This window comes from Carcharodon carcharias, chromosome 4 (genome assembly GCF_017639515.1).
Source record: "Carcharodon carcharias isolate sCarCar2 chromosome 4, sCarCar2.pri, whole genome shotgun sequence".
Lineage (NCBI taxonomy): Eukaryota > Metazoa > Chordata > Chondrichthyes > Lamniformes > Lamnidae > Carcharodon > Carcharodon carcharias.
Window position 1 is genome coordinate 51,855,769 of NC_054470.1, and position 490,133 is coordinate 52,345,901.

General features: G+C 43.1%; 1 protein-coding gene across 1 annotated transcript; it reads right to left on the reverse strand.

Moving 5' to 3' along the window:
• Nucleotides 1–3,926: 3,926 nt before the first annotated feature.
• On the reverse strand, nucleotides 3,927–470,671 carry rfx3 (regulatory factor X, 3 (influences HLA class II expression)). The gene is made up of 22 exons (XM_041185706.1): nucleotides 470,559–470,671; nucleotides 440,752–440,840; nucleotides 438,633–438,791; nucleotides 437,212–437,435; nucleotides 331,435–331,487; nucleotides 235,801–235,925; nucleotides 215,825–215,904; nucleotides 189,238–189,496; nucleotides 131,791–131,865; nucleotides 111,231–111,305; nucleotides 107,240–107,421; nucleotides 107,034–107,153; nucleotides 99,190–99,311; nucleotides 95,285–95,403; nucleotides 92,786–92,901; nucleotides 92,199–92,350; nucleotides 75,015–75,112; nucleotides 62,604–62,753; nucleotides 36,845–37,053; nucleotides 28,568–28,721; nucleotides 18,168–18,210; nucleotides 3,927–4,365 (listed from the first exon to the last, which is right to left on the reverse strand). Exons 4-22 carry the CDS (start codon nucleotides 437,430–437,432, stop codon nucleotides 4,127–4,129), a joined length of 2,592 nt encoding a protein of 863 aa, XP_041041640.1. The 5' UTR covers nucleotides 437,433–437,435; nucleotides 438,633–438,791; nucleotides 440,752–440,840; nucleotides 470,559–470,671; the 3' UTR covers nucleotides 3,927–4,126.
• Between the last annotated feature and the right edge of the window lie 19,462 nt (nucleotides 470,672–490,133).

Below are 490,133 nucleotides of genomic sequence, written 5' to 3' on the forward strand. Positions count from 1 at the left end.
AATTAAGCACACGAGTAACTTCTACAATAAGGCTTAAATGGATTTGTACTTAGTTTATGTATATATATTTAATAAAGGCTGAAATAATTCACTCTAAGTGGCTCTTTGAAATGTGATGGTTTAAGCAGGAAAAAGTGCGAGAAAATTAAAATGCGGTTACCCAACTGGCACCAAAACAAAAACCACGAACTAGCAGCATATAGAAAGGCATGCAGACAGAGAAGCACTTCTACTGCCAAAACACAGAGCTTTCATTGCATACCTTCACGTATGAGAACAATTCACTGGACTGTTATCCATCAGTACTGAAACTCAATATAAAGGTCATGCTTCAATTCCAGTTTTTATACCAGGTAAAATGCCCATTTCTACCAATGTTCAAGGAGTCTATTGATTAAACAGAGCAGTGTGTGTTCTGTTCTACAGAACTACATTTTCTTGTTAACACGGGATCTACAGATGAACTCATTCCCCTACCAGCCCCTTAACAACCCTCTAAATTGCACATTACAATCCAAATATATCTGCAGCACAACAAACTAAACACTGAAAAAAAGGACAAAGATAAGAAATATATAGAAGGCTTTTCTTAACCATTACAAACACACCAGATACACCAGATAAACACATTTTGGTCCAGAACAGTATGCAAATGTTAACATAAAACAGAAATAAGTAATATGAGGTTTGTTTTTCTGAAGATCAAAGGGGGCAGAATGTTTATGAAATAAGTGCCCCAAATTGGTTTGAATACCATTAAGACTTGAATATGTTGTAAAACAAACCTTTGATGTTTGGTCTTAAAGCACAGAAAACAGAATCAAGGAGAACGCCTCCCCAAGGGGCAGCTGAAACTGCCTAATGACCTTAACTTGGTTGGTGCTGATCAGCATCAAAATGATATTGAAAAGAATGAGTATGTTTGTTCAAACCTAATTAGTTTAATAAAACAATTTCAAAACAACCAAATAATGTTTTTGTACATTTTCTTTTTGGTTTAGGAATATAGAGACTTTAAACATTTGAAATGTTCAACTGGTTTTCCTTGCCTGAAGTTTAACATTTAGGTATCTTGTTAGAATATCTGCAATTAAAATAAAATCCTAAATATAATTTTTTTTCCTGGGGTGGGTGGGGAGAGGTGGTGGTGGTGTGGGGAGGAATGTTCTTCACCTGTTCTTATTTATACCTCAAGAAAATTTGTAAACACAACTGGCTTCAAAGAAGCACATTTTAAAATCTACAGTCCTGTATTTGCCACCTTATTTAATGGTACATGTGTGTCTTAATGTCACAGCACTGAAAATTACCTAATTTGCAAACAAACAAAGAAATCATTGTGCGTTGCAAGAAGCAGAGTTTCCTTTTGTCTTAAACTTTAAAAATGACTAATCATAGAGATTTCTCCAAAGCTGCAGTACAAAGTTTGATCACTGATGGTCTCCATTCCCTAACACCACTCCCCCACAACGAAAATTACATATTTTCACAAATTGAGACAGAGATTTGTGAAAACATCTGTAGTATCATATAGGATTGCCTATAATTTATTTAATTAGAGAATTGAGTATCAGCAAACTGCATTTTCATCTCTTCAAGGTCGATGTTCACAATATGTAGAGAATATATTGAGAGTCTCATTAAATTCCAAGCAATTATATGATAGAAAATGTGTGCAACGCCTTTGTCAATAGATGTTTAGAATTTGTTTTTTCTATAGAATGTGTGCTAAAAATGAGTTAAGTATTCTGCATTAATTGGTGACTTCTGGATTTCCACAATCCTCAGACACTGTATGCTCCCTGTATTAAGCAACTGAAAAGTGTCTCAAGTCCTGATTAATACATATATCTACTCATTCCATCATGGCTTCATAAGACAAATATACTCATTCTTAGTGTAAGAAAAAGACATAGGTTTCTAACTAAGAATCATCACTCGAGCTTCCATTCCATAGCTTCCCCTGTGGGAGTAGAAAAACAGCAGGCACACCTTGCTGAACTACAAAAATTAACTCTCTCCATAACTGTTTAAGGCACTGTGTAATAGCCGAGGTACAGTAATCCCTGACGTACATTCCTGAAGCGGCATTTAACTGCCTACCAAGTCTGTTCCTACAGAATTGATGAGTATGTGTGAGGTGTGCCAGCTACAGTACTTTTGGTCTCGTCATCTTTGACAACCACACAGAACACACAGAAAACTCAATGTAAAGCTGCCAAGACTATACTGAGTGCTACATTCCTTGCGTTCTGTAGTCACACAGAGGAGTTGGCTAATACAGCCACTGGAATCAGCTAGGATATCACAGTACTTAAACGGCAATCTTGCTAGTTTTAAATAAATCTGATGCATATTAAGAATTTTCACAAAATCAGATTTCTGTGCTTATCCATGCTTAAAATTGCCTGTGCTTAAAATTTCAGTCCAATTTCTCAATGTTGAAGTTAAAATTGTTTGAAATCTAAGTCTTATTTTACAGATAAAAAACTGCAATGGTTATTTGTGTTGACGAATGAAAACGTTTTGAAGTACTAGCATTTTTGAAGTATTGGTCAACCCCCTTTAAAGTCTTATCATAGCAGCTAAAGACATTACAGAAAAACAGATGGAACAGACAAATTGATTCATAATGAATGATTCCTGTCTGTCCTAACATCATTCACAGGTACAGTGGACTTCAAATGAAACAGTAAACTTTTGTTGGTCTAGCAAGACCCGATCTAGAAAGTATAATCAATCATAAGTGAAACAAATGCAACATATGTTATCACATACTGCAGCCTTGATCATTAACACTTTTTCCCAAAAAACGTTTTATTAAACTAATCTAGTTATTAAATATGGCTGCACTACTATGCAAATCAGTAGCATTCAAAACATTGATATTTCAAAGGGAACTCCATTGAACCTTCAGCAAAGGTAGGAAGTTGTTTTAAAGAATTGAATAGATTTTTGATTTTTGACAAGTTTTAAATACAGTACAATTTTAGGAGATCAGTAACAATGAACACTGCCTCCCCTCTCAAGCTTTCAACTTCAACCATAAATCTACATTCCAAAAATCTTCAACAGCAGAAGTATGGCCCATTAATTTGAAAGAAAAAATTAGATTCCTCGGTGTGTAACAGTCAAATATTTGTGGTCAAAGCTTAGAGCACATCAATATGCTGAAATAAACTGCTTCATGGCTAGAATCCAGTAGAACAGCCCAGTTTCTTGTTCAGATCAGTGACTGTGACAAAAGGCAGAATGGGGATTTTCTGCATCCAACTTTTGAAAGGAAACTTTCAATGTTGTGAGAAATGCATGCAACAAAAAAAAAAATCTCCTGGAATAACATGGACAGAAACATTGAGGATTTTAGGTGCTCTGGTCGTAAATTAATAGAATGTATTTGTACTAATCTTTGAGGTAACAGCAAAATTACTAGAAATCTGAGGCATTAATGGTGGCGAGGCACAAGAATTGTTACTTAAGCAAACACTTTGGTCAAGAATACTGTTGATAATTACCATGCCACACCTCCAACCCAAAATGTAACCAATATTCATTTATTACAATGTTTGACTTAAGTTATTTTTAAAATACACTTTATGCATGAATAATGGAACCACCTAAATGTGTTATAAGTAGTGATAAGTACAGTTTTATCCTATTGTAACTTATCTAAGTGCATTCAAACAATGTGGCAGAACTATCACTCCTGGGTCCTACTGAAACTGATTCAAACCCAAAAAAAAGATGATAGTAGCAGTGAGATAACAGGATATTGTTGGATTCTAGCCCTGACCTTTAGGTACTTCTGCTGTTAAGTGAGCATATCCTGTCCTGAAGTATGTATAAGAATATATTTTCAATCAAAAACTGAACTAAACAAAACAACTTATACTGTTAGAAGTTCATCATAATTACAATTGCCATGACTACAGAGTCCCTTTAGTCAACATGATCAATATGGGACCAAAAATAACCTAAAAACAAAACCTATATACACCCAGTTAGTGTATGAGAGTAACATTCAGCATAGCAGTATGTATCATCTCAATAGTTGAAGCCACAACACAGTCAGACTTCAGGCTTGAAGTAAAGAAGAGGGATAATCAATGAATGGTCAAATTATTGGTTAGACTGCCGTGTACGTACTTCCAGCAGTGCTGCAGTGCCTGGCACTAGCCACACTAGTAATGATTTGGTCAGCATGAAGAGGGATCAGTGGGTCCTGCTGCATGCTGCTGTTGAGAGATGGTGCAACACAGACACTCTGTAGTGTCTGGGTCAGGTCTATTTTTTCTCTTTTGAATGGTGGTTCTCCAGGATCTTCCAATTCATCATCCATTTCGCTGTCAACTTCACTGCCTTCATCTTCAGAGGGAAAGGAAAAATAGAAGGTACTTAGTATATGTATTATAACACTGCTGAAGCATGCTATTCTGGAGAACACAGATTCTCAAGTTTGAGTACGTTTTGTGAACACAGATCTAGAATTGGAAATAGCTCCTCACCTAAAGGTTAAAAGACAGTTTGAATTTGAGAGTGTTTTGCACATAAGATGAAACAGTCTGGAAATAGGAATGTTTTATGTTAAGAACAGCACAAAAATTTGGAGCTGAGAGGTTGCTAGAACAGCCAAATTCTACTCATTATTACTGTCATTTGAACTCCAAATGTATCAAGTTCTTGATAACACAATCCACCTTAAGTTATACTATAACATTGTCAGCTTGATTCAGCTACTATAGCACTCAGTTGGCAGGCAGGTGTGGTTCAAGTCCCATTCCAGGACCTGAGCGCACAATCTAGGCTGACTTAAGTTTGTCAGGAAGACATAACAATTCTCATAATGTTATTGGAATTTATTGTAATAGTTGGGTATGCGTCTATGCCTGTGTGTGTGTGTGTATACGTGTGTACGTGTGTGACTTAATTGAATTAAAGGCAGCTGGTCTGATGTATTAGAAGATAAGCAAGGTTTGAAATGTTAAGTAGGTAAACATAGGGGTAAAGGGAGCATTTGCATTTTTAAATAAACCAGGCTAGATTGATTTCAAAGAGGGGTGAAATGTGCCATCAAGCCAGGAGAAGTAAGAAACAGTGGCCAGAATTTTACTGTCAGCGAGTTGGGGGCGGGGCCCGCTCGCGGACGTGAAAATGATGCAGGATGATGTCGGGGGAATCCCCGATGTTATCCCGCCCCATTTAAATATTCAGGAAGGCGGGTGGACAGTGCAATTAGCTACCTGCCCGCCGACCTGTCAATGGCCAATTGAGGCCATTGACAGGATAAATAATCCAATTAAAGGCCCTTCCCATCCAACCTTAAGGCTGGCGGGCAGGCCAGGAGCCCCAGCGGGCTTCTGAAAAAATGAAACCTTATCTACCGGCAGGATGAGTTTCATGTCTGTTTTATAAAACTTTAATAAACTTTATGTGACATTTATTAACATGTCCCACCTCGTGTGACATTGTCACATGAGGGGGTCATGTTAATAATTTTTTTATTTTTCTATTTTTCAAGATTATAAAACTTTGCACTCTCCCTGAGACAGCACTTAGTCTCAGGGAGATGTGCGCTCTTTCGCCGTGCGAAACAGCGCACTTTGACATTTGGGAAATCCCTCCCCTCCGGCACAGGAAACGCACAGCGCTTCCTCTTGGGTGGCCCGATTGGGCGGGCCTTAATTGGCCCGCCCACTCAAAATGGCAGCTGGTCCCGTTTCGGCAGCAGCGATCAGCTGCCCGCCCGCCCATCAAGGGCAAAATTCTGCCCAGTGTGTTTATTTTCCCAAAGTTTACTGGTAGAATTGGTATTATGAGAGATTTTTATTATCAGAGAGGTAAAGTCCAAAGACATAGTAAAACAATGGGAATTTGCATTCAAAGGGGAAAATATGTATAAAGGAGTGAAGGCTGTATTTAAGGGTAGGCATTCTATGATCTAACAAGAGAGAAACTCTCCAGTAGCTAAGCTTCAAGCTGCTGTCTACAAAGAACTGAAGTTAAGAAAACTCACTTTGAAATTGTTCAGGTTATCATGTTTCTTGGCCTGGTTCTTTTAAAATTTATGGCCAGACATTTCAACCCATTGGTGGGGTTATGTGGTGGTGGGCGCGAACACAATTGTGCCATTTTACATGGGTGGGCCAATTAAGACCCATCCATTATGATGCCCGCCTGGAAGCTCTGTGCGCTCCCTGTGCAGGCGGGGTGGATTCCCTGAGCAGCTCCCTATTTTTCGCGCATGTATACGAAAGAATGCAGAGATCTCCCTTCAGGGAGATTTGTTTCAGTGTTAAACTTTTAAATAAAGGATTTTTAAACTTTTGAAACATGTCCCCTCATGTGACAATGCCACATGAGCTGGGACACGCTATTGAAATTTTGGAAAAAATTTTACTGATTTTTTAAACATTTTATGAAACCTCATCCCGCCCGTGGATGAGGTTCCATGAAATATGCGAAGTCCATGTGGGCTCTTCATCTGCCCGCCAACCTTAAGGTTGGATGGGCAGTTCATTTAATTGTTTTAATTAGTTTTTAACAGGACTTAATAGGCCTTTGACAGCTCGGTGGGTGTGTAGCCAACTTGGCTGTGCGCCCGCCGAACTGACAATCTAAATGACGCGTGGTGACTTTGGAATGCATGCCCGACATCACCCTGTGTCACTTTACGTGTTGGTAAGTGGGCCCCGCACCCTGACAGGAAAATGCTACCCTATGTCTCTCACTGTTGCCTTAATGAAAGTGTAGCTGGAAGTTAGCTTAATTATGGGACTTAGAAGTTATCATAGTAGTAATTTGTAGATTTATTAAGTACTTAAAATCATTTCTTCTATCAATAAAGGTTTAATTTAGTTTTGTAAGAAACCTATAAGACTTGGTGGTCTTATTACTACTGAGTTCAAGGCATACATCTTGAAATTTACACAAATTGCAAAACAGTTGTGGCAGTTTTAAGTTTCCCTTCGTGTTTTGAGCAGCTTAGCATTACCATCGGCTGTGCCTTAACAAGTGCTACAACTGAGAGAATGTGGTATTTTCATGGGTGCTGCTTTTTGGTTAAGACATTAAACCCACATCTTGCCTATTTCAATGGCTAAGATGGACATTAAAAGACTCCATGGCACATTTTGAGAAAGTGCAAATGTTCTTGGAAAGAAATCTTCCAACATCACCAAAAATAGATCACTGGGGTTTTATCGCATTGATGCTTATGGAACCATGCTGAGTACAAATTCGTGGCCACGTCAACTGACATAACAATAACTGCACAATATAATTCATTCTAGTGCTTAGGGACATTTGAGAGATTGAGGGTGCAATCTGAAGGCAGGGCCCAAAATGCACAACATTTCTGCTCATAGGCGGGATGACTGGCCATGCGCTATCACACAATAGTCAGCCAATTAGATATTCATGGTTGAGGAGCCCAGTCAATCATGTGGCGGGGAGTGCAGCAAGTCGACAACACCACCATTACCTCACAGGATTGAAGGTCTGGGCGCTATATTTAAAGGTCATCCAGATAGGCATTCAATCCCTGCAAGCCAGCAGCATCAGAATGGCTGTGTGAGTGAATGTCTTGAGATTACAACTGCTGCCAGAATCTTCTGATCTTTTCCACCCATGAATAACTTTAACTTCTACTCTCCCCTCAGGCTCCTTTGATCTTCTCTCCATTAGCCTCAAACCCTCACTCCATCACTCTTGCCCTGCCTTTGTTAACCCTTGAGCTACCCATCATCACCCTTGCTCAATGTTCATTCTGTCTGTTTCCCCCATCATCATTAATCTGTCCCCTGAAACCCTGGACCTGCCCCCTATTACCTCTGACCTAGCATTCATCATCGTCAACCCTTCCCCTATAATCCATGGCCTTCCCACTTTTGACCTTCCCTGTATTACCCTATAGACCAGCTTCCTCCCACTGTCCCCCATGAGACTTTGTAGGGCCACCATCTCACTCCCTCCCTGCTTCCCTCGGTTAGCAATGCCCCACTCCCTTTTCACAGCTGTCACTCTATTTCATTCATAATATATTCTCTTTCTTGGTTCAACAAAGTTCCACATACAAGAGAAAGCAGCTCCTACTCAGCCCAAATATACCAGGAAGACTACCTCATCTGGTGCTGCACATCATGTTTTAAGCAGTCCTGAATCAGAAGGTACGTGTTTCTCGTTTGCTGATTGTTTAATTCAAAAGGCACACTTCATTCTGGTAAAGTTGCATTTTAATAAGCATACATGGCACTCTAATTTATTAACAGGTTCCTGACGCTTCAATCTGCCACCAACGTAATACCGTAGTTTCAACCCGCCGTCAGGAAGCTGACCCATTGCCCCCTGCTCAAGCCCACCACGCCTCCTGCTCCTCAGGGCTTCATAAGATTCCACCCTGAGGTACTGTATAAATACAGCAGACAAAGGTGAAATTCATCATAGTTATTTTGTGTATTATTCTATTTGGCCGAACTTTTTTGACAGTAGTAATCAAAGGTTTATTATTTATTTAAAAATCAACTTCCATCATAGCAAAAGGTCAAATTGAGGTAAGTTTTGCAATCAATTATTTTTCCAAGTGAATGTCAATCAAAAATCTGTCTTATTCAGCGTTGAATATATTCAATGACCCAGCCTCTATGGAAGAGGATCCCAAACACTAACAACCCTCGGAAGAAATTCTCCAAATCTCCATCTTAAAGGCAGACTCCTTGGGCGGGATTTTTCCATCCGTCCTCTAAGTGTCTAAGTATGGTGGTGGGTGAGAAAAGCATTTTTTTCCCCCCGCTGAGCACAATGGCGGATTTTTGTGCAGTATTGTCTGCTCCCCGCCTCATTAACAATGCAAAAACCGGAAGCAAGTCAGATTGTGGGTGGCGGCCTCTGATTTGCCCACCTTGCTGCAACCTCAGCGGTTCTTTCCTCTGGGCACCATATTTAAAGTGCACCTGCACGCAGCCTTCTCAATATCTCCAGGCCAGGATTGCCCCATGGAAGAAATGGCCCTGAAAGGCAAGAGGAATGTGGCTCCCAAGTTCACTGACACTTTGCTGTGCTCCCTGCCGGATGCTGTCAAGGCCCACTGGATGTCCTCTATCCCAGTAATTACCGCAGGAGGTCCAGCAAAGCCACCGCGCCAGCTTGGGAGGCGGTGTCTTTGGCAATCAGCGCAACACAGTGCAGCAAAGATCAGCAATCCAGTGCAGGAAGAGGATAAATGATCTTATCTGTGCCGGCAGGATAAATCAACCATCTCAAGCCCATCAGGCTGTAGCAGGGTGACACTCCACACACCCACACACGCACAAACACAACCCTTTGCATCTCCATCTGGCCTCATGTCCAGTACACATTGCGTCCTCATCCACTCGCCACCCACACTAGGCAGGCATCCATATCATTTGCCTTAGCGTGTGATCTCCTCACAATCTTTCCATTTGTCTTCATGCAGGATAAGCTCGCACATAATAAGGGGGAGAGGACCCAGCCCATGGGTGGAATTGTTGAAATTAAGGCCCTTGCTCCATATAAGCAGCATGCCATCATGCTGGCAACTTAGAGAGATGGGTGTTTTAAAAAATATTTTTGGGGAATATTGTGTTATTCTGTGGAAAAGGCTGTGTGTGTGTATGATGTAAGTAGGCTGGGCAGAAATTTTTTTAAGATTCATTCAGCATTCATGGCCAGCATTTATTGCCCATCCCTAGTTGTCCTTGAGAGGGTGGTGGTGAGCTGCCTTCTTGAACCACTGCAGTCCATGTGGTGCAGGTACACCCACAGTGCTGTTAGGAAGGGAGTTCCAGGATTTTTACCCAGTGACAGTGAAGGAATGGCGATGTATTTCCAAGTCAGGATGGTGAATGACTTGGAGGGGATCTTCCAGGTGGTGGTGTTCCCATCTATGTGCTGCCCTTGTCCTTCTAGATGGCAGTAGTCGTGGGCTGTCTAAGGGGCCTTGGTGAATTCCTGAAGTGCATCTTGTAGATGGTACAAACTGCTGCTACTGTGTGTTGGTGGTGGAGGGAGTGAATGTTTGTAGGGATGGTGCCAATCAAGCAGGCTGTTTTGTCCTGGACAAAGGAGGCAGATTATCTGGGACATTTGAAATATGAAAAGGATAGAGGTGTTAGGTTGAGGTACAAGTAAATGGGTTAGAACTAACATTTGCATTTTTAGACAAGTTGAGAGTTTGTTTGAATATCAAATGGGAGTCAGCGACGATAAGAAACAAGTTTGCGCTTTGTAGGAGTTTCATAGATCAACAATAGTGGGGATATTATATTTTACTGACCCAAAAGCAAATACAATATAGAGACGTGAAAGATTTTATATTTGGAAGGATTGGAGTTCAAAGAGGTGTGAAAACAATGGAATCTGAGATGAAAGAGGAAAAAAGGTATTTTAGAGTTGCTGTTAGAGCTGTTGAGGTAACAGCTGGAGCTGTTTGAGGTATTGAGGTAGCAGCTGGAGCTGAGTTGGGAAGCTGTTAGCTCTGGGCTGGGAGGAGATGCCATTTGAACCAGCCATCCAGTCAAGCCAGAAAAGTCTTGGGCTGCAAAAAGCAGTTTTATTCTGAAGTTTGGATTCCACAGCAGAATGAAAGAGAGTTAAGAGGTCATTTGGTATGCCTTTATCGAAGCTACAGCATTTTGCCTTGCGTAATATTACTGGATTTTTTATAGTTAAATATCTATAAGGGAGTATTGCCTAAGTGATGTTTAGCTGTGAGTCTGACCAAGTGGAGAGTTCTTTTGGGGGAAACGTTTTGTAAGACTGACCTTAATTATGTAACTGTAATCTTGTGTGGTTAAGTTTTCTTTTATTCTTGTTAATAAAGCCTTTACTTTTAATTTTTAAAATCCCTAAAGTGTTACTGGACTTCATACTTTTGAGATTGGTACGTTGTCATCTTGTTTTCAGAATAGAGTGAAAAAGGGTATGGCCCGTAAGCCAAGTTTCCCTCTGGGATTTGGTTTGTGCAGCAATTAACACCGACCGTGGTCATAACACAATAGTGAGATGGGCGCTACTCCAAGTGAGGACGCTGCATCAGCTCATCCCTCAAACAACCATACTGTGAGTCCATTCTGCTATCTTCCAGTCACTTATCATGCTTAAATGATCTCTATTTTCTTTCACAGGCACCTCTGGAAAGCGTCCGAGGGCAATAACCAGCCAGGCCCTCATCTCCAGCCCTGAGGTTACTTGGAGGTTGAAGAACAGGACAGCACTGTTGAAGATCCGTAACAGCACTCACCTACACTGCCACCAGTGCAGAAATACACACTTCGGGGGAGACCTAGTTCTAAGGTAGCCTGGGTTTGAGGGGGGGTGGGGGTGTTGGGGGAGTCAGAATCTGGTGAGCACAGCACACAATCTGGTCCTCAGCAGGTGGAGGCAGGGACATCCAGGGTAACCAGTGCTCAGAGGGCTGCTTCAGACCAGGATTCTGCTGAGTTCCATTCTGATGATGAACCTCTGGACTTGGTCCAAATGCAGTTTGTGGAGCTTAAGTGACAGTCGAGGTAATATCAGGCAGGGTAGTCAGCTGCTTTGCACAGATTGCAATCAATGATGGAGGGGTTCATTTGCGTTCAGTCTGTGATTATAGCCCCGGCATGCCAATGCACTGAGGTCAACACTGGTAGGATGGTGGCCGCCACGGAGAACTTGGTCCAGGACATAGGTCCTGCACTGTGCCAGGAGCTGCACTTCGTTGGTGTAGGAATTGGTGGCATCTATCAGTGGCTACGTGGAAGGAACGTTTGATGGTACACCTTTCCCCCGCCCCACTTGACATGACTGGCTGCTATGTGATTTGTTTGGCCGGGTGCTGGGACCCTCAATCGCTGCACGGTCATACTACACTGTGTGATCCTCATGCGGTCTAATATTCATTGAGGAACTGTGATTATTGGAGGTGGCTCTGAGACTTCTCATATGTGAGCCTGACAGTGCCAAGATTGTGATCTGCTTTAAAGACACATCTGGAGCTTGCCCAGTCGCTTAAATGGTCTAGACCTCGTTATTGCTGTGGACAATTGGCAAGCTAAGAACAAGGGGTTAAAGCAATGAGTTCTATTACTGCCATAGCAGGTTATTAATCTCACATGAATACATTTCATGGCTTTACTCTCCTGATTCCCTGCATTATCATTGAATGGCTCCTAAGGGAGGTGCTGACATAGTGGTATTGTCGCTGGATTGGTAATCCATGGACCCAGGTCTGAATCCCACCACGGCAGATAGTGGAATTTGAACTCAACAATCTGGAATTAAAAGTCTGATGATGACCATGAAATCATTGCTGATCGTCTTAAAAACTCATCTGGTTCACGAATGTCCTTTAGGGAAGGGAATCTGCCATCCTTACCTGGTCTGGCCTACATGTGAATCCAGACCCACAGCAATGTGGTTGGCTCTTAAATGCCCTCTGAACAAGGGCAATAAGACACCCACATCTCATGAACGAATAAATTTTTTAAGTCTCAGGTGTCCACCTATCCTCATTAGGCGACACACAATTCAGCTGGTGTCACTTTGCAGTGCACCAATCCTCCAAATGGCCCTCAGAGCCTTCACCAGCTGAGCTATTCCTCAGATTAATTTTGTTCTTCAATTTGCAAGATGGTGGTTCGAAGGCCTCACTACCAGACCAGTTTGGATCCTTCCTGTGTGAGTGCAGTAATCCCTGCCAACTTCCTGGGAATGCCCTTTATGTTCAGGTTTCCATCCCTCCAAGGATTCTCAAGCCTTTCCATCCAAAGCTTTATGCCAATGATGATTGTGGGAAATATCCCTGTGTAACACCGTTCATGCACTGAGGCAGACGTGCCTATGTTCCATTGGCAGATTAGCTGCAGATTTGCTCTGCGACCCTTATTGCATAGTGAGCCCATCCTCCTTCCACCCCCATGAAACCTTTGAATGGCCTTACAATTCCTTTTAACCATCTACAGCTTACGCTGACTGATTGTGCCAATCGCAGCCCATTATTGACCCAGAAACCCGTTGTAATGAGGCGCCCGTTACAACGACCACACTCTACTCTGCGTACAACATTGCATTTTTAGATAAGTTGAGAGTTTGTTTGAATACCAAATGGGAGTCAGCGATGACAAGAAACAAGTTTGTGCCTTGTAGGAGTTTCATAGATCAACAATAGTGGGGCATGAATGACAGTTTACTACCATAACCTCCCTCTCCCTTGTCTAGGACAGGGACAGTCCTTACAAGGTCAGCACTGTAAAGTTCAGCATCTCGTCACTTTGCCATCTTCCAATCTGGCCCTAACTCGCTTATGACTCTCTCTAAGACACACTTCTCCACTTTGGCCCAGAGGACAGAGGACACTTCCAATCCGCAGCCCCCTAGTCACATGTCGGAGTGCATCATTTGCCACGTTCACCTCTTCGCGGTGGAGGCTTTGCCCTGCGGCCCCTCCTACACCACCCCTGCCATACTGCTGGTCTGGTAGGTAGAACCTTGCCTGTGATACCCTCCCGGAGAGCGATGTGTTGCTACCTGCGAAGCCCGGCACTGAGTTGAGGTGCCGCAAGTGCTGCGCGATGAAAGGTAGGTGAACAAACCTTGAAGTCACGAGTGAAGTGCTCCTCACCCGGTCCACATCGTTTATATACCATCGTGAAACACAACAGTTTAATTAAGCGCCAATGTGACCTCTTGATCCAGTGTGGTGAGATGATACCGGCAAGCAGTCTTTATAATGAGAATTCATAAGATTTAAATGTATTTAAATGGCTTTCCTGACATTGTGGATCGGGAAAAACGCTCCGCCTTTGAAGTTCAGAGCAGATGATGAGATCCTGTTTTCCTGCTCTGGGGATATTTTTCACTCGTGCCTATGGCACCTGTTGCGGCTGGGAGCCGAAAATCCCGGCCCTTATTTTTAAACTGTGTCCTCTAGTTCTAGATTTCCCCACGAGGGGAAACATCCTCTCAGTATCTACCCTGTCAAGACCCCTCAGAATCTTAAAAGTTTCAAAAAGATCACCTCTCATTTTTCTAAACTATTCATGATCTATGAATCCAATAAATAAATGCCCAACCTACCCAACTTTTCCTCATAGGACAACCCTTTCATCCCAGGGATCAATCTAGTGAAGCTTCTCTGAACTGCTTCCAATGCATGTATATCCCTCCTTAAGTAAGGAGATCAAAACTGTACACAGTATTCTAGGTTATAGTCTCATCAATGCCCTGTACAGTTGTAGCAAGACTTCCCAACTTTTATACTCCATCCCCCTTTCAATAAAGGCCAACGTTCCATTTGCCTTCCTAATTAATTGCTGGAACTGCATGTTTACTTTTTGGGAGAATGGGGAATGTCAAAGTATTCTGCAATCTCCCTTTGTTTAAATAACATTTTGCTTTTCTATTCTTCTCACCAAAGTGGACAACCTCACATTTTCCCACATTATATTCCACCTGCCAAATTTTTGTCAACCCACTTAACCTATCTATATCCTTTGCAGACTTTCTGTATCCCCTTCTCAAGCTTTTCTACCTATCTCGAAGGGACTTGTGAGAGTAAATCCCATTAGTTTTCCCGGTATCTTTACTCTAGTGATCGTGATTGTTTTAAGTTCCTCCAACCCTTTTGATTCTTGATTTTCTCTTATTCTTGGGATGCTTTTTGTGTCCTGTCATGAAGCTATTAATGTCTATAATATTGGAAAATATTTTTATTTTAAAATAGAGGTTTAGTCTGTGGGTGTGTCTTAATTGGATTAATGCCAGTAAGTCTGGGTGCTTTGATGTGTACTAGTTTTGAAATGCAAGAGAGGTAGAGTGCATTTGCATTTTTGGAATAGAGCATTCAAGAAGGTGAGTGAAATCTGGCAACCAGCTAGCAGAGACCAAGCAATATGTTTATATTACTAATAAAATTGGTAATATGAAAGTGGTTTTATTGTCAAAAAGGCTAGTGATACAATGAGAATTTACACTCAATGAGCTGTGCTAGGTATAACTTCAGTATTTTCGTGTGTGCAGAGCAGAGGCAATGATGTAAGGTCAAAGCCTGTAAACCTACCACTGTGTCTGCAAGGAACCAAAGTGAAAGGACCTCATTTTGAATTTGTAAATGCTTTGCCTGGTGTCTGCTTAAAAATCTATGGGTTGTTGTTAACTTAGTAAAGATAAGTTTGGGAATTTGTTAAAAGTTATGATAGTAGTAATTTGTAGCCATGTGTATATATTTAACTTGTGTGAATTAATAAAATGTTTCATTTAGTTTAATATAAAACCTTTTGAGAACTGGTGGTCTGATTCCTGAATTTAGGGTTGCATCTCACATATCACTTAAAATATAGGTTATGACAGTTGTTTAAAGGGGGATTTTTAAATAACACAGCTTTACCAAAAGGCTGTCTCATAACAGTCTTCTACCATGAAGTCAGATACAAAATACTCGTTCAAAATCTCTGCTATTTCCTTGTTTCCCATTAATTCTCCAGTCTCATCCTCTTAGGGACCAATACTTACTTTAGCTTATCTCTTTTTATATGGAAACTTTTACTGTCTGTTTTTAATATATCATCACCAAATATGGCCACAATGAAATTTGTCCCTTCATTAAGATTGTAAATTCATTGATTCATAGATCATGAACAGTTGAGGCCTCAGCACAGATCCCTATGGCACCCCACTAGTTACAGTTTGCCAAGTTGAAAATGACCCATTTTATCCCGTCTCTGTTTCCTGTTAGTTAGCCTACCCTCTTATCCATGCTAATATATTGCCCCCAACACCATGAGCTTTTAGCTTGTGTAGTAACTTTTTATGTGGTACCTTTTTGAGTGCTTTTTGGAAATCCAAGTGCACTAGATTACTGGTTCCCCTTTATCCACTTTGCTTCTCACATCTGCAAAGAACTCAAATTTGTCAAACACGATTTCCCTTTCACAAATACATGTCGACTCTGCCTGATTATATTATGATTTTCTAAATGATCTGCTACTGACTGCCTCCTTAATAATGGTTTCCAACATTTTCCCAATGACAGATGTTAAGCTAACTGGCCTAAAGTTTCCTGTATATGCTTTATGAGCTCAAACTACCTTTGCAATTTGATTTGTCCAATTGATGTGAAGAATAAAGTCACCCACGATTACTGCAGTACCTTTCTTGTAAACCCCCATTATTCCTTGATGTATATTTTCTCCTGGTGTGTAGCCACTGTTAGGGGGCCTTTAGACTACTCCTACCAGTGACTTATTTTCTTTGTTTTTTTATCTCCATCCAAGTTGATTTTACATCTTGACCATCCAAAACAAGATAATTTCTCACCTGATCTCATCATTTATTAACAGAGCTACCCTACCTCCTTTTCCTTTCTTCCTGTCCTTCCAAAATACCAAATACCCTGAAATATTCAGGTTCCAGCTTTGATCACCTTGTAACGGTGACTCTGTAATGGCTATGTCATACTCATTTATTTCTATTTGTGCTATCAATTCATCTATATTGTTACAAATGCTGCTTGCATTCAGATAAAGAGTTTTTAATTCTGTCTTTTTCCTGTCTTTCCCTACTCTGACCTTATTTGCTGGTGCAATGTTATGTCTGCATGCTCTGTTCCTTCCTATCACACTCTGGTTATCGTTATCTGTATCATTACACTGAACTATTGCCTTGTAATTTTTCTTTAACTTTCCAAATCTCCACTCACATGAACCCTCCTCACTCCAGTGATCTGGAACGCACTGCCTTAAAAGGTGGTGGAAATAGATTCAATAATAACTTTTGAAGATGAATTGAGTAAATGTTTGAAGTGGAAAAACATTCAGGGGTATTGGGAAAGAGCAGGGAAGTGGAACTAATTGGATAATTCTTTCAAAGAGCTGGCACAAACATGATGGGCCAAATGACCCCCTTCTGTGCTGCAACATTCTATGATTTTAATCAGCATCCATTGTATATACACCATAACAATTATCCACTGAAACAAGAAAAATTACGTATACCAGGGCCAAGATTTTTCCGTCAGCGAGCAGGGGGGAGGGGGGGGGCGCTCGCCGACACGTAAAGTGATGCACGGTGACTCGGGCAAAACTCCCAACGTCACTGCGCCCCATTTAAATTTTCAGGTAGGCGGGGGGCTCAGCAAAATCAGCTGTGCGCCCGCCGACATGTCAATGGCCAATTGAAGCCATTGACAGAGTCATTTAGCTATTTAATAGACCTGCCCGTCCAACCTTAAGGTTGGCGGGCAGGCCAGGAGCCCTGGCGGGCATTAGAAAAAGCATGAAACCTCATCCACAGATGGGTTGAGGTTTCATGTAGGTTTTTAAAAATTTAACTAAAGTGTTTTTAAAAGTTATGGACATGTCCCAACTCCATGTGACAGTGTCACATGAGGAGATGATTCAGGGAATTTTTTTTTCTATTTTTAATATTTTTTTTTTACAGTAGAACCAACATTCCTGAGGCAGCACTTAGCTTGAGGGAGATGAGTGCGCTCTTTCGTGCGAGTGCACGAAAGAGCGCACTCTCGAGCTTAGGGATTCCTGCCCGCCTGCATAGGGAGCGCATAGCGCTTCAGTGCAGACATCACGCTGGGTGGGCCTTAATTGGCCCGCCCACATAAAATGGCAGTGCACCCCCAATTGGGGCCGCCGAATGGAGGTGTGCCTCTGTGCGCCCGCTCTTCAACTTTCCCCCACAACAGGGGTGGGGGGGGGGGGGGTGGAATTTTGCCCCAGATTCCTGAAATCTTTGAAAATGTATCAATGATAGAATTAAATAAACAATTAACTGAGGAAGTTAACTGAGACATCATTGATATTGGTGAGCTGATGTATACATCAGGTAATCTAAATCATCTCTGACAATAACATCAAAGAAACCACTGACAGCCATAAGATGAAATAAACAACCCAATAATAAACATGTCACGCTTGTTAAAGAATAACTGTAAATCATTGTTGTTAGTCTATTATCATATTTCTAATTCAGTTCTGCTGTTGCTTTGTGTATATTGAACACACAAATGATGCAGACATTTTAATGCTTAATGTTTGTAAAATATGCAACTGCATCTAAATTTACCAATGGTAACAATTGTGAAGGAGAGAAATTTTGAAAAAAGGCACAGTGGTGACTTTACTGGTGCAATACATTACTAACGTAGATCACCTACTTACCTTTATCCATGTTTACTGGAGACATACCACTGAGATCGGTAAACTGAAACACAAACAAGTTACATTTATGAGTCTCAAATCTCAGTACAGCTGTTAGAAAAACATAATTTTTTTATGATTTGTTCATGGGATGTGGGTATCACTGGCAAGGTCAGAATTTATTGCTCATCCCTAATTACCCTTAAGGAGGTGGTGGTGAGACGTCTTCTTGAACCGCTACCGCTCAAGTGCTTTAGGTTAACCACAGTGCTGTCAAGGCAGGAGTTCCTTGATTTTGATTCAGTGACAGTTAAGGAGTGGTGTTATAGTTCCAAGTCGGGATGAAATATGACCTGGGGGGGAATTTGCAGGTGTTGGTGTTCCCAAGTGCCTGCCACCCTTGTTCTTCTAGGTCAAAGAGTCACTGGTTTGGAAGGTGCTGTTGAAGCAGGCTTGGTGAATCGCTGGGCTGAATTTTATGCTCCCCTAACTGATGTGTTTGAAGGTGAAGGTTTCATAAAATGCAGTGCATGGCTTGCATGCTGCCAGACCACTTGCCCCTAATTTGTCCCCAATTTTATGTGGGACAGTGGAGGCATGGATGCCCTTGGACCTATTGAGGCCCTTAATTGTGCAGTTAATGGCTACTTAATTACTTCATCTTGACCTGTCACTATTTTAACTACAACAGGGGAGGTCCATGCCAAGCGGGTAGCTCGGCAGCTTTTACTGGGCGTAATGACATGAAAGACTGGACAGGTTTTAACAAGAAACAGATAAACCTTATTATAGAGAGCTTTTCAGATGCTATATGCATATGAATGAATATTTTGTCTCCGTGTTTACAAAGGAAAAGGAGGATGTAGATATAGTAGTCCAGGAGGAACATTGCAAGATATTAGACAGGATAATCATAAAGAGAGAGGGTTGAAATCCTTGAAAGTTGATAAGTCACCAGGGCCAGATGGATTGTTTCCGAGGCTGCTGAAGGAAGTCAGGGAGGAGATAGCAGATGCTCTGTGGATGATTTTCCAATCTTCACTAGATACAGGGGAGGTACCGGAGGACTGGAGAAATACAAACGTAGTTCCATTGTTTAAAAGGGGATCAAAGAAAATGCCAAACAATTATAGGCCAGTTAGTCTTACATCGGTGGTGAGCAAATTAGTAAAATCAATCCTGAGAGATAGGATTAACTGTCATGTGGAAAGGCATGGACTAGTCCGGGATGGTCAGCATGGATTTGTTAAAGGAAGGTCTTGCCTCACAAATTTGATTGAACTCTTTGAGGAATTGACAAGAAGGGCTGATGAAGGTAGTGCAGTGGATGTTGTGTACATGGATTTTAGCAAGGCATTTGACAAGGTCCCACATGGCAGATTGGTCAGGAAAGTAAAAGCCCATGGGATTCAGGGTAATGTGGCAAACTGGATAAAAGGTTGGCTTTGTAACAGGAAACAAAGGGTAATGGTCGATGGATGCCCTCGCGGATGGAAAGTTGTCTCAAGTGGTGTTCCGATTGGGTCGGTGTTGGGACCCTTGCTATTTGTGTTATATATTAACAATTTGGAAGTGAACGTGGGGGGCACGATTAGGAAATTTGTAGCTGACACAAAGATTGGCCGAGTAGGGGATAGTGTGGAGGATAGCCATGATCTCCAAAACGATATAGATGGGTTGGTGGAGTGGGCAGTAAAGTGGCAGATGGATTTTAACATAGAGAAGTGTGAGGTCACACATTTAGGGAGGTCAAACAGTTACAGGGATTACACAATAAATGGGAATATACTAAGAGGGGTAGATGAAGTGAGAGATCTTGGCATACAAATACACAGGTCCCTAAAGGCAGCAGTTCAAGTAGACAAGGTTGTAAAGAAGGCAGCTCTTCGGCCTATCCAGAGGATCGAAATCCTCAAAACGCATATGATACCCCGAATATATTTCCACCTGATCCTTGCAGAGGCCTCACAGAATACACTAGTCAAACTGGACCAATATATCAAGAATACTCTCCTTCACTGGCAGAGGTATAGAATATAAAAGTAAGGATATAATGTTGGGATTGTATAAAACACTGGTGAGGCCACAACTACAATTGTGTGTAGTTCTGGTCACCACATTACAGGAAGGACGTAATGGCTCTGGAGAGAATGCAGAGGAGGTTTACAAGAATGTTGCCAGGGTTAGAAAAGTGTAGCTACGAGGACAGGTTGGATAGGTTGGGATTATTTTCCTTAGAACAAAGAAGGCTGAGAGGTGACTTGATTGAGGTGTACAAAATTATGAAGGGAATAGATAGAGCGGACAGGATAAAATTGTTTCCCTTGGTGGAGAATTCTAGAACCAGGGGACATGGATTCAAGATAAGTGGCAGAAGGTGTAGGGGGACATGAGGAAGAACTTTTAATGCAGAGGTTAGTAGGTGTCTGGAATTCTCTGCCCAAGTTGGTGGTAGACGCAGAAACGCTAAACTTGTTTAAAAAGTACCTGGATCTGCACTTTAAGTGCTATAAGCTGCAGGGCTATGGGCCAGGTGCAGCAAGGTGGGATTAGAAAGGGCACCTGGGTGTCCTCAGGCTGGCATGGATAAGATGGGCTGAATTGCCTCCTTCTGTGCTGTAACTGTTCTGTGGTTCTATGCTCAATCAGGACCCTTGTCAGTAAGCACCCCCCCACCCCCCCCAACCCCCCAGATTACCTGTGCTTAGGGCTGATTGATCGGAGCCTCCAAGAACATCACGTGACCCCTAATGAACAGCAAAGAGGCTATACCTTCAGTTACTACCTTTCCTCCCCCTTTAGATTTTTTTTTACAATTTCTATATACAGAGTACATCTGAATATCCAACAACATATACATATATATAACTTCAAGTGGTTAAACATTAAGCCTCAGAGGTGCTTTCCTTATTTGGTTAGAGCAGCGTAGCTCTACCATTTGAGGTTCCTCCACGGGATCGACATGATCAGGAACAGCAGCATGAGATACATCATTAGAAAGTGGTAGTTCAGGGTTAGGCAACTCTACAGAGATATTAGAGAGAGTACAGAGCATGTCTATTCTAGGTCGATCTGTCACCTCAGGGATTGATGGTTCGACATTAATCACAAGCAAAACAGGTGGTTGTTGGAATGTCTCATTAACATGAATACGGTCCATGTGTTTTTGAACAATTCGGTCTTCCACTTCCACCTGGAAGGATAAGGGACCAGTCTCTGAGACAATGGTTCCAGGAACTCAAACAGGTTCACTTCAGAATTCTGCACGAATACTGTGTCTCCTACAATGAATGTGCGAGCTTTGCTATGAATATCGTGATTCGATTTTTTATTACTCTGATTCTGTTCTACCTTCCCCTCTAAGTTTGGAAACACCAGTCTTAACCTTGTACTTAGGCGGCAGATCATCAATAATTCAGATGGTGTAGAACCTGTAGTCGAATGTGGCATTGTACAATATCTGAGAGGAAAGCGGGAAAGTCGAGTTTCTAGAGTACCTTCTGATAACCTCTTCACTTAGTAAGCCCACAACCCATGGATCAGATCTAAGCTCTGCAGTCCTGCCACATTCAGTTGTGAATGGTGGTGGACAATTAAACAAATCATTGGAGGAGGAGGCTCCACAAATATCCCCATCCTTAATGATGGAGGAGCCCAGCACATCAGTGCAAAGATAACGCTGAAGCGTTTGCTACAATCTTCAGCCAGAAGTGCCGAGTGGCTATTCCATCTTGTCCTCCTCTGGAGGCCCCCAGCATCATAGTTGCCACTCTTCAGCCAATTCGATTCACTCCATGTGATATCAAGAAACGGCTGAAGGCACTGGATACTGCAAAGGCTATGGGCGTTGACAATATTCCGACAATAGTACTGAAGACTTATGCTCCAGAACTTGCCATGCCCACCAAGTTGTTCAGTATGGCTGCAACACTGGCATCTATCCGGCTACAGAGAAAATTGCCCAGGTATGCCCTGTGCACAAAAAGCTGGACAAATCCAACCCAGCCAATTAGCAATCCATCAGTCTACTCTCGATCGTCAGTAAAATGATGAAAGGGGTCATCAACAGTGCTATCAAGTGGAACTTGCTTAGCAATAATCTGCTCACTGATGCCCAGTTTGAGCCACTCAGCTCCTGACCTCATTATAGCCTTGGTCCAAACATGGACAAAAGAACTGAACTCCTGAGGTGAGGTGAGAGTGACTGCCCTTGACATCAATGCCACAGTTGACCAAGTGTGACATTAAGGAGCCCGAGCAAAACTGAAATCAATGGGAATCAGGGGGAAAACTCACCGCTGTTCAGAGTCATATCAAGCACAAAGAAAGATGGTTGTAGTTGTTGGAGGTCAGTCATCTCAGCACCAGGACATCACTGTTGGAGTTCCTCAGGGTAGTGTCCTAGGCTCAACCATCTTCAGCTGCTTCATCAATGGCCTTCCTTCCATCATAAGGTCAGGAGTAGGGATGTTCATTGATGATTGCACAATGATCAGCACCATTTGCGCCTCCTCAGATACTAAAGCAGTGCATGTCCAAATTCAGCAAAACCTGGACAATATCCAGGCTTGGGCTGACAAGTGGCAAGTAACATTTGCGCCACACAAGTGTCCAGGCAATCATCATCTCCAACAAGAGAGAATCCAATCATCACCCCTGACATTCAATGGCATTACCATCACTGAATCCCCCACTATCAACATCCTAGGGGATTAGCATTGACTGGAAACTGAATTGGACTAGCCATATAAACAATGTGGCTACACAAGCAAGTCAGAAGCTAGGAATCCTGTGATGAGTTGCTCACTTCCTGACTCCCCAAAGCCTGTGCATCATCTACAAGGCACAAGTCAGGAATGTGATGGAATACTCCCCACTTGCCTGGATGAGTGGAGCTCCCACGGCGCTCAGGAAGCATTAAACCGTCCAGGACAAAGCAGCCCGCTTTATTGGCACCATATCCACAAACATTCACTCCCTCCACCACCAACACACAGTAGCTGCAGCATGTACCATCTACAAGATGCACTGCAGGAATTTACCAAGGCTTCCAAACCCACGGCCACTATCATCTAGAAGGACAAGGGCAGCAGGTAGATGGGAATACCACCAACTGGAAGTTCTCCAAGTCACTCACTATCCTGGTTTGGAAATATATCACCGATCCTTCACTGTCACTGGGTCAAAATCCTGGAACTCCCTCCTTAACAGCACTGTGGGTGTAACTACATTACACGGACTACAGTGGTGCAAGAAGGCAGCTTACCACCCCACCTACGGCACCTATGGATGGGCAACAAATACTGGCCTAGCCAGCGAAGTCCACATCCCATGAATGAATAAATAAAAATTTTAGATTTGAAAGTTTGCACAGCTAACTCAGCTAAACCATTTGATGCTAAGGGGCTGTTTTAATATGTCTGATTGCATTTAAATTCATGAATCTCTGAAATTCTGTACTGGTAAAGGCTGTACCATTATCAGAAACAATGATTTCTGATAGGTTATGTATGCTAAAACAATGACACAGCTTCTTGGTAGTTGCACTCGATGTAGGTGATCTGACTTGGTATGCATCCATCCATTTAGAATGTGCACGTGCAATCAACAAAAACATGGTACCTAAGAATGGTCCTACATAATCAATATGTAATCTAACTCAGGGTTGACAAGGCCACTCCCACGGATGCAGTGGAGCTGAGAAAGGAAACCTCTGTTGTTGCTGACAATGAAGACAGTGCTTGACCATGCTTTTAATGTCACTGTTAATGCTGAGCCACCAGATATAGCTTCGCACAAGCATTTTCATCTTTGATATGTCTGGATGCGCACTGTGAAGCTCTGTCAAGAGTGGTTCTCTTCCTTGCAAAGGGACGATGACTCTTGATCCCCACAACAAGATTCCATCTTGACGACTTAGCCCTGTTTTTAGGACATGGAATGGTCTCATCTCTTCAGATACAGATGAATTTGACTACCCTTGCAAAACAAGGTCTCTGGCTTTCGACAAAATTGGATCTCTTTTCACCCAATTTCTAATTTGCTTTGCACACACAGGCGAAGAGTCCAAGAAATTCAAAACTAACACAACTTCTTGTGGCACTGGAGCATGTACAATGCTATCTGGTAACGGGAAATGACTCAGTGCATCTGCATTTGCAATATGTAAACCAGGATGGTGCATAAAAGTATACTCATATGCAGGGTAATATCAAAGCCCAACATTGTATTCTTGCTGATACTATTGGAGGAATGGCCTTATCCTCACTGATTAAACCTATTAATTGTTTATGATCTGACACAATGGTGAAACGTGGTCCATGCAGGTACTGGTGGAATTTCGTCACTCTGAATACCACTGATAAACCTTCCTTTTCTAGCTGGGAATAACCCTTCTCAGCTCTGGAGAGGGTTCTTGAGGCATAGTCAATGGGCCTTTCTGATCCATTTTCCATTCTATTAGATAACACAGCTCCTATGCCTTAAGGAGAAACAATGTATATTAATAGCAATTCTTTTGATGGGTCGTAGTGTACCAATCAGCACAATGAATGCAACAGTTTCTTTACTTTCACAAAGGCTTCTTCCTGTTGTGACTTCCATGAGCAACGGTGATTCTTTTTCAACAACAAGCGTTATGGTGCTAACACTGTTGCTAAGTTTGACAAGAGGCGGCTACAATAATTGATCATACCCAGGAAAGACTTAAGTTCGGTTACATTGTACGGTGAAAGTGCATCTTTGATTGCCTTAACTTTCTCTTCTATCAGATGCAAATCCATGGCATCCACCCGGTGACCCAGCTAAGTCACTTGGCGCTTATAATGTGCATTTTTCTTTCTTTAATCATATACTGGCTTCCATTAGTCTTCTTAGCACCTCCTTCAGGTTGGCCAAGTGTTCGGTCTCAGCTGACCCTGTGATCAGAACATCATCTAGGTATACTACCACTCAAGGAAGTTCTTGCAAAAGACTCTCCATTGTCCTCTGGAAGATTGCACATGCAGACCTCCAAAGGATAGGCGAGTATACTGATAAAAACCCCAGTGTGTGTTGGTAGTCACATATCCTCTAGGCATGCTATCCAGTTCTGATTGTTGGTAAGCATGGCCCATATCTAATTTTTTATGGGATTTGTTTCCAGCTAGCTTCGCATATAAGTCATCTATCCTTGGAATTACATACTTATCTAGTTTAGCTGCCTTATTTACAGTTTATTATAGTTCCCACAAATGCACATGGTTTAGTCAGGCTTAACTACTGGAACTATGGGTGCTGCCCATTCTGAGAATTGGACAGGTTGGAAGATGCCCAGCTTTTCTAACAGGCACAGTTCTGAATCCACCTTCTCCTTCAACGCATACGGCACAGGTCTGGCCTTAAGGAAATGTGGTGTCACCTGAGGATCCACATATATTTTTGCTTGCAAGCCTTTTAACTTTCCTAATTTGCCCCAAAATACACTGTCCTATTTCCTTAACATTTCAGGAACTCCTCCTGTTATCAGGTGAAATATTTCAGACCAGTCAAGCTTGATTTTCTGTAACCAGTTTCGGACCAGAAGACAGGTTCCTTCTCCTGTCACTATTATCACTGGAAGCTGAACTGACTGTTATCTATAAGGCACTGGTACTGTGGCGATGCCCTTTATCTATATAGATTCTCCAGTGTATGTCTTCAATTTAGCAGTAGTCTGCTCCAGATTCAGTGGCTGGGCACCTTCATTTAGGTGTTTCAATGTGTGTTCTCCCACCACTGTGGTTGAGGCTCCCATATCCAGCTAGTGGCCTTTTGTGACAGTGATAAGTTCGGTTTTTACAGCGGTGATATTATAGAGGGAATAGATGTTGGTGTCGCTATCAGCTGCTTCAGGTTCTTCTGTATTTTTCAATTCAATCATGTTGGTTTGCTGCTTTATGGGCTGTTTTGACTTTGCCCAGCATTGCCTTACTACGTGACCTTTCTTATGGCAGTAATTGCATTCTGCCTCCTTGAATCTGCAGGTCTCCGGTCCGTGGTCACCCCACATCTATAATAAATTAACCTTGGAGTCACTGCTGAAGTGTTTCTACAAGGCATTTTCATGTTTCTAAAAGTGGACATTGCCTCTCGCTTCACTACTGCGTCTCTGGGTTTCATGCCATGTCTGGCGGTAGGTTCCTGCCCCACATAAAGAACGGCACCATGTTGCATGTATTGCAAAGCCTGAGAGTCTCTCACAGCACTTTCAATGGCAAGGGATATTCCCAGGGCTCGCTTCAAATCGATTGCAAGTAAACAGGGTTGTATGGCGTCATCGTGAACTCCACAAACTAATCAGTCCCACAGCGTATCATTCAGTGTGTCCCTGAAGTTGCAGTGTTTTGTCAACTGCTTCAGCTTTGTTACATAGGTTGCGATGGACGCTCCCGGGGCCCTAACTCTGGAATTAAACTTAAACTGCTGCATTATTAAGGGTTGGCTTCGGCTGGGAATGCATTTTCATGAGGTCCACTAATTCATTAAAGGATTTAGAATTGGGCACATTCGGGACCATCAGGCTGTGGATGAGATTGTACTTCTTACATACACTTAAAAGAATGGCTTTCTGCTTTTCCTCTGCGGTAATTTCGTTCGCTATAAAATAAAAATTAAAGTGCTCTACATACTGGCTCCAGTCTTCCATAGTCACTTCGTAAGGATCGATTCTGCCAAAGAGTGGCATGACTGGTGGGTAGTCTTCCTTTTTCTTAAGATTTGATGTACTCACAGTAACAAGGCGAGGTGCAGCGTCGGAGCTATTTTACCCCCGTCGCCAAATGTAATGACTTGACAGACCGGACAGGTTTCATCAAAAAAGATAAACTTTATTACAGAGAGCTATTCAGATGCTACATACTCAATCAGGACCCTTGTCAGGAAACCCCGCCCTCCTGGATTGCCCGCGCGCATAGAGCTCATTGGCCGGAGCCTCCAAAAACATCACGTGACCCCTGATAGACAGGAGAGGTTATACCTTCAGTTACTACACTGGGCAAGCGGATGTAGAGAAAGGGGGGTGAGGGGGCACCTCCTTTGTGAGTCCCCTGCGCCCATCAGAGGCACCTCCCATTCTGCCCATTCCAAGATCAAACTTCCCCTTTTAGCTTCACATCCCCCAACCCCTTCACTGGGACCTGCCAGCCAGAGCCCATTAATGCAGCAGACTTAACTTCAGTCCTGTCTCCACAATCGCCACCTTGATGTTGGGGTTATTATTCCTAATGTAAATGGTTGACATTACTTCTGCTGCTCCTCTGTTTGTCCCAACCACTTCACAGCCTCTTATCTGGCATCATGGCCTGGGTGTGGTGCAAAAACCCTTCTAGTAAACTTTGACAAGACTGCAATTATCATCCTCAGCCCTGTCACAAACCACATAGCTTTGCCATTGCCTCTATCCCTCTCCTGGCCAATATCTCAGATTGAACCAGATTGTTTGCAACCCTATTCGATGGATCTGAGATGCTGACCCCATATCACATTCACCTACTTCCACCTTTGTAACATCACTTGCCTCCATCCATGTCTCAGCCTATTTGCTGCCAAAACTCTCATCTAAGCCTTTATCACCTCCAGTTTCAAATATTCCAGTCACCTTCAGACTGGCATCCTGTTTGGCACCCTCCATAAACCTCAGCTCATTAAAACTCTGCTGCCTATTTCTTGCTCCACATCAAATCCTGCTCATTCATCATCCCTGTCCTTGCTGGTCTACATTGGCTCCTGGTTCCCCAACAATTCAAATTTTCACCTTCATGTTTCAATTCCTTCATGGGCTTGCCCCTTCTGTCTCCGTAACAACTGTAGTATTTCAGATTTTCCACGTTTATGGTGTGTGCATTATAGTTGACCTGGTAAGTTCTTTATATTTTTTATTCATTCATAGGATATGGGTATTGCTGGCTCGGCCAGCATTTATTGCCCATCCCTAATTGCCCTTGAGAAGCTAATGGTGAACTGCCTTCTATAGATGACCAAAAAACAGGAATTCCTTTACTAATCATGTAAAATACCATAAAAACTTATTTTTCTTATTTATTTGTGCAATTCCACTTCCATAACTCTTATAACTTGGAAATCATCTAAAAGTAGGAGGTAGTAGAAAGGAAACCAATAGAAAAAGGGCAAAAACATTGAAAAAATCTCTAGCATTATAGGCAGAAGATGGAGGTATGTATAAGCACCATGGCTCTTTTTTATACTTGAGCTTCCTTGTGTGTAAATCATCACGGCACAAATATGAAGATATTCAAATAGATATAAAAGGGTATTGGAGGGTTTTTCTTTAGGGAACCACTAAACATGCTCAGACATTTTTGTGACAGAAGTTTGCAGAATAGTTTTGAAGTTAATAGCAAAAAAAGACTGTTTTTAAAGTTTCAAGCCTTTAAAATTCTTACCTCTCCCATCACTGCTATAGGTGTTTCACCAGTAGCTTGAGCCACTCTGTGCTCCACCAGATAAAACATATACTCATCGTAGAGCAGACGTATCAGATGAAAAGAACCAAAACTTGCTGCACTCCGTAGGGTCAAGTCTCGAATAACCATGGAACTGTTGGAACAATGGAAGCATGAGGCCATGTGATTTTCACTTTTACAAATGGCTTATTAGCCAGGAGCCAATTAGGTAGTAATTCTAGGTCAGTAGTAAGTGTACCACATGTGTAAAACTGAGTCACACAAATCTCAAATTTCCAAATGCAATCCTTGCTCTGTCTTATCTTGGGTAGCAGTGAGGTGCTACCATTGGATTTACTATTCTTGAGTTAGGGAGGGGGTAGTATCATCCATGATTCCATTGCTAATCAAAGTCCAATAATCCCTTCTGAAAAACATGCACATGCTGGTTTAGAGAATGAGAATCGGTTGTGACGATCCCTCACGGTTCAAAACTGTGCCAATACTGACTATTTAGATTAACAAATAAAGAAGGTACCAATAGATGAAGGATCAGATGACTGCTGGAACACAACTACACACCAGCATGTCACACGCTTCTGGAGAGTACAAGAAAGAAGGGATAAAAAGAGAAAAGAGAGAACCTTGGTCAAATTTGAATTCTACAGCTCTGTTTAACTGATGGAAGCTTGATGCTGACATGGGCAGTTCAGTTTAAGACCGAAAATAGTGAGTATTTGTGTAACTAAATTGTAAGTTTAAAACAGAAATTTCTTCTCCACAATAGGATTTTTCTAGAAATGAGTTTCCATCCTGAATTAAACACATGCGCACTTTAAGTATCCTTTGTCTTGTATTTGGCCTTTTCTTTAATAAATAAAAAAAAATGTCTGAAAGGAAGACAGTAAGAAAGAATGTGCAAGAACAGTTATGTCCTCAGGACATCCAAAGCACTTCACAACAAACAAATTACTTTTATAGTGTTGTTACTGTTGTTATGTTGGTGATAGAACAGTGAGTTAGGAATAACCGACCTTAAAATCATTTTGTGAAGATTATCTTGGAAAAAAAATTATCCAATCTATTTTAATATAGGTTTATCATTAACTAAAGAGCTTGGCTCCCAATTTGATGTCAATACATTTTTAGACCCAAGTACCTGCCTTTTTTTGTACTTTCACTTTTGTATGTAATTGTTAACTAAATAAAACATTTCAATTATAATGTGACATAAATACCAATATCTAGATTAAATGTCATAAGTATTAAACAGTTTGTGTCACTTTCAATATTTTTCTTTGGCACCATTAGGTTTTTCTGAAATTTGCTGTGGATAGCATAATTGTATTTTTCTAATTTTTTTTGCTAGATGCTAATGAAATTTCCAGCATAAATTAAATAGGTCCGAATAGTATTATACGATATTCTCAAAAGAACAAGAACACAATATTTTCTCAGTACATTTTTATTTGGCATCTAAAAGAAATGAAATGTAAATGTCAAGCTTGAACCTGGTATGCTTCAATAGTTCCCAGATGCACTTGGCTAGCTTTTCAAAAGAACAGTTTTAAACAGATATTTCCAAGTAACTAATTAGAGAAAAAAATTAGCAGCACCATGAGGCCAAGGCTGACTATCTCCTGAGCCAGGAATGATGTATGATGAAAGAACAACCAAATGAGAGGAAAACATTAATTGGGAGAGTGGGAGGTTTACTGACAATATGTAAATCCAGCACACTTGCAGGATGGAAAATATTGTACCTGATATTAAAAAAAAAGCATACATCTCCAGAGCACCAATAGTCTCCAGCCATGAAAAGTTGTCCAAGTACACCTACTATAAATAAGAGCCAGCATGGTAGTGCAGCTCACCAGTGTACTTTAATGCACTGGATTGCTTTATTTCTCACAAATTCCTAGCTTCAGGCTTAGTGCCTAATGTTGAGAGGTAGAGACCATCGGAGCCTCCAGCACATATCGACTCAACAAATCTGGAACAGCACTAGACACAGCTTACCTACCATTCCTCTTTACTGCCTATTCATCCTTCTCTTTTCAGCTGGGGTCTATGTCCTTTAGTTACAGAATTTGTAGCTATAGGATTTCATAGGATATACTGCATGGAACAGGCTGTTTGGTCCAACCAGTCTATGCCAGTATTTATGCTCCACTTGAGCCTCTTCCTATCTTTCCTTATCTAAATCTTTCATGGTAATCATCTATTTCTTTCTTCCTCATATACCTGTTTAGTTTTGTCTTAAATGCTATTTGCTTCAATCACTCCATGTGGTAGTGAATTCCACATTCTCACCACCCTTCAGGTAAAGAAATTTCTTCTGAATTCCCTATTGCATTTCTTGGTGGCTGTCTTTTATTGATGGCCTCTATTTATGCTCTTCCCCACAAGAAGACAGTCTCTCTGTATCCACTCTATCAAAACCTTTTATAATTTACTGACCTCTGTTAGGTCACCCTTAAGCCTTCGTTTTTCAAGAATAAAGTGACAGCCTGTTCATCCTTTTCTGATATATACATCCACAGATATCTGGTATCATCCTTATAAATATCCTTTGTACCCGCTTTGGTGCTTCTATATATTTTCTATAATGTAGCAACCTGAGCTGTATGTAGGACTCTTTAAATGTGGTCGAATAAGGTTTGATACAGGTTTAGCATAACTTCCCTACTTTTCAATTTGATCCCTCTTGAAATAAAGCCTAGTGCTTGGTTTGCTTTTTTTAAAGGTCTTGCAAACCTATGGCACAATTTTTAGGGCAGAATTTTGCTGTTGGTGAGCGTGGGGTGGGGCTCGCTCACCGATGCGTAAAATGACGCAGGATGACGGGCGGAACCCCCGACGTCATCCCGCCCCATTTAAATTTTCAGGAAGGCGGGGTGCAGCAAAATCAGCTGCGGGCCCACTGACCTATCAATGGCCAATCGAGGCCATTGACAGAATAAAAGCAAAAAAACTACGGACGCTGGAAATCCAAAACAAAAACAAAAATACCTGGAAAAACTCAGCAGGTCTGGCAGCATCTGCGGAGAGGAGCACAGTTAACGTTTCGAGTCCGAATGACCGTTCAACTGAACTAAGTAAAAATAGAAGAGAGCTGGTTTAAGGGGGGTGGGACAAGTAAAGCTGGATTGAGGGCCAATGATTGGTGGAGATAACCAAAAGATGTCACAGACAAAAGGACAAAGAGGTGTTGAAGGTGGTGATATTACTAAGGAATGTGCTAATTAAGGGTAGAAAGCAGGACAAGCAAGGTACAGATAGCCCTAGTGGGGGTGGGGTGGGGTGAAGGAATCGAAAAAGGCTAAAAGGTAGAGATAAAACAATGGATGGAAATACATTTAAAAATAATGGAAGTAGGTGGGAAAAGAAAAATCTATATAAATTATTGGAAAACAAAAAAAAGGGGGGGGGGGATCGGAAAGGGGGTGGGGTTGGAGGAGAGAGTTCATGATCTAAAATTGTTGAACTCAATATTCAGTCCTGAAGGCTGTAAAGTGCCTAGTCGGAAGATGAAGTGCTGTTCCTCCAGTTCACTTCAACAGTGAAGTGTTGAGCTTCACTGGAACAATGCAGCAAGCCAAGGACGGACATGTAGGCATGAGAGCAGGGTGGAGTATTGAAATGGCAAGCGACCGGGAGATCTGGATAATGCTTGCGGCCATTGGCAGGATCATTTAAGCTACTGAAGGACTTGTCCGTCCAACCTTAAGGTTGGCAGGCAGGCCAGGAGCTCCAGCAGCAAATAGTAAAAACGTGAAACCTCATCCACCGATGGGATGAGGTTTCATGCAGGGTTTTAAAAAGTTCAATAAAGTTGTAGTGTAAATTACGAACATGTCCCATCTCATGTGACATTGTCACATGAGGGGCACATGTTAGGGAATTTTATTATTTTCTATTTTTAATCTTTTTCAGAGTGGAAGCGGTCTCCCTGAGGCAGCAATTTGCCTCAGGGAGATGTGTACTCTTTTGTGTGCATGCGTGAAAGAGTGGACTCTCGCTTTTGGGGAATCCCCCCCGCCTGCACAGGAAGCACATAGCGCTTCCCGCCGGATGTCACGCTGGGTGGGCTATAATTGGCCCGCCCACGTAAAACGGCGGTGCGGCCCGCTTCTCCGGCGGGGATCGGCTCCCCACCCGTCGGAGATTGGGTCGGGGCCGACTGTCCGACAGGCAGAAAATTCTGCCCTTAGTGATTGATGTATTTGCACTTTGAGATCTCTCTGTTCTTCCATCCCACCGAGACTAGCACCTTTCAAGTAATAAGTGACCTCCCTAATCTTCCTAATAAAATGTACTACCTCACATTTATCTGTGTTGAACTTCATTTGTTCATTCTATAAGTTTATTAATGTCCTCCTGTAATTTCTTGTATTATGTTAATACTTTATGTTCTGTTTATCTGTTCCTCTAAGATTCTCAGGTCTGCCTCGAGTTCTCTTTTCTCCAACAGACACAGCAGAACAATCCTTGTATTTCAAAGCAGTTGAAGTATGTGAAGTGCTTTGAGAAGTTTTTGAGAGATCAGATAAGGCACTACATAAATACAAACTGTTCTTTCAATGTAAACATTTCAAGAGTCCTTAGTATCTCCTCATAGCTCAGGCAGCCTAATCCCTGTCAGGTTAGCCGTTCTGTTCTATAACCTCTCAGAGCCGGGATGTCCTTATTCAGAAAACTCAGAAACAGCATTTAACTCTAGAAAATACCTGAACATTTCAGTATTTAAATTCATTTAATTAAAATACAAGTCAAAGGATAGGCTTTTATAAAACAGCTGCAGCATTGAGCTTAAATAAGTACATTTTATTTTGTATTTATTTTGTTGTAATTTAAGGGTGTAGTTTAAAAATTATCTCAAGTGCTAGTTCCTTTTCATAATTTTGGTTTATATCTGTAATTCTGCCTATGCAATGCTGAGTTAGTCTTGGTTCACTGTGCTATGTAATGTAGTAAGTCCTCACTTAAAGCTGTGGTTGCGTTCCTGAAAATCATGACTTTCAGTGTAACAGCTTTAAGTGAAACATTGGTTCCGATAGGAATCAATGTTAAAACTGTATTTAGGCTCTGTAGAACCTTCCTTATCAGAAAAAAAAACAAATGTAAAAACGTTATACCCTCAAAGTTGAAGTACTTTACATTGCCAAATCCCTACATTGGTAAATTAATACATATTTAAACATTTTATTTTGTAAGTGAAAAGAAAAATCTAACTTTCTACTTACATACCTCCTGCTCACTGCAGATCCTGCTTCCTGAAACTCTCGCTCCCTGATCCTCCTGGTCGCTGCAGATCCCCCCCTCCCCAACCCTCCGAGTTGTGGTCTCACCCTCTCCCTGACCCACGGTCTGGTCGAACCTCCTGCTCCCTGACTCACCCTCTTGCAAAATCATTCTCCATTTGAAGACCCAGATCAGATCCAAAGCCAGAGTTCTAATGTTGTGGAAACGTGAGTCCCCATGGTGCAGAAGTGCCGAGCTGGGGCTGCTACAACCATTTTTAAAAAAATTCTCCTGCTTGCCACTTCCCAGGCTTGGGAGAAGACCAGTGAGTTGGGAGCATTTAAAAAACACATGGACTGTAGCAGCCCCAGCTCAGCACTTCTACACCATCGGGACTCTCACTTCCACAACATTGGAGCTCCGGCTTTGGATCGGATCTGGATCTTCAAACGTGAATGCAAGATCAGGAGAGGGAAGTGGTGAGTGGGTGATACAGGGAGTGGGAGGATCAGCCCAAGGCTCAGTTGGAGGAGAGGAAGGGGAGGGAGGTGGAAGGAGGTGAAGGGAGAGGGGGAGGAGGGGAGAGGGAGGAGGGGGGCTGGGGGGAAAGGATGAGGGGATGGGGAAAGGAGAACAGAGGAGGGGAGGGGATGAGGGGAGGGTGGGAGGGGATGAGAGGAGGGGTGGCCACAACTTGGAGGTTGGGGAGGGAAGAGGCTGCAACTCGCAGGTTGGATAGGGTGGAGAGGCTGCAGCTCGCAGCCCTCCTCTCCCTGCTCTGCAAGTCGGAGGTCAGGAAAGGGAAAGAGGGTGCAAATCAGGGACCATGGAGAGGGGAGAGCCAGTATCATGGGTAGTGGGGAGGGCAGAGATACTGCAACGTGGGGAGCTGGGAGGGTGGAAGAGACTGCAACTCAGGGAGCTGGGAAGGAGAGATGCTGCAACTCAGGGAGGTGGGAGGGGGAAGAGGCCATAATTTGGGGAACTGGGAGAGGGGAAGATGGTGCAACTTGGGGAACAGGGAGGAAGGAGAGGCCACAGCTCGGAGGTCAGGGACGGGAGGGGCCACAATTTGGCGGTCTGGGGGCAGAGATGCTGCATCTTGGAGGCTGGGAGCGGGGAGAGGCCGCTCCTAAATGGCGCCAACCAGGAATCGCGAGAAATAACATTAAAACGATTCTTGCAATGTTAAAACGGAACAACTTTAAATGGGGGCAACGTTAAATGAGGACTTACTGCAGCCTGAAAATGTATACATTTGTGTCAAGTACTATCTAGACAACGATCTGAGAGATAATTACCAGGGTCTGGAGAGACAAATAGCCTGGGCAAACAAATTGTGTGACTTAAAAGATCACCTGGAAATTAGTCTCAAAATTCAACGCCAGTTTTGGATGTGCAAATGATTGTTATGATTGTCATTGTAGCCAACCAGTTAGGAAGGGGAAACAGTTAAACTTTGAAGATTTTTGTCTTTGCTCCCAGAACCCAGCTAGGTGTTACAGTTACATTGGTACAACACAGGCAGCTATCCAGATGGGGTCAGGGACACTGGCAGTGGGTGAGCTGTTCCAGATCATCCCACATCTGCTCCCCTCAGGAATTTTAGGGCCTGCATTCATTAGGCTACAAAACTTGCACAACAGAAATACAGTGCACTGTAAAAAGCATTAAAACATATGATCATTCACACACCTCACTATATGCAACAAATTAAATTCTTCAAGTTTGAACTCTCATTCCTATAAAATATAACTTTCTTAGTCATAAAGCATGCAATACTTTGTGGAGTCTACAAAAGCTCAGTTACTTCCAACTGGAATGTGTTTTGCTTTATTAAAGCTTTGTCTATTAGAATGTTATTTTTAATCTTTATCACTTTTTGTTCAAAGGCTTCAGCATGGTAAGAAAGACTGGCATGTCCTCCCCAGTAGTTCCCCTCCACTGTGAAAGAATTGCCCTCAAAAAGGCATGTCCCCTTATTTGAAGGGGATTTTTAGCTTTGTTTGATTAACCATTTTATGAGCTTATAGTAACTTTTTTCTTGAAATGGTTTTTCAATGCCCATTTGTTTATTTGGACGAGATGAAGAAGTGTGAGAAAAAAGCTTTTTTCATGTGAATGGCTGTTTGATAGTTTAGGGGGCAATTATTTTCAACGAGAATTTGAATGCCTGTTGAAATACTCATGAAACTGTCAAAATAAGTCAAGTCTTGCCAGTATTATTAAGGAGCTCATGACTGTCTATTGTGGATAATGGAAAAGTGTTTTAAAGGCTTAGCAGGTCTTTGGACTTTAAATCAATCTGAAGATGAAAGCACAGTGTCCAGATGATACATTAAAGCCAATAAGGCTGGATGCAGAAAAGCCTTTTATCCACTGGATAAAGTATTCTGATGCATGCAAACATTTACACAATGCTGGTCAATTTAATGGTCACTTACCTTTTAAGGACAGAGCCCTATGATGAATCACTACATTAAAAATGTCTTTAACTTATCATACAGCACCTAATTATCACTGCTGAAGTTGACAAGACCTTTTAAACTTACCTGTCAAATGGTTAAAGACTTCATAGCAGGCTTCCCAGTGATATACGGCTTGTCTCAATTGCCTGATCTACATCTCCTAATGGGCCTGACTTCATGGAAGTAGTGGCGGATCTAAATGCGCACCCCCACAATGGAATAGGCAAGGGCAGGATTGCTGAGTCTGGATTTACTACCCCCACACTTACCCCAGGGCCACAGAAATCCCACACAAAGGGAATTGGGACATGCCGACCATTAATAAATCTCCAACCACCACATCCATCCCCCCACCATCTCCATTCCAACACAAGCAGAAGCATGAATATTCAGGCCAATGTGAGAGTGGCATAGGGTGTATGTCTGATGTTCTCTGCCTGAGAATGTGCTTAACCTCTGCTTTGCATGTCTATCAGATGGCATTCTAATATCACCTTTCCAGTTTATTTTATTTCAAATTATTCATACCACTGTAGCATTTTATTTTCCTGTTTTCCACACCTACCTGTAAAAGGACCATTTGAGCAGGAATTGACGGGCAGCTTTGGGAAAACTAGGACTCCCTTCATATGGCTTCAACACCTGTGTTACCACATTATCAAGCCATGCAGCCCACTGCTCCAGGGTACTCTGTTGCTGGAGAGTCATCTTGAAGTCATGTTCCAGTCTTTGTACTGTGCTGTCATCACACTGACATACCCAGGAAGCCTGCTCCTATCAAAGTATAAGAAACACTGAGTTTGTATGCATTATTAGTCTAGTAGTAGCAAACAGCTAGGCACACCGGGATGAAAAAATGCCTAAGCATGTTGATTGTAGATTTAATCGTAAAATAAAGGGGGAAAAAAGAAGACATATTTTTATTGCGCTTTTCATGACCACCGGATGTCTCAACACGCTTTACAGAGACTTTTGAAGCATAGTCACTGTTGCAATAAAGGAAACATGGCAGCCAATTTGTGCACAGCAAACTCGCACAAACAGCAATGTGATAATGACCAGATAATCTGTTTTTGTGACGTTGATTGAGGAAAAAATATTGGCCAGGACACCAAGATCTGTACTTACCTCTTTCATAGACTGCAGCAAAAGTTTCCTGTTCTTGCTGCAGCAGGGCCTAGTGTTGGGATAAACAGTGAAGTTTTCCAGTATGACACATTGCTGGTAAAACCATGCTGATGATGTCACGAGCTGAAAACTTGAGTTCAGTTTACCACTCAATGGTAGGAATGGTAGGCCAGATTTTTTTTACTATGATTTTAAACATTTTAAAGTTATGCCACTTCTAAAACTCTTATAAACTTTCAACACTTTTAGAACAGTTTTAAAAATTCATAAACTTTGAAATACTGAGGCAGAGGAAGAAGGGGATAGAGACTAAGAGAGGGGGGGAGACAGATACAGAGGGAGACAGGCATGAGAAAGTTCCATAACAATTCCCTCTGGCCCTGGCTTTGCCTAAACCTCCAGTCTGCCATGGTCTGTTCCTCAGGTATCAATGCTACCCAGCTCATTTACCCAACTCTGGCTTCTCGATCCCAACGATGTCAGAAAGAGTGCTTGATGGGAGGTGAAAAAGGCAGGAAAACCATCCAAGATTTCACTGTATCTTCCCCACCCATCAAGTTGTGTTTCTGACATCGGTGGAACTGAGGAGCTAAGGTGAGGTGGGAGGGGGGAACGAAAGAGAAGCTGGGTGGGGGGTGGAGGTGTTGGCATTGAAGCCAGGCTTTATGATCCTCTTTCATTCATGACAGTGAACCATGAAGAACTATGATTTTATTGCTGATACTTTCGTCTCAACTACCTAGCCTGACAAATCACCCCTTGAAAATATAAGGCCATCTAAATATATACGTTTTAAATTTATTTCTTTGCCGACTTACGCCTGTGATTATCAGGCCTAACTCATTGCATATGAAGTTATGGGGTGTTATTTTTATTCCAATATGATTTAGGAGCTATATGTTCATGTGTATATATACATTAGTATCAAGAGTGTCACATCACTCACGACTGCACTACAGTCAGGGTATCGAGCAACAATGCAACAATGGGAAAGGAAAACCCAAGCCATTGAGTTCAGTAGCAATGAAGCAAACTACATTGTTCTTAATAACATTTAAACAGCTGCTGTAACCTTCCAAAATGCTGGACAAGTTGATTAGGCGCTTTGAAAACCAGCATTGTTACTTCCATCTCAAATAATGATTTTTCTGTTACAGAAGCTTACACCAGAGGCGGAAGAGCTGGTCATAATCAGGAATTTTTATCCTTTACAGGGGGCTGGATTTTACTGCCCCCAACCCCCTGAGGGCGAGGAGGCTCATAAAAAACCGTAACTGCCCGCCCGCCCCAACCTGTCTCCCATTTTACGGGGAGTGGCGGAGATGTTGGACAGCTAGCCCACCCTTGGGTTTATTGAGGTCCTCAAGCGGCTAACTAATGGCCACTTAAGTGCCTCCTTTTGTCTCCGCTGCTGCCTTACCCAGCGTAGGGGGAGGCCCGTGCCAGTTGGGTAGCCTGGCAGTTTTTACTGCGCAGGATGGTGTTGGACCAGGCAGAGGAGAACTTCTTTGAGAGTCTCTTGTGCCCATCGGAGGCCCCACTCCCCTCAAGATCACACCCCATTTTAACCCAACCTGCCTTGATGGGGTCTGTCAGCCAGGGCCTGCTGATACCCCATACTTACCTTGAAGTCTGGCTCCATAACCGTTTGTTTGGAGACTGGCTGTAGTCCCAGCAGTGGCCGCTGCTTGAATCTTGTGCTGCTGGGACTACAGAATAGGCCAGCAGCTCTCTAAGGTGGGATTTCCTTCCCAGATGGGGGCAGAAGTCTCACCCTGAGGCAATGAATGCTCTGCTGAGCATAAAGTGGCAGGTGACTTTTTGGTGGGCTGGCTCCCAACCAACTATTTAGTTAGAGGGGCAGGGAATATGGATCCTGTAAAATCTAGCCCATGGTGTAAAGCCTGCACAATAGTTATGTTTTGAGGGCACTGATCAGCTAACTCATCATAGACCAAGAAATGAATCAGGAACTTCTGGTCTATATGTCTGATCCCTGCATCAGGCAGGAACCAAAGCTTATCAGGCAGGGAAGTGTCTCCGGCTCATATTTTGGAATAACAAAGGCTGTAATTTTCAGTCAGGTTTCCATTCCTGTCACAGTACCAAAATGATGCTAACTGAAGTCACAAATAGCATTTTCACAGTATCTTAATGGTGCAGAAAGAGGCCATTCAGCCCATTGTGTCAGCACTGGCTCTCCAGATGAGCATTATGACCTAGTGCCGTGCCCCTGCACATTGTTTCTATTCAAATAATCATTTAATGCCCTCTTGAATGCCTCGATTGAACCTGCCTCCACCACATTTCCAGGCAGTGCATTCCAGACCGGAACCACTCATTGTGTGAAAAAGTTTTTTCTCACTTTTGCTTCTTTTGCAAGTCACATTAAATCTGGGCTTTCACATTCTTGATCCTTTCATGAGTGGGAACAGTTTCTCCCTATCTACTTTGTCCAGCCCCTTCATGATACTTCTATCAAGTCTCCTCTCAGCCTTCTCCTCTCCAAGGAGAACAGTCCCAACTTCTCCAATCTATCCTCATAGCTGAAGTTTCTCATCCCTGGGACCATTCTTGTAAACCTCTTCTGCACTCTCTCCAATGTGTTCACATCCTTCCTATAATATGGTGCCCAGAATTGAACACAATATTCCAACTGAGGTCTAACGAGGGTCTTATATAAATTCAGCATAACCTCCTTGCTCTTGTACTCTATGCCCCTATTAATAAAGCCCAGGATACTATATGCATTATTAACTGCTCTCTCCATCTGTCCTGCCACCTTCAATGATCTATGCACATGTACACTCAAGTCTTTCTGGCTCCTGCACCCCCTTCAAAATTCTACCATTTATTTTATATTGTCTGTCCATGTTCTTCCTACCAAAATGCATCACCTCACCCTTCCCTGCATTGAACTTCATCTGCCACCTATCTGCCCACTTCACCAACTTGTCTATGTCCTCTTGGAGTTCCACACCATCCTCCTCGCAGTTCACAACACTCCCAAGCTTCGTATCATCCGCAAACTTTGAAACTGTCCCCTGCACACCAAGATCTAGCTAACTTATACCAGGAAAAACAAGGGTCCCAATACTGACCCCTGGGGAATTCCATTATATTCCTCCAGCCTGAAAAATATCCATTGACCATTACTCTCTGCTTTCTATTTTTCAGCCAATTTTGTATCCACATTGCTACTGTCCCTTTTATTCCATAAGCAATAACTTTTCTCAAATTGGTTGTGTGGCACTGTGTCAAATGTCTTTTTAAAGTCCACTTCTGTGATGGTTGTTGTGATATCACTTTAAGAGAATGTGCAAATAATTAGGGAATCAGGATATAAAGCAGCATGTGACCAGCAGCCAGTTAGTGGTGTGTGTGAGTGGTTGCAGCTGTTGCTGTAACATTGTTGAATCCCAAGAGAGTAGACTTGTCTGTATGAGATTGGTAAGTTTGCATAAAGGAAGCAGAAATGCAACAATGGTGACTGTGATGCATTTTCCCTCCATTCTCTCTCCAGCCTGTATCAAAGTTGATTACACCATCCACCTCCGTTATCTATCTTTTGCTCAGCTTAGTGGGGCTACCCTTATTTGGTTCTATATTTTCTTATCTAATTGTGGTCACATCTGCAGCAAGGCTTCCTCCTGGCCTCCTCCTTGTTCTCATTTACATCTTGTCTCCTGCAAAATTATTTGTAAACATTTTAACTTGCACATGAAAGCCAGCGGCACTAAGCTCTTACCTCACCATCACCACCAACTTGTCACACTGCTTGTCTGACATCCAGGACAGGATGAGCAGGAATTCCCTTCAATTAAGTATTGGGAAGACCAAAGCCATTGTCTTCAATTCCCACCACAAACTCATTTCCCTGACACTGACTCCAACCATTTCCCCAAGCCATTGTCTGAGGGTGAATCAGACTATTCACAATCTGGGCATCCTACTTGACCCTGAACTGAGCTTCTGACCCCATATCCTCTATTACCAACACTGTCTACTTTCAACTCTAACATTGCCCCACCTTAGTTTATCTTCTGATGAAACCCTCATCCATGTCTCTGTTATCTCTCTCAATTCTGTCCTAGCTGGCCTTTCATTTTGCACCCTCCATAAACTTGGACTCATCCAAAACTAGGTTGTTTGAATCCTAACTCACAAGAAGTCCAGTTCACCTATCATTCCTGTTCTTGCCGAATTACATTGGGTCCCAGCGTAGCTTAATTTTAAAATTATCACCCCCATGGCCTTGCCTCTCCCTATTTCCTTCTTTAGCCCTCCGAGATCTATTCGCTCCAGTTGGGCGCACCTGATTTTCTAGGTTCCACCAGTGGTGGCAGTACCTTTGGCTGGCTTTATCCTAAGCTCTGGATTTCCCTCCCCAACCTACTCCACCCGTGGACCTCTCTCGCTTCCTCAAAACCTACCTCTTTGATCAAGCTTTAGCTCACCTGTTCCAAATTCATCTTAAGTGGCTCAGTGTTAAATTTTCTTTTAATAATCACTCTGATGAAGCACCCTGAGATGTTTTACTATGTTAAAGTTGCTACATTAATGCAAATTGTTGTTTTAGTGACCATGGATGAGCTGCAATTTTGTCCAGTTACTGGTGCCATCATCTTTGGTCCCTGCCTCAAACTTTGTACTCTTGTCACCAATTCTATCCCCTTCCTGGCCAATATCTCAGCTGAACCAGAATGTATCGCTCCACCGCCAAGGCCTGTAACATGGCCTGGTTCTGCCCGGCCTCAAGCCATCTGCTGCTGAAACCTTTGTTCAAGCCTTTGCCACTTGACTATTCCAGTACACTTCCGGTTGATCTCCCATCCTTTGTAAGCTTCACTTCATTCAAAGCTTTGCTAGCTGTATCTATCTCACATCAAGACCCATGCACCGATCACCCCTGTGCTTACACATAACTTATATTAATTCTCATCCTCCTGTTTAAATGCTGGCATGAACTTGCTGCTTTTTATTTTTGTAATTTCACCATCCCTACAATACCACCCAGCCCCGCTTCCAAAGTTTGTTCCTTTGACTTGGTGCATCACACTCTTCATTCCAATTGTGACAGTCTTCATCTTCCTCTCTTTTCTAAATACTCATCTCAATATCCATCTCTTTGACCAAGCTTTTGGTCACTCCTCATAATATTTCTTTCTTTGGTATGTAGTCCTTTTTTCCTAAAGTTGCACCTGTGAATAGTAACAGATAGCAAGAGAATTTAAAAAGGAAAAGAGTCACTAAAGTGAGCCTTGGCCCTCTAGAGTGTGATTCTGGGGAATTAATAATGGTAAATAAGGAAATAGCAGATGCATTGAACAGATATTTTGTGTCTGTCTTTGTTATAGAAGGCACAAATAACATCCCAGAAATAATTGTCAATCAAGAGGTGAAATGGAGGAAGGAACCTAAAACAAAATATCCGTTCAATGCATCCTGAATGAAGTGGTTTGACAGCATGGCACTTATCTGCTCCACTCAAGGCTAATTTGCAATCTTTCATAGAGAAGGGAGTATTGGGACACTTGATTATCCTCTCATCAAAGAATGTATGATGGCAGCCCTTACAATTTTTGACACAGTTTAGCTCAGTGAAAAAGATACTTTTATGGCACGTTTCTCCATTCATGCATGCTATGGTTTCTAAGTTTTGTATTAGAGAGCCATAGGTATAAATTAGAGTGGGAAAAAGCCCAAATTATAACACTGTGATATAACTAATGTGGGAGTACTTTAAGCACATTCTGAGTAACAAAAGTGGAAAATTCTTCTAGCTTTCCAACAATGATATTCTGCACCTTGGCTCCCAGAAAAATTTACATGTAAATACATGATTCGAATGGATTTTGTAACTGCGTCTTTAAGCCTGGACTCCCATCAATAAGGAGCACAGAGCTTTTGCTAACACAGCGATTGTGTGTCAAAGCTTGCTTTCACTTCAGACTCGAAAAGGTAGATTTTTCTATATGATTGCAAGTTAGATTCTCAGCAGGTGCGCTGTGGCTATCATTAAAGAAGAACTAATGATTTTCCTGCTCTAATCTATTTGCAAAACATGGGCACATATGTCACAGAATTGCAGATTTGTCATGGCACAGAAGGAGGCCAATTGACCCATCATGTCTGCACCGGCTCGCTAAATGAGCAACTCACTTAATGCCATTCCCCCACCTTCTCCCTGTAACCCTGCACATTCTTCCTTTTCAGATAGCAGTCTTGTTCCCTTTCAAATGCTTCAATTGGACCTGCCTCCAACACACACTCAGTGCATTCCAAATCCTAACCATTTGCTGCATCAAAAAGTTTTTCCTCATATCACTTTTGCTAATTACTTTAAATCTGTGCCCTCTCATTCTTGATCCTTTCATGAGTGGGAACAGTCCCTATCTACTCTGCTCAGACCTCTTATAATTTTGAATACCTTTCTCAAATCTCCTCTCAACCTTCTTTTCTCTAAGGAAAACAATCCTAACTTCACCAATCTACCTTCAGAACTAATGTTCCTCATCCCTGGAACCATTCTTGTTAATCTGTTCTGCATCTTCTCTAATGCTTTCACATCCTTCCTAAAGTGTAGCGCCCAGAACTGGCCGCAATACTTTAGCTGAGGCCGAACTAGTGACTTATACAAATTCCTTGCTGTTCCGTATGCCTGTTCCCTGTCTGCAATTTATGCTGAACATGGGGGAAGAAACTGAAGTGCAACTGCAGGCCTGAGGGGATTGCAGCTGCGGTACAGGCTAACTCTCATGGGGCCTTTTTTATATATATTCTTTTGCAGGCTGTAGGCGTCGCTGGCCAGCCCAGCATCTGTTGCCCATCCCTAGTTGCCCTCGAGAAGGTGGTGATGAGCCGCCTTCTTGAGCTGCTGCAGTCCATATGATGTAAGTACACCCACAGTGCTGTTAGGAAGGGAGTTCCAGGATCTTGACAAATGACAGTAAAGGAGCAGCAATATTGTTCTAAGTCAAGGTGGTATATGTCATGGAAGGGAACCTGCACACGGTGGTGATCACATGCAGCTGCTATCCTTGTCCTTCTAGGTGATAGAGCTCGCAGGTTTAGAAGGTTCTGTAAAGGAGCCTTGGAAAGTTGCTGCAGTGCATCTTGTAGATGGTACACAATGCTGCCACTGTGTATTGGTGGTGGAAACAGTAAATGTTTAAGGTGGTGGATGGACTGCCAATCAAGCAGGCTGATTTGACCTGGATGGTGTCGAGCTTCTCGAGTGTTATTGGAGCCGTACCCATTCAGGCAAGTGGAGAGAATTCCACTGCACTCCTGATTTGTGCCTTGTAGATGGTGGACAGGTTTTGGAGAGTCAGGAAGTGAGTTACTCACCACCAGAATTCCCAGCCTCTGACCTCAATATTTATATGGCTGGTCCAGTTCAGTTTCTGGTCAATGGTAATCCCCAGGGTGTTGATGGTGGAGGAGTCAGTGCTGGTAATGCCATTGAATGTCAAGGGGAGATGATTAGATTCTCTCTTGTTGGAGACGGTCATTGCCTGGCACTCGTGTGGCATGAATATTATTTCTCACTTATCAGCCCAAGCCTGAATGTTGTCCAGGTCTTTCTGTGTTTGGACATGGACTGCTTCAGTATCTGAGGAGTTGCAGATGATGCTGAACATTGTGCAATCATGAACAAACATCCAAACTTCTGACCTTACGATGAAGGGATGGTCATTGATAAAGCAGCTGAAGATGTTTAAGTCTAGGAACTACCCTGAGGAATTCCTGTTGAGATGTCCAGGGACTGAGAAATATGATCTCCAACAACCACCTTCCTTTGTGCTAGATATGACTCCAACCAGTGGGGAGTTTTCCCCCCAATTCCTATTGACTTCAGTTTTGCTAGGGCTCCTTGTTGCCACATTTGGTCAAGTGCTGCCTTGATGTCAGGGGCAGTCACTCTCACCTCACCTCATGAGTTCAGCTTTTTTGTCCATGTTTGGGCCAAGGCTGTAATGAGGTCAGGAGCCGATTGGCCCTGGCAGAACACAAACTGAGTGTCAATGAGCAGGTTATTGCTGAGTAAATGTCACTTGATAGCACTGTTGACGACCCTTTTCATCACTTTGCTGATGGTTGAGAGTAGACTGATAGGGCAGTAATTGGCTATGTTGGATTTGTCCTGCTTTTTGTGGACAGGACATACCTGGGCAATTTTCTACATTGTCGGACAGATGTTGCACCTGTACTGGAACAGCTTGGCTAGGGGCGTAGCTAGTTCTGGTGCACAAGTGTTCAGTACTGCTGCTGGAATGTTGTTATAGCCTTTGCAGTATCCAGTAGTGCAGTATTCAGCCATTTCTTGGTATCACGTGGAGTGAATCGACTTGGCTGAAGACCAGCATCTGTGATGCTGGGGACTTCAGGAGAAGGCCGTGATGAATCATCCACTCGGCACTTTTGGCTGAAGACGGCAGCCTACTGGATGCTTTCTGAAATCAACAGTCAGAAGGTCCTCAGCCCAAACGTAGAGGAGAAAGAAGCAAAGTTTCACTAATTTTGCTGCTGACTCCCTGACCTACTCTAAGATCCCTGCAGATCCACTAGAATGCAGGGCTCTTGGGACAAACCCTTGAATCATGCTTTTTCTGACACCTTCACATTATGGTACCCAACTGACAAACATTGAGAAAATTGAGACAGAAGATCAAGATTGCCATCTCCTTTTTTTATTAAGATAGAAGATCAGCATGATCTAGTTGAATGGCGGAGCAGGCACAAGAGGCTGAATGGCTTACTCCTGCTCCTATTCTCTATGTTCCTATGAATACCAGCCCTGCATTTACTGTAGGTTCAGGCCCACTTACAAATCACGTTGGAAAATTGCAGGAAATCTAGTGGGGTCAAAGACATGGCACAAGGGTCTCCACCCCTTATTCCTCTTCACCTAACATGGAAATGCAAATTTTCCAGCTGCAGTGAAGGGGAATATCTACCCTCATATCAAGAATGTAGGAACATAAAAAAATTGGATCAGCAGTAGGATATTTGGCCCCTGGAACCTGCTCCACCATTTAATAAGATCACGGTTGATCTGATTATGGCCTTAACTTCACTTTCCTGCTTGCCCCCCATACGCTTGAATTCCTTTTCAATTAAAGAATCTGGTTAACTCAGTCTTGAATATATCCAACCATCCAGCCTCCACTGCTCTCTGGGAAAAAGAATTCCAAAGACTAGTGACCCTCTGAGAACAGAGATTTCTCCTCATCTCCATCTTAAATGAGAGATCACTTATTTTGAAACTAGTTCCCCCCAGTTCTAGATGCCCCACAAGGGAAAACATCCTCTCAGCATCTACCCTATCAAACCCCCTCTGAATCTTAAAATTTCAATAAAATTGCTTCTTCTTCTCAAGTCCAATAAGTATAGGCCTGCTTTGTGTAATCTTTCCTCATAAAACAACCCCTTCATCCTAGCAATCAACCAAGTAAACCTTCTCTGAACTGCTTCGAGTGGAAGCGTATCTTTCCTTAAATGATATTATGATGATAGAGGAACTGAATGAGCAGAAGGAACTAAAGCAAAAACAATCTCCTAATATTTTCAAGAGGCTTTATATAACATCCTGAATGGCTTAGCTCTCATTTTATGGTTATAGCCTCTTGTTCTGGGCACCAGAGGAAATAATTTCTCTATATCTACCTTCTTGAGGGAATCCAGGTGTGTGAAAACTGTCCTCATAATTTAACTCTCTTAGCCATGGAATCTCCTATTTCAGCATCTATGATAAGAATAGCTTGTGTTCATTTTCACCTATCAATCTGTAAATGCAGGTTTCCTGCTGATATGTGCTGCTGTTTTTTTAATTCATTAATGGGATGTAGGTGTTGCTGGCTAGCCTGTCCACCATCTACAAGGCACAAGTCAGGAACATGATGGAATATTGTCCACTTGCCTGGAAGCTTTACACCATCCAGGACAAATCAACTTGTTTGATTGGCACCACATCCAGAAACATTCACTTCCTCCACCACCGATGCACAGTGGCAGCAGTGTGTACCATCTACAGGATGCACTGCAGAAACTCAGCAAAGCTCCTTAGACAGCACCTTCCAAACCTATGACCACTAACATCTAGAAGGACAAGGGCATCAGATACATGGGAACACCATCACCTGCAAGTTCCCCTCCAAGCAACTCATCATCCTGACTTGGAAACATATTGCCATTCCTTCACTGTCGCCGGGTCAAAATCCTGGAACTCCCTCTCTAACAGCACTGTGGGTGTACCTACACTACATGACCTGCAGCCATTCAAGAAGGCAGCTCACCACCACCTTCTCAAGGGCAATTAGGGGTGGGCAATAAATGCTGGCTAAGCCAGCGACACGCACCATCCCATGAATTAATTTTTAAAAATCCTCCATCATCTAATACTATCAGAAAACAGATTAACTAGTCATTCATCTTATTTGCTGTGGTTGGATCATTGCTTTGGAGAAGCTGGTTGGTGTGTTTGCCAGTGACAACATTTCAAAAAAGTTCAATGGACGCAAAGCATTTTAAGATATCTGAGAAGTTGACAATGCACGCTTGTTCTTTCGTTAATTATTTTATTGTGCAACAACTTTGAGAGAACTGCAGATTAAATCGCATATACCATGTTTTAAAGGGTCCTTTAGTTCAATACAAGTGTCCTTAATGGTATTTGCATTACATCATTATAACAGGTTTGGCAACCAGTTTGGTTAATTTCCAATAAGGATTATTTACTCGGTTTTGGCTCCATTATTCTTGGACTAAACTTGGATTGCATACAGTGACACCAGTATTGTTTTTTATTCATTCACCGAATGTGGGCTTCGTTGACTGGGCCAGCATTTATTGCCCAGTCCTAGCTGACCTTGAGAAGGTGCTGGTCAGCTGCCTTCTTGTACCGCTGCCATCCATGTGATGTAGGTACACCCACAGTGCTGTTAGGAAGGGAGTTCCAGGATTTGACCCAGCGACAGTGGAGGAACGGCACTGTATTTCCAAGACAACATGGTGAGTGACTTGGAGGGGAACTTCCAGGTGGCGGTGTTCCCATCTATCTGCTGCCCTTGTCCTTTAAGATGGTAGTGATCATGGGTTTGGAAGGTGCTAAGGAGCCTTGGTGAAGTCCTGCAGTGCATCTTGTAGATGATATACACTGCTGCTACTGTGCGTCGGTAGTGGAGGGAGTGAATGTTTGTGGATGTGGTGTCAATCAAGCAGGTTACTTTGTCCTGGATGGTGTCAAGCTTCTTGAGTGTGTTGGAGCTGTACTCATCCAGACAAGTGGGGAGTATTCCATTGCACTCCCGACTTGTGCCTTGTAGATGGTGGACAGGCTTTGGGGAGTCAGGAGGTGAGTTACTCATCACAGGATTCCTAGCCTCTAACCTGCTCTTGTAGTCACAATATTTATAAGGCTAGTCCAGTTCAATTTCTAGTCAATGGTAACCCCCAGGGTGTTGATATTGGGGGATTCAGTGATGGTAAAGCCATTGAACGTCAAGGGACGATGCTTAGATTCTCTCTGTTGGAGATGGTCATCGCCTGGCACTTGTGTGACGTGAATGTTACTTGCCACTTGTCAGTCCAAGCCTGAATATTCTTCAGGTCTTGCTGAATTTGGGCATGGGCTGCTTCAGTATTTGAGGAGTCGCAAATGGTGCTGAACATTGTGTAATCATCAGTGAACATCCCCACTTCTGACCTTATGATGGAAGGAAAGTCATTGATGATGCAGCTGAAGATGGTTGGGCTGAGGACACTACCCTGAGGAACTCCTGCAGTGATGTCCTGGAGCTGAGATGACTGAGATCCAACAACCATAACCATCTTCCTTTGTGCTAGGTATGACTCCAACCAGCAGAAAGTTTTCCCTGATTCCTACTGACTCCAGTTTTGCTACGGCTCCTTGATGCCACACTAAGTCAAATGTGGCCTTGACGTCAAGGACAGTCACTCTCACCTCACCTCTGGAGTTCAGCCCTTTTGTCCATGTTTGGACCAAGGTTGTAATGGGGTCAGGAGCTGAGTGGCCTTGGTGGAACCTAAACTGGGCGTCAGTAAGCAGGTTATTGCTAAGCAAGTGCCACTTGATAGCACTGTTGATGACCCTTTCCATCACTTTACTGATGATCAAGAGTAGGTAATTGGCTGAGTTTGATTTGTCCTGATTTTTGTGTACAGGACATGCCTGGGCAATTTTCTATGTAGCCAGGTGGATGCCAGTGTTGTAGCTGTACTGTAACAGTTGGCTAGGGGCGCGACAAGTTCTGGAGCACAAGTCTTCAGTACTATTGCCAACTAGAATGGAAATGATTGGGCAACTGTTCAGTCAACATGCCTGTAAATGACATTGATTTTACACACAATTTTTTCACTGCATTTTTGCTGGAGAACAACCTTGCTTTTAATAGGAGACATTGCAGCAGCTTCAGTCCTCAGTTGTGTTTGCTATAGTTTGTAAAGAGTGTGTAAAATATAGTCTATATACTGTTTGCTGCAGTGTGCTATTTAAACAGATTCTGCTGAGAAAATAGATTTTGTTTGCCGTAAACTACTGTTTGCTGTGCTTCTGCCATAGCTCCCAGTCCAGCTAACTAGCTGATATGGTGGTGTTCAATTTCGGCTAAATTTCTACTTTTTCTAGTCGGCTCGAGGTGCTGTAAGGACATCCAGTTCACAGTACTCTGCTTAATGACTCTTTGTAATCACTCAGAAGGATTTACATAATAGCTATCCAGGGAGAGGTTTTCTATTCTTCACAAAGTTGGCTTGCACTTTTAACAAGAATCACAAGTTTGAACTTAAAACCTATCAAATCAGATACAAGATACTACTTCGTGGGTGAATGCATTGGAACACAAAAACACTGCCTCACCCCTGCCCGAAATTTTTCTATTTTGTTGAAAGATGAACTCTTGTTTTCGTCAAGGTGAGGAATGTCAATGTTGGAGAATGGAATGCATTTTTGCCTCTGACAATGGATACGGCTAAAATGTTTAGATATAAATATTTTCTCTACATTGCCTCGACAATGTCCTCAAACCCCAGCCATAGAAGGATATCTTCTATTAAGTATGATATCTCTGACGGAGGTTATAAATTTAAGGATAACTTGTGCTGAACTGTGGGATGTTTTATGCTGCCAGCAACTGCCACTAAGAATTGGTTTCAACTGATCAAATTCAATTCACATAGATGGTTACAAGTGGGAGAAAGGCTTTCCTACCATCTGTCTGTTTGCGATTTTACAAATGAATACAGGTTATGCTTTTATCACACACAACCTTAAAAAGTTTCGAGCTCACTTAGACTCTACAATCATATCTGGCCAAGCATTAGCAAGTGTCAAACCCAAAAGAATTTATAGTCCCCACTAATTAATGTTTTTAGTTCAGATGTAGTTTTACAAAAAGCTGTGGCATTGATGCATACATTTTACCCCATTATGAATATGATGTTGCTACAACCACTGACTATTTTGTCTTATTTTAGGGCACTTAATTACTTTAAACTTGCCGCCTTGTCAGAAGTCTTTTTAATTAAGTGGTACAAGAGTGCTTTCAGATGTTGTAAATAACAGCCAACACTATCTTTGTCATGTACTGCAATACCCGCAGTGTTGGGCTCCAATTAGCTTTTGACACAATAGAACAGAATCCACGTAATTACAATCAAAAAGGGAATGGATCTCTAGAGGTTCCTTGCAGAAGAAAAGAACCAGGAGCTGTGCTGACAGGCTAAGAACACCTTCAGTAAATGCATTTTTAAGAGAAAGAGCACTTTTTAGTACTTTTTTTTGTTATGTCAGATAATAATAAATCTATCTAAATTTATTTTGACGTATGTTAGAATTTTATTGCCAACATGAAAACCTTCAAGCAGAGTATCTTCTCTGCGAGGCAATCCAAGAAAGAGCAGGCACCAAACACAAAATAATTTATAGTTCCACTGGTGGTACAAGACAGTTTGAAAAAAAGCTGTGACATTAGATCATGAACCACTTGATTCCACCATTAATTTGCCGTTGCTACAACCAATGGCTATTTATTGTATTATTTTTGGGAACCTGATTATTCTAAACTTGTTGTCTGTAAATTTATCAGGAGTGCCTTCAGATGATGTAAATCAGGCTTGTCCAACCTTTTCTAGTTGCGGGGTGCGGGGGGGAGGTGGTGGGGGGCTCATCTCAATTTTTCTCCCACTTGCAGGGGCGAGGAGCAAATTTCGGAAACAGTGAATATGAATTTCAAAGAAATCACTGACGTCTGATGAGAAACAACTTGTTGAGCAAAAAAAAACTCAATAATAAATTGATAATTAAAAAATGAGTAATAAAAACAACCATTCAAGTGTGAAAAGATGAATGTGTGTGTGTGTCCAGCTCACTCCCAGCCTCAGGGTGCTCACTCACTCACCCTCACCCGCTTTGAGAGTGCCTGTTAGTGTGTGGAGGTGAGGGTGAATGAGAACCCTGCGACTGGGAGTGAACTAGACACACAATCTCCCCTCCCTCTCACACACTTGTGTATACTTACTTTCTTTCTCATGCGGGCGCGCTCACCCTCTTCCTCACAAGTGCACGCACAGACCCACTCACGCACACACTCACCATGCACCCACCCTCACTCGTACACTCACGCACCCTCATTCACCCACCCTCACTCTCACTCACTCACCCTCACACACTTCCTCACACTCACTCACACTCACTCACCCGCCCGTCCTCAATCACCCACCCTCACTCAGTCAGCCATCCACCCTCACTCGTTCACTCACCCACTAAACCATCGCCAGACCCTCAATCGTGCAACGGAACTCACCTCCTGACTCTCCAAACCCTCCACAATCTTGCCTGGATGAGTGCAGCTCCCACAACATGCAAGAAGCTTGACACTCTCTAGGACAAAACAGCCTGCTTGACTGGCACTACATCCACAAACATTCACTCCCTCCACCACCAACGCAGCAGGCAGATGGGAACACCATCACTTGGAAGTTCGCCTCCAAGTCACTCACCATCCTGACAAAATTGGTTGAGTGACAGGAAATAGACAGCAATGGTTAATGGATGTTTTTTGAACTGTAGGAATGTTTGTTGTGGAGTTCCCCAGGGGTTGGTGTTAGGATCCTTGATCTTCCTGATAGTTATTAAATAGACCTTGGTATACAGGGCACAATTTCAAAATTTGCAGAAGATACAAAACCTGGATGTAACTCACCTCCTGACTCCCCAAAGCCTGTTCACCATCTACAAAGCACAAGTCAGGAGTGTGATTGAATACTCTCCACTTGCCTGGATGAGTGCAGCTCCCACAATACTCAAGAAGCTTGACACCATCCAGGACAAAGCAGCCCACTTGACTGGCACCACATCCAGAAACATTCGATCTCTCCACCATTGACTGATGAAGTAGATAGTTGATAACACCACCACCTGGAAGTTCCCCTCCAAGTCACTCACCATCCTGACTCGGAAATATATTGCTGTTCCTTCAATGTCGCCGGGTCACAATCCTGGGACTCCCTCCCTAACAGCACTGTGGGTGTACCTACACCACATGGACTGCAACAGTTCAAGAAGGCAGCTCACTACCACCTTCTCAAGGGCAATTAGGGGTGGGCAATAAATGCTGGCCCAGCCAGCGAAACTCACATCCTGGGAATGAATTTTAAAATGCGCACTCTCTCACTCACCCTTCCATAAAACCATTGCCATACCCTCACACTCACCCTCGTACTTACTCTCACCCGCCCATCCACGAAACCATTGCCATACCGTCACACTCACCATCGCACTCGCCCATCCGCGAAAGCACCGCCATGCCCTCACCCTCACGCTCGCACTCACTCTCACCCACCCATCTAAGACACCATTGCCATGCCCTCGCACTCACCGTCACTCGCCCGCCCTCGCACTCACCGTCACTCGCCCGCCCTCGCACTCACCGTCACTCGCCCGCCCTCGCACTCACCGTCACTCGCCCGCCCTCGCACTCACCGTCACTCGCCTGTCCTCGCACTCACCGTCACTTGCCCACTCGCCCACCCTCGCACTCACCGTCACTCACTCATCCTCGCATTCAGTGTCACTCACCCACATTCACACTCACCATCACTCTCCCACCCTCGCACTCACCCACCCTGGCACTCACTGACACTCACCGTTATTCGCTCACCATCACTTGCCCACATTCGCACTCACCGTCACTTGTCCAACCTTGCACTCACTGTCACTCGCCCACCCTCGCACTCACCCACCCTTGCACTCACTCACTCACCATCACTTACACAATTGGCTTGGGGAATGGGATGCGATGAGTGCTGGAGCAAGGCCAGAGGCCTAGCGGCATCCAAACGCAGGCGCCCGGTGAGGGGCGGGTTGAGAACTTGAGAAACGCAGGGCAGGAACCGGGGCAGAGCTGCTTGAAAGCAGCTGGCCAGAGCACTGGCAGCTGGGGGAACGCTGATGCAGCTGGACCAGAGTACCAACAACCAGGAGAAAGTGACCGCAGCTGGGCCAGAGCATCAGCAACCAGGGGAAAGTGACCGCAACCTGGCCAGAGCACCGGCAACCGGGGGCAAGCAACTGCAGCTGGGCCAGAACACCAGCAACTGGGGACAAGCAACCGCAGCTGGGCCAGAACACTGGCAACTGGGGACAAGTGACCGCAGCTGGGCCAGAGCATGGGTAACCGGGGGGAAAGTATTGGAGCAGGGCCACAGCACTGGCAACTGGGAAAAGTGACTGCAGTCGGGCCAGAGCACTGGCAACCGGGGGAAAGCAATCGCAGCCAGGCCAGAGCACTGGTAGCCACAGCAAAGCGCGGTGAACGTGCTCTTCACAGTCTCTCTCCCTCTCTCTCTTCAAATACTCGTAGTTGCTGGTGTTCGCTGCTCCTCCAGTCACAGCCTGGTTCTCTCCCATGTTTAACAGTGACACTATCAGCTTCAAACGTGGGAGAAAGACAGATCTGATTAGAAGAACAGGCCCCTGAAGAAATATTCAAACTCACTGAGGCATCATACTGGCATTTTCAACAATCGTTCTGGGGGCCACGAGGAGGGGCTTCGTGGGCCAGGACCGTGGGTTATTCAAGCCTGATGTAAATATTAATAATATTAATTGTATTACGGTACTTCCATTGTCAATGGTAAGAGAAGTTGCAACTTCTGCAGCAATTTCAAAGTTGGGAAAGGGATGAATCCATAACTGAGGGAATTAAAATGATTAAAGGCTACATGATTCATACATTTTTAAAATTACTTCAAGGAAATGCCAAGTGGAGTGTTATTTTCCAACATTAGAAAGGAGTACTTAGAATGAAATGCAGACTTTCCCTCTCCAACAAGGAGTAATTCTGTTTCATTCAGGGTTAACTTACCAAATAACTAAATGAATGACTTAAAAGTTGAAGCACACAAAAAATGAAAAAATAGATTTTTCAACACTGCTGATTTTCTCATTATTGACATTAATCTCCAGAAAAGTAACAGTGCCATGAACTGGGTTGTGCCGACCTCCATGGCTGATTCACTGATCTATGCTCATGTCAAGCTGGATTTAACTTACTGAACAGCAGTATGGTGAATGTGAACTTAGGCAAAGCATTTAATAAAAATAGATTGCTGCTTAAACAAGGAATTGAAAGGTATGTTTTTGTGAGGTGAGACACCTAGAAGGGAGCCATTATTGACAGATTGTTAAACCAGATGCAGAGGTCAGCGTGCCTGCTTTGTGGTGCTTCCCGTTTCCTGATAATTAATTTTAATGACAGTGAAACTGCAAGTGCCATGATCGGGATAGGCATTGATTTAAAGTTCCATTTCAGGAATGAAACCTTAGAAGTTCTCCTGAGAGGAATTTAGGATTGATGCCAAAGCAGAAGGAAGATAGATAATAGTTTGTGCAAGTGATGAACATGATTTATTAACTATGAGCCAAGCTAGACAAATTTAATTACTTTTTCTTGTTTCTACTTTCTTGTACAACTGGCTCTGTACATCAAACATTGACATTAAGAACATTGTTATTCATAATAACAGAAGGTTCAAAATTACAGGACATAATTCAAAAAGTATGAAATCTCAAGAATAAAACATGAATTCAGGCAGAATTATTTCACAGAAAGATGAAATGTACACATTCTTTAAGATTTCCTACTCAAATTGTGCCACTTGCTGATTCCAATTACTTATGGGCTATTTCGCTTTACGTGAAGGCAGTGTTTAAATAAACTAAACACATTGGCCAAGGGCTTCTGCTCTGCATGCAACTGGCAATCTGGTGCATGTCTTCAGAATTAAATTTTTGATTAAATTTCTGCTTAAACACATTTGTATTTCTGCAGAATGTAAAATCTTCCATGAAGCAGCGCAATAGGGCAGCATCTTCAAATGTTCAGAAAAGACAGGAAAGGAAGTAAAGGCGGAGGGGTGGCACTATTGATTAAGGAAAACATTTCAGTGCTGGAGAGGATGTCCCAGAAGAGTCAGGGACAGGAGCTAAGGAACTTATATTGCCTGGTGTAGTCTATGGGCACAAACTGATGGGAAAGATGCAGGGGGATAAAGATGTAGAGGAACAAATTTGCAAGGAAATTACAGAGGTGCAAGAATTAAAGAGTAGGGGGATTAATGTCGAGGGAATTTAATTTTCTGAATATAGACTGAGATAGCAGTAATGTAAAGGGCAGAGAGAGGCAAGAGTTCCTAAGGTGTGTTCAGGAAAATGTTCTACAGCAGTATGTTTCTAGTCCAACTGGGAGGTGACACTGCTAGACCTGGTTCTTGGGAATGAGTGGGCCAAGAGGATTAAGTGTCAGTTGGGGAACATTTAGGTGACAGTAATCAATGTATCATAAGGTTTAGGGTGGCTATGGAAAAGTACAAGGAACAAAACAGAGAAAGAATAATTAACTAGGGGAAAGCCAACTTCAATGGGGTAGGAGTGGATCTGGGTCAGGTAAAATGGAATCAAAGGTTGGCAGGCAAAATTGGTAAGCAATTCCACCAACTCCAGCATGATGCCACCACCAAACACACCTTCCCTTCACCCCCTCTGTGGCATTCCAGGACATCCTGGTCCACGCCTCCATCACCCCCTACACCTCAACCCCCACCCACGGCACCTTCCCATGCAACTGCAGAAGGTGCAACACCTGCCCCTTTACTTCACCTCTTCTCACCGTCCAAGGGCCCAAACACTCCTTTCAAGTGAAGCAGCATTTCACTTGCACTTCCCTCAATTTAGTCTACTGCATTCGATGCTCCCAATGCGGTTTCCTCTACATTGGAGAGACCAAACGCAAACTGGGTGACCACTTTGCGGAACACCTTTGGTCTATCTGCAAGCATGACCCAGATCTCCCTGTCGCTTGCCATTTCAACACTCCATCCTGCTCTCATGCCCACATGTCCGTCCTTGGCCTGCTGCAATGTTCCAGTGAAGCTCAACACAAACTGGAGGAACAGCACCTCATCTTCCGACTAAGGACTTTACAGCCTTCCGGACTGAACATTGAGTTCAACAACTTTAGATCATGAACTCTCTCCTCCTTGCCCACCCCCTTTCCGATCCCTCTTTTTTTCCAATAATTTGTATAGATCTTTTTTTCTCACCTATTTCCATTATTTTTAAATGTATTTCCATCCATTATTTTATCTCTAACTTTTAGCCTACTTCGATCCCTTCCCCCCACCCCACCCCCACTAGGGCTATCTGTACCTTGCTCGTCCTGCTTTCTACCCTTAATGTCACCTTTTCGCACATATCTTAGCTAATGTCACCACTGTCAACACCTCTTTGTCCTTTTGTCTATGATATCTTGGCCAATCTCTTCTTTGCCTCTACTTATTACTGGCCCTCTATCCAGCTCTACTTGTCCCACCCCCCCTTAAACCAGCTTATATTTCACCTCTCTTCTATTTTTCCTTAGTTCTGTTGAAGAGTCATATGGACTCGAAACGTTAACTGTATTCCTCTCCGCAGATGCTGTCAGGCCTGCTGAGTTTTTCCAGGTATTTTTATTTTTGTTTTTATTTTGGATTTCCAGCATCTGCAGTTTTTTGCTTTTTTCACTTCTACATCCTGGTTTCCTGAACTTAGGTTATTCCTCTCTATTATGCTAATACCATTATTAATTAACAGAGCTTGCTTCCACCTTTTCCTAGCTTCCTGCCCTTCCTAAATGCCATGTACCCTTCAACATTTAGGTCCCAATCTATGTTAGTCATGTCTCCGTAATGGCTATCAGATCATATTTATTTATTTCTATCAGTTCATCTGCTTTTTTTGAATGCTACATGCATTTAGATACACAGCCTTTAGTTTTTTCCTTTTATTATTTTTGTAACCTCTATCTGCTGATTTACTCTTAATTTGTACTCTCTATCCCTTCCTGTCACACTCTGTTTATCATCTCCCATATTAATATCATTTACTCTTGCCATGTCTCAAGGCTTTGATTTACCACATCTTCCCAAATTTTATTCATTGCTTGCATTATTTAGTTTAAAATCCTCTTTACTCCCTTGTTATGGGGTTTGCTAGAACACTGGTCACAGCATAGTTCAGGTGTAGACCGTCCCACCGGTACAGCCCACACTTTCCCCAGTACTGGTGCCAGAGCCCTATGACCTGCAACTCACTTTTACCACGCCTGTCTTTGAACCACACATTAATTTCTCTAATCTTATTTGCCCTATGCCAATTTGCACATGGCTCAGGTAATAATCCAGAGATTATTATCTTTGAGGTCCTGCTTCTTAATTTGGTGCCCAGCTCCTCATACTGATGATGCAGAACTTTTTTCCTTGTCCTGCCTATTACATTGGTACCCAAATGGACCATGAGGACTGGATCCTCCCCCTCCCACTCCAAGTTCCTCTCCAGCCCTGAGCAGATGTCCCAAACCCTGGCACAACTTTCTGGACTCTTGCTTTTTGCTGCAGAGAACAGAGTCAATCCTCTTCACTATACTATCCCCTGCTAATTACATTCCTTTTTGTTTCCCCCACTTGAAAGGCTTCCTGTGCCACCGTGACTTGGCCAGTCAGCTCATCCACCGTGCAGTCCCCACTCTTATCCAAACAAGCTGAAAGAACCTCAAAACTGTCGAACAATTGCAAAGGCTGAGGCTCTTGCACTCCTGCCCTCTGGGTCCCCTTACCTGCCTCACTCGCAGTCACATCCTCCTGTCCCTGACCGTTGACCAAACCAGAAGACCCTATCCTAAGGGGTGTGACCGCCTCCTCGTACAAAGTGTCCAGGGGAACTTTCCCCTACCTGATGCATCGCAGTGTCTGCAGCTCAGCCTCCAGCTCAATGACTCTGAGCAGAAGCTCCTCAAGCCCAAAAAAACTTACTGCAGACATGTTTTCCTGGATTACAATGGCATCCTGAAGCTCCCACATGCTCCAGCTATGACACATCAGCTGTCCTGCCATCCTTGATGTGTTTTAATTAACTACTTAATTATTTTATTCAATTAATTATTTTCCTTTTTAATATATTTTACTAACCTTACCACCATTTCTTATTTTATTTTAAATCTTAGGAATAGAATAGACCTCAATCACTTACCAAACAGCTAGCTTCTTCCCCTGTAGTATAGTAAGAACCAATTCCCACAGGGTGATAAAGTTAGAAAAGAAAAGGAGCACCTCCTTCCCCTCTTCACCCAACTCCCTCGCTCACCCAACTCCCAGCACTCTTGTTCAAATGTGACTTTTCAGAAGAATGAGAGGTGATCTTATTGAAACATATAAGATACATAACGATACAGGCCCAACCTGTCCAACCTTTCTCTTATGATATCCCTTTCATCCCAGGTATCAGTTAAGTGAACCTTTTCTGGACTGCTTCTAAAGCAATTATGTTCTTTCTTAAATAAGGAGACCAAAACTGCACACAGTACTCTAGATGTGATCTCATCAATGCGCTGTAAAACTGCAGCAAAGCATTCCCTACTTTTATATGTCCATTCCCCTGGCAATAATCAGCAACATTCAATTTGCCTTCCTAGTCATTTGCTGTACCTGGATACTGGCTTTTTGTGATCCACGTACCAGGGCACCCAGATTCCTCTGTTCCACAGATTTCTGCAATATCTCTCCACTTAATATATGCTTTTTTATTCTTCCTGCCAAAGTGGACAACCTCACATTTTCAGGCTGAAGTGATTCACGGTCAGCTTGCTACCATGGAAGTTTAGACTACTCTCATGCAAGCTCAGCTTGATGCTACATAAGCTCAGACTGCTGCCATCATAGCTGCTGATACCAGTGGACAAAGACACTTGCAGGGCATCACAGCAGTCCAAAAATCTGTCTTTACTTGGATTGCTGAGGTGCCACCCCAGGGAAATGGCACTGGCTCTGTGGAAAAGAAACTTGCTATCCTCTCTCAACATGACAGCATTTGACCTTCCACTTTAGACCCTCCTCTATTGCCCATGCTGAGATGGCGCAGTCAGAAGCCAGGCCTTCCAGGTCCAGATTTTCTCAAGGGCATCCTGGAATTATACTATAGAATGGTTACAGCAGAGAAGAAGGCCATTTTGCCCATCGTGTCCACGTTGACTCTCTACAGGAGCAATTCATCCAGTGCCATTCCCCCACCTTTTCCATGCAGCTCTGCAAATGTTTCCTTTTCAGATAATGATTCAATTTCCTTTGGGTGCCATGATTGAATCTACCTCCATGACAGTCTCAGGCGGTGCATTCCAGATCCTAACCACTCACTCATGTCGCTATTGCTTCTTTTGCCAATTTCCTTAAATCTGTGCCCTCTGGTTCTCAATCCTTCCACCAATGCAAACATTTTCTCTCTATTTACTCTGTACGCTCCCCTCATGATTTTGGAATACCTCTCAACCTTTTCTTCTCTAAGGAGAATGGCCCCAGCTTCTCCAATCTACATAACTGAAGTTCCTTATCCTTGGAATCAGTCTCATGAATCTTCTCTGCATTCTCTCTCATGCCTTCACATCATTCCTAAAGTGTGGTGTCCAGAACTGGATGCAATACTTCAGCTGAGGCCAAATCAGCATTTTATACAAGTTTATCATGACTCCTTTGCTTTTGTACTCCATGGTCCTATTTATAAAGCCGAGGGTCTTGTATGCTTTATTAACCGGCTCTCAACCTGTTCTTCCATTCTTCCACCTTCAATGATTTGTGCACACATACCCAGGGCCCTCTGCTCCCCAACTAGAAGTCAGCAATCTTCTATCAGCCAAGCTGCAGCTGCTGATGTAGCACCGCGTGGGAGCACTAGGACATGCACCAGCACACGGAAAACAAGCACTATGGGAGTGCAGAAAGGTGATTAGTTGACATGCAATATGGCATAGTTTGATTTATAAATTTGGTTTGTAATGTTTATTTTATATTGGCTTATATTTTTGAATTGTGGTCAAATTGTCCCTGTGATAGTCAACAACAGAGAAAAGGTAAGTTGTGGGACTGTTGGTGAATTGGTATCGCATTCAGATAAGTTGCTCAGGAGCAGCCTGTTCAGAAAGGGTATAAAATGGTCCTCTTCCTCAGTTGGCGGCAAGGGCTGAGTTCTCATGATGGTGACATAGTGCAGCACACAGCAGATCACTAGGAATCTTGACAGCTGCTTTATTAAGCACTGCAGGTTTCCTCCAGAATGGTTCAGGCAGCGTAAGTGCTGTTTCGACATGCCAATTGTCTGCTCTATCAGCTTGGGACAGCTTGGCTTTCATTGTATGTATGCTACCTACGTGTGCAGCAGATCATAAGCCATGTTATCAATGGATCACCCTTGTCACCCAATAGTGACTCTCTGGTTTGTCGTAGTAGCTCAAATACAGATGTCACAGCAAACTGCTGTTGAATGAAGGCAATGTGACTGCTGCTGGGAGACCGAGTATTGACTTACATGATTCTCTGCCTGTTGTCACATCCCAGCTAGAGGTTAAGGAAGTGGAATCGCATTTGGTTGCAGTACATCTCAGAGCTGACATGCAGAGCAATATGTGGAGAGTCAATGGCACCACGCAGTATGGGGAAACCCGCAATCCTCACAAAGCCTTGTACTCACTCTGCCTCTTTCTCTCTAGAAATCCAGAGCCTCAGTGACCTCCCTTATGTAAAAGTGGACAACAAACTGGGAGATTTTGCAAATAACTCCAGCTTCAGCCCAGAATGAGCCCAATGCATAAAAGAAAAATAAAATTATAAAAGGCATCAAAGTTCACATTCACAGCCACTGGTAATGTTGTCCACATCTTGCTCTGAGTTTGCAATTGTGGTTGCAGATTTCAGTGTGGATGTCTTTAAAGAAGCACAGATTTTGACATAGCGTTCCTTGCTGGGGTTCGGGAGAGAAAGAGAAATGCTTCAAGGTCTCCTGCTGAGAAGCTTTCTCACCTCCCTCTCCCAGTAGCTTGTCCTTCTGTGTGTCACCTCTGCTCCTACTCTCTGTCATGCTATAGTTCAAGGGACTGCACATTACTGGACCCATGTTGGGAGTGAGTGGTTTGTACAAAAGTTCTGAAGTCAGGACAAGGTCCTTCAGCATGTACAATACCAGTCCCTGTAAACTTCAGCAACTTGAAAGGACACTAAAAATCATCAAACACTTCTATAATTGTAGCAACAGCCAGTAGAAATTGGTCAATAACTAACTTGTAAGAAATTGATGATCCCTTAAATAGTGCTGGTAGGTTTCCTTCCTGCTGCTGAACGTGTGTTCAGCTATGGTGCTTAAGAGATGATGTTAGCTGAACACTGAGCTCCAAAATGGCAGTGCTATCATCAAATCATCGTTACATGCTGATTGATGCTGAGATCAGTCTACCCTAGATACATCTGGCAGACAATCCCTGCACACATAGTAATACCCCTACAAAAATGGCATCAGGCGCAGCTCACACCAGAGGTCTGTGTGGACATGAATTTGGCATCAAAACAGCACTCTGTGTGCCAGGAAAATGGATGCCAAGAAACTGAATTTTGCTGCCAAGCATTTTTCATCAGAGTATCTGCTCCACCGCCTATGAGTAATCTGGTTTTAAATGATTGAAAATGGCTTTAAAAAGAAAACTACAGAACAATTTACTAGTTGAAGTCATATACAGTAGAGTTTGAGTGAATTAATTTTATTAAATATCTAAACATGATTAACTTTAGTTGATGTAACATTGTACAGTCCTGAAGCTTACCTGGACATTGGCGAAGTCTACACGATTGAGGTCACTGAGCATCTGGTTAATTTGAGATGTGTTTTGCAGCACAGCTCGAGCAGCTTGAGCTAAATGATTGAGGGACGTATATCTACGCAGTGTCTGAGCAAAGGCACTTACAGCTCCAACCTATCAGAAAACAGGTGGAAATATGAAGAAAGTTATAGCAATTGGGTCTTGAAATGATGATTGGATTGTTTGTATCTTTGAATATTTCTTCTGTGGCTGGTTGGATTGAGGTTGGGATGGACGGAAAGAGGAAAGGAAGGAGGGAGGAAGGAATGAAAGGAGGGAGGCAGGGCAGGACAGCAGAAGTGATAGAAGGGTGGATGGATTGAGGGATGGATGGATGAAAGAAGGGAAGGTTGGTTGGAGGGACGGTTGATGGAGAGAGGGATGGATCGAGGGATGGATGAAAGGAATGAGGGATTGACGGATGGAGGAAGGGATGGATGGAAGAAGGGAGAGTTGGTTAGATGGAGGGTTGATAGAGGGAGGGAGGAAGGGAAGGAGGGATGGATATAGGGATGCATGAAGGGAGGGATGGGTGGATGGAGGAAGGAAGTAAGGGATGGACGGATGGAGGGATGGATGGGAGTGATGGATACCGGGATGTATGGGGGGAGGGATGGAGAGATGGATGGAGGACTTGCATTTATATAGTACCTTTCATGGCCTCAGGAAATCCCAATGCTCTCTGCAGCTAATTAAGTATTTTTCAATTGTAGTCACTGTTCTAATGTAGGAAATGCTGCAGCCAATTGACACACAGCAATATGATAATGGCCAGATAATCTGTTTTTAGCGATGTTAATTGATGAATATATATTGGCCATATCAGCAGGTATACTGCCCTGCAAGTCTTCAAAATACTGCGTGGGATCTTTTACATCTACCTGAGAGAGCAGGTGAGGCCTCAGTTTAAAGTCTCATTCAAAAGTTGGCACCTCCAACAGTGCAGTATTGCACTCAAGTATCTTATTTTTGCTCATGAATCTGAAACCAACAACCTTCTGACTCAGAGATGAGAACGTTACCAACTGAGCCACAGCTGACATAATACGATGGGAATAATTTGATCCTGTGTACACGTGTTTAATGCCAATTTTAGTGCATTTATATTGTGCACAGTAAGAATGCTCCCTCCTAACCCTGAAGTTCCTTCATTTTGGAAAGCCAGCTGAATTTAAGAAAAAACCACAGACTGCCATTGTTTTGTTTGGTCTTGACTCTGAATATCTGCATTTTTTTTTAAAAGAGTGGTTCTCATCAAAACTGGGATAGGAAACCAGCGTGAGAACAGATCAAAAAATGAAAATTGAAATAAAAGGAATGAATATCCAAAGCCACCATAATCCTTAACTCCCTTCTCAACATTATTTGTGTTTTGATTCAACATTATAATTCTATCCTCCAACAGTCAAAGCAAACTTTTAGCATACAGATGGGGCAATTCACACATTACTTTACATCCATTTTAATGTGTTTATCTTGGAAAATGAAAATGAACTGCGATAGGTCTGAAGCGATAGGTCCTTGTGCGTAATGCACCAGAAGGCAGTGATGTGTTGTGAAATAAAATAAGATGGAAAGCAAGTATATCACTGTGAACCCTATCATGATAATAAACTGAATAATGGGAATACACACAGCCTCAAAGCACAAAAACCATATTAGAACTCAATCTCTGTATAGGATAACAAGGAGCTATTCCAGAGAATTCAATGGAGAAAGAAAATATCAGGAACTAAAAGCCCAGCCACCTTCAAACCAAAAAAATACTCTAGCAAAAGATATCAAACCATTCCCCATCTGCCATTCTCAGATGAATGTAAAAAGAACATAAGAAATATTAGCAGGAGTAGGCAAGTCGGCCCCTCAAGCCTGCTCCACAATTCAATAAAACCACGGTTGATCTGATTGTCGCCATAGCTCCACTTTTCTGCCTGCCTCCCATAATCCTTAACTCCCTTGTCAATTAAATATTTGCCTAACTCAGCCTTGAATATATTCAATGATCCATCCTCTACTGCTCGCTGAGGAAGAGAATTCCAAACACTTACGATCCTCAGAGAAGAAATTCCTCCTAATCTCTGTATTAAATGGGAGACACCTTATTTTTAAACCTTGCCTTTGTTACAAGCCTCCATTATTTCTTGATGTATACTCTGTCCCACTATGTAGTTAGTTAGGAGGCCTGTAAGTTACTCACAGCAGTGACTTCATTCCTTTGCTATTTCTTATCTCTACCCAAACTGATTCTACCCTTGATTTTCTGAACCAAGGTCATTTCTCACTATTGGACTGATCTCGTCCTTTATTAACCAAGCCACCCTACCTCCTATTCTTTTCTTCCTGTCCTTCCAAAATGTCAAATACCCTTAAATATTCAGGTCCCAGCCCAGGTCACTTTGCAACCACATCTCTGTAATGGCTATCATATCATATTCATTTATTTCTTATTACGCTATCAATTCATCCATCTTCTTATGAATGCTGCAAGCATTCCTCCACCAAACAATGCCACCAAATACACACCCAAACCACCACCCGCTCCCACCAAACACTACCATAACAACGCAAAACCAAAAACCTTCCTCAGATACCACCAAAAACAGATTACCTGGTCACTAATTTACTTACTGTTGTCGGACTAAGCTGTGCACAGATTGGCTGCCACATTTGGTTACATAAGAACAATGACTAATAGTGGACCATTTTCTGTCAAGTGTTACTAGACACTCTGAGGACTGAAAAGTATGAAATAAATAAAAAATTATTTATTCCTCTTTGCTAATGGCTACTTGCAAGATATGCGATTTGACATAATAACAGGGTATAACTTAGTTAACGGGAAAAACTGAATTTGTCATAGTTCCTAAATACTTCGGCATAAATAAAATAATCACCTGGATCTGGCATGTCGGAGGCAAGAATTATTAAGAATTCTGGTTTCATGTATAGTCATAGAGTCATTATGCATAGGAGGAGGCCATTTGGTCCATCAAATCCATGCTGGCTCTCCGTAGAGTAATCCAATCAGTTTCATTTCCCCACTCTATCCTCGTAGTCCTGAAAATTTATTTCTCTCAAGTGCCCATCCAATTTCCTTTCGAAATGATTCATCATTTCTGCTTTCAACACCCTTGTAGACACTAGATCATTAACGTTCTGCGTTTAAACGCTTTTTCTCATATTCCCCCAGTATCACTTGCCCAAAACACGAAGGGTGATCCGTCCTAGATTTGCACCAAGTGAGGTAGCGGATGGAAAAAAACCCATTTTATCCGCCGACCACAATAGCGGCTTTTCACATCTTATTGTCTCAATTCCATTTCATTAATCAATCATTCCTGGGAAACGCGCCATTTCGATGGCCACCCAGTGCCAAAAGAGGGTGAATGGTCTCATCCATTCTGTCAGGGTAAGTCACGCTTTTCATCACTTTCAACTCACACGCTCACAAACCCATCACATTACCACAGGGATCTCACATCTCTAGTGACACTGCCACAAACTCTCACACACACGCTCACATCTCCATCAGGCTCATATCCTCTTGAGCTTGCAGCCTCATCTCGTACATGGCTTCACTCACTACACCAAACATTCCATGCAGTGCCATGCTCACACTCTCTCCATCTGTTTTCATGCAGGAGAAACGCAAAGCAGCAGGGCAAGGTCCCAGAAAACTGGGTGAGGGGGTGGGGAGAGAAGGTAGTGGCCCACATTAGGCGCCTCACTCATTTTGAGGGGTGTGCCAACACACTCACTAGTGAGGATGTGGGCCATGCCTGCAGCAATGGTGAGGTCGGCGGTGAACACCCATATGAGGATACTGCATCTCATCATCCCTCTCAACGCAACTCCAGCTTTTCACTCTGCTGCCATGCACTAATTATCTCTACTTTGGTTCACAGGGAGCTCTGCCAAGCCACCGATGCCCTCAGCCAGCCAGTCCCTCAGCTCCATCCAGGTCCTCACCTCCAGCCAAGAGGACACCTCCTCCATTGAAGACCTGGAAATAACCAGCCTGGAAGATCCATCACAGCACTTACCCACACCCTCCAACAGCGCAAGACACACACCTTGGTGGGACCTAGATCTAGACCAGGCTCGGGTTCACAATTTGGTGGTCACCGCATGGACATGTGTCCCCAGCAGGAGGAGTTAAGTTCAGCTGAGCTCCCTGGCATTCGGAGGGCTGTTGGGGAAGAGGCATCTTCGAGGTCCGAGTCAGATGATCAGCCTCTGGATTCGGCCTTCCAACTCATATTGGAGAGTCAGCAGCAGGCAGGGGAACATCACACGGTGCTGTTGGAAGCCCTTAACAGAGTGGCATGTGGGTCAAAGGAGTGCGTCTGCTTGCTCTCTGGTGGAGTGGTGCCCACATGTACGCATATGGAAGTCTCCATGGGAAAGATGGCGGATGCCAAAGAGCCCCTGGTCCAGCAGAACGCAAAGATGCGTGCAGAACTGCACTCCATTGCGGTAGCCATGAGTGACCTCCTGCAGTGGCAACACAAGAGGGAAACGTGGCAGTTTGACATCTCTCCAGGTGCTCCTTCCCCTCAAGGAGTCAGGCTGGGGCCCTCGGGCACCCAAGGGAGGAGGAGCAGCAGCTGGACATCCTGGGTCATCCACTGAGGAATTTCAGAGACTGTCTGCTCCCTCCGAGTCCCCTTTGCCTGTGACTCCCTCAACCTCGTCCTCTGTCAACGCAGAGGGAGCAGCTGGCCCACAGGAGGTCAGACAAAGCAAGCTGGGGCCCCCAAAGCCTCGGCTCACCGGAGGACCCAAGCCAAAGTCATCAGAGGCAACAGGGCCAACCATTGCACAGGCTGTCTTCACCCCTGCTGTGGATGTCAGGGCAGCACCTAGAAGAGTTAGGCCTAGAAAAATTAAGAAATTCTGATCACAAGTGGTTGCACAGGTCAACACATTTTGTCACTTTATAATCTGAAAACATATTCACTTTCACTGAATAATGTGTAATGGTGTCTTTCAGCTTCACTTACAGGCTTCGTGAGTCCTCCACATGCACACCCCCCCCCCCCCCCCCCCCCCCCCCACCCCCACCACCCTTAGAGTTCAGCTGTATGCAGCTGACCCATGAGTGACTCTGGAGGGAGAAGTATGTGTGTGGCAGGGCCTTTCAGAACCTCATTCAAGCATTTTCCCACGTGTGCAGATCCTCCCCCCATGACACTTGTCTCAATGTCCTAAACATTTTTAATGCTGCTGGCTGGGGTTTTCTTTCAGTTGTCCATCTGAGCTGACCTGCACCTCCACCCACCCAATGATCACACTCCCATGCAGCACCTATTCCCACCCCAGTGAAGTTGGCTCTTCCCCTGTTAATTATTCTTACTCTGGATAGCCCATTGTCCTTTTCTACAATCATCCTAAACATAATGATACAATGACCACTGTCTCCTAAATGTTCCTCCACTGGCACTTGATCTACTTGGCTCACCTCATTTCCAAGAACCAGGTCTAGTAGTGCCTCCTTTCTTGCTGGACTGTACACAAACTGGTGTGGAAAATTCCCCTGAACACACTCTAAGAACTCTTTCCCCTCTGCCCTTTACACTACCACTATCCCAGTCTATATCCAGGTAATTAAAGTCCCCCATAATAACTACTCTATAATGTTTGCACCTCTCTAATTTCCCTGCAGATTTGTTCCTCTACATCTTTGCCACTAGTTGGTGGCCTATAGACTACACCGAGCAATGTAATTGCACCCTCTTAGCTCTAGCCAGATTGATTATATCCTTGAACCCTCTGAGACATCCTCTTTCTCCAGCACTGCAGTACTCTCCTTAACCAATACAGCCATCCCTCCCCCTTTCTTCCTGTCCTATCATTCCTGAACACCTAGGGCAAAACTTTTAGCTCAGCAGGTGCGCACCCAATCCACTCGAGCATAAAATGATGTGCGTTAACATCAGGTAAGCGTCCCAACGTCAATGTGCAATCGCACGATATTTCGGTTGGCGGACGCGGGAATCAGCAGCATATCCGCCGACACATAGGGGCAGGGGGCATGGCTGAGGTATCAAATTAACACTTTGCATTTGTCTTTACCAAGGAAGCAGGTGCTACCCAGTGACAGAGGAGGAAACTCTGTTAATAGAAGGGTTCAAAATTGATAAGGAGGTGGTATTGGATAAACTGTTGGTACTTAAAGTTGTCAAGGCACCGGGACCAGATAAGATGCATCCAAGGATATTGAAGGAATTGAAAGTGGAAATTGCAGGGGCACTGGCCACAATAATCTCAGCTCCAGGACATCACTGCAGGAGCTCCTCAGGATAGTGTCCTGGGCCCAACCATCTTCAGCTGCTTCTTCAATGACCTTCCTTCCATCATAAGGTTAGAAGTGGGGGCATTCGTTGATGATTGTACGATGTTCAGCACCATTCGTGACTCCTCAGATACTGAAGCTGTCCATATCCAAATGCAGCAAGACCTGTATAATATCCAGGCTTGGGTTGACAAGTTGCAAGAAACATTCGCGCCACACAAATGTCAGGCAATGACCATCTCCAACAAGAGAGAATCCAACCATCACTCCTTGATGTTCAATGGCATCATCACTGAATCCCCCACTATCAACATCCTGGAGGTAACCATTGACCAGAAACTAAACTGGACTAGCCATATAAATACTGTGGCTACAAGAACAGGTCAGAGGCTAGGAATCGTGTGACAAGTAACTCACATCCTGACTCCCCAAAGCCTGTTCACCATCTACAAGGCACAACTCAGGGGTGTGATGGAATACTCGCCACTTGCCTGGATGAGTGCAGCTCCCACAACACTCAAGAAGCTTGACACCATCCAGGACAAAGTAACACCCTTGATTAGCACCACATTCACAAACATTCACTCCTTCCACCACCGCCGCACAGTAGCAGCAGTGTGTACCACCTACAAGCTGCACTGCTGGAATTCACCAAGGCTCCTTAGACAGCACCATCCAAACCCATGACCACCACCATCTAGAAGGACAAGGGCAGCAGATAGATGGGAACACCACCACCTAGAAGTTCCCCTCCAATTCACTCACCATCCTTACTTGGTAATATATCACCGTTTCTTCCCTGTCACTGGGTCAAAATCCTGGAACTCACTCCCTAACAGCACTGTGGGTGTATCTATACCACATGGACTGCAGCGAATCAAGAAGGCAGCTCACCACAATCTTCTCAAGGGCAATTAGGGATGGGCAATAAATGCTGGCCCAGCCAGCGAAGCCCGCATCCAATGAATGAATAAAAGAAAATGTTTCAGCCTTCCCTAGACTCAGGGAAGGTGCCAGAGGACTGGAGAATTGCAAACATTACGCCCCTGTTGTAAGAATAAGCCCAGCAATTACAGACCAGTCAGTTTAACTTCAGTGGTGGGGAAGCTTTCAGAAACAATTATTCGGGATAGAATTAATAGTGACGTGGAAAAATGTGGGTTGGTTAGGAAGATTTCTTAAGGGAAAATCATGCTTACCTAACTTTCTGGAGTTTTTTGACGAGGTAATAAAGAGGGTTGATGAAGGTAATTCTGTTGATGTGGTGTACATGGACTTCCTAAAGTCATTTGATGCAGTGCCGCACAACAAATTTGTGAGAAAAATTATAGCTCATGGAATAAAATAGACAGTAGCATCGCGGATACAAAATTGGCTGAGTAATAGGAAACAATGAGTAATGGTTAATGGATATTTTTTGGGCTGGTGCAAGGTTTGTTGTAGAGTTTCCCAGGGTTCGGTATTGGGTCCCTTGCTTTTCTTGATATATATTAATAATCTAGATCTTGGTGTGCAGGGAACAATTACAAAATTTGCAGATGATACAAAACTTGGAGGCATTGTAATCTGTGAGGAGGACAGCGTAGAACTTCAAAAGGACATAGACAAGTTGGTGGTGTGCATTGGAGAGAGTGCAGAAAAGGTTTACAAAAATGGTTTCAGGGATGAGAAACTTCAGTTCTGAAGACAGATTGGAGAAGTTGGGACTGCTCTCCTTGGAGAGGAGAAGGCTAAGAGGAGATTTGATAGACGTATTCAAAATCATGATGGGGCTGGACAGAGTAGATAGGGAGAAACTGTGCACACTTGTAAAAGCATTGAGAACGTGAAGACATAGACTTAAAGTGATTTACAAAAGAAGCCAATGCATGTGGGGAAAAAACTTTTTCACAGAGCGAGTGGTTTGGGTCTGGAATGCACAGCCTGGAAGTGTGTTGGAGACAGGTTCAATCAAGGCATTCAAGAGGGCTTTAGGTGATTATTTAAATGGAAACAACGTGCAGGGTTACGTGGAAAAGGCAGGAGAATTGCCCTGAGTCATAATGCTCATTCGGTGAGCTGGTACAGACACGATGAGCTGAATGGCCTCATCCTGCACCATAACAATTCTGTGATTCTGTAAAAATGCCATATTCTTGTATACCTCTATCAAATCTCCCCTCAAGCTCCTTTGCTCCAAGGAGAACCACCCCAGATTCTCCAACCTAACCTTGTAGCTAAAATCCCTCATTCTGCTAAAACTTCTCTGCACCCTCTCAAGGGCCCTCACATGCTTCCTAAAGTGTGGTGACCGAATTGGACACATTACTCTAGTTGTTGCCCATCCACAGCTTGAAATAGAATCAGCATAACATATGAAGCCCAAGCTTTGCTAACTACTCTCTCAATATGTCCCATCACCTTCAAAGATCTACGCTCACGAACCACTGTACGCTCTTTAGAAGTATGCCATTTAGTCTATTTTGCCTCTCTTTATCCTGTCTGCCAAATGCATCATCTTACAGGAGACAGTGGCGTAGTAGTAATGTCACTGGACCAGTAATCCAGAAGCTCAGACTATTGTTCTGGGGACACCGATTAGAATCCCACCACGGTAGCTGGTGGAATTTAAATTCAGTTAATAAACCTGGAATTAAAAAGCTAGCCTTGTTAATAGATGTCGATTGTCGTAAGAACTCATTTGGTTCACTAATGTCCTTTAGGGAAAGAAATCTGCCATCCTTACCTGGTCAGGCCTACATGTGACTCCAGACTCACAGCAATGTGGCTGACCATAAAATGGCCTAGCAAGCCACTCAGTTGTATCAAACCACTACAAAGTCTACAAAAAAGAATGAAACTGAATGGATAGCCCCGGCATTGACCTCGGCACCGGAAACGACAATGGGAAACCCAGCCCTGTCAATGCTGCAAATTCCTCCTTACTAACATTTGGGGGCTTATGCCAAAATTGGGTGAGCTGTCCCACAGACCAGTCAACAGCCTGACACAGTCATTCTCATGGAATCATACCTTACAGGTAATGGGCAGGAATTTTGTGTCATTGAGCAGGCACAGCGACCGGGCCCAGGAGTGGCCGGGCAACAGCCCGCTGCCTGTGATCGGCCCCCAACCGCGATTTCACGCTGGCTGCCAATTAACAGCCAGCCAGCGTGAAAGCTCAGCAATGCTGGGCTCGGGGCAGGAGGACAGCAAGCGCAAAAGTCTGCGCATGTGTGGGGGACGCGCACTGAAAGCTCCCTGAAGGCAGGGAGCTGCGTCAGGGAGCTGAAGGATTTTAAAATCAAGAATAGGGAATTTGAAAACGTGAAAAAATATCCCTACATAGGACTCACTCACATGAACAAAGACATAGTAAACATTCTGTTAAAACACTTTTATTTTTCAAAATTAATGCTGGAAATCTCATTCCGCCCGTGGATGAGGTTTCCTCAAAACTGCAAAGGTCGCCTGGCCGATTTGCCGGCCCACCAACCGTAAGGTTGGATGGGCAGCGAAAAAAGTATTTAATTATTTGATCAATGGCCTTAATAGGTCTCTTAATTGTCAGCTGGTGTGCTGACAACCGAAATACTGCGCAAGTGTGCGATGACGTCGGGACGCTCACCCAACGTCATGCGTGCTATTTTACATCCGATCGGGTCGGGCATATGCCTGCCTGCGGGGCGTAAAATTCTGCCCAATGTCCCAGACACTATCGTCACCATCCCTGACAGGACACATCCATCAGAGGTGGCAGCACAGTGGTATAAAGTCTGGAGGGAACTGCCATAGGAGTTCTCAACATTGACTCTGGACCCCATGACGTCTCATGGTGTCAGGTCAAACATGGGCAAGGAAATCTTCTGCTGATTACTACTTACCATGCCCCTTCAGCTAATGAATCAGTGCTACTCCATGGTGAACATCATTTGAAGTAAGCACTTGAGGGTGGCAAGGGCACAGAATGTAATCCGGGTGGAAGACTTCCACGTCCAGCACCAAGAGTGGTTTGGTAGCACCGCTGCTGACCGAGCTGGCCATGGTTGACTCTTAAATGGCCTAAAGGACGTAGCTGCTAGACTGGGTCTGTGGCAGATAGTGAGGGAACCAACAAGAGGGAAAAACTTACTTGACCTCGCCCTCACCAATCTACCTTTCGCAGATGCATATGTCCATGACAGTATTCGTAGAGGTGACCACCGCATAGTGTAAAAGTAGGGAAGTGTTGTAGATATACAGGGCCTTAGTTAGACACAGCTGGAATATTGTGTACAGTTTTTGTCTCCTTACTTAAGGAAGTATATAACTGCATTAGCAGTTCAGAGACGGTTCACTCGACTGATTCCCGGGATGGGGTGGGGGGGTGGGGGGCGTTATCTTTTAAGCAACGGTTGAGCAGGTTGTGTCTATTCCCATTTAAAGTTTAGAAGAATGAAAGGTGATCTTATTGAAACACCTAAGATCCTGAGGGGACTTGACTGAGGGGATGCTGAGAGGCTGTTTCCCCTGTGGGAGAGTTTAGAACCAGAGGGCACGGTTTAAAAATTAGGAGTATCCCATTTAAGGTTGAGATGAGGAGAAATTTTTTTCTCTCAAAGGATTATTAGCCTGTGGAATTCTCTTGCCCAGAGAGCAGTGGAGGCTGGGACATTGAATACTTGCAAGCAGAGCTCGATAGATTTTTGATCGACAAGGGAATCGAGGGTTATGGCAGACGGACAGGAAAGTGGAGCTGAGGCCACAATCAGATCAGCCATGTTCTTATCGAATTGTGGAGGATGCTCGAGGGGTCAAATGGCCTATTCCTGTTCCTAATTCTTGGGTTCTTGTGTTTTAATCTAATACTATCCTTAACTTCTGCAGTAAGCCACTGATGGATTTTTCTTGCTAAATTTGTGTTTTTTAATGGAATGTATTTTTATTGAACATTTTGATTTGCTTCTTTAAATGTTTCCCATTGTTCATTTAATACCATACCTTTTAGTGTATTTATCCAATCAACCTTCCCTCGCTCTACCCTCATACCTATGTAGTTTGCTTTGCTTAAGTTTAAACTTTCAATTTGGAACTGGAATTTGTCGCTTTCAAATTTAATATGGAATGCAACTGTATCATGATCACTTTTTCCAAGCAGATCTTTTACTATGAGGCGTACTTTATTTTCCAATCACTTTGTAATCATCTCCCTGTAATGGTGATTGGATCTAAACCATTTATTTCTATCTGTGCCACTAGTTTATCTACCTTATTGTTAATGCTTTGCTCATTCAGATAAAGAATCTTTAATTTATTTCTTTTGCTGCTACTATTTGCATGACCTTATTTGTTGGTGCACCATTACCTTTAAACTCTCTGTCACTACCTGTCCCAATTTGCTGTCTCTACTCAAACCGCTTCCATAGTCGCTACTTTCTTTGTAGATTTTTAACTCTGCCTTTACCTGAACCTTCCACTCCCATGATCCCACATACCCGTCTTTTAGTTTAAAGCCCTATCCAGTGCCTTGGTTATACAATTCACCAGATCATTGATCTTAGCCCAGTTTTAGTGGAGCCCATCCCAATGGACAGCTCCTTCTTTTCCCGGTACTGGCCCCATGAATTGAAACCGCTTCTTCCCACACCACTCTTTGAGCCACATGTTTAATTCTTTAATCTGCTTGATCCTATGCCAATTGGCATGTGGCTTAGGTAACAATCCAGAGATCATTACCTTTGAGGTTCTGCATTTTGATTTGGAGCCTAACTCCTCAAACTCTCTCAGCAGAACACCAGTCCTAGTTCTATCTATATTGGTGGTTCCTACATGGAACATAACAACTGGATCCTCCCCATCCCATTTCAAGGTTGTCTCCAACATGAGGACATCTCCATAACTCTGGCACCAGGCAGGCAACACAACCTTCGGAACTCCTGGTTGCCAGGCAAGAAAGGCCAGATTAACACCTATTCAGCATTTAGCAATATAGGATATCTAATGTATTATATAACAGAATGTTGCTCACATTCCTTGCTGAACAGCCTTAAAGCTTCAGTACTCTATTTAAACCAATCGGGACTGCAATTTATTTTAGTCTATGGCAATTCCGTTAGACTCACCTTGGTGCGAACCATTTGCTGTGGAATATTGTTCATGGCATTTGTTAGCCATCCTTCGAGGCTTTTTGCAAAATTGCGAACGGCTTGGGTCAAGGCACCTAACAATGGCAAGGTGAATAAAAATAAATGAATATAAATCAACAAGAAGTTCATCAAACATTTGCAGTTCTCACCTAAAGTCTCATCATTTAATGCCCTCTTTTCAGATTTTAGACACTGAAGAATTTTATAATTCAATTGAGGAAATATCACTAAGTGTGGAGAACTGGGTGGTGCTATGGGCTAGATACTGGCCTTTCACTACCTAGATCCAAATGCAGCCCAGGTAGGATGAAGTTTTCTCCATTTGATGGCTATAAAGGTTCAACATAAAGTGAATTTTGGCAGCCTCAATCCAGTTCTCAGGGGGCATAAATCTATGGCACAAACTGTTCATTTGACATTAACTAGCAATATTATTAAGAGCGCTCAGCACGCAAAATGAAAAAAAAAATGTCACACTGTTGGATTAAAGGGCAGTCTTTTCTGGCTCAGACATATTATTGGGGCAGAATTGCATAGACTTTGCTGGCTGTGCTATATATGACCTTAGCCAGTTTAATGCTGCCATGGGGTGAACACAAGAATTGGGAGTAGGCCTCTCGAGCCTGCTCCACCATTTGATAAGATGATAGCTGATCTGATTGTGGCCTCAACTCCACTCTCCTTTCTGCACTCCATTACCGTTGACTCTCTTGTCGATCAAAAATATATCTAACGCAGCCTTGAATATGCTTAACGATCCAGCCTCCACAGCTTTCTGGGGAAAAGTATTCCACAGACTGCGGGAGACCCCTAATTTTTAAATGGAGTCACCTAGTTCTAGTCTCTCTCATGAGGGGAAACATCCACCCTGTCAGTCCCCTCAGGATTTTATATGTTTCAATAAGATTACCTCTCATTCTTTCAAACTCCAATGGGTGTAGGCCCATTGCAGTCTCTCTTCATTCAAATAATAGACTGCCTTTCTATTCTTCCTACCAAAGTGGACAAGTTCGCATTTTCCCACATTATACTCCATTTGCCAATTTTTTGCCCACTCACTTAACATATCTAAATCCCTTTGTAGACCTTTTGTCCTCTTAAAAACTTACTTTCCTATCTTCGTGCTATCAAAAAACTTAGCTACCATACATTCAGTCCTTTCAGCCAAGTCACTGATATAGATTGTAAATAGTGAGGTTCCAGCGCTGATCCCCATGGCACTCTAGTAGTAATGCTTGTGAATTCAAAAATGACCCATTTAACCCTACTCTCTGCTTCCTCCCTCAGTCTGCAAGCATGATCCTACCCTTCTGGTTGTTTGCTATTTTAATTCACCACGTTGCTCTCATGTTCATACCTCTGTCCCTGGCCTGCTGCAATGTTCCAGTGAAGCTCAATGTGAGCTTGAGGAACAGCAACTCCAGATGAGGTACTTTTAAGCCTTTTGGACTCAACAGTGTATTCAATAACTTCAGCCCATAAACTCTGTCTACCATTTTGATTTGACTTTTTGCCCCCCAAGTGCCAATCTGCATCGTTTTCATGTTTTTGCTTTCAGACAATGCTATTCATTATCTTGCCATTGACACTCACTCTGGACCAGTGCTTTGTTTCTTTACTACAACCATTACCACTTCCTTTGCCTTTTGTTCCATGATAACTTTGTTATTATCTCACCCACCTTCTAATCTATCCTAGACCTTCCCTCTTATTCTACTTTCCCCTCCCCTCTTTCAACAGCATAAAACCTATCACATTTCTACCTCACTTCAGTTCCAAAGAATCATATTTGACTCAAAACGTTAACTCTTGCTCTTTCCACAGATGCTGCCAGACCTGAATCTTTCGAGCACTTAGTTTTTATTTCAGATTTCAAGCATCCATAGTATTTTACTTTTATGTTAGCTCTGTCTCTGAATTGTGAGACAGGATGAGCATAAATTTCCTCCAATTACTGGCAGCATTGGCAGAGAAGAAAAGAATTGACATTCGAGTCCTCATGACCCTTCCAAATAGAACAAGATTTCCCTACTCATCCATTCTAGTCCCCTTGCAATAAAGGCCAAATTCCATTTGCCTTCCTAATTACTTTCTGTACCTACATGCCAACTTTTTGCGATTCGTGTACAAGGACATTCAGATCCCTCTGAAATGCAGCATTCTGCTTTTCTATTCTTCATCACTTCATCATTTTTTCCCCACTTGCTTAACTTGTCTATATACCCTTTGCAGACTCTACGGACGGTATTTAATGAAGGTGATGAGGGTCTCACCCGCAGGCTGGAGAGCAAGTGGGAGCCCCAAGTCACTTCCCTTTGGGAAGATCCACTGATTTAAGTTCCAATCAGGCACCTAACTGGGCAGTTGCGGGCCTCCTCCAGGATCAAGGGCACAGGGACCAGAAGTCCCGCCGGCTGAGAGCTATCAGCCAATCAGAGACTGGCAGCTCTTCATTGCTCGGCAGCGCCACTGGGGAGGCAGTGGCTGCTACTAGTCCTATACTTACCCAAGGTCGAGGATCACCCATGGGCCGAGGCACAGGTGTATGATGACAGGAGGGGTGTCACAGGGTGGTGGTCGCGGGGCGAGGTCGGAGGCAAGGGCAGTGAGGTGGCTCTCAGCTGGCCTTCCTTTCCCAGTGCTGGGTCCCATGTTCCCTTTGAATGAGGGATTCCCCCTAGAAGCCCACAAGCAACTCTGACTGGATTTATGTTTTGAGCTTCCTGCATGGCGAATGCCTCACCTGCTGCTGGAAGAGACCCTTAAGAGGGCATTAATTGCCTATTTTGAGTGAGCGGGCCAATTAAGGCCCGCCCAGTGGCCTGCCCAACAGCTTCCTGTGCCGGGGGGGGGGAGGGAGAGAGGAGGAATCCCCAACTGTCAAAGTGCGCTTTTTTGCGCATGCGCACGAAAGAGCACACTGCTCCCTGAGGCAAAGTCCTGTCTCAAGGAGTTTACTGACAAATAAGTAAAAAAATAGAGAAATATTAAAATTATTAACATGTCTCCCTCATGTGACAATGTCACATGAGATGGGACATGTTAATAAGAAACACAAAGTTTATTAAATTTTTAAAAAACTTACATGAAACATCATCCCGCTAGTGGATGAAGTTTCATGAATAACATGGAGCCCGCTGGTGCTCCTAGCCTGCCGGCCAGCCTTAAGCTTGGACGGGGAGGGTCTTTAACAAGGTTAATTAGCCTGTCAGTGGCCTTAATTGGTCATTGACAGGTTGGCGGGCGGACAGCCGATTTCGCTGTCTGCCTGCCTTCCTGAAGATTTAATGGACTGGGATGACATCAGGGGTTCCTCTCGACATCATTCCGTGTCATTTTCCCTTCAGTGAGCGGGCCCCACCCCCAAATCGCCAAGGGGAAAATCCTGGCCAATTAGAATTTGCATTCAAAAAGGAAAATATGTATAAAGGAAGAGCAGGCTGTTGGTAAAGAGGGAGAGGGATTCTAAGATTTAATCCCCCAGCCTGTAAGCCTCAAGCCACTGTCTGCAAGGACCAGAGCTGAAAGAAACTTATTTTGAATGTCCAGTGTGCTTTGCCAGGGGACTATTTAAATATGTGTTTTACTGTTGCCTTAACAGAGGGTGTAACTGAGAGTCAGATTAATTAGGAGATTTTTTAAAAAGTTATTATCATGGTAATTTGTAGACATATGTATGTGCTTACAATCTTATAATTAATAAATGTTTAGTTTAGTTTTATAAAAACCTCTTCAGACTCAGTGGTCTTATTCTAACTGAATTCAAAACCTGCATCTCGAAACATACAAACAGCAAAAATTGGTTATGACAGTTGTTTCAAGTTTTCCTCTGGATTTGAACAACTCAGCATTTACCACTGGCTGTATCATAATACTTAAGTTTAAGGCACTAGTTTCAGATCCAAGTTTCTCACCCTCAAAATGAATGTGAAATTCTATCATATTATGCACTCTTGCCAAGGGGTTCCTTTACTATGAGATCATTAATTAATCCTGTCTCACTGTATGTTCCAGGTCTAAAATAGCCTGTACCCTGGTTGGTTCCAGGACAAAAGCAAAATACTGCGGATGCTGGAAATTTGAAACCAAAACAAAAATAGCTGGACAAGCTCAGCAGGTCTGACAGCATCTGTGGAGAGGAATACAGTTAACATTTCGAGTCCGTATCAAGTTCTGATGAAGAGTCATATGGACTCGAAACATTAACTATATTCCTCTCCGCAGATGCTGTCAGACCTGCTGAGTTTTTCTAGCTATTTTTGTTTTGGTTTCAGGACATGTTGTTCTAAGGAACTACCCTGAATACACTCTCAAGTCTACATTTGGCAATTTGATTTGTCCAATCCATATGAAGATTAGAATTGCCCACAATTATTGCAGGAACTTACTTACAAGCCCACATTATTTTTGATATATACTCTGTCCTACAGTGTAGCTACTGTTATGGAGCTTATAAATTGCCCACGCCAGTGACATCTTGCTCTTCCTATTTTTTATCTCCTCCCAAAATGATTCTACATCTTGATCTTTTGAGCCAAGATCATTTCTCACTACCACACTGATCTCATCCTTAATTAACAGACCTACCCCAACAGACTTACCCCAGCAACTCACAGATGCTGCCAGGCTTACTGACTTTTTCCAGAGCTTTGTTTTTATTTACCCCAACCCCTTTTCCTTTCTTCCTATCCTTCTGAAATGTCAAATACCCTTCAATATTCAGTTCCCAGATTTGGTCACTCTGCAACCATGTTGGATTTTTGCTCCTAAGTGGCGTGTGCAAAGCCAGGAAATTTACCAGCTTGCTGCACCCACCTCAGGAGAAAGTGCCCTGAATTGCAGGATCCTCATTTTGGGCTGGGGGTGGGGCGGATGTGAGATGGAGTCGGTCACAGGGGCTACAGATGCCAAGGCAAACTGTTTAAAAGATCTGCTTTGGTTCTGTGACCTTGTCTCAGTTGTTTTCGTAAACATTAGGTCCTCTAACCCTCATCTCTCACACCCCTCATCTACTCATGCCCATACGTGCCAACTCATACCATCCCATGCCCCCTACCCACCCCAAATGGCCTCTCATACCCGCCAAAACAAAAACAGAATTGCCTGGAAAAACTCAGGTCTGGCAGCATCGGCGGAGAAGAAAAGAGTTGACGTTTCGAGTCCTCATGATCCTTCGACAAAACGACGGGTCATGAGGACTCAAAACGTCAACTCTTTTCTTCTTCGCCGATGCTGCCAGACCTGCTGAGTTTTTCCAGGTAATTCTGTTTTTGTTTTGGATTTCCAGCATCCGCAGTTTTTTGTTTTTATCTCATACTCTCCATGCCAACTCATGATTCCCCACCCAACCACATGGCCCTTATAACACCTATGCCAACTTAGTGCTAACTCATGCTAACCAATGCTCACATCCATCCCTATAACCCTTATTGACTCTATGCCAACTTTGTGTCAACTCATGGCCTCCCACCCAGCCACATGCCGGTTATATCCTTGATGCAAATATACATAGTCAATATATTTAAATTATCTCAAATACTTAATCCACTATAAAAATAAACATGTGTACTCATAGCCCCACATCAAAGACAGCTAATTCTTTAATAACGTCTTTGAGCTGTGAATCAAACTGTGAACTTACCACACTTAGCCACTCTTCCAACCCATGTGATAATGATAGGTTGTGGAAAGCAGTGAAGCATAAATAATGCTATAATGATATCATTTAGGATTATGTCAACAAACAGCTATTGAAGCTCCTAGAACAGATCTTTTTTCAAATCTCATAGACACAGGCAGGCAGTTATTTCAATTTTTAAAGGACCGACTATTTAAATAACTCAACAGCTTGACAGTTCTACCTATCTCATCTATCTTTCAAGAGCATTGATGTCTACTCCAAAGATATGTAACTCACACACTGCCGGATAAGGCCCTTGCTCCATTGAAAGTAGGGTCTGTTTGAGCTTAGCACCGAGTTCAAATGGTCTTGTTGAGCTTGGGTTTCATATATGCAAGAGTTGCTTCCCAACCCCGATCCCCCCTCCCTGGAGGAAAATGGTTTCTGCTGGATATGAGGGTGGGACGTCTGTATCCGGTTTAAGTCTGAATGTCTCTGTAATTGCTATCGTACCAGACCCATTTATTTGTATTTGTACAATCAATTCATCTATCTTGTTACAAATGCTACATGCAATCAGATAAAAAGCCTTTAAATTTGTCTTTTTACCACTTTTCCCTACTCTGACCCTATTTGTTGGTGCACTCTTAAGATTGTTACACTCTGGTTTTCATTAGATGTATCACCACTCTGCAGTATTTCCTTGTCCTTTTTCATTAACTTTCCTCTCAATATTTAGTTTAAAGGCTCCCTATACACAATTCACTAGGACACTGGTCCTAGTGCGGTTCAAGTGAAAGCCATCCCAATGGTACAATTCCATTTTTCCCTAGTACCGATGCCAGTGTCCTATGAATTAAAACCAATATTTGAGCCAAGCATTCAACTGTCTGATCTTATTTACCCTATGCCAATTTGCTTGTGTCCCCGAACCTTTATGGTTCTGCTTTTCAATTGAGCCCCTAATTGCTCATACTCCCTTAGCAATACCCCTTTTCTAATCTTACCTATGTTATTGGTGACTGGATGGTGACAGTCCAGTGACAGGTAAGTGACTTGCTTAAGTGGACCAGAACAACTGGATTCTTCCTCTCCCACTCCAAGTTCCTCTGCAGCAAGGCACAGGCGTCCTTAACCTTGCTCAGTCAACAAAACCTTCGGGACTCATGCTCTCGGCTGCAGAGAACAGTATCTGTCCCAAACATTAAGATAAAAGCAAAAACCTGCGGATGCTGGAAATCCAAAACAAAAACAAAAATACCTGGAAAAACTCAGCAGGTCTGACAGTATCTGCAGAGAGTAACACAGTTAACGTTTTGAATCCGTATGACTCTTCAACAGAACTAAGGAAAAATAGAAAAGAGGTGAAATATAAGCTGGTTTAAGGGGGCGTGGGACAAGTAGAGCTGGATAGAGGGCCAGTGATAGGTGGAGATAACCAAAAGATGTCATAGACAAAAGTGAAGCTCAACGCAAACTGGAGGAACAGCACCTCATCTTCCGTTTAGGCACTTTACAGCCTTCTGGACTGAATACTGAGTTCAACAATTTTAGATCATGAACTCTCTCCTCCATCCTCACCCCCTTTCTTCCAATAATTTATATAGATTTTTCTTTGCCCACCTATTTCCATTATTTTTAAATGTATTTCCATCCATTGTTTTATCTCTGCCTTTTAGCCTATTTCGATCCCCTCCCCCCACCCCACCCCAACTAGGGGTATCTGTACCTTTATTATCACATTCCTTAGATAATATCACCAGCTTCAACACCTCTTTGTCATTTTGTCTATGATATCTTTTGGTTATCTCCACCTATCACTGGCTCTCTATCCAGCTCTACTTGTCCCACCACCACCCCCCCCTTAAACCAGCTTATATTTCACCTCTTTTCTATTTTTCCTTAGTTCTGTTGAAGAGTCATACAGACTCGAAACGTTAACTGTGTTCCTTCCTGCAGATGCTGTCAGACCTGCTGAGTTTTTCCAGGTATTTTTGTTTTTGTTTCTATTCCAAACATGCTGTCTCCTATAACTATTACATTCCTTTTTATTCCCTCCAGTTGTATTTGTCCCTGTATGTCAACGCTGTGGTCAGTGTGCTCATCTTCCTTGCAATCCTTGCTCTCATCCACATAGCCTTCAAGAACCTTGAATCTGTTGGACAAGCGCTGAGGCTCCTCCAGGGCTCCTTCTGGATTCCCATATCTGCCTCACTTGTAGTCACACCCTCCTGTCCCTGACCATGGACCAAATACGAAGTACCTAGCCTAAGTGGTATAAGTGCCTCCTGGAACAAAGTGTCCAGATAACTTTCTCCCACCCCGGTGCATAGCAGTGTATCTGCACAGTAGAAGGCACAAAAAAGATTCCTGAACTAATGTGGAAACAAAGATTCTAGCGAGGATGAGGAACTTGAAGAAATCAGTATAAGTAAAGAAATAGTACTGAGAAATTAATGGGACTGAGTAATGACAAAACTGTACCTGAGGACCTGAATCCTTGGGTTTTAAAAGAGATAGCTTCAGAGATAGTGGATGCATTAGTTTTGATCTTCCAATATTCCTTAGATTCTAGGTGAATTCCCAAATATTGGAAGGTAGTTAACAAAACCCCACTCTTTAAGAAAGGAGGAAAAGTGAAAATGGGGAACTATAGGCGAGTTAGCCTAACATCAGTAAAAGGTAAAATACTAGAATCTGCTATTAGTAACAGGGCCCTTAGCAAATCATAATATGATTAAGTAGAGTCAACATGGATTTATGAGAAGGAAATCGTGCTTGATAATTGTTAGAATTTTTTTAAGGATGTAACCAGTAAGATGGATAAGGGGGAACCAGTGGATGTGTGTTTTTGGATTTTCAAAAAGCTTTCAAAAAGGTGCCATACAACAAATTATTACATAAAATTTGGGGTCAATGGGATTGGGGGTAATATATTAGCATGGATTGAAGATTGGCTAATAGACAATAGAAAACCAAGACTAAGAATAAACAGGGCATTTTAGACAGGGCATTTTGGCAGGCTGTAACTAGTGGGATGTCAAAAAGACAAATACTACCACCTCAGCTATTTACAATCTATATTAATTACTTAGATGAGGGGACCAAGTATAACATGTCCAAGTTTGTTGACAATACAAATTTAGGTGGCAAAGTGAGTGGTTAAAAAAGATTTCCAAGTCCTAAACGTTGGTAGAAATCAAATCAGGTAATCTCTATACAAACAACAGCGATCTGTGCAGTTGAGTGCACTTTAAAATATGCTTCAAATGACCATTTCTTTCTAATGAGTTTAACACTTTACAGTACTTACATTTTTGTGTCTAAATTATCATCGAAGTCCTGATTTGAAAACTATAATAAAGGCTCTGCTTGCTTTAACCAGATGTCTAGCCTGTCTTTCTTTGTTAAGGCCCCGACTAAAACAGTGGCAGTGGCGTAGGGAGTAAAAACGGGGCAATAAGTTTAGCATTATGATTTTTTGGGAGGTACTGCCCTACTTCCAATGGGCAGAGGCCCTCAAAATCAGGGCCAACAAATCCTAAGTTGTCCTTAGTAAAAGAACCAAATAAATGTCTTAAGAGTAATTACAACGACATAAAAGTCAAATTTAGAGAAGCAGCTCACAACAGAAATGAACACTATTATCAACTGCAAATTTTCATTCTTATGGAGAACAAAAAAAAACAAAATTACATCATTTGCTTCAATATTGTCATTATTTGCTGCATATTTTGTTGGTTTAGCAATGCTTTAGAAAAATCAATTGCAGATCTCTAAATTATTTTTGCTACACCTTTATGTCCCTGAGACTTGATCATTAACTCCAACAAAGATGCCAGACTGAAACTCATTACCAAGCCTCGGTCGATGTTGCTCTTTAGCTGCCAGCTATGAAGGACACCAGAGCACAATCTGGGGAAGTGCATCCATTTTACTTGGTGTCTTTCCTAAGCGTGCTTGCTGAAATTGGGATCTCACTTAGGGGAATTATAGATGTGAACATATGTCGTATTAAATTGACTGGTAACAAATGCATATCTACTGCAGGTCAGAATCATTTGAAAGAAGAGAAAAATTAACACATGATTGAAGGGTAAAAAGAATGACTCCTGTTGCTATGTTATCACAATAAACCTGTGTATTTGTAAAGCAAAAGAGTCACATTTTCTACTAAATCAGATTAACATTTTAGCACATGGGCCAGGAAAATGATCTTAAAATTATTTGAATTTTTACACAGAGAAGGCAGGATATGGGGCATCTGCTATCCTGAAGGGTCATAATTTAAGAGAGAGGAGAATAAAGAATTTATTCAGGTGACATCTGTGCACAAAAAAGTTCATCTGAATCAAGAATATCTGTTGCATATCTTTAACATAGAGCTGTATTTGGGGGAGGGGGTCTGGATTTGGAGCCAGGATTGCAGTCTGTGTAAAAGTCTGGGGCAAGCCTACCTCCACGTGGTTGTCAGGCCGTTAATTAGCTCGAGGCAGGATTCTGGGAGGAAGTTCTGCCTCTGAGAGCTGCCAGTCAATCAAGTGATTGGCAGCTCTCTGGTCCCAGCACAGCAGCCAGACCCTAAAGAAGGTATGCTGTGATGGTGCTGGACTTCAAAGGTAAGCCCTGGGTCTTGCTAGGGCCAGGCTTTCAGGCCCCAGAAAGGGGTGAGGGGGTCTTGGATAGAGCACGAAGGAGGGGAAATGTGAGGGTGGTAAGACCTTGGGGAGGTCTCTGATGAGCACAGGGGGCTCATAAAGGAGGTACTCCCATGTCCGCCACCAGCCAAGCAGTGAAGCCTGCCGGGCTGCACACGTGGGCCTCTCCCACCGTGGCTTAAACCCCACCGGTAGCAAGAAAATGCATTTAAGGGCCTCACTTGTCCCACGGGCAGGCTGGCGTCTTGACGCTTCCCCCACCACTGGTAAAATTGCAGCGGAGACTGGAGGGTAGGCAGTGGGAACAGCGCCCATTGCTTGCGCCGAATCTTACAGTCCCCCTGGCCCCAACCGCTTCCTCTTCACCATGGACGTCCAATCCATCTACACCTCCATTCCCCACCAGGATGGTCTGAGGGCCCTTAGCTTCTTCCTCGAACAGAGGCCCGAACAATCCCCATCCACCACTACTCTCCTCCATCTGGCTGAACTTGTTCTCACGCTGAACAATTTCTCCTTCAACTCCTCTCACTTCCTCCAAATAAAAGGTGTGGCTATGGGTACCCGCATGGGCCCCAGCTATGCCTGTCTCTTTATGGGGTATGTGGAACATTCCTTGTTGCAGTCCTACTCCGGCCCCCTTCCACAACTCTTTCTCCGGTACATCGATGATTACTTCGGTGCCGCTTCATGCTCTCATCGGGACTTGGAAAAATGTATTAATTTTGCTTCCAATCTCCACCCCTCCATCATTTTCACGTGGTCCATCTCTGACACTTCCCTTCCCTTCCTTGACCTCTCTGTCTCAATCTCTGGTGATAGACTGTCCACCAATATCCATTACAAACCCACCGACTCCCACAGCTATCTCGACTACAGCTCCTCACACCCCGCTTCCTGTAAGGACTCCATCCCATTCTCTCAGTTCCTTCGCCTCCGTCGCATCTGTTCCGATGATGCTACATTCAAAAACAGTTCCTCTGACATGTCCTCATTCTTCCTTAACCGAGGTTTTCCACCCACGCTCGTTGACAGGGCCCTCAACCGTGTCCGGCCCATCTCCCGCGCATCCGCCCTCACGCCTTCTCCTCCCTCCCAGAAACATGATAGGGTCCCCCTTGTCCTCACTTATCACCCCACCAGCCTCCGCATTCAAAGGATCATCCTCCGCCATTTCCGCCAACTCCAGCATGATGCCACCACCAAACACATCTTCCCTTCACCCCCCTTATCGGCATTCCGTAGGGATCGCTCCCTCCAGGACACCCTGGTCCACTCCTCCATCACCCCCTACTCCTCAACCCCCTCCTACGGCACCACCCCATGCCCACGCAAAAGATGCAACACCTGCCCCTTCACTTCCTCTCTCCTCACCGTCCAAGGACCCAAACACTCCTTTCAAGTGAAGCAGCATTTCACTTGCATTTCCCCCAACTTAGTCTACTGCATTCGTTGCTCCCAATGTGGTCTCCTCTACATTGGAGAGACCAAACGTAAACTGGGCGACCGCTTTGCAGAGCACCTGCGGTCTGTCCGCAAGAATGACCCAAACCTCCCTGTCGCTTGCCATTTTAACACTCCACCCTGCTCTCTTGCCCACATGTCTGTCCTTGGCTTGCTGCATTGTTCCAGTGAAGCCCAACGCAAACTGGAGGAACAACACCTCATCTTCCGACTAGGGGCTTTACAGCCTTTCGGACTGAATACTGAATTCAACAACTTTAGGTCGTGAGCTCCCTCCCCCATCCCCACCCCCTTTCTGTTTCCCCCTTCCTTTATTTTTTCCAATAAATTATAAAGATTTTCCTTTTCCCACCTATTTCCATTATATAAAAAAAACCCACTAGAGCTATACCTTGAGTGCCCTACCATCCATTCTTAATTAGCACATTCGTTTAGATAATATCACCAACTTTAACACCTATGTGTTCTATTGTACTATTGTCGCTGACATCTTTTGATGATCTGCTTCTATCACTGCTTGTTTGTCCCTACAACCACACCCCCCCCCACCTCTCTGTCTCTCTATCTCTCCGCCCCCCACACACACACCTTAAACCAGCTTATATTTCAACTCTTTCTTGGACTCGAACTCAAGTTCTGTCGAAGGGTCATGAGGACTCGAAACGTCAACTCTTTTCTTCTCCGCCGATGCTGCCAGACCTGCTGGGTTTTTCCAGGTAATACTGTTTTTGTTTTGGATTTCCAGCATCCGCAGTTTTTTTGTTTTTATCTTACAGTCCCCCTGCCTGCCAACTTGCCACCAAATGCTGTAAAATCCAGCCCGTTCTGTAGATGTCGGCACATATGTTGAAATTTGAATACTTGAAAAATCCCTCCAAAAAGAGGGGTCAACTTATGTGCTGAGTATAAAAGTAAATAGCTGGCCTGGATGTGGGTGGTTGCTATTTTGTTGTTCACCACATGGGGTCTGCTCTGTGTGGGTGTGCCTCTGCAACACAGCCTGTTTCACCTGTTTTATCCCTTGCACCCAGCTGTAAGGTATCAGTAAGTAAAGAATCCATTTGTGGGGTGTAAAACTGAGGATGACTACTAATATGAGTGTAGAGTGTTGTGTCTGAAAAGGGAGGCTGACTCATAAGCGAGTATATGCAAAAAAACATGGGCCAGAATTTTTCCCTCATTGGGTGGGTTCAACGGGGCGGTCGGGAAGGAGACTGCCGTCTGTGATTGGCTCCGCACCATGATTTTAAGTGGGTGGGCCAAGTAAGGCCCGCCCAGTGTAAGATGTGGCTGCGGAATGAGCGAGAAGGGGTGGGCAGGGGCCGGATCTCAATGTCCTCCGGGTCCAATGGCGACCCGGCGGCCAATTCAAATCCAGCCACAGCAGCCATTCAAAGGCTGCCAGTGAAGGATGTGGACCTTGTGGTGGAGTGTTGTGGGTGGACATGGCAGGCAGGAGGGCAGGTCGGTGGGGCAGTTGGCCCCGTGTTTCTCTGATGAGTGTCTCACTGTCCTCCTGGAGGAGGTGGCAGCACAGAGAGAGCTCCTTGTCCCCAGGGATGGGAGGAAGAGGCCCCCAACACCTCACCAAAAATGCCTGGGAGGAGGTAGCATCCAGGGTCAGCAACCATGATGTGGTGAAGCGCACATGGGTGCAGTTCCGGAAGCGCTTCAATGACCTCCTGCGATCAGGAAGGGTGAGTACCGTGATGGCATGGGTCATTTAGCACATAAGTTAAGAGCTGCCCATCCTCCCCTTGGACCTCAGAAGTCTTAGAGTGGCAAATGTCAATGAGGCAGCGTTTGGGCAAGAGGGTGAGCCCTGGCAGCTTGGACTGAGCAGCTCGTGGTTCCAGGGTCATGAATAGGCTGAGCCTGCGAGGTATTCCTCAGGTAGGGTTGGCCAGGCTGCAATGGCAATGTAGGTACAGGGTGGATTAATCAATGCTTCTCTGTCCTTTCAGAAGAAACCCCATAACAATACAGAGAGATTGCATACAGGCAGTTGACCACCCCACCTACTCATCCTCATTCGATATGAGCAGGGGGCCCTGGAGCTGAAGAGGCCCCTAGGTCAACCAGCCGCGGTGAGGTTGAAGTGCCACAGGGAGGTAAGAGTGCAGTGCACTGAGGTGAGAATATCTGTAATTGCAACCATTCCACTGTAGTCTCTATGTTGATGTGAGCCTCGAACATGGAATCCCCATTGATAATGGAAAGACGGGGCACCCTGATCCAAGTGACAGGCATGCACAGTAACAGTAGAATGACTTCAACTAATGGCCTGTCCTTGTTTTTCCTTTCAGGCTCACCAGCAGCCCATCAAGGTGAGGAGCCTGAAGGCCCACCACTGACCCCAGAGGACAGCAACCATCAAAACGCACCTGCGTCACACCTGGCTCTCAGCCAGACAGGCACCAGCACAGATACCAGCACCTCGGTGGGCACTAGGTCGGCGACTAGTATCTTGGTGCACATTGGTGAGGACATTTCACACTCGCTTGAAGTGCAGGCGGAGGCAGAGAGTGCCCAGGGAGCTGGCAGTCGAAGGACTGCTGGGGACCAGGAACATGCTCAGTCGGTGGCTAATGATGTGCTTCTGGAGTTGTCCCTGAGGCAAAGCGGATCCTGGAAGTCCAGCAGGGTGTGCGGGAGGATCTGGTGGAGATACATGAGGGAACGCGTGTCATAGTCTCCGTTGTGGAGGAGTCCTTGCAATGGCCGAGTGCAATGCCTCCTCATGGAGAGAGTGGCAACTCTCATGGAGAGGCTACGCCAGGAGCTGAATCAGGGCTTCCTGGGGATGCGCTCGGACCTGCAAGCCCTCACACCAGAAATGACCTCAGGTGGTCAGTGTCAGTGTGGGAGATGGATTGGGCACCCAGTATCCCAGCTAGGTGTCCATCTATCAATTGCGAACAGGGAGGTCCAAAGCGACATCATGTTGGTGCACCTGTCATCTCTGCGGGCTCCACTCAGGGCGGACCGGATGATGGCAGCAGCTCTTTCGCCCCTCTGCCAGTGACCATAGCATCCGATGAGGCTGCGGTGACTGGGGAGATGCCAGCCGTGGCACTGACTGTTCCCTCCCAGGCAAGGCCAGAACAGACTCCAAGGGCCAGAAGACGCCAGCCAAGGTCATCAGGGCCAACATGAGAGCAGAGTCAGCAGGCTGTCTCCAATGCCGGTGCCAGCGAAGGGGGAGAGCAACTGGACGCAGCACCCACAAGCAAAAACTTAAATGCACCTCAAGCACAACACGGGCTTATCACTGGTGATATTTGTTTCCTCCGCTTTTACGTTAAATGTTCATTAGTGTGATGGATAACACCTCTTAATTTCATTTGTGTTATTTATGCCAGGCACCATGTCATTAAATGTGTTTTTGTACAACAAGCCTCTCTATGCTTCATTTGTTCTGCAGGTGTAGGGGAACCCATGATGTTATGAGTGACTTGTTTCTCATTGAACTTTATTGAAATGGCACATAGTGCATGTTGTTCAGTAAGCAAATGTTCCTGTCAGGAATCGAGTATGGAGCCTGCAGCCCTGGCATGTGGTGGTGGTTCATCTTTGGTAGGCTAGCTGAAGGAGTGTTGGATCAAAGCATCCCAGTTGTCCCTGCCACTCAGGAGGTTGCCCAGGTCAGTGTCTATCCCCTCAGCATTCTCCTGACCACGCTCGTCCTCAGACTCACTACTGGACTTATCGTCTGTTGCTAGAGCAGCTGCGTCAAGATCTTCTTCCTCCACTGCGTCCCCCCTTTCCAGTGCCAGATTGTGGCAGCATGCACCCACTATCGATGACACACGATCTGGGTGGGTATTCGAGTCTGCCCGCTGAACAGTCCAGGCATTGGAAGCGCATCTTGAGAGTAACTACGGCTCTTTCTCTACCACCGCCCTTGTGGAGCCATGGCTTCTATTGTACCACTGCTCGGCCTCTGTTCTTGGATGGCGGAGAGCCATCATGAACCACCTTTTGAGGGGACAGCCCTTGTCACCCAGCAGCCATCCATCCAGCCGAGCTAGAGCACTGAAGAGCCCCAGCACCTGGGAGTGTCTCAGGATGTAAGCGTCAGGGGAGCTGCCTGGGTACCTTGCACAGACTTGCAGAATCTGCAACTTGTGGTCACACACAATCTGCATGTTCATGGAGTGGAATCCCTTCCTGTTGATGAAGGCACCCAGGTTGCCCGCTAGCACCTTGATGGCCACATGTTTGCAGTCGATTGCACCCTGGATGTGGGGGAGCCCAGCAATTGTTGCAATATCTCTGGCTCGCTCAGCCTGGCTGGCCTCATCTGTGCGGTAGTGAATGAAAGTCAATGCACGCCTGAACAGAGCATCTGTCACCAGATTGACACAATTGTGGATAGCTGATTGGGAGACTCCAAAAAGATCACCCACTGACCTCTGGAAAGAGCCGGAGGCATAGAAGTTGAGGGCCACTGTGACCTTCAGTGCTACTGGCATGGGGTGTCCACACACACAGGTGGAGCTGATTTCAGGCCCGATCCTCTGACAGATGGAGGTCACTGTCTCCCTTGAGAGGCGGAACCTCCTTCGGCATTGCACCTCAGACATATTGAGATAGCTGCATCACTGCCTGTAAACCCTGGCAGCAGGATGGTGGCATCTTCTGCGGCCCCTTCCGCCTGTAATTTCCTGTTGGCCCTGCATCTCTCCTCCCACAGGTCGCTCCCCGGAAGGCTGAATAGGGATACCTTGCTTCCTCCTTCCTCGGAGGAAGTGCCTCCAGCGGAGACCACAAACCTCATTCCCAGGGTAAAGGAAGGCTGTCTGATACCTGGAAGGACCAAAGTGGTATGAATTCTCCGGAGTCCTGAACTGAAGCCTCTGATTTCTGTCAAAGCAGCTCTGAAGCAAAATGAAGATGTCCTGTTCACACAAGCAAGCAGCAGCAAGTTATAAGCTAAAGTACAAACTACTTGCATTAGCGAGCCGACTGACCCACCCCTCTTATCCTGCCCATGGATGAGATTTTTGAAAACGTGGCCTGCCCGTTGTGCCCATGCGACGGCCTGAAAATCGCACGGGCTACGTAAACTCCAAGGCAATTGGTATCTCAAAGGCCTTAATTGGCCTGTTAATTAATGGTGGGCGCACCTCTGTGTTTATCGCGCACCCACCTAGCGAAATATCGCGAGGGTGTGCGTTAATGTCGGCACTCTCAGCCGACGTCAACGTGCTTTAATTCTTGCTCGGACATGTCAAGTGCGCACCCACATGCTGACCTAAAAATTCTGCCCATGATTTTTGTGGCTGAAAAAATGAGGTAATCTTATATGCTAGGTTGACTTAAAGACCTCAATCAATGGTTATTATTTGTTTCTTTTTTGTATTTTAGACTAAATTTGCAAATTTAGAAAAACAAACAACTTGCGGCAATACTTACTAGGAATAGGTCTAAGGACGTCTGGAATAAGGATTTCCACCAGAGCCTGGTACATTACATGATCGCAGGTACACATCCACTTGAGGACGGAATCATTCTTGCACAGAGCAGTGAGCTTTGCCTTCGGGAGTCTACCTTCTATCTCATTCTCACTGCAAGAGGACAGGTGTTGAATCAAATCAGTGTTTATTAAAATATGATAAGTGATAGATTTTCATCTGCAATTGTATGATAGATTTTATACCCCTATCAGGCCCAATTTAACATGTGGCAGCATCAACAGTAAGTGATTTCCAAACTAATTTGAAATTTGTGACAGTGGGGCATATTTTAACTTGCCAGGACAGTTGGATTTCTGTGTAGGTGGCAAGTTAAAAGAGCAGAAACTGCAGAGGGATCAGGAAGCTGACCTGTATTATTAAAATGAGTCCATAGGTCTAATTTTAGGTGAACCTTAGGACTTCTGGTTTTGGAATGTGCTTCACCTACCTTGGGCCCTAAAATAGGCCAAAATTAATTGTTACTTCCCCCAGTTTAATATAACTGACCAAGTCATGAAAGCCAAATATACCTGAGTAGAAACTTGCCTGGTTTGACTGATAGTAGTCCCATCCGTTGAAGTTGATGGACTATAATGCCAGAATGTTTGCCATAGTTTCTCAATTAGGCTAAACTGAAGATTCACTACTACATCCAGTATTGCCTATAAAGTAACAAAAGCACTCTGTAAGCAAAAGCTATAGTTCCATCAACAAATGCAGTTTAAAAGATTCATTATTCTTAGCAGCTAAAATAGTCAAACTCTGCTTGGGGTCAAAGTACTTAAGGCCATCTCTGACTTTTAATGAGATACTTTCGATATTAAAACTTTTACATTACATCATGTGGATCAGTGGGGGTATGAATGTTAATAAGTCCATTTGAAACTCTTCTGTCCATTATTCTAATGGAAGCTTTAACTGGCTTAAAATGAAGATACTAGTTTAATTATTTAATATTTACATTTTAAGGCTTTGGCCAGGATCTTCTGGCCCTGGCTTGGCAGGTCCCGCCGCTGCATATGTGGCAAGCTAGCCAAAAGTCCATTGACTTTGGCGGGACTGGAAGATCCTGCCGGTGGGCGGGGCCAGAAAATCCCACTCTTGGTTACTGTGGGAACATGGGTTCGCATTTTTTGTTCACATCTTTGTTTGTGGGATCACCGCACAATGAGGTAAAACATTTTTTGCTCAACAGTGGTACTTTGTGAAGGTGAGAAATTGAAGGAATGTATGAAGGTCATTCATCCGTGTCTGGGAAATGTTGACCTATCATTGTGTTTACACATGTAATAAAGTGATTGGGAGAGTTTAAGTGGACCATATAACTATGGTAACAGAATGAATAGGAGAGGCTGAGGTGGGCTAAATGCATCTTCTTAGCTCCATGTCGTTACATTTAATGCCACTTTGTGTGTCTGTTGATTTATTGTGATTTAGTGGGAGTATGCATGAAATGTAGAGACAGAAGGTTGAATTGGTATAAGAGTTTTGAGTGAACCACTGTATGCTATAGTTATACTGGATTGTGGAGAATGATGTACCTGAGTTCTCATAATGAATCATGAGCTCAATGAAGAATTGTGTGGTCATACTGGAATCATGTAGTATGATTTACCTAAGTACTCATGTTGGATCATGTAACATAAGCCTGATAAAGACCTGATTCTGCAGTTGTTACAACTGATGTCTGTGTACTCTGGTGTTTAAAGTAAGAAAATGAATTAGAACAAGAAAGAAGTCTGACAGTTGCCTAAACCAAAACTCTGAAATGGAGAGTGGATGTTCTCTCCAGAAATTTAATTCTCAATTTCATTGTACATTGGTCAGACATATACGGAAACCCACTCAAGATTAGCTAAGAGACATTAAAAAGGATATAGTCGACAGGTCTGGCAGCATCTGTGGAGAGAGAAACAGAATTAACATTTCAGGTCATGACCTTTCATCAGAACTGGGAAATGTTAGAAAAGTGATAGCCTTTAAGGTGGCGAAATGGTGAAGGGTTGAATCCAACACCCCGTCCCCTTACCAAGATACATTTTCACGTAAGTGCAGGAGATGTAACATCTCCCCTTTTACCTCCTATCTCCTCATCAAGATCCCAAACACTACTTCCAAGTGAAGCAGTGATTTACATGTACTGCTTTCAATTTGGCATGCTGTATTCGCTGATCGCAGTGAAGTTTCCTTTGCAATGGGGAGACCAAATGCAGAGTGGGTGACTGCTTTATGAAACACCTTCGCTCAGTCTGCAAGCATGACCCTGAGCTTCTGGTGGCCTGTCATTTTAATTCTCCATCTTGCTCTCATGCTGACATTTTTGTCCTCAGCTTACTGCAGTGTTCCAGTGAAGCTCAACACAAGCTTGAGGAACAGCATCTCATCTTTTGATTAGGCAAATTACAGCTTTCCAGATTCAACACTGAGTTCAACAATTTCAAACCTTAACCTCTAACACACCCCCATTATTCCCCCCCACCCACCCCTTTAGTCTAATTTTCTTTGTAGGTTTCGGTCATAACCTTGTTTCTCTTGGTTCATTTTGGATGGCAGCTGCTCATGATTCTGCTAATCACACCTCTTCTGGACCCATCCATTGTTTCTAGAACTGACCGATTACTACTCTCTTTGGATATTCCTACCAACTCTTATGTCATTTCATGTCTCCTGTCTTCTACCCAATCACAGATCCTTCCCTTTAGTTTTTTTTTCTTCACTCTCCCCCATTTCACCTTCTTAAAATCTATTACATTTCCCAGTTCTGATGGAAGGTCACAACTTGAAACGTTAATTCTGTTTCTCTCTCCACAGATGCTGCCAGATCTGCTCAGTATTTCCAGCATTTTGTTTTTATTTCCTATTTCCAGCATTCACAGTATTTTACTTTTGAAAAGTAAGTAAGTCTGTTTTATGATTATGTTTTGCATTAGTAAAGATTGGGCAAAGTTTAATGTGAAATTGAGACCATAAAAGGATTAATAATTTATTTTTGAATTTTGTATGTTAATTTAAAAAAAAATAAATTAAAGGTCCTGAATTTCTTACCTCACAGTGCTCTCTATAAAGAATCTGCAGTGTTCTGATATCCTCAAGAGTGATGCCATCCAACAATGGACCATCTCCAACCTCAAGCTCTACAAATTCAGGAAGAGCACGAGAGGCATCTATCATGAAAATAGATCAAAACAAAAATTATTAATACTGCTCATCTGATAAGACAAAATCTTGCATGACTTACTGTCATCAAAAGACCTTTGCAGTTTTGTGAGTAATGGCTAATAATAAGCAGTCAAGAGCTTAGGAATTTTGTCTTTTTGTCATACAGTTCATTCATATAATATTAATTATGTTTTATTCATTTGTGGGATGTAGATGTCACTAGTAAGGCCAGCATTTATTCTCCATCTCTAATTGCCCTCAAGAAGGTGGTAGTGACCTGTCTTTTTGAACTGCTGCAGTGACTGTGGTATAGAAATGCACAGTGCTGTTAGGTCTCGAGTTCCAGGAATGGCAATATATTTCAGAATCAGGATGGTGTGTGACTGTGAGAACTTGCTGGTGGTGGTGTTCCCATATACCTGCTCCTCTTATTCTTCTATTTATTCTGACTGGGTTCAGCTGTGGAATGTTGCATGGTAAAACAGTTTGCCAACACTCAATGTTCATACAGGGAGAATGGCTACTTGGTAGGATACAGGAAGGGTGCTGGCACTGCTGGAACCGTACCTATCCCGAGGAGTAGCTTCAAGACAGAAGAGAAGTTAAGAGATAACTGGAGGAGGGAAAAGAGGTTCATTTGTTTAAAAAATAAAAAACCCTAAACTACAAAAATCATAATCAGTTAAAATAAAACCATTTTTAAAAAGAGGTTGGGTCCTTACCTGCTTGCAATGTTTACAAATTTCCCCCATGTTGATTCTGTATAGCTGATTTGAACCAACTGCAAAGCCAGGAAATAACAGTGCAGTATAATTTGTAAACACTGAGAGTGTGTGAGAGTTGAATAAAGATAAATTTACTTTAAATGCAATATTGATAAATAAGCACAATCTTTTAATTAACTTTAAAACTGCTTTACAGTAAACAGGAATATTTTTCAAAGTAAAATTATGGGTAATTATTTGGGGTCACAAAAGTGATGAACGTCTGTGATGGTAAATGGAACATTTTCCAATCACCATAGAATCAGAAGCAGTTTAAAACTTCTTCTAATGTCCCTGAACAATGTGACTTAACCCCAACACCCATAACTGTAATGTGCTTTTGTAACATTTCTATAGAGACAGTGTCTTCTCATCCCATGAGTTCTGGATTCAAAACCAGAAGTGAAAGAGTGTGCTGTGCCATGACATTAGTGCAAAATACTTTAAATATTGGAAAGACTGAATTGCCATTGTTTTTGGTCCCTGCTCAAAACTCCATTCCCTACCTATCAACTCAATGCCTCTCCCTGGCAACTATCTGAGATTAAGTCATTCTGTTTACAACTTTGGTGTCACATTTGACCCCAAGATGAGCTTCTGACCTCATATTCGTGCCATTTCCATCTCTCTAACATTTCCCAACATCTCCCGGTCTTAGCTCATCTGCTGCTGAAACCCTCATTCATGTCTTTGTTACTTCTAGACTCGACCATTCCAACAGACTCCTGGCTGGTCTACCATAATTTACCCTCCGTAACCATGAGGTCATCCAAAACTCTGTTGGCTGTGTCTTAAGTCTCACCCCAAGTCTCGTTCCCCTATCGCCCCCATTCTCACTGACCTATATTGGCTCCCAATCAAGCAATATATTGATTTTACAAATCTCATCCTTGTTTCCATGGCCATGCCCTTCCCTAGGTCTGTAATCTCCTGTAGCCCCACAACCCTCCAAGATATCTGTGCTCTTCTGATTCTGGCCTCTTGTACATCTTTAATTTTAATTGTGCCACCATTGGTGACAGTGTCTTCAGTTGCCTAGGCCCCAAAACTCTCCAAATCTCGCTTTCCTCCTTTAAGAGGCTCCTTTGGCCTACTTCTTTGACTAAGCTTTTGGTGATCTGAACTAATATCTGCTTATGATGCTTGATGTCATGCTTTGTTTTATAATGCTCCTGTGTAGCAACTTGGGATGTGTTATTATGTTAAAGGTGTAATATAAACGTAAGTTGTCATTGTTGTTAAGAAACCAACTTCTGGAAACAAGTGATCCATGTCTCTTTGGAGATAGTAGAAATAGGTGGTCGACTGTGGTGTAGCCAGTAGCATGCTCTCTTGAGTCAGAAGGGTGATACTCCAGTGCAGTACTAAGGGACCATTGCACTAGGGAAGGTGTCACCTTTCAGCTGAAATATTAAACTGAGACAGCGTCTGCCATCTTAGTTGGCTGTAAAATATCCCATGGCACTGTTTCATGAAGACCATGACAATTCTCATTGATATCCTGGCCAACAGTTATCTTTCTACTGACACTTCAAAAAAAATCCAGTTCATACCAATATTTATTGTTGTTTGGGGGAGCTTGATGTGTGCAAATTGGCTGCTTGAGATTTGAAATGAGAGTGACTACACATTTAAAATACTTAATTGGCAGTAAGGCATTTTGGGTTGCCCCAAAGTGTTTTTTCTATTCTTTCATGGGATGTGGGCATTGCTTGCTAGCCCAGCACTTATTGCCCACCTCTAATTGCCCTTGAGAAGGTGGTGGTGAGCTGCCTTCTTGAACCATTGCAGTCCATATGGTGCAGGTACCACAGTGCTGTTAGGGAGTTGCAGGATTTTGACCAAGTGAGAGTGAAGGAATGGCGGTATATTTCCAAGTCAGGATGGCGTGTGGCTTGGAGGGGAGCTTGCACGAGGTGGCATTCCCGTGCATCTGCTGCCTTTGCCCTTCTAGATGGTAGAGGGCGCGAGTTTGGAAGGTGCTGTTGGAGGAGCCTTGGCAAGTTGTTGCAGTGCATCTTGTAGACAGTAGACACTGCTACCACGGTATAGCAGCGAGGCCAGTGTTTGGTGCCTGAATTGCTTGTGACGCCCAACGGGAAAGTTTAGCAAGTTCAGGAGACGGCCAAGAAGTTAAGTGAGTTTTAGTTTTCAAATGTTGTTTTGTGGATCAGGAGGAATAGGAATGCCTTTCGAGGCATCACAGGGATTCTCTGAGCCTTTCTTGCCCTGTGGTAACGTATCAGTTGAATATCAATGAAGTGGAATCCCTGGTGATTGTCAAAGACTGCTGGCTGATCTGTGGGAGCTTAATTGACATGAGTGCAGTGTATTACTCTATGTACCTGTGGGAACCCAGTCACTGCAGCATGTAAGAGCTGGCAATATCTGCCTGGCCTAATCATTAGCAGAGTGGACAATAGTGAATGGCCTTGGTAAAGATGGCATTGGACGCCTGGAAAATACACTGATGAGCACGGATTGTTAAATCTTGCAGATGTTACCAGCAGATCCCTGGAAAGGGCCAGAAGGTGAAGAAATTCAGGGCTGTGGTGACCTTGATGGAGACTGGCTATGCATGTCCACCCGGCCCTCTAAGGAGATCGTGTTCCAGGAGGCTCCAAATATCAGCAAAGACCTGCTGCGACTGCCTGAACCTCCTAAGGCACTGTTGCTCCGTTACTTACGTCGTGGAAGTTGATCCTGTCTGTCAACCCTGTGCTGAGGACATCATCTCCTTTGAGCTGGATCTCTGTAGCCATCCCCTCTGACCTGTGGAGTGGCATGCAGTTGAGGAGAAGGCAGCTGCCACTGGTGTTGCTTCTGCTGCTTCTGGTGCTGTTGCTTCCTAGTTCCTCATTTTATACATATCACTCCAAATATTTGCACCTGGTTCTTTATCTTCCCAAATGCAGTAGAAATTTCTAGAATATTTTATTTGCAGATGTACACAACACAAACTTACCTTGAAAGCTGCAAATGATAATCAACATTACAAATTTACTGAAATTTCTCAGTGGAGCTTACCAAGGAACTGCTGATGGTGTTGACTCTGTGCTACAATGGTTTGCTCTGCAGAGTTAGGAATCTGTTGGCCACTTCCTGCGAAGCCATCTCCCATTCCATCCAACTTCTGCATAGGTTTATATCTAAGAAACAATATTACTGGTATTTCAAATTGTAAACACTAGATTAAAAGAATTAGGAAAATGTGAAATTCCCAAGGTTCCCACCTTGAAAAGGAAAACAAGAGGGAAAACAAATTCGAGCCTCAAACCACAAAAAACTTTAAATCTTTCTTGTGTGTAATGACAACATGGACATACATTAAGAATATAAGAACAAGAAAAAACATTCAGCCCTAAGATTTAGATCCAATCTGAGGGTGAGTCAGGGAGTGGGAGGTTCTGCGAGAGGATGGGTCAGAGAGGGGGAAGAGGCCACAACTCAGAGGGTCGGGGAGGGGGTGGGACCACAATGCTGTTGGGGAGGGAGAGGACCTGCAATGACCGGGAGAATCAGGGAGCAGGCGGTTCAGGAAGCAGGATCGGTGGTAGGCAGGAAGTACTGAGTAGAAATTTATATTTTTCTTTTAAAATAAAATAATTTTAAAACTATAAAAGTTATTTCATTTACTAATGTAGGGATCTAGCAATGTAGAATATTATAACTTAAGAGGGTATAATGTTTTAATACTTGTTTTTTTTTCTTACAGGGAAGTTCCTACAGAACCTAACTACAGTTTTAACATTGATCCCAATGGGAACCAATGATTCACTTAAAGTCATGGTTTTCAAGAATGCAACCACAACTTTAAGTGAGGACTTAGTGCATTGGCAAAAAAAAAAATTAACAATGAAAGACTTATTAACAGACAGAGGAACAAAGGGATCTCGGAGTACAAATACACCAATCATTAAAAGCTGCACTACAGGTTAGCAAGACCATAAAAAAAACAAACTGAGCACTAAGCTTTATTTCTAAAGGAATAGAATTGAGAAGTAGGGAAGTTATATTGAACCTGTATCAAATCTTGGTTAGACTACACTTAAGCATCCTACATGCAGTTCTGGCTGCTATATTGTAAAAAGGATAATAAAGGCACTGGAAATGGTGCAGAGAAGATTTACAAGGATGAAGCCAGAAACACATGGCTATACAAATCAGGAAAGGATCGACAGGTTGGGTGTTTTTTTCTTGAATAATGAAGGCTGAAGGGTGACTTCATAGATGTCTTAAAAATTATGCAAGGTTTTGATGAAGTGGATGGAGGGAATTTTTCTTCTTGTGGGGAAGAAGGCTTTGCACACTTGTCGTTTCCCGTGCTTCGAGTGGTCAGAGATGTAGCAGACCGTTGAACTCACCCAGGAAGAACAAGAAACTTTTGCAGAATTCAATGAGGTAGAATATTTGGCTATAAATTGTACTTGGGATTGGGTATAATGAGACATGTATATTTTTATTTGCTTGTGATTATGTTTTCCGTGTAGAGAGCTGCGGGTGTGTGTGCGCCCAGGGTTAATTAAACAGGGAGAAGGTTGTCTCTGAGGTCTAAGTGAAGAAAGGTTAAAGGTGTTAGTTTTTTGCATTTGTAATGAGAGGTTATTTTGGGTTTGTGCTACAAGTAAATAAGTTGGATCTGAAATTTGCATTTTGAGATAAGCTGGGAAATTGTGTTGCAGCTGCTGAATTTTAAAAGGGAGTTCAGAGGTGACAGGGAACATTTCCATCTTACAGGGGTTCCATGAGCAAACAGGGGAAGGTATATTAAATTTTATGACAAAGTAGAGGTGAAATAGTAAACATGAAAGATTTTTATATTTGGAGAAGTTAAATTTCAAAGCGCAGGAAACGACCGGCGCGTGAAGCCATGCTGTTGCAGCAAGTCCCTGAACTTTTCCAAGCTGGATCGGGTGGCTAAGCCACTCAAAACATCAGGTGCATGAAGCGGATAACTACTCAGCCTGCCACCACACCAATGCAGCAACTCCCTAAACACGCTAGTAAGTTTGTTCACTCATTTAAAATTCTTGCATGGCCCACTAAAAAACTTCCGGTTTTCGGACACTGCCATTTTTCAGGTAGTCGGATTTGTGGTGCTATATCTGTAAGGCCATTTTCTCTCTTGCTCCTGCTTTTAAGACTATATGAGTTTTTAGATGTGAGGAACAGAATTTGCTGTCAAGATAACGGCAAGGCAAATGGCACTCTGTTATCCATGAGTAAATAGTAAAACAACTTAGATGCACAGATGCGCGGTTAAATTTGAATATCCAAAAAAAGTTGCTTATCCCCAGCTGAAGTTACGCCTGGACAAGCCTGAACCCAGAGTGGAACCGAACGTGATAGATTCTAACTTTTATTTGTTTGGTTAGATACGTGGAGAGTAGCTGGCTATTGAACAGAGGCCCAGGAGTCAGCTGATGAATTTTTAACAAAAGAATAAAACATTTATTCAACAAGAAAAGATTAACTATATTACAATACTCCTTTACCTACAGTTGTACCTTTATAGATATATACAGATTTGTAAGGATAAAAAAAGATAAAAGCTATCCTATACTTTAATGAGCACAGTAAGTATCTAGTCCACGTAAATCTATAGCATTCTGAAACCAAGTAACAGATGTCACCTCAACCAGATGCTATGGATCTCTCTTCAACTCTCCCCAGACACGGTGAGTCAACCAGTCTCACTGAATTCTATCCCTCGCTCGAGGGTTTCCACTCTCCAAAACTTTGCCTTGGAATCTTCTCCCAAACTGACATTTCCTCTCAGACACCTTCCACAAGGTTTCACCTCCAGGGTTTCGAACTATCCTTCTGATGTTCCTCTTCCCTGGGTCACCACATGCATCCAAGCTGTCTTCCATACACTTTTTTTCACCAACTCAGCCTTAACAGTATACCACTGCTTCACATGCTCATAGCAAATAATTACAGACCTTCAGTTGTCTCTTTGAACCTGCTTGCAAGCTGTTCTCACTTTAAGTCTGAAGCTTTGAGCCTTTCACTCTGCCCCTCACTCTTAACGTCACTTAATAGGACCTTTTCCCAGGTCCTGTCCTTCCTTTGCATTGCAACCCCACTATCTGTACAAAAAAGAACATCTCATCCTTAGCCTCTCTGTTGTTTTAGGAACTTGCATTTTCTCATGACTTACCCATTAAAGTTGCCACAGATTGTTAAGTCTTGTCATTACAAGTGTAGGTACCCTTCTAGCAACTATCAATCAACTTCTCTGGCAATGAAAATTAACAAGTTTGAGTTTCATTCTTTTAGGTTTTTAATTTTATGGGGGGATTTTAAAGTAAGAAATTTCCATTTGAGGACAATGGAACATGAGATGAAAGGGGAAAAAGATATTTAAGGAAAAGGACATTTAACTATAGAGAGTTATTGTGGGGAGGATGCCACTGAAAACAGTTTCTGTGTGCTGGATGCTGCGAAAGATTTAAATTGAACAAAGCTACTCAGTGCTAAGCCAGGAAAGTCTTTGTTTTAGGAAACTGGTTGTTTCTGAACTTCCTTTGGAGTTCCACATCAGAGTGGAAGTGACTAAGAAGTTGTGAGGTGTACCTTTATTAAAGTTACAACAATTTTTTGACTTGGGTAAAATTTACTGGATTCTTATGGTTAACAATCTATAAGGGGTTGTTACCAAAAAGATAGCTTAATATTGTACTTTTAACAAAACATGCTTTTTCGGGGGCTGTTTTGTAAGACTGTTTTAACTGCGTAATTTCTATCTTGTGTGCTTAAATATTTTTTCTTTTTAGTAAATCTTTTAATTTTAAAAAATCTAAAGTTGTTACTGGAGTTCTGCGCTTTTGAGGTCAGTAGCTCTTCCTCCTCGTCTTCACAATAAAAAAAAAGGTTTATGATCAGTGAGAAAGACTTCACTCTGGTGTCTGGCTTAATCAGCAATAATATCCCTGTGGTCATAACACAGGAAATACGTTTATCCTTGCTACAGGATTGAGTTTTGATGTCATTAAGGCCACCCAAATAGAAGCCCAGAGGCTTAAATTCAAACACTTCACTTGATTCCCAAAAGCCTTTAAGATCCATGGGCACTGACTGCCTTCTTGCAGCTGGTCCAAGTCCTTTCAAAATGAGCTATTAGAGTACTGAAAATCTTGCATGAATAAAAAAGAACAAATAATTTTCAGTTACAACTGTCTTTAACATCATTTCAGAGTTAATGTTTCGAGTCCAATATGACTCTTCTTCAGAACTGATTCCAAAGATGTCATATTGGACACGTAACGTTAATTCTGTTCCTCTCTCCATACATCCTGCCAGACCTGCTGAGATTTTCCAGCATTTTGTTTTTATTTCAGACAGCCGGCATCTGCAGTATTTTGCTTTAATTAACATCATTTCAGTTTGATTGATCTTTTCCCATTTTAAACAGTGTATGCTTATGTAGGGAAATGGGGGAGGCATGAAAAAGTTATGGGTCTGAATTTTTCGTTCGTCGGACATGCATGATTGGCCGGCCCAGAAGCGGACAGGAAATGGGCCTCTGGCCACAATCGGCCCCCAAGTTAACGGCCAGCCAGCATGAAATGTATACTGAAATGCTCAGCACTGCTGAGGTGGGGGCGGGAAGAGGGAGGGCGCCATCCTAACTGAGGGTGCGGGCGAGCGTTTCTAGTGAGCTCCCTGAAGGCAGGCAGCTTCCCCAGGGAACTGCAGGCCTCCACAGAATAAAGGAAACAACAAAAATGCTACAAAATATGCCCATGCAGCATTATCAACCACCTGAAAACATACCTCATAAAAAAAGTCCCCAGATATCTCTTTTTATTTTATTTCCCGCCCTGGACCAAGGTTTGTGCCAAATTGTAAATGCTGCCTGGGAGGAGAATGGTCAATCGTAAATGTGGATGGGCCACGTAAAATTGCTGTTAATTGCATCATTAATGGGCTTAATTGCCCGCTTAACTGTCGGTGGGCATGCCCACCAAGCAAAATATCGCACGAGGGTGCAATGACATCGGGACACTTGCCTAACATAATCACGTGCTACTTCATGTCTGTTCGGTTCAATCGGTTCAGGCGCGCGCCCGCCCATGGGATGTAAAATTCTGGCCATGAAATCCAATGCGTGCAAAGTGAATTAATATTAGCAGAGACATGACCATCAACGTAAGGTGCTTTGCAAACACATTGTTTGGTTTTCATGTGTCCCAGGATCACAGAATTGTTACAGTCCAGAAGGAGGCTATTCAGCAGGTCGTGTTTGCACCAGCTCTCTGAATGAGCAATTTACCTAGTGCCATCCCCTTACCTTCTCCCCGTAACCCTGCACATTCTTCCTTTTTGGATAACAGTCTAATTCCCTTTTGAATGCCTTGATTGAATTGCCTCCACTACACTTTCAGGCAATGTATTCTAGACCCCAACCACTCGCTGCTTGAAAAAGTTTCTCCTCATGTCGCTTTTGTTTCTTTTGCTAATTAATTTAAAACTGTGCCCTCCCTTTCTCGATTCTTCTACAAGTAGGAACAGTTTCGCCCTATCTACTCTGTCCGGACCCCTCATAATTTTGAATACTGCAGTCAAATCTCCTCCTAGCCTTCCCTTCTCCCAGGAACACAGTACCAACTTCTCCAATCTATCCATTGAGGGGTTCCAATTTTTTTTCAGAAAAATAGCATGTTCCAAAATCCAGCATGGACTTGGTCCTGAAGTTGCCAATTTCAAGACACTCTACATGTCTAGTTAAAGTGTTGTTGTGAATATCTAGTTCATGGTTAATGTTAATATTTTAAAGATAATGTATAGTTCTGGGAAGATTATTGTTGTTAAGGCAGGGTAATTAAAAGTGCTGGGCTTTAGTGATTGCCAGAACACCTAAAGAAATGGCAACTCAGAAGGTTATCCATGTTTGTTCAATAGACTCAGAATAGAAAAGATAGAGCTATAAAATAGTAGGTGGGCTTACCTAGCTGGAGAAATTGTTAATGAGGGATTATTAGCTTAAAGGCAAGTTTGAGGATAGCTTAGAGCAAGCTATATTGTCATGGAGATGGGTGGAGTTCAGGAAGGCTCTCTGGTTTTATTTGTTTGTCAGGAGAAGTTTTTAGATGCAATTTGGACCTCATGTAGTTTAGAGCTCACTGAGAGAAGTTAGCCAAAACAAATGACAGTCAGATAGACCTGTGCTGTAACCTGGGTAAAACACTAACCTCATCATTGGCTGTGTGGAAGGTGGGTGACGCTTAATCTCAGTTTGAATTTTGTGAGGAGCAGAAGCTGGAAGATTGCCTACTTTGAAGCTGGTGGGAGAATCTACAGTAGGCCTCACAATATCTTGTTACAAAATAAAGGAACCAGCAGAATAGCTTGGAAGTATTGGAAAAGTAACCAGAAAAAGGGACTTCACAGTCAAGAAAGGGTAAATTAAAGTTTTAGCTCTGAGGATAACTGGAGCTGAAGAGAATTCTCCAGAGGACTATGGCATACTTGTGGGTTTTCCCCAGAGAAGTGAATAACTTTTAAAATTGATGGGTCTCATGAGAGAATTCTTGGAGGAATTAAGAAGTAAACCTGAGTGCATAACATGTGTAGTGATAAACTATTTTATTAAGATAGTAGCACTTGTTTTATTTAATTTTTTTATATACAATAAAGTATGTTTTTTTTTAAAGTTACATCTTGTGGCATAGTTCTATTGGCACTCAGATTTTGTTTAAAATGCTAACAGTCCCTAACCAGATCATAACAGTACACAAGACATGATGGTCAACATCTTGTTTTGAGAACTGATAGCAAGTATTATAATCATCTAGTTCATGGTTCATATTCATATTTTAGAGATAAGTTTTAGTTTTGGGAAAATTAATTTTTTTAAGGATAAGGTAATTAAAATGCTGGACTTTACAAATTACCAGAACACCTCAAATAATGGCAGTTCAAAATGGAGGTATGGAGGATGAGAGCCATACAATCAGCAGGCAGCCTTCATTTGGCTGGGCAACTGCAAATAATAAGTCTGAGAAAAATTATTCAGATAGATCCCAGAATCAGAAGGTTTGATTTTTAAGCTAAAAGTTAATTAATCTAAAAACCTATCAGACATCTCAACTAACGTCTGTTGCCATGGAGATGAGTAATTTAGGGTTGAGCCTTGATTGAAATTCTGGGAAGTTGTCTGAGGGATTTTGCCAGAGGTCTTTGGGATGGGAGTTAAAGCGGGTATAAGCCCTGAATTCCACAGGTAGAACAAGAAAGAATCTGCTAAGAGATGAAAAATAGCTGTAGAGCTGAAGCAAAAGGGCTATCAGATATCGGGGTATTTCTGAAGTGGAGACATTAAGCAAGAATGAAGCCCACGCTTGAGAAGTCCACAATCGTGTGGTCCTTAAGAAATATTGGAGGATTACTTAGCCAAATGCTAATGGAAGGGCCCCCATTAAATTTCATACCTTGGAGAATAGTTGGGACACAGAGGGGAAATTGAAGTGAATTCTTGAGAGTTGTGGCACTTTGGTTTGCTCCCAGGAAGTGAAGGAACCTTCAAGAGCTTGCTAAGTAGCCAAAGACTTTTTGGGGCAAAAGTCAGAAGGAAAAAGGGTAGGTTCAGTTGAGAATTTTAGTCTAAAGTATATGCGATTATGTTTTATTATGCTTTTTGATATAAAGTATACATTTTCACCCAAGATAGTGTTTATTAGTAGTGGGTTGCTTTACTTGTTTGTTGTGTAGTAAAATTCATTTGTTTTAAATAGTAGAATATTGTGACATAATTTCTTTCAGTTGATTACTGGGTATTTGAATTTCTCTTTAAACATTAACAGTTTCTATGGGGATCTTAACACAAGTCATAAGTATGTGTATTTGTAGCCACTTGAAGCTAGTACCTCTGTTTTTGATGCATGGGCTGTTGTCTCATAGCCATGTACTGCATGTCCTCCTGTAAGCGATTTAATGGGGAATCTGGTTTAATCCGGATGCCGTAGTAGTGATATTTAGAGTTTCCCCTAAGAAAAAACATGTTTCAAATCAAATTAATTGAATCACTGCAATAATATCCAGAAAACAGGAAGAAAGCTGGTAAATAACTCACCTTGTGCCTAGTCGCCTGGTGCGAAGACCCATAAAAATGGAGCGGATGAGTTTCCCAAAAGAAGCTGCATTCACTGGATCAAGCTTCTGTTCCTGACAGTGCCGCAGATAGTGGTTGTACAGAGTACTTCTAGGAAGGCTGACACCTTCTGCTGTCTCATAGTTGTCCAACAGCCACTGAAGCTAAAAAGAAACATATAAATAGTATTGAAGGACTACTTTTCCAGTTATGTATAAATTTAAAGTACAATTTGAATATAACTGCCATAACTGTGGAGCTGTGAGGCAGGGGTATTGGGGAGCGAAGCAGGGGAGAGGTGGGGGGAGAGCTGGTTTGGAAGCCAGTGGAAGCATTCTCAGCATGCAGGTAATTACAAAAGCTGAGACTTCAGAGGGTGTTAAAATCACTCTGACCAGCAGGAGCAATGATGTGGAGAGGGGTTTGTGCAGCAATCCCAACATTGTCTGCTCTAACCTGAAATCAGACACAGGAAGGTTGCCTGCCTATGAGGAGTGGAGGGTCAATTTTATATGATCAAGCCCTATTTAGATAATGCACGCCATTTTAAATCAGAACAAGTAAATGTTGGTGCCAGGCGGCATCCAGGCCACAGGACACCCAGATAGGTATTTTTTTCTGTCTTTTAAAAAGTTCCCCTGCTCGTCCCACAAAAGATATTTTGGACCTGCTGTTATGAAGTAGCAGATGACTTGTGCCAGACGGATCAAATCCACGAGGGAAACTTGATCATCCAGTCACAGCTGTTTTGCAATTTGTATTTTATTTCAAAATGCATGCCCTGAATCCAGAAGTAATAAGACTACCACAACTTGAGAGGTTTTCAGAAAACTAAGTTAAGCATTTATTAACAAAAGAAAATAATTCAAGCACATGCAAAAGTCTACAAATCACTACAATAATAACTCCTAAAACTCCTAATTAACCTGGCTCCATAAAGGTAACAGTAAAAACAAGAAAGATTTAAACAGACCCAGACAAAGCAACACAATACCCTGGATAGGAGAATTCAAAGTTAATTTCCTCAGCTTTGGTTCTTGTAGCCAGCAACTTGATGCCCAGAGGCTGGAGGCTTTTCACACTTGTGTTAGATCTTAGAATTCCTTCTCTTCTTACACATAGCCTTACCTACTTTATACATTTTTCCTCTTTTAACACAAATTCCATTGTTCCGAAATGTCATTGGAACTGTACCTTTCTCATTTTTCCTTCAACAGCACCTTCCAAACCCTCGACCACTACCATCTAGAAGGACAAGGGCAGCAGATTGATGGGAACACCACCACCTGGAAGTTCCCCTCCAAGTCACTCACTATCCTGACTTGGAAATATATTGCCGTTCCTTCACTGTCTCTGGGTCAAAGTCCTGGAACTCCCTTCCAAACAGCACTGTGGGTGTACCTACAGCACATGGACTGCAGCGGTTTAAGAAGTTAGCTCACCATCAACTTCGCAAGGGCAACAAAGGATGGGCAATAAATGCTGGCCCAGCCAGCGAAGCCCACGTCCCATGAATGAATTAAAAAAAATGTATATAATTCTTTCCATTGTGCTCATATTATCAGTAACCTTTGGGAAAAATAAACACACTGTTTGGCTTAGCTTCTTCTAGCTAGGTGTAACATCTTACCATCTCTTTGAAAGTCAAACTACCCTGGTTTATCTAAAAATGCAAATTTTCCTTACACTTCACATTCTAATACTTCAGCCACGTTAACGTATTTAACATTTCAAACCCAGCTGCTGTTGATGACTGAAAGCCTCCAGACCAGCTGTCTCCAATTCAATTTAATCACACACACACATACACACAGAAAAACTATCTAAACCCCACTATTAACCTACTTTTACAATAATATCATGAAAATTATTATATTTTTATGACAGCTGCCTTGCTGTGGGCTTGCCAATTGCAAATTTCATCCATCCTACCTCCCCAATTCCTCACTTACCTTGCTGGGGACCATTTCTGTCACTGGGACCATTCTGGTGATAGCTTGATCCTCCTGTGAGTTTTTATTCCTATGTGCTGTAATTAAAATCGTCTATACCAGTTTCAGGTGAGGGTTAGTGGCAACGTATTCAAATAAGGCCCAAGAGTTAAAATCTCTCCGGCCTCGCACTTTGGCGGCCGATAAATCCCCACCCACTTCATCTCCTGCACAGTTGATTTCCACCATGAATTAAAATTGAAGCTTTAGAGAATTTATTTTTTATAAGCGTATACTGCCCTCTTTAATCTACATAGATCGAGATTGCAATTACTGACATTGTCAAATTTTAAGAACAGAGACTTAACACACTAATTGAATAAAACAAATTCAACGTATACCCTATTTAGTCAGAGTTGCACATTTTTTTGTTTGTATATGCCATTTTCAGGAAATATGTTAATATTGTAAAAACAAGTAGTATGCAATTTTCTTTGAAGTAAGTATTATACAGCATTCCTCAGCTACATCTAAGCTATGTCAGTGCCAGCAGATTGACTGAATTATTCTTAAAGAATAGCATGATACAGCACAGCAGGAATTCATTCAGCCCATCGTGCCTGTGCTGAAACTTTGAAAGAACTATCCCAATTAGCCTTACTCAAATTTCTGAGCTCATTCATCATTTCCAATGATCTCCTCTTAATGCTTCTGGGAAAATAAGTTTCTATATTGTTATTGGAATCTAATTATTGATTAATACTATCTAGAGAGGCATTTTACAGAAACAGATTGCCTACAAAATTTCTGTAAAAATAAATAGGTTTATCAATTTCTATTTCAAAATTGCCATTTTTTGATGTGTCAAAGAAGATCTGAGGGGTGTAGACTAATTCTCAGGCTCGTGTCTGACTTTAGTGCAACTATTTCATTTGTTCTTTAACTCACATTTGTTTTGAAGGATCCAACAACAACAAGAGTAGAGATCAGAATAACAGACAGTTGGTACACATTTCAGAAATGCTACGTTAAGGCTCAGCTGATTTCCCATATAATAAAAGCTTAAAGTGGTTGGTCTACTGGTCTATGAGGAAGCAATGGTAAAAGGCATGCCAGGTGAAGTCAAATTTCCAATCTGATTGACGTTCTATTTGAATATCATGGAAAGAATCAGAGTCCAATCTGTCAATATCATTAAAATGATAGCAGAACATATGTTGATACATATCACAAAATAATTACATTCTTGTTATCTAAATCACCAAAATGTAAAAATAAGCCTGCACTATATAAATCCTGATTTTCTCATAAGGATTCATTGCCATTTCTCTGGAACTACATTACCTTAAAATAATTTTATCACTCTAAAAGTACCTCTGTGATATTGTCTCAGAAACTATAGTCTAATTTTCAACCCCTCCCTAGATGACTTCCATGTCTCCCAGTTCAGCTAGCCTCTTAAAATTCTTTGTATGTGTTTTTCATCACACCTATATTACTGGTCAAAGTCACAAACAATATTCTGAGACACATACAACACCATGGCTCTCTGTTACCTCTTATCCTTTCCACCACCTTTGATCATTCCATCCTCCTGTCTTTCTTCAGCACTTTATCAATTACACTTGTTCTGCCAATACCTGTTTTAACCCAAAAATGACTTTTTCCCTCTACATTCCTCCCCAGGGATCCCCTGTGGTCTCCTACTCTTTATCATCTGCATAAACATGGATAGCTTCTACATATATGATGATGATGCCCAGCTCTCCCACACTGTCTTCTACATAAATCTGACGGCAGTTGCTGCAGCTGCCAACTGCCTGCCTGACATCAAGAACTAGATAAGCCAAAATTTCTTCCAGCCTAATGTCAGCAAAACTATAACCATTTTTTTGGCTCACACGAACACCTACTTGTCACTGTTGCTTACTACATCAGCGTCCTGGCTACCATGTCTGGTTTTTAGAAAATGTGGGAAATTGGCAAACTGGCGAACTGTTTGACCCTAAGCTCACTGCCCTTCCCCACAACTGCACCATTACCAAGACAGCTTTCTTCCAAGTGTCCACTTCCACTTTCTTCAAAGTATCAGCTTGGCTCAGTGGTAGCATCCCTGCCTGAGTTAGAAAAGAAACAAAAATAAAAATTTGCATTTATACAGCACTTTTCATGACCTCAGGGCATCCCAAAGTACTTTACAGCAAACTAAGTATTTCTGAAGTGTAGTTACAGTAGTAATGTAGGAAACACAGCATCCATTTGCACACAGCAAGATCTGACAAACAGCAATGTGATAACCAGTATTAGTGATATTGGTCAATGGATAAATATTGACCAGGACATGAGGGAACACCCCTCACAATGTGGCCAATTATTTATTGATTTTGGGTTCAAGTCTAACATCAACAGCTGAACACTGTAATCTAGCTTGGTAATTCAATATAATACTGATGGAGGATTGCATTGTGAGAGTATTTAAGATTAGATGTTAAAACGAGGCCACACTTGCCTGTCCAGATGAATCTGAAAACTTACTGGGCCTTTTTGCCAGATAACAACAGGAAATTCTACCAGTGTCCTGACCAACATTCATCCCTTAGTCAATACAACCAAAACACGTTAATTCATCATTTGTTCCATGGCTGTTTGTGAGAGCTTACTGTGATCAAATTTGCTTGTTTGTCTACAAAACAATAGTGACTACTCTTCAAAAAGTAATCAATTTTCTGTTAAGCAATTTGAGATGTTTTGAAGACATCACAGGTGCTATATAAATGCTGCAGCCCATATCCTCATTTGCATTCCTATCAGCTTTGACTTCTACAGTAGTTTCCCATGCCTCATGGAATTGACTTCAAAATCCTTGTACTCATTTTCAGATTCCTCATGGATGCACTGCTCTCTAATTTTGTGACCTCCCCCTGTCTTAAGTCCTGTTAAGCAACCCTTTTTCCCTCAGGAAAGGACCATTAGTCCTTTCCACCCTCTATTCCACCATTGTTAGCTGCCTGTTTATCCATTACACTTCTGCTTTCTGGTACTTCCTTCCCTGTTCTCCTGTCTTTGTGCCTTTCTCTCCAATGTTCAAAAACTTTCTCAAATCTTCTCAATGAATCTTTGTTCTGTCACATGAACCCTCTCCATTTTGCTTTTTACCCTCACTGCTTGGGGTTTGATACATCATTCCCTTAATTATAAAGCACTTTGAAACATCTTCCTTCACACGAAGGCAGCTATAGAACTGCAAGCGGTTCTTTAGCAAGAAGCTAGTAACACTTCACAGAAGCAATAATTTCTGAAACAGAAAGTCAAAGTTACAGAAGTTGTTAAAAATTGGTCACTACAATTCAAACTAAGCTATAATTTCCCATCTTCTATGATACTTAATTAAAAATAAGAAATTAGCCTTGTCGCACACATATTGTGGGTGCTGAGGGCCTTTACAGTACCAAAATAGCATCCGAGGTACATGTGCACATTTATGAGATGAATTGTATGGCCAACATATTGGTGCAGGAGTCAGAAAGCATGCAGTAAATGTCTGTTGGAAGTATGCAGAGCAAGCAGGTTGTGACATCGATCAGCAATATTTAAACCAGATGGATTTTGATAGCTATCCACGTTTATGATACTGATTTGAGAACATTGTTGCCATTTTGGAGCTCAATGCTTCAATCAGAGCGCTCTCTTATCCCTGCACAGCTGAACATGCGTTCAGCAGCATGAATGATCCCAGCCCATACAACCCCCTCTAGCCAATGTAACAATTACTTTTAAAAGGATCACCTTCTTACAGGTAGTTTGCTGGTTGATTTCTTCTGGCTGTTGCAATGATTCTATAAGTATTTGGTGCAAACTATAGTTCTTTAAAATTGGAGAAAAATCTACAGGGAATGGTGTGGAAGGTGCTGAAGGACTTCTTGCTGACTTCAAGGTGTCTGCACAAACCAACTGCTCCCAAATATGCATGAGTAGACATTCACCTTAGAATACAGCATGACTGAACAGCATTACTGAAAGCAGGACAGGTGGCTGGAAAGAGGGGGAGAAGAGCCCTCTGCAGGAAGCCAAATTCCCCAGCTTGTTCAGGGAGCAATTTTCCTAACTGAACCTCAGGAAGGAATAACGAGTGAAAAATCTGTGCCTCAGTTAAGGGTGTCCCAGCTGAACACAAAAAGCAGGGCAAATCCAACTCAGCCAATCACCGCCCCATCAGTCTACTCTCGATCATCAGTGAAATAATGGAAGGGGTCATCAACAGTGCTATCAAGTAGCACTTGCTTAGCAAAAAGCTGCTCACTGACGCACAATTTGGGTTCCGCCAGGGTCACTCAGCTTCTAACCTCCTAGCCTTGGTTCAAGCATGGACAAAAGGGTTGAACTCCAGAGGTGAAGTGAAAGTGACTGCCCTTGACATCAACGTAGCATTTGATGGAGGGTGACATATAGGAGCCCTCGCAAAACTGGAGTCCATGGGATTCAGGACGAAAACTCTCTGCTGGTTGGAGTCGTATCTACCACAAAGGAAGACGCTTGTGGTTGTTGGAGGTCAGTCATCTCAGTTCTAGGACATCACTGCAAGAGCTCCTCAGGGCAGTGTCCTACGCCCAACAATCTTCAGCTGCTTTATCAAAGACCTGCCTTACATCATAAGCTGAGAGGTGGGGATGTTCGCTGATGATTGCGCAATGTTCAGTACAATTCGTGACTCCTCAGACATTGAAGCAGACCATGTCCAAATGCAGCAAGACCTGGACAATATCCAGGCTTGGACTGACAAGTGACAAGTAATATTTGCACCACACAAGTGCCAGACAATGACCATCTCTAACAAGAGAGAATCCAACCATCGCTCCTTGACATTCAGTGGGATTACCATCACTGAATCCCCCATTATCAACATCATGGGGGCTATCATTGACCAGAAACTGAACTGGAGTAGCCATATAACTACAGTGGCTACAAGAACAGGTCAGGAGTTAGGAATTCTGCGGTGAGTAACTCGCCTCCTGATTCCCCAAAGCCTGTCCACCATCTCCAAGGCACAAGTCAGGATTGTGATGGAATACTCTCCATTTCCCTGGATGAGTGCAGCTCCAACAACAGTCAAGAAGCTTGACACCATCCAAGACAAAGCAGCCTAGTTGAATGGCACCCCATTTACAAGCATCCACTCCTTCCACAACCGGTGCAGGGGCAGCAGTGTGTACCATCTACAAAATGCACTGCAGAAACTCACCAAGGCTCGTTAGACAGCACCTTCCAAACCCACGACCGCTACCATCTAGGAGGATAAGGGCAGCAGACACATGGGAACACCACCACCTGGGAGTTCCCCTCCAAACGATTCACCATCCTGACTTGGAAACATATCGCTGTTCCTTTACTGATGCTGGTTCAAAATCCTGGAACTCCCTCCCTAACAACACTGTTGCTGTACCTACACCACATGGAGCAGCTCAAGAAGGCAGCTCACCACCATCTTCTCAAGGACAATTAGGGATGGCTATAAATGCTGCCCTAGCCAGCGACACCCACATCCCATGAATGAATAAAAAAATCTGAAATCTGCAAATTTCTGTAGCCGCAATTACCACTTCGGAGCAGGGCAAGGATCTAATTGCCAGTGACTGTGATGATGGTTATGGCCATGAACTTTTTTGCATCTGGCTCTTTCGGGGTTGAAGGTGGAGATGATTGCAACATCTGAAAGTTCATCACCCACTCTTGAGTGAGGGAAGTCACTGAAGCTCTCTATTCAAAGAGCCAAAGGCAAATATGAGGAGTGAGCATGTGACTTTGCAAAGGTCGTTGTTTTCCCTATGGTGCACGGTGTCATTGACTGCACGCACAATAAGCTGCAGGCATTGCATACCAACTCTGCCCTTTTCTGGAATCAGAAGAGGTTTGCACTCCCTCAACTGCCAGCTGGTGTGTGACCATAGGCAGTGAATCATGCAGGTCAATGACAATGTATCCTGACAACAGGCATGGATGCCTTCACTCTGCAGCAGTCCTTTGTGCTCGCTGTAGTTAGCCACCATGGCAAACCAAAGGGATCCTACTGGACAACAAGAGCTCTTTGCTGTCAATATGGCTGTTGACTCCAGTACACAACCATGCACATAACTGCAGCATACTAGCAATGAAAGCCATTCAGCCACATGAAATGTGTGCCAGCAGACCACTGAAACAATACGTGCACTGCCTAGACTGTTCTAGAGAAGCCCTGCTGTACTCGGCAGGGGTGGTGTCAAGTTTTATGTTGATTATATAAGAATGTAGCCCTTGCCATCAGCAATATGGCAAGCAGCTGAGCAGGAGAAAGAGGTGGAAAAGGAACGAAGGAGCAACCTTGACAGCCCTTTCTCTCCATGAAGAGCTCATCTGAGTGTGATATTGGTAACCTCAATCCCGATTCCCCAGTCACCAAGATCTCCATACCATACCTTCCTTTTGGCATGGATTATCATGACATCCACTTGGGCACAATGCAAAAACAAAAGCCAACACAAAATATATATTACAAACCAAATTTATAACTCACATCATGCCATATTGCATGCGAATCACCCCTGTATATTCCCTTAATGCTTATCTTCCACGTTCCTTTGATTTTTCTAGTGCGCCCACGCTGTGCTGACACTGGCTGCAGCATGGCTGGAGGGAGGATACTGACTTTCAGCATGGGAGCCAGGAGATGGCCTTGCAGTTTGACTTCGAAAAGCTCTGGGCCTAGAAGGCCAAGCTGCCTACTGTAGCATCTCAGTATAGGCAGCAACAACCTGGGCAGGTTAGGTGACAGGCAACAGCAAGGCCACTTTGCTTTCTTGAGGGAGGGTGGCAGGTTTGTGCTCAATGGAGCCACTGCCATTCTTGTCGGGCAGCACCTCAACAATTGTAGTAATCTGCTGAACGACAGATTGCTGGACTGCTGTGACACTCTGTAAGCTGCTTTGCAGAATATAATCCACAGTCCTATTGCCAGCAGTCAAAACAGCTCACAAATGTACAAATGGATGGGTTCCAAGCTCTGTGAAAAACCCATACCAAGTTGGTGCTGGAACCCTCCAGGCTCCTTGACATTGACCACAGGCTTTCTAGCAGGCTTCCCAATGCATCATGCATTTTGTTATTGATATCTATCAACATTTTTTTTTCTGCTGCCTTCATGGATATCTTCCTGAGTCCTCTGTAGTGCAACCTGTGTGCGACCATGTCTTCTGGCATCCTGGTACCTATACAATGCTTGCAACCTGCTCTGGCTGCAGCATGCTCTTGCCTGCTGTCTCACCACATCCAGATTTCACTTCTGGTATATCCTCTAAGTTATATGCAATGTCAGTGTCTGAGTTGTTGCTGCATGTGCGAAATTCGTTGACGGTGCTGTGTCTGCATCATTACTTTCTTTTTGTTGAATCATGGCAGTCATGGATGAACAGCTGGCATTGTGTGCAACCTATGGGTGTGTGAGTGTTGTAACATTGCTAAGTGTGTGATTGTGAGGTGAAGCTAAGTATGATGTTTGATAGAGATTGTTGATAGATGAGTAATGGGAATGATGCACTGAGCAGTGTGAGAGTCAGCTGGTGGGACATGGCATTTGAAGGTGCATTCATTGAGCTTGACCATTTGTGTGAGGTCAGTGAATTTCTTGCAACACTACATCCAAGTTTTCAGGGCTAGACTATTAGCCTCTGCAGCTATCCACTCTCAATGCCTTTTTATTGTGTGTCTGGAGGCCCTCCTGTCCCGCTGTGGATACAGAACATCTCTTCTCCTTTCTATCTCCTCCACCATGACTTTTAGTGCAGTGTCCAGAAACCTTGGAGACCACTCTCTTTGCCATTCTCTCCTCATCACATGCTCTAGCCACAATGCACCTCCTCTTTAAGTGACACTGATTAACTTTAACTGGTGCTAGCCACTCACAACTTTGGTTCCCTGCTGATGCATCCAGTCAATGAGCAGCTAGATTAACACTAGCTGGATGCAGAGATTGTGAAAACGAGAGTCAGCAGGAAGCTGTAACTCTTTCGAGTACAAACCCGTTTCCATCTGTTCCTATTCAGATGAAGTTACACAGTTTCATAGTTTGCCATTGTGAGATTTGAACTCTTGATAATCTTTTAAATGAAAACCAAATCAACAAAATTGGGATAAATCAGGCACAGCTGAACTCTTGATACTCTTTTGAGTAAACCTGTTTCCATCTGTTTCAGATGAAGTTACATTGTTTCATAGTTTGCCATTGTGAGATTTGAACTCTTGATCTTAGGGTTACAAACCCAGTACCATAACCACTTGGCTATTTAGGCCAAGCTGTTACAAAGATGTAACTCTTTCGAGTACAAACACGTTTCCATCTGTTCCTATTCAGATGAAGTTACATAGTTTCATAGTTTGCCATTGTGAGATTTGAACTCTTGATAATCTTTTAAATGAAAACCAAATCAACAAAATTGGGATAAATCAGGCACAGTTGAACTCTTGATCTTGGGGTTACAAACCCAGTACCATAACCACTTGGCTATTTAGGCCAAGCATAATTTATACCACTGTGTAGTGTAACTCTTTCGAGTACAAACACGTTTCCGTCTCTTTCAGATGAACTTACATTGTTTCATAGTTTGCCATGGTGAGATTTGAACTCTTGATCTTGGGGTTACAAGCCCAGTACCATAACCACTTGGCTATTTAGGCCAAGCAGCAGGAAGCTGTAACTCTTTCGAGTACAAACCCGTTTCCATCTGTTTCAGATGAAGTTACATTGTTTCATAGTTTGCCATTGTGAGATTTGAACTCTTGATAATCTTTTAAATGAAAACCAAATCAACAAAATTGGGATAAATCAGGCACAGCCCCTAATTCAGGTCAGCTGTAAAACCAAGAACAAAGTTTAAAGGAAACTTACAAACTTTAAATCAAAATGTGATTAAAGGGGTCAACAAAACACCCCAGTCCCCGCGGTGCCCACCGAGCATGGAAGGCCTCGAGAGTGCCAGCAGACACCGCGTGCTCCTTCTCTAGGGACATCCGGCAGCGAACGTAGCCACGGAAGAGGGACAAACAATCGGGCGGGACTCCCCCGTCGATCGCCCGCTGCCTGGACCTGTTAATGGCCAACTTGGCCAGGCCCAGGAGCAGGTTCACGAGGAGGTCCTCCTCCTTCCCGACCCCCTTCCGCACCGGGTGCCCATAGATCAGGAGCGTGGGGCTGAAGTGCAAACAAAACATCAATAAAAGGTTTTTCAAATAACTAAAAAGGGAGTGCAGCCTACAACACCCTATGTATACATGGTCCACGGACTCCACAAGACCGCAAAAAGGGCACGTGTCCTGAGAGTCCGTGAACCTATGCATCCTCTTATTATAAGGGACTGCTGCATGCAACACCCTCCAACCCAGGTCCCCGATAGAAAGGGGGAGGACACCTCCGTAGAGGGCCTCCCATCGGGGGCCTCCGCCGCCGGACGGCAACAAGGCACGCCAAGGCGTGTCCGGACGACGGACAAGGGCGAGAAAATGGAAGGTGTGCAGCAGCAGTCCGTACAAAAAGCCCCTCTTTGCCGTGCCAAAAGGCACAGAGGGCATGTCCCCGAGGCGACTCATATTGCGGTGCACCAGCACCCGAGGGAGGGTTCGGGGCTTGGGGCCAATGTGGAATTCCGTCCGAACAGGGGAACGCTCAGACGGAAGACCACCGCGCACCTGGGCCACCTCAAGACCCAAAATAACGTCGGGTCCGAGCACGACCGTTCTCAGGTCTTGGATGGCATCGGCTGCGACCTGGACACTCACAGACGCGCGTCGCGCCAACTCCTGCGGGAGCATCCAGCCCAGTCCTCCGCCACCCAGCACGTCCCCGATCCTGGTCACCCCTGCGGCCACAGCCCTCCTCTCCGCCAACCACTGAAAAGGACGGAGGGGCGGATTCCTGAGCAGCGGCTCTCTGACGATAGCCGCTACTCCTGACGTGGGAGAGCTGCGTCGCGAGGCGACCACTTTCCAGACTTTGATCAGGTCCTGGTAAAAGACGGGCAACGCCTGCAAGGAGCCACCGAGGCCCAGCTGTTCTATAAACAGAAGCTGCACGTCATAATTCAGGCCGTGCACCTGACGGAAGAAATACGTCATCAGGGCACACCATCTAGGAGGAGGCTCAACGTAGAGGTATCGCTGCAGGGTCTGAAGGCGGAAAGTCGCCACCTGTGTGCGTAGGCACACTAGCGCCTGACCACCCTCCCTAAGCGGGAGACTCAGAACCTCGGCAGCGACCCAGTGCAATCTTTTGTCCCAGAAGAAGTCGACTAACAATCTCTGGATTCTTGTGACAAAGTCCGGGGGAGGGGTCAAAGTGACCAGCCGATACCACAACATGGCGGCGATCAGCTGGTTTATGACCAGAACTCGACCTCGGTAAGATAGCACTCGGAGCAGTCCTGTCCAGCGCCGCAGGCGAGCGGTGACTTTCGTCTCCAGTTCCTGCCAGTTTGCCGGCCAGGATTCCTCAGCGGGGCAGAGATGGACCCCCAGGTAGAGGAGGCTGGTCCTGCTCCAGGTGAAAGGCCTGAGCTCCTCGGGTAGGGGATCCATCTGCCACTGACCGACCAGGAGTCCAGAACATTTACCCCAGTTGATCCTGGCAGAAGAAGCGGCAGAGTAGACCTCCTGGCACTTGCGCATCCTCCGCAGGTCAGCCGGGTCACTAAACATAAGGAGCACGTCATCGGCGTAAGCCGAAAGGACCACCCCGATGCCCGGCCCGCGCAGAACCAATCCCGACAACCTCCTCCGCAAGAGGCGCAGGAAAGGCTCCACGCAAATAGAATACAACTGGCCAGACAGGGGGCAGCCCTGACGTACCCCTCTCCCAAAGCGAAGGGGCGCCGTCAGGGACCCGTTAACCTTCACTAGACACTCCGCGGCGGTGTACAGAAGTCGGATCCGGGCGACAAAATGCGTCCCGAACCCGAAAGCTCGCAGAGTTCCGAGTAAGTATTCGTGATCCACCCTGTCGAACGCCTTCTCCTGATCGAGAGACAGGAAGGCGCTCGACAGACCAGCCCTCTGGGAATGGTGGATGATGTCCCGGACCAGATGGATGTTATCATAAATGGTTCGGTCCGGGACGGTGTAGGACTGGTCAGGGTGGATCATGTGGTCCAGCACGGTGCCGAGCCGAGAAGACATGGCTCGGGCGAAGATTTTGTAGTCCGTGCTGAGGAGGGAGACCGGGCGCCAGTTTTTAAGAAGGCGGAGATCCCCCTTCTTCGGCAGCAGGGCAATCACGGCCCTGCGCCACGAAAGGGGCATCTCCCCGGTAGCAATGCTCTCCCCCAGGACCCCCGCGAAGTCGCTCCCCAAGACGTCCCAGAACGCCCTGAAGAACTCCACGGTCAGCCCGTCTAGTCCCGGGGTTTTGCCCCTAGAAAGACCGTCGAGTGCGCCGGTCAGCTCCCCCAGACTTATAGAGGAGTCGAGCTTTCCGGCGCACTCCGGGCCGACCTGCGGCAGGTCCTCCCACAAAACTCTGCAAGCTTCCTCACTGGACGGATCCGGAGAGAAAAGGGCAGTGTAGTAATCTCGGGCAATGGCCCTGATGCCCTCCGGATCCGAGACAAGTGATCCGTCGTCGGCCAGCAGCGTAAAGAGCTGCTTACGGACCCCGTGCCTTTTTTCCAGTGAGTAGAAGAAGGGAGAGCCACGGTCCATCTCCTTAAGGAAACAGATCCGCGACCTCACGAACGCGCCCCGAGACCCGACCAGTTGCAGGTCCCGCAGCGCGCCCTTCTTCTCATCGTACACCGACCGCAGGGCCGGGTCCGCGTCGGGCTGACGGAGACGTGCCTCCAGGTCGAGCACCTCCTTCTCCAACTCCTCGACCCTGAATTTGCGTCTCTTTGTTGACCCCTTCGCGTACTCTTGACAGAAAACTCGGACGTGAGCTTATAGAAAGGGGGAGGACACTTCCATAGAGGGCCTCCCATCAGGAAAGATGTAACTCTTTCAAGTACAAACACACTTCCATCTGTTTTTCAGATTAAGTTACATTGTTTCCCATTGTGAGATTTGAACTCTTGATAATCTTTTAAATGAAAACCAAATCAACAAAATTGGGAAAAATCAGGCACAGCCCCTAATTCAGGTCAGCTGTAAAACCAAGAACAAAGTTTAAAGGAAACTTACAAACTTTAAATCAAAATGTGACTAAAGGGGTCAACAAAACACCCCAGTCCCCGCGGTGCCCACCGAGCACGGAAGGCCTCGAGAGTGCCAGCAGACACCGCGTGCTCCTTCTCCAGGGACATCCGGCAGCGAACGTAGCCGCGGAAGAGGGACAAACAATCGGGCGGGACTCCCCCGTCGATCGCCCGCTGCCTGGACCTGTTAATGGCCAACTTGGCCAGGCCCAGGAGCAGGTTCACGAGGAGGTCCTCCTCCTTCCCGACCCCCTTCCGCACCGGGTGCCCATAGATCAGGAGCGTGGGGCTGAAGTGCAAACAAAACATCAATAAAAGGTTTTTCAAATAACTAAAAAGGGAGTGCAGCCTACAACACCCTATGTATACATGGTCCACGGACTCCACAAGACCGCAAAAAGGGCATGTGTCCTGAGAGTCCGTGAACCTATGCATCCTCTTATTATAAGGGACTGCTGCATGCAACACCCTCCAACCCAGGTCCCCGATAGAAAGGGGGAGGACACCTCCGTAGAGGGCCTCCCATCGAGGGCCTCCGCCGCCGGACGGCAACAAGGCACGCCAGGGCGTGTCCGGTCGACGGACAAGGGCGAGAAAATGGAAGGTGTGCAGCAGCAGTCCATACAAAAAGCCCCTCTTTGCTGTGCCAAAAGGCACAGAGGGCATGTCCCCGAGGCGGCTCATATTGCGGGGCACCAGCACCCGAGGGAGGGTTCGGGGCTTGGGGCCAATGTGGAATTCCGTCCGAACAGGGGAACGCTCAGACGGAAGACCACCGCGCACCTGGGCCACCTCAAGACCCAAAATAACGTCGGGTCCGAGCACGACCGTTCTCAGGTCTTGGATGGCATCGGCTGCGACCTGGACACTCACAGACGCGCGTCGCGCCAACTCCTGCGGGAGCATCCAGCCCAGTCCTCCGCCACCCAGCACGTCCCCGATCCTGGTCACCCCTGCGGCCACAGCCCTCCTCTCCGCCAACCACTGAAAAGGACGGAGGGGCGGATTCCTGAGCAGCGGCTCTCTGACGATAGCCGCTACTCCTGACGGGGGAGAGCTGCGTCGCGAGGCGACCACTTTCCAGACTTTGATCAGGTCCTGGTAAAAGACGGGCAACGCCTGCAAGGAGCCACCGAGGCCCAGCTGTTCTATAAACAGGAGCTGCACGTCATAATTCAGGCCGTGCACCTGACGGAAGAAATACGTCATCAGGGCACACCATCTAGGAGGAGGCTCAACGTAGAGGTATCGCTGCAGGGTCTGAAGGCGGAAAGTCGCCACCTGTGTGCGTAGGCACACTAGCGCCTGACCACCCTCCCTAAGCGGGAGACTCAGAACCTCGGCAGCGACCCAGTGCAATCTTTTGTCCCAGAAGAAGTCGACTAACAATCTCTGGATTCTTGTGACAAAGTCCGGGGGAGGGGTCAAAGTGACCAGCCGATACCACAACATGGCGGCGATCAGCTGGTTTATGACCAGAACTCGACCCCGGTAAGATAGCACTCGGAGCAGTCCTGTCCAGCGCCGCAGGCGAGCGGTGACTTTCGTCTCCAGTTCCTGCCAGTTTGCCGGCCAGGATTCCTCAGCGGGGCAGAGATGGACCCCCAGGTAGAGGAGGCTGGTCCTGCTCCAGGTGAAAGGCCTGAGCTCCTCGGGTAGGGGATCCATCTGCCACTGACCGACCAGGAGTCCAGAACACTTACCCCAGTTGATCCTGGCAGAAGAAGCGGCAGAGTAGACCTCCTGGCACTTGCGCATCCTCCGCAGGTCAGCCGGGTCACTAAACATAAGGAGCACGTCATCGGCGTAAGCCGAAAGGACCACCCCGATGCCCGGCCCGCGCAGAACCAATCCCGACAACCTCCTCCGCAAGAGGCGCAGGAAAGGCTCCACGCAAATAGAATACAACTGGCCAGACAGGGGGCAGCCCTGACGTACCCCTCTCCCAAAGCGAAGGGGCGCCGTCAGGGACCCGTTAACCTTCACTAGACACTCCGCGGCGGTGTACAGAAGTCGGATCCGGGCGACAAAATGCGTCCCGAACCCGAAAGCTCGCAGAGTTCCGAGTAAGTATTCGTGATCCACCCTGTCGAACGCCTTCTCCTGATCGAGAGACAGGAAGGCGCTCGACAGACCAGCCCTCTGGGAATGGTGGATGATGTCCCGGACCAGATGGATGTTATCATAAATGGTTCGGTCCGGGACGGTGTAGGACTGGTCAGGGTGGATCATGTGGTCCAGCACGGTGCCGAGCCGAGAAGACATGGCTCGGGCGAAGATTTTGTAGTCCGTGCTGAGGAGGGAGACCGGGCGCCAGTTTTGAAGAAGGCGGAGATCCCCCTTCTTCGGTAGCAGGGCAATCACGGCCCTGCGCCACGAAAGGGGCAAAAGATAGTGTAACTCTTTTGAGTACAAACCTGTTTCCATCTGTTTCAGATGAAGTTACATTGTTTGCCATTGTGAGATTTGAACTCTTGATCTTGGGGTTACAAACCCAGTACCATAACCACTTGGCTATTTAGGCCAAGCTTAAAAGGGCATGTGTCCTGAGAGTCCGTGAACCTATGCATCCTCTTATTATACGGGACTGCTGCATAGAAAGGGGGAGGACACTTCCATAGAGGGCCTCCCATCAGGAAAGATGTAACTCTTTCAAGTACAAACACACTTCCATCTGTTTTTCAGATTAAGTTACATTGTTTCCCATTGTGAGATTTGAACTCTTGATCTTGGGGTTACAAACCAGTACCATAACCACTTGGCTATTTAGGCCAAGCAGCAGGAAGCTGTAGTGGTGTCTGCATTGCACCAGTTGAATTGACTGGTTAATTGCACATCATGATCCCTGTGCCCATTTTCAGGGGCTATCCAAATTACTCTGTGCTTTCCTCTGCCTTGGACAAACCCAGAAATATACACCTCCTAATCCTGAAAAGGAGATTCAAACTTAGTTTTGAAACAGCAGACTGGTAAAGATCTCTTTCCCTCCCTTCCTTTCCTGTAAATTACTTCTTATTTCATGACCCTCAGATCATATTAAAAAAAATGTGGTTAATGAACATTTCTTTCACAGCTACAATAATAATTAGTTAAAATATGTTTAGAACCTTCTGCATTTCGTGTTCAAATTATCACTCTATTTACTTTCAATTTCATGCATTTCACAGGAAATAGCTAGATTTTATTTAATTTTTTAACTACTGAGCTTCTTTAATTATATTTTAAATACTGACAAAATATTAATCGTACAGGATCTACCCAAGTAGGTCCCTGTATAACACCAAAAGTGGATGCAGAATCTACGAATGTATAGGCCACAAAACAATTCTGAATTTATATTTCTCCTTAAATCTGAATAATGCAATTAGACTACATGTTTAATTGTTGGTACATTTTTTGATAATTTAAATAAATACAAAGCTAGCATGTTGTCATATTACAATTACTTACAATTCAAGACTATTAGTATAAGCATAATTTAATTGGTACCTTCTTCTACCTGAAGTGTTAAATAAGCTACATTCTTGTGACAGAAGAAATAAAGGTTAAATAGAATAAATAAACAGGAGAAACATCTCTTCCTCCACCTCCTTGCAGCTAGATGCAAGTTAATTTAATTATGAAAACATAAGGATCATCAAGAGCAACCAGAAAAGTCTTTCAGTATTTTGACTTATTTATAAATATTCTAATCTTGAAAAGTTCAAATGCCCAGGGCAGAATTTTACAGGCCCCCACTGGCAGGTTTGCAGGTCGGGGGGTGGAGTGGGGATGGGCAGGGGGCCATAAAATTCCCTGGGTGGCCTTACTGCTGACTATCTGTCTGCCCTCAATCTGCCTGTAATTTTCCGACAGGTGGATGAGGCCTCGGGTGGCCCGCCTACTCTCATCCCAATTGAGGCCACATAAGGGTTGCTTCCCGCCCACTTAATTCTGGGGCCTGCAGGAAGAGATCAGGCATGGTGAAGAAGCTGGCAGGTTACCCTGCTTGGACCTTGGATGGGAAAGGGGGAGGGTGCCTCTGCCATGGGCCCCCATTTCCCTCAGGCTTATACCCCACAACATCTGGCAACCTTGGGTGTTCCCTACCACTTGGACTTTCCAAACTGACACTTCCCCAGCAACCCTTCCCCCTCGACACCCCCCCCACACCGTGGACTCCCCTCCAGTCTCCGCCACAAGGCCACCGCACTTACCTGGTCCGGGCTTCTGGCACTTAGACTCTGTGTCTCTGCTGCATGTAGTCCCAGCAGTGGCCACATTTCCTGCTGGGGCTACGGGAGCTCTGCTGGACAATCAGATTGGCCGGCAGTTCTCTGTAGTGAGACTTCCTGGTGAGTGAGCAGCAGAAGTACCACCAGCCAATTAACACTGCAGAGGAGGGATGACGAGGAAGAGAGGAGCCAAACTAGACAGTCCCTTTCTGCCTGCGTTGTCCAAGAACCACTTATCTGACTATGTTACAAGTAAATGCAACCCCAATTCTCCAGTTACCAAGAGTCTCCCAACTTACCTTAACCCTGCCCCCAGGACTGATCACCTTAGGATCAGCTTGGCCACAATGCAAAAATAAAACCCAAAACAAAATAAACATCCCAAACCAAATTTGTAAATCAAACCATACCACAGTCCATATGTAAACTTATCATCTTTGTGCATTCTCATAATGCCTATTGTCCATGAGCTTTTGCCTGTCTTAGTTCATCTGTGCAGTTCTACTGGAGTGGCTGCAGCATGAATGGTGGAAGACTGCCGACTTTCAGTGGGGGAGATTGGAGACATGCTTGGAGATAGGCCTTGAGCAGCTCTGGGCCAATGGAAGGGCAATGGGAGAGCGCATGATGTGAACCCGAAAAAGGACAGCAGGTTTGTGCACCGTGGAACTATAACCACTCTTCCAAGGTGGCACCTCATTTATAGTCACCTGTTGGAGGGCAGAGTGTTGGACCCTTTGAACAATTTTGTGCACATCCATGATGGCAACAGTCTGAGCTTGCATGGCAACAAGCTGAGCATGAATGAGAGCAATCTGAGCTTCCACTGCTGACATCTTGTTCTGCAATAGAAGCTGAGGCATGACCATCAGATACTGTAGCATGTTGAGTCTATAAGTCTGCTAACTGAGTTGACCACCACTTCTTTGTTGGAAAGGATGAGCTCCAAGCTCTGCACAAAGCCCTGTGTAAAGTTGGTGCTGGACTCTTCCATGCTCCTTGACACTGCAGGCAGGATTACTGGCAGATAAAAGCAAAAAACTGCGGATGCTGGAAATCCAAAACAAAAAACAAAAATAAAAATACCTGGAAAAACTTAGCAGGTCTGACAGCATCTGTGGAGAGGAACACAGTTAACGTTCCAAGTCCGTATGACTCTTCAACAGAACTAAGGAAAAATAGAAGAGAGGTGAAATATAAGCTGGTTTAAGGTGGGTGTGTGACAAGTAGAGCTAGATAGAGGGCCAGTGATAGATGGAGATTGCCAAAAGATGTCATAGACACAAGACAAAGAGGTGTTGACGGTGGTGACATTAGCTAAGAAATGTGCTAATAGGTGAAATTAAGGGTAGAAAGCAGGACAAGCAAGGGACAGATAGCCCTAGTGGGGGTGGGGTGGGGGGGAAGGGATCGAAATAGGCTAAAAGGTAGAGATAAAACAACGGATGGAAATACATTTAAAAATAATGGAAATAGGTGGGCAAAGAAAAATCTATATAAATTATTGGAAAAAAGGGGGATCGGAAAGGGGGTGGGGAATGGAGGGGAGAGTTCATGATCTAAAGTTGTTGAACTCAATATTCAGTCCATGGACATGTGGGCATGAGAGCAGGGTGGAGTGTTGAAATGGCAAGCGACAGGGAGGTCTGAGTCATGACATATCCGTCCTTGGCCTGCTGCAATGTTCCAGTGAAGCTCAACTCAAACTGGAGGAACAGCACCTCATCTTCTGACTAGGCACTTTACAGCCTTCCGGACTGAATATTGCATTCAACAACTTTAGATCATGAACTCTCTCCTCCATCCCCACCCCCTTTCCGATCCCCCTTTTCTCCAATAATTTGTATAGATTTTTCTTTTCCCACCTATTTCCATTATTTTTAAATGTATTTCCATCCATTGTTTTATCTCTACCTTTTAGCTTCTTTCGATCTCTTCCCCCCCATCCACCCCCACTAGGGCTGTACCTTGCTCATCCTGCTTTCTATCCTTAATGTCACCTATTAGCACATTTCTTAGCTAATATCACCACTGTCAACACCTCTTTGTCCTTTTGTCTATGACACTTTTGGCAATCTCCACCTATCATTGGCCCTCTATCCAGCTCTACTTGTCACAACCCCCCCACCCCCCTAAACCAGCTTTTATTTCACCTCTCTTCTACTTTTCCTTAGTTCTGTTGAAGAGTGATACAGACTTGAAACATTAACTGTGTTCCTCTCCGCAGATGCTGTCAGGATTACTGGCAGGCCTGCCAATACATAAAGTATTTAGTTGTACACCCATTAGTAATCCTCTGCAGCGTCTCCAATTAATGGGCTCAACTGAGTCCTCTGCAGCAGAAATCATGTAGGACCTCACCCTCTCGAGAGCTGGCACTTGCACTACACTTTCTCTCTGTCATGGAGTAGGTCACTCTTGCCCGATGTCTCACCACATGCAGATCCTGCCTTTATTGCATCCTCTAAATTATGTGTGTTAGAGTGTCCAATCTACAGCTCCATCATCGACGACTTTCCCTCCATAATAAGGTCAGAAGTGGAGAAGGTTCACTAATGATTGCACAGTGTTAAGTCCCAGTTGTAACTTCTCAGATAATTAAGTAGTCCTGCCTGCATACAGCAAGATCTGGACAACATGTGGCAAGTAACATTTGCACCACACAAGTGCTAGGCAATGATCATTTCCAACAAGAGAAAGTTTAACCATTTCCTCCTAGCTGGTTAGCTCCCGCTGTTTCTGGTTCTATGCTATCTTGCCATGCAAGAGAGGGGAATGCGTGACTGTGAGTGTGGTGGATATGGTATTTGAAGATTGAGTCACTGACCTTGACCACTCATCTGAACTCACTGAACTTATTGTGGTACTGTATTCAGTTTCTCCAGGCTTTACTCCTGGCATTGACTGCCACAGCTATCTGGTCCCTATGCCTTCTAAGCATTTGTCTGGAAGGACTCCTTGCCCTTTGTAGATACTGCACTTATCTCCTTCTTTACACTTCTTCCAATAGGACTTTCAGTGTAGTGTCCTAGAACTTTGGAGGGTGCTCTTTTCCACGTTGTGCCATTATTCATTCTCCTTCCATGTCAGAATGACTTGTATAAAGACTTTTACCAACTGTTCCAACTTCAATGCAATACTCGGTTAAATTGTGTAGGCTTGCTTTAACTGGTACTAGCCTCATGATTTTGGGCCCCCATACTGGAGATTCCAAGACACCCTTGGAGAGTTAGCAAACCCAAAGTCAACTCAATACTTGCAGGAAATCAAGCCTGGGATTTTAGTGGCCTATGTGATTTTGTCCTGCACTTGACAGCTCACTGACAAGCATGAAGTGTTGTTGCCCACATCCCACTGAAAAGGCAGGGGGCAATTGTGCATTGCAAACCCTGTGCCATTTTGGGGGCTGTACAACTTAGCCCCTTAAGTGTCAGCAGGTACCATGGTGAAGAGCAATCCTTTCCTTACCTAATTTACAGTAGTGACTACACTTCAAAAAATGCTTCATTGGCTACAAAATGCTTTGAGATGTCTGAGGTCATGAAAAACACTACACCAAATGTAAGCTTTATCTTCTTTGTTTCTTTAAAACCTACATGTTTACTTGCAACAGAAATCACCATCCAATTTTCCTTTTCAAAATACAGGGCAGGGTATAATTCTACCATCTGACTGCCACCTTACTGAGATCAGCAAAGAGCAAAGACTGAACCTGTGACCTTCTTGGTCTTCATGGCTCAACTTCTTGTTGCCTTAACCAGCTAAACCATTGAGACAACTAAGAACAAAATAAGAACATCCAAAACATGAGCAGGGGTAGGCCACATGAAAACATATTGATATTGTACTCATTTTATTTGATTTTAATGCTACATTCACATAGATGTAGTTGTATAAGAAATACTAAAAATAGAGATGCTGAACTAACTGTGGCATTATGTTTGACACTTCCACCAGGTGGGACGTGGTGCTGGACTGCATTACCTTAAGAATATTTTTGAGTGAAGGCCAAATGGGCAGTTTGTCAATGAGCTATCAAGTGCAGAATGAAATCACACAGGCCACTAAAATCCCAGGCTTGATTTCCTGCAAGTATTGAGTTGACTGTAGGTTTGCTAACCCTCCAAGGGTGTCTTGGAATCTCCAGAAAGTAAACATTAAAATCCCCTGGATTCTCCTTCAAAGGAGAAAAATCATAGGCACAAAAGTGATTTGCATTTTTCTCACTTTTTTTAACGTTTTGTTTATTAGTTATGTGGGCACAGCAACTAGGACCATACAATTGACTTCAATACTCAGACTGGGAAGTGGAAAAAAGAATTAGCAGCAACTCTAATTCCTGCTGCAAAAATACATACTGGGTTGGATTTTGTCAGGGCAGTGGTGGCCTCAACGGTGGGCTAGAAAGCCAGGGGCAATCCAGACTTGGCTGTTTAGGGGACCTCCAGCTGCATTTCATGCCCATCCAGCAGCTAATTAGATGCTGTTAGACCTACAGTCCCTTTAAAAGACAGGAACCTGCTGTCAGGAATCTGCAATCAGAGGGAACAGTGGTCATGGGTAGAACTGCAGCCAGCTGAGAGTCACGGCGATGGATGCGCACTTGGAACAAGGTGACTGGGGTCAGAGGTCACCAGCACCATTCAGGCAGTGCCCGGCAAGTGGAGGAGGTTGGGAGAGTGGGTGATTGGGAGTGTGGTTGGTGAGGATGAGAGAGGTGTTGCCACAGGAATGGTAAAATCCAGCCTATAATGTGCATGCCAGGAAGGACATGATTGGGTTAATCTGTGATCCTTTCCACCGTATAACAATAAGTCTAACAAACTAGTCTCAAATATGGAACACAAATACTATGTGGGTGAATTAAGAGTAATCCAGTTAGGAATTCAGCTAAGATCTCTAGCTGCAAGAGTATATTTTTATGGTTTTTGCTTATCAGCTCAACCATTAGAATTGACTGAGCAACATCTTGACACATAGATATAAAAAACACACTGTACAACTTTCTTCACCAATCATTTGCATACTGTTCATTGCCCTAGCTGGTAATACACACTTGGGATGACAGCATACGGCATCTACAGACCTGTATCCAGTATCAGTCAGAGCACTTAGGAGAGAAAGGAGAAAATTAGAAGAGAAAAAACAAACCCAGTATGAGATGGACATATGAAGGGTGAATGGTGGGAGTAAATCAAAGAGAATGTTGATGTAATCACATCTGTAAGAGGCAAAGGCATGGATGAGGGTCACCGTGGTTGAGTGGCTGAGGTTCCATTTAAGAACGGCTTAAGAAAAGGAAATAGAATTCTATTTGATGACACTTGAGCAATGCATTGTTATTTGTTCACCTCCTCCTTAATGATAATGTAGTTAAAAAGAAGAACCATTACACTATATCAAAAATGCTTCTGTTGCAGATTAGGCAGAATTGGTTTTAGTTCTATATGTTAGTTTCTTCTGACCTTTCGTGCTCCAGTTCAAGTCATGGATGCCAAAGTTCCTCAGCTTACCATCCAGGTAGTTATCATAGGATCATGCTCTTCAGTGCCCTGTAAAGCTTAACACCTCTGAAATATTCTGGATTAGCGGGAGGGTTCACTCTCCCCCATTCCAAGCTTACACATTTTCCCTATGGCCCTTCAGTAAAAGAAAAATATCCTTCCGGTTGCTTCGTGGTCTGTTTCTCACCGATAGGGCCCACATACATCCATGTGGAGGCCGGGAAGCCTCACCTCACTGGCTGTCCTATCCTTCACAAATATATTAGGTTCATCTGAGCTCAGGGAGTTGGAACTCCTCTAGAAAGTCTCTGCCTCTACCCCTGCTGGTGTTATTTGTCTTCTAAGAGGCAGACAGAAGCTCTGCTCCTTGTAAGGCAAATTGGAAACTCCTCGAAATAGCAGAGACACAACTAGGCCCTCCTTGTTTTTCTCTAGGGATGTCTTCTGGTCCCTTGGTAAAGTAATGCTGAGAACTTTTTATTCCACTCTATTCTAGCATCACATTTCAACATGATCAATTGTTTATTCTGATAAGGGGAAGGAAAGCAATACAAAATGTCAATATGTTACACAAAAAATCAGGACAAACAAAATAAGCAGAAGTAGTAGCAGAATTAATCAGAAAAAGATTAATGTAATAGGTAAAAGATTAAAGTGGTTTTGAAGGAAGAGGCAACTTACATGGCTGTTGAGAAGAGTACTTCTGTGAGCTGTCAAGCCATCAGACTTTTGGAGTGTCTCAATCGCCATTTCAATCTGATGATAGATAGCATTAAAAAGAGCTCAAGATATGACAGTGAAAGCAGATTTCAATGAACATAGAAATAAATGAAAAAAACAAAAAAGCACAACAGGACTTATTAAATGAGCAAGATTCAAGTGACAACTTTATTATGCTGCGCCCTTGAGTTTTATACAACTTAAAAGCAAATCACTTTCTAAAGTGTAACTTATTTTAATGAACTCAAAGAAAAAACTGCATGTCACAGCGCAGCACACTGTATTAGCTGGGCGGTATGCTGAATTGTATACCAGCTGCCGATTATACAATTTACATCAGTTCTATAATATTGTATGCACCAGGTCAGCTATATGTCACACAGCACATAACAGTTTTGTCTTGTACTACATACTGCACTGGAATAGCAGCTATGCATTGTACCGCATACACCAGCTCAACTACATGCCACGTGATGTGTACCAGCTATACATCGTACTTCAAGGATCAACAACATATTTTGCTATTTGTATCAGATACAAGGTGTACTTCATGTGTCAATTGCATGCACCAAATGTATACTACATTTTGTATATGAGCTAGGGGATTGAAAAGGTAAAAGCCATTTGCAAGTAAAGATTACAGAGAATTATATAAGTACTATGCAAGTCATTTATCTTACAGTAATCTAGTCAGGATACAAATCAGATCACAGATTACAAGAATCCATTTTTACGGTTTATGTTTTCCACTTGAACTTCTGAATTCATCGAGCAGCATCTGGGGTTTTAAAAGCCACAGAGATAGTGGATGCATCAGTTTTGAATTCTCTAGATTTTAGAATGGTTGTCACAGATCATAAGGTGGCAAACATGACCCCACTGTTCAAGAGAAGAAGAGAGAACACGGGAAACGTCAGTAGGAGCGAAAATGCTAGAATTTATTATTAGGAGTGTGGTAATATAGCACTTAGAAAATCATAATATGATTGACCAGAGCCAACACAAATTTATGAAAGGGAAATTGTGCTGGACAAATCTATTGGAGATTCTGAGATTGTGACCAGCAGGGTACATAAGGGGAAAACAGTGGATGTAGTCGATTTGGATTTTCAAAAAGGGATTCATATTAAGTGTCATACACAAGGTTATTACATAAAGTTAGAGCTCTTAGGATTGGGGGTAATATGTTAGCATGGACTAGGGGTTGGTTAATGGAAGAAAACAAAAAGTAGGAATAAGTGGGTCATTTTCAGGTTGAAAGACTGTAACTAGTGAGGAACCGCAAGTTCAGTATTTTGACCTCAGCTCTTTACCATCTGTGTCAATAGCTTAGATGATTACACTGAGAGCATTGTACCCAAAGTTTGCTAATAATACAAAGTTAAGGATGCAAAGAGAATGCAGGTTCAGTGTGTTGGCAAAAAGATGCCTGATCGAATAGAATGTGGGAAATGTGAAGTCATCCACTTTGGCAGAAAAAACAAAAATGCAGAACATTTTTTAAATGGTGAGAGATGGGAACTGATGGTATTCAGAGGGTCTTGGGTGTCCTTGTACACAAATCACAAAGTTTACATGCAGTACCGTAAGTAATTAGGAAAATAAATATTATTTAATCTTAATTACACAAGGTTTAGAGCATAAGAGTAAAGAAATCTTACTGTAATTATACAGGCTGTTGGTGAGACCACACCTGGAGTACCTATGCACAGTTCTGCTCACCTTACCTAAGGAAGGATATATTGGCTTTAGAGTGAGTGCAACAAAGGTTCACTAGACTGATTCCTGGCACCGGGGGGGGGGGATTGTCCTATAGGGGGAGATTGAATAGACCAGATCTATATTCCTCGAGTTTAGAAGAATGAGAGATTTCATTAAGAATATAAAATTCTTAGGATTTGACAGGGTAGGTACTGGGGGATGTTTCCTTGGTTTTTGTGTCTAAAACTAGGGGTCACAGTCTTGGAATAAGGGATCAGGCTGAGATGAGGGGAAATTCCTTTACTCAAAGAATTGTTTGGAAGGTGCTGTCTAAGGAGCCTTGGTGAATTCCTGCAGTGCATCTTGTAGATGGTACACACTGCTGCTACTGTGTGTCGGTGGTGGAGGTAGTGAATGTTTGTGGTTGTGTTGCCAATCAAGCAGGCTGCTTTGTCCTGGACAGTGTCAAGCTTCTTGAACATTGTGGGAGCTGCACTCATCCAGGCTGCACTCATCACACCCCTGACTTGTGCCTTGTAGATGGTGGACAAGCTTTGGGGAACCCGAAAGTGATTTACTCACCACAGTATTCCTAGCCTCTGACTTGCTAATAAGCTTCAACACTTCTGTACTGATCATTGCTGAGGCAGGCAAAGTTTTTCCATATTTACAACCCATCACATCAAACAGCTTCACAGGACAAATATTCTCCTGCCTAAGACTGAGTTGCTTTCTTCAGTTAAAAATCTTTCACGGCCAAAAACATAGGAGCTGGCCCTCAATGAGACATCCCCCGTGGCAACTCACCCCAGCTTAAAATCTGTTCTCATAAATATTGTCCTTTTCTCTTTCATCTTCATTCTCCATTGTCTTCATAAATCCTTTTAAACTTGTGTTGTCCAAATATTAAAACCTTTTATATTCCTATGTTACCTTTAATTTGGATCAATAAAATTTAAAATGTATGCCTGTTTACTCACGAATCTCCTGTAGTGGGTGAGAGTCTTTTGCATGGTGTCACGACTCACTGGGAATAACACACTGTAATATCAAGCCCCACTGTTCCCAGAACCATGCCAAATGTGAAAAGTTTGACCAATCCACCAGATTGCCCCAATTCTACCTAACTGTTTAATTTAGGTTAACAGAATATGGACACCAGGTTTGTAAACTTAATAAGTAAGTAGCTGCTTGTTGAACAAATTCTTTAACTAGTGGCAAAAGAAAGAAATATGAACTGTTAATTTCTAACTCAATAACTTAAACTCTACCTCTTCTAAAACCCCTACAAACAAACACACATACATGTAAGACACACAGAATATGGATTTTTAAGGGTGAAATAAAACAGTTCAAAAGCACCAATCTGGAGTGCAGGATTAGATGGGTTGATTCTGACTGATGACTTCCTACATTCCTTGCAGTCTGTTATTAATGCCATGAGATGGTCTCCCAGCACTTTTAGTCTCTGGTTTACTGGTTGAAAAACTTGCTTTTCAAAGTCTCTAACTGGTGATTTTTCCCCTTTTCCTCTTGACAGGGGTTTTCAGAGAAAGCAGGATACAGAGATATGAAGGATAGCCAGCTAGCTATAATGGCAGAATTGCTAGAATCTTATGGAGGAGAGAGAAGTTTCAGGTCTGCCCTCTTTGCAGGCTAGGAGCTGTTCTGCCTACATTGTTGCCACACAAAACCCTGGTCACCTGGTCAGGAGCCAATTAAAATGCTGACGTTAGGCAGTTCCCCCTAGACCAGAATCCTTTCTGGCGTCATCCTGTTCTCTTATGGCACTCTATGTTCCAGGAGAGCAACATTGTAGATATTCCTCATCCTGCTCCAGTGAAGTTGTCTTTCAGCTGCAGCCACATGGTAGTTTTTTTAAAGCCACAGTCCAATTTTAAAGCCACCATCCAAGAAAAATAAAAAATATTTTTACAAAATCTTTACAATAGCCAGCACGGGTTACTGGTGTCTGCAAGAGCATAACAGTGGTGCCTGTCTCAATCTGTCCTTGCCTTCTAAGGCCTAATGGGAATCAATGACAGTTTTTTAAAACCTTTTGGATTACTGTATTTGGCTTCAAAGAAACCATTTACCTCCAAAGAAGTTAATTGATCCCCTTCCCAACTCCCAGTTGGCTTGTGTTCTGCGGTGGCTTTTTAAAAATTAAAGAGCAAAATTCCTGGGGTAGTCCAGGAACTCCCCCACATGTTCCCTTGATGGCGTGGCAGGAGGAAGATCAGCCATCTACTCCCTTCATGGAATTTCAAAGTCAGTACAAATAAGGAAGAATCTTGTCCAGCTGAGCTCCATCCCAAATTCTTGCCTTCCCTGGTGGAAATCAAAACTTTCCAAGCTCCCCACTCCCAGGAATATCTGGGTCAGCACTCCCACACTCCCTCTGTCAGTCCAGATTATATGTCCTGAAGTGCTATTTGCATCCATAAACTTCTGACTCAGAAAGAAAGTTGCTGCCAACTGCACTAAACAAATATTCACAGGAGGGAAATTGGCTAATACCCAAAATGGGGATATCGGGATTACGATATGTGCTTAACATGCACACATACATTGTTTGCTGGCAGCATGTTAAATTGGTACTGTCTGCTCTTTAATATGATTTCTGCTGCAGCCAGCACTAACCATGTCGTTCACTAAGTACATGCATCAGCAGATGGCCCTATATTGCGGTGGCTAGCGCTACTTAAAAGCAGCCTGCACCTCTTAAAAAGGGAGGTGCATTGCGGCTGCAAGAAGGGGTGGGAGTTTCTTTCAAAAGGCAATCTAGGCTGTGATACTTCGAGCAATGGCTAAATATCCGTGAGCACAAGTGCCAAGGTTTTCATACAATGCACTGAAGATCTTGATGGAAGAGGAGGAAAGGAGAAACATTCGCAGGGTGGCAGGAGCCATTGCAGACATATGCTCAGGAGGCAGGGAGAACAAGTCATGATGGAGTGTTGCTTGAAGAAGATGGATGAAGTGTAGGAAGAAGTTTAACAATCTTAGCAAGTCAAATGGCATATCCCATCAACTGCACTAGTACCCTTATTCACTGCTCAATTCTATACGTCACATCACTGCCTACCACCAATATCTATTAATACTCAACCTTCAAGTTCTTATGCTTTATCTCACCCCCAAAACCGTAGCACTGTTGCATGCCTCACAATGACAACTCACAGCTTGCACATGCTGGCAGCCATTCAACCATGATAATCACATCACTCAAACATATTGTAGGATGTTTACTGATAACTTCTCTCTTTCTTGCAGGAGAAGGTGGTGCTTAATAGCAAGCCACAGCAAAGAACTCGAAGAGAACAACCAGCTTGCATGTTATAACCTCCAGGGAGCAGTGCTGGTCATCATGGCAAGGAACCTCATTGGGGCTGTCATCACTGGTGTGGAGCTGAAGTGATCGATGATGAAGTATCTGCATACCTAATCCTCTTCCTCTCATTCACTTCTCCCTCATCTTGTAATGGCTTTTGACTTAAAATGCTGCAAATGGTATAAGCACACACTTCTTACTTTCTCCCCTGCCCTCACAACAACCCAGCACTTGGTGCATTTTCATTTCAGATATCCAAGAGCTGCAGTCTTCCTAGTCTATGGAGGAAGAGGAAGAAGACAGTGAAGAGACACTGTCCCTTCCTCTTACACTCACTGTCACCAGCTCAGGTGCTGATACTGCACATATCTTAGAGGCTATGATAGCGCAGGGGTCTCCATGAGTTGAGATACTGGGTTGAATATTATGGCGGAAACAGGGAAGGTGGGAACGGATGGCTCACTTGCTCCCACCCCCAGAAGCAAAGTCGGTGTGGAATTGACCAACTTAACGCCAGTCCATCCTACGGCCATAATGCTCTGCGGATGGGCTATGCAACGGCTGAGAGGAACTTCTGCCCCTCATTGCGGAGGGAAATCTTGTCCTCAGGAGTGGCAGCCTATCAGATTGTCTGGCAGCTCCATCAGTCCCAGCAACGCCAAGAGCGCATTAGTGCGCACTGCCGGGATTGCAAAGGACAATAAGAACAATGGATCCCCAGAAATAGGTACGTCTCGAATCTTGGTTGGGGAGAGGGGTTTGGGAGGCGTGGGTATAAGGCTGCAGGTGGGTAGGAAGAAAGAGGGGGGGCAGTTCTATCTTGAGGGGGGCGGGGGCTACCACTCCCGATCTGCAAAGGGCATTGCCCAATGATAAACCCTCCTCCTTCCTTCATGCCCTTTGAATAATTTATTTTAAAATTGGGCCACCCACTCCCGCCTGACTGCCCACACCAAACATTTTATCGTGTGGGCAATGTATTATCAGGGTCAACTGGCTTGGTAACAAGTCTAATCGACCCTTGATTTGACCCAGTGGGAGGGCTGCCGATTTCAGTGCCCACCCAAATCCCCCCCTTCTGTATTATGGGGGTGGGTGGGAAGGTGATGGGGTAGGCACCCACCCTATTTTACGTGCACTACCCCACCCTCCGCCGAAAAAAAATGTAACCCACTGCATATAAGTGTGCAGGAGCAAGGGCTGGGAGAAAGGATAGCACAGGTGCTTGCTCGCCAGAGGGTGAGGTCACACTCTATTTCTGCCGCAGTGAATCAGATGAGGACTTCAATGGATTAGGCTACAGAGTGAGGTTGATGGGTATACATAACCAAATTAAACCAAATTCTTGGTGCACTAGGAAATCTGCCAGAAGTCTGCCTGCAATATCAAGGGTTTTGTGCAGAGCTTGGAGCCCACCCTCAGCAAATTGGAGAGGTGATCATTTTCATCATCACACCTGTGGACCCCACCATCATGCAGCATCTGATGGCTGATGTTATATATACTTGAGTGCTGCCTTGCAAGCTTGGATTGGTGCCATCATGGCTCTGAGTACCATTGTACAGCAATCAGTGGGTGTTGCTTTACTTTAAACTCATGGTATGCTGGATTCTGGAGGTACTTGATGTTTAGACTGGGTGTAAAAGGGAGGAAAACAACCCCGTTCACATTTTTCACACTGATGATCAAACATTTCCAATCAATATATAAATAAACAACTAAACTTCTTTTTGAAGTAATCTTGGAGGGGTAAGGCTAGAGTTAATGAAACCATAACTTACAAAACAAAAATAATCATATATATCCAGAATGAACATTTTTATGATAAATATTTCAAAATCTATTCAGCAAATTTTGTTTGCCTGTTATCAAATCATTTTGAGGATGCTATGATCCCAGGAGTTTTGTGAATATTTAATTATTCCAATTAGTGCATGATAACATTTTTAATAAACGTCTATACTTGAATCGTTTAAATTACCATGATTCAAATTTGCCCTCTTTTGTGAAAATTTGTTGCAAAGAATTATTTTATTATAGTTACCAATTCTAGAACAGTATTTGAATAGTTTTATCCAATTTATCATTTAGTGGACCCACCTGATTTTCTTCTACATTAATATTGCTGCAAAACACTTTAGATTCTTTTAGTTAACTTCTGTGATTTATCTCTATTTCTCTCTTATGTTTTCTAATAAGCTAACTAATAAGTCTTTTAATTATCATCTCAAATCTCCCCATTTTCCCTTCCTTAATCTGGATAATAACTTTAAGTACACTCTACTTTTACAGCCTGCCATCCGTTGTCTTATATTTTTCCCCTGAAGCGCTTTGGGAAGTTTACTGCTCTGGGAAGTTTACTGCTTCAAGAGGGCTAGGCTGATGCAAGCTGTTGTTTATCTTGTTGCCAGAATCAAAACTATCCACAAAGTCAAAATTGGACACAGAGATAAAATCCAAAGTGTTGTTTTACAGAATGTGACAGAGCTGAAAGAGGCCATTCAGCCCATTGTGCCTGTGCTGATTCTCTGACAGAACTATTCAATTAGTACCACTCCCCAGTAACTTTTTCCTATGAGTATTTATCCAATTTTTTTTTTGAGCATTATACTTGAATTTCCTTCCATCACCCTCGGACAGTGCATTTCGGAACATCATAACTCACTATGTAACATTTTTCCCCCCATAGTTCTTTTGACAATCACCTTGAATCTGTGTCCTTTGATTGTTGATGCTCTGCCACTGAAATAGTTTTTCCCCTTATTTACTTTATCAAAGCCCTTGAAGATTTTGAACACCTCTATCAAACATTCCCTTAACCTGCTTTGCTTGAAGGAGAACAACCCTAATTACTCTAGTCTCTCCATGTAACTGAGGTCTTTCATTGTTGGTGCCATTCTAGTAAATCTCTGCACCCTCTCAACTCTTAACCTTCTTTCTAAAGTGTGGTACCCAGAATTGGCCGCCATATTTCAGCTGGGGCCTAACCTGTGTTTAATGAAAGTTTAGTACATTTTCCTTACTTTTGTACTCTATGGGCTGGATTTTCATCTCCCAACAGAGGTGGGAATGGGGTCAGGAAAGCTGATATCTTTAAGGTTTTTACTGCAAAAATCGATTTCCTCTTCTGTCCCGATCCTGCACTACTTTTGTGCTGATCAGGAAGGCCTTGGGTCGCAATCTCCCATGCATCTCTTCTGAGGTTAGCACTGTCAGTCCTATAAATAAATCTGAATTTTCTACCCCACTCCAACCCCACTATTTTGGTGTGCCAATGTGGGTTTTATAAGCCCTAAAAAAATCTCACCTCATTGGACAGCTTGTGTCCACTGAGGGAAGCCTGTTGAGGAATTGGGTAAGTAGTAAATGTATTTACAATGTCAAATGTCACTATTTGATGCTTTAATGTCGATGTCTTTTAACTGCGGTGATTCATCTTAGGGCTCTGTCCATTACATTGACCAGTGTTGTTTAAGTGTTAAGATGCATTAGAGTAATGTGCCAACTGGAAGAAGTGCCACAACGCATTCAAAATTGTAGAAAAATGTGCTGGAAAAACTCCTGTCACATTTTGGACAGTGATTTAAATGTCAGATGATCTTCTGCTTTGAAAAAAATTGCCCTGCTGTTGAAAGTAAAAAAAAATCTAAGCACCTGCTCAACTCCATTGATTGACTGGCAATTGGTTTTGAAACAGAAATGAAGCGATCTGTTCAGTTTCAATAGACTCCATTGTTTAGAGCTGTACTGCTGTTCCTGAGAACTGAGGTGGGCCTTCTAACCTCTTGTACTGCATTGCAGCTCGCAAAGCCTGAGCCCTCCCCACCCACATATCTCAGAATCAAAAGTATGGTGGGAAAAGGGTTCAGATGTGGGCTTGGGTTTTGGAACCTTCAAAAGGGTCCAACTTGCTTTTCCCTGGCCCAAGATAAAATTCCTGGTCTTTGTTTCTATTTATAAAGCTAAGGATCCTCTATACCCTTTTAAAGGTTTCTCAACCTGTCCTGCCATCTTCAAAAACTTATGTGCATACATTCATAGATTTCTGTTCCTGAACCCCCATGAAAATTGTATCATTTATTTTATATTGCCTTTTATTTTTTTTACCAAAATGAATCACTTCACACTTCTTTGCCTATTTCACCATTTCAAGAAGTAGTAGATATATTAAAATAATTCTTTACATTTATCTATGTCCTCTGGAAGTCTTATTATTATCCTCCTCACTGATAACTACATTTGTGAGTTTTGTCTCATCTGCAATCTTTGAAAAAAAAAGCCACACATACCCAAATCTAGGTCATTAATATATAAACGTAGTGCGCCCAACACTGATCCCTGGAGACACCATGTACACTTCCTTCCTGTCTGAAAAACAATCTTTCACCACTATTCTTTGCTTTCTGTCTGTCAGTCAACATTGTATCCATGCAGCCCCTTGAATCCTGTGGGCTTCAATTTTGATTTTAAGTCTTTTGTCTCTCTGTGGCTTTTAACTGGCCATATTAAATGAGCCTGGGCAGTTAAAGGAGTTGCAGATCAAATAAGTTTAGGGTATAATGATGCCCTCTAATTTGACAATCTCCCTGAGAACTCAGTAATAATTGACAAGGGACCTGGATAATGTAGCCTATATATGATCTGCATGTTATGTTGTTGAATAGGCATCTAAATGGAAGCATTTTAGAACATGGATGTGACAAATACTTCTGTGTTAAATGCTGGGTAGCTTGGACATTGATCAATTTAACACAAAAAATGATTTAATTTGAATAATTTGACTATAACTAGTTTCCGGTTCTTAGTTAATCTTAATCCCTTATGTGCTAATATTACCCAGATTCTAAACACACATTGTCAAATGCTGTAACCTTGTGTAGCATTACCAAGCAACTAAATTTTAGAAATATTTTGCCATTCACATGCGAAAGCTTCATTCATATCCAGCTGAGTTAAAAAGTATGTACTTTTTCTCTTCATCCAGCACCAACCCTCTGGAGTGTAAATCTTGCTATTTAGAGCATTTTAACAAAGCAAGGTGGTAGCATAGTGATATTGTCACTGGACTGGTATTCCAGAGACCCAGAGTAATGCTCTGGGGACCCAGGTTCAAATCGCATCATGGCAGATGGTGAAATTTGAATTCAATAAAAACCTGGAATTAGAAGTCTGATGATGATGATGAAACCATTGCCAAATGTCATAAAAATCCATCTGGTTCACCAATGTCCTTTAGGGAAGGAAATCTGCCCTCCTTACCTGGTCTAGCCTACATATGACTCCAAGCCCACAGCAATGTGTTTGATTTTTAAATATCCTCTGAACAAGGGCAATTAGGGATCTGCAATAAATGCTTGCCTAGCCAATGACACCTACATCCCATGAAAACGAATAAAGAAGTGTTGGGAAATTGTCTGACTTAAGCTATTCAACTCAGAAGCCAAAATCCGGCCCCATGGGTTCCAATCTCCAAATTAAATGAATCTGGGCAATTAAATGAGATTTTGAAGAATTCCAATGGGAAATAAGTTCACAGTATCACTTAACAATAAAATTAACAGTGAAATTAAAAGAAAACAGAAGCGGAAATGGATAAGGTAACTTTAACACAGTTACTATTACCTCTCCTCTGGAGTTCAGCTCTTTTGTCCATGTTTGAATCAAGATTATAATGAGGTTAGAAGCTAAGTGACACTGGTGGATTCCAAGCTGAGCGCCAATGAGCAGGTTATTGCTAAGCAAATGCCACTTGATAGTACTCTTGATGACCCCTTCCATCACTTTACTGATGATCAAGAGTAGACTGGTGGGGCAGTAACTGGTCGGGTTGGATTTGTCCTGCTTTTTGCGTACGGGACTTACCTGGGCAACTTTCCACATTGCCGGGTAGATGCCAGTGTTGTAGCTGTACTGGAACAGCTTGGCTTGGGCAACAGCTTGGCTAGAGCGGCAAGTTCTGGAGCACAAGTCTTCAGAACTATTGTTGGAATATTATCAGCGCCCATGGCCTTTCCAGTATCCTAGGCCTTCAACCGTTTCTTGATATCATGTGGAGTGAATAAAATCAAGGCTGACATCTGTGATGCTGGGGACCTCCGGAGGGGGACAGTTGTTCTAACCAGAAGTCTTAAAGTCACAACCAAGGTCTTCTCCATGTGCAGCACCAATGCCTGTAGACTTCATCAACATTAACCAACTCTACAAACTATCACATCCCACTCCAAATTCAAAACAGTCAGTAGAAATTAGCCAGAAACCGAGAGTAGTTGATGATTTCTTCACATAGCACTGGTGAACGCATCTTCAGCTGTATGTGTTTAAGCGAGGGCATTAGTGGAGTGGCAAAGTCAAAAATGGCAATGCTTGCATCAAATCAATGTTACATGCCAACTGATGTCACAATCTGCCGACCCTGCATACTTTAGGTGTATGCTTATTATGTCTGCACAAACACCCTGACCAAGATAGTGTTTGGTATGTATAGCGCTTGAAGTGTACACGCGGCACAGACCCCATTTTGGTGCCAAAATGACACCCATCACATGGTAACTATAGAGTCCAATTTTGCAGCCATAGTGAATAGATGGATCAACTTACTTGAAGTAACTTCTACCTGCTCTCATAGAGTCATAGAGGTCTACAGCACAGAAAAAGACCCTTTGGCCCATCGAGTCTGCGCTGGGCAAACAAGTACCCAACTACGCCATTTTCCAGCACCAGGCCCATAGCCTTTTATGCCATGGCATCGCAAGTGCACTTCCAAATACTCCTAAAATATTACGAGAGTATCTGCCTCTACCACCCTTTCAGGCAGTGAGTTCCAGATTCCCACCACCCTCTGGGTGAAAAAATTCTTCCTCACATCCCCTCTAAATCTCCTGCCCCTTACCTTAAATCTATGCCCCCTGGTTATTGATCCCTCCACCAAGGGGAAAAGTTCCTTCCTGTCTACCCTATCTCGGCCCCTCATAATTTTATACACCTCAATCATGTCTCCCCTCAATCTCCTCTGCTCTAGGAAAAATAACCCCAGTCCATCCAAACTCTCCTCATAACTAAAACTCTCCAGCCCAGGCAACATCCTTGTAAATCTCCTCTGCACTCTCTACTGCAATCACATCCTTCCTATAATGCGGATTCCAGAACTGCACGCAATACTCTAGCTCTGGTTTAACCACCGTTTTATACAGTTCCAGCATAACCTCCCTGGCTCTTATATTTTATGCCTCAGCTAATAAAGACAAGTATCCCATATGCCTTCTTAACCATCTTATCTACCTGTCCCGTTACCTTAAGGGACCAGTGGACATGCACACCAAGGTCCCTCTGATCCTCACTACTTCCCAGGGTCCTACCTTTCATAGTGTATTCCCGTGCCTTGTTTGCCCTGCCCTAGTGCATCACCTCATGCTTATCCGGATTAAATTCCATTTGCCATTTATCAGCCCATCTCATCAGCCTGTCTTTATCCTCCTGTAATCTATCCTCCTCACTTTTTACCACCCCACCAATTTTCATGTCATCCGCAAACTTACTGACCAACCCTCCTACACTCAGGTCTAAATTGTTTATATATACCACAAACAGCAATGGATCCAACACCAATTCCTGTGGAACCCTACTGGACACAGGCATCCAGTCACAAAAACACCCCTCGACTATCACCCTCTGCTTCTTGCCACTCAGCCAGTTCTGGATTTAATTTGCCAAATTGCCTTGGATCCCATGGGCTCTTACCTTCGTTATCAGTCTCCCATGAGGGACCTTATCAAAAGCCTTGCTGAAGTCCAAGTAGACTACATCAAATGCATTGTCCTCATCTACACACCTGGTCACCTCTTTGAAAAATTCAATCAAATTGGTCAGATATAACCTCCCCATAACAAAACCAAGCTGATTGTCATTGATTAATCCCTGCCTCTCCACGTGTAGATTAATTCTGTCACTCAGAATTGCTTCCAATAGTTTCCCCACCACTGAGGTTAGACTGACTGGCCTATAGTTCCCTGGTTTATCCCTTCCTCCCTTCTTGAATAACGATACCACATTGGCTGTCCTCCACTCCTCTGGCACCTCTCCTGTGGCCAGAGAGGTATTGAAAATTATTACCAGCACCCCTGCTATCTCCTCCCTTGCCTCACTCAACAGCCTGGTATACATTTCATCCGGGCCTGGAGATTTATCTACTTTTAAGCCTGCCAGACCACTTAGAACCTCTTCCCTTTCTACGCTACTTTCTTTAATTATATCACAATCCTTCTGCCTGATTTCCACATCCACATCATCCTTCTCACTTGTGAACACCGACACAAAGTATTCATTTAGAACCCTACTTACGTCTTCCAGCTCCACACACAAATTACCACTATGGTCCATAACGGGCCCTACTCTTTTCCTAGTTATCCTCTTACTCTTAATGTACTTGTAAAATAGCTTTGGGTTTTCCTTTATTTTATCTGCCAATGTTTTCTCATGCCCCCTTTTTGCTCTCCTAATTTCCTTTTTAAGTTCCCTCCTACACATTCTATACTCCTCTAGGGCTTCTGCTGTTTTGAGCCTTCAGTATCTGCCATAAGCTTCCCTTTTTCTCTTTATCCAATCCTGTATATCCCTCGACATCCTGGGTTCCCTGGATTTGTTGTTCCCACCCTTTGTCTTTACTGGAATGTGTTGGCCCTGTACTCTCCCTATTTCCTTCTTGAATGAGTCCCACTGTTCTGACACAGATTTACCTACAAGTCGCTGCTCCCAGTCCATTCTGGCCAAATCATATCTGATCTTATTAAAATCGGCCTTCCCTCAATGTAGAACTCTCATTTCTGGCCCATCCTTGTCCTTTTCCATAACAACCTTGAGTCTAATGGAGTTATGATGACTATCTGCAAAATGCTCCTCCACTGATACCTCTGCCATTTGCCCAGCTTCATTCCCTAAAATTAAGTCCAGCACTGCTCCTGTGGTGGCCTAGGCAACTATAGAGAAGCCATTTAGTGCTAAAAGGGTTAATGGAGAAGTTAGAAGTTGAATTATATGCCTAAGCCTAAGAGAAAAATACTGCAACCTTGAGAAACAATACCATCTTGTCTGACCACAGTTGTAGGATGAGCCCTGAGACATTCCATTTTGTTCTTTCTCAGGCCGAATGTAATTAGGATCGTGATAAGCATTTACATAAGCGCAACATCTGTTGTGCTGGGAACGAATATTTACTACGATATGGATTGGTCAGTTAACTTATGCAAATAAGTGGATAGGTTTGTGCAAATTTACTGATTGGCTGGAAAAATGCTTCTAACAGGTCTGTGTGTATTCTGCTACAAGACGGTACAATAGCTCTCGTTGTATTGTTCTCCCTTGTGCACAAGTAATAAATGGGGTTTCTACGTATTAATGATGCCTTGGTGTGATTAATCTCCGACACTCCATCTCTTCTAGGACATTCTACCTATAGACTTAAAAAGCTCTCCTGGATACATTTTAAGAATTCCAATGAATCGTGCATGATAAATTTCAGAACCTAACAAAAGCTTGTCCATGTAGCTTTCTGTTTAAAAACTTAGTTTTTGGTAAGTGTTTTGGTCTCTGTTTTAATCTCCATGGCCAGAATTTTTCACTGAGCTGGCAGATGCGCTCCTGATCCGCTCCAGTGTAAAATAGCATATGATGACGTCAGGTGAGCATCCCAACATCATCACATACTTGCGTGATATTTCGGTCGGCGGGCATGTGTGACTCTCGGAAACGCACCCGCCTACAATTAAGAGGGTAATTTAAGCCCATTAACGGCGCAGTTAGCTGGGATTTCTCGCTGCCCATCCAACACTACAGTTGGCTGGAGTTCGAATCAGCCAAGCAGCCTTTGCATTTTTCAGAAAATCTCATCCAAGGGTGGGATGAGATTTCCGTTATTAAATTTTTAAAAAATCAATGCACAGAATTTTTATAATGTCAGTGCTCAGGTGACTGTTTGTGCTGCATGGACATTTTTTTCCAGATTTAAAGATCTTTATTTGGTACTTTTGAAGTCTTCAGCTCCCTGAGGCAGCTCTCTAACATCAGGGAGCTTTCTGTGAGCGCTCCCCGATGCCCGCACTGACTTCAGTGCTCACCCTTCTCCCGCACCTCCCAACCCAGGCAGCACTGATCATATCAGCGTGTGCTTCACGCTGGCTGGCCATTAATTGACCAGCCAGTGTGAAATCATGGTCATGTTACTCACAATAAGAGGTTGTGGTGGAAGAATTAATCCAGGCTGGTCTGTTGGTTAAAGCTGGTTTATTTCCAAGACAACTCCTCTGTGCTACTAACTTCCTAGTAACTTCAACACAAAGTGTTCCAGTTGTACCATTTTATTCTATTTAAACGGGATAATTAATGCCTATTATCTGTTTAACTAGCAATTGGTTTTAACAAGATGATTGCCATATTAACAAGTCAGGGGCCAATCGCGGGTGGCAGAGTCTGTTCCCCAGCTGCTCCCGAGCTTGGTGATCACGCCTGCACGCCGTCCTAAAAATCCTGTCCACTGACCATGATTTCACACTGGCCAGCCAATTAACGGCCAGCCAGCGTGAAGCACATGCTGATATGATCAGCACTTCCTGGGTTGGGGGGCAGGAGGAGGGTGAGCACTGAAGTCAGTGTGGGCACAGAGGAGCACTCACAGAAAGCTCCCTGATTAGTTTGAGAGCTGCCTCAGGGAGCTGAAGACTTCAAAAGTACCAAATAAAGATTTTTAAATCTGGAAAAAAATGTCCACGCAGCACAAGCAGTCACCTGAGCAAAGACATTATAAAAATTCTGTATGTAGATTTTTAAAAAATTTAGTAATGGATGCAAAGGCTGCTAGGCTGATCCTTCACAACCACTCCTGGGTCTGCCCCTGCCGATCGCGCCCGCACGCCACCCTAAAAATCCTGGCCCATGTTCATCATAAAAGGAAGTCCTACAGCTGACAGTTCCTGCTGAGTGCCCAGGACTAAGGACATCATAACATTTGAGTATGAGGTGTTAATTGACTACCGAGAAGAAATAAATTGCTCATTGTCTTTGGGCAATCAAGTTAAAAGCATTTTAAACATTTTCTGGTTCAATGCTTTTTTAAATACCTCAATCTAATACCTCATATGATTTGATATTTTTTCAAAATCCTTTTTCTGGAACAATAGTCAAAAAATCCACAAGTCCTACACATCTTCTGTGGCCCCTGTGTAATCAAAAATTTCCAACTAAGTGCAGCTCATGGGTACATCTGAACAACTTTGCCCTTTCGATAATCATGGTCCCTCACCAGGTAACCATGAAAATCATGAAAATTCCTTTAAATTTTGAAAAGGGAATTATAAAACAGACAGCACGGCTCCTTCAAAGACCTCCTTCACAGCTTTTTTATCCCACATGCTGAATGAAAGCTGGAGTCATGTGAAATAATTACATCTTGAATATTATGGCAGCCATTCCAGTAGTGAGGTATGCCAGGACTGAGGGTCAGTGAAAGAGCCAGGAATAGGGATGACTCTTCTTCTATGAATAAAATTTCCTGATGCTTATAGCTGCAAACTACACAAAATAAGACAAGTAAAATCCTGCATTAGGAATGCTGACAAAAACATCTGCCCCAGGTCTGTATTTGAACTCCCAAGTGTGATTTAATGAAAAGAAATCTGAGAATTAGCATTCTGCCCAGTATCTACAGCTGAGGCTCAAAAAAACCATACATGCCAAAGTCAAAAATTAAAAAGCTGACCAAGAGTCTCCAAAAAGCAGATAGAGAAGAGTTGACAGCTCAGAAACAATCCTGAAAATATATGTCTTATAACAAATGAAAATTAGGAGTTGATCTGAAAGCGCAATGGGATCTGGATTGGTGATAACTTGAGCTATAGGTGTACCTAACATCTAACATTTTATTAGATGTGAAAAAGTACATAAATGTGCAGTTGATAACAATGGTGATTTTAGAATTTACTGAAGGTGGATGTGTATGTGTTAAAGATGTAAGATTCCTTTTCTCAGTTGATTTGAGGCATGAGCCGCAAATGATTTTGGCATTTGATTTGGTGCATTTCCTTGCATTTTGGAGCCAAGCGTAATCCACTTTTTCAAGTCAAAAATAGTTTCTCCTGGAAGGATTAGAGACGTTTAAAATATGAAAATGAAAGCAATGTGGAAACTTTAAAAAAAACTTTAATGGGGAAAATTTAAATCAATGGATTGATGTCCACTTAAAATAATGAGTAAAGGAATGTGAAATGAAAGTGCTAAGCATTTGTCTGCTACTATTATTAACAGTAATTTCTTGCCTACGTTGTTCTTTCAAACTAATCAGTGATTTACTTTCTTGAACCAGAAATAAAAAATAAATTACTCTAAATTATAATTATGCCTTAATTATATTTTCAAAGTCCACAAAATCTGTTTTTGACGGACCAGCATGGGTAGCTGATTTTTTTTCAGACTGACTGTCTCTAATCAGGGATTTGCAATTTATTATAATCTTATCTATTATATTGATTCATATTGCTAGTCACCAATTCTGTTGGGGAAAAATGATTTTTCATGTGAAATGCTAACAAGCTGACACACAAGTTGGAAAGCTGACCGTCATCTTAAAAAACGATAGTTGATCTATATGCAGAACACCTGTTTGCTGCTGCCTTCTTGATGTTCTACAGAGATTGATTTGGCCTTCTACAGAGAGCTACTAAATGCAGGTGCTACAGTTAAAAATCCTAAGATTTCCCACTTTTGCTATAAAGCATTTTGGGGCACCTTTAAGACATGAATGGCACAATATCAATGCAAATCTTACTTTCTTAAAACATTCAGGTACATTGAGGAACAACCTGTTCTTTCCCTTACAAGAGAAATCCATGTGCCAGTGTACTAGTGCTCAAGTATTATGTCAGTTGGGCTAAATCTGACGACTTAAGATAGAATTATAGAAACTAGTAACACAGTAAGGAGATCATTTAGCCCTTCATACCTGGGCTGGTCTGTAGCTAGACCCACATCTCTGCTTTTTGTCCAACCTTGTAAGCTTTGCATCCTCAAGTACACCCAACACCCTGTCAAAACTAAAATGAAAAGATTTTGGGATTGAGCAAGCTGACCTCATTCTCTTCCGTTCAAATTTTAAAAAATCTAAATCAGGCAATCGGAATAGGGAGTAAGTGACACAACTATTTGGGTTGAGAGTTAATATGCTATAATTAATTAATTATAGTATCCCCAGGTAGTATCTTGGCTTCCCTCCTGCAGGGATTGATGGTAACTTTTCAACAAATGAGGATCAATGTCTAAATTACCTTCCTTTTTATTTGTATTAAAGTTAAATTAGTTGACTGCGGACATACATTAATGGATTAAAAGCTTCACAAAAGGTATTTAAAAATGTTGTGGTTTTATTTTACTAGTTAAAGAACAATAGGATTGCTTTAGCCTTCTACAAAAAATCCCACAAAACAGTCTGAAGGATCTACATTGATGGCTTAATGATGGTTCACAGTAGATTGCTGAAAGCACACGTAAGCCCAATATATTGCTGATACAGTAGCAGCATTGCATGATAAAAAGCTGGAAATCAAAAGATGGCACTGCAGATAGCTTCTTTCTGTCTGAATTTATGACCCATATGATCAGGGTTATAATCACTATAACCTTAATGTACTACAAAATGCCAATATCTACTACATGTCTTTTTATAGAAGCCTATGAACCTTTCACATGTGGTACTATATAAATGTCTTAAATGTAACTGTTGGGTTTATTGATTGCTTGTTTTACACTACAAGCACAGAACTGCTTTGCAGCTTTCAACCTTAGACACATTTACAAAACACTGGCAAAATTGATTTTCTTTAAATTTTTAACACGGACTATTCCATACTACAAGAAAAACATCAGAAAGCAAAAGAGAGTTTCCCCACTTAAGCTGCTCATTTTTCTTCTTGGAAAGGGGGAAAGAAAACTTCACAAGTGCTAACATGGTTTCATCAGGTTGACCTCACTTGTTTGAGATATAAAGAAAATGATACAGAATCTGGTCTTGCTCCAGATATTTGATGTTTCTCTCTGGGATTACTCCTAGTCCTCACAGTAGTCCATTAAATCCCAATTAAGAGTTGATCTACAGGAAAAATTGGGCTGAAATTTGCTGATAACCTGTGTCATAGTAAGGATGCATCTACAGCACATGTCATGACTACTTGCAGGAAATTATGGTTTGAGCGACTTGGGTCATTACTTAAGTTATGTCAAGTTTTCCTGTGTCCCACTCCTATTGCTGAAACAGTGAGAATTCAATCTTCCAAGCTCTACCCACTATAAAATAAATGAAGTCAATGAAGAAGAGTCATATAGACTCGAAATGTTAACACTGACCGTTAACTCTCTCCACAGATGCTACCAGACCAGTGGAGTATTTCCAGCATTTTTCTGTTTTTACTTCAGATTTCCAGCATCTATAATATTTTGCTTTCATTATTCGTGATGTCAATGGTGATGACCAATGTGTTGGATTAACACTGTTTCAACCACTATTGTCACTTAGACTGAAACACAAAGATACTACTGATCTCACAGCAGCATAGGATCCATCAGCAGCTTAATCTGCAATTGTGAGTTAAAAACAATAATAGACACACATCTTTGGATTTATGAAGACTTTTGCAATTGGCCAATTAAAATGCAAAAGAGCTTTATATGAGTTCAACTTCAATTGTTTAAATGGCAATAAAAGTAATTGTTTCTTTTGCTATTTGCTGGATTACATTGCCGATCCAGCCCCAGCTCTAAACTCTGGTCCTGCGATTAAGATGAACATTTGGGCAGAATCACTGCCAAGTTCATTCATGCCATGGCATTACAAGAGCATAGATCTTGACTGTAATGGAAAAATAAGCAAACTCACAACTTCTAAAGGCATCTACTTTCTTTGTCATGGAAGCAACATCAAACAAATCATAAATTACCTTTATGGGTCACATTTTGCTATATGAATAACAGTGCAGCTTTCTCTGGTTTCAGCACATATGCAGTTAAATGCAGAAATCTCAAAGTGCTGCCAAAGATTTCCTGGTCCACCTGCGGATGCGTCATTGTAGTCTTTGCTAATGGACTGAGATAAATGCAATGGAGTGAACTTCACAGAATCTCAGAATTGTTGCAACGCAGGAGACCATCCAACCTACGTGTCTGCACCAGCTCTCTGAATGAGCAATTCACTTAATGCCATTCTCCTCCTTCTCCCTGTAACCCTGAACGTTCTTCCTTTTCATATAACAGCTTAATTCCCTTTTCAATGCTTCAATTGAACCTGTCTCCACCACATTCTCAAGCAGTGCATTCTAAACCTTAACCACTCGCTGCGGGAAAAGTTTTTCCTCATGTTGCTTTTGCTTCTTTTGCTAATTACTTTAAATCTGTATCCTCTCGTTCTCCATCATTTCATAATTGGGAACAGTTTCTCCCTATCTACTCTGTTCAGACACCTCATGGTTTTGAATACCTTTATCAAGTCTTCTCTCAGCCTTCTTTTTTACAAAAAAAATCAGTCCTAACTTCTCCAATCTACCTTCATAACTGAAGTTCCTCATCCTTGGAACCATTCTCTGAATTTTTTCCACATTCTCTCCAATGCCTTCACATCCTTCCTAAAGTGTGGCACCTAGATGGTAGAATTTGAATTCAATAAAAATCTGGAATTTAGATGGCCACTGTTGACTGTCATAAAAACCAATCTAGTTCCCTAACGTCCATTAGGAAAGAAAAACGGACCTCCTTACCTGTTCTAGCCTACATGTGACTCCAGATCTACAGCAATGTTGTGGTTGACTCTGAACTGCACTCTGAAATGGCCTAGCAAGCCACTCAATTGTATCACACTGCTACAAAGTCTATAAGGAATGAAACCGGACACCTGGTATCGACCTAGACACTGGAAATGACAATGGCAAACTCAGCCCGGTCAACCCTGCAAAGTCCTGCTTACTAAGATCTGGGGGCTTGTGCCAAAATTGGGAGAGCTATCTCACAAACTATTCAAGCAACAGCCTGACATGGTCATACTCAAGGAATCATATCTTACAGATAATGTTCCAGACACCACCATCACCATCCCTGGGTATATCCTGTTCCACCGGCAGGACAGACCCAGCAGAGGTGCTGGCAGAATGGCAAACAGTCGGGAGTGAGTTGCCTTGGGTGTCCTCAACATTGACTTTGAACTCCATAAAGCTTCATGGCATCAGGTCAAACATGGGCATGGAAACCTCCTACTGATTAACACGTACTGTTAGTCTCAGCTGATGAATTAGTATTCCTCCATGTTGAAAACATTTTGAACTTGTAAGGTGAAAATGTTTTGCCTGGTGTCTACTTAAACTCTATGGGTTGTTGTTGCCTTAATGGAAATTAGTTAGGGAATTTATTAAAAGTTATGTTGAAAACAACTCGGAGGAAGCACTGAGGGTGGTAAAGACGCACAAAATGTACTCTGAGTGGGGGACTTCAATGTCCTTCACCAAGGGTGGCTCCATAGCACCAGCACAGACCATGCTGCCAAGTCCTAAAAGGCAAAGCTACTAGACTGGGCCTGCGGCAGCTGGTGACTGTTATCACACAGTAGTTGATAAAGCTGAGTTATTTAAAAATCCCAGAGGGAAACTTTAAACAACTGTCATAACCTACATTTCTAAGTGGTATATTTGAGATGCAACTCTACGTTCAGGAATCAGACCACCAGTTCTCGAGAGGTTTTATATCAAAATACATGAGACATTTATTAATTTACACAAGTTAAATATATACACATGGCTACAAATTACTACTATCATAACTTTTAATAAATTCCCAAACTAATTTCCATTAAAGCAACAACAACCCATAGAGTTTAAGTAGACACCAGGCAAAACATTTTCACCTTACAAGTTCAAAATGAGGTTCCTTTCACTTTGGTTCCTTTGCACAGTGGTAGGCTAACAGGCTTTGATCTTACATTGCCTCTGCCCTGCACACACAAAACTGCTATCTGTTATACCTAGCATATCCCACTGAATGTAAATTCACATTGTATCACCAGCCCCTTTGAACTACACCTCTTCTAACAATAAAACCCCTTTCATAGTACTAATTTTATTAGTAAAACAAACATTGCTTGGTCTCTGCTAGCTAGGTGCTAGATTTTACTACCCTTCTTAAATGCTCTATTTAATAAAATGCAATTGCACTCTACCTCTCTTACATCTCAAAACTAGCACACATCAAAGCTTCCAGACTAACCAGTTTTAATCCAATTAAGACACACCCAGAGACTAAACCTCTACTTTTTAAAAAATAATTGCCAATAACGTTAGACACATTAATAGCTTGATGACAGTGAGGGAACCAACAAGAGGGAAAAACATAATTGACCTCATCCACATCAACCTGCCTGCTGCAGATGCATCAGTCCATGACAGTATCAGTAGGAGCGGTCACCTCACAGTCCTTGTGAAGACAAATTTCTGTATTTACATTGTGGATGCCCTCCATTGTGTTGTGTGGCACTACCACCGTCAAAATGGGATAGATCTCAAACAGATCTAGCAACTTGAGACTTGGCATCCATGTGGCGCTGTGGGCCATCAGCAGCAGCAAGATTGTATTCAGCCACAATCTGTAACTTCATGGGCCGGCATATCCCCCACTCTACCATTACCACTAAGCCAGGGGATCAACCTGGGTTCAATGAAGAGTGCAGGAGGGCATGCCAGGAGCAGCACCAGGCATACCTAAAAATGACGTGTCAACCTGGTGAAGCTACAACACAGGACTACTTGCATGCTAAACAGCATAAGCAGCAAGCGATAAGACAGAGCTAAGCGATTCCACAACCACCGGATTAGATCTAAGCTCTGCACTCCTGCCACATCAAGTCATGAATGGTGGTGGACAATTAAACAAATCACAGGAGGAGGCAGTTCCACAAATACCCCCATCCTCAAAGCTGGGAGAGCCCAGCAAATTAGTGCAAAAGATAAGGCTGAAGCATCGGCAACAATCTTCAGCCAGAATTGCCGAGTGGATGATTCATCTTGGCCTCATCCGGAGGCCCCAGCATCACAGATGCCAGTCTTCAGCCAATTTGATTCACTCCGCGTGATTTCAAGAAATGGTTGAAGGCACTGGATACTGAAAAGGCTATGGGCCCTGATGGTATTCCAGCAATTGTACTGAAGATTTGTGCTCCAGAACTTGCTGTGCCCCTAGACAAGCTGTTCCAGGACAGCTATAACACTGGCAACCACCCGGCAACTTGGAAAATTGCCCATATATATCCTGTACACAAAAAGCAGGACAAATCCAACCCAGCTAATTACTGTCCCATCAGTCTACTCTCGATCATCAATAAAGTGATGGAAGGGATCATCAACATTGTTATCAAATGGCACTTGCTGAGCAATAACCTGCTCACTGACACTCAGTTTGGGTTCCACCAGAGTTACTCAGCTCCTGACCTCGTTACAGTCTTGGTTCAAGCATGGACAAAAGAGCTGAACTCCAAATGTGAGGTAAGAGTGACTGCCCTTGACATCAAGGTAGCATTCAACCAAGCGTGGCATTGAGGAGCCCTAGCAAAACTGGAGTCAATGGTAATCAGGGGGAAACTCCCCGCTGGTTGGAGTCATACCTAGATCAAAGGAAGATAGTTGTGGTTGTTGGAGGTCAATCATCTCAGAATCCCCCACTATCAACATTCTGGGTGTTACTATTGACCAGAAACTGAACTGGGCTAGCCATATAAATACTGTGGCTACAAGAGCAGGTCAGAGGCTAGGAATCCTGTGGTGAGTAACTCACCTCTTGACTCCCCAAAGCCTGTCCACCATCTACAAGGCACAAGTCAGGAGTGTGATTGAATACACTCCACTTGCCTGGATGAGCGCAGCTCTAACAACACTCAAGGAGCTTGACACCGTCCAGGACAAAGCAACCCAGTTGATTGGACCCTATCCACAAACATTCACTCCTTCCACCACCGACGAACAATAGCAGCAATGTGTACCATCTACAAGATGTGTTGCAGCAACTCACCAAGGATCCTTAGACAGCACCTTTCAAACCCTCAATCACTACCATCTAGAAGGTCAAGGGCAGCAGACACATGGGAACACCACCATCTGGAAGTTTCCCAAGCTACTCCCCATCCTGACTTGGAAATATATTGCCATCCCTTCACTATCGTTGGGTCAAAATCCTGAAACATTCTTCCTAACAGCACTGTGGGTGTACCTACACCACATGGAATGCAGCAGTTCAAGAAAGCAGCTCGCCACCACCTTCTCGAGGGCAATCAGAGATGGGCAATAAATGCTGGCCTAGCTAGCAATGCCCACATCCCATAAGGGAATGAAAAGAAAAAGAACTGGACACAATACTCCAGCTGAAGCCCAACTAGTGTCTTATATAAGGTCAACATAACTCTGTCCATATAATGAAAGCCCAGGATACTGTTTGCGTTATTAACTGCTCTCTCAACTTGTCCTGCCACTTCAATGATTTATGCACATATAAACCTAGCTCCCTCTGCTTCGGCAGCTCTTTTAGAATTGTATCCTTTATTTTATATCGTTTCTTTGCGTTCTTCCTACTAAAATGAATCACTTTTCATTTCTCCACATTCAACTTCATCTGTCCGTCCATTCCATCAGCTTGTATATGTCCTTTTGAAGTTCTACACTATCTTCCTCACAGTTCACAACGCTTCCAAGTTTCATATCATCCACCAGTTTTGAAGTTCTACTCTGTATACTAAGATCTAGGTCATTAATACATATCAAGAAAAGCAAAAGTCCCAACACCGACCCCTGGGGAGCTCCACTACTAACCTCCCTCCAGCTGAAAAAACATCCATTAATCACTACTCTCATATCCTGTTACTCAGCCAATTCCATATCCATGTTGCTACTGTCCATTTTATTCCATATGCTATAACTTTGTTGACAAGCCTGTTGTGAGGCACTGTATCAAATGCCTTTTGGAAGTCCATGTACACCACATCAACTGGATTGCCCTCATCAACTCTCTCGTCTTCAAAAAACTCCAGCAAGTTAGTTAAACACAGTTTTCCCTTAAGAAATCCATGCTGAATTTCTTTAATCAACTCGCATTTGTCGATGTGACTTAAAATTTTGTCCTGCATTATTGTTTCTAGAAGTCTCCCCACCACCAAAGTTAAACCACCTGGCCTGTAGTTGCTGGACTTATTTTTACACCTTTTTTTGAACAAGAGTGTAACATTTGCAATGCTCCAGTCCTCTGGCACCACCCTTGAGTCTAAAGAAGACTGAAAAATTATGGCTGGCGCCTCTACAATTTCCACTCTCACTTCCCTCAGTATCCTTGGATGCATCGCATCTGGTCCTGAAACCTTATCAACTTTAAGTGCAGACAATCTATCCAATACCTCCTCCTAATCATTTTTAAACCCTTTTAGTGTCTGAATTACCTCCTCTTTCACCATGACCTAGCTAGCATCGTTTTCCTTGGTACAGATGGGTGCAAAATATTCACTTAATATCTCAGCTATCCCCTCTGCTACATGTCCTTTTTGGTCCCCAATCGGTCCCACGTCTCCTTTTACCACCTTTTTACTATTTATATGCCTATAGAAGACTTTGGGATGTCCTTTTATGTTGGCTGCCAGTCTTTTCAAACTACTTCTTTGCTTCTCTTATTTGCTTTCTCCACCTCCCCTCAGAACTGTCTACATTCAGCCTGGTCTACCACCTTTGGTGATTTTAAATATTAAATTAAAACATTTATTAACAAAAGAAAAGCAAACTTAAATGCACAAGATTACAGTTACATAGTTAAATTTAGTCTTACAACATTTCCCAGAAGATTTCTACTTAACTAGACTCCCAAATAAACGCCCTGTTCCAGGCAACAGTCTAAATAGATTCTTAATTTATAAAACATCCAGTTATATTACTACAAAGCACCCACTGTTGCTATAAGGGTGGTATTTCACAAGTCTTCCCTCTCCCTCTCACTTGGCAATGGAAATCCAAGGCTTTTAACAAAACCTTGCTATCTGGAACCAGCAAGCATTTTTCTGAGGCGGCTAAAGGTTGCTACTTCACAAGTCTGTCTTTGCACAGGCCACCTTTCAAATTCTTACATGGCCACTCACCTCCAGCTTTCAATCTTTCCTTAAACATATTTTCTCCCTTTTGATTCTTGAAATCCATTGTTTCAAACTTTCTTTGAAACTCAAACTCATCCAAATATAAGATCTTTCATGTTTCCATCTCGTCTTTGCTTTTGGGTCAATAAAACAATATCCCTACAACTTGTTTGCCTACGCAGTCCTGCAAAATGCAACCATTTCCTTGACACCTTTTACTTCCCCTTTGAAATTCAATCACTCAATTTATCTACAAATGCAAATGTTAGCTCGTCCATTTCCAGTTCAAAATACCTGCTTTTATACTTAACCCCTTTGATGATTCAAACCTTGCAGTCTGATTGTCTTTAGTTCAATTAAATTAATCTCTCTCTCACACACAGACACACACACACAACCCCATAAACCTGCTTCAGTATCCCACAGTAATATTAGGACAAAAAAAATTCCTTTACAACATGTTCTTTCTGTCTGCATGGAACAGGGCCCTGTGTATTAACATTTGTAGCTTTCAGCACACACAAACGCGCCACAGTGCAAGCCCGACTGAACATCTTAAATTGATTGTCAGCGCAATTCTTAGCATACTGTGGATTATTTGGCAAATGTTGTCCAATCATGGAATTACATCGAATATTGGACACAGTTTTGAGCTTTGCAAGCACAGGCTGGTTGGGTATGGTCTGTACCTTGCTTGTTGGAAACAGCGGCTGGGACACGCTGTTTGATAAGATCCGCCAGTCTTTGGGACGTACAGCCTACATACCTAGCATCACACTGGCACTGAAACTCACATGTCACATTAATCATTTGTGTGATAGGCAGAACATGCATTTGTGTGTGCTGGAAGCTGCATATATTAATACACAGGGCCTGTCATTCGCAGACAGAAAGAACACGTACACATATTGCACCTGTTTCAGCAAAACAGAATAAGTGAGAGCCATTCCCTGACTCATTCCTCAGGGCAATGCCTTGACCAATAAGAGTCAAGCTGTCTGGTTTAAATTTCAAACAATGCTTGGCAGTTAATTGTCAATCACCATCACTGGTGCATTCCCTATGACAACGCCTCTATCATTAGAGTCCACCTGCCAAACAATCAGCACAGTCCTCACATACAGTATATATTTTTGTTTCCCCTTAATGTGGTATTCTTGTGAAGTGCCCTGATGAGTGCAAGATGAAAAGCTTCAACATGTCTTTTTTTTCAGCAGTATTCAAGTTCTGTACTACCATATTACTATTTGTATATTTATGAACAGGTTTTTTGAATATCCTGCAGAGTTTAACTGTAGGACTCACTTAAGTGAGGTTCTCACTTTCAAGCAGCCTGGAGGCTATTTGGGCGGGAAACCTGCTTCGTAGAACCGAGCAGGTAGATGTATTGGGGGAATGAGGCAGATCAAGACAGGGGTTCAATAAGCAATAGTCCAGGGATTCTAATCGCGGGCAGGATTTGATAGTGTTTCAGGGTTCCCAATCAGAGAGGCAAGGCTCGATGTGAGGGTGTGCTGATTGCCAAGGATGTCCTGATGGTTGTCGGTGTCCAATGGTGGTTGGGAAAGCTTTTTGGATAGCTTTGTGGGAGGAGACATTCCTTCTTCTCCAGGCCCACAAGCAGTGCTGCAAAGGCAACAACCTCATGGACTCAGCCCTTCTCAACTTCTTTGAACTGCTGAGTTTCTTGAGGCCTGGGAAACCCGGCTGCCTATAGTTAAAAATAGAATCAAAAACAGAAAATGCTGGAAAAACTCAGCAGGTCTAGCAGCTTCTGTGGAGAGAGAAACAAGAGTTAACGTTAAGTCCGTATGACCCTCCTTCTCTGAAAAAGGGTCATATGGACTCAAAATGTTAAATCTGTTTCCCTCTCCACAGATGCTGCTAGATTTGCTGAGTTTTTCCAGCATTTTATGTTTTTGTTTCAGGTTTCCAGCATCCACAGTATTTTGCTTGTATATTAAAAATAGGATGACTGTTAAAATGAAGCCATGCACTCTCATAATAATATTTAAATGATCAATCCCTTTCTTGCAAGAAGACTGGGATTGCCATCCTTCTGCCTGCATTAAACTGCAAGTGGGCATCTTTGGCTCTTGTTCCAGCTTTTTTAAAATTTTAACCTCTAGTATGACCATGAGCAGCCCTTTTTTTGGGAGTTAGGATTTAATCTTGCGCGTCTCAGTAAGGATTCTTCACTCTGTTTGGTCGAAGAGGAGAGGTGCTTCTTGCCCTGCTTGCAGATGTTCCGTGGAAGTGCTGTGCTTCCAATCAGATACTGGATTAGAGCAGGTCTGCACTCTGTCAGGAAGGCGCTTCACTGCTGACTGCAAAAATCAGGCAAAAACATTATCCCCACACACAAACAAAAAAAAGGTAAGATTTGGTTGTAGACATTTCTTAACCCATGTGCATTCTGCATTTGGATTTGGCTGTGGGAGGTTTTAGAATCAAACGTTTCAGGCGTTGTAGCAAGGTTCATTTACAGCCGGGTTTCTGAATAGATGTGTAAGACTCTTTTATTTCATTCCATGATTACACAGCCAACATTTCTATATTCTCTTACTTGTCAGTACCATAATATTATCCATTGACGCACAGGCTCTCCTCCCTCACCAGCACTGAACAAACTTCCTTTAATGTACTGTTGAAGGTAATTTCCACTAATATGTAAAAAAAAAATTCAAAAATTAAACTAGCAAATGGATTACTGCTTGTATAAGGTATCATGATTTGCAATGTAGTGTGACAATCAATGAAAAGCATTTATTACTGACAGGTAAGGAAAACATTTGTGTTTAAAGTTGCAAGGCACTGATTAAGAAATAAATTGCAACACTGGCATTTTAAATTTATAATTCTAGTGCTGGTTTAGGCACATCAGCTGAAATTTATTTCTCGGTTTTGGGGACTGACGTTTTAATGGACTCTATACTTAAACAAGATGTGTCATTATTCCAGTAATTTTGTATAAAAAGTATGAAGCCAAGATGATTAAACATCTTTATAATTATCCTGATATGCTTACAAGGCCATCTCCATGCAGCTAAACTGTCTCCTGCAACCTGCAGGGATCCTTAGGCCAACTGGAGAAACCAGTCAGCCTCCGTCAAAAGGCCTCAATAAGCCTTTGATTAGTTCAATTAGCTACCCACTGCCTGTGGACAACCCTTAAAATCGCCTTCAGTGCAATGGCTATGTGCAGGATAGAGCCAAGAAGCCAGCACACCAGCTGGCCGGGCTATTTTTAGCTCCCACTCACCTCCACTGCGGTCCTGGCAGGGACTAAAAATCTTGCCTGTTGAGTTGATTTAACTTACTAGGCATTGTGTTGTTTAAAAAAACTAGTTAAAGGGATCATCAGCAACTTGAAGATTAGTTGCTTATCATTTCCTACTGACTGAGTTTGTGGAAGTACTGGGTGTTTGGAGGAGTTGCTTGCAATTAGAAGTCTGCACAGAGTGATTCTGCATGTGGGGATGGCATCAGTTGTTATTGCAAGTGCTCTGGACTATCATTGCTATAGCAGTGCTTCCTCTTGAGTGTCAGAATTAGAGACGGTGCAGAGGCAGTGAAGGAGAAAAGCTGCTTGAGAGGGAGGAGAATCTTCTAGGATCTCCTGGGAGCATTTTTCCTACCTCCATCTAAGCCAGAAGCAGTATGTTTGGCATCAGCAATTCGCATAACAGCAACTGACAGAACTTTGCCACCTCGTGGAACCAGAACTGCAGCCTCAGAGTAGGGCGAGGACACTATTGTTCATGGCCGTGAAGGTGACAGTGACCCTTAAATTGTACATGCCGGGATCTTTCTCGGCTGGAACAAGCAACATAGCCAACATCAAACAGTTAGCCATCCATTGTTGCCTTTGAGAAGTGACAGAGGCTCTGTATACTAAGGGAAGGAACTTAATTGTGTTCTCCCTGAACGGAAGGGGACAGATAGTGTGCACACGTGGATTTTCCAGAAAAGCAGGGTGCCATCAATTGGTTTTCTGGGTGCGAGCTTTCAATGCTGAGATGTATCAGAACCAGGAAGGTTACCATTTGCTCGATGTGAAATTGTGTCTTTGCTTGTTTTAGTTTTTCCACACAGTGCTACCTCAGTGGCTGCAGCATAGTTGGTGAAGCCCTGCTAACTTTCACTGGAAACTTTCAGTGGAAGCCTTGCAAGATGCCCTCAACTGAGAACCAAGTCAATGAGTGCTGGCAAGCTCAAAGTTATAAGCGTCATGGAAAAGGCAATTGAGTCATCACCTGATGCACTTTTCCACTGGACTCATTTGAAAATTATCAAAAGGAGTAACATTGCAAGATTTTCTTCTCTCGAATTCAGTGGTGTGAAGACCACAGTAAAATTTCCCTATACTGCTGCTCCTAAGATTAGCTGAATCAATAGAGATTAAGGGCTGGATTTTTAACTGAACCTTTTAAAATTGGTAGCTAGGACCGATTCTGGGATTCCCAACTTAATTCATGGGGCTTCTGATTTTAAGGGTGCGGACTGGTTTAGTTCAAATGCCTGCACCCTGCACTCCCGACTTGGCTGGCTCCATTGTGGGGATAGGCGTGTCCTAGTCCTCCAAAATTTTCATGGAGTCGGGCCAGCTGTTCAATGAGTCATGGTCCATGGCACCTCAGAGGTGTTGTTCACCACACTTATTTTTTCTTTATTCTTTTATGGGATATGGGTATTGCCGGCAAGACCAGTGTTGGTTGCCCATCCCTAATTGCCCTTGAACTGCAAAGTTTGCTAAGCCATTTTAGTAGGCAGCTAAGAGTCAACCACATTGCTATGGGTCTAGAGTTACACGTAGACCAGATCAGGTAAGGACAGCAGAATTCTTTCTCTAAAGCGGCATTAGTGACCCAGAAAGATTTTTATGACAATCGATGGTAGTTTCATGGTAAACATTACAGAAACTAGCTTTCAACTCCATATTAAGGTTACGATTTACATGAGAGGACCTTTCAAAAAGTAAGTTCAAAAGGTCCTCCTTATGCCTCCATGCCAAGGTATGTCCCCCAAACAACTCCATGACCCTTCATGCCCCCCCATGTCAAGGTATGACCCCCAAACAATCCCTATGGCCCCAATACTAAGCTATGGCACTTGCAGGTCCATTGACCTACTATATACTATATGGCATCAATGAAACCTATAGTGACAATATATGTAAAAAAAAAAGCTTTTAAAAGTCATACATTCATAACTTTCCACTACGTTAAAAAAATCCTTGTACAACAGGGCAATAAAAGTGTCAATCATCCAGAACCTTTAAAGTTTCATTAGCTGAAAATGCAAGCAGTTGAAACCTCTTAATCTTGTGTAAATAAATGTTATGAAATTTACAGCAAAGATCAGAAAAACAGAGCTGTCAATAAAGCAATGTTTTCTCTGGGGCTCAGGTGTTTTAATACTCTAATGGATGTTGGGGCTCTCAGCCAAGAATATTTAATAAGGCTTAGCCAGAAATCCATTAGTCTGTTGAAATACCTAAGACCTACAGAAAACATTGCTTGATTGACACCACTGGCACTCCAATCTCTGCTTTCAATTGCACAATGTTTACTTACATAAGGTTAAAAGGTTTCAAGTGCTTGCAGTTTCAGCTATTAAAATTTTAAAGGGTCTGGGTGATTGACACTTTTACTGTCCTGTGGTAAAAAAGAGTTACTTTTATACAGTGCCAATTTGTGAATGAATGACTTTTTTAAAAAGCTTCTTACACATCCTATTGTCACTATAGGATTCATTGGTTTTATATAATGTAAAGTAGGTCAATAGGCATGGAAGTACCACAGCTTGGCATAGGATGAATGAGGGCCGTAGGGATGGGTGGGAGGCACACCTTGAAGTGAGGGGTGTGAGGGGTTATAGGGGGTGGGTGGGAGAATGAGGTGGCATGAATGGGGCATGGGAAGTGTGGTTGGTAGAGAGGCGATGTGAGGGCTGGAGAACCTGTTTTAATTTTAACTGTATAAATGTCCCTCATCTTTATTTCAGTCAGCTGGCCAAACTTCAGCTCGCACCAGCCTCCTCGCAATGAATATCCCATCTGTGGTACTTTCTCCCGAAGTGGGCGGGTTGAGCTGGGAATTTTCCTGACTCCCGCTAGCCGCCTCAAGAATGAAATTAGAGGCCTGCAGTTAAATCTATAAGTATCATGCTGTGTATGTTCAGTATAACAGGTTTGGTGAGTAGAAGCACTTAGTTTTCAGTGTACTGTAGTGAAAATAGGGCACAATCCATTCAAAAAGAACTAGTTATCTAGCTGAACATGAAGTTCTTTCCTGTTTTTACATTGTAAGAAAAGAAAACTAAATAAAAAAAGCAAACATCTAAGTGTAGAAACAAAAACAAAAATACCTGGAAAAACTCAGCAGGTCTGACAGTATCTGCGGAGAGGAATACAGTTAACGTTTTGAGTCCGTATGACTCTTCAACAGAACTAAGGAAAAATAGAAAAGAGGTGAAATATAAGCTGGTTTAAGGGGGGGTGGGACAGGTAGAGCTGGATAGAGGGCCAGTGATAGGTGGAGATTGCCAAAAGATGTCAGAGACAAAAGGACAAAGAGGTGTTGATGGTGATGATATTAGCTAAGAAATGTGCTAAAAGGTGACATTAAGGGCAGAAAGCAGGACATGCAAGGGACAGATAGCCCTAGTGGGGGTGGGGTGGGGGGGAAGAGATCGAAATAGGCTAAAAGTTAGAGATAAAACAATGGATGGAAATAGGTGGGAAGAGAGAAATATATATAAATTAATGGAAAAAGGGGGTGGGGATAGAAGAGAGAGTTCATGATTTAAAGTTGTTGAACACAATATTCAGTCTGGAAGGCTGTAAAGTGACTAGTCAGAAGATGAGATGCTGTTTCTCCAGTTTGCGTTGAGCTTCACTGGAACATTACAGCAGGCCAAGGACAGACATGTGGGCACGAGAGCAGGGTGGTGTATTGAAATGGCAAGTGACAGGGAGGTCTGGGTCATGCTTGCTGACAGACCAAAGGTGTTTCGCAAAGCAGTCACCCAGTCTGTGTTTCATCTCTCCAATGTAGAGGAGATCGCATTGGGAGCAGCAAATGCAGTAGACTAAATTGAGGGAAGTGCATGTGAAATGCTGCTTCACTTGAAAGGAGTGTTTGGGCCCTTAGATGGTGAGGAGGGAGGAAGTAAAGGGGCAGGTGTTGCACCTTCTGTGGTTGCATAGGAAGGTGCTGGGGGAGGGCTTTGTGGTGTAGGGGGTGATGGAGGAGTGGACCAGAGTGTCCCGGAGGGAACGATCCCTGCCAGGGGGTGTGAAGGGAAAATGTGTTTGGTGGTGGCATCATGCTGGAGTTGGCAGAAATAGCTATCAATTAATTTACTTTGTTATGAATGCCACGCACATTAAGATACAACGCCTTTAGTTTTGTCTTTTTGTTATCTTTGTAACATCTAATCTTCACTATAGGTGTATTGTTAGGTTTTATCTCTGTCTCTCCCTGCTATTCTATGACCCTCATTTTCCATATTACTATTATGGTCTCCTGCCTTGAATCTACCTCTTGATTTGCTACATGTACTCAAGCTTGATTCCTCACCCTTTGTTTAGTTTAAAGCCCTCTCTACTTCTCTAGTTATGCAATTTGCAAGAACACTCGTCCCAGCATGGTTCAGGTGCAGACCGTCCCAATAGTACAGCCCCCACTTTCCCTAGTACTGGTGCCAGTGCCCTATGAACCAGAACCCACTTCTTCCACACCAGTCTTTGAGGCATGCATTCACCTCCCTAATCTTATTTCACCTCCCTAATCTTATTGGCCCTATGCCAATTTGCACGTTTCTCAGGTAATAATCCGGAAATTATTACCTTTGAGATTCTGCTTAATTTGGTGCCTAGCTCCTCATACTGACTATGCAGAAACTCTTTCCTAGTTCTACCCATGTTGTTAGTGTCTACATGGACCACGGCAACTGGATCCTCTTCCTACCACTCCAAGTTCCTCTCTAGCTCTGAGCAGATGTCCCAAACCCTGGCACCGGGCACGCAATGCAGTCATCTGGACTCTTGCTCTTTGCTGCAAAGAACAGTGTCAATACCCCTCGTTATACTATCCCCTGCGACCACGGCATTCCTATTTTCTTCCCCGGCATGAACGGCTTCCTGTGCCATGGTGCCATAGCCAACCTGCTCATCTTTGCAGATCTCGCCTTTATCCATACAAGTTTTGAGCACCTCAAACCTGTTTGACAACTGTGAAGTCTGAGGCTCCTCCAATCCTGTCTGCTCGGTCCCTTTACCTGTCTCACTCATGATCATATCCTCTTGTCTCTCACGACTGGCCAAAACAGATCACCCTATTCTAAGAGATGTGACCATCTTCCAGAACAAAGTGTTCAGATATTTCTCCCCCTCCCTAATGTTGCGCAGTGTCTGCAGCTCGGGTCCCAGATCAATAATCCTGATCTGAATTCCTCTAGCTGTTTACACTTCCTGCAGGTGTTTATCCTAGATCACATTGCTGTCCAATACCTACATTCCACAGCTGCAACATAACACCTATCCTGCCATTGTTACGTATGTTAGTTTAGTTACCTTAATTAATTTACAACAATTCCTATGTATACTGCAATTTAGTGTGCTTACTAAGTACTAGCACCACCCACAAATAAAACTAAAGGTGAGCACCTCAAAGCCAAAGCCTTTGACAAGGTCCCACATGGGAGACTTATAAAGAAGGCAAATGCACATGGGATACAAGGTAATTTGATAAGGTGGATTCAAAATTGGCTTAGTTGTAGGAGACAAAGAGTGATGATAGAAGGATGCTTTAGTCACTGGAAGCCAGTGTCCAGTGGTGTACCACAGGGATCTGTGCTCGGTCCCCTATTATTTGTCATTTATATAAACGACATAGATGACTATGTGGGGGGTAAGATTAGTAAGTTTGGGGATAACACAAGGATTGGCCAGGTGGTTAATAGTGAGGTTGAGAATCTTGGGCTAGACGGGATGGTCAAATGGGCAGATAAGCGGCAGATGGAATTTAGCCCTGAAAAATGTGAGGTGATACATTTTGGAAGGAGTAATTTGACAAGGAAGTATTCAATGAATGGCATGACACTAGGAAGTTCTGAGGAATAAAGGGACCTTGGCGTGTGTGTCCATAGATCTCTGAAGGCAGAGGGGCACGTTAGTGGGGTGATGAAAAAGGCATTGGGACACTTGCCTTTATCAATCGAGGCATAGGTTACAAAAGTAGGGAGGTCATGTTGAAGTTGTATAGAACCTTGGTGAGGCCACAGCTGAAATACTGTGTGCAGTTTTGGTTGCAAGATTATAGGAAGGATGTGATTGCATTGGAGGGGGTGCAGAGGAGATTCACCAGGATGTTGCCTGGGATGAAACATTTAAGTTATGAAGAGAAGTTGGATAGACTTGGGTTGTTTTCGTTGGAGCAGAGAAGACTGAGGGGCAACCTGATCGAGGTGTACAAGATTATGAGGGGCATGGACAGGGAACAGCTGTTCCCCTTAGTTGAAGGGTGAGTCACAAGAGATCATAAGTTTAAGGTGAGGAGCAGGAGGTTTTAGGGGGATGTGAGGAAAAACCTTTTTATCCAGAGGGTAGTGACGGTCTGGAATGCGCTGCCTGGGAGGGTGGTGGAGGCGGGTTGCCTCACATCCTTTAAAAAGTACTTGGATGAGCACTTGGCACATCATAACATTCAAGGTTAAGGGCTCCCTGGTAGGAAAGACCACACTCCGATCCCCGGGCTCTCTTTATGTTGCTCCTGACTCCAAAAGGCCTCTGTTCAGCTCCCTGGTAGGAAAGACCATGCTCCGATCCCCGGGCTCTATTTATGCCACTCCCGACTGCCTCTGTTCAGCTCCCAGGTAGGAAAGACCTTCCTCTGATCCCCTGTTTCTATTTTTGACGTTCCAGACACCCTCCATTTAGCTCCCAAGCAGGGAAAAAAAATTTGCTCCAAGAAGAGCAAGTTCAGTTCTGTCGGCTGCTCTCATAATTTAGTTTTACAAGCCCCAGAATCAACACACTCACACTTCTGTACTTAGGTCAACCATACTATCTGTTCTATACACTATGGCCAGAAAAGGCATATGTGTTTTTTTAAAAAAACTGAGAGCAGGTCTTCAAGCCTACTCTGTCCTTCAATATGATCACGGCTGATGTTTTACCTCAATTCTGCCTTTCAGCACCATTCCCATATCCCTTACTAAACTAAAAACTATGAACCCGTGTCTTAAATATACTTAATGACTAGGCATCCATGCTCTCAGGAGTAGAGAATGCCAACGATCCACAACTCTTTGAGTGAAGAAATTTCTCTTCATCCTAATCTTAAATGAACAACCCTTTACTCTGAGACTATGATCCGGTGTTTTAGATTCCCTAACTGGGGGGAAACATTTTCTTAGCATCAACCATATCAAGCCCCTTAAAAATGTTAAGTGTTTCAATTAGATCACCTCCCACTACAGGAAATATAGGCCTAGTCTACTCAATCTCTCCTCATAAAACAATCCCCAGTCTAGAGGACATTTGTTGCACTCCCTCAAAGGTAAGTATGTCCTTCCTTAGGAAAGGATATCAAAACTGCACACAATATTCCAGGTCTAGGCGACACTCCAGGCGTTTCTGTGGCCGTGGACATGACTCCAGGATGGAATGTTGCCTCCCTGGTGCCAGGGTCAAGGATATCACTGAACGGCTGTAGGGCATTCTAAAGAGGGAGGGCAAACAGAGATCGTGATACGTAATGGTACCAATGACATACGTAGAAAGAGGGTCGAAGTCCTGCAAGTAGAATTTGGGGAGCTAGGAAAGATTAAAAAACAGGACCTCAAAGGTAGTAATCTCTGGGTTACTTCTGGTGCCACATGCTAATGAGTATAGAAATAGGAGGTTAGTCCAAATGAATGCGCGGCTGGAGAGATGGTGCCGGAGGGAGGGCTTTAGATTTCTGGGGCATTGGAACCATTTCTGAGGGCGGTGGGACCTGTACAAGGCAGACGGGTTGACCACAAGCATGACCCAAACCTCATGTCACTTGCCAGTTCAACACTCCACCCTGCTCTCATGCCCACATATCCGTCCTTGGCCTGCTGCAATGTTCCAGTGAAGCACAGTGCAAACTGGAGGAACAGCACCTCATCTTCCGACTAGGCACTTTACAGCCTTCCGGACTGAATATTGAGTTCAACAATTTTAGATCATGAACTCTCTCCTCCATCCCTACCCCCTTTCCGATCCCCCTTTTTTCTAATAATTTATATAGATTTTTTTTTGCCCACCTTTTTCCATTATTTTCAAATGTATTTCCATCCATTGTTTTATCTCTACCTTTTAGCCTATTTCAATCCCTTCCCCCCACCCCATCCCCACTAGCGCTATCTGTACCTTGCTCATCCTGCTTTCTACCCTTAATGTCACCTTTTAGCACATTTCTTAGCTAATATCATCACCGTCAACACCTTTTTGTCCTTTTGTCTATGACATCTTTTGGCAATCTCCACCTATCACTGGCCCTCTATCCAGCTCTACTTGTCCCACCCTCCCTTATACTTCACTTCTCTTCTATTTTTCCTTAGTTCTGTTGAAGAGCCATACGGACTCGAAACGTTAACTGTATTCCTCTCCGCAGATGCTGTCAGACCTGCTGAGTTTTTCCGGGTATTTTTATTTTTGTTTTGGATTTCCAGCATTCGCAGTTTTTTGCTTTTATCTTATGTTTTTTGGTATTTGGACAATGGAAATAAACTCATTTAGTGGCTGTTGTGACAGATGCAGAGAGTCAGACAAAGAGCGAGATAAAAAGAGTGAAACAATTCCAGGAACCAAATGCATAACAATAACAGACTGTTATCTGGAAAGGAAGAATATACAGGGTTATGGGGAGAAGGCGGAGGAATGGCACTAGGTAAATTGCTCATTCGGAGATCAGGTGCAAACATGATGGGTCAAATGGCCTCCTTCTGCACTATAACAATTCTATAATACAACCATGAATTTCTCCAACTCACTCAGCCTGTCCATATCCCTCTGCAGCCTATTTGTGTCTTCTTCACCGCTTCCTTTCCCACCTAACTTTGTATCATCAGCAAGCTTGGATATAATACTCTCAGTGCCCTCATCTAAATCATTAACAGTAGATGATAAATAGTTGAGGTCAAAATACTGATTTTTGCAGTGCTCTGTTGGTTACAGCCTGCCCACCTGAAAATGACACATTTACTTCTACTATCTGTTTTCTGTTCATTAACTGATACTCAATCCATTCTAAGGTATTACCCTCAATCCCACAAGTCCTAATTGTTTGTGATAACCTCTTTTGAAAATCCAGATGTACTACATCTACTGGCTCCCCTGTATCCATTGTCATAGTTATATCCTCAAAAAACTTACTAACAGATTTGTCAAATATAATTTCCCTTTTATAAACCCGTTTTGGCTCTGCAGAATCACATTATGTCTGAGTATCCTGTTACCACGTCCCTAATAATAAATTGGAGCATTTTGCCTGCTTTGATGTTATGCTAACTGGCCAATAGTTCTCTATTTTGTCTCTCATTTCTTTCTTAAATAACTGGGTTATGTTTGCAACCTTCTAATCCTTGGGAACTGTTTTAGAATCGAAGGCATTCTAACTAATGCATCCACTATCTTTGCTGTAGCCTCTTAAAACCCTGCGACACAGGCCCTCAAGCCAAGGGGGTTTGTCACAATTTAGTCGCACAAATTTCCCTACTATTATTTACCTGTTCTCATTTCTTCAAGCTCCTCATTCTCACTAAACCCTTGGTTCCCCATTATTTAAATTAATATACTTCCACTTTTCTATTATGACATTAGATATTCAACTACGTTCACATGACAAGATATTCTGGCACAGTTCATTTGTAGTCAGATACATTCTGCTGTCTAATGAGTAATTCTACCAATGCCTTAAAATTAAATCAGAGGTATTCATTAACCTTAAAAGCAGCAGTAGAATTGCTAATGTCACAGCAATAATTTACTAGATAAAATCCTTACACCTTCTTTAAAATTAAAAAAGCTGTGTGAGCAGGCTGTAGCCTTGACTGGCTGCCAAACTGCAGCTTGAATCCAATTCCTAAGATGCCAAGGTTTGTATAGAAGTCATCTGACTTATTGTAGGCATTACTAATGACATGAAGTATCAGCTAGATTTAAACTGTTAGATTAAATCAAAGAATGTATAATTTACTTCAATTTACAAACAATAATGAAAGAAAACATTTGCTTTATAGGTGACAAAATAGATGGACATATTTCTCTTTTATCTCTAAATCCTGAATTTGAATTTATTCCAAACAGAGAATGAAAGCTCACTTCTAACACTTGGAAAGGTCCAAACATGAAATGAGTTTGGAAGTCTTAACCATGTTCATACAGGGCAACAGTACACAGAAAATTGGCAAGTAATTAGAAACCTGACTCAGATATATTACACAGGATGGTTATTATGGGGAAAACATGCTGATTCATTTGGGTCCTCATCTGATAGTGAGTTGAAACAGAGGAAGCTTTACTCAGCACCTGGTCTGATCACTTGTTATCGATATCAGATGTTCAAAATGTTCCACATCCCTCACCTTCAAGTGCACAGTGGAAAAAAATCAAAAATAATTTAATAAAATGTTGCTACTTTAATTAGGTGCATGCTTATTTGTCATGAGCACAATGGAGATGGAATAGCAGAAGCAACAAGAAGCTGGAGATAGAATGCTCACAATCAGAATTGGCAAACCTATTTGTATGTGCCTCAACCCTCTTTATGGATTACAGAGTTGAGTGCTGAAGTAACCTTGTAAAATATGTAGTCCCCTTGGGAGTACAATGATGTTATGAGACAGTCATCTGAATAAAAATAGTAAGTCTGATGATCATTATCCCTTTCAGCTCTGATAGACATTTTTAATTTCTTAAAACACATTCATCGGTTGCATTCATCTTTTTGTTTCGTGGTGGAATTAAAAATTACAAATTAGGATTATGAAAATATATGAAGCCACAGGTAGACCAAAAAATACTTTTGTTTGGTTTTGCAATTTTGAAGTGGAAATTTCTCCTTCTTCCCTTTTCCTGGATTCTTTTCACTAAACATCAAGACCAGGAATTTCTTGTAACTGCTCCGTCTCTACTTCCATAACTTTGCCAGAGTGTGACAGAAATCCCAGTTACATAAGTAAACAGGATTTCCGATGTACTTCCAGCAATGTTATAGCAGTGGAATGGGAATAGTTTAGGAGAAATTCCCAGTTCACGATTAAGTAAATTTGATGGCTGGAGGCCAACTCTTAACATTCAAATTATGGGCCCATAAATTCTGAGCTCCCTAGCATCGAATTTTGGAAATACCCCAAAGATACAGTGGGGAATCCCTCTGGGATGTTCCCAGGTAAGGGTATGCACAGCAATTGCCCAAAAGTGTACACTTCTTGTGGTTCCACCAGGATTTTACCAGAAGTTACTCAGAAAAAGTTATAAGGATTAAAACCTCTTTTAACTTCTGAGTAACCATTGTAAAGACTCAGACCGACCCCACGGGACTCCCTAAACATCCCCCCATGGGACCACCCCCCCTGGACTTCCGGCATCGCCCAACACACACACACACACACACACACACACACACACACACACACACACACACACACACACACACACACACACACACACACACACACACACACACACAGACGTCCGAACCCCCGTCATCCCCAGACCTTCAACTGACCTCCGCCCTTGACCTCGATTCCTCCCTCCACTCCCCACTCACTTCCAACTCACCCCCCATGAACACCCCCAGGCTTCTGGTTCCCACTCACCCCCCAGATCTCGAAGCCCCACCCCCCACGGATGTCTGACCCACCCCCGCAGGACACCATTTGAACCCCCCGCCTTCCGGATCTCCGATCCCACCCCCCCCACCAACCGGATCTCCGATCCAACCCCCCAGGGCCCCAGGACACCCCCACCCGCCAAATCCTATCCACTTACCTTAGACACTTAACTTCTCGCTGGCCTGTCAATTTCACTGCCCCTTTAAACTTACAGCTTTATGCCGCACTTCCATAAAGTGCTGTAAAAAAAGCGGCCTGGCCTCCTTGAATCCACCGGTGCTACACTTTGCTGGGGCCTGCGAGGAGTCTTTTGATGCAGGCCCCAAGCAGCTCCGGCAAACGGAAGTGTCAACGTAATTTTCAAGACGAGCTAAGTAGGTATTAATTTCTTCTAATTCCTGCGGGCCAGCACTTTCCAACGGTAGTCGGAAGTTATGGCCCATTGTATTTAAAAACAGGAAGTTTGGAGATGTCAGCGTATGACAAAATTCTGATTCTCTTTCTCCTTGTGGAAATTTAGCTGGAATATGCTCAGTACCTCAATTAGCAGTGATGGCGTTGCATTTTTTTAAAGCCCCATGCAGCAGATATCTTTGCAGCTCTTAAACTTGTCAGTAAATGTTACACACTCAGATGCAATAGTCAGAGCTTCTTGTACATGATATTCAGAACTGATAAGGTATTAAGATGTCACTAAAAATTATAATGAAAATGCACCTGACACCCAGTGCTTGAACTCCCTCCCTGCTCACTCACCATTCATGCACTCACAAGCTGTAAGGGGCTGCTGAAAGGACGCAGATTATATTGAATCACCATGTTCATGTCTTGAACTGGCCACGAAGCAATGAGGTCCCCAGCCAATGGACACCCCAAACCATTTCTTGGCATCAGCAGCTTAGCCACTGCAGTTGCTGGAGATCTTTCAGTCGCTGAGATCTTTCATACAGGCACTCTACTGAGGCAAATAAGCTTTTCTCAGCATCAGCAAGGAACATCTTGTCTCTCTTGTAAAATCATTCTGTAGAGCCATTTGTGCACACTTAATAAACTTCTTTCAAAATGATATCAAGTGATTTGTGATCGCTGTTCATAGTACTTTTTTCCAAAGGCATTATGCTTGAGTTTCTCCAAACCAGAAACAGTGGCTGGACTGTGCTAAGTTGGCTCCAGGCAGGTTCTCCCTCCACTCTTTACCTCCTGGTAATTTTCTTTGTCTCTTGGTCAATCATGCACGTGTGTGCTTTTTCTCAATGAATAATCTTTATCAATTGCACATTAAACATCAGCACAATTCTGAATATTCAGCTCACAATGTAACTTCGCACTTCATAATTGATTTTGAAGAGTCAACTAACATGAACCCCACATTGCCATATAAGGCCAGGCCTGCCCACAGTGTGTATCAACTCAAAAGTGGTATGATACAATTTAACTCCCTGGCACACCAACAATTACCGTCTTTTTCCCCTGCCTCCCACACACTTAACAATAAAGTTGTGCAAGTGTACCATTAGAAGACTGATTGGGTCATGAGCAATGAAAGTGAGGAAAACCCCATCAAGTCACCAGCCAATTAGGCCATTTAAAGGGCCAATCAGGGGTCATATTCCAATGCAGACAGGATGTTCCTGCTATCAGAGCGGCCCCCAGCCATGTGCGGAGACCACCAGCTATCTAGAGGCGGCAAGCCAGTGGAGTGGGGGGAAAGGGAAGCGAATCAAAGCCTCCTATAAATCTCCTGCCTTGGAGCAATGGTGATCATTGGGCTGCAGCCTTGGCCACAGGTTGTTTTTGGAGGGGATCATCCTCCATAATCGTGACCCAGCAGCCGTGGACACTCTTAACAATTTTGCAAGTCTACAGAGTGTGCCTCCACCTAAGGTATGAGGGAGCCTATCCACCATCCCGAATTGGATAATTTCCAGAGGCAGCCAGTTAACGGACCAGTTCTGGGGAGATCGCACAGGCCTCAGGCACCATCATGGTTGGTATCTACATACGGTCATGACACCCACCAGGAACTTTAGTCTTTTAACTCTGTTTCTCACTCCACAGGTACTACCAGCAATATTCTCTCAAAGCTGTGTGGTGACCCAGAATTTCCTGAGCAGGTAAAGCTTAAGTTGATCCCTTTATGTTGCTACATGCATTCAGCTGCGGAAAAAAAATTATAGGCTGTGTAACACAAAAATAAAGTTAGAAGGAAGCCAGACCTGGTGAGTTTTTCCAATATTTTCTGTTTTTAGTTCAGGTTTCCAGCATCTGAAGAACTTTGGTCTTGAAAATATTTGGTTGCCTTCATTGATCAAGTTCCTACTGGCATAGTAATCTTTAGAGACTCAAGTTCCAATAAATAAATAGCTACGCCTGGTAAAATGCACCCTGTGTAAAATATCATGGTTACATTACATGCTACAAATACAGTATACAATTGGAGCTATGTCTGAGAATACTGTAATGGTGGTACAGGTCACTAGAGCTCCAAATGGTAGCAACCAGTAAATTGTGGAGCACGCATTCATGCTGACAGGCACCACACTGTTAGTTGTCAATCATTACCATGCCAAAAGTAGAGAAGGGCAAATAAACTTAGTGGGAAAAGTTCACCAACTTGCTTTTGGAAACTGACCACTAGCAGACAACAACCTATCTATCCTACCTGTTAGTGATGATGATGCCCATGGGAGCAGAAAATTGGAGAGAGAGAGAGAATAAAGGGAACAATAATCGCATTCTCCAAAAAAGAGAAACACGTTCAAATCAAAAATAAAAATACCTGGAAAAACTCAGCAGGTCTGACAGCTTCTGCAGACAGGAACACAGTTAACGCTTCGAGTCTGTATGACTCTTCAACAGAAGTTCTGTTGAAGAGTCATATGGACTTGAAACATTAACTGTGTTGCTCTCCACAGATGCTGTCAGACCTGCTGAGTTTTTCCAGGTATTTTTATTTTTGTTTTGGATTTCCAGCATCCGCAGTTTTTTGCTTTTAACACTTTCAAATGATCCCTTTAACAATAAATTTTAAAATACACACTGTACAGGCCCTTAAACATCACCATCTAGTTAAAAATGTGAGGCAAATGACTGAATAAGTTATCTAACATGCATGAGCTGATACTTTTCTTATAAAACTGTACATAAACTAAAACAGCAAGTAATTTCGTATTAAATTCTTGAGGGGACAAAACATGAAGCATTTTAAGCAGCTGTTGAAACAAAATACTGTATTATACTTGAGATGTATGCAAAATATCTGATTTTCATGGGGACGAGTGGCTATTCAAGTACTGTGCCATAATAACAAGGCTCTGATTTCATGCTGCAACCTGAACCTTTATTATCTTATGTTCACTGAAGCTCAGAATAAAATGCAAACTGTACACTTTCAGAACTGCTAGCACGCTTAAACTCATAACCACAAGGATTACAAATGCTTACCTCACTATAAAAAAATGCAGCTGACTCAATTAAAATTGTATCTTTAAAAACAAATCACCTCTCCTGCAATTTGATAAGCTAAAGATGGCCTTTAAATTGTAACAAAGAACATTTTTGCACTAGTTAAACATCTTTTATCACCATGGATTAGCAACAAAAAATCTTACACATAAAATTATACTCACTGCGAAATTACATTTCATAATACAGTTCAGCTGCTTGTTTTCCTTTATGGTATTAATTTAAATCAAGATTTCCAGAGGCATGATTGCTCTGATGGGGATTAAAATTCCTTCTTGCACACTCAGTCTCACACAGTGCAGTAATTACACTGGCTATAGCGCAGTCCACAGGGTCTACATCATGAGATTGGTGAAACTGAGTTATAACCAGGTTCTTTCAAAAGCACTAAGCCAGTTGCTAGAAAAATAAAACAAATAAAATAAAGGCAATCAATTCAAATAATTGAAATTTTATTTTTTCTGGTAACAGAAATGTGAACATACATGTACAACCAGTCATCATTCAACAATAAATAATTTTTAACTGTTTGCATTTACTCCTCGCCTCTGCATTTGCTAGATGTAGGATGTTCTGAAGCTGTGTCCTACTTGCAGCAGTTGAGTTTTCATGCGTTTCCAACCATCTCAGCAATTCTTTTTGGTTCTAGATGACTGTATGGGGTGATGGCAGTGTCTTCGTCTCGGCACTGTCGTCATCATCATCATCTTTGACTTGCTGGATGTCTTCAGGGTTTGGATGTGATACACTGACCAATATTTGATCATCAGTCATCTTGTTGGTAGCTTTTTGGACAATGATATTCAACCTCCCATTCATGTTGTCAGCATCTAATTTGGCTCCAAATACAGGCCTGATGATGTTTAGATTGTGGACATTGAATACATCGTAGTCCACAACTCGTTTCTCGCATTTAATTATTTCTTCTTCAGTGAAGGCTTTAAGATCCTCCATGTCGTCACTGTTGTTTTCCAACTCGGATGCTGCCCCCAGGTCATGTCTCCAGGAGTTTTTATTAAAGCTGATTATCACTTCTTGCACGGTATGCTGCATACATAGATTCCCTCTTTCACACTGAGTTTCTTCAGGCAAGCTATCACATGATCCTTCCTGTCCCCCATTCTCTTGAACAGTTCTCTTTCTGAAATTACGTTTGAAGGTTGATGACACCTTGATCAAGGGGTTGAATTTTGACGTGTTTTTCAATAGACATGAGCATATGAGCGAGGAGCAGGAATAGGCCATTCGGCCCCTCAAGCCTGCTCTGCAATTTTATAAGATCATGGCTGGACCACTTAGGATCTTGTATGTTTCAAATGAAGTCACCTCTTACTCTTGTAAACTCTAGTGGATACAAGCCTAGCCTGTCCAACCTTTCCTCATAAGACAACCTACCCATTCCAGGTATTAGTCTGGTAAACCTTCTCTGGTCTGGTAAAACTTCTTCCAATGCATTTACATCCTTCCTTAAATGGGGAGACCAATACTCTACACAGTACTCCAGATGTGGACTCGCTAATGCCATGTATAACTGAAGCATAACCTACCTACCTACCTTTGTATTCAATTCCCCTCGCAATAACTTACAACATGCTATTAGCTTACTTAATTATTTGCTGTACCTGCATACTAGCCTTTTGCGATTCATGCATGAGGACACCCAGATTCCTCTGCATTTCAGCGCTCTGTGATCTCTCACTATTTAGAAAATATGTCTCTTTTATTCTTCCTGCCAAAATGGACAATTTCACATTTTCCCCACATTGTATTCCTTTCCCAGTTCTTTGCCCACTCACTTAACCTATCTATATCAGTTTGTAGCCTCTTCATGTCCTTTTCACAATTTACTTTCCTACCTATCTTCGTGTCATCAGCAAATTTGGCAACCATCCCATCCATCCTTTCATCCAAGTCATTTATATAAATTGTAAACAGTTGAGGTCCCAGCACTGATCCCTGTGGCACACCACTCTTTACATTTTGCCAAACTGAAAAAGACCCATTTATGACTACTCTCTGTTTCCTCTTAGCCAGCCACTCTTCTATCCATGACAATATGTTACCCCCATACCGTGAGCTTTTATTTTCCGCAATAACCTTTGATGTGGCACTTTATCAAATGCCTTCTGGAAATCTAAGTACAATACATCCACCAGTTCCACTTTATCCACAGCACATATTACTTCCTCAAAGAACTCCAATAAATTGGATAAACATGATTTCCCTTTCACAAAACCATATTGACTCTGCCTGATTACCTTGAACTTATGCAAGTGCCTTGCGATAGTTTCTTCAATAATAGCATCTAACATTTTCCCCATGACAGATGTTAAACTAAGTGGCCTATAATATCCTGCTTTCTGTCCTCCTCCCTTTTTGAATAATGGCATCTTTTAAACATTTACTATCTTCCAATCTAATGGGACCTTGCCCGAATCTAGGGAGTTTCGGAAAATTAAAAGTAATGCATCAACTATTTCACTAGCCGCTTCTTTTAAGACTCTAGGATGAAGTCCATCAGGACCCGGGCACTTGTCATCCCGCAGCTCCAACAATTTACATAGTACCACTTCTCTGCTGTTTGTAAGTTTCCTGAGTTCCTCCTCCCATTTCCTGATTTATAGCTGTTGCAGGGATGTTACTTGTATCCTCTATAGTGTATCTTTCTCTGTCTCTGTCTCTCTCTCTCTGGCTTTGTAAAATACCTGTTCAATTCATCTGTCATTTCCTTGTTTTCCATTATTAATTCTCCAGACTCACTTTCTATAAGACCAACGCTCATTTTGTTAACTTGTTTCTTTTTTTAAATATTCACAGAAGCTCTTACTAGCTGTTTTAAAAAAATCTGGCTAGCTTTCTCTCGTACTCTAATTCTTCCCTCCTTATTAATCTTTTAGTCATCCTTTGTTGTTCCTTATGTTCATCCAATCTTCTGGCCTTCCACCTACCTTTGCACAATTATATATTTTTCTTTCAGTTTGACACTATCTTTAACCTTTCCAGTTAACCACGGATGGTATGTCCGTCCCTTGGTCATTTTCTTACTCATTGGAATGTATCTATTCTGTGTATTCTGAATTATACCTTTAAATGTTTGCCACAGCATCTCTATTGACTTATCCCTTAACCTAATTTGCCAATTCACTTTAACCAGCTCTGCTTTCACGCCCTCATAATTGCCCTTATTTAAACTTAAAAACATGGTCTTGGACCCAATTCTGTCTCCCTCAAACCAAATGTAAAATTCAATCATATTATGGTCACTGCTACCTCGGGGTGCCTTCACTATAAGATAACTAATTAATCCCATCTCAGTACATAATACCAGGCCTCGTATGGCCTGCTCTCTGGTTGGCTCCAGAACACGCTGGTCTAAGAAACGATCCTGAAAACATTCTATGAACGCCTCATCTAGGCTACCTTTGTCCATCTGACTTTTCCAGTCTATATGTAGATTAAAATCTCCCCTGATTATTACCGTACCTTTCTGACAAGCTCCTGTTATTTCTTCCTTTATACCCATGTGATTACTATTTGGGAGCTTGTACATGACCACCACAAGTGACTTCTTGCCTTCACCATTTCGCATCTCTACCCAAACCGTTTCCACATCCTGGTTCCTGAACTTAGATCATCCCTCTCTATTATGCTAATACCATCATTAACTAACACCACCCCCTGCACCTTTTCCTTGCTTCCTGTCCTTCCTAAATGTCCTATACCCATTAATATTCAGGTCGCAATCCAGGTCCTCTTGCAGCCATGTCTCTAAAATGGCTATCAAATCGTACCTATTTATTTTTATGTGCACTCTCAGTTCATCTGTTTTGTGTTGAGTGCTTTGTGCATTAAGATCAGAGCCTGAACTTTATTCTTCTATTCTTTTCATAACTTCAAGTCTCATCTGTTGATTTACTGTTAGATTTGTACTCTCTATCCCTTCCTTTCACGGTCTGTTTTTAATTTCCTGTAATAATACCTTTCTCTTTTGCCTTGTCTCTACTCTTTGATTTACCATATCTTTCCAAATTTGTACCCTTGACCCCACTACTTAGTTTAAAACCCTGTCTACTTCCTTAGTTATACAGCTCACAAGAACATCAGTCCCAGCACAGTTCAGGTGTACACCATCATAATGGTACAGATCCCGCTTTCCCCAGTGCTGGTGCCATTGCTCCATGAACCGGAACCCACTTCTTCCACCCACTTCTTTGAGCCATGGACTCATTTCCCCAATCAGATTTGCCCCATGCCAATTTGCACGTAGCTCAGGTAATAATCCAGAGATTATGACCTTTGAGGTCCTGCTTCTTAATTTAGTGCCAAGCTCCAACATGGACCATTCCAAGTTGCTCTCCAGCCCTGAGCAGATGTCCCAAACCCTGGCACCAGGCAGGCAACACAGCTGCCTGGACTCTCCATCTTTGCTGCAGAGAATGGTGTCAATCCCTCTGACAATACTGTCCCCTATTACCACCACATTCCTTGTAAATCCCCCTGCTTGAATGGTTCCCTGTACCAAGGTGCCTTGGCCAGTCAGCTCATACACCCTGCAGACCCCACTCCCATCCAAACAAGCTGAAAAAACCTCAAACCTATTGGACCGTTGCAAAGGCCGAGGCTCCTTCACTCCTGCCCTCTGGATCCCCTTACCTGCCTCATTTGCACTTGCACTTGCAGTCACACCCTTCTGTCCCTGACTATTGACCAAATCAAAAGACTCTATCCTCAGGGGTGTAACCACCTCCTGGAATAAAGTGTCCAGGTAACCTCCCCCCTTCCTGATATGTCGCAGTGTTTGTAGCTTGACCTCCAGTTCAATAACCCGGAGCCGAAGTTAATTAATTGTTGCTAATTAATTATAATTAATAAAGCCTACACCTCCCAATAGGTTTTGCCTTTGCCAAACTTTAAAATACTGATAAAACAATATAGTACTTATAATACTGATAAAAGTAATAATACAAGTTACTGGTTTACCTGCTCCTTCTGCTGCATCAAAGTAGAAATCAAATACTGGGGGCTGAAAAAGAGTAGAAGAAAAAAAGCAACTTCTTCCTGCCCTTCACCGAACTCTCCACTCAGCACACTTTACTCCTTGCAATAAATCTTACTTGAAGCACCTCTTTCCCCCTATGTACCAAATTCCCACTTTGAACCAAAGTCCCAAATATACTTACTCAGTCTCTGTCTCACTCAGGCTAAAGTCTCTCCTCACTTACCGTGCACCTCTTACTGCAGCAATAGACAGATGTATTTGATATTTTCATCTTGCATTACCAGGTTCTCTGGTGATGTGCTTACAGGGCAGTTGTCAAGCAGTAGGATAACCTTTCTCGATAGTTTGTTCTGTCTGACGTACTATCTGACGTTTGGTACAAATTCATGGTGGAACCAGTCTTCGAAAATTGATGAAGTTACCCACGTTTAGGTACTACTTCAGTATTGGTATGGCAGTGATTTTAGCTTGGGATGATTGAAGCCGTGGGGTTTGCTGAACTTTTTGACAACAGGCGGAGTTAGCTTTTGCAGACCACTTTTGTTGCAGCAAAGGAGGTCTGTCGTGAAATTTTGCCTTTATCTGTTTAAATCCAGATGTTTTGTCGGTGTTGTTTGCTGTCCCTAGCATTTTCTTTGAAAACATTTTGTGGTACAGGGTTGCTTCATTGGAGTTGCAAACCTATCCTTTGGTAGTCCTTCATGCGTTAGGAAGCCCAAAAATACTTACCTAAATTCAGAGTCTGGAGTTTGGGCACTACGGTTCCCAGTGGGCCTCGGGCTTCCTGTGCATGTGCTGGCCACAGAATGGCCGCACATATGCAGACCTCACGCACGCGCCAGCTGGAAATGTGGCCACACATGTGCTGTCAGTGGTTTTTCACATCTTCAGGCCAAGAACCGACCCTGCGCACATGTGCAGTTCATTTCTTTGATGTCTTTAGGCCGGGAACTGGTTTTGCGCACAGGAAAAATAAGAAGAGTGAAACAGCGTGAAACTAGAAGTCAGGTGAGCTAAAGAGGAGCGCCATTCTAGAGAAGTTGTACCAGGAAGCAGGACATAGGGAGGGGTACAGGGAGAAGGTCCCAAACAAAGAAGAAAATCTCAAACCAGGGAGTGGGGCAGAAACATGTCCCCTAAGAAGTTCCCAGGTAAGGGACAAGGTCAGGGATCAGAAACAGATCCTGTTAAGTAAAGTTGAGAAAAAGAAGCAGAGCAATAGGCTCCAAATTAAAAAGGGAGAGCTGTGGGTAGCAAACTTGAAGCAAAGCGGGTTCAAGAGAAGCCTGAAGATCCAAGAGGGCAGCCGAAGGCTGGTGACTTTGTAATAGAATGCTGTGCACGTGCCTGGATGGGTGCAACAGCAACAATCCTCAATAAACTTGACACTATCCAGGATGTAGGACTTTACTTGATCAGCACTTCATCCACCAGTTTATACAGGTGTACTCTCCACTAGCCTACTTTGGCTGCACTGTATACTATCAGAAGGATAAAATGCAGCAACTTGCCAATTCTTCTGTGGGAGTTACTCCAAAATCCACAACCTCCACCAACCAAGAGCAAGAGCAGCAGGTGCATGAGAACAACATCACCTCCCAGTTCCCAATCCTAACATGGGCATATACGTAATACAATTCCTTCAGCATCACTGGATTAAAATCCTGAAACTCTCAACCTAACACCATTGTGAGATCACCACCAGCACAAGGGCTGCACTGGTTTAAGAAGTTTGCACATCACCACCTTCTGAAGGGGAATTAGGGGTGGACAATAAATGCTGGTCTTGGCAGCAATGCCCAGTTTTCAAGAATGAATTAAAAACACAACTATGTTTTGCTGAAAGTTAGAACATGGAAATATACCAACTGCTCACATTTGCCAAATACAGATAAATGAGGAGACAGATATAAAGACTCCCTAGTACCAAACACAAACTCCAGAGATTTCGTAATAGTTAAAACCAATTCCACCAAATCTACCTCCACCGCTAAGGCTCAAATCCTCTCCCCACTCTTGGCAGACACCAGAAACATACCGACAATCCAAATCCAACATTTCACTTCTTTCTGCCAAGCCTTAGGTTCTCCCTTCGCCTTGATGGCAAATTAACAATCCCCTTCAAGCTGTCAAAACCTAGCAGTCCCAGGACAGTGCTGCCAAATTCAAAGATTCCCATCCCTGACAGCAGGAATCCCTAGTATAAGCAAAGGAACCACAGCACAAATAAACACCACTCTTATTACCCAGTACTGCTTAAATTTGAGATATATAATTTCAGCAATACATCTTTTATATGGTCATGCTGCATTTTCTCAACGAGAGAATAAATATTAAATACATATGTAATGCAATATACATATGTGTGGGTGTGTCTCTTTCAATCTCTCCTTCTCCCTCTTACCGAGAGCAGCAAGGGACAGGATTGTGGAATTTAATTATCAAAGCAGCAGTATAAAAAATCTCAGAATACCATTTAATAAAAACTAGCAGAGACCTGCAAACGTATGCAATCAGATTAGTATCTATATTGCAAAAGTGCTTCCTTAAATACAGGATTTCTAGTTACTCTTTCACCAAAGGCTTTCTCAGAATTAGAAGTTCTCACTGAAAAAAGCTACATAAAGCCGTTGATGTGTAAAAACAGGCCGAGCAATTGTTATGACTGTCTCTATTGTGGATTATACTAAGGGTTAAAAAAGTAGAGATTTGGTTTCAGTTTAAGGTGAATTGGGAATTGTTTACTTTCGGTTTGGTTTAGTATGCCTGGATGTGTTTGCCAACAATGCTTGAACTTTTGACCCAGTTGAGAGGCTTTAAGAAGCAAGAAAGCCCTGAGGTTGCAATGGAGAAAATTGCCAAGGGTGGAGCTAAGCTTTCAAAGGAAAACCGGTGGGGTGGGGCTTTTTTTAGGGAAAAGTAGAAGGGAAGCTGACCTGGAGGCTCCAGACATCCAGTCTGTTGTGTTTTACCAGAGAACTCACATCTGTATGTTTAGAGAGGAAAATAGGGAGTTCTAGAGGATTGGGTAGGACCAAGTAACTCTGTAAAGAGAAAAGTCCAGCTACGGAATTAATGCCAAGGGCGTGTCTACACGTGTCTGATGGGTCATGGCATGTGACCATCAGCGATGCCTATGCTTGGACCAGGAAGTTGTATTGGTAGGAATATACCATAGACCTGAGCTGTGACCATGCAGCGAGACCCAGAGGAAAAGGAGCTGCCTTCTAGAGTATGAGTATGTTTAAAAGTCTATCAGAGTAAAAGCCACAGTAAAAATGGTTAAGTTGGGCCTAGTCTGTTGGATTGAGTTTAAGGTACCAGCTCATATCGTTTAGAACCATTGGGCCATGACTTCTGAACTCCAGGGCCTCGTATTACCCCAAAAGATGCACTGGTGAATCCCCTTTGGAAATTCACAGGTTAGGTTTGTATGGCAATTGCGCAAAGGTGCAAACTTCCCCTGGGCAACTGCTCTGCACTGGGAGCCTTCCGAAAATGTAATTTAAATCACAAACCTCAGATGGTTCTGACTGGGCTACATCAATAGTTGTCCAGAAAAAGTTAGAAGGATTAAAACCACTTCTAAATTCTGGGTAACTACTGTACAGACCCAGAGAACTCCCCTGCCCTCCCGACACTCCAGGGGTCTCCCCCTATGCCCACTCAACTACCTTTTCCCCCCCTCCCACCAAAGCCCCCATGGGACTCCTCCATCATCCTCAACCGCCTACAGGTCTCCACCCACCGACCCCCCCACCCCCAAACACTGCCCCCATGGGACTCACCCCACAACCCCTGACAGGAGCTCCCCAAACCCTACGGGACTCTTCCATGCTCTCCTCGCCACCACCCTTCCCACCTTGACCTGACCCAACAACCCTCCTGCCCAGACCTGGTCCGACTCGAGGCTCAATTCACCACCAACCTCCAAACCCCTGACCTCCGAACCCCTCCAACACCAACCAACCCCCACTTCCAACCGCTCCCATCACACCCCCCGCAACATGCCGATCTCCACCAACATCCCATCCCCCCCAACTTCCCATCCCCCGATCTCCTGCAAATCCTATCCATTTACCTTAGATACTTACCTTCTCCCTGGCCCATCAAGGACCTTCAAACTTCAATGGACCTTTAACTTACAGCAGCTAGTGCTGTAAAAATAGGTACCATACAAGCCCACAAACAGTACCATCTTAAAGGACAAGGGCAGCAGACAGATGGGAAAAACATCACCTGGAAGTTCCCCTCCAAGCCACACACCAGCCCGACTTGGAAATATGTGGCCATTCCTTCACTGTCATTGGGTCAAAATCCTGGAACTCCCTCCCTAACAGCACTGTGGGTGTGCCTACACCACATGGACTGCAGCGTTTTAAGAAGGCAGCTTACCATCACCTTCTCAAGGGCAATTAGGGATGGGCAATAAATGCTGGCCCAGCCAGTGACGCCCACATCCCATGAATGAATAAAAAGAATGGGGGTGGAGGGGGGGGGTGGGGGGAGGTGGAGGACTTCCTCCCTTCAATTCAGCTGCACTTTGACACTAGGCCCCAGTGACGTACTGCACTGCCTGGATCCCGCCTGGCCCAAGTCAGAATGTCGGGCTAGATAAGATCGAAACAAAATTAAGGTAAAAAAACTTGGAACAGTGGAAATCCAATGTTGATTGCCACTCCAAGGAAGTTCAGGCTTATTTCCTCAATGTACCTATTTACTCATCATCGTTTGTGTTTGTTTTGTTCAAGTTCATAATGTGAAGATTCTTTTGGTGTTTCAATTTACTCTTGGAATCCTGCTGCCTATTTCTTTGCCCTTGGTTCTTCCACACATTATATTCTTTAAATGATCATGGTCTATCAAGCCAGATCTTAACAATATCCAGCCTGGCCTGTATTCTCATAGCTGAGACCATAACACAATATAAATACAAATATTGTCAAAAGCCTGGCCTTGTGGCTTGTTTCTATTCATAAAATATGAGAGACTAATTGGGAAATGCTTTCTCCTGAGTTTGAAAGGATGATTTACATCTGATGGGCTCAATATTATTCAAGGTAGAAACACTCTGGCTGCTTTTTGGCTACCGAGGCAAATATTTCCAAGTTGGGAAATTTGCCAACTCGCCAGAAACACCTCGGTAAAAAGTACCTGGAAACCCATTTTTGCTCCAGGGCTGTGGAGGCAGATTAGAGTCAGGCCCACTGACCCTAAAAGCAGAGCACAGGTGCCCATGGGGCAGCTGAGGTGGGCTGATTAGAAGGCCTACCTCGGCTCTCTGGGACAGTCTAATCCCCCCACCCATGGCCCCTTGTACACTCCATGCTAACGCAATAGCCACTCACATGGTATCCACCATAGGAAGACCTCAGGAGTCATGTGGAAATGAAAAATAGTAAACTTCTAACTGTCTATCACCAGCTTTTATTCCTACACAGTTGATAGCGAAAACTCATGCAAAGCTTTTAAATCTCAAGAGGCTAACCTCTTACAAAAACAAATACACTTCTATTCAGATACCACATCAAAGAGCTAATCCTTTAATAGGCTCTTTAAACTGTTAATCAAACTGTGAACTCAGAACCCCTGCTGAGATAATTATAGCTTTTGCAACTCAGCCAATCATTCATAATAACATGATATCCTTTGGGAAATGTTAACAAAGATCTCTACTGAAACTGCACGACCAGATGCTTTTTTTCTAACTTGTGCCTGCTAATCAACACAGTTCACCAAAGGGCTTTATTTTAAAAACTCTCACTGGTAGCTACAGCCAGTTTTTTTTAAATTGAAAGAGCAGGAGATTTTTAAAAATTTCAGATCATAACAGTTACACATACCTTATCTGCCACTCAAGATCATTTATGCCTATTCCATCAATTCGTGACTGTCTCACTGCGGGTTAAGGCCCAAAATGGAGGCTGTTTCAACTCAGCATTGAGTTCAAGTGGCCTTATTGAATTCAGGTTTCCCTCCTGTGTGAACCCTTACCCTTTCCCTCTGCTAGCAAAAATTGCATCTGTTGGAAATGGGGGCAAGACTTCTGTATCCAGGTCCCGCCCTCCATTTTTAAAGGTCTATAGAGTCTTCCCAACTCCACAAAATCCAGCCTTCTATTTTCTTGAAATTTGCCTGTTATAACTGCAGCATCTCCCATTGAATAAAACAGCTTCTTAACTACCAATCTTGTTCCATGATAAAGTCCCTGTTTCAGGTTCAGGCTTCCTATCAACAATATAACTGATCCTTCCTAGAGTTTAAGTTTGTATGGTGGTATGCCCAGTGGAGTTACACTATCAAAACTCTGGAGGGCCACAGGCTGTTATCATCTTCTTCATCTATAGAAGCTATGCTGATGTATTATTTTAATTCATCTGATAGCGTTTCTAACCCTTATGCATTCAAATCTAGTGAATCTTCATTTTTAGCACAATGAAGTAATTTTCCCTTGCCATATTGTCACCCATAACCAATTCCATCATCTCATCCACTCCTCCTAAATCATACCTGCCCTCCAATGCCATCTCTATCATGCCATCCCTATCCAATTCTTACCATCCCTCCCATGCCCCCTTGCCACCTCCAGCCCTCCCATCAATCCTATCGTATCCCTCATGGAAAAATCTTTCCAACTAGGTTTGTTTTCCGGGTCTCCTTACCATACGCTGCTTTTGTTCTCCACCAACGCACCACGCTCAGCCACCATCGCCATCAAACGTTGGCAGCTGCACGTGCATCATGCGCTCCAGTCTTCCATGTGTCCCACATGCAGCAGGTACCGCCCATCTAATAAACTCAACAACAGCGTGGTCCTTAAACTGGCCAATCAAACCAGTCCAGATAGATAAAAACTGAAATATTAATATGTGGATATTTGATGGAATTTGATTTATATAGTCACTGTAAAGCATTAACTAGTCCGAAATGCTATCCCAGCATGGAATAAACCCTATAATTATGTAACAGTTTATTTTTGAATGTGAGTAATGCCACAGAGATTGTCAGTATGTATAAATGTAATTAAAAAGTAGTATGGGGGTGAAAATTGGTGCACTTTGCTCCCACTTTCCATGGCCAATCTGCTCAGGTGTTAGTCCTGTTTCTAAATTTGTTTAGATGTCTCCAGTAGATAACAAAAACATGTGTTAGTTCCCTAGAATATATAAATTAGAGGCCTAATGCACTTTAAAGGACCTGTTCTGAAAACTCACTAGCAATGAGCTGGTCAGTTGACAGGCCTGCTCCCATCCAGCATTCTTCATTGAACCCCATGGCCACCAATGAGACATAATTAATTAAAGCTACTTTCTTACAAAATTACCCGGGGATGCCAGTACGAAAGAACTTTGCAGGTCCCCACTTGGCCTCCCTGCAGCTTCTATGATTGCTTTCCCTCCTCTAATTTAATAAGAGCAGAGGCCCAATGTCCTGAACTTCAGGTCGACCTATTTGGTGTAGGAATTGTTCCCTGCATACACTTTGTAATGGCAGGCCAGTGCTATGGGGTTTACACCACTTTATGCTTTAATGTTGCTAAAATGTGCACCAATGAGTTACAGGGCATATTGGGTGTCAGGTAAAACTTGGAAATTGTACTTTTTTATTCATTGTTGTAAAACACAAACAACTAAAAAAATATATATACATTCAAATCAGGTGAAGAATCAAACAATAGCTTTCTTCTGTCCATATCTATCAGGAAAATTTTAATTAGAAATTACAAATGTATCAACATCTGTTTTTGGAAATCTCAGCCTTGATCCCCAGTTCATCAAGATTTATATCTAAAACAATACAATTAACATTATCTGAATTAAAATTTACAGCAGGCCAAAGCATTATATATTATATTCTGCAAGTACTTACTGTGGCTGGAGAAGCACGTGTGGTGTGGCTGACTGGGTGATTGGATCCCTCCATTGACCCGCCTATAAGATAGGCACCCCCTGAGCTGCTGATTATCTGACCGCCTGTAACGCCCATTGGAATGCCGCCAGTGCCCACCATGTTGTGGGACGAGACCACCGTTGTCACCTGTGCAGAGTTTCCTTGGGAGTCGAAATATGTTCCGCCTGTGTTCTGGCTATACATTTGGGCCTCTGAGTAGGGATAGGTAGTTGAGCGTCTGAGGAAAATCATTAAAAGCAAAGTTTAATATTCTTGCTACAATATTTGCAACAGCAGAAGGTTAGCAAGATCAAAACAAACTTTTAAATAAATTGATTAAACCTGCATGCTGGGACCTAACCATGATTGTTTAACCGAATGCATTGCTGAGAATACATGGTTTATGAGGTTGTAAAAACCTGTAAACCATTTCATAGCATATCATTGATTGCATCAAATGATTTAAAGGCATTTATTGTTCAATAATATGAATTTATATTTTCAAATTGTAAATTAAAAGTAGCAAATATCTTTAGAAACAAAATTGGTAAAGATTGTAGCATAGCAAAAACTGACTAAACAAGGTATCAATTTTATATGTGGAGGCCACATCAGACTGGCGGTCATTATAATCAACCGCATTACATTTTGCTTTCCCCTCAAATATTGGACAATAAAATAATTAATCAAACTTTTTGCCTCAAGAAAAATTGATTCTACCTGTTTGACATTCACTCACAAATCACTTGAATATTTCTGATTGCTATACAGTGTTCTAGGTGATTGTATAACATTTACTTATACAGATCTTGTTGCAAGGAACAACTTTCTTCATGTTTTATCCCTTCCAAATGTAGAGATTTTTGATCAAGTATAATATATAGAAGTTCTACTGGACAAAGCAATATTGAAATAGGAATATAATCTATTCACTTGATTTTACATTAGATTTCAATATAGACAAAACTGCAATATGAACAAAGAGTAATATCAGGAGGGAAATCAAGATTGGCCACTTAAGTACAAAGCAATATTACTGGGCCTATAACTTTTTTCAATGTATAGCTTTTTTGTTTGGGAAGTTATTCTGTACATCTGTAATGAACACAGACATATATTGTTATGAACAACACAGAAATATATTATCCACAACTATTCCTAGTTGTTGCTTCCTTCTCTATCAATTGAGACCTACATAATCCAATTTTGAGGCATTACAATTGATCCTTTGAAGGATCAGTAGTCATTGTGGTTTATTATTCAGCTGCCAATGGGTTTATCAGAAAAAAATGAAAACTGGTCAGTACCAGTATTAGTTAATGCATATTATCATTTATTTGTGCATGAACATGACACAAGTTGAAAATCATCAAACTCAATTTACATGTGATCCTGATCAATTAGGATGCTAGCAACTGAACACAGGTCATGGTGACAGAAAAAGTAATAATTTGGAGCAAACGAGCCACCTGAGCACAAGGCTGATCATAATTTTTTAAATGTCTGGACACACAGTGCCCATAGCAAGCTAAATTCAGAGTTCAGTTTTGAGTTCTATCTGCCAAAATTGCTAAGCCACAGCTTAACATTTATTTCATGTCTCAGAGTTAAACTCTCAATATAAATTTTTTCCCCATTTTCTTTTGACTCATTTAGGCCTCTATCCATGCTGTCAGAGCTCTTAAGATCCAATGACTCCTCTCGTGATTAATAATAGTCTCTAATTAAATGTCAAGGCTGAGCTCAGTCTACTTCTTCAAATTAAACATTTTGTTCTCTACTCACATCTCATGATTCACTGGGGCTAAACCTATTTGAGAAAGCACATAAAATTCTCCAGCTTCCATCACTGTTATCCAGACTTTAATGTTGCATAAATGCTTCTATACAGAAATTAATTTATTAAATTAACAATGGGAATTCCTAAACTAATAATACACCAACACTTAAGCTGTGCACTGGAAAATATTTTGCTAAACATTCTTGTCAAGATGTACTATCATGGCTTTCAGCGGTAACATAAGGATGAAATATCACTGTATTTTTGTCAGATAATTTTGATAGTTGGAAAATTCAGTAATTTTGCAAGGCTATCTTAAAGCTTCGATACTGATATACTAATCTGATTCCCCTCCTACGAAGAGCCTTGAATGTTTTACTATGCATAAGATGCTACATAAATGCAAGCTGTTGTTTGGATCAAGCCGATCATAGCGCGCATATAAACATTGATCAATCAATATCTTAAATTTGACCATACTGATAGGGATTCTGAAGAATACACTTAGAGTACTGTGCACAGTTATGGTCTCCATACTATAAAAAAAGACATAGGCCTGAGTTTTCGGCTTGATGAACAGGGGCGGGGCCTGCTCGCCGAGGCATAAAATGACACGTGGTGACGTTGGGTGGGCATCCCAACATCACCGTGCGTCATTTAGATTTTCAGTGCGGCGGGTGCGCAGCCAAGTCCAACCCTGAGGCTGGCGTGCAGGCGAAGAGCCTAGGCGACCTTCGCATTTTTCATGGAACTTCAACCACTGGCAAGATGAGGTTTCATGAAGGGTTTATAAATTTAATAAAATTTTCCATTAATGTTCATTGACATGTCCCAGCTCATGTGACACTGTCACAAGAGGGGATATCTCTGAATAGTTTTTTTTCTCTTTATTTTACTTCTTCGTAATCAAACTAATCTCCCTGAGGCAGGCCTGTGCCTCAAGGGGATTTCTGTACTCCTTCACCTGCATGTGCGAAACAGGCCCCGACTCTCCTTCCTCCCCCCGCTCTCACAGGAAGCGCTCAGTGGCCTTAATTGGCCCTTCCACGTAAAATGGCGGCACACAGCCGGCTGTGGGCGGCGATCGGCTGCATGACTGCCTGTGCACACTCCAGCTCAGCCCCCGCAATGGGGAGAAAATTCTCCCCATAGAAACACTGGAGCAAGTGCAAATGAGGATTACAAGTGTGGTACCCAGGCTGAAAGATTACAGCTATCGGGAAAGATTGAACAAGTTGGAGCATTTTTCTTCAGAATAAAAAAGACTTAGAGGTCTTTAAAGTCATGAATGTTTAGAGAGGGTCAATGTGGAGAGAATATTTTTCCATCCATGGTAGATTCATGAGATAATTACCTATGAATCAAATCGGGAAGGGGTAATCTCTTTACTCAGGAAGTGGTTAACCAGTGGAACTCACTACCACAGGAAGTGGTTGAGGCAAGTAGCTTAGAAGCTTTCCAAAGAAAATTAGATAAGTAAATAAGAAAAAAAGGGAATAGAAAGATATGCTGAAAGGCTGAGATGAGGTAGATGGAATGGGGGTGACTTGTGTGGAGGATAAACACCATAGAGACCAGTTGAGCCAAATGGCCAATTGTTGTGCTGTATATTCTACATAATTCTATGCATGTAATGTAATGTGTAGGGAGACACCAGGAGTTCTTGGGGAAACTACTCCTCATGCTTGTTCATAATTTTCAAATAGGAAAAAGACTGCATAAAAATTAGAATATATAAAAATTAAGCTCAACTTGCCCTTCATGGTGTTTTGTCATCCACGCCATCGCAGTCCTAATCCCATGTCCCACTCTTTACTAATTTGTTATTCCCCTAGACTGCAGCTACCTATCTAACCTAATTGCTGTCTCAATCACTAACTGTTAGCCTATTCCATGACCTCACAAATATTGGTGTGAAAAAGGTTTCCCTTACTCTGTCCTATAATCAATCTTACATTCAATGTCTTCTCATTCTAAACTCTTCGTAAAAATAACACTAAAGACTGACAAATCTATGGACCGGGTATCTTCTACCCCAGGATTTTAAAGGCAGTAGGTAGATACCTTAACTATAATCTTCCAAAGCTCCCTTTATTCAGGAAATGTCCCTTTAAACTGGAAAATTACAAATGTAGCTCCATTATTTAAGAAACATGAGAGAGAAAAAACAGAAAATTATAGACCACTAGTCTAAAATCTATTGTGGGGAAGTTATTTGAATCTATAATTAAGGTCAGAGTGACTGAGCATTTAGAGAAATTTTAGATGCTTAGAGAGCCAACATGGATTTGTAATGGATAAGTCATGTATAACAAATCTAATTGTTTTTTTATGGAAGTAGCTAAACTAGTATATGGGGGAATGTCTATGGATGTAGTTAATATGGACTTCCAGAAGGCATTCAGTCAGAGAACGTTAGCTAAAATTAAAGCTCATGGAATTAAACGCAGGCTATTGACCAGGTTAGGAGATTGGTTAGTCGATAGAAGGCAGAGAGTAGGGATGATGGATATGTACTCTAATTGTAAGAAAGTTTCTTATGCTTTCTGAAAAGGACCATTGATGGGACCTCAAGTATTATTAATGAAATAGATAACACAATAAAGATGTGTATATCCAAATTTACCAAAACATAAATGTTGGTGGTATGGTAAATAGCGTACATGGGAACATAAAATTACAGAGAGGCATAGTCTGATTAAGTGAGTGGGAGAAATTTTTTCCACTGATTATAAAGCCAAGGAGAAGAAATTAAAGGGTCCATGTACAGAAATCACTAAAATGTAGTAGTCAGGTACAAAAGATAATCAAACAACCTTTATAACTAGAGGTAAAAGCAAAATACTGCGGATGCTGGAAATCTGAAACAAAAATAAAAACAAAAATAGCTGGAAAAAACTCAGCAGGTCTGACAGCATCTGTGCAGAGGAAGACAGAGTTAACATTTCGAGTCCGTTTGACTCTTCATCAGAACTAAAGAAAAATAAAAATAAGGTGAAATATAAGCTGTGAGATGGGGGTGGGACAGGTGGAGCTGGATAGAGGGCCAGTGATAAGTGGAGGCAAAGACGAGGTTGCCAAGGATGTCATAGACAAAAGGACAAAAGGTGTTTTAGCCTATTTCGATCCCTTCCCCCTACCCCACTCCCACTAGGCCATCTGTCACTTGCTCATCCTGCTTTCTACTCTTAATGCCACCATTAGCACATCCTTCAGCTAACATCACCACCGTCAACACTCCTTTGTCCTTTTGTCTATGGCATCTTTGGCAATCTCTTCTTTGCCTTCACCTATCACTGGTCCTCTATCCAGCTCCACCTGTCCCACCACCCCTCTAACAGATTATATTTCATCTCATTTCTATTTTACTTTAGTTCTGATGAGGAGTCAAATGGACTCGAAACATTAACTCTGTCTTCCTCTCCACAGATGCTGTCAGGCCTGCTAGGTTTTTCCAGCTATTTTTGTTTGTGCTTTTGTTTATAACTAGAGGACTAGACTATAAAAAGGAGGGAGTTTTTGCTGCAGCCATACAAAGCATTGGATGGACCATATCTGGAGTACCTGATTCAGTTAGATAAGATGCATTGATCTTAGAAGGAGTGTAGCGTAGATTCACTAGAATGTTATCAGAGCTCCATGGGTTAGATCGTGTGAAGATATTATGGTACTGTAAGTAGAAAGTTACATTTTCCTTTTATATTTTTAAATTTATTTTATTTTTGAAGTTTTCATTTATCAGTGTAAGAATTTAGCAATGTAAGAATTTAGCAATGTAAGATATTTCAAGATACAGGTAGTAATTGCTGAATGTTTCTTTTTTTGATCAGGAACGTCCTACAGAACTTAACTCTAGTTTTAACATTGATTTCCATAGGAACCTATGTTTCACTTAAAGTCGCAATTTTCAGGAATGCAGCCACAACTTTAAGTGAGGACTTACTGCAAATGGTAAACTGGGAAATGTTGTTATGTCACCTGCTCCAGCTGGAGATTGCTCAGCACAAATAAGTTCAAGGCTATGGTCTCCTTTGCAGCTACTGGCAATGCCTCCATACACCCTGCACTGAGGCTGCAAGTCTGCCTACAAAAGACGGCAAACTTCTGTGAGCACCTCCTCAGTGAAACAGAGATGTCACACATGCTGTTCCTCACTGAGGTTGAGGTAGGAGAATTGCTCCCTTAGGACTCTACTTGGACATGGTTTTCTGTTGAGAGCTCTTCTCTCTCCTCCTCTTTCTGCTCCCTTCTCGAGCAGCTTGTCCTCCTCTTTGACGTCTCTGTACACTCACTGTCATGCCACAGGTTCAGAGGGATAAAAACTCTCTATCTCCGTTAGCCCATCTAAGTGAGGAAGCTGTTTTCCAGAGTACACCCTGTGGCAACAACCTCACATACAGTCCTTTAATGCGGGGAGGCTGTTGCACTGCAGTTACTACATGGTTCTGGCTGACCAGGAGGCTCTTCCACTCTTACCGCCTGCCTGTCTGAGGGGGAGATGATGGCGCAGTGGTATAGTTGCTGGACTAGTAATCCAGGGACCCAGGGTAATACTCTGTGTACCCGGGTTCGAATCCCGCCACAGCAGATGGTGGAATTTGAATTCAATAAAAATCTGGAATTAAAAGTCAAACGATTGTTGGTACACTAATGCCCTTTAGGGAAGGAAATCTGCTGTCCTTACCTGGTCTGGCCTACACATGACTCCAGGCCCAAAGCCACGGCAATGTAGTTAACTCTCACATGCCCTCTGAAATGCTACAAAGTCACAAAAAAGAATGAAACTGGATGGAAATAACAGTGGAAACCTCAGTCCTGTCGACCCTGCAAAGTCCTCCTTGCTAACAACTAGGGGCTAGTGCCAAAATTGGGAGAGCGCTGTCTCTCAGACTAGTCCAGCAACAGCCTGACATAGTCATTCTCACAGAATCATACCATCTGTCTCACCGGTGTACAGTCGGAAGTCCTCAACTCCTACCAATACTGTCACAGCAGATGCATCTGCGGCAGGCAAGTTGGTGAGAATGTTTTTTCCTCTTGTTGGTTCCCTCACCACCTGCTGCAGACCCAGGCTAGCAGCTATGTCCTTTAGGACTCGGCCAGTAGTGGTGCTACCGAGCCACTCTTGATGATGGACATTGAAGTCATCCACCCAATTACATTCTGCATCCTTACCATCCTCAGACAATTAAATAACTCACTGGAGGAGGAGGTTCCAGAAGTATACCCATTCTCGATGATGGAGGAGCCCAGTACATCAGTGCAAAAGATAAGGCTGAAGCATCTGCTACAATCTTCAGCCAGAAGTTCCGAGTGGACGACCATCTCGACCTCCTCCAGAGGTCCCCAGCATCACTGATGCCAGTCTTCAGCCAATTTGAATCACTCCACGTGATATCAAGAAATGGCTGAAAGCACTGGATACTACAAAGGCAATGGGCCCTGACAGTATTCCAGCAATAGTACTGAAGATTTGTGCTCCAGAACTTGCTGCACCCACAGTAAAGCTGTTCCAGTACAGCTACAACACTGGCATCTACCTGGCTATGTGGAAAATTCCCCAGGTATGTCCTGTACACAAAAAGTAGGACAAATCTAACCCATCCAATTACCGCCACATCAGTCTACTCTCAATCATGGAAGGGGTCATCAATAGTGCTATCAAGCGGCACCTGCTTAGCAATAACCTGCTCACTGATGCCCAGTTTGGGTTCCACCAGGGCGACTCAGCTCCTGACCTCATTACAGCCTTGGTTCAAACATGGACAAAAGAACTGAACTCACAAGGTAAGGTGAGATTCACTGCCCTTGACATCAAGGTAGTATTTGACAGGCTATGGCATCAAGGAGCCCTAGCAAAACTGGAGTCAATGGGAATCAGGGGGAAAACTCTCCACTGGTTGGAGTCATACCTAGCACAAAGGAAGATGGTTGTGGTTGTTGGAGGTTAGTCATCTCAGCTCCAGGACATCACCGTAGGAGTTCCTCAGGGTAGTGTCCTCGGCCCAACCATCTTCAGCTGCTTCTACAATGACCTTCCATCATAAGCTCAGAAGTGGGGGTGTCCGCTGGTGATTGTACAATGCTCAGCACCATTCGCGACTCCTCAGATTTTGAAGCAGTCCATGTCCAAATGCGGCAAGACCTGGACAATATCCAGGCTTGGACTGACAAGCGGCAAGTAACATTCGCGCTACACAAGTGCCAGGCAATGACCATCTCCAACAAAAGAGAATCTAACCATCACCCCTTAATGTTCAATGGCATTACTGTCATGAAGCCCCTACTATCAACATCCTGGTGGTCACCAATGATCAGAAACTGAACTGGACTAGCCATATATATACTGTGGCTACAAGAGCAGGTCATGGGCTAGGAATCGTGCGACAAGTAACTCATCTCCTGACTCCCCAAAGTCTGACCACCCTATACAAGGAACAAGTCAGGAGTGTGATGGAATACTCCCTACTTGCCTGGATGAGTGCAGCTCCCACAACTCTCAAGAAGCTTGATACCATCCAGGCCAAAGCAGCCCTCTTGATTGGCACCACATGCACAAACATTCACTCCCTCCACCATCGACGCACAGTAGCAGCTCAGTGTTCCATCTACAAGCTGCACTGCAGGAATTCACCCAGGCTCCTTCGATAGCACCTTACAAACCCACGACCACAACCATCTAGAAGGACAAGTGCAGCAGATTGATGGGAACACCACCACCTGGAAGTTCCCCTGTTAAATCACTCACCATCCTGACTTGGAAATATATAGCCATTTCTTCACTGTTGCTGGGTCAAAATCCTGGAACTCCCTTCCTAACAGCACTGTGGGTGTACCTACACCACATGGCCTGCAGTGGTTCAAGAAGGCAGCTCACCACGACCTTCTTAAGGGCAACCAGGGATGGGCAATAAATGCTGGCCGAGCCAGCGAAGCCTACATCCCATGAAAGAATTTTAAAAACTGTGCGTGTGTGCTCTGCTCTAGGCATAAGTGAAACTAAGACTGGATCACATGACACATTCCCCTTCTAGTGATGTTATTTTGATATCGCTTAAAGGCACATTACAACACATCTATGGTTGGGACTCAAACTCCAAGCTTCTGGCTCAGAGATAGGGACACTACCACTGCACCACAAGACCTCTGGGATAGAAACTACAGCACCTGTGACTGGGATCTGGTGGTGTAGTCAGAACCAAGGCCTTCACCATCTGCTACATCACTCCCTTCAGGCTTCACCGTTTTTAAGTATCAGTACAAACCGCCAAACACTTCTAATAACTCAGCAAGTCAGTAGAAACAAGTCAGCAACTGACCTAAAAGTGTTTGATGATTCCTTTAAGTACTGCTGGTGGGGAGATCCTTCCTGCTGGTCAATGCATATGCAACTATGCATGTTTAAGAGAATGTCTTGACTGGAGCGTTGAGGTCAAAAATGACACTGTTAGAATCAAATTAGCACAACACATTTGACTAACACGACAATCTGCATACTTCCAGGACTCTGCCAACGCTTATGCTAATGACCTCACAAAAATAGGGTCCAGTGTGGTCAGCACCATAAGTGTATCAGTGTGACGTGGATGTCATTTTGGACTCGAAGTGACATCTGTAGTACTGGAAATCAGGTGGGTCTAAAAATGGATTTTTCAATCAATAACTCTCCTAAGCCTGGCAAAAGCTCAGCCCTGCAGCTTTCTGTTTTAAAAGAAACTGACTGAGTTTTTGTCTCCCAGTGTTCACCACCAGAGGGGGGTGCCTATGCCAGATATTTCCAGTGTGTCTAGGAACTATGCAATAGGTGTGAAGTGTTTATTGATTATTGAAACAGTCTTACTGTTTTCAGTCTACAATGTCTAGTCCATTAGCCTTTGAACCATCTTTTGTCTTCAAATTTTTTTAATTGTCTTGTGTGAGTATAATTCACTTTAAAAACTCAACATAAAAATTCTTCTTCCAAATCCTTTCTATGGAGAAGTTATTAAATAATCATTTAACTGTGGCATTATCCTTAAGTGACAGATAGGGCCACATGTTGGTGACGGGCATGAGCAGACAGTATGGCGCGATCCATTTCATGACAGCGGGAAGGCAGGTCGCGATTCTCCGTTCAGCCCGCTGATAGCGGGCCACAGTTCCCACCATTGGTCGTCAGGAACCTCATTGTAATATATCAGCATATCATTATCAGGTCATCCCTCCAGGCTCTTGCACCCCCGCTAGATCATCCGTCCACAAGGGTGGGAATGCACGCCAATGTGTTTCACAACAGCACAGAGGCGACGTGCACTTGCCGGCCTGCACTTTAGGTGAACTGGAGGTGAGCGCACAGCAACGTTCTGCTGAGCTCGCTAGGATCGCCTGTTGCTTTGCAGGCTTTAGGGCTGCCGGGGGGGGGGGCGGGTGTTAAGTGCCGCCCTGCTTTGGAGGCGACATTTGAGGGTGAGGGGGAGCAGGGTGCAAGTGCAGCCTTGCTGTTGAGGCAACTGGTGGTGGGGTTGGGGTTTGGCGGGGGTGGAGGGGGAAGGGTAGCTCTGCTGTAGAATATAGTGCAAAAACATTTAGGGTGGGGGGTAGGGTGGTTGAGGGAAGTGGCCAGGCATTCGGCAAATCTATAGAAAGTGATCATTCCTCTGCAACTGAGACAGTTTGGATGCAGCCACATTGTTATGATTGGGGTTGCCAAGCTCATCTGTCCACTCAAGCAATGCAGAGGCATCAAAGTGCCACCTAGTTCTCCAGAACTCACCCACACACCCCGCCCGCCCCCGACACAGACTGCAAATCCATGAGCACCTTAGTGGACTGCAGAGCAGTTGGACTGCGCACATTGTACAATCTCCTCACTAAAGATGGCCATGTAGTAGTCACTGCTGTAGGAGCTCACAGCCCCCTGCAATGTCAGCATCCCACTTTGGACCAGTCTCCCCTATAGTTCAAGTTTACAGGGCAGCCATGCAGCACACTAATCTCTGGCCATCCAAGAGGTGGCCAGCACTCTCCCGGAAGCATTAAGGGGCAGTCACACTTAACCAGGACAGGCTCTCAATACACCCATGCTAATCATGTGTCTCTCTCTTTCATCCTGCAGGATTAGTACATCAGGGTCATGGAGCCTGGTGAACTAGCTGAATGCTTGATGGCCTACAGAGCACAAAGAAGATGGAGGAGAGAGTGACTGAGGCTCCTGGCTACACAGAGGCAGGAGCAGCAACCTCAGGAAGAAGGGGTGGCTGGGGCTCCTGCACACACCGCCCAAGAGCCACAGCGAGCCATTACAGGCCAGCGCCTAGCGACACCCAGGATCAATAGCCTTTCATTCCTGCAGATGACCGAGAACCAGTGTCACTGAAGACTGCAAATGTCTAGGGAACTGGTTGCTCAAATCTGCCAGTTGCGGCAGGATTTAGCGCCATGGTGACATGGAGGACATCCACTGCCAGTGGCGGTGAAAGTGACTGTGGCGTTCAATTTCTATGCCAGTGGCTCCTTTCAGGGCTCCACAGGTGACCTCGGTGGGGTCTCACAAGCCTCTACCCACGAATGCATCAATGAGGTCAGGATGCAAGGGCGATTGGATTTGCTGGGATCTCGGGTTTCCCACAGGTGCAGCGTGCAATTGACTGCACTCATGTGGCGCTCAGATCTCCGTCACAACACATGGTCAACGATATCAACCGCAAGGGCTTCCATTCACTTAAGGTGCAGCTGGTGTGCGACCACCAGAAACGCATCCTGCAGGTGTGCACATGGTTTCCAGGAAGTGTACACGACACCTAGATCCTCAAGTGGTCACAGATCTCTGCAGTCTTTCAGGGTCCACAGAAGCTGCAGGGATGGCTCCTCGGAGATAAGGGCTACCCGCAGAGGCCATGGCTGATGATACCCTTGCAGTGGCCTCAGGCTGCAGCAGAGCGATGGTATATCGAGGCTCATGCTGCACCTCACACCTTGGTGGAGCAGACCAATGGGATGCCGAAGCTCGGGTTCCGGTGCCTGGACTGGTCTACTGAAGCCCTGCAATACAGTTCGCAGAGGGTGTCACGCATCATCACCATCTGCTGCATCCTTTACAACCTGGCGCTCCAAAGGAGAGATGAGCTGGCTGAGTAGATGGAGGAGCTACATGTCTCGTCCGAGGAGGAGGATGTCGACGGGGATGAGTCTGAGGAGGTCCTTGGAGGCGACGATGATGGGGATGAGGCTCTCGCACTGGCTAGACGAGGGAGGTGCATTCGGGAGGCCCTCATAGCTGCTAGATTTGTGGAGGATGATGATGACATGCAGTGAGGTGATCCCATAGTTCCTCACATCGCATCTATGAACATTTGACTCCAGTCTCGTTTATGGCAGCACGAATACCCGCTGTGAGAATGCTCCTGCCATGGAGACGGGGTGGAGGCCCTAATAGTCACTCGATTGCAGGAGGATGATGACAACATTCATGGAGCACACTCCATAAATCTTCACACAGCCTCTGAGAATGTCTGACTCCCATCTGGCTGACGGCAGCTCGCTTGTGCTACATGACCAGCGTCATATCTTAAGAGACGCGGCCATGAAATGTGAGAAGCATCTGATGCTTTGTTCGCCTTCAGCACTTGAGCCCTTCAGGAGCTGGAGCACAGCATCTGTGACCACAGATGCTGAAGAGATGGGGGCCAGCCCCTCCTTAAAGGTGCTGAGAGCACATCGAGAGAATTGAGAGAACTCTGTGGCGCCTTCCCACTACATTCTGGCAGCAATGACGAGCACCATCGAGGTGCAGGCATCAGTAATGTCTCCAGGGAGTGTGAGGCCGGACCATCACTTTGATCTGAAGGCTGCACAGAGACAGGGAAGAGGCCCTGGACTGAAACACCTGCTTTATCTTGTGCAGAAAGGTTTCACATCTGAGTGACAAGAACACTGCTCATCAGAAGAAGGAGCCATAGGCAGGGAGCCATTCTTGGGAGTTTACTGACGATGGTGAACAGTATGTACATGTGATTAACACCCATGCCCCGGCTGTGCAACTAATTTTCCTCAACTATCCTAACCCTGCTGCTTTGTCTTGGTGCTCCCCAGACATCCACAGTGGAGAAGGGAGCAGCCTGCTGACCATGAAGCCCTGTCTCTGATGACTTTTGGTGGGCGTCCTCTGGAAGGCTGAGACTTGGAGGACCTCGGTTTGCTTTCTGTGTCCTGCTGTATGGCAGTGGCACCCTCCTTGGCCTGTGGAGCTAGAGGTGCTGAAGTCACAGGAAGAGGGGAGTCAGATGGGCCGGACACTCTCGCAGTCACCTGGATGGATGGGCCTGGAGTGTGCACCTGCGGATCCTCCCCCCTATGGGTGCCTGGGGGCCCCAGGCTGACTCCTTGAGGAGCAGGGATAGCTGGAGTAAGATCGAGCTGCCTGGTACCCCTCTCGTGTACAAACTGTTGGAGTCCAACTACGGCATCAGCGATGAAGTTGCGCCTGACCAGCAGTACAGGAGCGAAGTTCTGGACCAAAGTCTCCATGGCGGTCACCATCCTACCAGTGTTGACCTCGGTGCGTTGACATGTCAGCACTTTCATCTCAGATGCAAGTCAGATGGACTGCTCCATTGTGCCTCGCAATCTGATGAGTGCAGTGGACATCCCTTCCTGATGTTCACGAATTTGCGTTTGCAGCTCCAGAAACTGTGACATGACCGAGTCCAAAGGCTTATCATCTGACTCGGACTCAGCAGATTTCTGGCCTCCAGCAGTCTTTCGAGTGCCAGACACCTGCAAAGTCCCTGCCCCCATCTGCAGTGGATCAGACAGTGCGATATGCTCACCAGATTGTGATCCCTGGGCTACTCTAAAGCTAGGTCCCACCGAGGTGTGTGTCCCTGCGCTGGTGGAGGGTGTGGGTTAGCACTGTGACGGGACTTCGGAGAGGGTGCCTCCAGATTCCTCTTCAGAGGTTTCTTTGGGGCTTGATTGAGGTCCTGGGTCATGGACTCTGTCAGCTGTTTGGCAGATGTTCCTGCGAGAGCAAGGAGATATAATTAGTGCATGGCAGTAGCCTGTGAAGGCGGACACATCACTCACGGAATGGTTATCTGATGGATGTTACACTGCTGGATCCTCACGTGGTAGAGCAGTGCTGACCTCACCGTTAGCTCAGGACCGGTGCAGATCCCCATCAGCCAGCTGGATGGCTCTGTTTTCAAAGTCCATGAAGACCCTGATTTTGAGCATTCCGCCACCTCTCTTTTGTATTGCGCCAGTTTGTCCTGCATGGATAGAGATGGAGAAAGTGTAAGCAGGTCGCCCGCCGAGCCAGGTGATAAATGTGCTTGGTCTGTGCGAGTATTGAGTGGTCCCATGGATGGGATGAGGACCATGACGGTGAGTGTGAGTGAATGGTGATGTCCCTTGAACTGGCAGTGAGTGAGGGCCCTGTGGATGTGTGCTGGGTTTGTGAGTGTGCGCATTGAGAGCAATGAAAAGAGTGATTTACCCTGGCTGAACAGTGGAGCTCATTTATCCTCTTGCAGCACTGGGTGACTGTCCTCTTTTGTAGGGCGTTGGCGCTGACCACCACTGCCACTGCCTCCCAAGCGGATTGGTCATGTTGCTGCCCATCCTGTGGCCAGAGCGGGGGTACAGGACATCCCGGTAGGCCTCCACAGCATTCAATCTCTGACCATTGCCAGAGAGAAGGACGGAGTCAGTAATTAGGGAGTGGAATTTGTGATAGGGATCAAAGATAATGGGTAGAATTTTAATTACCATGGAGGTGGGCTGGGGAGGTTGGGTTCCAATGTGGGAAAAATATCACTGGGCTGGAAAACTGACATGATCCCGCTCACTTCTGGGTTTCACTGGGGTGTATCTGGAGTGAGCAGGAAATCCTCATGGTGTTGTTGAGTCAGGGATTTATAATATTTAAATAATCGATTCATTCAGTCTTTAACCCTGAATTCTGGCTTTATCAGCAAACAGGTTTCATAAGCGGTATGGAAATCGCCAGGGTCAGCCAGGTGAAAGCATAGCAGCTGTGCATATTGAATGAAACTGACAGGTTGCGACGTTCTCAGACAGTGAAACTGAATAACTGCATTCATACCTACAGCTGCTGCTCACCTCATTTCTTCTGTGAGTGTGCTCTTACTGCTTGATAGATGACTGCCAACTTCTTGCAAGTCAATTCACCTATCTTGGACCTTGGTCTGCACTTGTTGTTGTCAGCCTTAACTGTGGCATGAGAGCAGCTTAATGCAGCTCTATCTTGGACCTTTGATGAGGAACAACAGGAGCAGCAGCAGCAACATCATCAGCTCCAGCTACAGCAGTAGCAGCTGCCTTCTCTTCAGCCACTTGACAGGACAGAGGGGATAGACACTGAGATCCGATTGGAACAAGGCACTATCCCAACATAGGACCTATGGCAGAGGATCAGCTCTCTCGACTTGTCTGAGCCCAACTGCCTGAGGAGGCAGCAGGTCATTATCAATATCGCAGCTTCTTGGAGTGAGATGTCCATCACAGTGGACCAGGTGGACATGCACTGCCAGTGCCCATCATGGTGGATATCATTAAAGGGCCATTGCCCCAGCTCTTTGTTTTTCCTGAAAGGAGAGAAAGCAAAAAGTTATGAGCATGTGAAACAGATTGTGTATTGAGGGGAGAATGACACCAGCTGTGGAGGGTGGCTGTGAGGCTGAGTGAGAGATGTCAATAGGATAAGGGTGATTGTAAGGGCTATTGATAGGTGAGGAGGTGCCTGAAGAGACAGGAATGATTGGAGCTGCAAGATGTGTTGGCCTGAAGAGAATGCTGGGAAAATCAGAGAGTGGTGATTGGCACCTGGAAGTGGGATGCCACTCACTTTTCCTGCACTCACTGAACTTCTTTGTGGACTGTATCCAGGTTCAAGGGACCACAATCTTGCTGCTCACTTCCTAGGCACTTCCATCCACACTTGCTTGGTTTGAGATGCAGGCCATTCCCTCCCATCTGTGGAAAACACTACCTCACTTCAGTTATTCAGATCCCACAGCAGAAATTCCACAGCCCCAGGTGGTAGCTTTCCCAAAGTCCCCTCACCATTCCTGCAGCAGCTGAAGCCTCAGGAAGCTATGTACAATTTAGCTATCGTTATGATCCCCGTGAGGAAGCCTGAAACCAAAATAACCAAATTTACTGAATGACCCCCAAATGAAAAATTTACCAACAAAATTTCTCTTCTTGTAACTTTTTCTTTGACATAAATCAGAACCAATGCAAATTGAACATGAATTAACAGGCAAATTATACTTGAAATAAAGAAGTAAATTTCACTTTAAACAGTCGATGCAATAGATACACCTCACATAACCACAAGCATCCTCCTTCGCCATATATGGCATAACGTAGCTACATAGTTCCAAAATATGCTGTTCTTTATTCATGCAGGGTAGGTCAGGAGTCCTATCCAACAATAGCTTTCACCTCAGAGATTCACAAATGCAATTATCATCAGCAAGACACACTTAGAACCACAGAAAAGTTACAGTGCAGGAAGAGGCCATTCAGCCCATCGTGTCTGCACTGGCCAAAAAGAGAAAAAAGAAACTAGCCGCTCATTTTAATCCCACTTTCCAGCACCTGGTTCGTAGCCTTGCAGGTTACAGCACTTCAGATGTATATCCAGGTACATTTTAAATGAGCTGAGTGTTTCACTTAGGCAGTGAATGCCAGATGTCCAACACACTCTGGGTGAAAAAGCTTTTCCTCATGTCACCTCTAATCTTTCTACCAATCACCTTAAATCTATGCCTCCTGGTAATTGACCCCTCAGCTAGAGGAAACAAGTCTCTCCTGTCTACCCTATCTAGGCCCCTCATAATTGTGTACACCTCAATTAGGTCACCCCTTAGCTTCCTCTGTTCTAAGAAAAACAACACTAGCCTATCCAATCTTTGCTCATACCTGCAATTTTCAAGCCCTGGGGACATTCTTGTAAATCTCCTCTGCGCTCTCTCCACAGCAATTATGTCCTTCCTGTCATGTGGTGACCAGAACTGTACACAAAATTCCAGCTGTGGCCTAACCAGTGTTTTATATAGTTCCATCATTACATCCCTGCTTTTGTATTCAATGCCTCACCCAATAAAGGAGAGCATTCCATATGTTTTCTTGACCATCTTGTACCTGCCCTGCCACCTTCAAGGACCTGTGGACATGTACTCCAAGGTCTCTCACTTTCTCAACCCCTCCCAATAAATTCTCGTGTATTCAATATTGCCTTGCTGTGTTTCCTTTCTACGCACATTTGCTTCTTCGGGTCATGAAGGTCCTGATGATGCAACTTTACAGGGTTCCTTTTCGACCAACTAACCAATAACATCTCAGTTCACAGGTTTGGCCACTTCTGGGAAAACAACACTCTTTTGCATCTCCGAGCTATTCATACAACTTTCCGGGTTTTAGACCTTTTTTAGCCAGCGTGCATGGTGCCTGCTAGGGCTCCTGTCTCCTTTCCTGCAAAACAAAAAAACTGATATCTTCTTGAGAGTGGTTTGCTTCTTCTCCTCACATAAATTCTCTGTGTTCCTCCTTCTGTCTCTATGTGCTTTCTCTCTGTGTCTACATCTGCACCTTCACCCTCTAGCTTCTCCGCTTGTAGCTTTCCTTTGTGTCTGCCAGCCTCAAGGCTTCTTTCTTAACTTCTTTCTTGTTGATACTGCTCCCAGGCCAAGGGTCCCCAGGTCACATGGGCCGGTAATTTTATTATCCAAGAAAATTACAATTGATGCAAACTCTTAAAAGTCCTTTTGAAACATTTTTAAAAACAATTACAGATTCCAGAGACCTCTTACAAAATACAAATTTTCCTTACTGTACTGCTTCCAACTCAAAGATCGTCTTACTGTTCAGAACCCTGCCATAGTACCTTCTGGCAGAAATCCTTCCTTTAACAGAATGTGGGTCGCCATCATGCCCACATTTTGTAATTTATCAGCAAACCTGGAAGTAGGATGCTAAGGTTGTGGCAGAGTTAAAGAGCTATGGTAGAGCCCACTTCTCTGACAAATGGGTTCCTAATACCCTGCCAACCCACCCAGTGCAAATGTTTTTTTTTTAAATCCACCCAACGGCTTCAGTCTTCCCAATATTTAGTTGGTAAAAATTTCTGCTCACCTAGTGCAGGATATTGGACAAGCTGTCTGACAAGTTAGAGACAGTGGAGGAGTCAGGGGAAGCTAGGTATTGTCATCATACATGTAGAAACTAATGCTGTGTTTTCAGATGATGGAGGAAAGGGGCAGCATGTAGATGGAAAATAGGAGGTGGGCCAAAGATAGATCCTTGGTGAACACAATAGGTAGTGGTGTTGAAGAAGGAAGAGAAACAATACAGGTGATCTCTGGCTATGACTGGATAGATAAGAATGGAATCAGGTGTGCCTAGTCCCATCCAGCTGGATGGCGGCAGAGAGATGTTGGAGGATGGTATGATCAACCGTGTCTAAGGCTGCAGAAAGGCTGAGAAGTGCGAGGAACGATTGTTTACCTTTGTCACAGTAACGTAAGGATATAATTTATGACTTTGATAAGAGTTGTTTCAGGGCTATGGCGAGGGTTGAAACTTGATTGGACAGATTCAAATATGGATTTCAAGAAAGTTATACGTGGCTCTGGGAAGCAACAGCATATTCAAGGACTCCTGAGACAAAAAAAGGTTGGGAGATGGGTTGTATTTTGTAAGATTGGAGGAGCCAATATTGCATTATTGAGGAGAGTGGTGATGATGATGGATGTTTTAGAGAGGTGGATAATGCCTGAGGAGAAAGAACCATTAACAATATCATGTAACATGGAAGCCATAAAGGAAAGTTGGATGGTTAGCATTTTAGTGGGAATAGGATCAAGGGAGCAGGACGTGGGTCTCACGGGCAAGACCAACGTGATCAGGTACTGAAATAAAATATACATGTCCTCTAACTGTATAGCAAACAATATTAACAATTATGATCTTTAACCATTATGACCTATTAACACCTTTTATGAATGTCTAGGGCCAAGCAATTGACTTGGACAGAATAATGAACTCAGCAATATAGTAACTGCTTTCTGGAACAAAATCCATTATATAATGTCTTTGGTTAGAGCACAAAGCTGTGTAGGTCTTTCAGAAAAAGTAATTTATGTCACAAGTGGATTGGGTTATTTGCCTTTTGTTGTTTATAACCTGAAAATAATACAAAACACTGTCAACTTTGGATGTAGGCAAATGCAGCAGGGATTTTGTACACAACAAAATCCCAAAATAGTGAAAAGATTGATGATCTTACCATTTGATTCAGTGGTTTCGGTCGAAGGATAAATATTAGCCAAAGCATCAGGAGAATTCAGGTGCTCTTCAAACAGTGCCAAGAAAGAGCCTCAGTTTAAGGTCTCTTATGAAAGGCAGCACTCCTTAGAGTGTAGCACTCTCTCAGTTGTGCACTTAGAGTGGCAGTCTAGATTGCATGCAAAACCCATAACCTTCCAACTTTATGGCAAGAGTGCTGCCATTGAGACACAAATTATGCTTGCCTTTTGGAGGCATGAATTACATGTTCTTAGTATTACCCATGAATTATTTTCCATACATTACCTCTCCAGGTGAGTAATTCTATATATGCCTTCTCCACAAGAAACACTCTGGCAACGTTTTATCTATTAAGAGGGTCGGCCAGCTAAATTGTACTGGATTGCTGTACCTTATATAGACATTTTGTGCTTTTTAGTTTAGATTCCTATCCCTCCTCTCCTAAAGATAGTGAGTTATACCAGGCTACAGTTACAAGACACCAGCTGTTCTCTGCTCTCACCCAAAAGTTATTCTTTATAGATGAGACTGGACAACAAGGGTTGACTTCTGAGACATTACATTAAACCTGATGTGCATCTTTTAAATCAGGCTAATTAGATAATGGGACATTGGCTGTTTTCTATCCTGCTCTTCCGCAAGGGTCATTGAAGTTTATCATACAGCTCCATTGTTAGAAATCAGATTGCCAGGCTGAGATGGATTGAACACTAGAACCTAATGTTTATTCACTCTTAATCTTTTATTTACAGACACACATTGCATATCATGTACCTCCAACCAACAACCCATTCTTTCAGTCTTCAACATATACTCCATTGAGTAATCAAATAAACAGGTGAACAAATAATCAAACGGTTAACCCCTTTAAGATGCTACATTCAGTTAATATTCAACAACAAATGTGAATTATGGAATTTTTCCTTACACTTTGATGAGCAAGTATTGGTAACGTTTCTGCCTTGTATTAAACAGGGGACCTTTCATGTGTAAAGCAAACATGAGAACCATTACAACTACAGAAACAAGGCACAGTCTTCAATACATATGCTCTTTTTGTAAGCCAATAGAACCAATAAAACAAACAAATTAACAAAGGTAACAGCCCCTTAAAGGGGTAAGACTTCAATATATAATCTCTTTTTAATAAAACCAAAAATCAATAAAATAAACCAATTAAAAGAGGTGACAGCCCCTGATGCGACACTGTAACTAAAACAAAATGTCAAATGAAACTTACAATATCAAATAAAAATATCATTTGCGGGGGTGATGATGCACCCTAGCCCCGTGACACCACCGAGGTTGCGGAAGGCCTTAAACATACCAGTGGACACCGCATGCTCCCTCTCCAGGGCCACCTGGCCATGGACATAGCCGCAGAACGGGGCACAGAGATGGGTCGGGACAACCCCTCAACAGAAGACTTCAATATATGCTCTTTTAGCAAAACAAAAATCAATAAATGAAAGAGAAGGCGACAGCCCCTAGTGGGGCACTGTAACAAAATCAAAACATCAAAGGAAACTTAACTAACTAAACCAAAATATCATTCCCAGAGGTGGCAATGCACCCTAGCCCCCGCGGTACCCACTGATTGCAGAAGGCCTCTAGCATACCAGCGGACACCATGTGCTCCCTCTCCAGGGTCTCCTGGCCATGGATAGCCGTGCAAGAGGGACAGAGACACAGGCTAGACAACTCCCTCAACTGAAGACTTCAATATATCCTCTTTTAGTAAAACAAAAATCAATAAGTTAAACAAAAATTAATAAATGTGAGGGGATGACAGCCCTGGTGGGGCACTGTAACTAAAACAGAAATGGGAAAGGAAATTACGAAATTAAATGAAAATATCATTTCCAGGGGTGACGATGGTGCCCAGCGATTGCACAATGCCTCTAGCGTACCAGTGGATACCATGTGCTCCTTCTCCAGGGCTACCCGGCCATGAACATAGCCACAGTAGAGAGGCAGACAGTCAAGTCGGATGACCCCCTCGACTGAAGACTTCAATATATATGAGCACAGGTTAATTGAGATCCATCACCAAAATACAATTAGATCCAATGGATATACAATTAGTACCCATAACTACCTCTGCTTCTATCAGATAATTGAACACAGCCAGGGATTTTCCTGGTTTGTGTAGCTCAGTACTATATCATGCAGTGCAGTTCATAGAAACAGAAAGCACAGAAAGAGACAATTCCTCATCCTCAAATAGCTGTCCAATTCTCTTCAAGTTATTTATAGAATTAGTTTTCACCATCTTTCAGGTAAAATGTTCCAGAACCATAATACTGCATTTGAGCATTGTTTTTGTGAGCACATAAACAGTCTTGTAGTGGGACTTTTTAAATAATTTATTCATTGATGAGATGTGGGCATTACTGGCTAGGCCAACATTTATTATTCAGCCCTAATTGCCCTTGAGCAGGTGGTAGTGAGCACCTTCTTGAACTGCTGCAGTCCACGTGTTGTAAGAACACTCACAGTGCTGTTAGGGAGGGAGTTCCAGGATTTTGACCTAGCGACAGTGGCAATATGTTTCCAAATCAAGATGCTATGTGGCTTGGAGGGAAAGTTGCAGGTGGTCGTGTTCCCATGCATCTACTGCCTTTGACTTTCTAGGTAGTAGAGTTTGTGGGTTTGGAAGGTGCTGTCGATAGTGAGCTACTACAGTGTATCTTTGTAGATGCTACGTGGTGTTGTCACTGTGTGTCAATCGTGAAGGAAGTGAAAGTTGAAAGTGGTGGATGTGATACCAATCAAGCAGGCTGATTTGTCCTGAATGGTGTTCAGCTTCTTCAGTGTTGTTGTCGTGCTTGCAAGTCATCCAGGCAAGTGCGCAGTATTCCGTCACGCTCTTGACATATGCCTTGCAAATGATCGATAGGCTTTGAGGAGTCAGGAGGAGTCATCCCAAAATTCCTAGCCTCTGATCTGCTTTTGTAGCCACAGTATTTATACGGCTCGTCCAGTTATGTTGCTAATCAATGGTTACCCCAGGATGTTGATAGTGGAGGATTCAGTGATGATGATGCCATTTAATGTCAAGGGGAGATGGTTACATTCTCATTTGTTGGGGAATGCTCCTTGCCTGGCACTGTGTAATGTGAATGTTAATTGCCATATGTAGCCCAAGACAGAACGTTGTCCAGGTCTTGTTGTATATAGACACAGACAGCTTCAGTATCTGAGGAGTTGTGAATGGTGCTGAACATTGTGCAATCATCAGCAAACATCCCGACTTCTGACCTAATGATAGAGGGAAGATCATTGATGAAGCAGCTGAAAGATGGTTGGGCCTAGGACACTACTCCGAGGAACTTCTGCAACAATATCATGGTGCTTAAACCCACAATCTTCTGACTCAGGAGCAAGTGTGCTACTAACTGAACCACAGCTGACAGGTGAAAAACTAATTTCAGTGCAACACTAATTACTGCAACCTCACTTTCCCATTCGCCAACAATCCCACATCTTGGGCCAGATCTACACCTCCCACTTGACGTGCGATCAGGTCACAAAATGCTGTGTTCAGTTTTTTCTTGCTGAAAAATAATTTTCCTATGTCTTCCTGGACCCACACCATTTTCATGTGGCCTCTTTACAGATCAGGAAGATCTTGGGTACAAAATGTGCACACATGCTTCTCTCAAGGTCATGGTCCCATTGTGATGACAGAAAAATTGCATTTCTTCCCACACAATTTTCGTGTGTGGAAGCCCTAAAAAAATGAACCTCTTTGGATAGTTCATGACCACTGGGGGAACCTAAGGAGTCAGGAAAGGTAAATATAAAATGTTTCGACATCTTCAATGTCACTATTAGATGCTATATTGTAATGTATTTGTTTTTAATGCAATGATTTGTCATAGTGATCTGTCCTGTAAAGGTATGTTGACTCATACATTGACTATCATTATATAAATATTGACATGCATTACAGTACTTTTTCCATTGAAGTAAGTGCCATAATGCATTAAAAGTGAATGACTCCTCTGACTTTAAAAAAAATACCTGCTTTTGAAAGCTGAAAAAAATCTCTGTACCTGCTCCTTTCCTGTGATTGGCAGGCACCCTGCTTTGAAATGGATATTGGATACCACCCTGTTCTGTCATTAGCAGGCAATGCAGTTGGAAGCTTTTTGTTATGACAGCAGTAGCCATTATGGGCTTCAAATGTTATAATGGCTTCAGCTCAGCAGGCGGAATATTGATCCAAGGATACTCGACACTTTTAAGAAGCTGCAATAGCAGAATATGCCTTTGACGCGGTTTTTTGTTTGTTCACAAAACCTAATAGGCACTTGAAGTGTTTCAGTTATTTTTTTTCTTTCCAGTATTAATGGTAGTGTGTTTGAGTTCAGGGTTTTGTTAGATTGTTAGAGGTTTAATTTTTTTCCCAATCATTTTAAAATAATTCCCATTGCTATTGCATAACTCGAGGACTGCACATGATGGATATTCTGAGGCATGATTATGAAGCGGATATGGGGTGCATGGAGGTGGCATGGGTGATATGAAGGGGCATAGAATGGCATGAGGGAGTGGGTGGGGTGGTGGAGGTGGCATGGGCAATCTGAGGAGGCATGGCATGGCATTGAGGTTAATGAGACCTTTATATGATGTTGGGGGTTGGGCTGCTGTGTGGAAGAGATGAGGCAGGTCTTCTAACTGCCCTGCCTCTACACCAGGCTCCTCATGTGCTTCACTGCAACTCGCAAAATGCACTGCAAAACCAACCCCAGTGTGAAAAGACAAAAATCCAAGGCAAAGTCACAGATGGGCTGGGCATGCATTTCGGAAGGCAGAAAAGTGCGCAGGTCGGGTTTCTTGAGGCCACAGGAAAATGTGGCCCCTTATCTTCCCTTTGTCATTAACCATTACAACAGCTTGGCTAAAATACAAAAATAAAAACCACCATGAAATAAACATTCCAAACCAAATTCATGAATGAAATGCCATATTGTATACAAATGGAAAGTAATCACCCTTCTTTATTTCCTTAGTGCCTGTCTTCTGTGTTCATTTGTCTGCCCTAGAGTTTCTACCTAGTGCTATCTTAGTAGCTGTAGTATGGCTGGCGGCAAGCTGCTGACTTTTAAAGGCTGTAGATGACCTTCAAGGATGACTTTGAGGTGCTCTGAGCCTCGAAGACTTGACTGCAAACTACGCCATCTTGGCATGGGTGACAGCAGTCTGGGCTGACTGACTGACAGGTAACAGCAAGGCATCAATGAGGTGTGTGGATGAATGCTGTCATCCTGAGTGAGGGCAGCAGATTCCTGCCCAATGGAACCACTGCCACTGCCACTCCCACAGGTCAGCACCTTAGTAATATTTTGGAGGACATATTGCTGGATTGCTATGGCACCCTGCAAGACCCTTTGCACACTGTAATCCAGATCCATGATGCCAGCAGTCTAAGCTTACATGGCAGCAAGGTAACCTTGCAGGACAGCAGTCTGACCTTCCACTCCAGCACTTAAATGTTGAGTGTTTGCTGCTTATGTGCAATAGAAGTTGCAACATTGGTCATTAGATGCTTCATCATGGCTGGGTTCACAAGTGTGGCCACCACTTCCATGATCAAAAGGATGGACTCCTAGCTTGCACAAAAAGCCCTGTGCTAAGTTGGTACTGGACTTCTCCATGCTCCTTGACATTGAATGTAGGCATTTTGGCAGGTTTCCCAATGCAACAAGCATTTTGTTCTGCATATCCATCAATGTCCTTCTGTAATAAAAAACAGGAAATGCTAGAAATATTCAGCAGACTAGGCAGCATGCGTGAAGAGAAAAACAGAATTAAAGTTTCAGTTCGATGATCTTTCATCAGATCGGTTTCTCTCCCTACAGATGTACTAGTTTTCATCATCACTCTCTTCTTGATGTTCCTCCACTGCCCTTTCAGACTGCATTTCTTGTATAGCTGAAAGGAAATCGCATAAAGATAAAAATTGTGGTGAGGGGAGGGGGGAAATTTAGAAATGCATGCGCACACGATCTGTAGCTTGTAAAACAGAAGAGATTGTGAGATGAATTGAAATTTGAGGAGGAGGATTTGGAATGAGGATACAGTCATTTTGGGTAGTTTAGATCACAGCCTCAGCAATGGCCATTCCAATATTGGCCAGAGGCATTCCTCCATGGGGGTTAGGACATGTCCGCCTCCAGTTATCTCCTGCTGCCTCGGGTTGTGTGCCAATTGTCCTGTAATAGAAAAGGAAGTGTGTCAGTGAGTGTGGTGCAATGCTTTGGGTGATATGGCTGTCATGGTTTAAAACTGGCAGTGTATGCAAGCTGTGAGATGTGGCTGTGAGGCTTGCCGCAGTACCAAGGGTGTGAGTGTGCAGCGAAGCATCTGAATGTTAAGCATAAGTCCTGATTGATAGAAAGTGTGAGTGCTGAGGGTGTGATAAATTGAGCAGTGGCTGAGGCTAGTGGTCAGATATGGCATTTGAAAATACATTCACTGACCTTCACGACTCATGTGAGATCGTTGAACCTCTTATGTCACTGCAACTAGGTCTCAGGGCTTCACTCTGGCACTGACCTCCATTGCTATCGCTTTCCACTGCCTTTTGATTGTGTGCCTGGAGGGCCTTAACCCTGATGCAGATACAAGACATCTTTCTTGCTCTCCACCTCCTCCACCAAGACCTTTACTGCAGTGTCTGTAAACCTTGAAGCCCATTCTCTCCCATGTTGTGCCATTATTCATGGTTTCCCAAAACAGATTCACTTCCTTCATGACTCCCAGCGTCAGATCTAACCACAATGCGCTTCCCTTTTAAGCAGTGCAGGCCAATTTTAAGTAGCGCTAGGAAGTTACAATTTTGGGCCCCTTGCTGATACTCATAGCCAATTAACAGTGCAGTTAGTGCTGGCTGGATGCAGAAATCATTATAATGAGCAGGCATCACGAAGTTGGCATGCTGCATACATTTCAATCAATGGGTGTGGGTTAATTGTGCATTGCTATCCACACAACTATTTTCGGGGATCTAATTTAGCACTATATATGTTTATAAAATGTTTTAGGCTTTACTTAAATATTTTTTGATAATCCTTTCTCGTAACCCCTCTGCTTCTTGTATTAACTTTATAATTCCCTCCTGCGCTTTCCATAATGTTCTTTGTTATTAACTGAATTTTATTTTTGACATTTGTCATAAGCCTCCTTTTTTCTGTTTTATTTTAACTTTATTTCCTTTGTTATCCACAGCACATTAGCTTTGAATGTTCGCTTCGAAGGAATAAGCATAGTTTACACTGAGTTATCTCTTTCCTGAATGCCTTTGGTTGCTCCATTACTGTTGTCCTCTACAATCTATCTGTCCTAATCACTTATTAATAATTCTGGTGAAACTGTCTTGGGTGGTTTTGCAAAGCAAGCAATAGCAAATTGGCAGACTTGCCCGATGGTTATTTCCATTGACTTCAATATCAGTAAGTGACTCACATAGTTCCATTGGTGTAAACAGTATCACTCCCTTCCACATACTGCACCTGTGTTGGGTAGACATGCTGCACTTGTTGCACCTGAAAAATTAACAAACAACATTTATTGCTTTTTAATAACTGTAACATCTTAAAAGTTTTACGTATTCCCAGCAATTCCTCTCAATATGATAACTTATGTTAACATTCTATTCTGTCATAATTTTCCACCACATTGTGGTCTTCACTTGTTTTGCTGTCATGTTTGAATTTTATCATTAATTTCATTGCAGCGCTGATTCAGAAGCTTGACCTTCTAGCTAGGTAGCACTAGCAGTACTGCATTAGTTACATATATCTATGATTGGCTGAAGATGATCACATAACATGGTTCTCCAAGCCCTAGGTCTGTCCACCATTTTCATTACTACTGCTTTAGAATTCTTTTATTTCTTCCAACTTGCTGCTGCTGTCACCAACTGACCTGGTTGCATAGGCACATGGGACCTCCGGAGTCATTTTTCTGTTTATAGACACCTCATTCATATTTTGGGTCATGTCTACCTACTGCCCTGCGGATTTTCTTTCACCATCTCTTATATTACTACCTTCTTTTATTTTGAGGGTCAGTTTCTCTACTCCTGCCCACTGGTTTCAATCTACCAATCCCCTACCTAGTTTTCTATCCTCATTAGCATCTGTGTCAAGCATCAAGTCTAACAACTTGGGCCATTCACCTTCACCAATACGGGCATCCACTGCAAACATCATGGACCCCCAGTAAGGACACAATGCCACTCACAGATGATAACTGGTCCAGGATGGATAGAACATGTAAGTTGATCTAAGCCTAGCCGATAGCTGTGCTGGAAAATATACTTCTAGCTTTATTGCCAGTGATTGTGCTTAAGTGCAGTTCTACTTCTTTTTGGAGTTCTGATCCAGCTTTAGTGTTTTTTTTTAATACCCATTCCTGGTATTTCTGGGTTTTCTTTTTCCTCGTGTCTCCATGTCAGTAAATCTGAAAAATCAGCAATATATTAAAAGTCCTACGTCTGTGTGGACATCCTGTCCAAAAATTTACTTTCCTTGGTAGGCTTTTATTCTAACTTGGTGTCAACTTTTCTGATGTTAAATCCCTATGTCCCATCCTTACATCCATATTAATATAGGAATCTGCTCATATAAACTTGCCATGATCTAAATACAATCGACCACTGGTTGTGCTTCTCTCATTTACCGAGGCAGCTTGCCATCAAAGAGGAATGGAAGACTGAGCCATTGCAATGCCGGCAGCAGGCCACAAATAAGTACTTAAAAGGACAGTGGCCAGGAAGGGCAGAGATCAGACCTGAGGCAGGGTAGAGATTGATGGAAATTGTGCAGAACAGGGGTCTTGAATCAGGACAGGGAAACAGTGGCCTGTGATGGTTTTCCTGCTTGGAACATGAGGTTGGGACTAGCCTTCCTGCTCCTCCCTGCTCTACATTCAGCTAAGTATATTTTAACATGTTAGCTTGTTAGTTCCAACTTGCAACAATCCCTTTAAGGACTACCTGTAATGCTGCATGTGTCCTTGAATTTCCAGAAAACAACCTGCACTCTCAGGGCAAGCTGATATTACAGAGAGGGTTTTAAACAGCCGTTAAGTCCTTTATTTACATATGCAAAGAGAAAATGCCTGCTGCAAACATGCGACAGCGGTACCTTTTTAGGCTTATGCCAGTGTGCCAGGCAACACACTTTCTCTTATCTCTCCTCTTCCCCTGACTCTACCTTTTTCATGCTCTGTTCCCTTCTACATCTTTCTATTTTATATCCTCTTCCCTTTTGGGTGGCAGGTAGTAAGTGGCACTGCATGCCATGGTGCAACAGGGAAGGAACCACCAATGGATACAGGTTGCATTTGGAGTGGAGTTGTGGGAAAATTGAGCCGTTCAACAGTTCATCCTCTCTCCCAGTCACTTGTGATTCTCCCCACCTCCTTGGTCCCATCATTTCTCCTACGCCTGAAACTTACTTGCTCACCCCCAATATTCTCTGTTCCCCTGTTATCCACCGTCAGAGATCTTATTCCTTGACATCGCATCCCCACCACCCCAACCTGACGACTTTTTCCCCAAAGGATGGTAATCAAGAGGATCCCTCACCCTGAACAGTTTACCTCTCATTCTCTTATCCATTTCCTTGAGAGGCTTTCTAAACACGACATTCTCTTAAAGTAATGAGGAAACACACTGCGGTAATTTTAAACTACAAGATGGTAGGAAGTGGGGTGGGTTAAATTCTGAAACTCCCAACCCCAACCCACCTGAACATGTCTACTCCCAGTTTAACTGGGGTGAGTGAATACCTCAAGAGGCAAGTTAGTGATTGAAATTATCTTATTGAAGCTGTGTACCACAGATTTAATGGTTGCAGTTGGGATTTCCAGAGTTCAGGAAACCCAACAACTGAAGGGAGGCAAGAACTGTCAAATTAAGCAGATTCTTTTATAGAACTTCTTGTGGTCCAGGCAGTGCAGGAATGCTTCTTCTCAGTTCCTCGAGCTAACCTGCCTCAACTTCCCTGCCCACCCTCCTTATCCACCGACTCCCCCACACCATGATTTCCAGCTCGACACATGATTTGCACATCCCCCATGATCCCTCCCTCTTTCCTCTCCATTTCCCAGCTACGGTCTTCTATGCTGGACCAGGAAGGCAGCAAGTCAGCCAGCCTCTCAATCTTGCTGAGAAACGGAGAGAAAAAAAAATGAGATCCTATGCTAAATTCAGCAAGAGCTCTGCATTCATTACCTTTCCCAGTTGCTACAAGATCCCCCTTAACCTGCGAACCTGCATATGTCTAGGCCACTGAATGTACACCTCCTCACTCTTTCTCACAATTCTCTGGTGTGTCCAATTAACACAGAACTTTTATAAATATCAACAAAACACATTTGAGTTAATTAGCTGAATTCAAGATGAATTGGTTTTTCTTTGAAATTTGAAACAACACTCTTTATTTCTTCTCCCTCATTGCAGGTTCTTCCTTTCACCTTGTTGACTTGCTTCTCTGACCCCCCGTGTCTCTTCCTCGAATAGGTGATATAGAGTCAAGAGGTGAGCCACTTACTGCAGATACTCAGCTTTTGATACAACCTAGTAGCCATGGCATATGCGTGATTTGTTCCCCCTTCCCAGGATGTTATGATGAGGAATTTGGTAATGATAATGTCATTGAATTGTTGTTTGATAGCACCATTGATGACTCCATCACTATTCTGATGATTGGAAACAAGCCTACAAAGCAATTAGGCCATCTCCCAACTGTTGCAGTGTTTTGCACACAGTAAATCAAGTTGCAAAACCCAGGAATCAGATTAACTTGACGTAGACCATATTGCACATCACATGAGTAATACAAGCAAGTATGCCTACACACACAAATGTAGGAGACTCATCAGGGGACTAGAAACTCATCAATTGAGGTTTTTTTTAAATGCTGAGTTTACCTAACCAATGATTTGTTTGCATATTTATAACGTTTTTTGAAACACATCTTCTTGTATAATTTCTTTGTCTGCAACTGTCAGTCATCCTGCCTTAGCAGATGCTACATGACTGATTTTGGCACAAAACTGTAGGGGATGAGGGTCCCAATGCATTTCAATATTAGTCAGAAATCATGGCCAGGCCTTCTAGTGATTTTATTTTATTCATTCATGGGATATGGGCATCGCTGGTAAGACCAGCATTTATTGCCTACCCATTATTGCCTTTGAGAAATTGATCTTGAATTGCTGAAGTCTATGGGCTGAATTTTATGCCGGCGGGATTTTATGGTCCCACCAAAGTCAACAGACTTTTGAATGGCTCGCCGCATTTTATGGCCTCACCCTGACAGCAATGGGGCTGTAAAATTCCACCCTATGTGATGAATGTACACCCCCAGTGCTGTCAGCTAGGCAGTCCCAGGATTTTGACCCAGCAAAGGTGAAGAACCAGTGATAAATTTCCAATTCAGAATGGTGTGACTTGGAGGAGAACTTGGAGATGGCGACGTTCCCATGTACCTGCTGCTCTTATCCTATGTGGTAGAGGTCATGAGTTTGGAAGGTGCTGTCGAAGAAGACTTGCAAGTTTCTGCAGTGCACTTTGTAGATGTTACACACTGTAGCCATGGTGCCCTTTGGTGGAGGGTGTGAATGTTTGTGGTGGTGGATGGGATGCTGACCAAGTGGGCTGGATGATGTCGCGCTCCTTGAATGTAGTTGAAGCTGCACTCATCCAGTCAAATAGAGAGTATTCCATCGCACCCCTGACTGTGCCTTGTAGAAGATGGAAAAGGTATTGGGCAGTCAAGAGGTGAATTATTTGCCATAATATATCCAGCCTCTCACCTGCTTTTATACCCATAGTATTTAGGTGGCTCATCCAGTTAAGGTTCTGGCCAATGGTGACACCCAGAATGTTGATGGTGGCACATTCAAATGAAACAGGAGCAGAAGTAGGTCAATCAGCCCCTCGGGCCTATCTCGCCATTCAATAAGATCATGGCTGATCTCTTTGTGTTTCGAGATCTACATTCCCATCTATCCCTGATAGTCTTTGATTCCCTTGCCTAACAAGAAACTATCTACCTCTGCCTTAAAAATATTCAACAACCCTGCCTCCGCTGCCTTCTGAGGCAGAGTTCCAAAGTCATGCAACACTCGGAGAAAAAAATTCTCCTCATCTCTGTCCCATAAGGGCGATTCCTAATTTTAAAACAGTGCCCACTAGTTCTGGATTCACCCACAAGAGGAAACATCCTTTCCACTTCCACCTTGTCAAGACCATTCAAAATCTTATATACTTGAATCAAGTCACCGCTCATTCTTCTAAGCTCCAGTGGAAACAAGCCTAGCATATCCAACCTATCCTCATATGACAACCTGCTCATTCCAGGTATCAACTTAGTAGAACTCCTCTGAACCGCCTCCAACACTTTTTACCTCATTCCTTAAATAAGGAGACCAAAAGTGCACACAGTATTCGAGATGCGGTCTCACCAATGCCATGTATACCTGAAGCATAATATCATTACTTGAATGTTTAATCCTCTTGTAATAAAGGATAGCATTCCATTAACCTTCTTAATTACTTGCTGTACCTGTACACAAACTTTTTGTGACTTATGCACGAGAACACCTAGATCCCTCTGCACCTCGGAATTATGCAGTTGTTCTCTGTTTAAGTAATACTCTGCTTTTTAATTCTTCCTGAAATAGTGAAAAACTTCACATTTTCCCACACTATACCCCGTCTGCCAGATTTATCCCCACTCACTCAACTTATCTACGTCCGTCCGGAAACTCCTTATGTTTTCTTCACAACGTACTTTCCTACCTATCTTTGTGTCATCTGCAAATTTAGCTACCATGCCTTCTCTCCCCTCATCGAAGCCATTGATGTAAATTGCAAAAAGTTGAGGCCCCACCACAGACTCCGGCGAGACCCCACTCGTCATATCCTGCCAATCAGATAAAGATCCATTTATGCATACTGTTTTCTGCCAGCCAGCCAATCTTCTATTCATGCTAATATGTTACCCCCTACACTGTGAGCTTTTATTTTCTGCAATAACCTTTGATGTGGCATCTTATCAAATTCTTTCTGGCAATCCAAGTGCAGTACGTCTACAGGCTCCCCTCTATCCACTTCACATGTTACTCCTTCAAAGAACTCTAATAAATTGGTTAAACATGATCTTCCTTTCATAAAACCATGCTGACTCTTCCCGATTATCTTGAGCTTTTCTAAGTGCTCAGCTATAACCTCTTTAATGATCAACACTAAAATCTTTCCCATGATAGACGTCAAACTAACTGGCCTACAGATTCCTGTTTTCTGCCTTCCTCTCTTCTTGAATAGAGGGGTTATGTCTGCTTCTTTCCAGTCTGATGGAACCTTTCCAAAATCTAGGGAATTTTGGAAAATTAACACCAATGCATTTACTGCCTCATTAGCCATCTCTTTTAAGACTCTAGGATGCAGTCCAGCAGGACCCGCAGACTTGTCAGCCCTCAGATCTATCAGTTTGCTCAGTACTGATTCCCTGCTGATTGTAATTTCACCAAGTTCCTCTCTCCTCTCCACCTCCCAATTTACAGCTATTACTGGAATATTTTTTGTGTCCTCTATAGTGAAGAAAAAAGTAAAATATTTGTTCATTTTATCCGCCATTTCTTTATTATCTACTATTAACTCCCCATTCTCTGTAGAGGACCAACACTCATTTTACCTACACTTCTCCTGTTTAAATACCTGTAGAAACTCTTGTTATCTGCTTTTACATTTCTAGCCAGCTTCCTCTCATACTCTAATTTCTTTATCCTGCTAACATTTTAGTCATTCTATGCTGTTCTTTATATTCTGACCAACCATCTGACCTGCCACTCACCTTTGCGCAGTTATATGCTTTTTCCTCCAGTGGGATGCTTTCCCTAATTTCTTTAGTTAACCACAGATCATGGGTCTTCCCTTTAGAATTTTTCTTTATAGTAGGAATATTTTTATTCTGAGTATTCTGAAATATCCCCTTAAGTGTCTGCCACTGCTTCTCTATTCATCTATTCCCTAGCCTAGTATCCCAGTTCACTTCAGCTAGCTCAGCTTTCATGCCCACATAGCTGCCCTTATTTAAGTTTAAAATACTAATCTTAGAACCACTCTTTACCCTTTCAAACTGGATGTAAAATTCAATCATATTGTGGTTGCTGCTATCTAGGGGTGCTTTCACTCTGAGGTCATTAATTAATCCTGCCACATTACACAATACCAGGTCTAATATAACCTGCTCTCTGGTTGGTTCCACAATGTGCTGCTCTAAGAAACAATCTCGAAAGCAGTCTGTGAACTCCTCATCCAGGCTATTCCTGCCACTCTGATTTTTCCAGTTTATATGTAGATTAAAATCACCCATGATCGCCTCTTTATCAGAAGCACCCAATATTTCTTCTTGTACACTTTATCTTAAATTGTGGTTACTGTTAGGGAGCATGTAGACCACTCTCATTAGTGACTAATTTCCCCTACTATTCCTCATCTCTACCCAAACCAATTCTACATCCTGATCTCCTGGACCAAGGTCATCTCTAACTATTCGACAAATGCCATCTTTGATTAACAATGCTACCCCTCCATCTTTACTTAGCTTCCTATTCTTCTTGAAGGTCATATACCCCTCAATATTCAGGACCCAATCCTTGTCATCTTGCAGCCAGGTCTCCGTAATGGCTATCAGATCATATTTATTTACTTCAATGTGCGCTATCAATGTTCTTACTTTGTTATGAATGCTACGTACATTCAGATACAGAGCAGTTTAGTCTTCTTGTTATCTTTATGACATCTAGTCTTGATTCTTTGTACATTCTTAGGTTTTTCTCTCTCCGTCCCTTCCTGCCATTCTCCAACCCTCATTTCCCATATTACTATTTTCCTCTTTTACCTTGTCTATAATCTTAGATATACATCTTTCCACACTGATCCGTTGCCCCCACTATTTAGCTTAAAATGCTCTCGACTTCCCTCATTTCGCAGTTCGCAAGAACATTGGTCACAACCTGGTTCAGGGGTAGACCATCCCAACCTACAGCCTCCATTTTTCCCGATACTGGTGCCAGTGCCCCACAAACCTGAATCCACTTCCCCCACACCAGCCTTTGAGCCATGTATTCATCTCTCTAAATTTATGTACTGTTATGACCGTGTAGTTGGTACAGCTGAGTTATTTAAAAATCCCAGCGGGAAACTTTAAACAACTGTCATAACCTATAATTTTAAGTGATATTAAAGATGCAACTCTAAGTTCAGGACTCAGACCACCAGTTCTTGAGAGGTTTTATATTATATTAAGCTCAATGAAACATTTTATTCATTTACACAAGTTAAATATATAAACCTGGCTTCAAATTACTACGATCATAACTTTTAACAAAATTCCCAAATTAATCTCCATTAAGGAAACAGCAACCCATAGACTTAACCAGACACCAGGTAAAGCATTTTCATCTTACAAATTCAAAATGAGGTTCTTTTCATTTTGGTTCCTTTGGAGACAGTTGGAGGCTCACAGTTGCTTTTGATCTCACATTGCCTCTGCTCTACACACACAAAATGGTTGTCTTGTTATACCTAGTACAGCCCATTGAATGTAAATTTTCATTGTATGACCAGCCTCTTATAACAATAAAACCCCTTTCATAGTAACAGTTTTATTAGCAAAATTAACATAATACTTGGTCTCTGCTCGCTAGGTGGCAGAATTCACCCTACTTCTTGAATGCTCTATTCAAAAAATGCACTCTATCGTTCATACATATCAAAACTAGTACACATCAAAGCACCCAGACAAGCTGGCTTTAATCCAATTAAGACACAGCCACAGACTAACCCTCTTATTTTAAAATAAAAATATTTTCCAATAATATTATATACATTAATAGCTTCATGACATGTACCCTGTGCCAATTTACAAATGGCTCAGGTAATAATCCAGAGATTATAACCTTTGAGGTTCTGCTTTTCAATTTAGTGCCTAGATCCTCATACTCTCTGCACAGAACATCTTTCCTGGTTCTACCTATATCATTGCTACCTACAGAGACCACGACAACTGGATCATTTCCCCTCCCACTGTAAGTTCCTCTCTAGCCCTGAGCAGATGTCCCAAACCCTAGCACTGGGCAGGCAACGCAGCCATCTGGACTCTTGCTTTTTGCTACAGAGAACAGTGTCAATCTTATTTACTATACTATCCCCCACTACCATTATGTTCCTTTTTGCTCTCCCACTTGAATGGCTTCCTGTACCACAGTGCATGGTCAGTTTGCCCATCCATCCTGCAGCTCCTGCTCTCATCCAAACAAGCTGAGAGAACCTCAAACCTATTGGACAATTGCAGAGGTTGACACTCCTGCACTCTCTGGGTCCCATTTCCTGTCTCATCTGCAGTCACAACCGCACCCCCCCCACCTTTCCTAGACCCTATCCTAAGTGGTGTGACTGCCTCTTGGTACAAAGCATCCAGGTAACTTTCCCCCTCCCTGATGTGTCACAGAGTCTGCAGCTCAGCCTCCAGCTCAATGACCCTGAGCCGAAGTTCTTCAAGCAGTGAACACTTACTGCAGACTTGTTTGCCCTGGATCACAATATTATCCAGGAGTTCCCACATGCTGCAGCCTTGACACATCACCTGTACTGCCATTCTTAAATGTGTTTTAAATAATTACTTAATTACATTAATCACTTATCTATGTTGCTTTTGTTTTTTACATATTTTATTAACTTTGCCACTAATCTGTGTACTATTTTAAATCTTAGGGATAGCTTGGAACTTACTCACTTACCACATACACATCAAACAGATAGCACATTTCCCTGTAGCAGAGCAATTCCTACAGGGTGAGAATGATAGAAAAAGGAAACAATCACCTCCTTCCCTCCCTTCACCAAACTCCCCATCTTCACTCAGTTACCTCAGCTGCACTCCCTTGCTGTTTTCGGGGATGGCAATGTCATTGAATGTCAAGGTGGTGTTTAGACTCTGTCTTGTTGGCAGTAGTCATTGCCTGGTGCAAACATTACTTGCTATTTTATTAGCTCTAGTCTCCAGGTCTTGCTGCACGTAAGTACAAACTGCTCCATTGTTTGAGGAGTTGCAAGTGGAACTGAACATGGTGCAACTATGAGAAACATCCTAAGTATAACCTTATTATGGAAGGAAGGTCACTGTGAAACAGCGGAATATGATTGGGTCAGAACACTAACTGAAGGAGCTCCTGCAGCTATGTCCAGGGGCTGAGACAACTAGCCTCCAACAACCACAATCATCTTCCTTTTTGCTAGGCATGAGCCCAGCCAGTAGAGAGTGTCCCTCCAACTTCAATTTTGCTAGGGCTCCTCGATGCCAGACTCAGTTAAATGTTGCCTCAATGCTAAGGGCACTCATCCTCAACTGAATTCAGCTCCTTTTACAAGTTTAGATCTAGCCTGTGATGGGATCTAGGGCTGACTATCCATGGCGGAACCCAAACCAAGCATGGGTGAGCAAGTTATTGGTGAGTAAGTGCTGTCTGATAACACTGTCAGCAGCAGCTTCCAAAACTTTGCTGATGATTGAGAGTAGAGTGCTGAAGAAGTAACTGGCAGGTTAGATTTCTCTTGCTTTCTGTGGACAGGGCAAACCTGAGACATTTTCCACTTTGTTGGCTAGCTGCCAGTGTTTTAGCTCTACTAGAGCAGTTTAACTAGAGGTCTGGCTAGGTCTCTTTGCAGCATGAGTCTTTAACGCTACAGTTAGTGTGCTATCAGGCCCTGTAGCCCTTGCTGTATGCAGTGCACTGAGCTGTTTCTTAATATTACATGAAATGAATGAAATTGGCTATTAATGGTCCCTAATCGGATTGTAACAACATACAATTAGGAGCTTATTACAAAGACCCTCCTGATTTATTAAAGTGGCATAAGTACCACTTTAAGACAAAGATGGTTTTCTCTATGGCTACTTGGAGAAGAACATGTGTAAGGACAACAGGTTTCCTTCTCTAAAGGACTGTAGTGAACCAGTTTGTTTTTCTACAACATTCAGCAATGGTTCCATTAGATTATTAATTCCAATTTCTGCCATGGTGGATTTCAAACCCAGATCTCTGGAACACAAGTTCAGTGACAATACCACTATGCCACCGCCTCCCCATCATTATTGGAGAGGGTTTTAGTTGCAGTTTGGACCTCATGTGGTTCGTAGCTCAGAGAGAAATTAGCCAAAATAAATGACAGTTAGACAGACCTGCATTATAAGCAGAATAAAACCCTAACGACTTCATCGACTACGTAGAAGGCAGGTGAGACTTAAGCTGTTTGAATCTTGTGAGGAACAGAAGCTGGAAGATTGTCAGTAGTTTGATGCTAGTGTGAGAATCTACAGAAGGCCTCACAGTGTCTTATTGCGAAGGAATGTAATCAGATTAGCTTGGAGGTATTGAAAAAGTCACCAGAACAAGGGACTGGGGCATCAACAGTCAATATAGGGTAAATGAAAGTTTTGCCTCAGAATAGTTGGAGGTGAGGAAAATTTCCCAGAGGACTGTGACATATTTATGGGTGGTCCCTACAAAAGTACAAAGCTTTAAGATTGTTGTGTTTTATAAGAGAATTCTTGAGGGAACTAAGAAGTAAACCTGAATGCATAACATATGTGGTTACAAACTATATTGTTAAGTTAATAGTGCTTTGTTTTTTTATAAACGCAATAAAGCTTGTTTTGTTTAAAAAAGTGAAATCTTGTGTTCTATTGGTTAAAACAGGTGCTTTGTTTTCAATTTAAATATTAATGGTCCCTAATCAGATTGTAACAACATACAATCAGGAGCTTATTACAAAGGCCCTCCTCATTTATTAAAGTAGCATAAGCACCACTTTAAGACAATGATGGTTTTCTCTATGGCTACTTGTAGAAGACCATGTCTAAAGACAAATATAATTTTTTTCAAATATTACTGTGGGATACTATGAAGCCGGCACCAGTGGGTATATATGTGTGTGTGTGTGTGTGTCTAATTTAATTCAACAGAACACAGTCAGACTGCCAGGTTTAAATCATCAAAGGGTTAGGTGTAAAAGCAGGCATTTTGAAGTGCAACAAGCTAAGATGGGATACAAGTAGATACAGCATAAATAGGAATTTGCATTAGGAGACAAATGAGAAGTTGACATTTTAGCTGTTGAATTTCAAAGAGAAATAAAAGGAAGTTTTACAACTGGCAAAGATCATGAATGAATAAAGCAAAGTTATTAAGTTTATTTTTCCTGAAAGTAGTGGCCATAAAGACAACATGAAATATTATTATATTCTGGGAAAGGTAACTTCCAAAGAAAGTTAAGAACAATGGGTTTAAAGATGAAAGTGAAAAAACATATTTAATGAAAAATTGAAAGCTGTATGGGATGTGTGACCATGTGATCTTGAAGAGTGTGCTATGTGAGGACAGACCAGTGAAGTCAGCAGCCTCTAGCCACCCCATAAAAGCGTTTTTGTTCCCGAAAGCAAGGTTTTGTTACAAGCTTTGGATTTCCATTGTCGAGAGAGAAGTCTGTGAGATACCTCCCTGGTAATATTATTGGATTTTTTTAATAAATTAAGAATCTATAGGGAATGTTGCCTGGAAAAGGGTGTTTATTTGTGAGTCTAGCTAAGTATAAATCTTTTGGGAAAGGTTATAAGAATAAATTTAACTGTATAGCTGTAATCTTGTGCGTTTAAGTTTACTTTTCTTCTGTTAATAAATGTTTTAATTTAATACTTAAAATCTTCAAAAGTGACACATGACACATATGTTCTCATAGTAAATACAAATTGCAAATCATTGCGATAGCTTGACCAAGTTTCCCTTTGGGATTTGGTCAGCCCGGCAACTGCCACCTGCCATATTGTAACATACGTCTAATTGTTACACTCTTTAGCGGCTGATCTGGCAACTCTTGGAATGGTTATTTTCCATTACAAAATAGGAGAGAGGCAAAATTCCTGAGGGCAAAAGCATAATGACAACTTGCACCAAATCTGAAATTGTTGTGAAAAATTAGTTTGATTCTGTCATGTCATACAATCTGGATACTCTATTGAATTTAGGGATTAACTTCAAGAGCTGACAATGTCACAGATTTACCATCCACTGCATTCAATTGCAATTAATCAAGTGATAAAACTATCTGCCCTATCATGCTGGTATATCAAATTTTATGAATTCCACTGTCACTCTGAACAGTGTGGCAGCTACCTGACAAATGCATGTCTAGACAACACATCGAGTAATATTGCAAAGATCCTGAGTGCTTGAAATGATCAAGTGCATATAAATCAAGTGTAGATATCACTGTCACAACCACAGGCAGAGCAGCCCAGGCAGAAGATCTTAGCTGCAGATCTTCATCTAGTTAAACACACAGCTCTTCTTTTGCCTGTTTGATGGAACATTATCTTCTCATGCAGGGCCCCTCAATGAGATATTCACTGGATCTCCATGACCTGGCTGCAAATTGTGAGTTTAATACTTTGCAGGATCCATCTTCCTCATATGCTGCTGACTCTCCTTTCCTCTATATGGCATCACTCCTTTTCCTCCATTGTAATTGCAAACTAAGGAATGCCTATTGGAAATGCCATACCAAGTACTCAGAACCTCTCACTATGGATGGGAAAAAAAACATCCCTGTGGTTCACTGGCCCTCTCTCTGTCGATCACAACAACAGTTCAGTTCAAGCCGGAAGCAAATTAAAAACCTGCAATAATTATTTTTTAGCTCCAGTAATTAGCATTCAGAAATTTCTTCAGTCTCAGGCTCCAAAGTAAATCATTTTTGCCAAGTTCAGCTGCAACTAGAAATAGATATGCCTCATTTAAATAATTTTAAGTAATCCCTAGTGCATTGTGAGACTAACTTAATTCCAGGTTTTAATGTGGACCAACAACATGGGCCTGTTCGGTATTTTAAATTAGCCTCAGTATGAGAATCACAAGAACCTCAACAGAGTTGCAAATTGGATTATTGCCATTAAAAGGACCCAGAATGCACCTTTCAAAATACAGAACTGCTGAACAGATATCCCAGAAATACTAGAAAAAAAAACTTCCTCCAGGAGTGCAGAAAAACAACTGGCCAAACACAAAAATTTCATGGCATGCTACATTTCTCAGCTGGTTGGTATTATTTACCTAATATCTAGTATTTTATTACAATGATCCCTGAACACTATAGGTTATAAGGAGAGATTACACAAACCAGGATTGTATTCCCTGGAATTTGGAAGGTTAAGAGGTGATCTGATTGAGCTTTCAAGATATTAAGGGGCAGAAATTTGCGGGCAATGACGTAGGGCAAATGTCCTGACATCGATCGCTCAACGTCATCATGCACTCATGTAATACTTCGGTTGGTCGGTAGGCACGGGAGTTGGCAGAGCGCGCACTGACAATTAACAGGCCTATTAAGGCCATTAAAGTTCTAATTGAATTAAATTTTTTGCTGCCCGTCTAACCTTATGGTGAAAAGGCCAAGCGGCCTTTCTATTTTTTAGGAAACCTCATCCACCGGTGGGATGAGGTTTCCAACAGCAATTAAAAATTAAATAAAAATGTTTAAAATTCATTCATAGCATCTCCCTGCTCATGTGACAGAACAGGATGAGACATGTTTTTAACATTGCAAACTTTTTTATATTTAATGTTATAAATCTTCAGCTCCCTGTGCCTCAGGTAGCTTTTATTATGTGCACTCGCATGCACGCGCGAACTTCAGCGCTCGCACTCCTCCCGGCAGCACTGAGCGCTGCAGTGCGCGTTTCATGCTGGCTGGCTGTTAATTGGCATGAAATCGATGTCGGGGCCCGATCGTGGGCGGTGGTCAGCTTTGCGACCGCTCCCGGGCCCACCTGTCCTGCCTGCCCGACAAGGTAAAAATCCTGGCCTAGGAGAACAGATAGAGAGCGAGAGAGAAACTATTTCTACTGGTTCTGTCGTCTAGGACTGGCAGCAGAGTCTAAAAATTAAAGCTAGATCTTCTGGGAGTGAAATTAAGAATGACTTCTACACACAAAAGGTGGTAGAAGGTTGGAATTTTCTACTGCAAATGACGATGCTCAGTCGACTGTTCAATTTAAGTCTGAGACTGATAAGATTTTTGTTAACTAAATATATTAAGAGAAATGGAACAATATGGAGTGAGGTCACAAGTCAACTATGGTCTTATTGAATGACAGAACATGCTTGAGGGGACAAATTTCCTTTTCCTGTTCCTATGTTCCTAACCTTAAGATACATGTACCAAGTCAAAAGTACTCCTTCACCAGCAGGTTTCAAGGAGGGGACTTGTAAAATCCAGCGCTTGGCCTTCCAAATGCCTACCCACTTCTGCCGACCTGTACGAAATTTTACAGGGAACGGTGGAAGCATCAAGTGTCCTGCACACCCTTAAGCCTTTTGAGGTCCTTAAGTGACCACCAGTTTAACTGGAACCAGTTCAACTGGTAAAATCACCAGCTGGTATAAAATCACCAGTTCAACTGATAAAATTCCTGGTGATACCACCAGTTCAAACTAGCTGCTTTGGGTGAACTGGCCCTCATTTCCCAGTTGACAACTGATTCAGCTGGTACCAGCTCAACTGGAAGTCCCACCTGGCACACTATGAATGAAAGAAAAAAAATCTTAAAATAATGGCAACGGCATATATGATCCTGTGTGTGTAAATTTAAAGAAACATTTCTTTACTAAATTAAAACTCATTTCTAAAGACAGTAAATTAAAGAAAATATAAGGCAAGAGCTGGAAGGTTCTTGCAGAGAGAGGAGGTAAAAGGTGAAGTACTTTTATGTTCTCATGTATGCCATATATCGATTATTGTGTATTCCACACAGAATTGTGTTTGGAATCTGTTCCTACTATTCTGCACCTTCTCATGGATGACTAATGGTGGCTCTACTGACTATCTGGGAGTAGGTCACTTATTTCTCCCTCTCAGCATCAAAACAAGGATAGTGGTGAGGAAAAAGAGAGAAATCACAGAATCACAGTGAAGAGGCCCTTCGGCCTGTTGAGTCTGCACCGACACGTGAGAAACACCTGACCTACCTACCTAATTCCATTTACCAGCACTTGGCCCATTAGCCTTGAATGTTATGACGTGCCAAATGCTCTTCCGGGTACTTTTTAAAGGATGTGAGGCAACCTGCCTCCACCACCCTCCCAGGGAGCACATTCTAGACCATCACCACCCTCTGGGTAAAAAAAGGTTTTCCTCACATCCCCCCTAAACCTCCTGCCCCTCACCTTTAACTTATGCCCCCTTGTGAATAACCCTTCAACTAAGGGGAACAGCTGTTCCCTATCCACCCTATCCATGCCCCTCATAATCTTGTACACCTCGATCAGATCGCCCCCTCAACCTTCTCTGCTCCAATGAAAACAACCCAAGTCTATCCAACCTCTCTTCGTAACTTAAGTGTTTCATCCCAGGCAACATCCTGGTGAATCTCCTCTGCAACCCCTCCAGTGCAATCACAGCCTTCCTATAATGTGGTGAACAGAACTGCACACAGTACTCCAGCTGTGGCCTCAGCAAGGTTCTATACAACTTCAACATGATCTCCTTACTTTTGTAATCTATGCCTAGATTGATAAAGGCAAGTGTCCCATATGCCTTTTTCACCACCCCACTAACATGCCCCTCTGCCTTCAGAGATCTTGGACACAAACGCGAAGGTCCCTTTGTTCCTCAGAACTTCTTAGTGCCATGCCGTTTATTGAATACTTCCTTGTCAAATTACTCCTTCCAAAGTGTATCACCTCACACTTTTCAGGGTTAAATTCCATCTGCCACTTATCTGCCCGTTTGACCATCCTGTCTATATCTTCCTGTAGCCCAAGACACTCAACCTCACTGTTAACCACACGCTCAATCTTTGTGTCATCCGCAAACTTACTAATCCTACCCCCCACATAGTCATCTATGTCGTTTATATAAATAACAAATAATAGGGGACCTAGTATAGATCACTGTGGTACGCCACAGGACACTGGCTTCCATCATTAAAACATCCTTCTGTCATCACCCTCTGCCTCCTACAACTAAGCCAATTTTGAATCCACCTTATCAAATTACCCTGTATCCCATGTGCCTTTGCCTTCTTTAAAAGTCTCCCAAGTGGGACCTTGTCAAAGACTTTGCTGAAATCCATATAAACTACATCAACTGCAATACTAAAGGGTTCTCAAAATTCTCACATTTTTTCATATCATCAATAAGGATATGATTTTTGGACTTTTATGGCAGAGGAACCAATTGCTGAGTTAAGTGTAGAACCCTGCAAACAGGAAGCTAGGCCCATGAAGGCCTGGGACTGGACATGCCCGGGCTTGTTGAGTGCAGTGTGGATTGGTGCCTGAAACCAGACAATGAGAGGAGACAGAATACGCATTCTCTCCTTTAAAACAATCAACCCAGAGAAAGACTTCATCTTACACGAAACTAAAGCCCATCAAAATCTTGCATAAATAATCGCTATTAATTGCTAAGACAGGAAGACAGCAATCAATGTAATTATGCGAACCTATCAATACTTTCACATATACAATGGCTTTCATTTCAAGATTAGTTACGGGGACAGGAAGACAACGATAAACATCATGCGACCCCTATTAAAAACAACGAGACAACAATCACCTGAAGAAGCCCACCAAAATCAGACAAAGAACTAACCTTGATTTGAATTGAGATAAGAAATTCACAAAACAGTATAACTGGGCCACCAGTTACGAAGGAAACGGGGGGCGGGGGGGGGGGGGGGGGGGGGGGGGGGGTGCGGTTAGCAGCTTTTGGAGCGGTTGAAGCAGAGTTTCAGCAGGGAGAGGTAGCTGAGCCAAGCAGAGGAAGGAGATCTGGAAGTTTGCAAGCCCGCAGGCAACATAATGGCAAGGGGCACGGGGTGGCAGGCTCAACCGAAGACAACAAGGCTGCAACCGCAGCCCTCCACGAAGGTCGACCTCCCACAACCACACCCTCCAACCAACTGAAGAACCTTCGCAGATTCTACAGACCAGGACCACGTGGGGATGGCAGGCCCCAGAGGACACAAAGAGCGCACCCCAAAACTGCAACCGGCTTACCTGGCTAGATTTCGAACTATCAAGGAACCCTGGTTGGTGAGCATGATCCCTGACCTCTTCTCGTTCAATTTAGTTAGATTTTGGGGGTGGGACAAGAGTAAGGGGGTTAGTAGCATGATTTTCCCTGGTTATGCCACGCGTTGCCCATTCTTAACTAAGTGTACTTTGTAGGTCTGTATAATCTCAGTGTAATCCTAAAGTTATAAGTTCATTTGTGACTTCAATAAAACCAGTTTTTTTTTCCTTGCACCAAAACCAGTTGTCTGCTGTACTTTGTCGCAACCCCCAAATAAGTCCAAGGTCTAGAACCCAGGGAGTGGGAGCGATTCGGACCACTCAGAAGTCAAAGGTGAAACTGACACACACACACCACCACCCTCTACACTACCCTCATCTACATACCTGGTCACCTCCTCAAAAAATTCAATCATATTTGTTAGGCATGACCTCCCTCTGACAAAGCCATGCTGACTTATCCCTGATCAAACCTTGCCTCTCCAAGTGGAGATAGATACTCTCCTTCAGAATTTTCTACAAGTTTCCCTACCACTGACGTGAGACTCACTGGCCTGTAGTTCCCTGGCTTATCTCTACAACCTTTCTTAAATAGCGGAACCACATTAGCTGTTCTTCAGTCCTCTGGCACCTCCCCCTTGGCCACACAGGAATTAAAAATTTGGGTCAATGCCCCTGCGATCTCCTCCCTTGCCTCCCTCAGCAGTCTGGGACACAAATCATCTGGACCTGGAGATTTGTCCACTTTTAAGCCTGCCAACACCTTGTCACTCCCTATATCAATTTGCTTAAGTTCGATACCTTCATCCTCATTCTCTTGGGTGAAGATGGACATGAAGTATTCATTCAACACTCTAGTGATGTCCTCTGGCTCTGCCCATAGATTGGTCCCTTGTGGGCCCTAGTCTTTCCCTGGTTATCCTCTTCCCATTGATATACTTATAGAATATCTTGGGATTTTCCCTTTTACCAGCCAGAGCTTTCACATATCCCCTCTTTGCTCTCCTAATTGCTTTCTTAAGCTCCACCCTGCACTGTCTGTACTCCACTAATGCTTCTGCTGATTTGCTTACCTTGTACCTGCTAAAAGCCTCTTTTCCTTCTCATCATAACCTGAATATCTCTGGGCATCCATGGTTCTCTGGGCTTATTACTCCTTCCTATCACCCTGGAGGGAACATGTTGAGCCTGTACCCTCCCCATTTCCTTTTTGAACAGGCCCCACTGTTCCTCTGTAGATTTCCCCACAAGTAACTGTTCCCAGTCTACCTTGGCCAAATCCTGCCTTATTTTACTAAAATCCACTCTCCCCCAATCCAAAACATTTGTTTGCACTTGTCGATTTCTTTGTCCATAACAAACTTAAACTGTATCATGTTGCGGTCGCTATCACTAAAATGCTCACCCACCATCACCTCAGCCACCTGTCCAGCTTCATTCTCCAGAATTAGGTCCAGCAATGCACCGTCCCTTGTTGGACCCTCTACATTTTGACCTAAAAGGTTCTCCTGTATACATTTCAAGAAATCCACTCTGTCCAAGCCCTTAACACTATGTCTATCCCAATTAATGTTGGGAAAGTTGAAATCACCTAATATAATTACCCTATTGTTATTGTTTTTACACAGCTCCACAAATTCTGCACATAATTGCTCCTCAATTTCCCACTGACTATCTGGGGGTGTATAACAAATACCTAATAATGTGGTTGCCCCTTTTTTATTCCTAAGGTCTACCCACAAAGCTTCATTTGATGCCCCCTCCAAGATATCATCTCTCCTTACTGCAGTAACTGACTCCTTAACTAATAATGCAACGCCTCCTCCTCTTTTACCCCCACCCCTGGAGATTCTATATCCGGGAATGTTGAGCTGCCAATCCTGCCCTTCCCTCAACCACATCTCAGTGATGGCTAATATATCACAATTCCACATGGGAATTCTCACCCTTAACTCATCCGTTTTACCTGGCATTAAAGTAGAGGCCATCCAGCCTTGACTTGCTCCCTTGAAGCTTATTGCAGCTGTACTCCCTCTGACTTGATTGTTTTACTGTATTATGATTTGTCCCTATTCTGCTAACATTCTGTGTCCCCTCCCTCTGCCAAATTAGTTTAAACTCCTCCCAACAGCACTAGCAAACCCACCCGCAAGGATGTTAGTCCCGCTCTGGTTCAGATGTAGACCGTCCCGCTTGTACAGGTCCCACCTTCCCCAGAAACGGTCCCAGTGATCCAGGAATCTGAAACCCTCCCTCCATATCATCTTTGGCATTCCAGATGGAAGACTTACCTGCTGCTGAACGGGTACTTGTTGTACCACTTGGGCCTGCACTGCCTGCTGTCCTGCCACTGAGGTCTGCAAAGTCACTGTTGATGTGGTGTCTGAACCAGCCTCAGACGTCTGCATATTGGGCTCTAAGGAAACAGAAGAAAATGGATCAGGGTGCAGTTATTCAGATGTTGAAGTAACGAAATGATTATGTAAATTTGACTCTTCTGGAATGAAGAGAGAGAAGTGTACAACAGAACAACAAAGAAACACCAAACTACTCTAAACCGTTAAGCTGGGGGCTTTTCCATTTCCACAGTCACCATAGATTCATAGAACGGTTACAGCACAGGAGGCTGCTGTTTGGCCCGTCATATCCATGCCACCAGTTATGAGTTAACATCCCATTAAAGTGATTGGGCAGAAAGTCACAGGTCTATAGGTCAAAGAAAATATCCCAGCTTGAACATGAACTGCTTTTGTGTATGGGTTCCTCAGTAGGTACTGCACAGGGCCGAGAGATACTGTTTTGAAAAAAAAGTGCAACAAACTTGGAAATTAGGAACACGAAATTCAAATGTTTTTTTGTTACTCCAAGGAGTCTTACCTGTCCTTTTTTCCAAATAAATAAGTTACTTTTCCACCTTTCAAAAGAGCTCAAACTACCTCTAAAAGGATAAAAAATTTACAACTAGACATCAATGTTTGTACCCAAGCTTGATTTTGTTACTGTTGACACCGTTGTCAAATGCCAAATACTGTTGTCTTCATCTGCTAACACTTGTATCCATTGCAGGCAGTGTGCAGTTAAATTGCCTTGTTGCAAATTACTTAAAATGTAAAATGTAAAATTCAGTTAAAATGATGGAGCAATCAGACAAAAAAGAACTGCCTCATAAAATAAATGCAAGTTTATGCTCTGCCATTGGACATCAACTGTGGAGTATGTTTTTTAGTGTCAGTCTTAATGCCACATATATGGATGAAATGATTTCACACACATGCACTAATAGTACAGCCCAATATGCCACAAAGTACTTGACCACCATGAATTACCAGGACAATAGCACTCCCATCCTCCTGTGTGCACAAATGAACAGATGCATCAGTTTTATTGCAGAGAGCCATACTACCCTCTACCAATAAACTCAGCTTACATATTAAATAAGTTTATTTTCTAAATAAATCTTAATCCAAAGAGTGGACCTGACATTTATGTATTTGTGGCTTAGGTGCTTGTACATTGACAATAATTCATTAATTTAATCAATAAGATATACCCAATTCCTGTGAAAATTGCATCCAATAAGTTTTGTACTGAGGTCACACTCTCTCAGGGCTTGGGACCTAACCTTTGTTCCTTTTATGAAGCACCTATTAATCTCATTCCAGGACTTGTGCAAATAATCTAAGCTGACAGTCAGCGGAGTATAGAGGCTATGCTATATTGGCAAAGGTACAATCTATCAGATTACTTATTTTAATCTACTTTTTATTTTAGTGTTCATCCTACTTTTTCAGGTGAACATTAAAAAATCCCATAATACTATTCACAGAAAAGCTGAGCTTTTTCCTGCTTTCTGGCCAATGTTCATCTCTCAATCGACACCAAAAAATTAACTGGTCATTCATCTCACTCCTTTAGTGCATACAAAATAGCTGTCTTGTTAGCCTACATTATAACAGTGACTGCACTTCAAAAGTAGTTCAGCAGTTGTAAAATGTTTCAGAATATCATATTGGTGTGATAATGTGCAAATTAAATTTAACTGCTTTTTCTTTCTGGGTGCTGATTTGACAACTGTTTTCATTCACAGTGCACCAGTGTCCACTTTCTTGCTCCCCAACAAAGCCACAGCCACGACTGGTGCTCTTAGTGTTGTCCCTGTATTAGTGCTACTGAAATATTTTGGTCTCCGTGCGCATCCATGCTCCAAGGTCTCCTATTGAAACTCTGACCCTTTATGACCCTCTTTTTGCAACAAATTATTCGATATTGGTGCTCCATAACCACAGTATTATGCTCCATTTTCCTCTAGTACTGCCAATCCTAGACCCTTCCCCTGTACTGCCAAAACAGCATTCAAAGTTCCCTCCAACTTACTGTAAGCAACAACAGGGGAAATCTGTTAGCTTATATTAAAGAACTGATAAGTAGGTTACTTGAGAATCATGATCTATAATTAAATCATATAGTATGGGTGACATTATTAAAATGCGGTTTTGTCAAGATTTTTTGGGGGGTTAATGCTAGGCAATGAACACCTTTGAGATCTGGTGCCAAAGATTATAATCACAAACTACATCGCAGCTTCTCTGAAAATTTATCAGTGACAAAGAAATTTCCTATTGCTGCCATTTTTCCACGAGTGTGGTTTGGGGGCTTAGGCAGGATATTTTTGCTCACAGCCTCAGAAACATAGACCAGAATTTTATATGCGTTGGGCGGGCTCAGTGGGAGCGGGTGGGGGCAGTCGGTAACCCGACCGCAGCCTGCGATCGGCTGCACACTGCCACTTCACGCAGGCGGGCCAATTAAGGCCTGCCCAGCGTAATACATGACAGCGGCAACAACGAGAAAGGGCGGGTGGGGGCGGGAGCTCAATGTTCGCCGGGTTCAAGGGCAACCCGGCAGCCGTTTCAAAAACGGCCGCAGCAGCCATGCGACGGCTGCCAGTGACTCGGAGGAACCTCGGCATGGAGCACTTCAGTGCTGAACACGGCAGGCGGGAGGGGAGGTCAGTGGGCCAGTCGGCCCCACGTTTTTCCAGCGAGTGTCTCACTACCTTCCTGGAGGAGATGGCAGCACGCAGAGATATACTTCTCCCCAGGGATGGGAAGAGGAGACTATCCCACCTCATCAAAAATGCTGGTGAAGTGGTGACACCCAGGGTGAGCTCCCAAGATGCGGTGAGGCTCACATGGGTGCAGTGCCGTAAGTGCTTCAATGATCGCCTGCGGTCAGGAAGGGTGAGTACCGTGTTGGCTTAGGTAATTTAGAGTGTGAGTGGCAAATGTCGATAAGGCAGCATCTGGGCAAGGGGTGAGCCCTGGCTGCCAGGAATGAGTGTCTTGCGGCTTCAGGGTCACGAATCGGCTGAGCCCTGCGAGGTGTTCCTCAGATGGGGTTGGCTAGGCTGCAATGGCAATTCAGGTACTGGGTGGACTAATCAATGCTCCTCTGTCCTTTCAGGAGACGACATAAGCCTTCTGTTCTTGGATGGCAGAGAACTGTCATGAACCACCTTTTGAGAGGATAGCCCTTGTTGCCCAGCAGGCAGCCAAGGTGGAGCACTGAAGAGCCTCGGCATCTGGGAGTGTCTCAGGATGTAAGCGTCATGGGAGCTGCCTGGGTACCTTGCACAGACTTGCAGAATCTGCATCCTGTGGTCACCCACTATCTGCACGTTCATGGAGTGGAATTCCTTCCTGTTGACGAAGGCTGATCTGCTGGCCTTGATGGCCATATGTGTGCAGTCTATTGCACCCTAGACACAGGGGAACCCAGCAATCGTGGCAAAGCCTCTGGCTCGCTCTGCCTGGCTGGCCTTGTCCGTGCAGTAGTGAACGAAAGTCAATGCACGCCTGAACAGAGCATCTGTTGCCAGCTTGACACAACTGTGGACAGCTGATAGGGAGACTCCACAAAGATCACCCACTGACCCCTGGAAAGAGCCGGAGCCATAGAAGTTGAGGGTCAAAGTGACCTTCAGCGCGGCTGGCACGGGGTGTCCACCCACACTGTTGGAGTTGATCTCAGGGCCAGTCATCTGACAGATGGAAGTCACTGTCTCCATTGAGAGGCAGAGCCTTCTTCGGCAATGCACATCAGACATTTTGACATAGCTGCATCGCTGTAAACCCTGGCAGCAGGAAAGTGACGTCTTCTGTGGCCCCTTCCGCATTGCACTTCCTGTTGGCCCTGTGCCCCTTGTGCCTGCGCCTGCCCTCATAGGTCGCTCCCCTGGAGGCTGAAAAGGGGCACCTGGCCTCCTCCCACTTCTGGTCCTCTTTTCCACCCTCCAGCGGAGACCACAATCCCCATTCCCAGGGTAAGAGAAGGCTGTCTGATACCTGAAAGGCCACAAGTGGTATGACTCCTCTGGAGTCCTGCACTGAAGCCTCTTATTTCTGTTAAAGCAACTCTGAAGCGAAATGAAATTGTCCTGTTCTCACAAGCAAGCAGCAGCAAGTTGTAAGCTAAAGTACAAATGACTCGCATTAGCGAGCCCACTCCTCCTCTTAACCCGTCAGTGGACAAGGTTTTTGAAAATGTGGCCTACCCGCTTGCCCGTTGCGCCCGTGCAACACCCTGAAAATCACACATTCTGCGTAAAATGACATACAATTGGTGCCTAAAGGGTCTTAACTAGCCCATTAATTAATGGTGGGCGTGCCTCCGACCTCATCGCGCACCCGCCTAGCGAAATATCATGATGGTGTGCGGTGACGTTGGGACGTACGCTTGACGTCATCACGTGTCATTTTACATTCCGCGGTGTTGGGCATGTGCTCGCATGCTGAATGTAAAATTCTGCCCATAGAAATATATGCTGTGATCAAAAGATCAAACTAATCACAAATGTATTGAGGTCTTTATATTTCTAAATGCTTTTTTAAATGCCTAAGTATTTTTAGAATTAAAACATATTCATTTTGTAAGTTGTTATTATAACGTAGCCTTTCTTCCTGCATTTTTAAATTGAAATTGGATCAAATTTAGATTTTTCAAATTGAAAAACTTGGCCCAAATTAGACAGCCTTGGAGAACATTATTCAGCCTTACTGTACAGTATTTATTTTGTGTCTTTAGCAGCATAATATACAGTGCGGTGTTCTCTATCTGTGATGCAAAATTTTATCAATATTTATTAAAGGCCAGTACAGCTACATTATATTGTACATCAGCAGAGATCTCTGAATCACTTACCATCAAATTAGTATACGTAACAAACTCCATCATCACATTCATGTCTCCTTTCCATGCCATCCCATTTTTCCATGCCATCTCCATTGTATGCCATTCCTCATTCCCATGTCACCCCTCCAGGATCATCCTCTCCATCCCATGCCATTCCTATCTAATACCATTCCATATTTCCCATGCCACTGCTCCAAAGCCAACCCACTCGACCCACTCCATTCCTATCCCATGCCATTCCATTCTTCTCATGCCACCCACTCCCTCAAATGATATCCCCATCACATCCTTCACATGCTCTCTCTCTCTCATGTCATCTCCATCCCACACATTTCCTTATTGATCCTGACCCCACTCCGCTCCTTCATAGGTAGCAGATCCCCAACTGACATCTTGAAAGTCAACTAATTAAAAATCAATATGATCTGTTATGCCCAAACTAAACACAAGGCTGTGCCAAACCACAAAGTGAATCAGGAATGGAGGGGTGTTTGCAGGGAGGCATACCTTCCTGAGGCAGTTCCACTGCCATCCCTCTTCCCCTGCCATTCCTCTGATGGCGTCTCCTCCTTCTCAATCCTCCCATGCCATCCTAACCTCTTACTATTTTGCTCTTCCCATGTCATCCCCATTCCATGCCGCTATTTTCATTCCATCCCCATCTCACCAACTCATGCTCTGTCCCCAATGCCATTTTCACACCCATGACAAGCCCCCTGCCCACTTCCATGCCAACTCTCCCCTCCCATGTGATTTTCCACCCACACCAACACCAACTCTCCAGACAAGATAACTTTGTTGTTGGGCTTCTCTACCTTTCTGTTTTTCTTGGCGACAATCATACCCCATCATCACACCCTGCTGGCACCAACCATTCCTCCCATGCCATTGCTTTCCACCCATCCAGCCAGTGTAACTTTGGTGTTGAGCTCCCTTTACCTTCCATTGTTCTTTTTCTCCACCAACTCCACGGCCCCACCATCCATGCTACCACCACCACCCATTTGCAGCCATACGTGTCAATTGTGCCTCTGCGCGCACCTGGCTCCACCCACCAAATCAACCCACTGACCAATAAGTTAGACAGACAGAAACTGTATTCTAGGTTATGTATTTTAATTTCAAAATACAAAGGCTAAAAAATGCTCAACCTCACATTAGATGTTACCTTCTAAGTGATCCTGAGCAGAGTGCTCTGTACTTCACAGCTCCCTATAAACTAAACTCCTCTTTGAAGTCCTCATTCTTGTTAATGGTGCTCCAATAACATATTGATTTAATGCCACTTCTCACTGCCAATTTTTCCCATTTGCACTGCTTACATTATTTTGCATACAATTTTAAAATAAACTGTTTTGTGCGCAAACCTTTTACAATGAAAGAAAAATTATACAGAATTAAATTTTAAATTAATTTCTATCTTTCCTTTACCAAATCAGAAAGAAAGAACTTGCATTTATACAGCACCATTGGGGACTCATAAAATGCTTTTTAGCTAATTAAGTACTTTTTAAGAAAAGCATTGACACTGTTTTAATGTAGAAAAACACGTCAGTCAATTTGTTGGTTGAAGTATAAATATTGTCAGGACACTAGAGAGCTAATTTTTTGTTCTAAAGTGGGGCTCAGATCTTCAACTTTTGTTTTATTCTTTCATGGGATGTGGATATTGATGGCAAGGCCAGCATTTGTTGCCCAGGCCTACCTGCCTTTCAACTGAGTGGCTTGCTAGGCCAGTTAAGAGTCAATCGCATTGTTGGTTGGTCTGACCAGGTAAGGATGGCAGATTTCTAAAGGGCACGAGTGAACAAGTTGTGTTTTTAAATAATCAATGATAGTTGAGGCTAACTTTCAATTTCAGATTAATTAACTGAGTTTAAATTCCACAAGTTGCTGTGGTAGGATTTGAACCCATGAGCTCAGAGCATTAGCCTGGGCCTCTGGATTACTAGTCCAGTGAAATTGCCACTACATCACCCTCCTCCCCCTTCTGAATTTTGTGCTGCTACTGATCCAAGGCTGACTTCTATCACTGCAAAAGTATTTGGTGTTACCAAAAGTTGTTTCCTTCAAATTTGGACTCCTTGGCTCCCACAGTTTCTACATCATAGGTATTGTTTTAGTACTAAATTGGCATCCACACTGCAAGCACTCATTTCCAATGTGGCACAGCCTGAACGTCATCTTGTGGAGGTCATTAGCACAGGCTTTAGGAATGTGCATTGGATGTATGCAGAGCAGGCTGGCTGTGACATTAGCCTAATGCTGATTTGATGCCAGTGCTACCATTTTCAACATTGCTGTTCAAACTAAAACCTTCTCTTAAACACACAGAACTGAGGATGTGCTCAGCAGTAGAAAGGACTCGTTCCCACCAGCACAATTTAAAGAGATCATCAATTATTCTGAGGTTAGTTGCTGATTAATTTCTGCTAGCTCTGTTGAGTTAAGGAATTGCCTGGAGGCTGCTTAGTGAAGTTGAGTGGTGGCATATGTAGAGAAGATCTAGGGAGTAACTGCAAGGGTTCTGGTCAGACCATTTGCTCCCTGTCATGGGTGCTTTATTTGTACTCTCCCTTGGACTGCAACATGAGGGATAGAATGACAGAACAGAGGCAGCAAAGAAGAGGACAAGCTGTTCACTGAAGGAGGGAGAGAAGGAAGAGAAGCAAAGGAGGCCTTGTCTACCTAAGTTCTCCCAGGAACACTTCTCTTACCTCCAACTGAGCCAGGAGCAATGTGTGCATTGTCTATGCTTTACGAAGGAGGTGCTCAGAAAACTCTTGCCATCTCTTGCAACCAGACCTGCAGCCTCAGAATAGGGCAAGGATTGCACTGCCTGCGACTGTGAAAGTGACCATTACTATGAATTTGTGTGAGTCAGGCTCCTTCTAGGCTGAAGCAGGCGACAGGCAAAACAAATCCCAATTTGTCTTCCACTATTATATCAGAGTGGTGACAGAGTAGTAGAGAGGACAGTGTTGTTAATGGTGCTTCAGTAACGTATTTATTTAATGCCACTTCTCACTGCCACTTTTCCACTACTTAGATTAGTTTGCATACACTTTTAAAATATCTGTTTCGTGTGCAAGCCTTTTATGATGAAAGAAAAATTATAAAGAACTAAATTTTAAATTAATTTCTATCTTTCCTTTATCAAATCAGAAAGAAAGAACTTGCATTTATACAGCACCATTGGGGAATCATAAAATGCTTTTTAGCTAATTAAGCGCTTTTTAAAAAAGTAGTGATTCATTATTATAATGTAGCAAAACACGTCATTGTGTTTTCTCCGAGGAGGAGGCAGGGCATGCTTGAGGCTTTGCCAGGATAGAAGGCTTCCCTATAGTGCAGGATGACTTCAAATGCACACATGTAGCTTTGCAGGAACCACATCTCAATGCTGAGATGTACTGCATCTGTAAAGATTATCACTTGCTCAACATATGGTTGGTGTGTAACCATGCTCAGCACATCATGTATGTGAATGCCTGCTATCCTAGCGGCAGTCATAATGATTTCATTCTGCAAAAGTACACACTTGCTTCAGTCTTTCAGCCATCACATCAAACCAGCGGATGGCTATTGGGCAACAACCTGCTTTACCACTGGCTCATAACTCCAATCCTCAACCCAACCACATCTGGCAAGCATATTTGTAACGAGAGTCATGCTGCCACGCAAAACATCATACAGCAGACCATTAGGGTGGTTCAACACCAGATTAGCTGCTTGGATCAGTCTGGAGATGCCCTCCAGTATTTGCTGGAACCCGATTTATGGTGATCTGATGCATCCTTTACAATATGGCCTTCACTGGTGCAAATCCCATGCCACCAGGCATATGGTAGGCAACTCAAAAGCAGCAGGAGGAAGAGGAGGAAGCAATTAGTATATCTCTGTTCTGGCCAAGCTGTCCACAATCACATTTGATTATGGTTCTCATGAACACAACCCAAAATGTCCATTGTGCAACAGTCCCACCCCTTTCCCCACTCCTCTGTTATGGGAGATCCTGCAAGGCATCCTTGAGCAGCTCTGGCCAAGAAGACCCAGCTTTGGATTGCACAACCTTGGCATTAGCAACAGCAGGCTGGGCTTGGTGGCTGACAGGCAACAGCAAGATCACTGATGGAGTGGCAGCTGTTGGAGAACGAATGCTGTAATCCTGAGAGTGCACAGCAGGTTTGTGTTCCAGTGTGATTGTTTCTCCTCAGCCACCTCAGTCATTTGATGGTGCACAAATTGCTGGACTGTTCTTACATGTTGAAAACCCCTTTGAGCACTGGTATCCACAGCCAGGATGGTTGCAGCCTGAGCCTTTGAAGCAAAAAGCTAAGATTTCATGACCTCAGTCTGAGCATCCACTTCAATACTTGGATGTTGAGTGACTTCTGCTTGTGCTGTAATGGAAGCTGAGACATCAACCATGGTCACGTCTGCAAGTGTTCCTGGGATGCTGATCAACATTCTCAGGCCGGAAAGGATAGACTTCAAGCTCAATGGGTTGTGATCCCCAGGCCCAATTATTGACCTTATTCAAATTTTCTTCCATTGTTTAGATTCAGGACATTAATTCAGTACCAAATACCAAATCTTGATAATGATGCACTGTTTCCAGGAATTCGTACAGTTTATACAAGCAATGGAGTAGATTTTCCCAGCAAGCAGCATTTGGCCAGTGGGGCATGACAGCCAATCACCTGATGATCCCAACAAGAGGTCCATTCTATTTTGAAGGCCAAGTCTCACTAATATACCCTAGTCGGCCCCACTTTCCTTTTACCAGCCTTTTACTATTTGTATGCCTATTGAAAACTTTTGGATTCCCTTTTATGTTACTTGTCAGTCTCTTCTCTTGGCCTCTGATCTTTTTCATTTCCCCTCTGAACCCTCTACATTCAGTATTTTCAGCCTGACATTTCTCATATGCTCCCCTTTTCTGTTTCATTTTACTCTTCCTCTCTCTCATCATCTGGGAAACTCTGGCTTTGATTCCCTTGTGGGAATGAGCCCCAACTGTACCTGAACCATCTCCTCTTTAAAGGCAATCCATTGTTCCATTCCAGTTTTGTCAGGCAATCTTTGATTCCAACTTACCTTGGACAGATTGGTTCCCACTCCACTAAACTTCAGTCTCCCCCAATTTTGTATTCTTACTTTGGATTGGTCCTTCCCCTTTTCCATGGTTAACTTAACCTTACGATACTACAATCACTACTCGGTAAAAGTTCCCTGACCTTACTTAATCCACTTGACCCAGCTCATTCCCTAGAACAGGATCCAGCAGCGCATTCTTCCTTGTTGTGCTGGAAATATATCAATCAAGAAAATTCTCCTGAACACACTTCAGAAACTCTACCCCTCTCTGACCTTTACACGATAATTATCCAAATAAAGACTGGGATAGTAAAAGTCTCCCATTAATATTATTCTATAGTTTTTGCCCCTCTTTGTAATTTTCCTGTTAATTTGCTCCTCTATATCTTTCCCAGTAATGATGGTGGCCTATAGAATAAACCCAGTACAGTAATGGTTCCTCTATTGTTTCTTAGCTCTAACCAAATAAATTCTGTCCTTGACCGCTCTAGGACATCCTCTCTTCCAACACTATAATCTTATCCTTAATCAATACTGCAACACCTCTCCTTTCTTTCCTTACCTATCTTGAACACTTTGTATCCAGGAATATTTAGTGCACAGTCTTGCCTTTTGTTGAATTAGATCTCTTGTCACCACATCATATTCTCTTGTTGCTATTTGTGCCTGCTATTCACCGACTTCATTTCCCATGCTTCATGCATTTACATATATGCAGAGCAAGCTTAAATTACTTGAAAAGCAATCCACTTACTTGAAAAGCAATCCACTAAGTCCCATTCCCCTGCTTTTTTCCCCATATTCCTGTAATTTTTTTCCATTAATTATTTATCCAATTTCCTTTTAAAGGCTACCATTGAGTCTATGTCCACTACTAAATTAGGCAATGCATTCAATGAATATTCTTGCAGTCAATTATAAAAAATTCTAGACATTGTGGGGTAACTTTGGCTTCGGATAATAGTGTAAAATGAACTGCATTTACTTCAAGAAACGTTACTAGACAAAAAACATCTTTAATGTTAATAAATCTGCTCTTTCTTCACAAACTGTACCCAAGCAGAGTTAGAGGGCCGGATTTTTCCTTCAGCACGGTAGCAGGCATGAAAATCATTTTACACACTGGCCATCATGGCGGGTTTTCAAGACTCGTCTGCTTCTTGCCTCATTAAATATGCATGCATAGGAAACATGCTGGATCGCTGGTAGATGGCCTCTGATTTGCTCACCCTACCGTGAGCTCACAGCTTCCTCACTCCAGATGCCATATTTAAAGTGCATCTGCGCACAGCATTCTCAATGTCTGTAGCCCATGACTGCTCCACAGAAGACATGGCCCTGAAAATCAAAACACGGCAGCCCTCAGATTCAGTGTCACTTCACCGGAATGCCTTTTGGACGTAGTCGAGGCCTGCCGCAATGCCCTCAACCCATACTGGCCGCAGGAGGTCCATCAAGCTCGCCAATCCAGCTGGTGGCAGTGGTTGTCGGTGCTAACGCTGCACAGAAGAGGTCAGGCACTCTGTGCAGAAAGAAAATGAATGATCTCAACTATGCCGCCAGAGTAAGTCAACCATTTCATCACTAGGAAGGAGGATCAGCAGATGGAAGCCCAGGGCCATCCACTCAGGTGACTCAGGTGTATCCAGCCGATCCCAATCCCCTCTTCTTGTGACTCCATCACCTCCAGCTCCACAGGACAAGGAACTTCCATCTGCCCCACATCAGGGCACCCAAAGCAGCCTGGGGTCCTTCAGGTCTCGGCCCTCCAGAAGATGCCTGCCAAAGTCATCACAGACAACTGGGTGCAGCAGTCAGCAGGCTGCCTCCACCTCCACTGTGGATGTCGAGGATGCACCGAGACGTAGCAATAAGGTTAGGAAAATTAGTAAAATTTGGGAGTACAACAGTGGAGGCGGTGTTCCTAACATCTATATAATGTTCACAAATGTAAATAGAATTGCACGCATTTCAGACCTCCTCTTGCGTATGCCTCCTTTTTATGATGAGTTGTGTTGCTTTCAATCAGCTATGATACCATGGTGCCTCCCCCTACTTATCACACATGTTGCTATCACGGGCCTCCCATTTACATAGTTTGCTTCCATATCACCACAGTATGTGCCCTCTTTTCAGATCTTAATGACAAGTATGCTTGTGGAAGGAGCCTTGTTCACATGCTTTGCAGTGTTATGTCATGTTTATTCTTGGCTGTGTAAAATTGAGACAGAAATGTTCTCCTGCCTCATCTGCAATCTTGAAAGGTGAAAGTGTAGTGTACAAGGAGAGATGTGTTCACACATGAAGAAGGGTCAATATTGTACAACTCCATGCGTTCTCTGTCATATGGCAGTGTTTTCATACCATGCGTCCATAGTCTGAGCTCGCGTGCGCTTGTCTGCCAATTGCGTTTCCGACTTTCCGAGTGTACATCTGCCAGGCTCACAATAAGTGGGAGCATCTTGCCACCTCAAGTTACCAAAGTTCTTCCCCTCTTAGCCACATTATTGCCCTGGCAATCGAACCTACAACCTTGATCGTTGCTCAACCTGCAATTGTCTCTATTGCAGCCATAAGGCGTCTGAGCATTATGAATTTCACAAGGGCTAGGGTTGGCCATGAGGGCATAATGTGTGTCTTAAAGAGGAGGCAATTTAATGTCTGTCACCCAAGTGTTTGAACCTTTTTTCATCTTCAGGTGGTCCACATGCATAGTAAGGGGAGGATAAAAGCAAGCCAGCTGCTCCCTATCCACCCTGTTCATGCCCCTCATAATCTTGTACACCTCGATCAGGTCGCCCCTCAGTCTTCTCTGCTCCAAAGAAAACAACCCAAGTCTATCCAACCTCTCTTCATAACTTAAATGTTTCATCCCAGGCAACATCCTGGTGAATCTCCTCTGCAACCTCTCCAGTGCAATCACATCCTTCCTATAATGTGGCAACCAGAACTGCACATAGTACTCCAGCTATGGCCTCACCAAGGTTCTATACAACTCCAACATGGCCTCCCTACTTTTGTAATCTATGCCTCGATTGATAAAGGCAAGTGTCCCATATGCCTTTTTCATCACCCCACTAACGTGCCCCTCCGCCTTCAGAGATCTATGGACATACATGCCAAGGTCCCTTTGTTCCTCAGAACTTCCTAGTGTCATGCCGTTCATTGAATACTTCCTTGACAAATTACTCCTTCCAAAGTGTATCACCTCACACTTTTCAGGGTTAAATTCCATCTGCCACTTATCTGCCCATTTGACCATCCCGTCTATTTCTTTGTAGCCCAAGACACTCTACCTCACTGTTAACCACCCGGCCAATCTTTGTGTCAACCGCAAACTTACTAATCCTACCCCCAATCCGCGTCATTAATTTCACATGAAAGCACATCATAACTTCACTTTCCTGATTCCCTGCATTGACATTGGAAGGCCCCTAACATGTCTCAGGTATCAGAATCGCATCTTTAAGATGCCTGTGGTTGGCTCCACCAATGCTCAGGTAGCGGCACGAACATCCTTGTATCTTCTCCCTTCAGAATTCTGTGGCCTCGACACAGGTGCCATCAGCCAACCCTGGATTCTGTGTGGTTCCTCGAAGATATACAGGATCTGTGATCTACTCAAGATGTATGAGTCGTGGACACTTCCTATGTATCCAGCGCAAACCTGCATGGTAAGCTTCTTATGGTCACAGACCAGCTGTATGTTGAGTGAGTGGAAGTCAGGAAAGACAGGAAGGTTTATGCGTTGGAGTGCCTGTTGCCACGGGGCTTTTATAGCTACGAGTACAGTCAATGGCACCCTGCACCTGTGGGAATCAGGAAATCGCTGCAAAGCCGGGTGCTCTGTCATCCTGGCTTGCTTGATCTCTGTCAAAGTTGCCATAATTGTGGGCCTTTGCAAAAAGGGCGCCTATCACCTCGTATGCATTTGTGAGTGGACGCTTGAGAGATCCTGCAGAGGTCCCAATTAGAGCCCGGGAAGAAGCCACTTGTGTAAAATTTCAGTGCAGCAGTTACTTTCACAGCCAGTGGTAACGGATGCTCTCCCAGTGGCGCCAATTCCTGAAGAATGTGGCAAATTCGAGTCACCAGGTTCCTGGACATGCGGAGGCTTCGGCGACACTGTCTCTTGCTCATCAGCGGATAAGACTTGCGAGTTCTGTACACCCTTGGTCCTGCGAAGCACCTACGCATGATCTTTCTGAAAGCCCCATCCTTTGCGTCCAGAGGGGGGCTCTGCTTCCCTTGGTCTTGCTGGCTTAACTCATGCCTTTGGCAAGCATGGTGCCTTTGGCGCAGGCTTCGTCTTCTTTTCTCCTACCTGCATGTGATCCTGATGGTCTCCTCTCCGCTGCATCAATGAGAAACAGACATGAGTCAGCATCAGCCTTCAAAGGTCCAATTTCCATCAATGACTCGTCAGTGAATGTGGTTTCAAGGGCTTTGTTCTAGTGTCAGAAACTAAACGCCCCAAAAATCCAAAACAGCACAGGGTTCATTTCAAGGTGAACCTTACTCACCGCCACCATCCCCAACACCCTGACTCCCCCATCGCCGGCTTAACATGACCAACTGCAATGAGATTGCTTTGGCCATCGTTCAGATGTGCCGCTTTTGGCCTAGGTGCTTGGATCCTTAGTCACTGCACTCCAATACCACACTCTTTGGAATACATGAGGGAAAATGTTAAGTTAGGAACTGAATTTATTTGAGGGGGGCTTGAAGCTTCTCTTCTGTGAAGCTGCCAGCACCACAATTATAAACACACATTGAAGTTTATTCAGTCATCCAATTTCTCTGGAGTGTGTTATCACTCTGGGGAATCTCCATACTGTGGTCAAGGAGATTGATTAGTGCCACTTTGCGTGATTAATCTTGCATGAAAGCATATCATTGCTTCACTTTTTTGCCTGCATTGTAATGAGGTTATGTGATTCTTGAAGGGAAGTTAAAAAAAACGGTGCTGTTGACTAGCAACAGGGGTCCAGAGTGAGGGGCCCACAGAGGCTGAGAAAAACAGAAATGTAGTTTCAGTCCAGTTGAAAGGAGTTGGCAGGAAAAGCAGCTTAAGTGAGGGACAGATAGCAAGTCCCAAACTAAAGAAGAAGCCAAAACCAGGGGGTGAAACAGGAGAAAGATCCTCAATAAAACCTTCTAGTCAAAGGAAGTACAGGGATTTGGAAAAGGTCCTATTAAGTGAAGTCAAGAATGCGGGACAGAGGGAAAGGCTCCAGGCTTAAAGGGAGAAAGCTACAGGATGCAGACTTAAAGCAAAATAGCCTGTAAGAGGCCAGAAGATCCAAGGAGACAGCCAAAGGTTGGTGACTCCTTACTATGGGCATGTGAAGCAGTGATGTCCTGTTGGTATGTCTGAGTATCTGAGAGTATGCGTGGAAGGCAAAGCTTGAATGCACATGGCGATCCAGGGGAGAGGAACATCGGAAGGAGTTTGAAACGCTGGAGGTGGACCCTTGTGGGAGGCGTCCAAGAGAAAGCGTCATTTGGGAGAAGATTCCAAAGCAGGTTCTTCAAAAGTAGAGACTGGAAACTCTCATGTGAAAGACACAATTCAGTGAAACTGGTTAGCTCACCGAGTTGTTGAGAGATCCATCGCATCTGTTTGGGGTGGCATCTGTCACTTGGTTTTAGGGTGTAGTGTGCCTGACCACAGGTCGTTATTGCTTTACATGGACTATGTGCCTACTATAGACATGAGAATTTAAGATAGCTGTTGTAACTTGCGTTTTCCTTACAAATCTGTATATATCTGTGAAGACATAGTTGTGTGTGAACGAGTATTGTAACATAGCTCATCTTTTCTTGTTTAATGTTTTATTCTTTTGTTAAAACTTCATCAGCTGACTCCTATGACTCAGTTCAGTAGCTACTCTCCGCCTTTCTAAATAAAAAATTAAAAGTTAGGATCCATCAAGCCGGGGGTCTTTGGGATCTGGCTTGTCAGTAGTAACATCAGCTGGGATCGTAACAATATACCCTGCCCCTGCCCTTCCGACGCCCTCAAACGCCCCTATTATGACACAACCGATGGTAAAGGCTGACTTGTTCAAATCCCAGAGGGAAACTTGAGACAACTGTCATAACCCATTTTTGCAATTTGTATATTTCGAGATGTAGGCTTTGAATTTAGTAGTAATAAGACCACCAAGTCTCGAGAGGTTTTTTTTATAAAAACTAAATTAAACATTTATTAATACAAGATAGATTGTAAGCACACACATATATCTACAAAATTACGACTATAATAACTACAAAAATCCACTAAACAATCTGACGCTTAGTTACACCCCTCGTAAAGCAGCAGTAAAAAATATTTAAACAGATCCCTGACAAAGCACACCATGGACACTCGCATTCAAAATGAGTTTCTTTCAGCTCTGGGTCCTTGCAGACAGACTAGAGGCTTACAAGCCGGGGGCTTCTCACACCTTTGGATCTTAAAATGCCTCTATCTTTCATACAATCTCATTTCTCCTTTACACACATCTTTCACTTTGTATCATTCGGCTTTTAACATTACCTCTTCTAACAATAACATCCTTTCATCCCATCAATTTTATTAATAAATTGAAGAAAAAAAATAAACACAGTGCTTGGCAACTTCTAGCTAGGTAAGATTTCACCCGCAGTCTTGAATGGTTTCTTTTAACAAATGCAGATTTACACTTTACCTTCTACCCTCCTTACGTTTACCTAATTAACATCTCAAAACTACTATACATCAGAGCACCCAGACCAGCTGTCTTTAATCCAATTAAGACACACAAAGACCCCACTGACTCTGCTCTGCTTCCTTGCAATCCTGCCCTGCAAGAGAATGCCATGACTGTGTTGCACTGTGTTTTGGTGAATAGGTGGGCATATGTGGAACCAAAAGGAGCTGGGAGTGAGGCTGGGCTTAATCAGAATGTGTTTAATTGTGAGGTAGAGTATCTGGATGTTAGGAGTGGGTCCTGTGTGCCAGGGACTGCTGATATCTGAGTGATAGGGATATAGTGCATTGAACAGCATGAGATGCTGGTGTGTAATGGTAAGGAATATTATGTGAAGATGCATTCACTAACCATAACCACCTGTGTGAGTTCAGTAAGCCTCTTGTGGCACTATTGCCAGGCCCTCGGGCATAGATACCTTGCATTGACTTGTCTGGCCACTTGCTCCTATTCTTCAGAGGGTGGTCCTTGAGGGCCCTCTGGACCCTGTGAAAACTCGCCTCTTTCCTCCTGTCCACCTCTACCACTAAAGCTTTCAGTACTACATTGATAAACTTAAGAACTCTCTCTCTTCCCTGATGCCCCATTTTACATGCACTCAGTGCCTTTACAGGCAGCCAGCAGCCACTCTCTTCCACTGAGTGCAGCCCCCCCTTTAAGGGGATGCAGACTGTCTTTAAAAGGTGTAGGATGGCTGCACTATATGCTATCAGCTCATGCTGCTACATCGCCCTCTGCTCAGACAACCAAAAGCATGGGCTCGACTCAGACAAAAGACACATGCAGGTAAATGAGAAGGCAGCACCAAATTTGTCATGCTGCCTGCCACAACGGCAACTGATATAGATGGTGAATCATGACCCTCAAGCCCAAAAACAGGTGTAGACCAACTTCTGGCCCTTAATATATTTATGGTGCTTTTACTCTGGCTGTAAACTACAGAACAACAAAACAACATGGATGACTAATGTTCTTTCTGAGGAGTATTTTCATCAGTTTCACTGAATTATGGCATTGAAATGCAGAAACGTTGCTTTGGTAGATAACGACTATGCAGCTAATAGGAAATGCCTACATCTAAATATGAAATCATTGCCACAAGGTTCAAGCACTGCAAATTTATGCCACAAGTAAAGGAAGCAGCTGCATCTGACACAGTTGACAATTCCATAAAGGCCCTGAGGGCCAACTCTGAAACTGTGAAGTCACTTAGGCACAGGAGTTCTCTGTTGTGACTGCAAGCCAACAGGAAGTTTGAATTGATTGTCAGTGTCGAATAGTAAGTCCTGATGTCTAGATTGCTGACCAGCAAGGAAATTGTTAGTATTGTTTGGGAAGAGGATGCTGTTGCTTATGGGAGTGTGAGAAGCAAAGTTCAAGTGAATCCAGCCGATAAACAGGTAGAGAAGGCAGTTTCCATAGCCTCCAGGGTATCCAATTTTGCATAACTGGTGAAGGCATTACTGACAATCAAGGGAGATGCCCCACTGGAACTTAATTCTGCACTAAATACTTTGTGTACAAATGTGCTGTCATAGGAACATAGGAAAAGCAGTAGACTATTCAGCCTCTCATGCTTGCTCCTCCATTCAATTAGATCACAGCTAATTTGTATCTTACTTCCATATACCTACCTTGTTTTCATAATCTTTACCACCCTTGCCTAAAAAAAATCCATCAATCTCAGTTCAATTTCTGTCAACTGGAAGCAGACCACAATCACTGAATATTATGTAAATTTCTGAAACTGGCAATGCACACCGTACAAGCTGTTCAAATATGAATCACAAAAGACAAAGCTAAAGCCTTTGCAATCATCTTTAGCTGGAAGTGCCAAGTGGATGATCCAGCTCAGCCTCCTCCTGAGGTCCTCAACATCACAGATGCCAGTCTTCAGCCAATTCACTTCAATCTACATGATATCAAAATATGGCCAAGTACACTATATACAGAAAAGGCTATGGAGCCCCAACAACATCCAGCTGTAGCCCTGAAGGCTAGTGCTCCAGAACTAGCCACGACCAAGGCATTCCAGCACAACTACAACACTGTCGTCTACTTGACAATGTGCAAAATTGCACAGGTATATCCTGTCCACAAAAAGGGCAAATCTAATCCAGCCAACTACTGCCCCATCAGACAACTCTCATCAGCAAAGTGTTGAAGGGTGCCATCACAGTGTTATCAAATGGCACTTACTCACCAAGAGCCTGCTCATCCATGTTCAATTAACATTGCGGCAGGACCACTCAGATCTAGAACACATTACAATCTTGGTCCAAACATGAACAAAAGAGTTAAATTCCAGAGGTGAGTTAAGAGTAACTGCCTTCAACATCAAAGTGGCATTTGACAGAGTGCGATATCAACAATCCCTCATAAAATTGAAGAAAATGGGAATGCTTAGCATAAAGAAAGATGACTTAGTTGTTGGGAGGCCAATCATCTCAGCCCCAGGACATTGCTGTTTGAGTTCTCAAACTCATTGGATAATGATGCATGTAGTGCCTGCCTGCAGCAAGACCTGAACCGCATACAGGCTTCAGCTGATAATTGGCAGATAACATTTGTGCCACAAGTGCCAGGTAACGAACATCCCCAACAAGAGAGAATCTAACTTAGTTGCCTTGACATTCAACAGAATTAGTATTGCTGAATCCCCCACCATCAACTTGCTGTGGGTCACCACTGACCAAAAATTTAACTGGACCAGCCACATAATTATTGTGACTACAAGAGGCTGGATATTTTGTGGTAAATTCCTGACTTCCCAAAGCTTTTCACCATTTACAAGGCACAAGTCAGGAGTGTGATGTGTAGTATTAGGGTGTTTGGGACTGTAAGGATTAATATAGGACTGCAAAAACATTACCGCCCATACTATGATGTAGAGAGTCACTTGGCTGTAGTAGAGAGTCTGGCAAGTCGGCATGAAAATCGCACCTAGTCAGGACTGTATCCTGTATATATGTATATAGTTATGTGTTATTAATAAACTGCTATTGTTCAACCAAACAAGCCTCCAGACCTCTCTACAAGACAACATATAACCTTATAACATGATGGAATACTGTCCACAGGCCTGGATAAGTGTAACTCCAAGAACACTCAAGGAGCTCAACATCATCCAGGACAAAGTCACCTGGTTGACTGGTGCCCTATCCAACACTTTAAACATTCACTCTCTTCACCCTAGGCTGCTGAGTGTGCCTTTGAAAAGATGCACTGCAACAACTCACCATGGCTCCTTTGCCAGCACCTTCCAAACCTGCGGCACCTACTGCCTAGAAAAACAAAGACAGCAAACATACAGGAACACGGACCTCAAGTTCCCCTCCACACACCATTCCTGACTTGGAAGTATATTGCCGTTCCTTCATCGTCACTAGGTTAAAATCCTGGAACTCCCTACCTAACAGCATGCGTACTTATATCACCTAGACTGCTGCAGTTCAAGAAGGCAGCTCACCACCATCTTCTCAAAGGCAATTAGGCATGATAATAAATGCTGGCCTTGCCAGTGACACCTATATCCCATGAACGAATTAACAAAAAAATGCATTTAACAAGATGGTTTTATATTTTGTGGGGCTTTTTTTAGTGTCCTTCTGTGTTTTGCTTTGCTCTTCCATTAAAATTATTTAATTTAAGCTATTGGAAACTTTTTTTAAGCAAAAAATGACTTTGAATACACAGAACTTTATACAACAACTACGATTTAATCAGTGTATTTCAAACTAAAAGATGTAGGAATGTGTCACTGAAATTAGGTTTTAAAAATTTAGATTTCTAGTTTTACAACAGTTTGAAGTGGTCACTGCTTTCTATTGAGTGGTCAGTACACAACAATAATAGTAATTTACTGGATGTAGTGACTTACTTCATTAATTTTCTTATAACTTTAATATTTTTTCTTAAAGAACCTCTAAATTTGAGTGAACCCTCATTCCCTCTTGGCCCTCGGCCAGGCAAACAGAAAATGGCAGCAAAGAAATTTGCACTAGGATGTATTTTTCACTATTAGCAGAAACTTTTGTTTGCTTTTCTAGATGCCATGGGTATTTTGTATTAAAAAATAAACACCCAGCATTCTAATTTAAAAATCCAAGTATAATGAATGCAGTATATTCCACCATTTTTGATCTTTATTCTGCTTTACATTATGGGTGTTGTTGAAGTGATTATTTTTAAATGTTGACCTTAGAAATGATTCCTACAGGCTTGATAATAACAAGCAGCTAAAAAGAGAAACACAGTACCTGTTATAAATGTTTTAAATTTCCCAAATAGTCAACCAGGCTTTGTCCCCCACTATGTGTGTGTGCAGGGGGGTGAAGTCTGAAATTTTGCAGGGGGAGATAAGATGGGGTATATTATGTTGGATGGGGGGTGGAGTATGGAGGGAGAACATTCCTGATCCTACTGGTTCATAAGCTGTGCAATAAAGGCACTTGCCTCATGGAACAGCCATCTTGCCTCTTTTCATCTGCCAGGACTCCTGAGGCCAGGGATCCAGCCTGCAGATGTTAAAAATAAGTTGAGTTAAGATGGAGGCATTTAGTCTCCTCAAAAAGCTTTTTATGATTGGTCACCTGTCTCCTGTCTAGTATCCACTGGATTATTCTCCCATTCCCAAACCCCACGCCATTAAAACTGCAAGTAGGTGCTTCGGGGTTGCATTTCAGATTTTTGTTATTTTATCCTATTCCATTGTCCTCCCCCAACCGCTCCCTGCCGCCAAATCCATCCCTCATGGGGAGTGGGGTGTTAAAATTATCCCTAATGGCTTATTCGACTTTCACTCTAATTTAATCTCATTTGATAACGGATGTCAGTCAACCAGTGTGACAAATCAGAGGCAGTGGAGGGGTTGGGGGAGGTGTTTTTTTTAATTCATTCATGTGATGCGGGCATCGCTGGCTAGGTCAGCATTTATTGCCCATTATTTGCTATGCATCTGGAGTCACTTGTAAGCCATAGCAGGTGAACGTGGCAGATTTCCTTCCCTAAAGAACATTAAGGGACCAGATGGGTTTTTATAACAATTAGAATTTTTTAAATTCCAAATTTATTAATTGAATTTAAATCCCACCAGTTGCCATGGTGGGATTTGAACTCGGGTCCCCTGGGTCTCTGGATTACAAGTCCAATATCACCACGCCATCCCTCTGCCTGTAGTGTGGTAGAACTAGGTGCCATCAGTGGGTGTATGGAACCGGATGTAGTGTTTTCAAATGATGGTAGCCAAGAGGCAAGATAGATGAGAAATGAGAGGAGGCCAAGGATAGATCCTTTGGAGACTTCAGACGCAACTTTGAAAGAGTGGGAAGAGAAGCCATTATACATTATTGTTCGAAGCTAATGCTATAAAAGTGAGTTATAAAGCCATGATAAGAGACAAAGACAAAAAAAAGGATAAGGTTGCAAAATTTGTCATGGGCAAGTGTACAGAAAAAATCTCATCGCTTTAATTCCATCTAGCCATGATAAAACGTGCAACAGAACACCTGAATATCAAAAATGTACAGCAGTTGTCAGGTGTAGTTTCAATATTATGGTACTGTGAACAGATTACATATTGCAATGCATTCTTTTCTTGGCAGGATGCAAAAATCACTGGTAATTTAGTACTCTAAATCACAGAGTTCTTTTAATTTATTACAGTTCAGGGACTTGACAGAACCTCATCGTCACTGTTAAAACACAGAACTATACAAATAGTGATTAATTGCTCCACATCATTGTTGTTCAACCCATGACATCATCATTCAGTAGAATCTAGTTGTAATTTTGTTTCTTTTATTTTTTTTTCTAATTGATGAGTAGTATACAATTACATGGTTATAACCTTACTTGCATCTGGATACATTCTGTCCCATAGTTACAAAATGTAGGAAGTCTTATTATCAGTACCTCCTTAAATAAGTGATTAGCTATTTTTTTTCAATAGTTAGCATTAGCAGTGAATGCTAAGGGCATCATTCAAGGATGTAGCTTTCAACACCACTAGCATAATAGTTAAGATGCATGTTTGAAGTATTTTTGGGAAAACCTTTGGGTGATTGCTTGATTATTGCCAGTTCGGCTTGGTAGGCGAGGCTTCCATGGATGTAGGAACAATTTTAAAGTTCTTGGACGTAGAGGAAATTTCACCATGGGGATGTCTTTGTTGCTCAAGGAAAAGGTCAAAGTAAAATAAACTCTTGTCTAAATATTGCAAGGGATAATACTGATTATTTCTAAATGAGTCAACAGCTAATTTAGAAAAAAATGATAAGTTCAAAAGATCATTCCATGGAAAATGTATACTTAAATGTATGCTATGACAGGTTAGCAACAGCAGGTAATTGCTGGCAATTAATGAGTGTTATATTGGTACACACAGGTATGTGAAGCACGTAAAAAGCAGCATTCAAATGCTGTGAAATAAGTACACTGATGCTTTTTCAAAAATATATATTAGCTGGCTAGAAGTTATAGAAATCAATATGGTCTTGGAGTTTAAGTAAGCATTAAATAAAAGTGATAGCAACGTACAAGTTGACAATACAAGCTTTCCTGTGTCCGGTTGACTCCCCACTTCCAGCAGTGGACTGTAGAGGCATAAATTATATAATGTGTGTCGCAGAATATGCAAGGAAATCATCTGAACAAATATTGCAATGATTGCTAATTGTCCATCAATCATTTTCCTTTATTTTTTTAATTTTTTTTATTGGAGTGTGGTCGAAGCTAACAAGGCTACTTTTATTGCCCCCACCACCAAGAAAAAAAGCTACATTCTTACCGTGGCTCAACTTTAACTTCTTTGAAGCTTTTACTTGCTCCTTCAATGAAATTTCCCCTCTCAAGTCCAGAGGATGTTACTACATCCATGGAAGCCTGGCCTACCAAGCCTAATTGGCAATAATCAAGCAACCACCCAAAGGCTTCCCAAGAATACTTCAAACATGTACCTTAACCATTATGCTAGTAATGTTGAAAGCTATGCCCTTCAATGATATCATCAGCATTCACTGCTAACACTAGGCATTTTTTAAAAATCAGAAAAAAAAACCTTAAAAGCTAGTTCTTGTTTATGGCAATACACCATTCTTTAGCAGGAGGCAGGTTTTAAATGACAGACACTGAGCTGGGGTTTGTTTTGCTTAATTAGAGCAATCGATGCCTATACAGCAACTCCCAACATATATTCATGTTAAGCACATGAAATGAATAAAATCCAATTTTCCATCTGAATGAACTAATTTCATGAAAATATAGTTTTCCATTCCCCCATAATGTTAGACCCAAATCTCTTCCAAAGTAATACCACGTCCCCCAGCCATCCCAGTTCCAGATCCTACCATGCCCTTCCATCCTCTCGATTCGAAGATACTTATATTTTAATTATTCCAATTTTCGCATCCCTTTTTTAAAAAATTATTTCCACACCACAAAATCTCTTCCCATTTCGACATTGCACTTTCCTAAACAATGTTTCACAAACAAGCACCTGCTTCCCAATAATTTCATGTCCACATCCTGTTCCTCCACGCTCCTAGATACCGGCACCTTGACTGTTCATGTGCCCCACTATTCACAATACATTGTTACTGGACTGCCAACACCACACCCACTAAGATACTCCCATGCCCTGACAACACACTTTATCACTGCTACATTTTACCAAACCCTCCCTCACATACTTACACAGTCCCAACACATTACTTCCTAACTCTATAACCCGTAACTCTATTCCATCGATTCCTGACCCCTACCATCATCCCTGCACCTATATACTACATTTTTGGCCCCAGGACAATCCACTCACCAATGCCAAGCCTGATGATCTCCCCACGAACCCGCCCCCCCCCTCCACCCACCCCACCCCACCCCCCACCCCTTTCCCTTGTATATTTCACTTAAAAAAGGTAAGATTTACATTTTCCACAGAAGTATGGATATACACACATAGGCCTGGATTTTGTGGGGGTAAGCGATTGATGGAGAACCGTCAGTGTACGCAGTCATTATTCCTGCAAATACAACTTCAGGATGTATTCAGCATGTTCTTCATCAAGATGGGGAGTGACATAGTTGATTCTGAGACTAGGGTCCTAAATCTTAATAAAGGAAACCATGATGGTATGAGGCACGAGTTGGCTATGATGGATTGGGGAACGTTACTTAAAGGGATGACGGTAGATAGGCAATGGCAAACGTTCAAAGAGTGCATGGGTGAACTGTAACAATTATTTATTTCTGTCTGGCACAAAAGTAAAATAGGAAAGGTGGCCAAACCATGGCTTACAAGGGAAATTAGAGACCGTATTAGATCCAAGGAAGAGGCATACAAATTGGCCAGAAAAAACAACAGACCTAATGATTGGCAGCACTTTAGAATTCAGCAAAGGAGGACCAAGGGATTGATTAAGAAGGGGAAAATACAGTGTGAGAGTAAGCTTGCAGGGAACATAAAAACTGACTGTAAAAGTTTCTATAGGTATATGAAGAGGAAAAGATTGGTGAAGACAAATGTAGATCCTTTACAGTCTGAAACAGGGAAATTTATAATGGGGAGCAAAGAAATGGCTGACAAACTAAATACATACTTTGGTTCTGTCTTCACAAAGGAGGACACAAATAACATACCAGATATGTTGGGGAACACAGGGTTTAGTGAGAGGGAGGGACTGAAAGAAATCAGTATTAGTAGGGAAATGGTGTTGGAGAAATTGATGGGATTGAAGGCCGATAAATCCCCAGGGCCTGATAACCTACATCCCAGAGTACTTAAGGAAGTGGCCCTAGAAATAGTGGATGCATCGGTGGTCATCTTCTGAGATTCTATAGACTCTGGAACAGTTCCTATAAATTGGAGGGTAGATAATGTAACCCCACTATTTAAAAAGGGAGGTAGAGAGAAAACAGGGAATTATAGACCAGTCAGCCTGGCATCGGTGGTGGGGAAAATTCTAGAGCCCATTATAAAAGATTTAATAGCTGAACACGTGGAAAACAGTGGCAGAATCAGCTTGGATTTACGAAGGGGAAATTATGCTTGACAAATCTATTGGAATTTTTCGAGAATGTAACTAGTATAGTTGATGAGGCGGAGCCAGTGGATATGGTTTATTTGGACTTTCAGAAGGCTTTCGACAAAGTCCCACATAAGACATTTAGTGTGTAAAATTAAAGCACATGGGATTGGGTAGTGTATTCAGATGGATAGAAAACTGGTTGGCAGCCAGGAAACAAACAGTAGGAATAAACGGGTCTTTTTCCGAATGGCAGGCAGTGACTAGTGGAGTACCGCAGGGATCGGTGTTGGGACCCCAGCTATTCACAATATATATTAATGATTTAGATGAGGGAGCTAAATGTAATATCTCCAGACTTGGAGATGACACAAAGCTCGGTGGGAGAGTGAGCTGTCAGGAGGATGCAGAGATGCTTCAGGGTGACTTGGACAAGCTGAGTGAGTGGGCAAATGCATGGCAGATGCAATATAATGTGGATAAATGTGAGGTTTTCCACTTTGGTAGCAAAAACAGGAAGGCAGATTATCTGAATGGCTATAAATTAAGAGAGGGGAATGCGCAACAAGACCTGGGTGTCCTCGTACACCAGTCGTTGAAGGTAAGCATGCAGGTGCAGCAGGCGATAAAGAAGGCAAATGGTATGTTGGCCTTCACAGCAAGAGGATTCGAGTACAGGAGCAGGGATGTCTTGCTGCAATTATACAGGGCCTTGGTGAGACCATACTTGGAATATTGTGTGCAGTTTTCATCTCCTTATCTGAGAAAAGATGTTCTCGCTATAGAGGGAGTGCAGCGAAGGTTTATCAGACTGATTCCTGGGATGGCGAGACTGACATATGAGGAGAGATTGAGTCAGTTAGTATTATATTCACTGGAGTTCAGAAGAATGAGGCGGGATCTCATAGAAACCTATAAAATTCTAACAGCACTAGACAAGGTGGATGCAGAAAGGATGTTTCCGATGGTGGGGGAATCCAGAACCAGGGGTCACAGTACGAGAATACGGGGTAGACCATTTAGGACTGAGTTGAGGAGAAATTTCTTCACCCAGAGAGTGGTGAGCTGGTGGAATTCGCTACCACAGAAAGTAGTTGAGCAACATTGTATGTTTTCAAGAAGGAGTTAGATATAACTCTTGGGGCGAAAGGGATCAAAGGATATAGGGAGAGAATGGGAGCAGGCTATTAAGTTGGATGATCAGCCATGATCATAACGAATGGCGGAGCAGGCTCGAATGGCCTACTCCTGCTCCTAGTTTCTATGTAGCACATGCGCATATTAGCATGAAAATCCTGAATTTATAAACTGTCACTTAATAATAACAGCAGTATGATTAATAAAATATGAACAACAGGAGATCCGAGAAAAAGTAATTTTATACTTGTGAAATGCTGCTAACTGATCAGTTTAAAATTAGTTTTACTTTACTGCGTTCTCATTCCTGGTTGGGATCGGTGTAAAAATCCTTGAATGTGATTAGCTGCTTGGACAGCATGTGACATCACTCCACTTCCATTCTGGGGGTGCCCAGTAAAGGACATTGCAATCAGTTGCAGTATCACTGTACGGTGATCAAGGTGAAATCCTTGCAAGAGATATCGCAGTGAAGCTTACTTCGATGTCTGCAGCGAGCACCCTTGTTTGCTGCTGACTGCAGACTCCAGGCCATAATTTGAACCCACAAATACTGCTAACATTCCTATAAAACTTACTAATCAAAACACAATTTAATTTATTCAACTGATGTAAATCATTGGTTCAAATATATCTGATACAAGGATTTGAATTTGCATTTCTATAACCCTTTTCCCAAGCTCAGGATGTCTCCAAGTGTTTTTCAGCCAATGAAGTACTTTTGAAATGTTGTCAATATTGTGCTGTTGGAAAAGCGGCAGCCAATTTGTGCACAGCAAGCTCCCACACACTGAAATGTGATAAGTGACCAGGCCATCTGTTTTTATAGTGACGTTTGCTGAGGGTTAAACATTGGCCTCGGGTCACAGGGAAGAACTCCCTTGCTCTTCTTCTAGTTGTAACCGTCGGATCTTTTACATCCAATTGAGAGGTCAGAAAGAGTATTGGGTTTAAATTATTATCCGAAAAACAGCACCTCTGACAGTGTGGCATTACCTCAGTACTGGCACTATGACTGTAGGCCTCGATTTTGGGCTCAAGTCTCAGGAGTGGGGTTCAAACCCACGACCTTTTGGCTGGGAGATGGCTGGACCTAAACTGAGTTGTGCACTCCCAAATCCAGATTTCAGGTTCTTTGGCAGATGTGGACAGTTCAACGCTGGGATCCAGTTACAGCGCTCAGCACCCCAACGCACCCCTACCATGAACCTCACCCCACTTGCTCATGTGAGCAAATGGGTGGCTATTTGGCAAAGGAAGGCATCACCATCTGGTTTCATCCATATGTACCCAGGAATCCAATAGTTTCCAAGGAGCAGGGCAGCAAATGGAATTGGATGGAGTTAGGAGGGTCAGGGAGAGGGAAGAAAGAGAGAGGAAACCCTGGCTCATTCATCCCCCTCCCCTCTAAACCCTTTCCCTAGCTTCGTGGCAGTGAGAGGTAAAAACCCAGCCCACCCATCCCCTTGGTTCAGCATCTGCCAGAGGTTGAACCCATGACCATCCCAGTTTGTATGGCTCAGGCTCTGAGGGGAACTGTTCTCATTGAGGGGCTGACCGACATGTTTCAAGTGTGGAGACACTGAAAAATGAAAAACACAACCTAAGTCTTACATTGTCAATATCTCGCGATTCAGGCTGCCTAGAACAACAGTACTCTTCCCGGCCTGAATGGAGATGATGGGTACTTCCCCTATCAATTATGCCTGGAGACAGTCCTACTGTAAGTGACTGGGATTGATTTTATGCACATAATTTGCATGTGCCTATCTTCCATTAATTCCACTGGAGAAAATCACCCTCCTTTCACTGGGTGACATTGCTGTAGTTTGTCAAGACACTTTTAAACACATTACTAGAATAGCAGCACCCAGAGGAAATCTATTAGTAATATATTAAAAACATTACATATGGTGTGCTCTAACTTTTTTCTGCACCACTTTTGATGTAATGTCGCTGTGTCACACATAACCAAATTTATTCAAATTTTTGTCAAATGTTTGTTAAAATAAAGGCTTACATTTATATAGTGCCTTTCACAACCTCAGTTCATTCATTCCTTTAGTACCACTGATGCTTTAGTATCAATGAAGTACTTTTGAAGTCTAGTCACTGTTGTAATATAGGTAGCATAGCAGCCAAATTGTGTACACTAACTTCTCACAAACAGCAATATGATAAAGACTGGATTATCTGTTTTAGTGACATTGATTGGGGGATCAATATTGGACAGGGCACCGAAGATAACTCCCTGCTCTTCTTCAAAATAACCAACTAAAAGAGCTGAGGGGGTTTCAGTTTAATATCTCATCTGCAAGGCAGGATTTCCAACAATGTAACAATTTATATACTGCCTTTAATGTAATAAAATGTCCCAAGCTCCTTCACAGAAGTGTTGTAAAGCAAAATTAGACACCCTGCCATACAGGACAATTTTGGGGCAGATGGCCAAAAGCTTGATTAAAGAGATAGGTCTTAAGAACGGGCGGGAGAGAAGGACGGAGAGGAAGGAACAGACGGAAGGATGGAGGGGAGGGAAGGGAGAGAAGGATGAAGGGTAGGGTGGAAAGGGCCAAGGAAAGGTTGTGGGGTTGGATACAGAGATAGGGAGGGGTGAGAACATGAAGGGATTTGACAACAAATTCTTGGGATGAATGGGAAGCCAGTACAGGTCAGCAAGTACATGGGTGATAGGTGAACTGGACTCGATGCAAGTTAAGAATACAGGCAGCAGGGCTTTGGATAAGCTCAAGTTTATGGGAGTGCTAGATTGTGGGAGGCTGGCCAGTAGCATGTTGGAATAGTCAAGTCTAGAGTTAACAAAGGCACAGTAGCAGCAGTGTGCATCTACAATATGCACCTTGTTCCAAGAATATGCCTCTTTATTTTTGAAAATATGATTTTTCAACTTTCAATTGACTGGAAATGTTGCAATTTGAACTGAGATAGAATAAACTGCTTAAATATGCAAGGCCACATTCCAAGATGAAGGTAAGAAACAAACAAATCACCCTCAGGGAAGTGTGAAGAGAGAGACATTTTCTGTAACCCGGACACCCATCGAAATTCGTAACTGTCGAAGGAAGAGGCATTAATAATGCAAAGTATTGGATATTGAATCAATGGCTGCCACGGTCAGACACATACAAAACCTCTTAGAAATACACAATGGATGAGGTATTTCAAGGAAAGGCTGCCAGCCAGTACAGAGATATTGCAAAGGACTCAGATGCTGTCAAGAAAGTCTTCAACAGAGGAAACAAGCTGAGGGCTGCTCCCTCTCTCTTTTGGAATAAGTGTCACCCGGTTCAAGAAGCCAACTCTACCAGAAACCTAGCAGAGTACTAAGATCTCATAATAATTGCAATATCTCCTACATCTGGCTGCACCCAAGGAACCAGCTAACCTAAATCAGCTGCAGCATTTAAAATATACACCTCAAGGACAATAAAAGACACTTAACTGTATATTCTTTTACCCTTTTTATTGAACTCTAACTCCCCTTATTTCAGATGTGTGTGTGTGTGTGTGTGTGTGTGTGTGTGCATGTGCGTGCGCGCGCCCAAATGAGGGCCGAATGCTTGATGTCACGTTTTTATCATTTTTATCCTGTTTAGAGGTTAATAAATTTGCTCTCTGACTCAAGAAAACCTTGTTTGATTGGCTCCTTATTGCTCACAGCTTAAATAGTTAACTACATTTTGATTTGGAAAAGGCATATCCTCATGAAAAAGAAACTGAAACCTTTGTTGTGGCCAATTGAGGAGGTTGAATAGAGGCGAGCCAGCACATCCCTTCTCACCTGGTCGTAACAATCTCACCAAACAACTCACCAAAGCTCAAATAAAAGCAAAATACTGCGGATGCCGGAAATCTGAAACAAAAACAAAAATAGCTGGAAAAACTCAGCAGGTCTGACAGCATCTGTGGAGAGGAAAACAGTTAACATTTTGAGTCCGTGTGACTCTTCATCAGAACTGAGGAAAAATAGAAATGAGATGAAATATCAGCTGGATGAGGGGTTGGGACAGGTAGAGCTGGATAGAGGGCCAGTGATAGGTGGAGGCAAAAAAGAGATTGCCAACGATGTCATAGACAAAAGGACAAAGGGCTGTTTACAGTGCTGATATTAGTTATGGAATGTGCTAGTGCTGACATTAAGAGTAGAAAGCAGGGTGAGCAAGTGACAGATAGCCCTAGTGGGGGTGGGGTAGGGCGAAGGGATCGAAATGGGCTAAAGGTGGAGATAAGACAATGAATGGAAATACATTTAAAAACAATAGAAATAGGTTAAAAATATAAATTATTGGAAAAGGGGGGATTGGAAAGGGGTTGGGGATAGAGGAGAGAGTTCACGATCTGAAGTTGTTGAAATCAATGTTAAGTCCGGAAGGCTGCAAAGTGCCTAATCAGAAGATGAGGTGCTGTTCCTCCAGTTTTCATTGAGCTTCACTGGAACATTGCAGCAGGCCAAGGATGGACATGTAGGCATGAGAGCAGGGTGGTGTGTTGAAATGGCAAGCGATAGGGAGGTCCGGGTCATGCTTGCAGACAGACTGAAGGTGTTCTGCAAAGCGGTCACCCAGTGCTGTTTCAGTTGAAAGGAGTGTCTGGGCCCTTGGACGATGAGGAGGGGGGAAGTAAAGGGGCAGGTGTTGCACCTTTTGCAGTTGCATGGGAAGGTGCTGTGGGAGGGGGTTGAGGTGTAGGGGGTGATGGAGGAGTGGACCAGGATGTCCTAGAGGGAACGGTCCCTACGGAATACCAACAGAGGGGGTGAAGGGAAGATATGTTTTGTGGGTGGCATCATGCTGGAGTTGGCGGAAATGCCGGAGGATGATCCTTTGAATGCGGAGGCTGGTGGGGTGATAAGTGAGGACAATGGGGACCCTATCCCTGTCGCTTGCCATTTCAACATACCACCCTGCTCTCATGCCCACATGTCCATCCTTGGCCTGCTGCAATGCTCCAGTGAAGCTCAACACAAACTGAAGGAACAGCACCTCATCTTCCGATTAGGCACTTTGCAGCCTTCTGGACTTAGCATTGAGTCCAGCAACTTCAGATCATGAACTTTCTCCTCTATCCCCACCCCCTTTCTGATCCCCTTTATTCCAATAATTTATATCTTTTTAATATATATTTTTAAAGATATTTTTCTTTTCCCACCTATTTCTATTATTTTTAAAGTATTTCCATTCATTGTTTTATCTCCACACTTTAGCCCATTTCGATCCCTTCTCCCTACCCCACCCCCACTAGGGCTATCTGTCACTTGCTCATCCTGCTTTCTAGCCTTAATGTCACCATTAGCACATTCCATAGCTAATATCACCACCGTCAACACCCCTTTGTCCTTTTGTCTATGGCATCTTTGCCTCCACCTATCACTGGCCCTCTATCCAGCTCTACCTGTCCTACCCCCCCTCAACTAGCTTATATTTCATCTCATTTCTATTTTTCCTTAGTTCTGAAGAAGAGTCACATGGACTCGAAACGTTAACTGTATTCCTCTCCACAATGCTGTCAGACCTGCTGAGTTTTTCCAGCTATTTTTGTTTTTGTTTCAACTCACCAAAGCTCCTTTGACAACACCTTCCAAACCCACAGCTTTTATCACCTAGAAGGGCATGGGCCGCAAAGACATAGGAACACCACATCCTGCAAGTTCCCCTTCAAGTTACACACCATCCAGCCTTGGAACTATATCGGCATCCCTTTACTGTCGTTGGGTCAAAATCCCGGAACTCTCTGCCTAACACCACAATGGGTGTACCTACATGACATGGACTACAGCAGTTCAAGAAGTCAGCTCACCACTGCCTTCCCAAGGGCAATTAGGAATTGGGCAACAAATGCTGGCCTAGCCAGTGACACCCACATCCTGAGAAAGAATAAAAAATAGATATCTGTACTCCTCTAATTCTGACCTCTTATGAGACCCTTTATTTTGAAACTGTATCCCTTGGTTCCTGATTCCCCACAAGGGGAAACATCATCTCAGCATCTACCCTGGTGAGCCCCCTCAGAATTTTATAGGTGCCAATAAAGATAACCTCTCATTCTTCTATACTCCAACGAATACAGGCCCAACCTGCTCAACCATTCCTCATAAAACAACAGCTTCATCCCAGGAATCAACCTGGTGAACCTTCTCTGAACTGCCTCCAATTTCAGATCATACCACCACTGCTTATCCTGTGATAGGATTTCTGACATTTATATTTTTGTCCTGAACCAATGTATTCCAAAACACAGGGGAATTTTTTTCAGGCAATGTTCAGATTTTAAATTTTATCACTGCTGAATAAAAATATTTAAATATTACCTAAATGGAAAATAAGACCAACAAATACCAACTTCATGTCAAACAAAGGATTTGTTGGGGTCCTACAACATGAGAAGAGATCCAACACTGTATCTTCAAAACTTTATCCATATTGCTATTTTTTCAAAATGGATTTCCTGCTGAACCAAAAGATGACTGCTACAAGTCATGTGGCCACAGGGTTGGCCCTTTGTCCGCAAGCTACCCCCAGGAATTACAGGAACAAAAGAATTTTCCCAGTTGTACAATCTCACACCTCAATACATTGGAATCACAAAACCAGGAGGCTGCCATATTGAAACTCATAATGTCTGCAAAGCCTCTAACAGACTCATTTCACACCTGGGACTGTTCAGGCTCATTTCAAAAGGGAACTATAGCGATGTTATTTGCATCTGATAAACTCACCTTGCTGGTGGAGCCAGTGGGTCTGCCTAGACAATAGCTTCCCAACACCAGACCTTCAATATGGATGGTAACTCTTTCATCAACTAATGACTGGGAAATCAAAGCAAATTCCATTCACTGGATAAACATCCCTTCTGAAGTCATTGTGGAGAAGGAAGGTCACATGGCTCAAATGACCATTTTGAAATCTCTATATGCCTCTGAGAACTGAGGAATAGTCAGTCTGCTGTTTTAACATCCAATTGATAAGCCACCAAAAAGCAGGCCCTTCCAGGCAGAACAACAGCCTGCTCATCAAGCCTGTTTCTGTTGGGAGTTTTTGTAACATCACTAATAGAACCAACTCAGTCTCTGAGTACCTACTTCATCTTGAGGTATCAGCATCAACTGAAAAGCAAGTGCTATAACTCTGCTCTTCAGCCAGCTGAACTCGATCGCCTACATGAAAGAGTTCCTCATTGGATTCAGACTTTGGACTCTGGAAATCACATGAACTAATATTAATTTATGATTCTTATACTGTAAACTCTTTTTCTCTATCCCCCCTTTACTCTGTTTGTGTGTATGTGTCTGTGCGTGTGCATGTAAGTGCTTGTGTGAGTTGTTAACGCGACTTCCTCAGAATTTGAATGTGAAAATAAACTAACCTTCTGAGTTAATCCTAACTCAAGTTATTAATAAATTGGATCACAAAAACCAAGGGATTGGGAAAATATGCCACCGCAGATTTTTTAAAAATTAATTCAAAACACCTTCTGCTTACAGACAGGTGGCAAGAGGAAATAGGTACAGTTTCCCAGTCTTTCTCCTGTCCATAGCAGATTTATTTTTCTCAGTGGAAACCCAATGACCTCTTTACTATGGTTAAGAATCTTTTTTTCTTAAGTTAAATGTGACAAGAGATGACTTCTCAAGTGAATTTTAGAATATTTCGAATTAAAAGTGAAAAGTGCATATGTGAGAGAGGATGAGACAGAAAGAAAGAGAGAGGCTAACTCTAAGCAAGATCATGCATGTGAAAAAGTGCAACTTTCCCTTCATCACAGAGCTACTTTGTAACTGTGGCCTCGCCTGCGAGATCACAAAAGCACATGGAATCACAGTTAACCTGTGGGCCATAAATTACATCCACAGTATCTTTTTCTCCTTTTCTTTCCTCTCTTTTTTAGGAACTTCCTTAACTTTTCTTCATTCTTTTTCATCACAGATCTGTTCTGTCTTCCAAATCAGCATGCAGTTTTCTTTGTAGGTATGCTCCCATCTCAATTACTTGAGCAACTCTGTCAACTTCTTTGAGGAAATTGATATACTAAATAAATTGACATACTAAATGAACTGTGAAAAGGGCTACAACATGGTATAACTGAATTTTCAAAAGACATTGGACAAGGTCTAACATGAAAGGATAAACATTGAGAATGGATCAGAAATTGGATGAAAGATAAAGCACAAATACTCATTAGAGTAATAAGTTTATAGTCAGAGGAAATACTGAGCAGAGTGGCTCACTGTCGAGATCAACACTGTTTCTATTTTTTTATCAATGTAAGTTATTAAACGTTAAATATGATGCAAAACAAGAAAGTGCAGTGGAATCCAAAGCAGCAGCTCATGAACGAATCAGTTGGGAAAAATATGTAACTGGGCAGAGGAGTGACAGATGAAATTTCAGATAAACCAATGTAAAGTACTGCATGTAGGAAATAAAAAAGGTTAAATGGTTAGCATCCTTCCATTTGCAAGGGATTATGGAAATACTGCCTCAGAATTTTGGTTTGGTCAGATGAGATCGTCTACTACACTTCCTTTGATGTCTGAACAAACTAGTTCTGGAAAGGCAAAGTCTGCCACAAGTGCCACACATGAAGTTTTCCCTTGCCAGTGGAGCAGGATGATCGCTGCTGGCACCTTGTTTGCAGGTCTGGTGTTTGCTTTGGAGCTTCTGAAACCAAATTCTTGCCCACAGCTGGTGTCACCATTTGCACTGATTGTCAGCTAGAACTTCCCATTTGTTGTGATTGATGTTGAGGGATTTCACCTTTGTTTTGATCACATCCTTGAATCAGAGTTTTGGGTGATCTTCTGGTCTCTTGGCACAATCTACTTCCCTGAAAGGCATATCCTTGTGGATGTGGCCATCTTCCATCCTGTGCACATGCCCAAGCCAGTAAAGCACTCTTTGCTTGATCAGCGCTAGCATGCTTGACATGTTTGTCATAGAGTGGACTACTTCGTTGGTGACATTGTCCTTCCATGTGATGCCAAGGATGCATTGCAGACTTCAGGGATGGAAGTTGGGAAACATTTTCTTGGTAGGTGTAAGTTGTCCAGGCTTTGCTGCCATACAGCAATTTGCCAAGGATACAGCCTTTGTAGATAAGCAGCTTGGTCCTGCAAACCAGTTTCTCATTTCTCCTTGCCTATTTTGTTAGCTGGCCAAAGTTGGTGCATGCCTTTCCAATGCTTGAATAAAATAGATGGCTCATGTATTACATGAATGACACTGAAATAGTTAAGGATGAAGTTGAGAGATGCCCCTTGGTGCCCTGGTACACTTAACATTAAACATTTCCAACCAATGCAGAACAGCAATCAACAAAACTGATAAAATGTCAGACGTGCAGTCAAACTATACAAAGCTCTTGTCAAGCAGTACCTTAAGTACTGCATCCAGCTCAGATCATTGGAGCAGAAGGGAGAAATACAATCACTAGAAGTGGTGCAGAGAAGAATCATGATGCTCATCACTGGTATCAAAAAACTAAGTTATGAAAAAGACTGGAGAAATTTGGTAAGAAGGTGAACTTGTCTTTATATTGCACCTTTCATGGCCACAGGATACCCCAAGCTGCTTTGCAGCCAATGAAGTACTTTTTGAAATGTAGTCACAGTTGAAACACGGGAAATGTGGCAGCTAATTTGAACACAGCAAGCTCCCAGTAACAGCAAAAAATGTGGTGATGACCAGATAATCTATTTTTGTGATGTTGATTGAGAGGTAAATATTGGACACTCGGTATAACTACCCTTTTCTTCATAAGATTGCCATAGGATCTTGTATGCTTACCTAAAAGGACAGATTGGGCGTTGGTTTAACGTCTCGTCCAAAAGATTGTACCTCCAACAGTGCAGTGCTCACTCAGTACTAAACTGGAGTATCAACCTAAATTGTTGTGGTCAGGTCCTAGTGTGGGACTTGAACCCACAAGCTTCTGACTCAGAGTCAAAAGTGCTGCTAATTGAACCATGGCTGAAAACTGCAACTTTGCAATTTGGAAAGTAAGCAATTAAGAAGCAATCTTATGGGGTCATTCAGGATGGTTAAGTAATGGAAAAGATAAAACCAGAGTATTCTTTTAATTTGGCATTAAGCAAAGGTACAAAAAACTAAACTTAGGATTGATATCAGGAAATTCTTCTTTACATAGCAATGAAATAGGATTCCGGATTCGAGTAGAAGGGAACCCCTTGGAATCAATTAAGATCCAATTGTATGCGGCAATGGGGGACTTTAGGCTTTTCTTCTCTGGGTGTATTAAAATGAGACAAATTGCCTCTCACCGTACAGAAAAATATGATCTTATTTAGACATCCCCAAGACAAGAAAGGTGCACAAGGAGGAGAGGAAGTGGAATAGAACAGGATCAAGGAGTGCATACATAGGAGTTCAGATCTTTCACTAAGTAAATACTTCATCCATAATTGTTTATCCTTTCCCACCAGCAGCAGTAAGCCAGTGAAGGGTGGTTTTCTGCCCTCCAAACCATCCTGTAATGCTCATGAGTGTTTAGAGTGGAAATTGTTGCCAGCTAGTGGTAGTTTCACCTTGGTCGGGTGTTAGGACCGCAGCACTGCAAACTTGTCAACCAAATGAGAATGCATGCCCGATGAAAGGTCATCAACCTGAAACAGTAACTCTATTTTCCTCTCTCCACAGATGCTGCCAGACCTGCTGAGATTTGCCAGCATTTTCTGCTTTTATTTCAGATTTCCAGCATCTTCAGTATTTTACTTCAGAATTCATGCCTACCATTCTTTCAAAGACATTTCTGTTGATTTATACTTATACTGTACTTTTTTTATTTTTCCAACAGTTCTTTACTGCCTCTTCCCCACCACCTGTTTAATATTTATTGGTCTGCTATGACTGCCTGAATGCTGATACACCCATTCTCAGTAGTCACATACAAATTTATTGAACAGCAGTTTTTTTTTACTTGTGAATTTCATGCTATAACAGCCATGCAGTAACTGTTACTCCATTTAATTCATTTTTGGTATTGATATCCCCCTGTTCCTAAATACTTACCATTCTGCTTATGAGACAACACAACTTCTATTTTTCATAAACAAACCACAGGACACCATTAAGTGCTAACCAAAAGTAATGGACAGCGAACTTTTCATATCAAGTAAGTGTCAGCTCTTAAAATAGGAGTGTTAAATGAGAAATCAGAAATCTGCAGTGTGTATTTTTGTAATACCGTAAGTCCCTGTTTTATGTTGCCCCATTTTAAGTCAATCCGTTTCAATGTCAGTCAGTTAATAAGGCCCATGTTCGTGTTTAGTGTTGGGAGTTTCACTTTAACATTGTTTCGTGCTGGGTCTGACATGGACTCACGTGACCTGATCAATGCCATTTTAGAGCAGCCTCCACTGCTCCCCAACCCTCTGCCTCTGCTGACCTTCCTTCTCACTGACCTTCCCTCCTGCTGACCCATCCAGTCGCTGACAACCCTCCCTCTCACCAGGCCAGCCATTCGCCACCAACCCCTCCACTCGCCAACCCACCCAGTTGCTGCTGACCTTTACTCCCGCTGACCCTCACGGCCGCTGCTGACCTTCCTTCCCACCAATCTCAAAGCCGCTGCCGAACCTCCCTCTAACCCACCCACCCATTCGCTGCTGACCCACCTGTTCGCTGCCAACCTTCCCTCTCATTGCCTCTCCAGCTTGCGGTTTATCTCTGCAACCCTATAACTTGAAGCTGCTCTTCCTGCTCATCTCGTGAGTCCTCACTCACAGTGAAGGTTCAGGAGAGGGAAGCAGCGAGCGGGAGAGGTAGCAAGAGGGAACATCACTGAGCAAGAGTAGTGGCAAGCTAGGCGGGGCGGGGAGCTTTGGCAGGAAGTGGGCGAGGAGGCCAGCCAGAGAGGCAGCAAGCTGGAGAGTCGAATCGAGTCGAGGGGGAGAGGCGCAGAGCTGGAATTAAGTAGGAAGAGTCAGCATATTTCTTCTTTATTTTAAAATTTATTTTATTTCAAAAGTTATTTAATTTACAAATATAGGAATTTAGCAATAAAAAGTATTCCAACTTAATGTTTGTTTCTGATGAGAAAAGTCCTACAGAACCTAACTACAGCTTTTACATTGACTGGAATGGGAAAATCTGATTCGCTTAATAATGTTTCATTTAAAATTGCACTTTTCAGAATGCAACTACAATGTTAAGTGAGGACTTACTGTAACACAATCCTGGAATTTCCTGCTGATCAACTCCAAATGACTGCAGATGTGTACCACTGGACTTAAATTTGTTAGAGCCTGAAGTGGGACGTATAGCAACAGAATAACAAAAGAGGGGCCCGAAGATCATCCTAAATTCATCCACTGTCCTCACCATCATAACTTAGATCACCCCAACTTTGTGCTGCCCTTTAATTGATATGAGTGCTGCAAGCAGCCACAACTAAACATGTTGTTGAGTGACAGCACGCCTTGACAGGCAGCCCCAAGTTTGTGCGAGGCTGTCATCACTTAAAGCTAGCCTGCACGACTTAAAGCCAGACTGCACTTCTTAAAGGGAAGATGCATTATGGCTGGAGCAAGTGCTGGAAGAAATCGTGGAAGGGAATCTCAGTAGGAAGAAGAGTGAACTATGCTGCAACAGGAGAGAGAGCATGCTCCAAGAGTCTCTGAAGCTGCACTTGGTGCTTTGGTAGGGGACATAGACAGGAGGAGAGATGGGATTTTGCCATAGGGGACCAGGGAGCAAAGGCATTGAGGCCAGATAGCTGAGCTGGTCAATGTCAGGGTCAGGCCCTGAGGACCTGGATACAGTGCCACAAGATGCTAAATAATCTCACATAAATGGTCAAGATTAGTAATATATCTTCAACTGTTATAATGCTACCAAATGCACCATTAACCTCACAAACTGTTCAATGCACTACAACCACGTACCTCACCAACCAACAATTTCTAACAATCACCACTTATACCTATCATTCAACTTTTCACCTCGCCCTCAACTAGCATTGCTGCAAACCTCACACCCACATCTTATAATTTGCACACACTGCCAGTTGTTCAACCATGACAGCCACTTCATCCAAACACACTGCTCCACATTCACTGGTACAGTCCCCTTTTGTTTGCAGAAAAAGCCAGCACACACCCAAAGGCAGGGACTAACTAGCAGGGGATAGGCACCAATACATTTGATGAGTGTTCTGGATCACTGGAGTGGTAATCACTGAGGTCCTGGACAGTCACAGGGCTGAAATGCTAGAATTTTTTTAAAAATTCATCATGGGATATGGGCTTTGCTGGCTGGGCCAGCACTTTTTGTCCATCTCCAGTTGCCCTTGAGAAGTTGGTGGTGAGCTGCCTTCTTGAACTGCTGCAGCCCATGTGGTGTAGGTACACCCACAGTGCTGTTAGGAAGGGAATTCTAGGACATTGTCCCAGCAACAGTGAAGGAACAGCAATATATTTCCAAGTCAGGAAGTTGAATTACATGGAGGGGAACTTCCAGGCGGTGGTGTTCCCATCTATCTGCAGGCCTTGTCCTTTTAGATGGCAGTGGTCATGGGTTTGGGAGGTGCTGTTTCAGGAGCCTTGGTGAATCCCTACAGTGCGCCTTGTAGATGGTACACACTGCTGCTACTGTGCGTCGGTGGCGGAGGGAGTGAATGTTTGTGGATGAGGTGCCAATTAAGCGGTCTGCTTTGTCTTGGACGGTGTCAAGCTTTTTGAGTGTTGTGGGAGCTGCACTCATCCAAGTAAGTGGGGAGTATTCCATCACACTCCAGGCTTGTGCCTTGTAGATGGTGAACAGGCATTGGGGAGTCAGGAGGTGGGTTACTCTTTGCACATTTCCTAGGCTCTGACTTGCTCTTGTAGCCATGGTATTTATATGGCTAGTTAGTTCAGTTTCCGGTCAATGGTAATCCCCAGGATGTTGATAGTAGGGGATTCAGTGATGGTAATGCCACTGAAAATCAAGGGGCGACGGTCGGATTCTTTCTTGTTGGAGATGATCATTGCCTGACACTTGTGTGGCGAAAATGTTACTTGCCACTTGTTAGCCCAAGCCTGGATATTGTCCACGTTTTGCTGAATTTGGACATGGACTGCTTCAGTTTCTGGGGAGTCGCGAATGGTGCTGAACATCATGCAATCATCAGTGAACATCCCCACTTCTGACCTTATGATGGAAGGAAGATCATTGATGAAGCAGCTGAAGATGACTGGGCGTAGGACACTACCTGAGGAACTCCGGCAGTGATGTCCTGGAGCTGAGATAACTAACCTCCAACAACCTCAACCATCTTCCTTTTTGTTAGCAATGACTCCAATCAGCTGAGAGTTTTCCTCCTGATTCTCATTGACTCCAGTTTTGCTAAGGCTCCTTGATGCCGCACTTGGTCAAATGCAGCCTTGATGTCAAGGGCAGTCACTCTCACCTCACCTCGGGAGTTCAGCTCTTTTGTCCATGTTTGAACCAAGGCTGTAATGAGGTCAGGAGCTGAGTGGCCCTGGCAGAACCCAAACTGGGCATCAGTGAGCAGATTATTGTTAAGCAAGCGCCACTTGTTAGCACTGTTGATGACCCCTTCCATTACATCACTGATGATTGAGTGTAGACTGATGGGACGGTAATTGGCCGGGTTGGATTTGCCCTGCTTTTTGTGTACAGGAGATACCTGGGCAATTTTATAGATAGCTGGGTAGATGCCAGTATTGTGGCTGTACTGGAACAGCTTGGCGAGGGGTGCAGTAAATTCTGGAGCACAAGTCTTCAGTACTATTGCTGGAATATTGTCAGGGCCCATAGCCTTTGCAGTGCCCTGTGCCTTCAGCTGTTTCTTGATATCATGTGGAGTGAATCAAATTGGCCGAAGACTGGCATCTGTGATGCTGGGAACCTCAGGAGGAGAACGAGATGGATCGTCCACTCGGCACTTCTGACTGAAGATTGAAGCAAATGCTTCAGCCTTGCCTTTTACACTGATGTGCTGGGCTCCTCCATCATTGAGGATGGGGATATTTGTGGAGCCTCCTCCACCAGTGAATTGTTTAGTTATCCACCACCATTCACGGCTGGATGTGGCAGAACATCTGACCTGTTGATTGTGGGATTGCTTAGCTCTGTCTATCACTTGCTGCCTCTGCTGTTAGGCACACAAGTAGTCCTATTTTATAGCTTCACCAGGTTGACACCTCATTTTTAGATATGCCTGGTACTACTCCTGGCATGCCCTCCTGCATTTTTCATTGAACTAGGATTGATCCCCTGGTTTGATAGTAATGTTAGTGTGGAGGATATGCCTGTCCATGAGGTTACGGATTGTGCTCGAGTACAATTCTGCTGCTGCCGATGGCCCACAGCGCCTCTTGGATGCCCAGTCTCGAGCTACTAGATCTGTTCGAAACCTATCCCATTTAGCACGGTGGTAGTGCCACACAACACGATGGAGGGTATCCTCAATGTGAAGGCGGGACATCGTCTCTACAATGACTGTGTGGTGGTCGCTCCTACCGATACAGTCACGGACAGATGTATCTGCAGCAGGTAGGTTGGTGAGGATGAGGTCAAGTATGTTTTTCCCCCTTGTTGGTCCCCCAATGACCTGCCACAGACCCAGTCTAGCAGCTATGTCAATTTAGGACATGGCCAGCTCGGTCAGTAGTGGTGTTACCAAGCCACTTTTGGTGATGGACATTGAAGCCCCCCACCCAGAGTACATTCTGCGCCCTTGTCACCCTCAATGCTTCCTCCAAGTGGTGTTCAACATGGAGAAGCACTGATTCATCAGCTGAGAGTGGGCAGTAAGTGGTAATCAGCAGGAGGTTTCCTGGCCCATGCTTGACCTGATGCCATGAGACTTCGTGGGGTGCGAAGTCAATGTTGAGGACTCCCATGGCAACTCCCTCCCAATTGTATACCACTGTGCCGCCACCTCTGCTGGGTCTGTCCTGCTGGTGAGACAGGACATACCCAGGAATGGTGATGGTAGTGTCTGGGACATTATCTGTAAGGTATGATTCCATGAGGATAACTATGTCAGGCTTTTGCTTGACTAGTCTGAGACACAGCTCAAAAAATAACTATTTTCATATCTCATCCCCATCACATCCCAATTCCTCCTCATCCCACAACCTCGGCTGATTTACAGGCTGCAAATGTAGTAAGTACCTCTTGGTTTCTCCCCCACCCTGCACCACAACCCTATACCCAAGAACTGCCAGCTGGCCAGGCAGAGGAACAGCAGGAAGAAAGTGAAGAAAAAGAAACATTGTCACTCAATTTAATACTTGGTGCCACGAGCTCAGATACTGACATTGCACAAAATTTGCAAGATAGCACAGAAGCAGAATCGGCGAGACACTGGACACAAGTGGCTTGCAGCCAGCGCAGGGAACAAGGATAGTTTCAGTCGCCAGCAGATGAGCAACATGATGATGCTACAGAAAAAGTCTGAAGGGAATGCAAAATTTAATGTCTGATGCATGGACAGGCTTGCCAAAAGACAGCATGCAATGTCAGGGAGCATGGAGGAATCCAACTTGGCACAGAGATTTGCACAGAGCTTGAAGCCCATCCTTTCCAACGTGTAAGTGAGCTAACTCCGTAAGCATACTTCTGGACCAAACTTTGATGCACCATCTGATGGTGAATGTCTCAGCTTTTCTAGCAGCACAAGCAGAAGCCACCCAAAACTTGGGTGCTGCACTGGAAGCTCGTGCATCTTTAATGCTAGGCCAGCTGGCTGCCATGCAAGCCCAAGTCCTGCCATCAGGGTTGCAGATACCAATGTTCAAAGCAGTTTGCAGGGTCTCTCAATAATCCAGCAATCTGTCCTCAGACGGTTACCATATAGGTGGTGACAATTGTGAGTTGTGTCATGTGAATCTTGACATGCAATCTGCCACATAGTGCAGGGTTCCTCCAGAGTGGTCCAGCCAGCAGAAACATTGTTATAGCATATCAGAGATCTGCTCTAATACATTTGGTGTGGAAATATGACTTTAATTTCATGCAGTGTGTGTGGGATATGCCACATTATTAAAGGGCACTCCTTGTCACCCAGTAGCTGCCCTCGGATTTCTTGCCGTGGCTCAAATGCAGATGACACAGCAGACTGAAGGCATTTTGACTGCTGGCAGCATAATAGCTATTGAGCTGCAAGATAATCTGCGTATGGTTGCTTGGCAGCTGGACGCTGAGGGAATGGAACCTCTTTCGGTTGCAATGCATCTCATCGAGGCAATTGATAAACAATGTGTGTGCAGTCAATGGCTGCCTACCATGAAGAGGCCTGCAATCTGGATATAGCCAAGCGCTTGTTCCATCTCTTGTTCCCTGGCAAGAAAGAATGAAATGTATTCAACTCTCTTGGATTACAGAGGCTGGGATATTACCGGCACGGGTGAATCTCAACATCAGGACCAATGCGTGTTCCAAGCATGTGCAAGTGGACAGTAGGACCACGGTGGCAATTTTACTGACAGCATACAATTAAGAGGTCCATTGTCCAATTAAAGAAAGTGGGCTGGCTCTCCATACTGCCAGGCTAATTAGGTGGCCGGCAGCTCTGCAGTCGTGGCAGCATCACTGAGAGAGTGGTTGCTGCTGAAGCTGCAAGAAGCACGTGGAGGCTGTTATGATCCCAGCTGATGTTACAACTGGACAAGCCTGATCTCAGGTTGGAACCTGGCTTGATAGATCCTAACTTTTAGTTTTTGTTTAGATACATGGAGAGTGACTACTGAACAGTCATAGGAGTCAGCTGATGAACTTTTAACAAAAGAATAAAACATTTATTAAACAAGAAAAAACAAACTATGTTACACTACTCCTTCACCCACAACTCTCCCTTTATAGATATATACAGATTTGTAAGGATGACACAAGTTACAAAAGCTATCTTGTACTCTAATGTTCACAGTAAGTACACAGTCCATGTAAACCAATTCATGACCTGTGGTCAGACACACCACACTCTGAAACCAAGTGACAGATGCCACCCCAAACAGATGCTGTGGATCTCTCTGTAACTCCCCTCAGATGACTGTCACACCGTGAGCCAACCAGGCTCACTGAACGCCATCTTTCACACAAGGGTTTCCAATCTCTACGCTCCAAGAACTCACTTTGGAATCTTCTTCCAAACCGATGCTCTCAGACGCCTTCTGCAAGGGTCCACCACCAGGGTTTCGAACTCTCCTTCCGATGTTCCTTTCCCCTGGGTCACCACATGCATTAAATCTCTCTTCCACGCACTGTCTCTCACCGACTCAGCCATCAACAGTACACCACTGCACCATATGCCCATGGCAAAGAGTTACAGACCTTCAGCTGTCACTTTGGACCTTCTGGCCTCTTGCTTCAAATCTGCTTCTTGGAGCTTTTCTCTCTTTATGCTTGAAGCTTGGAGCCTTCCTCTGCTCCTCACTCTTAACTTCACTTAACAGGACCTTTTTCAGGTTCCTATGCTTCCTTTGACTAGAAGGTCTTCTTGGGACATTCTCCTGTTCCACTCCTGTGGATTTGGGGACTTTCTTCTTTAGTTTGGAACTTGTTATCAGTCCCTTTTCATGTTCTGCCTATCCTGGCAATTTCTTCCAACTGTATTGACACTGCTTTCAATTTCCCTGCCTGTGTGTGTGTGTGTGTGTGTGTGTGTGTGTGTGTGTGTGTGTGTGTGTGTGTGTGTGTGTGTGTGTGTGTGGGGGGGGGGGGGGGGGGCTGCCTCTCTAGACCCATGTTGCTAAGCAGCAGCAGTTTTTTCCACTCGTTTTTGCCTTAACTTCTCACCAAGAGTCATAAAACTCATTATAAATGCAGGTATACAAACAGCTTTAGATCTGCAGTCTCCCTCAAAAATGAAACTAAATCCCAGGTTTCACCTTGTAACATGAAACTAAAACTTAACTTGACCTTTTCTTAACGCACAAATACAGGAACACAAATCAAACTTAAACTTTAAACTCATTCTTAACACCCACAAATACAAATATAACTTACTTAAACTGTCTCTATTTCCTAACAAGGGACCCTCAAAGAGGCTGTAAGAAATGCACTGATATGCCAGGAACAGAAAGGCTGGCCTTGGCAATCAGAGGGGTGAACCTTCCAGTGATGGCAGCAGGGCCATCATTGCTGCTAAAGGATGCTACCTTGGACCATGCAGCCTCCAGAAAAGGTCTCCGTCCCCAGCCTTCCCACTGGGAAGACACTGGGACGCTGCCGCAATGCAGCTAGAGAATTCCCCATGTAACAGGAGACCATTCCAACACCGGCAGCCTGGTAAAATGACCATCAATAGGCTGGTAAAATCTCATTCTAAGTCTCAGTTCCGTTATGCAAGTGGGAACTGTTGCAAACATCACCTGCTCCAGACTGGAATGAGCCCAACACATAAAAGTTCATGGGCACAGTCACCTTTGCAGCCACTAGTGATGCCACCCTTGCTCTGATCTGAAGTTTCAGTTATGCTGCAGTAGATGGTTGATTTCAATGAGGACATCCTTGCTGAAGGGCAGACTGCAGTTCTAGTAGGCAAATTGCTTCCTGAACACCATGGATGGATATGGTCTCCGATTGAGAGCCCTTCTACCTCTCCCTCTTGCTGGTGAACACACATTCAACACTGTTTAAGAGAGAGTGAATCCTGGAGCATTAATCCCCAATATGACAGCATTGGCATCAAATCAGCATTACACACTGACTGATGTCACAATCTGCCTACTCGGCGTACTTCTGGCAGGCACTCTGTCTGCAAGCATTATTGCCCTCACCAAATTGGCATCTGGTGCAGCTTGCACCAGAAGCGTGCACTTGCATTGCAGCCGACACTTTGGAACCCAAAATGACACTGATAGTGCCAAAAAGACGGGCACTAAGGAGCCATATTTTGTGACCTGCACTTCCAGGCAATGTGGCACTCCGCAGTACTCTGCTCAAGTGTCAACCTAGATTTTGTGTTCAAGTCTCTGGAACGGTGCTTGAACCCACAATCTTATTCTGACTCAGACAAGACAGTGTTACCACGGAATCACGTTGACACAAAAACTGATAAAGCTCCATTTTAAATGCCACAGGCTCTTTCAATAACTTTAAGTTAAGGCATCCATATTTGAAATATCTGCAAAAATTATTGAACTTCTCTTTTATTCTCCCAATAAATAATCCTCAGGCTGCATTCTTTTTGCTAGTTCACCACCAATGAAACAATCTTATTACTCCATGAAAACATTTTTAAATTTGAAAATCTGACGTGAATAAGAAACCTAGCTTTTCCAGTCTTAAATATTCATGCTGGAAACAAGCGAGCCTTCTCTGCACCTGCAATGCTTGACAATCCTTCTTTACAGATACAATTTTTTGTTTAAAGTCAGACTGTGTGAACGTGAGAAAAAAATTAACAGTGCTCTGATGACACACCAGTTGTAGCTTTTGTTTTGTGTTCCATAAGCTTTAAACTGCAAGAATCAATGGAATGGAAGGGAGAGAATGAAAGAGATGTGATTAAAAATTCAATCACATTTCATACATTTTATTTGGCAAACCATTAAAAACTGAAAGATGAGTTTTGGATTGAAACCTCTCAAGCTTGATCTCCCCCAGAAGTTTGCTGGCTGTTAAATTACAAAGCAGCAACTATCAAATGCGCTGGGCACCTGCCTGAAACAGGCTTAAAATGCAAATCAAGGTCCCAATGGCATTTTTAAGATCCCAATGCAAAACTGATAAGCAAATGGGTACAGCATGTGCAGAAAAGGCAGCTGGAGGCCACCTGTAAAAACATAAGCAAGCATATTAATAGTTGAATTTCTGTGGAGCCAGGACTTCCCTCAGAGGATCTATCTGTGGGATGGCTCAGATTCAGAGCCTTTCAAGGTCCCGGTCAATAAACTGCAACAACTGACTCCTGCAGCTTGTTGGTTTCATGCAGATGAGGCCTGTGAATCAACCTCAAAAGGGCCTTGGGCCAACATCTTGAGGCATGTGTTCCTCGCACACTGCCCCATTTCATGATAGAAACAGATACAAGTTGAATTTCTTCCACAGACAGGAATGAAGTGAGGGCCTTCCTTGTCTAATATCTTTAAATTATTTTTTAAAAAACCTTCAACTGAATTCTGAAGCCAACTAATTATCTTCAGCCGTTGATTAACAGTTTAAAAAAAGGTCAATTCTAACCACATCTACTGTGAGGCAGACATTCTTCTTCTCAGCATCAGAGGAAAAGAGGAAAAGACAGCAAGAAAAGCAAATAAGCAGCTCTTTTTTTCATTCCTTCTTTCATTTTTTAAATAATGAACTTAAGTTCTGAAAACAAAGTGTCAGGGAAACAGATAGGAAGGGAAGTTGAAGGTAGAATGGAACCTAATTGAAGTGAGGGTGCTCAATGCCAGAGGTTGACTGCTTGGTATTCAACTTTGCGGAAACAAATGGGAGTTGTGGACGTACTAGATGCCAGGTGAGGTGAATGATGGTGGAGTAAAGGAGGAGAGACTGCAGGGGTTGAGAGAGTATCTCAAAGGGAAAAATGTAAGTGATGGTAGGAAGGGTAATAGGTAGAGGGGAGGGAAATCTATAGGGGATGCAATGGGTGCAATTTGGTGAGGGAATGCCAAAGAAGGTGCTGGAAACTACATGTTTCTAGCAACTTTCACCCCAAATGTAGCCTGTACTAAATGTTGGCTTCTTCTACCTCACACCACCCATCATCCAAAAAGAAAGTGGGAAGCAGGGGAGGACAGAGAGAAGCAAAGCCAAAAATAAGGTGAAAACAGCCAGAGAAAGAGATCGAAGAGAGGAAACAGAAAAAACAGCAAAATGAAGATATCAAAAGGCAGGTAAGTGGATGGCCATATTTTCTGAATTGCATTTTGAAAACCCACAAGACGCTGACTGGTTATATATTTGGAGTACTTATTTCTTTGAAAACTCATTATAAGTACCTCTCTGACTTGCTACTCCTGTGGGCGATGCTGTGATACATATTTTCAAGGGTACAAGTGTTACACGCTGTGAAACAGAGCTCCAATTTTTTTTTACCAACAGTAAATAATCCTGTGATCATACAATCTGGCCACCAAGTTTTCAGAAATTGCTCAAAAAGTTTTGTCATTTTTTTCCATCTGTCACTTTGTTATCTTTGTGACTGAAATTTCTATTGTTCATGTTTAATAAGAAGCTACTAAATTATATATTTCACAATGATCACATTTAATCATTGAATTGGCTTTTGTCTTTTTCATTGCCTTCATTAAAGCATTTAGCTGAAGGCCTCAGGCTATCTCAAAAGGTGAGATTCTCACCTAGAGCTGTGACCTGAACATGCATTGTACAGTCTGCCTAAGTTGCCAAGATACATCAGTGATATTCAGTCAGCAGTACTCATAGAATAATTTTCTTTACTCCTGGCACTTCTGCTCATTAGCTTTTCTTAAAATAATTGTTTTTTTACCAGCTGGGAGGTAAGATAGGAGGTAAAAATTTTTAGGGTTTATTTTTAAAAATAATTGTATTGGTGAATGTATGCAAGAGCAAAAAAATGACAATATGCTGATTTTTCACTTGCAGCTTTTTTTTTGTTAAAGAGGAAGGGTAGTTCGTAGGTGAAGAAATAGGAGTGGGAGATGATGAGAAGGGAGGAAAAAATGGGAAAATGGAAAAAATGCAATAATAATATTGGCAGGGTGGATGCAGCTGGAGGATGAGATGGGAAGGGAGGTAGCTGAGTGCTACATTTTCTCTGAAACTCCAACCCAAAAACAGCCAACTGAAATTAAAGCTCCTTTCCCTGCCATATAAAGCTAAGTCATGCCACCCACCATCTCCATGCAAAAGGAGGTGGTGTGGTTGACAACAATAGGGCAAACAGAGGGCAAGGTGTGTTGAAGACCAGTGTCAGAGAAATGGAGAGTTTGGGTGCATGCATTGTATGGCTGGAGAAAGTTCATATAGGCCATGAGGTCATTTATGCCCACCTACAAGGGCAGACGAGGCCTCAGTTTAACGTTTCAACTCAAAGAAGGCATCTCCAGTAGTGCTGCATCCTCTCAGTTCTGCACAGGTTTCAGGAGTGGGGGCTGAACCCACAATCTTGAGACAGAAGCAGGAGTGCTACTTTGGAGTTAAGGCTGACACTAGAGGGTTTACATATCAAGTGGGTTGATACAGGTGGAAAGGCAGGGGTAAAATTTTAACTTCTAACTTGATCCAGCCCACACCCATTGTTGGGGGGTGTTGTGTCAGTAAAATGACCCCCAATGGCTTCCATCTTCCCAAGAGAAAATTACAGCACATTGGTGTACATGACTGTGAATGCCGCAGCAAAAAGGTAGCATGAAGATGAGGTTAAGGAATGGATCAATGGTAGCTGCATGGAGTAATAATTCCAGAGTTAACAATGCATGGCAGGAAGAGAATACATTGCATCATAGGTGTACATAGAATACATCATAGATGTTCTAGCTACTGTATAGAAAAAAAAGTTGAACCAAGCAACAGGCAGTTCCATCATGCTGGAGAATGGAGAGGCATTGGAGATGCTGTGATTGACTAAGTTAAACAATATGGAAAATGTTAAGAAGGGATAATGCACCACAATCACAGACAATGTCATCTGTGATTTTGGTTAAGGCCATTTCAGTGCTGTTGCAGGGAAAAAAGCTTGAGTGAAGATATTCATTGTCGCTTGACTAGTAATCCAGAGACCCAGGGTAATGCTCTGGGGACTTGGGTTTGAATCCCACCACGGCAGATGGTAGAATTTGAATTCAATACAAAATCTGGAATTAAAAGTCTAATGATGACCATGAAACTATTGTCAATTGTTGTAAAGACACATCTGGTGCACTAATGTCCCTTAGGGAAGGAAATCTGCCGTCCTTAACTGGTCTGGCCTACATGTGACTCCAGACCCAGAGCAATGTGGTTGACTCTTAAATGGCCTAGCAAGACGCTCAATTGTATCAAACTGCTACAAAGTAACAAAAAAGGAATGAAACCAGACAGAACACCCGGTATCGACCTAGGCACTGGAAAAGACAACGGCAAACTCGGTCCTATCGACCCTGCAAAGTCCTCCTTACTAACACTTAGAGGGTAGTGCCAAAATTGGGAGGGCTGTTTCACAGGCTAGTCAAGCAACAGCTTGACATAGTCATCCTCAGGGAATCATGCCTTACAGAAAATGTCCCAGACACCACCATCACTGGCCCTGGGTATGTCCCTGTCCCACTGGCAGGTCAGACCCAGCAGAGGTGGTGGCATAGTGGTGTACAATTGGGAGGGAGTTGCCATGGGAGTCCTCAACATTGACTCTGAACCCACCAAGTCTCATAGCATCAGGCAAACCATGAGCAAGGAAATCTCCTGCTGATTACCAAGTACTGCCCTTCCTGAGCTGATGAATCAGTGCTCCTCCATGTTGAACACCACTTGGAGGAAGCACTGAGGGTAGCAAGTGTACAGGATGTGTTCTGGCTGGGGGACTTCAATGTCCATCACCAAGAGTGACTTGATAGCACCATTGCTGACCAAACTGACCGAGTCCTAAAGCACATAGTTGCTAGACTGGGTCTGTGGCAGGTGGCGAGGGAAAAAACAAGAGGGAGAAACATACTTGACCTCAACCTCACCAACCTGTCTGCCGCAGATACATCTGTCCATGACAGTATCAGTAGGAGTGACCAACGAACAGTCGTTGTGGAGACAAAGTCCCACCTTCGCACTGAGCATACCCTCCATCGTGTTGTGTGGTACCACTACCATGTTAAATAGAATAGATTTTGAACAGATCTAGCAACTCAAGGGCATCCATGAGGCGCTGGGGGCTATCAGCAGCAGCAGAATTGTACTCAAACACGATCTGTAACTTCATGGCCGGGCATATCCCTACTCTACCATTACCATCAAGCCAGGGGATCATCCATGATTCAATGAAGGGTGCAGGAGGACATGCCAGGAGCAGCACCATGCATGCCTAAAAATGAGGTGTCATCCTGATGAAGCTATAACACAGGACTACTTTTGTGCCAAACAGCATAAGTAGCAAGTGATTCAGAGCTAAGCGATCCCACAACCAAAGGATCACATCTAAGCTCTGCAGTCCTGCCACATCCAGTCATGAATGGTGGTGGACAATTAAACAACTCACTGGAGGAGGAGGCGGCTCCACAAATATCCCCTTCCTCGATGGTGGGGGAGCCCAGCACATCAATGCAAAAGAAAAGGCTGAAGCATTTGCTACAATTTTCAGCCAGAAGTGCCGAGTAGATGATCCATCTCAGCCTCTTCCAGATGTCGCCAGCATCACAGATGCCAGTCTTCAGCCAATTCGAATCACTCCACGTGATATCAAGAAACAGCTGAAGACACTGGATAGTGCAAACGCGATGGGCCCTGACGATGTTCCTGCATTAGTACTGAAGACTTGTGCTCTAAAGCTTGCCGTGACCCTAGCCAAGCTGCTCCAGTACAGCTGCAACACTGGCATGTACCAGGCATTGTGGAAAATTGCCCAGGTATCTCCTGTACACAAATTCAACTCTGCCAATTACTGCCCCATCAGTCTACTCTCAATCCTCAGTAAAGTAACGGAAGGGGTCATCAACAGTGCGATCAAGTGGCATTTGCTTAGCAGTAACCTGCTCACTGACGCCCAGTTTGGGTTCCGCCAGGGCAACTCAGCTTCTGACCTCATTGCAGCCTTGGTTCATACACGGACAAAAGGGCTGAACTCCAGAGGTGAGGTGAGAGTGCCTGCCCCTGACATCAAGGCCATATTTGACCATCAAGGAGCAAAACTGGAGTCAATGGGAATCAGGGGGAAAACTCTCCATTGGTTGGATTCATACCTAGCACAAAGGAAAATGGTTGTGGTTGTTGGTCAGTCATCTCAGCATCAAGACATCACTGCAGGAGCTCCTCAGGGTAGTGTCCTACGCCCAACCATCTTCAGCTGCTTCATCCTCCCGCATAAGATCAGAAATGTGGACGTTCGCAGATGATTGTACAATGTTCAGCACCATTCGCGACTCCTCAGATACTGAAGCAGTCCATGTCCAAATTCAGCAAGACCTGGACAATATCCAGGCTTAGGATGACAAGTGGCGAGTAACATTTGTGTCACACAAGTGCCAGGCAATGACCATCTCCAACAAGAGAGAATCCAACCATCGCCTCTTGATGTTCAATGGCATTACGAGCACTTAATCCTGACTGTCAACATCCTGGGGGGGGTTACCATTGACCCCAGAAACTGAACTGGACTAGCCATATAAATACTGTGGCTACAAGAGCAGGTCAGAGGCTAGGAATTCAGCGACTCAACTCCTGACTCCCCAATGCCTGTCCACCATCTACAGAGCACAAGTCATGAGTGTGATGGAATACTCCCCACTTGCCTGGATGAGAGCAGCTCCCATAACACTCAAGAAGCTTGACATTGTCCAGGACAAAGCAGCCCGCTTGATTGGCAACACAACCACAAACATTCACTTCCTCCACCACCGATGCACAGTGGCAGCAGTGTGTACCATCTACAAGATGCACTACAGGAATTCACCAAGGCACCTTAGACAGCAGCTTCCAAACTCACGACCACTACCATCTAGAAGGACAACGGCAGCAGAGAGATGGGAACACCATCACCTGGAAGTTTCCTCCAAAGCACTCACCATCCTGACTTGGAAATATATCGCCATTCCTTCGCTGTCGCCGGTTCAAAATCCTGGAACTCCCTTCCTAACAGCATTGTGGGTGTATCTACACCACAAGGACTGCAGCAGTTCAAGAAGGCAGCTCATCACCATGTTCTCAAAGGCAACTAGGAATGGGCAATAAATGCTGGCCCAGCCAGTGAAGCTCACATCCCGTGAATGAATAAAAGAAATTTCAAACAGGGTGTCAGGGAAAGTCAGACAGGAATTATCGACAAGATTTATTAGGAGATGCCAAAAGTATAAGGACTTTGAAGAGGAAGGAAAGGCTCCAAAGAAAGATGGATCAAGGGTAGGTTATTTTGAGGAGGGGGTGATGACAACAGTTTTGAAAGGGAAGGAGTCAGTATCTGGGGAGTGGAAGCCATGTACATGTCAGCTAGAATGGGAATGAGAATGGTAAGTTGGATGGTCAGCAATTTAGTGGGAAAGAGGGCAAGAGAATCAGAGGTGGGTCTCATGGATAAAATAAAATTAAGGGAGGGCATATGGGGAGATGAAGAGCAACTAGAGAGTTAGAGGTTCAGCGCTAGGGCTAGGCAAGCTGGAGTAGGCTGGCTGGTTTTGGAAGAGAGCAAGACCCATTAATGTTTCATGTGGTCAAACTGTAATTGGTGATGCTTTGTTAAACTTTTGTGCAAGATGCACAAATTGCACTTTTATTTGAAGGTGAATGTGCCTGATATTGTTTGTCTATAGAGTTCCAACTTATTTCATAACTTCTAAGAAAAAGCCTTACATATTTTTTATAGCTAGGCTGTATTTTATTCCTGTACCATGCTGTACAAATATTGATAAAATAGGAAAGGGCATGTATTCCATTTATGCGTATTCTGCTTGTATGTTATATCACATCGCATGCTGTTGCTTTTCCAGTTTTTTTTAAAACACATTTGTTTTACACAAAATGGTATACTGGGAAAACAGCCATTTATTCAGACAGAATACATTATGCAAAACGCTTCCTGAGAGACCCAATGCTGCTAGAATTGTGGCTTCCGTTTGCAATTCACCATATGCTTGTGAAGCATTCACTTCTTGTGCCAAGATTTCAGTTGGATGACAACACAGCCAGTAATTCAAATAAGTCACCCTACCATCTGAAAAATATATTCAATCTTAGTTCAGCCATCTTTAGCTAATATAACTAGCAGGTGTATCAGAGCAACAAATGTTAATTTGACAAAGGATTTTTTTATTCTGGCTAATTAAACAGTCAGACACACCTATCTGTTAATGGTCTCACTTTGTATACAATGCAGTGGATGAGCTGCCCAAACCTAGAGGATGATCTTTCTTGTTGGGACTATGATTCTTTCAAAGACAACACTCCTCACACACTGCAGGGAATTATCCAATCATGTTCGGCTCTGGGGATCTTTTTATTTGTTATGACATCACTGAGACAATTTCTACATGATCCCCTGGTCACCCTCTGTAAAAAAAAAAATTGCTTGTTTTCCACAAAATGGCAAGGTACAAATGGATGCAGAATGGCCCAGTTTCTGTATTTAATTAGGCTTTTTTCGAAGCATTGCAGTATTTTCCATTTTATCCCAACTTAAAAGCAAACTCCCTATAAACTTCTGAACAATAAAACAACAAGCCTTAGTTAATGGTAGAAATTGCAGAGTATTGAGGAATGCTATAACTGCTGTACAACAATTTGAATGTACATAGCACCTTTAACATAGAAAACTGTTCCAAAATGCTTCACAGGGGCGTATTCAGACGCAAACAGATGCCAAGCAAAAGGACAAACTTGGCATCTATTTTAAGGTAAAGCTTGATATTAATCTAGTAAATTCTTAATAACAGTTAAAACAGTTTCATAGTATAAATAAGTACAATTTGGGCATCTGTTCTTTATCTTGTGTAACTTATGGAAGCTGTAAGATATCATAAACCATTCTATTTCACCAACACTATTCAATTTCAAATTTATATCATCCCTTTCATCAGTATTCATTTACATAGTCCCTATAATGTAGCAGAACACTATTAGAAACTTCACAAAGGTTTGGGTAAAGAGTTAGGGGGCGTAACCGAAAGTGTAGAGGAAGAGATGGGTTTTGAGAAAACTCTCGAAAGCAGAATAGATTTAGAAAAAAAATGTTATAATGCAGAGACATGATAGTAGAAGGCTATGCCAATAATAGAACAGAAGGAAGGAGGAATGAAAAATATAACAGAATCAGAGAAGAGAGGGCTAAGCTGGAACAAAGTGGCACAGGTAAAGTCCTGCTGGGGACAGGGAAAATAGGGGTGATGGTTGAGACCACCTTACAGAAGCAGAGTGCCAGATGAGATGGATTTGTGTAAAGTGAATCTTGGTAGCTCAGTGATGATGGCACTGAAATCTAGTGCATTAGCTGGACAATGAGGTTACACAAGTGTTTCAGCAGTAGGAGGCTCACAGTGAGTGGAGACTTTGACCTGAGTGAATCAGAGACCAAGTGCGTATATTTGGGAATTTGATTCAAGTGGGAATTCAACTGGTAAATCTTGTTCAAGTTCAATTTTGGAGTAAGAATCAGATTCTGACCTAAAAGGAGAAGGGGCTAGTTAGTTGGTAAGTATCTAGTAAGTGAGTAAGGTTTATTCTATTCTTAAGATGCAAAATAGTCTAGCAACTGGTGGTGAGGTTAAAATATATTTTAAAAAGTAAAATATAAAATTAAATTAAATAATTAGTTTATTAGAACACATTAAGTATGTCGGGACAGGTGATGTGTCGTAGCTGCAGCAAGTGCGAGCTCCTGGATGCCAGTTTGATCCAGGGCAAACACATCTGCAGTAAGTGTTTGAAGTTTAAGCAGCTTCAGCACAGGGGGTTTATGAGCTGGAGGCTGAACTACAGACACTGTGACACATCAGGGAGGGGGAAAGGTACCTGAATTCTTTGTATCAGGAGGCAGTCACAACTCTTAGGACAAGGTCTTCTGATTTGGTCAGGGTCAGGATAGTGTGACTGCGAGTGAGGCAGGTAAGGGGACTCAGGGGGCAGGAGTGGAAGAATGTGATCGTTCAACAGGTCTGAGGTTTTTTTCAGCTTGTTTGGATGAGAGTGGGGGCTGCAGGGAGAATGAGTTAACTGGCCATGGCACCAAGGTACAAGAAACTATTCAAGTGGGGGGAGCAAAAAGGAATGTAGTGGTAATAGGAGATAGTATAGTTAAAGGGATTTACACCATCCCCTGCAGCAAAGCGCATGAATCCAGATGGCTGTGTTGCCTGCCTGGTGCCAAGGTTGGAGACATATGCTCGGGGCTAGAGAAGAACTTGCAGTGGGAGAGGGGAGGACCCAGTCATCGTGGTCCATGTAGGTATCAACAACATAGGCAGGAAAAAGGAGTTGGTCTCGCATAGTCAGTATGAAGACCTGGGCACTAAATTATTACAATAATCTCTGGATTATTACCAGAGCCACATGCAAATTGGCATAGAACAAATTAGATTAGGGAGATGAATGTGTGGCTCAAAGAATGGTGTGGGAAAAGTGGGTTCTGGTTTGTGGGGCACTGGCACCAATACTGGGGAAAGTGGGATCTGTACCGTTGGGACGGTCTACACCCAAACCGCACTGGGGCCGACATTTTTGTGAGCTGCATAATGAGGGAAGTAGAGAGGATTTTAAACTAAATAGTGGGGGGCAAGTATCAAATTTGGGGGAGATGGTGCTGCACAGTGGTAATGTCACTGTACTAGTAATCCAATGACCCAGGCTAATGCTCTGGTGACATGGGTTCAAATCCCACCATGGCAGGTGGTGGAATTTGAATTCCGTTAATCTAGAATATAAAGGAGTGTCAGTAGTGGTGACCATGAAACTATTATCGATTGTTATAAAAGCCCATCTGGTTCACTAATGTCCTTTACGGAAGGGAATCTGCCATTCTTACCTGGTCTGGCCAACATGTGACTCCAGACCCACAGCAATGTGGTTGACTCTTAACTGTCCTCTGAAATGACCTAGCAAGGTCAGTTCAAGGGCAATTAGGGATGGACAACACATGCTGGCCTTGCCAGCGACGCCCACATCCCATGAAAGAATAAAGGAAATTTGGGAAGATGTGGTAAACCAGAGTAGAGACAAGACAAAAGAGAAAGGTATTATTACGACAAATGAAAAAGAGAACGTGACAGGAAATGATAGAGAATGTAACTCTAACAGTAAATCAACATATGAAACTAGAGGTTATAAAAATAAAACAATAAAACTAAAAGTTCTGTATCTGAATGCACATAGCATTCGAAACAAAACAGATGAACTGAGAGCACGCATAGAAATAAATAATTACGATTTGATAGCCACTATGGAGACATGGCTACAGGAGGACATGGATTGGGACCTGAATATTGAAGGCTACAGGATATTTAGGAAGGACAGGAAGCGAGGAAAAGGTGGAAGGGTAACTCTGTTAGTTAATGATGGCATTTGCACAATAGAGAGGGATGACCTAAGTTCAGCAAACCAGGATTTGGAAATGGTTTGGGTAGAGATGAGAAATGGTAAAGACAAGTCACTTATGGGAGTTGCGCACAGGCCCCTAACAGTAACCACATGGTAGGGTTGCGCATAAAGGAGGAAATAATTGGAGCTTGTCAGAAAGGCACGGCGTTAATCATGGAAGATTTTAATTTACATATAGAGTGGAAAAGTCAAATGGGCAAAGATAGCCTAGATGAGCGGTACACTGAATGTTTTTGGTATAGTTTCTTAGAACAGCATGTTCTAAAGCCAACTAGAGAGCAGGCTACACAGGACCTGGTAATGTGCAATGAGATAGGATTAATTAATGATCTCATAGTGAAGTGGCCCCTAGATAGCAGCGATCATAATATGATTGAGGTTTACATACAGTTTGAAGGAGAGAGGAGTGGGTCTGAGGCTAAGTTTTTAAACTTCAGTAAGGACAATTATGAGGGCATGAAAGCTGAGCTGGTGAAAGTGAATTGGCAAATTAGGTTAAGGGATAGGTCAATAGAGATGCAGTGGCTAATATTTAAGGGGATATTTCAGAATGCACAGAATAGATACATTCCAATGAGTAAGAAAAAGTCCAAGGGATAGACACACCAGCCATGGTTAACTAGAAAGGTTAAAGATCATATCAAACTTAAAGAAAAAGCATTTAATTGTGCAAAGATAGGTGAAAGGCCAGAAGATTGGACAGAATATAAAGAACAGCAAAGAATGACAAAAAGATTAATAAGGTGGGAAAAATTAGAGTATGAGAAAAAGCTAGCCAGAAATATAAAAACATATAGAAAGAGTTTTTATAAATATTTAAAAAATAAAAGAGTTAACAAAGTGAGCATTGGTCCTATAGAAAGTAAGTCTAGGGAATTGCTAATGGAAAACAAGGAGATGGCGGATGAATTGAACAGAGTTTTTTGCATCAGTTTTCATTATAGAGGATACAAATAACATCCCAGAGGCAGCTATAAACTGGGAAATGGAAGTGGGGAAGGAAGTCAGGAAAATTACAGTCACCAGAGAAGTGGTACTGAGTAAATTGTTGGAGCTGTGAGCTGACAAGAGCCTTGGTCCTGATGGAATTCATCCTAGAGTCTTAAAAAAGTGTCTAGTGAGATAGTTGATGCTTTAGTCTTAATTTCCCTAGATTCAGGGAAGGTCCCATTAGATTGGAAAGTAGCAAGTTTAACTCCATTATTCAAAAAGGGAGCAAGAAAGAAAGCGGGAAACTATAGGCTAGTTAGCTTAACATCTGTCATAGGGAAAATGTTAGAAGCTGTTATTAAAGAAGTTATAGCAGGGCACTTGGGTAAGCTCAAGGTCAACAGGCACAGTCAACATGGTTTTGTGAAAGGGAAATCGTGTGTAACCAACTTATTGGAGTTCTTTGAGAAAGTAACATGCGCTATGGATCAAGGGGAGGCAGTGGATGTACTGTACTTAGATTTCCAGAAGGCATTTGATAAAGTGCCACATCAAAGATTATTGCGGAAAATAAAAGCTCATGGTATAGGGGATAACATATTGGCATGAATAGAAGATTGGCTGGCTAACAGGAAGCAGAGAGGAGGCATGAAGGGTCTTTTTCAGGTTGGCAAGATGTAACAAGTGGCGTGCCACAGGGATCAGTGCTGGGACATCAACTATTTACAATTTATATAAATAACTTGGATGAAGGGATGGATGGCACGGTTGCCAAATTTGCTGATGACACAAAGATAGGTAGGAAAGTAAGTTGTGAAGAGGACATAAGGAGGCTAAAAACAGATATAGATAGGTTAAGTGAGTGTGCAAAGATCTGGCAGATGGAGAATAATGTGGAAAAATGTGAAATTGTCCATTTTGGCAGGCAGAATAAAAGAGAAGCAGATTATCTAAATGATGAGAGATTGCAGAGCTCTGAGGTATAGAGGGATCTGGGTGTCCTAGTGCATAAATCACAAAAGGCTAGTATAAAAGTATAGCAAGTGATTAGGAAAGCTAATAAAATGTTATCATTTATTGCAAGAGGAATTGAATACAAAAGTAAGGCAGTTATGCTTCAGTTGTACAGGGCATTGGTGAGACCACACCTGAGTGCTGTGTACAGTACTAGTCACCTTATTTAAGGAAGGATGTAAATGCATTGGAAGCATTTCAGACAAGGCTTACCAGACTAATAGCTGGAATGAGGGGGTTGTCTTATGTGGAAAGGTTGCACAGACTAGTCCATCACTGACTTGTACCTGCTGGAGTTTAGAAGGGTAAGAGGTGACTTGATTGAAATGTATAAGGTGCTCAGGAGTCTTGACAGGGTGGATGTGGAGAGGATATTTCCTCTCATGGGAGAATCTAGAACCAGGTTTCACTGTTTACAAATAAGGGGTCGCCCATTTAAAACAGAGATGAGGTGAAATTTTTCCACTCAGAGGGTCGTAAGTCTTTGGAACACTCTTCCTGAAAATGTGGTGGAAGCAAAGTCTTTGAATATTTTTAAGACAGAGGTGGATAGATTCTTGGTAAGCAAGGGGGTAATAGGTTCTCAGCGGTAGGGGGGATACAGATTTCAGGTTACTATCAGATCAGCCATGATCTTATTAAATGGCAGGGCAGGCTCGAGGGGCTGAATGGTCTACTCCTGCTACTTGTTTCTATGTTAAAGTGAGATACAGACATAGTCTGGTGATATTATAAAAGTGGAAACAGATCGTCATTGGAATGACTAGATACTGGTGTTATGTATTTAGAGCTTCACCATAACTTTCTAAACATCAAATCATACTCACATAAGCAAGTCCTCATTTCTAGAAACTAAAATGTGAGTTTAGACATGTTTTAAATGTTTAAAATGATGTTTCCTATTTATCACCAATATGCTTCCCATGGTGTCACCATCTGAAGACACCAGGTTCCACATGTGCATTGGCACCACCCAACCCTCCATTGACTCGATTGTCTGACATCCAGAACTGGGCGAACCAAAATTTTCTCCCAATAAACAGTGGGAGATCATTATATTTGTCCCTCAGCTACAAACTCAACACCCTAGCCACAGATTTCAGCCTTCTCGCTAGCCAATGACTCAGGCTGAACCAGACTTCACACAATGGGAACATAAGAACTAAGAAAGAGGAGTGGGCCATTTGGTTCTTCAAGCCTGCTTGCCATTTAATAAGATCATGGCTGATCTTCAATGCTAACTCCACATTCCTGCACTACTCCTACATCTTTTAATTCCCTTAGTACTCAAAAGTTTATTGGCCTGTCTTGGAGCATCAGCAACCAATCTGGGATACAGGATTCCAAAGTTTCACAATGCTTTGAGTGAAGAAATTTCTCCTCATCTCAGTACTAAATGATTAACTTTGAGATGGTGACCCCATGTTCGACATTCTCCAGACAGAGGAAACATTTTCTCAGTATCCACCATGTCAAGCCCCTTAAGGATTTTGTACAATTCAATCAGATCACCTCTCATTCTTTTAATGTCCAGGGAAAATAGGCCTCGTCTATTCAATCCCTCCTGAAAGGACAATCCCCTCATCCCTGGAACTAGTCCAGTGAACCTTTGTTGGACTACCTCTAGGGCAGTTATAATATTCCTTAGGTAAAGAGGCCAAAACTGCACTGAAAACTCAGGTACAGCCTCACCAATGCCCTGTATAATTGTAGTAAGCCTTCTTTACTTAAGTACTCCAATTTCATTGTAACAAAGCCAACATACCATTTGTCTTCATTTTTGGTGACTGTATCTACCTGTTAACTTTCTGAGGCCTTGATTTTTGACCTGAGCCATGGTTATGAACATGATCTGGATGGGCTCCTCCGTTCTCAGCTCATGACCCTGCACTGCCTCAGAGTTGACCCCCCCTCACTAACCGAGAGTAGAGGCCACCACATCAAGCAGAGCACTGAGTGTGTCACTGGGGTGTTGATCTCAAGTAGCTGTCCACTTTTTGCCTTTTTGAGCATTAAGTAAACATTGACACATGAAGTTGGCTCTCTGAAAAGCAATTCAGCTAGTCCCACTATTCTGCCCTTTCTTCATGGCCCTGCAAATTTTCTCTCTCCAGGTGCTATCCAATTCCTTTTTGAAAGTCCTGACTGTATTAGGCTTCATTAGACTCTCAGGTAGTGCATTCTAGATCCTAACCACTCACAGGGTGAAAGCTTTTCCTCATGTCACTATTGATTATTTTGCCATTCACCTTCAATCTGCATTCTCTGTTTCGCGATCCTTCTGTCAATGGGAAGAGTTTCTCTCCATCTTTTCTGTATGCAGCTCTTAATTTTTATCAGTTCTATCAAATCTCCTCTCAATCTTTTCCAAGGAGAACACCCCAGCTTCTCCAGTCAATCCATGTCACTGAAATCCTTCATCCCTGGAACCGTTCCCAAATTTTTCCTTCACCCTCTCTAAAGTTTTCACGTCCACCCTCAATTGCAGTGTGCAAAATTAGACCATAAGACTTAGGAGCAGAAATTAGGCCATTCAGCCCATTGAGTCTGCTCTGCCATTCAATCATGGCGGATAAGTTTCTCAACCCCATTCTCCCACCTTCTCCCCGTAACCTTTGATCTCCTTACCAATCAAGAACCTGTCTCTGTCTTAAATACACTCAATAACCTGGCCTCCACAGCCTTCTGTGGCAATGAATTTCATAGATTCACCACTCTCTGGCTAAAGAAATTTCTCCTCATCTCTGTTCTAAAAGGTCTTCCCTTTACTCTGAGGCTGTGCCCTCGGATCCTAGTCTCTCCTACCAATGGAAACATCTTCCCCACATCCACTCTAACCAGGCCTTTCTGTATTCTGGAAGTTTCAATCAGACCCCCCCTCTTCTAAACTCCATCGAGTATAGACCTAGAGTCCTCAAACGTTCCTCATATGTTAAGCCTTTCAATCCTGGGATTGTTCTTGTGAACCTCCTCTGGACCCTTTCCACGGCCAGAACACCCATCCTGAGATACAGGGCCCAAAATTGCTCACAATATTCTAAATGTGGTCTGACCAGAGCCTTATAAAGCCTCAGCAGCACATCCCTGCTTTTATATTCTAGTCCTCTCGAAACAAATGCCAACATTGCATTTGCCTTCCTAACTACCAACTCAACCTGCAAGTTAACCTTAAGAGAATCCTGGACTAGGACTCCCAAGTCACTTTGCACTCCAGATTTCTGAATTCTCTCCCCATTTAGAAAATAATCTATGCCTCTATTCTTCCTACCAAAGTGCATGACCTCACACTTCCCCACATTGTATTCCATCTGCCACTTCTTTGCCCATTCTCCTAACCTGTCCAAATCCTTCTGCAGCCTCCCCGCCTCCTCAATACCACCTGTCCCTCCACCTATCTTCGTATCATCTGCAAACTTAGCCAGGATGCCCTCACTTCCTTCATCTAGATCATTAATGTATAAAGTGAAAAGTTGTGGTCCCAACACTGACCCCTGCGGAACTCCACTTGTCACCGGCCGCCATCCTGAGAAGGACCCCCATATCCCCACTCTCTGTCTCCTGCCAGATAGCCAATCTTCTATCCATGCTAGTACCTTGCCTCTAGCATGGGCTCTTATCCTACCGAGCAGCCTCCTGTATGGCACCCTGAAAAGGCCTTCTGGAAGTCCAAGTAGATAACATCCATTGACTCTGCTTTATCTAACCTAATCGTTACCTCCTCAAAGAATTCTAACAGATTTGTCAGGCATGGCCTCCCCTTGATGAAACCATGCTGACTTTGCCCTATTTTATCATGCACTTCCAAGTATTCTGAGATCTCATCCTTAATAATGGACTTTAAAATCTTACCAACGACCAAGGTCAGGCTGATCGGCCTGTAATTTCCTATCTTTTGCCTCACTCCCTTCTTAAACAGGAGGGTTACATTAGCGATTTTCCAGTCCTCTGGGACCCTCCCTGACTCCAGTGATTCCTGAAAGATCACCACTAACGTCTCCACTATCTCTTCAGCTATGTCCTTCAGAACTCGGGGATGTAATCCATCTGGTCCAGGTGATTTATCCACCTTCAGACCTTTCAGTTTTCCTAGCACCTTCTCCTTGGTAATGGCCACCATACTCACCTCTGCCCCCGACTCCCTTTGGGAATGTTACTTGTGTCTTCCACCGTGAAGACTCATGCAAAGTACCTATTCAGTTCCTCCGCCATTTCTTTGTTCCCCACTACTACTTCTCCAGCATCACAATGTCCACTTTTGCCTCTCTCTTACCCTTTATATCTAAACAAAACTCTTGCAATCTTCTTTTATATTACTGGCTAGTTTACCCTCATATTTAATCTTCCCCCTCCTTATTTCTTTTTTAGTTGTCCTCTGTTGCTCTTTGTAGGCTTCCCAATCCCCTGGTTTCCCACTGCTCTTCGCCGTATTGCATGCTTTCCCTTTAGCTTTTACGCTATCCCTGACTTCCCTTGTCAGCCATGGTTGCCTCGTCTTCCCTTTAGTATACTTCTTCTTCCTAGGGATGAATTTTTGCTGTGACTCCCAAATTATTCCCAGAAACTCCTGCCATTGCTGTTCCACCGTCTTTCCTGCTAGGCTCATCTCCCAGTCAATTCTGGCCAGCTCCTCCCTCATGCCTCTGTAGTTGCCTTTATTCAATATAATACCGTTACATCGGATTCCAGCTTTTTCTTCTCATATTGCAGGGTAAATTCTATCATATTATAGTCACTTCCTCCTAAGGGTTCCTTCACCTTAAGCTCCCTTATCAAGTCTGCCTCATTACACATCACTAAATCTAGAATTGCCTGTTCCCTGGTGGGCTCCACCACAGGCTACTCCAAAGAGCCATCTTTTAGACATTCTACAAATTCCTTTTCTTGGGATCCACTACCAACCTGATTTTCCCAGTCTACCTGCATATTGAAATCCCCCATGATCACTGTAACCTTGCCTTTGTTACACGCCTTTTCTATCTCCTGGTGTATCTTGTGCTCCACATCCCGACTACTGTTCGGAGGCCTGTACATAACTCCCATTATGGTTTTTTAATCTTTGCGGTTTCTCAACCCTACCCACACAGATTCTACATCATTATGTCATTTCTTGCTATCGATTGAATTTAATTTCTTACTAATAAAGTAACCCCACCCCCTCTGCCAACCTGCCTATCTTTTTGATAGGATGTATATCCTTGGATATTCAGCTCCCAGTCCTGATCCCCTTGCAGCCATGTCTCCATGATGCGCACTACATCTTACCTGCCAATTTCAATCTGCACCATGAGCTCATTTACCTTATTTCGTATATTGCGTGCATTCAGATACAACACCTTCAGTCCTGTATTTCCCGTCCCCTTTCTCATTGTCGTCCCTTTATCTGATGTGCTTGAAGTTAGATTCTTAGCCCTTTCCAAACACTCTGTCCTATTTTGTGTTCTGAAAACTTTAATAGCTTCTCCTGGGCTCTCCTTTCTTTTCAGTTTTTTCATAATTTTCCACGAAGTTGAATCCACCCCCACCACCACCCCCCCCACCCCCCCGCAACAACATGCTAACCTGCTGCTTTGTTTCCCATTAGTCATACTTCTTGGAGTTTTAAATTCAACGCAATACTCCAGTTAAGAGAAAACTGGAGTTTTATAAGGTTCATCAAAACTTCCTTGAATTTGTAACCCATGCCCCTATTTATACAGCCCAGGATACAGAATACCTGTTTAATCACTTATCAACCAACCTTAGCACCTTCAATGATTTATGCACATATAAGCCCAGGTCCCTCTGTTCCTGCACCCCATTTAGAATTGTGCCCTGTATTTTATATTGCCTCTCCTCATTCTTCCTACCAAAATGTACCATTTAACACTTCTCTGCATTAAATTTCATCTGCCACGTAATTCCACCAGCCTAGGTCCCCTCGAAGTCTATCACTATCCTCCTCACAGTTCACAACACTTCCAAGCTTTCAGTCAACTGCAAATATTGAAATTGTACCCTGCACACCCAAGTCTAAGTCATTAACATACAAATGCAAAAGCAGTGATCCTAGTAGCAACCTTTCAGGAACCCAACTCTATACCTTCTTCCAGTCCAAGAAACAACCATTCACTACTACAACACAAAAACAGAAACAGAAATACCTGGAAAAACTCAGCAGGTCTGGCAGCATCGGCGGAGAAGAGCACAGTTGACGTTTCGAGTCCTCGTGACCCTTCAACAGAGATAAGTAAAAATAGGAAAGGGGTGAAATATAAGCTGATTTGGGGGAGTGGCGGGGGGGGCGGGGGTGGTGGTTGTTGGGACACACAGTCAGTAATAGGAGGAGATAACCAAAAGATGTCACAGACAAAAGGACAAGGAGGTATTGAAGGTGGTAATATTATCTAAAGGAATGTGCTAATTAAGAGTAGAAAGCAGGACAGACAGCTCTGGTGGGGGTGGGGTGAAGGAATACTAAAAGGGCTAAAAGGTAGAGATAAACAATGGGTGGATATACATTTAAAAATAATGGAAATAGGTGGGAAAAGAAAAATCTATATAAATTATTGGAAAAAACAAAAAGGAGGGGGAAGGAACGGAAAGCTGGTGGGGATGGAGGAGAGAGTTCATGATCTTAAATTGCTGAACTCAATATTCAGTCCGGAAGGCTGTAAAATGCCTAGTTGGAAGATGAGGTGCTGCTCCTCCAGTTTGTGTTGAGCTTCACTGGAACAATGCAGCAAGCCAAGGACAGACATGTGGGCATGAGAGCAGGGTGGAGTGTTGAAATGGCAAGCGACAGGGAGGTCTGGGTAATGCTTGCGGACAGACCAAAGGTGTTCTGCAAAGCAGTCACCCAGTCTGCGTTTGGTCTCTCCAATGTAGAGGAAACCGCATTGGGAGCAACGAATGCAGTAGACTAAGTTGAGGGAAGTGCAAGTGAAATGTTGCTTCACTTAAAAGGAGTGTTTGGGCCCTTGGACGGTGAGGAGAGAGGAAGTGAAGGGGCAGGTGTTGCATCTTCTGCGGTTGCATGGGGACGTGCCGTGGGAGGGGGTTGAGGAGTAGGGGGTGATGGAGGAGTGGACAATCCCTACAAAATGCCGCCGGGGGGGTGAAGAGAAGATGTGTTTGGTGGTGGCACCATGCTGGAGTTGGCAGAAATGGCGGAGGATGATCCTTTGAATGCGGAGGCTGTTGGGGTGATAAGTGAGGACAAGGGGGACCCTATCATGTTTCTGGGAGGGAGAAGACGTGAGGGCGGATGCGCAGGAGATGGGCTGGACACGGTTGAGGGCTCTGTCAACCACCGTGGGTGGAAAACCTCGGTTAAGGAAGAAGGAGGACATATCAGAGGAAATGTTTTTGAAAGTGGCATCATCAGAACAGATGCAACAGAGGCGGAAGAGCTGAGAGAATGGGATGGAGTCCTTACAGGAAGCGGGGTGTGAGGAGCTGTAGTCGAGGCAGCTGTGGGAGTCGGTAGGCTTGTAATGGATATTGGTGGACAGCCAACACCAGAAATTGAGACAGAGAGGTCAAGGAAGGGAAGGGAAGTGTCAGAGATGGACCATGTGAAAATGATGGAGGGGTGGACATTCAATACTATTCTCTGTTTTCTGTCACTCAGTCAACTTCATGTCCATTCTAACACTTACCCTTTTAATCCATGGGCTTCATTTTGCAAGCAAATCTATTATGTGGCACTTTATCAAACGCCTTTGGAAGTCCACATATACTACATCGAATGCATCACCCTCATCAACTTTCTATTACCTCAACAAAGGTAGTTCTTTAAACATGTTTTGACCTTAACAAATCCATGTTGGCCTACCCTAACTTATCCATAATTTTCCAAGCGACTGTCAATTTTGTGCTGGATTATTGTCTCCAATAGCTTTCCCACCACTGATGCTAAATTGTAGGTTGCTAGGTTAATCCTTAAGCACTTTCTTGAACAAGGGGTCACATTTGAAATTCTCCAGTCCTCTTGGCACCAGCTGTGTATCTAATGAAGATTGGAAAATTATGGAAAACAAAAGCAGAATTACCTGGAAAAACTCAGCAGGTCTGGCAGCATCGGCGGAGAAAAGTGTTGACGTTTCGAGTCCTCATGACCCTTCAACAGAACTAGGTGAATCCAAGGAAGGGGTGAAATACAAGCTGGTTTAAGGTGTGTGTGTGTGGGGTGGGGGGAGAGAAGTGGAGGGGGGTGGTGTGGTTGTAGGGACAAACAAGCAGTGATAGGAGCAGATAATCAAAAGATGTCACAGACAACAGAACAAAAGAACACATAGGTGTTGAAGTTGGAAAATTATGGTCTGTGCTTCCACAATTTCCATTCTTATTTCCCTCAACATCCTTGGATGCATCCCTTCCGGTCCTGGTGACTTATCAACTTGAATTACAGCCAGCATTTCTAATACCTCCTGTTTATCATCCTTTAGGCCATCCAGTATCTCAACTACCCCCTTCTTCATTAGAACTTTTGCAGCATCTTCTCACTTGAGAAACAGATACAATATATTAATTTAACACCTCAGCTATGCCCTCTGCCACCATGCACAGATCCCCTTTTTTGGGCCCTAATCATCCCCACCCCTCCTCTTCTATCCTTTTACTATTTACGTGCTCGTAGAAGACTTTAGGATTCCCTTTTATGTTACCTGCCAGTTTCTTCTCATACTCTCTTTCTGATTTTCTTTTTTACTTCACCTTCGTACTTCTCTATTCAGCTTCATGATCACTTGTATTATTAACCTGACGTTGGTCCTATGTACCCTTTTACTGCATCATCTTCCTCTCCATCTCTCTCAGCATCCAGGGAACTCTGGCATTGATTGCCCTACCTATCACTATTGCTTTCCCAATCTTCCTCCTGCCTCCCTATACAGCTGAGCAGCTGTGGTATCATGAATTTAGCTCTGGTTGCACTTCCCAGATGAACCATTGCTTCCACCAGTATTCAGATCTAAATACTGGTTGGAAAACAAGGTGTGCTCAGTGGACTCCTGCATTATCTCCTTGACTGCCTGGCAATTACCCATTCCCTCTCTGCTTATACACCCTGAAGCTTCGGGAAGACTACATCCAGAAACATGCTATCCCATAGCTTGGAGTCTCGTGGAAGCACTCCGGTGATGTGGGTGACTGCTCAAACTCCAAAACCCAAAGATTGAGCTTTTCCAATTGATGACACTTGCTGCACATATGGTTGTCCAGGTCACAGAAAGCATCCTTGAATTCCCACAAGGAACAGAATTGGCACTTCACAGGACTGGGAATCCCTGCCATCCTTCATGAGAATATTAGCTAAATTTATCAGAAATAAAACTTAACACTTGGGGAAAAAATGCTTAAGATTTAACATTAAAAACCTCATTTGTTTTTTCAAACTGATTAAATTATTCTAGTTTATCTTAGATCCTTACTGCAATTCTTATCCTCAATCACAATGTTAGCTCCTTCTGGTTCTGCTGCTCTTTCCTCACTGCATTGCTCTCTAACCTCACTCGATTAATTCCTGCCTATTTTAAGCTGTCCTCATCCCTTCTGGAGAAGCTTGCTTTGTCATCTCACCTTTTTTAGCCCGCCTGTGATATATTTATTGGGCTTGCATGTTTACATTTGGGGAAAGGGGGGAGGCTCAAAAAAAATAACTATTCTGTTTCCTGTTCTGGCTCAGAGGGTCCAAAATACCTAGGCTGGAATATGAGCCTATTTGTCCCAAATTTCCCAGAACTTGTAACAAAGCCAGTCAAGTATAAAGGATTACAAGGAATCAGAGGCAAACCCAGAATGATTGGAATTCTGAGGTGTCCAAACTACAGACATTGTTTTTTCCCTTTCCAATTTTCTTTTATTTTTTTCAGGTAGACAGTGACTCATTCTGGGATATGATTCCAGCAACAATATGATACCACTCAATTATTAAAGAATGAGGCAGAACAATGGGCGACTGAAGCATTTTTGATTGAGGTCAGGACACTGAAGGGTAATTCCGCTGCTCTTGAAATAGTGCTGTGGGATCTGGAGTACAGACTTGGCCTCCTTTTAATTTCTCAGCTAAAACAGCATCTCTGCAGGGCAAGACTCCTAACACTGCACTTGCTTTTTGTGTTCAAATCTCTGGCATGGGACTTGAATCCACACCCTTTTGATTTAGAGATGAGTTTACTACAATCTAAGCCACAGCTGACACTACAGTTATTGAGATATGGCAAGTTACCAGTGCGATGTTGAAGCATAAGTAAGCCACCAGGCAATAAGAATAGTAACTGCTACACGATCTTCCATGGCATTGCTGATGGTGAGTCTGAGGATATGTGGTTTTAAAAGTGTTACCAACAAACCGTAATGGAGGAAAGTATTACAGAAAGTGAGACACAGCATTACACGTTACTCTCAGGAGTTGTCATAATATTTAGATTTTATTCAGCTTCAAATAGTGTATTTTAAGCATCAACATGCTGCATCACAGAGTGGTACGAAGCAGGTTTCGAACACAATTCCCACATTTCAGCTAGGTTAACAAAAGGGATCACTGAGAGCACCCACAATTCTTGTCTCACAGAAAAAGGAAATATGAGTGGATCTTTTTACTGCTCAGGATTCAATTAAGACACTGTAGATGTTTGGAGACAAGCCAGCTGTTCATCCTCAAAGCTGCGTGCTAGGGTGGAACTTTCAACTTTGGCAGGAGTGCAGAGTGAGCAATATCAGATCGGTCACCTGTTATGCATCCTACCCAATCTTCTCACCGTTGAGCTCCCCTGCTTAAATCAATAGTTTCAACCGCAGTAAGTGCCATAGGTCGGGAAGGACCAAGAGAAAAGAATTCAAAGGAAACAAAAGTGCAACAGGAAGGGAATTTCATTTTTAAATATACTTCTTAATTGGTTAACACAAAAGTAACAGTCCAATGTTCAAAACTGAAATGCAAAGCATAAATATTTGTTCTGGCTTAAATTGTTTTTTTTTCAGGGGCTTTACTGTAGTGTGGCACATTCTGAATGATATACAACAATTCTGTCATAACAACTCATATCATTTTCATACTTGCTCTACAGGAAACTTAGCAACATATGTCACAACTGGTGATATAATGATAGCATGACATGGAGGAAAAGAATAGAACGTTTATTGTATTGTATTGGATAAAATAAAATAATAAATGAATGCAACACAGCTCCAAAATTCACAGTATGGTAAGCTTTAAATACTGTCAACAATTATTGGCAATGTAAGACTAATCCAATGATGAACTGGGTAAATATTTCAGATGATTAGTTCCCGAGGTGTACAGGCCGCATAGGTTTCAAGTTCTATCCTTTGTACAGAATTCAGCAAAGGCAACCACAGCAGTGGTGATGTTACAGTTGACTTGAACATGCTCGACCTCCAGAGTGGGAAGAAAATCAGTCGGAATTTTGCCCCTCATACTCTTTAATGACTTTTTCTGGAAAGGTACGAACATGAATCTCAAATGGTGACAATAGTGGGCTCATAACTTTCTATCATCAAACATTCTAGTACCAATCACTGTACAGGCTCAGACATGAAGCCGCTTGATAAAATTCTGGAGGACTGGTGGAGCTATGCACATCTGGACTCCATCATGCGTTACCAACTTCAGAGGATGGAGGAAAAGGGGAACAAAATTGAAAAAGAAAAGAGACAATTCCTGAAGACCAGAGGATTTTAATTTACATCGTTAGAAGTGAATTGAGAACTTACAACTGATCAAGAAACTGGTGAGATATCATTTGCATGCCAGTTCTGATATGTATTTTCTTCATACCATAGAATAAGTAATATTAAAAGTTAGATACAAATATTCAATTTAGATACAAACCATGTTGAAAAGCAAAGTAGTTTCTGTGGCATCACAATGAACTGCTTTGTCTCTCAGTGTCATTGCCATAAGCTATACAAACTGTTTTTCAGGGACGTGATTTGAATATATGTTACTTGCATAGACATTAAAAAAGCTATCTCTGTTGAATATAGTGCAAAGTAGAACAGTCGATATTCAGCACCGCACAAAAGCACACTCTAGGTCAAGTTAAAGCAGACAGAATGCAGGACAAAGTTACTTACGCTCAGCTTTAACCATGTGCTTGTCAAAAAAAAAAGTATTTGGGCTGTATTAAGTTACTAATAAAAGTATAGAAAGTGTGTATCCCAGTTTCTGTGAAGTGGTTCCACAGCTAAAATGAAATACATTTCCATCCTAGCTAAATCATGAGGATTATTTCCGGGATGTTGAGACCAATACAGTTCAACAGGCTTCCTGTACGAGCATACATTGAACCTCCTGATATCCACAAGGAAACCATCCTCCTCAAAGAGCTCCACCTGCCGACAGCTAATGAAGCACTCCCATTGACACAGGACCTCAAAAAAAAAACCACGCCCTCGTCTGAAATCCCATGGCCCCTAATGGAACACACTTCACTCCCTAGAAACTGATGACATCCCCACTTCTTGATGGTGCACCTCCTGGTTGTCTGCAAACATCACCAATCACAGCTGATATGAGTGGTAGAGTCCCAGGTTTCATACTTCAACAAAAAATCTGCACAACTCTCAACTGCTTGAGAACGAGCTAGGGAAGGTGTTGCCACTTGCCCCACAAGTAGAATATGAAAAATTGTAATTGTGCCCACTCAGGTCAGACCATCACCCAAATATTGAACTTCTGCCCCGAGAGATTCATTCCTGGTGTCATCACTACAACCATTCTCATGACATTAGCTGAAGCCTTTGAATAGATTGCTAACCTAAGCATCAAACCATTACTGCTTCCCCAGACATATGAAAAAATCCGAGCTAACAAGAGAGTAATTAATAATCTGAATTTTAGCTTCTATGAAACAAAAGGTGGTTTTAATGTGCTAATGTCAAATGGCTGCAGAGCATTCAGACACACTTGTCTCATAATATCAATGGTGATATTGCAATTATCATAGATATTTCAGTCTAGCAGTAACTTTTATTGCCGTGGTTATAAGAAGCTTTAGAAATTTTATTCCAACATTTCATCACAAAGAGTTGTAAATCAACTGATACAGATTAAAAATTAGACCCAGCCTGTGCTGAGAATTGTGAGGTGATTCATTTTGGTAGAAAGAACATGGGGAGACAATATAAAATAAGGGATACAATTCTAAAAGGTGAGCAGGAGCAGAGGAACTTTGGTGTATATGTGCATAAATTATTGAAGGTGGCAGGACAGGTGGAGAGAGTTAATAAAGCATACAGTATCCTAGGCTTTATTAATAGGGACATAGAGTACAAGAGCAAGGAGATTATGGTAAACTTGTATAGGGCACTAGGGAGACCTCAGTTGGAGTATTGTGCACAGTTCTGGGTACCATATTTTAGGAAGGATGTGAACGCATTAGAGACAGTGCAGAAAAGGTTTACAAAAGTTGTTGCAGGGATGAGAAACTTCAGTTGTGAAGATAGCTTGGAGAAGTTGGGGCTGTTTTCCATGGGGAGGAGAGGCTAAGAGGAGATTTGATAGAGGTATTCAAAATCATGAGGGGGCTGGACAGGGTAGATAGGGAGAAACTATTCATGCTCATAAAAGGATCAAGAGGGCACAGATTTGAAGTGATTTTCAAAAGAAGCAAATGCGACATGAGAAATGCACTGCTTGGAAGTGTGTTGGAGGCAGGTTCAATTGAAGCATTCAAGGGAGCATTAGTTGATTATTTAAATAGAACAATGCACAGGGCTACGAGGAAAGGGAAAGAGAATGGCACTGAGTGATAATGCTCATTCGGAGAGCCAGTGCAGACATGTTAGGCCGAATGGCCTCCTTCTGCATCATAACAATTCTTCATATTCAGTTTCCTTAGGTAGGTTGCTGAAGCTCATGGATGAAGGGAGATTACTAACTTATTGCAGAAGCACAGTCAGATGTCCAAAGAAAAAAGTAACAAGGAAACTGTCAGATTCTCATCAAAAACAACTGATCTACCCAATGTACTTTTAGGGGTGGAAACCTGCCACCTTTATTACAGTCTGGCTTATATATGACTCCAGTCCCACACCGAAGTGACCTAGCAAACTACTCAGTTGTATAAAAATACTGGTTGCAGTAATTCAAGGAGGCAGTCCACCACCATTTTCTCAAGGAATCAAGGGATCCGCAATAAACACAACTTGCCATGCCACATTCCAAAAATATAGTTCAAAAAAAGGTAGACAATGCAGAAACAAAAGATTACACAAATAGCTAAGACAGAGGATTGATTTAAGTGCCCAGGCGAGCAGTCAGCCCTTCCAAAAGCAGCAGCAGAGGTTCAGCCAATTTTAATGAATGAGCCTTGTCAGCATTCCGCTTGCCAACAAAACAACTTGCGAGTTGGTGAAAAGCAGTTACCCAGCTGCTAAAATGGCCAACTCAGAAGTTGTTGTTGGGAACTAGGGGGGCAATCTCTGGCATAGTCAAGTCTTCAGGGAGGTGAATCACAGCTGTGGGAGGCCCAAGGCTTTCTTGGGGGCCTGCAGGAGCGTCCCTGCTCTTCCTGGCCGACTGGTAAAAAAGAAAAAAAAATTAAAAGCTCCCACAATCTGCTGACTTCTAGTACTGGATCCTGCTTCTTGCAGGTTTGACCATGCAGGGAGACACTTGCTACCTCCCTCACTCAGACCCCAGGTTAAAATGGGAGATTGGGCTCTGATCTGCTATTTAAAGGGGACAACACCTCCTTGCCGCCTGCAATTTAAAATTACAGCCAGCATGGTTGAGGTGAATTAGCTGCAACCACATTTTTCATGGATTTGTCCAAGTGGGAGATTGAAATTCCTCCATTGAGCATTCCACCCAATCCATCCAAGAGAAAAGGCAAGGCAAAGATAAAGAACCCCATTACTCAGGTAAGCAAGTGAGAGATAGATCACATGGGAGGGAATCCCATGAGAGGGAATGCACAGGAAATCTCCTCTTATTTTTATTTTGCTGACAGCTGAGAGTTTCTTCCAAACTTGAAATGAACCTAACTTTTGCATGACATCTGGTAGTCTGTAATAACTTTTGCTATTTTTCATTACACCTCTGAATATGAATAAAATACACTCTCTGGCTTTTTTTCCCATTAATTACATCTGCTATTTCTCCATTAATTACATCTAACAAAAAGAAATAACCTGCTTTTAGCACATTATAGTTAAAATGTGTAGCTTTTCTTTTGACAAGTGCAGCATACTAATTAAAATCAAGCAAAGTACACACACACATATATATATATATATATATATATATATGTCATTCAAGTACAGAATGTTCGTAAACATTATCAATTCACAAATTTTGTATGGAGCTCCAAGTCCAAGCTAAAACATTCAACAATTCTCCATTATTAATGCTTAGCACACTAAATGCAGTTAATGTGCTGGAAAGCTTCACCCTGAAAAAGCAGCACATCATAAAAAATCATTTGACTTGTTTTCTGAATGAATAATTTAAGGTGCAGAGATGTGTTATAATTAAGGTTTAAGAACTAGCTTATCCAGTAAATAGATGCTGCTATATAGAACAGGGAGATGTATGGTTCAATCCAAAATGGTGTAGCATAGGTGCACGACTGGGAACTAAAATTGGCCGCAGCATTCCTGGGTTAAGACTAAGGAGGAGTCAGAGTTCTGTTCTTTTGTTAAAAGGGTAACACTGCTGAAAATTAACAGATGTAGAAAGACATCGGGGTGGAATCATCCGTACCCGCTGGCTCAGGCATGCTCAGCGGCATGAGCGGACAATACGGCAAGAAAGCCAAAAATCAGTATCATAACACCATGAAACTAGTTTGTGCTTGTCCACTCAGCCCATCGATGGCGGGCAGCGTTCTTGCCATCAGGCATCGGGAACCTCATTGTAATATATCTGCATATCATTATAAAGCCAGCCCACTGGAATCATCCCCACATCGGTGTGATTGCACGCCGACGTGTTTCACAACAGCATATATAAGATGTGCACTTGGTGGGCTGCATTTTGAGGGGACTTCACAGGTGATTACACAGTAAAGTTGCGCAGCGCTCACCTGAGTCACCTGCTGGACTTCAAGGTTGAGGCGCTTTGGAGGCATGGGGCCAAGGGCTGTCCTGTGGTTGAGACAACTTAGGGGTGGGGACAAGGGCTGCACTGCAGTTGAAGGTAACAAACAAGCACATGCGCTTAGCTGAGGGAAGCGGCCTCGCATTAGGGAAACCTTGCATAAAATGACCATTTCTCTGCACCCGAGACAGTTCAAAAACAGCCACATTAACATGCGCGCAGTCGGGCCTCTAGTTTATCTGTCCACTCAAGCAAAGCAGAGACATGCATGTGCCACCAAGGCTCCAGAGTTTTAAACGCCTTGGGCAGAACAGTTGGGTGACTGGGCACATTTTACAATCTCCTTGCTAAAGCTGGCCGTGGAACAGACACTGGTGGAGGTGCTCACAGCTCACAATGTCATCAACCAGGTTTGGACCAGTCTCCCCCATGGTTCAAACTAACAGTGCAGCCATGCAGTATGGGTCAGGAGAATGCCTGCACCTGAGCTGAGAGCACAGCAAGTAATCCAATGTTAAAGGCTGCCGCCAATCGGTCAGGAGGGGAACGGACGTGGTTGGGCTGTCGGGCCGCTATGCAGTGCACTAAACTCTGGCCGTTCAAGTGGTGGCCAGCATTTTCTGGGACGTGTTAAGGGACCTTTAGACATAACTAAGAGAAGTTCTAAGAACACCCAAGCTAACCCACACATCTCTCTCTTTCATCCTGTAGGAGTACAACATCAGGAGAATGGAGCCTGGTGAACTAGCTGTATGCCTTGAGGCGTACAGAGAGCAAAGATGATGGAGGAGAGTGACAGAGGCGTCTTGTTGCACAAATGGAGGAGCAGCATCCCCAGGAAGAAGGGTGACTGGGGTTCCCACACATGCCTCTGAAAAGCCACAGCGAGCTAAACCCAGGGTCATTCCTGCAGATGACCAACAACCAGTGTCGCCGAAGACTGTGCATGTCTAGGGAACTGACCAGTCACATCTGCCAGCTACTGCAGGATTTGGCGCTGCAGGGACATGGAGGTCATCCACTGCCAGTAGCTGTGAATGTGACAGCAGTGCTCAATTTTTACACCAGTGTCTCCTTTCAGGGATCCATTGGTGACCTCCATGGCATATCACAAGCCTCCAACCACAAATGCATCCACGAGGTCACAAATGCCATCTTCGCAAGGGCACACAACTTTGTGTCATAAAAATATAATAATTTTCATAATATTGTGATTTTTTGTAAAGGTAGGTCAATAGTGGGGTAAAAGCAAAATACTGTGGATGCTGGAGATCTGAAACAAAAACAAAAATTGCTGGAAAAACACAGCAGGTCTAACAGCATCTGTGGAGAGGAAAACAGAGTCAACGCTTCGAGTCTGTACAACTCTTCATCAGTATAGTGGGGTTTGGATTAGTTTCTCTGTGTGGATGTGTGTGGGGGGGAATTTAATTGAATTGGAGGTCTGAAGCTTTAGAGTTATCAAAAGGGAAACTAGGTTTGAAATGCTAAATATGTAAAATGGCTGAAGTTTTAGAATGTGAGGTGTGAGGAACATTTGCATTTTTAGATAAATTAAGTTAGTTTGAATTTCAAAGAGATGTTACACCTAGCCATAAGAAGCTAAGCCCAACAGTGTGTTTATTTTTCCCAAGGGTTACTGATAACATGGGTACTATGAAAGATTTATATTATGAGGAAAGTAAAGTTGCAAAGACATATTAGAACAATGGAATTTACATTAAAAAGGGAAAAACAGGTATAAAGCAGATGAGGTTATGTGCAAGGAGAAGGAATTCTAAGATCTAGCACAAGTGTGAAAAACCTCCAGCCTCTATGCATTAAGTTGCTGTCTACAGGAAACGAAGCTAAGAAAACACATTGTGAATATCATTGTCCAGGGTATTGTGTTTTACTGTTGCCTTAAAAAGGAACATCAGAAAGAGGGGCAGAAGTAGACCATTCAGCCCTTCAAACCTGCTCCGTCATTCAATGAGATCATGGCCGATCTTCTGCTTCAACACCATTTTCCTGCACTATCCCCGTATCCATGATGTTTTTAATATGTAGAAATCTGTCAATCTCAGTCTTGAACATGCTCAATGACTGAGCCTCCACAGCCCTCTGGGGCAGAGAATTCCAAAGATTCACCACCCTCTGAATGAAGAAGTTCCTCCTCATCTCAGCCCTAAATAGCCTGCCCCTTATTCTGAAACTGTGTCCCCCTGGTTCTAGACCCCCCACCTCCCAACCCCCAGCCCGGGGAAACATCCTTCCTGCATCTCATTCTTCTAAACTCCAGAGAATAAAGGCCCAGACTATTTAATCTTTCCTCATAGGACAATCCCCCCATCCAGGAATTAGCTTGGTGAACCTTTGTTGCACTCCCTCTATGGCAAGTATATCTTTCCTTAGGTAAGGAGAGCAAAACTGCACACAATACTCCAGGTGCGCTCTCAACAAGGCTCTATATAATTGCAGTAAGTTACAAAACAGACAGGCTGAGATTCATTCAAGCAAGGGAACACTGTGAGCCCATATCATGGGGTACTTTTTGGAAGGATCTCTCTCAGATGCAGGCAGCACTAGGGGTTTGAAACACTCTGAGCCTTGAAGGCTCCGATTCTCTGACTGTGTTTGACTCCTTCCTTGAGCAGGAGTAGGAAAGAGACAAGCAGTTCAGCCACATGGAGAGGGGCTGCAACATCCAGAAAAACACTAACCCATGAGGGTGCAAGGAGGGTGCATCAGGCGAAGTATGTAGGTAAACATTCACAGAATATACTATCCAGATGAAAGGGTTTACAAAGGCTCTGCTACATGGAGATTTCAAAGTACCAGTGTCTTCGAAGACTGCACCTATTCAGGCAGGTGGCAGCTGACTTGTGCAAAATGCTGGAGGAGAAGTTGAGGCCAATGTGGCAGTGAAGGTGACCATGGCTCTCAACTTTTATGCCTCAGGATCATTCCTGTGATTGTCTGGGTACATCTGTGGGATATCCCAGTCAGCGGTCCATCACTACAGCAATCAGGTAATGGATGCCATGTTCCAAAAGAGCAGGCAATGCCTGAGTTGTCAGGCTGAATGAACCATTCAGGTTCAAAGGGTGATTAGGATTTGAGGCCATCGCTGGATTGCCTTAGGCGCAAGGGGTAGTTGACTGCATTCAAGTGGTCATCAAGGCTTCCGGCGAGCGACCAGGAGTCTTTGAAAGGAAGAAGCAGCTCTACTTGCTGTGTGTTCAGTTAGACTGCAACCACCACAAAGGGATCCCTCAGGTGCATGGACAGTTCCTGGGACTCTGCCACAACTAATACATCTTCAGCAGTCTTAAGTGCCTCAGATCTTCAGGTCAGTCGAATGTCTTTGCAGATGGATAGTGGATGACAAGGGGTATGCACTAAAGACATGGTCGCTTAAACCTGTGCAAAACACAACAAAAAGGCAGAGGACATGTACAATTGCTGCCATGAGACTACAAGTGCAACCATTCAACAAGCTTGAATAGATCTGGGGATTCCAATACTAAATGCTACAATTAATGCCCTGCCGAAACAAAGGTCTCAAGAATCGTGGTAGTATGCTGCGCTCTCCACAACTTGTTACTGCAGAGGAGAGTGGCACTGGAGAACGACGACCACATTGAGTGCGCTGCCTGCTCCAAAGTGCAAGAGTGGAGGTGAATCAAGATCAGGTGGGCAGTGAATATGCACCCAGGGGTCAGATGTCAACAGGTGCTGACATGCATTCCAGGAAGATACACAACTCTCTCATAAGCACATGTTTCCCAAGAGATTGTTAAACATCGTCCCTAGTGTAATTCAGGCTTTTCTTTGAGGTCTTTCATTAAATGCCCTTACCATCTCACTTGCCCTGTCATTACGTTGCTTCCCAATGCTCCTATTTTTAATTTGTTTTTGGTATGTGAGCGTCACTGACATTTATTGACCACCCCTAATTGCTCTGGAAAAGGTGTTGGTGAGTCACCTTCTTAAACCGCTGCTATCCATCTGACGTAGATACACCTACAGTTAGAAAGGGAGTTCAAGGATTTTGACCCAGTGACAATGAAGGAACAGCAATACAGTTGCAAGTCAGGATGGTGTATGGCTTGGAGGTGAACTTGCAGATGGCGGTGTTCCCATGTGTCTGCTGCCCCTTGTCCTTCTGGGTGGTAGAGATTGCAGGTTTGAAAAGTGCTGTTGAAGCAGCCTGGGTGAGATGCTGCAGTGCACTTTGTATATTGAACACACTGCTGTCACTCTGTATCAGTGATGGAGGGAATGAAAGTGAATAGGGTACAGGTCAAGCTGGCTGCTTCGATTTTGATGGTGTGAAGCATCTTGAGTGTTGTTGGAGCTGCACTCATCTGGGCTAGCACAAAGTATTCCATCGTATTCTTAACTTGTGCCTTGTAGATGGTGGACAGGCTTTTGGGAGTCAGAAGGTGAATTACTCACCACAGAATTTCTAGCCTCTGACTTGCTCTTGCAGCTGTAGTATTTATATGGCTGGTCCAGTTAAGTTTCTAGTCAATGGTAACCCCCCAGGATGTTGATGGTGGGAATTTAGTGATAGCAAAGCCATTGAATGTCAAGGGGAGATGGTTAGATTCTCTCTTGTTGGAGATGATCATTGTCTGGCACTTGCGTGGCGTGAATGATGCTTGCCGCTTATCAACCCAAACCTGACTATTGTCCATGTGGCCACAAACTGATTCATCATCTCAGGAATTGTGAATAGTATTGAACATTGTGCAATCATCAGTGAATATCCCCACTTCTGACCTTATGATGGAAGGATGGTCACTGATGAATCAGCTGAAGGTGATTAGGCCCTGACACTATCTCAACGAACTGCTGCAACAGGGCTGAGGTGATTGGCTTTCAACAACCTTTGTGGTAGGTTTGACTCCAGCCAGAGGAGTGTTTTACTCCAAATCCCCATTGACTTCAATTTTTTCTAGGCCACACTCGGTCAGATGTTGTCTTGATGTCAAGGGCAGTCACTTTCACATCAGCTCTAGAATTAAGCTCCTTTGTCCCTATTTGCTCTCCTGGAACCTGCAGCTGTGAAGGAATACCACTGCCTTTTCTGCTCTGGTGACTGAAATGGCCATGGCGGACAGTCTCTGGGTGCCTAAGCCCAACACATTGAGAATGATAGAGAGAGGGGCAAGTTGTAACTGTGCAGGAGTCACCTCTGTCTTTGGGGCTTCTTGAAGAAAAGACACATCAATAGCAGTACCCTCATTAACCCTGAAATAATGGAGAAGCAAGGGTCTAGCGAAAATTATGAATACAAAAAAATTATTAGTAAAGAAAGTACTAGAAAGGCTAATGGGACTAAAGGTCAACAAATCCCCTGAACCTAATGGCTTGCGTTGTAGGATTTAAAAGAGGTAGCTACAAAGATCAGAAATGGGTCGATCTTGAAATTATAGAATTTACTAGGTTCTGGATGCCCCTTGGATTTGAAGTTAGCAAACATAACCCTGTTCATCAAGAAAGAGGGAAGAGAAAAATCAGAGATTTATAGTCCAGTTAGCCTAATATCAGCTGTCAGGAAAATGCCAGAATCTATTATTAGACACCTGGTAACAGGACACTCAGAAAATCATATGATTAAGCAGAGTCTACGCAGATCTATGAAAGGGAAATGGTAAGTTAAAAATGGAAAATGCTGGAACTACACAGTAGGTCTAGCACATCTTTGGAGAGAGAAACAGCCTGTGAACTTTCATCAGAACTGAGAAAAGATAGAAATGTAATAAGTCTTGAGAAAATGAGAGAGGTGAGTGTGAGAAAAACAACAAAAGGGAAGGTCTGTGATAGGGTGGAGGGCAGGAAAGATTAAATGAGAAAAGGTTTCACGATGCATGGCCAAAGAGAGTTGCAATGGGATAGATAAAGAAACAAAAGATTAATCTGGAGTAGGTGTGAATGCCAGGATAACTGTTATCCAAACACAAAATAAAAGATGAGAGATACAAGAGAAAAAACATAAACCAGTAAAGAAACACAACAAAATGAGGACATATTATGATCTAAAATTGCTGAACTCAATGTTGAGTCCAGACAAGTGCACAGCTGAAATATAAGCTGTTTCTCAAACTTGTATTGAGCTTCACTGGTACAATAAAGCAGGCCAAGGACAGAAATGTCAGTGTTGGAACAAGGTGGAGAATTAAAATTGCAGGCAACTGGAAGCTCAGTGACAAGCTTGCAGGCTGAATGGAGGTGTTTTGCAAAACAGTCACTTAGTCTGCATTTGGGTCCCCAATTTAGAGGAGACCATATTGTGCGTAGTGAACACAGTACACTAAATTGAAAGGAGTACAAGCAAATCACTGTTTCACTTGGAAGGAGTGTTTGGGGTCTTGGATGGTGAGAAAGGAGGTGGTAAAAGGGCAGATGCTGCATATCCTGCGCTTGCATGGAAAGCTGTCGTAGGAAAGGAAGGGGGTGTTGGGGATGGCTGAGGAGTGGACCAGGATGTCAAAGGGGGAATGATCCTTTCTGAATGTTAAAAGAGGAGGGGAAGGGAAAATTTGCTTGATGATGGCATTACTCTGGAGGTGGCGAAAATGGCAGAGGATGGTCCTTTGAATAAAGAAGCTGGTGGGGTGGAAGGTGAAGACAAGGGGAATCCAAACATTGTCCTGGGGGAAAGCAGAAATGCTTGAAATAGAACTGACATTGTCAAGGGGCCTGTTAACAACTGTGGAGCGGGAGGGTAAAATTCCTGGTGGAAGAAAAAGGCAGACATATCAACAGCACCAGTAAGGAAAGTTGTGTGGTTCAAACAGGTGCAACAGAGATGGAGAACTGGGAGAATGGAATAGAGTCCTTACAGGAAGCAGGGTGTGAGGAAGTGTAGTCAAGGCAGTTTTGGGAGTCAGTGGGGTTATAGTGAATATTAGTTGATAGCCTATCACCAGAAATGGAGACAGAGAAGTCCAGGAAGGGAAAAGTCAGAGATGTACCATGTGAAGGTGAGGAGGGTAGAAATTGAAAGCAAAGTCGATGAAGTTTTCCAGATCAGGGCAATAGCAGGAAGCAGCACTGACATAGTCATCCATGTACCAGAAAATGAAGTAAGGGAGGGAGCCTGAGTAGGACTGGAACAAAGGATGTTCCACATATCCCAGAAAAAGGCATGCACAACATGGGGGCACTGATAGCGAAATCATATTTGACAAATCCGTTAGGATTTTTTTGAGGGTATAAATAGCAGGGTAGATGAGGAAGAAACAGAACATGTAGTAGATTTGGATTTTCAAAATGCATTTGATAAGGTGTCACACAAAAGGTTTTTATAAAAAATGGAGCTCATGAGATTGGGGTAATAGATTAGTATTGAGGATCAGTTAATGGAGAGAGAACAGAGAGTAGGAACAAACACATCATTTTCAGTTGGCAGGCTGTAACTAATGCAGTACTACAAGGAGCAGTGCTTGGGCCTCAGCTATTCACAAAATATATCACAAACTTAAATGAGGGGACCGAGTATAAATGTATCCAAGTTTGCTGACAATTCAAAGTTAGGTGGGAAAGCAAGCTGTGAGGAGAACACAAAGGCTGCAAAGGGACGTGCAGTAACTCTGTGTAGTGATGTTTTAGAGTATTTCTTCTGAAATAATGATTTCAATACCCTTTAAAATGTTAACATTTAACCAGTTAAATTTTACCTAGTATTATAATTGCACACTATGTAACAGAAGTGTTAGATGGGACTTCAACTTAAATTTAATCCATAAAATATCTTGTAAATTCACCCTGATCCTTATAAAGATTATTCAGAGTCAAAAAAACTCCCTACCCCTCCTGAAGGTGATATATGGGATACAAATTTATGGATGTCTGGTACCTCGTCCAAGTTACTTACATAAACTAACGTTAAGTATAGACATGTGAGGGGGGCACTCATTGGATAATTATTTGTGTAAATATAAAGAGACTATTTTGTTACAGTGCCCCTTTAAGAGGCTGTCAGTTGGTTACTTAGTCAATTACTTTGTTTTTTAATCAGAAGACTATAAAGAGACACTCCTGCTCCTGGGCCTGGCCAAGGTGGCCATTAACAGGTCCAGGCAATGGGCAGTTGAGGGGGTTGTATGGTCCGACTGCCTGCCTCTTTTTCACGGTTGTGTCCGTGCACGGGTTTCCCTGGAGAGGGAGCACGCAGTGTCCCTTGGTGCATTTGAGCGCTTCTGCAACCAGTGAGCTCCGCAGGGGCTGGAGCATACTATCAGCCCCCAAACAGACATCTTAATTTAATTTTAATGAGTTCCCGTTAAAGGTTTATTTCAGTTACAGTCAAGTTATAGTACCTCTTTCCAAGAGGTTGTTCATTAGTTATTTGTCTAATATACTTTCAAAAGAGTATAAAGAGACGCTTACTGACACTTTTGGGGGGTTGTAGAGTTAGGAGCTACATTTGTAATGTTTCACTTTGTGAATAAATCTAAAACGGAGTAAAGATTGACCTCTAGGTGCCTCCTTCTACCTACTGGCCATACTTTGGAGAAGTCTAGGCAGCAAGTTACTAAACTATTGGGCTATTAGAGCTGTCAACATCAGGAAATTTTTAAGAGTAACATTTCTAATCAAAAAAGTGAGATAAATTGAAAACCCATTTAAATAAAGGTTTACAAATGAAATTTACAAATGAAACACATTATTCACAACATACGTCACTGATTTGAATGAGAGAACTTAATGTAATATTTCCAAGTTTGCTAACAACACAAAATTTGGTGGGAATGAGAATGGTGAGGAGGATGTTAAGAGGCTTCAAGGCGATTTAGACAAGTTAAGAGAATGGGCAAATACATGGCAGATGCAGTATAACGTGGATGAGTGTGAAGTTATCCACTTCAGTAGGAAAAACAGAATGGCAGAGTATTATTTAAATGGTGATAGATTGCGAAATGTTGAGGTACCAAGGGATCTGGTGTCCTTGTACACCAATCATTGCAAGCAAGCAGGTGCAGCAAGCAGTTAAGAAGGCAAATAGTATGTTGGCCTTCATTGCGAGAGGACTCGAGGACAAGGGCAAGGATATCTTACTGCAGCTGTGCATTGTGTGCAGTTTTGATTTCCTTAGCTAAGAAAGGATATGCTTGCCATAGAGGAAGTGCAGCAAAAGTTTTCCTGACTCATTCCTGGGATGCTAGGATTGTCGTATGATGAGAGATTGGATCGACTAGGCCTGTATTCACTGGAGTTTAATGGAATGAGAGGGGATCTCATTGAAATGTTTAAACTCTGACAGGGCTGGACAGGCTTTATGTAGGGATGATGTTATCCCTGACTGCAGGGTCTAGAACAAGGGGTCACAGTCTTAGGATATGGGGTAGGCCATTTAGGACTGAAATGAGGAGAAACTTCTTCACTCAGAGGGTGGTGATCCTGTGGAATTCTCTATCACAAAAAACTGTGGAGACCAAGTCACTGAATGTATTTAAGAAGGAAATAGATTTCTAGACTCTAAAGGCACCAAAGGGTATGGGAAGAGAGCAGACGTATTGTGTCGAAGCAGAGGAGCAACCATAATCATACTGAATGACGAAGCAGGCTTGATGGGCCAAATGACCTACTCCTGCTCCTATTTTCTATATTTCTAAGTTTCTACATCATGACACAATAAACTTAGAAAATAAAATGACCGACCCACAAGCTGTGTCAATTTGAACCATGCTGAATTCAGGAACAAGAGATGGGTTTTCAATACAGTCTGCCAAACTGAGCTGCAGTATTCAGTCACAGGCAGAACATAGGCTGTGCAGAGAATAGTGAAGTTGCCAACTTTTGTGGTAGAGTAACTGCTAAGAATCAGCATTAGACAAATGATAAAATCAATAATGATGATGTCTTTGATCTTTCCATCAGCATAAATTTACAGATGGCTGAAATAAATATCTCCAGCATAGCATTAACCTTGCACTTAGGCTTATACTGCGGTTTCCATTTATTGTATTGCTAACCGCAAGATTTCGGAGCTGTGCTTAGAACACTGTTGAGAATTAAGAATGTGCAAATTTGTGACACATACGCCTTAGAAGATAAAGGACGCCCACTCCTGCTTCCCTAAACAATAAACTAGACTGAAAGTCATATTGCTGTGTCCTTTTGCCATGGGCTTATTTACGTTAACATTTTCTTACGACATTTCCCTTTCTTAATTAGGTCTGTTTATGAAATACACCACCCGTAGCTGATTGCTCAAATAACCTGGTGCAAAATCACTGCAAAAGACATTCTGAAAACAGCTGCTAGAAGGTGGTACCCAAAGGATGGCTACAATTGGGGAAAACAGCTGCACATTTAAGAATAAGGAGCTATTAATGGAGATGTTAAAATACCAAATGAGTCTGAAGGAAATCAGCAATAATATATATTTAATAAAGTTGTAAAAACATTGTAAATACAGTAGCTAAGTAAGACTTGATGAGTTTATGAATACGTCAGAGCTATTTATTTGCCAGTGGATTCTTAAGGGCAATTACAAGACCAGTCAAGTAACAGGTACTTGGAGGCACTATATACATTGGGGTTTGGCTGCATGTTAAACCCAATTTAATTACAGACGAGAATATTTCTGGTACACATACAGCTAATTTACCTGTTCATTGCAGGAAACATCCTCAGCCATCTGCATCACATACAGGTGACTTGAGCTCCATGAGGCAAGGTGCTCTGAGAATATAGTTAATGAAATGTCAATTTATTTTAAAATTATACTTTGTGACAACAATTTAAAAGTATTTGTTATTTACTTAAAACTATTATATTTCATTTCCCAAAATTGTTTTGCTGATCTAACCCAAAGAGGGTTATTTTAACCCCCAAAACAGTTAGTTTGGTGCTTATGAGCCAAAAACAGCCATGCCCCAAAGTTAACCTACATCCTCCCTACAACTGGATCTCCTGCGATCACTGGCCAGATCGGACACCCAACCTTTGCCCATATCTATTCGCGATTACCCACCAAATCATGTGTACCCACTAACCACACACCACGCCCCCCCCCCCCCCCCCCCCCCCCCCCCCCCCCCCCCCCCGCCTCCCGCCCACAATATCTGCAGAAAGAGCAGGAAGCCTACCTGCTCTCAGACGTGGTCTCTTCTAGAGCGTTCCCCACCCAACAGGAAGCCAAGCCTGTCATTCAGGCTGGCATCTGGGCAGGAAACCTGTTTAAAAAGAAACACGCTGTATAATTAAAACTCCACAACATTTGGGGAAGCTCAGAGTTCCGAGCTGCTGGCCAATGTTCCTGGGTGCTTTTTCTAAGGATACAATTTCTAGTTTTTCTTTTTCTGGCTGGATTTAAAAAGCAAAACCGAAACTCCCTAAAGAAAATGAAGACTGCCCAGACAGCTACAATATACAGCTTGCATTCCACCAAGTGGGATGGAAAGAAAAGACACTCAACTCCCTGGAGCCATAAAAGACCCCATCTCCTGTTGGCTTTTCACTATATTGAAACTTTGCAAATGTTTCTAAAATGCAATTACCCGTTCTGACATGGACTAATAGAATTTCTCTGGAATTCCAGCAGAGTACTTTAAGAGGCAAGCAGGAGGGAAAGCAAGACCATGCTGTACTGAAACACGGGGCTGAAGCTGTTTGCACTCTCTCTCCAAAAGTATTGTGCCCAAATTTGTAAAGTAACCATTCTGAGAACAACAATCTACTGCAAACCAAGACTTGTGAGAAAAGTTATAGCTCATTGAATGGAAAGGACAGTAGGGATGTGGGTACAAAATTAGCTAAGTAATAGGAAATAGCAAGTAATGGTTAATGGATATTTTTCGGGCTGGAGGAAGGTTTGTCGTGCAGTTCCCCGGGGGTTAGTACTGGGACCCTTGCTTTTCCTGATTTTTATTAATGATCTAGATCTTGTTGTGCAGGGGACAATTTCAAAGTTTGTGAATGATATAAAACTTGGAAGCCTTGTAAACTGTGAGGAGGACAGTGTAGAACTTCAAAAGGACATAGCCAAGTTGGTAGAGTGGGCAGATGAAGTTCAGTGCAGAAAAATGTGAGGTGATTCATTTTGGTAGGAAGAACATGGAGAGACAATATAAAATAAAAGGTACAACTCTAAAGGGTGTGCAGGAGCAGAGGGACCTGGGTGTATGTGTGCACAAGTCATTGAAGGTGGCAGGACAGGTGGAGAGAGCAGTTAATAAAGCATACAGTACTCTAGGCTTTATTAATAGGGGCATAGAGTACAAGAGCAAGGAGGTTGTGCTGAACTTATATAGGACACTATTCAGACCTCAGCTGGTGTAGTGTACACACTTATGGGTACCACACAATAAGAAGGATGTGAATGCATTGGAGAGTGTGTAGAAGTAGTTTACAAAAATGGTTCCAGAGATGAGAAACTTCAGTTATGAAAATAGATTGGATAAGTTAGGACTGCTCACCTTGGAGAGCAGAAGGCTAAGAGGAGATTTGATAGAGGCGTTTAAAATCATAAGGAGGCTAGACAAAGTAGATAGGGGAGAAACTGTTCCCACTCGTAAAGGGGTAGAGAATGAAAGGGCACAGATTTAAAGTGATTTGCAAAAGAAACAAATGCGATGCGAGTAAAAACTTTTTCACACAGCGAGTGGTTCAGGTCTAGAATGCACTGCCTGGAAGCAGGTTCAATCAAGGCATTCAAGTGGACATTAGATGATTATATAGAAACAATATGCAGGGTTACAGGAAAACGTTAGAAGAGTGGCACTGAATCATAATGCTCAATCGAGAGCCAGTGTAGACACAATGGGCCGAATGGCCTCCTTCTGCACCATAACAATTCTGTGATTCTTTTGGGAATAAAATGTAGAAATCTGTTCCATACAACCACACCCAAGAAGACAACTGAATGAAACAGGTGCAACGTGGAATCACCGCATCAAAACCAGCCAAAGAACAGCTAACCGTATGCTCCTTTGTTTTATCTTCGTCACAAACTGTAAAAATTTCTTAAGTCTAACCTCTTATTCTGCCATTTGTACTAGTCTGTGTGTGGGCTCAGGCTAGTGTGAGTGATGTATGAATGGTGGTTGCAATTTCCCTAGTTTGCTATGCCCAGACCTGGAAAGGATGAATAGGGGAGTCATTTCACCCTTCCTCACAAGGTCATACCACCATTTATGAATCAGGGTAATTGATTTGTGATGATTAAGTTGAACGATGTTTTTATTTCACCAAGAATGATAGTGGTATTTTTGGACAAATTCCATGATTATCAATATCTGTGCAGACACTGTAAATCAGAGGGTCTTAATTACCATTAGTAATTTGTTTAACCTTGTAGTTAATTTTTATCTCTGCCTTCTTTTAAAGGCCAAGACACAGATGAAGATAGTAAGATCCAGTCATCTTGACTTATTTTGTAAACTCTTGTGTTAGTGGAGCGTTCAATTGTTAAATTGTGCTGGTGGTGAGAGTTCACCCTACTGGGATTTGAACTTGAACAGGAATCAGCAGACAACAAGCATATTTCCAGCTTTGTGGATAGACTGGCTTTCAACACAATGCTCTTTAAACAAGTGCAAAAGAATGCGGAAATTCGACTTGTGCCAAATGTTATTTGAGTTTAAAATTCCAGTCTTATTTCACTGGTTATGCTGATTTTAGGTGAATTATGCAGAAGAAAACAGTGAAAACTCTACATCACAATGTAAACGCATACAAAACCACTTTCCCTAAAAACAATCCTGTGCAAAATATATTTGTCGTTACTGGAACAGCAGATGGACAGTTGCTGTGTTCAATGTTCCCTTTAAATTGAACAGCCATGTACCTGCCCAGCAACTCAAAAGAAACACACAAGTCAGCCCTTTAAGTTGCTGCACGTTGTGCAAAAAAAAAATTTCAAGGGGATCCATATTTAAGCAAGTTGTATGTGCACTCAAGAAAATTACAGGGTACGTTGCCTGTATTCCAGAATGCTTTGTTTTGGAGTCCCTGTCTTGAAGACAGAGCAGGAATGGCAATCTATTGAGAAGCCATTATAAGATAGCTTCTGCTAAAAACAAGGGTGGAAAAAATTTTTCGGCCAAATACTTCAGGATAACACTAATGTAGAACTTTTTCCAAAATGAATTCTTTAATGGTAACTCTTATTAAACACCTGCAGTTTTCTTAACAAAAGGGAGTTTCATTGATACATTTAACATTTTTAAGCTTTACCATTGGTCTAATTAAGGTTGCGTGGCAGGAAACGAGATATAATTTTAGAATGTACTTCAGTACAAAATATTATTTCAATAGAACATCATTTTATTAAAATGAAGAAACTGGCAATCATTCATGCATGACCCTCACAGTAGAAAGACACTTTGCACTATTTGCCTGTCATCTCCACTACATGTACCGTAAGCAGCTTAGCATTAAATCAATTTTAAAAACTAAGTTAAATACATTACTATTATAATGGGATAAAAGGCAATGAATGCTGTGCAGCTCCATTAGGCTTCTTTGTTAAGGGAAAAAGCCAATTATCTGCAGCTGTCAACCATAAAGACCTAGAGCCATTTAAGCTAACATTAGCCTCCACCTGATGAAAACAGGGGCAATTTCTTTTTTCTTAATAACGTAATTCCCTTTTGCTATAAAAGCATGATAAATACAACAAAATAATACTGGCTGCATTCTGTCAGAAAACAGTTGATAGGTGTAGATAATGCAGTAAAAGTATCAATACAGTTGATTACTGTTGGGCAGGGAATGCAGCCTGAAAGCAGGTACAGTTCCTGCTCTTTGGCGTAGATATCGCTGGGGTGGATGGATATATGGTACAGCGTGGTTTGGCAGGTAAACACATACATATGTGGGCAAACATGGGATGTCCAAACAAGTCTGTGATCACAGGAGGTCTGTTTGTAGGGAGTGATGCAGGTTGACTAAAAATAAAACTTCATAGGGAGAAGGTAGTTTAGTGGTAATATCACTTGGCTAGTAATCCAGAGGCCCAGGCTAATGCTCTGAGGACGTGGTTTCAAATACCATCAAAGCAGCTGGTGAAATTTAAATTCAATTAATAAAATCTGGAATTGAAAACTAGCTTCAATAACCATGAAACCATCATCAATTGTCATAAAAACCCGTTTGGTTCACTAATATCCTTCAGGAAAGGAAATCTGCTGTCCTTACCTGGTCTGGCTTACATGTGAAACAGATCCTCAATAATGTGGTTGACTTTTAATTGCCTGCTAAAATGGCCTAGTAAGTCACTCAGTTCGGCAGCACTTCAGGATGGGCAACAAATGCTGACCTTGCCTGCGACACCCACATTCAACGAAAAGAATAAATTTTTAAAACGTACACTTTGCTCCGGGATCACATTTACTGTATAGGAGCGAATTTCTCATCCCCACCCAGAGAGAAAAAAAAGAGGGGGAGTGTGTAGGTTTGGGTTACTACCTCATTTCTTTTAAAGAAATGCTAACCACCAGCTATGCAATGCTGAGAACATTACATAACGTAGTAGCCAGCATATTTAAAGAGAACATTTCCAACAATGATTGACAAGGCAAAATGCTTATAATGACAAACATATTCAACCTCTTAGAACAGTGCTTCCGAAATTTTTCCTACTGTGACCCCCATTTTAATGCTTTTAAATTGTATGACCCCAGAGTGACAGCAGGGGGTGCTGGGGAAGAAAGAGGTGTTGTGAGAGCAGTGCAGAAGGAAAGAGTTGTGAGAGCAGGGGTTGGGGATGCGGGGGAGGGGTGGGGTGGAGATTGATCCCCAGCAACCACGAAAATATTCCTTTGTCCTCTTCACGATATTGAAGCCCCTTAGTTATTCAGTAACTTAAAGCTGATATCTGATGTTGTAACAAACTCCACCAACGTGCTTTTTCTTCTTAAGACTACAAGAACAATAATATAAACCACCCCCAGACACACTGAGCAGTCAAACCAATGGTATTCACTAGAAAAACGATAGCCAACTGGGATATCAGAAAATTTTAATTGTGCCACAAGCAGAATTATAGATTCATTAGAATTTATTTGTTCAGAACGGTATCTTGGTAAATAAAGTATAAACAATTATTATAAAAGAAAAAAAACATTAGCTATACAGTACACCTAAAGTGATCTAACAAAGTTTCAACAAAGAAGCATAACTTCTTTACTATGTACCCTTATTTAGTACTCCTAACGTGTTCCTAAAAGATGGCGTGCTTATATGAAAATCATTTTCCCATAAGAAAACATGGAAGAAAGGTGAGTTATGGTCTTGACCTATAATTTTTTACATTAAAAACTTATTGCCTGGTTGAACCTAACTAGCCCAAAAATCCTCTTACTAACTTAACACCACTTAATAATTTACTAACTCTCAACTTACTAATTCTTTCAACTTAACTCTTGCTTGCCGCTTCCTGCCTCCAGTTCGCCGCCTCTCCCGATTCAACACCTCTCCCTCTTCCCAATTCTCCCACTTGCCATTTCCTTCCCCAATCCCCCCAGTCACCACTTTGTTCCCGCTACCCAATTCTCCCATTTGCCACCTTGCTCCCCAACCTTCTCAGTCGCTGCTTCCCTCTCCCGAACCTCTCCACAAGCAAGGGCTCAGGCGAGTGACAGCAGGACAGAAGAAATCAAACAAGGGAGAGGCAGCAACTGGGAGGGTCAGGGAAGGAGGCACTAAGCATAACGGAAACGGCAAGCAGGCCACTGAGAAGGCAAGTAGCCTAAGGGCCACCTAGTGAATACCACAGGATCAAACTCAATGCAGCAAAAATGGAGGCCGGCTCCAGCAAATTTTGCAATAAACAGCAGATTCTCACCACAAAGAACTACAAATCTGGGTGTGCTATCAAAGTGGTCCATTGCAAGAGCTGCATTAGGGCCTAGTTTTGTCTCCACAATGATCATTGCTGCCTTGGAGGAGGGGGAGCTCACAACCCCTCATCCTGTGATCCCACTGAGGGTCACAACCCATGGTTTTGGAACACCTGACTTAGAATATAACTGCAATATCAGCTCTTACAAACATGAAGCAGATAATTTTAAGTCCCAACAATGGGTCACCTTGGGATTGCAAAATGTAAAATGAACTTTAAAACATGAACCCAACCTGCCTCAAACTTCAAACCTGCCCACGTCCAGTTTTAACAGAGGCGGGATGGGGAATTGTCTCAAGCTTGTTAGCAGTAAGCTATTGTTTGCAAACCCACACAAAAATTAGAAAGATAAGAGGTCTGATAATGAAAAGAATTTTGATTTCATTGAGAGGATAGCAAAAATGAACTGCTTGCACAAAAGGAGGCCATGTCATACTGCCTTTCCTGGAACACTAAAATGGATTAAGTCACAAAAACAAACAAAACGATCCTGAATTTACACAAGACAACGACAATTCAGACAAGTGGCTGGTTCAGATTATCTTTCCAGACTTTACGGACATTAAAAAACCTGTAGACATGGGACAGAATGGAGGTCAGGAGTTAAAATCTAAACAAGTGGTTCAAAGACTGTGTTAAAAGGTCAACAAAGAAACAACAAAAGGAAGTTTTGAACAACAAAGGAAGTTAGTGAATCGAAAGGGTAAGAAGCATTATGCCAGAGGATCTTTTCTTGGTTGACAAATCACACCTGCCAGTACCAGAAATCCAGAGGGATTGTCAGAAATCAACAATGTTGTTCTTGTCAAAGTTAACCAGATAAAACCAAGTATACAATTTTCTAACCCTGGATGTGGAAAAGCTGTAAAAAAAATAGGCAGAATGAAAAAAGGGAACCTCTGCAACAGGTGACAGAAAGCGAAGCATCAGTAGTAAAGTAAACTCTTGCTTGCAAGAGAGTTCCAACTCTAAGAATTCCTGCAAACTGAATTTAAATCCTAGCTGTCACATGCAGTTGGTTGGTCAGGTTAAGTATTATTAATTTGCCAAGACAAAATGTTTAATAGTGAAATGTGACAGAAATAGAAAGAATATTACCAAAATTGTATGCAATAAATTAGTGGTTAAAGTGTTTACACTGTTACATTTTGATAATGTTAATGGCAATACTTCTTCAGTTTTTAGGGGGCGGTGTTATTACCGCTAAACTTGATAAGACAGGTTTTAAATTGTCTCTTTTAATTTAAGGTAAATCAGAAAGCCCTGGAACGGGGGGGAAATGGTGTGAACTTGTGCTGAGCTCTGCCGGGGATAAGCCCTTGTGACCTGGTTGCCATGGGGAAGGGGGCCTCAGTCAAAACTTATTCAAAGTCAGATGGGAGCCGGAACACCTAGGCATAAAGGAAAAGGGAACTGATCTGACTACCACTTACTCTCAGACTTTCAGAGGCAGAAACCCCGAAGGATTTGGAGAAAGTAGACCCACCACAGGCACTGCTATGCTAAGCTGAAGAAAAGAACCGCTTTTAGTTTAATCACCAGGAGAAGGCCTGGTGAGGAAGGAACCCATGTTCAAGGAAACAAGGATTGTGACAAGTTAAGAGACTACAGAATTGCCAAGGGGAACCTTGCCATGTGGAGTCCATTTGATTACGTTCAAAGAGTTGAGTGAAAAGGATTTTATTTAAAAGGACTCTGGAAGGTTCACCTTGAAGTAGGGAGAAGGGATCCTGTTAATGCCAGGAGGAGTTGAATTTTAAACTTAAGATTATATGGCTACAGAGAGTACAGTATAACATATAAACACAGCATGGTTTCCTGTTGTGTTAGGAAGTTAAGGGGAGGTGGGGGGAACCGTTCTGTAGTTTAGTGTATAAGTTGCTTACTAACTAATGTTTAGTTGCTGTTGATTTTAGTTTATTTGTTACAGGAGAAGTCTTAAAATGTGAAATCTTGTGTGATCCTTTGAGTTGTTCACTGGGAAATTCATATATCTTTTAAAAAGTTATCAGTCTGTATAGGGATTATAACAGAACTCAGACATATTCAAATGATATTAATCTCCCCAGCCAGCGAGAACAAAACCAGGGAGCAGCTACATGGAATGGCCCCACTTTCTGCTCTGCTGCAGTCAATCTGCAATTTTAAAGCCACTAGTTTTGGTTTTAAATGGTTTTAAATGGTGCACCTGCTGGACGCCAATGACAGCCTCATAAATAATTGCAAATTGGAGTCCCAAGCCATACATGGGCCTTGATGGAATTTTAACTCACTCAAGTGTTACACACAGTATTACTCTGCCACGTGAACCTGTTGGATAGCTACAGAGGCTCACTGAAGCAATTTAAAACAAGAATCGTTCCATAGAGAGGCCCAGAAAAACAGGCAAGCTTCTCCAAAGTGCAATATGGTTGGATGCAAATTTGTGCTTATGACCTCCCACATCACCAAGCTCTCAATTTGCATTGTTTAGGCAAGGTCAATTGCTTCATCACAAAGGGAGAGATACTTGGAAGGACAACTAACCCTGCTGGGGCATTTTGTTCACCTTGCAGGTAGCCAACAGAGACATTGAACAAAACATGGAAGCACGTCATTTATTGTATTGATAGCAGGGCTACTTAATTAAAGGAAATCACAGAAAAAAGGAGCTAACATTTCAAAAAGTGAGGAATTTGTAAGTACAACAAAACAAAAATCACAGCAGAAATCAGCAAAACAACATTCTGTACTCACGTTCTGACCACTGCTCTTCACCTCTAGGTTCTGGCACTGGAATTGGCAGAAACCTGGAGGAAAAATGGGAAATAAGAACAGATGAGACATGAGGAAGAGTAGCGTATCCCTACAGCTGGTCTATTTCACAACAGCTGACCGAGTAGAGACATAAGAACCAATGTAGAACATGGGCTACTCCTGGTCAGCTTGGATCATTACCACATTGCACAATGTCTAATCCCACCTGAGCCAGCAGGGAAGCTGAAGGGTGAGCTGCTGCTGGTCCACTAAATTATGGATTGAATTGTCCCTCCTTGCTGCCTAAAAGCCCTATTTTTAATGAACAATGTAAAAGAAATAATGCACCTAGACATAAAAGAGTCTTGGATAACAACTAAAAAAAAGTTCAGAAAAGAATTTGACTGTGAGAATTTCTCAACAATTAACGTAGTAGTTTTCAATAGTAACCACTTATTTACAAGTACCCTAACTTACAACTCTCATGTGCCATGACATGTCATCTCTGAACTCCACCTTCAGCTCTCTTGACTTCACCAGATCCAAGATGTCTTTACTGTCATGCTTCCCAAGTTACAACAGCCACCATCACAACCTCAAAGGGCTACATGCTCATGTACACTCCATTTTTTACTATTTGACATTGTAATGAAAATATAATAATTTTCATATTATTGTAATTTATTGTAAAGATAAGATAATAGTGGAGTTTGGATTAGTTTCTCTGTTGTAGGTGTGCGTGGGTTTTAATTGAATTATGGACAGCTGATCTGGGTGCTTTGATGTATCGAGAGGGGAAACTTGGTTTGAAATGCTAAATATGTAAACATAGCTGAAGTTTTAGAATGTGCGATGTGAAGAAAATTTGCATTTTTAGATGAACCAGAGTATTAAATTTCAAAGAGATGGTAAGGTGTAACACATAGCCATAAGAGGCTAAGCCAAACAGTGTGTTTATTTTTCCCAAAGATTACTGATAAATATTAGTGCTATGAAAGATTTATATTAGGAAAAGGTAAAGTTGCAAAGACATATTAGGACAATAGAATTTACAATAAAAAGGAAGAAACCTATATACGGTTACATGTAAGAAGGCGGCAACAAGTGTGAAAAGCCTCCAGCCTCTACGTACCAAGTCGCTGTCTCCAGGAATCAAAGCTGAGAGAATTCACTTTGGATATCACTGTCCAAGGTATTGTGTGCTTTGCTTGGGTCTGTTGAAATCTATGTTGTTTTACTGTTGCCTTAACAGAAGTGTAACTGGGCGCTAGATTATTTAGGGGATTTAGGAGTTATCATAGTAGTAGTAGTAATTTGTAGATCTATGTTTGTGCTTAAAATAATTTCTTTTATTAATAAATGTTTAATTTTGTTTTGGTGGACTTATTACTACTAACTTCAAGGCACCCATCTCAAAATAAAAATACACATTGCAAAACAGTTATGGCAGCTGTTTCAAGTTTCCCTCTGGGATTTGAGCAGTTCAGCATTTACCATCCGCTGTGCCATAACATACAGGATGTGGGCGTCACTGTAGGCCAGCATTGTTTTGCCCAACCCTAATTGCACTTGATAAGTTGGTGGTGAGTTGCCTTCTTGAAATGCTGCACTCCATATGGTGTAGGTGCATCCACAGTGCTGTTAGAAAGAATACTAGGATTTTGACCCAGCGAGGGTACAATGATATCGCTCAAAGTCAGAATGATGCATAGCTTGGAGGGGAACTTGCAGGTGGTGGTGTTCCTATGCATCTGCTGTCCTTGTGGTAGAGGTCGCAGATTTGGAAGGCGCTGTTGAAGGAGCTTTTGATAGTTGCTGCAATGCATCCTGTAGATAGTACATGCTGCTGCCACTGTGCATCGCTGGTGGAGGGAATGAATGCTTGAAGTGGTGGATGGGGTGCAACTCAAGCCAGCTGCTTTGTCCTGCATGGTGTGGAGCTTGAGTGTTGTTGTAGCTGAATACATCCAGGCAAGTGGAGAGTATTCCATCACACTCCTGACTTGTGCCTTGTTAATGGTGGATAGGCTTTGGAGAGATACGCGCCGCAGGATTCCTAGCCTCTGACCTGCTCTTGTAGCCACAATGTTTATATGGCTGGTCCAGTTCAGTTTCTGGTCAATGGTAGCCCCAGGGTCATCCACTCGGCACTTCTGGCTGAAGATGGTTACAAATACATCAGCCTTGTCTTTTGCACAGCTGGGTTCCCCCATCATTGAGGGTGGGGTATTTGTGGAAGCTGCTCCTTCGGTTAGTTGTTTACTTGTTCACCACCATTCATGACTGGGTCTGCCAGGACTGCAGACCTTAGATCTGATCCCTTGTTTTTGGAACCATCCTATCGAAAAGATAGGCAGGTTGGCAGAGGGGGTGGGGTTGCTTTATTAGTAAGAAATTAAATTAAATCGATAGCAAGAAATGACGTAGGGTCAGATGAAGTAGAATCTGTGTGGATAGAGTTGAGGAACCACAAAGGTAAAAAAAACCATAACGTGAGTTATGTACAGGCCTCCAAACAGTAGTCAGGATCTGGGGCACAAGATATACCAAGAGATAGAAAAGGCATGTAAGAAAGGCAAGGTTACAGTGATCATGGGGGATTTCAAAATGCAGGTAGGCTGGGAAAATCAGGTTGGTAGTGGATCCCAAGAAAAGGAATTTGTGGAATGTCTACGAGATGGCTTTTTGGAGCAGCTTGTGGTGAAGCCCACTAGGGAACAGGCAATTCTAGATTTAGTGATGTATAATGAGGCAGATTTGATAAGGGAGCTTAAGGTGAAGGAACCCTTAGGAGGTAGTGACCATAATATGCTAGAATTTACCCTGCAATTTGAGAGGAAAAAGCTGAAATCAGATGTAACTGTATTACAGTTGAATTAAGGCAACTACAGAGGCATGAGGGAGGAGTTGGCCAGAATTGACTGGGAGATGAGCCTAGCAGGAAAGACAGTGGAACAGCAATGGCAGGAGTTTCTGGGAATAATTTGGGAGACACAGCAAAAATTCATCCCTAGGAAGAAGAAGCATGCTGAGGGGAGGATGAGGCAACCATGGCTGACAAGGGAAGTCAGGGACAGCATAAAGAGAAAGCATACAAAGCGGCAAAAAGCAGTGGGAAACCAGGGGATTGGGAAACCTACAAAGAGCAACAGAGGACAACTAAAAAAGAAATAAAGATGGTGAAGATTAATTATGAGGGTAAACTAGCCAGTAATATAAAAGAAGATTGCAAGAGTTTTTTTAGATATATAAAGGGTAAGAGAGAGGCAAAAGTGGGCCACTGGAAAATGACACTGGAGAAGTCATAGCGGGGAACAAAGAAATGGAGGAGGAACTGAATAGGTACTTTGCGTCAGTCTTCACGGTGGAAGACACGAGTAACATCCCCAAAGTTCAAGGGGGCAAGCTGAGTATGGTGACCATTACCAAGGAGAAGGTGCTAGGAAAACTGAAAGGTCTGAAGGTGGATAAATCGCCTGGACCAGATAGATTAGACCCCCGAGTTCTGAAGGACATAGCTGAAGAGATAGTGGAGGCGTTCGTGGTGATCTTTCAGGAATCACTCGAGTCAGGGAGGGTCCCAGTGGACTGGAAAATTGCTAATGTAACCCCCCCCCACCCCCCATTTAAGAAGGGAGTGAGGCAAAAGATGGGAAATTACAGGCTGATTAGCCTGACCTCGGTCATTGGTAAGATTTTAGAGTCCATTATTAAGAATGAGATTTCAGAATATTTGGAAGTGCATGGTAAAATAGTGCAAAGTCAGCATGGTTTCATCAAGGGGAGGTCATGCCTAACAAATCTGTTAGAATTCTTTGAGGAGGTAACAAGCAGGTTAGACAAAGAAGAGCCAATGGATGTTATCTACTTGGACTTCCAGAAGGCCTTTGACAAGGTGCCGCACAGGAGGCTGCTCAGTAAGATAAGAGCCCATGGTGTTAGAGGCAAGGTACTAGCATGGATAGAAGATTGGCTGTCTGGCAGGAGGCAGAGAGTAGGGATAAGTGGGTCCTCCTCAGGATGGCGGCCAGTGACTAGTGGAGTTCCACAGGGGTCAGTGTTGGGACCACAACTTTTCACTTTATATATTAATGATCTAGATGATGGAACTGAGGGCATCCTGGCTAAATTTGCAGATGATACAAAGTTAGGTGGAGGGACAGGTAGTATTGAGGAGGCGGGGAGGCTGCAGAAGAATTTGGACAGGTTAGGAGAATGGGCAAAGAAGTGGCAGATGGATTACAACGTGGGCAAGTGTGAGGGCATGCACTTTGGTAGGAAGAATAGAGGCATAGATTATTTTCTAAATGGGGAGAGAATTCAGAAATCTGGAGTGCAAAGTGACTTGGGAGTCCTAGTCCAGGATCCTCTTAAGGTTAACTTGCAGGTTGAGTTGGTAGTTAGGAAGGCAAATGCAATGTTGGCATTTATTTCGAGAGGACTATAATATAAAAGCAGGGATGTGCTGCTGAGGCTTTATAAGGCTCTGGTCAGACCACATTTAGAAAATTGTGAGCAATTTTGGGCCCCGTATCTCAGGAAGGATGTTCTGGCCATGGAAAGGGTCCAGAGGAGGTTCACAAGAACAATCCCAGGATTGAAAGGCTTAACATATGAGGAATGTTTGAGGACTCTGGGTCTAGACACGATGGAGTTTAGAAGGATGAGGGGGGATCTGATTGAAACTTACAGAATACTAAAAGGCCTAGATAGAGTGGACGAGGGGAAGATGTTTCCATTAGTAGAAGAGACTAGGACCCGAGGGCACAGCCTCAGAGTAAAGGGAATACCTTTTTAGAACAGAGGTGAGGAGAAACTTCTTTAGCCAGAGAGTGGTGAATTTATGGAATTCATTACCACAGAAGGCTGTGGAGGCCAGGTCATTGAGTGTATTTAAGACCGAGATAGATGGGTTCTTGACTGGTAAGGGGATCAAAGGTTACAGGGAGAAGACGGGAGAATGGGGTTGAGAAACTTATCAGCCATGACCTTGAATGGCGGAGCAGACTCAATGGACCAAATGGCCTAATTTCTGCTCCTATGTCTTATGGATCGCTTAGCTCTGATTGTCGCATGCTGCTTCCACTATTTGGCATGTAAGTGTGTTGCTTCATAAATGAGTTGACACCTCATTTTTAGGTATGCCTGGTGCTTCTCCTGGCAAGCCCTCCTGCACTCTTCAGTGAACCCAGGGTTGATCCCCCAGCTTGATGGTAATGGTAGAGTGGGGGATATGCCAAGCCATGAGGCTACAGATAGCGGTTGAATACATTTCTGCTGCTGTTGATGGCCCACTGTGCCTCATGGGTGCCCAGTTTTGACTTGCTAGATCTGTTTGAAATCTATCCCAGTTAGCATGGTGGTAGTGCTAAATGTACATCATGCAATATGAAGGTGAGACTTCATCGCCACAAGAACTGTGCCCCAGTCACTCCTACCAAAACTGTGATGGGCAGGTGCATCTGCAACGGGTAGATTGGTGAGGATGAGGATGTATGTGCGTATGTCTATGTCAGGCTTTTCCCTCTTGTTGGTTCCCTCACCACTCGCAAACCTGGTCTAGCAGCTATGTCCTTCCGGACTCAGCTAGCTTAGTCAGTAGTGGTGCTACTGAGCCACTCTTGGTGATGAACATTGAAGAAGGGTACATTCTGTGCCCTTACCAGCCTCAGTGCTTCTTCCAACTGGTGTTCAACATGGAGGAGTATTGATTCATCAGCTGAGTGGGTGGGTGGTAGTGGGGGCAGTAGGTGGTAAACAACAGGAGGTTTCCTTGATGCCATACCTCTTGGTGTCCAGAATCAATGTTGAGAATTTCTAGGGAAACTGTCTATGTCAGGCTGTTGCTTGACTAGTCTGTGGGACAGCTCGCCCAATTTTGGCACAAGTCCCCAGATGCTGCTAAGGAGAACTTTGCAGGGTCAACAGGGCTGGGTGTCTCATTGTCATTTCCAGTGCCGAGGTTGATGCCAGAGAGTCCATTTGGTTTCATTCCTTTAAGACTTTTTAGTGTTTGATACAACAGAGTGCTTTCCTAGGCCATTGCATGGGATATTTAAGAGTCACATGTAGGGCAGACCAGGTCCAAACATGAGTGAACCACATGGGCTTTTACGACAATTGACGATTGTTTCATGGTTACCATTAGACTAGCTTTTAATTCCAGAGTTATTAATTGAATTCAATTTCCACCAGCTATGGGATTTGAACCCATGCCCCCAAAGCATTAGCCTGGACCCCTTAATTACTAAAACAAAAACAGAATTACCTGGAAAAACTCAGCAGGTCTGGCAGCATCGGCGGAGAAGAAAAGAGTTGACGTTTCGAGTCCTCATGACCCTTCGACAGAACTTAAGTTCTGTCGAAGGGTCGTGAGGACTCGAAACGTCATCATGACCCTTCGACAGAACTTAAGTTCTGTCGAAGGGTCGTGAGGACTCGAAACGTCAACTCTTTTCTTCTCCGCCGATGCTGCCAGACCTGCTGAGTTTTTCCAGGTAATTCTGTTTTTGTTTTGGATTTCCAGCATCTGCAGTTTTTTTATTTTTATCCCTTAATTACTAGTCCAGTGACATTGCCACTATGCCGCCGCCTTTCCCAATGCCTTATGACTCATAATTTATCATTGGCATAATTACTGCTGCTAGATCTGGGCTACTCATTTTTGCCATGGGCAAAATCAAACTGGAGGAACTCAAACAGGGAATGAGGAAGAAGTAGGTTCAGAGTTGGCTGACAATGACACATTCAGGGTCATCAGAAAAAGGAAGAGTTAAAGATGGGATATTAGCTTGCAATCACAACAGGATAATGGTATAAAACCAGAAAATTCTGGAAATACTCAGCAGGTCAGGTAGTATTTGTGGAGAGAGAGCGAGTTAACATTTTAAGTAGATAATCTCTCATCAGAATTGGGAAAAACTAGAGATGCAATAGGCTTTAAACAAGTACAGAGGTAATGAAAGGAGTGAGGAGGGAAAAGAACAAAAGGGAGGGTCTGTGATAGGATGGAAGGCAGGAAAAAAACAATACAAAACAAGGAAAGAAAACTGAAAAAATGGGGGCAGAGGTTATGATCTGAAATTTTAATTCTCAGCTCCAACCCGACCCTGACCTCTCTGTCCTTTCCGTCATCAGCTTCCCAGTGTTCTAATGAAGCTCGATATAAACTGGGAGAGCAATACCTTAGTGTTCAATTAGGTACTTTACAGCCTTCCGGACTAAATGTAGAGATTAACAATTTCCGATTAGAATCTCTGCACCCATTTTTTTCTTTTCACAATTTGAGGCTTTTTTGCGCTTTCGGGCAAAAAGTTGTTCAGGATCCTGCCATTCAGACCTCCTCTAGGCCCTTCTTGTGGTTTTTTACTTGCCTCATTACCACTCCACTCCCTTTTGCCTTGCGCCATGTACGCTTTTGCCAATTAATCTCACCTGCCTTCCACCCTATCACAGACTTTCCCTTTTGTTCTTTCTACACCCCGCAACTCACTGCCCCTGTACTGCTTAAACTCTATTACATCTCTAACTTTTCCCAGTTCTGATAAAAGGTCAGTGACCTAAAACTTTAACTCCATTCCTCTCTCCATGCCTCCTGAGTATTTCTAGCATTTTCTGCTTTTAATTTCAGATTTTCAACATCTGCATTTTTTGCTATGCATTACGATTGATGCTAAGCTTCTAAAGAAGGGGAGCCAAAGATCAAGGTTCCTGGAAAGTCACACAAGTTTCCAACAGAAATTGCGGCATTTTCTCTCATTTCTTGCCAAGAAATTAATTGGCAATTGTATTGATAATTTACGTTACTACATGTGATTAATTAGTTTATTGAATTTTAAATTGTTTATTAATCCCTCTCCCTTCCTAGTTCATGGATCCACTCTTCACGCCTCATCCCCAGTTTACTCTGGTATTCCTCTTCCTCTAGTTTATACAGGCTCCATTCTCTCCTCTCTGCAGTATTCATGAGAACACTTATTTTTCTCTTCCTCCCCCAGCTTCATGTTAGCTTATTCTTCCTCCTTTTCTCCCACTCTGTTCCCTCTCCCCAGTTTATGTTTGCATGCATTATCTTCCCAGCTCACTCTAGCAACCTTCCACTTCCCCTCCTTATAGAAATTCAATCCTCCCTCAGTTCGGAATGGCTGGATGGCCTGCTCCACCCAGATCCCATTCAACATCGAGTGCACTAGTACTCTTCCTATTCCTTCCCCACTCTCACTTTCCAATTTCTCATCTTTCCTCTCTCTTCAATTAATAAGCCAGTTTTCCTTGATGCTCCCCACTCACAGTCCCTTGATTCTTCCTGATGATGAAATGACCACCCATCTCCAGCTGCCCTTTCCTCTCCAGAGTCGTTGAATGTGTGGTCACCTACTAAATCCATTCCCAACTGTTATGAAATTCCATTTTTGAATCCCTCCAAATCAGATTTCTGCCCCATTCCCAAAACAGCTCTCAGCAAAGTCACAAATGACATCTTATGTGACCGTGATAGTGGTAAACTATCCCTCCTCAACCTTCTCGGCCCATCTGCAGTCTTTGACATGGTTGACCAAGCCATCCTCCACCAACGCCTCTCTTCCATTGTCCAGCTGTCCGGGGCTGTTCTAGTTCTAGCTAAAGAATCACCTAACCATTGCCTCTGGTGTCTCCTGAGAATCGATCCTTGCACCCCTACTCCATTTTTCATCTACATTCTATCGTCAGTGATATCCTCCAAAAATGTTGCATTAGTTTTTACATGTGTGCTGATGACAACCAGTTCTACCGCTCCACCACCTCTCAATTCCTCCACTGTCTGCTTGACCAAGCAGAAATTTTCTCCAACTAAATATTGGGGAGACTAAATCCATTATAATTGGTACCAACCACAAAATCCATTCTCTAGCCACCAACTCCATCCCTCTCCCTGACAAATGTCTGAGGCTGAACTAGGCTGTTCAAAACCTTAGTATTGTCGCTGACCATGAGTTTCCAATCACATATTCACACTGTCATTATGATGGCCTATTTCACCTCTGCAGTGTTACCCAACTCCATCCCTGCCTTGGTTCACCTGTTGCTGGAACCCTCATCCATGCCTTTTTCAACATTCAACTGAAGCTCTGTTCCCATCCAGTTTGAACTCTTTCTGTAACCTGTTTTGCCTCAACTCCTCTATGTTAAAAATTAGGCTACACAGTTGAATAACTTTCTTCCTCACTTTGCTGTGTTCCCACTCCATTTTAATTTCCAACATGTTTGTTTCACATTATGTGCCTCTGGTAAATGCAAAGGTATTTTAGTACCAACATGGAAAAGTTCAATATCTTTACCTTTACACTGGATTCATGCAGGTTACCAAAGGCAAGTCTCTACTGAGTTAAAAAAGCCATGATGCAGAAGGCCTAACCTAAATGTGACCAAGATCACAAATTAAGTCAATCAATTCATCAGATATTAAATATTTACAATAAATTACAAACATAATCTTCCTCAATGGATTCTTCAATACTTTAGATCCTAAATCCAAGCAATGAAGTTAATGATTGGACTGCAAGTAAAAAAATATTAAATCAGAAGTACTCCTTTAAATAGGCCCCAAGTGACAAAACTTCCCAGGGGGTGCATGCTCCTCTGGAAAAATGTTTTCTTTAATATTAAAAATTATGCATTTTCATTCATTTTTCAATGGACTGAATCATAACCCCACCTGTCTGCCAAAAAAGGGTGGGTTTTGATTGCATGAGATGTTAAACTTCCACTCGATACCAGCTTTAATGGAGGTAGGGCAAAGGAGTGGGCAGACAACCCACTCTCAGGAAGCAGGTTGGCCCAATACTGGAGTGCGACAGACAGCCTCTAAACCTGATTTACAGGGTCTCAACTTCTTTTCGATTATTATTCTTTCATGGGATATCAGCATCGCTGGCAAGGCCAACATTTGTTGCTCATCCCTAATTGCTCTTGAGAAGATGATGGTGAGCTGTGGTCTTGAACTTCTCCAGTCCATCTGGTGTAAGTATACCCACAGTGCTGTTAGGAAGGAGTTCCAGGATTTTGACCCAGCAACAGTGAATGAACAGCGATACAGTTCCAAGTCACTGTGCGCCAGCAGTAGAGGGAGCAAATGTTTAAAGTACTGAATCAACTACCAATCAAACAGGCTGCTTTGTCCTAGATTTTGTTGAGCTTCTTCAGTGTTGTTGGAGCCACACTCATCCAGGCAAGTGGAGAGTATTCCATCACATATCGGACTTGTGCCTTGTAGATGGTAGATAAGTCTTGGGGTGTCAGATCAGTAACGCACCACAGAATTCCCAGCCTCTGGCCTGCTCTTCTAGCCACAGCATTTATGTGGCTAGTCCAGTTCAGTTTTTTGTCAAGTGCACAGTCAAGTGCATATCTTCATTAATTTTCTTCCCCCCCCGCCAAGTTAGAAGACCTACAGTATGAACTCAGTTCTCAAATTCAATACAATTGGACAATTATGATGCACATACTGTGTTGATACAAGGCGGTTTTTCCTTTGCACTGATATAAAATCCCAGGGGGTTGACATCCCTTGAGGGTTAAAGGCTCCAATCAAAGGGAGTGTGAGAGACAGGAACTTCAGCAGTCACATGGGAAGGGCTGTAGCGGCCAGAGGAGCATGATGCTCTGCCGACATAGGTACTTGCAGGGCTCATAGTGGCAGTGAGGCAGTCAGGTGCCTGAAGAAGGCACAACCTAGGGCAAAATGGTCAGCTTCATGGGTCTGTTGGAGCAGTGTTCCTGTAGAGTGCCATTTATCAAGGCAGATAAATCGCTGACCTATGTAGCATGCTGGAGGAGTTGAGGTCACCAGGATGAGGTGGGCGCTCATTGTGATGGGCGAGCATGACGCTTAACTTTTTCACTACAGGATCATTGCACGGATCGGTTGGGGATATTTGTCAGATCTTGTCATTTGCAGCCCATCATTGTGTCAGACAGGTGACAGATACCTTGTTCACAAGGCCAAGGGGCTACATAAGGTTGCGAACCAATAATGCAAGTCTGACCGAGAGGGCGGCCAACTTCAGCACCATGGTAACATTCTCTCAGGTCTGGGAAGTCAAATACTGCACACATGTGGCCACCAAGGCTTCCTCAGAGCAGCCAGGTGCTTTCATCAACAGATTCCATGTGACCATCATAAAAGGATCCTGCAAGTGTGCACGAGGTTCCCAGGAAGCTGCCATTACTCTTTTATTCTGAGACTGTCTAAGGTGCCTCAACTGTTCAGTCTACCAGAAGCCTTCATGAATGGATCCTGAGTGACAAGGGGTATCCACTGAGGGCAGATCAGACCAATGCAGAACCCCAACACTGGGCAAAAGAAACATTCAACCACAGCTATCTAACTAAAAAGATGACCACTGAGCAGGCAATTGGCCTTCTGAAAATGCACTTCAGATGTTTAGACGGCTCCTTCAGTGGTCTATTTATTTAGCGAACGTAAATCCTTAAGCCAAGCGATAGTCTCGTCATTTGCCAAGTTTAAGGTGATCAGCCTGCCACTTAGTCTGTGGATGAGACACCCCTCAGTAATGTGCAGCATTGTTTGAGACTTTCCACACGTGCATTGTACTGAGGCCCCGGTGATGGAGTTGGCTGCACAGGGGCCCTGGCCTGCTCTGAACCTGTTTAGCAAGGACCACTCTTGCCTTGGTAGTTCAAAGCCTGCCATTCAACAGCTGGGGTGTGTCACAAGGAACCTGTTAGAGACTTCCCGTGTTTCCTATTCCTTGATCCAAATATGTCTGCTGGCAGATCTTGCTCAGGAAGAGTGCTCCATACGGGGTGCAGAGTTGAGAGGCAGGTAGTAGGTGGGTGAACAGCAGATGTGTGGGGGAGTGACATTTGAGGACAAGAAGCTAGGAAAGGGTGTTAAGTGGAGAGTTCCAGTTATGATGCGCATTGTCACATTCAATTGAGTATCAGCAAGATGTGTATGTGATGACCTTTGCCAGACAGGTGCATAGTACTCTGCTGTGGAGTATGGTAGGGCAAATGCTTAGGTCCGGGGTGTTGTGGCAGCAGTGCCCCACATAGATCCAGAAAGTTTGGTAAGGAGGTTGTTTCTTATTTTGACCTTTGCTGCTGTTTCCTTCGGATGATCCCAGAAGGACAGAGTCCTGTCCAGAGACGTTCCCAAGTATGTTGGGTTGGGATCACGTGTTAGTTTCTGGCTATCTGTATAGATATGCAATTCCTTTTTGGCACTGGCATTGTGGAGTTGGAATACCCTGCATATGGTTTTAGAGGGATTCAATGTGAGACGCGATGCATTGTTGTAGCATGTCAACTCTGTAGCAACTTCATTAAGGATCTGGTCCAGAGTGCAGAAGGATGGAACTTGAGTGGCACAACAGCTGTCATCAGCATAGATGAACTTGCGGGACATTATATGGCCTCTCAAGAGTTGTCTGCATTGTGTTGGTATGCTGCTTTCTGCACAATCGGCACAACAGAGAGGAGTAGAACTGGTGGCAGACGACTCTCTGAAGCACGCTGCTTCCTCCAATGAGGAGGTTGGGAGGAAGCGGAGCTAAGTCATGTGTGCAGTGGCCATACATAGGAGGCTCTGATGGCTGGGACCATTGACATGTATGCAAGGGAAACCCTTAATCCACTCATGCACCCTAGACCCAGCTGAGACTCCCCATGCTGCTACTGGACCAGAGCCATTCACCCCCATGTGAATACCCTGGTGGCCTGCGATGCTAAACCATTACAATGTCACATAGCCCATGAGGACGCCATCCCAAGCCCGACAGTTACCAATGCCATACGAAACACTGAAATAAGGCATAAAACGTATGCTGAGCTGAACAATTTAAACACACACACATGAAATAAAGACCAATTGTGCAAATACGTGATTTATGGAATCACTTCTGGCTACTTATATAGTATTCCCCTAAATCTGATGTGGGGGCACCTGGCTGGCTTTGCCACTCTGGTGCATCAGATACCTATGGCCAATGGTGTCTGGCTTGCAGAGCTTGAGGGGCCCAGCACAAGTTTAGTCGCCTGCACCTGTGCAGGGGGCTGCCTCTATCATTTTATGGTAAGCACAGTTCAAGTTATGGTCGGAGGGGTTCCTATCAAAGGCGAGGACACCTCAAGTAGAGACCACTTTACCTTCACCAATCCATGCCATGACCTTTTCAAGGCCCATCTTCATTCCCCTGTTTACCAGGAGCTACCCACCATCTTACAATGGATCTGCTCGTCTCTGAGCCATCATGCCAAACCAGTTTTCAACACTGCTCAAGATTTACAGTTTACTGTGGAGACCTTACTACATGCACTCGGTGGCCTGGCGCTTGTGACTCTCCATGAGGATTGCCATTTTCTCAATGCCAGAGGCCATGCACTTATAAAGTTGGAGACATGGCACTACTCATGGCATGGATGGACTCCTCCATCGTGTGCGCATGAGAATAAACGGCATCTGGGAACTCTGATGGATGTCCACACATTTCTTGCTGCAGCACCATAAGTGCTTGCTTTGCTGATGACCTCAGAGGCTCATCATCCACATGGTACTGAGCATTGCTGGGCCTGTCCTCACTCCTCCAATGGGAATTGGCTGCAGCTGTTAATGTCCCCATGAGTTAATCCTGTGCATGTGTGCTGTGCTCACCAGCTGGTATCACCTATGCTAACTGCGCATCATGCCCCATTGACATGAGAGTATCTGCACTATTGGGGAGAGCTGGGCTAATGCGCACTGTACATCCTCAGATGCATATCCTTTAAGGTGTTACACAACATTCCTGCCCTTGCAATACTCATAAGGCTGCACCAATTCCAATGGTCATCATTGTGGTACTGAAAAGCCTGCTACATTGCAAATCTGTCTTCCACTTGTACTTGGAAAGATAACGGATCAGTCTCTGAGATAATTTTTCCAGGAACCCAATAAGGTCCACTTCCGAAATTCTGCACGAATACCATGTCACCCACACTGAACGTGTGAGCTTTGCTGTGTATATTGTGGCTCAATTTTTGATTACTCTGATTCCGCTCTACCTTCCTCTGTAAATTTGGCTTAACCGTATACGTAGACAGCATTTCATCAATAATTCAGACGCTGTTGAACCCGTAGTCGAATGTGGCATTGTATGATAACTGAGAAGAAAGTGGGTAAGTCAAGGTTCTACAGTACTTTCTGATAACCTTTTCATACCAGACTTGAAAGTTTGTACAGCTCTCTCGGTTAAACCATTCAATGAGGGATGGTAAAGGGCTGTTTTATTATGTCTGATTCCATTCAGATTCATGAATTTCTGAAACTCTGTGCTGGTAAAGGCTTTATTGTTATCAGAAACAATGATTCCAGCGCCATGTATGCTAAAACAGTGACGCAGCTTCTCGATAGTTGCGCTCGATGTTGGTGATCTGACCTCATATACATCCATCCATTTAGAATGTGCATCTATGATCAATAAAAACATGGTACCTAAGAATGGTCCTACACATTAGATATGTACTCTGACCCAGGGTTGATCAAGCCACCCCCATGGAAGCAGGGGAGCAGAAACAGGCAACTTCTGTTGTTGCTGACAATGGAGACAGTGCTTGAACATGCTTCCAACCTCATTGTCAATGCCTGGCCACCAGACATAGCATTGTGCAAGTATTTTCACCTTTTTTTTTTACCTTGTGATGGGACAACAACTCTTGATCCCCACAACAATATTCCATCTTGACAGCTTAACTCTGTTTCTGGCATGGAATGGTCTCAAATCTTCAGATACAGGTGAATTTGACCATCCTTGCAAAACAAAGTCTCTGACTTTCGACAATATTGGATCTCTGTTTGTCCATTTTCTAATTTGCTTCGCACACACATGCGAAGAATCCAAAAAATTCAGTAATAGCAAACTTCTTGTGGAATTGGAGCATGTACAATGCTATCTGGTAACGGGAGATGACTGAGTGCATTCACATTTGCAATGTGTAAGCCAGGACGGTACATAAAAGTATATTCATACGCAAATAATATCAGAGCCCAACATTGTATTCTTGCTAATGCTATTGGCGAAATGGCTTTATTCTCTCTGAATAAACCCATTAATGGTTCATGGTCCGACACAATGGTGAAATGTCGTCCATGTGGGTACTGGTGGAATTTCTTCACTCCCGAACACCATCAATAAACCTTCCTTTTCTAGCCGGGAATAACCCTTCTCAGCTGTGGAGAGGGTTCTCGAGACACAGCCAATGGGCCTTTCTGATCCATTTTCCATTTTGTGTGATACCACGGCTCCCAAACCAGAAGGGGAGGCATCACATGTTCATACCAATTATTTCGATGGGATGTCGTTTACCAATAAACACGATGAATGCAACAGTTTCATTACTTTCACAAGGGCTTCTTTCTGTTATGAATTCCATGACCATGGTGATTCTTGATTCTTTTTTAACAAGTGTAATGGTGCCAAAACAGTTGACAAGTTAGGCAAGAAGCGGCTAGTTGATCATACCCAGGAAGGACTTGAGTTCGGTTACATCGGATGGTAAGGTGCATCTCTTATTGCCCAAACTTGCTCTTCTACTGGATACAAACCCATGGCGTCCACCCTGTGACCCAGGTAAGTAACTTCTGTCACCTAAAATGTGCATTTTTCCTTCTTTAACTATACACCAGCTTCCATGAACCTTCTTAGCACCTCCTCCAGGTTGGCCAAATGTTTAGGCTCGGTTAACCCTGTGATCAGAACATCATCTCAGCATACTACGACTTGGGGAAGTCCTTGCAAAGAGCTCTCCATTGTTCTCTGGAAGATAGCACATGCAGAAGATACACCAAAGAGTAGGCAAGCGTACTGATAAAGACCCTTGTGTATGTTAATAGTCACGTGTTCTCTCGATGTGCAATCTAGTTCTAATTGTTGGTAGGCGTGACTCATAACGAAATTTATATAGGACTTGCCTCCAGCCAGCTTTGCATATAAGTCATCCATCCTTGGAATGGGGCACTTGTCTAGATTTGCTGCCTTATTTACGGTCAATTTATAGTCCCCCCAAATGCATATGTTTGGTCAAGCTTAACCATTGGAACTATGGGTGCTGCCCCATTCCAAGAATTGGGCAGGTTTAATGATGCTCAGCTTTTCTAACTGGCACAGTTGTGCATCCACCTTCTCCGTTCAACGCATATGGCACAGGTGTGGCCTTAAAGAAACGTGGTGTCACTTGAGGATCCACATGTATCCTGGCCTGCACGCCTTTTATCTTCCCTAATTCATTCCAAAATACTACGTCATATCTCCTTAGCAGTTCAGGCACTCTTCCTGTTTTCAAGTGAAATATCTCAAACCAGAAAAGCTTAATCTTCTTTAACCAGTCTCAGCCTAAAAGACTGGGTTCTTCTCCTTTCACTATTATCATAAGCAACTGAGCTGTTTGTTGCCTATAAGACACTTGTACTGTGGCGATGCCCTTTACCTGAATAGATTCTCCAGTGTATGCCCTTAATTTAGCAGCTGTCCACTCCAGGTTTATTGGCTGTCTACCTTCATTAAGGTATTTGAAAATGTGCTCTTCCACTACTGTAATTGAGGCACCCATACCCACCTCCATTATTAATGGCTTCTGAGTAACTTGGATTGTGAGAGTGTCAGGTTCAGTTTTTACAGCAGTTACGTTATACAGGGAATAAATGTCGGTGGCAGCAGCTTCAGACTCTACTGTAGTTTTAAATTCAATCATGTTAGTTTGCTGCTTTATGGGCTGTTTTGACTTTGCCCTGCATTGCCTTACTGTGTAACCTTTCTTGACAGTAATGACATTCTACCTTCTTGAATTTACAGGTGTCTGATCCGTGGTCACCTCCACATCTAGAACAACTAAATCTTGAAATCGCTGCTAAAGTGCTTCTATAGGCCTTTTAATTTTTCTAACAGCGGACATTGCACCTCCCTTCGATGCTATGGGTCTGGTTTTTGCGCCATGCTCGCGGTAGGATCCATCACCCCCCACCACCCCCCGCCACTGCCAACCAATCCCCACCCCCCCACATGAAGAACAGCATCACGTTGTATGTGTTGCAAAGCCTGCGAGTCTCTTGCAGCACTTTCCATGGCAAGGGAGATTTCTAGGACACGCTTAAAGTTGATGTCAACCTTGGCGAGTAAACAGTGCTGTATGGCATCGTCCTGAACTCCACAAACTATTTAAGACATTTAAGACAGAAATGAGGAGAATATTTTTCTCTCAGAGAATGGAATGTCTTTGGAACCCTCCTCCTCAAAAGGCAGGGGAAGCAGAGTCTTTGAATATTTTTAAGGCAGAGCTAGATAGATTTTTGATTAACAAGGGGTGAAAGGCTATCAGGTGTAGGCAAGAATGTGGGGTTGAGGTTACATTCATATCAGCCATGATCTTATTGAATAATGAAGCAGGCTCGAGGGCCAAGTGGCCTACTCCTGCTCCTAATTCATATGTTGGTATGTAAACTAATCGGTCCTGCAGCATGTCATTTAATGAGTCTCTGAAGTCGCAGTTTTCTGTCAACTGCTTAAGGTTCGCTACATAGATTGTGATGGACTCTCCTGGAGCCCTAACTCTGGAATTAAATTTAAAACCCTGCATTATTGCGGATGGCTTCGTCTGGAAGTATGTTTTCACAAGGTCCACTAATTCATTGTAGGACTTAGGTGCGCTCAGGGCCATCAGGTTGTGAATAAGATTGTATGTTTAACTGCCACAAACACTCAATGTATGTTTAACTGCCACAAACATTCAAAAGGATGGCTGTCTGCTTTTCCTCAGTGGTACTTTCGTTTGCTACGAAATAAAATCCGAGGCGCTCTACATACTGGCTCCAGTCTTCCATAGTTGCATCATAAGGATCGATTATGCTGAGGAGTGGCATAACTGGTGAGTATATTTTTCTTTCTCTTAAGATTCAATGTACTCATGGTAACAAGGCAAGGTACAGCATTGGAGCTATTTTACCCTCATCGCCAAATGTAATGACCTGGCGGAGCGGACAGCTTTCAACAGGAAACAGATAAACTTTATTACAGAGAGCTTTTCAGGTGCTACATGCTCGATCAAGACTCTTATAAGGAAGCCCCAACCCCCGGATTGTTCGTGCTTTGGGCCCATTGATTACAGCCTCCCAAAACATCACATGTCGCCTGATAGACAGGAGAAGCTATGCCTTCAACTACTACAACTTGCTTTGAGTTAAGACACAGGCAGCAGAGTTTTGGATGCCCTCCAGTTCACGGAAAGTAGAATGTGGGAGACCAAACAGGAGTGAGTTAGAGAGTAGTAAAGTCTAAAGGTAACAAAGGCATGAGGGTTTCAGCAGCAGATGAGTTGAGATAGGGGTGAAGTTGGATGATGCGACTGAGGCAGTCTTAGTGATAACTTGAATAACAGATTAAAAGCTCAACTTGGGATCATATGTGACACCTAAATTGCCAACAGACTGATTTAATCTCAGGTTGTAGGCAGGGAGAAAGGGATGAAGTCAGTAACTTGAAAGCTGAGTTTGGAGTTTGGTCTGACAACAATGGCTTCAGTCTTCCCAATATTTAATTGAAAGAAATTTTCATTGAGGGTTAGAGAAGCAGACAGTTCAGGGTTCAATTAAAAGAGCCAGAGGACAAGTTGATAAAGTTTTTTTATAAAAACACATGGGGGAAGAGACAGGGAATGATGTTACTCATCTGAAAAACTGGCAGCCTATAATTGAAAATTGAGGCACCTTAGCCACAACCTTGATATAGCATAATGTGCACTTCGATTTATGCTTGGTCCAGTTGTACAAGATGTTGAATAGCTTAATCAGCAATCCATAAAGAAACCACAAATGGTCACTCAAATAAATAGCCCAAGAAGTTTCTCAAGTGGAGCAGGGTGCTTAACCTGTTCTCCCAGGCAAACTCCAGAAGCTTAAGGCCCCATCTAGATGCGACCTCCCATCTGGCTCAGCATGGGAGTTGGACAATTTCCTGCCCTCCAAAAACCAGTGAATAGTGTTGGGTGCACAATGTGGCATCCACAGCATTTAAAAAAAGCCCACTCCTCAAATAAATGACATGAGCAGGTGGGTGGAAAGGGTGGGTAGATCAGACTGCCTCCTCTTCTGCTGACTTTGCGCACTACTTAAAAGATAACAAATACAACTTGCATTTATATAGCAATTTTGACATTAGAAAGCCATCTCAAAGCAATTTCACAGGAGTGTAAGACAAAAACTGATACTGAGCCAAAAAAAGAATTAGGAGGGGGGAAGACTAGAAGCTTGGTCAAAAAGGTAGCTTTTAAGTAGTGTCTGAAAAGGCAAAAGAATGGTAGAGAGATGGAGAGCTTTATGGAAGGAATTCCAGAATTTAGATTCTAGTTGACTGAAGGGATGGCTGCTCTTAAACCTACCAAAGGAGTGAGGATCACATAAGATGGAGTTGGAAGAATGCAGAAACCTCAGAATTCTGGGGCTGAATGAGGTCATAGAGATGACAAGATGTGAGGCTATGAAGAGCTTTGAACATGATGGTGAGACTTTTAAGTTGGAAGCACTGACATTCTGTGAGCCAATGTAGGTTAGTGCTTGTGAGGGGAGGGGCAGGGGACTTGGTATGGGGGGTGTAGAATATTAGCAGAGTTTCAATGAGCTAATTGAAACAAGCTTGTTTCCAGATCAATTGCTCATGATATTTTCTGCTGGCTGCCCAAATGCATATAACAGTCCAGTGGGGAGTCTTTCCCCCCTTTCTCCAGAGTCTGGTATGTGCTGTGCCTCTTCAAATGAAGTAGATAAAATCAAGAACTGAATAAAAGAGGGAGCAAACTCTCCTGTCCCTCTATTGTCCTACATATTGATTTTCTCAATTGCGCTACTACCATGTTCATCCTCCATGAGTGCTCATTTATCCAAGGTCTATTACCCATAATTCTCAATGGATTCCTTCTATGTTGCCAAGATAGCTTTATGGGGCCATAAATTCCGACTAGCCTCGGCTGGCCCACAGAAATTAGAAGTAATAAATACCTACTTACCTGGTCTTGAAAATTACGTTGCCACTTCCGTTTGCTGAAGCTGGTGGGGCCTACGTCAAAGGACTCTTTGCAGGCCCCAGTGAAGTGTAGCTCCAGTGTATTCAAGGAGGCTATGCCACCTTTTTTGTGGCACTAACTGCTGTAAAGCAGGTAAGTTTAAAGGACCAGGGAAATTGACAGGCCAAGGAAAGATAAGTGTCTCAGGTAAGTGGATAGGGTTTGGGGGTTGGATGTGTCCGAGGGCAGTCCGGGGAGGTCAGAAGTCCAGGGGATGGGAAAACCGGAGGCGGGATGGCATTGTCGGGAGATGGAGGGGGGGGTGTCCAAGGTCGGGCGTTGGGGAGGGTGGGTGATGGTCCTGAGGTCTGGAGGGGTGGGTAGTAGTCAGAGGTCCGTGAGGTGTCAGAGTTCAGGAGGGGTGCAGGGGGTTGGGCGGTGGGCGGTGGGGGGGTTGAGAGTCCTGTTGGGCGGTTTGAGGGAGGAGATCAGGGGTGTGACGGTGTCCCGTGGGGTCGGTCTGGGTCTTTACAATAGTTACCCAGAAGTTAGAAGAGGTTTTAATTCTTCTAACTTTATCTGGGTAACCATTGGTATAACCCTGGTGGAAGTTTGTGATTTAAACCAACCACACTTTTAGATGATTCCCGTCACAGCACAATTATCCAGAGGAAGTCTGCAGTTCTGGACAATTGCCGTGCAAACTCTTACCTGAGAACTTCCCAAAGGGATTCCCCAGAGCATCTTTTGGGTAGCCCCCAAATCTGACGCTGGGGAGCGTGGAAGTTACGGGCCATTATTTAAATAAAGTGCATAATGCCCATTATTCTAAATTTCACAAACGCAAGATTAGAGTATCAGCTTCCATCAGATTTTACTTCTGTCCAATAGACAGAGACGATCATGAAGTAGTTTAACAAATCGTCCACCCAATGTATTTTGACACTTCCGAATTCTCCCCCAACCTCAATCCTTAACGAATTCAAATGATAGCTTCTCACCACTGATGCTTGAATGAAGATGGTAACGACAAGCTTGGCAGTAATCCCCTATCTAGACTACAACAGTAAACGCTGAACTACAAGTAAAAATTGTGTGCTTAGATAGAGAGGCCTTTTATCATACTTTTAAAAAGAAATTGAAGCCAATTCTGTCTAATTTCTAAAATAAGGCTGAACGGGCTGAAAACCACTTTAGAACAGAGTTCACTATGCAGACATTTGCAAAGAGACATGCAGCTACCCAAGACCTTTAAATTCACCTTTTCACTCTTGTAACAGTATGACTCGTTAGTTTCTATAAAGCACCAACTGAAATGCTCCAAAGTCATTCACAGTATCACATTATTTTAAATATTGCGGTGCTCATCAAATCCTATGTCATATTAAAATTGTTTTGAAGTTACATTTTCAATCATGGATTCATGCCTCAAAAATTCAAGTATCTGAGATCTTAAAGCATTGCAGAACTGTTAATACATTAAGGAAGCATTTTTTAAAATCCATGTATGCATGCATTCATAATATATAGTACAATAATATAATATATATTAAAATTAATTATGATGTGAATATGGAGTGCTGAAAAAAACATTTTTTACCCCTAAAAATGAGAAGTTTTATGTGGGTTTCAAACAGAATAAAAGCATTGAGAATTGTTTACTTAATTACTATTACATTGCCAACACAAACTCGCAAGCGGTCTATGCTCCTCGTATTGATATACTCAGCATTGTTGCTATGGGAGATCTAATGTTCTATTACTGCTGAAGTCAGTTGCTATGCAACACAAAGAATGTGCTGCAGAGCTAAATATTACTGATAGGTCCTTGTGTCTCGATCGTTCCTCAAACATTACAAGGTAGAGTTTCCACTCAGTTGCATTGGTTTTTCCCAGGCATTTCATCCGAAATTGGTATAATTCATGCAAAACATCATGGAATTTTAAGTGCAAATTACGTTCAGCACAAATCAAGTTTCCGCAATCTTTTACACATTTAAAAAGTCACACCAGAAACCAGCTCCACCCACAAATCTAGCCATACCATTGTGATGTTATCAACTTTGGAAGTTATCACTAATTTTTCTTGTTTCTAGATCTTCGAGGAGGCTCTAAAATTAAGCTGTTCTTTTGGGTGCAGGAACATTTAAATTTTTGTGGATTTTTCTTTTAGTAAGTTAAGAAACAGGTTACTATACTGCAATGCATCTAGCAAATGGTTTTGTATATATTTTAAAAGTCATTCATTTTCAGTAGTTTAAAATCAGGTTGTTCTCAAGTATAGGATTACCAGTAATTAATTATTTTTGTAATAAACGCAGTTTCGCTGTACTAATCAAACTGCATAAGTTACTACTGTTTATTTTATATCGCGGGGCTATGCAGAGATGACACACCAGCTGTGTGTGTGTAAGAGCTTTGTTTACCAGAGTTTTTTTTTAAATGTCTGCTCTGTGCTTACAGGTCTCTCATGCTTCTAGCAACTTCAACAGTTTGTTTGATTATTCTTTTGAGTTCACACCAGGCTTCACTAATCAAGCACAGTGAGCATTAGTAGTAAACAGACTCATAATCAAACACAGAACAACTGAACAGCTACAATTACTACTAAGTTATGTTTTGATATTCTGCCCAATTGTGCTGGTGCATAGCAGATTTTGCATTTGGCAATATGCAAGTAAAGTGTAAGTGGAAACTCAAGAGAAAATAAAATTTCTCGAAATGGGCACACTTTGTACCTGGACTGTCAATTGCACCCACAAAGCAAAAACTCTACACCTATTTTTTAAGGTTTGAGTAAAGAATTTATTAAATCTACTGGTCAATTTCTCATCATATCCAATTCTATGATTATGTTCTCTGAAACAACACTTTGCATTTATATAGTGCCTTTAATGAAGTCAGAGATTCAAAAGCAATTAGCAAAAAACACATTTTTAAAGAGTCACAGAAGGAGATATCATGATGGATGGCCAAAAGCTTGGCCACCGGGTTTTAAGAAGCACTGTAAAGGAGGAGAGAGAGGTAAAGTAGCAGAAAGGCTTAAGGAGGTAGTTCCAGAGCTTCAGGGCAGGAAGCACAGCTGCCAATGGTGGAGCAATTAAAGTTGAGGATGAACAAGAAGATAGAATTGGAGGAGGGCAGAGATTGTAAAGGCTCGCAGGGTTGAAGGAGGCTACACAGATAGGGAGGGAAGAGCTCAATGAGCAGCCAGAAAGCAAAAATGAAGATTTTAAAAGTTGAGGCATTCTCGGATCAGGGCCAATGTAGATCAGCAAGCACAGGGGTGAGCAAGACTTAGACTGGGTTGAGATATGGACTGCAGATGTTTGGGTGAGTACAAGTTTATGTAGGGGTGAAGGTGGGGGGTCAGCCAGGAGAACATTGGAATAGTCAATTCTAGTGATAACAAAGGCATGGATGAAGGTTTCAGCAGATGATGTAAGGCAGGGTCAGAGTCAAGCAATGTTACAAAGGTGAAATAAGTAGTCCTGGTGATGGAGCGAATATGTGACCAGAAATTCATTGCAGGGACAAGCATAACAAAGTGTGAATGAAAGCAAAATATTGAGGATGCAGAAAATCTGAAATAAAAGCAGAAAAAGCTGGAAATATTCAGCAGGTCTGGCAGCATCTGTAGAAAAAGAAACAGTGAATTTTTCAAATCCAATATGACTCTTATTCAGACTAATAGGAATGGGAAGTTGGAGATGGGGTGCAATTTTGCAAGGACAGAGGGGTTAACAGCAAATTTGAAGGAATGGGACTATAACTGGAGAAAGGAAACCAGTAACAATATCAGATTTACTTCATAAGATTTATACATGATAGTTTGTTTAAATCTTGAAATAGCTTTTAGACACCAGAATTATAGGTCAACTGAGCGCAATATTTAGTTTTTATTTTGGTGAGCACATGTTATATTCATTTTTCTTAATATCTTCTTTTTTATTATGAAGTGTTCCTCAGGACACTTAATGGCCAACTAACTCTTGGGGCTCAGCGATTAGTGCTCTAAAACAAGCTATTTTTGGGATGTTTTAACAAAGGCCAAAGTTTGTTCTGCTGACTTCTGCTGGGTTATCTTTCCTGCCCCATTTCCCATGGCTCTACCCTAACTAGCCATGACTCATGCCAGAGGAATTTCTAACCTTCATAAACCAGAAAGGACCATGTTATCTTTAAAGAGGTGCTAATGCTCTCTGAGACAGCCGACAATTAAATTCCAAAGAAATGCACTAGCCCCCTTTGCATTTACAAGGCAGAGCTCTGGCTAAAGGAGACGGTATATCTGCAAAGGACAAAAAGGGCCCTGACTCTTCTATTAAACACCTCAAGATTCCTGGGAAAATACATCTTTTGTCCAACACCCAGGAGAAGATTGGGAGGTATGTCACATGACCTTCCCCCAAGCATTTGGAACCTATAATATTGCCATGTGGAACTGAACCCAGGCAGTCTACCATTTTTCCATCCAGCAGGTAGCAGCAGACAGAGCTTTGTCCAGGTCAATGGCCTGGCCCTCATCTATACTGAACTACTGGAACATTGAAGCTTCTGTATCTGTGCCTTCAAGACTAATTCATCTCCCATCAAGGAAGTCCTCACTTCTGCAAAGTCTGATCATCTTGCAACAGTTTTAGACTGCTAAGCTCTGAAGGAATACGCCACAGGACTTTTGATTCTGGATTGTGGGACTCACATGAAACTATAACTCTTATTTTTATCATGGTCTTGCCTGTGCCCCTTCTTTCCCTCATCCCTCTTTTATTGTTTGAGTGCAAAAAAAAATGGGTGGTGGTTGCGAAACCCCTTTCCCACGTTTTGTGTGTGTGAGAAATAAACCAACCCTCTTATTTTACCTTATTTCGGCTTTGCTGTGGGACTATTAATAGAGAATTGGATCATTCCAAACTGAAGAGTTGGGGGAAACTCACCACCACTTATAAAGAGGGAAATCAGAAATTAAAAGACCTTTCTGTTTATGGACAGGTAGTGAGAGGGAAAAAATCAGGGCTATTTAAATTAATCCCCCTCTGGTCCATAACAACCAGTTAACACTAGGACTATATTACACAGTTAAGATCAATTCTGGTGTTGAAGTGAACTTTGGGCATAAGAATTGAAAACTGCCCACAGTGGATCAGGTGTACATTTTGGTTACTTCAGACCACAGTATGGTAAATGAAATGAAATAGTATTTTGTTTATACAGCAACAAGTTACATTTACACAGATTATAAATATTTTTTTTAAAAAAAGGAGCTACAGACAGATATATGGAAAACAGGCACAGCCAAAATAAAGAAGAGGTTAGAATAAATGGCCAAAATCTTGGTCAAAAAGATGAGAGGAGAAAGTCATCATGAGGTGAAAGCGCAGAGGGGTTTCTGTAGGTAACTATACACAGAGTCTAACTGTACAAACATTAGCCCCAATGGTGGGGCAAAACAAAGCGGACAAAGAAAGCAGAACAAGAGGAATGGTGTGCGGGGTAAGGGTGGGGCTTGGTTTCTTTAACTATCACATATACGATCCCCTTTAAGTGTTTTCTTTCCAGAAAAGCGTAGTTCCTCCAATCTTCCTCATAACTCAGACATTTAATGCTAGTAATCAACGTATGAGTCTTTCCCAATCACTAATTGCATCTCTTGCACAGTACTCATCATCTCATGGTTGTTTATAGGACTTTACTGTGTGCAAATTGGTTGCTGTGCTTTCCTACATTAAAACAATATCTACACTTCAAAGCAAAACAGTACTGCAAAAGTGCTGACTGCAAAGTGCTTTGCGATGTCCTCTAGTCATGGAAGGTGCTGTGTAAATTCAAGTTCCTTCACATAGTTCACCATTCCTTTGGCTTCTTGACTGCTACTCTGCATTAGTTGGACATCTTATGCCAACAAATTCTTACCTTTCTTTCAGCTTCAGCATTAGCTATTTCAACACAATTCATGGAGTGTGTATATTGCCCATTGTCACTCCTTTGTGAGACTAGTGGATCTGTCATTGCCTGTTTGATTTATCCCCCTTCTTTAGCATCACCTTTTCCCAATAATATTGGCACCTTTCCAGTGCCCCTGACTTTCTCATAATAGCTGTTAATATTTCACAATTCTTCTCCTAAGTCTCTCGGCACTCAGAAAAATACCATTTATCCTTTGGGACTGACTGCCTTTGAGAATCTTAACCTACTTACATTGCAGTCATTAATTTTGCCTGTTCACTAATGATGTATTTCCAATGACATCTTCCCATGTCAATACTTGTAAAAAGTAATTGCTTGTTGTGCTCATTCTGTTTCGACCCCCACCCACCACACCTTTATGCATTTCACCTCCTCTCTGACTACCGCTTTACTGCTGAAGTACATAAGCATGTGATACTGTTTTGTTCAGCCTGTACTTTATTTCCAGGTCTCTCTTTGTCTCTTTGATAATCAGACTAATGTACAGCAGCATGTTCCTATATTATCCTGGTAAACCACTTTCCCTGTATTCCAGAAGATTTTGTAGAGGCACATGTTTCTCTTTATTTCATTTCTGATTTGTCTATTATTACAAATTCAGGATCATGCTTGTTTAGTCTGGGCTTGTTGATTCTAGGTATGTATTCATCCTGCATGCTCAACATTATGACTTCAAGGATGTTTAACTTATTGATACCAAAATTACCAATGAAAGACTTTTCCCAATCAACTTGGTCAAGTTGCCCCCTTATTTCTTTGAAGTTGGCTAATTATAAATCCCAGAGGATTTTGAACTTAATCATGCTGATGTCACTATCCCCAAAGGATACCATGATATCCATTTTCTGTACACTGCCGAAGTCATTACCAAATACTAGGTCAAGATGAGAAATGCTTCTTTCTTGACACACTATTACAACTGTCAACCCTTGACCCTAATCACTTGAGTTTTCCAATTTTTAGTTGATTGATTGAAGTCCCACATCAAAACAACTTTCCAGTACTTGCATACCCTTCCTATCTCATATAATTGCAGAATTTTTACACCGCAGAAACAGAAGGCTATTCGGCTCATCATGTCTGCACCAGCCCTTCAAATGAGCAATTCACTTAGTACCATTCTCCCACCTTCTCAACATAATCCTACACATTACTCCTTTTCAAATAATAGTCTAATTCCCTTCTGAATGTCTCAATTGAACTTGCCTCTGCCACTCTTACAGCCCCCAACCACAAACTGCATGAAAAAGTTTTTTTCTCACATCACATTTGCTCCCTTTGCAAATTACTTCAAATCCCGTGCTTTCCCGTTCTCAATCTTTTCACAAGTGGGAACAATCTTTTCCTATCTATCCATACCCCTCATAATTTTGAATAACTCGATCAAACCTCCTCTCAGCCTTTCCTTCTCCAAGGAAAACAGTCCAAACCCTCCAATCTACCTTCATACCAAAAATTCCTCATCCCTGGAACCATTCTCGTGAATCTTTCCATGCTCTCTCCAATGCCTTCACATCCCTCCTAAAGTGCGTTGCACAGGACTGGGCACAATACTCCAGCTGAGGCTGAACTACTGCCTTATACAAGTTCAACGTAACCTCCTTGCTCTTGTACTCAATGCCCTTTTAAAGCCTAGGGTACTGTATGCTTTATTAACTGTGCTGTCAACCTGTCCTGCCACCTTGAATGACTTATGCAGATATACACCGAGGTCCTCTGCTCCTGCATCCCCTTTAGAGTTGTACCCTATATTTTATTTTGTCTCTCATATTTTTCCTACCAAGACGAATCAATTCACATTTCTTCACGTTGAATTTCATTTGCCACCTGTCAGTCCTTACCACCAACTTGCCCATGTCCGTTTGAAGTTCTACTATCCACCACACAATTCACAATGCTTCCACATTTCGTATCACCTACAAACTTTGAAATTGTGACCAATACACCAAGGTCTAGGTCATTAACATATATCAGTAAAAACAAGTATCCCAACACTGACCCTTGGGGAACTCCACTACGAACCTTACCCCAGCCTGAAAAACATCCAAAAACCACTACTTTCTGTTTCCTGTCACTCACCCAATTTTGTATCCACGCTGTTACTTTCCCTTTTATTCCATGAGCTATAACTTTGCTCACAAATCTGTTATACGGCACTGTATCAAATACCTTTTGGAAGTTCATGTACACTACATCAACAGCATTGCCCTCATCAACCCTGTCCACCTTTTCAAGAAACTCCAGCAAGTTAAAAACACTATTTTCCCTTAAGAAGTCCATGCTAACGTTCTTTAATTAACCTACAATTGTTCATGTGACTATTAATTTTGTCTCAAATTATTGTTTCTAGAAGTTTCCCCACCACTGAAATTAAACTGACTGGCCTGTAGTTGCTGGGCTTATCTTTGCACCCTTTTTGAACAAGGGTGTAACATTTGTATCTTTCAGCCCTCTGGCACCACCAGAGTCTAAGGAAGACTGAATAATTATGGCCAGTGCCTCTGCAATTTCCAGTCTTACTTCCCTCAGTATCCTTGGATGCCTCTCATGCGGTCCTGGTGCCCTATCAACTTTAATATCTCCTCCTTATCATTGTTAAACCCTTCTAGTGTCTGAGTTACCTCCTCTTTCACCATGACCTGGGTAGCATCTTTTCCCTTGGTAAAGACAGATGCAAAGCATTCATTTAGTACCTCACCTATGCCCTTTGCCTTAATGCATAAAATTCCTTTTTGGCCCCTAATCAACCCTACTCCTCATTTTACCACCCTTTTACTGTTTACATGCCTATAGAAGATTTTGGATTCCCTTTTATGTTATCTGCCAGTCTTGTTTGAAAAGTAAATTGTCTTCCTACTTATGCTGATCTGGTAATCTGGAGGTTTACTGGGGTTAACCTGGATTCATGCACAGTAGAGATGCCTAACGAGATTAGTTCATTGTGTAGCTTTCTTCCCCATAAGATGGACTTCATTAAAATCCACAGTGCCCCTAATATTGGACTATGCCATCTCTTCCTTTTTCCTCATTCAATCTTCACTGAGCCCTCTATACCCTGAATGTTATACACATTCCCATCCTGTGAAGTTAGAAGCGAAATTAATCAGCCTTTTACTAAAGAAGTATATAATAACATTACTGAACTTTTCTTAAACCCAATTAGTGAAAACATTCTCTAGGTATCAAGCAGCGCTAGCAGGTGCTCAGTACCAAGTGACATTTTTAGTTCCTCAGTGCGATCTGCATCAGTAAATCCTTGACATTATCCAATGCCAACAGGCCCTGCTGTTCACTGTTGTTGTCAAGCCCTCAGCAGCATTTGATGGTAGGGTGTGGATAGCAACGCCTGATTGGGCCTGGTGGAATTCTTTAGGCTTACATGCTTCTAGCCCAAGCCTGAAATAAGCACTCCTTACACAGGCATTTTGTGAAGTCAAAGTTATAAGAGCAGTGTTAAGTTTTGTTGATCAACATTTTACAAAACTTTTCTGGGTTTCGTTACATTATGCAGTTTTAAAGCACTTGGCAGATTTTTATACAGGCATGGTGACCCAATTCATGGTGGCATCTCAGACACGTCTAATGTTGTATTTCAGAGGAATGGAATTGTGACTTATCTCTCAATGTTTATACTGCTAGATTCAATTCACCTTTACTAATGGAAAACTTGCAAACTCAAGGCAGCTTAATATAGTAGTGTGAATGTTAAGAGTGGGCCCACAGACAGGGCCAATATAAAATTAGTTTCAGTTTATTTTAGTACAGGCCAACTATTATAGGGTCACAAGCATACCTTCTGATGGTAGAACTTCAATTTTTATGCTAATGTGCTTGATTTTGTCTGTTTTATTTGCTCACAGTATGGTTTAAAGAACATGTGATTAGCCAAAGGTGTTGCTGTAGCAAAGCATATAGCTATATTTCGGGTAGTTCAGCTTATGGTCAAGCTAACATAATAAAATTTATTTTACTCTTGTGTACCCTGCCTAATAAGGGCAGTCCCATACATTGATATTTATCCATAGGTTTGTCAACTGTTACCAATTAACTAGCTACCATTGATGAAGTTCAGTTCCCAACTTTTTGATGAAGCTCAAAAAGAAAACTCCTGGACTGGCTTGTTTTAAGAGTAGAATGTTTTGAGGCTTGAGGGTTGTCTACTCTAACCTATTCTTGTGGAAAGACTGAAAGCTTATTCCAATTTCTATAATAAGACGTCTGAGGCAAGGAACAATAAATGCAATTTTTAGTTAATGAAAAAGTAAATAGCAGCACGGCGCTTTATATGGCATGAGCATAGGAGACCATTCGTAGTATTTCAATTTGCATCATCATGACATTTCACATGCAGGCAATTTCTCAAATAAATGAAACCAGGCTTTACTGCTTTGCAAGATGGAAATGAAGTGTACATACACAGCAATGTTATTTCTCAGCAATTCAGTCCAGTTGAAAGTCTGATTAATCTGGCAGCAATTACTTCACAAATATAATTTTTTTTAGTGATCACGTACGTATTACAAAAGCATATTTTCAAAAAATAATTATATACTATGGGTGTGTTGGCATAATTATAATTGTTCCTGTGGTTTGGATGATGATGAAATGTTCTAATTCTGAATCTCTCCATAGAATTATGTTCTTGAATGCCTAAGTGCCTACACATCTTTCTAATCTTGTTTGATTTTGAAGTTACCAATCTGAAGGAAATCAATATCACAATATTACTGCAGTTTAATTGTAATATGAAAAGTGACAGTAAAATGCTTTAAATAGTGCTAATCTGTTCATACATTTATGTTGTATCATTGAAATGTAAAAAAATGGTTTCATGGCTGGAAGGGATCTTGGGTACATCCAACCCACCTTCCTGATGTCTTCGTAGGTGTAAATAACAAATATGGGAACGAGTAGTCTATTTAGTTCCTCAAGCTGGTTCCTCCACCATTTAATGAGATCATAGTTGATCTGTGACCTAACACCATATACCTGACTTTGGCCCATATCCTTTAATACCTTTGGTTAACAAAAAAAATCTATTAATCTCAGCATTAAAATTAACGTCAATTGTCATTTAAGGAACAAGTTTCAAACTTCTACCATCCTTTGCATGAATAGGTATTTCCTAACTTGATTCCTGAAAGGTCTGGCTTCAATTTTTAGACTATCCCCAAGAACCAGCAGAAATAGTATCTCTCCATCTCCCAATCAATTCCCTTAATATCCTGATCAAATTGTCGTTCCGCCTTATAAATTCCAGGTATTACAACCCGAGCATGAGCAATATTTCCTCATAATTTAATCCTTGGGAGTCCAGGTATGATTTTGGTAAATCTGTACTTTCCCCAAGCCCGATATTTTCTTCCTCAGATGTGGTGCCCAATTCTGCTCACAGTACTCCAGTTACCAGGGCTTTGTATAGTTGTAGCATAATTCTAAACCATTGTATTCTAATCCTCTAGAAAGGGCATTAGACATGTTGATTATTTCTGCACTTGTACATTTTAATTGTCTATGTACATAGACCCACAAGTTTCTTTGAACATCCACTGTTCTCCTTTTTCACCATTTAGAAAGTATCATGTACTATCCTTTTTTATGTCAAATGTGAGTAACATTACATTGCCTATATTGCAATCCATTTGCCACGGTTTTGCTGGGGAATTTGTTGCAAGGGGATTGAAGTACAAGAATAAGGAAGTCTTTCTTACAGGGTTTTGGTGAGTGCACACATTATACAGTGTGCAACTTCGGTCTCCATATTTTAGGCACTGGAGGCAGTGAAGATTCAATAGATTGGTTCCTGAGATGAGGGGCTGAATAAATGGGATCTATACTCTCTGGAGTTTCAATAAGGTGCCACCTAAAAGGTTACTGTACAAGACAAGAGCTCATGGTTTTGGGGTAATATATTAGCATGGATAGAGCACAGGCTATCTAACAGAACTGGGATAAACGGGTAATTTTTAGTTGACAAACTAACTAGTGGGGTGCCATAGGGATCAGTATTGGGGTGTCAACTTTTCAAAATCTATATTAATAACGTGGATGAAGGGTATTGCAGCCAAATTTGCTCTCCTACAAAGCTAAGTTGGAAAGCAAGTTGTGACGAGGATACAGAGTCTGCGAAGGGATATAGATAAGTTAAGTGCATGGGTAAAAATTTGACAGGAGTATCAGATGGGAAAATGTGAGGTTGTCCACTTTGGTGGGAAGAACATAAAAGCAGAATATTTTTTTCAATGGGAAGAGACATGGGTGGTATAGAGTGATCTGGATGTCCTTGCATATGAATCATAAAAAGGTAGCATGCAGGTGCAGCAATTAATTAGGAAGGCAAATTGAATGCTTGAAGAAAAACAAAATAAAGCAGATACTGGAAATCTGAAATAAAAACAAAGGGCAGGAAAATCTCAGCAAATCTGGCAGCATCTGTGGAGAGAGAAACCAAGTTAATGCTTTGAGTCTGATAGGACTCTTCATCGGAACTGAAGGGAGGTAGAAATGTCCTGTGTTTCATGCTGTTGAAAGAGGAAAGGTAGAACAAAAGAAAGACCTGGGACATAGGTTAGAGGACAGGGGAGATGAAACATCAAAGATGTAATCGAACATAAGACAAAATTTATGGAGGGTGATGGTTATAGTAAAGGAACAAAGTATTGGCCCAGAGTAAGTGGTAATGGCAGAATAATGAACATCATTGTCTGAAAGCAAAAACATGTAAACAAGGTACAGACTGGCACTTGGCAAAATAAAATTACAAATCAAAATGGAGAGCAGAGTTTATGGTCTGAGGTGTTGAACTCAGTCCAGAAGGCTGTAAAGTGGCTAATCTTCACTGGGATGTTGCAACAGGTTGAGGACAGAAGTACGAGCATGTGAGAAAGATGGTGAATTAAAATGGCAAGAAACCAGAAAGTCAGGGTCATGCTTGTGGATTGAACAGAGGTATTCCACAATTCCACAAAGAAGATGTTACACCTCCTGCAATTGCATGGAAAGGTGCTGCAGCATTGAACGTGCGTCCTCAATGCATTGAGAGAGTTTGGTGAGCTGAGGGAGATCGTGGGGGGGTGCTCCTTTGTTATTTCTAACTTTTTCACCCTGTATAAACTGGCTTTTGCTCTACTACAGGGTAAAAGCTAGCTGTTTGGTGAGTATCTGGCAAACGGTCAAAGTCTATTCTATTCCTAAGGTTTAAAATAGTACAGGAATTCATAAGATTAATAAATGTATAAAAGAAAATAACTAATTGAATTAAATAATTAGGTATTTAAAGCACATTATGGCAGGACAGGTGATGTGTCATGGCTGCAGTATGTGGGAGCTCCTCAATACCAGTTTTACCCAGGGCAAGCACAACTGCAGTAAGTGTATGCGGCTTGAACAGTTTCGGCTCACAAACAGTCATTGAGCTGGAGGCTGAGCTGCGGAAACTGCAACACATCAGGGAGGGGGGGGAAGTTACCCGGACATTTTGTACCAAGAGGCGGTCACACCCATTAGGATAGAGTCTTCTGATTTGGAAGGTGGTCAGGGACAGGAGGGTGTGACTGTAGCTGAGGCAGTAAGGTGACCCAGAGGGCAGGAATGCAGGAGTGTCAGCTTCTGCAACTGTCCAACAGGTGTGAGGTTCTTTCAGCTTGTTTGGATGAGAGTGGGGGCAGCAGGGTGGATGAGCTGACTGACCATGGCACTGTGGTACAGGAAGCCATTCAAGTGGGGGGAACAAAGGATTGAAGTGTTACTAGGGGACAATAGGAAGGAGCATTGATATTGTTCTCTGTAGCGAGGAGCAAGAGTCCAGATGGCAATGTTGCCTGCAAGGGTTCAGGACATTTGTTCAGGGCAGTAGAGGAACTTGCAGTGGGATGGGGTGGGTCCAGTGGTTGTGGTCCATGTAGGTACCAACAACATAAACAGGATGAGGAAGGAGGTTCTGCATAGTCAGTGTGAGGAGCTAGGCACCAAATTAAGCAGCAGAATCTCAAAAATAATAATTTCTGGATTATTAACTCAGCCACGTGCAAATTGGCATAGGTCAAATAAGACTAGAGAAATTCATGCATGGCTCAAAGGCTGGTATGGGAGAAGTGGGTTCCAGTTCGTGGGGCACTGGTACCCGTATTCGGGAAAGTGGGATCTGTACCATCGGGATGGTCTACATCTGAACCATGTTGGGGCTGGTGTCCTTATGAGCCGCATAACTAGGGAAGTAGAGAGGGTTTTAAACTGAATTGTGGGGGCAAGGGATCAAATTTGGGAAGATGGTAAACCAGAATAGAGACAAGGCAAGAGAGAAAGGTACTAATATGGGAAATGACAAACAGATTGTGACAGGAAGGGACAGAGAGTGCGAATCTAGGAGTAAATCAACAGATAAGGCTAGACGCTACAAAAATAATAAGAGGACAAAACTAAAAGCTCTGTATCTAAATGTACATAGCATTCGAATCAAACCTGATGAAATGGTAGCGCAGTAGAATAAATAGATCTGATAGCCATTAGAGACATGGCTGAAGGATGACATAGATTGGTACCCGATTATGAAGGATGCATGACATTTAGGAAAGACAAAGTTAGGAAAAGAAGGGGTAGTTCTGTTAATTAATGATGATATTTGCACGTAAGAGGGGGATGACCTAAACTCAGGAAACCAGGATGTAGAAGCAGTTTGGGTTGAGATGAGGAATGAGAAAAGCAAGGTCACTTGTGGGAGTGGTGTACAGACCCCCTAATTGTAACTACACAGTAGGACAGAGTATTAAAGAAGAGATAATGGAAGCTTGTCAGAAAGGTATGGCAATAATCAGGAGGTATTTTAATCTACATATAGACTGGAAAAATCGGATGGGCAAAGGTAGCATAGCTGAGGAGTTCATAAAATGTTTTCAGGATAGTTTCTTTTTTTAATTCATTTATGGGATGTGGGCGTCGCTGGCTAGGCCAGCATTGACTGCCCATCCCTAATTGCCCTTGAGAAGATGATGATGAACTGCCTTCTTGAACCGCTGCAGTCCCTGTGGTGTAGGTACAACCACAGTGCCGTTAGGGAGGGAGGTCCAGGGTATTGACCGAGCAACAGTGAAGGAACGGCAAAATATTTCCATTCAGGATGGTGAGTGGTTTAGAGGGGAATTTCCAGGTGCTGGTGTTCCCACGTGTCTGCTGTCCTTGTCCCTATACTAGCAGTTGTGGATTTGGAAGGTGCTGCCTAAGAAACCTTGGCGAGTTTCTGCAGTGCATCTTGTAGATGGTACACATTAGTGCTACTGTGCATCGGTGTTGGAGGGTGTGAATGTTCATGGAAGGGGTGTCTATCAAATGAACTGCTTTGTCCTGCATGGTGTCATGCTTGAGTGTTGTTTGAGCTGCACTCATCCAGGCAAGCGGAGAGTATTCCATCACACTCCTGATTTGTGCCTTATGGATGGTGTACAGGCTTTGGGGAGTCAGGAGATGAGTTAATAGCCGCAGGATTCCAAGCATCTGACTTGCTCTTGTAGCCACAGTATTTAAATGGCTAGTCCAGTTTCTGGTCAATAGTAAAACGCAAGATGTTGATAGCGGGGGGTTCAGCAATGGTAATGCCATTGAATGTCAAGGGGAGGTTGTTAGATTCTCTTTTGTTGGAGATGGTCATTCATGCCACACAAGTGCCAGGCAATGTTAGTTGCCACTTGTCAGCCCAAGCCTGGATATTGTCCAGGTCTTGCTGGCTTTGGACATGGGCTGCTTCAATATCTGAGTCGTCGCAAACGATGCTGAATATCCCCACTTCTGACCTTAAGTTGGAGGGAAGGTTATTGATGAAGCAGCTGAAGACGGCTGGGGCCTAGGACACTACCCTGAGGAACTCCTGCAGCGATGTCCTGGAACTAAGATAATTGACCTCCAATAACCACATCCATCTTCCTTTGTGCTAGGTATGACTTCAAGCAGCAGAGGCTTTTCCTGCGAGTTCCATTTACTCCAATTTTGCGAGGGCTTCTTGATGCCACACTCGGTCAAATGCTGCCTTGATGTCAAGGGCAGTCACTCTCACCTAACCTCTGGAGTTCAGCTCTTTTGTCCATGTTTGAACCAGCAAGTTAGAACAGCACCTTCTGAAGCCAACCAGAGAACAGTCCATACTAGACCTAGTTTTGTGCAACGAGAAAGGATTAATTGGTAACCTCATAGTGAAGACACCCCTAGGTTGCAGCAATCGTAATATAATTGAATTTTACATTCATTTTGAGGGAGAAACGAGTGCATCCAAGGCTAGTATTTTAAACTTTAATAAGGGCAATTATGAGAGCATGAAAGCGGAGCTAGCTAAAGTGAACTGACAAATGAGGTTAAGGGATAGATAGGTCAACAGAAGTTCAGTTACAGACATTTCAAGGGATATTTCAAAATACACAGAATATATACATTCCAATGAGAAATAAAAATTCCAATGGGAGGGCTCACCGTCTGTGGTTAACTAAAAAAGTTAAAGACAGTATCAAACTTAAAGAAGAAGCAAATAGTTGCGCAAAGATTGGTAGCAGATCAGAAGATTGGAAAGGATATAAAAAACAGCGAAGAATGACCAAAAAGATTAATAAGGAGGCAAAAATTAGAGTATGAGAGAAAACTGGCTAGTAATATAAGCACGGATATTGAGAGTTTCTGTAGATATTTTGCAAGAAAAGAACTAACAAAGTGAGCGTTAGCTCTATAGAGAATGCATCTGGGGAATTGGTAATGGAAATTAGGAAGATGGCAGATGAATTAAACAGGTATTTTGCATCAGTCTTCACTATAAAGGACACAAGTAACATCCCAGAAATAACTGCAAAACAGGAAATGGAAGGGAGGGAGGAACTCGGGAAAATTACAATCACCAGGGAAGTGATATTGAGCAAATTGTTGGGGCTGCGGGCTGCCAAATCTTTGGGTCTGGATGGACTTCATCCTAAGGCCTTGAAAGAAGTGGCTAGTGGGATTGTTGATTCATTGGTCTTAATTTTCCAAAATTCCCTAGATTCTGGGATAGTTCCATTAGATTGGAAAATAGGAAATGTAACTCCTTTATTCAAAAAGGGAGACAGGAAGCAGATAACTACCAGTCAGTTAGCCTAACGTCTGTCAAAGGGAAAATATTAGAAGCTATTGTTGGAAGATGTTATAGCAGGGAACTTGAAAATTCAAGGCAAAAAGGCAGAGTCAACATGTTTTTGTGAAAGGGAAATCATGTTTAAAAAATTTTTTGGAGGTCTTTGAAGCAATCACATGTGCTGTGGATAAAGGGAAACCCGTGGATATACTACACTTAGATTTCCAGAAGACATTTGATAAGGTGCCACATCAAAGGTTATTGCAGAAAATAAAAGCTCACGTTGTAGAGGTAACATATTGGCATGGATAGAAGATTGGCTAGCTAACAAGAAGCAGAAAGTTGACATAAATGGGTCTTTTCTGGTTGGCAGGATGTGATGAGTGGTGTGCCACAGGGATCAGTGCTAGGGCCTCAACTTTTTACAACTTACACAAATGACTTGGATAAAGGGGCCAAAGGTATGGTTGCTAAATTTGGTGACAAAGATCAGGAGGAAAGTAAGTTCTGAAGAGGACATAAGGAGACTACAAAGAGACATAAATATGTTAAGTGACCAAGCAAAGATCTGGCAAATGGAGTATAATGTGAGCAAATATGAAATTGTCCATTTTGGCAGGAAGAAGAAAAAAGCTTATTTTGTCAAAATGGTGAGAGATTGCACAGCTCTGAGATGCAGAGGGATCTGGGTGTCCTAGCACATGAATCATAAAAGGCTAGTATGTAGGTAGGCCAAGTAATTAGGAAGGCTAATAGAATGTTATCATTTATTGTGAGGTGAATTGATTACAAAAGTAGGAAGGTTTTGCTTCAGTTGTAAAGGACATTGGTGAAGCCACATCTGGAGTACTATGTGCCGTACTGGTCTCCTTAGTTAAAAGATGTAAATGCATTAGCAGTTCAGATAAGGTTTACTACACTAATACCAGGAATGGGTGGGTTGTCTTCTGAGGAAAGGTTGGACTGTTTAGGCTTGTATCCACTGGGGTTTAGAAGAGGCAACTTGATTGAAACCTTTAAGATCCTGAGTGGTCTTGACAGAGCGTATGTGGAAAGGATGTTTCCTTTTGTGAGAGAATCTAGAACTAGTGGGTCACTGTTTAAAAATAAGGGGTCACTCGTTTAAGACAGAGATGAAGGGAAATTTTTTCTCTCAGACGATCGTGAGTCTTTAGAGCTCTCTTCCTCAAAAGGTAGTGGAAGCAAAGTCTTAAGATATTTTTTAAGGCAAAGCTAGATAGATTCTTGATTACCAAGAGGGTGAAAGGTTATCAGGGTATGCAGGAATGTGGGGTTGAGGTTACTATCAGATCAGCCACGATCCTATTAAATGGCGAAGTAGGCTCAAGGAGCTGAGTGGCCTACTCCTGTTCCTGATTCACATGTTCATATGAAAGGGGATGAGGTGTTGGGGTTGATAGAGGGGTGGGCCAGGATGTCACAGAGGGAACTGTCTCCTTGGAATGCAGACGGGACAGGGGAGGGGAATGGAAGATGTGTTTGGTGGTGGAAAAAGCAGAGGATGATCCTTTGAACGTGGAGGCTGGTGGAGTGGAAAGTGAGGATAAGGGGAGCCCTAACATACTTCTGGGAGGGAAGGGAAGGGGTGAGAACAGATGTGCAGCGAATGGACTGGATACAGTTGAGTGCCCTGTCAACCACAGTGGGAGAGAATCCTTGGTTGAGGAAAAAGGAAAACATAACAGAAGTGCTGTTGTGAAAGGTTGCATCTTCAGAACAGATCTGGCTGAGATGGAGAAACTGGGGGAATGGAATAGAATCCTTACAGGAAGCAGGGTGCAAGGAAGGGAGGTCGAGGTAGCTATAGCGGTCGGTGGGCTTGTGATAATTATTAGTAGACAACCTATCCCAAGAAATGACGACAAAGAAGTTGAGGAAGGGAAGGGCAGTGTCAGAGATGGACCATGTGATTTTGAGAGAAGAGTGGATACTGGAAGCAAAATTGATTAAACTTTCCAGTTCCAGGTGAGAGCAGAAAGCGGCACCGATACAGTCATTCATATAGCAAAAAAAGAATTGGAGAGGAGGCCTGAGTAGGACTGGAATAAGGGGTCTTGCACATACACCACAAATATACAGGCATGACTAGGGCCCATGCAGGTACCCATAACAAACCCTTTAAATTGTCTCACTTCCTCCAAATATAGGGAGAAAATCTTCAATAAGACAAGTTCAGCCAGGAGGAGGAGATGGGTGATGATGGATGGGACTGTTTGGGCGTCAGTTGAAGGAAGAAGTGGGGAACCCTCAGACTGACCAGGGTGGGGTAGCGGGGGAAATGGAGATGTAGACAGATTGTTGTCCATGGTGAAGGAGGCAGTTAAGTCTGGGAAATTGTTGAAATGATATAGGGTGTCAGAAGAATCATGAATGCAGGTGGGAAGAGACTGGACAAGGGGAGAAAAAATAACGTCAAGATAGGAAGAAATAAGTTCACTGGGGCAAGAACAGGCTGAAACAATGGGTCGATCAGGACAATCCTGTTTATGGATTTTGGGAAGGAGGTAGGAGCAGGCTGTTTGGGATTGGGGACTATGAGAAGGAAAGGTCTCCATAGGAGATTAGATCAGTTACAGTTGTGGAAACATTTGCTTAATATTCTGTGGTGGGGTCATGGTTCAGGGGGAGGTTGGAAGAAGTGTCTGAGAGTTGGCACTCAGCCTCTGCAACAAGAGAGGACCACTCTTGTCAGTAGGTTTGATAATAATGTTGGGGTTTGAGAACAGGATGCAGCAAGTTCAGAGAGAGGCAGGTTAAGGGGAATGAGGGAGCAGACAGTGTAAGACAGCCAATGCCATGCTAACAGTTCACAATGAAAAGGTCAAGAGTTGGTAACAGAGCAGAGGGAGGGGTCCAGGTGGAGGGAGAATATTGAAGGGGTTGAAAAGGTTCGCTGGTCAGGGTGGGGGGCCAACAAGGAGAACAGAAGAGTTTAACATCATGCCGAGCCTGAAATTCATTTGAGGTGAGGGATAAAACCGAGTCCGATGCTAAACACAGATTGTTCAGCATCAGGGAAGGGAAGGTCAGAGGGTATAGTGAATACATGGGAAGAGGTGGGTTTAGAAGGAGGGATGGAATCGGAGGAAAGGGGAAGGGGAGAAGGAGTTGAAGGGGCATCCGTCAGTTGTTGGAGCTATGTGTTATTGGCCTTTACTGCACGAGGGATGGAGGATAAAAATAGGAAAGTCTTATTTTCTAAGACTTTCTGTACAGGGCATCAGTGACACCACACCTAGAGTACTGCATACAGTTGTGGTCTCCTTATTTAAGGGGAGACATACTTGCATTTGAGGTAGGTTGACTAGGCTCTCTTATGTGGAAAGAATGAGCAGGTTGGACCTATACTCATTGGAGTTTAGAAGAATGAGATGTGATCTTATTGAAACAGAAGATTCTGAGGGGACTTGACAGGGTAGATGCTGAGAGGATGGTTCCTCTTCTGAGGGAATCTAGAGCTAGGAGGCATAGTCCAAATGAAGGGGTCTCTCATTTAAAATGGAGATGAGGAGGAATCTCTTCTCTTAGAGGGTTGCTAATCTTTCAAATGCACTACATCAGAGAACAGTGGAGGCTGGGGGCGAGGTCACTGAATATATTCATGGGCAAGTTAGATCGGTTTTTTATCTACAAAGGAGTCAAATGTTATGGGAGCATGCAGGAGAGTGGATGCAGTTAAGGCCACAATCAGATTAGTCATGATTTTATTGAAAAGCAGAGCAGGCTCGAGGGACGAAGTGGCCTACACCTGCTCCTATTTCTTAAATTCTTCTGTTCTAAGTTTTTCTAATTCTTTTCCTCTGCTGAGATTAATTACCTTAAGTTCCTCACTCTTCTTAGTCCCTTGCTTACCCTCTATTTCTGATATGCAATTTGTTTCTTCTATCATATAGACAGACATAAAATATTTGTTCAATGTCTCTGCCAATCCCTCATTCACCCTGATTTCTCATCTCTGTCTCTAAAGGGACGAACATTTCTTTTAGCTACTCTCCTCCTTTTTATATGCCCAGATAAGCTCTTACAATCTGTTTTTCTATTATTCCTGGCTAGTTTATTTTCATTCTTTTCATTTTTTTTCCCCATTTGTGTCACTTTCTCGTGGCCCTTTGCTGTCTTCTAAAACACTTCGAATTCTCAGGCTTCCTACTATTCTCTGCCACATTGTAAATCTCTTCTTTTAATCTAATACCATCCTTAACTAGTAAGATATTCATGGATCTTTCTTGACAGTTTTTGCTTTTAATGGAATTTGTGAACATTTTGAATTGTTTCTTTCAAGGTTTATTTACCACCATTACTTTTAATCTATTGACCAAACCAAACTTAGCTAGTTCCCCCTTCAGACCTATGTAATCGGGTTTATTTATGTTTAAGATTCTTGTTTGGGACTTAAATATGTCACTTTCAAATTTAATATGGAATCCAATTGTACTACGATCACATTTTCACAGTGAACTATTTGTGATGTGATTACTAATGAACCCTGTCTCATTGCATAATATTGAATCTAAATAGTTTTATCCCTAGTTGGTCCCACAACATATTGTTCCAGGAACTGTCACAAAAGCACTCTACAAACTCATTGTCCAGAGCACCTAATCATTGAAGTGATTTCATCCTTAATCATGAAGACTACTCCTGCCCCTTTATTGTTTTGCTCACGTCACAGACAAAATTCACATTTTTTTTTTATTGCCTGGGATCAGTATGTTTGTATGTAAAAGGTGTGCATTTTCTTACCTTCAGAGTGATGGTCCCAATTTAAATAACACCAGCAGCAAGCTTTGAGAGTTTTTTTAAAAATAAGGTTATTTATTGTCTCACATTCCCCAGAGGTTTAAAACGCGACGTCTCATTCACTCAACTCACACAAAGATTACGATATGAAGAGGGTGAAATCATACAATTACAATTTATGATTGTCTCAGTCTCTTTTGTGGCAGGCCTGTAGCTTCTTAGATATGTTGATGCTTTAGTTGAAGTGAAGGTCTTGTACAGCAGAGGATTCTCAGTAAGCTGCGAGGCTTCTTGTCATTGAATACCCAGGAAGTTAGTTGTCAAATGAACTCAAAGTTGGAACACGCTGGGGAGAATCCTTCTCCCACTTGCTACTATTACTTTGGCTACTAACATGACTCACAGCTGGTCCAATGGCTTTCTGATGGAATCCTGTCTCTGCAGTCCAACTTTTTGTAGTTATTTTAAAAGCAGGCAGCAGCTTTTTTCCAAAAAAGGGGTGGTGGGTTGATTACACATCCTGTGTTGTTGTTTGACACCTTAAAGTTCACATTCATCTAACATGCATTGAATTTTGATGTTTTTTTTGTCCATGGTGAAACAAAAGGCAAGCCAGTTGGAATACCATAGTTCCTTTGATAATGGTTGATCTTTAAACAATGCAGCATGTGAATTCCCCAGATGGCTGTGAATGTTCATTTTTAATTAGATATTTGTATGCGACTCAGGACTGTCCAGAGTTCAAAATACCAAAGGGTACATGATTTGCAACAGCCATTTTAATAGATAAAAACAAAAAACTGCGGATGCTGGAAACCAAAAAAAACAAAAAAAGAATTACCTGGAAAAACTCAGCAGGTCTGGCAGCATCAGCGAAGAAGAGTTGATGTTTCGAGTCCTCATGACCCTTCCAGAGAACTGAGTGAATATAAGGAGAGGGGTGAAATATAAGCTGGTTTAAGGTTGGGGGGAGAGAAGTGGGGGGGTGGTGTGGTTGTAGGGACAAACAAGCAGTGATAGGAGCAGATAATCAAAAGATGTCACAGACAAAAGAACACAGAGGTGTTGAAGTTGGTGACATTATCTAAACGAATGTGCTAATTAAGAATGGATGGTAGGGCACTCAAGGTACAGCTCTAGTGGGAGTGGGGTGGAAAGACTAGCAGGGCATAAAAGATTTAAAAATAATGGAAATAGGTGGGAAAAGAAAATCTATATAAATTATTGGAAAAAACAAAAGGAAGGGGGAAGAAACAGAAAGGGGGTGGGGATGGAGGGGGGAGTTCAAGATATAAAGTTGTTGAATTTAATATTCAGTCCGGAAGGCTGTAAAGTGCCTAGTCGGAAGATGAGGTGCTGTTCCTCCAGTTTGCGTTGGGTTTCACCAGAACAATGCAGCTAGCCAAGGACAGACATGTGGGCAAGAGAGCAGGGTGGAGTGTTAAAATGGCAAGCGCCAGGGAGGTTTAGGTCATTCTTGCGGACAGACCGCAGGTGTTCTGCAAAGCGGTGCCCAGTTTACGTTTGGTCTCTCCAATGTAGCGGAGACCGCATTAGGAGCAACTAATGCAGTAGACTAAGTTGGGGGAAATGCAAGTGAAATGCTGCTTCACTTGAAAGGAGTGTTTGGGCCCTTGGACGGTGAGGAGAGAGGAAGTGAAGGGGCAGGTGTTGCATCTTTTGCGTGGGCATGGGGAGGTGCCATAGGTGGGGGTTGAGGAGTAAGGGGTGATGGAGGAGTGGACCAGGGTGTCCCGGAGGGAACGATTCCTACGAAATGCTGCCGGGGGGGGTGAAGGGAAGATGTGTTTGGGACTGGCATCATGCTGGAGTTGGCGGAAATGGCGGAGGATGATCCTTTGAATGTGGAGGCTGGTGGGGTGATAACTGAGGGCCAGGGGGACCATATCATGTTTCTGGGAAGGAGGAGAAGGCGTGAGGCTGGATGCGCGGGAGATGGGCCGGACACACTTGAGGGCCCTGTCAACTACCGTGGGTGGAAAACCTCGGTTAAGGAAGAAGGAGGACATGACAGAGGAACTGTTTTTGAAGGTAGCATCATCAGAACAGATATGATGGAGGCGAAGGAACTGAGAGAATGGGATGGAGTCCTTACAGGAAGGGGGTTGTGAGGAGCTATAGTCGAGGTAGCTGTGGGAGTCAGTAGGCTTGTAATGGATATTGGTGGACAGTCTATCACCAGAGATTTAAACAGAGAGGTCAAGGAAGGGAAGTGTCAGAGATGGACCATGTGAAAATGATGGAGGGGTGGAGATTGGACACACCCCACATCCTGTAAGGACTCCATCCCATTCTCTCAGTTCCTTCGCCTCCGTCGCATCTGTTCTGATGATGCTACCTTCAAAAACAGTTCCTCTGTCATGTCCTCCTTCTTCCTTAACCGAGGTTTTCCACCCACGGTCGTTGATAGGGCCCTCAACCGTGTCCAGCCTATCTCCCGCGCATCCACCCTCACGCCTTCTCCTCCCTCCCAGAAACATGATAGGGTCCCCCTGGTCCTCACTTATCACCCCACCAGCCTCCACATTCAAAGGATCATCCTCTGCCATTTCTGCCAACTCCAGCATAATGCCACCACCAAACACATCTTCCCTTCACCCCCACTGGCAGCATTCCGTAGGGATCGTTCCCTCTGGGACACCCTGGTCCACTCCTCCATCACCCCCTACTCCTCAACCCCAACTTATGGCACCTCCGCAAGCCCACGCAAAAGATGCAACACCTGCCCCTTCACTTCCTCTCTCCTCACCGTCCAAGGGCCCAAACACTCCTTTCAAGTGAAGCAGCATTTCACTTGCATTTCCCCCAACTTAGTCTACTGCATTCGTTGCTCCCAATGTGGTCTCCTCTACATTGGAGAGACCAAATGTAAACTGGGCGACCGCTTTGCAGAACACCTGCGGTCTGTCTGCAAGAATGACCCAAACCTCCCTGTCGCTTGCCATTTTAACACTCCACCCTGCTCTCTTGCCCACATGTCTGTCCTTGGCTTGCTGCATTGTTCCAGTGAAGCCCAAAGCAAACTTGGGGAACAGCACCTCATCTTCCGACTTGGCACTTTACAGCCTTCCAGACTGAATATTGAATTCAACAACTTTAGATCTTGAACTCCCCCCTCCATCCCCACCCCCTTTCTGTTTCTTCCCCCTTCCTTTTGTTTTTTCCAATAATTTATATAGATTTTCTTTTCCCACCTATTTCAATTATTTTTAAATCTTTTATGCCCTGCTAGTCTTTCCACCCCACCCCCATTAGAACTGTACCTTGAGTGCCCTACCATCCATTCTTAATTAGCACATTCGTTTAGATAATATCACCACCTTCAACACCTGTGTTCTTTTGTTCTTTTGTCTGTGACATCTTTTGATTATCTGCTCCTATCACTGCTTGTTTGTCCCTACAACCACACCACCACCCCCCTACTTCTCTCCCCCCACCACCCGCTCCCTCCCCTCCCCGCACCTTAAACCAGTTTATATTTCACCCCTCTCCTTATATTCACTCAGTTCTGTGGAAGGGTCATGAGGACTCGAAACGTCAACTCTTTTCTTCTCCGCCGATGCTGCCAGCCATTTTAATAGTCTGTTTGTGTTCAAAATGTTTAAGTATTGGCTGAAAGTTCATAATATACTGGAACATGATATTTATTTTTCCTTAGACGTTATAACCTGGCACTTCAGGTTCCCTGTCCTGATTGTCTTGCAGCTACTTCTTGGAAATGGCTACCCATGTCATAGCCTCCAAACTGAATTTGTGCCTGCAGTTAATTTAATTTGTTCCTTACTTGCTTACTCCTGTACACTCTTTCAATCCACACACAAGTTACAAGTGCTCACTCAGCTTCCTGTTCAAAGTAATTACCTACTATTCAGGCAATCATACAGCTGTTGTTCTTCTCTTCAAGTACTGGCCAACTTGATCTTGAAGAGATCCAAGCTATTTGGTTCGATAATACTCCTTAATAAACTGGACTGTTCTGACCAAGTCTGGAGGCATGAATAAATTCCTCTCTTTCCCACATCTAATAGTTATAACAGAATTGGTTATAACAAAGTTTGAGTTTTAAAAAGGATGCAATTTTTTCCAGTCCAATACATACTTGTCCGTATGTAAAGCTATATGAAGAAATAAGCCAGCCAGATCTCTAGTTAACAAAGTAAGGAGTTAGTTTTATTGTTAAAAACTCACTCCGTTAAAAATAACACTTATTAAAAGGTAAAAACATGTCCCAAATCCTGCAACTAACACACATACACATATATCTATAAACATATATAGTTAGATGCATCACTTTAACTGCCATAACATTGCTTTTCTGCATGCTTACCTCATCTCACCTATCACCAAATCCCCCATCCATAAGTTCGTCACCTCTGAATTCAACAAGTCCAATCTTGTCCTGGCAGGTCTCCCACGCCTAGCCTCCATAAATTTTAACTCCCCTCTTGAACTTTTAGAAAGTAAGTACTTTTTAAACTTGAAAGACTGTTCTTTCCTGTCCATCCTCAGCTTTGAATTGACTCACCACTATGTTCATTTGCCTTCCTAACTCGTAGACATGTATGATAACAGGAAAGATAGGCCAAGCGCATATTTTTGTCTAGATCTAACAATTTTCCATTGCAGCATTACAGTAGCCCACCTTGGGGTTGTCTTCACTGCATCTTTTGCTCTCAATGTAGTCAATTATGTTTAAGTTTAACATCAAATTCTGATGTTGTTTGCTTAAAGAATGAGGGCATGAGAAATGGAACTAACTATCCAGGTCCACTGTAATAGTTATAACACGTTGGAAGGTATAATACATTGTGATTCAGAAGGGCTGTTTTGCAATCCGTCACATATTTGAGTAGCTCTACCAGTTCTGACGTGCTTCTTATAACTTACAAGGAATCCTAGATTGTAAACAAGAAACACCTGCCACAAAATGGACCTTTATATGGTCCCCGGAAGGTCATACGACAATATGTATTAGGTATGGAAATAAAGGTCTTAATGTATTCAGTTATGATGGAGATATTTAAATAGTGAAGGGAACTAATCTCCAGAGTACTTTTAAGAACTGGTATGCAGCACTTCTATTTAATTTTCCTCCATCTGTTGATTTATATGTCAGAATGTGTAAATAGTTCTGATATGAGTGCAAGAAGACAATTTCCTCTCCTGCGATATACAGGGGAAAAATGGGTTAAAAAGCTAGCTGCAGAGCAGTGCAGTGCGTGCTGTGAGAGTGACAGCACAAGTAGACCAATTAGTCACCTCTGCAGGTGCAGGTGAAGTCTCTCCCTCTCCCTGTTGCTGGAGGCAACGATCAACAGAAGCCACAATCAAAAAGGAAATAGGACAGCCCCTTCAGCTACCCTGCAGAACCAAGTATCTCCAAACCAATTGCAAAACTGCCAAAGTCAGCTCTCTGGAATCACCCAACTTAACGGCCACAACATACCACCATCTACATCTCTCAGACAAGCCAAAGACTGATTTGTATATTTTTTTCAACTTTTATTTTTGAACTCAACTTCTCATTTCTGATCTATGCATATGTGTTCCTCTCCGCAGATGCTACCAGACCTGCTGAGTTTTTCCAGGTATTTTTATTTTTGCTATGTATGTGTGTGTTGTGTTTTTATTATTTTTCGCACATTTTAGTAACTAATAAACTTTACTCTTTCTTAGACTCAAGAAAACCTGGTTAAATTGGCTCCTTCTAAAAAATAAATACATTTGGACTGGGAAAATGTATCTGGGGGGGGGGGGGGGGAATTCCTTTTAAATGAACCTTGTTGCAAGCAACTGAAGGGGTTGAATAAAGAAAGGGAGCCAGCTCATTCCTCCTCAGCCGGGGGCATAACAAAATTGGGGTCCCATTTGGGAAGGTAACAAATTGGGGGACCTTGCCCACAGACCAGTGGTAACAATTTACGTCACCATTTTTTGATTGTACATCATCTGCACTCTGGCCCCGATGCCCCCCATGCACTGAACTCTGGGCCAGCCGCTGCCAATTTCTGATGCTAGAGCCACCGCTGCAGTCACCAGAGGCCCAGGCTTCAGAGAGAAAATGAGGCCCATTATCCAGAATCGGGGCGCAGGGCAGGGACGGAAAGCTGCTGGCTACTGATCAGGTGATCAAATGTGAGTAAGTTAGTTGAGGGACGGGGGGGGGGGGGGGGGGGGGGGGAGTGGGGCCTCTAGCTCCCTCTGCAGCCCGGCTCCATGACTGGGCCCCACGTGCGCCACCCCCCGCCCCCAGGGTACATGCACAGCATCCCATGGGACAGAGGCTCAGCCCTTGCAAACAGCCAGGGAAGGGACCAGGCTCTGGAGACTGAAAGACAAGGACAAGAATAGGAAAGGACAGAGGGAGAGAGAGACAGATACACACACATTGGTAAGGGGTGGGGGGGAGAGAGAGAGAAAGAGAGAGAGAGAGAGAGAGAGAGAGAGAGAGAGAGAGAGAGAAAGAAAGAGAGAGAGAGAGAGAGAGACACACACACACAAAGACACACACACACAGACAGAGTGAGAAAGGAAAGAGAAAGAGAGTGGGAAAGGAAAGCAAGCAAGAAGTTGAGCTGAGTTTCAGGAGGGCTGTGGGTGAAACACAGAAGATGTGCTACTCAGGGCTTGTTTGGGTGATTCAGTGTTAACTAATTTGTGTTTATACAACATTTCTGTTATATTCAGTGGTATATTTTATTTTGTAAGTTATTCCAGCTAAAAATGCACAGTGCTGCACATGTACGGTACAGTATTTCAACCTGTACATTGCTTTTTCAGGGAAAGAAATGTCCGAAGGACCCTAACTCAGACTTATACATTGATTCCTATGGGAACCAATGATTCACAAAGCTATTTCATTTAAATTTACAATTTTCAGCAATGCAACCACAAGTTTAAAGTGAGGCCTTACTATATTCTGAAGAGCTTTTAAGTAACCCTACCAACACACTGAACCACATGATCTTAAGTGCTTTTTCTTTTGGTCAACATAATACACATATGTTTTTATGTGTCAAGGCCATGCACATTTTTTCCTCCAGATGGATGACCTAGCCTCTATACTGTTGATTATAGTAGACTAGGACAAAGCAAATTCCCCTTAAAAGCAATATAGTATGCTGCAACTCAGTAATGTACATTTCGCCGTCATCTCGCCCTGGCAAACTGGCCCTCAAACCACAGAATATTATTTATTTGTATTTAAATTTCATACTCACTGGGCAGTCATTTTTAAATTTTGTATTCCCAGCATTTGGAAAATTAATTTCTTAGTTGCTGCTGCTTTGGCAAATAAATTAGAAAAACAAGATCGGTTAACAACTGCAATACGGTTAGCAACTGCAACACTAGAAACTTGGATTAATATAGCATCTTACGTGTGGGTAAATGTCCCAAGTCACTGTAATTTATCTCTGGAGTACAAATATCCAAAGTAGTCAAATTATATTAAACTTACATTGGATCCTGGTACTGTGCATAGTCTTCATTGGACCATAAGACATAGGAGCAGAAATTAGGCCATTTGGCCCATCGAGTCTGCTCCGCCATTCAATCATGGCTGATAAGTTTCTTAACCCCATTCTCCCGCCTTCTCCCTATAAGCTTTGATCCCCTTACCAATCAAGAACCTATCTATCTCGGTCATAAATACACTCAATGACCTGGCCTCCACAGTCTTCTGTGGCAATGAATTCCATAGATTCACCACTCTCTGGCTAAAGATGTTTCTCCTCATCTCTGTTCTAATAGGTCTTCCCTTTACTCTGAGGCTGTGCCCTCGAGTCCTAGTCTCTCCTACTAATGGAAATATCTTCTCCACGTCCACTCTATCCAGGCCTTTCAGTATTCTGGAAGTTTCAATAAGATCCCCCCCTCATCCTACTAAACTCCATCGAGCATAGACCCAGAGTCCTCAAACATTCCTCATATGTTAAGCCTTTCATTCCTGGGATAATTCTCGTGAACCTCCTCTGGACCCTCTCCACGGCCAGAACATCCTTCCTGAGATACAGGGCCCAAAATTGCTCACAATATTCTAAATGTGATCTGACCAAAGCCTTATAAAGCCACAGCAGCACATCTCTGCTTTTATATTATAGTCCTCTCGAAATAAATGCCAACATTGCATTTGCCTTCCTAACTACCGACTCAACCTGCAAGTTAACCTTAAGAGAATCCTGGACTAGGACTCCCAAGTCACTTTGCACTCCAGATTTCTGAATTCTCTCCCCATTTAGAAAATAGTCCATGCCTCTGTTCTTCCTACCAAAGTGCATGACCTCACATATGCCCACGTTGTATTCCATCTGCCACTTCTTTGCCCATTCTCCTAACCTGTCCAAATCTTTCTGCAGCCTCCCCACCTCCTCAATACTACCTGTCCCTCCACCTATCTTTGTATCATCTGCAAACTTAGCCAGGATGCCCTCACTTCCTTCATCTAGATCATTAATGTATAAAGTGAAAAGTTGTGGTCCCAACACTGACCCCTGCGGAACTCCACTAGTCATCGGCCGCCATCCTGAGAAGGATCCCCATATCCCCACTCTCAAACTCCTGCCGGACAGCCAATCTTCTATCCATGCTAGTACCTTGCCTCTAACACCATGGGCTCTTATCTTACTGAGCAGCCTCCTGTGCAGCACCTTGTCAAAGGCCTTCTGGAAGTCCAAGTAGATAAGCTCCATTGGCTCTCCTTTGCTAACCTACTTGTTACCTCCTCAAAGAATTCTAACAGATTTGTCAGGCATGACCTCCCCTTGATGAAACCATGCTGACTTTGCCCTATTTTATCATGCACTTCCAAGTTTTCTGAAATCTCATCCTTAATAATGGACTCTAAAATCTTACCAACGACCGAGGTCAGGCTGATCGGCCTGTAATTTCCCATCTTTTGCCTCACTCCCTTCTTAAACAGGAGGGTTACATTAGCGATTTTCCAGTCCTCTGGGACCCTCCCTGACTCCAGTGATTCCTGAAAGATCACCACTAACGTCTCCACTATCTCTTCAGCTATCTCCTTCAGAACTCTGGGTCTAATCCATCTGGTCCAGTTGCTTTATCCACCTTCAGACCTTTCAGTTTTCCTAGCACCTTCCCCTTGGTAATGGCCACCATACTCACCTCTGCCCCCGACTCTTTTGAACTTTGGGGATGTTACTCGTGTCTTCCACCATGAAGGCTCATGCAAAGTACTTATTCAGTTCCTCCGCCATTTCTTTGTTCCCCACTACTACTTCTCCAGTGTCATTTTCCAGCGGTGTTATAAAAAGGATGTGGAAACTTTGAAGAAACTGCAAAAATGATTTACAAGGATGATCCCAGAACTTACAGATCACAGCTTTCAGGAAAGATTGAAGGGTTGGGGTGGGGGTTTACTTTAGCAAATAGAAAGGTTAGGGGTAACCTAACCTTTAAAACTACAAATGAGTTGAACAGGGTGGATATGGAGATGTTCCCATGTATGGGACAACTAATGGCCATAAATAGTTACTAATAAATCCAATAGGTAAATGAAGAGAAATTTCCTTACTCAAAGTGGTTAGAATATGTACCTCACTACCACAGAAGTTGTCAATGCAAGTAGCATAAATGCTTTCAAAAACAAAACTAGACGAGGGCATGAGAGAAATAGGAAAAGAAAGACTGAGAAGATGTAGATGTAACGTAAGATGACTCGTGCAGAGAACAAACATCAGTAAAAGCAAAATACTATGGATGCTGAAAATCTGAAACAAAAACAAAAATTGCTGGAAAAACTCAGCAGGTCCGACAGCATCTGTGGAGAGGAAGACAGAGCCAACGTTTCGAGTCCATATGACTCTTCATCAGAACATCAGTACAGACTAGTTGGGCTAATTGGCCTGTTTCTATGCTGCATATACAACATATTTCTATGAATTACAATCAGACAAATATGACACCAAGCCAAAGAGGAAGTGTTAGGAAGGGTGAAAAAAAAAACTTGGTCGAAGACATAGGTTTTAAACAACTTGAGGAATGCAAAGTAAATGAAACAGGGGTTTAAATTTTTTCATCTGTACTTTGCAGCTCTGGGGCAGAACTTAGTTCCTCTCCTCCAACTCCCCCACCCCAGAACAGGTTGAGAGGCAGTAGTAGGCAGGGATGGTGTGCCAGCCATCTTCCCAACAACCCTCCAATTAAGTCAGGGGTGTGGAAAGTTGAAGACAGCCTTCCCATTCACAGCCAATTAATGGTCCACTTAAGGGCCTCATATTCTACCAGCAGTGGTGGATAATGGGGGGTGGGGGGTGGGGGGTGGGTAGTGCCATACGCCACAAGGTAGGCTGCCTAGTAAAAGCTGGCAGCCTCCCTGCAGGCTTAGGCAGGGGGTGGCGCACCATTCTGATTGAACACCCTGGTGCCCAAGGAGGCAGCCATGATAGTGAGGGCAGCCCCTACTACAAGAGCCCCCCTACTCTTCTGAACAATTGCCCTGCCCTGCCCCCAAAATGCCAGGGCCTGCCTGACCTGCCTAACTGGCCCGTGCATGCCCGACCAACTTACCTGCACTCCAGTGCCTACTGCAGTCCCAGCAGTGGCCACCACTCCCAGTAACAACTGCTGGGACTGCAAAGCTGCCAACTCGCTGATTATCCAGCTGCTCTTGGATGTGAGACCTCCACCCTTAAAGAAAAAAAACCCCGACACAAGCAGTTAACTGCTTGATTAACGTCAAATTCTGTCAGGGCTTTTGAAATTAATCTCAGTGGTGTTGCATACAGCTTTCTGGTAGTGGATAGGGCCACTGCCAAACCATTAAATTCAGCCCATGGTGTGCATGTATGCAGCCCACAAAATCATTCTGTCTCTAACGCTGTCAGTTAAGGAACAGTTGTCCAAATTTTGTCAAATACTTTGTGGGGAAGACAGTGGCATAGTGGTAATGTTGTTGGACTAGTAACCCAGAGGCCCAGGCTAATGGTCTGGGGACAAGAGTTCAAATCCCACCAGGGTAACTGTTGAAATTTAAATTCTAGGAACGCAGGAATAGGTCATTCAGTCCATTGAGCCTACTCCGCCATTCAATACAATCATGGCTGATCATCCATTTCAATGCCTTTTTTGCACGCTTTTCCCAAATCCCTTTGTTATTGATAGGTTTCTAAATTCCAATCTCTGTTTTAAACATACTCAATGACTGAGCTTTCACAGCCCTCAAGGGTAAAGAATTCCAAAGATTCACAACCCTCCGAGTAAAATAATTAATATTCTCCTCATCTCGGTCCCAAGTGGATTCCCCCTTACTTTGAAATTGTGTCCCCTGGTTCTAGACTCCCCAGTCAGGGGAAACATCTTACCTGCATCGACCCTGTCTATCCCTTTAAGTATTTTGTAGGTTTAATTAATAAATCTGGAATTGAAACTTCATCTCAGTAAAAGTGACCATGAAACTATCAATTGTCTTAAAAACCCATTTGGTTCACTCATTTCCTTTAGGGAAGGAAATCTGCCATCTTTACCCTGTCTGGCTGACATGTGACTCCAAACCCACAGCAATGTGGTTGACTCATAACTAACCTCTGAAATGGCCACACAAGCCACTCAGTTTAATGACAATTAGGAGTGGCAACAAATGCTGGCCTTGCTAGTGACACCCAACTCCCATGAAAGAATTTGTTAAAAAACTTATTTATCAAAATATTATCCGATAGTATTGCTCTCCATACAATTAACTATACTGTAAATCTGCCTGTGCTCTGTCGGGAACAACCACAGATTTACTAGTGCTTTGGGGAGTGAACTTTATGGCTCTCTCCGATATTCTGTGAAAACCATAAATGAGTGCTTTGTTTTATCAACTTCTTATTTTGTTTCCTTAAAGCTGAGAATACGCAGCAAAGTTGTGTGCCTGAAGTTATATTGGATATTCAGCAGTATTAGATGGTGAAGTGGAATTCACTGGACTCAGGGCAGTTTCAAACCTTGGTAGCAGTAAAGCCAGAGCTAAGCTTTGGTAGAACTGAGGCAGAAGTCCTGGAGTTTAAGAGTGCTTAGGGATCCTTTAGGATTGCATCACTTTGGTCAACAAACCTAAGATTTGGTGGAACCATGGTAAAGCTATGTTTTTCCAGAATTATTTGTTGGAAGGGTTAAGGGAATGGGATAGAGAGATGTTGAAATGTGGAGAGAGAGTTCTTTATATATGAACCATGAGGAGAAGACCAGGGCAAGGGTCCAACAGAACTGGGGATTGGGTGGCCAACAGATCTTTAAGTAACTTACAGATCTTTACAAACATTAAATTTGGTGATTTGGAAGGGCACATAAGTGTCTATGCCTTTCACTGCTTTTTTTTTTCTCTCTGTCATATAATTTGAATGCTTAGATTTTCTAACTGAATCCAGGTGATAATTAAAGGTTTTGTTTGTTTTCAAAATTCATTGAATATTTTTAGTACTCAGATTAACTGAATTCCTTCTTTCAGTTACCCTATGTGTCTCCCTCTGTCTCACGGGTGTCAGAATCAGAATGTTCACATTTTCTAACTATCAGCCAAACAGATAATATGCAGGTGATGGAAAGTTTCGGGGTAAATTTGACTTTGTGCAACGATGTAAAATTTCACAAAGGATATCAATGCATCGGAAGATCAGAGTGGGTTCATTCATCTCATTCCTGGGAATGAAAGGCTAATCTTGTGAAGAAACTTTGGGCAGTTGGGCCTATACCCATTGGAACTTAGAGGAATGAGGGGTGATCTTATTGAAACATATAAAATCTCGAGGAGACTTGATAAAGGTGGATACTGGGAGATGTTTCCTCTTGTGGGGGAGACTAGAACTAGGACACAGTTTAAAACTAAGAGGTTTCCCTTTTAAGACCGAGATGAGGAGAAATATTTTCTCTGAGGGTCATTAGTCTGTGGAATTCTCTTCCCTAGAGAGTAGTAGAGGCTGGGTCACTGAATTTATTCAAGGCTAAGTTGGATAGATTTTTGGTTGACAAGGGAGTCAAGGGTTATGGGGGGAAGACCACAATCTGATTAGCCATGATCTTATTGAATGGCATGAGCAGCCATGAAGGTTTAAATGGCCTATTCCTGCTCCCAAATCCTATGTTCCTATGTGATTGTGATTTAACAGCTCATTTTTAGGGCTAAGTTATATGGGGAACCATGGTCACTGCCCAACCATCCCCATCCCAGCTAAAAAGTTCACAAGGGAGCCCGCCCAGATGAAGAACCGCTGCCCTACAGTCATTTACTATTAATAGGCTGGAGGTGGGATTTCAGCCCCTTGGAGATAGGAAGCCCTGTCTCAGAGAGCTGTCAGCCAATCTGAGGCTGGCAGCTGCCCATGTACCAGTGGCGCCAACAGGGGCAGTGGCCACGGCCAGCACTGCATATTGGCGATGAGGAAGCAAGCTGCAATGGATCAGAACCCTGTGTTTGGGGGTCGCCAGGGAAGTCAACAAGGGGGTGTAGAGGCCGGGTTTCAGAGGCCATGAGGGGAAAGCAACCTCAGGGGGTGTTACGTCTCGAGGAGGCCCTCTGAAACGCCCAGGGAGCAAATTAAGGAGCGGACCCAACCCCCGCTCAGCACCAGCCTGTAAGGGGAAACCTGCTGGGCTGGCCACTTGATGTGGACCTCTGTTACCACCAGTTAAATGCCGGTGGCAGTGGAATGAGGCCCTTAAGTGGGCATTAATTGTGAGGCCAGAGGCAGGTGGGTAAGCAGGAGACAAGCCGCCTGCTAGATTTAACATGCACCCCTGCCTTCAAACCCACTGGCAGGGAAACATTAAATCTAGCCCCAAATCTTTCTGGATTGAACTTAATGGAAATAAAAATCAGGAGAGATGCAAAACATGCTGTCAATTCACCATCACCATTTTATATCATTGTACAAAATCTAAATTAACCCTTTTTGTTTTATTTCAAATGTTAACCTCTTTTTTAAAATTTCAAATTAAGATATGAAAACACACTGTGTCTCGCATTCTCTCTCAGCTTTATAACTTTCTAAAGTTTATACATATTAGCCTTGGCTCAGCGGTAGCACACTCACTTAAGAATCAGTAGGTCCTAGGTTCAGGTACCATTCCAGAAACTTGAGCACATAACCCTTGTTGACTCTTCTGTGGGATTGATACACTGCCAGAAACACCATCTTACAGATAGGATGCTACAAGCCTACTGCATTATTTAAAGAAAAGCAGGCACAATTTTCTGGTGTTCTGTCAATATTTATCTCTCAACCAACTTTACTAAAACAGATTATCTGGTCATTAGCGCATTGCCATTTGTGGGATCCTACTGTACACAAATTCAGTACCATGTTTCCTTACATTACAACAGTCACTACTTTTCAAAGTACTTCATTGGCTTTAAAGCACTTTGGAACATTCCGAGGCCATGAAAGTCACTATATAAATGCAAGTGTATTCTTTCTATATAGGTGTTTACAAACTACAAACCATTATTACATAATTGATAGTTTTACGTTCTCACATACACCTGCAGAGAAACACACATTTTATCAAAAACCCAATATAAATGTTATCTGAATAAAGCTTATACTCTAGTTTTTCTTCAAATAATTTTCAAGAATGACCAAGTAGCATTTTGTTCGAGGCAGAGAAAAGCATTCTAGCATTTGGCTAGTTGGTGGTGGTGGTGGTGGGGGTGGTGTTGAGAGGCAGTTGCTATAGCAGCAGATTAGATGCTTGCTCAGATTTTGGATATTTAAGCTACAACAGATATTTTCTTGAGTTCAGCCATCACTAATTATTTGCAACCGCTACCATCACCTTTTCTGCCAAACGCGCAAATGAATAATAGCAAAGATAGTAAGAATATCCTTATTCTGTAAAGCAGCTGCTTATATGCATTGTGTGGCACCATCTGAATTATCCTCACTTTACAGATGGCTGAATAAAAATTCTATCAAGTCAAGTCCCAGGCTTCAAACTCAAAAGTATTTTTTATCTACAACAGCTATATGAATGAACAATAGCGCTTTCACATTGAGACATATTTACCCTACGCTCTTCAATACTTTAAACAGATATAATTTGCTTTCTACCTAAATATAAGGACCAAAATTAAATTGTAATCTCCTCATGACCTGTGCTCCTGACCTCATCAATGGCCCAGATTTTGTGGTCAGCAGTGAAGTGACAGACTTCACTGACCTTGAAGAAAGCTGCCCACAAAGATCTAGTGAGCTCCATGGCATGGATTTCACCTTTACCCATGTTAATTTCATTCTGGTGCCAGCTATAGGGATCTCTGGCAACCAGGAAAAATGATGTCTTAAAATCGGCTAAACAACCAATTGCACAGAACCCTGGCAGACAGCAAACCACGAAGTAACAAGCAGGTTTAATCATTTACATTTTATAGTTTTCCACAAAACAAATTGAAGATTGGCACAGGCACATGGGACTAAGGTAGAAGGTGAAATATTATAACAAATTCAAATATTATTTTAAAAATCTATGAAATTTTTAATCATGGAATGGAGAAATGTGACATTCCACAAATATAAAATTACTTTTTCAGGGCCAGAGATGTAGTTTAACAGTAATTGTGACTTAGTATACCATTTAAAAACAGTCACACCTCAATCAACAAGAGGTAACTTCTTCATGGGCTTTTACAGTGAAAATAATACCGCAAAAAGAGCCAATTCAATGGTTTCTAGATGATTTCCAGCCACACAAACTTCAACAGCATACCCTGTTGCTCAGCACAGAGTCACTGACAGTAGCTTCCTGAATGCATTTAACTGTGCATATGCGGATGGCAGAGGTTGCTGTCGGTTTCATAAAATAATGACGGCGAACACTGACAGTTTTGTGCTCATTACAACTGCAAAATCTGGGCCAGTAAATCCAAATGGCAGTATCATTGCATACTGGAGCACTAGTTAGAAGGCAGAGAAAAATATGGTGATGGGAATTTACACTCATTTCAATGCCCGCAAAACCAGCTACTAAATGTTAATATCTTTGATTGGATAAGTTTAGCAAAGGCCAATTTCACTGTAGCTTTTAAATCTTTTGGGGGATTCCAAGCCACAATCCAGGCCTTCGTAAACACTGCTTTCGCTGCTCCACTGACTTGAATGTGGATATTTTGCCAGCTGTCAGGCTACTCAAGATAAAGGAAGCAGGTTTAGGGATAATTCCAGTAGATGACATCATCTGGCTGTAGACACCTTAAATACATAAATTAGGGACCTAATGTCTGTTGAAGGACCCCATCTGTAAATTAAACGGTGATAATCAAGGGCGCTCAAAATTCTTCCGCAGCCCTCGACAAAAGGCAGGTTAAAAACATCCATGTGAACCCAGGAGAGCTGACTCCAAAGGAGTCACGATCATCAATCCCTGCAACTCGTTCCAATCTCCCCTACTGGATCATGCCCGAGAGCTGCAGCAACGTGGCAGGTGGCCCAAAATTTATGCCTTTGCTCAAAGGCACGAATAGCGTTAGCAACTTTGATGAGGCCCAACAATCGAATTCTCCAAGAACAGGCCCAGACCAAAATTCACCCCTTCCTGAGGCAGCATGTAGCAATCCAAGACAGCATGTGGTACAATGAAAAACAAAAGTGTGATCTGCAGGAAGCAGGATCCTGATGCCTTCAACTATAAATAGTTTTCCACTTTATACTGGATAGATATTTTATTCCTATTTTAAAGCAATGAAGTGCAAAAAGAAGCATGCTGTTTCCTTTATAAATACCCTCAAGAAGAAAAAATCAAACAATAAAGTTGGAAGCAAATAATTTCATTTGTTTATTCGAGTTGTCACTGTACCATACAGTAAAGGTCATTAGTTTCAGATTAGCACATGATCTTCACTCAACCTGTGTATACAAGAGCAATTCCCACTGAACAAAATTGCACAACCTTTATTATTAGCTACTTGTTTGGGCAAGTCTAAACCTGTATGATAAGGTGAATTGATATGGCTTTTGTTGTTTAAGGTGACAATAGCTGAATCCACACAAAAATGCAATTATATTTAGATTCATTTCCATGAAATGAGGTAAAATACAGCACAAGAGCAAATAAACACCCAAAAGAAAAACCTATAATACTTTCTATCAATGTACTTTAGGGCACACAATGGAAAAACAATGATAAATGCAGTTTACTTTATGCTTTTCAATACCGTTCACAATAATATCCAGGGACATCCCCAATTGTTCAACACCACAATATCCACATTTCATTGGTGCCTTGATAGTGTTTTATAAGTACCTTGACGGATCTAGAGCTGGACAGTTTTTATACAAGTACAAAGGTAAAAATTTACTTTTACATCTATAGGCTTGGTGTTGCCTAGCCACTAATTCTTCATTTCTGACTTTCTTTCCCAAGAATATATTTTCTTTGTTGAGAAATAATTAGTAGCATTATCCCATTTCCATTCATTGGTAGCATCTGTCAAGATGCTGAGTACCCAAGGTTTGTGAATCATGAATTCAATAATCTTTCTGCGAGAAAATAGGCAGTCACCACTGAGTCATTTTCAAGCAGCTAAAAAGTTGCTTAAACACAATTTCTTGCAAAACATATGCCAATACAACTGTGCAGGCAGGAAATCAAAAGGCTTCATGGGAAGGTATTGCATAAAGCAGACTGTGGAGGAGACACATTTAAGGAAGAGGCAGATCAGGAAAGGACAGCAAACCACAGCTATAGTCAGTCACGCAAGATTGATGATTTGGTCAGATACAAGTTTGTTTGGCGAACCTCAAACAAAATGTGATGGAAACATAATTCTGAGGCAATGATCATTCCAAGGCTTCACAGGGGTTAGAAATGGGCAGTATTTGAATATGAAGAAGTAGCTCAGAAAAGATTTCTTTCTGGAGGAATGAGTAATGACAGCAGTTTTGTAGAATATAAGAAACATTCTCCAGTATAGGAATAGGCTACTGTTATCAGCACATAAGCGATCTAAGAAAAAAGATAATAATCAGGGATTGAGGTGGTAAAGGGCCATCGGGAAGACAGTGGTCTTTGTAGACAATTTTTTTAATGATATTGGTGGGTAAATCATGAAGAAACTATAGAATTAGGATGAATGGAGGCTTGGACTGGAGGAAGTCAAATGTAAGACTGGAGAACGCAGTGCTGGGAGGGTCAGGGTAGGTGAGCACAGCACAATAGATGTCCTTAATTTTGGGCAAAAAAATTAAATTTTCTCAAGTTTGGAATCCAACGTGAGAATGGAGGGTGCAGTTTGGAAAAGACACTTCGTAATAAAGGAGAGAAACTGTAAGTAATATGATGACTTGGCCAAAAAGAGTGGTAAAGCTTACAGCAATTGAGCCATCAGAAGAGGAGGCAATGAAATTGTGAAGGAGATCAACATGGATCTGATGTCATCGAACTGGCAAACCAAAGTTGAATGGGGTTGAATTGTTGCAGGATACATGTAAGTGGATTGAAAAGTTTTATTCCATGATAGAATTTGGAACAAACAGGGAATTCAGCAAAGAAAAGATGACAAAGTCATTTGAGAGTCCCATCGATAACAGAAACCTTGGAAATTTGAGGCTGCATGTAAGGGAATGGTGGTCAAGTGTCTGGCAAAGCTGTGTTTCTTTGATAGCTTTAATAAAATGTAGGAAGAGCAAGATGTTATGGGTACAATCCTTAAAACAAATAATCAAAAATTAATCCACAAAATGTTAAAATAAACTTGTTTTGAAACACTTTACTTACACAGCTCAATAAATAACATTTTTCGATAAAATAGTTTTATGATGTAATCCAGCATGTGGGCTCACAGTTCACCCAATATCTGATCTCCAGTCAGAACTGAAGACATAAACAATTTATGCCATGGAAATTCTTTTATGCTAATACTGCACCGTTGAAGTTAACCAACAGACTAAAAATACAAAGCTCTCACACCTAATAAGGTGGAGTGTTTATATCTACATATCACTATCATCCTCCAAACATTCTCCTTGCTGGTTTCACATTCAAGGAAATTAGTACTATACATCAATTTTCAAACACCAATATTTCAAATGGTTTGGCAGTAAGACAATAATTGAAAGTGCAAACCCATTGTAATGAAATCAACCTACGTACTAGTCCTGACCTGTAGCTTGTTTAAAATCTTTGGTATTTTTGGATCATACGGAAATGGTACTTTAGTCAGCACTGAATTGTTGGTTCACAGTTCAGACACCGAGTTTAGTATTTTAGTTTGCAGTCTACACGTAGTACAACCAAAATAAATTAAATAGCAACAATGCTCTGTTATTTGGTAGTCCAACCATTATGGGCAACACACAAAGTTTCTTGAAAGTGGAACTTACCCATTTTTGTACTATTCTATAATGAAATAGGTTTCATAGTTATAGATCAATATAGCAGAGACATTTAGCTCATCAAATTTGTGTCAGTGTTTTACTCCATGTAAGCCACGAAAACTAATTTCGCTATCCTGGTCACTCCCTATACCATTCAATGTAATTTCCATGTACAAAGATAAAATTGGATATAGACTATTACACTCATCCTAAAAAGTTACTTTTCATGATCATAGATCTGCTTACATACAAGAGGATACATATTTATGTCTTTCACTCAGCCTTGAAAAATTTATAGCTTTTTATAGATTATTATACTCTTAACTGAAGTTTCTTTTACTATTTTTGTTGCCACCAAAAGAGTCTCAGCAGTCTTTCTGCTATGTCATTTCAGTAATATGAATTTTGGGGAACATTCCTTAAATGCTATAATAGCTCCAACAGCAATGGAATGAAATAGAACACAATTTATATCATGGCTTCCCAGGGCTGGGCAACTCCCAAGAATTTGTAAAGCTAGTTTGATACACTCTTCCCTCCACCAACTATTTCTAATGGTTCAATGGAGCTGCCTGGGAGCAGAGGTGTGATATATTGTTGACTTACTGCAGCAGAGAAGATTAGAGGAAATTTAATACAGGGTCTTAAAATTATGAAAGATTTTGAAAGGGTGAATGGGGAAGGGCAATTTCCTTTCGGTTGGGGTATCAATGATGAGAGATCATCAACTTAAAGTGGTCACTGAGTGAGGAGAGGAGTTACGATAAATGTCTTCACGTGGAGAACCTCTTTAGGAAGTTAGGCAGCGATGAGAGAAAGCAGAACAACGGGTTAAGTTTTGAATTGCTGCAGCAAAGAGCCAGCAAACACACATAAGCCAAATGGCTTTGTGTGTTCTATGGTTCTGTGGTTCCACAATACATATTTCATTATTGGTATTAGTAGAAAAACTTAGCAAAGTGGGTGATCCTACTTGAGGTGCAACACAAGTCAAGTAACTTCACATAAGCTCTACTTTCTATCACCAAAGGAAACATCTGGAATCATATACAATTTCCTTCACTTCTAAAGATGATCATTGTAGCATTCATTACCCACAAGGAAGACTAGACAATATAAATAAAGGGCATATGAATGTCAACATTTGGGATATGAATTATATCTTGAGTGGGTTAACTTAATTCATGGGTGGAGATGCAAATAAGTAGCAGCATACAAATCATGTCTCGTAGACTTTCAAATGTGCTTAGTTTATATATTAATTAGGTAGGTAATTAAAAATTCTAAGAATTAGATGAAAATATTAATTTCAGTGTGCAAACTAAATTGCATGCTAGCTCTAATAGCAATAATTTGCAATTATATGGCAGGTTTAACATGGTAAAATGTTGCAAGGTGCTTCACAGGAGAGTTACAGATAAAATTTAAAACTAAACTACAAACAGTGGGCTGAATCTTCCAAGAAGTGTCAATCACCGTCAGATTGCCACTCCGCTCCTACTTTCTTACCAAATGCTGGAGCTCCACATTTCTAGCCTGGACTTTTGACCCAGGCCTCTTCAGAAATTTGGAGTGTTCTTGGAGTCCTTACTCAGTGCAGAATTTTCAGGGGAAGCTATGCCTCGCCTACTTTTTATGGCACAAGCTGCCGTGTTCTGGTAAGTCTTTATTCACTAACACACTGAAAAGATTTGGGACATTTAAATAATTTTTCAGCGTGTTAGCAAATGAGTGAGTGGGTCGGGGCGAGTCGGAGGGTCAAGGAAGTTGATAAGTCAAGGGAGCCAGAGAGGGGTCAGAAGGGCGGGAGAGGAGTCGGAAGATTGGGGTGGCAGTCGGGGGAAGCCGCAGCGAATGGGTTCAGCGGGGAGCTGGTGGGGGGATGTCAGTTCTATAGTTACCCTGGAGTTAGATCTATTTTCTTTTCAGTCTAACATTTCCTGGGTAACTATCCAGGTATATGAGTAGAACCTTCCAAAATCTCCGACTCTAACTCAGAGTTAGGGAAAACTTCCCAGGCAATTCCCGCAGAGTCCGTGCATTGGGATTTCTGAGGGGGCCCCAGCGCATCTTCTGTGGTATGTCTGGTCCCCAACCATCCGGTGACTGGAAGATCTGGGCCATCAAGTTGTGTACAAGGAAAACCTAAGTACAGTGTGTTTCCCAATGCTTTAATTTATTTTCCCCTGTCTTTCTTGCTCGACAGCCATTCTGATTTGCAGCCTGCAGCAAAAGGGTACAACAAAGGACCGAGGTCTAAGGATGGGGATGAGGGAATAGATCACCAGGGTGGTGAGAGGTGACGGCGTTGGTGAGTAGAATATGATTTTAGGGTCGTTGCAATGGGGTGAGTTCAGAGTTGTGTTCCTGAGAAAACAGAGTTCAGACAGATCAGAAGGAAGGGAGTTGACAGGATAGCTTGTTGAACCCAGAGGAAACACTCCTACTCCTCCTGGCCTACAAGCAGTGCTGTAAAGACATGTAACTTATGAATCCAGCCTTTCTCACCTTCTTTTACCAGCCAGGATTCCTGAGGCCTAAGAAACCCATCTGATAATAGTTAAAAATAGAAGGCATGTTAAAATGGAGGCATACAATGTCCTTAAAGGCTTTCCATTACTGATCCATCCCCTAAGAATGGATTGGTCACTTGCCCTCCAACCCACCTCTGTTTAAACAATAAAGTGGTTGGAGTTCAAGACTTATTAGGTTCAGGTTTGAAATGTTAAAAATTTTTACTTTCCTCTTGACCCAAATCCACCGGTTTTGAAGGGGGTTAAAGTTACCCTAACTAGGAAAGGTGACCAAAAGCTTGGTCAAAGGGTAGTTTTTTTTTAAGAAAGGAGCATCTAATAGAAGAGAGGCAGAAAGGTTTAGGGAAGCAACTCTAGAGCGTCAGTTATTGAAAGTTTTAAGGCAGAGCCCCCAGTTGCGAGATGAATGAAATCAAAGCACCAGAATTAGAACACAAGGGACCTAAGAGTGTTGCGAGGCTGGAGGAGACTACAGAAATAGGGAGGGGCAATGCCATAGAGGAATTTGAACACAAGGATGAGAATTCTAAATCTGAGGTGATGTTGGTCTGGGAGCCAATTGAGAAGCATTGTGGTGATGGGTGAAAGGGCCTTGGCTTGAGTCAGCATAGAGTCAGCAGTATTTTGGGTGAGCTTGAGTTTATGGTGGGTAAAAGAGCGGAGGTCAGCACGGACAGCATTGGAGTCATTGTGTCTGGAGGTAATAATAATATGCATAAGGGCTTCAGCAGCAGGTGAGCTAAGGTATGGGAAGAGAGGGGAAACATTAAGAAATAGACATTCTTGGTGAAGAGAATATGGAATCAGAAATTCAGTTCAAGCTTGAATAGGGTACCGAGAGGTAACTGCATGAGAACAGAAACAGAAGCCATTGCAAGTGACACTCGAGCTATAATTACATAGATAAAAATGGAGCCAGGTGAAGTCCCACCCAACCGGACAGCAATGAAGAGGCACTGAAGAAGGATGGTGTAGCCAACTGTGCTAAAGACAGCAGACGAGTGAAGGAGCATGAGGAGGGGCAGTTTACCTTAATCACAGTCACAAAGGACGCAATTGTGATTCTGATGAGAGCCATTTTGCCACTGAGAGGTAGAAACCTCATTTGAGGGGATTCAAATATAGAGTTCAGGTAAAGACCAGCACAAATTTGGGAGACGACAATACGTTCAAGGACTCTGGAGTGGAAAGAAAGGTGGGGATGGGGTGGTTGTTTGCAAGGACAGTTGGTTTTTAAAGAGAGGGGTGATGACAGCATATTTAAAAGGAAAGAGGGACAACAGCTAAAGAGACAGAACCATTAACAATTTTGGCTAACATGGGACCAGGAGGGGATATTAGGTGGCCAGCAGTTTAGTGGGAATCAGGTCAAAGGAACACAACGTGGATCTCATGGATAGGATAAGCTCGAAGAGCATAATGGGAGACAAGAAAGAACTAGAGAAGGACTTGGATTCAGAGCTAGAGCATAGGGGGAAGCTTTAGATAAAGTTTGGCCTGGTGGCTAGTGGAGGATGTGGAAAAAGCAGCTGATTGGATGGTCTCAATATTAGATATTAAGAAATTCATGAGCTCCTCACACTCATTGGAGGTAAAAATGGTGGAGGCCATGGTAAAGTTATTATTCAGCATGTCCGCCATTTCCTTATTGGCATGGACAATAACACCATTATCAGTTTTTAAAGGGCCCTCTTTATCCCTCACCATGCAAGCAGCATGACAAATCATAGGCAATGTAGAAATCAAGAGATGGTGGTGAGATAGAGCTCTGCATCCTTAGTGTACATGGAATCTGACGTTGTGTTTAAGATGATGTCACTGAGGAGCAGCATGAAATGAGAAATAAGAGAGGACCAAGAATGCTATTAGGGAGGGAGTTCCAGGATTTTGACCCAGTGACAGTGAAGGAAGGCTGGTGAGTGGCTTGGAGGGGAACTTCCAGGTAGTGGAGTTCCCATCTGTCTGCTGCCCTTGTAGATGGTAGTGATCGTGCGTTTGGAAGGTGCTGTCTAAGGAGGTTTGGTGAAGACCTGCAGTGCATCTTGCAGATGGTACACACTGGTAGATGGATGGGTGTTTCTCAGACTGAGAGGTGATTTGTAGTGGTGTTACCCAAATGTCAGTTTTGAGTCGATTACTCCTTGAAATTTGTATCATCTACTTAGACTTGGGGCATTATAAAATTTGCAGGTGTTACAAAACTTGGCAAAGTAGCAGACAGTGATGAGGATACTTCTAAGTTTCAGGGTGACAGGCAGGAATGGGGAGAAGAATGAAATGTGTAGATGAGCAGAGAGACCTTGATATCCATATGCAAATCCTTGAACTACACGTTCATAAAGTGGTGAAACATCATATGGTTTACTAGGGTTTATAAATAGAAGAATAAAATATAAAAGCAAAGAGATCATGATAGATCATTATAAGTCACTGCTTAGGCCTCAGCTCAAGTAAATGTGGACAATTCTGGGGGCCACATTTCAGGAAGGGTGTGAAAGCCTTAGTAAGGTTGGAGAGGAGATTTACCACGATGTTACCTGGGATGATGGACTTCAATTTGCAGAGAGATTGTAAAAGTTCAGACTGTTCTCCTTGGAACAGAGAAAAATAAGAGGTGACCTAACAGAGATTAAGATGATGAAAAATGTTAATAGAGTAGGGAGAGAAAAAAAATTCTCTCTGATGAACGCGTCAATAACTGGTGTTCACTGATTCAAAATCATTGACAAACAATCAGAGGGGAGACAAGGAGAAATTTCTTTACTCAGATGTCAGGATCTGGAAATGCTCTACCTTGAAAAGATAATGAAAGCTGATTTCATAACTAGTTTTAAAAAGGGAATTGGAAAGATATTTGATGATTGGGAATTTACAGGGCTATGAACAAAAAGCAGAATGTGGGACCAAGCACAACTGCTTTTTCAAAGAGCCAAGCACAGGCACAACATGCCAAATCGAAATTTATAGCACAGAAGAGGACTATATTTCTATGAACCTAAAGAACAGCTTAAGACAGATAATAGTGAACTACGTCCCTGTACAAGTATATCATGCCACACAATGTTGACCAGTGTTTCAACCTCATATCCTTAAGAGCCCAGTGATAACTGGGCAATAAAGAATAATTTCTGTTAAATTATTCAAGAGCAGTGAAACAATTATATAAATTTAATAAGCGTAGTTTGCTTTGTGAACCAGTATTTTTACTGCAGATGCTGGAAATCTAAAAAACAGAAAATACTGGAATACTCAGCAGGTTTGGCAACATCTGTGGAGAGAGAAACAGAGTTAATGTTCCAGGTACCTGGGATATTTTCAGAAATACAATGTGCTTATTTTAACTCCATCAAAATCCAATTCTGTTTTTACCTGTGAAGTTATTGAGATCTTAGTGACGATTCTGAAATGCATATGTGATGGTCAACATAAAATGGCTGTTTGCATTGTCTTAGCATCTACAAATCAGAAAAACTATCCCTGAACTAACTACTGGACTTGCTTTTAAGATTTCCAGCCTTTCAATACACAGATTATTGATATTCTTATCATTTCCCTATCTGCCGACAAATCATCAGCTACAAAATTAATGTTCTATAATTAAGTTGTATAAGAGGGCAGGGGAATTTGGGAAGAAGCATGTGCGCCTGTTCTGTACTGGACCATTGCTAAGTAGCAAGTGGGCAAGCAATCACCCCACCTTTCAATTCTGGTATCATCCATGTGAATCCTTTTTGCACTTTCTCCAATGCCTCTATATTCTTGATATAATATGGAAACCAGAACTGTACACAGTACTCCAAGTGTGGTCTAACCACGCTTCAATATAAGTTTAACACAACTTCTCTTTTTCAATTCTATTCCCTCTAGCATCGTTTCTTTTCATGATTTGTGCATCTGTACCTCCAGGTCCTTTTGATCCTCTAACCCATTTAGACTATTATTCAAGTAGAATGTGCTAGCAGTATTCTGCTCCCTGTTAGCAACTGTGGTCACTTTCATTTCCACAGTTACAGCTCTGCAGCAGGTACTTCAAGTCATTTTGGATGAAGTCACACAGCCCCTCAGACATCTCCTGGAGTGTCAGTTAAGGCCCGTATACAATTTCCTCCTGTGGCACTTCACTCTTTGAGCCTGCTGACTCAGGTTCTCTCGTTGTTCTTCTTCCATATCACAAAAACCAGAAGTACAGCCATAAAATGAGTCAGCTTCCTCATTTTTTTCAAATAGCCTGTATGATGACTTCCTACGGCAGCAAGAGATGATGGTGGTTTCAATTCTCTCCTGGTCGGCTGATTTTCAATTGCTTCAGGTAACCACCGAGTGTCTGTGCGGTTCAAAATCTGGATCCAACATAAAGTCATCCCAGAAACAAGTGCAATTGGAATTTAATCATATTGAAATCCAGGGATATGATCAGTTTTTGATTCATTCAGGGTTTGGTGTACCGGCATAAAAGATAGAGGGTACTTGGGCGAATTGAATTTTTACATGCAACTCACTTAACAAAATTCCACTATCTTGTAAGATGTATGTCATTTGTTTATGCCTATATTGTACATCTCTCTGGGCACCAAAGGAAAGGAAACTCCAGGCCTATATATATTTGAAAACAGTATTGGGATTTTTTTGTTCAATAAGACAAGGGCTTTAAATAATTTTTGAGCCTTTCTTGCCTTTCTTTTTCTTTTCTACACCTCCAGTTTTCCCACCAAAGGCAATTTCTGGGTAAACATCCTGGGTGCTTGCACAGTCTGAAAATCTGAAAGGCAGAAATAAAACTCAGCAAAATCTTTGTAACTAACTGAACATTAATCGAAAGGTACAATTGTTAACTAGGTTGACAAATAAGGCATCAGTAGTCCAGTTCTGAACAAAACAAATCCCAGCATTTCCTGATACCTTGTAATTGTCTACAGTAAGTGCGCGTTCCTTTTTAATTGAAGTAGGAATTCATCAGAGTGCATTTTATCATGCAGAAGATTAAATCTTAATAAAAAGAGAAGCTCCTGCTTCAAACACAGCAAGTGAAGCTTTGGTGTGCTACACTGAGCCCTACTGCTCACTCCAAAACATTGTACATTCTAGTAATGTCTTTCATATGCTAACACGTTTACTGCAGCTTTAGCAACAATAAAAAGGCAACCTTCTTTAAAACAAAATCAGAAAAACTGCAAATGTTGGAAACATGAAATAAAAACAGAAAATACTGACAATATACATCAAAGCTGTGGATTCAGGAATTGCACCTTTAGAATGGAAAATTGCAAACATTGCATCATTATTTAAGAAGGGACAGAGGAAAAAAACAAATATCTACACACTTTTCATGTTTAACATTTATTCTGGGGAACAGGGCTCAGAATAATTTTTTTTGAGGGCTCTTACTGAGGTTTTCTCAAGGCCTTTTTTTTTATTTCCAGCAGCTACTTTTTATGTTCTATGGGCTTTTTTGTGTTTCAGGGGCTCTTTGAAGGTAAAACAGGTCTAAAGATTGAAGTTAGAAACAAAACTGTTTTCAAATCTAGAATGTGCAAACTCAACCCAACCCTCTATTGAAGGATATTAAAGAAACAAGGGAATTGGTGCTGGACAGGCTGCCAAGAATCTAACAATAATTAAATAGTTTTGCTTCAATCATCCCCCTCTATATCCCCCTTGCTTCACCACCAGTCTGTCATCCACCTCCAGTGGCTGATATTAAAGCAAACTCAAGGCTTGGAATGTCAGGCTCCTCTGGATCAACAAATTCCTCACATCAAATACTTTTTTAAAAAAAAACAAATGCAAAATGCCAGCAAAAGCTTGTATACAGACAAAACGCTTCTATAGCAGAGACAGGTAAAGAGAAACCTAAGGGGGAAACACAATAAAATATCCCCCCACTCCCACAATAATTTTTTCTCCTTCTACCCCAGATCTCTCTACTTTAATCTTTACTCAAAATAATTTACTGGACAATATGAGAGAGGATGAAAGCCACTGGAAAGGATTTCACTTTTATTTTGTTTGTTTATTGTTGTTCCAGCCAGTAATTTGGAAACTTGAAAGTCAGGCCCAGGAGGAAGGTTTTTCAAGAAAACGATTTTTTTTAAAGTTGGGAAATCATATATATATATATATATATATATATATAAATAAAATAAGGTGCAAATGTGAAAGTGAGCAACATTACCTGTTGTCCACACCCTTTCTCACTCTCTCCCTCACCCAGAGAGGCCTCCTTCTCTCCGCAATCCATTTTGGTAGGAAAAGCAAACAGAACATGTTTTGAATGGTGAGACTGGAAAGTATGTGCAGAGGGACCTCCTGTCTTTGTACGTGAATCACAAATTTAACATGCAGGCACAGCAAAAAATTAGAAGGCAAATTGTGTGAGCATTTGTCACAAAGGGATTGGAGTACAAGAGTATGGCAGTCTGACTATAATTATTCAGGGCACTGGTGAGGCTGCACCTAGAGTACTCTGTACAGTTTTGGGCTCCTTACCTAAGAATGGACATACTTGCCCTAGAAGGACTGCAACAAAGATTCACTAGACTGGCTCCTAGGACTAGAGAGGCCTAACCTATTCTCTCTCTCTCCTCTGAGGAGAGAGAGTAGGTTAAGCCTATTTTCCCAGTCTAGAAGAATGAAAGTGACCTAACTGAAACACAAAATTCTTAGCATCTACTCTGTCAAAACCCCCGAGAAAATATTTTCCTGGCTGGGCGATCTAGAATATGGTGACATAGTCTCAGAATTAGGGGTCAACCATTTAGGATTGGGGTGAGGAGGAATTTCTTCACTCAAAGGGTCGTGTACCTTTCTTGCCCAACCTTCCCACTTGAGCCAGGTGAGAATGGTGCAGTGCAGAGGGTTCTCGAGGCTCTCTGTCGAGGATGGCTGAGTCAAAGGTAGGGAAGACACACCCTTTCTCTTCAGCATTAGCTGCTGTAAAGCAGGTAAGTTTAAAGGTTCAGTCACTTTGAGAAGCCAGGGTGTAAGGTAAGTGGAATGGGTATTACATGGGGCAGGAGGATGGAAGAGAAATGATATATTGGATAAAAAGGCTCAAAGAGGAAGTGAGGAAAGGCTCAGAGCACGATGGGGAATGAAAGATGCAATAAGTCCCTGTTTAACATTGTTTCGTTCTAATGTTGGTTAAGTAAATGGGGCCTGTAATCTTGTTGAACCATTGTAAGATTAGTTTTAATGCATTTTCCCAGGTGGCCTGATTGACGCCATTTTGAAGCAGCCTCTCCCCCTTCCTGATCTCTGACATGTGGCCTCTTTCCCTCCCTGACCCACCTTCTCGCTGAAGCTCTCGCTCCCTGGCTCACTCTCTCACCACTTCCCTCTCCTGAACCTGCATTCCCATTCAAGAGCCAGATCTGATCCAATACTAGAGCTCCTGGAAGTGTGAATCCCTATGGTGCAGAAGTGCCAAGCTGGGGCTGTGATAATCAAAGTTTTTAAATGGCTTGAAGCTGCTCCTGCTGCTTCACCACTCATCACCAGAGCCTTCGCGCACAGCAAAGGGTCAGGAGAGGAAAGCAGTGAGCAAGAGCACACATAGTAAATTAAGAAAAAAATGAATTTGCAATAAAACACTAGAAAAGTTGCTTTAGTGTTATGCCTGGAAAACTGCCCATAAATTTAAAATCAGCTCTGAATTTAAGTGGCGCTATGTAATTTATAGGCATGGTCAGTTTTATGGATGGAGATACATTCAGGTTGTCAGGAATCGATAGTCAGCCATATACATAAAAAAGTCAGGAGTATGAATATTGCAGCTAAATGTATATACTCATTCACCAAAATTCCATGAGTATTTGAGCCAGATAATTGGCTTCCACCCTGGTTATGCATGCCTCTGAACACAAACACAGAGGAAATGCAAAGCCTTAGGATAGAACCGTCCAGTCCCCTTCACGGCCGGCGTCATGGCAGGTGGCAGCGGACAATATGGTGAGAAAGCCAAAAATCGGTTTCACACCATCATGAAAACAGTTTGTGATTGTCTGCTCCACCCTTCATTGACAGGCCATGTTTTCCACCCCCTCACATCAGGAACCTAATTTCAATACTTTAGCATCTCATTATAAACCCTGCTCTCCAGAATCATCCCCCTATGTCAAATTTACAGCCCACATCGGGCCACTTCGGAACGGCATGCTTCACAACTGCCTTTAAAATTCGTGCACCTGGCAAGCTGAACTTCAAATGGAACTTGGAGATGAGTGCATACAACCTTGTGCAGCACTCGCAAGCATCGCCCACAGGACATCAAGGAAGGGGTGCTGCGCATTTGGCAGGGGGCACAGGGAAGTTGCTTTTGCCCACTTGGAAAAGCTGGTCAAAAGTGAACATTCTTCCGTTGCTGACACCATTCAGTTGCAGCTCCATTGTCATGCTTGGAGTCGGGCCTCAAACATTTCTGCCCACTCAAGCGATGCAAAAGCATAAATGTGCCACCAAATGCTTCCAACCCTTTGGCACAGACTGCAAATTAACGTGCGTTTTAGGGGCAGCAGAGCAATTGGCCAACCAGAAAAGCTGTACAATCCCCTTACAAAAGATGGCCACTGCACAGTCATAGGTGGAGGCACTCAGAGCCCATTGTCCTTAATAAGGTTTGGACCCGTATCCTTCATTGTTCAAACAGCGCAGTTTTGCAGTGTGGGTTAGGAGAATGCCTGTGCCTGAGCTGACAGCACAGCATGCAGTCCAACGGCTGAAGCTACTGCCACTTGGTCAAGTGGTGTGGGGAGAGGAGCATGAGATTTCAGACAGCAATGAAGAAGTAAACTACACCCTGGCCTTCCAAGCGGTGGCCAGCGCTCTCCTGCATGCTTGAAGGGGTCTTCGGAGTTAACCAAGAGAGGTTCTTAGGACACATATGCTAACCCACGCGTCTAACACTTTGATCCTGCAGGAGGAGAAAATCAGGATCATGGAGCCTGGTGATTTAGCGGTCTTCCTCATGGCTTAGAGGGAGCAAAAAAGAAGAATATGGTGGAGGCACTTGGCTTGGCAAAGGGAAATGCAACTCCCTAAAGATGAAGGGGCTGCAGAGCCTGCTGCACAGTCAACTGAAAATGCACAGAGACACAGTGCTCATAGGCACTTTGCTGGACCCAGAATCTATGGACAGTGCCCGTTATTCCTGCAGATGACTGATAACCAGTGTCACCAAAGCCTGTGCATGTCTAGGGAACTGGTCACTCGCATATGCCTCCTGCTGCAGGACTTGGCACCAGAGGAACATGGAGAGCATCCACTGCCAGTCACAGAATCACAGAATTGTTACGGTGCAGGAGGCAGCCATTCAGCCCATCATGTCTGCACAGGCTTTGAGCATTTTAACTTATTGCCAATCTCCTGCCTTTTCCCCATAACCCTGCAAATTTTTTCTATTTAAATAATCATCCAATGCCCTCTTGAATGCCTCAATTGAACCTGCCTCCATGACACTTCCAAGCAGTACATTCCAAACCCTAACTGCTTGCTGTGTGAAAATGTTTTTCTCACCTCCCATTTGCTTCTTTTGCAAAACACTAAAACGTGCCCTCTAGTTCTCGATCTGTTTACGAGTGGGAACAGTTTCTCTCTAATTACTCTGTCCAGATTCCTCATGATTTTGAAAACTTCTATCAAGTCTCCTCTTAGCCTTCTCCTCTCCAGGGAAAACAGTCCCAGTCTCGCCAAAGATTTCCTCATAACTGGAGCGTTTCATCCCTGGGAGCATTCTCGTAAACCTCTTCTGCACTCTCTCCAATGCGTTCACATCCTTCCTATAGTGTGGCACCCAAAACTGTACACAGTACTCCGAGGTCTAACCAGTGTCTTATATAAGTTCATCATAACCTCCATGCTCTTGTACTCTATGCCCCTATCAATGAAGCCTAGAATATTGTATGTTTTAGAAACAGCTCTCTCTACCAGCCCTGCACCTTTAATGACTTATGTACATATACACCCAGGTCTCTCTGCTCTTTCACAGCGTTTAGAATATAACAGGTGTGCTAAAGGTGTCCATGAAAGTGACCTCGGCACTCAATTTCTACGCCAGTGGCTCCTTTCAGGACTCCACAGGTGACTTGTGCAGGATCTTTCAAGCCTCCGTGCACAACTGCACCCAGGAGGTCACGGACACCAGTGTCACTAAGGCACAGAACTTTGTACGTTTGGACCGGGAAAGCCAGGAAGCAAAAGCACTGGGGATTTGCGCAGATCTCTGGTTTTCCACAGGTGCAGGGTGCCATCGACTGCACTCACGTAGCGCTTAAGTCTCCATGGCAACAAGCAGTCAACTATGTCAACTGCGAGGGCTTCCACTCACTGAATGTTCAGTTGATGTGCGACGACCGCAAAAGCATCCTACAGGTCTGCGTATGATTCCCAGGGAATGTCCACGACTCCTACAGCCTTAGCAGGTCTCAGATCCCTGACTTCTTCCAAAGTCCACAGAGGCTGCACGGTTTGCTCCTTGGCTACAAGGGCTACCCTCAGAGAACGTGGCTGATGATACCCATGTAGCGGCCTCAGACTGAGGCAGAGCAACGGTATAACAAGGCTTATGTCGTGACCCCAACTTTCATGAAGTAAACAATAGGTATATTGAAAATAAGGTTCTGGTGGAGCACTGCAACGCAGTCCACCAAGGGTGTCATGCATCATCATAGCTTGCTGCATGCTACACAACCTGGCACTGCAATGGGGGAGGAGCTGACTGAGGAACAGACAGAAGAGCTACACATCTACTCCGACGAGGAGGACATCGAAGGGGATGACGATGATGATGAGGTTATTGAAGACAAGAATGCCTATGATGAGGCAATAGCATTGGCAAGATGAGGCAAGCATGCTTGGGAGACCTTCAGAGCTGCAAAATTCGTAGAGGATGATGTCAAGATGTAGTGATGACAGTCCTGACAACCTCACCTTACATCTGTGAACATTTGACTCCTGTGTGGCTGATGGCAGTGCACATAACCTTAGTGCTCAGGCTCATGCCATGGGGATGCAGTGGAGACCCTAATCATCACTAGATTCCAGGAGGATGATGATGATAAGCACCCCATAGATCTTCACATTGCTTCTGTGAATATCTGACTCCTGTCTGGCTGAGGGCCATATCATGGAGATGTGTTTGTGAAACTTTAAATGCACCTGATCCTTTGTCAACTTTCAGCACCTGTCCCCTTCAGGAACTCAGCATCACTGGTCACACAGGAAGAGATGGGGCCAGCCCCACCTCAAAAGGTGCTGAGAGCACACAGAGAGAACGACGGAACTCTGTGATGTCTGCCCACGACATTCTGGCAGCAATGACAAAGCACCATCGAGATGCAGGCATCACTGATGTATCCAGTGAGTATGAAGCCGAACCATCACTTTGATCTGAAGGTTACACACTGCACAGGGAAGAGGCCCTGGACTGAGACAATTGCCCTTATCTTGTGCAGGAACCAAGGTTTCACATCGGAGTGACATGAACACTGCTCATCATAACAAGGAACCAAAGGCAAGGAGACATTCTTGGAAGTTTATTTACAATAGTGAACATTATGTACAAGTGATTGACATCCATGCCCAGGCTGTGCAACTACATCCTCTTAAACTTCCTAACCTTGCCGCTCCCCCAACATCCACAGAGGAGGTGGAGGTAGAGGTCTGCAATGACCTTGGCGGGTGTCTTCTGGAGAGTCCCGGCCTGCTTTGGGTGTCCTGCTGTGGGCAGCTGCACCCCGCTCAGACTGTGGAGCTGGAGCTGTGGGAATGATAGGAAAAGGGGGGCTTTGGATTGGTCGAACATTCCCAGAGTCACCTGGGTGGATGGCCCCAGGGTGTCAAGCTGCTGGTCCTCCTTCCTATGCATGCGCGATGAACCCAGGCTGACTCCTTGGGCAGAAGGGCAAGTTGAAGTGAGATGGAGCTGCCCCATACCCCTCTCACGTTGACACCATCGAAACCCAAACTATGGCACCAAAGATGGAGTTCATCCCGTGTGGCAGTGCAGGACCAAGGTCTCCATGGCAACCGCTATCCTACCAGTGTTGACCTCGGTGCATCAGCATACCAATGCTATCACCTCCGACTGAAGGCAGACAGATTCCTCCATCATCCTTGCAATCTGAGGAGTGCACCAGACATCCCTTCCTGATGTTCCTGTGATTGTCTTTGCAGCTCTACCAATGGATTGAGGACCGAGTCCACAGGCTCATCATCTGACTCGGGCTCACTAGATTCCTTGGCTCCAGCCGTTCTCGGAGAGCTGGTGACCAAGGATGTCCCTGTCTCCACCTGCTGTGGAACAGACTGTGTGCTGCGTTCATCAGATTGTGATACCCAGGCTACTCTACATCTAGATCCCAGGAAGGTGTGTGTCGCTGCGCTGGTGGAGGGTGTGGGTGAGCGCAGCGACATACATCTTGGTGGGACCTAGATGTAGAGTGACAGGTCTTCAGTGGTGCTGCTCTCAAGGTCCTCAACCAAGGTGCTCATGATGCTGGGGTTTGCCTCAAGGTTGCCTGAGGGTGATGTGGCAGATGTGTCTGGGAGAGAAGGTGGAGTTTATTAAAACTTAGCAGCCGACTAACAATGGACTCAGTAGCATTGAGGGGGATCATGCAGGATCCTCATGTAGGTGTTCACCGCTGACCACACCATCGCCACAGGAATGGTCAACGTTCTGTCCAGCCAACACCAATGCATGACTCCTAAACTGAATGAGGACCTTGATGTCCGGCACTCCACCCCAAGTCTGGGACCTCCCCTGGCGATTGTGAGCGCTATCTTGTCCTGCATAAAAACAGATGGAGAGAGTGTGAGCAAGGCACATGCCAGGTCAAGAGAGAAGGATGCCAGGCATGTGTGCAAGCTGATTGGAGCCATGGAGGGGATGAGGAGGCAGTCTCCAGAGGAGATGGGGCAAGATGGAGATTGTGCGGGGTGGGGGGGGGGGGGGGGGGGTGTGTGTGTGTGTGGGTGTGTGTGTGTGAGAGAGAGAGAGAGAGAGGGAGAGAGAGATTGGGAGAGATTGGGAGAGAGGGGTGATGTCCCTTGAGCAGTGAAGATGTGATGGGCTTGAGAGTGTGAGAGTTGAGATTAATGAGATCGCTGACTTATCCTCACAGCAAGGATGAAATCATTCATCTGTTTTCTGCGCTGGATGGCCGACCTCTTGTGTGTAACATTGGCACAGACCACCTCTGCCACTACCTCCCAAGCCAGACTGGTGAGACTGATGGACCTCCTGCGGCCAGAGCGAGGGTAGAGGACATCATGACAAGCCTCCAAGGTGTCCAGAAGGCATCCCAGGGACACTTCAATGAATCGAAGGCTGCAATCTTCCTGGCTTTCGGAGCCATGTCGTGACCAGAACAGTCCTGGGATGTAAGCACTGAGAAGTGTGCGCGCAGCTCCATTTTAAATATGGTGCCCGGCGTGAGGAAGCAGCGAGATAATGGCATGGTGGGCCAAACAGAGGACACCCGCCAATGATCTGGCATGTTTCCTGCAACTGCAAAATTTGAGGTAGGAAGGAGATGATACAGTGTAAAAACCTGCCATTGCGGCTGGCATGTAAAACGTTTTTTTTCACGCCCACTACCACACTTGGTGCAAATCTGGGACGATTATTTTCCAGATCAGCACATGAACAACGGTTATAAGGACAAGATACCCAGAACATAGCACCTTCAAAATAAGGAGAGAAAATTGGGAAAAAATACAAACTCATAAAAGGGGAAAAATAATAAAATAATTGCGACAGTGCTGAGCAGACAAGGACATTACAAATTTTTAAACACTATTGATCTTTAAGATGGCTGACAGAAGTCACCTGACATTTGGAACTGCAAGTTGGCCAAGCTTCTGGAAGCTTCTAAAAGGTGGATTACAATGAACACACCTAGACCACATCCTTGCAGAATGTCAACCTGCCTTTGTCAGCACTTAAAGCAAAACAGCAAGGACAATAAGGCCACAAATAATTTGTCTCCAGGAATACCAGGAAACAAAGGAGAGCTAACAAAAATGATTATGCACATGTGCTAAGGACCCCTATCTCTAAGTTGATGGTTTAGACCAGGGAGGTAGAGGTTACTTTGTTAATATGGACAGACTATTGATTGCTTCCCATCTTGCATCAACGGCCAGTCATCACATGACTAAAACTTTGATTTTGCAAAGTCTTTCATTTTAAAATCCCGTTTATTTTGCAGACGTAAGAATGCAGAAAAATACATAACTGCAGAAACCAGGATATAACATTGGGCGTTTACAAAGATTCAAGGTTTAAAGTTTAAAGTTGGCTTGTCCAACCTTTTCACTAGTGGGGTGGGGGAGAGAGGGGGCATATTTCTATTTTCTTCTCACTCAAGGGGCCAATGAGCAAATTTCAGAAAGGTAAGATTTGGCACAACATTAAACATGAATTTCAAAATAAAGTTGGAGGTATTAAAATTAAAAGAAGAGTAAATAATAAAGATCACCATTAAAGTGTGAGAGGAACAGAGTCTGTTTGTCTGGCTCACTCCCAATCTCCTGGCACTCACCCTTACCCACCATGTGAGTGGGTGTGATTGTATGTTGGTGTGTGGGGGCGAGAATGAGTGGGAATCCTGAGTCTGTGAGTGAGCCAGACACACCCACTTCCCACACTCAATCGTTCTCTTCCATTCACTATCTCCCACACCACTGGGCAGCGAGTCTTTTCATCCTCACCATGCACCCCACCCGCACCACTGCATCCAACCTCTTCCAGCCCAGCAGAGTCTCTCCCTCCCCCACCTGGCCCAGCAGAGAGCAAGTCTCTTCCTCCCCTACCTGACCCAACAGGGAGCAAGTCTCTCCTGGCCCAGCATGGAGTGAGTCCCTCCCTCTTCCACCCGGCCCAGCACAGAAGCCTCTCTCTTCTTACACCATCACCCCACTCCCCCAACCCCCCGACTTCGAGTGCCCACTTGCTATCACCAGTGTTACTGCTCCTCTAATCACAGACTGCTTCTCTCCCACATTTGCTGCTGATGGGCTCACAATATAAATACATTCCAATGAGAAAGAAAAATTCCAAGGGAAAGACCCATCATGCATGGTTAACTTAAAAAAATTTAAAGGTAGTATCAAACTTAAAGAAAACGCATATAATTGCGCAAAGATGGATGGCAGGTCAGAAGGCTGGACAGAATACAAAAATCAAAGAATGACCACAAGATTGGTAAGGAAGGAAAATCAGAGTATGAGAGAGAGCTAGCTCAAAATATAAAGGCACATAGTAAGCGTATCTATAGACATTTTTAAAAGAAAAGAACTAACAAAGTGAGCATTGGTCCTATAGAAAGTGAGTCTGGGGAATTAATAATGGAAAATAAGAAGGGGGCAGATGAATTAAACAGCTATTTTGCATCAGTCTTCACTATAGAGGATGCAAGTAACATCCCAGAAATAGCTACAAATCAGGAAATAGAAGGGGGAAAATTACAATCACCAGGAAAGTGGTACTGAGTAAATTGTTGGGGGCTGTGGGCTGACAAATCCCCAGGTCCTGATGGGCTTCATCCTAGGGTCTTAAAAGTGATTAGTGAGATAGTTGATGCATCTGTCTTAATTTTCCAAAACTCCCTAAATTCGGGGAATGCATCTCCTTTATTCAAAAATGGAGGCAGGCAGAAAGCAAGAAACTATAGACCAATTATCCTAACATCTGTCAAAGGGAAAATGTTAGAAGCTATTATTCAAGATGTTACAGCAGGGCACTTGGAAAAATTCAGGGTAATCAGGCAGAGTCAACATGGTTTTGTGAAAGGGAAATCACGTTACTCAATTTATTGGAGTTCTTGAAAGAAGTCCAATATGTGGATAACAGAGAACCAGTGGATGTACTGCATTTCGATTTCCAGAAGGCATTTGATAAGGTGCCACATCAAAGGTTATTGCCAAAAATAAAAGCTCATGATGTATGGGGGTAACATATTGGCATAGATAGAAGATTAGCTAGCTATCAGGAAACAGCGGGTAGGCATTATTGGGTCTTTTTCTGGTTGGCAAGATGTAACGAGTGGGGTGCCACAGGGATCAGTGCTGGGTCCTCAACTTTTACAATTTATACAAATGACTTGGAAGGAAGGGCCAAAGGTATGGCTGCTAAATTTGTTGATAACACAAAGATAAATTGGATATTTAGATGCAAAGAGGACATAAGGAGGCTACAAAGGAATATAGATAGGTTAAGTGAGTGGCAAAGACCTGGCAAATGGAGTATAACATGGGAAAGTGTAAAATTGTCCATTTAGGCAGGAAAAATAAAAACGAAGCATATTATCTAAATGGTGAGAGATTGCAGAGCTCTGGGATTCTGAGACCTAGGGGTCCTACTGCATGAATCGAAAAAAGCTCGTATGAAAGTATAGCAAGTAATTAGGAAAGCAAATAGAATTTTATCATTCATTGCCAGAGGAATTGAATACAAAAATGGGGAAGTTACGCTTCAGTTAAATAGTGCATTGGTGAGGCCACATCTGGAGTACTGTGTACATTATTTAAGGAAGGATGTAAGTGCGTTGCAAGCAGTTCAGAGAAGTTTTATTCGACTAATACCTGAAATGGGAGGGTTTTCTCATGAGGAAATGTTGGACTGGCTAGGCTTGTATCTGCTGGAGTTCAGAGGAGTAAGAGGCAACTTGACTGAAATATACAAGATCCTGAGGGGTCCTGAGCGATATAAGATCTTGACAGGGTCGATGTGGAGAAGATGTTTCCTCTTGTGGAAGAATCTAGTACTTGGAGCCACTGTTTAAAAATAAGGGGTAGCCTATCTAGGACTGAGATGAGGAGAATTATTTCCTCTTAGAGGGTCATGAGTCTTTGGAACGGTCTTCCTCAAAAGGCAGTAGAAGCCGTGTCTTTGAATATTTCTAAGGCAGAGATAGATAGACTCTTGATAAGCAAGGGGTGAAAGGTTATCAGTGGTAGGTGGGAATGTGGAGTTGAGGTTACAATCAGATCAGCCATGATCACATTGAATGGTGGAGCAGGCTCGAAGAGCTGAGTGGTCTAGCCCTGCTCCTAATTCATATGTTCGTACCATCACCTATAGAGCTGGCACCATCTTCATGCCTACTTCATTCTGTGGCATCAATGCCATCTGAAAAAGCGAATCTTACAACACCAGTCTCCAGCCAGCCGACCATCAAATGCCTACATGAATGACTTCCTCATTGGGTTCTGACTTTGGAACTCTCATGAACCAATACTGTTTTTCTGTGGTCCTCCTTTCCTCCATCCCTCCCCTTACTGTGTGAACGCAGAGTGGGAAGTTGTGAACTCTCCTTTATGCGAGTTAATTCCGACTCGCATTTGTTGTGAGGTTATTAGTAAAATTAGATCACACAAAACCGAAGGGTTGGGAAAATGCACCACCATTTATCTTAAAAAAAAGTCCCGTTCAAACTGATCCCCTCCTGTCCATAATACAGGAGATGCAACACCTGCCTTTTAATTCCTCTCTCCTCGCCATCCAAGGCCTCAAACACTCCTTCCAGGTGAAGCAGCGCTTTGAGTGTATTTCTTTCAATCTCGACTATGTTGTTCGCTGCTTACAATGTGGTCTCCTCTACATTGTGGAAACCAAATACAGATTGGGGTGATTGCTTTGCAGAACATCTCCATTCTGTCTGCAAGCATGACCCTGGGCTTCCAGTGGCCTGCCATTTTAATTCACCACCTTGCTCTCAGGCTGACACTTCTGTCCTCGGCCTCCTGCACTATTCTAGTGAAGCTCAACAAGCTTGAGGAACAGCACCTCATCTTTCAATTAGGCACTTTACAGCCTTCCAGAGTCAATGTTGTCTTCAACAATTTCAGACTGTAAACTAGTTTATTTTCTATCAGTCAGCAGCACACCTGTTCCAAGCACCTCTTTTGTTTCTTTGGTTCTTTTTTTGCCCATCACCATTCTCTCTGGTCCTGGAAGGCTAACTTTTCTGTTATTCAATCCCCCTTTTCATCTGATCACAGACCTTCCTCTTATTCTCGTCCCACCCATTCTTTGCTCAAAACCTATTACATTTTTAACTTTTCCCAGTTCTGATGAAAGATCACAAACCTGATATGTTAACTGTTTCACTCTCTAAAGATGCTGCCAAGCCTGCTAGTTTTTTTTCCAGCATTTTGTGTTTTTAATTCAGATTAACTTCAGGAGAGTTGTGTCTGATGACTCTACCACCAATTCTGGGTGAAATGAGGGAGTATGCATAAAATACCAGAAACAGAGGAACAGAGTGCTCAAGAGAGATTATAAAACTTGTAGAGGTAGGGTGGCTGATCATCCCGGAAAGACATATAAATGAGTACTTGCATTTTTAAATGTAATATCTTTAGGTTGAGGAGTTAGTATAGGCCAGCAAGAATGGGGGTGGTGGAGCAAAGGGACAGTGTGGAATAAGACACGATCAGTGGAATTCTTGGCAATTTGAGTGTGCAACAAATTCAATTTCTTCCTGTAAACAAAGACTTTTTCCAACATGTCTTAGAAACAAATACATTTTCGTTATATGCTCTTTAGCCACACGTACAAACGTTGTGGCAAATGCAAAAAGTGCCGGTTATTTCAGGGATCAAAATATCACATTAAAGTCATCCAGTTTCCAGCTGTTTGTGCCGACTAGAGATTTTGGCCAGAATCGTCCCCGATTTGCACCAAATGTGGCAGTGGGCTTGAAAAACAATGTTTCATCCGCCGGTCGGAATGGCAAATTTTTAGACCATATCGTCCCTTCACTGGCGTGACCCGCCTCATTAATAATGCATTCAAGGGCAACACACCAGATTGCTGCCGGGCAGCCTTGGATTTGTCCGCCACAGTGTGACCTTAGCGTTTCCTTGCTCTGGGCGCCATATTTAAAGCACACCACAGTGCAGCCTGCTTCATGTCTACAAGCCAGGACCGTTCCTGGTGACAGATGGCTCCAAAAACAAAGGTGACACAACCTCCAAATTTAGCAACGCCTCTCTGAGGCGCCTGCTGGATGCAGTAGAAGGCCGCCATGATGTCCTGTACCCTACACAGCCGCAGGAGGTCCAGAGTCACCAATCCGGACTGGGAGGCAGTGACAACGGCGGTGAGCGCAATGAAGCACAAAGGAGGTCAGCCATCCAAAGCAGGAAGATAATGAATGCTCTCATACATTCCACCAGGGTAAGTCAACCACCTCATGACTCTCAGCTCTCACACTCACAAACCCATCACACAACCACAGGGATATCATACCTCAAGGGACAACACCACTAACTCACACACACCTTCACATCTCCATCATGCTCATATCCTCTGGAGTTCACGTCCTCATCCCATCCATGGCTCCACTCACCACACAAACATTCCAGTGGTGTCATTTGTTCTGCTCACACACTCTCCATCTGTTTTCATGCAGGAGAAACTGACTCACAAGAGGGAGAGGTCCCAGACTAGGGGTGGAGTGGCCCACATTAGGCCCCTCACTCACTTTGAGGAGCGTGCCATCGCACTGACTGAAGAGGATATGGACCTTGCCTGCAGTGTTGGTGAGGTCGGTGGCGAACACCCATGTGAGATTCCTGTACCACATCATCCCTCTCTCAACACAACTGTGAGTACTCTCTCTCCTGCTTTTGACTGCTGCCATACATTAATTATTTCTACTTTGGCTCACAGGGAGTTCTGCCAAGTGACCAATACCCTCAGCCAGCCAGTCCCTCAGCTCCATCCAGGTCCTCTCCTCCAGCGAAGAGGACACATCCTCCATAGAAGAGCTGGAAATAAGCATCCTGGAAGACCCGTCACAGCACTCATCCAGACCCTCCACCAGCGCAGAGACACACACCTCGGTGGGATCTAGATCTAGAGCAGGATTGGGTTCGCAATCTGGTGCCCATCGCATAGACAAGTGTCCGCAGCAGGAAGAGGCAGGTTCAGCCAAGTTCCCCAGCAGTCAAAGGCATCTGTGAGGTCAGCGTCAGATGACAAGCCTCTGGTTTCAGCCTTCCAACTCACTTGTGAAGAGTTGGGGGAAGGTGGGGCAATGTCATGCAGAACTGTTGGAATCCCTCAACAGAGTGGCATGCGAGTCGGAGGAGTGCATCCGCCTACTCTCTGATGAAATGGTGTCCACACGTGCACATATGTAGGTCTCCATGGGAAGGATTGCAGATGCCATGGAGACCCTAGTCCAGCAGAACATGGAGAGGCACGCAGACCTGTACTCCACTGCAGTAGCCATGGGTGAGTTCCTGCAGTGGCAAGGAGAGGGAGAAATGGGCACCTCGACGTCCTTCCAGGTACTCCTTCCCCTCAAGGAGTCAGGCCGAGCCCTCGGGCACCCAAGGGAGTAATGGCAGTCATCTGCTCCTCAGGAATCTCAGATGCTTTCCACTCCCTTAGAGTCCTCTTTGCCCGTGCCCCCTCAAACTCATGCTCTGTCACTACAGAGGGAGCAGCTGGCCCACAGGGGGATAGCCAAAGCAAACCAGGACCCTCAAGGTTTTGGCTTTCCAGAGGACTCACACTGAAGTTATGAGGGCCAAACATTGCATAAACTGTCCCTACCACTGCTACAGATGTCAGGGCAGCACCTGGAAGAAGTAGTAGGCCTAGAAAAATTAAGAAATTCTGATCACAAGTGATTGCACAGGTGAAAGCAGTTTGTCACTTTATAATCTGAAAATATATCCACTTTCACTGAATAATGTGTAATGTTGTCTTAAAGTTTCATTTATAGGCTTCGTGAGTCCTCCACTTGCATCTGTCTACCCATCCCCCCCCCACTCCGCCCCCCCCCCCGCCCCCCCACCACCCCCACCTCCACCTCCCCCCCTCCTCCTTTTAGAGCCTCGTGCAAGCACTCTCCCATGCCCAAGGAGCCTTCATCCAACTCATCTTACTGTCCCAAGCATGTTCAATGGTGCCTGGTGTGGTTCTCTTTCAGTTGTCCATCTGAGTTGACCTGCATCTTCACCCACCTACTGATTGCACTCCCATGCGTGACCTGTGCCCATCCAACACAAGGCTCTGCTCACTTTCAATTTGAAAATTATGATCATAGTCAAGTTGCTGATCAACTCCCCCATCCTATCCCCTCCAAGTCACCCATGCTCTTTCCCCCGTCACAGTCATCTCCCCAACATTACCCTACAGCCCGAACCCATGTCATTCCAGGGTGTTCAGGTTCACCTTCCTGAAAATCCCACCCCCACCCACATTGACCTCCCCCTTCCCACCCCAGGGTCCGTGTTTGCCCCCAAGTCTCCATCAATCACCCTATCGCCCTCGCTGCCCCTTCTACCGGTACCAACACACCCTCACTCTCCCACCCTACTGCCTCCTTACACATACACTATTCCCTCCGAGCATGCCCACCCTGAGCTCGCTCCCCAGGAAGCATTTATTGACTCCCTTCCCTTGCACCTGGCCATTCAATCCTCCCCCTTTACTCCTTCCTCCAACCCTAGTCCATTCTCACCCCTTACCCCCTCCTTCTCCCAGACACCTTTCTCTTCCGAACGCCTTCCCTTACACCTTCTTCCCTACTTGCAGCATTCTTCCCTGTTTTACCCTCCTCTGCCCCCAAACACCCACGTTCCCTCCGCCCCCTCATTCCCCCACCCCAACCTCTTCCCCCAACCCCTTCATCCCCCGCTCCTCCTAACCTCTTCCCCCAACCCCGGTACACCTTCCTTCCTCTCCCATTCACACCTAGACCTTCCTCTTCTACTCCCACTACCAGCCCCCCCCCCCCCACTCCCCCCCACTTCCTCCTCTCTCTCAGGTCATCTATACCAGCCCATGGCGAAGTCCGTGAAGTTCCAAAGCAGACCCGAAGCATGAATGGAGACCATGAAAGATGGTGCAAGCCCATGGCAAAATCTGTGAAGGTCCAAAGGTTCAGTGAAGTCAAAGCTGCTGTGTGGAGACCTCCTACCTTCTGAGAGCTGCTTTGTGGCGCAGCCATACACAGGAGGAACCACCCAGCATGCAACGTACGTGTTCTCCAGGGTCCGGTAGCTGTAGGGCTCCAACATCATCTTCTCAGATGTCCTTAATTTGAGTAAGGCCCTAAAGCAAAGTCCAGACTTCTGCCACATCCCACTTGTCCAGGCCTGTTCTTGGTAGACACGTTTTCCCTTTGGCGTAACTGTAAATTGGATGTGGGAGTAGATTCCAGTCGGGCCTTACTTTGCATCCCATTACCAGGATGCAAATTGGGTTCACACTGGCCTACAGCGGGATTCGCAATCCGCCATGTTGAACACCATCGGATGATCCTGTTGTGATTTCACGCTAGCATGAAACCAATTTCCAGTGAACAATTCCAGCCCTTGTTTTATCAGTTTATAATTTAGACAGTTCTTGAACTATTTGAGGTAATTCCCAAGTCAAGCTTTCAGTTCATTACATAGCACACATATTAACTTCGATGTGAACGCCAGTAACATTTGAGATCTCAATAGTTGGTACCTGCAGGACAACTGAGGAGAAAAAAAAAGAGCAAAAAGCCTTTCTTGTGAAAACTTGTGTTGATATTCTTAATAAACTCTTCAGAATTAGGAATAAGCAGATTTAGTGATAATTAGGAATGGGATTTAAAGCTCAACTCTGAGCTAAACAGTATACTAAAGTTACTCAGCTAGGTTCAGCCTGATCATGCAGCCTGGAGGAGAATGGAATTAGGTAGTTGATGGTGAAGTTTTAAACTGGGCAGAATAAATTAATTAAAAACTCAGTGGCAGAAGAACACTATTTTACAAAGCAGGAACGTAAAACAAGCATTCACCGATTGCAGTGCAGTTTCAGATGCCACATTATACTCGGTAAGCCTTGTCCAACACAAGAGCTTGAAACACAGTGGAACCCAGCTGTGAACATCCCTGTTTTACACCTCTGTGCTTTATAATACTGGCTTTGATTTTGCAGTCAGTGGCAAAGGAACAGAGTCTGTCTTTTATCGTGCTCACAGCTGCTCACAGACTTTTCACAAGTATTTTTTTAGTGGCAACTTAAGGTATCTGGCGATTGTGTATCAACATGGCATCCTTTACAGGTATGTGTGCACAGGACACGCAATAAAATATCTCTTTAACCAATGAGACTGAATAATCCTCAGAGACATGCAGAGTCTCAACCAGAAAGTATAAATTAGAATACTTAATTTGATGTAAAATCATGTACTGAAAGCAGAAAGGAAAAAAAAAATTGGGAGACAGAGAGAGAGAGAGGAAAAAGTAAAAAAAAAAAATAAATTCTGAAGGAATTGGACTCCATACTTGTAAAATTAACTTAATAGTGATTCTGACTTACCATAGCATTAAAAATTCACTTACACCTGAATACAGCATCTTTAACATTTTCTGCCATGTCTAGTGAGCAACTAGCAGGCAAGTACAACAACTTTAAGCCTTGATGTGTTGGAATGCAAATTTTGTGAAGTACCAGTATAGCGAAGATTGTAGAAAAGCAGGGAAAAATTTGACAGGAACTTACAGATTTCCACATTTAACAGCATACGTGCAGATGCCAAGAGTTGCTGACCGATTTACTCCATGATAACAGAGTGCCGATATCCTCTCAATTATTTCTATTGCAGCATCTGCACTGTTATTTACAAGAATTTAAGTAAAATAAGTGTTGTGCGGATGGTTTTGTAGAATGGATCTAATTGAAGTCCAATAGCATCTACTAGAGGTTGTTACATTATTACAATAATTTTAACTTGACAGCTGAAATAAAGGAATTTTGAAATTAACAATAAGACAGTTAGTACTTCACAACAGCAACAACATTCCTATATATAGTGCTTTTAATGTAGAAAGAAATATCCCATTGAGGTGTATGGGAAAAAGATGAACAACAAAACCTGCATTGATTCAGCACTTTTAACATAGAAAATTGTCCTTAGATGCTTCACAAAAACATAATCAAGACAAAAATGTACACAAAGATATAAAACAAAAAGATATTAATAAGGGTGATCAAAATCTTGGCCAGAAAGGTAGCTTTTAAGGAGGGTCTTTAAAAAAAGAAATCAAGGTATAGAGGTTTAGGGAATGAATTCCAGAGCAAAGAGCCTAAGTGACTGACAGCATGGTAGAAGTGAGGATGTACAAAAGAGATTGGAGGGGTGCAGAGACGAAGGAGGTTACACAGATAGGGTGGGCTATGCTATAAAGGATTTAAGCAGCAAGCTGAGAATTTTAAATTTGAAGTATTGAAGAAACTGGGAGCCTGTTATGAGTCAGTGAGCAAAGAATGAATGTAGTGTAATTCACTTGCACTCAAAGTTATACAATCTTTAGGCTGCATGTTTGATCAGCACCAAGATTGTGCACATCAGTCCATGTGACCCTGGGCTCCCGGTCAATTAGCAGTTTGATTCTTCACTCCATTCGCAGTCAGACCTCTGACTCTTACATTGTTCCACTGAAGCTCAACATGAGCTTGAGGAACACTATTGTATCTTTCAATTTGGCATTTTCCAACCACCTGGACTAAATACTGATTCAACAATTTCAAACCATAACTTCTGTCCCCATTTTTTTAATCATTTATTTGGATAGCGATTGTTGGTGATGATTCTGTCTTCCTCACTTACAACTCCTCTTGACCCATCTTCTGATTCATTACTTATTCCATTACTTTCACTTTGTACCATCATCCCTTTAATCATTCAGTCTCTCCTCCATTCCACCCTATCAAGACCTTCTCTTTGGTCCTTTCTCCCACACCCCCTCCCTCCCCCCTTTCCCTGCCTCTTAAAACTTGTTACATATCTATTTTTTTCTAATTCTGACAAAAGTTGACCTTAAACATTAACTCTGTTCCTCTCTTCACTGTTGTTCCCTGAACTCCTGAGCACTTCTGCCATTTTTTTTGTTTTTAATACAGATTTCCAGCATCTGCAGTACTTTGCCTTTATGTTGTGTCCTCAGAGGATATCCGACAGGGATTCTTGCACCACGTTAGTCCTGTCTTTCTCTCCACAGATGCTGTTAGACCTGCTGAGTTTTTCCAGCATTTTCTGTTTTTTTATTTCAGATTTTCAACATCCACAGTATTTTGCTTTAATATTATAATCTTGCGCCACTGTTAGCTTACAAATTTAGATCAGGGTAGCCACTGCTGAGAGTCCTAAATACCAGTGGTCACCCCCAACCATGCAAATGGAACCTGTCCCACAATTTGGGACAGGATCTACATCCTTGTGTGTAGACAGAGAGAGGCTTCAGTTTAAAATCTCATCCTCAAGATGGCACCTCTGACAGTATAGCACTCCCTCAGTACTACACTGGAATGTCAGCCTAGATTTTGTCTTCAAATCTCTGGACTGGGGCATGAACCACTTAAATACAGATATGCACAATTTAAGCATGCCAGGCAGGTATGTCAATTACAGAAGATGAAAATTACGACTTCCTGGAAGCAAAGAAGGTTTGCCGATGGCTGATACATAAATCAGAACTACCCTCTTAATTCCATTTCTGAGGCTAAAACATGATGTAACAGCACTCAGCCTTGGAGGACGAACACATTTTCTCATTTAAGTGAAAAAAAAATGCTAGAAATCGGAGACAAAAACAGAAAATGCTGGAAACACAGAAGTCAGTTATCATCTGTGAAGGAATAGACAAGTTAACACTTAGGGCTGCAATCCAATAAAGGACTAATTAAGGACTCTAGACCAAAACATGAACTGATTTGTTCTCTCCACAGATGCTGATAGATCTATTATCCAGCTTCATTTTTTTGAAATAAAGTGTCAATAAACATTTAAGATTAAAGCTCTTACTAGGCTATCTACATATAGAACAGTACATTTCAAAAAAAGTAATCTATTGTTTATAAAGAGCTTTGATATGTAGCGAGGACACGATAAGACTCCATATAAAAGGTACAATCTTTCTTTGAGTATTTGGTCAATGTAGGTAACACTTCACACACAAGCTTCTCAGTTATTGTAACATTTTAGATTCTTAGACTATGTGTTAAATGCAACATGAAATCAGGACCCAATGTTTTTGGAAATTCACCACAGCATGGATCTCTTTAGTAATAGCAAAGTACATGGCTGGAATTTTTTACATTGGCAGTGGTCCCGCCCCCAGCCGAAAAGTCAGGGGCCAGTCCACTCCACAGGTCGAAGAAGCCAGGACCTGATTTTACAGCCATCAGGCTGAAAAGTGGCTCAGGTCATGGCCTCCACCCCCAATTAGGTGGATATTCCACTTCCGAGAATTGCAGGCCAATCAGATGGCTGACATCACTCCAATCCCAGCAGTGCCACCGGGAGTGGTGGCCAGTGGGTGGGGGGGTCACATTCAGGACACCCCCTACCCCCCAGAATCTGCAGCCAGGCCATCAAGGATATGGGTCAGTTGAGGGCCTCAACTGGCCCAAGGGCAGTCCACTCCCACAATGCTCAGGATGAAAATTCCAGTGGAGGTGAGTTAAACAATGAGCATGGTGCCCTTGCCATGCCACCCAATTTACAACACCTCCCCACCACCCGCACTGCCAGCCCATTCCCAGGGTGGAGCATAAAATTACAGCCCTACATTCCCAAATAATGCAGCAGTTCTCATGGTACCACGTAAATTAGAAATCATGATTTACATTAAATAATGCAGTATCAGGGGTCTAAGTTATTTTACAGTAACACAATATCAGATAATATTATCCTCAAATTTTCACAATTGCCCGTGAAAGGAACTGAGCACAACACCCAGACACTGAACCTAGGCTTTTATTGTCTAACTTAACATACCATTTTACACAAACAAAATTGCAAATATAGAATTGACAGTTATAATCCTAAACTTGATATGTTGTCTATTGAATTTCAACACTTGCTGTTTACTATGTGAATGATGCAGGAAGGCTGAAAATATTGACCTTGAAATTATGCTCTAGGATGATACTATTTAAGTGCTTAGCTTATTTGCATGAAATTCCACATCCATTATTTTGGCAAAAAGTATTCATACATTTAATTTAAAGAGGTTAATGTTTGCACTACAACAAAAGAAATTCAATCATCCCTATGCTATTATCCCATAGTGTAATTTCAAGGCCACTGGCTTCACAGCAGCACTTTACAATCTAAAAATAAGTTTGAATAAAGTGTTGAAATCCATGATCAATAGGCCAAGATAATTAATGATTTAGCCTGTGTAACTAAATTAATTTTCAGATCTGTACCAAGCTAAGGTAAAACTTAAATTTAAATTGAATGGTGAAATTCTAAAACATCAAAGACACTGCACACTAAAAGCCAAAAGAATTTCAGAAAATCATGCTAGTACATTACAATGGGTGGAAATTTGATTTGAAATACATAATTGCTCAGCTCATATACTGTAAGCAAAGAAAAAAATCCAGTTGTTTTTAAACTTTAACTTCACTAATGCATCCAACCTGATCATGAAGCCGAAAATGTATTCACACTAAATACAATTGTATCATCTACGAGTATATATGTTTGAAAACAATGCTCCCATTCTCTCCTCAAGACTTTAGACTGCTAAATTTCAATTGTTATTTTTCAGTAGAATCAGCAATTTATACTAATCCCAAATATAATGGGCTACTTAATTTCTCATTTTTATAGACAAAAAGAAAGAGCATGTCCAATCAGACTTCTTCCTATGCTGTTCTTAAGCCAGCTGCTAGGAGGTAGACAGGAACAATCTAATGAAACTCTCCACTTTTTTTTAACCTCCTTGTGGAAAGATATTCAGTATCAATTCAGAACTTTCTACATGAATCTGGCATCCAATTGCCACTACAGAACAAACTTTCCTCCCTAAACCTCTGTCACTTTTTCCTCCTCAAAGAGGCTGCTTAAAATCTGCCTCTTTCATCAAGCTTTTGGCTATCTGCTCTAATATTGCCTTATGTGGCTCGGTCTCAAATGTTGTTTGATAACACTCCTGTGAAGCACCTTGGGACATTTTACTGCATTAATAAGGTGCTATACAAATACAAATTATTTTTTAAAAATACTTATTTATTACAGTCCTTCTCACATGTTGCAATACTTTGCTAATTAATCATCTATTTACCCTACCTATAGTACAATAGCTTTGACATTTTTGTACTAACTGAGTTTTTAAACATTAAATGAACCTGTGAACACAGCACTAATGTTCTGGAATCTTAAACAAAAACATCATTCACAAAGTGTCAGTCTGGTTCAATGGTAGCACTCGTGTCTGAGTCTAAAGACTGCGGTTCAAGATTTATACAGGATTTACCCTAATCCAGGACTTCAGCGCATAATTTAGACTGGCACTGCAGTGCAATACTGAGGGAACCAACATTGTCCAAAATACCATCTTCAGTAGAATTGCTGATTCTACTGAAAAATAACAATTGAAATTTAGCAGTCTAAAGTCTTGAGGAGAGAATGGGAGCATTGTTTTCAAACATATATACTCGTAGATGATACAATTGTATTTAGTGTGAATACATTTTCGGCTTCATGATCAGGTTGGATGCATTAGTGAAGTTAAAGTTTAAAAACAACTGGATGACAGGTTAAATCAATACTCCATGTCCAGGTGGATGGAAGAGATCCTGTGATGCAATTTGAAAAGGAGGGAGTGCATCCTGTTCAACATCTATCTTCTAAACAACATCAACAAAACAGATTAACAGTTTAATTACCTCTTTTGTTTGTGAGAACTTGCTGTGCGCAGGATTTGTCTACCCAACAATAGTTGCTAAACTTCAAAGGCGGAGTGCTCAGGATGTTCTGAGGGTGCAAAAGCTACTCAAGAAAAGTAAGGTCTCGCTTTAATTAAGATCCCATTAAATTGTTTACCTGTGTGTTAGTGACAATATTTTAGTACGAGATTAAAGTGTCAAAATTTGTAGCAGATGGAATCTATTGTAATGGAGCAACTCATTTCTCTTATCTCCTGTGTCCAAGACTTATCATTTACTACTGCATATATTAAGAACAGTCTATGCTAATAGAAAGACAAGAATTGAGGAAACTTTTGATTTTATGTACAATAAACAAGTTATGAACCTGCATTTAATAATCCTTAGTGCAACACATAATACTCAGAATACAAGTGCAGCCTTGTAGTACAACAGTAGACTGCAAAACAACTCCAAACTACCCACAACCTATTCAGACAGTATATATAACTTCAAACTCCCGGCACTGAAACTCCTTATGTTAAAACTGCAATACATATTGTACATTTTGACATCAGAAGATGGCTACTTGTTAAAGTTTTTGTCTGTCTAATGCTATACATTCTAATACATCCAAGATTCATAAAGGAACTCAATTTCAATGACCCAAAATTTGTGTATTCATTTTGTTGATTTTCACACTTCCTGCATGGCTTCCGATGAATTATTGTACATTGCATACATGTAGACCTTTGAAGCTTTGAAAAATACTTCCATAAACAGGGTTCAACTTATGTGCAAGGTATAAAACATGTTGGTGTAGTTGGTCACTGTTTGGAAATGTGAAAAAATTTGTTCATTGATCACCATGCGTGGTATGCTTTTTTTTTAAATTCTTTCATGGGACGTGGGCTAGGCCAGCATTTATATTGCCCATCCCCAACTGCCCCTGAGAAGGTGGTGAACCGCCTTCTTGAACTGCTGCAGTTCATGTGGTGTGGGGAGGGAGTTCCAGGATTTTGACCTGAAGGAATGGTGATATTGTTCCAAGTGAGGATGGTATGTAGCTTGAAGGGGAACTTGCAGGCAGTGGTGTTCCTATACATTGGTTGCCCTTGTCCTTCTAGGTGGTAGAGGTCACAGGTTTGGAAGGTTGCCTGTTGAAGGGGCCTTGGTGAGTTGCTGCAGTGCATCTTGAAGATGGTACACTGCTGCCACTGTGCGTCGGTGGGGGAGGGAGTGGATGTTGAAGCTGTTGGATGGTGTGTCAATCAAGCAGGCTGCTTTGCACTGGATAGTGTCAAGCTTTTCAAGTCTTGTTGGAGCTGCACTCATCCAGGCAAGTGGAGAGCATTCCATCACACTCCTGATTTCTGCATTGTAGATGGTAGACAGACTTTGGGGAGTCAGGAGGCAAGTTACTCTACGCAGAATTCCCAGCCTCTGACCTGCTTTTGTAGCTACAGTATTTATATGGCTGATCCGGTTCAGTTTCTGGTCAATGGTAACACTCAGGATGTTGATAGTGGGAAATTCAGTGATGGTAATGACATTGAATGTCAAGGAGAGATGATTGGATTCTCTCTTTTTGGAGATGGTTATTGCCTAGCATTTGTGTGCCCCGAATGTTACTTGCCACTTATCAGCCCAAGCCTGGATGTTATCCAGGTCTTGCTGCAAATGAACATGGAGTGCTTCAGTATCCGAGAAGGGAACATTGTACAGTCATCAGTAAACATTTCCACTTCTGACCTTATATGGAGGGAAGGTCATTGCTGAAGCAGCTGAAGATGATTGGGCCTAGGACACTACCCTGAGGTACTCTTGCAGTGGTGTCCTGAGATGATTGACCTCCAACAATGATTTTCCTTTGTGCTAGGTATGACTCCAACCAATGAAGAGTTTTCCCCCCTGCTGATTCCCATTGACTCCAGCTTTGCTAGGGTTCCTTGATGCCACAGTCGGTCAAATGCTGCCTTGATAACAAGGGCAGTTACTTAAACTCCCATGCATCTGCTTGACTACACTGTCCATTTCGCCTGCTTGATCTCATGCACCGACTTTTAAGGCAAGTAGAACCCTAAACCTCTATTTCTGAGCTGAAAAATTGAGGCCAACTACTAATGAGAGTATAGCCCTAAACATGCATTTATTAGCTGAAAAATAAGGTGTCAACTTATTTGCCTAGTACAGGCCTAGTACATCCAAAAACCGGGATTGTTTTATATGCCAGGCTGATTTATATGCTGAGAACTATGGCATGTAGCAGGAATCCACAGCAAAGATCATTTGCCAAGAGAGAAAAAGTTGAGTGTGTAAGAATGTGTTAACTGCAAGGCAGAATGACCCAAAACCCAGGAAACTGACTTCACTCATAACAACAGTAATTATTTTGAAACCTCCCTACAATATCGTTCAGTCAGCTGAAAACATTGCTGTTTGCAACAAAAAAGCAACAATTAACCCTTCAACTAGAAGGATGTTTCAGTTCTAACACTGTACACCAGATGCAATGAACCAGTATTCGTGTTTGCAGAAATAGATTACTGTTTAAATGCAAAGTTAATATTTGCCATTTATGTTAATCAAATGAATGCAATTCGTTCAGTAAAATTTTAAAAACTTAATTAACAACCAAAAATGGATTCGTACTGGATGATAAAACAACACACTTTAAACTGATTTCTGTTTCCGATTCGAACAATGCTAACAAAATAATTTATCCAAGATGATGGAACATGGTGCTTCCTTCACAGCTATAAAAGAAAGACTTATAAAATCATGACTGCACACATCATGTAGGTCTTTCATGCAAACAAAGGAATGTTATATTTAACTATGTATGGAATGATAAAAGTCGATTGGTAACAAGAACAATAACCTGTATACAGCTACTTTAACATAATAGAGCATCACAGGAGGGTTATAAAACAAAATTTAACACCAAGCAACACATGGAAATATTAGGGCAGATGACCAGAGGTTAAGGAGCATCCTAAAGGAGGAAAGCAAGGTAAAGAGGCAAGGTGGTTTGAAGGCAAGAATGCCGAAGCGAAGGACCTCAGCAGCTGAAGGCACAACCACCAATAGTGGTGGAGCAATTGAAACTGGAGATATTCCAAGGGGCCAGAATTGGAGTGGTGCAGTTATTCAGACAGTTGTGGGGTTGGAGGAGATTAGAGGGGTATGAGAGGCAAGGACAGTGAGGGATTTAAAAATAAAATTAAAAAATTTTTAAATTGAAGCTTTGCTTAACCAGAAGCCAACCAGCAAGCACAGCAGTGATAGGTGAACAGGTCTTATTGTGAATTAGGACATGGGCAGCAGAAAATTGGAAGACCTCAAGTTTACAGAAAATGAGAAAGGCTAGTAAAGACTGCATCGGAATCAGAAAGTCTAGAGATAACAAAGGCATGGATGAGGGCTTCAGCAGAGTGAGCTGAGGCAGAGATAGTGTCAGACATTGTTACAAAGGTGCAAATAAGCAATCTTGGTGATCAAGGACTCGATTCAAAAGACCATGTTAAACTCTCATTTTCATGAACCCTCTTCATGTCTTGTGATGAATAACCATGATTAAAGCTTCCACAGTAAAACCCCAATACTTCTCCTTGCACATGGATGATGATGAAGCAAAAGTATAGGATCTTGCTTCAACCAGTCTTGAGCAACTGGCTCCAACTATTTGATGAAATTTCATCTCGAATTATACAAAGTCAATTAATGTTATTAGGCTACAATCACATTAAAAAAGCTCAGAGACACATTTAAGTTTACTCTCACTAAATCTAAGTCACAGTTCATTTAAGTCATAAATTATCCATCTGATCCAGAACTCCAAGCAATCTAAGCAGGCTCTAACAACTCTCTTGGGCAGGATAAGAGGGAAAAAAACCATCTGGTATGCAATCTCTTCCCTCCCCACACTGCTATCATGACTTTTCATGCCTTTCAGTATCGATATCAATACTAATACGGTCCTCTTTTGTTCCTCCCAATCTGCAAATAAGCTGTCAAACATACACCCTGATGTTATCACTGCTGACACTCCAGTGCAGTACTGAGGGAGTACTATGCTGTTGGAGGTGCCAACTTTCAGTTAAGATGTGAAAACAAGGCTCTATCACCCTCTGAGGTGGACGTAAAAGGTTCAATGGCACTCCACAAAGAGAAGAGGCATTCTCCCTGGTGTTCTGGCCAAGATGTATCCCTCAACCAATATCACTAAAACTGATCTGATCATTGTCACATCACTGTTTGTAGGCATTTGCTGTGCACTTCCGATGTTACAGTAATTGACTACACTTTAAAAGTGTTTAATTAGCTGAAAAGCACTTTAGGACATCCTGATGTTGTGAAAGGTGCTACGGAAATGCAAGTCTTTCCTTTTTTCTTATGCCAATAGTTGCAGCTGGAAAAAAAATTCACGGTGTTGACTTAACGATCAAAAGTATATCTGAATAAAGGAAGAGAGCCAGAAGGACAAAATGCACTACAGGGTTTTTAGTCTTCATCCTCATGATAGCAAAGAACTTCATAAAAACACACCAGTAACAAACTCTAAGGATGAAATAAAGCATGAAAATTCTTCAACATTTCTGGCTTCTAATGAAGTCCACGGACTGCTCAATTTTTACATTTTCTTTTCAAAGGAGCAAGAAATTTCAAAGTATTTAAAAAGCTACCACTATGCCACTGCAGTGACTATAACTGAGGCTACAATGTTCAGATTAAAGTTGAAAGACAAAGCCCCATGAAAATTGAATTCACACACAATACTGAATTTAACCTCAGTACTGACAGCACAGTGCAGTATTAAAGGACACTTAAACGTTGGAAGTTCCATCCTTTTGCCATTTCATCTATCTAGCGAGTGATGTATTTTAATAGAACTGACCACAAATAGCAGAGTGTACCCAAAGCATCTTGACTGATAGCTTTCTGCACTTTCCCAAATGAAAACATAAGGGGCAGCTGTGTAAAGAAGATTATTGGCAATGAAATGTGTGCTATCCTTGTTAACCTGTATCCTCCACCATACAGAAACAATTTTTTATAAATTTTGTTTAGAAAGTAAACTGAATAAAACTAAACAGCAATATTAAATTGCAAAAACAAGCTACATTTCCAAAGTCAAAGCAGGAAGAGATAAGAAATGCAAGACTCATAGCAATATTTAGGTGCTGCATATTCATACTCTTACAATTCAGAAAACTCCACAAAAAAATGCTTGTGTACCTTTGAACTACCTTGTCTATACCATACATTGTTTCATAAAAATGTAAATTTATATTAATCATAAATTTAGACCTTTAGTGAAGAACCCAAGCTGCTTTGCAAGTGGAAATAGACAGCAAAGCACAAACCAAACCTTAGTAACTAAAAGCCTGTCAAAGAGTGGTTTTCAGAAGGTTTTAAAAAAGGAAAGAAAAGTAGAGAGAAAATAGGGTTAGAAAGGGGGCTCCAGTACTAGAGGCAAGTTAGCTTCAGTTTAGAATGAAGACGGCAGGGAGGAGCTGTATTTCAACTAAGACTAGAGTGGAAGTGCAAATAGAATATGAGCGGTTGCAGTTTAGGACAATTTGCAGTTCGTGGGCAGGAAGTCAGAAATGAGGGAACTGGAACAGTCAAACCCAGGAGGTTGACAAAATCTTGCACAAGGGTTTCAGTGATAGAGGGACTGATAAAGAAGCAGAGGTACGTGATGTTGCGCTGGTGTAAATGCAGTTTAGGACAAGATATCAAGGTTTTGTGTTGCCTTGTTTTTATAACTCTTAAGACTACCTTTATGCAAGTAAGCATCCATGCTAAAACAATGTGAGAATCAGTTCCTCAGTACAAGTATTTAAATGTTTGTAATTTGCTACAATTCTAAAAAATGTCTGGAAAGCAGCAGAAGGTCCTACAATAATGACGTACCTCAGTTTATTATTTTGATTATTAGCATAGAAAGATGGAATTTTCTGCTCAATGCATCTCAGAGGAAATTTTCATTTGGGCTGGTTCAATCAGGAAACCAAACTGTGATATAAAACATAAATAAGCAAGTGGAAACCAATCCAAAGATCAGACGATTATACAAATGCATGCTTTACACAAATAAACATATTATGTGAGATTTGTTTACATTAACAAGTGAGCATTCAGTACCTTACTTTCTAGCACAATTAAGAGCAGTTTCAGTGTGAAGTCCTTCACCCATCTAGTTATTGTCAGCATTCTGGAAAATGGCATAAATATGTCCAAGCAATAGGAGCTACTTTTTTTTGGTTTAACCTTCATTTCCTTCCATTTTGAGTTTTACCTTCTATTCAAGGACAGACTCCATATATAGAGTCCCAGTAGGTCAACACCAGAGTCAGTCTTGGGTGCCAACCAGAGGGCATTTCAACCAGTACTTAACAGGTATTAAATTTTACCAATTGGGATGTCTATCAACTGGCATTCAAGCCAATCTACAGTATCCCTACAATCCCTTTACTCAATCCCCGTTGCTGGTATCAAAACATCAGCTCAGTGAAGGGTCACAAAGACAACGAAATAGAAAATTAAAACTCAGGCCATCTCCTACCTTCTAGATAGGAGTTATTTCTAAGTATATTGTCTAGATACTACAAATGGATAGGTGGGGGTTTCATGTTGAAAGTACTCCCTTCAAAATTCTCTTTGAAACAGAAGGTGCTACATAAGAATATATTTTATCAAAATTATATCTTTTGCATGGGAAAGGCGGATAAGATCAAAACAGTTCACTATTACTCAATTTAATACAGAACCATTTGCTTTATTTATCCTTTAAGCAATATGGTAATATTGTCAGGCGAAGTTTTTTTTCACTTAATTGTTCTTGGAGAATTGAAGTGTGTGTTATAACTTCAAAACACTAAAAATATCTAATACTTAACAGGCAATATCCCTGGATGAGTGAAATCTGCAGCAGTACAACAGAGCTTCACATTACTAACCAAATACAGATTACTTTCTACAAATATTTCTAAACATATACATTTCTATGTTCCCAAGATTAAAAAAAAGAGTTCCTCTTGAAACAAATGATCCCAACACTAATGGTTGGAAGTAGATGGCAATGTCCTTCAGTGGTCCATTCTGGGAAAGATTCTGTTTACTGTGTTTTTTTCATTCATTCATGAATTCTTTCATGGGATAAGAACAGTGCTGGCAATGTCAGTATTTGTTGCCCATCCCTAATTGTCCTTGAGAAGGTGGTGATGAGCTGCCTTCTTAAACCACTGCGGTTCATGTTTTGTAGGTACACCCGTAGTGCTGTTAGGAAGGGTATACCAGGATTTTGACACAGCAACAGTGAGGGAACAGAGATGTAGTTCCAAGTCAGGATATAGTCTGGGAGGGAACTTGCAGGTGGTGGTGTTTCCATGTGTCTGCTGCCCTTGTCTTTCTAGGTGATAGAGGTTGCAAGTTTGGAAAGTGCTAAGCCAAATTTGGCAGCAAGTTGCTGCAATGCACCTTGTAGATGGTACAGTCTGCTGCCAATGTGCGGCAGCAGTTGAGAGAGTGAATGCTTAAGGTGATGGCTGGGGTGTCAATCAAGCAGACTGCTTTGTCCTGGATGGTGTTGAACTTCCCGAGTGTTGTTAGAGCAGCACTCATCCAGGCAAGTGCAGGGTATTCCATCACACTCTTGACTTGTGCCTTGTAGGCAGGCTTTGGGGACTCAGGAAATTATTTACTTCCCATAGAATTCTCTTGCAGCCACAGTATTTGCATGGCTTGTCCAGTTCAGTTTCTGGTCAATGGCAATCTCAGGATATTGATGTTTACCATGTGCATCAGTGATGTGAATATGCAACTATAGGGAGTGATGTGAAAATTTGCAGAGAAAACTAAAATAGTTAGCATAGTAAATTCTGAGGACCAAAAGAATCTGCAAGAAGCTGATAAGATGGTGTAGTAGGCAAAAGGATGGCAGATGGAATTCAATAGCAGCAAAGGCAAGATAGCACATGTTGATTTAAAAAAAGTAAGGCTTATACTCTGAATGGAAAAAAGCAGAGAGATTTTGGAATTTACTTTTATAAGAGATTATGGTGGGACGAGAAGCCATTGCAATACCCCGGTAATGATTAGATAAGTAAGAATGGAACCAGGTGACAGCAGTTCCATCCTGCAGAACAACATTAGAGGTACTGGAGGAAGGTGGTGTAGTTAATTGAATCAAAGACTGCAGAAAGGTCAAAAAGGACGAAAAGGGATAAGTTTACCTTTGTCACAGTCACAAAGAGTGTCATTTGTGACTTTGACAAAAGCTGTTTCGGTCTTTCAAATAAGTGATTCCAGAATAAAAATGGCACTGATTTAGGAGACGACAATACATTCAAGGCCTTGGAAGGGGAGAGGAAGATATGACAGTTGTTTGCAAGGACGGTGGAATTATTTTATTTTGTTTTATTTTGTTTAATTGTTTTATTTTGAGGAAGAAACAAAGACAGCAGTTTTAAAGGAGAAGGACAGTGCCTGAAGAGAGACAACCATTAACAATATCAACTAACATGGGGACCATGAAGGGAAGTTGCATGGTCAACAGTTTAGTGGAAACAAGCACAAGGCAATAGGAGATATGTCTCATGGATCAGGTGATCTCACAGAGGGCATGGGGGGACATAGAAGAAAAATTAGAGAAAGATGCAAGTTCAGGACCAGGGCAGGGGAAACATCAGAGTTCAACCCGGTGGGTCCATGGAAGGGAGTGATGCAGCAGAGACAGCTAATCAGTTGGTCTCAAGTTTAGTGAAAAAGAAGTTTGTGAGCTCCTCACATTTACTGTTGAAGTTGAGGGTGGAGAAAACAGTAGAAGAGAGGTTTAAGAAGTCAGTTTTCAGCAGAGAAAAGAAGTCAGAAATATCTTTGCATTCCAGAAGGATCCTGGAATAGTAAGCCATTTTAGAAGACGAAAGCAAGACCTGATATTGCTTTGTTATGCTCAGTGAGATATGGCAGTGAAAGGCTAAACCAGTTGTCCGCTATATCTGTTCAAGTCTGCAGCCACTCGACTTCAAGGAGCTAGATAAGGGGCCATCCCACAGGGAACAGCCAGGGTGACAAAAATTAATGGTTTTATTTGGGTGTTTGGGTGGGGAGGATAAAGAAGGTAATGAACTCAGGGGGAGTTGAGATGGAGGTTAAATCAACAAGGGTGAGAAGTCATTTGGTGCAGCGGCTGAGGGAAAAAAGCAGCGAAGATATCTTGGTGAGAACATCTTTATCATACTTGGCTGGGCAGTAGAGAACGAGGATTTTAAATAAGGTGGAACAGGTGGGATTTCCAAGGGAGGAGAAAGTGCCAAGGGATTGGTGGTGGTGGGAGGGGTTCAGGCCAAGGTATGATTTGAAGATAAGCACCACACTGACACCGTGATAACAGGGTAAATGGTGGAATGTATAGCCAGGCAGGGAGACTGCATTTAGGGAGAAGGTGCCATCATCTCTCATGTTTCATCATGTTCTGATAAAAGAGCATTGGCCTAAAAAAAGTGTTTCTCTGCCTGACCTGCTGAGTATTTCTAGCGTTTTCTGCTTTTATTTTAGTCTTCCAGCATCTGCAGTATTTTGCTTTTGTATTAGTGTAATGAGTGACTTAGATGGGAAGGATATGCAAGATTAGCCTCCAGCAGATGTGCTGGGCAGAAAGGTCAGCGAGAGAGTAGAATGGTGCAACTGGAGTTGCTGCTCATAAAGAGTCTGCATCACAACTTGATGAATCCTTTGGAGAATGCCAAGAGAGAGACACACAGAAGGAAGTTGTTGGTTTATCGAAGAAGGAATCAAGCCTGGGACAACAGCAACAAAGCAGGAAGATTGAGGAGTACCAAAGGCTTGGTGTGGGGATTTGGGAGGACAGAGTGCCTGAGAGGGGAGAAGAGAAAAAGGCATGACAAGAGGGGGGCTAGGAGGGTAACGAAAAGAAAGTTTAAAAAGGGAGAAAAAAGTGGAAATTAGAAGTGATGGGCTCAGGTCCAGAGAGGCAATTAAAACATGTACGCAAATCAACACAGGGAAAACTCAAGCTACGTAGACCTGATTACATAGTTATTAGGATACAATAAAATCTGATAGCAAACAGGACATAAATAGGAGATCATAGGAGGGAGCCAGAATTAAACTCAGAGGTCCCATTGTGGAATTATGTTGGCACAGGGAGGATGGAGTCAGCATGGAGCATCAACAACTGTTGACTGAGTTCAAAGATAGGTGACATGAGTGAAATCCAGAAACTGTGCGAGATAAAGTATCAGCGGATGCACTGATATTTCTGTGAGAACGAGGATCCAAGAGTTTTACAGAATCGGTTGCAGGGCAGAAAGATGATAGCGAAGTTAGAGATCTTCAAAATCCGGAAGGGGCAAGGATGTGTACTTTGACCTGAGCGAGTTACTGAGCAGGAACAGAAGCTGAAGAACCAGTATAACCAGTGGCCAGTCACAGACTCAGCAGCAGATTGAAGAACAGGCTAGACAGGTAGGTGGTTGATGGAAAGGGATGAATGGATATTGTGACAGGACGTGGGCACATGGAAGTAAGGCAGAGGATAAACACCAACACAGACTTATTAAGGCAACTGGTCTGCTTCTAACTGTAATTTCTATAGAACCACGAAGATTCCCAATCCTAAAACAGTACAATATGAGAAAGCAGCATTACAGCTATGCAGAGAGGAGTGGTTTAGTTATGGAAAGTTAAACAGCCACTTTAATACAAAGGGTCCCCAAAATACCTTCAAAACTTAGCCGAAATTACGTGTATACTTTGTCCAACACAACAAAATCCAAAAGCTTGACATAAGAATTTACTGACTGGAATCCTGTCTCTGACACAGCAGTAACCCAGGGATGTGCATTGAACTTTTTAAGAGGCAAAGCCCACCCATTGACCAACTGTGACAATTTTCAACTTCAATATGTCCAAGTGTGCCAATGAAATTTGAATGCATGTCAAACCAGTAATTACTCTAATGTGGGAAATAAAGTTTTTTGCTCCCTCACTATAAAGCCAAAGCTTCTGCACACACCAACGCAAATGTATTTTTGTGGTTGTGCACAAACTTCACATTGATGGAGTGGAAGACTCTGAGATTAACGAATATTCCTGGTTGAACATGGATGTACATGGATTACCATGCTTATATAAACAATGACGTCAATGAGAAGCCAGCCAGAGACACAAACTTGAGTTCCCTCTCATTCTGACTGGTATCATCACAGGTGGAGTTCACATAATTCCCAGCCCTGGTAAACAACCCATCAGCCACCTAACCTATGCATTTGTGGACCACCAACTGGGAGATCCTGAATGTGTATCTGTCAGATTCCTGGAAGGATCCAGAGGCAAAAAAATTGGAGGGTAGCTACTATTAATATACTAGGTCCAACAGGTTGCAGGTCTTCTTCTAGGAAGTGCAGATCTGCCACCACCTGACGTGATAACCGGAGCCTCCTGAAACATGCTGTTCCAACATGTCAAGGAAATTCAGCCTCTGCCTACATGGCCTGTGTTGTCGGTAGCGCATCCGACAAGCTGCATCCTTCTGCTGTCCAGATGCAGGTCACTCAACAGCAGGCTGCTGCCAGTCATAATGCTGCTCATCCATGGTCCAATTTAGTCAGAAAAGGTTCCATCCATTCAAAAACCTCTAAAGGGTACAGAATGTACTCTAAACAAAAGCACCCATCCACTATTGAGAAAGCAACTGGAAGTTCTAGATATTTATTGCAGTATTTTTGTGTTTTAAATCAGCTTCCTCAATTGCCATTGCAGTTCTCACCTTGCTTTTAATGGCATGTTTCAGGAAGCGCAAAATACCTGTGGATGTGGTATTAAGATTAAAAGTATGTTCAAATATCACTTGAATTGCGTGACTACCATATGTTAATAAGCAATCCATCTCTCCAGAGGTGGTTGCGTGCAAACAGCTTAATGTACTCAAATTAAACACAAGAATGCCAAATTCCAAACAATCACAACAATTTGTATAAGTTGTTGTGATCATTTAAAATTTGGTATTTTTGGGCTTTTCCTGATGAGTGCAAGACAAAAAGCTTTTGTAACATGTCCCTCTTTTCAGCATTATTTAAGAATATTCTAATAAACATAATGGAAAAAGTTAGATTTTTTTTGCCAATAGCATATCGGTGTCAGTTCACAACTTACCGTAGTAAGGGTTTCCCCAACAATACATTAAGCATGTGTTCCCCATCCTTATTATTTTAAAACAACCTTTGATTTATTTTAAAAAGAAAAATTGCCTGAATGAACGTTTCATATTTTTACGACCTGTTACAACTTACAGATGCCAAGGTTAATGCACTCTCTTTAGTTGCTTTTTTAATGTTGACACATTTCAAGCCCAGACCCCTCATTTTAAATGCTATAATTCTCCCAAACCCAGCTACAATTAACATCTTGTCCACGTCCTTGCCTTTTAAAAAAACTTTTAATTCTGCTGGCTACAATGGAGCAAAAGTTGAACCAGTGAAAACTGTGCCAATCACAAGCACCAAACAGAGAATGCCTACATTACTAAACCATTTTGTTTCAATTAATCCTCCAATTAAAAAAACTGAATGCTCATTTATAAAAGTTGACTCTTTAATTTCATAACTGTACTTACCTTTATCAATAACATAAAAGCTATAATAATATTTAGATTTTTTTCCCCAATGTCATTGCTTTACTTTGCATATTTACACGTGATTGATGTTTCTTCTTCAGTTTTGTGGAACAATGTAATTCAGGCTAAAAACAGGTCATTTCACTTGAGACTTCAATGAAAGGCCACTGTGATGTACATACGACAGTATTTATGAACACCAAGTATAGTTCTGCCCACACACACTCAATTGAGCTTTTACAGCTTTCTAAGATTCAATTATGCATTTGTATTTCAACCATCAATGTTTTGTTTGAATCAAAAAAAGCATGTTAAACACTTGAACCCAAACAAAGCTAGCTACAGTAATTAAACTTTCAACTGAATATATCCATGAATTCAACACAACTATAGTGGTAAGTAAATCAAAACATAAATAAATATCATAGAATCCACCACAAGCAACATTACTCGTTTCCTCTTGGCAAGTGTATTTAAAACATGTTAAACAGAAAACGTAGCTTTCAAAGCACAAGCCACAACATTTAAACAACACATGCACAGAAAACAACACTAGGCAAAAGTTAAAGTGCTGATAATGTTTCGATATAGCTCTGAATATTTTTAAAGCAAATGTGTCAGCTTAAAATAATTACTCGATCTTGCATTGATTACATTCCACATATATGTTAAGATAAAACCCTTACGTTCTTACATTTAAAATTAATTCCTTTTGGAATAGTAAAGACATCGTAAACCTTTCCCTCCACCCCTTGAAGCACAAAGAAACAAATCACCTATTAAAAGTCAAAGTTAAACACCACAGCCCTCGTAAATAAAATAAAACCGAATACTCTCTGCTGAAGACGTCTCGGTAGTAGACCAATCGATACCAATCTGTTGTCAAAAAGCCACGTAAAACAAATAAAATCAATCTCATCCCCTTCCCCGAAGAAACCGGCATCAAACCGATCTTCACCCAGTGCCCAGAGTTGAACCAAATCTCAAACGTTATCATTTTCTAAAAGGAAATGAAATATTGATGTTATTTAAAATAAAACAGAAAATCATTTTTCATTTCGCATATGAGAAGGGATATTTGACTTTAAAAAGTGGGCAAACATACGCTCTAAAAATCAGTGATGTTAAACCAATAAATAAGCACACCATTAAAATCTCTCTCTCTGTATTAACTCACCGCCATTTTGCCCGGTTTTAATTAAAATAAACTCAAGAGAAATGCCTCCAAAATCCATGCCCACTAAAACGATCCGGGCAGAGACACAGGGGGAAATAAACCCACCCCAAGGAGTCCAATACCATCAAATGTTACACAAGGCCAGGGGGCAAACACCTGATCAACCACACTCACCAACACTTCACAGCTATGTACACTCCAAGTATTAACTCTTTGTTAAAACACCTTTTCAAATAAGGCAAGTAAAATCACGATCAGATCAGCGATCCGGGAAACATGTAACCAACAAATAAGAAATAAACGTACAACAGTGGGGATGGGGGGGAAAAGGCAACAAATACCACCTGCACACACAGCTGAGGATTAATCCAAAAGCTGACAACCTTTTACAAATACAGTTTCTACATTTGATCTATATATGTATTGTATATATAAATATATATATACACACACATACATGCACACACACACATGTAAAATATACACAAACACATACACCTAATACAATATGTTATATAATAAAGACAATGCAAAGAGGGGGAAACACCATTATCAACAACCTGCAAAACAATACAGACCAGGATAATTAATAATGTAAGGAAACAAAAAAGGCATCAGGCAAGATCCACACAAGGCCCTAAATCGTGCGAAACCAGAGATGAGACAGAACATATATTTGGATCAGAAACCAATCATTATTTTAAATCATCTTTTTCTTTCAATCTTCCCCAGTAAATATAAATTAAACCCAGAAATAAATTAGCAGCAACCTGGAAAAAAATATGCTGCAAACCCAGAGAGATAGAGGAGAGGTGGAGAACAGAGCGGTCCACGCTGCACAGTTTAAATATTAACAGCTTATTATTCAGATCCACCATTTCTAGGATGTGAGAAAAAAAGACGGTAAAAGAAAGAGAGCGAGGGGTTTGCAGAGAGAGAGAGCTGTCGGTACTACAGGCTGGAAGAGCAGTTTGGGGCTGAGAGTAACTACAGATATATAATAATACTAATAATATTCACCTCGGTTGCTGTTGTTGTGAGGAGTTGTTGGTGGGTAACAGTCGCCAGGACTACGGCGCTTTATTCACAAGGCAACAGTTGCTATAACTGAAGCCGCCGCTGAAACCGCGCCTGATGGCAGGAAGCGGGCCCCGAGCGTCATCAGGGACACAAATGCGGCTGCGCGAGAGAGAGACAGACACATTACACTCTCAGAGACGGGGTAAACCAGAGGAAGTAGCAAAGCAGAGGAGGGCGACCCAGGGGAGGGCAAACCAGGGGAATGGAAAAATCTGGAGAGTGGCATATCAGGAGGAGGGGCAAACCAGGGGAACAGAAGCCAACCCGGTGATGGAATCCAGGAAGTGGGGGAAAGCCAGGAGGCAGAGGCAAACTGAGGACGTAGGGGATAGGAGAAAACCAAAGGGTGGAGCAAACCCATGGAGAGGGAAGGGATGGGACAAACTAGGAGGGAGGGGAAACTTAGGGAAAGGGGCAAACTAGAGAAAGAGAAAACCAGGACAGGGGCCAAACAGGAGGGAGGGACAGATATACAGGCAACCTGAGTGCAGGGGAGGGGTCAGGTGGACAGGAACAACTTGAGGGGATGGGGCAGTTGGAGCCTGGCATTGGAGCAAGGGTAGTTAGAAGAGCACCAAACAAGCGGAGGAGCAGTTAAACAGGCAGTGCAAAGGTGAGGAGCTGACATAAAGAGCATAGAAGTTAGAGAAGCAAGATTCACACAGTTGCAAAGAAGGGGTGTTCCTCTGAGGCTGGGGTTAAGGCATTTTTAGGGAAAGTAGATGGAGTGTTTCTCTCCATATGGCAATATTCTATGTAACCTTTCTCTGCATTACAGTATGTTACATACAAACATATAAAATAGGAGCAGAAGTAGTCCATTTGACCCCTCGAGTCTGCTTCGCCATTCAATAAGATCATGGCTGATCAGTATGTATTTTTAATTTCACATTCCCATCTAACCCTGATAACCTTTGATTCCCATTCCTAATAAGAAACTATCTACCTCCGCCTTAAAGATATTAAATCACCCGCCAACTCCACCGCCTTCTGAGGCAGAGTTCCAAAGTCGCACAACCCTCAGAGGAAAAAACTCTCCACGTCTCTGCCATAAATGGGCACCCCCTAATTTTAAAACAGTGCCCCCTAGTTCTGGATTCACCCACATGAGGAAGGATCATTTCCACATCCATCTTGTCAAGACTATTAGGATCTTTTATACTTCAATCAATTAACCCCTCAATCTTCTAAACTCCAATTCCAGCCTGCCCAACCTATCCTCATAAAACAACCCACTCATTCCAGGTATCAATCTAAAAACCTCCTCTGAAGCGCCTCTAATGCATTTACATCCTTCATTAAATAAGGGAACCAAAACTGCAAACAGTATTCAAGACCTAGTCTCACCAATGCCGCGTATAACTGAGGCATAATATCCTTGCTTTATGTTCAATTTCTTTCATAATGAAGGATAGCATCCATTAGCCTTCTTAATTACTTGTTAATTAACTTAATTACTGCATACTAACTTTTTGTGACTCATGCACTAGAACACCCAGGTCCCTCGGAATTCTCCATTCATTCTTCACCTAACTAATACACTCATTTTTTATTCTTCCTGCTAAAGTGAACAACTACACATTCTCCCACGTTATACTCCATCTGCCAGATTTTTTCCCACTTACTCAAACCATCTACATCCACCTGCAACCTCCTTATGTCCTCTTCACAACATACTTTCCTACCTATCTTTGTGTAATCTGCAAATTTAGCTACCATGCCTTCGCTCCCCTCATCAAAGTCATTGATATAAATTGTAAAATGTTGAGACCTGGCACAGACTCCTGCCAGACTCCACTTATTACATTCTGCCAATCAGAAAATGACCCATGTATGCATACTGCCTGTTTTCAGCCAATCTTCTATCCGTGCTCATATGTCACCCCCTATACCATGAGCTTTTATTTTCTGCAATAACCTTTGATGTGACACCTTATCAAATGCCTTCTAGAAATCCATCTACAGGCTCCTCTTTATGCAGGACGCAAGTTGCTCATGAGTATTCAATGTTAACATTGCTTTGCAAAAGTGCAAAGATTTTCTATTCCCTAGCACTTACATATTTTATTTTGACAATCTTCCATTGGCCTGAAAAAGGCAAACAAAGGAACAAAGAGATTGCTACTGGCACTTTGGACAGATTCTAACCTGCAATGAGATGGAAAAAGTTTTAAAAGCATTAGAAAAAGATAAATTACTTAAGAAGGTAACAACAGTCATCATTTAATAATGTATATAGGGTTAAATTTTCATGATTAGGCCTCCCAGGACAGGAATTTGCATACTGAGAACAAATACAAAAAAGGGCATATTCTACACACTACTTTTGATTGATTATAATTCATGGATAGTAAATTGGGGCATGCACCAACATATGTTCACAATGCACAAACCTCCATGCCTAGTGTAATAAAGGTCAAAACATTATCAAAAAGGAAAGAAAATTATTACAAAGTGAACTGCAACTTTGAAGTTAATAACCCAGGCTGAAAAAACTGCATTTTAGATTCATACAGCACAGAAGGAGACCATTCAGCCCATTAAGCCAATGCTGGCTGTTTTAAAGAGCTTTCTAATTAGTCCCACCCCTCCGCTCTTACCCCATAGCCCTGTAAAATCTTCCTTTTCTAGTATATATCCAATTCCCTTTTGAAAGTTACTACTGAATCTGCTTCCAGCACCCATTCAAGCAATGCGTTTGGGATCACTGAATAAAATTTCTCATTTCCCCTTTGGGTCTTTTGTCAATTATCTTAAAAATGTATGCCCTGGTTATTTATCCTGCAACCAGTTGAAACAGTTTGTCCAGTTATCAGAAACACTTGGCAAATTTTGATCACCTACTTTTAAACAGAACCAAATGCATTTAGGTAGGCACTAATGGAGGAAGGATGACAGAACTAAACAGCTTAAGAACCAATGGCACACGAGAGATGTAATATCCTAAGTTGAAATCGCTACTTCTGACTTTTTTTTATTTGTTCAAGGGATGTGAGCATCAGTGGCAAGACCAGCATTTATTGCCTATCCCTAATTGCCCTTGAGAAGGTAGTGGTGAGTCACATTCTTGAACCACTGCAGTCCATGTGGTGTACACCCACAGTGCTGATACGAAAGGAGTTCCAAGTTTTTAACCCAGCGACAGTGAAGGAACAGCGATATAGTTCCAGGGTAGGAACACTCACAGGTGTTGGTATTCCCATGTGTCTGTTAACCTTGTCCTTCAGATTTTGAGGGTTTGGAATGTGTTAATAGAGGCTTGGAGAGTTGTCACAGTATATCTTTTAAATGGTATAATTGCTGCCACTGTGCAGGTGGAGAGAGTGGATATTTAAGATTGTGTATAGATGCCGATCATTCTGATTGCTTTGTCCTGGAGGTGTTGAGCTTCTAGAGCATTGTTGGAGCTGCACACATCCAGGCAAGTGCTCAGTTTTCCATCATACTCCTGACTTGTGCTTTGTAGATGGAGGACAGGCTTTGGGGAGTTAGAAGGAATTACTCACTGCAGTATTCCCAGCCTCTAGCCTGTTCTTGTAGCCACAGTATGGCCGGTTCAGTTCAGTTTCTGGTTAGCGTCTAGGATATTGATTGTGGTGAATTCAGCAATGGTAATGTCACTGAATGTCAAGGAGAGATGGTTAGATTCTTTTTTGTTGGAAACGGTCATTGCTTGCACTGTGTGACACAAATGATACATGTCACTTATCAGCCCAAGCCTGAATGTTGCTCAGGCCTTGCTGCTCGTGGGCATGGGCTGCTTCAGATTCTGAGAAATCAATGAATGGGGGAGGCCATTTGGCCTATTGTGTCATGCCTGCTTTCTGTGAGAGTAATTCAGCTGGTCACGAACAGCATTGAACACTGTGGAAACATCCCCATTTCTGACCTTATGATGGACCTATTAAACTGACCTTATTTAAAGTACAGGTAGATCCAGAATAACGTAGGATGGAGCAGCAAAGCAGAAACCTGATGGAAGAGGGGGGGCAAGCATTTCAGCAACAAACAAGAGGAAGCAGCAGTTGAACCAGCATTATGCTAGGGTGGAGTGCCAATTGGTTGTCCTATTTCCAGTTGCGCCCAAGTTCAAATTTGCTTCAGGCCACTAAAATGAAAAATCTACTCTTTACCAGTTGTTAAAAGTCCTGAGGAACAATTTTATCTAGGCAATCTCATTCCAGTTTCTAATCAACAGAGCCCTAAACAGAATAACTAATCTCCAATTAGTACTATGTTGGATTCTAATAGAGAAAAGCCAAAAATGGCTGATAATAGGACAACCAATATAACCCAGTGAAAAGTAGGGAGAGCTGTTGTATTTCTTTTCTTCCCAAAGTTATCCTGCTTCTGTTTTCTCCTTATACAGTATTGTAATCAATGCAGTATTGCCAGTTTGGCAAAAAAAAGTCCACAGTTTGATCATTTTTTACACAAAAACATTTTTTCTAAGCCCTGCCTTTCTCTATCTTGTCCTTTTCTCAAGATCATGGCCTCTTGCCTTCGCTTAACGTACAAATGGAAATAATCCTTTCACATTTTATCTTAACTATTCCCTTTATCACTTCGAACACTTCTGAAAATTCCTCTACTCTCTTCACAGTTTGTTTGTTCTAACCTCATCATATAATTCAGTTGCTTCATTCTGGTAACTGAATTACACTTTCTCCAGGGCTAATATCACAGGATAATAATGGATGAAGAAAGTTATTTGGCCCATTTTAATTCATCCATGAGAAAATAATTAAAATCCCTCAATGTCACATCTGATTACATACGAACATATGAATTAGGAGCAGGAGTAGGCCACTCAGCCACTTGAGCCTACTCCACCATTCAATAAGATCATGGCTGATCTGATTATAACCTCAACTCCATAGTCCTGGATACCCCAAATAACCTTTCACCTACTTGCTAATCAAGAATCTATCTAACTCTGCCTTAAAAATATTCAAAGACACTGCTTCTACCACCTCTTGAGGAAGAGAATTCCAAAGACTCACGCCCCTCTGACAGAACAAATTTCTCCTCGTATCCGCCTTAAATGGCCGACCCCTTATTTTTAAATGGTGACCCCTAGTATTAGATTCTCCCACAAGAAACAACATCCTCTTCACTTCCACCCTGTCATAATCCCTCAGCATCTTATATGTTTCAATCAAGTCACCTATTTCTCTTCTAAACTCCAGTTTCTTAAACAACTACAGGGTTTTTGACTCCATGACAATGTAGTATTATTCCATATAATAATCACATTTTGTGTGAATAAGAATTTCATGATATCAGTCCTAAATTCCCCTTTTACTTCTTTAAATTCATGTACCCTGGTCTACTGTCACAATTCAAATTAAATTGAAATTCCAGGAGTCATTGTTCCATTCTCTTATATGTGCTATATATCTCTGTAAGATCACCTCTCAGGCACATCTTTACTGAGCTAAGAAGTGCAGATTCCTTTAGTCTTATCTCAGAATTCAAAATATTGACTCCAGGAGTCAGCCTTTTGGCACTTCTCTTCAGTGTCTCCATGCTTGAATACCTCCCCTGTGCCTTCACAATTAAACTGATTAAAGCATTCAAGGTGCAGACTGAGCAAAGCACTATAACATTTATTACAATTTCCTGTAAATTGTATTCAACTTCCTATTGGCTATTGGTCACTGTTCCTTATTGGTTGGACATTTATAGCATTGAGTCTAATAAGAATCTGATGTCCCCTTCAATTAGTTCAAACATATGTTTGTGCCCTATTTGCCTTCCTATTTGCATACTATACACTTGGTCTAATTAATCTCCACCTACTATTGTTTGATCCGTTTGTACGATTTACCCAACTCATGCTATTTTATTCCAATTCCAATACCCTTTCCATTATCTACAAATCTAACTACATTGTATTGAGTTCAGATTACAGTTCATTTATGTAAATTAGTGATTCCAACATTAAGTTCAGGGGCTGTCCATCTAATTCCTCTATTAATACTTGCTTTCTACTTTTTTTATTCATTCTTATCCACTTCTTATCCATTCTTGAGATATAGCCTAACTCACCATAAAATCCCTTTTGTGAGTCTAGGTGCAACACTTTGTCGGACTTTCCACTGGCTCAGGATATACAGCTTCGGTTACAGAGATTTATTGGTTTTGAGCCACGTGAGCCTCTTTATGATTTAATCTCTTTTATATTGCAGTCATCAGTTTTGCCTAAGTTACTTTTGTTCAGATATAGTACGTTGCTCATACCTTCTATTGTAAATACTTGGAGGAACTAATCATTCAAAATTATTACCACCTTGAGCACATTCTCTGTCTTGAGCCCTTTTCCTGGTATTCAGCTCTTCAATAATTGTAAAACTGAATTTTATTTTTACTATTATGTTCAGCTTCTGTTGCTTCCAGGCCTCTCTTTGCCCCTCCAATCACCTTTTTGCATTTTTGTGATGAATTCCTTCCCCTTTCTCTCTGAAGGATTTGTAAAAGTTATTCTTCCACTTTCTTTCTCTAGAATATGTTTGTTAATCTATGTAAGGTCAAATTTGTTTAGTCTTAGGTTGTTGATTTTAAACATGTGTTTATCCAGCATATCCAGTCAGTATGATAGCTTTAAAGGTTTTCAAGTAGACATCATCTAGTGTTCTAGAATGGCCTCATCAGTCTGTTTGCTTTATTTGATCTCTCACATCTTAGTGGTTAGACCTCAATCCTATGTTAGATATTTCTGGCCCAGATAGTATTAGACTTGAGTCATTCTGCGGTTGCCATCTGCCAAGGATACCACTCAGATCCTTGAGGCACAGCAGGACACCACCTAACTACTAATGAACCATGTGGCTCAGAGTCCTATAGAGATCACTGAATTGAAACAGCAACAGGGCCAAGAATGCCCCATCCAACCTCTCCAAGCAAATCTCATACTAAAGAAAATGACTGAAGTTGTGGAGGCATTTCTCTTAGCCTTCAAAAGATGTGCTGAGCAGTACAGATAGCGACAAGATGAATGGGTTGGCATTGTGACTTACTTCTTCATGGCTGATGCTCAGAAGGTCTACTTTAAGCTGAAGGCACAAAGGGTGGCTAATGATTCAGAGTTGAATGTGGAGATCCTCGCCAGGCTGGCCTCAACTTAAATGTGTGGACTCATGAGTCAACTGCCTGGCCCTACCAAGGGCGCAAAGCACCCTGCTTTCAAATGTTTGACTGCAAAGATATGACCAAGAGGTGGCTTCAGCCTGACTGCAACTCCTCTGCAAGGATCATGAAGTTGCTGGTGATAGACCACTTTCTATGAGTCTTTCCACCTGTTACAGCCATGTGAAGAGGGATAAAAAATGACTCCACTGTCCTACCACTCCAAATCTGACCATAAGAGGGTTTTTTTGTGAATTTGTATGGAGGAAGCTATTTACTTAGGACGGGATTTTCCACACCTGCCCGCCGCTGGTATCTTCTGGTCCTGTCGTAATTCAATGGACATCTGGCTGGGGAGCCGCCTCGCCCGCGGTGGGTCCCACCTGCAACAGGGCTGGAAAATCCCGGCCTCAGTGTCTGTGCTTTGTAATGTCATTACATGCTGATTGCAAAGAAACTAGCCTGGCAGGCTTTCTTGAGTTTAAAACAAAAAGAGTTCGTTTTCATTGAATTAAAAACCCATGTAAGTAGAGATATGAAAAATATTTAAAAGGGTAATCCCATATGTCTCAAGCTTCACAACACACCTGTGCACACACTCAAGCGTGCAGAATTACAAGCTATACAGTAGGTAGTTACTTTCTTATCCAAATTAAAGTTCAATGCCGTAAGGTAAAAAAAAAGAGAATTCACTGTTTATGAGCTGTGGAAGATTTTTCTCCATGGTGATCTAAAGATTTCAGCAGTTGAAGCCTGTGTAAAACTGCAATTGCTGGAGACAATTTTTAAAAAGAACATAACCTGTATTTTCCAGAAGTCAATGATTTTTGAACCTGAGGTTCCTTCTGATGAAAACTTCTCTATCTCTGTGCTGGTTTTTAAACTGGACTAGAGATAGGGTCTTGACTTTGGAGAGAAGAGATGGGCATTTGTTATTGCTTTAATGGCAGCTTTTCCAGACTCCAGTTTTAACATCTTTGCATGCTGTATTAAAAGAAATTTCATAAATGGCCACTCTAGTCACACGACCTCTCTCCCCATAATGATTTCACAAGGTATTGACTTAGCTGATACCGGGACAGAATGTGAATTTTGTTTCTTGACTGAGGTGATTAGATTCAGTAATGTCCCCGTTATTAACTCCTTAATACCTATTGTAGAACTTGATGAGATAGAAAGAACACATTTCCAAGCAGCTATTGTCCTAGTAGACTTTCTGTCTCTGATTGAGAGGTACCCTTATAGAAATGCAAATATGAGTTCCAATGCAGCTTCAGTAAATCCTTTGAAGTAGTTCTTGACCTCAGTGGGTGTGAAATTCCATGGGGATGTCACAGCATGTCTGAATTGTAATTCACATTGGAATTTTCCAGAAACTGGTCAACTTGCAATACCAGACATCAGGTGACTTGTGGCAGCCATCTTAAATCAATGTCTCTTCTTGCTTTTAAAAAGTCCTTTCTACAAGTTTAATTTGTGTTTGATCAGATGGTGAAATTAGAGATTAATATCATTCATGCAAAAGTCACATCCTCTTGACATCTCCACTCAAGAGGAATGAATTGTGAATTTCAATGTATGTTTCATTACAGCTTGCCAAATATTAGGAGAATTAAAAATAACACATGCACACCCATTCACACTTTTAATCTAATTGCATCCATTCTGCTCCATTGTGGTTTTGATACCCAGATGACCCTAAACTGAGTTAGAAGCTGGATAACAGGCTGTTACATTGCTTTGCCTTCCAGGGTGTTGGTTACAAACAGAACCTGGTTTTATTTGAAAAGATTAGGCTTGTATCAATGTTCTGAATTTGCTTTATTCTTTTGGTATGACAGATATTTTGTCAGAAACCATGTGCCTTTTCCTTGCCGTAACTCCAGATTAAGTATCATCTGAGGTGTTTGGTACTTTTACATGGTTGTTAGCTCCCAGCTTTCTGGTAGTAGTCAAGTTGCTCTTGGTTACCTGTAAGGGTAGGGGTATTCTGTACCTCCCATTGGCTTTGCCTTTAAGATGTTTAGCACAGAGGCTATTATGCAAATTTTCCTGATTTCTAGCCCAGCCTACTCTGATCAGCTTCAACCGCTTCCCGTCCACCTCTGTAACCTCTGAATTTATTAGCTCAAACTGAGGCACCTTTACAAAGCCGATTTCTAAGAGGTTGTAATTTATGGGCTGTAATTTAATTTTTGCCTCCTGCAGGAATTCTGGACTAGTGTTTGGCACTTCATTTTTAGTGAATTTTCCATCAACCCTACTGGCCTGGTTAAGGTTTAAAAATTGGTCTTGTTCATTTCGCTTACCAGTGGCTAACCCTACATGCACAACTATTTCACTTGTGGTGTCCACAAGTATGGTTTGGTTTGGAGCCTATTCCCTTCCTTTCCTCCTTTATCTTGGGAATGGGCCTCCCCCTAATCTGTCCCATGTCCCCTGGAGCACTACCGCCCTCAAGTGGATGTTCAGCTCCTGCTTTTGTCCCCTATGGCTATTCAACTGAATGGTGCATCACCCTCACTCTTTCTTGGTCTATTTGGGAACTTTCCTGGTCCCCATTTAAATCTGCCACGAAGATGTCAGCTAAACAGGTCACTGGCTCTCTTCCTTCATCCTTTTTAATCTTTGCAGGTCTTCAATGGACCTCTTTAACTTCTGTTTGCCTGGCTTCAGCCGTTTTAACTTCAAATGGTTGTTCCTTAGCTGCCATAACTCTCACAGATTCTATCCTGACCCGTTTTACTTCGACTGGTCTGGCTTCGGCCTTTTTGGCAAATCCTCATGGGTTCTATCACTACTTGTAGGGCTTCTGAAACTCTCCCAGTTCCCTGCACTTCGGCAGATTCCTGCTGGCTTTCTCCAGGCTTTTCAGCTTCTCTGAACTGTTCATGACTTTTTGGGAGTATTTTCCTCCAACCTTCCCTGGCTGCCTCTACCTCCCTACACTGTTCACAAAGTCTTATCTCCCTTTCTTGCTGTTTTCTTTTGAAAGATTCCTCTATCACCCTTTCTTCTCTCTCTTTTCTTTTCTCTTTCCTCTCTTTTCAATGCTTGGAGTTCTAGCTCCATTCATTTCTGTGCTAGCTGTACTTCCACTAAAGCTATTTTTTTCTTTTCACTTTTTTCAGGTTTACGATGTAACCCTCTGGTCATTCCAGTTACATGACCACTAGTGTTAACATTTTGTATTTTCTGGCTTTTGGGCATAACTCTAACTCCAACTCCTTCACTACACTTTTTAACTCCTCAACAAACAGAACCTTTAAATCCTCAAATGTAATTTCCAGCAGATCTATGAAGGAATTGACATCAAATGTAGACATTTCTGTTTGCACTATAGCACTGTACACAAGACTTTTAAAATTTATGCTTAGGGATTAATTTATTTCCTACTTCCAATTGACCTTAAATTCTAAATGTTAGCATCCAAATTTCTGTTATGGCCACATGAGGAGGGGTAAAAATGACTCCCATGTCCTACCACTCCAAATTGAACTATTACATGGTTTTTTATGAATTTGTAAGGATGAAGGTATTTACTCAGTGCCTGTGCTTAACCATTTACAGGCTGATTGCAGAGAAACTAGTCTGCAGGATTTCTTGAGTTTAAAACAAAAAGCGGTTAGTTTTTATTGAGTTAAAAACCCACCCAGGTAGAGATATAAAAGATATTTAAAAGGGTAATCCCACATGTCTCAGTCTTTGCAACACACATACAAGCATTCAGAATTACAAGCTGTACAGTAGGTATTTACTTTCTTAGCCAAATTAAAGTTCAATGATGAAAGGCAAAAGAAAATGAGAGTTCACTGTTTATAAGTCCTTGGGTGTGGCAGATTTTACTCCATGGTAACCTTGAGATTTCAGGAGTTGAAGCACATGTAAAACTACAATTGCTGGATACAATTTAAAAAAAAATGTAATCCAACTTTTCCAAAAGTCAATGATTTTTGAACCTAATGTTCTTTTTGATGAAAAGTTCTCTACCTCTAAGCTGGATTTTAAACTGGAATAGAGATAGGGTCTTGACTTGGGAGAGAAGAGAAGAGAGTTTTTTACGGCTTCATTGGCAGCTTTTTCAGGATCCTGTTTTAGCAGCTTGCATGCTGTATTAAAAGAGATTTCATAATTGGTTATTCCAGTCACATGACCTCTCTCCCTGTAATGATTTCACAAGGTATTTGCTTTGCTGGTATCTGGACAGACTGCGACTTTTGTTTCTTGGCCGAGATGGTTAGATTCTGTAATGTCCCAGCTATTAACTCCTGAATATTTATTGTCCAACTTGATAAGATAGGAAGAACACCTTTCCATGTAACTATTGTCCTATTAGACTTTCTGACTCTGCTTGAGAGGTAGCTTTATAGAAATGCAAATATCAAGTTCAGTGCAGTTTCAGTAAATCTTTTGAAGTTGTTCTTGACATCCGGACAATGTTAGGAAGCCTATTTGCATGCATTTGCATGTTATGAATGCTCATTAAAAGGCCAGTTTACCAGAAGCAAGTTCCCTCTCCAAATTAAGTTCCCCACCAGTGGGTAATTAGAACGTTCAGTTCCACGACTGTAAAAAAGTATTGTGCACTTGGTGAGCTTCACTTCTTCCATGACTTCGAGAACACTTTCATGGGGACTTCACTTAACTTCACTCATATCATGTGCTGGTAGCTAAAGCTGCACCAAGGCTGGACACGGGATGCAGACTAGGTGGGGAAAGGGGGATGAGGGACAATGTCCAGGGAAGAAAGGGAAAGGGCCCGGGAAGGTGGGAGAAGAGAGTGTCTTAGAGGATGGGGTCAGTGGTATTGACGGTGTGGTCCTGTGAGGTGAACTCAGGGTACTGTTGTTAGGAGGGAACATTCACAGTTAGAAGTGGGAATGGGATGCGGTAGGGTGGCAGGTCTAGGGTGAGAGTTTAGTAGGTGTAAGTGTCATTGGGATTGTCACTGAGAGGTAGGTGGCAGGTAGTCCGGATAACAGGAGGGGGCATGGTCAGGGTGGGAATGGGGGTGATAATGGGTGTTGACTCTGAGGGGAGGGAAGGCATCTGGACGTGAATCATAATAGGGTCCAGGGTAATGGGGGAGGGTTCAAGGGTAACAGAGGGGAGAGGAATTGTGATATTGGGTGGGTCAAGAGTGATGGGGAATTTGGTCAATGACAAGGGGAGGGTAGAAGGTTGTGGAACAATCCTGGAAGGTGACATGCACCATTTTTCAAATCTGACCTTGACTATGTTTTATTAAAGTGATACAATAACATCTTGACTGGGTATACTGCAGACCCACTGACTTTCCAAAAATAATTGCCGCATCATGTTCCATGTTAAGTTTAATTTGTGTCTTTACTAAGGGCCAGTTTCTGAATAAGGGGTCTCTCATTTAACCCAGAGATGAGCAGGAATTTCTCCTCACAGGGGGCCGTTAATCTTTGGAATTCTCTACCCCAGAGAGAAGTGGAGCTGGATCATTAATATATTCAAGGCTGAGTTACACAGATTTTGGATCTACAAGGAAAACAAAGGTTATGGGGGCAGCCAGGTAAGTGGAGGTGAGGCCATGATCAGATCAGCCATGATCTTATTAAATGGTGGATCAGGCTTAAAGGACCGAATGGCCTACTCATGCTCCTATTTCTTTTTTTTTTCATAGAGGTTTTCCTCAACAGCAGTGGTATCTCATTAGAGACTGCATTCGTTCTCATAAAGTGTATTACTCCAGCTATTTTATGTGAAATTACACTCTCCTTAGTGACCTCAATGTGTTGTCATCATCAATGCTAAAGCAAACGGTATTCCTTAATCTTGTGTTGATCCTCACTATGGACTGAATCAAGATAAAATTTCAGCCAATCTGTTTCACAATCTGTCAAAGTGCAAGAACTATCTAGCACAGCACAGTTAAACAACTAACAACTAAGCAACTAACATTCGCCAAAGACTAAAAGTTTGTGATCATTATAATTTGTTTGAATTCATCATTATTTTTTCCATTTCCTCAGAATTCTCTTTGTCATGTCATTTTGAGGACCCTGCCTCTCTGCAGGGCAGTTTGGACAGTTCATCGCACACTTAAACCACATATTAATTGTTCCTTAGGAATTCTTAGCATTCATTTGCCCATTGTTACTGTTCCAATTCTGTCTTTAGCTGTAACAGCCAAATCTGCTAAGGGTGCTTTCATCTGTATTCTGCCTATTTTTAATCCTTCCATTGTATTAGAGCCTGCATCCATATCTGGACCATTCCAAAATTTGGCAATCATTGAGCCCTCTATTCTTTGTGTCACCACCAAATGTCCCATTATTTTTACAAAGGTTGAAGGAAATGACTGTTTCCCAGGAATTTTTTCAAGGCAGCAGATCTCTGTCCAACAGGGTCTCCATCTATCAGAACCGAACATCAATTAGAGACAGGAGCCTACACATATGAGACAGCTAAGCACAATCCAGCAATTTAAATATGAATACTGATCCAGGTAACCCAAATTTAATGTTTTTAATCTTTTATACAATCTGTTAAAGTCCATGCTATATCCTTCTGTGAATTTACCATTGGAGCTTGGGTTATTAGACAAGGAAAGAGACAAGGAAAATCATAACACTGCAATGAGTTTGTATTATTGTACCTGATTAGTTGTTTAATGTGTTTGTATTTACATATCATGTGTGTCTCCTGTTTTTTCTTTTGTTTTTAGGTAAATGTGACACATCACCAACTCCCCTCCAGTGTGGGTGTAATAAAATGGTAGTGGTAGAGAGTGGTAGGTTCTTAGGTTCTAAGGTGATAAGGCTGTGGGTGAGTGGGGTCAGCGGCAGAGTACAAAGGGACCCCCTCAAATCAGACTGGACATTGGAAACCAGGGGATCAGACAACCCTCCATGCCATTGCCAATTCACTATTAGAGATCTACCAAAAGTCATTACTCTAAAGTCATGAGGATCCAAAGGAATTGCTTTGAGTATGTCAGCACCTTGAGTTCCCCGATGAGGAAAATGCTTAGGGACAGGTGTTGGTAAGAAGGATCATACAGCATCTTAATGGAGAAGAGATGGAGAAAAGGGAAGATCAGGGGCTTCTGGTTTTCAAGAAACTGATGGATTTGTTGGGTGAACTTGAAATTGAGAAGCAACCACCTGGAAAAGTGGAAGGGAATCCTTCACTTATTCCTCCCCAACCAGCTCTAGCCCAAGCAAACTTATTCCAAATCTCTTGATGGGACCCCAAGATCTTAGGACTGATGGGGAACCTGGACAGAGAAACAGGCTGACATTCACCAGCCTTGTCCACCACTGGCTGGCAGAAAGCAGAGAGTATGCATAAACAGGTCTTTTTTCTGATTAGCAGGATGTGATGAGTGGAGTCCCACAGTGGTCTGTACTGGGGCCTCAACTTTTTACAGTTTACATCAATGACTTAGATGAGGGGAATAAAGACATTCTAGCTAAATTTGCAGATGACACAAAGATAAGTAGGAAAGTATGTTGTGAAGAGGACATGAGGTTGCAGATGGATATAGATAAATTGAGTGAGTGGGCAAAGATCTGGCAAATGGAGTTTAATATGGGAAAATGTGAAGTTGTTCACTTTGGCAGGAAGAGCAAAAAAGCAGAGTACTACTTAAATGGAGAACTGCTGCATAATTCTGAGGTGCAGAGGGATCTAGGTGTTCTAGTACATGAGTCACAAAACGTTAGCATGCAGGTACAGCAAGTAATTAAGAAGGCTAATGGAATGCTAATTTTTATTACAAGAGGGATTGAACATAAAAGTAAGGATGTTATGCTTCACTTATACGGGTCATTGGTGAGATTGCACCCTGAATACTGCGTGCAGTTTTGGTCTCCTTATTTAAGGAAGGATGTAAATGCATTGGAGGCAGTTCAAAGGAGGTTTACCAGATTGATAGCTGAAATGAGAGGGCTGCCTTATGAGGAAAGGTTAGACCAGGCTGGGCTTGTTTCCACTGGAGTTTAGAAGAGTGAGGGGTGATTTGATTGAAGTATGCAAGATCCTGAACGGCCTTGACAATCGAAAAGATGTTTTCTCTTGTGGGTGAGTCCAGAACTAAGGGTTACTGTTTTAAAATTAGAGGTCGTCTTTTTAGGACAGAGATGAGGAGAATTTTTTTCCTCTCAGAGGATTGTGCAACTTTGTAATTCTTTGAGTTAGAAGAAGATGGAGTGGGGGTCATTGAAAATTTAAAGAGAGATTCTTGTTTGGCAAGGGAATCAAAGGTTATAGGGGTTAGATGGGAATGTGGAAATCAAAACACCAGAAGATCAGCCATGATCTTATTGAATGGCAGAGTAGGCTCGAGGGGCTGAAGGATCTACTCCTGTTCCTATTTCTTATGTTCTTATGAAAGCGGCATCAATGAGGTTCACTTTGACCAAGAAATCCTAGAGGCATTGCTATGTGCCATAGTCCCCAGTTCTTCTCTCAGAAGCTACATTGAAGGTCGAGTTGGACTGACTCTACTTTGCATGTTGAGGTCCCACTTCAAGGGGAAAAGTGCAACAGTAGGTCACTTTTACCAGTCATGAGACTGGGCTTAAATACGACCCTACTCTCATACAAAGCATGTTTCTGCCTGCTCTCTTGACACAACTAAAGAATGAACTAGTTAAAAATGACCTTAGCCCCTATTTAGGATATCCCAGAACAATCAATGAAGTACTGGTTGAGAAACTGAATGCTGCAGCTAGTCACAAGGCAGAGCGACATGAGAAGCTGGAAAGAGCAAACAGTGCTATGATCCATGAGATCCAAGAAATGAATCATAGCCAGGAGAAACAAAAATATCAAGAATAAAGGAAACCTTGTGAGGACACACTGATGTCTTAGATTATGGAGTTGAAAGCAGGTATGACATGCCTGCCATTATGAAAAGGCACAGACTTACTGGAGGTGCTTATCCCAGGAAAGGATAACCACAATCATCAATCTCAGAGACCAGCAACTACTATATGGTGAAGACGATGTCCTGGCTGCCAGCATTGAAATAATGGTAATAGCAACCACTGCTTTGTGTGCATCTCAGTTGAGCATTATGCTAGGGGGTGCTGACCAAAAAAGTTTAAGTCATCCTACAGGAAATGGGGTGGGTTTGTTGCAACAGGACAGGCAGTATCTATGACTGCTTTGCTAACAAATCTCTAATTTGTAGCATCTCTCCAACAAAGCAGGCAAGCATCTCCAGATAGCTGGGCAGAGATCTCTGACAAGCTGTACCATTGGGGAAATGAAGGCAAGAGCACTATGGGATACAGGAGCCCAAGTCTCCATTAAACTGAGAGCATGGAAAGAAATGCACTTAGTGAATGTCCCTGGAGACCATTGAAGGAACTCATGGGACCAAGCAATCTCAACCTTTCTGCAGCAAATGGGTTAAATATCCTTTTTGACAGATGGATTGAAGTTGTCTTCCAGCTGCCATTGAACCCAAATATCAAGATCACTGTCCCATTTGGGGAGTATAGAATTAGGTGACTTAGTTTAAAAAAAAGTGGTCTCCCAACTAAAACTGAGATGAAAAGAAATATTTTCCCTGAGGGTTGTTAGTCTGTGGAATTCTCTTCCCCAGAGGTTGGTGAATATATTCAAGGCTGAGGTAGGTAGATTTTTGATTGATATTAGAGTCAAGGGTTATCAGGGCAGACAGGAAAGTGGAGTTAGATCACAATCAGGTCAGCCATGACTTTTTTGAATGGCGGATCAAGCTCGAGGGGCTGAATGGCCTACTCCTGTTCCTAATTGTATTGTTCTTCTGTCCCAATTCTTGTGATCCAAATCCTCAAAGCCAACCCCATTATCTGCTACATGTAATAGAAAAGGTGGTAAGGAGAGATTCCAGTGAGTTACGACCAGTTCAAGTAGTCCAAGCAGCATTTTTTGAGATGAGAAACAAAGTAGCGAATGCCTTCATCCAACAAGAGCTTTCTATGGATCTTAGATACGCATCAGTTGGGAGGAAAGATATCACCATTCCAAAATGCAGTGCTGTTGCTGCGTCCTGTAGAGTTCGCTCATCCCTCTCAAATCAAGACCTCAAAACCATGTTCGAGCCAACTGTGCCTATGCAGTTAGCTGAAGATCTTAAAGCTGACCCTTAAATTGTGCGATTTCAGCAAAGGGAAGGTCCCTCTGCATACCTCCCTGTCCTTGAGTCCAACACAGCTAATTGTGTTCTGGTTCTTAAGATACAAACCTCAATAGGCTCCCTACAAATGCTTGGTGCAGTTAAAGCTTTTCAGCGCCCAACAGCGCTAGATAAGATGATTTATAACACTGCCTCTCTAAAACCAGTACAGGAGGACAGGGCAGCAAGTTGGGTTAGTTCTTAAACAGAAGACCAACATCAGGCTGCCACCTGTTTACTGAGAGAAGAGACAGTAGCATTTGCAAGAGATGAGAATGATCTAGGATGCATCAATGATTTTCAGATGCATATTCGCCTCAAAGATGATCAGCCTGTGCAGAAGACGTACATGAATATCTCGCCGCCACTGTACAGAGGGGGGTCAGAGCTTACCTTCAAGACTTGATAAATTGAGCTAGATTACTAAGCCTGAACCATTCTATTCATCCCCATTCACATGTGTCTGGAAGAAAGATGGGATCCTTCGCCTCTATACCAGAGCCTAAAGAAATGTCGTCTCTGACATTTATCCATTTAAGCCTTTCTCAAGGAGGTCTAGCAATGATTATCACAGGAGGTATTATATCAGGATACAATTAATGTAACTTATTGCAAAGTACCCAGTAACAACTGGTTAGGCGTTACAAATATTAATGCATTTGACATTAACCTTCAGCATTATCTGTACTTCTTTCATTGCATACATGTACATGATACAATCAAGAACAGCTTCAGTTTTGAGAAGCAACTATAAATGGTACCCCTACAACCTCTTTCAATTTCCACAACCTCTTCAAAATTGATCAAATGTCCTTTTTCCCACAAGGGAACTATAATCCCTGTTCGACAATAAGTCTACCTATAGAGAAATCATACTAAGAGAATATCAATAATACCAATTGATAGGCAGTAGCCTACATTTATAATGAAGCAAACTTTCTCCATATGCTTCTGAGCATGGTGAATATACTTTCTAGGGCTACGTGCATTTTACAAAAAAATTGGTATCCTGTGTCTCCAGATCATCTTACGAACTTGAGCTGCGTGGGTGATGATAACATGATTCTCCACAACAATTTTCTTCACTATGTATGCATTTTGTTTTTTTTTTAAAAGAGCAACGTTCAAGCAATATATGGGGTTCCTGCTAGATCAGCAGTCAGCCATAAGGATTCTTCGGGTACATATTTTGAGTTCCTGTTGACAAGCTCCCATATGAAACAAAACTGCTTGTACATGTAGATGATTTTCCTTGAACGTTGCCCTCTTTGCTGTTGTTCACAACTGGACTAGCTGATGGAGTAGTTGTGACTCTACAAAATGTTGACTGCTGGATGTTACATCTGTTGGGTTGCAGGCAGGTAATGAGTTTCCAGCTGGATAGGTGGTGTGGGCACTGGTGGCTTGATAGGTGGCTTGAACGGAGACTGGGGTGTAGGCAGAAAGGGATGAAGATGCGGTGGACTGTGTGTAGACAGATTCATACCAACATACAGATAGGAAGGAGTAAGAACGGAGTTTATGTCTGTCTTCCCAAACTCCCAAGTTGGCTGACCTAAATCATGGCATGTGAATGTCTGAGGATGTCTCTTTAACATTGATGAGTTCCTCCAGCCTTCTGTGAAATGGTTGCCCCTTCCATTGGGAAAGTGGTCTTGATTCCTATTTGGGTTTGCCTGCATTGTTGATCATTGCCACCTCCAATGAGGTCAGACATGTCACTATTGTTTTGCACCAGTGTTGCTTTGTCAGGTATCCCCTGCATACCAGCTTCAATTTGACCCACTTCACCTGCGGACAAGGCTTGGTGATGTCGTCTGGGCTTGAGTGTTCAATTTCCTCTGTCATTTGCTGTCCCAGATATTACTCTCTTTCCAACTGCTCATCAACGGAGTCATAATTGATCATAAGGGTAGATTTTCTGTCTAGTTCTTTGCATTTGGTTAATCATTGAGCTGGTGTCTTTCTTGCAGGTGGTATGTAGCTGTCATCAATAAAAATCACATAGAAGTAGTGTATGTCTGTGTCAAACTTTAAACCAGTCCCTTGCCTATGTTTACGTCATGTGCCAGCCTTTTATGAGATTACCTGATGAATTGCATGCTGTGAGTATGACTGCAAATTGCCGGGTACCCCAGGAGGAATGATGTTTTGACTAGCACTCAATCTCCTGTACTAAGTGGAGCACATGGAGCCTTCTTATCATGCTGCTTTTTGCCTCTTGCAGATGATTTAGCTACATTGTCAGACGCTATCTCATATGTCTGATGCATCTGCTCCCTCCATTTGTGAGTGTTCCAAACAGAGGAAAGAGGCAAACCTGAACTCCTTTATTTTCTCACCATCTGTCTGTAAGCAGAGGTATTTTAATTTTTGACTTAAGCTGTGGTGTGTTTCCCAAAACTCCTGGTTTATGAGGTGAATTTTTAAAGTGGTTTGCAGCAAACACTCTTGAGTTAAATTGGAAGGATCGATTATTCATAAATTCAAACCTGGCAGATGGTTGTAACTACATACAAATGCACATAAGCACACGATAAGAAAGAAGAGTTTTTACAACTATGAAAAGCTTAAAAGAGCGAGAACCACAGATATAGATATCAATTCATATGATTGCCAGAGTCCAGAAAGTCAGAGCCCAGTGAGGGTTCCTTCACTGAGGGGTTACAGTTCAGGTGTGTTCAGCTAACTGAAGCAGGAGTTACAGAACTCCTTTAAAGTTGATGGTGACGCAGTGAGATGAGGTTTGGATACAGAGACTTTGTCTGTTTAGCAGGTGATTGCAGGAATCTTCCAGAGAAACATGCTTTGAGGAGGTTTAGACTTGATGCTGGCTGTTGGTCAGCCTGGAGTCCTACAGTAGTGTTTTCAGGCTGGAGGTTAAACAGCAGATTGAGTTGTGAGTCTAGAAATGTAGTATTAAAACTTTACAAAGGCCAGAAGCTTATGTCATGTGATGTGGCCCATTAATGAGTCAGCTGCAGGCTAACAAGCTCTTTCTATGCCTCTGGTTAAAATCCATTATTTACCTTAGGAGATAGATGGTGATGTTCAGTGCCTCTGCAGGTATAACATGTTTTGACAACTCTTCCTTTGTTATAGGACCAGGCTGGGTAGACAGATCATCTGCTGGTGCCTAGTTTCGTTGATTAAAATGTGTCCTCACAATGAGAAGTGTGAAATTCCACAAGGATGAGAGTTGAGCTTTTGTCCTGTAACTGCTGTTGGAAATTTCCAGAAACTGTAGCCAACTTGTGAATCATTGTGAACCTGTGACCTGTAGCAGCAATCTTTTTGTTCAGCAAAGTCCACTTTTTAATTAAGCAAAAAGGTAAGGTTTGATTTAAACAGTTTATGATCTCTTTCATGTCTTAGGGACATGACGTGCATATTCATTGTGGCTGACCCATCCTTGGCGTTGCGAAGACCAAAAGCCACGTCCACTGGTAGCCATGGTTATCTACCACAAAGAAGATAAAATGGAGAGTAACTGGTTAACAGCCTGCTGCGTGCAGTTGTATGCATGCACAACTTTGTTGACACGACCTTTCCATCTGGACTTTTTGTGAGGAGAAGAATATGATGCATCGCCAACAGTGTGCTGTTAAAACCCTCTATTTTGCCATTACCCGCTGTGTGGTACGGCATGTGTGGGATTTTTGGATTTTGCTGTACAGTTAGAGCAGGTGGAACAACTGATTCTCAAATTCTCGTCCATAGTCGTGGTTTATTTTCTTGGGAAATCCAAACCTTAGTATAGAGTCGATGAACAAGTTGTCAGCTGCTGCCTTGGCTGATTTATTGGTAGTCAGGCAACCTTGTACAAGTATCATGTAATGATCCATGATCACCAATATGTACTCTCATCCCCCTGTATTCTTCTCAAGATGGAGAAAGTCTAAAGAGACTATGTCTGATGGGCTCAGTGGTGATGATTGGGTTGAAGGGTGCTTTGGGAGAGTTATTTGGTTTCTGTTGTACAAGATCGAGTGGCAAAATGTTCAATATGTTGTTAAATGTGTGGCCAGTAACAATGGTCTCTAACCAAACTAGTCACATGGTTGGCTCCAAGGTGTCCCATTTTATCATGCAGTTGTTGAAGGATCAAGTTATGGCACTCAGCTGGAAGTACTAGCTGTAGATGATTTGCAGATTTCCTGTGCAAGATGCCATTATCATCAACTTGTAAGCACTTCAATTCATGAAGGAGATTGATAGTCTTTCCATGTAACCCACATCTCACATTTCTACTGATGGATGAACTCTGCTGTTTTGCCTTGAGTATAAAGGCGATAGTTGGGTCTTGCTCATGGGCATCTCTTATCTCCATCTTGGTCTGTGGCTATGAGGGAGTGAAGGGAGCTGCCCTTTCATCTGGTAGATCTGATGATTGGGAAGTCAGGGCACTCAACCAGCCTACAGTACTATTGGATTGCACTTGTATTGCCCTTTCCATTGTTCGGATCATAGGTGGCGACATTTCCATAGTGTAATCTTCCTGGTATTTGCCAAAGTCTACAGGATTTCTAGGAAGAGCATCTGCCACACTGTTCTTCTTACCAGAGAGGTACCGGTTGGTAACATTGTAATCTGCCAGCTGAGCTACCCTTTGTTGACCCATTGCATTAAGCTTTGCTGTGGAGAGGTTATAAGTAAGCGGATTATTGTCAGTGTATACAGTGAAGATGAGTGCATGATAGAGGTAGTCTTTAGATTTTTCAGTCACTGCCCACTTCAAAGCTAAAAATTCTTAGCTTTCCTGAGTGTAGGTTGTAGTTCTTCTCTGATAGGCTGAGTGTTTAGCATCTGTAGACAATGACTTGCCTCTTTCCCTTCTGCTCTTGGTATAGAACAGCACCAAAGCCCTTGTTTGAAGCATTTGTGTACAGGTTGAAAGACGCATTATAGTTTGGAAAACCCATAACCGAAGAGTTATAAAATAGTTCATCAACATCCATAGGACTTTCTGAGGGTCCTCCATTCGACTGATGCACTGACGTGTTGGGACTTGACCATTGTTTTTTCTTACTGCCTTTCCCCAAGATTTCTTTGTTGACATTGATGGGAGTTCTTCTTCAGTGTTCTCTTTTGTAGTGGGCTTTTGTAGTAGTTGAGACAGGGGCTTAGCAATGCTTGTGAAGTAAGGGATATATTGATGGTGGTATCCTAATATGCAAGAAGCTTCATTATATCTCCCACAGTTGTTTATGATGGAGGCCTCCAACTGCAGCTACCTCTGCAGGATCCATCTTATAGCCCTTGCTTGAGATGATCCCACCCAAGTACTTTTGAACAAAGACCATTTGCTGGGCTTTAGCTTAATTCCACATTCCTGAAAGCATCTCAGTACTTGCTTGAGATCCATGATATGTGCCTCAAAGGAGTTATTGTACACTAGAATGTCATCCAGATAAACAATGACAATTTTCCCTATCAAGTCACCAAGGTATGACCCCATGTCTCTTTGAAAAACTATGGTTGCATTTGCTAATCCAAGGGGATTGCAGTGCCATTCACATAAGCCCCATGAGGTGATGGTGGCAGTTGTTGCTTGACTTTCTTCTGCAGCAAATCCTCAGTGATAGGTTTTCCCAGGTCCACAGTGGCAAACCATGAACTTCTCCCAAAGTTGTCAAGGACATCCTGAATCTGACGAATTGGTTTGGGATTGCTCAGTTATTGAGTTTCTGATACAGAGGTGAAGGGTCCCATCTGGGGAGCCAGAATTTTTTTCAGCCAGAGGGAGGTGTGTAGGGAAGGGGTAATGTGCCAAATTAGCCTAAAACAAAAGAAGTAACAGGAGACATATGTGTATAGGTGAAGGAGAATAAGGGAGTGGCCTTTGATTTAATACACAATAGTACAATCCCTCAGTTAAGTACAAGCACATGAAACAACAAATCAGATGCAATAATACGAATTTATTGCAGTGTAATGATTTTACACATTTCTCTAATAAGTCTAATAATCCAGGATCCAATAATAAGCTTAGCTTCACATAATCTAATCACAATAAACTTCTGTTGATACTGAAATAATCATAGTCATGGCTTATTGAACTTTAAGACTATGGATGGAATTTTCCATCCCCGTTGGTGTCAGGTATCATGGTGGGCATGAGCAGACAATATGGTGGAAAGGCCAAAAATCGGTTTCACGACATCATCTGCCCCACTCATCAATGGTGGGCCATGTTTCTTGCTGCCGGACATTGGGAACGTCATTTTGATACATCTGCATATCATGATAAACCCTGCTTGCCAGCATCATCACCCCACGCTGAATCATCTGGGCACATCAGCATGATGGTACACCAATGTGTTTCACAACAGCATTTAAAAGGCGTGCACCAGGCGAGCTGAACTTCGAGGAGAACTCAGAGATGACTGCATACTAACATTGCGCAGCGCTCACGAGGGTCACCTGTTGGACTTAAACGTTGAGGCGCTGCACATTCAGGCGCTTTTACCTGGCTGGCTGACAGCATGGTGCCAGGTCAAGGTCTGCACTGCGGATGGGGCAAGTTGGGGGGTGCAAGGGCTGCACTGTGTCTGCAAGGCAGCCCAGTCTGATGGTAGTGCAAATCACATGTGGGGGGTGGGGACGTGGGAAGCGACCATGCATTAGGGAAACCTTGTATAAAGCGACCATTCCTCCACAGCTGAGACAGCTCAGACGCAGCCACATTGACATTCTTGGAGTTGGGTCTCTAGCTTATCTGCCCACTCAAGCAATGCAGAGGTGTGAAAGTGCCACCAAATGCTCCAGAGCTTTTCACCCCTCCTGCACAGACTGCAAACTAATGAGTATTTTAGAGGACCACAGAACAGTTGGATGACTGGGCAAGTTGTATAATTTCCTTGCAAAAGCTGGCTGTGGAACAGTCATTGGTGGAGGCACTCACAGCCCCTTGCAATGTCATCATCCTAGTTTGGACAGTCTCCGCCATGGTTGAAGCTAACAATGCAGCCTTGCATTGCGGGTTAGGAGAATGCCTGCGCCTGAGCTGAGAGCACAGCATGCTGTCCAGTGGGCAAAGCTGGCGCCAATTGGTCAGGTGGAGTGGGGTGGATGTAGGTGTGGTTTCAGGCAGCCATGCAGCGCACTAAACTCTGGCCATCCAAGTGGTGGCCAGCACTCTCTGGGATGTGTTACGGGGCCTTCAGACTTAACCAAGACAGATTCTTAGTACACCCATGCTAACCCACGTATCTCTCTCTTGCATCCTGCGGGAGGGGTACATCAGGAACATGGAGCCTGCTGACCCAATTGTATGCCTCATGGCTTACAGGGAGCAGAGACAAAGGAGAAGAGTGACAGAGGTGCCTGGCTGGACAACAGGAGGTGTAGAATCCTCAAGAAGAAAGGGCGTTTGGGGCTCCTGCGCAAACCACTGTAGAGCCACAGCGAGCCATTGTTGGTTGGCGCTAGCTAGAGTCAGGGTCTATAGATGGCGCTTGTCATTCCTGCAGTTGATCAAGAACCAGTGTCGTCAAAGACTGCACTTGTTCAGGAAACTGGTCAGTCACATCTGCCAGCTACTGCAGGATTTTATGCCATGGGGACATGGAGGGCATCCACTGCTAGTGGCTGTGAAAGTGAATATGGTGCTCAATTTCTACACCAGTGGCTCCTTTCAGGGCTCCACAGGTGATCTCAGTGGGATATCGCAAGCCTCTACCCACAAATGCAACCAGGAGGTCACGGACACCATCTTTGTGAAGCATACAGCTTTGTGAATTTTTCCAGGATCAGGAAAGCCAGTGAGAGCACTGGGATTTGCCCAGATCTCAGGTTTCCCACAGATGCAGGGTGCCATTGACTGCACTTATGTGGCGTTCAGTTCTCCATGGCAACAAGCGGTCAACTATGTCAACCACAAGGTCTCCCACTTGCTGAATGTGCAGCTGGTGTATGACCACCATAAATGCATCCTACAGGTCTGCGCACAGTTCCCAGGGAGTGTCCACGACTCCTACATTCTCATTAGGTCTCAGATCCCTGATGTCTTCTAGGGTACACAGAGGACAAGGGCTACCTGCAAGGATGTGGCTGATGACCCGTGCAGTGGCCTCAGAATGCAGCAAAGAGAAGGTAAAATGAGGCTCATGCTGCAACTTGCACTTTGTTGGAGGAAACCATCGGAATGTTGAAAATGAGGTTACGATGCCTGACTGGTCTGGTGGAGCCCGGCAATACAGTCCACAAATGGTATCATGCATCATCGTTGCCTGCTGTGCCCTTTATAACCTGGCGCTGCAATGGTGAGAGGAGCTGGCTGTCTCCTCCAAAGAAGAGGACATCGATGAGGATGAGAGTGACGAAGACCTTGAAGGTGAGAATGGCAGCGATGAGGCCATTGCACTGGCCAGACGTGACAGGCGCGTTCGGGAGGCTCTCATAGATGCTAGATTCATGGAGGAAGATGATGACATGCAGTGTGGAGATACCATGGATCCTCACATTCTACCTGTGAGCATTTGACTCCTGCCCGGATGTTGGCAGTGCACATACCCTCTGTGATAAGGCTTCTGTCACGGAGATTCCGCAGATGCTCCTAGTCCCTACATTCCAGGCAGATGATGATGACATGGACTAGGAACACGCCATAGATCATCAAATAGCTTATGTGAATCAAAAACAGAAAATGCTAGAAAAACCCAGCATGTCTGGCGGCATCTGTGGAGAGAGAAACAGAGTTAATGTTTCAAGTCTGTAAGACCCTTCTACAGAGCTGAAGAGAAATGGAAATGTGATGAAATTTATACGTTTAAGGGGGGTGGAGCAGGTGGAGCTGGATAGAAGGCTACCAATAGGTGGGGACAAAGGAGGGATTGACAGAGATGTCATGAACTAAAGGGCAAAGGGAGGGGGATGGGGTGGGGGGAGGGGGCAGTGGTGGAGACAAAAAGGGATAGAAAATGGGATAGAAGGGTGATAAATAGATGGATAAAACCATAGACAAATGAATTTAAAAAATAAAAATAAGTGGATAAAAAATAAAAATGAATGTAGAAACAAAGGGGATTAGAAAAAAGGGGTGAGGATGGAGGAGAGAGTTCATATCTGAAGTTGTTGAACTCAATGTTAAGTTCAGAAGTCTGTGAAGTGCCTAATTGGAAAATGAGGTGCTAATCCTCCAGTTTGCATTGGGCTTCACTGGAACATTGCAGCAGGCCAAGGACGGAAATATGGGTACGAGAGCAGGATGGTGTGTTGAAATGGCAAGTGATCGGAAGGTCTGGGTCATGCTTGCGGACAGACTGGAGATGTCACACAAAACGGTCACCCAGTCTGCGTTTGGACTCCCCAATGTAGAGGAGACCGCATTGGGAGCAGTGGATGCAGTAGACCAAATTAGACCAAATTTTCTAATCTTTTTTTTCCCACCACTGCCCCCTCCCCCCCATCCCATCCTCTACAAGGCCATCTGTTACTTGTTCCATGTTGTTCTTTCACACAATGCTACTGCTGTTCTGCTATTTTCACATTCTGCTTTCTTACCTTTATGCCACTATCAGTACCTTTTTTTAGCACTAACCACTACCATTAACACTCCCTTTGTCCTTTAATTCCTGACATCTTTTTCAATCCCTCCTTTGCCCACACCTATCGCTGGCCTTCTTTCCAGCTCCACCTGCCCCACCTCCCTTAGACAGTATAAATTTCATCACATTTCCACTTCTCTTCAGCTCTGAAGAAGGGTCATATGGACTCAAAACATTAACTCTGCTTCAATCTCCACAGATGCTTCCAGACCTGCTGAGTTTTTCCAGCATTTTCTGTTTTTGTTTCAGATTTCCAGCATCTGCAGTATTTTGATTTTAGCTTATGTGAATGTCTGACTCCTACCTGGCTGATGGCAGCTCGCTTGCACTCTGTGAACAGGGTCATATCATAGAGATGTAACGTGGAAACTTTAATGTCTCCTAGTCCTATGGCATCCTTCATGAGCTGAACCCTTCAGGACCACACTGTCACTGGACACAGATGTTGATGAGATGGGAGCCAGCCACACCTCAAAGGTGCTGAGAGCACACAGAGAGAATGATGGAACTTTGTGCTGCCAGCCCAGGACATTGTGGCAGCAATGGTAAGCCCCATCGAGGGGCAGGCATGACTGATCTGTCCAGTGACTGTGAAGGCTCATCAGTGTGTTGAGAAGGAAGAGGCCCTGGATGAAGACCTGCCTTTATCTTGTGCAGGGACCAAGGTTTCACATCTGAGTGACAAGAACACTGCTGATCGGCACAAGGAGCTATTGGCAAGAAGACATTTTGGGAGTTTATTTACAATAGTGAATTATGTACAAGTGGCTAACACCCATGCCCAGGCTGTGCAACTACATCTTCCTAAATACTTTATCCCTTATTTTGTTAATTTGTTTAATTGTTTGGCTCTGAAAGAGTTACATCTTCCTAAACCTTCCTAACCCTGCCGCTATGTCTTGGTGCTCCCCGGACATCCACAGCACAGGTGGAGGCAGCCTGCTGACTGTGATGACCTTGACGGGCATCCTTGGGAGGGCCGAGACCTGGAGGGCCCTGGCCTGCTTTTGGGGTCCTGTTGTGTGGCAGTGGTACCCTCCTCGGTCTGTGGGGTTGGAGCTGATGGGTTCACAGGAAGAGGGGATTTGGATGGGCCGGACACTCCTGGAGTCACCTGGGTGAATGACCTGGAGTGTGCACCTGCTGATCCTCCTCCCTATGGGTGCCCAAGGGCCTCTGGCTGACTCTTTGAGGAGAAGGGGAAGCTGGAGCGAGATCAAGCTACCCCGCACCCCTCTTGTGTTGACACTATTGGACGCCAACTAAGAGAGAGAGAGCGAGAGAGACAGATAGAGAGAGATAGAGACAGAGAAAGAGAGACAATAGAGTTCAGCCTATGCATGAGTGCAGGAGAGACGTCCTGGACCAAGGTCTCCACAGCGGCCGACATCCTACCAATGTTGACCTCGATGCGTTGGCATGCCGGCGTGATCACGTTAGCCTGAAGGCAGACGGACTTCTATCATGCCTTGCAATCTGAGGTATGCAGTGGAATCCCTTTCCTGATGTTCTCGCGTTTGCCTTTGCAGCTCCAGCAACTGTGACATGACCGAATCCAGAGGCTCCTCATCTGACACAGACACAGCAGATTTCTGGTCTCCAGCCGTCCTCCGGCTGCCGGACACCTGGGAAATCCCTGCTGCCAACTGCTGTGAATTGGACAGTGCGATGTGCTCACCAGATTGTGATCATGAGGCTACACTAAAGCCAGGTCCCACCAAGGTGTGAGTCTTTGTGCTGGTGGAGGGTGTGGGTGAGTGCTGTGACGGGTCTTCAATGAGACTGTCATCAGGTTCTTCTTCTGTGGTTTCTTTGGGGCTTGAGTCAAGGACCTGGGTTGTGGACCCCCTTGGTAGTTTACCAGATGTGCCTGTGTGAAAGCAAGGAGAAATAATTAGTGCATAGCAGGAGACTGCGGAACAGTGGAAGTTACTCACAGCATGGTTGTCTGATGGATGTTCCACTGCTGGATCCTCAATTGGTTGAACACCGCTGGCCTCACCGTCAGCACAGGAATGACCCAGATTGTCACTGGCCAGCTGGAGGACTCTATTTTCAAAGTCTGTGAAGACGTTGATTTCAGGCATTCCTCCACCAGTCTGCAACCTCTCCCTTTTGTTGTGTGCCAGCTTGTCCTGCATGAAAACAGATGGAGAGAATATAAGCAGGATGTCTGCCAGGCCAGATGATAAGGATGCCTAGCGCGTGTGGTTGGTGAGTATTGCCATGGACGGGATGAGGACACCATCCACAGGGCAGATGAAGGTGTGTGTTGTCCCTTGAACTGGTAGTGAATGAGATCCCTGTGGATGTGTGATGGGTTTGTGAGTGCGTGAGTTGAGAGTGATGAGAATAGTGACTTATCCTTGTGGAATGGAGGAGATCATTCATCCTCATTCAGCACTGGGTAGCTGTCCTCTTTTGCAGAACATTGGCACTGACTACCGTTGCCGCTGTCACAGCCTCTGCCTCCCATGCAGGATTGGTGACCTTGCTTGCTGGCCTTCGCCCAGAGTGGGGATAGAGGACATCACGTTGGGTATCCACTGCATCCAGTAGGTGCTCCAGGGAGGCTTTGCTAAATCAGGTGCCAACATGTTTCCTCCTTTCAGCAGCCATCAGTTCCCAGCAGCTTCCTATCCCTTGAAGAGTGCTAGCTCTGTGCAGGGGCAGCCTTTAAATATGACGCCCAGTTTTCTGAAGGCCTGAGGTAACAGCGAGTTGGGCGAATCAGAAGCCCTGGCGCATTTCCCGCAAATGCATAATTAATGAGGTGGTTATGGGACAATATGGCGTGAAAACCCGCCATTGTGGCCAGTGTGCAAAACGTCCTTTTTCACGCCCACTGCCACGCTAAGCACAAATCTGGGACAATTCTGCCTTATGTCCCATGGATCATAAAGATTTAACTATAATAAACAAAGTGCTAAACATGTATTCTAGTATTGAACTCTACCTTCACTATATCTGTTTTGGCTATCTAGCCATTGAAATAATGAAATTGTAACTCGGTTCAATGCATGGTTTAATGCCAGCTTGTCTAAGTCAAATCAATGTGAATCCTAGTTAACAACTCTCTAGAATATCCAAAACTAAGCTGGAATTGTCTATTTGTGTCATGGTGTGCGGGGATGGGGAACAATATGTTGAGAAGGCCATAAATTGGTTTCACGCCATCGTGAAACTAGTTTGTGACCGTCCACTCCACCGGTCAATGGCGGGCCACGTTTCCCGCCACCGCACATCGGGAACCTAATTCCAATACTTTAGCATCTCATTATAAGGCCTGGTCTCCAGAATCATCTGCCCCATGGTGGATCATCCGGGCATGTTGACGTTATTGCATGCCGACGTGTTTCACATGTGCACCTGGCGAGCTGCACTTCACTCGGGACTTGAGGTTTGTTTGCCTACCTTGCTTTGGGCAGCACTCATGATCATTAGCACCAGGCTTCACAGACAGCACTGCATCACTTTTAGGGGGGCTCACGGGCAGGTGTCTACCTACTGGACCAGTAGTAAGGGGGCTGGCTTTTCAACATCTGTTTGGCTCTGGCTTGCTAGGGTAAGAGGGAGAAGTGGCCTCAGGCAAGGGAAGAGGCTGCATGGTGAGGTCTGTACTGGGAAAGGGTTGTATCCTAGGGTGTGTGCGGGGCCACATATTGATCTATGCACATGGCCTCAAGATGGTGAGGGCTGAGGAGGCAGTCTCCAGAGGAGATGAAGCCAGATGGAGATGCGAGGGTGAACGTGAGAGAGTAAATGGTGATGTCCCTTGAGCTGGCCGTGAGTGTGTGATGGCCTTGTGAATGTGTGAGTTTAGAGTGATAAGATGGTTGCCTTACCCTGGCGGCACAGATGAGATCATTCATCCATTTTCTGCACTGGATGGCTGACCTCTTGTATGCAGCATTGGCACTCACCACCTTAACTGGAGTGGTGAGACTGATGGGGCTCTTGTGGCCAGAGTTGGGGTAGACGACATTGCGGCAGGCCTCCACAGCATCCAGAATGCATCCCAGGGATGTGTTACTGAGTCGGGGCATGCACCCTTCTTGGCTTTTGGGACTATGTTTTCACCGGAGCAGTCCTGGGCTGCAAGCATTGAGAAGTATGCGCATGGCTGCACTGTAAATATGGCACCCTGCGTGAGGAAGTAGCGAGGTAATGGCATGGCGGGGAAATTGGAGGCCGCCCACCAGCAGGACGGTGTGTTTCCTGTGGCTGCATAATTAATGAGGTGGGAATGGGACGATATGGCAGGTAAAATGATTACGCAAATCTGGACGATTCCACCCATAGTCAAACTTATACCTCTTGTAAGCATCTTTCATTATTTGGTTATCATATACAACAATTTATAAATAGAAATATATCACCTTATCTAAAACAAAAGAAAGAACAGGACACACGTGTATAGTTTGAAGTAGCATAAGAGAGTGGCAGGATGACTACTTCAGAGCGTAGTATCTCTGACTCCTGGGCAGACTGGTCCATTGCCTTTATGAGGGTATTTGGTTGTGGACCAGTCCATTGTCTGTTTGGGGGTGTTTAGTTGGGAATTAACTCTTAAGGTAAAAAGCTAACAGAAGGTAGATTTGCAGCCAGTTATGTATTAAGCACAGAATGTTGAATAAACAGTGATATACAAAAGAAAGGCAGGTGATTTCTTGAGGGTCCCACATGGAATGACCATCAGTTTTCTATTTATCCAAGTCTGATTATGCCTTGTTGGTACTTAATAGCTTGTAAATTTCATCCAAGAAACTCTTAACAGTCGGCCCAAACTTTCACCACTATCCAACTGATGAGAGGCTTGGCCTAAATAGCCAAGTGGTTATGGTACTGGGTTTATAACCCCAAGATCAAGAGTTCAAATCTCACATATGGCAGAACTATGAAATAATGTAACTTCATCTGAAACAGATGGAAACATGTTTGTACTCAAAAGAGTTACACAAGCACCCATTGATAATCATGTAGAATTATGTGAGGAATGTACCATTAAGAAATCCAACTGATGAGCATTCAGCTCAAAAAATACCTTACTTCTGATTTTACTTCTTGTAGGAAGCAGCAAAGCTTGTCCACATATTCACTTCATTATTTCACTTGCATTACAATTCATACTCTTTGACCCTCTTCACTCACTTTTCCAGAACCACTTTATCCAATTCAGGGTAACAAGGAGTCAGAGCCTATCCTGATAGGCAATGGCTGCTAGGCAGGCGCATCCAGGGCAGGAAATGAGTCATTCACAGGGCTCAACGCTCACATGCACAAAGGGCCAATTTAACCATAGCCAATCCACCTAACCACATCTTTGGAAGGTAGGAGGAAACCAGAGCACCTGGCAGAAACCCACGCAGACACGGGGAGGATGTGCAAACTTCACACAGACACCCGAGGTCAGAATCAAACCGGATCCCTGGAGCTGTGAGGCAGCAGCACTCACCACTGCGCCACCATGGCCCCCTTGCTCATAGACATTGGAGGGTAATCATACCCCAACAATTTACATTTGCTTTCTGCCATTTATCACAATGGTTACAGGCATTCTAGTGTTTTGCCTGAACTATTTTTTCTTAGTTTCCAACCTTCGCATTTAGGTAACTGTCATCTGCTATAATGTTCTAATCGAGAAAGAAGGTTAGAACTGGAGCCAATTTGTATACACTTTTATGTTTATTTTGATTTACACATTATAAGCATACATTTCCTAGCCCAACCATGAACTATTTATAAAGGTTCAAGTGAATCACTAGTTAATGCCCACCATCTGTATAGAATTAAACACAATTAATATACAGTTAACACAAGTGACCTGGGAGTATTTGTCATTCAAGCCCTGTTGTTTTGAGATGGAACACTAGGCATGAGAATGGGCAAGCTTATGGGAACAGCAGTGGCCTCCCCTGAGTGTGCTACCTCATGATGAATTGAAGCTGGGCATGGGAGGAGGGAGGTTGGTCGTGGTGGGACTATGTAGCAGGAGGATTAAGGGCTGACATGTCAGCCACAGATTGTTGAAAGCCCTGATCCCTGACAAAGGGTATGAACTGAAAGATGCACTGTGTTGTCATTGCTTTATGTTGATTGGAACTTGGATTGTTTAAGGCTCTAGGACAATAGGACTTTGTTACGATATATGCAGTGATCTTTGGGTCACCCTAGTAGACATCACTTGCTTGTGTGAGAAATATCCACTTTGGAGTCAGTCATGGCTCACCACTCACTCTCACACACATACTCTCACATGTCCATCTGGCCTCATCTCCTCTGGAGACTGCCTCCTCAGCTCTCACCATCTTGAGACCACTTGCACAGCACAACATGTGCCCCAACAGACACCCTGGGATACCCTCCTTCCCCAGTACAGTTCTCATCCTGCAGCCTCTTCCATTGCCTGAGGCCACTTCTCCCCCTTCCCCAAGCAAGATCTTGCCCTGCAGCTATTGAAAAGCCACCCCTGCCTTATGGCTGGTTTGATAGGTAGAGCTCTGCCCGTGAGCCCTCTAAAAATGATATGGTGCTGCCTGAGAAGCCTGGTGCTGATGACCATGAGTGTTGAGCAAAGCAAGGTAGGCAAACTAACCTTGAAGTCCTGAGCGAAGTGCAGCCTGCCAGGTGCATGTTGCTTATGTGCTATTGTGAAACACGTAAGTGTGTTTTCCCACCGACGTGGGCAGATGATCCAGTGGTGGGGGGGGGGGGCGGGGGGGGGGGGGGGGGGGGCGGGGGGGGGGGTGTGGTTGGTGGTGGTGGTGCGGTGATGAAGTCCAGTGGGTTGGCCTTATAATGCTATGCTGATGTATTACAATGAGGTTCCCGATGGCAGGAAACGTAGCCCACCATCGGCGGGTTGAGCAGACAATTGCAAGCCAGTTTCATGCCATCGCAAAACTGATCACGCCATATTGTCCACTTATGCCATTGAACATGCCCAACGCTGGTGGGCATGGAAAATCCCAGCCTTGGTCATCTTAATCTCAGAGTTGTTCAGAATCAGGATGTTATGTTAGCTCAATGATACGGAATTTTGTTGCATGGGTTATTTTTATTATTCTTGAAGATGGGTTTAAAATGAAGTGAATTGAATGTTAATTGTAACTGCCAATCAATTGTCTATGAATTAAAACATATATATAAGCTTTAATTATATAAACTAAAGCTTACCAACTTACTGGTCTTGTCTCTCAAACATTTTCATTTCTGCTGCTTAAGATTGGAGAAACATTCCCAGTACACGTTATATATGATTATATATTGGGCAATTCAGGCACACTTCTAAATTCACACAAACTTGTCACCTAGAATTGATGGATTCAGCATAAAAAATTATAGCTTGTATGCCTTTAAAAGAAGGAAAAGAAAACAATGTGAAACTCCAATTGACTGGCACCCCTGACCCCAAGAGAATAGAACATCAGAAATTTGTTCAACTTCCTTCTGTGCATGACGTCTGTAAGACTCTTAACTGGTGGGTCTCAATACACTCTAAGGTCCTCACCCCGTACTTGGTATCAATGACATGAAACAAACTATGGATACAATTTCCACTTAATGTGAAATGCCTTTATTAGCCCACTAAGCAATAGTATATACTTACAACACCAGTTGCTTAGTAAGACCAGCCTGCAGGAGCTCACTCCCGGGTGGTCAGACTGCTGAATGCACGGCTTCAAGTGGCTGACCAAATCACACTTCCTGGCTGCAGCCCCAGTGTCCTTGGGAGCTATGGCTTTATACCCCTTTCTGACCCTGGACTGTCGGCATATAAGGTAATGTCTTAAATCGAGTCATCTGATTGGATAATCAACCTCACCCTGGCCATGCAAAGACAACATGCATGTGGTCATTCCCTGCTCCCAGCAGAGGGTGTCTCCAGGTATCTGCCAGCAATGGATGTGATTTCTGTATCTTGGTAAGGCAGGAGGAAAGCCATTCACATATACCCAAGAGACCATTGTCTAGGTCAATTTCTGCATTCAGGGTGTCTGGTGGTTATAGCCACTGCCGCAATGACATGTTCTGATACGCCTGTGTGTGTGTATCCTTGTCCAGTACTTGAGTTGACATCTTCAGTCAAAAACCTTCTCCCTTCATTCGATGTCCTCTGCACTCCATGTTCCTGCCACCTAGTCCTGAGCTCAGGACATTGGTCCACCTCACAACTGTTACATTTCGATACAAGTATGAAGAGATTACATATTAAAAAGAAACAAAGGAAGGCCTTACAGTATCACAGAAATACACAAAATATCAAAATGCTTTACAGCATCCACCCTTTATTTTATAATTTCGCCTTTGAACATTACTACACTTGTGAATCTAATCCAACATTTTTATCTGCTCTTCTGCTCTCCTACGTTTGCATTGATGACAAAAATCATGCAGCAAATATACAACAATTAACGACTATACAACAACCAGTACATGAGATATAATTTGTACCCAAGGATGTATTTCGTGGCTAAGACCCAGGTCCCACCAATGGCTATCATCACCAATGTCTGGCATTTCTATCTTAATTTCCCTGTTCTTTTATTGAAGGGTATAGAAATGTTTGTTGTAAGTTTTACTCCTCTGTAATAGTTCTATAAGATGTTTGGGTAACGGGGGTAAATCATACCCAAAACGGGCAACATACTCATGTAGTTATCCTTTCAAGTCATCCCTTACAGTAATATTCACTTGAGCATAAACATTCAATAATAACAGTGCACCCAGTCTAACAGGTTGAGCTGGGGTAAGCCCTGTCCAAAATAGGACAGATCAGGTCCCCGTACTGATATTCCCGGTGCGTAGTTGTGACACAATATTCCCCCTTTCCTTTATATATCACATATGTAGAGAACTCTGCTCCTTGGATCACCATGATTGTGCAATTGGGCCCTTCCTGATCCCAGGTGAACCCGCAGGTTGGTGCTGCATTTTTCAGTTACAGCGTACTGGCAAACAAAAGTATCCCCTCTCCAAACACACCCAGACAAATCCAGGGCTACCCAAGTAATCGCATCCACTTGTGTCAAGTATTTGGGGTGTTGGTCATAACGAGATAGATGGCCCTGACTTGCTACCCAATGTTTTCGACTCTAAAAAGAGGATTAGGTTCCTCCCCTTCCTTTAGGACAGGATAATACAGAACTAACCCTAGCATGCCCATAATAAAAACAGAAAATGCTGGAAAAGCTCAGCAGGTCTGACAGCATCTGTGGAAAGAGGAACAGAATTAATGGTTTTGAGTCCGAAATACTTCTTCAGATTTAAAGACAAGTAGAAATGTGATGGAATTTATACTGTTTAAGGGGGTTGGAACAGGTAAAGCAGGATAGGAGGTCAGCGATAGATGGGGGCTCAGGAGAGGTTGACAAAGGTATCACGGACACAAGACAAAGGGAATGTTAATGGTGGTGGTAAAGGCTAAAGAAGGTGCTGATGGTGGCATAAAGGTAAGAAAGCAAAATATGTGATTAACAGAACAAGGGTCCACACTCTGTGAAAGAATAACATAGAACAAATGATAGATGGCCCTTTTGGGGGTGGGATGGGTGGAGGGGACGTTGGTTGGGGAAAATAGATATAGAAAGACTCTTGCTTTTATTTTACCCTTTCTTGACCACACTGCCATGAGGGACCTTATCAAAAACCTTGCTAAAGACCTTGTAGACCACATCAAATACATTTACCCTCATCAACACTCCTGGGTTATATCGTCAAAAAATTCAATCAAATTTGTCAAACACGACCTGCCCTAAACAAATCCATGCTGACTGTGCCTGATTAATCTGTGTCTCTCTAAGTGCAGATATATTCTGCCCCTCAGAATTCTTTCTAATAACTTCCACACCACCGAGGTTAGACTGAGTGTCCTGTAATTTCCTGGTCCACCCCTTCCTCCATGTTTTAGTAATGCAACAACGTTAGCAGTCCTCCAGTCCTCTTGCACCTCACCTATGGCCAGAAAGGATTTGAAAATTACTGCCAGGGCCCCTGATATCTCTTTCCTTGCCTCCCTCAAAATCCTGGGATACAGCTCATCTAGACTTGCTGATTTATCTACTTTTAAGGCTGCTAAACTCACTAGTACCTCCTCTCTCTCTATGTTAATTTCCCCTAATATTTCACTGTCCTCCTGATGTCTATACCTGCATCATTTGATTTCCATTATGAAGACCAATGCAAAGTATTCATTGAGGATTGTACCCACGTCTTCCAGGTCCACACACAGATTACCTCTATGGTCCTTAATTGGCCCTACACTTTCCCTAGTTATTCCCTTGCTCTTTATATATTTTAAAAACCCCTTTGAGTTTTCATTTATTCTACTCACCAATGCTTTCTCATCTTAACCTTTCTGTCCCTTGACATCCAGGGTTCTCCGGACTTGGTCCCACCCTTTGTATTTAAGGAACATTTTTTCCTGTATTCTCGCTATTACCTGCTTGAATGCCTCCCAATGTTGACATAGTTTTATCTGCAAGGAGCTGAATCCAGTCTGCTTGGGCTAAATCGTAATTCACCTTAGTAAAATTAGCCTTTCTCCAGTTTAGAACTTTTATTCCTGGCCCAAACTTATCCTTTTCCATAACTATCCTAAATCTAACTGAGTTATGGTCACTATCCCCAAAATGCTCCCCTACTGATATGCTTCCATCTGCCTGGGCTCATTTCCGAATATTAGGTCCAGAACTGCCCCCTCCCTTGTTGGGCTTTCTATATACTGGCTAAAAAAGTTCTCCTGGATGCAACTTAAGAATTTTGCTCCCTTCCTATCTTGTACACAAGAAGTATCCCAGTTAATAATTGGGTAGTTAAAATCCCTACTATTACTGCCTTATTATTCTTACACTTCTCTGAAATTTGATTACAACTTTAACCTCCATCTCTCCTTGACTGTTTGGGGGGCATTAGTGTACACCCAACAGCATGTTTGCCCCTTTTGTGTTTTTTACTTCTACCCATATGGCCTCATTTGATGATCCTTATAATCATTCGTCCTCACAGCTATAATTGATTCCTTGATCAATATTGCAACCACCCCCCACCAACCCCCCCCCCCCACCCCTTCTATCCCCCTCTCTATCTTATCTGAATAGCATATAACCAGGAATGTTGAACTGCCAATCCTGCCCTTCTTTTAGCCAAGTCTCGGTCATAGCTATGATATCATACTGCCATGTACCTATCTGTGCCCTCAGCTCATCTGGCTTATTCCTCAGGATCCTTGCATTAAAATATATTCCATTTAGCCTTGCTAAAATCACTTTTTTTTATCTAGCCTATGTTTCCTCTGCCTTCCAGACTCACGTACTAGCATTTTAACTTATAATTCCATCTCAGCTTCTCCCCACTCTGAACTACTTTTCAGGATCCCATTCCCCTGCCAATTCAGTTTAAATCCACCACAACTAACCTCCCTGTGAGGGTATTGGTCCCGTTCCTGTACAGATGTAACCCGTCCAATTTGTACAGGTCCCACCTCCCCCAGAAATAGTCCCAATGCCCTAGAAATCTAAAGCCCTCCTTCATGCACCATCTCTCCAGCCATGCATTCATCTGTTCCTACACTCACTACTTCGTGGCACCAGGAGTAATCCAGAGATTACTATCTTTAAAGTCTGGCTTTTCAATTTCCTACCTAACTCCCTAAAGTCTGCTTGCAGGACCTCATTTCTCTTTCTTCCTATGCCATTGGTCCCAACATGGAACACAACCTCTGGCTGTTCACCCTCCCGCTTCAGAATGCCCTGCAGCCGTTCTGTGATATCCTTGACCCAGGAGGCAACATACCATCCTGGAGCCACGGCTATGGCCGCAGAAGCACCTATGTACTCCCCTCACTAATGAATCCCCTACCATTATTGCCTTCCACACTTCTTCCTCCCGCCCTGAGCAGCTGGACCACCCACAGTGCCATGGCCTTGGCTCTGGTTGGCCTCCACAGAGGAATCATCACTCTCACCATTTTCCAAGGCTGAAAAACGATTTGCGAGTGAGATGCACTCGGGGGATTCCCCCACTACCTGCCTGGTCCCCTTCTTCTGTTTGATGATCACCCATTCCCTCTCTGCTTGCACTTCCTTAAGCAGTGGGGTGACCACATCCTGAAAAGTGCTATCCATGAAGCTCTCAGCCCCATGAATGCACCGTAGTGCCCCCAGGTGCTGCTCAAGCTTCAAAACCTGGAGCTCAAGTTGCTCCAGTTGGAGGGACCTCCTGCACACATGGTCACCTAGACTGCCAGGAGCCCCTAGGATTTCCCACATAGTGCAAGATGTGCAAATCACAGGAATAAGCTCCCCAGACATATCTTAACCAAATAGAATATGGACCCTTGATTTTATTTTATCCTTACTCCTACTTGAGTATAGACTAGATGCTAGATTCTCTAGATAAACCAAATCCTCTAGGTGCTGCTGACTGCCTATCCCAGGGTCCTCCTCTCGCACTCTCCTCTAGGTGCTGCTGACTGTCTGTCACAAGGGTCCTCCTCTCACTCATCTTCTTTCATCAAAATTCATTTTTTCATGTTTAATAAATGTTTTATTCTTTTGTTAAAAGTTCATCAGCTGATTCCTGTGATTCGCTTCAGTAGCTACTCTCTATGTATCTAAACAAACAAAAATAAAAGTTAGGATCTATCAATCTGGGTTCCACCCTGAGATCAGGCTTGTTCAGAGATAATATCAGCTGGGCATCGTAACTACTATTTATATCCTAGGGTTATTATTGACCAGAAACTGAACTGGACCAGTCATATAAATACTATGGCTACAAGAGCAGGTCAGAGGCTGGGAATTTTGAGCAGAATAACTCACCACCTGACTCCCCAAAGCCTGCCCAGCATTTACTAGACACAAATCAGGAGTGCGATGGAATACTCCCCACTTGACTGGATGAGTGCAACTCCAACAACACTCGAGAAGCTGAATACTATCCAGGACAAAACAGCCCACTTGATTGGCACCCCATTCACAAACATTCCCTCCCTCCACCGCCATGCACAGTGGCAGCAGTGTGTACCATGTAGAAGATGCACTGCAGTAACTTACCAAGGCTCCTTCGACAGTACCTTCCAAACCTGTGAACTCTACCACTCAAAGGACAAGGACAGCATGGGAATCACCACCACCTGCAAGTTCCCCTCCAAGTCACACTGCATCCTGAAATATATCGCCGTTCCTTCACTGTTGCTGAAACTCCCTCCCTAACAGGACTATGGGTGTACCTACACCACATGGACTGCAGCGGTTCAAGAAGGCAATTCATGATCACCTTCTCAAGAGCAATTAGGGATGGGCAATGAATGCTGGCCTAGCTGCACATACCCCATGAAAGAATAAAAAAATTGGAACTGTCCAGGTGCATGTGTTGAGTGGGTTTAATAATTATATCAGCAGATCAGGTAGTCCTTAGCATCCACTGTAGCCATTCCTGTGTCTCCACACATGAATGGTGGGTGAGGCGTGAGCCGGGGGCCATGGATTGTGTTCGGTATTTCTGACCTTTGCCTGTAACCATTGTAGAAGGGAGGGAAATGGGGGAGGAAGGTGGAAAGATAGCTGAGCTGCCAATGCTGGCACCACAATATGGCCCATCTCAGCGTGTTAAAAATGGTTTTTGTTTTTAGAATACAATATATAAATAAATGGCATCTCTTTAAAATCCAGGAAAACTTTAGTTGTTTCTTTTAAAGGAAAAAATCATGACCGAATTATCATTTTAAAGGAGCAGTAACCATTATGCATGGTTAAAGGCAAACTACTGCAACCTGGTTCAGGGCTTTTAGTGGGAGATGGCATAAAGTCCAGCCACTAATGCAAAGTGCGATTCTTCTAGAGATGAAATGGAAGTCTGTAATCTGTATCAAAATGAACCTTTGCAGTGAGAAGCAGAAATGGAGAAAACCTTTGTCACCCCACCAAGGACAGGAGCAAAGAGCGTAATATCACTCAGCTTCCCACTTTGCATAACTCCTAAAACACATGATCTGGAGTGAGAAATGACTATTGATTAGGAGACTGGAGGAACTCTGCTCTTTTAACTCGGGCTATGCAACCTTTAATGCCCACTTATACATTCAGATTGAGCAGCAGTTCAATGTCTTATTTCGAAGACAGACAGTGGAATCTTCCGTTCTGGAACATAAGCCTGGTGGCAGGCGGGAAATTCAACGTGATTCCTGCTGAGCGGCAGGACAGCTGAACACCTAATTAATTATGCATCTGCGAGGAACACGGTGAATTTTGTGGTGGGGGCGGGCAGGAAGTTGCTCACCCAACTGTTACCACATTGGGTTGAAGGTCCAGGCATCATATTGAAATGACACCTGAACAGACATTCGCTCGCTGCAGGCCAGGAGCTTCACGTTATTGCTCTGGAGTCCTGGCAGCTGCAGTTTGTACTGGTGAAGCTGGCAGATGTCCTGCCACTTTGAAGTATCTTAGTTACTGACTAACTGTGTGGTCAAGGTCAGACTAGAAAAATGGTGCATATCACCTTCCAGGCTCACTTCACCACTTTCTACCCTCCCCCTGTCACCCACCAATTCCCTCATCACCCTTGACCCAACCAATATCACTATTCTTCTCCCTCTGTCACCCTTGAACCTTCCCCTATTAACCTAGACCCTGTGAAGATCCACTTCCACATGCCTTTCCTGCCCTCAGGGCCGACACCCGTTACCGTCCCCAAGCCAACCCTGACCCCGCCCCCTCCCGTTATTCAAGTCACCTGTCTAGTACCCCTCAATGACACCTCTATGAGACCTTGACCTACCAAGCTTTCACCCTAGATCTGCTACCCTACCGCATTCCACTCTCCCTTCTGACTGTGACTGTTCCATCCTATCATCAGTACCCTGAGATCACACCCTCAGGACTCCACCATTGACACCACTGGAGGAGGGTCTTTTCGGGTGGGTGGAGTTTAAGGTCAGCACAAGTGGCTGACTAAAGGGATAGCCTAATAATTATTAGGCAACTGGTTGTTAACCATGCTGAGTTTTGTTTTCCTCTCTGTGGTTTGTTCCCAACTCATGGGTCTCATAAAGTCAAGATCCCAACAAAGTCTGGAGCTGCCGTTCATTCTGTGTCATTTGCCATTGGCTGCAGTCAGAGGTAGAGATTAAGGAAGGGAGGGAGATGGAAGCCTCCAAGGGGAGCAGCTGGTAGACTGCAGCCAACTCCTAACTCCAAACCTCCATCCTCCCGGGTGAATGGTCATGGCTGACAAGGGCTCATGTGGTTAGTCTTTCTATGGTGCCAAGGCAATGGTGAGTCTAAGATTCCCGAGGGTAGGGGAAGCAAGCAGAATAATGTCAGAGGGAGGCTTCTTGTACATGACTCTCATTGCCCTGGTCAAAGAGCAATGTTTCCATGCCCAGTCATTTCTGAATGGGAGTAAAACCCATCTCCAGGTCCTCCAGGATGTCCTTCACCTGGAAGGGGTGGGGTGGGAATGCAATGTCTAGATGGAGGCCAGGCAAAGGCTTCCCTGAACAATCTCCCCCAGTTGCCTGGGTACTCTTCCCCCACCTTCCCCACTTAGCCTGCCTCCCGTGTCCAGCCTTGGCACAGCTTTAGATATCAGCACTCAATGTGAGTGAAGCTATGTGAGGTACCTAAGAAGGCTACCTCAAAGTCATGGAAGCGATGAAGCTCACCAGATACACGACATTTATATACAGTTGTAACACTGAACGTTCTAATTACCCACTGGTGGGTAACTTATTTTGGAGAGGGAACTTCATCCCAGTGATGTGGTCTTTTAATGAGCATTCATGAAATGCTAATGCATGCAATTGAGGTTCCTGACATTGTTCACTGGGGGGCTCGACCCACCTTAAAATTCGGAAGAATAAAGTTCCAGCAGTTTATCCCACCGTTGGGAAACAGAATTTTTGTCTCCCGCCAGATTCAGTGCCCTCGCCCGCCCGACTCCTGCTTCTGGCAGGACTGGAAGATTCCACCCAGAATGTCCAATAATGCAGCGCTCCGTCAACGTCACATTATGTTGCCACTGATAATGTGCTAAAATCCTGGAATAGGTCATGAATCCATTCACTTTTTATTCAGATATAAGAGTAATGTCAGTGAGTCAAATTAGCCCTTGATTCACTGTGAACAAATTTCACCAAGTGCTATATGTACTTGAAGGCTGAGAAATCTGCAGGTACAATGGTATTTATTAGCATTATCATGCCACCTACTATAATCTGAAACACTCCCTACATGCTTACATACAGGAATGTTTCTGCATAGCCAGGTTATATTTTCCTCTAAGGCAAGCTTAAGTTAGAAGCAAGAATTCAGAGGGCCAAATCTTTCGGATTGTGGATGGAATCTATATTTCACATTCCCTCAAAAAGTACTTCCGCTGGTTGGGGAATGTAAAATGTGGGGGCAGAGTCTCAGGATAAGGGGCCGATCATTTACAACCAAGATGAGGGGAAATTACTTCACTCAAAGGGTTGTGAATCTTTGGAATTCTCTGCCCCAGAGCATTGTGGGTACTCCATCATTGAATAAATTTAAGGCAGTGATAGGCAGATTTTTGGTCTCTCAGGAAATCAAGGGACATATGGAAAAGGTAGAGAAGTGGAATTGAAGCCTGAGAGCAGTCATGATTATATTGAATGATGGAGCAGGCTCGAGGGCCATATGGTCTACTCTTACTCCCGTTTCTTTTGTTCTTGTGTTCTTGCATTCTATGAAACCTTTTCAGCCAATCATCCAGAATTCAGTTAAAAAGATCAGCCTACTACCTTGTGCTATTTATAATGATGACAACTACTTTGTACATTTTCATAACTCCTTTAATACAAAGAACGTACCTATGTACCTCACATTAATAAATGTCATAACAAGCAGTGAAAAATTAGGTGGGAATGGCCACAGGCAGGGTGAAGAGATAGATTTTGAGAAAGTTTTCAAACAAATGAGGGAAATGGATTTACAGAGGAAAGTCCAGACAAGAGCATCTAGACAGTTGAAGGTTCTGCTACCAATGCAGAGATGCAAGGGTGTGAGAGGAGAGCAGAAAGACCAGAGTCAGAGTGAGGTGGAGGAGATTAGGTGGGTAATAATTATAGAGCAATGTAAAGACAAGCAGCGGAATTTTCCATGCCCGCTGGTGTTGGGTGTGTTCGGCAGTGTGAGCAGGCAATATGGCAAGAAGGCCAAAAATCAGTTTCACAATGTTGTGCATCCGGTTTGTGATCGTCCACTCAGCCCATTGATGGCAGCTGCATTTCCCACCATCAGATGTCAGGAGCCTCATTGTAATACATCTGCATACCATTATAAGGCCAGCCCGCCAGATTCATGCCCTCCCACCACACTCTTCCCCCCCCTGCAGGATTGTCCACCCATGTCGACGTGATTGCAGTTGTCATGTTTCAAAACAGTATATGAAAGGTGTGCACTTGGCAAGCTGCACTTTGAGGGGAACTTTGAGGCAAGTGAACAGTAACATTGTGCAGTGCTCACAAGGGTCGCCTGTTGGACTTCAATGTTGAGGCAATTTGTGGGGATGGGGAAAAGGGCTGCCCTGCAGTTGAGGTGCGTTGCGGGGGGCAAGGGCTGCCATGCAGTTGAGTCGTGTTGCATGGGGGTGAGGGTCAAGGGCTGCCCTACGATTGAAGGCAGTGCATGAGCACATGCAGGGTTAGCGGGGAGAGAAGTGGCTACACATTAGGGAATAATTTTATAAAGCAACTGTTCCTCCGCAGCTGAGACTGTTCAGGTGCAGCCACATTGACATGCATGGAGTCGGGCCTCTAGCTTGCCTGCCCACTCAAGCAACACTGAAGCATGAATGTGCCACCAATTGCTCCAGAGCTTTTCACCCCTTGGGCACAGGCTACAACTAATGAATGTTTTAGTAGACTGCAGAACAGTTGGATGACTGTGCATGTTGTACAATCTCCTCACTAAAGCTGGTCGTGGAGTAGTCACTGGTGGAAGCATTCACAGCCCCTTGCAAATGTCATGATCCTGTTTGGACCAGTCTCTCCCATGGTTCAAGCTATAACAGTGCAGCCTTGCAGTGTGGGTTAGGAGAATGCCTGTGCTTGAGCTGAGAGCACAGCATGCAGTCCAATGGGCAAAGCTGCTGCCAATCAGTCAAGTGTAGTGGAGCAGAGGTGGGTGGGGTTTCAGGCAGCCATGCAGCACACTAATCTCTGGCCATCCAAGTGGTGGCCAGCACTGTCTGGGATGCATTAAGGGGCCTTCAGACTTAACCAAGAGAGGTTCTGAGAACACCCAAGCTAATGCACGTTTCTCTCTATTTCATCCTGTAGGAGGAGTACATCAGGAGCATGGAGCCTGGTGAACAATCTGTATGCCTGTTGGTGTACAGGGAGTGAAGACCGATGGAAAAGAGAGCGACAGAGTTGACGGGCTTCACAGAGGGAGGAGTAGCACCGTCAGGAAGAGGAGGCGACTGGGGCTCCCGCACACACCACTGAAGAGCCACAGCGAGCTGTCGCTGGTCAGCGCCTAGCTAGACCCAGGGTCCATAGCCATCACCTTTCATCCCTGCAGATGACCGACAATCAAATTCGCTGAAGACTGTACGTGTCTTGGGAACTGATTGGTCACATCTGCCAGCTTCTACAGGATTAAGCGCCACAGAGACATGGATGGCATCCACTGCCAGTGGCCGTCAAAGTGATAGTGGGTTTCCCACAGGTACAGGGTGCAGTGGACTGCGCTGACGTGGCGCTTAGATCTCCATCGCAACAAGCAGTCAACTGTCAACAACAAGGGATTCCACTTACTGAATGTTCAGCTGGTGTGTAGCCATCACAAATGCATCTTCAGCTCTGCACACGGTTTCCAGGGAGTGTTCACGACTCCTACGTTCTCAGTTGGTCACAGATCCCTGATGTCTCCCAGAGTCAACAGAGGTGCAGGGATGGCTCCTTGGGGACAAGGGCAACCCACAGAGGACATAGCTTATGACAGCCATGCAGCAGCCTCAGCTGCAGCAGGCTCATGTTGCAAATTGCAACCTGGCAGAGCAGACTATCAGGATGCTGAAAATGAGGTTCCGGTGCCTGGACTGGTCTGATGAAGCCCTTCAATATAGTGCACAGAGGATACCACACATCATCGTTGCCTGCTGAGCCCTTTACAACCTGGAGCTGCAATGGGGAGAGGAGCTGGCTGAGGAGGAGATAGAGGAGCTGGAGGTCCCTTCTGATGAGGAGGATGTCGAAGGGAATGAGGGTGAGGAGGTCCTTGAAGGCAACAATGACAGATTGAGGTCCTTGGACAGGCCAAACAAGGCCAATGTGTTTGAGAGGCCATCATAGCTGCTAAATTTGTGGAGGATGCTGATATGCAGTGAGGGGATATCATAGATCCTCACACTGCATCTATGAACATTTGACTCCAGTTTGGCTTTTGGCACTGCACATACCCTCTGTGATGAGGCTCCTGTCGTGGAGACACAGTGGAGGCCCTGACAGTAGCTCGATTGCAGGAGGATGATGACAACATACAGTGAGGACGCTCCATAGATCTTCACACAGCCTCTGAGAATGTCTGACCCCTGTCTGGGCGAGGGCAGTTCGCTTGTGCTCTGTGATCAGGGTCATATCATGGAGACGCAGCCATGAAGCTTTAAAAGCATCTGATCCTTTGTCTGCCTTCAGCACCTGAGCCCTTCAGGAGCACAGCATCACTGGTCACAGATGCTGAAGAGATGGAGGGCCAGCCCCATCTTGAAGGCGCTGAGAGCACACAGAGAGGATGATGGAACTCTGTGACACCTGCCCACAACATTCTGGCAACAGTGACAAGCACCATCGAGGTGCAGGCTTCACTAATATTTCCAGGGAATGCGAGGCCGGACCATCACTTTGTTCTGAAGGCTGCATAAAGCACAGGGAAGAGGCCCTGGACTGAGACAGCTGCCTTTATCTTGTGCAGAAAGATTCCACATCTGAGTGACATGAACACTGCTGATCTGAATAAGGAGCCATAGGCAGGGAGACATTGTTGAGAGTGTACTTACAGTAGTGAACATTGTGTACAAGTGATTAATATCTGTGCCCAGGCTTTGCAGCTACATCTTCTTAACCTTCCTAAGCCTGCGCTATGTCTTTGTGCTCCCCAGACATCCACAACAGAGATGGAGGCAGCCTGCTGACTGCAATGCCCTGTCAATGATGAGCTTGGTGGGTGTTGTCTGGGGAGCCAAGAACTGGCCTGCTTTCGAGGTCCTGCGGTGTGGCAGTGACACCTTCCTCGACCTGTGGAGCTGGAGCTGTTGGGGTCATTGGAAGAGGGGATTCGGATGGGCCGGACACTCCCAGAGTCACCTGGGCAGATGGCCCTGTGCACCTGCTGATCCTCCTTCCTACGGGTGCCTGAGGGTCCTGGCTAACTCCTTGAGGAGAAGGGGAAGCTGGAGTGAGATTGAGCTGTCCCACACCCCTCTCACGTTCACACTGTTGGAGGCCAACTATGGCATCAGAGATGGAGTTCAGCCCGTGCAGGGGCAACGTCCTGGACCAAGGTCTCCATGGCGGCTGCCATCCTACCAGTGTTGACCTCAGTGCGTTGACATGCCAGTGCTATCGCCTCAGACTGAAGGCATGTCAGGTAAGTGAGCACAACGGTGATAGGTGAACAGAACTTGGTATAAGGAAGGAGGCAGGCAGGGAAGTTTTCAATAACCTTAAGCTTATGGAGGATAGAATACTAGGCCAGAGAACAGTGTGTTCGAATAGTCAAGTCTAGAGGCAACAAAGGCCCGAATAAGGGTTTTGGCAGCAGAAGAACTGAGGGTGGGGTGAAGTTATGGAAATAGAAGTAGGTGCTCTGAATGATGGTGTGGATATATGGCCAGAAACTCATCTCATATGACACGAAGGTTACAAACAGCCTAGTCTTAATTGCTAGGGAGAGGGATGGATGGGGAATGATGTTTGGAGTGGGGAACAAAGGCAATGTCTTTGGTCTTCCCAATATTTAATTGGAGGATTGTCTGCTCATCCTGTATTGGAATCCAGGTAATCAGTCCGATAACTTAACAACAATGGGGTGGCGAGAGAGGTAACTTGGTGAAGTCGGGTGTTGTCAATGTACTTACGAAAACTAATGCTGTGTCTGGATGACGCTGCTAAGGGTAGCATAATGAAAAGCCATTGCAAGGGATACTCTGGCTATGGTTACATAGATAAGAATGGAACTAGGTGAGAGCAGTCCCATCCAGCTAGACAGCAGTGGGGTGGCATTGGAGGAGAATGGTGTGGTCAACCATGTCAAAGGCTACAGACAGGTCAAGATGGATGAGGGAGGATAGTTTACTTTTGTCACAGTCATACAGGATGTAACTTGTGACTTTAATAAGCATTATTTTGGCACTGTATCAGGGGCAGAAACCAGATCAGAGGAATTCATTCAAGCCTGGAATTCCAGGAAAAGTGGGCATGGATTTGGGAGGTCACAACATGCTCAAAGTCTTTGGAGTTGAAAGGGAATTGGAATTGGAGCTGCAGTTTGCAAGGATCAATGGTTGATTTTTTGAGAGGGGTGATGATTGCAGATTTTAATGCAGGAAGGGACAACACCTAAAGAGAACGAACCATTAACAATAACAGCTAACATGGAAGGGCAAGGGGCAGGGAAGAGGAGGTGTATCTCATAGAAAGGATGAGCTCAGAGAGGCAAGGGGAGAGATAGAAGTAAACAAACAAACGTATGAATTAGGAGCAGGAATAGGCCACTCACCCCCTCGAGCCTACTCCACCATTCAATAAGATCATGGCTGATCTGATTGTAACCTCAACTCCACATTCCCGCCTACCCCCTTTTATATCTTGGGAAAATGAGTTTGTTGGCCAACCGAACTCTAACTGCACGCCTTCCTATGTTCTATCAATTGCTGCTTGTAATCAATAACCGAGAGAGACTGATGTAAGAATAAACAAGGATGGTTTATTGAAACATAGGACAGAGCACCAGATCATACGTGCTCACTCAAAAGCTTCCAGAATTAGACTTACAGTTTCCAGTTGCCCGCGCTGTACAGTGATTCATCAGTGCTCAAATGATCAGTACACTTGCATTCTCTTAAAGGGACACCGCACCTCACTTTACCACACCCCCTGGCTGTTTATTTGAACTTGACAGCTTCAACTTTCTGAGTTTCATTTTTAGCATTTCTAGGCTTCATTCCAGGAATCCATGCTGACTCCAAGGCCCCCGTATGATTTTGACCATGTGGACCCTTCCAGGTATCAGACGGCCTTCTGTTACCCTAGTAATGCAGATGTGCTCTCCAGCGTTATAATAGGAGACATGCTTCCATAAGGGCGATGATGGAGAGGACCAGAGGTTTTCTGAAGATGCGCTTCTGATTACTGGACCATTCAGGGGGAGCACTACAATACCTCCCCAGAGCGGGTGTCACTAAAAATGGTCGCATGCTGTGCTCTCCACAATCTGGCACTGGCAAGTGGGGAGCCACTGGAGGAAGAGGATGTTGTTGCAGCTGCACAGGGTACAGAGGATGAATCCAGTAGTGAATCAAAAGAGGAGCATGGTGAGGAGAATGCTGAGGCATGGAGACAGACCTCTGATCCTTCAGGGAGGCAGGGACACCTGGGACGCCTTGATCCAACGCTCCTTCAGCTAGGCCACCAAAGATTTGCTTCGACCTCATCCCAGGGCTACCTTCTCCATCCCGGATGTCTGAAATGACCCTTTCATTTGAAACCAATGTCCACTCAGTGCCTGCACAATAACATTTAGAGTCACTCACATCCAGCATTACATACTGGCATAGCCTGCACCAAAAATATAAAAAGGTGAAGCATTCTCAGGCTATTACAACAAAACTAAAATTTATCTCATTTTGACAGTTCCAAACAAATTAACATAATCTTCTCTGATCTTCATTCCCAGACCAGTAAACATAAACTTTACAGAACAGAAGATCACACATGACCAGTTCCTCCTGTGCTCATGGTGCCTTAAACTTAGGTTTGTGAGTGCTATATCTTGACTACCCTTTGCTGGCAATGGCATTGGAGGCAGCCTGCTGACTGTGCTGTTGTTGGCCTTGATCACCTTGGCAGTCAAACTCTGGCCAGTGGAGCCTGTGCTGACCCTGCCTGGGAGGGAGCAGTCAGTGCCATGGCTGGCATCTCCCCAGTCACTGCAGCCTCACCAGATGCCCCGGTCACTGGCAAAGGGGCTGAGGAGGTGCTGCCAGACCGCCCTGAGAGCAGCCCACAGAGACGATAGGCAACTCATACGCCAACATGAGGTCGCTCTGGACCTTCCTGCTCGCCAGTGATGGATGGCACCTAGCTGGGATGCTGGGTGCCTCATCCATCACCCACACTGTCACTGACCACCTGAAGGCATTGCCTGTGTGAGGGCTGGCAGGTCCGAGCACAACCCCAGGAACCCCTGATTCTATCCCTGGAGCTGCCTCTCCATGAGACTCGGCACACTCTCAATAGAGGAAGCAGTGCACTCGGCCATGACGGTCAACTCAGTGCTTATGTTCAGCATGGACTCCTCCATCACGGAGACCATGGCATGCACACCCTCATGGATCTCTGCTGGATCCTCCCACACATCTCGCTGGACATCCAGCATCTGCTGCCTAATGGACAACTCCAGAGGTTCATCATCTGCCTTCGACTGAGTATCGCCCTGGTCTCCAGTAGTCCTCCAAATGCCGGTGTCCTGGGCACGCTCTGCCTCCACCTGCTCCTCAAGCATGTGTGAAGTGCCCTCACCGCTGTGCTCCAACATTCTTGCCAAACACCTAACGCCCACCGAGGTGCTGGTATCTGTGCTGGTGCCTGGTTCAGACAGCAGGTGTGACTCAGGTGCATGTGAAGCCTGGTGGTCCTCTGGCATCAGGGGTGGCTCTTCAGGCTCCTGCATTTGAGTGCGTGCCGACAAATCTAAGGGAGAACAACAACATGGCATTAGTCAAAGTCATCACACTGTCACTATGCATGCCAGGCTCCCCGGTGAAACAATGGAGATCTGCATCATGGTGCCATCATCTTTCAATGATCAATGGAGACTCAAGTTTTGAGGCTTCCATCAATGATGAGACTACACAAGAATGTTTGCACCATCCGAAGCTCTGACCTGCACTCTTAACTTCATCTGGCACTCCAGCCTCTCTGTGACTGGTTGATCGAGGTGCATGATGCCTTTCCAGCTCCAAGCTGTCCTGCTCAAATCTGGTTCTGATTAGGAAGTTTTGGGGGCCTCCACCTGTCTACGACCTTTCAATGTTGTTGTGGGTTGTCTTCTCCTGAAAGGACAGAGCAGCATGGATCAGTCCACTCTCTACCTGCAGCACCATTGCAGCCTGGCCAACCCCACCTGAGGATCACCTTGCAGGGCTCAGCCGATTCGTGACGCTGGAACCGCAAGGCACTCAGTCCAAGCAGCCAGAGCTCACCCCCTTGGCCACCTCCGGCGTCATTGACAGTTGGCGCTCGGACTCTAACACCTCTGAGCTCCACAGGGGGACAGCCAGACCTGAACACTTCAATACACTGCTCCATGCCAACATGGTACTCACCCTTCCTGAGCACAGTAGGTCAATTAAGCTTTTGCGGCATTGCACCCA

Coding starts and splice junctions, on each gene's coding strand:
- rfx3 (XM_041185706.1), bottom strand. CDS start 437,432: ATGATAACGTTTGAGATTTGGTTCAACTCTGGGCACTGGGTGAAGATC. Junction 99,312..107,033: donor CCCATGCATCAAAAACAGAG/GTACTAGCTTCA, acceptor ATTGTTTCTTAG/ATATAAACCTATGCAGAAGT. Junction 28,722..36,844: donor CTCAAATGGTCCTTTTACAG/GTAGGTGTGGAA, acceptor TTGTTCCAACAG/TTCCATGGTTATTCGAGACT.